The 487,587-nt window shown below is 42.4% G+C and overlaps 4 protein-coding genes and 1 non-coding gene across 7 annotated transcripts; 2 read left to right on the top strand and 3 right to left on the bottom strand.

Moving 5' to 3' along the window:
• The first annotated feature begins 494 nt into the window (after positions 1-494).
• Positions 495-189,729, top strand: LOC124711849 (2-methoxy-6-polyprenyl-1,4-benzoquinol methylase, mitochondrial). Its single transcript, XM_047242075.1, has 5 exons — positions 495-790; positions 873-1,022; positions 41,210-41,564; positions 189,253-189,364; positions 189,577-189,729. The coding sequence occupies exons 1-5, from the start codon at positions 616-618 to the stop codon at positions 189,676-189,678; spliced, it is 894 nt and encodes a 297-aa protein (XP_047098031.1). The 5' UTR covers positions 495-615; the 3' UTR covers positions 189,679-189,729.
• Trnas-cga lies at positions 126,552-126,626 on the bottom strand. The gene has a single exon. It is a non-coding gene; the product is annotated as a tRNA-Ser (tRNA).
• An 11-nt stretch (positions 189,730-189,740) lies between the features above and the next one.
• On the bottom strand, positions 189,741-195,219 carry LOC124711851 (dynein light chain 1, cytoplasmic). 2 transcript variants are annotated; one of them, XM_047242079.1, is made up of 3 exons: positions 195,064-195,219; positions 193,827-193,944; positions 189,741-190,934 (listed from the first exon to the last, which is right to left on the bottom strand). In XM_047242079.1, exons 2-3 carry the CDS (start codon positions 193,932-193,934, stop codon positions 190,773-190,775), a joined length of 270 nt encoding a protein of 89 aa, XP_047098035.1. In that variant the 5' UTR covers positions 193,935-193,944; positions 195,064-195,219; the 3' UTR covers positions 189,741-190,772. The 2 variants fall into 2 exon arrangements, with proteins under 2 accessions (XP_047098035.1, XP_047098034.1); XM_047242078.1 differs by lacking the exon at positions 195,064-195,219 and adding an exon at positions 194,332-194,504.
• Positions 195,220-195,306: 87 nt separating this feature from the next.
• On the top strand, positions 195,307-277,577 carry LOC124711850 (serine/arginine-rich splicing factor 1A). The gene is made up of 4 exons (XM_047242076.1): positions 195,307-195,599; positions 234,791-234,984; positions 263,934-264,106; positions 275,530-277,577. The coding sequence occupies exons 1-4, from the start codon at positions 195,433-195,435 to the stop codon at positions 275,719-275,721; spliced, it is 726 nt and encodes a 241-aa protein (XP_047098032.1). The 5' UTR covers positions 195,307-195,432; the 3' UTR covers positions 275,722-277,577.
• Positions 277,578-421,131: 143,554 nt separating this feature from the next.
• On the bottom strand, positions 421,132-438,970 carry LOC124711546 (peroxisome assembly protein 12). Of its 2 annotated transcripts, none has more exons than XM_047241681.1 (6): positions 438,729-438,970; positions 438,544-438,652; positions 437,273-437,690; positions 429,335-429,485; positions 421,962-422,044; positions 421,132-421,883 (listed from the first exon to the last, which is right to left on the bottom strand). In XM_047241681.1, exons 1-6 carry the CDS (start codon positions 438,846-438,848, stop codon positions 421,778-421,780), a joined length of 987 nt encoding a protein of 328 aa, XP_047097637.1. In that variant the 5' UTR covers positions 438,849-438,970; the 3' UTR covers positions 421,132-421,777. The 2 variants fall into 2 exon arrangements, with proteins under 2 accessions (XP_047097637.1, XP_047097638.1); XM_047241682.1 differs by having other exon boundaries at positions 421,962-421,996.
• Positions 438,971-487,587: the final 48,617 nt, after the last annotated feature.

Below are 487,587 nucleotides of genomic sequence, written 5' to 3'. Positions count from 1 at the left end.
CAGGTCAGTTTGTCTATACAATGACATGAATTGTCATATTCATTTTAGTTACTCGTGTTTAAATGATCTCGCGGCTATGCTTTGTTGTAGCGCCACTTTATCCTCGCCTATCCTCATGTTACACTATACTATTTTGTTAATGTTTCATATGTATATATTATTTCTGTAATGTTTCTAACGTGTCCAATACTATATTATACTAAATGGTCTATAAACGAATAAATAAATAATAACAATTAAAAATATTTAAATCCTTGGTTGTTCTTTTTTATTTGCTAAATGATACATACACGCACTCCTTCTAAAGGAATGTTCGTGTACTACGCGTAGTTCTCTCGTCGTCAGTGGAAGAAACCGAAGACATTTGTTTATTTGCAGACTGCTCACACTTCATAATCCGAAAAATTAATGGTATTGTTGACTCAGGGACAACGATTGAAAATATCGATTTTTCTTTCCAACGATAAATATTTTAAACTTTGTAATGGTCGAAGCTTTGCACACAGACATACACAACGATGTCTGTGACTTAGTATATGAAAAAGAGAGACTTTGTATAGTGTATGTTTACATTTCTATGTTGTTGGCATTGAAACAGCTGTCTGCGGTTTAAAAATGGCGGCGTTCAAATTTTCGAAAACGTTGCATAATATTTTACCATGTTCTCGGCGGTGTTTAATGTTGTCATGCGTTAAAAACTCGCCAGAATATGCACAAAATAAAGATTCCAATGAAAATGAGACACACTTTGGTTTCGAAAGAGTAAAAGAGAGCGAGAAAGCCGAAAAAGGTTAGTGTGGTGAAACAACTTTAGTGAAAATGTTCCTCGTTCCAGCATACTTGTTGATGACGCACATATTTTTGTCTTGTAGTTCATCATGTGTTTGAGGCAGTTGCTACGTCTTATGATAAAATGAATGACGCAATGAGTTTTGGAGTGCATCGGCTATGGAAAGACATATTCATACACAGACTCAGCCCGACCCCACGAACACGGTTACTGGATGTAGCAGGTGGTACTGGTATGTATCAGTAGTGTTATAATTTTTTTTTTAAAGGCATACATATCGCAACCTAAGACAGATGACACCTTATTTTTTTTCTGCGATTGACTTCAATCGTTTATAAGACATCATAACTGAAATGTTCCTACCATCATTCCGTAGTCTATAATTTCTTAGGAGCGGTGGCCTATTTATCATAGAAGAAATTATAATTACCAGCAATGTTTCTTCCAATATTCGACAAACTTTGATCTTTCAAATTCGAGTTATTCCCAAAGGGAAGAAATGAGCAAAAAACAGGATCATGAGCCACCAAAGCCACTGTAAAATATGTTATTTATTTATTTAGTTTTTCTCTCTTTAACGTTTCAGTATAACGGTTTATAACATATCAGATACATTACAGAAATAGTATACCAAGTCATTCAGAACTCCACCAATAAACCCTCAGAGATTGTTCAGGGATACCTTCTGAGACGGACCCACAGTCTCTGGTGGGTCATTACACTATTACTGCATTTCATTTGGTTCCTTGCCCCAATTAGCTTTGTATCTATATTGCACTGAGAATATCTGCACAACAGTGCAAATGGCAGTGGTATGTGCTGTGGGGCTTGTGCGGAAACAAACTTGTTCCAACCACTCATGGTCCTTGCTGTTTACAACAGTAATGCCCATCTCACTCTTTACCCATTAGCTTGTGTTCGGTACCGCTCTCTTCTGTAATGGGTTTGTTTTTCTTGCATGTTAATTGTACATTATCACTTATGCATAGCAGTGTGGAAAGGTTTACTGATGAATAATTGTCTCTTATGCACCTTGTGTATAATTTCACTAAATTCAATGGAAAACCAGCACAAAGATGCTATGCTCATACCTCTCCTGCACCAATGGCAACCACATCACAATATTTTTGTAGTTCCCTGTATTTTGTGCTGTAGCTAACAGTTTGGTAATTGCATATTACAAGTTGTTTCACTGCTGTTAACGTATTTTCACCAGAAGCAAAGGTAACTGGGGTAACAGAGCAAATGAATCATAATTATATTTAAAAGAGTTGTCAAGGCAGTTTAACAGGCTAATTTTAATCTACAAAAGTAAGACAAAGGCTGTGTGGTCAGTCATTAAATCTAAATTAGGTGTTAAAGTCTGTAACCAAGAAATTTCAAAAATTAACATTGAAGGAAACACTATTGTAGGTCCAATTCCAGTATCAGAGTGCTTCAGTGAATTCTGTATAAATGTAGCAAACCCTCTACCTCTCATCGTGCCCTGAAATGTGGAATGTTCTGCCTGCTATCCTTCCCATCCCTTCCACAGTGGTATTCTGCCGTCCACCGAACCTACATAATATACTCCTCCATCCCTAAACAAACCCTGCTCCCAACCCCTTACCTCATGGCTCATACGCCTGTAACAGACCTAGATGTATGACCTTTCCTATACATCCTCTCACCACTAGCTACTCCAGTCTGGTGACAAACGTCACCTATCCCATCAAAGGCAGGGCTACCTGTGAAACTAGTCTTGTGATCTACAAGCTAAACTGCAACCACTGTGCTGCATTCTATGTGTGCATGACAATCAACAAGCTGTCTATCCACATGAATGGCCACCGACAAACGGTGGCCAAGAAACAAGTGGACCACCCTGTTGCTGAGCACACTGCCAAACATGACATCCTTCATTTCGATGGCTGCTTCACAGTATGTGCCATATGGATCCTTTCCACGTACACCAGCTTTTCTGAATTGTGCAGATGGGAACTTTCCCGACAATATATCTTATGTTCCCATAACCCTCCTGGCCTCGACCTTCATTAGTCATTGTCCTCTCCCATCCAGCCCCTTCTCTGTTCCTGTCCCATCACCACAAAGCCCTCATTTCTCCATCACACCCAGTCTTTTTACTTCTCTCCTTCTCCCCATCCCCCCTCTCCCCCCCTCGACATCTCCATTGCCCTCCGTTTAACCTCCCAACTGGAAATAGCTGCCCTACCCTCTTTCCACCTCATCCCTGCACACTCCCCAGCAGCACAACACTGTTCGCTACCCCTACTCCTTCTATCCTCCCCCCCCCCTCCACCCCAGCCTCCTCCTTACCCCTCAGTCGCCACACTCACCATGCACTGGTGCTGCTGGTTGCAGTGTAGCCTCAGTTGCCTGAGACTGCAGTCGTGTGTATGTGTGTGTGTGTGTGTGTGTGTGTGTGTGTGTGTGTGTGTTTGTGGTCTAGTTTTGATTAAGGCCTTACTGGCCAAAAACTATATTTGTGACAGACTTTTTGTTGTGCCTATCTGTGACTCAGCATCTCCGCTATATGGTGAGCGGCAACTTTCCTTTTCACAATATTGTTAAAAATGTCTCAGAGTGGTCCCTGAGGCTCCATACTAGGCCCAGTCCTGTTTCTCTTCTGTATTAATGACTTACCATTAAATGTCAAGATCCCATCAGTTCTGTTCGCAGGTGCTAGTTCTTGTTAGTTGAAGATCAGGATTCATAAAAATTCCAAACTCTTTGATCAGTAGCCTCATCATCTTAGAAACTCAGTTTCAGCTGAGCCAGTTGAATCGAGACACACTCATGTTCAGGAAAAACAGAACACCTTGAACGACTAGAGGTGCGACGTTCATATTCACAGGACATGTACATTGTAGTGCGATCCATGAACGATGGTTGCTTGGTTGGTTTTGCGGGGGTTGAAGGGACCAAACTACAAAGGCCATCGGTCCCCACAAACAATAGGGGTTGGCGCATGTCAAGGCATGGACGAGGATTGCGGTATGTGCATGCGCATGCTTTCTGCTTGAAGAAAGCATATATCCTGCAAATTAAGTCTCTTGCTTTCTTATGTGGAATGTATCACCACCAACATCAGCAATGACAGCTCACAACAAAGGGAACAAAATTTCACTAAACAACTTGCTACAATAATGTTTAATGCTCGCATTAGTTATGGCATTCAGAGCAGAGAACACAGACGTAGGGATGCAGGACAAGCCTAAATTCAACCGTCAGCATTTGTGACTCCAACTGTAGTATGTTCTGCAGAAATGACTAGCATTTCAGTGACCTTGGTTCAGTATGTGTCCTGTTGCCTATTAGGCACAGGGGCACCCATGGGTCCTGATAACTTGTTCCATGTGTGATGGCATTGACACGTATAAGACGCGAATGGTGTCCTGTGTTTTAGCTATCCATGCTGCATTCACCTGATTCCAAAATTCATCTGTGGTGCAGGCCCTGGGTCACAGTGCTGCACCGGTCATTTCACCAAATCCCACACATTTTCATCAGGCTACAAGTCTGGTGATCTGGCAGGCAAGGCAAAAGACTGACATCCTGTGACACCAAGAAGGTCCGTATTAATGCAGCAATACACAGTTGTGCTTTGTCTTGCTGAGAAATGGCACCAGGGGTGTTGTGCAGAAAGCATGTGGCTACGGGTTGTGTGAATGCTGTCACTGTGATGCTGCTCCCCTGGTGTGTGTCGGACAAAAATTCAGCCTTCATTTTCAAGCAAACAGAACCTGGATTTGTCTGAAAACACTATCTGCTGCCATTCCTGTCCCCAGTGATGCCGTTCCATACACCATTGCCATCTAGCAGTTTTCTAGACATTTGTCAAAGGTAGGCGGAGAAGCAGACGATGTGCACGTCACCCGTGCTGTAATAAATGATAATGGGCTGTCACCCCTGATATTGTATTATGTGTTACACTCTTCTGCTGTTGTGCCAGAACTGAGGAGGATGCAGATCTGTCCTGCAATGCCATTCGGATGATTTGTCGATCTTCTTGGAGGGCAGTCTGTGTGGTGCTACCTGATTCATCTCGTCATGTTCTATGCCCTTTTGTGAACCATTCTGCACATGCCCATTACAATGCTGAAACACTTTGTCCCACACAAGCAGCAATTTTGCAGACAGATGCATCAAATTCTCTCTTGCTAATAATGTACCCTCTTTCAAACTCACTTGTTTGACAGTATGATTCGCACATATTTCTGCGAGGCATCCTGTACATCTGCTCAAGTCACACTGATCCATTACCTTCAGTTTATAGCGTCAATGAGAGCTGCAAGCACCTTTTACCGGTTGGTGGTATCGTGCCTTGGTATCGATGTCGACTTTGAATCTGCTGGCCACCATGTTTCAAATGCTAATCATTTCTGCAGAATATGCTAGTGTACATGCCCTATGAGTATGAACATCCTATTTGTAATCGTTCAAGGTGTTATGTTCTTTCTGAACATGAGTGTATATTTTAGACTCACATGATGCAATTAAAAAAAAAAAAAAAGAAGTCAAAGATGTGAGCAGATTAAGTCTATTCACAGCAATCAAGATATATAAGAAGTAGACTTGATCAAATTCTTAGGATTAAATCTGGATAAAATTTGGGCACACATTGAATACCTTGACACTGAAATGTTATTACCCGGTGGACGAATTCAGGCAAGAATAATTCGAAATTTGAGCTGGATACAATGTTTACATATTGCAAGAAATATTTTAGTGTTATTATTTATTTTAGTGTTATTGTTTATTAGTGTAAAAATAATTGTAACTGTGTTATATATTTTTGATGTGTCTCCTCTACACAGAACAAATGGATTACAAATGTAAGTCATGAGATGAATAAATCACACTCACACAATAACAAGGCACTGGAGACCAAAGGTCTTTTATACCAAAGCACTCAGAAGGCATCCGTGAGCAATCCCTAAAAGTTCGTTGGTGGAGTTGTGGTTCATCCTGTAGTGTAGCTACATATATTAAACATGCACAGACCAGAGCTAGATTGGATGAGGATAGGGCAGGAAGTTGACCATGGCCTTCTCAACAAAATGATTCCAAAATTCACCTGATAGAGAGAGAGAGAGAGAGAGAGAGAGAGAGAGAGAGAGAGAGAGAGAGAGCATGCGTGCACATGTGCACGCACTACATCTGAAGCAGCCACAGCTGGAAACCAGCAGCAGAAAAATTCATGGAGACACATTGTAGATTGCACAGCTCCAGACTAAAAAGTATGGTAGTTACTAAATGAAGGTCTAATTGTTGTTGTTGTTATGGTCTTCAGTCCTGAGACTGGTTTGATGCAGCTCTCCATGCTACTCTATCCTGTGCAAGCCTCTTCATCTCCCAGTACCTACTGCAACCTACATCCTTCTGAATCTGCTTAGTGTATTCATCTCTTGGTCTCCCTCTACAATTTTTACCCTCCACGTTGCTATCAGATACTAAATTGGTGATCCATTGATGCCTCAACACATGTCCTACCAACTGATCCCTTCTTCTAGTCCAGTTGTCCCACAAACTTCTCTTCTCCCCAATCCTATTCAGTACTTCCTCATTAGTTATGTGATGTACCCATCTAATCTTCAGCAGTCTTCTGTAGCACCACATTTCGAAAGCTTCTATTCTCTTCTTGTCCAAGCTATTTATCGTCCAAGTTTCACTTCTATACATGGCTACACTCCATACAAATACTTTCAGAAATGACTTCCTGACCCTTAAATCTATACTCGATGTTAACAAATTTCTCTTCTTCAGAAACGCTTTCCTTGCCATTGCCAGTCTACATTTTATATCCTCTCTACTTCGTCCATCATCAGTTATTTTGCTCCCCAAATAGCAAAATTCCTTTACTACTTTAAGTGTCTCATTTCCTAATCTAATTCCCTCAGCATCACCCGACTTAATTCGACTACATTCCATTATCCTCATTTTGCTTTTGTTGATGTTCATCTTATACCCTCCTTTCAAGACACTATCCATTCCATTCAACTGCTCTTGCAAGTCCTTTGCTGTCTCTGACAGAATTACAATGTCATCGGCAAACCTCAAAGTTTTTATTTCTTCTCTATGGATTTTAATACCTACTCCGAATTTTTCTTTTGTTTCCTTCACTGCTTGCTCAATGTACAGATTGAATAACATCAGAGAGAGACTACAACCCTGTCTCACTCCCTTCTCAACCACTGCTTCCCTTTCATGTGCCTCGACTCTTATAACTGCCATCTGGTTTCTGTACAAATTGTAAATAGCCTTTCGCTCCCTGTGTTTTACCCCTGCCAACTTCAAAATTTGAAAGAGCGTATTCCAGTCAACATTGTCAAAAGCTTTCTCTAAGTCTACAAATGCTAGAAACGTAGGTTTGTCTTTCCTTAATCTAGCTTCTAATATAAGTCGTAGGGTCAGTATTGCCTCACGTGTCCCAACATTTCTACAGAATCCAAACTGAACCTCCCCGAGGTCGGCTTCTACTAGTTTTTCCATTCGTCTGTAAAGAATCCGCGTTAGTATTTTGCAGCCGTGACTTATTAAACTGATAGTTCGGTAATTTTCACATCTGTCAACACCTGCTTTCTTTGGGATGGAATTATTATATTCTTCTTGAAGTCTGAGGGTATTTCGCCTGGTTCATACATTTTGCTCACCAGATGGTAGAGTTTTGTCATGACTGGCTCTCCCAAGGCTGTCAGTAGTTGTAATGGAATGTTGTCTACTCCACGGGCCTTGTTTTGACTCAGGTCTTTCAGTGCTCTGTCAAACTCTTCACGCAGTATTATATATCCCATTTCATCTTCATCTACATCCTCTTCCATTTCCATAATATTGTCCTCAAGTACATCGCCATTGTATAGACCCTCTATATACTCCTTCCACCTTTCTGCTTTCCCTTCTTTGCTTAGAACTGGGTTTCCATCTGAGCTCTTGATATTCATACAAGTGGTTCTCTTTTCTCCAAAGGTCTCTTTAATTTTCCTGTAGGCAGTATCTATCTTACCACTGGTGAGACAAGCCTCTACATCCTTACATTTGTCCTCTAGCCATCCCCACTTAGCCATTTTGCACTTCCTGTCTATCTCATTTTTGAGACGTTTGTATTCCTTTTTGCCAGCTTCATTTACTGCATTTTTATATTTTCTCCTTTCATCAATTAAGTTCAATATTTCTTCTGTTACCCATGGATTTCTATTAGCCCTTGCCTTTTTACCTACTTTATCCTCTGCTTCCTTCACTACTTCATCCCCCAAAGCTACCCATTCTTCTTCTACTGTATTTCTTTCCCCCATTCCTATCAATTGTTCCCTTATGCTTTCTTTGAAACTCTGTACATCCTCTGGTTCTTTCCTTTTATCCAGGTCCCATCTCCTTGAATTTCCACCTTTTTGCAGTTTCTTCAGTTTTAATCTACAGTTCATAACCAATAGATTGTGGTCAGAATCCACATCTGCCCCTGGAAATGTCTTACAATTTAAAACCTGGTTCCTAAATCTCTGTCTTACCATTATATAATTTATCTGAAACCTGCCAGTATCTCCAGGCTTCTTCCATGTATACAACCTTCTTTTATGATTCTTGAACCAAGTGTTAGTTATGATTAAGTTGTGCTCTGTGCAAAATTCTACCAGGCGGCTTCCTCTTTCATTTCTTCCCCCCAATCCATATTCACCTACTACGTTTCCTTCTCTCCTTTTTCCTACTACCGAATTCCAGCCACCCATGACTATTAAATTTTCGTCCCCCTTCACCATTTGAATAATTTCTTTTATTTCATCATACATTTCTTCAATTTCTTCATCATCTGCAGAGCTAGTTGGCATATAAACTTGTACTACTGTGGTAGGCGTGGGCTTTGTGTCGATCTTGGCCACAATAATGCGTTCACTATGCTGTTTGTAGTAGCTTACCCACACTCCTATTTTTTTTATTCATTATTAAACCTACTCCTGCATTACCCCTATTTGATTTTGTATTTATAACCCTGTATTCGCCTGACCAAAAGTCTTGTTTCTCCTGCCACCGAACTTCACTAATTCCCACTATACCTATCCATTTCCCTATTTAAATTTTCTAACCAACCTACCTGCCCGATTAAGGGATCTGACCTTCCACGCTCCGATCCGTAGAACGCCAGTTTTCTTTCTCCTGATTACGACGTCCTCCTGAGTAGTTCCCGCCCGGAGATCCAAGTGGGGTACTATTTTACCTCCGGAATATTTTACCCAAGAGGACGCCATCATCATTTAACCATACAGTAAAGCTGCATGCCCTTGGGAAAAATTACGGCCGTAGTTTCCCCTTGCTTTCAGCCGTTCGCAGTACCAGCACAGCAAGGCCGTTTTGGTTAGTGTTACAAGGCCAAATCAGTCAATCACCCAGACTATTGCCCCTGCAACTACTGAAAAGGCTGCTGCCCCTCTTCAGTTTTCAGTAAGTCATATGAAAAAACTGCAAGGTAGGTTTCACATGATCGATGTGGTAAGAATCCATGCTGATTCGCTGGCTGGCATTGAGGAGATCATTCTATTCAAGATTCCTCATTATGTTTGAGCTCAGAATATGTTATAAGATTCTACAAGTTGACGTCAAAGATTGTGGATGGTAGTTTTGTGAATCACTTCTGCTACCCTTCTTGTAGATTGGTGTGACCTATGCCTTTTTCCAAGAACTGGCCATGGTTCTTTGTTCAAAGAATCTACAATAGATTATAGTCAGAAGAGGGGCTAACTCAGCTGCAAATCCAGAATAAAATCTGACAGTGATTCCATCAGGCCTTGGAGCTTTGTTCAGTTTTAATGTTTTCAACTGTTTTTCAATACCAGTGATATGAATAGTTATTTCATTCATTTTTTCAGTGGTACAAGGATTAAATTGGGGAAATTCTCATCTGTTTCCCTTTGTAAAGGAACATTTGAAAATGGAGTTAAGTATTTCAGCTTTTGCTTTGCTACCCTAAATTTCAGTTGCAGTCTCATTCACTAGGGACTGGAGACTGACTATGGTGCCACAAACAATCTTTACATATGACCAGAGTTTCTTTTGGTTTTGTGAAAGATCACTTGAAAATATTCCACTACAGTAGTCGTTGAAGGCATCAATCATTGCTCTCGTAACAGCCAAATTCATTTCATTCAGCACCTCTCTATCTATAGCCCTAATCCTTGTTTTACACCTGTTATTCTGTAAAGTTTCTGTGCAGTGACTGTATATGATGGAGGTTCCCTCCCACTATGGGCTATTCTACTGTGTACATATCTATCCAGTGCATGGTCAAATACTCTTTTAAATTTGAGGCATAATTCCTCTACATGCTCCTGCCTGTGCTGAAAGTTTCAAGTTTCTCACTGAAATTTGACACTACTGAATTTTTTTTATCTAGTTTACTGAACATGTTTATCTTTCTGCTTGGTTTAATTGTCCTTTGTGCTTTGGTAATCACTGTTGCCACAACCATATCATGGTCACTAATACCGGTTTCAACGTGAACAACTTCAAAGAGGTCAGGTCTATTTGTTGCCATTAGATTCAATATATTTCCTTCATGTGTGGGGTTCCTAACTATCTATTGTAGGTAGTATTCAGAGGAGGCACTTAGTAATGTTTCACAGGACGCCTTATCACACCCACTACTAACAAAACTACATCATCTTAGCTGCAGTTTCTGGAGATCTATATGTCATTATATAGACTGTTTGTGCAGTAATTACTAATAATATTTTTCATGTGTACAGCTGACTGGTAAATATGTTCACATGGTGCCAAGGAACATGCCTTAAACTTGATGTAATATTTGTCCATCACTAAAACATGGTCACTTCACTCAGATTGTAGTAGTTGCCTGTGGACAGTTAAATACAAAAGTTTCAACAGCATCTGGTGGGTTGGTAGTGCCATTGTTTAAATGCATTGAAGCTGTGGAACACTGTACACAGACAAGCTGAATGTTTGTGGAAAAATTGTGATAGGAGACTGATTCATTTAGAATATTGGTATGTGGGGTAGGCAAAGGTCAAAATTCAAACAAAAGTACAGTTTGGTAAGTTTTATTTGTGAATATTTACATATTTTTACAAAAAGAAAGATGTGGACGAGCATCAGATGCCTTGTTCCAAAGATTTTTCTGTAGTTAGTCAATGTCTGTGTAATGAACGGCAGTGTAAGGCAGGTGAAAGCTATTCTGTACAACAACAATAGAGAATGATTCAAGTTCAGTAAAAACATTACTTCGAAAGATCTGTTTCTGTACAGTAGAAGAGTTGACAAAAGCCAATCTAAAATAACTGAGTTAAATATCTTAACAAAAATAATCAATTTTTGAAAACCTTATATATCCAATTACATTATGAGTTAAATATATTTTCGTATATAAATAGGTTTGTAGCTGATTTAATTCATTCTAGAGATGTAACTGTTACTTTTCTTATCATTAGTCTAAACTTAGCGATTTAAATGTTTTCTTAAGTACCGTCAGTTTTTAGTGGATTTATTTCATCCTACAGATTTAACTGTCATTTTTCTTGTTGTGAGTTAAGTATAATATTTATACAAAATGTAAACCACATTATTAGGAGAAGGGTAGATTGCTTCCCATGTAAAGGTGACACATTGAGTTGCAGACAGGCACAAAGAAAAGACTGTTGCACATTTATCATTTGTCCAAAGCCTTCTTCAGTAAAGAAAACACACACACACACACACACACACACACACACACACACACACACACATTCATATAAGCAAGCACACCTCACGGCAAACGACTGCCATCTGCCATCTCCAGCAGCACAGATTGGAATGCCAAATTGTAACTGTGACTTGTCTTATTCCATGTGTAACAAAATGTGACAAGGTTTCTTGGATCAATAGAAATCCAGAATATGTCTTCCATTCAAACAGTGTCAAATATATTCACACAGGCAGTATAAAAGGGTACAGATTAAATGAAGACAGTGAATGCTAGTTAAAATATAATAAGGAAGATTAAGGTTTCAAGAGTTTCTTAAGAAGATTCAAACCACAAAGTATGGAAATACCATAATTCATCCATTCAGATGTATTTATAATTATGGGAATTACTTTGATACACTAGAAGAAAAGTAGCTACTTTGAAGGGGAAAAATCTTCTTAACTTACTTAGTTGCTTACTTAATAAATTCAAATCAGCACTGGGGAATAGTATGTACCTTCAGGAGGTAAAATGTGAGAGTGGGGGGGAGTGCTGTCGCTACCAACAGCTACACATAAAAGTGGCAGCATTACCTAGCTTTCAGAACTAATAGTTTGTTCTTTGGGTGGGAGAGGAGAGACATTATTTGTCAGTCCTCATTTGCTGCCATTTTTATCCTCTACTTCATGACAAGCATGAAATGTGACTGGTTTCAGAGAGTGCCGTCAGCCATCTATCTTGTTGGATACGAATGCTAGTCTTAACTGAAATTTAAAATCTGTAACCACACTCTCAATGTAAATGACTTGGAGCATGTGGCCCAGGGTCCTTCCTGTCGTACTACATTAAGGAGCGACTGTTTTGGAATCCTCGACAGTAAGTATGGAGGTCATTCTGCTTGTTATACCTCATTACATTATGCTTAGAATATATTCTAAGAGTCTACGACATACAGATGTCGAGGTTGTCGGACGGTAGTTTTGCAGGCCACCTCTCCTTCCCTATTCCGTGAATGGGCACGACGTGTACTTTCTTCGAATGACTGGGAACATTATTTTGTTACAGAGATCTGTGGTATGTTATGATTGAGAAAGGGGTGACTCATCTGGAGATTCTGAGTAGAATCCCACAGGGAATCCATTTGGGTGCTGTTCAGTTTTAGCAATTTTAAGTTTTTCCTGATGCCAGTGGCACTGATGCCTCTGTCACTCTTTGTGTTTGTTGTACTGAGAGAATTAAAATGGGGTTGTACTCAGGCATCCTTCTTTCTAAAGGAACATTTGAAAGCGTTGAGAATCTCTGCTTTTGATTTCCTGCCTTCGGTTTGTATTTGTGTAATCCGTGAGCGTACAGACACTAACTTCTGTGCCACTGATAGTCTTTACATATGACCAGAATTTCTTTGCATTTTGTGAGATTACTGTATCAGATCTGTTATAGCAGTCATCGAAGATCTTTGCACGTTGCCCTTTTGGCAGCTGAATGCATTTGGATTGACATCTCTGTATCTGTGCTTTGTTATACACATGCTGTGCAGTATTTACTGATACTTTACAGGTACTCTAACTGTGGAGCATCCCTCCCATCACAAATGATTCTGCGATGTAGGTATTCCCACAGTACTCGGTCAACTATTTTTCTAAACTTGAGCCACAGTTTGTCTATATACTACTGCCCATAGCTAACTGTTTCATCTTCTTCCTTGATATACAGCTCTATTGGTTCTTTATCTAGTTCTCTGAATATGTAAATCTTTCTCCTCGTTGTAATTTCCCCATTGTGCTTTGGTAATCATTGTTGCTGCAACTGCCTCATGACTACTGATACCAGCTTCAGTGTAGACATCTTCAAAGTTGTCAGATTTATTTCTTGCCAACAGATCTTTGTGAGTGGATTTCCGAAGTATCTGTTTTAAGCAATTTCCAGGGGATGCATTTAATAGTTTCTCACACAATGTCTTGCCTTGCCCAATTTATTATACTAGTCAATTATTGGATAATTAAAGTCTCTTCTAATTATGGCAGTATGTTTGGAGAACATACAAAGTGTGACCAAAAACTAACAGAATTTTTTTTAATATCGCAGGCTTTATAACCTGATTCTCAAACTTTTTCTACCTTTTGGTACAAATGTTCGCATTGCATGTTTAAATTTCAGCTGTATTTAGTTTATTGTCAACAGTTGAAAAGATTACATGTGCTTTTGAGTGCTTGGCAGATTTGTACTTTCAAAGAAGATGGATCAAAGAATTTGAACTAAATTTTGCTTGAAAAATGGAATAAAGTGCAGCGCCACATTCAAAATGTTGACAGTGGCTTTGAGCAAATCTACTATGAATGAGACAAGAGTTTATAAGTGGTATAAACATTTCAAAGAGGGTAGAGAAGATGTTGAAGATTATGACTACCCTGGACGCCCTAGTGCATGTGTTATTGATGAGAGTGTGGAAGAAACAAAGAAAATGTTTCTAAAGTTGCTGATGATGCTGTCATATGCTTTGGTTTATGACAAACATTTTTTTCAGATGTTTTTGGCATGAAACATGTAGCAGCAAAGTTTGTTCCAAAACTGTTGAATATCAGTCAAAAATGATGTTGCATAGACATTACTCAGGAATTGCTAAATGAAGTCTACAATGATCTAGAATTCCTAAAGAAGGTTATAACTGGTGATGAAATGTGTGTAGACGTATATGATGTTGAAACAGACACCCGTACAACGTAGAAACTGAGGCCTGCCTGAAGAGCAGTGGGATAGTGCATCACAAGTTCCTGCCTTATGGTCATATGTTCAGTAAGGAATACTACCTGGAAGTTATGCGCCATTTGCATGAAGCAGTCTGAAGAAACTGATCAGAACTGTGGCAATACCACTCAGGAAAATTGCATCACAATAATGTTCCCCCCTCACACCTCGATGCTCGTTTGTGACTTTTTGGCAGAAAAACAAAACCACTATGTCACCTACACCACTGCATTCGCCGGCGATGGTCCCCTGTGACTTCTTTCTATTTCCGAGGCTGAAGAGAATCATGAAAGGACATCGTTTTGTCACCACTGATGAAATGAAAACAGAATTAGTGAAGGAGCTGAACACCGTAATGAAAAGTGAGTTCCAGAGGTACTTCCAAGACTGGAAAAAGTACTGGCACAGGTGTATTGTATCTGAGGGGTGTTACTTTAAAGTGGACAAAGTTGATGATGGTGAATAAATAGTGTGTCTTTAAGAAAAACAAAAATTCCCATTACTTTTTGATCACACCTCGTATGTACTAGTGAGTTGAGGTTGTCTCTAAAGTTTTTTGTTACCTATAAAGGTGAGTACTGTGACCAATAGAAAGGTCCAGTTATTTGTCAAGTTGCACCACACGGGACATTTGACACAGTCTCGATACTGAGCCTTACCCAAACAACCTCTCGCACAGCTTCAGTTTCTATCTTGGTGGATTTTAAGTTTCTTCTCTGTTGTGGCAGATACACAGAACCTGTGTTCTGTTATCTTACCCTTTTGACATACCTTTAGATTTACCACAAAAATCTCACTGCTTGTCACATGATTGAACTGCTGACTCTTGGCAGATTCCCATCCCTTTTCTATTCTCTTCCCCTAATATTGACACAGCAGGCTTCCCTACTAGTGGAATGGGTCGCACTGCTTCAGTTTCAGTCTCATTTGGAGACAGCACCTCAGAACTGTTGGTAAGGGTGTCTAGTGTGACACCCTGAGTTCTCCCTGGTCTCTCCCTCCACTGTATGACGTCCCTAGACCCACACTGACACGCCACTCACAGTCGAGTGGATGAGTAACGATATGTCCTTTTTTTTGTGAAGAGGAGAAGAATGGTAATTGAGATACCTTTTCTCTGAGATATATGCTTTGGTTTATGACAAACATTTTTTTCAGATGTTTTTGGGTTTTTGGCATGAAACATGTAGCAGCAAAGTTTGTTCCAAAACTGTTGAATATCAATAATAATAATATATATATATATATATATAATGGAAGGAAACATTCCACGTGGGAAAAATTATATATAAAAACAAAGATGAGGTGACTTACCGAACAAAAGCGCTGGCAGGTCGATAGACACACAAACAAACACAAACACACACACAAAATTCAAGCTTTCGCAACAAACTGTTGCCTCATCAGGAAAGAGGTAAGGAGAGGGGAAGACGAAAGGAAGTGGGTTTTAAAGGAGAGGGTAAGGAGTCATTCCAATCCCGGGAGCGGAAAGACTTACCTTAGGGGGAAAAAAGGACAGGTATACACTCGCACACACGCACATATCCATCCACACATACAGACACAAGCAGACATATTTTTATATATATATATATATATATATATATGGAAACATTCCACGTGGGAAAAATATATCTAAAAACAAAGATGATGCGACTTACCAAAAGAAAGCGTTGGCAGGTCGATAGACACACAAACAAACACAAACATACACACAAAATTCAAGCTTATGCAACCAACGGTTGCTTCGTCAGGAAAGAGGGAAGGAGAGGGAAAGACGAAAGGATGTGGGTTTTAAGGGAGAGGGTAAGGAGTCATTCCAATCCCAGGAGCAGAAAGACTCACTTTAGGGGGAAAAAAAGACGGATATACACCCGCACACACACACACACACACACACACACACACACACACACACACACACACACACACACACATCCATCCACACATATACAGACACAAGCAGACATATTCAAAGACAAAGAGTTTGGGCAGAGATGTCAGTCGAGGCGGAAGTGCAGAGGCAAAGATGTTGAATGACAGGTGAGGTATGAGTGACGGCAACTTGAAATTAGCGGAGATTGAGGCCTGGTGGATAACGGGAAGAGAGGATATATTGAAGGGTAAGTTCCCATCTCCGGAGTTCTGGCAGGTTGGTGTTAGTGGGAAGTATCCAGATAACCCGGACGGTGTAACACTGTGCCAAGATGTGCTGGCCGTGCACCAAGGCATGTTAAGCCACAGGGTGATCCTCATTACCAACAAACACTGTCTGCCTGTAACCATTCATGCGAATGGACAGTTTGTTGCTGGTCATTCCCACATAGAATGCGTCACAGTGTAGGCAGGTCAGTTGGTAAATCATGTGGGTGCTTTCACACATGGCTCTGCCTTTGATCGTGTACACCTTCCGGGTTACAGGACTGGAGTAGGTGGTGGTGGGAGGGTGCATGGGACAGGTTTTACACCGGGGGCGGCTACAATTGTAGGAGCCAGAGGGTAGGGAAGGTGGTTTGGGGATTTCATAGGGATGAACTAAGAGGTTACGAAGGTTAGGTGGACGGTGGAAAGACACTCTTGGTGGAGTGGGGAGGATTTCATGAAAGATCGATCTCATTTCAGGGCAGGATTTGAGGAAGTCGTATCCCTGCTGGAGAGCCACATTCAGAGTCTGATCCAGTCCCGGAAAGTATCCTGTCACAAGTGGGGCACTTTTGAGGTTCTTCTGTGGGAGGTTCTGGGTTTGAGGGGATGAGGAAGTGGCTCTGGTTATTTGCTTCTGTACCAGGTCGGGAGGGTAGTTGCGGGATGCGAAAGCTGTTATCAGGTTGTTGGTGTAATGGTTCAGGGATTCCGGACTGGAGCAGATTCGTTTGCCACGAAGACCTAGGCTGTAGGGAAGGGACCGTTTGATGTGGAATGGGTGGCAGCTGTCATAATGGAGGTACTGTTGCTTGTTGGTGGGTTTGATGTGGACGGACGTGTGGAGTTGGCCATTGGACAGATGGAGGTCAACATCAAGGAAAGTGGCATGGGATTTGGAGTAGGACCAGGTGAATCTGATGGAACCAAAGGAGTTGAGGTTGGAGAGGAAATTCTGGAGTTCTTCTTCACTGTGAGTTCAGATCATGAAGATGTCATCAATAAATCTGTACCAAACTTTGGGTTGGCAGGCCTGGGTAACCAAGAAGGCTTCCTCTAAGCGACCCATGAATAGATTGGCGTATGAGGGATCCATCCTGGTACCAATGGCTGTTCCCTTTAATTGTTGGTATGTCTGGCCTTCAAAAGTGAAGAAGTTGTGGGTCAGGATGAAGCTGGCTAAGGTAATGAGGAAAGAGGTTTTGCATCCCGCAACTACCCTCCCGACCTGGTACAGAAGCAAATAACCAGAGCCACTTCCTCATCCCCTCAAACCCAGAACCTCCCACAGAAGAACCACAAAAGTGCCCCACTTGTAACAGGATACTTTCCGGGATTGGATCAGACTCTGAATGTGGCTCTCCAGCAGGGATACGACTTCCTCAAATCCTGCCCTGAAATGAGATCCATCCTTCATGAAATCCTCCCCACTCCACCAAGAGTGTCTTTCGGCCGTCCACCGAACCTTCATAACCTCTTAGTTCATCCCTATGGAATCCACAAACCACCTTCCCTACCCTCTGGCTCCTACCCTTGTAACCGCTCCTGGTGTAAAACCTGTCCCATGCACCCTCCCACCACCGCCATCTACTGCAGTCCTGCAACCTGGAAGGTGTACACGATCAAAGCACTCACGTGATTTACCAACTGACCTGCCTACACTGTGACGCATTCTATGTGGGAATGACCAGCAACAAACTGTCCATTCGCATGAATGGTCACAGGCAGACAGTGTTTGTTGGTAATGAGGATCACCCTGTGGCTAAACATGCCTTGGTGAACGGCCAGCACATTTTGGCACAGTGTTACACTGTCCGGGTTATCTGGATACTTCCCACTAACACCAACCTGCCAGAACTCCGGAGATGGGAACTTACCCTTCAATATATCCTCTCTTCCCGTTATCCACCAGGCCTCAATCTCCGCTAATTTCGAGTTGCCGCCACTCATACCTCACCTGTCATTCAACATCTTTGCCTCTGCACTTCCGCCTTGACTGACATCTCTGCCCAAACTCTTTGTCTTTGAATATGTGTGCTTGTGTCTGTATATGTGTGGATGGATATATGTGTGTGTGTGTGTGTGTGTGTGTGTGTGTGTGTGTGTGTGTGTGTGTGTGTGTGTGCGAGTGTATACCCGTCCTTTTTTCCCCCTAAGGTGAGTCTTTCCGCTCCCGGGATTGGAATGACTCCTTACCCTCTCCCTTAAAACCCACGTCCTTTCGTCTTTCCCTCTCCTTCCCTCTTTCCTGACGAAGCAACCGTTGGTTGCGAAAGCTTGAATTTTGTGTGTATGTTTGTGTTTGTTTGTGTGTCTATCGACCTGCCAGCGCTTTCTTTTGGTAAGTCAAATCATCTTTGTTTTTTCTGATTAACATATCTGCATGCTGGTGCCACTTACTGCAATTGTCTGATGAAGTTTAAAGGATTTCGTATTAGGGACCTGTATATTAGTATACCAGTTATATTTCTGGCATATTGCTGAAAAGTAGTTAAGTTGCAGAGATAGGCAATGGGTCATCGATGGTGAGGCACAGAGAAGTAGAATAACTAGAGGGGAGGGGGGAATTGCGAGTGTGACTAGAATTGATCAAAGTTCCATAAAACAAATTTACCTCAGGTTCATTCAGATTAGTTACTACTTAAATAAACTCAGATATATATTTGTAATACTAATGAAGCGCTTTAAGTCTATGAATCTCTCACATTCTTGTCTGAAGTAGTATTCATCTTGCTTTCTCATTAGTCTTTGTTAGCCCTTTGCAATTTGATCCCATGAAATGTTCCTAAGTGAGTGTATATTTCTTTCCTCAGCACACATCTTATTTCTTGCTGGCTTAGGAGCATTCTAAATGTCTCCTGAACATTATGCTCACAACTAACGCCACAGTTTGACTGGAAAAGCTTTATCAGTCACACTTGTGAGAGTCAATAAGTGGGAGCAAAATTTATATGTTAGGGAAACTATACAAAGAGGCAGTAGTGTCATATCAAGGAGGGTAATTGTTTGTGGTGACTTTAATATTGATTTCCTGTGAGGCAGCACTAATCAAAGACCCCTGAATTTTTAACATCAGTTTTTGATTATTTGTGGTGGTAAAAATTTGTAGTAGAGAGAAACAGCCATTGACAGTTTGTGTTTAGTTTCAACAACCTTTAGTGATTTGTATGTAATACTAATACCTAATGATTTATCTGACCTTAATGCTCAAAGGTTAATGATAAAATATACTGACCAGTTAGGTAAAGCTGGTAGAAGAAAAATGTTATACTACAGAAACATGAATGATAACTGTGTGACAGAGTTTAGAGAGTAATTACAGAAAGAACGTTTGTGAGAGATTTAGAAATCACACAGTGTAGATGGAAAATTTAACTCTTTCATTAACATAGTTCTAACCACTATGAGTCGTTTTTCCTTCTAAAACAAACAAGTGAACAATTCAATAGGAGCAAGCATAAAGAATGAGATTGTCACTCTGCAGCAGAGTGTGTGCTGATATGAAACTTCCTGGCAGATTAAAACTGTGTGCCAGACTGAGACTTGAACTCGGGACCTTTGCCTTTCGCAGGCAAGTGCTCTACCATCTGAGCTACCCAATCATGACTCACACCCCGTCCTCATAGCTTTACTTCTGCCAGTACCTCATCTTCTACTTTCCAAACTTCACAGATGCTCTCCTGTGCAGATCTCTTCTGTTCCTCGTTTTTATTCTCTGTGGGTGTTCTTTGTCTTTGGAAAAAGGGACCGATGACCATAGTAGTCTGGTCCCTTTAATCCCCCAACCAACCAACCAGCTCTCCTGTGCACTTTTCCGCAAAAGGCAAAGGTTCCGATTTCAAGTTTCGGTCCGGCACACAGTTTTAATCTGCCAGGAAGTTTCAACAAGCATAAAGGATATTAACTCCTGGAATAATAGTATCTTGTACTCGGAAGAGAGAGCTGTACCAGACTCAGGACAAATTGTTGTCAAGAGTTGAATCTTTATGCCACTACTATCGTAAAATCCTCTGTAATTAAACATGTGAAACACATGCTCAAAAAATAATACACTATTAGAATGAAGCAGAAACAGTTTGGAACATTATTAAACAAGCACTAAATAAAAACATCAGTCCACACTTAGCAGGAAACATTGCACCAACTGGTAAACAACCAAATGTAGTTCAAACAAATTTAATGTAGTTAAAAAAATTTAATGTATTTCAAAAAAATTTAAAATTCAAACCAAATGTAGATTTACTTGTGTACACACTCCCTACACAACCAATAGATGTAGGCTACAAAATTTGACTGTCACTAAAGAGTAGTAGTTCTGCTGGGTGTTATGGTGTTTCTAGCTAAAATCTTGTGCTGGCTTGATAGATTATCCCTTGAGCTGTGTTATTAAAAATCAGTTACTCATGAAATATCCCATTACAGTCTTAAATATGCCATAGTAGCACCCATCTATAGAACTGGAGATAAGCAAACCACCTCTAGTTACAGATCCATTTCACTCCTTCCTGTCTTCTCAATGGTTTTCTTGCATAGTTGCCTATGGTAGAATACTGATGCACCTACATATCACTCACATGAGGATTTTGAAGATAAGATTAGAATAATTACTGTACACACACAGAGGCATTCAAACAATCATTTTTCCCACACTCCATAAGTGAATGGAATAGGAAAAACCCTAATATCTGGTACAAGGGGATGTACCCTATGCCATGCACCTCACACTGTTTTACACATTGTAAATGTAGATGTAGAAAGCACATCGTGGGGACTGGAACTGACTTGACTGACTGCACCAGAGCTGGCCAATCGCTGTCTGGCAGGACTTGCCCCACCAGCGGCCTCCTCACTCACTCTGCTGAAGAAGGAGCTCACCGTGGAGGAAGGCAGCCCGACACGACGAGAAAGCAGCGAGTATGGACTACTCCGTTGAGGAAGACACGGAGTGTCATTACACTGCATATCCCTAAAGTTTTCGATGTAAAACAAGCGAACTAAACTGCAGGCTACCGGCAGATAGAGAATGCCAGTGACTGTGGTTCTATTAAACTGCTGAGGAAAAAGCAAGTGAGACAGAAGACTGCCAGCATCGCACCTAAAGTTTCAACAAGCTACCTTTTTGAGCTATCCAGACAGCAGAACAAACAAATGAAAATGAAGCAACAACAACATCACTAGCTGTAACAACAATGTCAGCAGATGCTGCCAATGGTACTGAAGTCTCCTGAAACATACAAGAAACTCTATAACTGGCTGAGGTCAAACTTGTCCTAGCCCTTCATAAAAAGCAAGCTGGAGATAAGTTAAAACTTGTTCTGATGTCATCTTGAGAATGTGTCACTGCTGTAAATATGGTTCGAATATCCTGTTACACGGTTCCTGATGTCAGACCCAAGATTCTCAAGGTGGTAATTTGGGGAATATTGGAGACATTACCCCATAAAGACATCAGGGGAGGACACGAAGATATCGGATTTGTCACCACTGTGATCGACTTCCACACGATTCCTGGAATGAAGAAGCCATCACCACTGCCTAAAATTTTTCTCCTTGTAACAGAAGACCCCCCACAAGATGTACCAGCTTGCACGATTTTACTACTCGGTGGTCAAGGCAAGGACTTACATGCCCGCGGAGGGCCCATCCGTTGCTATCGATGCCAAGAATATCATTGCACAGCCTACTGTGACACAATGCCACCAATGTGTGTCGAGTGTGGTGGTCCACGTGAGTAGTGACACTGCCCTCTCCCCAGGGAAACTCCTGCCAAATGTGGACACTGTGGTTAAGGACACTCAGCTGATTGCAAAAGTTGAAAAAAATACGAAGACCTTGACACCGCCAAAGTGGTTTGCCACCTCTTGAAATGAAGAATGGCAGACACCTACAATACGAAAACTGATATTTGCAACACCATATGTATCACTGGCCAGCCAAAAGAAAAAACCTTCATTTGCGAAACATGATTATGCCTGTCTTCAGGACAACACCTGGTCCACTGATGTAATCAGAGGAAGCAGCCTGACTTCATGTGCTGTGACATAGGTGAAACAGGCATAGCACCCACTATGGCAACGGCTGTGACGACTCCAGCGTGAAGGCAGTAGAGACAACTCTGCACCATTTACCACTACTGAGCTGTGGACATGTTTCCACCTCCTTGAACACCTGATGCAAATAATTGCTGAAGTTACCAAAGTGAACTTGCTGACCACCATCATCACAGCTATAGACACAGTTGCCAGAAGGGGCAGAAAGTCATCGACAAGCTGGTTAGGGCAGTGTTGTATGTGTGTTACTGTCTGTTCACCTCCCTGTACACTTCTTACTGAAAATGAAACTGGCAGAAGTGCTCCATATTTCTCTACCACGCTAATGAACTTGCAGCAGTACGAGCAGCAGGTCCCACAGACCTCACATTATATGGCTGTCGACAAAGGTGATGACATAGCTCGACTGTCAACTTTCTCGAAACCACCGTCACTGCTGCACTGTCACCGCCCGCACTGAGACAGTGGCAGCTGGAATGCCACATCCTCTCGCTGCTGATGACGTATGTGAAATGGTACTAGACAGAATCACATGTGCAGATGTCTGAGATTAACCCCAGACCCACTGCTCGAGAGGGAGATCGGTGCAGTCCCCAGGCACACTGGGGCTGCCCTCGATGCCGTGTGAAATTGGAGCTGGGAAAAGACGTTGTCCACCCTCCACCTGATGCATTAGTGTGGAATGTGGTGTGCCTCTCCAGCAGGTCACATATGAGGCTCCCTCCACTTGAAACCACTGCAGGGCTTATATTTGCACCCAGTTTCAGAGCAGATCCCTCTGCAGACTATTTGAAGAGAATTTCCAACTGACTGAGGAACCACAGGACCACACACACACGTGGGACAGTGAAGGTAGTATTGCAGTATACCTTGCCACACTGGAGGTAGTGCAAGAATCATAGATTGAACACATCACAGCTAAAGAAGCACCCCCGTTGCATCTGCTGCCTCCCTAACCACGAGGCTCTTGGGCAAGTCAGATTAACAGGGAAGGCTCTTGAGGAAATGCCCTCATAAGTACATGCCTACCTTGACAACATCTTTAATAGTGTCATCAGATAGCAGTGGTATCCCACCTGACGGAAACATCAATTATTGTTGCTGTTCCCAAATCCAGACAGAGCTGCATGGAACTATAGACCCTTAAGCTTCCTTGCACGGATCGGCAAAGCCTTTGAGAGGCTCCTGCTACACTGATTACTGGAACATCTTGATAATAGTAGAATTTTTCCAGATGAGCAATTTAGACTCCAATAAGGGCGCTCGATCACTAGGCATCTCGTCCGGGTGGTCCGTGACATAATGTTAGTGTACAGTGGTCGAGAATTCTGTGGGGCACTTTCTCACGACTTCTCTGAGGCATTTGACAGTATGTGGTGTCAGGAGATGCTACATAAGATGCGTGCGCTCGGCATCCAGAAGTCCTACGTCGGGTTCTTCGCCTCCTACGTGTAGGTGTGCACTTACATCATCCGAAGGGATGGACCCCTGTCCACCACAGGGCATATGCAGGCCATTGTACCATGAGGGGCTGCCCTGGGCCCATCCTTCACTCAACAGGAGAGAATGGAGAGAGGATAATGCCAAATTGTACACATGAAACAGGTGGCCTGAAGATATGCAGAGAAGATGTGAGATCCATGCCATGACCTGGAATCCTGGGCTGCACACTGGAGAGTTGCTTCTGGTGCTTCCAAAAGCCCAGCTATAAGTTTCCAAGGAGAGCACAGACTGACATTTCACAAATGCACTTCCTTGGAATGCCAGTCAAGTGGAAGACATCCTCCTTATACTTCAGCACAGTCACAGAGAGCAAACCGACATGGCAGCAGAGAGTCGCAGCAGTCTGCCAGACGATCGACTGGTGACTGGCGTCCCTATAGGCCTCGCTCCAAGCTATCAATTTGATGTGGGCTCTCTACCTTCAGAATGTTCGTCCGACCGGTCGACAATTACTGAGTCCAGCAGGGGGCAATCCTGTGAAGATGCATCTGCAAAGGTCAAAGGTCTTGTTAAACAAGCCATTGCAACACATCTACCTCATCCTGGTAAATTTTCCTGCCAAATACCGTCACGAAGCAGCTGATGAACCCAAAGTCTTCAAGAATTTTAAGAAGGTGGCCATATTCTTTGTACCAATGCTTGGTAGCATTTGCTGATCCATTAATACAGTAATTGAGTAGGCTCTGTGACCACAATAACTGTTACAGATGGCCTGTAGCCATACTTTAACAGTGCAAAGGCTACTTGAAGCTGGAAAATAAGTCCACAATTACACATCCAATAAAGACTACAAACCCTACATACAGGACATCCTATCGCCCCGACAATACGAGCCACAAGATGAGCACTGTGCACTGACTACAGAGTCGACGATTCCGTGCACAAGCGGAGAAGTTTCTCTGACAGTGTTGACGTAAAGACAAGAGTTTTGTCTTATTTTGCAAATTTTCACCCTCTATTGCAGTGGTTCACAGCCTGGGGGTAATTACCCCCTGAGGGGTGAAATGAAGTTTTCTGAGGGGTAAAAACTACACAATTTAATTCTGTTTCAGTCATGAAGCTAAATTATTTTCAAAAGATCATTACTATTACAACAATTTTGTAAGACTTTAATATTGATTATATAAGTCATCAATAATTACTTTTTCTCAATTAGTAGCATTAATGTGGTGGAGGTTACAGGTTCGTCACGTAGTCCAACCACTACACACATATGTTGTGCATTGTCAAGTACATCACTGATGATAAAAGAGAGACACATATGTAACAGATGCTAAATATCTCAAGAAAATGCCTTCAAGTTGTAGATAGAACCTGTAGTAATTCAGAAATTGCTTCATTACTTGCACTGAAACAGATAAATGAATTAATTGATAGTACGTCACAGCAGTAAATATATACAGTCTAGTGTAGTGCTGTACACAGTATTATTATTAATACTACTAGTGGCTGTGATCAAACACAAAGCATTAGCAGCCTGAAGTCTTCCAGTTTCTGCCAGTTCAAAAATAAAGAGTGCAGCAATCAAGTCATTTACGAACAGTAAGTATATTGCACAGATTTTAACTTGGTTAATTTTAAATGGGCTTGCAGTGTGCAGTTCATGCAAATGCCACAATGGAGAGGAGTAATGCAAGGGAAGTATGTTTTCTAACAACTGTCTAACCTCACTGTGGGCAGTTAGCATTTTTATCTGAGAAAGAGTTTATTTTATTTATTTTTTTATTTAGTTACACATCAAGTTCTGTAGGACCAAATTGAGGAACAAGTCTCCAAGGTCATGGAATGTGTCAGTACATGAAAGTACAACATAAAAGTAATAACAGATAAAAATAAATGTTCATGAACCCGAAAAGTTTCAGTCCATGAGTTTAAGTAAATGAAATCAACAATACAACAAGAGTCAGCTTAATTTTCCAAGGAACTCCTCGACAGAATAGAAGGAGTGACCCATGAGGAAACTCTTCAGTTTCGATTTGAAAGCGCGTGGATTACTGCTAAGATTTTTGAATTCGAGTGATAGCTTATTGAAAATGGATGCAGCAGTATTGCACACCTTTTTGCACAAGAGCTAAGGAAGTCCAATCCAAATGCAGGTTTGATTTCTGCCGAGTATTAACTGAGTGAAAGCTGCTTATTCTTGGGAATAAGCTAGTATTGTTAACAACAAATGACAGAAAGGAATATATACAGAATGAGATTTTCACTCTGCAGCGGAGTGTGCACTGATATGAAAATTCCTGGCGGATTAAAACTGTGTGCCGGACCGAGACTCGAACTCAGGACCTTTGCCTTTCGCGGGCAAGTGCTCTACCAACTGAGCTACCCAAGCATGACTCACGCCCCGTCCTCACAGCTTGGAAGGTAGGAGGCGAGGTACTGGCAGAAGTGAAGCTGTGAGGACGGGGCGTGAGTCGTACTTAGGTAGCTCAGTTGGTAGAGCACTTGCCTGCGAAAGGCAAAGGTCCCAAGTTTGAGTCTCGGTCTGGCACACAGTTTTAATCTGCCAGGAAGTTTCAAGGACTATATATATTGAGAGGCCAATGTCAAAATACCCAGACTCGTGAACAGGGGTCGACAAGAGGTTCGTGAACTTACACCACTTATTACCCGAACTGCCCGTTTCTGAGCCAAAAATATCCTTTTAGCATGGGAAGAGTTACCCCAAAATATAATACCATATGACATAAGTGAATGAAAATCAGCAAAGTAGACTAATTTTCGTGTCAAACGATCACTCACTTCTGATACCCTCTGAATAGTAAAAATGGCAATATTATGTCTTTGAACAACATCTTGAACATGGACTTTCCATGACAGCTTACTATCTATCTGAACACCTAGAAATTTGAAGTGTTCAGTGTCACTAATCTTATGCCTGTTCTGTGAAATTAAAGTGTCAGGTTTTGTTGAATTGTGTGTTAGAAACTGTAAGAACTGAGTCTTACTGTGATTTAGCATTAGTTTATTTTCTACAAGCCATGAATGGTCTGAAAGGCCATTCACGCTTTTACTAACAGAATGCCCATCTAGTAATGAAGAATGAATAAAAATATTGTCTGTGGCTGTGCTACTGTTCCCCTGCACCCTAGTTGGAAAAAAACACAGTCTGCATCAGATCATATGAATTTAGGAGATCTACCAACCTCATTTTTCTTGCACCGTCATATTCAAAATTTATATTGTAGTCACCACATATAACTAGATTCTGGTACTTCCTACAAGGTGAATCAAGAACCCTCTCTAGCTTGAGAAGATATGCTCTGAAGTCAGAGTTAGGGGACCTATAAACAACAACAATTAGAAGTTTAGTTTCACTAAATTCAACTGCCCCTGCACAACATTCAAATATCTGTTCAGTGCAGTGTCGTGATATGTCTATGGACTACTGTTTTTTACGTACATAGCCGCTCCCCCACCCCGCAAGGAATTCCTTGAGAAACAGCCAGCTAATCTGTATCCTGGTAAAGGAAGCCTCTGAATTGTCAAATTATTTAAGTGGTGCTCTGATATACCAATAATTTCAGAGTCAACATCTATAAACAGTTCACTAACTTTATCTGTAATACCTCTTATATTTTGATGAAATATGCTAAATCCTTCTGTATGTGGAAACATCACAACCTCGGAAGGTGAGCCCTTAGAGGGACTTCCTTGAAGCAGGTATACCTGTAAGCTGATTTCAACCTAAAAAAGGTGCAGCTCTAACAACTACTACAGGAATTTTTCCATGAGTGACACCACCACCACCACCACCACCACCACCCTCTCACCCATAAGCTTAGCCAGCCTCCCCTTCCCATACCTATTGAGGTTCAGGCCATGCCTAGTGAAACCTGATATATGGATAGACCCAACTGGCACCACTGAGAAGTGACCCATGCCCTCTGCCATCAGTACCCTCCCCAGCCACACGTTAACGCGCCTAACAGTCGCATTAAGGTGAGGCCGATCATGACGCTGAAACAGTTACACGAAAAGCACATTAGTGGCACCAGTTTGAGCAGCTATCTTTACCAGGTCACCACCTACATCATATTCCCTGTTCCTGCTCCACCCACTATCACCACCTGATCCTCCTTCGTAAAATTCCTACATAACTCCCCTATGCTGTCAGTCACTTGAGCCAACCCTGCACTAGGCTTCACAATGCTGGTGACCTGGTACCCACTCCCCAACACTTCCTGCAACTGCTAGCCTACACCTCTACTGTGAGAACTACCTACCAGCAGAACCTTCTTCTCTCTGCTAGACTTTGCAACTAACCTAGGCCTCCTAATTGATGAGGACTGCTGCATGTTCTCTACATCTACAGCTACACGAAGCTCCTCTTCACTCAACTCTGATAGTTGGTCAAATCTACTGCATATACGCAAAGTAAAACTGTCTAAATACCTCCTCTTCCTAGCTGCCTTCTTGCCAACTGCCAGTTCCCATTCCCCACCACCCTTCACGCTTCCAACCTATCTAGTTCCTCCTATGTGCGTTATAACTGCACTTGAAGGGCACAGATCTTATACTCCTGCTCCTCTGTCAACTTATTTGTACTACAGATTCTGCATTTCCAGGAGAGGATCTCACTAAAATGACCACTGGCTTCCCCACTGCATTCCCTCCAATGAAAATACTTTGAACAAAACCCACTACTCACAAACCTGCGACAGATCCCACACTTCTCACTCATGGTAAAATTTTACAGTTACTGAAAAAAAACTATATGTCTACGTTACCAGAGTTCAGTTACACCAGTACAACTATTTATAGAACTAACAATAATGGTCTTGAAATTCTCTGCCTACTAAGAAAGCAACTACTTGTATTAATACTACTACACTACAGCTATTACCAATACCAACAAAACTTCACAAAATTATGGCTAAAACAAAAAAATTCAAATGACCACTGGAACACTAAATGAAGTTAAAACACTGAATGAAAATTTTACTGAAATATTTCACTAGAAACAATAAGAAATGTCAGTTGAAAACTAAAGCACAAATTTACTAAACGACTTCAGCGCACTTGCACTTGTGGTGAAGCTTGAAAATGCCTTCGGCAGTCATTCTAACACACACACACACACACACACACACACACACACACACACACACTAAATATCATTCACCTTTCATAATTTTTAATTTTAAAATTAAAAGTGTTCCAAGAAAAGTCCTTCATTCTAGAGTTTGGGTAGGTGCTAAAGTTGGTGATAAAGTGGGGGTGGGGGGTACTAGCTAATATTTGATTGCACTCAGGGGTAATGGTCTAACAAATGTTGGGAACCACTGCTCTATTATATTTTGGAATAATCCTTCAGGGAAGTGCAGTGTTTATTCAGAGGAAGTGAGCACTAAGAGTATTGTGTAAAGTATGTAACAGCAAAACTTTCAAGAGTCTTTTAATTATATTGGATTTCTTACACTCATTTCCACATTTACTCCTTCATGGCTTTTGTTGCTGGAAATAAAAGTAAGTTTCAGCTGATCTATGATATACACAGTCACAATACAAGATGCAAAAAGTAATTTCCTGCTAGACTTTGCGTACTTGCTTGACATTCAAAGTGGAGTCATGTGGTGTGATGCAAAGACATTCATTGAGCTACCACCCAGTATGGAGAAACAAATTGGGAATTATGACTGATTTGAAATAAATCAAACTGTACATTGTTAGCCATGCATTCTACAAATTATCAGAAGATCTGGATTCAATGATTGGAAAGTACTGCTAGCTACATGGCAAACAGCAGTGTCCATTATGAAGCTATATAAAAAGCACTAATGTGTGTGATTTAAGCAGGACTCTGCATTTGCAGGTGTAGGCACCATAACTGTTTTCTTTGAAAAATACCAGTGTAATCAGGTATGTGTGTTAGGCTACCAACAGGAGGTAAACAGCAAATATTTAGTGTAAAACAGGAACTAGCAACATTTTCCCCCTTTCTTAAGTACTTGTTTAAAATTAGCTGACATAAGCATGAACAGAATGAGGCAGACTCATAATATTTTATTGTCAATAGAGCGTGTAGATTAAGTTCCTGTGTTTCTCCTGTCTTCTATTAATGTATACCTTAAGTTGTTCCATGCCCCTGAAGATTGTCCTCCTTGGTGAGATCTACAGAAGGATGAACGAGTGAATGAATGAATGACTGTGCATGAATGAAGGAACGAACAAATGAACAAGTAGCTATGGGTGAAGTTTACAAGAATTGCTGTTGAAGCACTGGATATGTCTGTACCTAGTAGAACAGTTCAGTGAAACACATTTGGCTATCAAAAGGGCAATGCATGAATCCTTCAGTGATTAATATAGCAGAATCTTACCGAATAACCTCTCACAAGAGCCAAAGAAATTCTAATTGTGTGTAAAGGTGTCAGTGACAACAACGTTAGTGTCGAACACCTGCGGATATGACAGGAAACAAAACTGAGGGTAGCAAAACAAAGGGAGGAATACTGAACTCAGTTTTCAAATTTTGCTGCACAGAGGAAGATCCAGAAGTATTGCTCGTGTTTAATTCTCACACCGTTGTAGAAACAAGTGATAAAGATATTAATGTCAGTGGTGCTGAGAAATGGCTGAAATCACTGGAATTGAAGTAGACCTCAGGACTTGATGAAAGCCTTGTTGTTAGGTTTTATAACAATGTTCATGTGATGCTGCCCATCTGTTAACTGTAATATACTTTAGACCTCTGAAACAAAAAACTGTGGCCAGTGGTTGAAAGAAAGCACAGGTTACACCCAGCTCACACAGCAGAAACAATACACAAAAGGATAATCTACAATCGAGTCAATTAAGATGGTCCCTGACAGCCTGCAGTGCTATTGGCAGCTGTCGACAGCAAAACATGCGGAAACAGTAGATGTCTACAGAACTGTTACAGCACTGAGGCGTTCCCATAGAGACATTTACAAAATCACATAATGTTGTTAGTCGAGGCAGGTCCATGAAGCTTCTGTGCCCAGCCCACTGCAACTATCAGGGATCTACTTAACACCGACTCAGCTGTACTATTGTTGACAGTCACCTGTTGTAAAATCGGAGACATATTATGAGTTGAAAGGTAATGATGTATTTTTTGGAAATTGCCTTGATTGTAGAAATTAATAATGAGGTTGACTATTGTCAACTCATAAGGAGCCATTGTCAGAGCAGTTGGGCTCGTTACAGAGTAATGTATTACAGTAATATTCACGAGATACAAACTCGAGCTTGATGGTTGTCATGACAGCTGCTTAGCAGTTCCAGCCAGTAAGACACATGGATTTCTGCAACTGAGACAATTTTGATAAAACCATTTATGAACGTTAGACCACACACTCCATAGATGATGTCTAGTTTCATATAACGAGGTATCTCGAACAGGATGACCCGTACCATGCCAGCCGGCACTGATACCAAAAAAATATCAGTAATGTGAAACGCGACTGCTGCTCCTCTCGTGTGACAGCCTGAAAGCCATGGATTGACGCAAACTGGTGGATGCAGTATTTATTAATTTAAGAAAAACATTTCAGTCAGTACCACAACAACACTTACTAACAAAAGTACAGACTTATAGCCTAACAAACAAAATTAGTTACCAAATCAAACAAAGGAAAGTCCAGGTTGGAATAACAATAATATGGAAAGCTCACCACATAGGGGCAGCCCTGAGTCACACACAGGCACAATGATAAGAATGCTAGAAATATTTAAGCTTATGGATGAAGTCCTTGTTCCAGAGTGTGACCTCAGCACCTGCAGACAGTGGCCACATGTGTTTGAGCTGTGCTTGTGTGAATGTGTGGGAGTTTTCTACTTTGTAAGAAGGACTTTACCTGTAATCTTAAATATTTCTAGCATTCTTTTTAATTGTGCTTTTCTGCAATTGAAGACTAGCAGCAGGATGGACAATATGAAAAGGAGTGATCACATAGACTGAGAGATATGTAATGCAGATGGCAGCCATCTATTCATTAATAGGATTTTGAGAAAATACAGTCAGCGTACAAAGGAGATTTCTTACATATGAAATCGAGAATATTACTGAAACGTGTGTCACCCACATGAGATGGTACTAACAGGGATACTGAATTATACAATGGAGGACAGCATGAAAGGTGACAATTCAGGTTTGTTCGACTCACGGGAGACTGTCACAAAGGAGCTGCTGCAAAGCCTGAGCTGGCAGGCGCTTAGTGATAGACGTCAGCTGTACCACAAAAGTCTAGTGATTAAGTTTCAGGAACCAGTGTTAAGTGAGGAATCTAGGAATATACCACAGCTCCTAGTGTATAACCCATGTAAGAACCACAAATTCAGCATTACACTAATTACAGCTCCCAGAGGGGCAATTGAGCGGTTGTATCACCCCCTCCTGCACTCTGCTGTACATATGCGAATCGAGTGGGATGGAAGAAACTCTTATATACCATACATGCACTTCACTGTGGTTAACAGACTGTCGTTGACAATCAAGTTTAGAACAGGTGACAGTCCACTCAGAACTGTTTCTCAGTGTGTTTGTGTTTGTAATGTTGCATAATTTGTAGAGTTGTGCTCGACAATGAGTGTGTTTTGTTTGGTAATATTGCTTCCTGTTGTCAATTACAATGTTATTTTAATTACTCTATACATAGATTTGATGAGATTCTTTCATGAACTCTATATATAATTTGAGCTTATTTGCAGTTTCATGCCAGCCACTGTGGCTGAGTGGCTCTAGGCACTTCAGTCTGGAACCGCGCTGCTGCTACGGTCGCAGGTTCAAATCCTGCCTTGAGCATGGATGTGTGGGGTGTCCTTAGGTTAGTTAGGTGTAAGTAGTTCTAAGTCTAGGGGACTGGTGACCTCAGATGTTAAGTCCCATAGTGCTTAGAGCCATTTGAACCATTTTTGCAGTTTCATGGTAAATTGTTTGTTTGTTGTGTACTTGTTGTTGTTGTTGTGGTCTTCAGTCCTGAGACTGGTTTGATGCAGATCTCCATGCTACTCTATCCTGTGCAAGCTTCTTCATCTCCCAGTACCCACTGCAACCTACATCCTTCTGAATCTGCTTAGTGTATTGATCTCTTGGTCTCCCTCTACGATTTTTACCCTCCACGCTGCCCTCCAATGCTAAATTTGTGATCCCTTGATGCCTCAAAACATGTCCTACCAAACGATCCCTTCTTCTAGTCAAGTTGTGCCACAAACACCTCTTCTCCCCAATCCTATTCAATACCTCCTCATTAGTTACGTGATCTACCCACCTTATCTTCAGCATTCTTCTGTAGCACCACATTTCGAAAGCTTCTATTCTCTTCTTGTCCAAACTGGTTATCGTCCATGTTTCACTTCCATACATGGCTACACTCCATACAAATGCTTTCAGAAATGACTTCCTGACACTTAAATCTATACTCGATGTTAACAAATTTCTCTTCTTCAGAAACGATTTCTTTGCCATTGCCAGTCTACATTTTATATCCTCTCTACTTCGACCATCATCAGTTATTTTGCTCCCTAAATAGCAAACAGCAATAGCAATACAAACAGCATAGTGAACGCATTATTGTGGCCAAGATAGACACAAAGCCCATGCCTACTACAGTAGTACAAGTTTATATGCCAACTAGCTCTGCAGATGATGAAGAAATTGATGAAATGTATGACGAGATAAAAGAAATTATTCAGGTAGTGCAGGGAGACGAAAATTTAATAGTCATGGGTGACTGGAATTCGTCAGTAGGAAAAGGGAGAGAAGGAAACATAGTAGGTGAATATGGATTGGGGGGAAGAAATGAAAGAGGAAGCCGCCTTGTAGAATTTTGCACAGAGCATAACTTAATCATAGCTAACACTTGGTTCAAGAATCATGAAAGAAGGTTGTATACCTGGAAGAATCCTGGAGATACTAAAAGGTATCAGATAGATTACATAATGGTAAGACAGAGATTTAGGAACCAGGTTTTAAATTGTAAGACATTTCCAGGGGCAGATGTGGATTCTGACCACAATCTATTGGTTATGAACTGCAGATTGAAACTGAAGAAACTGCAAAAAGGCGGGAATTTAAGGAGATGGGACCTGGATAAACTGAAAGAACCAGAGGTGGTACAGAGTTTCAGGGAGAGCATAAGGGAACAATTGACAGGAATGGGGGAAAGAAATACAGTAGAAGAAGAATGGGTAGCTCTGAGGGATGAAGTAGTGAAGGCAGCAGAGGATCAAGTAGGTAAAAAGACGAGGGCTAATAGAAATCCTTGGGTAACAGAAGAACTATTGAATTTAATTGATGAAAGGAGAAAATATAAAAATGCACTAAATGAAGCAGGCAAAAAGGAATACAAACGTCTCAAAAATGAGATCGACAGGAAGTGCAAAATGGCTAAGCAAGGATGGCTAGAGGACAAATGTAAGGATGTAGAGGCTTGTCTCACTAGGGGTAAGATAGATACTGCCTACAGGAAAATTAAAGAGACCTTTGGAGAGAAGAGAACCACTTGTATGAATATCAAGAGCTCAGATGGTAACCCACTTCTAAGCAAAGAAGGGAAGGCAGAAAGGTGGAAGGAGTATATAGAGGGTTTATACAAGGGCGATGTACTTGAGGACAATATTATGGAAATGGAAGAGGATGTAGATGAAGATGAAATGGGAGATAAGATACTGCGTGAAGAGTTTGACAGAGCACTGAAAGACCTGAGTCGAAACAGAGCCCTGGGAGTAGACAACATTCCATTAGAACTACTGATGGCCTTGGGAGAGCCAGTCATGACAAAACTCTACCATCTGGTGAGCAAGATGTATGAGACAGGCGAAATACCCACAGACTTCAAGAAGAATATAATAATTCCAATCCCAAAGAAAGCAGATGTTGACAGATGTGAAAATTACCAAACTATCAGTTTAATAAGTCACAGCTGCAAAATACTAACGCGAATTCTTTACAGACGAATGGAAAAACTGGTAGAAGCGGACCTCGGGGAAGATCAGTTTGGATTCTGTAGAAATGTTGGAACACGTGAGGCAATACTAACCTTACGACTTATCTTAGAAGAAAGATTAAGGAAAGGCAAACCTGCGTTTCTAGCATTTGTAGACTTAGAGAAAGCTTTTGACAACGTTAACTGAAATACTCTCTTTCAAATTCTGAAGGTGGCAGGGGTAAAATACAGGGAGCGAAAGGCTATTTACAATTTGTACAGAAACCAGATGGCAGTTATAAGAGTCGAGGGGCATGAAAGGGAAGCAGTGGATGGGAAAGGAGTGAGATAGGGTTATAGCCTCTCCCCGATGTTATTCAATCTGTATATTGAGCAAGCAGTAAAGGAAACAAAAGAAAAATCGGAGTAGGTATTAAAATCCATGGAGAAGAAATAAAAACTTTGAGGTTCGTCGATGACATTGTAATTCTGTCGGAGACAGCAAAGGACTTGGAAGAGCAGTTGAACGGAATGGACAGTATCTTGAAAGGAGGATATAAGATGAACATCAACAAAAACAAAACGAGGATAATGGAATGTAGTCAAATTAAATCGGGTGATGCTGAGGGGATTAGATTAGGAAATGAGACACTTAAAGCAGTAAAGGAGTTTTGCTATTTAGGGAGTAAAATAACTGATGATGGTCGAAGTAGAGAGGATATAAAATGTAGACTGGCAATGGCAAGGAAATCGTTTCTGAAGAAGAGAAATTTGTTAACATCGAGTATAGATTTAAGTGTCAGGAAGTCGTTTCTGAAAGTATTTGTATGGAGTGTAGCCATGTATGGAAGTGAAACATGGACGATAACTAGTATGGACAAGAAGAGAATAGAAGCTTTCGAAATGTGGTGCTACAGGAGAATGCTGAAGATAAGGTGGGTAGATCACGTAACTAATGAGGAGGTATTGAATAGGATTGGGGAGAAGAGAAGTTTGTGGCACAACTTGACTAGAAGAAGGGATCGTTTGGTAGGACATGTTCTGAGGCATCAAGGGATCACAAATTTAGCATTGGAGGGCAGCGTGGAGGGTAAAAATCGTAGAGGGAGACCAAGAGATCAATACACTAAGCAGATTCAGAAGGATGTAGGTTGCAGTAGGTGCTGGGAGATGAAGAAGCTTGCACAGGATAGAGTAGCATGGAGAGCTGCATCAAACCAGTCTCAGGACTGAAGACCACAACAACAAGTAGCAAAACTCCTTTACTACTTTAAGTGTCTCATTTCCTAATCTAATCCCCTCAGCATCACCTGATTTAATTTGACTACATTCCATTATCCTCGTTTTGCTTTTGTTGATGTTCATCTTATATCCTCCTTTCAAGACACTATCCATTCCGTTCAACTGCTCTTCCAAGTCCTTTGCTGTCTCTGACAGAATTACAATGTCATCGGCGAACCTCAAAGTTTTTACTTCTTCTCCATGAATTTTAATACCTACTCCGAATTTTTCTTTTGTTTCCTTTACTGCTTGCTCAATATACAGATTGAATAACATCGGGGAGAGGCTACAACCCTGTCTCACTCCTTTCTCAACCATTGCTTCCCTTTCATGCCCCTCGACTCTTATAACTGCCATCTGGTTTCTGTACAAATTGTAAATAGCCTTTCGCTCCTTGTATTTTACCCCTGCCACCTTCAGAATTTGAAAGAGAGTATTTCAGTTAACGTTGTCAAAAGCTTTCTCTAAGTCTACAAATGCTAGAAACGTAGGTTTGCCTTTTCTTAATCTTTCTTCTAAGATAAGTCGTAAGGTTAGTATTGCCTCACGTGTTCCAACATTTCTACAGAATCCAAACTGATCTTCCCCGAGGTCCGCTTCTACCAGTTTTTCCATTCGTCTGTAAAGAATTTGCGTTAGTATTTTGCAGCTGTGACTTATTAAACTGATAGTTTGGTAATTTTCACATCTGTCAACACCTGCTTTCTTTGGGATTGGAATTATTATATTCTTCTTGAAGTCTGTGGGTATTTCGCCTGTCTCATACATCTTGCTCACCAGATGGTAGAGTTTTGTCATGACTGGCTCTCCCAAGGCCATCAGTAGTTCTAATGGAATGTTGTCTACTCCCGGGGCTCTGTTTCGACTCGGGGTCTTTCAGTGCTCTGTCAAACTCTTCACGCAGTATCTTATCTCCCATTTCATCTTCATCTACATCCTCTTCCATTTCCATAATATTGTCCTCAAGTACATCGCCCTTGTATAAACCCTCTATATACTCCTTCCACCTTTCTGCCTTCCCTTCTTTGCTTAGAACTGGGTTGCCATCTGAGCTCTTGATATTCATACAAGTGGTTCTCTTCCCTCCAAAGGTCTCTTTAATTTTCCTGTAGGCAGTATCTATCTTACCCCTAGTGAGACAAGCCTCTACATCCTTACATTTGTCCTCTAGCCATCCCTGCTTAGCCATTTTGCACTTCCTGTCGATCTCATTTTTGAGACGTCTGTATTCCTTTTTGCCAGCTTCATTTACTGCATTTTTATATTTTCTCCTTTCATCAATTAAATTCAATAGTTCTTCTGTTACCCAAGGATTTCTATTAGCCCTCGTCTTTTTACCTACTTGATCCTCTGCTGCCTTCACTACTTCATCCCTCAGAGCTACCCATTCTTCTTCTACTGTATTTCTTTCCCCCATTCCTGTCAATTTTTCCCGTATGCTCTCCCTGAAACTCTGTACCACCTCTGGTTCTTTCAGTTTATCCAGGTCCCATCTCCTTAAATTCCCACCTTTTTGCAGTTTCTTCAGTTTCAATCGGCAGTTCATAACCAATAGATTGTGGTCAGAATCCACATCTGCCCCTGGAAATGTCTTACAATTTAAAACCTGGTTCCTAAATCTCTGTCTTACCATTTTATAATCTATCTGATACCTTTTAGTATCTCCAGGATTCTTCCAGGTATACAACCTTCTTTTATGATTCTTGAACCAAGTGTTAGCTATGATTAAGTTATGCTCTGTGCAAAATTCTACAAGGCGGCTTCCTCTTTCATTTCTTCCCCCCAATCCATATTCACCTACTATGTTTCCTTCTCTCCCTTTTCCTACTGACGCATTCCAGTCACCCATGACTATTAAATTTTCGTCTCCCTGCACTACCTGAATAATTTCTTTTATCTCGTCATACATTTCATCAATTTCTTCATCATCTGCCGAGCTAGTTGGCATATAAACTTGTACTACTGTAGTAGGCATGGGCTTTGTGTCTATCTTGGCCACAATAATTCTTTCACTATGCTGTTTGTAGTAGCTAACCCGCACTCCTATTTTTTTATTCATTATTAAACCTACTCTTGCATTACCCCTATTTGATTTTGTATTTATAACCCTGTAATCACCTGACCAAAAGTCTTGTTCCTCCTGCCACCGAACTTCACTAATTCCCACTATATCTAACTTTAACCTATCCATTTCCCTTTTTAAATTTTCTAACGTACCTGCCCGATTAAGGGATCTGACATTCCACGCTCCGATCCGTAGAACGCCAGTTTTCTTTCTCCTGATAACGACATCCTCTTGAGTAGTCCCCGCCCGGAGATCCAAATGGGGGACTATTTTACCTCCGGAATATTTTACCCAAGAGGACGCCATCATCATTAAATCATACAGTAAAGCTGCATGTCCTCGGGAAAAATTACGGCTGTAGTTTCCCCTTGCTTTCAGCCATTCCCAGTACCAGCACAGCAAGGCCGTTTTGGTTAATGTTACAAGGCCAGATCAGTCAATCATCCAGACTGTTGCCCTTGCAACTACTGAAAAGGCTGCTGCCCCTCTTCAGGAACCACATGTTTGTCTGGCCTCTCAACTGATACCCCTCCGTTGTGGTTGCACCTACGGTACGGCCATCTGTATCGCTGAGGCACGCAAGCCTCCCCACCAATGGCAAGGTCCATGGTTCATGGGGGGGTTGTGTACTTGGTAGGCATAATTTCAGAATTATGCTAAATAAATGCAGAAATTTGCGTAAAAGAAACCTCTGTAGACTGGCCAGTTTGTTAGATGTTTGGTTGGAAATGTGGCTACATATTTAATCCTTGCTGACTGCTATTCCTGTCTCACCAGCAATCATTTAATGTATTCTGATGCCCAGTTAAATGTCCCCTGTATGTACCTAATTGAGTTAAGTCACATTATTGATAGATACTTTGGTAGAGTTTGCTACCTACTTTTGTCATTGTTCACACATACTAGCATACATATAGTATAAAATACGAGGGCCGTTCAGAAAGTGACCTCCGGTTGTTTTAAAAAAATACACCAAGTTAAATAAAAATATTTTAATATATACATCTTACAACTACATCTTTGCACTATTTTTCTACATAGTCTCCATAGCGATTGAGGCACTTATCGTATCTCTTCACAAGCTTTGAAATTCCTTCTGCATAAAAATCACCCGCTTGTGCCTGGAGCCAGCCTGTGACCACATCTTTGAGCTCTTCGTCGTCATCAAACCGCTGTGACCCGAGCCATTTCTTCAAATGCATGAAGAGGTGATAATCACTTGGCGCCAGGTCTGGGCTGTAAGGTGGATGGTTGATAATGTCCCACTTGAAGGACTCAAGAAGGGCCGTTGTTCTGCGAGCAGAGTGAGGACGGGCGTTATCGCGCAAAAAAACGATACCGGAAGTCAGCATACCACGGCGTTTGTTCTGTATAGCCCGTCGTAACTTTTTTATTGTTTCACAGTACACGTCTTGATTAATGGTCGTACCACGTTCCATGAATTCAACCAACAACACCCCTTTGGCATCCCAAAACACCGTTGCCATCAGTTTTCTGGCAGAAAAATCTTGCGAGGCTTTTCTTGGTTTGGTAGGCGAATTTGAATGTGCCCACATCTTTGATTGTTCTTTTGTCTCAGGGTTCACGTACTTAATCCAGGTTTCGTCACCGGTCACGATTCTGTTTAACAATGGTTCTCCTTCGTCCTCATAACGTGACAGAAAGTCTAATGCAGAGGCCATTCTTTGAGTTTTGTGGTGGTCGGTAAGAATTTTGGGCACCCATCGTGCACAGAACTTACGGTAACCCAATCTTGCTGTCACTATCTCGTACAAGAGAGTCTTAGAAATCTGTGGAAAACCAGTAGACAACTCCGACATTGAGAAACGTCAATTTTCATGAACTTTTGCATCAACTGTCTGAACGAGTTCGTCAGTCACCAATGATGGTCTACCACTCCTCTCTTCATCATGAACGTTTTCTCGTCCACTTTTAAATAAACGTACCCATTCACGGACAACTCCTTCACTCATAACTCTTGGTCCGTACACGGCACAAAGCTCACGATGAATAGCTGCTGCAGAAATCCTTTGGCTGTAAAAAACCTTATGACAGCACGCACTTCACATTTGGCGGGGTTTTCTATTGCAGCACACATTTCAAACTGCCACAAAAACTAAACTAGCGCAGGTACGACGTTCACTCGACCACGGCTTGATGCCGACTGACCTGTTGAGTGCGTAAACGCACAGATGGCATCGCTACTCCCCCCACAACCCGCACTGTGACCAATCGGAGGTTACTTTCTGAACCGCCCTCGTACTTGTTATCTGTGTATTTACATTTTATGGTTTGTAGTTTTGGTGCCTCCAGTGGTACAATACACATGAGTGCTGCATTTAGATTCAATATTTTGGCTTTTAATAACATTTTTTATTAACAATGATATAAATAAGTAACAATATTATTTAACATAATCCGCATGGTTTACAAGATATTTCCTGCAATATCCTGCCAGCTACGTCAGGACAGGAGACAGTCTGCAGGAGTAAAAGAGCAGCCACTTGTGTCAGGGACAGGTGTCAGCCGGTGGTAACCTCCTGCTGTAAGCCACAGAAGCAGTTTAGGAGCTGGCATCTTGCACCGTATGAATTTAGAAAGGGTAGGGGGTGGTGATATAGGAAAGGACAGTTTATTTAGAGAAGTCATCCACCATGTATTTACTTGTCCACTTCAGTACAAGGAGCAGACAGCTGTTACAGATCCAGTGTTACACTGTGCTTTGTTTGGTATACTGCTAATACATTACAGTGATGTGTATATGTGAAGGAATCATACTATGACCCTGTGGTTAGTGCTACAAAGCATTACAAATGATTCTGAACATGGTTCAAAGGGCACTAGAAATGTCACCTTACAATGTCACAGGTGGTGGCAATAACACACTATTTAGAGTAGCAGATTTATTTGACATTTTCTACAGCCTCGGTTGGAACACTTGTGTTCAATATACAGAAAACTAGTTAGTACTATTTTGCATTTTTTAACTAGTTTTTGAGAAATGATATTGTATTATTTCATCCAATATTATAATGTTTGTGTAATTAAGAATAATTATTCAAATTTCTGTAGGTGATATAGCCTTCCGATATCTCAGATACATCGATAACTTGAAAAAACGATTTCCCACTGTTGATGATGAAGCAGGCCACGTAACTGTTTGTGATATCAATAGTGCCATGCTCGAAGTGGGAAAACGACGTGCAGAGCTCTCGAACTTGAGCCCTGATCGTATTTCGTGGCTATGTGGAGATGCTGAAAACCTACCGGTAGAAGATTGCAGCTACAGTGCCTACACAATTGCATTCGGCATCAGAAACTGCACGCACATTGATAAAGTTGTACGAGAAGCGTACAGAATCCTGAAGCCTGGAGGCAGATTTCTATGTCTGGAATTCAGCCATGTTAATAACAGCCTTCTACAGTGGTAAGTGCATTTTTTATCCGTTATTGTATATTTATTCACATAACAAAGTCTGCAGCTGTCAAGCTTCAGTTCCTAACAGTGCCCACAGAAAAACTCTGGCCAAGAATTTCATCTGTATGTAAATATTAAAGGTTTCTTGTTAATAAATAGGAAACAAAAGGGAAAAACATTTTTCAAAGTAATTGGCAAAAAGAAAAGCTTTATTTGAATACCATTCCATTAAAGTGAGATTTTGTAGCTGCTTGCTGTAATTGATTGACTCTTTTTTTTTTTTTTTTTTTTTTTGTTAGTTTCAACTGGTACTTGTTACTTTGTGGATATTCCTTCTCATGTCACCTTCACTTTCTTTTTATTCCCTTCATGTGTAGCTGCTGTCTGCTACCCTCAGATACATGGCGCAGGATGAGGTGGCGGAGACTGGTCTCACAGTGTTGGGAGGGCAGCCATTTGATTCCCCGCCTGTGGCCATCCAGTTTAGATTCACCCATTTTCCATCCTTGAACTGAGCTCGTACTCCATCTCTAATGAACTCATTGTTTATGACACATAAACTGTAATCTTCATATTTTTAGGCAAATTACCACAAAATTAAGATCAGAAAAACTAAAAACTCTATATCAAATTGTGGGATCCTGTCTCTGAAGGTAGCACATAACAGGAAAAGTTAAATTGCATTATTCACTCAGGGGGCATTTTAGTTCTGGTAGAATTACTTAAAATTTCATTTAAGTATATGTTCCAAATGTCAAAGGTTTAATAAAATGCATTTTCCGCTCTGCTAATTCAGTCAGACTAAATGATGAGGCGAGCAACCAGTGCTTGACATGTGTGCTGACTCACGCTCTGTAGGGTAGCAGCTCGGGTCCGTGTGTGACTATCAGAAAATAGGTTTTCTGTGGTTTCCTTAAACAGGCTTAAGGCTTTCTTTAAAAAGGTGCCTGACTATTTCATTTTTGATCCTTCTCAACATCTCAACTTTTGCTTGCCTCTAGTGACTGCGGGCTCGAGAAGACGTTTAACCGTAATCTCGCTTCCTACTCTGTCTGCAATTGCCAGCCATTTGATGTCCACTGCTAGACGAAGGTGTCTGGGCACTACAATCTTCTAATGTCACCTACCCACTCTCCATTCGATCTGGTTCTCAGTCTTTCCTTCTCTGCCGGCATCCGACAGAGTACTCATGCAGCCCAGCTCCAGACCATATTGTTTGCTTGGCCGGACACCTGTTCCCATCCTGTCCTATCCGGTGCCATCTTCCACTCCTGGGTGTTACTCAATCCATTTGATTCTGTTCTTGTCTCCCTATTATGTGACTCTCCATCAGCAACTGAGCAACCCACAGGTGGTTATCACATTAAAAGTCCACAGTGTAAGTCAGAACTTGGAATGCACACTGATGGTAAACTTTCATCTGAGTGAGACTGCCCACTGATAAAGGCTCTGGCTCTCAGTTGGGAGTAAGATGTTTCAAATCCCACTCCAGCCATCCAGATTTAGGCTTCCTGAGGTTTCCCTCAGGTGCTGAGATGACTGTTTTGCAAGACACAGATCTCCACCAGTCTGAACTTGCACCACATCTCTAGTGTTTTCATCATTAGCAGGATGTCAGACTGTCCTCTTCCTCTTTTGTAATCTTTTCATTTCAGACACATCAGAAGCCTACTGTTCAAAACAACTAACAGTACAAAAATAATTTCTACTCTTCTGTTGTTTATTACTTCTGCTGTCCATCCAATCGATACCATCTACTCTACTTTACAGTAATTTTGTTTTTGGGACTTCTTACTTGAGAGAATGTAAGTAACGTGTGGATGATGCAAAATGTTTTTAACCCTTACGACACTGCATGTATCATTTAAACAGTAAATTATTTAATTGGATAGATAAAATATCTGCTCACCAAGCGGTGGCAGAACACACACATAAAAGGCTGTTGTGATTGGCAAGCTTTCGAAACCAGTGGCTCCTTCTTCAGGCAGAAGGGTTGAAGGGGAAGGAAGAAGGGTGAAGGAAAAGGACTGCAGAGGTCTAGGAAAAGGAGTAGATTTTGGGAACATCACCCAGAACTGCGGGTCCAGGGAGACTTGCCGTATGGGATGAGAAGGAAAGACTGATTGTTGGGGACTGCATTATTTATCTATCCAATTAAATAATTTTATCACTAATTGATTGTTTTCATTGTTATATTTCAACAGGAAAGCCAGTTAGCAAACTGAGCTGATTGTTTGTTGTTATGAATTAATTATTAGTCATGTGTCTTTTTTCAACAAGATTTCAGAGATGTGTGATAGGTAGGTCATTAGAAATGCAGCGCTAGATCGTTTCTTATAGGGCTCCAGAAAGGAATCAGTCGGGGATTTACTGAACAAATCATACTGTCAATTGTAGGAAGAGGTGTGTATAAAGAATGGGAAATTAACATCTGTACGGGCAGGTGGGGATTTTTGACAGGTTTTTGCAAATTTTCAAAGCATATTTTGTTGCATAACAAATTTTATTTTGGATGAATAATGGTGGTTTCGAGTGTGCATAATGCTGTGTGTATGTAACTGGCTGCTGGGTGGATGCACCAGCTCGGAGGTGAGAGGAAGGCAATAACGGGGCATAAGTGATTGTGCTCGGTCGAGCACCGCAGTGCTTGGACTGACCTTCCACCTGAAGGCACCACGTTTTGCCATTCGGGAATTATTCGACAATATTTGCGTCTTCTGCATCTGTGACACTCCCCCACTCCCAGAAGTCGGTGCAATACTTATCGGAAGTTTAAAGTACCTGTCAAACTAAATTTACAGAAAATGTTTTACGGAACACTCAAAAAGTCATATGCTTGGGTCTGCTGGTCAGAGGACAGGAAAAGAAATGGGAATTTTTGGGGTAAGTGTTATCATATTGCAGTAACGATCCTGCTTTCTTCTCGATTGTGCACGAGTTCACCTTGTGGTGGTACTGACAACACTTGGTGTAACCTTCTGTGTCACTTTGCATCAATTTCAGTTGAAAGGTATCTGAATGAGAGCAGTTATACTTCACTGGAGGAGAGTCATTTTACATGCATTGCAACTAACAATCAATGTATAGATAACACTAGCTGTTACCTGTAGCTATGCTCGTGTATCAGTAATGTTGTTCTGATGAGTGATCCTGAGGAGATAAGCTACTGCACCTGTGATAACATCGGCTGCCCTCACATGCCTGTCTGTTTGGGTGACGTGCATCCTCCCCCAGATGCCCCAATGCATCTGTCCGTGTATGTGCGGATGGATATGTGTGTGTATGCGAGTGTATACCTGTCCTTTTTTCCCCCTAAGGTAAGTCTTTCCGCTCCTGGGATTGGAATGACTCCTTACCCTCTCCCTTAAAACCCACTTCCTTTCGTCTTTCCCTCTCCTTCCCTCTTTCCTGATGAAGCAGCCGTTGGTTGCGAAAGCTAGAATTTTGTGTGTATGTTTGTGTGTCTATCAACCTGCCAGCGCTTTCGTTTGGTAAGTCACATCTTCTTTGTTTTTGGATATATTTTTCCCACGTGGAATGTTTCCCTCTGTTATATTCATAATGTTTCATTTTTGTAGATAAAAGCACGAGAGATATTTGCCCTCTTTGGTCAGGCTATATCATTATTATGGTAGTCTTACTCAAAGGTAATTGCATTTATTTTCCATTCAATTAACTGATTAAACTGCGTAAGTTCTCAAATTAATTGAGATAGAAAATGTTTAAGTTCACTTCCACCATAAGCAGTTACATGCTGACATTTTAATATATTACATGCTGACATTTTAATGTACACAATTCTCCATAGTTTCAAATCTGTGATAAGTCAGACATGTACAGAAATGTAAACTCAGAGAGGCATCAGTGCCCAGGTAAGTCTAGTAGTCTTGAGTTGTTTTGGAGAACACTCTATCAGTGTGACTAGCAGTTGCTGTACAGCTTCCTATCTCTGTAAGAGCTGTGCTTACACCTTTAGCTACAGACAAGTACTGCATAAGTACTTTTTCATCTTTGCAATGTGATTGTCTCTTTATCATTCCCTTTATACAAAAACCAGGTCAGGTCAATCTACGTATGGATTCACCTGACAAAGGATTAGACCATCCGTTCCCTGAATTTGCCTATCCTTGACCTCTCCAGTACCTCCATAAAATCGGGTATGCTCCATCCTAAAACTTTAACAGTACGCACAGCCTCTGACCCTTATCTTTATGCATCTCAATGATGAAGTTTCTCTGTAGCATATCGACTCAATTATTTCAAACGTACCATTCCTGACTCCTTCCATTGTACTTTTTTACCTATATTTCTTCTAATGCCATAATTTATGCATATATTCTAATAAGTCATCTAATAATGAGCCCCTTTCATATTATTCCTCCAACTTTCATTTTAATATTTGTTACTAATCATACACATGCATGCTTCTCCAAGAAGTCATCAGCTTCCAATAAATACTTGTTGTCAATGACTGTGTCAGGGATCTATTCATTGCTACTAAACTATAAGGTTGATTATTATTCTTTATTATTGAAGTGGTCACATTCTGCTCACATCCAAAACAAATGCAGAAATGTAGTACTGAATGTTTACATACTTTGCATATGTGAAACATACTTTTTTCTTTAGAGAAATGATCACTTTATGTATTGAAAGATAGCTTTTTGAGTTCTTTTGACAATAATTCAAGTTATGCTTATACATTTTACTTAATCTTTCCAATATTCATATGGTAACACACTTCTACTTTAGTAATGACTCATCAATCCTTCGATTTTATGCCTGTTAATGTAATATGTTGATAACTATAGCCTTCTTATTTCACTTTCTTGAATCGTTTATTCTTTAGTGCTCTCTCATCAGAGAAAACTTGAGTTGTCATATTATTTTCATACATCAGCAATTAAACAGTTCATTAGCGCTCTTTTTATTTATTTATTTATTTTGAGTGTTGGCCTGAAGGCCCATACAGCCATCTTCCAGTATTTTTGTGTTTTACAAAGTGCAGTTACATGTACTTAAAAATTTCATAATTAATTTTAGAAGTCAGATATTATTTTGATACAGGAGAGTCGGTATGGAAGTTGCAAATGGTTGATCGCATTTGATTAATTGTTGAATAAATTTGATTAGCTGGTTTTCATATACCAGTAGTTTACATTCGAAAAAGAGCTGACTGATATCCCCTACTGTTATTCCATCACAGTCACAATAATAATTGTCTTGGATGTGTAATCGGTGAAGATGGCTTGTGAAAGATCCACAATTAAATCTCGTTTGGATTACGGAGTTTATAAATTTTTTGTTTACCTTAACTGTGTAGAACCAGGGCTTTGAAGGAATGTTCAGCTGTATTTGACCCTAATATTTCCCTTTAATGTGCAGTGAGGCTTGATATTCATTGTTCTGTTGTTGTTTTGTTCTTCTGCGTAAGGTAGTCTTCGTGTCTGATGATTACAGTAATAAGATTTTTATAAAAGTACCGACCATCTCACTATATTTAATGTTGCCAAAGCATTTGATTCACATAAATGTTATCTTCTTTCTGATGTATTCGTTTTCTTTGGTGGTTTTCATGAAGTCCATTACCAATTGATTAGATTTCTTGACAGTGGTAGGTGTCTGCAAGCTTGAAAGCAAGCTTCTGCAGTCTGTTAAAATCAAAATGCTTCTTGCTGTGAGGGTCTGCAAATAATTTAAACCTGCGAGTATAGCTACAGCTTCTGCTGAAAACTTAGAAACTTCACTTAAAATTAGTATCAATTCTTTGTGATTTGTGCTTGGGCATATGAAAGCGCAATCCACTCTACCATTATCTGGGGTTTTGGAGCCGTCATTATAAATCTGGAGATATTGTTCTGCATCATTAGTTGTTGTTATTGGGTAGAAGAAGACATCATCTACTGAAGTTATTTTGTTATATTGGTGTTCTGAAATAGGACATGTAGGGGTTCTTCGGAGATTAGGTAAGATGTCCTTTAGGTTTATTAAGTTTGTACATAGTTCCGATTTTAGTGCCGTGTTTATTCCCTCTCTGTTCATGTGTTCTCGAAACCATCTTTTGACTTTCTGTATCACAATCTGGTCGGTTGCAGTAAGTCTTCTTAGAAGGAATATATCCATTATTAGTTTCCACTGTAGGGCATTGCGCATTTCTGTAGCTTAACATTGGATTTGTTGGCATAGAACACGTAGCTCCTAGGCAAGTTCTGGTGCAACTAAACTGGAGTCTTTGTAGTTTTCAAATTTATTTCCTGTTGCTTCTTCAGAAGAGCATGCTTCTGTAGTCAGTTTTAGACCTTATGAGACTCTTATATATTAATAGTAGCACGTTATGATTCACACTCCACCGTACTCTTTTGACCGAGTACAACATGTCAAGATAAAGCTGGATCTTCTCTATGAGATATGCGATATGCCCTGCCCAGGAGAGATGTGAGTCCATTGGCATTCCTAGAAATTTAGTTTGATGCTTCACTGGAAAAATCTGGTTCTTTAATCCTGTGTGTGTAATTGCTTGTGGAATATTTTGCCTGCCAAAATCGACTATGTCATCTTAAGGGCTGAGATCTGTCAACTTTAGATGTCAACCAGGTTCCTGATTGGGCTGCTGCTGCACTCATTACTCTCCTCGTTTCTACATGGCTGCTGTCATAAAGTACGTATACATGTCTCACCAGCATATTGGAGTGTTGTTATAGCTCTCAGTAGCTCGGTTCCCAAGTCTGCTGTACAAACAAAGAGAGCAGGGCTCAATTCAATCCCTGTGGGAAACCAAGAGTGGCATGTCTTGGGCCTACAGTTTATTTTTGAAACATAAGAGGCCAGTCCTTCCGGTGAAAAATTTGCTTAACCCATAAATGAAAATGTAGGGCAGTCCCCTCTTTTGTTACATTAATAAGGGTATGACACCATTGTCAGATCAACAGGCTGGCTGTTCAGATTACTGTTTACCATCATTTATTTAAACTACAAAGATGAATGGTAGTCCATTTCTTTTTAAAAGAATGCCACAATGTTTTACTAAGTTGTTTTTAATCGTTATCGGTGAGGCAGTGACAGGTAATTGTAATTAAAAAAATTTGTCCACCTGAAAAAATCTTTCTCTTTGACCCAGTGGGCGATTGTGTAGCTTATGTACTGCCTGCAGGGTGACTGCTTCAACATGGCTCTCTTCACTTTTGGATATCTTGGTGAGGCCTGTTCAAACAGTAAGGGTGAAGAAAGCTTTTACCTCACTGCTTAATGTACAACATAGTGAAGGAGGCATTCTGAATTCTTGACTGGAACCTGGTGCTTCTGTTTTAGCTGATGACACTCACAGCAACTGGCTCTTCTGTTCGTAACCTCTTAACTACCCTTGACAAGGGCACACAAGTTACACCACATACTACTGTGGACTACCACTTGATCTCCAGAGCAGACATAGATTTAGACCACAACTTGGTGGTGGAGGACTGGCAAATAAGGTGAAAAGAGGGAGAGGAGGAAAACCTAGAGAGAAATTTGACCTAGAAAGACTGAAGGAAGAAGGTAAGGATGCTCAGTTGGAAAACACATTTATGTCAAAATGTGAAAGGAGCCCAATGAACAGAGTGCAAACCCGAAGTGGAAGAGGATGAGATAGAACCTTAAGAAATCTGCAGAAGAAATTGTAGGTGTGAGGAAGTTTGTAAGAAAGGAATGAATGGCTAACAGATAGAATACTAAGTAAGATCGAAGAATGAAGGAAAGGTTGTAGGGGTGAGGAAGTTCATAAGAAAGGAAAAAATGGATAACAAATACAGTATTACGTAAGACAAAAGAAAGAAGGAAATGTTAGACAATAGGAATTGAGGAAGGGAGAGAAAGCTGAAAGCTGAGTAATGAATTAAGGAGAGAAAGAGAACAGATAAGTAAGACATCAATGAAAGAGATATGTAAGGAAACAGATATATTAGAAAAGAAAGGAAAGTATGAAATGATGTGTAGATTAGTGGCTGAATTAATTTTTGAAGTAAAGATAAGCAGGACAGGAATGGTAATAGAAAGAACTGATGGGTGGTACAATGGCTCATAAACTGGGGTAAATGTTGGGAAGCTGACAGGAATATGTAGAGATCCTATATGAGGCTAATCAAAAACCAAACAGTATTCAATTAGAAGAGGAGATGATAGTTATAGAAGAGGACAAAGGATGCTGCAACATGGAAGGAGCAGTAAAAAGGGCTTTAAGGGAGATGAAGAATCATAAAAGCAAGTGCTACTGATGTATTACCAGCAGAGTAGTTTAAGAGCCTTGAGAGTGGTGGTGTGAAAGAGTTAACTTACCTATGTAATAAGATGTCTAAAAAAGGTGAATGGCCAGATGACTTTCTCTCTGGAGTAATGATAACGACTGAGGAGAAAAGCGATGCTAAAAAATGTGAGGTTTAGAACTGTAAATTTCTCATGCAGCAAAATTCAGAAATATGAGACTGGAGAGAAGAATTGAAGTGAAACACTATGGGTTTAGAATCGGGAAAGGTATACATAATTGGACTGTCGAGAATTATAGATGAGAGATGTTACAGAATAACGAAGGTAGCATGTTGGGGGGGATAGATGTGAATGGACATGGTTCTGTAGTACTTGTACATAGTCTGGGGGTACACCACAGTGCAGTAGCAAAAATCCTCGTCCTTCTCTCAGTTCCCATTTCCATTAAATAGTCAAGATGCAGTCCTGTCGCTGCTCAGCCTGTTTCTACACGGTATGCAGAAGGTCGTAGATATAGTTTCCTCTGACCTCTACTCAATTCCAACTTACACTGGAATGATCACATGCGCAAAACTGCAGGGATGGTAGCACAGAGTCTGAGAGGGCTGTTGCAGGATGGATAGGGCTGGAATTTTACTGTAGCAGACAGGTTCAAGAAATGTGACTCGTTTCAAGATATAAGAGTGCCAGAAATATGATTCACTTATGGCTGTGATCCACCGCAGGTATGTGCTTGAATGGAGGGACTTGATTCCAAATCCCAGACAACATTTCTAGCGGATAGCATGGCATTAGAGATCTGAAATGCTAGTGTACATTTCTTACGACCTCAATCATCATTCCATCTACTGTTTGTGATCCTTCTCAATCAACCATTGCCTATAGCCCAGTGGATATATCACCGACCTTCTGACAGTGCATCAAGACAGAATGTGTTACAAATACTGGAGAAATATCTAGTGATGGCGGTGTGATGGGGGTTGCAAATACCAGTTTCATACCACGCTCCTTAGCCGAATCACTTTCAAAATTCTGCAATTTTATGATGAGGTTGCATCGTGAGCTACGTGTAACCAGGCTTCTGGTCTGATAATATACACTCCTACGATCAATGTCTTGGTGTTTGTCTGGAAGAACCACGTGATTCGCAGGTAATGCCATACATGGATTTATAAAGCCGATATAGCTTTTAACGTGGATGCTTGTGTGCACATGTAGAACCAAGACCGCTTGTAACAGTAACATACAGTAATTGTTGGGATCAGGTTTTTTAACATCTGGCAGTTTGTAAGACAATTAATGCTCTCTTTCTAAGATAAGGTGGTAGCACTTGCAAGAAAAACTTATGAGACATGTCAACCCATCGTTGATTTTCAGTCGGTATTATTTTGTATCAAGAGGGATCAGTTATTGACGAAGTATTATACTTAGTATTAGGGGGTGTGTGATAGGTTCTATGTGTTTGTGTTCAGATATATGCAAAGCAAGGTATGGATTTGATGTCGAGTACTATGATAGCAAAGGGAAGAGTATGTCAAGTTATAAGAATGGTACTGATATTTATATTTCCAGAGCCACAGCTGTCAACAGGGTGTATTTCCGATACTTTGCTCATTGTCGAATGTCATTCAACTGAGATCGCAATCGTAACATTTAGTTGTAAGTACAGGGATAAAATATATATGTGAACAATTTCTTATACATAAAAACAAAGATGAGGTGACTTACCGAACGAAAGCGCTGGCAGGTCGATAGACACACAAACAAACACAAACATACACACAAAATTCAAGCTTTCGCAACAAACTGTTGCCTCATCAGGAAAGAGGGAAGGAGAGGGAAAGACGAAAGGAAGTGGGTTTTAAGGGAGAGGGTAAGGAGTCGTTCCAATCCCGGGAGCGGAAAGACTTACCTTAGGGGGAAAAAAGGACAGGTATACACTCGCGCACACACACACATATCCATCCACACATACAGACACAAGCAGACATATTTAAAGACAAAGAGTTTGGGCAGAGATGTCAGTCGAGGCGGAAGTGTAGAGGCAAAGAAGTTGTTGAAAGACAGGTGGTCTTTGAATATGTCTGCTTGTGTCTGTATGTGTGGATGGATATGTGTGTGTGTGTGTGTGCGAGTGTATACCTGTCCTTTTTTCCCCCTAAGGTAAGTCTTTCCGCTCCCGGGATTGGAATGACTCCTTACCCTCTCCCTTAAAACCCACTTCCTTTCGTCTTTCCCTCTCCTTCCCTCTTTCCTGATGAGGCAACAGTTTGTTGCGAAAGCTTGAATTTTGTGTGTATGTTTGTGTTTGTTTGTGTGTCTATCGACCTGCCAGCGCTTTCGTTCGGTAAGTCACCTCATCTTTGTTTTTATATATAATTTTTCCCACGTGGAATGTTTCCCTCTATTACATTGAACAATTTCTTAGGATGATGAATCTACCTGTGTGTGCTCGGCCTGCAGTGCCGGTGACCTGAGCGGAGTGATTCACATTTCCCTTTAATGGTAGGAGCTTTCAGAATGGAGAGGCCTGTTGGAGTATAGGAATGTAGATGAATTAACCATGTTGTCCTCTAGACGACCGAACAACGAACTAATACTTAGTATGTGTTGGATAGCTTTAGTGGTCACGTGGAAATTTGAGAAGATTGAATATGGAGGTGCCTTTGAGCTGGACCGTTATTCCCTCCCATGTAAATTCTTCGGTTGACTGGTTCTGCACATTTCGCGCCTTTATTTAGTTGAGAGAATATCGATTGTGGTATGTGCATCTGGCATGTGGAAGACACATTTGCCAGTTCTCTTGACATGAGAAACACCTTAGTTGACCTTGTAAATTAGAGGGGTGATTTGGAATCTGCTCCATCACTGACATGGGTATTTGCGATTGGAAATATCAGTTTTCTCTAATTTTTTTTGAGTTTCTGAGTATATGTCTTCGCAGACGTGACAAGTTTCTAGTTAGTCAGTGGTTTACAGCACGCCCCACCTAGCTAAAGTTTTGGGTTTCTAGATAAATAATTTCCAGTCTATATCTTTGGAATTATATTGCGTGAGTGGTACTGCTATGCAAGCGATATTGATGTGTGTTTGATATCGATAAGTACCGCGAAAATGGTATGATATTCTAGCAAGCCATGCGAAATTAGATGTGTTCTTGTAATCCCAGAGTCTGGAGATGGGTGTAGAAAAGTGAGCAAGCAAGCATGCAGGTCCAGACCAGAAACAGTAATGCATTTGTGCTGAGGGGGGGGGGGGGGGTGGGAAACAAGGCCGAATTTGTAGAACAGTTCTGAGAGTGACTTTGATCCACTGAGAGCACTATGGTCAAGCATTGGGGGTGGATACCCGCCCGACCTCGCGATAAATATCTAGTGTCGCGAGTGTACGTACTGTGCTGTCTGTCTTCACGGTATATGGACAAATGATGTAAAAGGGCTGACTTTGTATGGTACAAGATATGAATTGCATGTTTATTAGATCTATACGGTACGCAGTGATATAGTGATGGGTCGTAGATCGGTTTCACATTCTAATGTTCAAGCTCCTGTCCTCTGTGGGAGACCAGTGTAATTGAGTAGGAGTCTTTCCATATTTAATGATATGTAGGATAAGCGGTGATATACTGATGGGTCAAAGGTCGGTTTCACGTTCTAATATTGAAGCTCCTGACCTTGGTGGGAGAGCAGTGTAATTGAGCAAGAGTCGTATTTGATGATATGTAGGGTAGTTTGTAAGGTTTAATTGCTGGTGCAATATGGCGATCTGTGTAAAATAACCGCTGAAAGTCTGGTCTGCAGAAAGAAAAAAAGGTGGACGGTGCTTCCATAAGAGCTAATCATACTGCTCCATTCATTTCACAAGACATCCTTTGTGCCCCGATATTGGAGTCTCTACATAGCGGTGAGAACGTTTGTGTGTGTTGAAAGCAGGAAGGGTAAGACATGATGGACGGGGTGCCACATTAGGACCATCAGGAGGAATGCATTCGGCATTATTCCGCGCTATTTTGGTAAAGAGGTTCTGTTAGGACAAGAATTTCCATGTGGACAGGGTGAGACATCATAAAAGCTCCTACAAAAGCGACAGTTAACTATTTCTGGGACACTATACAATTTCTGAGAGGTATACTTGACTCTTATTTTACATAGCCATGTGATGTCAGAATAACATTGAGAACCTTTTAGATGTCGAGTCGCCACACGGACGTTTCGCGGCGAGGTGTCAGTCATGCTGGGGCAGGTAAGTACGGCTGGATGCAGCTCATATGTTCCATTACGATCACTAGGGAGAAAGCAGCCTGCGCTATTCTGTGACATCAGGATCCATAGGTATCACACCAGCAATGGTAAACACACATGCTGGCCAGAGGCGTCTCGCATAGGGGACCAGCGTGAGTGCACCTTGAAGTTATGTGATGTCAGTATAACACTTGAAGAACTCTAACTGTATACTCGAAAACAGACCCAACTTTCACCCAGTCGCTGTAGGCAGCAGTGGCGTGAGAGCGATGGCTCGCACTGGCTTGCGTCCAGCGGTGGCCTCGACACACGTGTGCCCTTGTAGTGTCTGCGCTCTGCAAATGGGTCTTCGCTCTCATCAGCAATGGTGTCTAGGTGATCACGTATTTGGAGAGGAATTTCTCAGGTGTCAGGTATCACAGGGATGTGGCCACCTTATGGTTGCGGGCACCTGTGCGTGGTTTGACAGCTGCCGATGCATCTCGACTTCTGGGAGCGTGTGCAGTAGCATCCTGTGTGGTCCAGTGGACAGGGGGCGGCGCACGTTGTTTGCTTGTCTGTCGCGTTATTTTGCGAGCAGGTCTGTAGGCTGTGCTATGAGTTATTTGGACAGTTTACGAGTTGATTTCGTGTCTGCACATCAGTGTACTGAATTATTTAGGCGGAGTTTGCAGGTTTGTGTGCTGTTTATTGAAATTATTTTGGTAATTTAGGAGTTGTTTGAATGTCTGTTGTGCGTTATTTAGGAGTAGTTTACCCCAAGTACATCAGGGAAAATGTGTTGTATCAGTGCGATAAATATACTATCTCAAATCGGTCCGTAAATAAATTGTTCCAAAACAAGTAAAGTAAACTCCTTTCTTACTCTCTCCAGCAGCCCAGTGCAGGCTGTGTCATTTTCCCCTCCAGGCAGCCATCTTGGTTTACGTCACAGGAGGAATGACAGCACCCTCTGATGGCAGTACTGTGTACTAGGTTAGTTGGACTATATGTCTCGTGGTGGAGACACTGCCTGCAAAGTAAACACTTATGTCCAGCACAGAGAGAGTCCTTCTCCTGCCATTTTGCCCCACCCCAGACTCCCATCTTGGGTTACATCACGGAACGGACACCAGCGCCTTCTGGTGGTAGTACTGTGTACTAGGCCCGGACCTCGTGGTGAACACACTGTTTTCCTCCATCTTGGATAACGGTACTTGTGTCATCAGCTGATGTCATGGTGGCCACGTTGGATTATGTCATGGATGAGAGCGCCCTCTGGCGGCAGTACCGTGTTCTAGGTCAGTTGGAGTCCGGACCTCATGGCGAACACACTGGATGGTGGTACTGCATCAGTTTGTGTAAATAAATAGTGCATGCAAAATAATAAAGACATATGTCTAGCAGAGGTCGAGTCCTCTCACCGCCATTTCCTAGGATGAGGTGGCAGTCGGGTGACTTAGGTTAGTGGAGGAAGCCCAAGTGCCCTTTCTTTCCCGCCATTTTCTTAGGTTAGTAGAGATAGTGCGATTGACCTATCTTCCCTCCAAAATTCAAACTTTGTGACAATCCCTAGGAAGAGGTGGCGGTCGGATGACTTGAGTTAGTGGAGGTAGTCCAAGTGACCTTTCTTTCCCACTATTTTCTTAGTTTAGTAGAGGATGCATTGACCTGATGGGATTTGAACTTCCACCAAGGGGAGGGGCGGCGTGGCAGAGGGGCGTCGCACTTTCCCGTCATCTTGGATAACGGTACTTTGGCGTAGAATCGGCCTTGCCCCGATACTGCCACTAACCACCACCCTATGTCATTAATTGCAAAACGCACTTAGGCCTGTGGTCTCAGTCACAACAATTAATTGACACTCTTCAAAAATTTGGCTTCATGCAATGTCGTCCGAAACTTATCTAATGTAAACTGATCACTGTAATTTTAATAACTGTATATAGAAGGAAATGTCCTGTCTGACACTCACTCACTCACCCATGCACTCATCATCGTCCAGCCAAAACTGTTAAGGGTAGAAACTTAAAATTTGGAGAAGGTGAGGATCTTATACTGTAGGCATCATTCAAGAGGAGATTTTTCGAAATTCCAACCCTAAGAGAGTGAAGTAGGAGAAGAAGAATTTTTTGAAAAAAAATGCTTTTAATGCGGTTTTGAAGCTAGACGTACAAAAATTAGTATTTAGTTTCTCGGTCAGGAATAAATACGTGAGTCAGCATTTTTGGAAATTTAACTCTATGGGGGTGAAATAGTGGATGAAGGTTTTTATGGGAATGTTTCATTGTGCAAGCATTTTTGAAGTTAAATATATGAAAATTTGTGTTGACTTCTCTGTTAGAAATCAATCATACACATGTCACCGTTTTTGGAAATTCAACCCCTAAATTCCTGATATAGGGAGTGAAACGTTTTATGAGAATATTTCATTCCGAAAGGATTTTTGAAGCTAAATCTTTGTGTCGGTTGGTGTTCGGGTTCTCTCTTAGAGATGAAAATTTACATGGTTCACTGTTTTTGGAAATTCAACCCCTAAAGAGGGGCCAAAACAACTGAAGGTAGAAACTTGAAGTTTGGAGACGGTGTGGATCTCATACTGTAGCCATCTTGCCCGAAATTCAACTCCAAAGGGGGTGAAATAAGGGATGAAAGGCGTTTTGAAACCTAGAATTATGGAAACTGGTATATGGTTTCTCAGTCATAAAATGGAAAAAATTATGTGTTTCAGTATTTTTGAAAATTCAACCAGTAAGGGAGTAAGATAGTGGGTGACAGTTTTTTGAAAATAAATAATTACTGAAGAACTACTGAAGGATATTGAGGCTACATCTATGATAATTGGTATTTGACTTCTTGTTTAGAACAAAAGCAAACTGGTGCTTTTCATTTCTTATTCTTGTTTAGAAACAAAAAAAATACATGTTAAGTATTTCTGGAAACCCTTTAAGGGAGTGCAATGTGGTTTTTCCGGTCTTCAGACCAGAGACTGGTTTGATGCAGCTCTCCATGGTACTCTATCCTGTGCAAGCTTCTTCATCTCCCAGTACCTACTGCAACCTGCATCCTTCTGAATCTGCTTGGTGTATTCATCTCTTGGTATCCCTCTACGATTTTTGCCCTCCACGCTGCCCTCCAATACTAAATTGGTGACCCCTTGATGCCTCAGAACATGTCTACCAACTGATCCCTTCTTCTAGTCAAGTTGTGCCACAAATTTCTCTTCTCCCCAATTCTGTTCAATACCTCTTCATTAGTTATGTGATCTACCCATCTAATCTTCAGCATTCTTCTGTAGCACCACATTTCGAAAGCTTCTATTCTCTTCTTGTCTAAACTATTTATCGTCCACGTTTCTCTTCCATACATGGCTACACTCCATACAAATACTTCCAGAAAAGACTCCCTGACACTTAAATCTACACTTGATCTTAACAAATTTCTCTTTTTCAGAAACGCTTTTGTTGCCATTGCCAGTCTACATTTTATATCCTCTCTACTTCGACCATCATCAGTTATTTTGCTCCCCTAATAGCAAACTCCTTTACTTCTTTAAGTGTCTCATTTCCTAATCTGATTCCCTCAGCATCACCCGATTTAATTTGACTACATTCCATTATCCTCGTTTTGCATTTGTTGATGTTCACCTTATATCCTCCTTTCAAGACACTGTCCATTTCGTTCAACTGTTCTTCCAGATCCTTTGCTGTCTCTGACAGAATTACAATGTCATCGGTGAACCTCAAAGTTTTTATTTCTTCTCCATGGATTTTAATTCCTACTCCAAATTTTTCTTTTGTTTCCTTTGCTACTTGCTCAATATACAGATTAAATAACATTGGGGAGAGGCTACAACCATTTCTCACTCCCTTCCCAACCACTGCTTCCCTTTCATGCCCTCGACTCAAAACTGCCATCTGGTTTCTGTACAAATTGTAAATAGCCTTTCGCTCCCTGTATTTTACCCCTGCCACCTTCAGAATTTGAAAAAGAGTATTCCAGTCAAAATTGTCAAAAACTTTCTCTAAGTCTACAAATGCTAGAAACGTAGGTTTGCTTTTCCTTAATCTATCTTCTAAGATAAGTCGGAGGGTCAGTACTGCCTTACGTGTTCCAAAATTTCTACGGAATCCAAACTGATCTTCCCCGAGGTCGGCTTCTACCAGTTTTTCCATTCATCTATAAAGAATTCGTGTTAGTATTTTGCAGCTGTGACTTAGTAAACTGATAGTTCGGTAATTTTCACATCTGTCAACATCTGCTTTTTTTTGGGACTGGAACTGTTTTATTCTTCTTGAAGTCTGAGGGTATTTCGCCTGTCTCACACATCTTGCTCACCTGATGGTAGAGTTTTGTCAGCGCTGGCTCTCCCAAGGCTGTCAGTAGTTGTAATGGAATGTTGTCTACTCCCGGGGACTTGTTTCGACTCAGGTCTTTCAGTGCTCTGTCACACCCCTCAAGCAGTATCATAGCTCCCATTTCATCTTCATCTACATGCTCTCCCATTTCTATAATATTGTCTTCAACTACATCGCCCTTGTATATACCTTCTATATACTCCTTCCATCTTTCTGCTTTCCCTTCTTTGCTTAGAAATGGGTTTCCATCTGAGCTCTGGATATTCATACAAGTGGTTCTCTTTTCTCCAAAGGTCTCTCTAATTTTCCTGTTGACAGTATGTATCTATGTGAGATATGTCTCTACATCCTTACGTTTGTCCTCTAGCCATCCCTGCTTAGCCATTTTGCACTTCCTGTCGATCTCATTTTTGAGACGTTTGTATTCCTTTTTGCCAGCTTCATTTACAGATATTTTGTATTTTCTCGTTTCATCAGTTAAAATCAATATTTCTTCTGTTACTCAAGGATTTCTTCTAGCCCTCGTCTTTTTACCTACTTGATCCTCTGCTGCATTCACTATTTCATCTCTCAAAGTTACCCATTCCTCTTCTACTGTGTTTCTTTCCGACATTCTTATCAATCGTTCCGTAATGCTCTCCCTGAAACTCTGTACAACCTCTGTTTTAGTCAGTTTATCCAGGTCCCATCTCCTTAAATTCCCACCTTTTTGCAGTTTCTTCAGTTTTAACCTACAGTTCATAACCAATAGACTGTGGTCAGAGTCCACATCTGCTCCTAGAAATGTCTTACAATTTAAAACCTGGTTCCTAAATCTCTGTCTTACCATTATGTAATCTATCTGATACCTACTAGTATCTCCAGGATTCTTCCATGCGTACAATCTTCTTTTATGATTCTTGAACCAAGTGTTAACTATGATTAAGTTATGCTCTGTGCAAAATTCTACCAGATGGCTTCCTCTTTCATTTCTTCCCACCAGTCCATATTCACCTACTACGTTTCCTTCTCTCCCTTTTCCTACACTCGAATTCCAGTCACCCATGACTATTAAATTTTCGTCTCCCTTCACTATCTGAATAATTTCTTTTATTTCATCATACATTTCTTCAATTTCTTCGTCATCTGCAGAGCTAGTTGGCATATAAACTTGTACTACTGGAGTAGGCGTGGGCTTCGTGTCTATCTTGGGCACAATAATGCATTCAGTGTGCTGTTTGTAGTAGCTTACCCGCATTTTTTTTTTGTTTTATTCATTTTTAAACCTACTCCTGCATTATTTCTATTTCATTTTGTATTTCTAGCTCTGTATTCACGTGACCAGAATACGTGTTACTCCTGGCACTGAACTTCACTAATTCCAACTATATCTAACTTCAACCTATCCATTTCCCTTTTTAAATTTTATACCGTAAGTGCGCTATTAAGGGCCTCGACATTCCACGGTCCGATCTATAAAACGCCAGTTTTCTTTGTGCTCATAGCGACGTCCTCTTGTGTAGTCCCCGCCCGGAGATCCGAATGGGGGACTATTTTACCTCCGAAATATTTTACCCAAGAGGACGCCATCATCATTTAACCATACAGTAAAGCTGCATGTCCTCGGGAAAAATTACGGCTGTAGTTTCCCCTTGCTTTCAGCCGTTCGCAGTACCAGCACAGCAAGGCCGTTTTGGTTATTGTTACAAGGCCAGATCAGTCAATCATCGAGACTGTTGCCGCTGCAACTACTGAAAAGGCTGCTGCAGGATGAAAACTTTTGAGAAAATATTTTGTTATATTTAAAAGTTTTAAAATTAAATTTTTGCAAATATTACACTTGTCGCTTAGTTATGAAGAAATATTTGGTAGGGGAAGAAAACTGCTGTGGGAATATGTCTACAAGAACGGAAGAGGCAATGTTAACAAAAAGTTTGGACTGCAGCTACCGGAATCGCTTTTTGGGCAGAGCGTGGAAAGCTTGGAAGGTTTTGCAATTTGTGAACAACATAAAAATTCGATTAAATGAAAACAAAACGAAAAATAATCTCTTCTGGCCATACGGTCTATGAGAGGGAAGCAACCGGCGGTAAGGTAGTACAGTAAGTGTATAAACGGCGCTGGGTCGCACGCAGTAGTGTTCGGTTAGTTCTGTGTGTGAAAAGTGTGTATTTCGTTAGCATCGTTTTGTGTGTGTGTTTGTGTGTGTGTGTGTGTGTGTGTGTGTGTGTGTGTGTGTGTGTGGTTATCATGTGTGTTGGAATATGAACTAAAAGGGCCACCCCCCTGCGGGTTTGGGGGTAAGAATAGGCCCGCGGTATTCCTGCCTGTCGTAAGAGGCGACTAAAAGGAGTCTCAAACGTTTCGGCCTTATGTGATGGTCCCCTCTCGGGTTTGACCTCCATCTATCTAAATTATTCCGAAGAGCGAGCCAATTGGGGAAGGGCACCTTACATGGTGCATTGTATCCTTCGTGCAATTAGACCTATAGCCGTCTTTCTCGTCGTTGCAATGGTGTCCCGCTCGTTTTCGATCTCTTGGGCGATTACCACGCTGCACTCTGCAGTGTTTCTTTTAACTGTGACGACGACGTTGGCCATTTTTGCACCTAAGATCCAGCACGGTAGCCAGTCCGTTGTGGTGGGGTCGCCATGTACCCTCTTGGTTGTAGCCCCCTGACAACACAGGGATCGCTCTACTGATGCCTGCGCCGTTCACTCCCCACGTATGCCAAGGAGTAGATGCCCATCTCCCTGGGGCATCAGGACTCCCGGCAATGGCCATCCTACCAGGTGGCCTTTGCTGTGGCTGGGTGGCGCCCGTGGGGAGGGCCCTTGGTCGGAGTAGGTGGCATCAGGGCGGATGACCCGCAATGAAGCGTGGTACATCATCTGTCGCTGGCGGCCAGCCGTCAGCAGTCTCTAAGCGTTCGAGAGCCCATTTTAAAGGTAACGTTTATGACCCCAAATCGTTCCCCTCCCTCGCCACACCATGGGAGGAACGACAGGCATTGCGTGACACTGAGACGTATTCGCCCAGATATCTTGTCTGTACCAGAGCTGATGGGGAATCCTTTATATCCGTGAAGCCTCAGTTCTTTGTAGAGCATTTAGAGGACAAGTTTGGGGAGGTGGAGGGCTTGTCCAAGATGCGGTCCGGATCGGTGTTGATAAAAACGGCATCCTCCGCCCAGTCGCGGGCCTTGCTCGCTTGTACTAAGCTGGGGGATGTCTCCGTCACTATCACGCCCCATAAAAGTCTGAACATGGTCCAGGGCATTATCTTTCACAGGGATCTGCTTTTACAGTCCGACGACGAGCTGCGCGCCAACTTGGAGCGCCGAGGTGTCCATTTCGTCCGCCGCGTCCACCGGGGTCCGAGGGATCGGCAAGTTGCCACCGGTGCCTTCATCTTGGCCTTCGAGGGTGACACTTTACCTGAGAAGGTCAAGGTGATGGTGTACCGTTGTGATGTCAAGCCGTATATCCCTCCCCCGATGCGGTGCTTCAAGTGTTGGAAGTTCGGCCACATGTCTTCATGCTGTGCTTCCGACCTCGTGATTGCGGTCGACCTTCCCATCCTGATCATCCCTGTGCGCCGCCTCCAATCTGTGTGAACTGTGGTGCGCACCATCCGCCTTGCTCGCCAGACTGTCCGATCCTGCAGAAGGAGCGGAAGATCATGGAAATAAAGACTATCGACCGCCTGACGTACACTGAGGCGAAGCGGAAATATGATCGGCTTCATCCGGTGCGCATGCCAGTTTCTTATGCCGCCACTGTCACTCCTTCTCCACTTCCATCCGCTCTGGTCCGCTCTCAGAGTCGAAGTCCCACACCTGCCCCCTTGATGGTGGGGGGCACTAAACCTCCTGTTGCTCCTGCTCCATCTCCTTCAGGAGCAACACCCCCCCAACCATCGGGGACATCAGTCCCCCCTTCCCAGCCGGAGAAGCGTAAGACTTCTTCGGCTACTCTCGTAAGGAAGGGGTCCCTTGGGGACCTCCCTTCCCAAGTTCCGTCCGGTACAAAGGCCGACAGCCGCAAGTGGCTTAAACAACCGCCAGTCCCTGGTCGTAGGGACACACGGTCGTCGTCTGTCCCTGAGACCGACCCAGTTGCGCCCTCCCAGCCTGCGCCACCAAAGGCACAGCGCGAGAAGCAGAAGAAGAAGAAACTCCCCAAGGCTACCGACATTGCGGTGGCACCCATTCCTCCGCTTCCTACAAGCTCTGCGTCTGAGGATGAGGTGGAGATTCTGGCGTCCACTGAGGACATGGATCTCGCCAGTCCCTCGGATGCAGTAGATGGCTGTTGTCCAGGTGGTGCCTCAGTAGCAGCAGGGGCCCCGGAGGCGTAATCTGCCTCCCCAGTCCCTTCACGCCTTTCCCATCCATGGCTAATAACATCCTGCAGTGGAACTGCAGCGGTTTCTTCCACCATCTCGCTGAGCTCCGCCACCTTATCAGCCGTCATCCTTTCCTTTGCATTGCTCTGCAGGAAACTTGGTTTCCAGCAATGCGAACCCCCGCCCTCCGTGGCTATCGGGGTTATTTTAAGAACCGGGCAGCTTATGCAAGGGTGTCTGGTGGCGTCTGCATATATGTCCTGAACTCTCTTCACAGCGAGTTTGTGCCTCTACAAACAGCTTTAGAGGCTGTCGCTGTTCGGGTGTGGACGCCCCGGGCCATTACCGTCTGCAGTATTTACCTTCCACCTGATGGTACTGTCGCGCAGCATGTCCTGGCTGCTCTGATAGCACAACTGCCGCCACCTTTTTTGCTGCTGGGCGATTTCAATGCCCCCAACCCTCTATGGGGTGGGACTGTCTCCGATGATCGTGGTCGGGCCGTGGAGCATGTGTTGGCTCAGCTTGACCTTAGCCTCTTAAACACCGGTGCTCCCACGCATTTCAGTGTGGCCCATGGCTCGTTCTCGGCCATCGATCTCTCTATTTGTAGCCCTGGACTTGTCCCATCCCTCCACTGGAGGGTGCATCCTGACCTGTGTGGTAGTGACCATTTTCCCATCTAGTTGTCACTGCCACAGTGTCATTCTTCTGGGCGCTTGCCCCGCTGGGCTCTCCACAGGGCTGACTGGCCAGCTTTTACTTCCGCTGTCACCATTGCGTCTCCCCCACAGGGTGACATTGACGAGGTGGTCCGTGTTTTCACCACGTCCATCATTTCAGCGGCCGAGGCTACCATCCCCCGTTCCTCTGGCCTCCCTCGGCGGAAGGCTGTCCCCTGGTGGTCGCCGGAGATTGCTGAGGCTATTCGCGACCGTAGGCGGGCTCTCCAGCGTCATAGACGGCACCCGTCTCTGGAGACCCTCATCGCCTTTAAGAGGCTCCGTGCCTTCGCCCGTCGCCTTATTGCACGGCGTAAGCAGGAGTGCTGGGAGAGGTACGTCTCCTCCCTGGGCTCCCGTGTCTCGTCCTCGCACGTGTGGTCCCGGATCCGGCGGATTTATGGCTCCCAGACCCCTGTGGGTGTCCCTGGGCTCTCCTTGGACGGCGCTGTCTGCACGGACGCTGCCGCCATTGCTGAACGGCTAGCCGCGCACTTTGCTCAGAGCTCTGCGACTGCATCCTATCCCCCCGCCTTTCGCTCTCTAAAGGAGCGAGCCGAGCGGACGCCGTTCTCTTTCCACACGCGTCATTATGAAACATACAATGCTCCTTTCAGCGAGAGGGAATTCCTCGCTGCCCTCGCCGATTGCCCTGATACAGCACCAGGACCGGACTGCATCCACGCGCAGATGCTGAAGCATCTCTCCAGGGACTGCCAGAGACACATCCTCACCATCTTTAACCGCATTTGGAGCGAGGGCGTGTTCCCGTCGCAATGGCGAGAGGGTCTTATTGTCCCCATCGTGAAGCCCGGTGCGGACCCACTGGCGGTGGACAGCTATCGTCCCATTACCCTCACCAACGTTTTGTGCAAATTGCTCGAACGTATGGTGGGGCGGCGTTTGTGTTGGGTCCTTGAGTCGCGCGGTCTCCTCGCTCCATCCCAGGGTGGCTTCCGTCGGGGCCGGTCTGCAGTGGACAATTTGGTGCGGCTGGAATCTGCTGTCCGTACGGCTTTTGCCCGACGTCAGCACCTTGTTACTGTATTTTTCGTTCTGCGGAAGGCGTATGACACCACATGGAGGCATCACATCCTCGCCACGTTGCTTGGGTGGGGTCTTCGTGGTCGGCTCCCGGCTTTTCTTCAAAGCTTTTTATTGCGCCGCTCTTTCCGGGTGCAAGTCGGTGCCACCTCTAGTTCCTCTTATATACAGGAAAATGGGGTCCCGCAGGGCTCGGTGTTGAGCGTCTCGTTATTTCTAGTGGCCATTAATGGTCTGGCTGCAGCAGTGGGGTCGTCGGTGTCTCCTTCTTTGTATGCCGACGACTTCTGCATCTCATTTAGCTCCACAACTACGGGAGTCGCCGAACGCAGGTTGCAAGTCGCCGTTCGCAAGGCAGCATCATGGGCTCTGACTCATGGTTTTCAGTTCTCTGCTGCCAAGACTCGGGTTATGCACTTCTGCAGGCGTCGGACGGTCCACCCTCATCCTGACCTTTACCTCGACGGCCACCTGCTTGAAGTGGTGGACACTTGCCGCTTCTTGGGACTCGTGTTTGACGCCCGGCTCACATGGGTTCCTCATGTTACTCAGCTGAAGCAAAAATGCTGGCGGCACCTCAACGCCCTCCGCTGCCTTAGCCACACGTCTTGGGGTGCAGATCGCTGCACGCTACTGCAATTGTACAGAGCCCTTGTGCAGTCCCGGCTTGATTATGGGAGCCTGGCCTATGGGTCTGCGTCACCCTCAGTGTTGCAGTTGTTAGACCCCATACATCACTGTGGGGTTCGGCTTGCAACTGGCGCTTTTCGCACCAGCCCCGTGGACAGTCTACTGGTGGAGGCCGGGGTTCCCCCGCTGCGGATTCGCCGCTATCGTCTGCTCGCCGACTATGCTGTCCACGTACATTGCTCGCCAGGCCATCCCAATCGTCGCCTGCTTTTCCCTGCCTTGGTCCACCACCTGCCCGAACGGCGACCTCGGTCTGGGCTTTCCGTAGCTGTCCGTGTCCAGTCCCTGCTGTCAGAACTGGGGTCATTCCCTCTTCTGCCTCCCTTCCGGGTCCGTACACCTACGCCTCCCTGGTGTTTGTCCCGGCCGTCCGTCCATCTGGATTTGGCACAGGGACCTAAGGACTCGGTTCCGCCTGTGGCCCTCCGTCGCCGTTTTCTTGCGCTCCTCGAATCATTTCCGGGCTGTGAGCCTGTCTACACGGATGGTTCCCTGGTTGATGGTCGCACTGCCTACGCTTTTGCTCACGCTGCCCATGTTGAGCAACGCTCCTTGCCGGCTGGCAGCAGTATTTTTACTGCAGAGCTGGTGGCCATCTTGCGAGCTCTTGAGCATATGCGTTCCTGCTCAGATGCGTCCGTCGTCATCTGCAGTGACTCCCTGAGCAGCCTCCAAGCCATCGACCACTGCTATCCCTCTTCTCCTCTGGTGTCCTCTATTCGGGAGTCTGTTTCCACCATTACCCACTCTGGTCGTTCGGTGGTTTTTGTTTGGACGCCAGGTCACGTTGGCATCCCGGGGAACGAACGTGTTGACAGGCTGGCCAAAGGGGCGATAGACGCCCCAGCTTTGGAGATCGGCCTTACGGCTCGCGACCAGCAGCTGGTGTTGCGCCGTAAGGTCCTTGGGATGTGGGCTGCTGAGTGGCGTGGCATGACAGCCCCGAATAAACTACGGGCTGTCAAGGGGACGACCGATGTGTGGCGTTCCTCCCTGCGGGCTTCTCGCAGGGACTCGGTAGTCCTGTGTCGGCTGCGCATCGGCCATACCTACCTGACGCACGGCCATCTGTTACGTCAGGAGGATCCCCCCTTGTGTCAGTGTGGGTCCCGGCTGACGGTCGGCCACATTTTGCTGGAGTGTCCTCGACTGCGCACACTCCGGCAATCTTTTAATCTCCCGGGCACTTTGGCTTTGGTTTTATCCGACGATGCCTCCATGGCTGATACCGTTTTAAATTTTATCCGTGGTAGTCCGTTTTATGGTTCGATTTAGGGAGGTCCTGCGCCTTTCCCTTTCTGTGTCTTTTGTCCTTGTGTCTGTTGCTGTTCTGGTGTGCCGTGAGATGGTTGACTCTTTCCCATTTTTGATCTCGTGGTCAGTCAACCAGTCTCCGGCCATCTTCCTTTCTTCTGTTTCTTTCTGTCTGGTGTTCCTCTGTCCTGTTCTTGTCTGTAGTGTTTGTTGCTGAATTTGTGTACTTTTAGCGCCTGGGGGGACGTCTCCTCCCCCTTTGGATTTTATCTGCTTCGTAGATTTTCGGCTCGCCTGATTTTGGAATGGGGGACTGATGACCTTCGCTGTTTAGTCCCCCTTAAACATCCAACAACCACCACCTAAAAGGGCCAGACCCTGGATTCGGAATCCAAACACACGAAGAAAGAATGTCGGAAAAGGAGTTTGAAGCGAACTGATTGTTGTGACAGTTTGACTACGGCGATCGGTTCGGGCGTGACGGACGTTGAGCGGTCTGACTGGAGGAAGCCATCTGCAACGTGTCAAGTGCCAACTGTCAAGTAATTTTAATCGGCCTATAGTGGCAAGTGTACGCCGAGGTACTTGTCTCGAAACCTGACGTTTGGTTCGTCGCGCACCGGAAACTAACAAACTGTGCCTGGTACTGTGGTAGGTGTCGTTCTCTGTTGGCGAGCGACTGCTTCGTTATCAGTTCCTGTTCCGCTCCGCAAGATTGTAACCTATACTTTTTCTCGGGTGGATCGTCCGTTTCTGGTGTCGATAAAGCTGCTTCGTCGTGTGTGGGAGTATAGCCAGTATCAGCTAGAGTTTATCCCAGTGGCCAGGGAATATTCACGCTGTGCCGTACTAGCGGCGAGCAGCAGCAAACACGTCCCCAGCTTTTCGATTTTTCAGAGTTTCGGGAAATGCCGAGTCGCGGTCAAATTTGGGATCTGCACAGCCGCCGTAAATGTGCCACCTGGTGACAGAGTGCCGTGGCGCGGAGACAGGCGTCGGGCGCAGCCGGTGGGCGCCGGATGGCGTCGGCGTCGGCGTCGGCGTTCTGGCGGCAGCTGTGGCGGCCGAGTGGGGCTCGAGGTCGGCGACGTTGCCAGCCGTCGTTTGTCAGAAACTCCTGTACTGCCAAGTCTTCATTGCCAGTTGTTACTTCGTGTCACTCTTTGCGCGTCTACGTATTTAGCAACTGGAATATTTCGTTATAGTCTGAATTGTTTATCTAAAACTTTTTCGGCCCCTACATTTTTTCCCCTGCTGCTGACACCAGTGGCAAGATAACCGTCCTCGGAAACCCGGCGTCGTAGGTCCGGCGACTCGGAGAGTGAAGAGGACGTGTGCTGTCGGAGGCAGTAATGCCGCTGTACCGCTGACCTCGTGACGTCACTCTCTCTCTCACTCTCACTCTCTCTCTCTCTCTCTCTCTCCCTCTCTCTCACACACACACACACACACACACACACACACACACAGCGGAATGGGTGGACGCGTGTAGCCAACACCGACTCAAAGGAAGGCCTCGGCGCTTGTTGGTGACGTCACGTCAGCTAGGCACGGCGAACGCCAGGTCTGTTGCAGGCAGAAACGCCTGGGCGTGCTTATCACTATAAATCTCTTATTTTTGGACAAAATGTTTGGCATAGTTTTGGATTCTGCAGTTTTATTTAGATAAAGATTTTCTTACTATCGTAAAGCTACAAATGAAGATCATAGTTCTGTATTACTGAATGCTGTCGAAACAAACGCAGATCAATATGCGAAGATGCTTTGGCCCATTGCAAGCTTCGGAAATTTTGCATTCAAGTAACTATATTTACTTGATGCAGTTTGCTATCGAAACTTACCCCAACCTCCTTACAATTAACTCGTTTGTTTTATTTATTTATTTATTTATTTATTTATTTTCGTTTGACATCGTCACTGGAAATGCGAACTAATTTACATGTGTAAATGTCGAACTGTTGTCTTTACATTAAAGTCGTTTTCAACGATAGGAATTCTAAACAGGAAACAAAATAGCTTCATACATCGAAAATACTGCTGAACTTAAACTTTTTTAAACATGCACATTAGAAAAGATAAGTATTCCCCTCTTGCAACTGAAAGGAGAAACTTTATCAGATAAAAAAAATTTATTTGATAAAACAAGTATCTCTCTTTTGCCCCTTCTTCTGTCCCCCCACCCCCTCCCCCAACGTGTACAATCGCAAGATATTTCATTAACACTCAGTGCTCCTCACCCCATAGTCAACCAAGATACCTAAAGAAGAGCACCAATATGTTCACAGTTTCTTGTAAAAGCAACCCAGTACAAGCGTAACTTCCTCAGATTTACAAATAAGGTAAAGAAGCACGAATTCTGTTGCTGCTGGACCATGAAGTTGTTTTTGTATGTCAATCTTTAAAACAGGTGGAAATTTTAAGTTCAGGAGTACGCTATTTGTTAAGAAGTGTAATGAATTGCACAATTAATTGATTGCAGAAATCTCTCAGAAGAATGTGTGTCGGTCGACTACCGCCAATAGTTTCACATTTTCCTGTGTCAGAGAGGGAGACACCACCATTACGAGTATGCCTGCAACAGACCTGGCGTTCGCCGTGCCTAGCTGACGTGACGTCACGAACAAGCGCCGAGGCCTTCGTTTGAGTCGGTGTTGGTGTCGCGCGCCGCGTGTGAAGCCGGTCAAGGCGGACGTGTTGTGGCGGTGGGCGGCGGCCCGCACTGTGTGTGACCCGCTCCGTCTGTGCGCCGGAGCCCGGAGCCCCTGCGTGTGGTGGGGAGGCGGGCCGCGGCCTTCCTGTGACGTCAGCGGCGCTCCTTCCTCCCAGGCAGGCAGCGTGGTCGCGGCGCGCTCCGGCGGTACTGGCCGGCTCTACCCTGCACACAGTTTGTTTACAAATTGGATGGCCGTAAAATTCCTACGTCAGCCCTATCAAAATGTACCGCCCCCGCCCCTCCCACCACTTTGTCCACATGCTAGTCACGTCCTTCTATCCCCAGTTTGTATGAATAAAAACTCCAGTATCCGTGAACTTAGCAATAGGCGAAAAAGAAAAGTTCCACCAGCTGCGACATAGCCGCGTATACGAACAGTGATCCACTACTGTCAAACGTTTTTTATTCCAGTCTTTGATCACAATATGAATTCTTTTGACGATGACCGGTTTCAGGCCGTGATGACCATCCTCAGATCTTTTCTGCACCGTGTCCTAAAGTGATAAGGTCATAATGGCATCGTCAAAACATATAATCAGCACAGCACCGTCACGTAGATCTAAAATAAGGTGTAGAATTGGCCACATCATCCACACAGTAGCAATAATGACTCTGTGGGCGATGTGGACTATTCTACACCTTATTTTAGATGTATGTGACGATGCTGTGCTGATTATATTTATATGTTTTGACGATGCCATTATGGCCTTATCACTTTAGGACATGGTGCAGAAAAGATCTGAGGATGGTCATCACGGACTGAAACCGGTCATCGTCAAAAGAATTCATATTGTGATCAAAGACTGGAATAAAAAACATTTGAGAAAAGTTGCATATACAAAGCACATCACTGTACAAACATTCCGTCACAACCAATAACAATGTTATGAAAGGGAAAGTTGCCACACCGTATAGCGGGGACGCTGAGTCGCAGATAGGCACAACAAAGAGATTGTCGGAAAATGAGCTTTGGCCAGTATGGTCTTTCTCAAAAACAGGTATATCTCTCTCTCTCTCTCTTACACACACACACACACACACACACACACACACACACACACACACACACTGGTTCAAAATGGTTCAAATGGCTCTGAGCACTATGGGACTTAAACATCTGAGGTCATCAGTCCCCTAGAACTTAGAACTACTTAAACCTAACTAACGTAAGGACACCACACACATCAATGCCCCAGGCAGGATTCGAAGCGGTACAGCAGTTCCAGACTGTAGCGCGCAGAACTGCTCGGCCACTCCGGCCGGCGCACCTGAAGTCACACTTCAGTGTGTGTGTGTGTGTGTGTGTGTGTGTGTGTGTGTGTGTGTGTGTGTGTGTGTGTGCGTGAGAGAGAGAGAGAGAGAGAGAGAGAGAGAGAGAGAGACAGGTCTGTTTTTGACAAAGTCCATACGGGCCGAAGCTCACTTTCCGACAGTCTTTTTGTTGCGCCTATCTGCGACTCAGCGTCTCCGCTGTACGGTGTCTGGCAACTTTCCCTTTCATAATACTTTTACATTGCATCCTGGATTTTCGATTGTTTGGCCATTACCAAAAGTGCGATACAAATTTACAGTAGTATTTCACTTAAATGTCATTTCATCACTGCCACTTTTTAGTAAAACCTTGGGGTCATTCTTATTGGATCGCTGTTTCTATTCAGTAACATAATCTTCAGAACGTGCCAGATACATCAGTAAGCAAGAAACTGCAAAATATCTCACTGTGAATAGTGCAAGCTCTCTTGTAGATAAAGCCAATCCGACAGACAGACAGACAGACTGCCGAGACAGAGCGCACTGTCATTTGTACGACGTCGAGTGTTACAGAACAGACTTGTATCAAATTAATGAGAAAGTCTGACAACATATTAGAAAACGCGAAGGTGAGTAGAAGAGATGGGTGTAGTGAGAAGCGCACCCGCAACACGCCGCCCATCACCGTGCTGAACGCCTGCAGCGTGGTCCCGCCTTCTGCCTTACTAACTCCTGGACACTGTAGTCACACGTATGCTATGAGCTGACATATAATCATAACAAATCGTACCAAGAAAAATGTGCGTCTCATGGATCTCGGTTGTGTCTTTGCCTCGAAACGCCTTACTTTCGTAACACACAAGTTACAATTGAACTAATTCTTTAACCACCAATATCAAGTTTCCCGTTATTTTACCGCAACGAATCGTACCGGTAAATGACGGGTTTTCGAGATCTCAGTTTGCTGGTGCTCTGAAACGGCGTGTCATATTATGGCGCAAGTTACAATATAAAGCCCACCAGGTATGGGTTTACAGCTGGAAGACAGTACGGCGCCTCGCGCCTTTGTAGTGAAGACAGATGGCGTGTCTGTGACGTCTGTGTCATTCTTCCGTCTCACTGGTCTACGCTCCACACACACACACACACACACGCACACACACAGCTGCACGACGTGTCACTCCGGCGCGTCGCACACTCGCTGAGAGCGCGCCGCCTTCCGCTACTCGCCGCCGTGTTCCAGTACAGTCTGTTGCGGTTGTTGGGTGGTTTGGGGAGGAGACCAGACAGCGAGGTCATCGGTCCCATCAGATTAGGGAAGGACGGGGAAGGAAGTCTGCCACGCCCTTTCAAAGGAACCATCCCGGCATTTGCCTGGAGCGATTTAGGGAAATCACGGAAAACCTAGCCGTCCGCAGTGGCCGAGCGGTTCCAGGCGCTTCAGTCCGGAACCACGCGCTTGCTACGGTCGCAGGTTCGAATCCTGCCTCGGGCATGGATGTTTGTGATGTCCTTACGTTAGTTAGGTTTGAGTAGTTCTAAGTCTAGGGGACTGATGACCTCAGATGTTAAGTCCCATAGTGCTCAGAGCTATTTCAACCATTTGAACGGAACCCCTAAATCAGGATGGCCGGACGCGGGATTGAACCGTCGTCCTCCCGAATGCGAGTCGAGTGTTCTAGCCACTGCGCCACCTCGCTCGGTCTACAGTCTGTGTTCCACCACACACCTATGTCCACACGACCACTCTGCAAGTCGTCATTAAGTGCCTGGCAGAAGGTTCATCGAACCACCCTCAAGCTCTGTTTCTCTACAGTTCCGCTCTCCAACACCGCGCCGCACAACCGAACACGTAAACCTTCTTGTGCGAGCTCTGGTTTCTCTTATTTTATTTTGACGCTCATTCCTCCCCATGTACGTGGACGCCAACAAAATATTTTCACAGTCGGAGGGGAAAACTCGTAATGGAAATTGTTGTGGCTGTGCCCTCTTGTAATGTTTTGTCGTTCCTCGCTGGATCAGGAGAGGATGGTGTGGTAGATGGGCGGCCGGTTTCCTCTCACTACAACACAAATTGCACACGTGGTTAAAACACACTTTGAAGCTCATTAAGAAGTTTTTACTCGAACTGCTGAACGCAACTGAACCTTCTTAAACTGGTGGGTGAAACTGAACCTACAATGACTTGACTTGTCTGTATCATTTCGAACACTGACCTACAGAATTTCCCGTGACAAGAAAGATTGAAGCTAAACCTATTCATTTATTAACCATAGTACACAAACGCAACGCAATCTGACTGCAAATAGTTAACACACAAGAATGGCCCTGAATTTGAAGAAATCATAACAATAACCTACATTCTTTTATGACTGACTTACCTCACAGAAAATCTTCATTACACGAACTACAGCAATAACAGCAAGCAGCAACTAGAGCCAGCTAAATAAAAAGACTGTAACTACTATAGGTTCTAACTACTAATTGTCATGTGATTAGCAAAGGAAAGATTGTTGCAGAGCAAACAATGTATTTAACAGATTTTAACTTAATCATGTGACATCCAGTGCCAAAAATTATGTAATCAATAATTCCATTATCCAAACATTGGCAGATACATCAATCATTTTACAATTCATTTCCAACCAACACTAAATCTCCATGAAGGACACACGTCCAAATCGTCCGCTCGCGCTAACACTGCAAACCTCCATCACTGCTAACTATTAACTTCTAACTGCGAGTCCGTCCAACCACAGAACCTCTTTTCGCGAGGGCGCAGAGCGCTGTCAGTGATATTAATGCAGTCTATAGCGCTGCCAACATATAAACAGGCTACTTACAACTTTATTACAGGAAGTAACCGAGCACTTAACTTCAATGATGTCCAGTCTCAAGTTCTGTCGTTGACAGCAATGTACTAATTCTTGAATCTTGTCCGTGCCATGTCACAACTGTACTCAATGACTAACGTTCGCTCACAGCTAGCTAGGGTGCGAGGCGACGACTATCACCGTGGAAGACAACAGCACAGTGCGAGCTGAGCCCCGATGCGACGTACTGAGAGATTGAGACAGCTGGGTCGGCGGCGGCCGCTTACCCAGGGGGCGTTATTTGCCTTGGGAGCGTATCTCGGTCTTCTCTTGTCATAGGGGCGCCTACTTGAGCGCGTGCTACACAGTGTTTCCTAGTGACGACCGGTATGCCGGCGAAGGCGTACGCCAGCACAGAAGTTTCCCGAGAAGATCCTCCACCAACGCAGAGCGCCTTTGTTTTAATGACTGCCACCTCAGTTCACATGTCATATCCGTGGCGCGCTCTCTCTCGTATTTTGCGATACTACAAAACGAACTGCCCTTCTTCGAACTATCGGTCTTATCCGATACGGATCCCAAGCTGCAGAGCAGCGCTCCAGAAGAGGGCGGACTTGTGTAGTGTAAGCATTCTCTTTTGTAGACCTGCTGCATTTTCTCAGTATTCTTCCAATAACTCGCAATCTTTGGTTTGCTCTACACGAAACACTATGTATGTTAAGTTATTCCTAATTGTAACCCGTAAGTATTTAGTTGAATTTACAGCCTTCAGGTTTGTGTGGTTTGTAGTGTAACAGAAATTTAACGGACTCCTTTAAGTACTCATGTGGATGACTTCACACTTTTCATGATTTAGAATCAATTTCCACTGTTCACACTATACAGATGTCTTCTCTAAATCGTTTTGGCCGGCCGGGGTAGCAGTGCGGTTCTAGGCGCTACAGTCTGGAACCGCGTGACCGCTACGGTCGCAGGTTCGAATCCTGCCTCGGACATGGAAGAGTGTGATGTCATTAGGTTAGTTAGGTTTAAGTAGTTGTAAGTTCTAAGGGACTGATGACCGTAGAAGTTAAGTCCCACAGTGCTCAGAGCCATTTTTAAATCGTTTTGCAAATTGTTTTTATCATCTTATCACTTTATAAGACGGTAAATGACAGCATCATGTGCAAAGAACATAAAACGGCTGCTCAGATTGTGTCCTAAATCGTTCATACAGATCAGTAACAGCAGAAGGACTATAACACTTCCATGGAGAACACCAGATACTAGTTCCGTTTACCGCGAGACCGCTACGGTCGCAAGTTCGAATCCTGCCTCGGGCATGGATGTGTGTGATGTCATTAGGTTAGTTAGGTTTAAGTAGTTCGAAGTTCAAGGGGACCGATGACCTCAGAAGTTGAGTCCCATAGTGCTCAGAGCCATTTGAACCATCTAGTTCCGTTTTACTCGACGACTTTCCGCCATTTACTACGAACTGTGACACCTCTGCCGGCCGGTGCGGCCGTGCGGTTAACGGCGCTTCAGTCTGGAACCGCGTGGCCGCTACGGTCGCAGGTTCGAATCCTGCCTCGGGCATGGATGTGTGTGATGTCCTTAGGTTAGTTAGGTTTAATTAGTTCTAAGTTCTCGGCGACTGATGACCTCAGAAGTTAAGTCGCATAGTGCTCAGAGCCATTTTTGACACCTCTGACAAAAATCAGGAATCCAGTCGCACAACGGTGACGATAGTTCGCAGGCACGCAATTTCATTATACTTCGCTTGTGAGGTAGGATGTCAATAGCCTTTTGGAAATCTAAAATTATGGAATCGATTTAAGATCCCCCGTCAGTGGTACTCATTACTTCGTGAGAATAAAAGTTAGTTGTGTTTCAGAAGAACGATATTTTCTGAGTCTGTGTTGGCTGTTTCTCGATAAATCGTTTACTTCGAAGTAATTCATAATGTTGGAACACAGTGTTCCAAAATCCTACTGTAAATCGAGGTTAGTGATATCGGTCCGTAATTCAGTAGACTACTCCTCTTTCCTTTCTTGGGTACTGGTGTAATTTGTGAACCTTTGCAGTCTTTAGGTACGGATCTTTTAACGAGCGGTCGGTTGTACGTGATTACTAAATATGGAGCTATTACATCACAGTACTCTCAAAGGAACCTGACTGGTATAGAGTCTGGATCTGAGGCCTTGCCTGTATTAAATGATTTAAGCTGATTCGCTACACAGAGGAGATCTACTTGTAAGTTACGTTAGCAGTTGTTCTCGATTAGAATTCTGGAATATCTACTTCGTCTTCTTTGGTGAAGGAATTTGGGAAAAAAGAGATTTTAGTAACTCTGCTTCAGTGGCACTGTCAGCAGTAAGATGACGATTGTCATCGCGCAATGAAGGTATTGGTTGTATGTTTCCGCTAGTGCACTCCACATACGACCAGAGTCTCTTTGCATTTTCTGGCAGATTTCGAAGCAGAATTTCGTTGTGGGAAGTATTGAAAGCATCTCGCATCGGAGTTGGCGCTACATTTCGAGCTTCTGTAAAACTTGTACAATGTTGAGGGTCGTGTGTTCCTTTAAATTTGGCACGATATTTTCGTTGCTTCTGCAACAGTGTTCTGACCTGTTTTATGTATATATGGGGGATCAGTATGATCTCTTATTAATTTATTGGTATATGCTTGTCTGTAGCCGTCGATGCTATTGTTTTTTAGTTTAAACTACGTCCGGTCTACACTTATATATTCCGATTGTCTAGCAGGCCGGCCTGAAATGAATTTTTATCTACTTTTTGTAAATACTTGGCTTTTATTTTTGGTGGGTTTGGAAGTTTCGGTATTCAGTGGAGCTACAACCACCTTGTGGTCACAGACCCTGTATCCGCCACGACGCTCCTTTATTTGGTCGGAATTAGTTGATGCTAAAAGGTGAGGTATATTTGCGGTTTTGTATGCCCTCGGATTGGGCTCCTGACCGAATTGTTGAAAATAACGTTGTGGGAACGCGTTCACGACGACTCGAGACGACGTTCCGTGCCTACGTGCGACTTGGAAGACGTACTGTGGCTGCAGGGCAGGCTGCTGGCTGATGGCTGCTGGCTGCGCCTCGCGCTGCCCTGCCCTGCCCTGCCGTGCAGCCCAGCCAGCCAGCCAGCCGCCCACACGCTGCCTCGGTGCTGCAGCCCAACTCACGGTCACCGCTGCTTGCCTCGCCTTCGCGCTGCCACCGCCTCTCGACAGCGGCTGCCGGCCGAGCGGGTTGCCGACCTGCAGGCTCCGCTGCGTTGATAGCCGGCGACGTCGCGAGGTTTCCCGAGTGCGCGAGTGATTTTTGCCGTCTTCAGCTGCCCAGTTATATATAACGCTGACTTAAATGGGCAGAGGACTTGGCAGTCACAACGCTTGTGTATCTCGATCAGAGAGTGAGCAGGTATCGGGGTCGCGAGCCACTGTCCGGCCGCCAGGAGCAGAGACCACGTCCCAGAGACATCTGCCCTGCCGTGTAAACCGAACTGTGGGCAGAGGCGTGGCTCGGCTGCGGTTCCTGTGTTCATTATCGTCGCTGCTGTACCGAGTGTTAAAAATGTTGACCTCCAGCACTGCCGTATAAGTATTCCAGAGGCACTAGTTAGTGCACGTTGTATTTCGTCTCGTTACACGCCACTGTGCGTCCTCGGGGGTCTCCGGTGCCTCGGTGCAGACATCTCGTTTTAATTTCCCCACGTGTAAAAGTTCGGAGGTGTCAGGTCTGGTGAGCGTGCACACCAGTTTGTTTTTCACTCAGCGTCTTCTACGGCCACCTCGGAATGTTCTGCTCAGAAGCTCTGTAGGTACTGAAGCACCTCCTTTCCTTCTCTCCCAGTAACTCGCCGAAAAATCTTAACACAAGCTTTAAATAATAATTTAATTCTAGCATTGCTGAGGATGAGGAACCGGGGAATATGAATCAAAAAGGGTTCAAATGGCTCTGAGCACTATGGGACTTAACTTCTGACGTCATCAGTCCCCTAGAACTTAGAACTACTTAAACCTAACTAATCTAAGGACATCACACACATCCATGCCCGAGGCAGGATTCGAACCTGTGACCGTAGCGGTCGCGCGGTTCCAGACTAGCGCCTAGAACCACTTGGCCACAACGGCCACCCCGGTCGCCAATATGAATCACCCACAAGCTTCACTTTAAGTTTGCATTTATTGCAACACAACCAGTTAAAACGCCAACAATTACGTGTTGCAATTGATTAGGTAGGTCTCAGCTATACTCGAAACAATTTACAGAAAACAGATTAAGGCTTGCAAATTTAGAAATTTTAAATTCCACGAAAATTAGGGAATAAACAGTTAAACTGGAGAACAACTAGCCGGCCGAAGTGGCCATGCGGTTAAAGGCGCTACAGTCTGGAACCGCAAGACCACTACGGTCGCAGGTTCGAATCCTGCCTCGGGCATGGATGTTTGTGACGTCCTTAGGTTAGTTAGGTTTAACTAGTTCTAAGTTCTAGGGGACTAATGACCTCAGCAGTTGAGTCCCATAGTGCTCAGAGCCATTTTTTTTGGAGAACAACTTAGTTTAGATTTGACTGGTATACATTATAGCACTGAAACAATTTTCGACGAGATAAATCGTAGAACACAGAGAACTAAGCAAATTCACGTGTTACAGGAAGCCGGATCAGTTAGTTTAATTTGAGAGTGATGTTTCAGTGGGCTTATTTAAATACGAAATGAGACAGGATAAATCTAGCACCCATTAAAACGGGCATATACATTAAATCATGGAAATAGCACAATGAATTTAAAGATATCATATATATATATATATATATATATATATATATATATATATATATATATATAGGCTTCTAACACAACTCTTGTTTCGCCCTGAACAATTCAGCATATAAAAGGGATTACAAATTGCTCTTAAAAAGCATCACTTTGGAGTTACATTGGCCGTGCAAAACACACTTAATAAACTCCACTACAATAAGTTACTTTCTAAGCTACACTCCTGGAAATGGAAAAAAGAACACATTGACACCGGTCTGTCAGACCCACCATACTTGCTCCGGACACTGCGAGAGGGCTGTACAAGCAATGATCACACGCACGGCACAGCGGACACACCAGGAACCGCGGTGTTGGCCGTCGAATGGCGCTAGCTGCGCAGCATTTGTGCACCGCCGCCGTCAGTGTCAGCCAGTTTGCCGTGGCATACGGAGCACCATCGCAGTCTTTAACACTGGTAGCATACCGCGACAGCGTGGACGTGAACCGTATGTGCAGTTGACGGACTTTGAACGAGGGCGTGTAGTGGGCATGCGGGAGGCCGGGTGGACGTACCGCCGAATTGCTCAACACGTGGGGCGTGAGGTCTCCACAGTACATCGATGTTGTCGCCAGTGGTCGGCGGAAGGTGCACGTGCCCGTCGACCAGGGACCGGACCGCAGCGACGCACGGATGCACGCCAAGACCGTAGGATCCTACGCAGTGCCGTAGGGGACCGCACCGCCACTTCCCAGCAAATTAGGGACATTGTTGCTCCTGGGGTATCGGCGAGGACCATTCGCAACCGTCTCCATGAAGCTGGGCTACGGTCCCGCACACCGTTAGGCCGTCTTCCGCTCACGCCCCAACATCGTGCAGCCCGCCTCCAGTGGTGTCGCGACAGGCGTGAATGGAGGGACGAATGGAGACGTGTCGTCTTCAGCGATGAGAGTCGCTTCTGCCTTGGTGCCAATGATGGTCGTATGCGTGTTTGGCGCCGTGCAGGTGAGCGCCACAATCAGGACTGCATACGACCGAGGCACACAGGGCCAACACCCGGCATCATGGTGTGGGGAGCGATCTCCTACACTGGCCGTACACCACTGGTGATCGTCGAGGGGACACTGAATAGTGCACGGTACATCCAAACCGTCATCGAACCCATCGTTCTACCATTCCTAGACCGGCAAGGGAACTTGCTGTTCCAACAGGACAATGCACGTCTGCATGTATCCCGTGCCACCCAACGTGCTCTGGAATGTGTAAGTCAACTACCCTGGCCAGCAAGATCTCCGGATCTGTCCCCCATTGAGCATGTTTGGGACTGGATGAAGCGTCGTCTCACGCGGTCTGCACGTCCAGCACGAACGCTGGTCCAACTGAGGCGCCAGGTGGAAATGGCATGGCAAGCCGTTCCACAGGACTACATCCAGCATCTCTACGATCGTCTCCATGGGAGAATAGCAGCCTGCATTGCTGCGAGAGGTGGATATACACTGTACTAGTGCCGACATTGTGCATGCTCTGTTGCCTGTGTCTATGTGCCTGTGGTTCTGTCAGTGTGATCATGTGATGTATCTGACCCCAGGAATGTGTCAATAAAGTTTCCCCTTCCTGGGACAATGAATTCACGGTGTTCTTATTTCAATTTCCAGGAGTGTATATAAAACTGTATATAAGATCAAAGGGATCCTAATGGACCAGCGATAGCCTGAAGCTAGCTTGAGGAATTAAACCCCTCTCTAAAGCTGAGGCAGGTAAAGAAAGGATAAGATTGACCTCCACAAAGAACTAAACACATTAATTGACCAGAAACCCCCCCCCCCGCCCCCAAAAAAAAAAAATCGCGTGACAAAACCCCATTTCACGGGCGGTACAAGTCTTGCATAATTTAAAGTATAAAACAGTTATTTAACTAATTAACTAAAATCTCGTAAAAAACTCGATAAACAAATTACACAAATGCAAATTTAAATCTCATTTATCTTCTTTGCTCGACGTGCGTCGTGAGTGGTATGGGACTTGCTGGTTATCGATTCGGACAAACCCAGGACTCAACCACAAGACAATAAGAATTCATTTCTAATACATTGGCCTGAATATTAACACTGAAATGAACCCAACAGCACACAGCGGAAGGAACGGAAGAGAATACTAAAGCGTCTGATAGGAACAGTCAACAGTGGTCACTACGAATAACTTCGGCAATAAGGCCGGGTTAGTGGATCACCGTTTTAGCGGAATGTGACCGCTGAACAAAGGTGTATGATAGGTCTTACTTTGATTGATGCAGACTCCGACGAATAGCTACGGCTACCGAGACACAGTCTTGCTTCCACACCGGCAAAATAGAGGAAACGGAACTGATAGAATTTCCGTAACGTCTTGAATCGGACACCTCTATTCAGACGCAAAGCCAGTGACCTTATCGAGGCCACGTGCACACTGGACGTAGCGTCGACAACCGTCGCACTACCCGCGACCACTCGCCACCCCCAGCTGCGCGTGCAACGACGGACCGCTTCGCGCACAGCACACAGCGCCCCCTTGGGATCGCTAGTCAACAAATGATGGCGCGTGGCTGGAATTGAAATTAACGCTGCGAGCGACATTAAGAGGCAGACGAATCGAACTGTGAAGAACACGCAGTTCAGGTAGCTTCAACGGCGGCTGCTACGTGCCCGAGGCTCGCGCTCCGTGGACTGCCTCGCTTCCGGCGCGACGTCTTCCAGTAAGTGCGGTGCCCTGCGTGTCACGGGCTGTCCACGGCGGCCAGTGGGACGGCGACCAGCGCCGTGGCTCTCGACGAGCGGAGGTCGTTGCGGGTCGAATTCGAGTGGGTTTTGCTCTGACCACCACTACCTGCTGCCAACATCTGTTTGCCCGGCATTTATAAACGATGCTTTGTCCGTAAATAAAATCTCCCATACAGACGCCATTTTACATTCCAGTGTTTGTGCACACCATTCGGAGAACTGCAACCTGTTTTGGAAGAAACTGCCACGAAACTGCCGATGGACCGAAACGTGGTAAACACGAAATTCGTCGGAAGTAGTCTTACCAAAATACCCCATTGCCTCACCTCACTCAGACATTTAAGCTCCCACGCAATGACGTACGCGGAATGTACAGGGTGTTTCAAAAATGACCGGTATATTTGAAACGGCAATAAAAACTAAACGAGCAGCGATAGAAATACACCGTTTGTTGCAATATGCTTGGTTCAACAGTACATTTTCAGGCAGACAAACTTTCGAAATTACAGTAGTTACAATTTTCAACAACAGATGGCGCTGCGGTCTGGGAAACTCTATAGTACGATATTTTCCACATATCCACCACGCGTAGCAATAATATGGCGTAGTCTCTGAATGAAATTACCCGAAACCTTTGACAACGTGTCTGGCGGAATGGCTTCACATGCAGATGAGATGTACTGCTTCAGCTGTTCAATTGTTTCTGGATTCTGGCGGTACACCTGGTCTTTCAAGTGTCCCCACAGAAAGAAGTCACAGGGGTTCATGTCTGGCGAATAGGGAGGCCAATCCACGCCGCCTCCTGTATGTTTCGGATAGCCCAAAGCAATCACACGATCATCGAAATATTCATTCAGGAAATTAAAGACGTCGGCCGTGCGATGTGGCCGGGCACCATCTTGCATAAACCACGAGGTGTTCGCGGTGTCGCCTAAGGCAGTTTGTACCGCCACAAATTCACGAAGAATGTCCAGATAGCGTGATGCAGTAATCGTTTCGGATCTGAAAAATGGGCCAATGATTCGTTTGGAAGAAATGGCGGCCCAGACCAGTACTTTTTGAGGATGCAGGGACGATGGGACTGCAACATGGGGCTTTTCGGTTCCCGATATGCGCCAGTTCTGTTTATTGACGAAGCCGTCCAGGTAAAAATAAGCTTCGTCAGTAAACCAAATGCTGCCGACATGCATATCGCCGTCATCAATCCTGTGCACTATATCGTTAGCGAATGTCTCTCGTGCAGCAATGGTAGCGGCGCTGAGGGGTTGCCGCGTTTGAATTTTGTATGGATAGAGGTGTAAACTCTGGCGCATGAGACGATACGTGGACGTTGGCGTCATTTGGACCGCAGCTGCAACACGGCGAACGGAAACCCGAGGCCGCTGTCGGATCACCTGCTGCACTAGCTGCGGGTTGCCCTCTGTGGTTGCCGTACGCGGTCGCCCTACCTTTCCAGCATGTTCATCCGTCACGTTCCCAGTCGGTTGAAATTTTTCAAGCAGATCCTTTATTGTATCGCTTTTCGGTCCTTTGGCTACATTAAACCTCCGTTGAAAACTTCGTCTTTTCGCAACAACACTGTGTTCTAGGCGGTGGAATTCCAACACCAGAAAAATCCTCTGTTCTAAGGAATAAACCATGTTGTCTACAGCACACTTGCACGTTGTGAACACCACACGCTTACAGCAGAAAGACGACGTACAGAATGGCGCACCCACAGACTGCGTTGTGTTCTATATCTTTCACATCTCTTGCAGCGCCATCTGTTGTTGAAAATTGTAACTACTGTAATTTCGAAAGTTTGTCTGCCTGAAAATGTACTGTTGTCCCAAGCATATTGCAACAAACGGTGTATTTCTATCGCTGCTCGTTTAGTTTTTATTGCCGTTTCAAATATACCGGTCTTTTTTGAAACACCCTGTATTACCACCGCAGAAGTCTTAGTAGAATTTCTCTCGTCAGCTAGTGTTCCTTTTCGTCACCGTATTCTACTCCTCACACCTCGGGCTTCAGTGTTCGGGACAGCAGCTTGCCCTTCAGCACACAACCGCCGCCGCTGGTGGCCGAGCGGTTCTAGGCGCTACAGTCTGGAACTGCGTTTCTTCTACGGTCGCAGGTTCGGATCCTGCTTCGGGCATGGATGTGTGTGATGTCCTTAGGTTAGTTAGGTTTCAGTAGTTCTAAGTTCTAGGGGACTGATGACCTAAGATGTTAAGTCCCATAGTGCTCAGAGCCATTTGAACCATTTTTTTGAAGCACACGACCGCACCGGTATTCTCAAATGTGGCCGCTTCGCTACCGCTTTGCCTGACCGCTACATCTGCCGGGCAGACACCGTAGGGATTCCGGCGCAGAGGCGTGCACGCGCACACACCCGGACCTCACCCCAGTAGTCGTGCGTCGTTCGCCCACGCTCGGCCTGTCACTCTGGCCGATGTTTCACGGCGTTCCGCACTTCTTATCTCGTTCAGGTCCTACTCCAAGTGTCTTCGCAGTTCAAAAGAAAAAAAGTGTATTGCTCCATTTAAGTCACGGTCATAATTTTGCAGCGACTTTCCCACGGTAGGAGACTCGCGACACTGTTCTCTGTAACCGGGCCGAAGCCGCACCTCCACTGCTTACGTTCACCCGCTCTCGAAATACTGCAAAACAAGTGCGGAGTATTTCCTTAACCGTCCAATTTCTTTTGCATTCCTTTGATGTTTGTACAGTACGCTGATACATTCTCGAGAGATAAAATGTCTTATTTCCACATAACCGCCGCTCCTTCCAGCTGTCTCAGCCGTGTATGTACCTGCACGGTACAGGATACTGCCGGCACGTTTCAGTCACTGTTTAGCAGCCTTTGCAGGCCACTCATCATCCTCAAATCTCGTTCCGGGAAGGGAATCTGCTTTGGTTTACCGAACAGATGCCGACCACACGGTGCCGCGTGAGCGATGCAGGGTGGATGCTCCAGTGTTGTCCACACGAGCCCATTTTTGTTTTTTAACAGTTGCCACATACGCTTAGAAGCGATAGTGTTTCCTTGTCGCATCAAGTCCACGAGCAACACTGCTCCTGAATCTAAAAACACAGTGGCGCATAACATTTCCTGCCGTAGGCGCAGTTCTGACTTTTCATCTTCTTCGACGAGTTTGCACGATGCCATTCCACAGATTACTTTTCGTCTCTAGTTCAGAGTGACGCGTGCAGCTTTCATCCCGCGTCACAAATCTTGCAAGCAACTCATCTCGAGAATCTCGTACCTGTTTCAAAACTTCGCTACACTGTGTCTTCCGTGTTTCTTTGTGGCTGTCCGTCAATACCCCCGGAGCCCATTTGGTGCGAACATTTTTCAGCGCGAACTGTATTCTGCACAAACTCGCAGGGATTTACGGTGAGGCCGCGTCCTATGTAGGCGTCGGAAGCGACTGGCAGCCGGCGACATCTGGATAGGCGACACTCCGGCAACAGGCGGCGCCGCCGGGCGATACTTGAGTGTGCTGTGTGCGGCCGGCGATCGCTACCAGGGCCGCCCGGCTATTCCTACTCTGAAGGGCCAGAGAAACTGGCATAGGCATGCGTATTCAAATACACAGATACACTACTGGCCATTAAAATTGCTACACCACGAAGATGACGTGCTACAAACGCGAAATTTAACCGACACGAAGAAGGTGCTGTGATATGCAAATGATTAGCTTTTCAGAGCATTCACACAAGGTTGGCGCCGGTGGCGACACCTAAAACGCGCTGTCACGAGGAAAGTTTCCAACCGATTTCTGATATACAAACAGCAGTTGACCGGCGTTGCATGGTGAGACGTTGTTGAGATGCCTCGTGTAAGGAGGAGAAATGCGTACCGCCAAGGTTTTCGACTTTGATAAAGGTCGGATTCTAGCCTATCGCGATTTGCGGTTTATCGTATCGCGACATTCCTGCTCACATTAGTCGAGATCCAACGACTGTTGGCAGAATATGGAAGCGGTGGGTTCAGGAGGGTAATACGGAACGCCGTGCTGGATCCCAACGGCCTCGTATCACCAGCAGATGAGATGACAGGCATCTTATCCGCATGGCTGTAACGGATCGTGCGGCCACGTCTAGATCCTTGAGTCAACAGGTGGGGACGTTTGCAAGACAACAGCCATCTGCACGAACAGTTCGACGACGTTCGCAGCAGCACGGACTATCAGCTCGGAGACCGTGGCTGCGGTTACCCTTGACGCTGTATCACAGACAGGAGCGCCTGCGATGGTGTGCTCAACGACGAACCTGCGTGCACGAATGGCAAAACATTTTTGTCGGGTGAATCCAGGTTCTGTTTACAACATCGTGATGGTGGCATCGGTGTTTGGCGACATCGCGGCCAGCGCACATTGGAAGCGTGTATTCGTCATCGCCATACTAGCGTATTGTGGGGTGGCGGGTGGAATAATTGTAAATGTTCCTATTATTTATTTAATGCTGTTGTTTGCCGTTCTCACCATTGGCTCTCTAACTACAATATTGGCAACCAGAAAGTGATTAGTAAAACGTGAAGCCTGTAATTAGAATTCCTAGTGCCCACTTCATCTGAGAAATGCATTTATAGCTACAGCTTATAGCTCTGAGGAATTAGGAGATTGTCTGGGATTCAGAATCAAAAACCATTCTCTCTATAATGTTCACTATATTCTGAAAGTCACAGACCAAAAAAATCCACACAATCCAACTGCCAGAGCAGTTCAGAGTCTAATGCGCTGATGCAACTATAACTGTTCAAATTAAATGTTTAAGTGAATGCTCGCCATAATTTGATGATAATGTTCATCAAACGCCACGCTAATAATGGTAGAATGTCTGTCCTGCGACGGCACGTGAAAATACGACATACGCAAACTAAAGATTAACGTCATCCAAAAATTGACACTTCACTCGAAAACGATTTCATGGTTACGCGTATCCCGAGTAACTTATTACTGCATCCGAGGCTGTTTGTATCAACGATACCGACGCGACGCGACTCCCGCCACAGGTGGTGCGCTAATCAGCGTCTGGAGAGAACTGGGGCCTTCCTCTTCTCGCGCAGCGTTCTTACTTATCAAGCCGCGGTGCGGACGGCTAAGGGAACGCCTGATCAAATCTGCTCTCCCGACTAGCCGCTGGGCTAGTAATGCACCACTTTAAGTTATCGAATAAATCAGTGCTTCCTTTGCTGATGGCCGATGAAGCTTTCAATTTAATTGTGCAATCAGCACACAAGTAAGTATTCATAATAAAAGTCTGACGTGGCTAAGTCAAATATTTTGGGCGAGAGAATTAATTTGATTACACTACACGCAGTAGACGAGCTCTGAACTTGCTCTTTGGAGATACGCTATAGCTATAGTTTTATAGTTATTCTGTTTAAACTTCTCACATTTTTATGATTATAGCGGATCTCCCTTGTACTTAAATTTAAACATCCTAGCTTTATTTATTCGCCTACTTAATCTCTCTTGCTTCCTTAATTTCTAAGACATAACCAGAAAATCATGAATTTCAACTAAAATTTTAATTTGTGAGATCCAGAATACTGTTTCTACTAAATTATTATGCAAAAGGAATCTAAATATAAATTTTTAAGTTTCTAGCTCTTTTCTGTTGCGCCAATGATTTTTACAGAAAAACATCCAAATTTCGAAAATGGTTAAAGTTATTGAACTGATATCCAACACATATTGATTTAGTATTACTCCTGACATGCTAGAAACGTTTCAGGTTATTTACTTCATTTTAAAGTATTACGCAATATTTATGACGTCAGAGCTAGTTACAGCGGACTAGGCTGGCACACAATGGAAAGACTGATGTGAATTTTATAAGGCGTGAGTAGGCTGCTTCCCTACAGTATCACCCGGCGTGATGGTATGGGGTGCCATTGGTTACACGTCTCGGTCTCCTCTTGTTCGCATTGACGACACTTTGAACAGTGACCCTTCATTCGATCCCTGCTGAAACCCTACATTTCAGCAGGATAATGCACGACCGCATGTTGCAGGTCCTGTACGGGCCTTTCTGGATACAGAAAATGTTCGACTACTGTCCTGGCCAGCACTTTCTCCAGATCTCTCACCAATTGAAAACGTCTGGTCAATGGTGACCGAGCAACTGGCTCGTCACAATACGCCAGTTACTACTCTTGATGAACTGTGGTATCGTGTTGAAGCTGCATGGGCAGCTGCACCTGTAGACGCTATCCGACCTCTGTGTGACTCAATGCTCAGGCGTATCAAGGCCGTTATTACCGCCAGAGGTGGTTGTTCTGGGTACTGATTTCTCAGGATCTATGCACCCAAATTGCATAAAGTGTAATCACATGTCAGTTCTAGTATAATATATTTATCCAATGAAGACCCGTTTATCATGTGCATTTCTTGTTGGTGTAGCAATTTTAATGGCCAGTAGTGTATGTGAACTGGCAGAATACGCCGCGATCGGCAATGCCCATATGCGACAACAACTGTCTGGCACAGTTCTTGCAGCAGTTACTACTCCTACAATGGCAGGTTATCAAGTTTTAAGTGAGTTTGAACGTGGTGTTATAGTCGGCGCACGAGCGATGGGACACAGCATCTCCGAGGTGGCGATAAAATGAGAATTTTCCCCTACGGTCATTTCACGATTGTACCGTATCAGGAATCCGGTAAAACATCAAATCTCCGACATCGGTGCGACCGGAAAAACATTCCGCAAGAAAGGGACCGACGACGATTGAAGAGAATCGTTCACCGTTACAGAAGTGCAACACTTCCGCAAATTGCTGCAGATTTCAGTGCTGGGCCATCAACAAGTGTCAGCGTGCGAACCATTCGACGAAACATCACCGATATGGGCTTTCGGAGCCGAAGTCCCACTCGTGTACCCTCGATGACTACACGACACAAAGCTTTACGCCTCGCCTGGGCATGTCAACATCGACATTGGACTGTTGGTGACTGGAAACATGTTGCCTGATCGGACGAGTCTAGTTTCAAATTGTATTGAGCGAACGGGCGTGTACATATATGGAGACAACCTCATGAATCCATGGACTCTGCACGTCAGCAGCGGACTGTTCAAGCTGGTAGATGCTCTGTAATGGTGTCGGAGGTGTGCAGCTACAATGATATGGGCCCCCCTGTTACGTCTAGATACGACTCTGACAGGTGACACGTACGAAAGCATCCTGTCTGATCACCTACATCCATTCATGTCCATTGTGCATTCCGACGGACTTGGGCAGTTCCAGCAGGACAATGCGACACCACACACCTCCGAAATTGCTTCAGAGTGGCTCGAGGAACACTCTTCTGAGTTTAAACACTTGGGCTGGCCACCCCACAGCCCAGACATGTCCATTATTGAGCATATCTGGGATGCCTTGCTGCGTGCTGTTCAGAAGAGATCTCCACCCCCTCGTACTCTTACGGATTCATGGACAGCCCTTCGGGATTCGTGCTGTCCATTCACTCCAGCACTACTTCAGACATTAGTCGATTCATGCCACGTCGTGTTGCGACACTGCTGCGTGCTAGCGGGGGTCCTACACGGTGTTAGGCAGGTTTACCAGTGACTTTGGCCCTTCAGTGTATAAACCGGCGCCCCTAAATCTTAGAATATTGTAGCTCTAGAGTGAGGCAGCAAAATTCACTTTACTTATGAAGATAATGCGATAAAGGAGCACTCAGCGTGAAATTTAAGAAGGGAGGAATTTTAGTCGAGAATTTTATAATTTATATCATCAACTGCGAACGTCAGTAGACATTATGTTCGAAAATATGTGGATGAGCGGAAGATGTTCCATTATGTCATAAATAAATTAAAGACGTATTCCGATCCGCAGGACGTGTATGTAGGTGGTGTGAAGGCAGTGTCGTAGGCCAGCAGTGCGAATCGCTGTTTGGTCCTGGGTGCGGCGCTAGCCGCTTCATGTATTCCGACTGAATCGGTTGCAGTGGTTTCACAGATTCTGCGTACTAAATTTTATCTACAGCGTTAACATTGCATCTCGAAGTATATTTTAATGTCTTGCCAAATCAGTATCAAAGCCAAGCGTTACAGTTAATCTAAACAGTTTGCGTAAGTAAACGGTGAAATTTTCTTTGAAAAGAATCAAACGTTTTGTGAAATGATTTGTCTTAAAGTAGGAAATAAGACATATTAGAGAAGTATTTCGTGTACGCTATTTTCTGTGCACGATTTCGATCATCATCCAAAGGGTTGTCCAACGTTTCTCTGATGTATTTTATTTCTTTTAGACAAATCGTTTCACGAAATGTTTGCCTGATTTCTTTCACTTTTTGTATTTTCTTCAAAAAGCATAATCTTGTTGACGCTTCATTTGGCTTCCTTGCGTGTTCTCTTCTCGAAATTCCTAAAATGGGTACTCGATTCGAAGGAAATCCTTTTGACAGTTAAATATCACAGCAATGTCCATTTTTACGCGCAGGACAGCTAAGGCTTAAAGAGACGAACTTTTTGACATTTCATTTACATAGCTAGCAGCAGCTATTGGTGTAATAGTTCAATTTTTCCTCAAGTGAGTAATTAAGTTTTTCTTAATTACCGTGATAACTTTTGAGCAATTAAATATTTACTTGCAATACTAGACGACACGCTGGTCATTTTGATACCCCATTTGCCCATTTCTCACTTTGTTCCGCTACGAATTTTCGAACAAAGTCTCATCGTGTAATTAATATGGAGTCTCGTTTTAGTTCCGCTCAAACATTTGACCAAAATCTTACGACAAAAGACGTCCATGCTCCGTGCTGTCACTTCAAAAAAAAAAAAAAAAAAAAAAAAAAAAAAAAAAAAAAAACTCGTTTCGGTAACTCTAACCGATTATGAAATACGACGATTTTTAGGAGCACTCGATGTGCCGATGCGCAGGAATCGATTCGGGTGCATCGCGAGCGAATCGTCCGCGGCCCGTCCGCGGAGATAACGACCAATTATCAAGAGAATGAAAACATATCATTCCGCTGTCAGCTTTAAATACAATTTTGATATGTTATCTGCATTTCACACGCAATAAAGTATGGCCAAAAATGAACTACTCGGAAAGTCTACGTAATCAGAATTTACCTGTGAAAAGTCTTGAAAATTTCGTGCAGTCATTTACTTAGTTTCGGACTGCGCAGTAGCTCTGACAAGGGAACCTCCCCATGGCACCCCCCTCAGATTTAGTTATAAGTTGGCACAGTGGATAGGCCTTGAAAAACTGAACACAGATCACTCGAGAAAACAGGAAGAAGTTGTGTGGAACTATGAAAAAAAAATAAGCAAAATATGCAAACTGAGTAGTCCATGCGCAAGATAGGCAACATCAAGGATAGTGTGAGCTCAGGAGCGCCGTGGCCCCGTCGTTAGCGTGAGCAGTTGCGGAATGAGAGGTCCTTGGTTCAAGTCTTCCCTCGAGTGAAAAGTTTAATTTTTTGTTTTCAGACAATTATTTTGCGAAGCTGCACAGGTACACAGAGCAGTATTGTTTACGTGATCGTGTGTCAATGATCAAAGTTCAGGCACTCACCCATAATCAACTTCGCTCTCCAAAATTCCAGGACATGTTCAGATTTGCTTGGACATATGCAGGATTTGACGGTCTACACACGGAAAAATTTGAAAACGATAAAAACATATGTTTTGATAGAGCACAGAGAGAACTGTGTGACTGTGAAACTGTTGCATTCATTTGTTGCAGTTTGTGATAAACTCTTATGTTTTCATCAATTTTTTGGGAGTGATTATCACATCCACAAGAAAACCTAAATCGGGCAAGGTAGAAGAATCTTTTTACCCATTCGCCAAGTGTACAAGGTAGGTGGGTCGACAACATATTACTGTCATGTGACGCACATGCCCTCACCAGTGTCGTATAGAATACATCAGACGTGTTTTCCTGTGGAGGAATCGGTTGACCTATGACCTTCCGATCAAATGTTTTCGGTTCCCATTGGAGAGGTACGTCTTTTCGTCCACTAATGGCACGGTTTTGCGGTGCGGTGGCAAAACACAGACACTAAACTTATTACAGTGAACAGAGACGTGAATGAATGGACAGATCATAATTTTGCGAAAATAAAGATATTAAACTTTTCACTCGAGAGAAGACTTGAACCAAGGACCTCTCATTTCGAAGCCGCTCAGGCTAACCACGGGACAACGGCGCTCCTGACTTTACACTATCCTTGATGTTGCCTATCTTGCGCATGGACTACTCAGTTTGTGTATTTTGCTTATTTTTTTCGTAGTTCCACACAACTTCTTCCTGTTTTCTCGAGTGATCTGTGTTCAATTTTTCAAGGCCTATCCACTGTGCCAACTTATAACTAAATCTGGGGGGGGGGGGGGGGGTGCGATTAGGGAGGTTCCCTTGTGAGGAGTAACGAAAACAAATTCAGTCCTTCACCGAACGAAGACATCGAGCTGTAAGGTGAGGAAAAATCAAACTTTTTTTTACCGGATAGTTTTCCTAAGATCGGGCGATAAGTATTTGATAGCAGCCGGCACGTCCGTTCCAGCGCTTTGCCGAGAACAGTCGTCGCTGCCGCTCTGAGACGCGCAGCACCAGACACGTGGCGAGTTGCAGCGCCGCGGACGTCGCCCGCCTGGGACACGTGGGAGGCGTGCGCCGCGCGCTGCGAGACCTCTTCTGTGAGGCGCCTGGCCGCTCTGCGCGTTCCATTTATTACGTAATCATTTTGTTGTGTTCTCCGGTGCACACTTGTTCCCTCTGACTGGTTGCAGGGCGCCCGGTTTCCCCACCCTCCGAGAACGCCTGGCGTCAGAGAGCCTCCCCAGACTCGACGCGTCTCGGAAGACTGCAATCCTTTCGTTTCGATCAGCGCTGTCGTTCAAGTCTTGCATCTACATGCAGCTGTTGCGCACCCCCCCCCCCCCCTCTCACACACACGTGTCGCCAGGCAGCGGCGCCTGCCCGAGAGAGCCCTCCGCTTCGCGCAGTCTGCCCGCTGCTAGGCCTCTCCGTTGCCTTCCTTCTTTGTTCTGCACCAGCCGGAGCAACAGAGTTCGCCCACCGCTTTAGGACGTCTCGTCCAGGTGTGACACGCAGCCATAGAGCACGCTCGCCCGGTGCGTGTGCCGCTGTTCCTCCTGTCTATGCGTGCAGCACGGGTGCCAGCGAGCTGGCTGTGCGTCCCTCGCTGTTCAGCTGCTGCCTGCGGCGCCTCCCGCGTCCAGACGGCCCTGCGCTCCCCTCGCCGGTGTGCCAAAGTACAGACTAAATGTCAGTGTCAGTGGTGGCAGTGACCAACCCACACTTTCCTACCTTTCTCGGTTACAAAAATGAACTTTCCGATGTTGCGTTGTAACAAAGGCTTCTCCCTCATACTAAATAAATTTTCAGAATATTATTCTCTTTAACAGACAGGCGTTGGGCAAAGATGTGGAAGCACCAAAAACACAACACGTGACGTGTAGGAAAACCGTTCACAGTCAAAACAGCTTCCAGTCCTCTCGAAATGGGTAAATACGTCTCCTCCATTGTTTTCGAGGGAACCTTATACCATGTTTCGTGCAAGTTCAGGTAACTGTAATGGAAGGGGACAGCGATCGCGCACCGTTCTGTCCGAAGTAGACCACAGAGACTAGATAATGCTGAGCTTTCGTGAATGTGACCGCCAGGTGGGAGGCGGCAGTTCATCTTCGTGCTCACAAAACAAGTCCTGGACACTGCGAGCTGGCTGTGTCGACACGGGCCGTGTCGTCTTAGAACACAGTTACGACCGTCGGGGGAATAGCACTGTACGACGCGATGCACTGATCAGCCAAAATCGTCAGACAGTCGTTGGCAGCAGTGCGACATTCCACAGGAACCGTGAGGCTCGCGGAACACCGCGATATGGCTGCCCAAATCGTCACCGAAGCTCCGGGCGCTGATGACCTCGATGTTGAGCGCCCATAAGCCCCAACACACACACACCGAAGCTCCGGCACGTTCCGCTCTCGGCATGTAAACTCGGCCACAATTTGGAAACAGTGTAAAACGAGACTCATTCGACCAAATGACGTTTTTCTATTGCTCTGTAGTCCAGGTTCTACGGCTGCGGCACCACGTTCTCCTATTAGAGGCATTTCCATCACTGATGAGCGCTTTTATAATTCGAGCCCACCCTGAAATTCCCTGCTAACTGAGCTCCCTCGGTGGTGTTTTGTTACTGACGGGAATCACGTGCGCGATATCCAGTTCTGCAGTGAGTTTAACAATTGTCGAGCTGTCTGCGCTGTGACGGTGTTTTCCGCATTTCTTGTATGCTGTACGAACCTTCGTTACGGTGCCTCTCGAGACACCAAACACTTGAGCTCCCTCGGTTACTGAAGCAGCCACCCGTCACGTCAGCACCGACACTTTGCCCACGTTCCAATTCCCGTAGCTCTCACCAGTACACAGCGCACTATTCCGACGGCGCCTGACACTCGCGAAATAGCGAGGACCCTGCCCGACTGTCTCTCGCGTTCAGACACGACGGCGCCACCTGCAGGCTCGGTTAGGATCTGCATTTATGCTCCATCGTGCAGTTTCACGGTGTTTCCATAGTTTTCTCCAGCCCACGTGTATCACAACAGCGGCACGTAGTCGCGTGTAAAATGTTACGCCCCCGAACCGTGCAGGATTAATTAAAATCTCTAGTTTGCTGACAGATCTGCCTCTACAGGTCTGAAAAAATGGGCGAGTCTGTAGGTCGAGAATGATAGCTTAGTTGAAGGTACAGCCTAAGCCTCCGTCACAAAGCGTTGTTTCGTCTCGCACACTCGTGAAACATCGCAATGAGGACTACTACAAACACTGACTCATTACCGCGTCGCAAGGTTACCTCGGTGAACAGGTGGGGAAAAAGGAGACTGCGTGCATGAGCTACGAATGGGCTGCTGCCCGACTAACGGGCGCTCCGAGAGTCGCTTGTGTGCCCCGCATCACTGGGATACGAATTAACGTGGTGCAGTTCCTCGCAACGTGGCTTGTGCGTGTCCGGCACAGCGATCCGTGTGCAGGACAGAGGCCGGTCTGTCGCGCTGTGGATTAGCAGCAGCTGCCACTGCATCGCCGTCACCGGATACCCGCCGTAAATGAGGGGCAGCGGAGACTGCTCGGTGTCTGTACGTTGGAGACGGCGTCCGGAGGGCTCACACGAGGAGCCGCGCACAGAACCGATAGCTGGCAGGTTTCCCTTACGCAGCCCGAGTGCGTGACACGACAGAGCTCGGCAGTCAGACGCGCGAGCGCAGACAAGAGGACGCGGAACTCGGGCCCGAGCAGTCCCGGTTGCTGCCGCGGAGACCGCTGGCGCCTGTGGCCGAGTGTTTGCCGGGCAGCCTACTGTTAGGGGGTCGGCCTGGGTTAGTCCGCTGCCGCTGTATTCGCCGGCGCCGCATTCACGTCCAGGCCGAGCACCAGCACCAGAAGAAGTGAAAAGGACTCTGCTTCAATACGCCGTTCGGAGCACTCTTACAGTCGCAACAGATGCGGACGTCGTCGCTTTGTGCAGTATGCGGCTGTTTGGCACAGTTCTTCAGTGGACGACAAGCGTTCAGTGGCCTCTGAACACACAGCCCACCAGACCAGCTGCCGGTTCACTAGACGACGCCATTAACGCCTTTATGAGGACGCTTGGCGGAGTTCAGCGTGCGCTCCACTTCGCGGAAAACCGAGTTTTTCCTCTCCTCATTTCACCCAATTCTTGACGTATCAATTTTTTTCATTTCCCGTCAGGAGACTACAGCTTCTGAGCTCTTAAAGCTGGGGACAAATATTTATAAATAAGTTTATGCCGTAACTAGGCCCTGCGGGAGAAGAACGAAACCTGGCAATATCGACAGTTCCTGACAAGACAGCATAGTCATGACGTCACACACATATCAGGCCACCACCGCCAGTATTTTAGCGGAAAATTTAGGAGTCAAATAAACAAACGAGTTTTGTAAAGCAGTGTAAATGTATTGTTCTAAGAATTTTTTTTAGAGCTCTGTTACTTAGAGTACTAGCAACTGGAAACTGACCCAAAAATTACGCAACATTCCTTTTACTGTATTCCGAAGAACGTTGCCGTCCGTTTGCGTGGCGTAGTGCGCACGACTGTCGTGCTCGAGAGACGGCGTGGAGTCCACAAGAAACAGTGCTTCTGAATCACTGCTTTCTATTAACGCTCGGAGCTCTGGTACTTTTCCAACACAGTTACGACAGTTTACAACTGGTATAGCGATGGTTCCAGCACGTACGTTCTTCCTATTTTCGTTCTGGACACTTTGTGACTGAAACCCTTTTTGCATTTACTCGAGACCCTATGACCTAAAAAAACCGCCCAGTCCACGCCACACAGCCCCTGCTAACCGTGTAGTCACCCCCCTGCGTGTAGTGGACACCTGACCTATTCAGCGGAACCCGAAACCCAGCCACCCTTTGGCGCAAGTTGAGGAATTTGTAGCTTTTACGGTCGCAGAACCGTCTGAGCCTCTGATTCAGGTCCTCCACTCGGCTCTGTACCAGAGTTCCGCTATCGGTCCTGTCGAGGATGCTGCAGATGGTGAGCTCTGATTTCATCTCGCAAGCAAGACTGGCAGCCTTTACCAGGCGAAACCATAGAGAGAGTCTCTTCCGATCCAAACTGACACAGGTCATTGGTACTGAAGTGAGCCACCACATGCAGTTGGCTGCACCCTGTGCCCTTCACGGCATCTGGAAGGTCGCGTTTCACGTGTGGAATGACTCCTCTCGGTAAGCACACGGAGTGCTCATTGGCTTTTTCCCCCTTCTTGCCAGCCATGTCCCTACGGGGCCCCAAAACGCGTCCAACATTGGAGCTCCCAGCTACCAATAATTTCATCCTCTGTGATTGTTCGGATTTTGCAGGCTGAGAGGTTTCCTCTGAAACAGGACAGTAGACTGCATCGGCAGAGGGACAGTGTCAGCCACAGACACCACCTGGAAGCTGTTTGTCAGAGTAAGTGAGCCCCCCTGGGAGGTCTTTCGCCGCCTGCCACGCCCCGAGGCGACCTCCCACTCGCCCACTGGTGAGGGGTGAACCTCAGTGACTGGGCTGGCCACCGGTGTGGAACGATCGGAAGACCGAGACGTGCTGGACGTCCGTCGGATCCCCACTGCCGGCCCACAAGAGCGGTGGCCATCGACTGCAGCTTCGAGCTGTGTAACCGAAGCCATCACAGCCTGGAACCGAGAGCGAGGTGTCACCAACTCGGCTCGCGTCTGCACCCGACAGGCACAGTCGCTATCCATACGAAAGACTGTGCAAAGCTGCGCTACACAGACAAACAAAGGACACTCGACACATGCTGCGGACCTCTACTCTATGCACTTACGAAAACACAAGATCTGTATCTAATAAATTATATTAATATGCAGAGATTCAAAAACTGGTCTACCGAAACACACAAGTGAGACTAAATAATTCACTTCTGATTAGGAACTCGTAATACGTTAGGAAGTCTGTTTACTTTCCGATGCAAACGAGCGCTGTGTCTTTAAGTATTAAATTAACACGCAAAAACTCAAGAAGCTAAACTAGCAAAGCACACAGATAGAACTACACATTCGCCCCTAGTTAGGAACTTGTCAAATGTCACAAAATCGGTTGCTTGCCCGTGGCTGCTCGATTTTCAGCCGGCTGCTGCTGACTGACTAGCTAACTTATCGCCAACATTCCGGGACAGAAGCGATCGATACCCAGTGCAAGCTGCAGGGCGTACGGTGGAAAGGCCGCTACTGCTGCGGGTCCCGCATACCGTCGTTATTTGCACTGTCGCGCACGTGTTTTCGGTGCAATAGAGACGTAAATGAGGGAAAGAGATGGAGCAGAGCGGTGGTGCTGTGTACCAAGCCACCGGAGAAAATTGCGCTCGACGAGCTCCGAAATGTTGTCGCGGGAGTCGGGGCTCACTGAACAGGCGAGTTCTCCAGTGTCGTTTGGAAGGTCGCGGCTGCAGCTGCGTGCGTGCGTGCGTGCGTGCGTGCGGCGTGATACGTGGGGTGGGGGTGGGGGTGGGGCAGACGGTGACAGCGGGGACACGAACGAGGATGGCTGGACGCCTTCCCCGTCGCTCGCTGTAGCTTGTGTGCACCGTGACGCCCCTGCCTGATTACCGGTCTGTCGCCACCGAGGCGCGCCGCCCATTAACGACCGACCGCCGTGTCACCCTCCGCCAGCCGTCGTCACGCGGGTGCTTCACCTCAGCCGGTACCGCTAGGCAGGGCGCACCTCCTCCAGTCCCCGCCACGCGGCAGGAAGTCCCCGACAGTCCCGGGAATTCGACCCGGGTCTTCTGCGTGCCAATAACACGCACTGACCACCCGTTTACGGAGCAGAAGAGACCTGCTGTAGCCTCTCACCAACTTGCAGTGCGCCCCAAATAATCAGTAGGCATACATATATGGTGTTAGCCACATATCCGTGGTATCGTGTAACAATAAAAACTCGAAAAGTAAGAGGTACTATACTTAAATACATTTCGTACGACTTTCTACGGTTTGTCTAGAAAGAGAGTATTTCGTAACTGACAGAATTCACCTCGCCAAATAAACGAAGAAACGGCATTGAGAGTAGATTAATTAGCGGTCGGCATGTATCGCCTGCAGGGACGAACAGAGGTGAGTGTAGCCAGCCGAGAGGGCAGCGCCTAGCCAGGTTGTGGGCACGGCTTACCACGTGGCACGTACAGCTGCACACTAACCGCGCACAGGGCAGTGTAACAGAGTACGTCACCGACGAACGTACAAGTGTTAAGCCGTCGGCACACGGACCGTGCTGTCGAATGTTAACGTTGAGCGTCCCAAGTTCAACGTGCTGCTTAACGCTCAGGAACGATGCGACTTGTGCATACGGTACGTGGGCCCCAGCGTGGTATACGCGATCGCAACGCACTCCAGCGGCAGTTGAAGGGTGTTTCTAATTCGCAAATCACACTGTTTACTCATCGGCCTCGCGTAAAATTCCCACGTTAGCTCTATTAAAACGCACATTTCCTCCTTCGTCCACGAAAAGGAAAGTACCATGTCCAATCAATACGGACACAGGCTTATAAAAGTTCCATTACAAACAGTGCGGTACAAATTTGGAATACTTCTGCGCATAAGATAAACATTATTTCATCATTCCCACGTTTTAGTAAAACCCCAAGGTCAGTCTTACTTGATCACTGTTCCTACCCAGTAGCAGAATCTTTGCGACATGTGAATTACAAAGCGTAAAAGAAAAAGGAGCAAAATATCTTCATACAAGTAGCGCAAGGAGAGACGTTACTCATTACGCTAAAGCAACAACAGCCTGCTGATACTTAATCATATTATCTTACCGCTTGCTTAAAACATTAATCGTAGATATGTTACTACTTGAGATTTAATTATAACAAATTATACCAAGAACATTGCGTTTTGGGTGGACCTACAGTGTGTCGCTGCCCTCAAATAGCCTATCCTCATAATACACAAGTTAGAATAGTACTTTTGCCACGAATATGATGTTCCTCGTTATTTTATTGGAACGAATCACACAGTTAACAACGGGTTTTCCAGTGATTCTCAATTTGCTGGTGCTCAGAAGCAGCATATATACATATAGGCTTGAAATAAATCCCAATATGGCGCCTCACAACTCTGTACTGAAGGGAGACGGCGTGTGTGTGACGTAGGTGGCGTTGTGCCATCTCATTGGTCAACGCTCAGACGCACGCTCAGAATATCTGACATGCCAGATATTGCTTTGCACGTTGGAAAAGACTGCCGAACGTGCTGTTCCACGCTATGACGTCAGGAACTCGGCAGGCTCAACGTTCGGATGCACGGTCGGTGTTCAAATAGCTCTGAGCACTATGGGACTCAACTGCTGAGGTCATTTAGTCCCCTAGAACTTAGAACTAGTTAAACCTAACTAACCTAAGGACAACACAAACAGCCATGTCCGAGGCAGGATTCGAACCTGCGACCGTAGCGATCTTGCGGTTCCAGACTGCAGCGCCTTTAACCGCACGGCCACTTCGGCCGGCCACGGTCGGTGTGCCGACGGCTTTAGTGTACGTGGAGCGAATTTTTCACACGAGTATCTCGCGCTCGTACCGAAAGAATAGACAGAGAAAGACGGTAGGGAAGAAGATGTGCCGCGTGACGGCGTAGGGGAACGTTAGAAAGTGAGAGCCGCCGCAGAACGTTGTGAGGGGATCCCCCTCGTGCCGCGTGCCCTTCGTTTGCCCGCAGTCCATCCACAGTGTGGTGTGTGGGCAACAGAGAGCGACGGGGCGGCGGATCGACCGCGGCGCGCCGCCGCCGCCGTCGCGGAGCACCGCGGTTGCCGGTCGATGTGGCGACACGCCAGCTGCCGCCGCGGCCCCTACTCGCCGCCGTGTCTAGTCGGGCGGTATCAGCGTGCGTAGGCGAAGAGTCCGACTGTTACAGCGCCAGGTAGCTGGATGGCCGGCACGCTAGTTGGCGAAGGCTGCCGGAATCCGCTCTGTAAAAAGTGCAGCTGAGAAAACCGTGTAACAGTGATCCTAACGTATGGCACTGCACTTTAGTGCTCTTGGAAGACGTCGCCTTAATAGGAAGTATCTCTCTCTCCCCACACCCCGTATTTAACCACTTTGTTCCAAATACACATCTAAAGCTGCCATCAACCCAGGACGGCTGAACCCTTTATTTGTAACGAAAATGTACTTCTTTCTGTATCCACTAAACAGCGTTTCCCTACCTTAATTTACATTGTAAAATCCCTTGCCGTAAAAAGAACACTTTTTTTGTTTCGGATCCAACGACTTAGCAGTTCTGTAATGCCCTCGTTACAACAGGATTTGTTCACCTGTGCTAAAATAAGTGTGCGATTTAAATCTACACCTACATCTAGATCTACATACATACTCCGCAATCCACCATACGGTGCGTGGCGGAGGGTACCTCGTACCACAACTAGAATCTTCTCTCCCTGTTCCATTCCCAAACAGAATGAGGGAAAAATGGCCGCCTATATGCCCCTGTACGAGCCCTAATCTCTCTTATCCTATCTTTGTGGTCTTTCCGCGAAATGTAAGTTGGCGGCAGTAAAATTGTACTGCAGTCAGCCTCAAATGCTGGTTCTCTAAATTTCCTCAGTAGCGGTTCACGAAAAGAACGCCTCCTTTCCTCTAGAGACTCCCACCCGACTTCCTGAAGCATTTCCGTAACACTCGCGTGATGATCAAACCTACCACTAACAAATCTAGCAGCCCGCCTCTGAATTGCTTGTATGTCCTCCCTCAATCCGACCTGATAGGGATCCCAAACGCTCGAGCAGTACTCAAGAATAGGTCGTATTAGTGTTTTATAAGCGGTCTCCTTTACAGATGAACCACATCTTCCCAAATTTCTACCAATGAATCGAGGACGACTATCCGCCTTCCCCACAACTGCCACTACACGCTTGTCCCACTTCGTATCGCTCTGCAATGTTACGGCGAAATATTTAATCGTTAAATCAACGTGATCACTGGACGTGGATATCCGTCCGATGAGTACAAAAAGAAAGTCGCCTGTAGACAAAGGTGGCGGGTGGAGAAGTACTGTGAAGGGCCCATCACGCGGTCTGCTGCCACGCACAATACGGCACGTCGTGGGGCTTTGGCAGGTGTGGGACGACGGCGTGTTGCTGCCCGGCGGCGAGTCCGCCGCTGCGGATGCGCCGCGCCCCACGACCAGGATCCCGCGAGACGGCAGCCACGGCCCTGCCTGCTCAAGTGCAGGAGGCGTTCCCACTTGGGCGCCTGTGCCTCGCTGCTTCGGCTGTGTCGACGCTGCCAAATGTCGAAACACCTGACTGCATTTGCCATCAAACCGTACCTAATTTTCGCAAATAACTTATTTTACGTCACAACCACATCGATTTCGAAACGAATTTACCGGCGAACTCCAGATGATAAGACAAATAAGACCAGCTGACATCACAGGCAAAGACGTTCCCGTGATTTTGTCTTGGGGGGGGGGGGGGGGGGGAGGTCCGATTTGTTAAAGAGGACCTTAAAAACCACGTGTTTTTCATTTATTCTGAAAATTTCCATAAAGAACGATGAACCATCTTATTCGAAAATGATCTCTGTTTAGATATAATTTCGATGCTTAGGAGTGCTGTACTTCGTCAAATCACTGAGAAGCACTGATGCTTCAATCTCCCTTCACGCTCCGAGCTCTTTTACACTCTTCTTCTTTCAATCTGGATTTGAGCTAACGAAGTGATCAGGAATGCACGAGCGCTAATTTTTTGTGACAGTGCAATTATTAACGACACGAGTTTGAGACTACAGAGATCTCTGCTCGACAGAAATCTGGAATAATTTTTGGTGGCGAAAGTGCAAAGTATCTGGAACTATTCGACCGTACAATTCCCCAAATTTCCTCATATAAGTATGCATCTGTCACTTCTTACCATGTAAGAAAACTCATTTCCTACACTAAAGAATGTTCCGGCAGACAAATTCGTGAGCCTGAATGAGGAGACTTTCGATTATTACTTACTTATTGTATGGCTTTTAGTGGCGCGAGTCTCCAGACACATGCTTCCCTTTCCTTCGAAGCAGCTCTTTTCATTTATAAGAGTGTCTTCATCCTTAAGGGAATTGGAATCTGTCATTAACGTAGGTATTCGGAAGGAATTGGCTGTGACCGTTAGTAAGAGACGAAGCCATTCGTTTGCCTAAATTTAAAATGGGAAGGCACAGAAAACTGAGGTTGCCAACTGATGGATTCAAACCACCTCGCCTCCCGAAACCGTGGATTAACATTACACGTTTTTTCTTTAATTGTGCACGTTTAATCATTTAATAGTGCCTGAATGCAAGTATATTTTAAGATTTAGCTGTGCATGTAATTGCTGGCTTCTGTTGTTATAGTACGTGGACATCACATAGAACCGAACATTTAGTTCCACATGTAATGCGTGCAGAACAGCTCGCAAATATCAGAACGTATGAGTCATGGTGATCAGAACCATGCAATGGTCTAGAACTCTCAGACCAAAGAGTAACTGGGATAACGCATCCGACGTGCAGCTACGCAGAATGTTTACGTATCGCTGTCTGTGCTCTCTGCATACTATTGCTTGCGATTACACACACTGACTATATGTCGGATCCGGCACTTGTTACCTGGAGGTGTGCTAGTGCAGTCAGTGGTTCCCTACGGGGAGTCAGGTGTAACAGTGTTCGGTGACGACTTCCTCATCGAGGTGCCTGCCGTCCGCCATGTCACCTGGTCACCACGCTGTACTGGCACACTCCCTGGCGCTGTATTCTCATCTTCTGCTCGTGTGTTTCTGCAGTGGTGCCCGACACGCCGATAAAAGCAGGCTCGGGTCGGTCCAGCGCGACGCTGGCTGGGAGGCCATCGATTCTACTTCGGAATGTGCTGTAGCACCTGCTTGTCAGCTGATACGGTCCATCGTGTCGTATGGCGACTGTGGCGGCTCGCGTACTACATCATTACGTAAGGAAATGTGTATGCGATCGTCAAGCTCTGTCAACACAAACGAGTGTCTTCACAACTGACTTCTGGGCGATGTCGGTCTAAGCTCGTAGCACAGTCTGATGCAGCGATTGTATCGCCTGCCGTGCTGCGCAAGAATTCTCGTGCCGGACTTGACGCTTGCCCGTCTACTAGTTCTGCTGCCGTAGACTTGAGGTCACTTCTGAGTGGTGATGTTCGTAGTCAGAGCAGTACGTTCTGAGTGATGTTCGTACACAGAGCAGCACGACAGGTGATGCCTGCGTGCAGTTCTGCGTCGCGTGACATCGCAGAGCTGCTCTCAGTTGCCGACGTGGATGCCTCGCCCCGCCGTTTGATGCAGGACGATTAGCCTGTGGTGCGTATCCGCTCCGTGCCTAATAACGTAGCTAATGCTGTGAGGTCCACAACCGTGAGATAATAACCACAGCCGTCTGGGACTGTGAGCGGGCCTAAGGTATCGGCGTGCACATGTTCGAAACGTCGATATGGCGGTAGAAATGCGCCTAACGGTGCCCTGACACGCAACGTGATCTTAATCCTCTGACACGCCGTGCATCGCCTGAGAAATGTTTTGCAATCTTCGTGCATTCCAGGCCAGACGTAACTTTGCTTCACCAATCTAAGAGTGCCTCGTACACTGGATGTGCGAGATTGTCTACTGATGCAACTGCTTCGGTTCGAAATTGTTACGGCACAAATGCACGTGCTTTCACTCCGGATAGGCCACAGTATAATCGACATTCGCTTAAGGGGTCACGACTTGCAGCTACTGCAGTTCTTCCAGTAGTTTCAGTAACTGTCATTGGGCCAGTGTGAGGGCGCCAAAATCAGTGGCAGTTGGCACAGCTTCGGCGTGTGAGCGTGCGCCTGCTGTAGCGTTCACGACCTTTTCCCACGAGAATGTTCCCGCTGGCTCATTTAGCTTCCCTCGTACACAGACAATGCGGGTAATCGGCTAATGTAATCTGGATGGCGTAGCTGCCTCGGCGACGCATTCTCCAGTTTTACTGTAAAACTGCAAGTTAGGAGCTTGTGTGACCTGTGTAAATAGTGAACTGCCGGCCTTCTAATGAACATGTGAACTTGTTGACTGCGGAAAGGCGGCATAGTCTATAGTCCGGGATCGTAGGTTGCCCAGTGTTGATCTGGAGATGACAACATATGACTGAAGAATGGAATGGGAATCCTAGTAAGCTCTAATAGGCAGGTCGGTGTTGTCACCACTGTTTTAGGAATATCTTCCACAGCAACAGGGATCTGTAGTAGACTCAGACTAGATCGTAGGCTTATCACGAACATTGGTAGACAAAAGTATTGTACGTGTAGTACTGGATACCAATCCGAGATGGTCCTCACATTGACCTGACGGTAACCGCCACACGGACGCCATCCGCTGTTCTTCTTAGATACCACGCGTATTGGGGCCGCCCAGCTGCTACTCGACATTCTGCAGCTGCCCTGTGGCAGCGTGCTGTGGAACTCGTGCTTCACAACTTCCTCAGGTTGTCTGGGATCAAACGTTGACGTCAGAGTTTGCTAGAGACGCCTCCTAGACAGTCACCGTCCAGCACAGGTAATTGAACCCAGTACACACTATTTCAACTCATGGAATATGCTTCATTTTTCTAATTACACATCGAAATAGTCATGAAAAAAAAACAGCACTCTAATCGACAGGTCTTGTTGTTGTTGTTGTTGTTGTTGTGGTCTCCAGTCCTGAGACTGGTTTGATGCAGCTCTCCATGCTACCCTATCCTGTGCAAGTTTCTTCATCTCCCAGTACCTACTGCAACCTACATCCTTCTGAATCTGCTCAGTGTATTCATCTCTTGGTCTCCCTCTACGATTTTTACCCTCCACGCTGCCCTCCAACACTAAATTGGTGATCCCTCGATGTCTCGGAACATGTCTCACCAACTGGTCCCTTCTTCTAGTCAAGTTGTGCCACAAGCTCCTCTTCTCCCCAATTCTATTCAATACCTCCTTATTAGTTATGTGATCTACCCATCTAATCTTCAGCATTCTTCTGTAGCACCACATTTCGAAAGCTTCTATTCTCTTCCTGTCAAAACTATTTATCGTCCATGTTTCACTTCCATACATTGCTACACTCCATACATATACTTTCAGAAATATATTCCACACGAATACTTACTTTCAGAAACGACTTCCTCACACTTAAATCTATACTCGATGTTAACAAATTTCTCTTCTTCAGAAACGCTTTCCTTGCCATTGCCAGTCTACATTTTATATCTTCTCTACTTCGACCATCATCAGTTATTTTGCTCCCCAAATAGCAAAACTCCTTTACTACTTTAAGTGTCTCATTTCCTAATCTAATTCCCTCAGCATCACCCGACTTAATTCGACTACAGTCCATTATCCTCGTTTTGCTTTTGTTGATGTTCATCTTATATCCTCCTTTCAAGACACTGTCCATTCCGTTCAACTGCTCTTCCAAGTCCTTTGCTGTCTCCGACAGAATTACAATGTCATCGGCGAACCTCAAAGTTTTTATTTCTTCTCCATGGATTTTAATACCTACTCCGAATTTTTCTTTTGTTTCCTTTACTGCTTGCTCAATATACAGATTGAATACATTGGGGAGAGCCTACAACCCTGTCTCACTCCCTTCCCAATCACTGCTTCCCTTTCATGCCCCTCGACTCACATAACTGCCATCTGGTTTCTGTACAAATTGTAAATAGCCTTTCGCTCCCTGTATTTTACCCTTCCCACCTTTAGAATTTGAAAGAGAGCATTCCAGTCAACATTGTCAAAAGCTTTCTCTAAATCTACAAATGCTAGAAACGTAGGTTTGCCTTTCCTTAATCTTTCTTCTAAGATAAGTCGTAAGGTCAGCATTGCCTCACGTGTTCCAACATTTCTACGGAATCCAAACTGATCTTCCCCGAGGTCGGCTTCTATCAGTTTTTCCATTCGTGTGTAAAAAAATTCGCGTTAGTATTTTGCAGCTGTGACTTATTAAACTGATAGTTTGGTAATTTTCACATCTGTCAACACCTGCTTTCTTTGGGATTGGAATTATTATATTCTTCTTGAAGTCTGAGGGAATTTCGCCTGTCTCATAGAACTTGCTCAGCAGGTGGTAGAGTTTTGTCAGGACTGGCTCTCCCAAGGCCGTCTGTAGTTCATAATGAAACACATATACTGTAGGAATCGACATCCCAAAAGATTGCAACAGGAGAGACGGGCGGCAGTTGAACGTGCGTTCTCCTGCCTGTACGGCCGGGAACTAGTGAGGTGGAATTACAGCCACTACTCCCTCCTCTCCCTCCACCTAGGATGGGCTTCTTCAAACAGTCAACTGCTAGCGCGCATCTCGCTTTTTTTCTGCGACCTTCCGCCCTTCCGCCGCCGAACGAGCGGTATCCGGTCCGTTTTGAAGCACGGTCAAGCCATCGGCGCTTCACTGACACAAAGGATGTAAAGCCAGCGAAACAACACGAGATAAATGAGGGCCGCCCCAAGTGCACCCTGTTTGTTCGTGTAAAATGTGGCCGCACCGCCCTTGCTCGCACGCCACCCCTGGTCGGTGCGTGGCTGCCTCGGTGTCGTCACGCTGCAAGTGCCCACCATTCTGAATGTGAAAACACTCCACTGTAACAGTTATTTTAACGTCAGTCTCTTATAATCGAGCATCTATTAAAAAGGAAAACACAGTCGCAACGATAATAAAAGTCCCCTTTCCACGAAAACATGTGCAGTGCATTCTCTTTTAGTTTTACGAGCAAAATCGGTATAGGTTTAATGTTTGACTGCAGGATACAATTCGCATCTAATTATATCGCTACACCCAACGAAGTGAACGTACAGCACTGCCGCCGATTACCGATGACCACAGTGCAGAGGCCTATACATGTCAACCCTGCATAAATTCTGAGAAAAAAATTCCACTATTTTGCTGCAAAAACTACCGATCACCGCAGAAGGTCTTCATTATTTCTAAACCGCCATGGCAGTAAAGAAAAATGAGAATTTAAACTCGGAAGACAAAACATCTGTGTTAAGCAATTTCTTTCAGATTGATGGACAAATTACACGACATGAGAGAGTCTCTTGCGTTCAATTCAGTGTCTGTATGTTGTGTTGGCAGAAGACCCAAGACCGTGTTACTCGTGGAGGCCGAAATGCACGCGTTTTAGCTCACGCAGGCTGGCGTGAAGAGGGAAGAACACTACTGACGTGAGGTCTGGAACATGACAAGGAATGAGAATTCAGAAAGCGGACGTAGTTAGTTTTATACTTAACTTTAATCCATTAATGATGAACGTCGCTCTTGACGGTACGTGAGTCACAATATTATCTGCTCAGAATACATTCTTGAAGATAGTACTTATAGTAACTGAAGGTCGTAGCAAATGACGTAGCTGAAGGCTATGCTAAACTGTCGTCTCTGCAAATGAGAGAGTATGTAGTCAGTGAACCATCGCTAGCAAAGTCGGCTGTACAACTGGGGCGAGTGCTAGGGAGTCTCTCTAGACTAGACCTGCCGTGTGGCGGCGCTCGATCTGCAATCACTGATAGTGGCGACACGCGGGTCCGACGTATACTAACGGACCGCGGCCGATTTAAAGGCTACCACGTAACAAGTGTGGTGTCTGGCGGTGTCACCACACTGTAAATAAACTGTCATGCACATATGTATTACAAACATTTCAGACACGTGAAATAACATTGTAGAATACAGCCTTTCACACCATTTGCTCACATGTCGGAAAAAGACAATCATTTTACGTTCGACGAAAACATACTATTATTCAAGACGACGTTGCCGCCTTGTGCACTATGACCGGTCCCGTTTTACGAGTGCAACGCTATGTCACACTGCCGTTTACGAAACAAATCGCGAAAGCCTGTCGTGTAATTAAACATTCTATAAGGTTTTTAGCATGTGTCTCTCTTCCTATACATCGAAAGCACATACCGTCTGCATGCTAACATTTGATATTTTTGCTCTGTAGCTCTCCTGTTCTGACCTGTCTCTTAAGCTTCTGTCATACAGGAAACAATCATTCGCAGTAGCATCAGGTTCTTGGGTTCTATTTTTGTAAGCAATTTGATCATCACAGACTGCCTCACGCAATCTACTCATCACATGTCGGGAAAACCATTATCGTGTCTAGGTTCTACAAAAAGCTATAATTCAGATGGTGTCTACTTTATAATTAGAGGGTACGAGGTATGAAATAACACAGGACTTGTGGTAATACCGATTTATAAACATGCAGTCATGATGATGATAATAAAAACAGTCATGAGAGTACATACAGCCGATTCCTATTAGTTTCTTGAGCAAAATCTTTGTAGTTTTGAGAGAACTATCTACATCCAAACTTTAACCAGTAATACCACTCCTTGTAATGGAACGTCCTGTAATATTTTACTGTGTCTCTGTCTTCCGATATTTTTAAAAACAAATACCGTCTGGGTGTTGACGTCGAGCATGTTACTTATATTTGTATCACACCATTGAACAGTTGGCCAGTGGTCAATGTCGCTTGTACATACCTGCATAAAGTTTTGTTGACTGTACTCGAGGAAAGTAATATCCAGCCGACTATCAATCACAAGAGAGGGTACTTGTATCGTTCCTTCATACATAGTTCTTTCGGCTGTAACACTTCCTGGAACCGCGCGACCGCTACTGTCGCAGGTTCGAATCCTGCCTCGGGCATGAATATGTGTGATGTCCTTTCTCTGCCTCGTGATGACTGGGTGTTGTGTGGTGTCCTTAGTTAGTTAGGTTTAAGTAGTTCTAAGTTCTAGGGGACTGATGACCATAGATGTTAAGTCCCATAGTGCTCAGAGCCATTTGAACCATGTTGTGATGTCCTTAGGTTAGTTAGGTTTAAGTAGTTCTCAGTTGTAGGGGATTGATGACCTCAGATGTTAAGTCCCATAGTGCTCAGAGCCATTTGAACCATTTGTAACACTTCCAAGCAGAGTACGACTACAGCTTTGCACACCGCTATACACATTGTTTTTCTACGATGACCTCGAGGTCTGCGTCAGGTGCTAAACTGATATTAACAAGTTTCGATCCATTAGCTCTCATATGAAGCTGAACACTGCATGGTATAAACTATGCAGCTCTCACACCTCACAAGTTGGTAAAAATAATACACAGAGGCGATGTCTTTGATTGACAGAAATGTGGAAGGCATCACAACATGTGGAAACTGGAAGAGTTTGCAGCAGTGTAGAGCATTTCCAACAGCTGTTTGAAGGTGATTACCTTCACAGTTAATCTCATCTTCCACTGCTTCGGGGTAGTGGATGTCTTGGTGTTCCATTTTGAAGAGCATTGTTTTCTCATTTTGCAGTCACGTGCATGACTACTGTTCCGGTGTTGACCATTGCCGGAAGATGGTGTTTACTACATGCATCAGGTAGTAGAAATAAAAGAAGATACTGTTATCTTATCGCTGAAGAAAAAAAAGAGTCGAGGGCATCACAGCATAAGGAAACAGGACAAGTCTACATCATTGAGGAATGCTTCCAAACAACTGTCTGAAGATGATGACCTCTATATATAATTGCATGCTCCAGAGCGACAATTTGCAGATATCCAGTGTTCAGCCAAGGCTCCCTCCTTGTCGACCATGTGGTGTCAGTTGATCGTTATGTGGTACTCAACAGCGTAACACTGGAAGGATGGGATGGGAAGGGCACAGTTGATATGGGACAATTTACTGTAATACGCACCGTAGTTGATAGGACGATCAATTTTAGCAGTTTTACCAGTTGTTCTGTAATTTCAATGCCAGCTAATGATTCCTTCGCAATTTCTGTATCATCGCTAAATCAACCCTCCACTACTTTGCAAGTACCATATACTAGATTGCAAATGCAGATAGATTAATGTACAGTACGTCCATTCAGCCATGTACACCAAAGGATACCAGGAAGCGTCCTATACCGATGCAATTAGGCTATATCGATCATATTACAGAATTTAAGATTTCGACTGGCCATCTTTCCCTGTGTGGTTGGTCGTCACAGAGTATTCTCGCAGTCATACGATGAAGTCGGAGATTGACTGATCCCGCCCACATTGTCCTTGACCAATTCTCCCTGCAACACGGTCGCCAATTTAATCAGCAGCTGACAAGAAGTATGAGGGTCCTACAACCTCTACATTCCACCTCTCGTGAAGGAACAGGACCATCTGTGTCTGTAACTGTTGTTCAGCGAAGACTGTTCCGCACCAGTCTTACCCACGGCACCCATCCAAATGCACAAGATCTCTCCAGGCACGTGCATGTCAAGAGGGGTAGCACCTCTTATCGGTGTGTAGTAGATGTGGGAGCGTTGTGGTGATTTAATGGGCGGTTAAGAAGAACCGTGTGGTTTATACGCGATGGAACTCCAGACGGATGGAGTTTGAAACATTTAACGTAAATCAGCTCTACTATCAATTCTGAAATGTTATTCCACCGTCTGGAGTCATCACCAGGAACAGGAACGTACGAGCATCAGAGAAATGATCATAGAGCATGAACATACGCTCCTATGGTCGCATGGTTCTGCATCTAAAAATGTTATACTGTTAAAGCCATACGGTTTCGGAAATATTAGTCGTGCAGGATGCTCTTAATACTTTAATGCAGGATCTACTTGTCCAACATTAGACATACCCAATCACTACAGTCACAAACTTTAAAATGATAACACTACTTCGTTCTACAGTATTCTGGTGTCGTAAGAAGGCATTGTTAGTGTATATACGCCGCTCGAGATACTTACAAACCAACTAGAACGAAGTCAGGGCACTCGTATTCTGTCTCTTACAAAAAAATATGGATTTCATACGTCCTTGTAAGTCTGAAACGTACGTACCGTCAATCACACTAACTGCGTCAGTCATGCGTATCAATAGCTGTGGTATCGGTTTTGATGGATGCGGCTCTCTCTCACTCGGAAACAGAGCGAGGTAAAACCGACGTGAGTATTTTCGATAGCTGATACATTGAGGTGCCACCCACGCCCTGCTGCACGAAAATGCACTCTAAGAAGCAGCCACTTGTTTGTTACAAGGGAGTAAGCACCACTGTCAGTGGACAAAGGAGGTGGAACAGCCTTGTTGCTCGTTACAGTAGCTTAACCACAGCTCTGGTAGCATTCCTCTTGCACAAAGAAGTCCTCGTCTGATGTTAGGTGGTTTAGCTCGTGTGCAGGATAATATAGCAATTTCGTCTTTAGAGTAAACCCCCCCCCCCCCCACACACACACACTATTAAAGATGAGTAGGTGGCATTGGTCCACCCTGCTGCAGAACACTCTAGGGAATGGCTTAAGTTTGAGAAACGCATTGATTTTAAGGAATAACATTGCTTGTGAGAAACCAACTGTAATTCGGTAATATCTACATTCGACTGCGTGTGTGAGAACACACGGATTGGGATGCATATTTTGTGCATGCTTTAAGAAGGTGCGCCTGTGTAATATTTATGTCGCGTTTTTTTGAAGTGTGTGTAACGAAAATCCATCTAGTTTGCAGGGGGAGGGTTGAAACTGAATGCAGCCAGAGTATAATTTTTAAGCTTTTCTCGGTCTTCGGTGTCTGGATACTGCCAGCGCACCTCAATTCCCAGCGTATCATTTTTTCGCGATTTTACATATTTCGTGATATTTCCCTCAATTTTACATATTTCCCATCAATTTGTTGTAATTACACCAGCTTGTCATCGATTTGTACCTATTTTATGTAATTTTTCACATTTTTTCAATATTATATTGCTTTCATACCCACGTGATGTTTGATTTCATAGGAGGATATTTGCGTGTCCCATACACCAGCCTACTGAAAAATCCTAAGAATTCACTTCTTCCCGGTGGTATACATGCATGCATGCATGCATTCATTCATTTTGGATAGGAAGATGACATAGAGTACCTTGATGGTACTGAACGAGTGGTGCAGACAGGAAACTGTACTCTGGAAACAAATCCGTGTACTGACACGACACACTGTGCTTGTCTGTACACTCGTGTGGCGACGCACTCGATGAAAACTCAAAGTCTGACACAGTTCTTCTGCACGTTCGTCTGACTTCCACTCTACCGTGCAGGGATCTGCAACAGGGTGCTGACACATATACAGAGCTGATTTCTGCTGCTGCTCTGATATTTTTTTCCCATAAAGTATATGGTCTTATTGATTGGCAGATGAGTTTCGCAACTTTTGTTTACACCTTCCAACTCTGATACTGTACATCCCCACAACTATGCCCGGACATCTGCAAACTGTAGATTTCGGTTTTTTTTTTTTTTTTTTAACCTGGTGATGCGTTATTCGTTAGTTGACGGAGTGTCGACTGCACCAAGCATCTTGGACCGTGACAGTTTGCCCTACCTGTACCTGCAGAGTGCTCACCGCCGCCAGAACAGTTAGCAAGTTATGCATTCGAACCACAACCGTCCGCCGCTGACAGCTCTACACACATACATATGCAGACTATGCGTACATATTACCATTCGCGAAGTCTCGATTTAACCCCTTGTACGTTATTTTCGACAGTCCTACAGCCCTGGAAACAGCGAAAAAGTCCTCGCAAACGATTCTTGAGGGGAGGTGAGCACATTGAAATTCATCCTGCTGAAGAGCATAACACCTTCGTTGCAAGTTAAATTACCGATATTTCGTAGCAGTATTGCTTAGATTCTCCAGTACTAACAACAAATAATCGCATCATGCTGCGCCTATCACACCTTCTTTTGTACTCTTAAAGGTCCACGGTGACAGCCCATAACCATCCCAGTTCCGCTATTTTGTGTGCTACATATCCGTCGGAAGGATACAGACAGTCCTTCGTGAGTATTATTGTTATGTACGGTACAGAACCGTACATTAGTCGGACGGTGTAGCACTGTACTGGAATGCGCTCAGTCACTCACCACCAAATATTCTACCGATCAATGCATTTGCTCCATTTTTTGTACGTACGTCCAGGCGTGTGTTGCAGATGACTCCAGTAGAGCCGACCCAGTCCTGTCGCTGGTGGATCCACCGTGCCTTATACCCAGAACGGTGTCTCAGACGATAGTCCGCAACGCAGTACGCCTCGGATAGGGTTGGAGGGTGGATCCACCAGTGAGAGGAGTGGCTGAGGTTTATGGCGGCCATCCGTGACTCGCGCACAGACACGGACTTAAAAAAAATGCAGCAAATGCAGTGCATCTGTAGAATATATGGTTGTGAGTGACTGGGTGCGTTGGAGTACAGTGCTGTACTATACTGTCCAGCCAATGCGCTCTTCTAATTCGTCCCCGGCCAGCTGGCGCTGAGCCATTCGCCGCTGAGAGGCCTGCCCAGCTCAGCCTCTCCCCACAGCGCTTGACTTCCTTAATTTCTAAACGAGTCTACTGAAGCGCGTCGCCGGCCGGTGTGGTCGTGCGGTTCTAAGCGCGTCAGTTTGGAACCGCGTGACCGCTACGGTCGCAGGTTCGAATCCTGCCTCGGGCATGGATGTGTGTGACGTCCTTAGGTTAGTTAGGTTTAAGTTCTAGGGGACTGATGACCTCAGTAGTTAAGTCCCATAGTGCTCAGAGCCGTTTTTGAAGCGCGTCGTGCAATTTCTGGGCAAGTGGTAGAATGCACTTGCGGAACTAGCGAAACGGTCAGCTCCATTTGTTTTTTTTTTTTATACAAAATAACCTACCACTTAAACTAATTAGTGGGCGCTAATTAATACAATAACAAATGCAGCTTCTACTTAATTTGTGTCTGACACTATTTCTATGGACAAGGTTAAATTTGTCTGCTAATCTACTGTAATGCTAGTCTATTGTAGAGCGTTACTGGTGTGCCCGTTGTAGTACAAACCTAGCCTTTGCGGCCTGCCCACCGAGCTAACCCCAGTGGGCGTGCCCCTGTCACAGGGCTTAGCCAATTACTTAAAATCGCTGCAGTCCCTAATGTTGTTATAATTACCTGGAATCAGTATTTAGCTACTGTAAGGAAATGTCCTGCTGTGTGGCTGATCCCGGCGGAGGTTCGAGTCCTCCCTCGGGCATAGTTGTGGGTGTTTGTCCATAGGTGTGGGTATTTGTCCTTAGGATAATTTAGGTTAAGTAGCGTCTAAGCTTAGGGATTGATGACGTTGGCAAGTTAAGTCCCCTAAGATTTCTCACAGATTTGAACATTTTTTTGAAATGTCCTGAAAATAAGAAAGCGTGCTCCTCAGCTAGCCAGAGAATTTTAACTCGCGATTCACCAAATAATCGTATTCCGACGTGGGACGAGACACCAATGCTGCCCTTCACGGTACGACCCACTACTCTTGTCTCAAATGTTCAAATGTGTGTGAATTCCTAAGGCACCAAACTGCTGAGGTCATCGGTACCTTGACTCACACACTATTTAAACTAACTTATACCAAGAACAACACACACACACACACACACACACACACACACACACACACACACACACACACACACACGCCCGAGTGAGGACTCGAACCTATCGCGGGAGTGGCCGCATGCTCTTGTTTATTACGTGTAACTGTACACTGGTAAAGCAGAAACAGTTGTCATTGGTGACGTTTCAGTAGAAGGAAAACACAATGAAGTTTTGAGTAAAATTTTCTTAGTTATTTTTAACTCGGATAAAGCGGTGCAGACTTAATTCTTTTGAAGAGTGGTTACAATTTCAGTGACACCGATACAACACGGTGTAAAGGCAATATGTAAGACAGGATGCTCGTAGATTCTCGATACAGCCGTGTTATAATGTGCAACAGTTCTCCGCTTATTATAGACGTGAGACCGGTGACGATTCTGTCTAAGAAGCCGTTCATTTCGTTGTCATCTCGATCCAAATGATTTTCGTAGATGCCCGAGCGCGGTTCTCGGGACCCAGCTTGCACAGATTTTACGAAACCCGAGTGTGTTGCGGACGATTTCGCGGGCAGAACCGTGACTAATCCGCAGACTGAGCGGCACTTGGTCACCAGTGACTCGCCTGTCTACCGGCAGCGAACGCGTCACTCGCACACTCGGTGTCTGCAACTGTTGCGGCCGCGGACGGCCGTCCGGCTCGTTCCTCGTGCGTAAAGCCGTCGGCGCACGGACCGTGCATCCGAACGTTGAGCGTTAAGCGTGCCGAGTTTCTGACGTCATAGCGTGCAACTGCAGTATCTGGCATGTCAGATATTCTGACCGTGCGTCTGAGCCTTGACCAATGAGATGGCACACCGCCACCTGCGTCACACGCACGCCGTCTCCCTTCAGTACAGAGTTGTGAGGCGCCATATTGGGATTCATTTCAAGCCTATATGTATATATGCCGTTTCTGGGCACCAGCAAATTGAGAATCACTGGAAAAACCGTTGTTAACTGTGTGATTCGTTCCAATAAAATAATGAGAAACGTCATATTCGTGGCAAAAGTACTGTTGTAACTTGCGTATTATGAGAGTAGGCTATTTGAAGGCAGCGACACACTGAAGATCCACCCAAAACGTATTGTTCTTGGTACAATTTGTTATAATTAAATTTCAGTTGGTAACATAATTATCTACGATCACGGTTTCCAGCAAGGGGTAACAAAATATGATTACATAAAAACGATGTGATGTTGATTTGCCGGCACGGTAGCTCAGAGTGTTCGGTCAGAGGGTTACATGCCCTCTGTAATAAAAAAAACTGAGTTAATCGATCAACAACGAACTTCAATGGATGTCTTGTGACGTCCGCCCCGAGCAGATGCAACGAACGAAAGCGAACAAACTGAGATTAAAAAAAAAAAAGGGCAATGAGTAGCGTCACTGTCCAGTATTGCGTTAGTAGTTGGGCGGTGGTTCCCGTCTCGATACTTCCAATTTTTTTTCCTAACTTTGGCGTTTTTGTTAGATTCTGATACGCTATTATTAGTTTAATATAAATATGTACTATAATACATGATGTTATGTAAATATAAGATCAACTTTTTTGAGGGGTGACTTTGTTCGATTGGCTTCATCTACAGGACTGCTTGCGCTACTTGCATAATGATATTTTGCTCCTTTTTCTTTTATGCTTCGTAATTCACATGTTGCAAAGATTCTGCTACTGGGTAGAAACGGTGGTCAAGTAAGACTGACCTTGGGGTTTTACTAAAACGTGGGAATGATGAAATAATGTTTATCTTATGCGCAGAAGTATTCCAAATTTGTACCGCACTGTTTGTAATGGAACTTTTATAAGCCTGTGTCCGTATTGATTGGACATGGTAGTTTCCATTTCGTGGACGATGGTGGAAATGTGCGTTCTAATAGAGCTGACGTGGGAATTTTACGCGCGGCCGATGAGTAAACATTGTGATTTGCGAACTAGAAACACCCTTCAACTGCCGCTGGAGTGCGTTGCGATCGCGCATACCACGTTGGGGCCCACGTACCGTATGCACGAGTCGCATCGTTCCTGAGTGTTCAGCAGCACGTTGAACTTGGCCCGCTCAACGGTAACGTTCGACAGCACGGTCCGTGTGCCGACGGCTTAACGCCCGTGCGATCATTTTCGAACTCTGAAATCCGTGGGTAGACACTCCGTTCCCGTATCGTGCCGAAAGCCTTTGCCGGACTGCGGCGCCCGATACACCGTCCGATCACAAAAAACGGATCCCCGCTCGTCGTTCCTCCCTGGCGTAAACTTGTACTGCCGCGGTCTGTCTGTAACAGAAGCATTGCAAATCAAATGGAGGAATCGGCATCAAAGTCTCGTAGCAGGAACATAACAGCAGGGCAGTAAAATAAAGGAGGGTAGAGGTCGGTAGCAACGATATAACAACAGCTGTGTCAACATTCTGGACGATTTGTGACTGGGCCTTATATACACAGTGCACTGTGCGAGCATCGCAGCGCGCGTACTGGCCTGTACTGGCCTGTTGCCGGGGTTGCAGGGGGGGGGGGAGGGGGGGGTTGCGGGGGGGGGGGGGGGGAGGTGTGAGGCCGTGTTCGGTGTGTGACTTGCTGCAGTATTTCGAAGGGAAAAGATCAGAGCCGTGCTCCTGTGCTCGACAAGTCGAGTGCCGCCTTAACGGATTCATCTTCGGGGAGGAGTCGCTAACAAAGATGTTGTTGTGGTCTTCAGTCCTGAGACTGGTTGGATGCAGCTCTCCGTGCTACTCTATCCTGTGCAAGCTTCTCCATCTCCCAGTACCTACCGCAACCTACATCCTTCTGAAACTGCTTAGTGTATTCATCTCTTGGTCTCCCTCTACGATTTTTACCCTCCACGCTGCCCTCCAATACTAAATTTGTGATCCCTAGATGCCTCAGAACATGTCTTACCAACCGGTCCCTTCTTCTGGTTAAGTTGTGCCACAAACTCCTCTTCTCCCCAGTCCTATTCAATACTTCCTCATTACTTATGTGATCTACCCATATAATCTTCACCGTTCTTCTGTAGCACCACATTTCGAAAGCTTCTATTCTCTTCTTGTCTAAACTATTTATCGTCCATGTTTCACTTCCATACATGGCTACACTCCATACAAATACTTTCAGAAACGACTTCCTGACACTTAAATCTATACTCGATGTTAACAAATTTCTCTTCTTCAGAAACGCTTTCCTTGTCTTTGCCAGTCTACATTTTATATCCTCTCTACTTTGACCATCATCAGTTATTTTGCTCCCCAAATAGCAAAACTCCTTTACTACTTTAAGTGTCTCATTTCCTAATCTAATTCCCTCAGCATCACCCGACGTAATTAGAATACATTCCATTATCCTCGTGTTGCTTTTGTTGATGTCCATCTTATATCCTCCTTTCAAGACATTATCCATTCCGTTCAACTGCTCTTCCAAGTCCTTTGCTATCTCTGACAGAATTACAATGTCATCGGCGAACCTCAAAGTTTTTATTTGTTCTCCATGGATTTTAATACCTACTCCGAATTTTTCTTTTGTTTCATTTATTGCTTGCTCAATATACAGATTGAATAACATCGGGGAGAGGCTACAACCCTGTCTCACTCCCTTCCCAACCACTGCTTCCCTTTCATATCCCTCGACTCGTATAACTGGCATCTGGTTTCTGTACAAATTGTAAATAGCCTTTCGCTCCCTGTATTTTACCCCTGCCACCTTCAGAATTTGAAAGAGAGTTTTCCAGTCAACATTGTCAAAAGCTTTCTCCAAGTCTACAAATACTAGAAACGTAGGTTTGCCTTTTCTTAATCTTCCTTCTGAGATAAGTCGTAAGGTCATTATTGCCTCACGTGTTCCAACATTTCTACGGAATCCAAACAGATCTTCCCCGAGGTCGGCTTCTACCAGTTTTTCCATTCGTCTGTAAAGAATTCGCGTTAGTATTTTGCAGCTGTGACTTATTAAACTGATAGTTCCGTAATTTTCAGGTCTGTCAACACCTGCTTTCTTTGGGATTGGAATTATTAGATTCTTCTTGAAGTCTGAGGGTATTTCGCCTGTCTCGTACATCTTGCTCACGAGATGGTAGAGTTTTGTCAGGACTGGCTCTCCAAAGGCCGTCAGTAGTTCTAATGGAATGTTGTCTACTCGCTGGGCCTTGTTTGGACTCAGGTCTTTCAGTGCTCTGTCAAACTGTTCACGCAGTATCGTATCTCCCGTTTCATCTTCATCTACATCCTGTTCCATTTGGATAATACTGTCCTCAAGTACATCGCCCTTGTATAGACCCTCTATATACTCCGTGCACCTAAGAAAGTAGAGGCAGATAATTAGCCATTTAATGAGGCACGCGACGCCCTCAACACCTGGATGCCTTGTTCATGCACGGAGGCATCAGATTACACAGCAAAATCCTCTGTGCAGGCGTTTATTGTCACCGTCTCGAGGGCGGACCTTCCGGTAACAGTCGGCCGAGATGTTACTTTAGAGCGTTTCGTAGGTGACTGTGCACGGCTGTTAGATAATAATCTCAAAGAGGCATATTTGTGCCAGCAGCTGTGCCGCTGTATGTTTTATTCTCTACCGGTTTCGATTATCGTAATCATCTTCACAGGATAAAAACAGGGTACGTCGCTGGATCAAACCCACTCGTGCACTGACTGATGTAGACTGTTCTTATCGTGTGAAGATGATTGTAATAATCGAAACCGGTAGGGAATAAAACAGGCAGCGGTAGAACTGCTGGCACAAATACGCCTGTTTGAGATGTTGCTTTGTCCGATATACGTCTCGAGGAAACAGGTAGAACGAGAGGGAACGCAAGAGGGAGGGAGCGAGCGAGCTCGCACCGAAAGTCGCCCGCTTCGTTCTCGCCACGAGGAACCCCAGAGAGTGCTACACTGCGTGAAGAACGGCGCAGAACTGCCGTGGGCGCCGTGTGCGGGTCGCGCGTGCTCGTTGCGCGAGGCGCCACGTGCTGTGTGGGTCCGGCGCCGCAGCAGGGGTGGGCCAGCCCCCCGTGACACAGTGTCTCCGTGTGGGGGGCTGTTCCCGCCGGTCGTTTCCCTGCCTGCGCTGTTCCTTAATTCTCAACTAATTTCGCCGCCTTTGGGCATTATCGACCTACCCACTGGTAAGAAGGCGCTCAGGATTAGCCGAGCGGCCTAAGGCGCTGCAGTGGTGGACTGTGCGGCTGGTCCCGGCGGAGTCTCGACTCCTTCCTCGGGTGTGCGTGTGCGTGCGCGCGCGCGCGCGCGCGCGCGCGTGTGTGTGTGTGTGTGTGTGTGTGTGTGTGTGTGTGTGTGTCCTTAGCATAATTTAAGTTAACTTGTATGTAAGCTTAGGGACTGATCTTACCAGTTAAGTCCCATAAGATGTCACACACATTTCAACATTTGAACTCATAAGAATATTAAGCGTTACGGACCGTTTCGAGTTTAACGAGAAGTAATTAAAATCAAAAATTCGGATAAAAATGAAAATACGCGGTGGAATTACTTACAGCACTCTAAAAAATTTGTCCCAGTTTTACCGTGTTGTGACCCAACCACAAGCGTCGCAAAGCAGCTTATGATGACGTTCCTCACAATTCGGCATAACCCGTAGGAGGTAAGAGCGCAAACTGTACGTACGTCAACAGCTACCGTGATTCACAGAAAAAAAAGAAAACCAGGAAATACGAAATTAATGTAACGGCATATTACGTGCATACGGACCGCCATCCACACACACACACACACACACACACACACACACACACACACACACGCACACGCACGCAGTGGGGCTCGAGACGGACGGGCGGTGCCGCGTCCTCCTGACCTGCCGACCTCTTGTTCTGTCGCGACGCGGCGTTACGTCGCGGCCGCGAGTGCTACGGCGGTCCGTGTAGACACGAGGGACGGTCCGCCGCGATAGGAGAACCAGTGGGGCGCTTCGCTCACGCGTGGTCGACGGTAGGCCTCGCCGCTCTACCTGACCACGTGTGGCGCGTCCGCGCCTACCCGCCCTGCTGCAGCCATCCCACGCGACCGACTCGCGCGCTCCAGCCTCGACTAACGGGGGCCGGAAAAGAATACGGAGGCACGGCGAGCGGTGCGCGCTGGAACATAAATGCGTGCGCCAGCCGAGCCTGCGGGTCGCGCTGTCGTGTTTGACCGCTGACGTCTCCTGTGCGGCGTCACGGATACGTTGCGGGTGTCGGTCGTGCCGAGGGCAGAGTTTTGTGCGGTTGTGAGCGCACCGCGTCGGAGCTGCGTCAACAGCGACGTGGGCGAGCTGTCGGTGCTCGTACGGTAGGTACCTCAGCGACCGAGGCAGCCCGAATCTTTACCGTCTCAGAGGGCACCGTATCGAAGACTTAGGGGCGACAAGGCGGGCATCAGTCCATTTTGTTAGTAGGGCTTGCCTATATCAGGGGCAGGTATGCACTCAAGGCCAATCCTATTGTTCTCCTTTGATTGACAGGTACTTAACCTGTTGTTCTGCTAAAAGGCTCCTTCTCGCCTTGCCCCCCTACTCCCATATAGGAGAGAGTTGAAAAACACTGTCTGCTAAGTCACAAAACGGACGATAGTGTGTGTTAAGTGATTGTGGTGCGTGGTCATTGATGACAGTTGTGACGAAAAGTAGGAGGAGGACAGCTGCAGAATTCACTGCAGAAGCGGATGTCGCACTGCCCGCACCGAAACGACACAGTGGCGGCTCCCTCAGCGCAGAGCTGCGGGGCCAGCTCTGTTTGCAAAAGTACTCAGTCGCCAGTAATGCAGATGGCCCTAACAGGAAAATTTTATACTAGAGCCGAAGAAACGTGGGCTGCCGAGCAGTGGAAGACAGTCGTTTGACAGGATGACTCTCGATCTGAAGTTTTCCCGCCGTATTTCCAATTTGAACAGTTCTCGGGTATCCGACCGGGTAGCGTCGTAATTGGTCCACAATATTTCGGCAGACGTACACGCTGCCATCTTCAGGTGGTTCCTGACGAATGCCGTGCTGTTCCTCTCGGCGCCCTATGTATACTAGCCGTTACCCCCTCCACCGTTCCTCTGCTGGTGTCTTTGGTGCCGCCGGCGCAGCGGCAACTGAAGGTGGTGGGGGAAGGGGCGCCTGGGTCTGAACTGGGGTCTGCAGTCTCCCTGCTGCCGCCGTCGGGGGCGGTCGTCGATGTCTGGGACCGCATCTTTCTCTCCAGGCTGAGTGCAGGGTTCCAAGCCTGACTAAGTTGAAGGCCGCTGTTCCAGGAGAACTGTAGCACCTCGAGACAACATTTCGAAAAATGGGTACAACCAGAAGCAAATAAGACACGCACTCAGACAGACTGCACCAAGAGAACAAGAAGAAGAAGAAAAAAAAGAATGCATGTGTGTGCGAATGTGCTCACTGTAATATGTATAAGTGTGTACAATGTATATATCGTGTGAATGTGTGAGCGAATGGAAAAAAAATTAAAAATAGAGAAACAAAAAACACAAAGAAACAAATAAGTTAAAAAACATTCAGCCAATGTCTTTTTAAATCATTTAAATGCAGAAAGAAGCAAGATAACCAAAAAGCTGTTGTTTTATTGTCAATTTTTTATTATTGAAGGCGTAGCCGCATGGCTTGAACTTCTATTTTCAGACTGGACAATCGTAGATGCGCAAATACACTACTGGAAATTGAAATAAGAACACCGTGAATTCATTGTCCCAGGAAGGGGAAACTTTATTGACACATTCCTGGGGTCACATACATCACATGATCACACTGACAGAACCACAGGCACATAGACACAGGCAACAGAGCATGCACAATGTCGGCACTAGTACAGTGTACATCCACCTTTCGCAGCAATGCAGGCTGCTATTCTCCCATGGAGACGATCGTAGAGATGCTGGATGTAGTCCTGTGGAACGGCTTGCCATGCCATTTCCACCTGGCGCCTCAGTTGGACCAGCGTTCGTGCTGGACGTGCAGACCGCGTGAGACGACGCTTCATCCAGTCCCAAACATGCTCAATGGGGGACAGATCCGGAGATCTTGCTGGCCAGGGTAGTTGACTTACACCTTCTAGAGCACGTTGCGTGGCACGGGATACATGCGGACGTGCATTGTCCTGTTGGAACAGCAAGTTCCCTTGCCGGTCTAGGAATGGTAGAACGATGGGTTCGATGACGGTTTGGATGTACCGTGCACTATTCAGTGTCCCCTCGACGATCACCAGTGGTGTACGGCCAGTGTAGGAGATCGCTGCCCACACCATGATGCCGGGTGTTGGCCCTGTGTGCCTCGGTCGTATGCAGTCCTGATTGTGGCGCTCACCTGCACGGCGCCAAACACGCATACGACCATCATTGGCACCAAGGCAGAAGCGACTCTCATCGCTGAAGACGACACGTCTCCATTCGTCCCTCCATTCACGCCTGTCGCGACACCACTGGAGGCGGGCTGCACGATGTTGGGGCGTGAGCGGAAGACGGCCTAACGGTGTGCGGGACCGTAGCGAAGCTTCATGGAGACGGTTGCGAATGGTCCTCGTCGATACCCCAGGAGCAACAGTGTCCCTAATTTGCTGGGAAGTGGCGGTGCGGTCCCCTACGGCACTGCGTAGGATCCTACGGTCTTGGCGTGCATCCGTGCGTCGCTGCGGTCCGGTCCCAGGTCGACGGGCACGTGCACCTTCCGCCGACCACTGGCGGCAACATCGATGTACTGTGGAGACCTCACGCCCCACGTGTTGAGCAATTCGGCGGTACGTCCACCCGGCCTCCCGCATGCCCACTATACGCCCTCGCTCAAAGTCCGTCAAGTGCACATACGGTTCACGTCCACGCTGTCGCGGCATGCTACCAGTGTTAAAGACTGCGATGGAGCTCCGTATGCCACGGCAAACTGGCTGACACTGACGGCGGCGGTGCACAAATGCTGCGCAGCTAGCGCCATTCGACGGCCAACACCGCGGTTCCTGGTGTGTCCGCTGTGCCGTGCGTGTGATCATTGCTTGAACAGCCCTCTCGCAGTGTCTGGAGCAAGTATGGTGGGTCTGACACACCGGTGTCAATGTGTTCTTTTTTCCATTTCCAGGAGTGTATATCCTGCAGCGGCAGCGAACAGGACAGTATTCGTCAGGAAGCATCTGAAGATGGCAGCGTGTACCTCTGACGAAATATTGTGGACGAATTACGACGCTACCCGGTCGGATACCCGAGAACTGTTCAAATAGGAAGGCTCTCGTTTCACACTGTTTCCAGGTTGTGCCCGACCTTACGTCCCAAGAATAAAACGTGGCGCGACTTCGGTGGTGATTTGGGCAGTCGTATCGTGGCATTCCGTGAGCTCCACGGTTTCTGTCCAGGATCGCATTACGTCCAGTTAATATGTGACCGTTTCGGCTGACGAGGTGCACGCCATGGCACAGTGTTCGTTCCCCGACGGTGATACTGTGTCTCGAGAGGACAGGGGACTTGTTGACAGAGCTCGCATCGCCCAGGACTCCTTCTCCGACCAGGAGGATGGGTTGTCGCGCCTTTCCTGATCACAACAGTCAGTAGATCTCGATATTGTCGAGCCTCTGTTGTACTTTGGATAGGATGGTGCGTCATCACTATTGTCGTTGCCTGAAGTTGCCACTGTCTTACAGGAAAACCGTGCAGGACCTGTACGTGTCCATTCCGAGACGACTGGAAGCTGCTTCGAATGTGAACGGTTTTCCTTTCACCGTATCGGGCACCTGAGGGCGTCGTGCTTTTGCCCGTCCATGGCCACGCCAGAGAGCCCTCACGGTAAGCGTCCCGCGACGTCTGCGTTAATCAGCTGCTGGCCCGGCTGAGCAGCCGACCACCGCCCCTGCACACGACTCGAGGAGCTGCAGGGGAGGCGTAGGGGCGGTGGCGTTGCCCGCGGCGGGTCACCGGCTCAGGGCACAGAACTGGGGGAGGGGCTGCCGCGGCCGGCGAGGCGGCGCCTGCTGCAGTGCGGCCAGACAGCCGGCGCGGCGCCGCCCGTCGCGTCGCGTGACGTGTCGCCCGCCGCGTGACGTGACGTGCGCCGGCTCTGCCCCTGCCTCTGCCTCTGCCCTGCCCCTGCCTGCCGCCGGCCGCGCTCGATCCCGAGCCGCGGGCCGCCCCCTGCCTACGGGGGGCACACACCGCCGTCGCCCCACTTACCGCTTCGTGTCTCTCTCTCTACTTACACAGCGGTACCCCTCTCCGTAACACATTCCTGCACGCCTCCTATGTGTTTCTTATATACCGCAAAGATGAAAATCTGCATCTACATGGATACTCTGCAAATCACGTTTAAGTGCCTGGCAGAGGGTTCATCGAACCATCTTCACAATTCTGTGTTATTCCAGTCTCGTATAGCGCGTGAGAAGAAGGAACACCTATATCTTTCCGTACGAGCTCTGATTTCCCTTATTTTATAGTGACGATCATTCATCCCTATGTAGGTCGGTGTCAACAAAATATTTTCGAATTCGGAGGACCAAGTTGGGAATTGGAATTTCGTGAGAAGATTCCGTCGTAACGAAAAACGCCTTTGCTTTAGTGGTGTCCATCCCAAATACTGTATCATTTCTGTGACACTCTCTCCCACATTTCGCGATAATACAAAACGTGCGGCCTTTCTTTGAACTTTTTCGATCTACTCCGTCAGTCCTACCTGGTAAGGATCCCACACCGCGCAGCAGTTTTCTAAAATAGGACGGACAAGCGTAGTGTAGGCAGTCTCCTTAGTAGATCTGTTACATTTTCTAACTGTGCTGGCAATAAAACGCAATCTTTGGTTAGCCTTCCTCACAACATTTTCTGTGTGTTCCTTCCAATTTAAATTGTTCGTAATTGTAATACCTAGGTATTTAGTTGAATTTACGGCTTTTAGGTTAGACTGATTTATCGTGTAACCGAAGTTTAACACGTTCCTTTTAGCCTCATGTGGATGACCTCACACTTTTCGTTATTTAAGGTCAACTGCCACTTTTCGCACCATTCCGATATTTCTTCTAAATTGTTTTGCAGTATTTTAAACGCCACCAGTGGGCCTTTCCATGTGCACTGACGTAACTCTGCATACGTTATTAAAATGTTTTTGCTACGTAAATTCTTAAACGGCGTAGTTAGTTTCTTGCGGGCACCACAGATTCATAAAAAAAAAATCCGTTTCGTAATGCGAATGGGTGGGCCTGCAGTGCACCTCGAGTTCTTACATTTCGACACCGACAGATTTACGTTATTCAATCGCAGCAGGATGACAGTGGGGCAGTCCCCTAATCGAAGTCGTCCTCCGCGGCCGCTGCAGTACTTTGCTGCGTCGACAGAATTCGCGTAACTTAAAAGACAAACTCGTGTACGCGTATCGTGCTGCCTGCCGCTACTGTGCGTCGGCAGAAGCCGCTGCCAGACTCGTGCGATTTCCGGCACAAATAGCGGGCGACAGTTCGCTTCCTTTTGCCGCAGTCTGTGTGAGGTGGTGTCCAGCGTCTACCTAGACGCGCTCGCACTCAGACGTCCCACAGTCGGTGCAGCAACAGTCGTTCCCTCCTGAGAAGCGGCGCGTAAGGAATGCCACGAGACAGGGAAGTCGAACGCAGCGGTAACAGCTCTGACAGTATGCAGCACGAAACACCAGCCGACAAAGCCCCGACACTCGGACACCAGTTCGCAGCACATGCACCGTTTTCTCCAAGACGGCCAGACGCGCGCTTTCCGTCCACACGTTGCGATGTCGATCTCATTCGTGCCGGATAAGCGATGTCGGCGCAGGGACTAGGCTCTCGGCCTGCACTGACGACAGTCGGCCGGAGTGGCCGAGCGCTTCTAGGCGCTACTGTCTCGAACCGCACGACCGCTACGGTCGCAGGTTCGAATCCTGCCTCGGGCACGGATGTGTGTGATGTCCTTAGGTTAGTAAGGTTTAAGTAGTTCTAAAGTTCTAGGAGACTGATGACCTCAGCAGTTAAGTCGCATAGTGCTCAGAGCCATTTGAACCACTTGAACTGACGACAGCCAGCTGTGAGTTGAGCAGGCCGCGTCGAGTGGCGGGCGCGCGGCCCTACTGTGCCGACGTCGTCGTCCCTCAGGTCGCAGTGGGGCAGCCATTGCAACAGCTCTACGTCGACTGTTGGAGTCGTTGTGCACAATGTTTTGAAGGAGACAAAACTGGGTGCAGAGTTTGTCCCGCTCGCGGTGACTCCCGAACGGAAACGACGTCGCACGGGCGCCTGTCGCCGTTTGATCGGAATGGAAAACGCGGACATTTATCTCCCGGAGGAAACCGTCAGCGGGTGACGAGTGTCAACCTACCACAAAACGACAAAGAGCTGAACCACTCTCCCACAGTTCACCGAGACCGAAGAGGGTGCGAAGGTGACGTTCCAGTCGAATAACATTCCAAAGAAGGACTTTTCTAACAATCCCACACGGCTGTGTGAAAGTTCTGTACTTTCTGAGAGAGTCGCGCGACGCTGTATGTGACACCTGAAGCATTAAAAACACCGTCTCGACTCTTGTCTAATTTTGATTAATCCAGTCTCGGAACTTCTTGGGCGAAGGAGGAGAGCAAAAATTTAGGAGATTCCTAGATGGTGAATCACCGTAACAGCTCTCGGAAGACGCAAACCGTGACCTACTAACGGAGTTACATTTCGCCGTAAAAATTTGCACAACTTCAACAGACCACTTTCTGTACTAGATAATACCCAGGAACCGTTTATCATACCACACGACTGTGGGATGACCGGAAGCATTTTCGTATTCTGGCGACTCGATCGGATAGCAGCATCTCCTTAATGACGTAACGAAATTTCCTCACTCCGAAGGTGCTTACTCGGGACAAAGGCGTAGCACAGTGTAAAGAGATCTCGTCACTGTACAACTCGTGCTGTCGCCGAGAACGTTCCGTTACTGCGCCCCCACTGTTTTGCCTCTATGTTCGTCGGCTGAACAAAGCGCAGACTGAAGTGGGAGACGAATGTCAACGTAACAGGATTGTATCAAACTTCCTGGCAGATTAAAACTGTTTGCCGGACCGAGAATCGAACTCGGGACCTTTGCCTTTCGCGGGCAAGTGCTCTACCAACTGAGCTACCCAAGCACGACTCACGCCCCGTCCTCACAGCTTTACTTCCGCCAGTACTTCGTCTCCTACCTTCCAAATTTTACAGAAGCTCTCCTGCGAACCTTGCAGAACTAGCAGTCCTGAAAGTTTCATATCAGCGCACACTCCGCTGCAGAGTGAAAATCTCATTCTAGAAACATCTTCCAGGCTGTGGCTAAGCCATGTCGCCGCAATATCCTTTCTTTCAGGAGTGCTAGTTCTGCAAGGTTCGCAGGAGAGCTTCTGTGAAGTTTGGAAGGTAGGAGGCGAGGTACTGGCGGAAGTAAAGCTGTGAGGACGGGGCGTGAGTCGTGCTTGGGTAGCTCAGTTGGTAGAGCACTTGCCCGCGAAAGGCAAAGCTCCCGAGTTCGAGTCTCGGTTCGGCACACAGTTTTAATCTGCCAGGAAGTTTAGTATTAGCGCACACTCCGCTGCAGAGTGAAAATCACATTCAGGATTTTATCAGTCAGTGGCAGTTTTTTTTTTTTTTTTTTTTTTTTTGTACAGCGTCCATAAAACTTTTGTGTGATGTGACTCCAGCCGCAGCTGCGTACGCACTTACGACAGTTACGGACCGTCAGGTGCACGTGGAACTGCGGCAACAGTCGCGCAGAGCCGCTCGTTTCGTCGAACAGAACCTGAATCGTTCGGGCCTGTCGTTGGAGCCGGCGCTCGCAGCGCACCCTGTAACTTCTCGCCCGGAAATAGCAGATGCACTAGGCGACAAGTCAGTGCAAACAACTACACTACCGTCAGGATAACCGTCCAGTGACGCCTAAGGCGGGATGACCGTACAATAAAATTAGATACCAGACTGAGAATCTTGAGTGACTGCACTGAAACAAGTGACTTATAAAACATCGCTGTGCTCACGTTCCAAACAGAGTCGGCCGACACACAACCATTTCTTCTTCCCACGTACGTCTCGCCAAATGATCACGGCGCGACGATTAGAGAAGCCTTAGCGACAGTCCTTCGCAGGCGGGAGGAGTCAGGGTAAGGGGCGGGGGATCACATTGCGGTATCAGAAGTACACTCCGCCACGCACCGTAACGTGACTTGCGGAGTGCCCGTGTGCATCACAGACGAGCTATATTCGACAATATGGAGTAGAGCAAGGAATGCGTCCTGTAAGAGTTCCGTTTGTGCAGGTTGAGGCACCGAACCGTGGAAGTGAGTTTTAAACATTGAAGCCTTCAAATCATAGAAAAAACTTTCAAATCATTATGTATTACAGTAGTTAATATTTTACACACTTCTGCAATGAACAAACTTCAAACTTTAAGTCAGTACTGCTCTTTGTTCCAGCAGAAGTTCATTTCGGTTTCGCACTCTTAAGAACACACGGTACTAACAAGGGAACCTCCCCATCGCACCCCCCTCAGATTTAGTTATAAGTTAGCATGGTGGATAGGCCTTGATAAACTGAACACAGATCAATTGAGAAAACAGGAAGAAGTTGTGTGGAACTGTGGAAAAATAAGCAAAATATACAAACTGAGTAGTCCATGTGTAAGATAGGCAACATCATGGACATCATGAGCTCAGGAGCGCCGTGGTCCCGTGGTAGCGTGAGCAGCTGCCGAACGAGAGGTCCTGGGTTGAAATCTGACCTCGACTGAAAATTTTACTTTCTTTATTTTTGCATAGTTATTATCTATCCGATCGTTCATTGACTTCTCTGTTCACTGTAATAAGTTTAGTGTCTGTGTTTTGCGACCGCATCGTAAAACCGTGCGATTAGTAGACGAAAGGACTTGCCTCTCCAATGGGAACCGAAAACATTTGATCGCAAGGTCATAGGTCAACCGATTCCTCCACAGGAAAACACATCTGATATATTCTATACGACACTGGTGACGGCATGTGCGTCACATGACAGGAATATGTTGTCGACCCACCTAACTTGTACACTTGGCGAATGGGTAAAAAGATTCTTCTACCTTGCCCGATTTAGGTTTTCTTGTGGATGTGATAATCACTCCCAAAAAAGTGATGAAAAGATAAGAGTTTGTCACATAAACTGAAAATAAAAAATTAAAGTTTTCAGTCGGTGGAAGATTTGAACCAAGGACCTTTCGTTCCGCAGCTGCTCACGTTACCACGAGACCACGGCGCGCCTGGTTTCCCAGTGTCCTTGACATTGCATATCTTCGCATGAAGTACTCAGTTTGTATATTTTGCTTATTTTTTCACAGTTCCACACAACTTCTTCCTGTTTTCTCAATTGATCTGTGTTCAGTTTTTCAAGGCCTATCCACTGTGCCAACTTATGACTAAATCTGAGGGGGGTGCGATGGGGAGGTTCCCTTGTAAGAAATTTTAAATACGAATCACTTCTCTGGAATAAAAAGTTCCTCAGAAAAACTAAGCACGACGTACGAACCAGCAAAACAAATCAGCGTCTGAATAATAAGCATTTGGAAGCAGTTTTTATATCTACTGGCTAATTATTCCCCAAAAATACATAAAAAAGCCGAATTAGAAGTTGTAACAGTTGTACGCCATAATGTTTCCAGAGTAGCGTCAGTATTCTAGGAATGCTCGGAGCAGCCATCCACATAGTATCGTGTTTACTGTAGTCCGGTCTGACCTAGTTAAAACAGCATGTAGCCCACTGTTTGTGGCAGGGACTCGTGACGTACTCAATTAAAGGCTTTCAGCCTGTCTGTATAAGTGGGTCTAAGGATTAAGTGCTGCAGCGCGGACGGGCTTGCAACCCGATCTGTTCATTCGCCTCGTCTCGAAATGGAACAAACCTTTTTGTTTCCGTATTTTGCATTTTTTCACCCAGACATTTACGATTTGAAAATAGTGGATTTCGCTTTCCGTTGTGGTACATGTGAACAGACATGCATGCTGATGGATTTTTTGTTTTCTGCGGTAGAAGTGGTTACAGCTTTCCTTTATTCCGAAAGAAAACCAGAGAGAGGAGGGGTGGCTGTAGCGTGGTAGAAGGGGCGAGGGGGGAGGAAAGGGCGGAATTGGAAAATGGGTGACCGGAATCGGGTCTGCCGCGACCTCTTCTCCCCCCCCCCCCCCCCCCCCCCCCCTCCCAGCCTGCTTCCTGTGTTGTTGCTGCTGCCGCCGCTGCTCCGAGTACCAGGCGGCAGACCGTTACTGTGTGACACACCGAGTGTTTCCGAGTGCGCCCGAAGTACGCCGATATTGATTCGCGTCGCGCCGCGCCGCGCCGCCTGGCGCAGTGGGGGCGGGCTCGCCCCTTCCCCCCCCCCCCCCCTCCCACTTGCCCAGCACTGCCGCTGCCGTGACAGCGACCCGTCGAGCTATCGATTAGTGATAGCGGCCGCGGCCGTGTGCGAGGCCGGCTGGCTTTATATTTAGTCCGCTGCAGACCTGGGGGCGGCCGCCCCCGCCGCCCTCCGGTACGGCGGCGGTGAACGCGACGTGGACGGGATCACCGCGAGCGCCAGGTCTGCCCCTGGCCCTGGCCTACCCACTCCCACCACCGGCTGGAACAACCGCCACCGCCACCGCCGTGGCGGCTCTCCCGGACCAAAAGAAAAGCGACGCACGCCCGTAGCGCCTTAGCGCCTCATTACTCCCCGCTAACAAACGCACCGAAGCCCACCGTCGGTGAGCCGATGGGCCGTCTGGAGACAGGATACTGTGGCCAACTTACGGTAGAGTTGTGCGTAGTCCTGTTGCAGTTTAAACTCTGCCCTACCTCGTAACAGCTGATCGACAGCACTCAGCTCATCCAAGATCATCCTCTAGACACTTATTTAAAGAGATAGAAATCTTCACTTTAGCCTCACAATATATATATATATATATATATATATATATATATATATATATATATATATATATATATATATTCACTTATGAAATTTGTTATTAACAATCCGAACGAATTGAAAAGTAATAGCAGTGCACATGGCTACAACACTAGGAGAAAGGATGATCTTCACTACTCAAGGTTAAATCTAGCTCAGAAGGGGGTAAATTATGCTGCCACAAAAGTCTTTGGCCACTTACCTAATAGCATCCAAAGTCTGACAGATAGCCATATAGCGTTTAAAAGGAAATTAAAAGAATTTCTTAACGGCAACTACTTCTACTCATTAGATGAATTTTTGGACATAGTAAGTGGGTAATTTCCGAACCTCCACAAAAAAAAAAAATTTGTGTCATGTAATATTTTGTCTAATGTAATATCTTGTATAGACACCTTTTATCAACCTGACACGTTCCACATCATTACGAAGTGTCGTATTCATGATCTATGGAACAAGTACTAATCTAATCTAATCTCTACTCGAAAGTTTTGTCTGCCTAGACCTCTTCTTTTCTGAGTACGTCTCTGAAAGAAAGGGAATGTCAGGTCCACAATGAGACCTCCAGTTCCGAAATTTACAAAAGAATAAGAGTTTTGCATTGATCTTTCCACATTTCAAATTCTTCAGGTTGATGGCTCTATAAAACATTTCTTCCAATTCCTATTTCCTGGCCGTCTTTTCTTCATCGACAGAAAGCGAGGGGGTGCGTGCTTAACACAGTTCTATCTCTTTTCGGGAGCAGTAGTGAGTTAAGTTTATTGTGCATCACTCGACGCCAATTCGGGAATGATTCCGTTGAAAAATGATGTGCCTGCTCCGTTTCCAGTAATGTCCGTGACAAGTCGTAACTAAATTTCACTTGCATGGTACACAGTGCAATATGCGTCCGCACTCCCTCTGACTATTTTCGTATTTGTATTACAAAGAAATTTGGGGTCTGTGTGGGAACGAATTCGTGTCTCGCGAAACACGAATCGGTTTTTAATACGATTACACGCGCGTCATCATTGGACTCCTGCATTCGAAGATGGCCGCGTGCCGGAATTAAATTGTACCTCAAAATGAACATAGAAGTCAAAGTTCATCTTGCTCCAGTATTTTTAATAGCCCGTGGTGGACGATATAATTTTGACCTTGACAAAGTATATTGAGTCTGTCGGCCCCCTCTTTAAGCTATACTATTGTCGATGCGAAATTTTTTCCGTACAAAACTTCTTCGGGTCTACTCTTACATACTACGTTTCGCTCTGCCGGAGTTCTCCCTTTTTCGGATAGCGGTGTGAGAGGGAGTGTAATTGCACATTCATTGTTCTGCAATTACCGAGTTGTATCGAATTTTTGTGTGCGTACTAAATCAGACTTAACGGATGCCAGTTCCGGTGTTCTTGCTTCATGGGGCGCTGCTAACCAAATATTGAACCAGCAACCAGACTGCGAGGAATGAAATCAGCCGAATGTGATCTCTGTCACAGTGCTCCTCAGTATCGAAGTGACGCACAGTTCCGTCGTTGAACAGACGTGGGTAATGTACGAGGCTGTCCTGTGTGTGCGTCTGTTTCTCACAACGTGTGACCAGGTGCTTTAAGTGCTGCTGCTGCTGCTCGAGTGTACGCCGTGGGGAGGGCGTTTCTGCCGGAGGTCCGACCTTCCTTTGTACGGTCACTTCATAAAAGGGCCGTACCGATCCTGTCTGAAGGGGAAATAAAACGCTGAAACAGGGTTTACTCCTTTGGTAGCGGAGCTGTCAAAGATTGTGCTGTGCAATTTTGGAGATGTTTTTCTGGTCATTTATAAGTTTAGAAAATCGTGTGATAGAACACTTGACGCAGCCGTGAATGATTTGTGGCAATGCTTCAAGATGGTAGCGTAGACTACAGCTGCAGGGGCAGATACGAGGGTCACTCCAAAAGAAATGCACACTATTTTTCTAAAAATGCAGTTTTCATACTGCATGTGTGAAAGTTTTACAGTGTGTAGGTACATCCTTCCCGCTTGTTTTCAAACTTTGTTCGACCTGTTCCCGTGGGTGGCGCCGTCACAGCATGTCCTCAAGATGGCTGCTACACTTGACGTTCGTCAGAAGCAACGTGCTGTCATAGAATTCCTGTGCTGTAAAAACCAGACAGTGGGAAACATCCACAAGAGGTTGAAAAAGGTGTACGGAGATGATGCTGTCGATCGCAGTACAGTTAGTCGGTGGGCAAGCAGGTTACGTGATGACAGCAGGCTCGGCAATGTTGAGGATTGTCCTCGCAGCGGCAGGCCTCGTACTGCACACACTCCAGACAATGTGCAGTGTGTCACCGAATTGGCGACTGCTGACAGACGCATCACAGTGAAAGAATTGTCACGCTACGTTGGGATAGGGGAAGGGAGTGTTTGCAGAATACTGGAAGTGTTGGCGTTAAAAAATGTTTGTGCCGGGTGGGTTCCCACGATGGATGCTGACAGTGGCTCACAAAGAAACAAGAAAAACGGTATGCAGCGAACTTTTGGAACTGTACGAGAATGGTGGAGATGAATTTCTTGGAAGAATTGTGACAGGTGATGAAACATGGCTCCATCATTTTTCACCAGAGACGGAGAGGCAATCAATGGAGTGGCATCATGCAAATTTACCCAAAAAAAAAAAAAAAAATTCAAAAGCGCACCTTCTGCTGGAAAAGTTATGGCTACGGTGTTTTTCGATTCCGAAGGACATCATGCCAAGTGGAACCACCATAAATTCTGATGCACATGTGATGACACTGAAGAAACTACAAGCTCGACTGAGTCGTGTTCGACCACATCGGCAAAAGCAGGATGTTTTGCTGTTGCACGACAATTCACGGCCACATTCAGTCAAAAACCATGGAAGCGATCACAAAACTGGGATGGACAACACTGAAACACCCGCCTTACTGTCCTGAACTGCCTCCATGTGACTATCATCTCTTTGGGAAACTGAAAGACACTCTTCGTTGAACAAGGTTTGAAGATGATGACTCCCTTGTGCACGCTGCCAAACAGTGGCTCCAACAGGTTGGTCCAGAATTTTACCGTGCGGGTATACAGGCGCTGCTTCCAAGGTGGCGTAAGGCAGTTGAGAGGGATGGAAATTATGTGGAGAAATGAAAATATTGTTCCTAAAGGATGTATCTACACACTGTAAAACTTTCAGACTTGTAGAGTAAAAGATGGATTTAAAAAAAGATAGTGTGCATTTCTTTTGGAGTGACCCTCATATTTACTTGTCTTCTGTGTCTCGGAGTGAATAATATGAACCACCAGTTCTGTCTGATGTGTTACAGAAAATGCGTCATAAGTTTCGATGTTTCTTGCAGAAAGCAGTACTGCATATTTACTTACGCCCCATGCATCCTGGCCGCCGGCGCGTGTACTATACTACTGACATTACTGTGACGAGATCAACAGCAAGGCCGTTCTCGGAGCTGGTCGTCTCAGTTCAGCGCGAAGGCTGCAGTCAGTCAGGTGAGGTCTGGACTTGTGATACTGGGCCGAGTGAGCTTCCGGCTAAACTAGTCCAACATCGACTATCACGAATGAAATTAAGAATTAGATTCATCCTAAGAACTTTTCTTTTCAACTGAAAACGGGATGTGTGTTTAGACTTGCAGGTTTGAGTGAGGAAACGAGATACTTTTTGTGAACCATGGACCTTGCCGTTGGTGGGGAGGCTTGCGTGCCTCAGCGATACAGATAGCCGTACCGTAGGTGCAACCACAACGGAGGGGTATCTGTTGAGAGGCCAGACAAACGTGTGGTTCCTGAAGAGGGGCAGCAGCCTTTTCAGTAGTTGCAAGGGCAACAGTCTGGATGATTGACTGATCTGGCCTTGTAACAATAACCAAAACGGCCTTGCTGTGCTGGTACTGCGAACGGCTGAAAGCAAGGGGAAACTACAGCTGTAATTTTTCCCGAGGGCATGCAGCTTTACTGTATGATTACATGATGATGGCGTCCTCTTGGGTAAAATATTCCGGAGGTAAAATAGTCCCCCATTCGGATCTCCGGGCGGGGACTACTCAGGAGGATGTTGTTATCAGGAGAAAGAAAACTGGCATTCTACGGATCGGAGCGTGGAATGTCAGATCCCTTAATCGGGCAGGTAGGTTAGAAAATTTAAAAAGGGAAATGGATAGGTTGAAGTTAGATATAGTGGGAATTAGTGAAGTTCGGTGGCAGGAGGAACAAGACTTCTGGTCAGGTGACTACAGGGTTATAAACACAAAATCAAATAGGGGTAATGCAGGAGTAGGTTTAATAATGAATAGGAAAATAGGAATGCGGGTAAGCTACTACAAACAGCATAGTGAACGCATTATTGTGGCCAAGATAGATACGAAGCCCACACCTACTACAGTAGTACAAGTTTATATGCCAACTAGCTCTGCAGATGACGAAGAAATTGAAGAAATGTATGATGAAATAAAAGAAATTATTCAGATTGTGAAGGGAGACGAAAATTTAATAGTCATGGGTGACTGGAATTCGAGTGTAGGAAAAGGGAGAGAAGGAAACATAGTAGGTGAATATGGATTGGGGGACAGAAATGAAAGAGGAAGCCGCCTGGCAGAATTTTGCACAGAGCACAACATAATCATAACTAACACTTGGTTTAAGAATCATGAAAGAAGGTTGTATACATGGAAGAACCCTGGAGATACTAAAAGGTATCAGATAGATTATATAATGGTAAGACAGAGATTTAGGAACCAGGTTTTAAATTGTAAGACATTTCCAGGGGCAGATATGGACTCTGACCACAATCTATTGGTTATGACCTGTAGATTAAAACTGAAGAAACTGCAAAAAGGTGGGAATTTAAGGAGATGGGACCTGGATAAACTAAAAGAACCAGAGGTTGTACAGAGATTCAGGGAGAGCATAAGGGAGCAATTGACAGGAATGGGGGAAATAAATACAGTAGAAGAAGAATGGGTAGCTTTGAGGGATGAAGTAGTGAAGGCAGCAGAGGATCAAGTAGGTATAAAGACGAGGGCTAGTAGAAATCCTTGGGTAACAGAAGAAATATTGAATTTAATTGATGAAAGGAGAAAATATAAAAATGCAGTAAGTGAAACAGGCAAAAAGGAATACAAACGTCTCAAAAATGAGATCGACAGGAAGTGCAAAATGGCTAAGCAGGAATGGCTAGAGGACAAATGTAAGGATGTAGAGGCCTATCTCACTAGGGGTAAGATAGATACCGCCTACAGGAAAATTAAAGAGACCTTTGGAGATAAGAGAACGACTTGTATGAATATCAAGAGTTCAGATGGAAACCCAGTTCTAAGCAAAGAAGGGAAAGCAGAAAGGTGGAAGGAGTATATAGAGGGTCTATACAAGGGCGATGTACTTGAGGACAATATTATGGAAATGGAAAAGGATGTAGATGAAGATGAAATTGGAGATACGATACTGCGTGAAGAGTTTGACAGAGCACTGAAAGACCTGAGTCGAAACAAGGCCTCCGGAGTAGACAATATTCCATTGGAACTACTGACGGCCGTGGGAGAGCCAGTCCTGACAAAACTCTACCATCTGGTGAGCAAGATGTATGAAACAGGCGAAATACCCTCAGACTTCAAGAAGAATATAATAATTCCAATCCCAAAGAAAGCAGGTGTTGACAGATGTGAAAATTACCGAACTATCAGCTTAATAAGTCACAGCTGCAAAATACTAACACGAATTCTTTACAGACGAATGGAAAAACTAGTAGAAGCCAACCTCGGGGAAGATCAGTTTGGATTCCGTAGAAACACTGGAACACGTGAGGCAATACTGACCTTACGACTTATCTTAGAAGAAAGATTAAGGAAAGGCAAACCTACGTTTCTAGCATTTGTAGACTTAGAGAAAGCTTTTGACAATGTTGACTGGAATACTCTCTTTCAAATTCTAAAGGTGGCAGGGGTAAAATACAGGGAGCGAAAGGCTATTTACAATTTGTACAGAAACCAGATGGCAGTTATAAGAGTCGAGGGACATGAAAGGGAAGCAGTGGTTGGGAAGGGAGTAAGACAGGGTTGTAGCCTGTCCCCGATGTTGTTCAATCTGTATATTGAGCAAGCAGTAAAGGAAACAAAAGAAAAATTCGGAGTAGGTATTAAAATTCATGGAGAAGAAATAAAAACTTTGAGGTTCGCCGATGACATTGTAATTCTGTCAGAGACAGCAAAGGACTTGGAAGAGCAGTTGAATGGAATGGACAGTGTCTTGAAAGGAGGATATAAAATGAACATCAACAAAAGCAAAACAAGGATAATGGAATGTAGTCTAATTAAGTCGGGTGATGCTGAGGGAATTAGATTAGGAAATGAGGCACTTAAAGTAGTAAAGGAGTTTTGCTATTTGGGGAGCAAAATAACTGATGATGGTCGAAGTAGAGAGGATATAAAATGTAGGCTGGCAATGGCAAGGAAAGCGTTTCTGAAGAGGAGAAATTTGTTAACATCCAGTATTGATTTAAGTGTCAGGAAGTCATTTCTGAAAGTATTCGTATGGAGTGTAGCCATGTATGGAAGTGAAACATGGACGATAAATAGTTTGGACAAGAAGAGAATAGAAGCTTTCGAAATGTGGTGCTACAGAAGAATGCTGAAGATTAGATGGGTAGATCACATAACTAATGAGGAAGTATTGAATAGGATTGGGGAGAAGAGAAGTTTGTGGCACAACTTGACCAGAAGAAGGGATCGGTTGGTAGGACATGTTCTGAGGCATCAAGGGATCACCAATTTAGTATTGGAGGGCAGCGTGGAGGGTAAAAATCGTAGGGGGAGACCAAGAGATGAATACACTAAGCAGATTCAGAAGGATGTAGGTTGCAGTAGGTATTGGGAGATGAAAAAGCTTGCACAGGATAGAGTAGCATGGAGAGCTGCATCAAACCAGTCTCAGGACTGAAGACCACAACAACAACAGGGCTATTACAAATGATTGAAGCGATTTCATAAATTCACTGTAGCTCCATTCATTGACATATGGTCACGACGCACTACAGATACGTAGAAAAACTCATAAAGTTTTGTTCGGCTGAAGCCGCACTTCAGGTTTCTGCCGCCAGAGCGCTCGAGAGCGCAGTGAGACAAAATGGCGACAGGAGCCGAGAAAGCGTTATGTCGTGCTTGAAATGCCCTCACATCAGTCAGTCATAACAGTGCAACGACACTTCAGGACGAAGTTCAACAAAGATCCACCAACTGCTAACTCCATTCGGCGGTGGTATGCGCAGTTTAAAGCTTCTGGATGCCTCTGTAAAGGGAAATCAACGGGTCGGCCTGCAGTGAGCGAAGAAACGGTTGAACGCGTGCGGGCAAGTTTCACGCGTAGCCCGCGGAAGTCGACGAATAAAGCAAGCAGGGAGCTAAACGTACCACAGCCGACGGTTTGGAAAATCTTACGGAAAAGGTTAAAGCAGAAGCCTCACCGTTTACAATTGCTACAAACCGTGACACCCGATGACAAAGTCAAACGCTTTGAATTTTCGGCGCAGTTGCAACAGCTCATGGAAGAGGATGCGTTCAGTGCGAAACTTGTTTTCAGTGTTGAAGCAACATTTTTTCTTAATGGTGAAGTGAACAGACACAATGTGCGAATCTGGGCGGTAGAGAATCCTCACGCATTCGTGCAGCAAATTCGCAATTCACCAAAAGTTAACGTGTTTTGTGCAATCTCACGGTTTAAAGTTTACGGCTTCTTTTTCTTCTGCGAAAAAAACGTTACAGGACACGTGTATCTGGACATACTGGATAATTGGCTCATGCCACAATTGGAGACCGACAGCGCCGACTTCATCTTTCAACAGGATGGTGCTCCACCGCACTTCCATCGTGATGTTCGGCATTTCTTAAACAGGATACTGGAAAACCGATGGATCGGTCGTGGTGGAGATCACGATCAGCAATTCGTGTCACGGTCTCCACGCTCTGCCGACTTAACCCCATGCGATTTCTTTCTGTGGGGTTATGTGAAAGATTCGGTGTTTAAACCTCCTCTACCAAGAAACGTGCCAGAACTGCGAGCTCGCATCAGCGATGCTTTCGAACTCATTGATGGGGACATGCTGCGCCGAGTGTGGGAGGAACTTGATTATCGGCTTCATGTCTGCCGAATCACTAAAGGGGCACATATCGAACATTTGTGAAAGCCTAAAAAAACTTTTTGAGTTTTTATATGTGTGTGCAAAGCATTGTGAAAATATCTCAAATAATAAAGTTATTGTAGAGCTGTGAAATCGCTTCAATCATTTGTAATAACCCTGTACTTGCTGACTCTGTAACTTATCATTGTTTTCTTGTACTTGATGGAAGGCCAAAATGAAATAAAAATTACCGGACTTTTGTTGTGACCCTACTGTAGTTTCTGTATTTCACAGTCCTTTTCCGCAAGATTTCACAGTCGTTTCTCGTTCTCTTTATACCACTTACGGCAAGAAAGGAAGAATGAATTGATTGATTGGCGTTAATAACGGTCGTCCTACTCTACCTCATCTACGTTACTGCACATGACGTGTCACTGAGCACATTTGTTCTGTGCATAAAGTACACGTGAGGCGTCCAATTGTTTCCACTGCGCTGTGTGGAATACGAAGGTTCTGCTAAATCGCTTCAGGCAAATGCCGGGATGGTTCCTTTGAAAGGGCACGGCCGATTTCCTTCCCCATCCTTCCCTCACCCGAGCTTGCGCTCCGTCTCTAATGACCTCGTTGTCGACGGGACGTTAAACACTAATCTCCTCCTCCTCCTCCTCCTCCACGAAGGTTCTGTTATAGTTCACTAACCTGCTGTCTTCAAGTTGATGTCCCCAGCGCAGAAAGCAGCACGCAGGTCGTAGGTTCTGTATCTTGAGGCTGACTTACAGCGAGGTTCTGTTCTGAAATAATGTATCACTTCTTTGGGATGCCACTCGCGTATTTTAATAAAGCCACACGAGAAGACTACATGATCTTTATACAACACCTTCTGATACAGCAAAGTACTTGGTCAAACACAATGTTTACGAAAATGTATCTTTACACTATTTGCGGCACGTGTCTGTGCCTCATGACTACCGGAGTGAATCTTTTAATACTGAATACTGGCCAACACATCCTGCCACAGACAACACGTCTGTTCTTCTCGACTGCATAATCCAGAGTGACGAACAGCCCGAAACACTTCGCGCGCCATACCAGAAAAGGTGTGACCTGAACGCTTCCGAAGTGCTTCGTCTGCCAATTTCGTCAGTCTTTTGTTTTTGATTTAAATTGTTTTTAATAATTCTAAAATGACTGACTGATAGTCAGCTGTTGAGAGATATTTATATAAAAAAGTGAAGTCATCCCAATGAGTAATTTAACTAATAATAATAAATATACTTTAACGTTTTGGCGCCCTTGCTCCGAACACAGCAGCCAATCACAGAGCAGTAGCATTATGCAGGCGGTCTTTCTCACGGGAATGGTACCGAATCTAAAATCTGGCACAGGTACCTCACACCACATTTCGTCATCTATATACTTATTGCATCTCCACTGCTCTGGGAACAGCTTCTTGGAGGCTAATACGATGGCTGACTAAGCCAGAAATATTACAAATTCCTGGGCCGGCCTAAATAGTCTTACTGTTCTCCCTCTCTCAAACTGTCCAGACTTACTGGTCACTACGAAACGTAGCAAATAACGTGCCTGCTTATTTTCTCGTACAGTGCTGAAATGTAATTTTCTCCAGCAATGATGTAGTTTATAATAAACTGAGATCTCAAATGAACACCTCGAGTGTTAACAGTGGCTTATTTTCGCGTGAAATGACGTAAATAATGATCAAATACGGGATTGTAATAGCACGCACGAAAAATTGTGAAGGTAGGGGAGACGTGCACGGTACCGGACACCTCAGGTTGTATTTACGCAAAAACTTTTTTAAACATGTATAGAAAATGGAAGTATAACAATTGCAAAGTTAAAGTGTTTACTTATCACAAAAATACTCTAGGACATCAAATAAACAAATAAAAAACGTTCACAAATAACTATGGTGAAAAACCATTGTTCAATATCGGGCACTTTACAGACTCATTAACACAAGTAACACTTTTGATTGATTTATAAGTCGCTCTAAACAAACGGAATGTGAAAAAGATAACAGTGTAATGTTTATGCATGGCACTTGACACACTTATAGCAAAGGAGATTGTTTTGGTCTGCACAAGCCACATGTGCCCACCCCTTGCATGATGGGCAGTGACCCCAATCTTCATTTATTGATTCCCTGCAAATAATATACACTGTAGTGCCGTCTTCTTAAGTAGTGTCAATTTTAGAACATCCGCTCTGTGGAATATTAGTCAGAAAGTGACGTTTTCCATTTATTTTAATTTTCATTTATTTCTTTTTCTGATCACTGTTCTGAGCCTGGTTTTGTATCTTCTTTTCTTTTCGTAAGGCTGCTTTTGCAAGCTTCTCCCCAGATTCCTTTAATTTCTTCTCCAGCATATCTTTATAGGGGCTGTCAGTTAATACTTAGCTTTTTTCACTTCTTCTCTTTCTACTGACAATTTCATTTCTCGCTCTCTCTGACACTGGAGAAATTCTGTCTGTTACTGTTTGGAATAAGGAGGAAATGCAGCTTCCATGTTCACTCAAGTACCCAGAAGTGGTCGGAGGAGAAGCGGGAGCATAATCTGCCGTGGAAAGACTTCTTGACGCAAAGCAGGGCAAGGTGGCATCTGTTGACCACGACGGCACTGGTTCAATCGCTGACGCAGGGGGAGTTGCAGTTGCGGCCCCTGCTTCTTCTGAAGAAGCATTTAGCCCCGCGGCACCAAAAACCGTCGGTGTTGAAATAATTGTCGACCTTTCCTCAGAGAAATCAGTTGCAGCCAGGAAGCCTGAATCTGTAAAGGTGCCTTTCTTTAATGGGTGGAGCCCAGTGTAGGAAAACCCAGAAGTTGCAAGGTCCATCCTGCAAATAGCCTTGAAAGCAGTTCCAACCAAACCTGCAATGTTCCTTTGAGTTATTTTAAGAGGACGATATTTGTTCATCCATCTATCACAGGCTTCATTGTAAGCCGCTTTGAAGGGTCTCATCACTGCACGGTCAAGTGGCTGAAGTTTGTGTGTAGTGTGAGGAGGAGTGTGTATCATACGCACATTGTTGTTTACTTGATTACTTGAGTTCTTTGTGTGAGCTGTACCCATCTAAAATTATAAGAGCAGGACTTTCCTTTGTTGGCGTCACACGAGCAACAAACATCTTTAGCCAAAGCAAAAATGAATTTGCAGTGATCCACACACTTTGTTCACAAGCGAAGGTACTCCCCTCCGGTGCATACTTTTTCTAGCTCATCAGCCATATTCTTTCTCCCAAATACAAATAAAGGGAACCGAGCGGTTCTAGGCGCTTCAGTCTGGAATCGCGCGACCGCTACAGTCGTAGGTTCTAATCCTGCCTCGGGCATGGATCTGTGTGATGGTCATTAGGTTAGTTAGATTTAAGTAGTTATAAGTTCTAGGGGATTGATGACCTCAGATGTTAAGCCCCATAGTGCTCAGAGCCATTTGAACCATTTTTGAAATAAAGGGGGTAGAAAAACATCACCTGTAGCGTTGATTGTTAGCAACACAGTCACATTTCTTCTTCTTTCTCCTCACGTGATTTTGCTAACTCGCTTTTTGCCTTTTTGTGACTAAACCATTGTGGAATTTTCATGAACCACTCACATACCAGTTTCATCATAGTTGAAGATTTTTGAGGGATCGAACTTGTATTTTCTTAACATTGCCTCATACGTGTTATAAACAACTCAACTTGTTCTTTGTTGAAGCCGACAGCCCTTTGGAGACTCGTTGACTGTGGTTTTCGCAGAGCTCAGGACGGCGGCCTATAAATTGATAGTAAGATTCATCACCTGCTGTCTGTTTTTCTTTATTAAATTGGTGCGGAATTTTAAGGTACTCAGACGTTTCAAATACAAATCTTAAAAATTCGTTTTCACTCATTGGCATCATTGTATTATCTAGGTCTACTAAATGCTCAACTAAGCTCGATTCTAATTCTTCTGAAAAGGTCTGCACGCTCTTCTGCCAGTAGACACGGGCGCGGGGGCAGCGTGTGCGGGAGGCGTGGCGCGGGGCGAGTGACGTCACGGGGGTGGCCGCCCAGAGCTCGACTATTCATCCGAAATGGCGCGACTCGGGGACGGGCAGCATTTTATTCGGCGAGTGCTTTGTGGCAAGACGGCTGTGCGCAACTGCATTTAGGACGAGGAACAGGCACAGCTCTGTCGGTGGCGAGCAGATATGAGACAGTGTGAGGGTCGGCGGTAGCTGCAGCAGCCTCGGTCCACCATTCCGCCCTGGACGGGAGTCGGCGCCCCGACGCCCGGTCCGCCTTGGCTGGAGCCGCCCGTAGCGAGAGTCGAGCGTGACGAGGGCGCAGTCGCGGCCGCACGGCTCGGCACTGTGGGCAGGGCGGGCTGCCAGCTGCAGCTCACACCGCAGCGTAACACTGTCGCTCTTGTACGGCGGCTGAGGCAGGGATGGGAGCGGGCGGGCGGGCGTCACGAGACGAAGTAGGCCTAGGGCGCCGCGACGGGACCGGCGGCCCGCCACCCACCCCCGGCGGCCGCCGCAGCCCGCGTCACGACGCGGCAGGCGTCTGCCCCCTCCCTCTCGCCCTCCCTCCGCCCCCTGTACCTGCCCGCCTGCTCGCGGCGCCAGTCGTCCGCTTTCGACCGCCACCTCGGGACACCTGCTGCGGCCACCGACCTCGGTTACCGTCGTCGTCCTTCTCCACGTATTCATCCTCACTGCGACACTACGAGTCTGCATTTTCGCTCTTGACAGAATCTTGCACCTCGAAAAAATCACGTCGCAATGCTGCAGACGCGTTGCACGCAGTGGTGTTTTGGTGCGATGCTGTCACAAAAGGGTAGAATACAGGGGAGGGTGGGGGGAGGGGGGTCGAGATCCGACAACTGAAAGAAGCGACGCCGGCGGCTGTGCCGCGCGCAGAGCGAGAGCGGGCCTGCCGTCGCCCACGCCCGTCGGGTGGCCAGACACACACACACACACACACACACACACACACACAGAGAGAGGCGAGTGCCCAGGACTGGAGCCGCGTGGCGCGCCAGCCCGAGTGCTCCGGCAGTCGCGGCCCGCCCCCACTGTGCAATGCGACGGCGCGCCGGTCTGCCAGCAGCCACGGCTTCTGCCACCGCTCGCCTTGCGATGTATCTACGAGTACATCATACTCCGCAAGTCACCTTATGGTGTGTGGCGGAGGGCACTTTCGGTACCACTATCTGATCTCTCCACCCCTCTTCCACTCGCGAACACTGCGTGGGAACAATCATTGTCGGTAAGCCTCTCTATTGGCTCTAATTTCTCGAATTTTCTCCTCGCGGTCAATACGCGAGATCTATGTCGGGCGAAGTAATATGTTGTCCAACTCCTCCTGAAAAATGCTGTCCCGGAATTTCAATAGTAAATCTCTTCGTGACGCACAACGCTTCTCCTGTAACGTCTGCCAGTGGAGTTTCTTTAGAATCTCCGTAACGCTCTCTCGCCAGCTAAACGATCTCCCGTGACGAAACGCGTCGCTCTTCGTTCCATCTTCTCTATCTCCTCTATCAGTCCTACCTGATAGGGATCCCAGATAGATGAACAATACTCAAGAATCGGTCGAACAAACGCCTTATAAGCCACTTCTTTCGTGGATGAGTTACATTTCCTTAATATTCTTCCTATGAATCTGACCCTTGTGCCTGCTTTTCCCGCCGTCTGTTTTATATAGTCATTCCACTTAAGGTCGCTCTGGATATTACGCCTAGATATTTTGCGGCGGACGCTATGTCCAGCTGTTTGTCATCAATAGTGTAGCTGTACAGTAGTGGCTTTCTTTTCCTGTGTATGCGCGATATGTTACATTTATTTACGTTCAGGGTCAGCTGCCAGAGTCTGTACCATTCATCAATTTTCTGCAGGTCGTTCTGCAAATTCTTACTATCTTCTGGCGTTGCTACTTTGGTATAGACAGCGGCATCGTGTGCGAAAAGCATTAAAGAGCATCCGACGCTTTCTACTAGAACATTTATATATTTGTAAACAGCAACGGTCCTATCACACTTCCTTGTGGTACTCCGGAAATTACCTTTACCTCTGTCGATTTAGTTCCGTTAAGAGCGACGTGTTCAGTTATGTCCGCAAGGAAGTCTCGAATCCAGTTGCAGGTCTGCTCCGATACTCCGTAAGCTCGTATTTTTTTCATTAAACGGCAATGCGGGACGGTGTCAAATGCCTGACTGAAATCAAGCAACACGCTTCTTCAGACCAGGCCGGTCTGCCGCTCGCCACACACACTCGCTCGACGCCGGCGCCAGTCACCCACTCCGCCGTATGACGCTGTCTCCACGTCTGCACTTCCAGCGCCCCAACAGTGTTGCTCCCCCGAAAAAAAAAAAAACAAAAACAAGTAACGCAAAATTCCCCATTTAATTAACAAGCAACGCCATTTTGTTTTAGGCCTCCTTGCGGCACAGTACAGCTCATAGTCTATCACTCCTGCACACATCTTACTGGTAACAAATAAAGCATTAATTAGCTAACGCTTTTTTTTCGAGTTGATATTTTTAACTTTAGGGCCTTTCCTACCCCAAACGGCAACACACACACACACACACACACACACACACACACACACACACACAAAGCTGGAAGGAATATATAGATCGTTTATACAATGGCGATGTACTTGAGGGCACCATTATAGAAATGGGAGAGGATGTAGATGAAGATGAAATGGAAGATATGATATTGCATGAAGAGTTTCACAGAGCACTGAGAGACCTTTGAAGAGTTTCACAGAGCACTGAAAGACCTAAGTCGAAACAAGGACCCGGGAGTAGACAACATTCCGTTAGAGTTACTGATAGCATTGGGAGAGCCAGCCATGACAAAACTACTCCATCTGGTGAGCAAGATGTATAAGACAGGCGAAATACCCTCAGACTTCAAGAAGAATATAATAATTCCAATCCCAAAGAAAGCAGGTGTTGACAGATGTGAAAATTACCGAACTATCAGTTTAGTAAGTCACGGCTGCAAAATACTAACACGAATTCTTTAGAGACGAATGGAAAAACTTGTAGAAGCCGACCTCAGGGAAGATCAGTTTGATTTCCGTAGAAATGTTGGAACACGTGAGGCAATAAGACGTGTCTTAGAAGATAGATTAAGGAAAGGCAAACCTACATTTCTAGCATTTGTAGTCTTAGAGAAAGCTTTTGACAGTGTTGACTGGAATACTCTCTTTCAAATTCTGAAGGTGGCAGGGGTAAAATACAGGGAGCGAAAGGCTATTTACAATTTGTACAGAAACCAGAAGGCAATTAGAAGAGTCGAGGGACATGAAAGGGAAGCAGTGGTTGGGAAGGGAGTGAGACAGGGTTGTAGCCTATCCCCGATGTTATTCAATCTGTATATTGAGCAAGCAGTAAAGGAAACAAAAGAAAAATTCGGAGTAGGAATTAAAATCCATGGAGAAGAAATAAAAGCTTTGAGGTTCACCGATGACATTGTAATTCTGTCAGAGACAGCAAAGGACCTCGAAGAGCAGTTGAATGGAATGAACAATGTCTTGAAAGGAGGATATGAGATGAACATCAACAAAAGCAAAACGAGGATAATGGAATTTAGTCGAATTAAATCGGGTGATGCTGAGGGTATTAGATTAGGAAGCGAGACACCTAAAGTAGTAGATGAGTTTTGCTATTTGGGGAGCAAAATAACTGATTATGGTTGAAGTGGAGAGGATGTAAAATGCAGACTGGCTATGGCAGGAAAAGCACTTCTGAAGAAGAGAAATTTGCTAAAATCGAGTGTAGATTTAAGTGTCACGAAATCGTTTCTGAAAGTATTTGTATGGAGTGTAGCCATGTATGGAAGTGAAACGTGGACGACAAATGATTTAGACAAGAAGAGAATAGAAGCTTTCGAAATGTAGTGCTACAGAAAAATGCTGAAGATTAGAGGGTTAGATCACATAACTAATGAGGAGGTATTGAACAGAATTGGGGAGAAGAGGAGCTTGTGGCACAACTTGACCAGAAGAAGGAATCGGTTGGTAGGACATGTTCTGAGGCATCAAGGGATCACAAATTTAGCATTGGAGGGCAGCGTGGAGGGTAAAATTCGTAGAGGGAGACCAAGAGATGAATACACTAAGCAGATTCAGAAGGATGTAGGTTACAGTGGATACCTGGAGTTGAAGAAGCTTGCACAGGGATAGAGTAGAATGGAGAGCTGCATCGAACCAGTCTCTGAAGACCACCACCACCACAACAACAACATCTCATTACTTACCTGACGTCCCACCTAATTTTCGAATTTTACTGCAGGACCGAATTTCAAGGACTTCTCATCTCTTTCTGTCTGAACTGTTTATTGCACACGTTTCAAATCTGCACTGCGGTACCTTAAGGATAAATATTTTCACAGAAGAGCCACCGACACTGAGCTTATGACGGGGTTTAGCAAGTTATCTTCTTAACAAATGTTTTGGTCTGCATTTTGTATCCTGTCTACTTTAGACACGTCAGTGATTGTGCTTCCTAAATACCACAACACATCTATTATATTTAGTGTCTCGTTTCCTAAACCAATTCTGGCGCCATCGCCTCTTTTAATTGACCTACGTTCCATTATTCCTGTTTTACTTTTGACGATGAGGTACAACCATCTCTCTCTCTCTCTCTCTCTCTCTCTCTCTCTCTCTCTCTCTCTCTCCCCCTTCCCAGCTACTGCTTGCCTTTAGTGTCCTTCGACTCTTATAACTGGCGTCTGCAGTCTTATTTCCGTACAAATAATAAAAAAAAAAGCTTCCGCTCGCCGTATTTTGTATCTGTTACCTTCATAATTTCAAAGAGTGTAGATCAGTGAACATTACCAAGAGGTTTGTCTGTATCCAGGAACGGCATAAATGTAGGTTTTACTTCCTCTAACCTGCTTTATAGGATAAGTTGTTACGTCAGTATTGCCTCACGTGTTCCGACATCTCTCCAAAACCCAAAATGATCTTGCCCAATATCTGCTTCTACAAATTACCAAACGAAATTTCTGCCTACATTGAGAAGGGAAGGAAGGAAGATATGGGTTTACCATCCCTCCGACATAGAGGTGGCCAGAAACGGAGCGCAAGCTCGCATTGTTCGAAGGAAGGGGGACGAAACTGGCCGTGCTCTTTCATCCCGGCGTCGTCTAGAGCGACTCAGGAAAACTCACGGAAGACCTGAACGTGGATGTGCGTACGTGGATTTGAACCGTTATTCTCCCGAATGCGAACTGCATTGAGGATTTGTTGGTGGGGAGGACGCCGGATGTGATCTCGGATGGAGAATGGTTGGCAGATCCGAAGTAACTTGACGCACGGCTCAGGGAGCGTGTTGAAACCATTTCTCTTTGTACTGTATATCAACGACCTCGCAGACAATATTAGTGATAAGCTCAGAGATTTTGCAGATGCTGCGATAATACGTACGGAAGTAGTGTGTGGAAAGAGCTACACAGATTTTCAGTCGTATCTTTGTAAGATTTCAAGTTTCTGGAAATACTGAGACATACTTCGTAAGTACCTTCGGACTGCTGGATATTTGTCGTGGCAGGTTAAGCGAAGTTCCACTCGTGCTGAATACGTGTATTGGAACGCGCTGGCGAGTGGACTACACGGACACGTTGTCCTGGCGGCCGCCGAATACAGAATAGGCCGCACTCCGTGCCTGTTGAGTGCTCCTCGCACCCACTGCGTGACGTCACGTGCGACTACTACGGAGGGTGCGTTCATTAATCGCCTGCAAATTAAAATACTGTATGTCGGTGAGAACATAGGACACTGCTGATTATGACCAAGTTTTTTGTCTTCTCACAGGAGAAACATTTCTTGCCAAAAGGGCAACTTTGCGGGACGTGGAGAAACCTGTGCAAGGCTCTCTTTGAACAATCGACATCGGCCTGACGTCAGAACAGCTGAAAGTAAGACAGCATCAAATGTTGCGAACGCTCCGTATGTCGGAACTCGATTCAAATCACTCCGTTGTCTTGAGAAGGGGGTCAGTGTGTGTGCTGTGGGACAGAGTACGAGGTGTGATTGGAAAGTTTTAAGAATGGGTTTGTAATTGTACAATGGTGGTACTTACACGCTACTGTGGTGCATCTCCTTCAAAATAGTCCCCTTCTGACTCGACACACCGATTCCAACGGTCTTTCCACTTTTGGAAACATTCCTGGAGATTTCTTTTTCCTGAAGTGTGTTAAGGACGCTCTCCGTATTTGCCTGGATGTCTTTAATCGAGTGAAATCGCTTCCCTTTCAGTGAAAATTTCAGTTTAGGAAACAGGCAGAAGTTCGCAGGGGCGAAATGAGGGGAATATGGCGGTTGTGGAAGCACAGGAATTTTGAATTTGGTCAAAAATTCAACGATGGAGAAGGCACGGTGAGTCGGAGCATTGCCATGGTGTAGCACCCAACTACTGTCTCTCCACTACGCAGGCCTTCTCTTGCGCACCTTTTTGCGCAAACGCTAAAGGAGACATTTGTAGTATTCCTGGTTAATTGTCTGTCCTCCGAGCGGTAAATTCATGATGCACAATACGGGTAGAATCGAAAAAAGTCACGAACACTGTCTTCACCTTCCACCGACTTTGCCAAGTTTTTTTTTTCCGCTGGTGATGAACCTGGAGTCTTCCACTGCGAAGACTGCTCTTTGGTTTCAGGATCATATCCATATACCGATGATTCGTCACGTGTTATTACCCTATTTAACAAATCTGGGTCATTTTTAATCCGATTAATCAGCTCTTGGCACACTTAGAGTCGGTATTGTCTCTGTTCACTTTACAACACTTTTGGAATGAATTTTGGGGACACTCGACGCGTTTTCAGATCTTCCGTTAAAATTGACTGAACTGCGTAGAAACTTAAATTAAGTTTATCAGCCATCTCCCTAATTGCAAGGCTACGATCAGAGCGCACTATGTCACAAACTTTCACAACATTTTCATTCGTTTCTGAGGTGGAAGGACGGCCGTACCGTGTTTCATCCTCAAATGATTCGCGGCCATTTTTAAATCTGTTGAACCAGGCAAAAACATTTGGCTGGCTCATACAATTATCTCGAAAAGCTGTTTTTAATAATTTGTAAGTCTCAGAAGCTGATTTCCCAGTTTTAAAACAAAAATTCACACAAACTCGTTGCTCCGTTTTTACGTCCATTTTCGCACAGACAGAATCTGGCAACAAGCCCTAACAGACCCGCACTCAACCAGTTGCCACAACTAACTGAATAAAGGAATCGTAGTTTCCTGTCAGAGGGCGTTCAAGGACAAGGGAATGACTCATTCCCCACCCTCTGTGTACGTGTCCTGCAAACCAGTAAGCAGTAGCGGATGCATTCTTACAACTTTCCAGTCACACCTCGTTTGTCACTGATGATGTCATCGATGAGTGGTCGGATTGCCCTCCCCCTTCCACCGTGTGTGATGAAGGCCAATTGTGCTAAGTATAAAATGAGAAATTAAAGAAAAGCTAGCAGGGATTTTCTGACACTTGTATGACATTACTAGTTAAGTATGGCTGGTGTTCTAACTATAAATAAGCGGGAAATTAAAAAAAAAAAATCCGAGATGGCGCATTGTCAAGCTGGAATTCGAGGTGGTCGACCTGGAATACTGGTGCAGAATCCCACAAGGTGAGCAAGAAGGCTGGCCTGGAATTGGAAGCCTACAGACTGTTGTAGGGTAGCACTCGAGGGGAACCCCAGTGGGGGTCAGAACAACAGAGCAGGTCCCTGACTTTGAAACCGTGCTACTCACCGACGCAGCCGGTACGGTCGTGAGACACCCGCAGCGGGGGCAAAAAAAAAAAAAGGTTCAAATGGCTCTGAGCACTATGGGACTTAACATCTATGGTCATCGGGCCCCTATAACTTAGAACTACTTAAACCTAACTAACCTAAGGACATCACACAACACCCAGTCACCACGAGGCAGAGAAAATCCCTGACCCCGCCGGGAATCGAACCCGGGAACCCGGGCATGGGAAGCGAGAACGCTACCGCACGACCACGAGCTGCGGACAGCGGGGGCCAGGTACCCGCCTGCGCTTCTGCTCAGACGCGCCCTGCCGCCCCGCCCCGTCAGCGCAGCGCCACGGCCTGCGGAGTCTGCTGCCAGCAGTCTGTCTGTGAGCGGGCGACAGAGCGGACAGCCCCCAGCCAGCCCCCATTGTGTCTGGCCGCTGGTCGCCCTGCCGCAGTGCGCGCCGCGAGCTACTGGCGACGCAGTCACTGTTCAGACGGCGTACGTCCGGGCAGAGTTCCTCTCCAGGCGATTGCCTTCTTTCCGAGGACAACACTATAGAGTAAATTATAGCTATGTAGGAACACAAGTCAGAACTCGTACATCTGCTGAGAATATACTCTAACGGAATGCCTGTTCGTCTGAATGCATGTCCGTCTACTGCCTCCTCCCAAAAGGACGCATATATTCTGATGCAATTTTGAAGGCCATATAACGCAGTTTTTCACTAGAATTTAAGGCTTATTCTATTTTTACTAAGAGGTGTAAAATTTCTCTGAAGGGCTGGTTTGAAGTGCGACAACTTTTGCTACACGAGGCGTATTTAAAAAGGAGTGAGGAATTTGTAATTTCGCGTGTCGTATTAGTGGGATTGTCGCCACCTTTTTGTCATTCTGCTGGTAAGCGCGTCTGAAACGTATCTGCACAGTGTTAGGCATATTACATATTTAATCTGTTGTCAGTAGAAACGGTGCAAGTATTTTGACAATATGGGTAATTATTTGTTTTGTATAAAAAGGAAGTAGAGAAAGTGTAGTAAATTTTGTTACAAGAACTGAATAAAGTACGGCAAAGTTTTAGAAATGTTAAGCAGTTTTGGTGAGTCAGCTGCGAGCAGGGCAGGAGAGGACGAAGCGGTTCCACTGCACTGCACCTCCAGCACGTCGCCCGACGAAAACGTCGGAAAGGAAGTCGCCACGAGAGGTCGCGATGGTGCTGGCATATCAGCTGGGCAGCGCGGAGTGGGCGCGCGGTTACAGGCGCCGTGTGACGAATAGCGCGGCCCCTCCCGCCGGAGGTTCGAGTCCTCCCCCGGGCATGGGGCTGTGTGTGTGTGTTGTCCTTAGCGTAAGTTAGTGTAACTTAGTTTAAGCAGTGCGTAAGTCTAGGGACCGATGACCTCAGAAGTTTCATCGCTTAGGATTTCACTCTCACACATATCAACTGGCTCCTGCTGCCGTGAAATCGTTTAGGTTATTTCGGCATAATTGGTGAGTTCTGAACAAAAACGGTGGTGAATGCTAGTTGCTCAGGAGTCACCGGTTGCTCACAAGGTATCGCAGGGCACGCATATTGGCAGAGGTGTCGGAACAGCGTCCGCGGTCGCTCGGAGAGGGGGCAGGTGGACCGCTACACGCTCAAAGCGGACTACGATTCGTGGTTAACCACGTAAGGCGGTGTGACGCACAGTCAGTGTGTGGCGGCTATTCCCAGTGGTACATATGTACACGGAGTGGAACGGGACGCCTGAAACAGAAGTTGGAAAGAAAGTGAAAACACAAAAAAGACGCAACACGTTATTACGCCTAATGCGGTGTAGAGGAACCGTTGGCTTCCAAAACAGCTTCTAGTTGCCTGGGAAAGGACAACTACGGGTGCTGTACGATTTTCGAGGCAATCTCACATCACTCCTCGAGGAAAATGGTGGCAAGTTCAGGTATCTATGACGTAGGTGGAAAGCGATCACGCGGCCTTCTCTCCACTGTACACCGCAAAACGTCAGCAGTACTGAGACCTGGCGAGTGCGACGATTCGCCCCCCGCTCGCAGAACCCGCGAGATACGGGAGCGCGGGCCCTGTCCACTTGTAGCACGGCGTCACAAACACTGCTACGTGGGGTGGGCCTCACCAGCCAGAACGCTTACACAGTCCTCGGCAGGAGTGTTACCTTGTCCAATAACTGCGCAGCACGTGCAGTACCGCGATACGGCTGCCGAGATCGCCATCTCGTGTCACGTAAACTCGGCCAGAAGTTGGAAACGTCGCGCGAGAGGACTCTTTCGACCGAACGACTCTTTCCTCCATTACCCCGCTGACCAGGTTTTATGACTTCAGCACCACGTTTTGCTGCTACAGTCCGTTCCATGACTGAGTTCGACCTCTTCCTCTAATTCCGCGCTCCCATCGCGTCGCGTCGGTGCCGAACAGGTTCGCCAGTGCGACACCGAGTAGTGCAGTGACTTGTGCAGCCGTCGTCGCACTGCTCCTAGGTGAGCGTCTATCCGATCACTCGACGCGTACTTTCGTCGATGTCGCGACTCGTCAGAGGACGTCTTTCCCCCCCCCGCTTTCTCTGTCCTCGATACGGCGCCTCTCGGGCCACCTCGGCCGTGGAAGCAGCCGCCGCGCCGCCCTGGCTGGTGGGACGCGGCGCAGCCACAGCCGCTGCGCACACACGGAGAGGGCGCCACCGGCAGCCGCGCCCCCCGCGCTGCTGCCACACTTTCGCCGCCCCGCAGCTGCCCTGCACCTCCTTCCAGAGGACGAACCACCGCGAGTTGCGTCGCGGCGGCTCGGCGGCTGCCGGCCCGGTCCGCCCCCTGACGCCGCCCCACGCCCGGCCAGTGCGCGCAGCGGCCTCGGTCACGTTCGTGGGCGGCGGCGTCGGCGTCCGCGGTTATCGGGGGCGGCTCTTCGGCTGCCCCGCGCCTCCGGCGTGTCGCGCACTCGACGCTACGGGGCGCTGCCCACCGTCTCAGTACTGCGTTAGGAGATTTGCCCCGTCGACTCCACAGTTAGCTCTCGCGCGAAAGCCTCTCGTCACCTCGTGGAAAGTCGCTTTTAATGTGCCGCCTCTCGAGTGCCGCTGGAACAATGACGACATTATTAAGCTTTACAGTTAGGACCGACACCGAAACGTACGGTATATTGCAGTACGAAGAAATTTTTAATGAAAAGACCCGTATTATGGACGGACGTACGGCAAAATCCATTCTTCTACTTAAACGTATACCGGGTGATCAAAAAGTCAGTATAAATTTGAAAACTGAATAAACCACGGAATAATGTAGATAGAGAGGTACAAATTGACACACATGCTTGGAATGACATGGCGTTTTATTAGAACAAAAAAAAAAAAACCACCACCCCATATTGCTAGACGCGTGAAAGATCTCTTGCGCGCGTCGTTTGGTGATGATCGTGTGCTCAGCCGCCACTTTCGTCATGCTTGGCCTCCCAGGTCCCCAGACCTCAGTCCGTGCGATTATTGGCTTTGGGGTTACCTGAAGTCGCAAGTATATCACGATCGACCGACATCCCTAGGGATGCTGAAAGACAACATCCGACGCCAATGCCTCACCATAACTCCGGACATGCTTTACAGTGCTGTTCACGACATTATTCCTCGACTACAGCTATTGTTGAGGAATGATGGTGGACATATTGAGCATTTCCTGTAAAGAACATCATCTTTGCTTTGTCTTACTTTGTTACGCTAATTATTGCTATTCTGATCAGATGAAGCGCCATCTGTCGGACATTTTTTGAACTTTTGTATTTTTTCAGTTCTAATAAAACCCCGTTTCATTCCAAGCATGTGTGTCAATTTGTAGTTCTCTATCTACATTATTCCATCATCCTGACTTTTTGATGACCCGGTACATCTCCAAAACTATTACAGCCAAAATAGCAAAACTTGAGACTATTATGTACAACATAATGCTCCATATTCTGCACAATTTTTGTTTGGAATGGCGCACGACACGCATTTTATAAGGATTTGAATTTTCAGTTACCGTTGTTTCTAGAATGTGTTTTTCTCGTAAACTAAGCGAGCAATAAAACTGGAATTCCGCAGTTTACATCTGCATCAGAGGCTAGATACACGCGCGGAACATATTTTTGTTTAAGGTCATACTTACATCGAAATTAATTTTTCAGTTTTGTGTTACCCGGTACTCCTCTATTTTTCTCAAATTTTAAAGAACAACTTTTCTCCGAGAAAAGTTAACAGAGAAGTGGTACATAGGATTATTCAGTAAGTGAATCGTGTTTGGGGCAATCGATTTCTCCTCTGCTCCGATTCTCTTACTTGCCTTACAATCACTGCAGAATCTGTACCCAACTGAGGAGATGGTCCAGCTGATATATGACCAACTGCACTTGCTCCAACGGCGGGGTAAGGAGGTGTTCTTCTGCTGGGTGCCTGGTCATGTCGGCATATGGGGCAATGAACAGGCCGATCGGGCTGCCAAGGAGGCCTGCAGAGAGCAGGATGTGGTCCAGTGCCCTATTCCCTTGCAGTCTGTCATCTCTGCACTCCACAGGAAGGGCATGGAGTTGTGAGAGGAAGAGCGGCTGGCGGCGACGGCCAATAAACTACGGTTGGTGAAGTCAACCACTCGGCCGTGGCGTTCCTCCTGCCGGCTGCTCAGGCGGGAAGAGGTGGCCCTCACACGTCTTCGGATCGGGCACTGTTCTCTCACACATAGCTTTCTATTACGGCGGGAGGATACCCTGTTTTGTGATGCTTGTGGTGAGCACATCACTGTCCGGCACATTTTAAAAGACTGCATTTTATACCGAGATGCAAGGGCAGAAGCACGAGTTGATGGGGATCTGCCCTGTGTTTTAGCTGATGATGAGACGTGTGTGTCTAGGGTTTTAAAGTTTTGTAATGTGTCTGGACTCTGGCCTAAACTTTTAGTCTGGAGGTTTTAGTGTATTGCAGAGTGGCTGGTTCCTTCCTTCTTTCCCTTCGGTTAGCCAGCCACTTCCATCTGCTATATTGTTACAGCTCCCTCTACCACTTTCTTCCTGTGTTGTCCATGCTTTACTGCTGGCGGCATGCTTCGTTTCACTCTTAGGTGTGGGTAGGCACGTATCTTTCCAAGCTTGTTGCCTGTGGTTTACGTTCTGTTTTATCTTATTGTTCTGAGTCTCTTCTTGATACCCGTCTCAATCTGTTACTGAGCGGGCGCTGAAGACCTTGCCGTCGTTCGCCCATGCAACCCTCTCCATCCATCCATCCATCCATCCATCCATCCATAATTCTAAAGAACTACGCCAGATTTCAGGATGTTACCTTTTATGGTTCCTCAGAAAAGGATACGTTATAGCTCACATTATAGCTCAAAAAGGGCAGTCTACGGCAATTCGCATTTAAAGTTTTTATTTCAATTTTTGACAATATTGCTATATCTCTAGCGACTAATGCTCTCCGTATCCGTAATCTTCGTTCTCTTTCTCGTCTTCCCGGAGTAATCTCTTCCGCTGCCTCCTTTGCCTACCCAACGTTTGCATTTTTTTCTCCTGCTGCCTGAGCTTTGTCCAGTCCCGCTTCGTCGGTACTTCTGAGTATCTTCAGTGTGTCTGCGCCTGGATGGAAGCCTAGTCTCTACAGGCACTTAATCCGGCCTACATCTCGACTATTGGACACTAGACAGGCATCACATGCAGCTATCTTCGCGACATTGAGGACTCAGATACCGTTTTTGGACATATCTGCAGTTCACTTCCATTGTGTGAACAAAAAATTAACGCACAAAAATTTTCCAGCCTACAGAAGGAGTCGATCACAGCATAGAAAGAGTCGGCTAGCGGGCACGGACGTCCAAACAGATTTTTTTAAACATATTTCTACCCAGAATAACATTGTGAAACTTTTGGATGTTATTTTTAAATAATCAATCGAATAAATTACTCGATAAAAAAATTGATTTCTTTCGCTACTTTGCCGTACATCTGCCCAACTGTGTAGGCAGAGGAACTGTAATCTGACTTGTACTTGTGTGTCTGTAGCAGTGGCTTCCATCTACGTGTTTGTACGAGGAAGGTGTATGAGCCACGATTCAGAAATCGTAGCACTCATTAATATTGTCCTAGTTTTACGCATTGTACGTCAGTTCAACGTCGAACAATACAGAAATGAAAACAGTCATCTGCATACGTAAACTGCAATATAGAATTGAGTACGGTTCAGTTTCTGACAAGATTTCCTTTTCGGGCTTAATAAAAACCTGCAAGAAAGACACAACCACTGCCCGCACTTTTTCCTTACTTATTGTCTGATTAAAGGTCACAAACCGACCTGCCTCATTTTCAGGTGTTTGTACTACAGGGTGTTTCGAAAAGAAAAAAACAGATTTCAATCGTTTATTACAGACGTACCATGAAAGATAGAAAGACACTGCACACGTCAGTGGATAGAGCAAGGTTCAAAGTTTTATGTTCGCACATGCATTATACCGTACACTCAAAATGAACACCGTGCATTGCTCGAGAATCATAGAAACGGTAGCCCATTTCATTTCCCACAAGAATCGATAGGTCTTTGTTGACTCGACAGTTTCAGCTATTCGATTTCTCAGCTATTGAAGAGTAGCTACCGTAGCTGGGACGAAGAAGGCTCTACCTTTTCTGCACCCCCCACTTGCGCAGAGGCGGCTGCATACTGAATCGACGATTTCGCGCAAATTCCAACAACCGAAATGATTTCTCTTGTGGTGTACTCGTCATGTTGCTACAAACAAAAAACACCGCAACAGTGTCACGACTATGAACCTTACTGTATGCAGGGGCGTGCGCGAAGTGCTTGTATCTGCTATAGGTTGCCTGTAATGAACAACTGCAATTTGTTCTTTCTTTTTGAATCACCTGATATTTAAAAAGCGCCTTAAAATACACCTCGCTTGGTGTAGTGAACAAAAAAATTAATTTAGAACAAGAGAATACATCAAAATTTCTTTTTTTATTCCGCTACGTATCTGCTTTACTCACATAAGAACTTGAGAGGTAAATCAAGTGGGACGAAATACACTCAGTCGCAAAAGTATTCGGACAGTGGGAAGTTTCTCAATGAGTACTCGATAAACACTGACTATGAAACCCAAACATATTTATTAGCAATATATATGCGTAACAACATTAATTACAAAAGAATTATTGTATTATTTCGTTTCCAAAACATAAATAACAGAAAAATTAACAACAAAAATGAAACATCCTGCACACCCTGCTGCTACAAAAGTATTCGGACACTGTCTAATAAATGTTCATAAGTTGTACGACGAAAATGTCAATACCTTGTGGGTCCACCTTTCATTTTCAATACCTGCTCCAATCTACTAGGCATACTTTCCACGAGTTTTTTCGTGAAATCTGGGCCTATATTTGCCCATTCTTGGCGCAGTTTTTCTTTCAAGGTCTCCTTCGTATAGATGTTGCCCTCGCGGAGGGTCCGTTTCAATTTATCCCACAAATCTTCGATTGGGTTAAGGTCTGGTGATTGGGGAGGGGGTGGGGGTGCAATACTTTCGGACAATTGAAGAGCAACCACATTTGTACAATATGCGCGGTATGCTTGGGATCATTATCCTGATAAAAATGAAAGCTGTTCGCAATACCTAGATGTCGTGCACTCTGCTTCAAATGTCCTCGCAGTATATTCAAATACGCTTCTTTGTTGGTTGGGTGGTTGGTTGGTTGGTTGGTTTGGGGAAGGAGACCAGACAGCGTGGTCATCGGTCTCATCGGATTAGGGAAGGATGGGGAAGGAAGTCGGCCGTGCCCTTTCAGAGGAACCATCCCGGCATTTGCCTGGAGTGATTTAGGAAAATCTCGGAAAACCTAAATCAGGATGGCCGGACCCAGGATTGAACCGTCGTCCTTCCGAATGCGAGTCCAGTGTCTAACCACTGCGCCACCTCGCTCGGTGCTTCCTTGTTCATCGTGTCATCAATGAACACTAAATCACCCACACCATTGCCGGACATGCATCCCCACACCATGATGCTCGCACTTCCAAACTTTACTGTTGGTTTGAGGTTCCTGGGATTCAGCTGTTCATTGGTCTTTCGCCACACGTTTGCCGTTCCGTCGCTTTGCCATAATGCAAATTTACATTCGTCGCAAAATATCACCCGATTCCACCAAGCCTGGTCGTATTCGGCGTATTCCCTCGCAAACTGCACACGTCTCTTCTGGTTCACTGCATTTATGAATGGCTTCCGCCGTGCCACTCGACCACGGTACTGCGATCGTCGTAGTACTCTGCGCACGGTTTCGGGATGAACTTTTATACCGAGGTCTCCCTCCACCTCACTTGCAATTCGTGTGGCAGATATTTTCGGATTCTGTTGTACCTTTCGCACAATCACACGTTCATCTCTCTGTGAAAATGTCCGTGGCCGTCCTGTACGGCAACGGAATTCCAATCGGTCTTCTTTCTCGAACCGTTTAATAATGTCGTGAACTGTACTTTTCTTCATGTTCACTATTGCAGCAATTTCCCTGCAGGTTTTCCCCTTCGCGTGATGATAAACGACAAGTTGCCTTTCCTAGAACGTAGAACACTTCCCTCTGCGCCCCATCGTCGACCCGCACAGGCTCGCGATGCGTGTTTACTAATCATCGCTATCGCCTCGCGGAAATGTCGGACACACTGCAGTCGCTTCACCCTCTGTGCGTCTCGGAATGAACTATTCTCTCACGTTGTCCGCCTTTGTCCGAATACTTTTGTTGCACCTGCCCATGCCGTTGTCAGGAAATATTACGTAACAGACACGTGTCCGACAACAATTCTGTGTTTCACGTTGCGGCATCGTACCCAGAGTCCCAAATACATTACAGAGTGCAATTTCTGTACTTGTTCACGCGGCAAACTGCAAAATTATGCGCCGTTACGTGCTGTCCGCATACTTTTGCGACTGAGTATATTTGCTTTAAAAGGGCTCTGATTTTTGCAAATACGTACGTACAATAAGTTTCAACTTTTATAAGATATGTGAATCTCAGGTCAGCTCATACTCTGCAAGTTTGAACAATAAAAAATGCGGACACATTTTCTGGACCGTATCGAAAGACAATACCTCTCTTCGCTGAAAACTGCAATAATGTTATAGAAGTCTGCCGTCGCTGTTTTTCCAAAATGAATCTTTGACTGTGCTGCAGATTGCCTGCTGTCGTGAAACTTCGTGGCACACCAAAACAGGGACTCGAACCTGAAAGCCTGCATTGGCCGGGTAATGCTCTGCCTGCCTGTCCCGGAGTCGCCTTCAACACGTTTACGTCCTTTCTCCCGAGAGCGCCAGGCTGGCGGGTAAGCTGCGCAGTGCAGCGGCGCGCCGGCCAGCTCTGTAAACGAGTCAACCACTTTACTACCGTTCGGAGGAAGATGGCAAAAAGAAAACCTACATACATAACAATTATTTATTATGTTTGTGCTGATATATCTTAAATGCGGATTATAAGGCGTTAAGGATTTTACTTCCTCCCCCACACCCCCACCCAGTCTTACGATCTCACTCCTCCCACCACCACTCCCCACCCCTGGAAATGGCGGGAGATGGTCAGTCTCTGTCCACTGTCCACCTGCAGGAGAGGAAGGTTAGGCTAGTGTACTTTTATTTGTTTTTGGTAGGAAACTGAAGTAAAGATTGGTGCTAATTACGAAATTAATCGTAAATGTCGGTCCTAACTGCGCATCTGCATGCATAGTGCTACACGACAAGCATCTAAAATCGCAACACAGCTGAAAATTGAAGATGTCACAGACAACTGGTGTTATCCTGCTGGAAAAAAAATTCACTGTACCACACGAAACTGGTAGTAGTTGGATTCTGTAATACTACATAGAGTCCTCCCTTCACCTACACCTCAAGATAAATAAATAAATATCTCTGTAGCCATAAATAAGATGCTGCTTCACCAACAAGTCGAAATAAATGAAACCATGAGTGGGCTTAAATTGTATTTACTGCTGGAGTTAGGGGTGTTAGGACAATTATTTTTTATTTTCATCACTTTTCAAAGCATAGTTCTACAATGAGAACTCCACACAGGCCTCTAAGTACAAATGGGACAATCAAAACAATTACATACCTGAAAGCCCATGACGTGTTTTGAAACCCACAACAGATCACGAAAAAACATAGACATACAATAGATGGGCTGTCCGAAAGATTCTCCTAAAATTCGAAGCACTGTCCTAAAGTCGAGAAAAATGGCAGGAATTTTCGGTGAATTTTCAGTGTCCTATAACTGCTTGTCTGGATATCCTCTGGGGCTGCAATGACAGCTGGGGGACAGGACAACATTCCACCTGTCCAAACTAGAGGAGACTGCTCTGCCCTGTTCTGCCCAAGTCTTTTTCGAATCAGTCTGTAGAAACTCCTATGCCGCTGCAAAGGATGTCTTGAGAGTCTCTGACATCATGGAACTTCCTTTGAATGGAGCATCCTGATTGGTTCGTACTGAATTTACCCACCGAAACGCTAGTGCTGGTGTGGGTGCAATGTCCGCACATTATACAAATGGAAAATTACGAGAATTTCAGCAGAAAACTATTTTTGTACATAAAAAGAAGTACAGCGGTCATATTGCACTGAAAGTTAAACTCTGCAAAAGTGGTCTACAGATAATGAAATACGGAAACTATCGCCAAAGACACTTCCTCAATTACACTGCTCTGCTTCTATTGACGAAAACTTGAATTTTTCGGCGTAAAATCGATCTCCAACCAGGCTAAATCACCACAAACAATTGTACCACCATGCCCTATTGCTAAGTTGCTGTAGTAAACACAGTTCACATCCTGAACTATGAAAAATCATCACTTCCGCATCCTGCATATAGCTGTCGACCGCTTCTACGTATACCGTGAAGACACACGGAAACCAAAAATAGAAGCACATGTACCATATGTAGTCACAGTGCTAGATATCCCCTGTCAGTTTACTCGGTCATCAACTGCGGCCACGTGGGCCCGATGTGCGATCAGAGCACCCTCCACGGACAGCAGCCGTACTGCGAACTGGTGTACAAAGGTTGGGCTAATTCGCCCAGCACAAGGGCGTCCGCTAACGGTACTGCCTCTGGGCTGGCCTGCTTCCCGCTGTGGCGTCTTCAGCGAGTTGCGACCATCTCCAGACTCTGGGATTTCGAGAACGTTTACTTTCTGAGCTCTGTCGACGAGAAATGCTTTGTGAATCGCGTATTAATTTACCAATCCCGAAACCGACATCAACTACGATTTTACACGCCAGAAAACGACGTATTTGTGACACTTTTAGCCGCGCGGTTTGAGACGCCATTTCACGGATTGCGCGGCCCCTCCCGCCGGAGGTTCGAGTCCTCCCTCGGGCATGGGTGTGTGTGTTATTCTTAGCATTAGTTAGTTTAAGTAGTGTGTCAGTCTAGGGACCGATGACCTCATAAGTTTGGTCTCTTAGGAATTCACACATATTTGAACATTTTTTTTGTGTCACTTTTATGCTGAAATCATCGAGTAGCATATAAAAATTTCCAGAATTTCATCTATTTTCATACGGTTTGCCAGAGTGTCATACCATTTACGCGATCGTTCTCGATATCAGCCTCATAGCGGTATGGCGCTGATTTCGAAGATGATGGGTGGAAATTGTATCTTAGGAAGCGGAAACTTTAGTAATGTGTGGGAGTGCTGCAAACCACTGAGTAACTAGAAACTTATATCGTCTGCGAAGATTTTTATGTAAAAACTGGTAGTTCCACTCATATTTCACGAATACCGATGTCAATGTTACAACAGATTCCAGATCATACTTGCACTTTACAAAGTCAATTTTAGTCATCATCGTATGTGTTTCTCAAGGCCAGAGAACCAACACATGTCTCTTCCACCTACGCGTCACCATATGGATGCAAACAACACATTACAATCGATGTTCTCTCAACAAACTAAAGACGGGAAATGTGTAGACTGGCAGTATAGGCAATTTAATTGTCCAGCGCAAATATTCGCCATATGAAATCTTTCCAAATTTCCACACAAAAATTGGAGAATACTCGCAACGCACGCCATCCCGAACGCCGGCGAGCACAGCACGTACTTGAGTATTGGCCGCTCGCCACTCACCTCCTGCCCGGAGGACGACACGGTCAGGCTCAGCAGCGCCTCGAGCTGGAAGTCTCTGTTCGTTCTGGCCACCGGCTACGCCCGCCACGCGACCCCAGTGCCAAGCGGTGTCGTCCTAAGAAAACAGACACGTATTTATCAGTTTAATTACAATTAAATATTACGATTGCAGCACCATTCGACAACGAGCGAGGTGTTGGAAATACCTCCTCCTGACGACGGTGGCTCCGGAAATATCGATTTCCCATGTCATCTATATCCTCCTTTTGACTGGACATAGTTTTTTTCCACGTAATATCTTTCATACCCCTTACTGCTATTGACGCACTGAAATCACAGTTTTCACAAATGGACATAGTCCCACCCACGTCATTTTCTTTGCCCACATTAGAGCACTGACCACAGTACATTTACACCCCAACACATACACACATACACATGTCAGACAAGCAGTGTGCTTGTCGCTTATACCCGTATCAAAAAAGCGCGCGCGCGCGCGCGCGCGCGCACACACACACACACACACACACACACACACACACACACACACACCAGCTAGGTATATTGATTCTCCTCAGTTCTAGGAAATTATTGAACATTTAGGTCTTCCAGACAATCAAATTCGAAAACAGGCTGCAGATATTTTCAGTCACCCCATCCAGGAGGTGCTGCATCCCCCAAGACCCTCTCAAACAAGTGTTGTAAAGCACAGACGTCAGGCACTATGTGAAAACGTACAGCCCTCCCATGGACGAAAGGGTCGGAAAGACATCACAGATATGGGCTGGTGTACTATAACAAACGTCGCACTCGACATTGCTACAAAGAACGTGAGGATCTGCTTAGGGGAGCCGGCGATAGGACATTCTGCGTATCCATTACTTTACAGCCGTATACAGAGAATATGCCCACCCTGTTTGTACGCTATAGCAGATCCAGTCGAATTCTTGCATTGGCGTATTGTGTGTGTGTGTTTATGAAATGAATCTTTCGCCCCTTACGGTCGGATAGGCTCGTCAATGCGTTGAAATCACAATTCCCGACGTCAAATCTGCCCTCCCCTTACGGCTAGACATACGTAATTTTTTACAGGAGTAGTATGTGATCACTTGGCGCATATGTCTGGTGACATTTCCGAACACTAACCACAGTAACATCACGTTCCAACAGCATAACATTCCTGACAAGTAGTGTGTTTATCATTTGTAGGTGTATAGTGCCCGAAAAATCATGGTATGTGCACACTGGTACCAGTTAGGAGTGTTTTGTAGGGCGTACCATAGATTCCCAGTAACAACCCCCCCCCCCCCCTCCCGCCACATTGTCGTTGTCACTTACTCGTCAAGGAATAAATTACATAATTACAATTAAAAAGCCATCGCATCATTTATTTATGTTACATATGTTCTCGCACGGTAGTCAGCGTTTGCCAGAGCAGGAAGAACTGAAACCCCCAGCCAAGTCACAGACTCGTGCTGATTTTTTTGAAATCATATCCGATAGCACTGTTCCATAATTAGAACGCTGTCTAGTCCTCCACTTGTCACTGAATAGCTAGGGAGCCATCACAACGAGAAAAATAAGCCGCTAACTTTCAGAAGGAAGTTCACAACCAAGCGGAGCCTATGCGGTCTCCACAGAAAAATTCGGAAGCATAACACCTACAATTCGACGTCACGGAGTCACAGTCTATAATTATCACCCAGTACATGTCCTTATCTCCTATATCGTATTCCTGTGATTACCACACTAAAAATACGACAATGTAATTATGCCTGCGGCTTTGTGGACAACACGGTTCCTCTCTCTCCCCCCCTTTCTCTCCCTCTCCCTCTCCCTCTCCCCCTCCCCCTCCCCCGCCCCGCACTCATCGTTAAATGCCGGCTGCTGTGGCCGAGCGGCTCTAGGCGCTTCAGTCCGGAACCGCGCTGCTACTACGGTCGCAGGTTCGAATCCTGCCTCGGCCGTGGAAGTGTGTGATGTCCTTAGGTTCAAGCAGTTCTAAGTTCTAGGGGACTGATGACCTCAGATGTTAAGTCCCATAGTGCTCAGAGCCATTTGAGCCATCGTTAGTTTTGTAACATCCAATGGAGTAAAATTGCGAACTATAAAAACTTCCATAAAGTCACCCAGTAGAGTACTCAATAAGATTTTACTCCTTCTCTTTCCTCCAATATATTAGAAACAAATACCGTCTGCGTGCTAACATCGACCATATGTGAGGATCCCACTAAATATACATTCATTAATCCTCTGCAGCAGGTGGCCAGTGATCAAACTTGCTTCCACGGATGTGTGTAAAGTTTTGTCACCTGCACTGCAGTTTGCATACATGGAAGAGGCCTGGAGACACTGGAAGGTTTCAGATAGATTATATAATGGTAAGACATAGATTTAGGAACCAGGCTTTAAATTGTAAGACATTTCCAGGTGCAGATGTGGAATCTGACTACAATCTATTGGTTATGAACTGTAGATTAAAACTGAAGAAACTGCAAAAAGGTGGAAATTTAAGGAGATGGGACCTAGATAAACTGACAGAACCAGAGGTTGTAGAGAGTTTCAGGGAGAGCATTAGAGAACAATTGACAGGAATGGGGGAAAGAAATACGGTAGAAGAAGAATGGGTAGCTTTGAGGGATGAAATAGAGGATCAAGCAGGTAAAAACACAAGGGCTAGTAGAAATCCTTGGGTAACAGAAGATATATTGACTTTAATTGATGAAAGAAAAAAGTATAAAAATACAGTAAATGGAACAGGAAAAAAGGAGTACAAACGTCTCAAAAATGAGATCGACAGTAAGTGCAAAATGGCTAAGCAGGGATGGCTAGAGGACAAATGTAAGGATGTAGAGGCATATCTCACTAGGAGTAAGATAGAAACTGCCTACAGGAAAATTAAAGAGACCTTTGGAGAAAAGAGAACCACTTTATGAATATCAAGAGCTCAGATGGAAACCCAGTTCTAAGCAAACAAGAGAAAGCAGAAAGGTGGAAAGAGTACATAGAGGGTCTATACAAGGGCGATTTACTTGAGGACATGAAAGATGATGTAGGTGAAGATGAAATGGGAGACATCATACGGCGTGAAGAGTCTTACAGAGCACTGAAAGACCTAAGTCGAAACAAGGCCCCAGGAGTAGACAACATTGCATTACATCTACAGACAGCCTTGGGAGAGCCAGCCCTGACAAAACTCTGCCAACTTGTGATCAAGGTGTATGAGACAGGTGAAATACCCTCAGACTTCAAGAAGAATATAATAATTCCAATCCCAAGAAAGTGGGTGTTGACAGATGTGAAAATTACCGAACTATCAGTTTAATAAGTCATGGCTGCAAAATACGAACGCGCATTCTTTACAGACAAATGGCAAAGCTGGTAGAAGCCGACCTCGGGGAAGATCAGTTTGGATTCCGTAGAGACGTTGGAACACCTGAGGCAATACTGGCTGTACGACTTATCTTAGAAGATAGATTAAGGGAAGGCAAACCTACGTTTCTAGCCTTTATAGACTTAGAGAAAGCTTTTGACAATGTTGACTGGAATACTCTTTTTCAAATTCTGAAGGTGGCAGGGGTGAAATACAGGGAGCTAAAGATTATTTACAATTTGTACAGAAACCAGATAGCAATTATACGAGTCGATGGGTATGAGAGAGAAGCAGTGGTTGGGAAGGGAGTGAGACCGGGTTGTAGCCTACCTCCGATGTTATTCAATCTGTATATTGAGCAAGCAGTAAAGGAAACAAAAAAATTCGGAGTAGGTATTAAAATCCATGGAGAAGAAATAAATACTTTGAGGTTCGCCGATGACATTGTAATTCTGTCAGAGACAGCAAAGGACTTGGAAGAGCAGTTGAACGGAATGGACAGTGTCTTGAAAGGAGGGTATAAGATGAATATCAACAAAAGCAAAACGAGGATAGTGGAATGTAGTCGAATTAAGTCCGGGGATGCTGAGGGAATTAGATTGGGAAATGAGACACTTAAACTAGTAAAGGAGTTTTGCTATTTGGGGAGCAAAATAACTGATTATGGTCGAAGTAGAGACGATATAAAATGTAGACTGGCAATGGCAAGGAAAGCGTTTCTGAAGAAGAGAAATTTGTTAACATCAAGTATAGATTTTAGTGTCAGGAAGTCGTTTCTGAATGTATTTGTAAGAAGTTTAGCCATGCATGGAAGTGAAACATGGCCGATAAATAGTTTGGACAAGAAGAGAATTGAAGCTTTCGAAATGTGGTGCTACAGATAATGCTGAAGATTAGATGGGTGGATCATATAATTAATGAGGAGGTATTGAATAGAATTAGGGAGAAGAGGAATTTGTGGCACAACTTGACTAGAAGAAGGGATCGGTTGGTAGGACATGTTCTGAGGCATCAAGGGATCACCAATTTAGTATTGGCGGGCAACGTGGAGGGTAAAAATCGTAGAGGGAGGATTAATATTTTGTCAGAACTTTGAATTTTTAATTTTTTATTGTCTTTCTTATAAAAAGCCATAACTCAAATTCTAACCATGCATTTAATGAGAAAATGTCATTGTAGTGTCCTGAGAAGTTTATAAGACCACTGAACTACAGTAATTAATTTAGGGTACAAGTATTATTAACAGAGTTTTTAAATTTGTACATCCAAAATAAGCTTTTTTTCTAAAAATCAGCATGTAATTGCAGGATTCCGTATCTTTTAGTTCCAGGGAGGCAGCAACTCGTGGTGAACAGTTACTGAAAATTTTATAGCATTAGCGCATATACTTTTTGAGAAAAAGCTTCTAATAACTTAAAAAATAAAAACAGAGAAAATGAGGTCCGAAGATTTTCTTCTTGTACTTCTACATGTGATAAAGCTTACCTCAATTTTAAAATCCTCTGTACTGATACATCTCATCCTCCAGGTTCCTCTTCTCTCCTCTACGAATCAGCCTGGCCTGTATTTGCAGGTAAGACACTGATCTGTTAGCTTTCTTGACTCTGCTCTCGCCGATGGTGTAAAATGCTTTTGTTGTAAACACACCAGGATCTATACCAGCTCTCTTTAGCACTTCAATTCTGCCTTATTTCCGTTATTGTAACATAAAACTGCATCATAGACACCATTTTGAGTACTTCAATTCCACAGAATGTGCTTTTTGAGCATCTAATACAAATTAAAATATTGAGGCTTTCATTTGAATTTTGTTTCTGTCTGTGAAGACACTTCCTCAATAAATCAGGGTTTGCAAGAAACCTGAATGTGGTCGTAATTGCATTGATAACAGGTTCTGGAGATGAGTGTTTATGTGAATAAGTTTCCTCTCTGTTGTTGAACTTACACCAATCTTCTTTCGGACACAGATTGTGCACTGGTGTTTGGTCAGCCTCTAAATTATGTGTATTTTCCCTTTTAGGTCTCCCATAAAGTAACTGAATAGAATCAATTTCTTTCAGAGTAAGCCTGCCTTTTCCTCCTAGTGGGTCTCAACCACTTCACCTTTCTTCTCTTTCAGCAAGCAACAATGCCTACCACCAAGTTTCTTTTGGATGTGGCTAATACATTCCAACTTTTCTATTGTTGTATTGTTTGGATTTTTATCTGTTACAGCTTTGAACGGAGGGTAGTCCCCGTCACCAAGGTATTCACTATATCTAACACCATACTGGTCCTCAGATCTAGGGAACATCCTCACAGCTGCAGCAGCCTCCATGCCCCCACTTGAGCCACTATAGTTTTTAGAGCATGCTACTGCATGCTTCTCTTGCCACAGTTTCTCACTGTCTACACTGTTGGATATTTTCCTTGTTGTAAACTGGTGGCAGTATTTCTACATAATTTCTACATCTATAACTATCCCTGAGTCAATAAATCAGGGTCGTGACAGATGCAGTGACTCCTTTTCATCCAGGTCCCATCTACAGACAGACACAGGTCAGTAGCATTTGTAGATTCACTGTCGCGAATGTCTGCCCCAGGATCTAATTCTTTTTGGTTTATTTCCACCAATACCTCCACTGTTTTCTTCATAGAAACTTTGGCAGTATCGCATACAGCATCAGACATTTATTTATTTATTTTTTCAAACCTGCACAAGGTGGAGGCATGTTCAGAAAACCACATAATAAATTTTCTCCTTCTCTGCCCTGTCCAAGACATCTCAGAGCACATGCTAATCTAAAATTGCTTTCATTGGTACCCGTGTCAGTTGTTTTGGAGAAGAAAAGTGAAAATTCATTGCCACACGAATTACAAATTAGTTTAAAATCACAAGTTATTCCCATTCTTCTTTCTTCAATAACAATCAACCATTCCGTATTTTTACAGCTAACACATGAACATGAAAACTTTATAGTTTGGCAGAGAAAAGCTCTAAATCAATAAGACTGAATCCAGTGGAATCCATAACATCATCATTCACGCACTTGTAGAATTGTCCTGTCCCCGTTTCGATGCTGAAACTGAGAGCTTATGTTCTTCATTTCGAGCTGTTTCCTCTTTTTTCCATGAAATCTCCATTTCCTAAACACAGTTATTCCACCACCCATTATGCATAAATGTTGACTTCCGTGTAAAGGTTTGCGAATTCAACCTTTCCACCTACTAATATCTGTTAGTATTGTCAAAACGTAAATAAATCACATGCAAGAAAGTTTTCAGGCAAATATATAGATGTCAGCCAGAGATATAGATGTCAGCCAAAGATATCGAAATGAAAATAGCCTTCACACACACAAAAATTCCGCAGAAGCAAGCAGTTTCCTAAATGTCGGAAAAGGTGGTGGTGGCCATCACTGCAGAGTTAATCAGTTTAACAATGTAAAGGCATTTCTAAAGCTGCTATCACGATAAAATTCACACGCAACATAGAGTAAACGGAGTAGATCAAGAAAATAATATTTTTGAAAAATCGATTTTATGGGCCAAAATCCATTATATTCTCACTTAATTACCGTAATTTATAATGAAGGTGGCGGCCTAGTGCGGCACTCATGAGTGCAGCATATACCTTTCTCTGTAGAAGCGTTCCAGCCATAATTTTAGACACACTTAAAGAGCGAGGAAGGAGGGGGTTAAGTTCGTTTTTAGCGAAACGTTAGCCTGCTGCTTATTTCTGGTTGTGGTGTGCCTTCCTGTAAAAAGTAACTATTTACGGAGTACTCGGAGAAATTCACAAAAATTTTACGAAATGGTTAAAAACTGTAAATATGCGCTGTGGTGTTTGTTCTTACTCATTGAAAACTCCGTATTTAAGTGCGTCTCCTTGAGACAGTATGTATTTGCAGAATACGCGGAGAAAATGGACAAAATTTTAACGAAATGCCAAAAAATTGTAAATTGCGTCATGTTAATAGTTACTAAACATTTAAAGCCACGTATTTTACGTGTGTTTCATGAAAATCGATAATACAAAAGCGAAACCCATATTTTTGATTCGTCTAAAAAAATTGGGAAAATTAGTGACGAAACACGTATTTGTTTGTGAGCCCAATAAATATAATGTAAAGCATATATGTCTGTCTGGAGCGCACTGTTGCACAGAAACACCACTCGACATAGTCATGGTGTGAAGTACATTGAAATGCTAACCAAACAACTAACTGTCTCAATGATTTTGCACCTAAACGAAGGAACATATGTAATATGACCTTTATAAGTCGTAAGTGTTCACAAAATTGCTCTTAAGTTCATACGAAAATAATTACAAGACAGGTTACAAAATTGATTGGTTCTATAGTCACTTGTGTTACGTTCATCAGATTCTGCTATAGGTTACGTATTCAGCTCATCAAAAAGACGTCTTACTGTTGATCTGTAATACACTTCAGTAGTTTCTCAATATCGTATGTTTCCGTTTGAGGCATTGCAATGTCCTTTTTGGTAAAATATGCCCTGGCTTTCACTAAAGTGACGGTATGGACAGCAAATGATTCTTTGTCCTATTTTCTAGTGCATCTTCCCATTGTTGCAGTTCAGATGTGGCACTCTGTATGTACAAAAGGATCCTTCGTCTTATATCTCTATTTCTTTTGTTTTTGCTTCATAAACTTTAAAGCGACCATGGTGGTTGAATTCTGTGACAAGTGACATAATCTGATCTGGAATAAGCACTCCATCGAACATTCGTAATGTCAAAATTGTTAAGGCCTTCGTGGTCAGGAAAATCATCAGACAAAGAACCACAGACAGAAACCAAGAGGCAGTTTGTCATTCGTAATGTCGTCTTCATGACACTTAACTTGCGGTCGGATGGTAGATAAGAGTGCCCTCCAATGGAGAAACAGCGATAGATTTTATGAAATCTGCTACTGTATGTTGAGAGGAGTAACAATATTATACCTTTATGGTTGCGACTTTGGCCATTGCATGCATCGCCGAACAAGTGGGGTTCTCTTATGGCGGCAAAGTACACAATGTTCATTTCTTACCTCGGCCCTCATTATAACAATTAAATGTTCCTCAATCTTTTTTCATGTTGTGTGACTCAATACCCTACAGCATACTAAAAACTAAACAAGCTTACCTTTCTTTTTTCCTTGTTTATTTTTTTCCTCGTCATTATTTGAAATTTTTTATGAGCTGATCATCTTAGTATATAAGTGGAATAGCTAATCAAAATTTTCAACAAAAATCACCAATTTGTTCAGCATGATTCCAGGCCGGCCACATATATAAAATGTTATAACTCCTGGAACTCTCCCCTATTAGAAACAGTTACAGACTTCAATCCGCATTCAACAAGCAGCAAGGCATCAATAGTCTCCCATTTCAATACTCAACAATGGTTCAAATGGCTCTGAGCACTATGGGACTTAACATCTCAGGTCATCAGTCCCCTAGAACTTAGAACTACTTAAACCTAACTAACCTAAGGACATCACACACATCCATGCCCGAGGCAGGATTCGAACCTACGACCGTAGCGTTCGCGCGGTTCCAGACTGAAGCGCCTAGAACCGTTCGGCCGCCAGCGGCCGGCATTTCAATACTAATCTATGCATCTATATCTCAAGAAACTGAAAACTACAAACATTTTCAGTTTTTGAGGAGTTATCCCCTTTTAGTAATAAGCAATTTAAATACGGTAATTAACATGTCAGCTATTGACCATTAATCGTCATTATGAAGACAGTTATTGCTCATTAATCACGCCCTAAATAAACAAAACGTGCTCATAAGTGCGCTGTTTAATAAAATTGCGAGCCGGCCTGGGTGGTCGAGCGGTTCTAGGCGCTACAGTCTGGAACCGCGCGACCGCTACGGTCGCAGGTTCGAATCCTGCCTCGGGCATGGATGTGTGTGATGTCCTTAAGTTAGTTAGGTTTAAGTAGTTCTATGTTCTAGGGAACTGATGACCTCAGAAGTTAAGTCCCATAGTGCTCAGAGTCATTTGGACATTTTTTGAATAAAATTTCGCCCTAAATAAAAGAAACCGTGCCCACAAGTGAGCTGTTTACCTAAAGGGAGCTACGGCAACTGGCTGACTTGTTTACTGAAGGAGGACGATGAGGTTTCTGTCGCAGAACGTCCATACTACAGGTACTACTATTTACTTGTAGTTAAGTCCAGGAGCTAAGATGCGGAATTAATAAAATAAACAATTAGGCTTCAGTCACAGCTGTTTACTTCACTTCAGTATGATAGACTTCGCGCACTACATCCTGGAGCAGGGACTGCGGCCGAGTTTCCATTCTTCTACTTCCTGCTCTGTGCCTGTGGCGCCGCCTCGCCTTTTCGTACGAGTCCCGGCCCTGTGTGTACTATCGCGTCTGACGCAGCCGTGTGTAAGGAGCCGTCACCTGACGTGATCACCTCTGGCTCGCGTAGCCGGTAATCTGGATAGCAGACGACACATTTCTGATGTCAAAGCCAGTCTCTGTGTCGTATCTTCGGCGTCTTCCTGGTAGTGATGGGAATAACCTAGTGAAAACAACCAATTTAGTCGGTTGTTAAACAATTGAATCTTTCGGAGGAAGTTGTTACAAATGGTTCAAATGGCTCTGAGCACTATGCGACTTAACTTCTGAGGTCATCAGTCGCCTAGAACTGAGAACTAATTAAACCTAACTAACCTAAGGACATCACACACATCCATGCCCGAGGCAGGATTCGAACCTGCGACCGTAGCGGTCACGCGGTTCCAGACTGAAGCGCCTTTAACCGCACGGCCACATCGGCCGGCAGTTGTTACAGGTTGGATTATTCGTTCGCCCCTATCTCTGTGTGGAAGCAACCGAATGAAAACTGTCGATACAGCCCGTTGTAATTTTGCTTAATCGCAGAGTTATTATAGTCTTTCTGTTATACCAGCCAGTTTCAGTGAGGGTTTGAGACAGTTTCTCCACATTCGCCTAGGCGAATGCTGGGCTGGTTAACCATCCACATAATATTAACAAATGATGATAAAAGTTTATCGCCAAAAACTAATCCTAAGAGTAGCAGAAACATGCTTAAAAAGCGAGTTATTAAATCATCAAACAATTAAAAATTTGTATCATACATGCTTTTTGTTCATAGCACCATTCACTGAAAGAGAATTTATCTATGGGTGTAAACCAGTGGAGGTAGAGAGACATACCTTCAATAAATTTAAATTAAAAAGTAATGGTTGATTTATTTAAACATCCTTAGAAGGTAGTACCAGTTATGAGACTTTTAAAAACGACCATATACTGATATTTAATGCTAGATCGGAAAGACTGAACAAGTACATAAGAGAGATGCTTGTATCTGTACACTCAGTCAAAACATTCGTACAACTGACACAACCAAGAGTGCATAAAATATTTCAGTTTTAATCTGCCAGAAAGTAACATATCAGCACACACTCTGCAGCTGGAAACATCCTAAAGGCTGTGGCTAAGCCATGTCTCCGCAATATCCGTACTTCCAGGAGTGCTAGTTCTGCAAGGTTCGCAGAAGAGCTTCTGTGAAGTTTGTGGAAGGTAGGAGACGAGGTACTGGCAGAATTGAAGCTGTGAGGACGGGTCGTGAGTCGTGGTTGGGTAGCTCGGATGGTAGAACACTTGCCGCGAAAGGCAAAGGTCCCGAGTTCGAGTTTCGGTCTGGCACACAGTTTGAATCTACCAGGAAGTTTCAAATATTTCTTTATTTGAGATAACCAGTTTCGATAGACATTGCTGCCATCTTCAGGTCTTAAAAAGCTTTTTTCGTAAAACGCGTTCGTTTCCCATTGAACCTCCCACGTCTAGATGTCAAGTGGATGAAAATCAGCACATTGTAAAAGGTTTGACATCGGAATGGCGTCAATGAAAATTTTCCACTGACCTCCCGTCTAGATGTCAAATGGATGAAAATCAGCATATTATAAAAGGTTTGTCATCGCTAAAATACTGAAAAACATAAAGCACCTTGTGTGAAAGGCTTGTGTCCGTATACGTAGTGTTCACAGATGCTTGTTACACCATGACAAACACGGTACATAATTGCACGTCTGTTTACATATTCTCCACAGATTCTGAACAGTGACCGCGCGGGGTATCCGCATGGTCTGGGGCGTCTTGTCACGATCCGCGCGGCTCCTCCCGTCAGAGGTTCGAGTCCTCCGTTGGGCATGGATGTGTGTGTCGTACTTAGTGTGCGTTAGTTTAAGTTAGACTAAGTAGTGTGTGAGCTTAGGGACCAATGACCGCAGCGGTTTGGTCCCATAGTACTTACCACAAGTTTCCAAATTTTCTGAACAGTGTAAATGTTTAGAATATGTCCAGCAGATGTAAACAGATGTGCTATTATGTACCGTGTTTGTCTGATGTATCAAACATCTGTGAGCACTATGTATATGGGACATGGCCTTCTGCACAAGATGCTATCATCATCATCATTTATTGCATTAACGGGCCTTAGAGGCCTACAGCAGAACAACAACAGGAAAAACAAACATTACAAACACAATAACCCCAATAAAAGGAATGACTGTCTCTAGTATCATCCTCCACACCCAACGGTTCCACCTCTTGAAGGATCCTTCCATCGCGTTCTTGGGCATTTTCCAGTGGTTTGAGAGTGGAGGACTCTCTCAAGAAGGGAGCCGTCCGCTCGTGAGATGTGGCCAAACCATTGTAGTTGCCTGTGCCCCAATATTCGTCCAGTGTGTGGCAGGTCTTCTTTGCCATTTATCTTCCATGTTATTGTAGACAGGTCCATAGATCTTCCGAAGTACCATTCTTTCAAATGCACGTACTGAATCTTCTGTTGTTGCTCGTGTCGCTTAAGTTTCACAACCATATAAAAAGTACTTGCCTCACCAGGGTCGTGTACAGATGGACTTTGTTCTTCTAAGATATCAGACGAGATTTAATATATTGTTCAGACTAAAGAACAAGCGATCAGCATTTGTTATGGGTTAATCTACTTCTTTCGTCACTTCACTTTTGTTGGTTAATATTGAGCCCAAGTACTTGAACACTTCCACTCGTTCAAAGGTATGCCCGTCTACAACAATGGAAGGAGGGAGAACTCGATGACGTGATACTCCAAGATATTTAGTTTTGCCCTCATTCACCTCCAGCCCAATTTCCTTTGCATTTGGGAGGAATCAGGAAGTATCAGCACACATTTACTCTAGAGTGTCGCCAAGGATCACAACATCGTCAGCAAATGCCAGAATTGTGTCTGCTCCCACCATCTCCATTTCTCTGGTTTGGCAAGTGCCACGGCTTACTTTTTCCAAGGTCAAGTTGAATAACATTAGCGCCAATGGATCACCTTGGGTCAATACATTATGGATAGTGAAAGGTGGTCGCCAGACTGTACTTTAGAAGTTGACTTGGAGTAGCAAGCTGCAATTAGACGGATGTATTTCGATGGGATGCCAAGTTCCTCTGACGTTTCCTAGAATGTGACACAACTAGTGCTGTCATAAGCTTGATGAAGATGAGGTGCAGTTCCCAATTGAACTCATAGAATTTTTCTATGAGCTGCCTCAAAGTAAATATGTGGTCAATGGTAGACCGTCTAGGGACGAACCCACTTTGATATGTGCCTATGATTCCTTCAGCCAGTGGTTTCATTCGTTTTAGCAACAGAGTTGTAAAGACTGTATCTAATTTCAAGAAGTGAAATTCCTTGGTAGTTGGATACTTGGGTAGCATCACCCTTCTTGAAGATAGGACATATAATTGCTCTTTTACATTCTTCAGGGATTATTTCTGCTGTCCAGATGGTGGGTAGTAGTCGTTTCAGTGCATCCATCAGTAATTGATCTCCCAAGCGAAGCATCTCAGCTGTGATGCCACTACCTCCTGGGGCCTTGTTGTTCTTGATTAGTTTTAGGACAACACAGATTTCTTCCTCTGATGGTTCAGGGACTTCTACTCTATCAAAATGGGCTCTCATCTGAGTTGTTACAGACAGTGGAATGTCCTGATTCAATAGCTTCTCGAAATGGCTTTTAAATAGGTTTGCCTGCTCTTCTGGTGGTCTCATTCGTTAGAGTCAATGTAAGTTGTCGGTAGACACCTCTGGCAAATCTTGAGGCCTGGAAAAACGAGTGTGATGACTTTGTTTCTTATACTGCTTTCAACAGTCTTTTATGGTGTTCCTGTTTCTCCATTCTCAGGAGTTTGCCCGTGTTACATCTCACTTCACAGTAGGTTGGTTTGTGGGATTAAAGGGACCAGACAGCTACGGTCATTGGTCTTCACAGTAGGCTACCCTTGCTTCTTCTGAGAGTTTTTCTAACCACTGCATCCTCTTCACTGATCTCATCCCAACAGATTGTCGACATTCTTCATTGAACCAAAGTTTACTTCTTTGTTTTGGATGGCAAGCAAGTCCTCCTCTTGCACACTGCATTCCTTAACACCAACCATGTGTCTTCCACATTGGTAGGGTTCTCCGATATTGTGAGGTTTTCTGTTATTTTATCTTGATAGCATTGTCTCACTTCTACATCTTCTAACTTACCCTTGTCAAAGTGGGCCATCTTTTCAGGATTTCTTCGCCACTTGGTAGACAGTTTCAAGCGTAGTTTGACTACCACCAAGAAACGATCGGAATTCATATCTGCCCTGCGGAAGGATCGCACTTGGTGTCCTCGGTAAACAAGAACATGGTCGATCTGATTCATTGTACTTCCATCTGGGGATGTCCAAATAAGTTTATATACTATTTTTCGGGGAAAGTATGTGCTTCTAATGGTCTTTCTCCTTGTCTCAGCGAAGTTTATTAGTTTGATACCTTTCTTGTTGCTTGTTTCGTGGATACTGTCAGGACAAGATGCTTTATGTTTTTAAATATGTTAGTGATGACAAACCTTTTATAATGTTCTGATTGTCATCCACTTGACATCTCGGTGTGTGGTTCAGGTAAAAATGAACATGTTTACAACAGAAAAGAAATATTTAATGCTTACTTGCTGATGAATGGTTTTTAGCAATTACAACAGATAGCCTGTCAGCACCCTCAAAACGAGAAAATTTAATCTATTACCCGAACACGGAGAGTGAGTGAGAAACATGTAGCTGGCGTGGCTGCAGACACTAGTTTCATTCGATTAAAGAAAAAGACACTACTATACAAAAAACCACTGACTGATCACATGGTTGTCCCACAATTACTCCATGACATTATCCTCCAGTAAGTAACACAATATGGTATTGGATGTTGCCCAAGCTGCCCTGACTGTTGCAACTGCCCTACCTCTTGGCCATTAGAAACATCTGGTCATGGGTTAATGTGGGATTCATACATCACCTCTCACCAGCTACTAAAAAAAAAAAAAAATAAAAGCTGATGAACTCTGTCTGACACAAAGCTGAAGCAGCACAGAATGATGTACCCGTGCCTCTGTATCTGCTAAATCTTTTACAGTGCTTTTACAAGTTTGTGGAGCAACAGTGACTTGGACATCACGTGATGCCTATACGAAGTAGCAGATGTTATGGGGGTGAATGTGAAAGCTGCAAAAAGTACTGTAACAATAATTGGATGAGATCTTCTTATGGCAGTACTGATAAAACAATGGGCCTATTACAACATATGCTAGACAATGAAGAAGCAGAAGATATAAAAGTGATGTCAGAAGCAGTTGAGAAGATGAAAGGAGGAAGAAAAGGCAGGGGCATGTCAAAGGGAAACAGAAAAGGGACAAAGAAAACTGAGGAAGAGGTGTAGAAAAGTGAAAGCAGGAAACAAGTGAAGGAACAACATTCCGCTACAGTCCAACTGGTGTGCACTCTCTGACAAAATGTATGGCATGCATTATATGGTGGACATTAAAAAATACAACAAAAAGCAGCTTTAGACTTGCACCGACAACCACTGTAAGTATCAGACACCAACAAACTCCTGTGTCGCTACTTTTGAACAGGAATAAGGACAACCATGTGAACACCATTTGGAGTGCACTTCTGTTTCGAAACAACAGGGAATTATGCCCAGCTTCGATGCAGTAACTCCCATAGCAATCTTACTGGAAGAATGCATCGCTGACAGCCTCTTAACCGAATTGTCACCATGTTGATCCCCTGTGTGTTTATCACTGTTAATGCCAACTTCTCGCTAGTGAAAGATCATAATGTCAGTGCCATTGAGTACACAATATGGAGTAGCATTGATCCTCTTCAAATTGTCGACATCAGTGCATAGTTTTTGACTTGATCTATTTTTCCATTTATTATCTCCTGTTGTAGGGAGTGGCTGAAAGCTGTACGCTCATTGTATACAAATGAATATTTATGTGACCATTATGCAATATTCTTGTACTGTGCTGTGTTAATGTTTGCAGCGTAGAAATCCTAGGACTGCCCGTGGCAATTTTTCATTGATTTAAGGATTATAAATTAACTACTTATATTTTTCTATTGCATGTACAGTCATAGTTTCATGAAACATGATAATGTGCACAAGGAAATATAAATCTGAACTAGCTATTAACCTGGGAGAGTGCGTGTGTTACTCACTGAATGCTGACTCTTGTGGTATCATACGCAGATCACTTGCCGACAGTTGTAATTACCAGTTCTGTAAAGCTGAGAGTGTTGGAATTGCATTTTACTAAACTGGATCTACATTTCAATCTACTAAAAGTGTGAGGGAGCTCATACGCTTAGATGTCATTATCTCTTTGAAATGAATCAGATACAAATAAAGCTCCAGTAAAAGTATAAGTGTAAATTAATTACAATGCTCATATTCTGGAAAGATGAAGTTGTACAGATGAAACCTGAATGCATTTGCTGTTATTACATAGTTATACCAGGTTGACATTGAATGACATATGATTCAGGAAATTCTCAGAACAAGACACAGTAAAAGAAATTATTTATGAAACTAAGAATATAGTGCTGTCTACCAAAAATACTTTGAAAATTTTCATGTTGTCAGTTCATGATTTTTTCCCTCCAAGTTTATATTTTCGGATGTTATGAATGCTATTCCCATGTGATGCCCAGCGTTCATGACACCACTCGGCTGAGTAGTTCAGAAAGATTCATGGAATTATAAAAGATTATATCTTCGACATGAATGAAGGTACAAATATGGGGTAAATTTTAACTTACACACTGTGACTAAATTTATCTTGATGCCATTTGTAAGGTTACCGAAGGGGGTCTTCAGAGTGCAACTTGCTCACTCATACATTACCAAATACATGTCAAGCTGAGTGACACTAATGCAGCAACTTTTAAAAAAACCTTTTACATTCAGGGTTTCAATAGGTGCAATTCAGTTACAACTGTACAGTGTGTTTTGCTGAGAGTACAACACTGCACCTCCTAGAGTATAAGGGGTGTACGGATCTTGTGTTCCACCACTGGCTTCCAAGAACAGCTAATCTTATAAATCCTCCATCAACATACCTACTTCGGGAGAACTACAGCAGTGTCACTCCAGGTATGCTCGTGAAAGTATAGGGTAACTCTGATTGTCGTCTGTATGTTTGTCTGTGCCTAATGGAAGGCACACTGAACATTCTGAAAGGAACACTGAACATTCTGAAAAGCAAATGAAAACTTCGATGAGTTGTATATGTATACATGTAAAAGATACACCCTTGTTCTTTTGAAAATACAGGATTTGTAGTACTATGTGCAAATTAAAAACCAACCCACATTTCTATCTTGATTCCAGTAAAAGACACAATTGTGAAATTAGATTTAAGTTGAAAGTTATTGTATCACAGAATCACACTGCAGATTACTCATTAACAAGCTGGTGCAGCTTTTTCGTCTGCCACTTCTGACAAAGCCCACTGTTTCAAAGGCAGTGAAAAAAGAGAAGCATAAATTTCAGAAACAGGCATATACCAGATTCTTTCCATACTTTATTTCAACATCAATCACATAATTTAAATTACTTCTTAGTAAATCAGCAATAGTTGCTCACTGCAACTGAACTGATGTTTTGCCGTGGCATACTGGCAATGATGGAAAATTAACACATGATGCTGAGAGTTCTGGAAGACATAGTGTCTAGTGTAAAAAGTAACTCTAATCACACTAGTTCTTGCACTTCATATTACATGGAAAAGAACTTGTAGAGTAACATATTGTCAAAGGGAGGTGTGAAGTGAAACACTAATGAAATGAACTGTTGTTTGCAACAGTTTTGACCAGCCTTAATGGGAGAAATGATAGCAGTGCACAAGGAGGCACCCACAACATGCTGACAGCTGGCTTACAGGTGACTGAGCATTTCCTGTTAGTATGTATTACACATGCAATCGTGTTTCAAGAGGAAGCCACGATACGGCTAACTCTTATAGTGCCAATACATTGATGACTTTGTGTGGAATCATTTTCTAACTACATTGATATTTTAATCATTGATCAAGTGAAATTTTATGCCTATTATTGTAAATCTGTTCATGTATGATTAAAAGGCTCATTTCAGATAAAAATAAAATGTGCGTGTCGCTTGGACCTCCCATCGGGTGGATCTGTCGCCTGGTGCGATTTATTTAGTTGACACCACTTTGGCAACTCGAGTGTCAGTGGGAATGAAATGATAATGAAGATGACAGTACACCCAGTACTCCAGGAGAGAGAATCTCCAACCCGACTGGGAATCGAACTTGGGGCCCCTCACAGGTCGAACGAGGACACACTAATGTTACCGATGCACTTGCTCTCTCTTCACTTTTACTGCACAAATGTGGTATATCTGGGTGTTACCTGCAACCCTCTTTTTTACTGGTCTATACATTGTTATAAACATGTGAATGATGATAATCATTAATTCCAACTTGCATATTACATCGTAGAGAAATTTGCTATTTGTTGAGTGTGAATATGTCCTACTCCAGCAGTTGTGTGTCAAGAAAGACATTTATTAAAATTCTACCTATTTCTTGTGAAGACTTGAAGCGAAATGAAATCTTGATATTGCATTTTTTATGCTTCAAATTGCAAATTTAAAGGAAACTTAGATAGCTGTGAAATATCACAACTTTTACATTAGCCCGGAAGTATCTCATTAAGCTTCAGTCAAGTAACTCTTTGTACTCCAGCAAATTTCTATATGAATATTATTTTACTTACTCTAGAAAAGAGCGTGTACAAGCCCCTTATGTTCCACACTGATGTTTGAAACTTTGGGACCACACTATTCAATTTTGAAGATGCCTAAGCCACTCATTTCACAAAGTAGTCATAGTTTGTGATACCAGAGCAGCAATGTCAGAGTTACCAATACACAAGATCCAAAAATCAATCAAGTTAAAGAAGACCGAGAATTGAATTGAATTTTATTTGATACTGTAAGATTACATTGTGTACAGTAAATGTACATGTAATATAGGACATGTCTAACAAGGGAACCTCCCCATCGCACCCCCCTCAGAATTAGTTATAAGTTGGTACAGTGGATAGGCCTTGAAAAAATGAACACAGATCAATCGAGAAAACAGGAAGAAGTGTGTGGAACTATGAAAAAATAAGCAAAATATACAAACTGAGTAGTCCATGTGTAAGATAGGCAACATACAGGTGAGTGTAAACGCATGAGCGCCGTGGTCCCGTGGTTAGCGTGTGCAGCTGCGGAACGATAGGTCCTTGGTTCAAGCCTTCCCTCGGGAGAAAATTTTAATTTTTTATTTTCAGACAATTATCAAAGTTCGGGCACTCACATATAATCAACTTCGCTCTCCAAAATTCCAGGACATGTTCAGATTTGCTTGGACATATGCAGGATTTGACGGTCTACACACGGAAAGATTTGAAAATGTTAAAAACATGTTTTGACAGAGCACAGACAAAATTGTGCGACTGTGAAACTGTTGCATTCATTTGTTGCAGTTTATGTGACAAACTCTTATGTTTTCACACTTTTTTGGGAGTGATTATCACATTCACAAGAAAACCTAAATTGGGCAAGGTAGAAGAATCTTTTTACCCATTCACCAAGTGTACAAGTTAGGTGGGTCGACAACATATTACTGTCATGTGACGCACATGCTGTCACCAGTGTTGTATAGAATATATCGGACGTGTTTTCCTGTGGAGGAATCGGTTGACCTATGACCTTACAATCAAATGTTTTCGGTTTCCATTGGACAGGCACGTCCTTTTGGCTACTAATCGCACGGTTTTGCGGTCCGGCCGCAAAACACAGACACTAAATTTATTACACTGAATAGAGACGTCAATGAACGAACGGACAGATCATAACTTTGCAAAAATAAAGAAAGTAAACTTTTCACTCTAGGGAAGATTTGAACCAAGAACCTCTTGCTCCGCAGTTGCTCACGCTAACCACGGGACCACGGCACTCCCGAACTCGAACTCTCCTAGATGATGCCTATCTTTCACATGGACTACTCAGTTTGTATATTTTGCTTATTTTTTCATAGTTCCACACAACTTCTTCCTGTTTTCTCGATTGATCTGTGTTCAGTTTTTCAAGGCCTATCCACTGTGCCAACTTATAACTAAATCTGAGGGGGGTGCGATGGGGAGGTTCCCTTGTAAGTAGTAACATTCAAATCAAATCACTATAACATAACAAGAAATTGCATTTCAGTGGATACCATCTTACTGTGGCTTAGACGATAATGAGAAAGCAGTTTTGTAGCCGAAAAAAAGACACAAAAATTAAACAGTTTGAAAAAAACTAATGTCGTATTTTGCAGTGAAATTCACTGTTAAATAAAATTTCATATGAGGGAAAACACTAGAAATCCCCTTGGATTACTCAGTAGTACCTAATGGATTGAAAAGGGAAACAGTAGCCATATTCGACTACCGGGCATGACTGTTTGGTTACCCACCTGCATACGACTTCCGTCCTGCCATCTCCAGAATGTGATCTGTGTCACAAGATTGGTTCGACTGTGAAGAGAAAATATATAAAAAATGTACAATATTGTTTGATAGTAATTAGACTTAACAGCACTGTAGTGGGAAGCAAGAAGGCAAATAATAACAATTTTTGAAACTTTCTAAGTTCTTTACTTCACTGCTACAGCTAACTTCCTGACATTTCATACAACCAACCGCACCCAAATAGTGAGCCACAGACTGAGCCGGCCGGCTTGCTGCCTGCAAGGGGGTTCACAGCTGTGGTGGCTTCCTGCCTCCTACACGGCACAGGCAATGTGCTGCCCTGCTAGTCGCTACAGAGCCAGAAAAAACTGATAGAACTACTGTGTTAACATAATATTGTGTATGAAAGGAATCAATACGATTATGCGAAGACACCAGACTCAATATGGCAAATCTGAGCTAAAGGAACTCTAATGGTATGTAATCCAAATATGTTTTGTTTGTAGCAATTGTTTTTCTTTACTACTTGCAAATAGTGATAAATAAAATTAACACAGTAATGGACTTCCTTGATGCTTGTAGCCAGGCACAACAAGGACATTGAAGCTGTTTCTTTACTGTGAAGGAATATATATTAGCTCTATGTTTCATGTGTTGCAAAATTGGATTCTAGGCATGTCTTGCAGTTCTTCAGTGTCAAATCAGTCTTCCAGTCATTACAGGTAACTGTGGAGTAAAAAGGCAGTTTGTAGCACATTGTCTGCAGAGTATTTTACTTTAAACAGGTTTCCAGAGTGATGGCCCTATTACCCAGAAGCACACTTGACTTCTTTTGCTCTCAACAATTTTTAAGTGATTACTTCGTGACAACACTCTTAAGAAAGTAGCGGTTATGGGGAACATCATATTAAATTTTCTCTCGGAAATGCTTCATTCCCCCACTACATTCCCCCTCGACAATTTCTTTGATCAGATATGGGTAATTCAGTTGCTCCACTCCTCAAATTTGTATTTAACAAACGTGTCACTAAATTAAGCTTACATTGATTGTAGTAAATCTATAATTCGCACCCACTGTTGCAATAAATGCAGTTAAAAACTTTTTTGTTATTAAAATAATTTAAGATTTAGCTGTTTCAAAGTGTGTTTTACCGTTTGTTGACTGGTATGGAAACAGTACAACCCCTACCAGCAGGTTCTGAGTCTCATAAGGGGACTACGACAGCCAGTTGTGTACACCTCCTGTCCTGCCTCGCCTCACTTCCCATTTACTGACACACCTATCGTGCTGTACTATGCAGCATTGCATCCCAGTATGTGTTTAGCCTTACTGTCATTCAAACTTGTCACGATATTCAATCATTTCTTTGTCACTTTCAGAGGCAGTGAATCATGCTGGTTCTCTGATTTGCATCTTGTTACACCCATCTTCAGTTTTTTGTTTCATATTTGTTCTAATTATCATCACTGTGGAGTCTGCAACTTTGGTATGTGTTATTATTAGATCAAGTAGTGTCTATGTAATTTATGCTGGCTTAATTTGTAACTTGCAGTAAGTCAACCATTGTCAACTTAATTCTGGGAAATGACTGCCAGTAAACACAGCACACTAACACTTTCACTGTGGCATCAGTGCAGGCGCGCAACTCTCCAGTGCGGCCTGGCAACGTGCGAGTGCGTGCCAGTAACACTCTGAAACGGCAGGTACTGTCATGAAACAGATTCGAAAACTGTGCTTCCACGCTTTCATAACTCTGCAGCCTCTAAATGATAATCTCCATGCTGTGCCTCGTCCTCACTACACAGAAAATCACAGTCTAGTACACTAAGTAACTGTTCCTCTGTCAATTTAACACTTTTCCTGCTCCTTTTCACATTGGAAGGTCCAGGTGTCTGTACATTAGTCTCCATTATGAACAATATAAGTTTGATAACTGACCACACAAAGGTGTACACGCTTTTATGCTAGCTTAGACGCTGCAACTAGACTGAGTAATCCGACCGTGAGCGCGGACGCTTATAAGCGTCAGCCGCACTGGCTCGTTGTGACGCTTATAAGCGTCAGCGACAGTGTTAATATACAAAATATACAGTACCAAAAAGACTCAGTCTTCTATTTATACATTGCTCCGGTGCAGGATTAAAAACATAACCCCTACTCTAAGGACCATTGTGCAAAGGCACCAATTATCCATTGCTTACTACAGCAATTTGTAACTTCGAAAGAAAATTTGTATGAAACCAACAACAAATATATAAGATGTGTCAGAGTGGCATATTACTGCAAAGTGTGAATATTTACCTTGGTTATTGTTATATAAACTTTGCCATACCTTTAAATAACCTCCGTGTCTTCACCATCATTCAGTACCACTCATCAGTTTTAATTTATTCTGGTTTCTGCATTAAATTTGACAACTTTAACAAATAACAGATCAAACAGTCCTGCAGCATCCACTGTTAAGGTTTATACAATAACCTCAGAGCTGCTGTAACAGCAGCTTATTTTATGCTGTAAGCCATGTGAAGAAAACTGCATTTCCTAAACAAAATAGCCCATTTTGCCTTTAAATGAACATTTGTTATGTTTATGCCTCAGCACCTGCCCCATTTACAATTTGTTGTATTGGCTGCATGGGTAATCACGTTCATGAGTTGAAGGTACACTTAATTTGTTTGGTACAAACACATATGGAACTCTTGCCTGGAGGGTCATGGGCAATGACGTGAATGTGTTAACTAATGAACTACAATAGTACATCAGGCAGATCCCTGAAAAGATAGAATGTGTTTTTGTTTATTATAAAACACTTAAAGGTCTGTCAAGTGATATGTTTGCTGCTAACTCTCGTGTCAACACGAGCCTTCAACCTAATGCTGTCACCACTTACAAATTTATCATAATTAACAAGCCAGTGCAGCAAATTCTTAAGAGTGAGTGCACCTCAGATGTGTTATCCAGATGTGAAGACGTGTTTGTAGAAACAACAAAGTCTCTGGGCACAGTTTTCTTGTGCTAAGTCATGTGTGACATTCATTGTTCGAAATGGCTGCTAATCAACTGACACCAGGACCTACTGCCAGTCAGTTAATGTTTGTATTAGAAAAGTGACTTTGGGTTGGCTAATAAAGATTCCGAGGTGAACAGCTGGACTCTTGAGAATGCAGGAACTTGTCATTCATAGTAGTATGGGAGCAGAGCTTTCAAACAAGTTTCATGATGATGGTGCATAGCTGGAAGATACAGACAATGATAGTGATGAAATTGTTGAGTATTAAGAACCCTTACTGGCAGAAATTACAAACTCAGGTGACACTTAGTAGCATGATGAACCACAGGATATTTAGTATTATCCCTTGCAAAATGAAAATGTTTACTTATTCATCTTATTAACAAATATGCCAATGGATTTCTTTAGTCTACTACTTACCTATGATATACTCCATTGTATAGCTGATGAAACGAATAACAATGTTGTGAATATATTTCTGAGTGTTCATACAAGAATGGGCCTACAATTTGTAGATGAAAATATATTAGTATAGATAAAATATTTGTCTTTTTGGGGATTTCATTACAAATGGATAATGTGAAATCTGTTCGATTACTGGAAAGAAGCTCCTCCTCTGTGCCAAAATACATATGATGATTTTTTTGCTAAAAATCTACAGCCATTACCCACAAAAGCAGATGATTGATTATACAAAACATGACAAACTAAATTATTTTAACAACAAAATGTGATGTGTATTAAGGGGCCCACTGTATTGTGCAATATATCAGACTACAGCAGAGCTTTCACACATTGGCTGCTCCTCGGCCACCAGCGGCGCAGCAGAGCTGCCTTCTGTGGCCACATGGCTGTCATTGCAGTAAAGAAGATCACACTTGTCCAATGTACTGTATTGTGTAAGGGTGATAGTGGCTATCAACAGCAGTTCCTCCCATGATTTCGTGATCTGCAGACATGTGAACAACTGATAAAGCAATGACAAAGTGTTTAAATGCAAGGAAATAACACTGCAACTGCTTATTTGTTCGCACCAGGAGCTTTAATTATTTAGTACTGAAACTAACAGCACTACCTATCTATTCTCTACAATAATATGCCTTTTTCAGTTATAAAGATATTTCAGCATTGTGGAAAGTGAAATCCGACTAGTGTATGAAGGTCACCAATCTGTTGAAACATTTATTGTGCACCCATAAAAAATATCGATAGTCACCTGGTACTGCAGCAAGTTCTCTTAACATGTTAGTATGGCCATGAGTAGAATGCCACCAAGCTGCCTCCACTGCTGCTTCCTCTTTGTAATGCAGCGACTGGAATGCCAATACATGCAAGTTCAGTGCAGGCTTGTTCACTGCGAAGGTAAGAGTTCCAACTGATACATCCTGGCTAGACAGTGCACAATAATATTGTGCTAATTTTGGCCTCATACTTTCGCACAGTATTATTGCGCAAAGAATATTTAGCAACTGAGGGCATCTTTACCCACGAAGAGACTTATCTTTAGATGAATCAATGATACTCAGGAGAGGAAGATTGTCCTGTAGACTATTATACCAAGCAAAAGGCACTAAAATGTACTTGCTGAATAACACAGATGGCTTTAAAAATAAGTGTATTATGCACACGGGTCTGCTTCACAATAAATCTTATGCTGAAACGGTTCTTTTATATTTGTTGAAGGAGAAGATGCATGTTGGCCATCCCTCGTGTGATCAATTACACTCAGAGGGGGGGGGGGGGGGGGGGGGGGGGGGGGGGGGGGGGAGAGGAGAAAGACCCGCCATGAAGGAATTGTTAGAATGGGACGGAAATCAGTAGATGTGACGTACATTTACTGACAAACAAATGTTACAATTTCAGAAAATTTGGACCTCTTATTCAAGAGAAAGGAGCTTCACAAATGGAGCAAGTCAATAATGCGTTGGTCCATCTCTGGCCCAAACGCAAGCAGTTATTCAGGTTGGTGTTGATTAATGTCGTTAGATGTCCTCCTGAGAGACATCTTGTCAAATTCTGTCCAATTGGTGTGTTAGATCATTAAAATCGTGAGCTGGATGGAGGGCCCTTCCCATAATGCTTGAAATGTTCTCAATTAGGATGAGATGTGGTGACCTTGCTGGCAAAGGAAGGGCTTGGCAAGCACGAAGACAAGGCACAGAAACTCTTGATGGCTTGCACCATGATGACAACAAAACTAGGCGTATAGTCTATGTACTGCTGTGCTGGAAGGGTGCGCAGATGACAACTAAAGCGGTCATGTTATGAAATGAGATGGCTCCCAGACCATCACTCCTGGCTGTCAGGCCATATGGTGCATGGCAGTCAGGTTTGGATCCCACCACACACTTCTGGCAACATTTTTGCAGCCGATCACGGCCTGGAATCTCATTGACTGGACTAGAACTGTCTTCAGTGATGGGACCCACCTCAAACAGTTCTTTCTCTTGAATAAATCAGCCAATCTGAAATTATAATGTGTGTGTCTACATGTACGTCACATCTAAAAATTTCCAGCACATTCGAATAACCCTTTCGTTGTGCATTGGTTTTTTCTTTTAAAGAGTATTACAGTAGCTTTGCATCACATAAAACCTTTTTCAATCTGAAAACACACTACACTGGTACAATAGGGTTAACAAGGAGTAACACCACCATGGAAACTGTATATGTAAAACTGAATTATAAACATACTGCTTGATGTTAGCAAATGTATGATCAGAAAATGGGATAAATGAGAGATTAGTTATATGGTGACAAATCCACATCAGCAAACAGCAACCAATTTTTACATGCGGGATACATAGGCAAGACCAGATGTATTATTTATATGAACGAAACACCATACGCTGGCCTAAAAAGAGCAGTCTTGCTGATTGACATGCTACTTTTCAATTGACAGTACCTAACAACACATACTCAAAGTAAAATGACTCTTTAAGAAAACCAAATAAAATAGAGGGACTGATTCTTCCAATGGAAGTTCCATGAGAAATTAGGAAGACCACTTAATGTGTATTTTATTGTTTAGCAGTGGGAACCAACTGAACAGAAAAAGCAAGACACGAAGTGTAACAGTTGCATGGACCATGCCAAGTGCACAGACACAATGAATGAGTACAGAGAGAGCTCAATCAATCCTGAATTCTGTACAAACTACTGTGTGATTAAACAAGGCTAGTGAGGATTTTGTTTTGTAACATACTATTATTTCCATAAAGATTTCTTTTCACCCTGTTAGTAACACCTGCCCCTTTTTCCCCCTTTCCTTCACCAAAGATGTCCATTTGCGTGTTGTCTGAATCTTACTTTCTTTGCATTCACAATTATCAGTGGTGATATCGAGATTGTCTTCAGTGATGCTTATGACAAGTGCAACTGATGCTTATGTGGTTAATTGTCAGTAACAGACACCTACAAAACACAGACTTCATGATTCTGCTCAAGTGTTATTTCAGCTTGTAGCACACACATGCTTACAAGTTTTCATGTCATAGGTTGATGGCTCATACTTAAAACTCACAGTGCGCATTAACATTTCCTGTCAAGCATTGGAATCACTTTATCAAAGACAGGTTTAATGTAGATTCCTGTTTACAAATACTGTGAGGATGTGCACCTGAAAAATCAATGATATTAAATTTTCTCTTTCAGGGCATATGACCAGTACTCTTTCCAAGTAATACCAGTAATGGGGCAACTCATAGCTGGCCAATGGAAACCATATCAATACCTTGTTGAAAGCATCCGGCAGTTCCCCTCTCAGGTAAGCTCAACAGAAATGCAAAACAATACCAATTACACAATATACATATAGTGTATTGTGTGTACAAGTGTATTGTGTACTTTTTATAATTTGTGTCAGTAGTTTTCAAAAATCTTTGAACCAGATGTGGAAATTTGTGAAGACTTAAATTTAAGATGTACACGTCTGTTTTATTGCGTATCTTATATATTTTTTTTCTGTCTTCTGCACAGGATGCGTTCAAGACCATTATTGAAAACGCTGGCTTCTCTTGTGTTACATACGAGAATTTGACTTTCGGGGTGGTTGCAATACATTCTGGATTCAAAACCTAAATGTGTAATTAAAAGAAAGTAATAAAGGTATAAAAGGTTGTTTGAAAATGACTTTTTGAAACTTGTGATAAGTAATTTAATGTAATTTGCATCTATATCTTTTATAATACACATTATAGATGTGGCCATTACTCCACAATTTAGGAGTCACTTTAGAGAGCACCAAACTTTTAACCTAAACACTCAACCAGAGTAAAGAATACAGTTCCACTCAGTATCATGTATTTTACTGTGGAAACAAATGAGTGCTATTAAATGACTTATGTTGTGCGGTGAATTTACAAGCACTCTCAACAAACTTCCAATAAAAATTGATCAGCTTTCCAAATAGTACACCTTTTCTATAAGAAATGCACAAGCATTGCCAGAACAAATCATTTTTAATGATATATTAGTCATTTAATAATTTTTTTAGCAACTGGCTACATCAGAAATGATTATAAGAACAGCTGCACATGCCTCTTAGGTAATCTAAATAAACAATTGCATCAGAGCTGCCAAATAAAAAGGAAAGTATGGCTAATGGAACTCTATAACATATACACAGATCATTCAACTTCTTACATGACTATGTAGGAAAGTCATAAGAAGAAACAGTACAATACTGGGACGAATATGTAAACTATGAAACAAAACAAAAAATATGAATGTATACTTCAAAAGGATATCACTTAAGAATTAATAATGAACACAATCATGGAACAAAGCTGCAACCATCTTGCACAGCTTTAGTTTGAACTCTCATGGAAACAAAGCATTCAAAAAACAAAACATTTATTTTCTTCTATTGTGTAGTCAACCCCCATCTCAAACTGCAGTGTCACAAATTTATATAAGAAAGTGAGCAAAACACCAATACTGTAATAATTTTGACATTTTAGAATTATTTTTTTGTTTTCCTTTAAATCCAATAGTAATACTGTCAATGTAATTCAATACAAATTCTTGCCTTGGAAACAAGTCATGGAATATAACAAAACCAACAATTCTACGTACAGGTAGCAAAGTATGAATAGTTACAAATTTTTGAACAGTATGAATGCATTTCTCCCAGTGGAAATGTGGTTTGCAAATATAGGACGGACTGCTGCCAATTACCCGCTCTTGAACAGCAGTATCGCTACCTGTCCTAAATAAAAGTAGATAAAGTGTCGTGTCTCGTGGGTCACATAACTTCCAAAGTTGCGGCCCACAATGCAGTGCCACGTTGGGTTGTACTTCTTATCAAATTCTTTCTTAATATAAGCTGCTATGTCCTGGACACACAAAAAGTAAAGAAAGAAAATTAGTATATGACTTATCCGCAGCCGATCACACACGCGCGCACGCATGCACACACAAACAAACAAAACTAGAAATCAAAATATAATCCAGAATTGTTTCATTGAACTTTCTGTTGTCTGAACCAGAGCCAAGTGACTACATACAGACTTTTCTGCTGTACTCTGGACAAAAAGGAGAGTAAATATCTAAGAACTTCCTTCTATTCTGAAATAAGGAAAATCAATGATTGTAAGGGGAGCGCCACACCATTAGCAATCAAACTGTTCAGCTTGTCACACATGGCACTACTGTCAAGTGCTGATTTTGACTGTCAGCTTCAACACCATACTTGTTACCAATCAACATACAATTTGCTACACGGCCTGTTTATCTGCACAGTACATTTACTATCCGACTGCTGAACAAAATGGGAAATCTAATGCTCTACTGCCCACTGCTTTGTTACTGACCCTAGTCCACTAACACATACCGAATTTTTTTTTTTTTTTCCCTCCTTCTTCTTCATTGTACCTACCTACAGTTCAACATCTCCTTTCCGAGGTAAGTAGCAATTTATCCTTTTCCCAAAATTACTGTAATTCCATCCCGGGCTTTACATTGTTTCAAAAAATGTAAAGTAGGAATGGTTTCCTGTACATTACAACTGTTTAATGGCACCCAGATGCTGTTGCTACACTCTTAGTAACTCACAAACACTTAAGCCAGCAACATAATCTCTGAGAACTATAAGCACTGAGCACAAAGTTCATACAGAACAGTGCCAGCCATGAGCAACACATTTGGTAGTGTACTAACTCATATCCATCTCATCACAATTTTTGCCAATGACAATTGGCTACCATGAAGTTGAGCCTAAGATGGAGGAAACTTTGTAAAACTAGCTCAGATACTGAGACTGGGAGGGATGGTCATTGACTTTCTTATGATGATCAACATGGCACACCAAATTTGAAAGTTAACCTGAGGTATGGGGTGTTTGTGGTGGGTGGAGCTCAAGTAACAAAATGAACTGTTACCTACAACAATTTAACTGTTACCAACGACAATTTTGAGCCTGTTATTCACTCTCTATTTACTTTAAAAAAAAATTTAAAATTTGAAAACATACTCTCCATTTAATGCAAAATAAACACTATATTTCTGGCACAACACCCAACTTTTCCATCACTATTCACAACAGAACATGGATAGTCACAAAATATTTTGGTTATAATACTACGCATTCATATGTTCATGATATTGTACAATTGTAAGCAACTTTATTGTAATCAAAGCAAATTCTGCAACATACATACATTCGCAAGATTATTTTATATGAATGCAATCTGTTAGTGCATTTATTTATTCATTCATTCATTCCCAGGGATCCTTTCAGAATGGTGTAGTATTTTTCATAATACAATGAAAACAAATATAACCAACAAATATACACAGAATATGTGCTTTATGAGAGTAAGAGTTGAATTTGTTGACTCTGCTAATTCACAACCAAATTGTCACAAAATATATGCTTTATGAGAGTAAGAGTTGAATTTGTTGACTCTGCTAATTCACAACCAAATTGTCACAATCCAACCTAATCTCTATCTTGGGCTATGCTACAAGATTTCAAGGTGTGTGTGTTTCCTTATCTCCAAACAAAATAATGCTTTGGTGACTGAATCTATATTTGCTGTTCCAATATCTGCTTCACATATACTACATTTCATCATGGCAATATGCAAATTCTGTTTTTTAACTGATTCAGATAATTTTAACTTGTGGCAATCTGTCAAAGTGAAAATATTGGTTCCACATATATTAAGTGGCAACATAAATGCTCTACTTTTTATTACATAATAGAAAAACTGTTGCAAGAATTTGGGTGCTTTACATGTACATATATTTTGCATCACCTAAGAAGGATATACTTTAGGGTCTAACTTACTGCCACCAAGTTCATTGAAGATTGGGCACATCTTCAAGATGAGAAGGATATTGGCTGTTTTTAAAAGATCTTGCATGGTATTTGCAATAAGTGGCCTGGTGAAACTTTAGATAAAAGGAACCTTTACTGGAATAGAAATTGAATGTAAATTCAATGACTCGACCAATGCACCACCCCACCTTGCTCAGCAATTCCTTAGTAAACTCTGAAATATGGTGGGTCAAATGCAACATTACAAACTTTACATAAAATTATTGCTTTGGAAGAATAGTTTATGCCCTCACTACGCATTCAGGTAACATTCAAAATTTCATTGATGGAATTTCAGAACTAAAAGCAAATTTTATGTTATTACATCAAATGTAAAATGTTAAGTTTTACAGAATATACATGAACACGATTAACAGCTTCCACCAACAAATCCAAAAACTTATTAAATCCTTGCATCAATATGCAAGTATGGTGGTGCAGTGGTCAGATACTTTACTCCTTATCGGACGATGACAACACACACCCATCAACTGGTCTATACACACTTTAGTTTCCACTATTTCTCTAACAAAAAATACTAGTTCTTTGAAAAGGGATTGGCCAATCTCTTTATGATTTTGCCATTCCTCATCCCACAAATTAAAGATAGTTGTTTCTAAAAAGGGATGCTACTTGCAAATTTTGGACTATGAACATATATGTGTAAAGCTATCACCAGGTGTTTCACAGGCATTGTCCAAGTGGTTTGCTGATTTTTTCTCTGAGACGATAACCAAATCAACAAATTAATTACGTGGGGACACATTAACATGGGTTCGTAAACACAGTTCTGCTTTACTCTTTATATACCTTTGGCATAAACTTCGTGATTTTTAAAATTACCTCATACATGTGCGCTTAACTGAATGAGGTCAGAAGTAAAAACCAAACGCTTCAAACAACTTACCTTTTCAATGTTATATTTTTCTAATGCTTGTGTTGCACAATCTACTGCATCCTGCTGCATCTCCTCAGACATATCAGCATTTTTTATCACTGCTTTTCGGTCAGACATCGTTCTGGGCCTACAATTAAAACAGGAAAATTAAAATACCGACAACACACCATTAATGCAGACAACATACTATTAATGCGAGTTCATGCACAATTTATTTGTCGTAAGTAACACATGCAGGAAGCAACAAGTTAACCTTATTCATACTACAATTTAAAACTCACACCTGTCAAAAGTGACTAAGACATCTACTTTCATTTTACGGATGCAGTGTCTAAACCTGGTTTCCTAAGTAGAGCAACATAATATAACGACAGAACGTGAAAATTTAGCTCTGTATTAGGATGCTGAAACTAAAACAAACAATAGGGGAGATGACAATGATGACGCTAGTCTGCCGGTTACAAACCGACGATACAATCCAATATTTTAAATATAATAGAGAAAATTGTCTTACCTTAAATTATCCTGTCCTCAATACACAAGATGCAAATTTTAATTTATAATGGTAACTACGCTCCCCCTTCAAAATACCTTAAAGACTAAGCAACATTGACTTCCCTACAATTGCGGGCAAATCCTCTTCATTGAAAACTGAATTCCTGCAACCCTATTGGCTGAAGCTTAGAGTCTTCTACCAGGGTCTTCTATCAGACCAGCATGCATTGCGAATCTGCGCTCTTCGTCGTCTGTCTCTTGCTTTCTCACTTACATGCATTCTTGCGTCGACACCGATAGTGTTTTGGAACCATGCAAATCAATATTCGATGACGACATGGTTAAATTTTTAACAAACAAAACGGAAAATGATGGCAAAGATATGACTAACTTCAAAATTACTGATGCACTAATGCTTTTCCATGCCATATTCTATTGGAACCGAACGTGCACTAAACTTTACTCTATTAGAATTTCATTACTGTACCAATTTATGTTCAATTTAATGGAGTCAGAAAATGTTGCTTTTACGGTACTGCTCATGGGCTGTTTCTAGAATCATAAAAAAGGTATTTCCGTCAAGTAGATCACAATCAGTAAACGGAAGTCAAAGTTTGCAAACATTTAGAAACAAGCAACACATTCTTGAGTAAAGAACAGATACAGGAATTGCTGTAATAAGCGAAAACCATAAAACAAGTACACATACTAGTACTACTAAACTTTATGGGTAAATGAGAAGATTACTCACAGTTGCACTAGAGCTCGGTTATATATCAGCCGTACGGTGATGTATTCAGTAAGCGAATTTCGATTTAGGGTTGGTTCTTACAATATTCTCAAATTTTGACTGGGCTAACAAGCGAACTTGTATTCGCGGGAACTTCGTTGCGTTTGACACAACGTCAACAGTCTTTTCTTTATCGATCTTTCGCCTAGTGATCGTTGGACTAAATGAACGTATTTTCATTTTGCAACAGTTGGCAACAAGCCGTTGTAACAATCAATTTGGCGCCGGAGAACTTGGCCGCCATTTAACGCCATTTTAGTGTTTTGGTCGCGTGGATTTTAGATTGTGTTATTAATATTCACAGTGGAGGGAGATACAGAGAAATCTGATATGTCTTACGGTAGAAATGAATGTCGAATTTATGTGGGTAATCTTCCACCGGACATCCGTACTAAGGATATTCAGGATTTGTTTTATAAATTCGGGAAGGTAACTTTCGTGGACTTGAAGAATAGAAGAGGACCGCCGTTCGCGTTTGTGGAATTCGAAGATCCTAGGTAATGTAAATAATGGATTTGTTTTGACCTATGTGCTACAATTGTATGTATGGTGGTGCGTATTTATTTTTCTCATAATATATTATGTAATTCTGTGAATGGTTGCCGGTTAGGAGTTCCTTTTCAAACTGCAATGTGGAAGGGAAGTTTTTGGGTTTTTAGCGGTTGGGTTCGAAGAAATAAATGGTTTAGTGTTACAGATACCTATAGAAGACTTGACCATTATCTGATATACGTATTCCGAATCTATCTTGTAGCTTTAGGTTTTATGACGAAAAAATACGTTTAAATATGGGGCGACGGTAAATAGTTGAATAAGCTACGGGTCAGACTTACGACCACATCCTTTATTTGGCACTCTAGCCAATGTGGCCAGCTTTTGCCAACTTGTAGCCGGACTAGAATCTAGCAAACTGACTTAGACGCCTGGCTGCACTACAGATCAGTCTGTCGCCGCAGCCGAGATTTCAAAGGTGGTTCAACATCACTGACCATGTGCAGTTAGCTTAGTATATACTGTCGCGAAATTGCAAAGTTGTGAAAGAATGAGATTTCCTTCATATTTAACCTGCAATGATAAATAGCAAAAGGATTAGTAGTGCTTTGCCCATCACATGTACCAATTCCTTGACGTGAGAAGGCTTGAAATAACTAGGCAGTAGTTTCATAAAGTTAATTTATTCATTCTTTCGTTCATTAATTCTTAAAACTATTCAGCAGAACAGTAGGGCGATTTCATCCCAAATCATACACTGCATGTCAGTTAATCATGAGTTTCACAGGGGAAAATGTATTCGACTTCTGTATGATACGTTTTAAGTAATAAGAATTTTCATGTCATTTTAAATTGTGGTCAGCCGTAGCCAAACTTCCACATTTTCAAAGAAATAATCTGCATTTTCTGTAGAAGACTTTTAATAAAAGTCACGACCGGTTTCACGACAGTAGAGAAATCATCCTTAGGTGATTCTTTTCGGCGATGATCTATTAATAAGAATCTTTATGAGCTGAGGATGCGTCTCATGCTAACTTGAAAGAGGTCGCGACTATTAATAAAAGTATTCTACAGCTAGTTCGGATTATTTCTTTCAAAATAAGAATTTGCAAGTTCTCTTGACTTTTCAAGTGTGGTAGAGTGTAAAATATATGTTTTGTAGGCCTAAATTAACTAGTAAACCAAAAGTACTGGAGAGAGGGCAGACTTTTTGCCTTAAAGCTCCCTCTGCGGGCAAGCTGTGGTGTCACGTACTTATGGGCTTTCTTTTAACTACGAAATTGAAGAAGAAAATCAAAAATTTTAGAATGTTTATAATGTAATTTTTATTCAATTTGGAAAGCCACAGATTGCGGACGTTCCTGTTATAGAACCGCATACAGCTGAACTATTAAGAATGTTAGCTCTATGTTCTGCAATGTAGGAAAAGATAGATTGCTACACAAAGCTTTTGGCCACAGCCTTCATCAGCAAAAGAGAAACATACACCTTGTGCACATGAGACCACTAGCTCTCTCAGATGGGCCGGAATACTGGGCATATGGCCAAAAGCTTTATGAATGTGTCTTTTAGTTGTCTGTCTGCAACTTAATGTCTTCTTTACAGCAAGTAGCAACCTAGGTTTTCCTACATTAATTGATGTTCCTACCTGGAGTTGCTATTGTTTCATATGCTGTAGCTATCTCTGTTACATAAATATTTTAGTAGATATTTAAAAAAGTCATGTTTGTATGAGTGTACTCGAAAGTCTCAATCACAAAATTTGAGACATACTGAGTGTATTATTTGGTTACAGTTAGTAGTTGGAGCAGTTGCAGTGTGGAATGATTTTTCTGTGTAAAGTGTTAGTTTTTCAACATTCTTTGCTTTTAACGTTTCATCTCTTAACATAAAATAAGCATGTGGCAGTGCTGCTTTCACCTCTTCTGTTAAAAGTGTGTCTGAACTTGCATGTGAAACATTCTGCATAAGAGCTTTGTGTGGTTAGAACTTTTTGTGGGATATATATTGTCAGTGAGGGAATACAGTAGGGAAAGGATCATTGGCATTTATTGGTCGGGAATGAGATGGATGTATTTTGGAAACAAACACATGAAGATGGTGTTTATAAAAATAGATTGAAAGCTGTTTACAGTTGGAAATCTGGCTGAGTTACTGCAGAAATATCTTGGTCCTCAACACATCCATTCTGCAGGAATCCCTATACTGTTGTGTGTATGACAGTAAGTGGTGGGCAAGACAAACAGCTAGTCTCTTTCAGGAACTTAGGTCTGCTTTACAGACCTCATGGTTCGGCAGATGCTTTCAAATGGCAGTCGTCAATTTTTCAGTGTGCAGTTTGCATTTCTTAAATGCTGCTCTTGTTGGATTATCCTTGTCCACATGAAAATTTAGCCTCGTTACACAAGTTCAGTGAGGAGCAGTTGGGAAAAAGTCAAATCTTTTTAGCTGTGTGGTACTGATTGCTGCAGTCTCTCTCTTCCTGTAGATTTTTTGTTGAATTGTTGAAATGTACACTCAAAAGGTAAAAAGATTGTGGACAACTAGTTCATTGTCTAGTAAGTTTTCAGATTCTTTGCCGTGTTTTTCACATGTGGAATTTTTATAGGGAAGTCCAATTCAAAGAATGTCATAAATCAGTAAAATCAAGAGAGAAGAGAGAAAAATCTGAAAAATAAGAGTAAAATGCATAAAGCTCACATGAATTTTCTATATCTAATATTGTTATAAAATGCCTGAACAAAATAAAATAAAAATTGCTTTCCCACTCACTTGTAATACTGTAAAATATAGTTATTTTGACTCGCAAATACTGATTGTGCATTATATTTACTGAGCAAATATTAAAATATTTTGTCATATCCTTTGACTTTTGAGTGCAACTTAAAAATTTATCACAGAGTGCACAGAAAAAAAAAACATTGCGTACTGTGTCTGTACCTTCCACAAGTAGAATGTCCAAATAATATCCCATGCAATTTTTAGAATATTGACAGTGGGAATTTTAGAGCAAATATTTTATAATGAATAAAAAATTTAGTTACGGCATTGATCTCATTGTGGACAGTAGAGTTTTCACGTTGTCATTTCTGAAGACATTAAACAGCCTATGATCACTCATCTTTTCAAAACACACAGTTGGTGCTTGCAATAAGTTAAAAATGTTCATATTTTACGATTTCCAAATTAAAGAAGCAAAGCAAGCTGAGAAGTGCTCGTGTGCCCAGAATGAAATTTCTACTCTGCAGTAGAATGTGTGCTAAAATGAAACTTCCTGGCAGATTAAAATTATGTACTGGACCGAGCCTCAAAACTCCATACTATTGCCTTTTGTGGGTGAGTGTTGGCCTCAATGAGCAATCAAAGCAGAACTTACAATCTGTCCTCACAGCTTTACTGCCACCAGTACCTCTGGTCGCCTTCCAAACTTGACAGGTCCTCACCTGCAGGACGGATTGTCAGTCGTGATTGGGTAGCTCGGTTGGTAAAGCACTTGCCTGCAAAAGGCAAAGGTCCCGAGTTTGAGAATCTGTCCGGCATACAGTTCTAATCTGCCAGGAAGTTGCAGATATGTTAATCATGTCTGATAGTAGCCTATTGTGAACAGAGAAATTTTCACAAATACCCTCGTTTAGATCTGTAACATCATAACAAAACAGAGAATGAAAATATTTGTCATTTTGATAAATGACATTTGAAAGTTTAACATACATTCTTTTCAGTAAAGGTAGAAATTGTGACACATACACTCTTAATGTATTTGATATAATATAATAAGTCCCAAACAAGCCTTCAGTTCATGGCTTGTAATATGAGTGAAAGTCTCTTATATGACTAGTGATACGCATATCATTTCTCTGTTGGTTTCATTCAAAATCATTAACAACATCTCTTCAGTTATGAAAAGTGGAAATGATGATATTTTTGTTTCGTCAATCCGTTGAAGAGCAAACTGCGTAGGTTCTGGAGCAAGACGAAGATTGTTTGCAGCCCTAAAATAAAGAAGTAAAATAAAGGAAAATAAACTAAGCTATAATTAAATACAATACAATAAAGTAAATTACAAAGACATACAATAAAACCTAAACCTGACAATGAGTAAAAAGTAAAGATATACGCCATGAAGCCCCAAGGAATGATGGACGTTTTCACCTTTCTAGACAATTGGCAACTGCACCCAATCAATCATCTATGGCTGGACCGAGTTTTGAACCTGGGAGCTCAACCATGACAGCCCTGTGCACTAGTAACTAGACTGTGACATGACGTAATAATATATCCCCATAAAATAGTTACATTTATTCTGCTCACCTTACTTTTGACTCTGCTGGAGGATTTGTAGATCACTGTGTATCATTATGTGAAATATATACATCTCCAACTACATTGGTTTCTGTAGATGATACTCCCCCTCATCTCCTTGCATCACATCACTCTCCTCACTTGAATCAGCAAGAAAATCTTGAAAGTCAGGATCATTGACAGGATCCTCTACCATTTCATCATGTGACTCATTCAAAAGCCTTTCTAACTGATCATCGCTTAGAAAATTGATGCACAAAATCATATTAATGATGTTGTTATATTGTTACAACAATGAAATGCCTCTGAAACATTGTAGACAACAATAACATTAATTTCAAATAAAATTTTGTTAACCCTTCAGTGGGTATGCCGTTCATACTTCCATGAATGGGTGCGTTGCGGCTTTTACACAGCAGTTAGTATTACATTTGTAACCTAAGGAAAAATAATCTTTATATAATTGCCAGTTAAATTGTATTGGAGAAAACATAACATTACATGGCTCTATAAAAAATAAACTTTTTTTTGTATGTTGCCTTCACAATTGTATATTATTGTAATTTATAACAAGCCGATATTCTTTATTGCCTTCATAGTTCTTTTAATTATATCATTTAATTGCACTGATCCACGTGAAAAGAAAGTAACAAGGGAACACATTATGAAATGCAGCGTTCGTAAATTCCCACTCCTGTTTATGATTGTGAATAAATTAGTCAACTTCCATCTGCAGCTCACTTTCACATTGTACACATTTTATACCTTATGACATTATGTTTCATGCATACATTTTTCTTGCATTTCATGTGTGTTATTTTGGTTCTGTTGTTCTTATGCCTGCCACACACATAACAAATTCCAGGTTTTGTTGGCTCCTTGGTTTTTCTTCTTCATGCCTATACTTAGTCATGAAGGTGTGAATATCCTTGGGAAGCGTGTCAAGTAATGCACGTTGATTCAGATATTCTTTCATTAGGCCCGAGTAAGATGTTTCAAATAGATTTTGTCTTTTTTCTTTATTATCAGGATTGCTGAATTTGAAAACAATGTTTGCATTTATCCCAGCAATATCGAGATGTCTGTAGGAAAGTGCAAGTGGCCATCGTCACGTTATTCTGGAAGTACTGTAGTATGAGCACATCTGATCTACAGTTTCTGCTCCTTTGGTAGCATTGTAGTCCAAATTCACTCTCAATTTCTTAGTCTCTTGATCTATTTCATTTGTGCTGTGCATTGTCAATAAACATAGCTTTGTTCTTTTTAGGAACATTCAAGATCATACAATAATCGCCTTGAATACCGAAGAGACATTGCTGGATTTCTCAGGTTTTATTTGTTTGGAATTCTTGAGGTATTTCCTTCTTATTTTTTTCTATAGTTCCCAAGAAAGTCAAACCTTTGCCCAGTAGATTTTCAGCCAGATAGCAACTGTAGCAATTGTCAGTCATAAGATTTCTGTTTGTTTTCTCAATTGGTGTCACTAATCTTTGCTCAACGTCATCAGGCTTGTTAGACTTCAGATAGGGTCTTGGCATCTGCTTGCCACAGTAAATTTCGAAGTTCAGGGTGTAAAATGTTGTGGCAGCATACAAGGCATAAATCTTGATCCCATATTTTGCAGGCTTATTAGGGATATACTGTGCAAATCCGCAGCATCCTCTGAAAGGATGCAACATCTTGTCAATAGTGACAAACTCTCTGACATTGTAGTTATCAAGGCAGTTGTTGACAAACTTTTGATGGAAGTCCCGAATAGGTGCTAGTTTGTCATTCTTTAATTCCAGGTATCCAGGTCATCAAACGTGAGCTCGAAGCAGAAAGCAAAAGTGTTTATAGCTGAAGAGAGCTCGTAAAATAATCATTCCTGTACCATCTGCATCCCACAGTTCACAGCAATTTGTGTGTCCTCCATTCTTTATACCTGTTAGATATAATGCACCTAAAAGAGCCTTTATCTCTGGTTTTGTGATGTCTCTGCAGTCTAGTTCTCTTGAATCTTGAACTTCATCTCTTATACTATTATCGATGTATCTGTTTGTATTTTCCACAATGTTGTCAATCATCCCATCAGTAATAAATAGATAAAATGCATCAATTTCTTTTTCCGTAATTTCAGCACTTGCTTTTGGACCTTTTAGGATGTTCTTGGCTTTGGTTTTAGAAGGAGGAGGAAGCGGTTCACTCATCCAAATAGTTTCTTTATCTTTTCCTATGTAATTATCTGTTTGTTGTCTCCCCTCTTCAATCAGGTGGTCATCTGTTTCCTCTGTTGATTGTTCGGAGTCACTGCTGTGGTTTTCTTCTTCTATAACTTCCTCTTCTGACTCGGATTTATGTGATTCTGACAATTCTTGTAATTCTTGTAATTCTTCTTCTGACAATTCTTGTAATTCTTCTGACAATTCTCACAATACTTTCTCAGTCTTCAGGACATACAATTAGACGGTGCCTGTCAAATGCCTTCTGTTTCTCCATTTCCACGCTTTTATGAGCTAATGAAACACGTTTTTATAAAAGTAATGTATTGTAGCAAATCAGTATCCAAGGTTGTAAAAAGTAATAAAAATTGCATATTGAAACTTTGATTAAATTCGAATATTCACTATATACTAATATAAAAGCAAGATTGCCTTGAGGCAAAAGAAAAACACAAGTATAGATAATACTTACATTACAAGGCGCATAGCGGCAAACGTGCCACAAACACAACACTCACGTTTCAAACAACAATTGTGACCAAACTGCTTGAAAGCATGAATCGTGCAAATGTAGTAAGTGGAGACACCTGTTAAGAATAACAAATACGTATTTGGACGTGGACGCAACGTAACGCTATCTGTGATACTAACAGAAAACTAAATCTTGCGGCTAACTGCCTCGTGCGTGCCCGCACAGAATCATATTAGTGATGTAGTTGTTACGTATTCTTACAAGGTGAAATGCCTGTGAACCATTGTAGACAACAACATTAATTTCAAATAAAATTTTGTTGGAATTCAAATGACGGTTTCTGATTGGGTCTAAAAGACCTATTCACGGTGTGTCAAAGCATGTCTCCCAAATTGTTATACATTTTGATACAAAGATTCAGGACAACATAAATTATTACATGTCTGAAGAATTATCTAAGGTCCAGTTAAGAGCATAAATATTAATCATGGTTTTATGTTAATTTTAGTAAACAAACTGGGTTATCTAAACCCATTCCCAATAGAAAGGTTAAGATGTATCTGCAGAAGGCACTGGACCAGAGGCGTAGAAAGTGCTTGGGCAGGGGGATTGAAATAGGGCACCATTGTCTGTATATGTTTTTCTATGGTGACGATCAGGTTGTTGCAGCAAACGATGAAGAGGATATATTTTATATGCTTAGGAAGTTTTTGCAAGAATACAGAAACTGGGGTTTGAAAATTAATTTTGAGAAGATTGAATATGTGTAGTGGAGAAGAGGGAAGTAATCTGGACATGCAGACACTTTATTAAAATGTGTAGAGTGTTTAAGTACCTGGGTAGCATCCTTTCATGTGTTGGAAGATGTGACAGAGATGTCCAACAACAGTCATTTTTAATCTTGTTCTTTGTGGGTAGTAATTCTCTTTGGACCTGGTGTTGTGGTCATGTATATCACTACATCTAGTTACTTCAGTTTTCTGTGAGACAAAAAAGTAATTAATTTATAAAGATACAAAGAGTTATGGTGAAGTACTTGTGTTATCTGAAAACATCATGGCAACAGTCTTTATAGCCTAGTCCATGTATAATCCTTAACCCTCTTTTTGTAGCAATATTACTCTGTTAAGCTGAATGTCTGCAGTGCAACCCCGTATTTCTATACAGTAGCTAAGATGGGGATAGATTGCCCCATAATACACAGTTTTAAGCGTGTGGGTGGGCACCATTTTGGACAGTTGGCTAAGAAGATACAGCCCATTGCTGACTTTTTAACATACAGCATTAATGTGGCTAATCCACTGGAGGCTTGAGTCCAGATGGGTCCCTGGAAATTAACACTCATTTGCTTCCTCTGCCACTATACCACATACCTCAGTTATGCATGAGTGATGTGAGCTGCCAGTTGTAAATATTACCATCTTTATAAATAGATACTTAGAACTTCAGAAATTGACCATGTGAGAAGAGCCTGTAGGATTCCCCAACTTGACCACATATGAAATATGGAAATAAGAGAGAGGACAGTCTCATCATAGTATTACAGATAAAGCAGAAGAAAGACAGGTAGTTTGGTTTGTGCTTATGGACGAAGACAGATGGTCCAAGAGAGTATTTTATAGCAACATCCTGGAAGGAGAACAACACGGAAAGTGTGGCTAAGTGGTATCCTAGAACTGATGGAGAGAAGAGGAATGGAAGAGGATGAGGAAGAATGGCAAGTTGAGGCATTTAACGGCAGAGATATGGGATGTGGTCACAGCTTTAGGATGACAGCAAAAAGAAGAAGAAATATCTCAATAGGTGAAAAGGATGAGAATGCTAATAATTCTGAACATGGATGGGGGGGGGGGGGGGGGGGGAGGAAATCAGAATGTGAAAGATTTACTCTGATTCTGGAAAGATCATTATCTGGCAGTGATATTGCCAACTAGTACACAACACGCCACAGGCTCATTTAATGGCGGTGGAAGGGTGGGGGTGGGGGGAGGGGGAGAGGTTTGTATATTCACATGATTGGTGTTGTTTGACCTTCATTCATGGTAGGAAGCACGACAGTGGCTGGATTTGCAGCAGCTCTAGGGTTGGTGGTGTGTGAGAGGATATCATAATTACATGTGTTTAGTGTGAATAACTACAGTAAGAACTGTTCAGTCTGGTGAAGTAAATGTTGCAAAGTAACAAGCTGCTTAATTTAAAAAAAATATTCTTAGTTGGGAAAAGAATGGTACAGTGATTTGGTGTGTCAAATTTCAGCAAAGAAGAATGAAGTGAAGATAATATGAGGCAGAAAATAGCATACAGCAGTACACTTTTGGACAGTAGGGTTTCATTTTTAAGAAAGTGGAGATAACACGCAGGTCAACTTCAGCTTCATGTTTAGTGTTGTTCAGAATAGGGGAAACAATGACACTGAAACTGGCATAGCTTCCCATGGCAAGATGAACTGTTTCACTAGAGTTACACAGCACCAGTTTGTGACACTAAGACACCACACAAAAACATAATACAAGTTAGATTATAGTCATTGTCAATCCAGACCCATAAGAAATAGGACATTTGTTTTTCAACACTGAGATTTTGGATGAGATTGCAGTACCTATCAGCTTAGAACTGTGTCATAAGGAATAAATTAGTCCTTCTTCATCCAGTTATAAAGATAGAGACAAAATTTAAATTGAGGCTTTGATTAGTTTGGTGGTTCTGTCTTCCATTTTCAATTTTGGACATGAAAAATTGGAATAACTTTCTGCAAATGATTGTACTGGAAGTCCCATTTTTCGTGCAGCCACGTCTCTAAAACTGTGAAGTTTTGGTGGCTCTCAGGTTTGATGATGCATCTACTCACAAACAAGGGAAAAATGATCCTGCAGCAGCTGTGTCCAACATTTTCAACATCTATATTTCTAATTGTCAAAGGTATACTCCATTGGAACTTACGCTTGTGTTGATGAGAGCCTAATCCCATTTAGAGGCGGGTACTGATTCAGAAGATTTAGGCCCAGTTAACATGCTAAAAATGGTATAAAGATTGTGTATCTCACAGATGCACAATCATCACATTTATATAATGCTTGTGTTTATGGGGAAAGGTAGTGATGGAACAACACTATCAGAAGAAGAGAAAAAGTTCCAAAAGCCAACTCAGTCTGTGATTTGTCTTTCCAAATGTGTATACGGAACAAACAGGAATATCACAGTATACATCGGTTTTCCTCCATTGAATTGTGTTAGGAGCTACTGAAAAACAGTTGACATATGTTGGAGCTCTAAAATCCAACAAAAGAGAAGTTCAAAAAGGGTTTCTTCCCAACCACAAGCAAGAAGTGGGCCCCAGTATTTTTAGTTTCAGTGAAGATCTTACACTATTGTCTTTTATTAAAAAAATCTATGGCAATTATAATGCTTTCTTCAATGCAGGACTGTGTGTATACCAATGAAAAAGAAACAAACAAGACATTATTAATTTCTATAATGCCATGAAATGTGGCTTAGATCCTTTAGACACAAAGTGCAGCAACTACCCAGCTAACTGGTGAACAAAGAGGTTGCCTCTGACAAGATTTGCATTTCTAATATGCAAGACACACAAATGCTAATGTTACGTATTTACAAAAGTGTGTACTGTCAAGATTTTTCATGAAGAGCTTAGTAATGAGTGTAATCAGAAGACATATATGGGTAAGGCCAAAGATCTTCAACTTTGGATGAACTTAGGAAAACTACTTCAAATATTTTGGGTGGGGAGTAATGAGATGGTGATCCAACAAAAAGAGAAAGAAGTGACAAGTTAGAAAAGAGAAGAAAAAAAAAGCTGTCGTTACTGTCCCTACACACTAAACAGAATTGTGGTGTACAAGTGTGTGAAATGTAATAAACTCAGTTGCTTACAGTGTGCTATGAAAACATGTGAAATACATGCAGAAAGTTTTTAATTTTTTCCCCACTTCGATATGTATCAATATATATGAGAAACTAGGTCTACTATACGAACTAATTCATTGGAAACACTTTTGAACTTCAAAAAAATTACCAAGTTTATAAACTTTTCGTAAAGAAAAGATACATAATTTTTGTATATTGTAAAGAAAATTATGAATTAAACACAATAAAAATATTTGTATAAAAATTCATCATGCTTTTAAACTGTTATTTATTTATTTGAGCTCATTTTTTGTTCCAAGTAATGGTTAATCAAAATATTATAGTTTTCACATGGCTATATTAAACCCTCACAGATAGCAAATACAAGGGTTCAGTAAAGAATAGCCAATTCTCTTGAAGTTTTAAAGCATGTTACATGTGCAGTGATTTTTCTGAATGGTTATATTTCTCATTTTCTGAACAGCTATATTTCTGAAGAAATGATTTGTCACGAATAATATCACATTGTAGTAAAAACAGGTGCAGTTTACACATTGTTTTTCCTAATGGCTGCTTCCAAATATTCTGTAGCATTTCACTTGGGCATTGATTCGCGTAACTGCAAACGTAAGGATCCCTTCCTTGTATGTTTCTTACCCTGTCTACTTACAGAAAGTTCCAAGTTTACTTTCTATTAATTAACTCATTAATTTTAGAAAGAACAACTTTTAGGCCATACTGGACGTATAAGTAAAAAGTTTATTTTCTGGCAGGCTTACATACTGTATAATTTCAGTTTGAAATTAGTTTTTGTCATCATCTGCCATCTTCAGGTCATAAGAAGGATGTACACATTGTTATTGGATACTAGCGAGGAGCGTCTAGGTATCAAAACACTTTACTTAAAACGCGCTGCCATAAATATTACGCAAATCGCTGTAAGTATAGTTTGACTGCAGCATCCTGAAAGAGTTCTAGGGGGGGGCAGGGTGTAGAGGAAAGGAGCGCTGCTTACGGAAATTTTACACACAGGGATGGCTACGGGGAGAGTGACAATGCGTGGGGAACAAATGCGCTTTCCTCACTCAGTGCTGTCACATGTAGTGTGATACGTTCTTCATTCAGAATGATATGTTACACTTCTGCCTCTCAAGATGAGGAATGGTATTTCTGCCTCTCAAGCTGATGAATGGTGTTTATGTAAAACCATTGTTTATGTAGTATTTAAATAGGTAACTTATCACCATGTGCACTTTGATTTGAGACATCCGTACATGGTGGGGGAAGTATGAGCACAGGACAGCGGTGAAACGTAGTGGAAATAGTGCCCCATCTGCTGTAGCAGTGTCGCTCATTCTTGGGCATTGCAGCTAAGTGATGTTTTGGAAGGCACACAACAAGAGGTGCTGCTGACAATGACAAAACTTGAAAACAGTTTAAAGAAGCTTAAGATAAATACCATTCTGTTCTAAGAGTGTATTTTGAGATGATGATCTGATAAGTAAATTCACAATGGATCTGTACACCCACTGTGGTAAATGTTAATATACATTATAAATGAAATACAGAAGAGTTCATTAGAGACAGAACCGAACTAGTAATTTTTTGTTGAAGTTGTGTGTGATTGTGCTGGGGGAAAAAAAAAAATTGAAAAGTGATTAATTTTGTTCCATCAATAATTTCATGTTTGATTTCAATGTAATCAGTTAACTAATAACTTCAGAGTAGCTCTTAATATTAAAGAACAAGTACACAAGCACACTAACTGTAAAGTGAAACTCAGTCTTATAGATAAAAGCAAAAAAGTGATCTGTGTGGTCTCTTGCTGTGATCACATTGAAACTCATTTTGGAAAGGGAGGCATCTGAAGCATGTTTGATAATCTGCCCCACTTACTTAGTTTTCTTGTTTAGGAGGAAGTGACTCTCATCTAGAACATAAAATACATAGCTGCTATAAATGATCCATTCATTTTCAAACTTCTATAGTTTCCAAGATATTACTTGTACAAATGACTGATGCACGAATTGAACAGTAAACTCCAGGTGTTCGCACTGTGCCAACCAGTTGCTTTGAGGGTGCAGTGTTTTATGTAAAATAGCAACAAATCAAGAAAAGAGTATTTGTGTCCTGGATTATGCGAGATGTTTACCTGTTACAGCACTGCAGCATGCAATCGCAAGGAATTACGGAAAAGAAATACAGCAGTCCCACTAATCCGAACGCCGGTAATCCGAATGTTCGGTTAATAAGATCATGAAAAATGTTAGTCTAAGAATGGAAAACTGTGCGGTAAACTGCTGCATGTACAAACTATTTTAATTTACACAGTACAGTAAACATGTATTAGAAAAATTGGCAAGAAAACGTTAAGTATAAACAATGCGTGACAATGAAAGAAAACTTGTCAAATTTGCTAAAATACAGCAGGAATTTTATCCCTACTTTTTAGATGACAAAACTCATTGTTTTTTGGCATAATGAAGAGAGTCTGTTATATGATGCATAGTTGTGCCATTGTCTCATAAACAAATAAGCAGGTTTAGCAGTGGGCTGTTGCTCCAAATAATATAGCACGAGGTCAAGGGCTTCTGCTGTGTCACTGTGTTCCTTTCAGGCTCATTGTCACTCCAGCAATCCACTTCATCCTGGTCTTTAGTCACAGCAGCAACGAAATCGGTGTCAGTAAGGGTCTCCACACATGCCCCATCAGCTGCCATCCAGTCATCTACACCTCCTTCACTAGCTTCTTCAAATCCAGGCATTGTCTGTATCATATATACTAGATTTTCCTCTTCATTTTCAACTAGGTTGTCCTGAAATTCAAGAGATGTCCTCAGTTTTCTCCACAATTTTCTCAAGAGTATTTCCTGAAATATTCTGCCATGCCTCAGTGGCCCAATAAACATCGTCCTTCAGGTTGGTCTTTATTTTGTCCACTAAAGGAATGTATCATCTTGGATCAACACCCTTAAAAATTTTCTGTAAATCAGTTTTAATTTATGCAGTACACCCTGGTCCATCGGCTGTAGAAGTGGTGTAAAATTCGGCGGCAAAAACATCACCACAAATTCTCCATCGCATAATTCCTCAGTGCTGGGGTGAGATGGCGTGTTATCAATCAAATGATTTTCCTTATAAAACCATTAAACAGAGGGAACAAACTGACCTTGAAACCGTTCTTCGAACAGCGTACCATCCATCCATCCATCCGTTTTGCTAGTTGCGGTAATATACGGGCAGGGACTTCATGTTGCAATTTTTGAAAGCTCTGGGCCTAACAGATTTGCTAATCAACAGTAAAGGCAGCTTGTGATTACCAGCAGCATTGCTGCACACCAATAAAGTCAAACGATTTTTGTGCACATCTTAAAACCTGGAGCATGGTCTTCTTCTTTTGATTCCAGTCCCCCCCCCCCAAATGCCCTAAAATTAAGCCCAGTCTCATCAGCGTTATAAATTTTTGGGGAGAATACTTTCCCTCTTTTATCATTTTTTTCCAACTCACCCAAGTATTCCTTCTTTCTATCACGGTCAGAAGAAAACTTCTCTCCAGTAATTGTTAGTTGGCAGATTCCATGACATTTGAATCTGTCCAATCAATCCGTACTTGAACTAAAAGACTCATCACCATTCATTAACTTGTTCAGGTAAACAAACTTCTCCTGAACTGGTGCTCCATGCAAAGGAGTTCCCCTTTCTCTTTCCTGTGTAAACCAAAGGAAGAAAGCTTCATACACTTTGTCGTGCTGGGACTGTTTCAAAGTCTGCTGAATTTAGAGTGTTTTTCCCGAATATGTTGACAGGACTGTTAAAGCTTCACTCTGTTCTTTTTCCAATCACAAATGGTTGCTTTACCAACACCCAGTTCTGTAGCCGCTTTAGATACATTCTCACCATTGTCTATCCGTTTCAAAGCATTCAATTTTTCTTTGAGAGTTAACGTTGTAAATTTCCGTTTACTCATGATGAAAATACGCACACCAGTAAACCTGAACGAATACAACTGTTGTGCATGCCAGTGATCAATAACTAACATAACCAAGCACTTTGTGAGCCAACTGGCAGCGCACTGACTTCCGACACTACAGATGTCTCAACAATGCACAACAACAAGGTCAGTGAGTGAGAGTGTGACATTTTTCCCACACTTGTTCCCATTTGTTACCACGGTGTGCCTACTTATCTGCTTGGCATACGTCATTCTAGAAACTCCTCACCGCAATTCCGGCTAATCCGAACAAATCAGTAATCGAAACAAGGCCCAGTCCCAGTTAGTTTGGATTAACGGGACTCTACTGTTCCGTGTAAACAGATTGTATGTTAGTGTTCACAATTTAGGGACATTGCTTGTGTCTCTAAACCGACAAGTACCAGTAGACCAAGTGTGTCTGATGCAAAGGTGGAGAGGGCGGCAGGAGTTTTGTGTGCATGCGGTGGGCGTATCATCAATGGTCCATGCAAGTCACAAGCTTGGAATACCACAGCAAATTGTGTAGATGGTTGTATGACTGCAGCTACACTTCAAACTGCATTGTCTGCAGTGCTACCAACAGGTCACTTTAGTCACCTGTAATAATCTTTTTCTTTTAGTCTCTTCTTTCTTGCCACAAGTAACGTTTTTTGCAATCTTGGTGGTTTCAATAGCTAGTTGGAAACAGTGTAAGTTAAAGTATAATACATACTTCAGTTCACAGTTATTGGAACCAGTTCACCAGTATGAAATGTATGGCAGAAGAACTGAAATATCCTCAGACAAATAACTTGCTGAAAGCAGCTCTAGCCCTGTCTCACGGGAATGCTAAGGTTGAAAGGGATTGTTCAGCTCGATGAAGGTATCTGAGAGAGGACTATGTTTCACCCTCAGAAAAAAGCTGTCAGTGCAATTAATGTGTGTGACAAACAGCTGTTTACTTTGGTGCAGTGTGCATACAAGAAATACAGAGGAGGACAGCAGAAGAGGAAAACCAAAAATATGAAGATAAAAAAATAGCTCAGGAATAAGACAGCCAACAAAAACTTGCACTGGAGAAAAAGGAGATTTGCTCATGTGAAGAAATACTTAGGAAGTCAGGATGTTAAAATCTGTGTAAATACTGATTTTTTTCCATTGTTTGTTACACCCCAGTACTTCAAATGAGAAAGTGTATGATTTTTCTATGTATGTTCCATAGTAATAGGAAGGAAAGAACATTTTATAAACAACGCATCCTTTGTCTGCTGTCAATTGACCTGTGTTTATCCCAGTTGCAGCAGACTTTCTGTATCTTTTATCTGTTTATTCTTTGACTTCTGCTTTGCATGTTCGTCATCCCGCTCCTGCTACATAGTGCGTGTAGGATTTTGTTTTCGTTTTAGTCATAGTGACTTGAAATAGCACTTGATTTTAGGAAGTAATCTTATTGTGTTTGCAGGTACATTTTATATGTGGGGATCGTAAGTAGGGGCAGAATAAGGAAGTTTAACAGTAGAACTACCTTTAAGGGTAACAGAACCTCTGTCATTCTCTCTGTCCAAAGGACCCCAAGTTGTGGTGTAAGTATCGGTGAGCTAGTGTAACTTATGATGAATATATAATGGAAGGAAACATTCCACGTGGGAAAAATTATATATAAAACCAAAGATGAGGTGACTTACCGAACAAAAGCGCTGGCAGGTCGATAGACACACAAACAAACACAAACATACACACAAAATTCAAGCTTTCGCAACAAACTGTTGCCTCATCAGGAAAGAGGGAAGGAGAGGGGAAGACGAAAGGAAGTGGGTTTTAAGGGAGAGGGTAAGGAGTCATTCCAATCCCGGGAGCGGAAAGACTTAATGTCTGCTTGTGTCTGTATGTGTGGATGGATATGTGCGTGTGTGCGAGTGTATACCTGTCCTTTTTTTCCCCCTAAGGTAAGTCTTTCCGCTCCCGGGATTGGAATGACTCCTTACCCTCTCCCTTAAAACCCACTTCCTTTCGTCTTCCCCTCTCCTTCCCTCTTTCCTGATGAGGCAACAGTTTGTTGCGAAAGCTTGAATTTTGTGTGTATGTTTGTGTTTGTTTGTGTGTCTATCGACCTGCCAGCGCTTTTGTTCGGTAAGTCACCTCATCTTTGGTTTTATGATGAATATAGACGTAACCATCTTCCCAAATTCAACAGCAGACGTTATAAAACCTATCTACAGATACTTCGCTAGCAAAAACTTGCTTGCTGTATGCATCCATGGGAGAACTCAAGCCAACAAAAGTTTAAAGAAATATGTGAGGGAACACTTGCATAAAACTGTATTCATCGACATCAAACCCCCAAAAACTAGTGTTAGGGGTGCAGTGTTTTCAGTGATGGGTAAGCCAGCAGGCTGAAGGTTTTCAATGATATCGGCATAAGACCTTGGATGAATGTGAAGAATGCGGTTCTGCCAATTGACCAGCTGTTGGTATAAGAGAATGAGAAAAGTGCCCTAAAATGGTAAGAGGCCAGAATTCAAAACAGGACTTCCAAATATAAGCTGAAGGATACAGAAATTTGCAACGATGGCAGTTATGGACTTAATGAGTTTTAACGTTAAATGTAGGTTGAAAAGATTGGGTCACAAACTTTAAGTTCATTTTCCTGAAAGTATGAAATTTTTAGCTTTAGGTACAATTTTGTCTGAAATTAATGCATCAATGTCAATGAAACATGATACATAGATTAATTACTTCACTTTCATTAAAATGCACTAGAATTGTGTCAGTCAAATAATTGGTTTGACAAATTTTAGGTATTTAAAAAAAGTGAATTTTTATGTCGCTTACCTTTTTGGATATTTTTGCTGTGATATCAATGCTACTGTCACATAAGTAATAAAATTTGAAGAAAAATGGCAACTTACGCATGTTTCAAAACAGTTTGATTTGAAATAATAGTTTTTGAGAAAAGTGTACCAACGTTAGTATGATTAATTGTGGGAAATTCGCACACCTGGTCCCCTTAAACGGAAAAGACAGCAGGAACAGGTGAAACTTAGCACAGCTAATGAGCTGAGTTCTGAAGCTAATGAAAGGCTTCAGTTTGCCTTGCAGAAGAAAGACTTCCAAGAAGCAAGACTTGCCCAGGCCATTTCACAGGTGTTCTTCAGGTCAAGGAAGTATTTCAGGATCAGAAGCAAGATGCAGATGCTCTCCAGCCTTAGAGTAGATAAAAGAAGCTCCGTTAACAGCATTTATTAACAGAAAATCAAAGAATTGTTAATTACTCCAATGTAGTTTCCAATGGAAGTACATGCTTTCTTTTTTCTTATCTTACTTTCAGTACGTGATTTTGTACATAATATATTAATCAGCAATGAAAGTAAGTTTGTAAACTTCACAACTTCTGTGGTTATAAGTAAATAGTAGCCAAACCACATCCAAAGTCATACTTTTATTATCAACATATACACAATATGCTGACGTTCGATATGTCCATTTTACAGCGAAGGAAAAAAGAACGGGTATTAGGTCTACAACTTCGCATCCATCATTTTTTTCTTGATGTTTGAGGCTTTACTATAAAAAAAATTATGCTTGAGTAATGGCCATCTTTGGCCACTACTTTTCCCACCTTTTGGACAGCATATGAATTCTGCGGTGGAACATTTTTTGTGGAGACCCATGAATCAGTCAATTTTACACTTGTTCATATTACCAGAAATGCACATCAGCCAGACCACGTGCCATTGATTGAAAAAGTTGTTAACCGGAGGGGGCAGTGTCTAGAGAATATGATAGTGAGAGACTTCCCAATTCAACATTTCCAAATGTTTATACATGTTTTGCAATGTGGGTTCAAGCTTCGTCATGCTGCAAAATCACCATTCCATATCTGCCACTGTATTATGGCCGATTGTCCATTAGTATTTGGCATAAACACATTACTTATTTTTGATAACAGTCCCATGCAATTGTTTCCATTGCTTCGAAAACCTGTCTTCAACCACCACACCAGTCTTAAGACATCAAAATCACTGTACTTGAAGTTTTGAAACCATTTCCTGCATGTTCTGTCACTAACAGTTGGCTAATAAAGTAAACAGAAAGCATGTTGCTTTTGACAGATATTAGAACAAATGTTAAAGAAACCATTTATTCTTATTTACACTTTTACCCCATTTTTTACATCCAAAAACTACTGGTGGACCTCATCTGCAGCTCGTGCAAAAATTGAAACCAGAAGATTATGATTAGCACCTTCAATTAGGCATCATAGTGCAGAAAGCACTCGAGGGTAAAATTTCACGTTGCATCTGATATTGAGCGACGAAGAAAGCTGCCATACCTCTGGAAGGGTTGATTACCACAAAATGAGAGAGTGGGGCACTGAAAATTATTGTGCAATTGCTTGAAAGAGATTTACCGAATGTTAATGTTATCTATGCAGTGCCACAGATGAAGCTGTATGGGCTGTTTTTGTGCAAGAAGATTGTGATTGGTAACTATTACTTTGATATGTTCCGCAACTGATATTTGATTCCGAGAATTTCACCTACCAAGACAGGGCACTTTCCCATTGGAGCGTCGATGTTCGTTGGTACCTAAGTAACGAACTTCCTCGTCACTGGAAATGGGTGTGGATGGGTGTGGTGGTTAAGATCATGGGGCTTGTTCCCTTGGCCCTCCCACCTCACCTGGCCAAAGACATTGTGACTTTTTCCTTTGGGGGTACATGAAATCCCCATTCCCAAGAACACTAGAACAGTACTGACAATGAGTCAGAGACTGTATGATGACCATTGACAGGGCGTTGATATGCAAGGCATGGAGTGAACTTGTCTACTGCTTGGAAGTGTGTTGTGTTATCAGAGAGGACACTCTCAGAACGTCTTTAGAGTGCTGAATGCAAGGCAGGTGAGTTTTGTTGGTTTTGTTCATGTATCATTTGTATTTGTACATGTAATATTTTGGCAAATATAGAGCTTTGAACACAACAAATCATTTTTTGTAGCTCTGTATGTTTTCCCCTTGCGGGTCTGGGGATTAGAATAGGCCCGAGGAATCCCTGCCTGTCATAAGAGGTGACTAAAAGGAGTCCCACATTTTTCAGCCCTACAAGTTCTGGTCCCATTATATGGTTTGACCTACCACTTTCCAAATTGTGCAGAAGTTCGATCCATATGCCTTAGTTGGTGCACAAGTTATCCATAGAGCCCTTAAGATTCAATCTCTTGAATCTTTTGTCATGGCTTTGCATTTCTGCCTGCGATTCAACTATTTGGGCGAGGACACTTTTCGGGGTATGACATCTTCTTCCGTTGTATCTTGTCCTCTTTCATCCCCTGGACAGTATTGGATTTTTGTGCACCCAATATCCAGCATGGTAGCCAGTCCGTTGTGCTGGGGCCATCATGTACCCATTTGGTGGTAGCCTCCTGACAACACAGGGATCGCACTGCTGATGCTTGAGCTGTAAACTACCCACGAATGCCAAGGAGTAGATGCCTGTCTTCCTGGGGCATCAGGGTTCCCAGCAATGGCCATCATGCCAGTTGGCCTTTGCTGTGGCTGGGTGGCGCCCGTGGGGAGAGTCCCTGATCGGAGTGGGTGGCATCAGGGTGGATGACCCACAAAGAAGCGGACTAAGTCATCACTTCCTGGTGACCATACAGCACCAGCAGTCTCTAAGAAGGGCAAGATCAAATACAATGCTGACAGGTATGACCTTAAATAGTTTCCCTCCCTTGCTACACCTTTGGAGGAAATTAGGGCTACAGAACAGAGATAGCCATATTCGCCTCGGTGTTTAGTCTGTAGCAGAACTGATGGCAGACTGCTTTCTACCTACAAAGCCTCAGGTTTTCCTTGAACAGGAGAAGTGACAGCACTGTCAAAGATAAGTGGTGCAGTCTTGATTCAGACAGCATCCCCAGCCCAATCCCGAGCGTTGCTCGCCTGTGACAAGCTGGGTATTATTACTGTTTCCGTCACTCCCCATAAAAGCCCCAACATGATCTAGGGGATCATTTTCCGTCGCGATCTCGTCTTGCAGTCTGACGACGAGCTCCGCGCCAATCTACAACAGCCGGGGAGTTCATTTCATTCGGTGCGTTTACGGGGGACCAAAAGACAACAGGGTTGCTACCAGTGCTTTCATCTTGGCCTTTGTGGCTGATTCATTGCCTGAGAAGGTTAAGGTGATGGTTTACTGCTGTGACGTTAAACCACATGTCCCTCTCCCTATGCGGTGCTTTAAGTGCTGGAATTTCGGGCACATCTTCCCGTTGCAGTACCAGCGCCACATGTCGAGACTGTGGACATCCACTGCACCCAGACACTTCATACGCGCCACCTCCCACTTGGATCAACTGTGGAGAGCACCTCTCACCCTGCTCGCCAGACTGCCCAGTACTCCAAAACGAGTGGAAAATTATGGAGTACAGGACCTTGAACTGGTTTACTTACACTGAGGCTAAATGTAAATTTTAAAGATTACACCCCATTCGTTTGATGTTGGCATATGCTGCACCTACGTCACCATCGCTGTCCCAAGTGCCAGTGGTTCCTCACTCTGGGCCACCAGAATACACCTGCCCCCTTGGTGGTAGGATGCAAGTCTTCCTCCATTGCTCCTAAAGCAGCTACTTTGGGGGCAAGGCCCCCAATGGAGGAGACATCAGTCCCCTCCCCCCTGCCGGAAAAGCAACAGCGTCCTCCGGCTCCTTTCGTGCGGAAGGGGTCACTTGGTGCCCTCTCTTCCAAGGTCTCCACTAATGCCACAGTGAACACTTGCCAGTGGCTCAAGGAGCCTAAAGCTGCTGGATGAAGAGCTTCAGTCTTCCTGTGTGCCTGAAGCTCTTGGGAGTGTGGTTTATGGTTCGGCAGCGCCTACATCATTGCATTTTCTCGACCTTGTGCACCACTGTGGGGCTCTATTAACGACAGGAGCTTTTAGGACGAGTCCCGTGACCAGCGTACTGGTGGAGGCCGGTGTCCCTCCACTGCAGATCAGACGTGCACATCTACTCGCCAGTTATGCAGCACACATTCATAGTTCCCCTGAGCATCCAAATTACTGTCTACTTCTCCCGCCCGCGGCAGTCCATCTCCCGCATCGGCGGCCCAGATCAGGGCTAACGATTGTAGTTCTTGTGCACTCCCTTCTCTGCTAACTGGAGTCCTTCCCTGTACCACCTCTACTTGCGGTCCATTCACATTTGCCCCCGTGGTGTATGCCTCGCCGCAGCATCGTCTGGACCTTTTGCATGGCCCTAAGGACTCCGTTAACCGATTCTTGACGTGTACCGGGGCTCTGAAGTGGTTTACACCGACGGCTCAATGGCTGATGGTCACATAGGCTTTGCATATCTTCATGGAGGACATATTGAGCAGCGCTCCTTGCCAGTTGACTGCAGTGTTTTCACTGCAGAGCTGGTGGCCATATCTCGAGCCCTTGAGTATACCTGCTAATGCCCTGGCGAGTTATTTCTCCTGTGTACTGACTCATTGAAGGCCCTACAAGCTGTCGACCAGTGCTACCCTCACCACCCTGTGGTAGCATCCATTCAGGAGTCCATCTATGCCCTGGATACTCCGCAAGCCACCTGACAGTGTGTGGCGGAGGGTACCTTGAGTACCTCTATCGGTTCTCCCTTCTATTCCAGTCTCGTATTGTTCGTGGAAAGAAAGATTGTCGGTATGCCTCTGTGTGGGCTCTATCTCTCTGATTTTATCCTCGTGGTCTCTTCCCGAGATACACATAGGAGGGAGCAATGTACTGCTTGACTCCTTGGTGAAGGTATGTTCTTGAAACTTCAGCAAAAGCCCGTACCGAGCCACTGAGAGTCTCTCTTGCAGAGTCTTCCACTAGAGTTTACCTATCACCTCCGTAATGCTTTCTCGATTACTAAATGGTCCTGTGACGAAGCGTGCTGCTCTCCATTGGATCTTCTCTATCTCATCCATCAACCCTACCTGGTATGGATCCTGCACTAGTGAGTCATATTCAAGCAGTGGGCAAACAAGTGTACTGTAACCTACTTCCTTTGTTTTTGGATTGCATTTCCTTAGGATTCTTCCAATGAATCTGTCTGGCATCTGCTTTACCGATGATCAACTTTATATGATCATTCCATTTTTGATCGCTCCTGATGCCTACTCCCAGATAATTTATAGAATTAACTGCTTCCAGTTGCTGACCTGCTATATTGTAGCTAAATGGTAAAGGATCTTTCTTTGTATTCGCAGCACATTACACTTATTTACATTGAGATTCAATTGCCATTCTCTGCATCATGCATCAATTTGTTGCAGGTCCTCCTGCATTTAACCACAATTTTCAATTGTTACAACCTCACGATATACTACAGCATCATCCGCAAAAAGCCTCAGTGAACTTCCGATGTTATCCACAAGGTCATTTATGTATATTGTGAATAGCAACGGTCCTACGACACCCCCCTTTGCACAACTAAATCACTCTCATTTCGGAAGACTTCTCTCCTTTGAGAATGACATGCTGCGTTCTGTTATCTAGGAACTCTACAATCCAGTCACACAATTCGTCTGATAATCCATATGCTCTTACTTTGTTCATTAAACGACTGTGGGGAACTGTATCGAATGCCTTGCAGAAGTCAAGAAACAGTGCATTTACCTGGGAACCCGTGTCTATGGCCCTGTGAGTCTAGTGTTCGTGGTGTTTGTATGAACCCCAGGACAAATTGGAATCCAAAACTCTGCGGCAGTCTTTCAACTTTCTCAGCACCATGCCTTCGGTGTTGGGCAACAATGCCTACCTACACAGCAGCTTTAGTTTTACATTTTATCCGTGAGAGTGGGTTTTATACCTCTGTGTAGGTTTTAGCGCATGTCCTTTGTCCGTCTGTGTCCTCCAGCCTAGTGCTTTTATGGTGCAGGTTTTAACGTATTGCAGAGTGACTGGCTTTCCCTTTTTATTCTCATTGTTGGCCAGCCACTGTAATCTGCTTGTTTCACTCTCTTCTGTTTGTAGCATCTCTCTGTTGCTTTCTTGTCTTCTTTTGTTCCTTTTAGTGTTTGTTGCCTTCCCTTCGTTCTTGTGGCTTTTCCTTTCTTTCCATTTTGTGTTATATATTTCGTCCGTTTTGTTCTCTCACTTGTGGCATTGTTTTATTAGGAACGAGGGGCCAATGACCTCATAGTTTGGTGCCTTCTCCCGCCTTTAAACCAACCGACCAACCATCATCGTACAGGGTTTCTTGTCTGTTTAGACTCGCTTAGTGCACTACAAGCACTTCACCAAATGTATCCAGTAGACCAGCTGATTCAGCTCATCCATGACTCCTTAGTGCCTCCAACACCTTGGCAAGGAAAACGACATGGTCGGCAAAGCTGCCAAGGAAGCATGTCGGGATGTTGCTATCCGTCAATGTCCCATCCCATTACAAGCCATCATCACATTTTCTGACACACACATCATGCTTTTGTGGGCGACTGAATGGTTGCAGGTGACAAAAAACAAATCACGGTCGCTGAAATTGACGACACAGACATGGTAGACTTAATGTCAATCTTACCACTGGAAGGGCATTGTGCTTACCAGACTGCGCATTGGCTGTTGCCCTTTAACATATGGCTTTCTCTTCTGGTGGAAGGATCCTCCACTCTGTGAAGTTTGTGGTATGCCACTTTCAGTTCAGCAAATTTTGACTGTGTTTTCTATATACTGATATTCGGATAGCCCTCAATCTCGTTGGAGATCTGCCCTCCATCGGTGCTGATACTGATTCCAGTCTTACAAGAGTGGAGAAATTTTGTGAACTGTCAGGCCACGCCCCTAAACTGGTGGGGAAGGGAGGCAGACTTCAATACATTATAAACTGCTTCGCCTGTGGGGACAGCCTTCATCACCACCCGTGAGATTGGCATGCTGACTTTTTGTCACCGTGCTGATGACCATGATATTGAGTGCCCCTCACCCCCCTAATAATAATTAATAATAATAATCAGAAGAAGAAGAAAATACAGTAAAGAAGTCAAACATCCCAGAGCAAGCAAACAAAGAACACCACGCATCAATTAAACAATCAGAGGAAAACGAAATCTTAAGACGGCCACCAGAACAAGCACAAATAGAACATGAAGTGACACACATGTTAGATATAGAAGAAAAATTTCAGCTAATCTATATAGAATACAAAGACACAAATACAGACATTAGACCTTTCTTGCATAGACCACCAAATAACCCACAAGTCGAAACAACAACAACAACTATCAACACAATCATACACAACAAAATAAATGAAAATACAACTATGGAAGAGTTACAACTACTGGTTTATATAGGAACACTCCCTACACTAAATATACACACTAGGCAGACATCAGAACAAGCCAACACACAGAAGAAACCCACAAAATCAGGATGGCAACCCAGGCTACAGATCAGAATAGAAAAACTGAGAAAAGACATCGGACTGCTAACACAATTTATAAGAAATGAAATATCAGACAAAAAACGAAAAAGGTTAGGTAAAATCTCAACAAGCGATAGAGCAATTAGATGAAAAGAAGCAGAAATTACAAGCATTGACCAAACGACTTAGAAGATACAAAAAAAAGTGAAAATAGAAGGAAACAAAACCAAACATTCAACACAAACCAAAAGAAATTTTATCAGACAACACACACATTAAAATAGACAACCCACCAAACATAACAGACATGGAACACTTCTGGAGCAACATATGGTCAAACCCGGTACAACATAACAGGCATGCACGGTGGATACAAGCAGAAAGACACACATACAAGATGATACCACAAATGTCTGAAGTGATAATTTTGCAACATGAAGTCACCCGAGCAATTAATTCTACGCACAATTGGAAAGCCCCTGGAAAAGATAAAATAGCAAATTTCTGGCTAAAGAAGTTCACCTCAACACATTCACATCTAACTACATTATTTAACAGTTACATTGCAGACCCATACACATTCCCTGATACACTCACACATGGAATAACTTATCTGAAACCTAAAGATCAAGCGGACACAGCAAACCCAGCAAAATATCGCCCCATAACATGCCTACCAACAATATACAAAATATTAACTTCAGTCATTACACAGAAATCAATGACACATACAACACAGAACAAAATTATAAATGAAGAACAAAAAGGTTGTTGCAAAGTAGCACGAGGATGTAAAGAGCAACTGATAATAGATGCAGAGGTGACATATCAAGCTAAAACTAATCAAAGGTCGCTACACTACGCATACATTTATTACCAAAAAGCTTTTGATAGTGTACCCCACTCATGGTTACTACAGATATTGGAAATATACAAAGTAGATCCTAAATTGATACAGTTCCTAAACATAGTAATGTAAAATTGGAAAACCACACTTAATATCCGAACAAATCCAAATAATATCGCATCACAGCCAATACAGATAAAGCGTGGAATATACCAAGGAGACTCATTAAGTCCTTTCTGGTTCTGCCTTGCTCTGAACTCACTATCCAACATGCTAAATAATACAAATTATGGATATAATATTACTGGAACATACCAACACAAAATCACACATTTGCTATACATGGATGATCTAAAACTACTGGCAGCAACAAATCAACAACTCACCCAATTACTAAAGATAACAGAAGTATTCAGCAATGATATAAATATGGCTTTTGGAACAGACAAATGTAAGAAAAATAGCATAGTCAAGGCAAAACACACTAAACTAGATGATTACATATTGGATAACCTCAGCGACTGCATAGAAGCGATGGAAAAAACAGATGCCTATAAATATCTAGGATGCAGGCAAAAAATAGGAATAGATAATACAAATATTAAAGAAGATCTAAAAGATAAATTTAGACAAAGACTAACAAAAATACTGAAAACAGAATTGACAGCAAGAAATAAGACAAAAGCTATAAATACTTATGCTATACCAATATTAACCTACTCATTTGGAGTAGTGAAATGGAGTAACACAGACCTAGAAGCACTCAATACACTTAAATGATCACACTGCCACAAATACAGAATACATTACATACATTCAGCAACAGAAAGATTCACATTGAGCAGAAAGGAAGGAGGAAGGGGATTTATCGACATAAAAAAACCTATATTATGGACAGGTAGACAATTTAAGAAAATTCTTTATAGAACGAGCAGAAACTAGCAAAATACACAAAGCAATCACTCGTATAAATTCATCGGCTACACCATTGCAATTTCATAACCACTTCTACAACCCTTCAGATCACGTAACATCAACAGATACGGAGAAAGTAAATTGGAAAAAGAAGACACTAGATGGCAAGCACCCGTATCATCTAACACAGCCACACATCGATCAAGACGCATCCAACACATGGCCAAGAAAAGGCAATATATACAGTGTGACGGAAGATTTCATGATTGCAATACAGGATCAAACAATAAACACCAGATATTACAGCAAGCATGTTATTAAAGATCCAAATACCACAACAGATAAATGCAGACTTTGCAAACAACAAATAGAAACAGTAGATCACATTACATCACAAGTGGATGTACAATACTAGCAAATACAGAATACACCAGAAGACACGACAATGTAGCAAAAATAATACATCAACAACTAGTCCTACAACATAAACTAATAAAACAACACGTTCCCACATACAAGTATGCACCACAAAATGTACTGGAGAATGATGAATACAAATTATACTGGAACAGAACCCTTATAACAGATAAAACACCACCACATAACAAACCTGACATCATACTCATCAATAAAAAGAAGAAATTAACGCAACTAATCGAAATATCCGTACCCAATACAACAAATATACAGAAGAAAACAGGAGAAAAAATTGAAAAATACGTCCAACTGGCTGAGGAAGTCAAGGACATGTGGAATCAGGATCAAGTTGAGATTATACCAATTATACTATCAACTACAGGAGTCTTACCACACAATATCCACCAGTACATCAATGCAATACAGCTACATCCAAACGTGTATATACAACTACAGAAATCTGTAATTATTGATACATGTTCAATTACCCGAAAGTTCCTAAATGCAATGTAACATATACCGTACAGTTAAAAGGAAGTCACGCTTGATAAAGGTCGGGGTCACTTTCCATTTTTAATCAGACATAACGTTTGAGAAAGGAAAGAAGGTAATAATAATAATAATTCCATGCCAGTTTTCAGTGTGAAATAATCTATAGTCTTACTAAAAGTACTCGATAGTTGACGTCTGTCACTTGCCACTACAGTGTTGCCACATCGGCTACCAGTTGGTTACAAGTGACACAGAAAACGGCAGGTCACTTAACAAATGCTTTTAATGTGTGATGCAGAGGATTGTTGGAAGTGGCTGCTCTGAGGTATGACGGAAATGAGAGAGGCTCTTTGTTCATGACAATTAAAGCTAACCTCTAGGAGCAAACTAAAGACAGGAAAAATTCAGATTCAGTGCTACAAAACAACTGTAATTTCTTGATATCATACGTTGGTTACCTGAAACCGTCTGTACACTGGCTACACGAACTGCTGCTTTACCAACCAATGAGAGACAATGGCCTGTGGTTGTAGATTATGGATGATAGTAACAGATCCCAAATGAAAATAGAATGATAAGCAGAAAATGAGGGCAAATAAAGAAGTCAATACGGCAATGGAACTGATGGGACAAAGTATTAAAAAAATTTAAATCAATTAATTGAATAAAAAATAATGGTCTTTTGATTAGATTTTGAAATAAAGAAATCTTGCTGTCCTTCATGAGTTTTGAACCTAAGACATTCTACACAAAAAATTAGTGTACTAACCACTACGCTAGTGCACTAACACGCTTGAGTTTGTTACATGTATGACTCATATTCTCGTAGCAGTGATGAATTGCATCCTATCCAAAATTTGCCTACGCACAATGTCATGCGAAACTTTTCTAATGTAAGCTGGTATCTGTGATTGTAACAACTGTATATGTGCCGCTGAATCGTGTCTTGTGCGGAAAGATATAGTAGCGTTTGGTTAGTGATGTGTATATTGCTAGCATAGTGTGTGTGTGTGTGTGTGTGTGTGTGTGTGTGTGTGTGTGTGTGTGTGTGTGTGTGTGTGTGTGTGTGTGTGTGATGAAATAAAAAGTTAAAAGACCAGGTCCAGGATTCGGTTGTGGGAGTTCGGAAATGGTGAACAGTTGGGACATGATGTTGAGTGCTCTGATTGGAGGAAACCAGCTTCAGCCTATGAAGTGTCAACTATCAAGTAATTTTAATCAGACTACAGCTACTGTCTGTCACATAGTGATTTATTTGCTTGAGAATGAACACATGCCGTTCAAAACCGTGTGCGTTGTAAATAATAGCTTAAGGCATGACAAAGTAGTAGTTCATATTTTTGTGTCAAGACAGCAAGTAAAATCTAGGGTTGCTCTTTTATTTTTTGACATGCTACATGGAATTTCTTTGTTAAAAGAGTACATTAAAACACACAGCTGCAACTAATGACTCATTTTTTCCCAAATAGCAATGAACACACATTGCAACAGAAACAGTGCACTTACACCAACTGTGGCCTTACGTTAACACACATGCACTGTTTTTGTTTATTACGATATTTTGAAACTCCACATTTTTGTGAAAGAACTGGTAAACTTTGCGAAGCAGTTGGTGACAGAATTACAGAAATGTATTGTGGTTTCCAAGATTTCTGTATAAAAGCTGAATGGAACTTTTTTGGTAACATTCATGATAAACGTGCTTGTGACTGTTGATGGAACTGTCAAGAAATTACTACAAAGGCCGACTGCAGTGTTCAGAAGAAAATCAGTTCTAATGCCATCTAATTTGTCACCTTACTTGACGAATACCATTTTTTAAAATAGGCTCAGATAGTATCATCTGTACTGTTGCCAGCTTTCCACTGCAAATTGCAGATGGCTGCAGGCAAAACTGATAGTCGTTTACAGAGCTGTGACAGTAATGAGACATTGCCATAGAGACATACAAAATTACTTTATATGACCAGTTTAGGTAAACATGTGAAGTACCTGCACAAAGGACATTGCCATATTCTGTGGTCTTTTGCTGACTCTACTGTAGGCTAGGCCAAGGAGAAAGGTTTTCATCATCATCCACACATTTATTGCAACAGCCAATGAGTTAGTAACATTCTTGAAATTTCATGAAAGATCTTTGATGCATCCTTTGTACCTGCTCACTTATTCTGTGGGGTGCTTGATGGATCCATGATCAGCATATTCTTGAAAACTGCCAGTTCTTGAAGCATTCTCTTTTGGGGCAACAGTACACTTTCCCCGGCATCTTCATTTAAGAAGTTGATGCAAAATATAAACTGTTGCAACACTGATAAAAGGGTTTTGTTGATGTCACTCCATATTTGGATTTACTAGCCAGCCCACTGAGGTTCAGGAGAATTTCCTGTACAGTCCAATGTGAGGCTTGGGAAATTCGTTTAAGCACTCCAATGACAGGCTCGGAAACGTTGGAAAGTGCGTCACCTTCACTGGGCTTGCTTTGTTGTCGTAAATAGCATTTCAAGCTCTCATGTCAGCATCAAACTCTGCTTACAATGGACTTGCAGAATTTACATAGTTGAACAACATTATTATGACCATTGTCCAACATTGAAAGCTTATAGTGCCATTGAGACACACAGCACAGTAAGTAAATTATATAGGTGGAGCAGAGGCAAATGGGGAATAATTCTATTGATGATACTGGCAGCGAATAGCAAAATCTACTAACATAAGTGATAAATGAACTAATCAATTTTTAAGTTGAGTGAAAATGTGCTTTGCCATGGGGCTTCACTTGCTACTGGTGAGCATGGAAGACTTACTTCTCTGGTCCATGGTTACTTCTCTTTAAGTGATTTCTCAGGTCTGGCATCAATGTTGCTTTCAATGCCTTTATTTTGCCACCATTTTCAGAATTTGGTGGAATTTTCGGTTAACGTCACTAACTCCCAGCAATACAACACTTTGCAAAAGATAATGGCTTTTAACATTGTTATATGGCCCTATAGAAATTGATAGGTTGGCTATGGCATGTGACTTTTAAACCACTAGTGACAAAAATGATTCAGACTTGTAAATAATGACTTCTGCCAATATGACACTTAGGGATCCCAGGCCTCAAGAAATTTAACCACATAATGTTCTCAAACCCTACTCTAAGGAAAAACACATTTCAGTCTAGTTTTATATTTATTACTCAGTTGTTTCACCACTGAGTGGAAATGGCTGGAATTTTTTGGTTACGTAAACAAGTGGCAATTATGGAGTGGGATACTTGAAGGTACTTGCATTGTAAACACTGGGAAAAACTCGGGAGGATGATTAGGTTGATTTATTTTGTGTAACATTAGAAGAGTGCAGAGTGTGATTCCTTTAGAAAAAGGCAAAAGTGGACACTTGGCTCTTAATGAGATTAGTGTAAAATCCACAACTTGGTTAAAGTACGAGGGGCGTTTTTAGGAATTTTCCAAGTCTGTGAAATAGCTATTAGTTGCTGCAGTCACCCTCTCGTTTGAATAAAATCTTTGTCCCGCCAGCCATTTCTTCAAATTGGGGATCAAATAATAGTCAGAGGGAGCTGAGTCTGGAGAATAGGGGGGGATGTGAAATGAGTTGGAATCCTAATTCCATTAATTTTGTGACCACATCTGCTGGGGTGTGTGCTGGTGCATTGTCGTGATGGAAAAGGATTTTTCGCGGTCCAATAACCGGCGTTTTTCTTTCAGCTCGGTTTTCAAATGGTCCAATAACGATGAATAATATGCACCTGTAATAGTTTTACCCTTTTCCAGATAGTTGATGAGAATTATCCATTGCGCCATAATCTTTCCGGCGCCTTTTTGGTGCAGATTGTCCCTTGGTAGCCCATTGTTTAGAATGTTGTTTGGTGTCAGGAGTATAGTAATGTATCCATGTTTTATCCACATTGTCCTGCAGATTCTTCCTGGACAGCTGCAAACCAAATGTGATGTGCTTCTGAAGCTCCTTATATTTCTTGATTTATTTCACTTAATTGTTTCCAGTCTTTGATATCACATTTTGAGCAGCTTCACGGTCTTTCCACACACTTTCCATAGACAGCTTTTTTGCATTTCTCACAAGTGCCATTGGCCTTTTTTCCTTTGCTCATTCCAGTTTCAAATGCTAGGTGCCCAGTTGAAATAATTTCACCAGGCTATTGACCCACACAAAATTATTGTTCCAGTTTGACACTTATCACATCTTTGATATGTTTGATTCTATGGTAACTTCTTTGTTCATTTAGCTTGCTTGTTTCTATCCCACTCTTTTGTTGTTTCTTGTTTGTGATTTCATCTACCAGCTGAAGAATGGACGTGTCCCTTATCAGCTTATTTTTCATTATTTGATTGTAAATGACGCACACATTAATTGTTGCCATTTCTAAGATACCGTTAAAGACATCTCCAGCAAGCCACCTTAATTGGATATTAATGAAACATTTGCTCAACAATACCTGTGCAATATTTTGTCATTATAGAACGTAAGTTTCTGGTTCCTTCTTCTCTTGGTATACTTCCAGGGTGCTCTGTGACTTAAGTCTTTGTGTAGAGATGGTTTGATGTAAGTCAGAATTGTTTTTCATGCATTTGGGGATTCTTAGCGAATGTTATTCATTGTTGCCATTAACAACATTTTCTCCTGTTAAGTTGTTCCCGCAAGCTGAAGTAATGTGAAATGGCAACATGAAGGAAAGAAAGATGTACTTTCCCACTATAACATTGAAAACAGTGTTACATCATTTTCTTGGTTCTCGCCACCCTCCTGGCCTTAATTTATATTAATTTCTTCTGTCTCGGCATTCCTTCACAGTAACTATTCTTCACTCCATTTTAGTTTTCTACATCTTTCATTTTTTTTACTTGTCTATTTTTTGCCATCCCACTTCCACCTCTGTTTTGCGTGATTATAACCTTCTTTTATGCGCGCGTTCTGAGCTTGTTTACGTTTGAAACTTCTAAGAGTTTTTATAGCCTTTGATGTCTCCAGTATTACGTAAGCACAGAACATAGTGTCCATAAAACAAAAACCAACGTGGTTGCTTTCAATTGTAAAAATTTCACCAGGCTGATAGCTATGGAGGCATTTGCTTGAACTTGTACCATATTTCAGAAAGAAGAGCGAACTTGTCTGCAGGGCATTGAGCTCGTAATAGCCTCTCGTAGTATCTGAGGCAAATTGCAGTTATGGAAAAGTATTGATTATACAATTCTTTATTAAATGTTGTGTGTTTAAAAAAACTGTCAAACATAAGCTGTGGGACAGTGTACAGAAATTACGAAATATGTGACACAAACCAGTATAATACATGATTGTAACACGCTGTGATCACGATTATTTCAGTACTTAAATGCATGTATAATTTGAGGCTTAACAAACTTGAGTTCGTGGACAAAATTGAAATATAACAGGAACACAGTAGGTGAGAGCTGTTCAACTACATGAGATTCATATACATAGGATGTCACTATGTTTTGGTGCTACACCAGTAAGTAAAATACTTCATGAAGTTACAGAACACACGTGATAAAAAGTGTTCTGTATGATGTAACATGAGAGAAATAGTGTTATTTTACATATCTTCCAAGTGTTAATGCAGGAAAAAAAGGATGTTATTAAACAGACTAACATGTATTCTTCATGTAAGTATTCAAATATTGCGTGCGTGCGTGCGTGTGTGCGTGCGCACACACACACACACACACACACACACACACACACACACACACACACACAGTATTTGTCTCAAGCATGTCTACAAGACAAGTGTTACTTACATTTCATAATTTCTGTACATTGCCCCGCAACATATGTCTTAGGATGATTTTTCGAAACGCATATAATTTAATTAAAGATTTGTGTGATTGAGACTTTTACATGATTGCAATTTGTGTCAAATTCAAATGGTTGCCGATTCCTGGATCAAGTAATGAAAATCTTAGGCATTACACCCCCAGGAACTTGATTTATAAGGTCATCCAAGGAATAAAGGACCTTCTGCCGTACATGATGCCAATCATTGTCTTCAGTTCCTCTAGTGATACAGTCTATTTGATTTTTTTTTAATTTCATTCAAAATTTTTTATTCTGTACATTTGTTACGATATGTGGCACCGATTCATCAGAAAACTTAGAAGGTAGTAATGACAGACATATGCAGTGGCCCCTCTTATCTCCTTCAGAATGTTAAAAGCAGCCTGTCTTCCAGGCAGTGGCGTATTACTGACATCTTTACTGTTGTGCCAGTTGGCTCCTGCCTGAGACTGTTGTGGAAAAAAATGAGATGGGGAGACAACTAATGACGGTAACTCCTTCTCAGTGCCTTTCTTACCATGTACTCCACCAATTGAACTGTCAAGCACTACTTTAGTTCAGCACACACTTTTAGTGTGTCAGTGAGTTCCAGTGTTAATATCATTCAAAGCAGTGGTTGTTGACCAAAGCAAAATGCAGTGACAGTAATTATGAGAACAGCAATATTCTAAAATGAAATTACGCCAGTTGTCAGTTGACCCTGCCTTCTTTTCTATGTATACTTCATGTAACATCCATGAAATCGTGAAAATTCATCAAATTGGAATACACTGTTCCTGGAATAGAAGAACTGAGGAAATTTTGCGAAGTGTGATGGAAACTGAATTCATCATTGCGGAAATAAAAGTTGAAAGGTGACTTTTGACACCTTCCACTGTCCTTTTTTAGTGCTGAAAATGTGGCACATTGTTGCTGCTGTTTTTCATGATTATTTTTCCCATTAATAATTGAGTTTTGAAATTCTTGTCATATTTCCCATAGTTCCTTCAGAGGTTGCCGTAACTATAGTCATTTTAGAGCTGATTTCCTCCAATCAGAGCATTCAACATCACACTTGAACAGTTCGGCAATGCCAAACTGCCACAAAAATTGATCAGTTAACTTCCAATTCCTTGTGTGACATTCTTTTTGATGTGTTTGGATCTTGAAACATGGTTCTGGCACAAATAGACCTGAACTTATCGAATCAGTTAATGTAGAGGAAGGTATCAGTGATCAGCATCTATGAGACGGGTCCTACAAGAAATTTTAAGAAAGATAAGGAGATACATTTGCACAGCAAGGGTGACAGGATACAAATTTCAGAATATCTCAGCAGTCAGCATGAAATATTCGGCAATGAGGGCGAAGATGTGGAGAAGAAATAGAAAAAATTCAAAGGCATCGTTCAGTATGCTCTAGACAAGTATGTTCTGAGTAAGGTCTTAAGGGATGGGAAAGATCCACCATGGTGTAATAGCCGTGTTAGGAAAGCTCATCTCAATTTCAAGAGAAGAAAAACCTAGCTGACAAAAGCTGAACGAAGCGAAAATAAGTGTAAGGAGAGCAATGAGAGAACCATTTGGTGAGTTCGAAAGTAAGACGTTGTCAACCGACCTGAGTAAAAACCCTAAGAGATTTTGGTCATATGTAAAATCAGTAAGTGGGTCAAAATCATGTATTCATTCTCTGTGACCACACTGGCACCGAAACAGAAGATAACAGAGAGAAGGCCAAAATACCGATTTCGGCCTTCCCGAGTTGTTTCACTGCGCAAGATCGTGACACTGTCCCTCCTTTCATTTGCGTGCAAACATTGAAATGGCAGATATTGAGATAACCAATCGCAGAATTGAAAAGCAGCTACAATCTCTTAGTAGTGGAAAGGCTCCAGGACCAGATGAGACGTCTATAAGATTCAATAAAGATTATGTGAGTGAACTTGCTCCCTTTCTAGCGGTAATTTATAGTAGATCGCTTGAGCAATAAAAGATACCAAATGACTGGAAAAAAGCGCAGGTCATTCCCATTTTTAAAAAAATATCCAAAGAGATTCACGCAATTATAGACTATATTGTTGATGTCAATCTACCCACACATGCCTCACGCTGCCCACGCCCTCCCGCACGCTTCGCAAAGTTATGCACTTTAGTGCAGTGGTTAGTGTATTAACTTACTGTTTTGAAGGTTGTAGGTTTGAATTTTGTCGATGCCCAGAAATTTTTTTCTTTCTAAATATAATCAGAAGAGTTTATCATTTTTACACAAGTAATTGATTTAAATGTTTTTTAATTTTGTGCCACATAAGTTTAATCATTTGACTTCATTTAGTCTTATTTTTCTACCTACCATTTCTCTTTCGTCGGGAATCTGCCTGTGTCATCTATTATCCGGGGGAGGGGGGGGGGGGGGAGTGGCAATGAAGACTGCTCATTGGTTGGTAACATGGCAGTTCATGGAGCCAGTGAGAGGATAGTTTCAGGTAAACTTCTGGTGTTTACTCGTAGAGGTTAGCTTTAATAGCCATGAAAAACGAGATTGCTATTGTAGTTCTCAACAGATTGTTGACCACTGCTTTCTCAGATACATTACACATTTCAAGGTAGTGGTTAGCCTAGTACATAAGTTTAAATTCAGGGCTACAAAACAAATCTAATGCCGCAATTTAGTCTTCGGTAACTTAAAATCCGCTGTCAGTGGAGCATGTCACTTTTCTAACATAGCTTCCACTTCAAAAATTGCTGTGTGTTACACATTAGCAGCATTTGTGAAGTGAGTTGCTGTGTTTGTGTGTTATGTATAACCGAGCGCGGTAACTGTTGGCCGATGTGGCAACACTGTAGTGGCAAGTGACAGATATCATCTATCAACTAATTGTAAACAAGCTATAATGTAGTCTTTTGTTGTTGGTAGTTTGGGGAAACGCTGATTCTCTCTACCTTTTCTGGCATGAATTTAATGACATTACTCATAATTTCGCATACTTGACTGTATTACTGTCTGTGAAGTGTAGCCTTCTTCAGAAGTGAAGTTTATATGATAAACAGTTTACATAAAAAAACTACAAGCTTTGAAATGTGCTGCTACAGAACAATGCTGAAGATTAGGATGGTAGATTGAATAAATAATGATGTGGCACTGAATCAAATTGTGGGTAAAAACAATCACATGTTGACTAAAAGGAGATTGTTACCTCAGACAAATCCTGAGGCATCAGGAATTCGTCTTATTAGATAATGTAGATAAGCTTATAGGGTAAGAATTTTGTAGGGAGACAGGCTTGAATACTGTAAGCAAGTTCAAATTGATTTCGGTTGCGGTAGCTTTGCAGAGATGTGGTGGCCTGCACAGGATAGACCAGCTTGGCAAGCTGTATCAGACAAATCTTTGGACTGAAGACTGCAGCAGTAGTAACAGTTGTCCCTACACAACCTGTTCTTGAAGAGTGCCAAACCAGGCTGTGTAGGATTGAGTTAACATTAGTGAACATTTATGTCTAGTTGGTGATATCTGATAAGCAACTGAAGGGGCTGGGGGCTGCCCATTTGGAAAAGGGAGGTTGACTTGCTCGTTGTGTCTAGAGTTTAGGTTGCACGAGATATGGTGGCCAATGCACAGTGACCAGGATTCGTCCAAAGAGCTGGGCGAGTCCACTCATTTGTTCAGAATGGTAGGCTGACAAGCATTTGTCACCATTCGGCTGGTCAGCACTGACAGAATCGTTGCAAACGCTTTGCAATTTTTCTCATATGATTTTACAGAAAATATTCAGTAAAAAGAAATTCACTTTTCCTTTACTTGTAGCTTTGTATGTCAGGTTCCCTATGATGTGCCCATAATTTCGTTAATGGTCATAGTTACCGGGATATTTACATAAAAGTAAGACACTGTGCGAAATTTGAAAAAGTTGGCAATGAAGAATAGGGGTCGTTATGATTGTTTGTCTGGTGCATATTACACTGTGTGTTTTGCATATGAAATTTAGCTAACATACTGAATTTTTCTTTGTACGTGGTTGGAGGTCTGTATCTGTCATCAGTCTCGAGAAAATTGATCTGATTTAATGCACTCGTTTGCAATCACACCCTGCCAGCGATAAAGCCAGAGTGAAATGTCCACTTCATTCTTCATATTTCATAAATGGTTGCAGAGATTGAAATGAGATTTTGGAAAAGGATGGCACACAAAGAGGACAGTATTCTGCCACATTGTTACTATGCAAAGCTTCATTGTCTACCATTTTATTCCAATAACAACAGATTTTTTCGATGAAAGAATATAATTTCTGAGAGCTGTCAATAGCTGGTGAAACGAGAAATGCTATGGGTTTTGGAACAACATAAGCGAAGTCATTACATGGTTATTTTGTACAGAGGATCTGCTTTTTCATAAGATGCTGACCTTACTTTTCCTCAGTTCCTCACCTAATAAACTATTGTTTCAGAATTACCTCACAGTTGCGTCTGCACAACATGTTAGTGCGGTGAGACAGTGTAAACTCCACTTAGTTTTGGCAAAAGAAGCAAATTTTAACATGGCAACAATAGAAATGCATAGGTTTTGCTGTGAAAATTCTCTGCTGGTGATTCTTCTCTGAAAGTCACAAGTGGTTGACAATCCAGGCGAAAATAAATCGCTGCATTTTCAGTGGAATTTTTTTTAGAGACTAACCAAAGAAGAGGTGACAGATCTTTCTGAATGGTCAGAATGCAAGTGTGGGCATGGAGGTTCCCTGCTTAATATTTACAAAAAATTTGAGTACAGGCTTCAGTTTTTAACGGCACTTCCCCTCAGCCTTTCCCCTACAGCACTCAGAGTGGATCCCCCCCTGTGCCCTGCTGCCACCGGTCTTCCCACACTTCCCCAGCCGACAGTACATCTAGCGGCCACGGCATTTTGCGCACACCATATCTATGTATGGCACACTTCCCCAGCCGACAGTACATCTAGCGGCCACGGCATTTTGCGCACACCATATCTGTGTATGGCACATAAACAATGTTTAAATTTTTCATAGTAGCTGACACTTGTATATATCTGTTAACTGTAGGTAGTTGTGGCATTAAGGGGGCTTATGCTGCAAAGTTGTCAGTGTTGGCAAACCATGACAATGTTGAAATTGTACTCTTTCCTCAGTGTGTGATGGCTGCTCGCTCGGTCTGTTCATGGAAGTACACAGCTTAATCTACAGTATGAGCTAGAAAATGACTTCATATTTTTTACAATGTTAAAGCTTAAGGTAATTTGGTTTAAGGATTGGTCCAGCATAACAATTACATGCCTTTAAGGTGCCAGTCTAACAGTTAATCAGCTCAGCTGTCAAGTCATTTCAGGATTGTCACTGGCCTGAATGAAAGAAAGTGGGTTGCCAGGTAAAAATTACATGCCGAAAATGTACCAGAAGAGATCTGTACTTTTTGAGAGTTCAGTTTTGGCACTATTTCAAATTGAAACCATATTATTTTAACTTTTTTGTTTGTTGTCTCATTTTTCATTCTTTTGTGTTCATTAGTTATTGTCATATTTTCAGGCTAATGTTTTTTCACTGTTCAGGGATGCTGAGGATGCAGTCCACGCAAGGGATGGTTATGATTATGACGGATACCGTCTGAGAGTAGAATTTCCCCGTGGTGGTGGTCCTGGGACTTTCCGTGGCAATGGTCGAGGCGGTGGTGGAATGGGTGAGAGAGGTGGCCGTGGGCGAGGGCCTCCAGCTCGCAGATCGCAGTACAGAGTTCTTGTTACAGGTATTGGCTACATGAAGTATACTGTTTTATAGATTGACTGGGTTAATTTTGTTTGTTTGTTAATTTTTTTACTTTGTTTTGTGTAGATGCATTTTTGTGAGTGTAACAGTACTAGGGTATCTACAGGTCAGCAAAGTTGGGAAAGTAGTGAAAATGAACAGATGGTTATGACATTAGTGAAAAGTCAATGAAATTGAGTGGGAATCCATGAATTTTGTGTTGTGTGTCAGTCAAGTGCTGTTCTAGAAGGGGGTAGCAAGTTAGTACTACCCACAAAACTGCTGTATCCAGCAGTCCATTTAACAGAACTCTCAAGTCTTTATCTGTAGGGGACTTCTGTATCCACCTGTGTGATCCGTGTTGGCAAAGCCTCTGCTACTGCAGTTGCAACCTTCTCATACTTAAGTTAGGCATTCACTAAGAATGCGACTTGAAGGGGGTCATTTGTATTTATTCCAGGATGAAAGGTTTACCTCGCTTAATTAAAATGGACTTTGCGGTTATGTACATTGTTTTGTTCTTAAGTGGGTGAAAGTTTGAACCTCAGTTCCTCCACCCCTTCCACTAATCACCCACTGATCATCTACGTGCAGTGCTGTTAACAGGTTTCTGTATATATATATATTCTTTTAGAAACCTGTTGTTAATGGCCTTATTTTTAGTTTGATACTTAAAATTGAAGTAGTGGACTCGTAAATTTTTAAAGATGCCTGGAAAATGCAGGTGCAAAGACAAGTGGCTTCACTAGGACAACTCGGAAGACTTGGAGAGTGTCTGTTTGACCAATAGAAAGTAATAACTTTAAAGCAAGGTGTATTTTGTGCAAATGTGATATTGACATTAGTGCCAGTTGCATTTCATATATAAAAACACGTGAAAGAGGAAAGAGACATTCAGCATTGGTTCAGTAATTAGTTCCAGGGCAACCGAACAGGTTACCTTTTGCTGTAGTGGTGCCACACAGTCACAGGTTTCTTTTGAACAGAATGTGAATGGCAATAACAAATTAACATCACTTGGTCCTGCTACAACCTCAAGAACTTCGGTTGGAGTGTGTTCCAAAACAAACTCATTGAAACATTCTTTTGGTACTGATGAGACAGTAAAATCCGAAATTATACGAGCTATTAATATCATCATGCATCATTCTTCAGTACGAAATTCTGGAAACTCAAGGCATATTCCAAATTATGTTTCCCAACAGCATGATTGTCAAAACAATCTAGTGACACAAGGTTAATTTGTCATTCTTATGGACTTGGTCCTTTATTTCCTTTATACCTACGACGCCTCAATTTTTTGTTGAACATCTTGAGGGTAAGTTTGGGGAAGGGACAACACTGTCAAAGATGAGAAGCAGTGCAGTCTTGATTCAGACAGCTTCTCAGCCCAATCCCGAGCGTTACTCGATTGTGACTGGCTGGGTGATATTCCTGTTTGTCACTCCCCATAAAAGCCTCAACACGGTCCAGGGGATTATTTTCCATCACCACCTCCTCTTGCAGTCTGATGACGAGCTCTGTGCCAATCTAGAACGGCGGGGTGTTCATTTCATCCAGCGTGTGTACGGGGGCACAAAAACAGCAGGTTTCTGCCAATACCTTCATCTTGGCCTTTGAGGGTGATTCTTTGCCTGAAAAGGTCAAGGTGATAGTGTACTGCTGTGACGTTAAACCATACATCCCTCCCCCTATGCGGTGCTGTAAGGGATGGAATTTCGGGCACGTGTCTTCGTGCTGCACTTCCAATGCCACATATCGAGACTGCGGATGTCCACTGCATCCAGATACTCCCTGTGCGCCTCCTCCCACTTGTATTAACTGCGGAGAGCAGCACTCCCCATACTTGCCAGACTGCACAGTACTCCAAAAGGAGCGGAAAATCTTGGAGTACAAGACCCTGGACCAGTTGACTTACCAAGAGGCTAAACGTAAATTTGAATGATTACATCCCGTTCAGTTGACATTAATGTGTGCTGCAGCTGCATTACCATTGTCATCACTAGCACCAGTCGTACCACACTCTGTGCTACGAACAGTGGGCCCTATGAGCCTCCAAAATACACCTGCCCCCTTGGTGGTAGGGGGCAAATCTCCTTACGTTGCTCCCAAAGTACCTGCTTCAGGAGCAAGGCCCTCCAAATGCAGGGGAAATCAGTCCCCTCCTCCCAGCCCAGAAGCAACAGCCTCCTCCGGCTCCTCTCGTGTGGAAGGGGTCCCTTGGGACCCTCTCTTCCAAGGTTTCCACTATGTTACAGTGGACACTCACCAGTGACTAAAGGAGCCAAAAGCTGCTGAATGAAGAGATTCCCGGTCTTCCGCTGTGCCTGAAGCTACCTCAGAGAAGTCTTCCCAGCAAGCCCCCAAAGAGAAGCAAGAGGGCAAGCAAACAGTGTGTCTGCTAAGAAAGGGGTCCCTTCAGTGGCCCCAACAGCAGCACTACCTACCAATTCCGTATCTGTGTATGTGATGTAGATCTCAGCGTCCCCTGAGGACCTGGACCTCACTGACACCTCATCCACAATAGGAATGGGTACAAATACTCAGTCGGTGGCAGGAGGTGACCCTGAGGTGTAACCTGCCTTCTTGCTTGCTTCATACTTTCCCCAGCCTCATGAAAATGTCATCCTCCAGTGGGATAGTGACGGTTTTTTCCACCTCCTGGCTGAGCCAAGGCAACTGTTGAGCTTTACACCTGCTTTCTCCATTGCTCTCCAGGAAACCTGGTTCCTGGCTATGCAGACCCCTGCCCTTCCTCCAGATGGTGCAGTATCCCTGAACGCATTGGCTGCCCCGATTCATTGACTCACTAAACCTTGGGTGGCAACATGCTTACCGGCCGAGGTAGTGATATCGAAACTTTCCTGTCTCAACTTGAACTCTGCCTCTTAAATACTGGGGCCCCCACACATTTCAGTGTGGCTCGTGACACTTAGTCGGCCATTGATTTATCCCTCAGCAGCCCAGGACTTCCTCCCGTCTTCCACTGGAGAGCCCACGATGACTTGTGTGGTAGTGACCACTTTCCAATCTTCCTTTCACTCCCCCGTTTGTCTACCAAGAGGCTTTAAACAAGGCAGACTGGGAAGCTTTCACCTCTGTTGTCACTGTTGTATCCCCCCGCACATGGTATCATCGATGTGGTAGTTGAACAGCTCACTAGGACGATCATTTCTGCGGCGGAAAACATGATCCCTTGTTCTTTAGGGTGCCCCTGACGAAAGTCAGTACCTTGGTGGTTGCTGTAAATCTCTGAGGCCATTAAGGAAAGGTTTACTATCTTTGGCCCGAAAAAAATCATGTTCTTTGAGAATATTTTTCTCGGGATGTTATAGATATCAGTATCAAATGTGGTCAAAATGTTTGTTGATATTTCCTCTACAAACTGGATGTGTCGAAGAGCAAAGGCGGAAGTGCCGCCGGAACAATACAAAATTTCGATGTAGACCTCCACGCACAGTATGCCACAGGTCAGCCGGCTCGTCTTAAATCAAAATTGAGTCGATGTTAGCGAAGTATATAAGATTCTTTAGGAGTTGTACCTCGCTTAAGCTATTGGTAACATAGGAAATGAAATGGCGGCCATTTGGGGGGGGGGGGGGGGGGGTTGTCATTGATTTTTCGACTTCGTTGTCAAAGTAAAAATATTTATATTTGATGGATTGGAATAAAATTGGAACAACTTCCAGACAATTTAGTTAACTTCGTTGGAAACAAAGAATCATGCCAATCGGTTCAGCTGATTTGAAGTTACCATACTGCGTGATATAAAAAAAGTAATTTCGAGAAAAACGCATTTGAAGTTTTGACTACATGTAAATGCAATATATTGCAATTTACGTTCAGTCTGCTATCCCGGGTCCATAAAATAATCCTTCCTCTTCCTCATAGAGGGCATTCTGCTTGATCTGGGCCATCCTGCGCTGCTCCAGAGCCGCTCGTACGGCTGGTGACAGGCGGTTTTCGGCCTCTTGAATCTGGTGGTAGTCCAAATGCATGGCGAACTGCGTCGAATAGTGTCCCAGGGTGACGTAAATCGTTGTCATGGTCTTCTGAATTGCTGAATACCCTTTGTTGAAGCTGCTCACTGCCAGGAGAGTCGCAATCTCCAGTCTTCACACCAGAATGCAAATGCTTGGGGGCAAACTTCCAAACACACGCGTTCAAACTTTAGTTTGAGTTTTCTGTGTTTCCTCCCAAGCACCGGTATAATAACTCGTCCTCCGAAAGCGCCTCGTAGATCGGATGAATCACTTTTTGAACTACTTTAGAGAGTGGCTGGTCGTGTTGATATTTGTCCAGATGTCCGGTAGCCTCTGCAATGTGCCACTTGCACCAACTAGTTTCCCAGCTGGACAATTTGGGTGTTGTGTGTGGTCATCTGTCGACCACTTGTGGAAATATGTTGCCCAAAGTGCCTTCTTCATCTGTTCCACTGAATTGGAATGCCGTCGGATTGCCGAGCTATAGTATGTTGTAAGCTCCTTGATCACTTTATCAGTAAGCTTCCCTTGTCCTTTTCCTCCGATGCCTTTGTTTTGTCTCTTCGCATTTCTACGCCGTGTGCACATTCTTTTCTCTACGTGTCTTACGCGTTCTTTCTTCTCGATGATCACTTCTGGGTACTGGTTCAAATCAATGAGGCCTTTGAAAGTTTTTGTATTGCTGTCCTCAATATAGTACTTGTACTTTACGCCGAATAACTCTTCCGAACGACAAAACATCTCCTTCACGGCGTCGACCTCCATTTTGCCTGCACTTCCGGAATGATTCGCGCTGCATTGTTCTTCATGAGACTCTTACTATTTTTCAAACTCCTTGGGATCTAGTGACGCTCTCTTATCACAACTACTCTGACAGAACGATGACTTTTCTTGACAATCTAATACTTTTTTGGAATATTTGCCGATAAGCGAAGTTATTCCGAACAACGAGGAAAAGCCACGCTTCTTCCATGATCCATCGCCTGAGAATGATAAATGCGTTTGTTCCTTACCCATCTGTCCATTTAGTTCAACTTCCTCAGATACTGCTCTCGTTCAAAAAACCTCAAATATAACCTTCGCAGTAACGTAAACATTTTCTGGGCAACTGTAGTACAGAGTAGTAGAGAAGCCAACTGATATATCCGTGAGCCAACAAAAATTCACGCTGTGCATACCTTGTCCTAACAGACACGTAACGAACGTAAGGCGACTATTAACTTCATATGACTCGTTCACCATTGGAGATGATTTGACATGACCTACGGGACACTTGCATTTTATGGTCAGCTTGAAATCAAGGACTCGTTCACTGGTCTGGGTGAATTTGATGTCGTCGTTGCAAATCTTGCACTTTAATATTGTTGATAAAAGTTGAAGACTGCCAAAAAGTCCAGTGTCGCGTAAGAAAATCCAGGATCAGTCTCATTGTCATCGTAGTCAGTGAATTTCAGCTTTTTTTGCAGATGTGCTCGTGAATGTAGTCTCATGCTCAGCCGTGTGCTGGTTCCTGTTGAATTTCCTCGGCCTCTCAATTGAGCGATGGTCTCTCCCGGGTTTTTGCGGCATTTGCCTCATTGTTTACACGCCAGGAACACAGACTAAACTGATCCAAGAAGTGAATCTTACGTAGGAATCTATATCGCAATATTTACAATATTAATGGTCGGTAAATGAAGTAGACACGCAGCGCCATCTATCGATCGTTCAAGTGGTTTTAGTCATGGGCAAGCACATAGAATAATTTTTCGCGGCTATAAAGTTGAAATTCCCAAGAAAACTGGTGCATGAAAAAGGCCGCGAATAACAAACATTTCCATTCCGGTGCATGAAAAAGGCCGCGAATAACAAACATTTCCATTCCGTATTCGGAAAAACCGTTTCGGGGGTGGATTCTAACCACTTTTATGCATCCAAAAACTCAAATTAAAAAAATTACGTGGTTTGAACCAAAAGATAGTAAACCTCACCTTAAAGAGCATCGGCGAGCTCTACAGCAACTTAAGCGGCACCCTACCCTAGAGCAACTAATAGCTTTTAAACGACTCCGTGTTCACATTCTCCAGCTCATAAAACGATGGAAACAGGAGTGTTGGGAGAGGTACGTGTCGACCATTGGGTGCCATTATTCACCTTCCCAAGCCTGGGCAATCAGACATGGTTTTTGTGTACCAGACCCCAACAGGTGTTCCCAGTTTTAGCATAAATTGCGTGTTATCTACCGACGCAAATGCAATTGCCGTCCACTTTGCTGAGCAGTATGCTCGAGCCTCCGCGTCAAAGAATTATCCCCCAGCATTTTGCACCCTCAAATGATGGATGGAAAGGAAAGCCCTCTCGTACACTCAACTTCACAGTGAACCCTGTAATGCTCCATTTATTGAATGGGAGCTCCTCAGCGTCCTTGCACATTTCCCATACGCAGCTCCTGGGCCAGATCAAATCCACAGTCAGATGATCAAACCTCTCTTATCTGAATACAAGTGACATCTCCTCGTCATCCGCAACTGGATCTGGTGCGATGGTGTCCTTCCATCGCAATGGCGAGAGCACTATTATTCCAGTGCTCAAACCTGGTAAAAACCCACTTAATGTGGATAGCTACCAGCCCATCAGCCTCACCAACATTCTTTGTAAGCTGTTATAATGTATGGAAAGTCGGTGGTTGTGTTGGGTCCTGTAGTCACGTGGCCTATTGGCTCCATGCCAGGATGGTTTCCGTCAGGGCTGCTCTTCCATTGATAATGTAGTTTCCTTAGAGTCTGTCATCCGAACAGCCTTTTCCAGATGGCAACACCTGGTTGCCACCTTTTTGGTTTACGAAAACCTTAAGACACGGCCTGGTGACATCATATCCTTGCCACAATATATGAGTGGGGTCTCTGGGGCCTGCTCCCAATTTTTTTTCCAAAGTTTCCTATTGCAATGGAATCCCAGGAAATGAATTTGCTGGCAGGCTAGCCAAACAGGCTACAAAGAAACCTCCCCCAGAGATCGGCATCCCTTCAACTGACCTGCGATCATTATTATGCTCTAAGGTTTTTCAGCTTTGGGAGACGGAATGGCATAATCTCAGTACGTGTCCTTAAGGAGAATACGAATGTGTGGAAGACCTCCATGCGGTCCTCTTGGAGGGACTCTGTGGTTCTCTGCTGGGTCCGCATTAGCCATACGTGGCTAACACACAGTTACCTCCTCTGTTGCGAGGACCCACCTCGATGTCACTGTGGCTCACATACGACTGTCGTCCACGTTTTGCTGGACTGCCCACTTTTATCCACTCTGCGGTGAACTTTTAATCTTCGCAACACGCTACCTTCAGTGTTGGGCAACAATGCCTCAACAGCAGATTTAGTTTTTACATTTTATTCGTGAGGGTTTTTTTATTTATCGTACCACCTAAGGGTGGACATTTAGCCTTCTCCCTGAGGTCACTACCCTCCCTCCTTTTTCTGTCGCACTTTCTTTTGCATTTGTTAGTATTGGTGGTCGTCTTTTCCCTACATGTGGTCATCTTGCCTTGGGGTATAATGGGACCAAACTATAGGGTCATCAGTCCCTTTTTCCTGGTGCACGCAAGGCTCAAAGTACAAAAACACCCAACACCACACCTAAAAATAAAACGAATGGAACGAACAGAAAACATGGAAAACATACACAACAGGGAAAAGCAGAAGAAGGTATTAAAAACCGTACAGCGTATGGTCAGGGCTGGCTGATCACAATAATAAAGGAGGATGAGCCACCCACTCTGCAACACATTAAATGTCCACCCCAAAAAAACTAGTGTGGTTTCTCCTGAGGGTGCCTGATTTATTATCCAGTGTGCTTATATAGCTAGACTTTTTTGCACAGAGTACCCAAGACTGTTCCACGAGTACATACTCTTTCCCAGGGATGAAACATTGTCTCATTTCCAATCTCATCATTTTATTTCATTCCATTTGAAATGACATTAGCTGCCATATGAAATAGTGGGTTCAAGTTTTCCTGGTAAATATATTGCCCCAGCATTTTTTGTGGGAACATTATTTCTTATTTTCAAATGTAAATGAGAAACAGGCACTACAGTTGGGTTAAGCATGTAAAGGCATGTAAAGGCTCACTGCTTTCACCATTTGTTCACAATGTAAGATGCATTTGTGGTTTGTCTGAGTGTCTAGCCATGTTGTGACCAATTTTTTGGAAAGTGAGCACATCACATTCATAATTGAGCTGGTTGTTAAAATCGCTTGGTCTTAGCAGCTGTAATTTATTAGAAAGCTTTCATACGGTTTCTGTTTGTAACAAGTATGAATTCCTTATCTCTGGTTCACAGCAAATTTTGAGATATAAGATAATTATTTAACAATCTGGTAAACTGTGCATAATTTCCTGTTTAATATCCAGTATGATGACGATTACAGTGGGATTCTTCAGTCGCTCCTAGTCGTCATCACATCCAGTGCTGGTACTGCTGATCACTCAAACGGCACATCTTGTGCACTGGCTGTTATATAAATACTGTTTGGCCCTGTACATAGGTATGAGTACCACCAAGTTATTAGTTAGGTTGGGCATAGACAGGTTGTATACTAGTAATACACAGAATCCTGCTGTAGAGCATGGTCTACAACGTGACAATCATGATCCTGGTCACTGTTTACACACATTCCATCAGGATCTCCCTACAGAGACCGGTTTCTCATAACTCTGCGGATTGGAACTGGTGATGCAATATGCGCTTGGTTCTTGTTGTCCACCTGACCTGAAAGTGCATTAATTTCTGTGGTCTTTGCCTTTCAATAATTATTCTTTTCCTTCACTCCACTTTCATTTTCTGAACCGTCTGCTAACCCCCACCACACCGCCATGTTAAACAACATAGGTTTCTTTTCTTATAGACTCTTGCATGATGTTTTCTTCCCATAGGAGCTTACCACCACCACCACCACCACCACCACGACGATTTCTTTAGTAATATTTGCCTTGATTGTTACCCTATTTCCACCTTCAAAGTGCTCAGTTTCCAAATCTTGTCTGGTACGGGCACCAACAATTGGTCTTTCCTTCTCAACCCATCCAGTAAATCTCCTCTGACCCTGGTTTCTGGCAACTGTTTCATCACTCTCCCCATTTCCTAAACCTTTCCTGTTATGTAAGGCATGTCTTCTGATGCTGTTAACCAAAAATCTTGAAATGTATTTTATTGATTTACTTGAAATTTTTATATGGTACTCTAATGAATATTTGGGTGGATGTAAATATGTTTTTAATGTATGAGATATAAGCATACACTGAGGTGACAAAAGTCATGGGATACCGGGCCAGACGTGCTTTAGCCTGGCATACTGCAGCAACTTGATGTGGCATGGACTAAACAAGTCATTAAAAGTTCATTGCAGAAATAGTGAGTCAGGTTGCCTGTGTAGGTGTCCATAATTGCAAAAGTGTTGGTGGTGCAGGATTTTGTGCATGAAGTGACCTCTCGATTATGTCCCATAAATGTGGGGTGGGATTCAAGTCAGTTGATCTGGATGCCCAAATCATTTGCTCAAATTGTCCAGAATGTTCCTGTCCCTAATTATAGTGGCCTGGTGACATAGTGTACTGTCATCCACGAAAATTGGCTGTAAATGCAGGTGGGTACAGCTTTATCTACATCCCATAATGTTTTCGACACAACACATTTGGTTTCACAAGGTTTACTTCCATAAACGACCAACCACACTTAATGAATTTGTCATGGCTGGTCCATATCCTAATTATATAATGTAAGTCTCATTTACCAGGTATGCACAGACTATACCTTCTAATTATATGACAATAGTCACTGTGCATTATAACCTAACCAACCTACAACAGCCTCACTCAGATGAATGATACGTGTGGCACTTAAAAGTTAATCATCAATCAGTGTTAATTGTCCTACTTTCCTGTCAGTCTTCTTATTCACGACAACACTTCTGTGCACCCTTACAGTACGCTGTTTTGACTGCCATGGGCTCCATGCTCAAAATCTCTGAATGGATTGAAAAAAGGCTTCAGACCCAGAACTTATGCATAATTTTCATAATTTACAGTTGGAAGTTTACATCTCAAATTAATTAAATAGTGCAGAAAAATTGGTTTTTGGCTGAACTTGTAACAACGAGAGTTTCGACTGAAATAACCCTTCGTGATGATGAAACTGCAAAAATGGCTAAATAAACGAAGTGTTAATTACTCAAACTATTTGAGCTCTGATGTTCCATATCATGTTCTGGAAATTAACTGCATGAATACTTAAGGGATTTATATGGTTTATATTCCTAACCTTATCAATAATATTGTAATTACATAACTATTATGAAAAGGCAAGTTGGTACCTACTGTATAGCGGAGATGCTGATTCGCAGGTAGGCACAACAAAAGGACAGTCACAAATAAAGCTTTCTGCTGGTCAACCGTCTCTTACCATTGTTTTTCCCTCTCTTTTACCTTCTCCTCTCATTCCTCTGCTTTGGTGTTCGACGTTCCTCTTTTTCTTCTTCCTTTATGTCTGACGTGCAACAGGTGACAGGGTAACGCACAGTTCCCAGCCCCGGGTCGACATACCCTCTGACACAGGCCAGGCTCAGGGAGGGGTGATTGCCTGAGCTACAACCTTCCCAAATTCCTGATTGGTTCTTCTGTCAGGTGTTCAGAAGGTATGAACAGTCACTTACGGCGGGTGCGCCCCCTTGTGAAGGTGGCCCCCAGTTCGAAGGAGCGCGCCATCGGAGACGCTGGCAATAGGGAATTTTCTTGCAACGAGTCAATCATCTTCAGTGTCAGTATCTATGAAACATAAACGTAATGAGGCGAATGATTCAAAGACCCTTCCCACTGCCAGTGCTGTGAAATCCTGCTCTCGTTTATGGAATGGCACTTTGCTTTTGAAAACTACATCCGATTCTCAAGAACAACTACTGCTTGCCCCCTCGCTTCTCCACAGCCACCCTGTTCATGTCGAGGCCCTTAGAATTTTGATTTTTCCCATAGCATTGGCTACTTGACAGTCTGAGGCCTAAATCAAGTTTTACCTCTGATCAGGGTGTCATTAATGTCCATCGAGTAATGAAAAAGGTAGATTTCTCCTTAGTGCCTACCCGCACTCTTTTTCTTACCTTTGATAGAGTGGTGCTTCTGTCAAAGATCAAAGCAGGCTATGAAATTATCACAGTCCGACTGTACATTCCGAACCTGATGTACTGCTGCCAGTGTCATCGTTTCAACCACACTAGAATGTCTTGTCAACACCCAGCCAAATGTGTAACCTGTGGCAGGGGTGTGCACAAGAGTGATTGCCCGCCTCCTTCTTCCCATTGTATCAACTGCAATGGTGGCCATGCCACCTCCTCTTGGGATTGTCGCGTGTATCATGATGAACTGGCTGTTCAAGAGATCCGGGTAAAGGGAAAAGTGCCTTAGCCAGTCGCTCGCAAGTTATTGGCTAGTTGCAAACCAAGCGTTCTCCTGTCTGGCACGTATAGGTCTGTTTTTGTCACTCCTTGCTCCATGATGGACATGGCCGCACAGACGTGTGACCTCCAATTCAGCTCTGAGGTTTTTAAATTGCTCAGTGTCAAGGTAACATTGTCATTCTACCATCCACCTGTGCAACAAGCCATCAAACTCTCGCTTCAAGGGGCGAAGCCACCAGCTTTACAACAGGTAGGCTGGAAAGGACTTTATACTCCCGTGAAGACTTCGTATTTCCCTTCAGCCAACCAACACCTGAGCCTTTCTCTATCTAGAAAGGCTCGAAGAAGTCCAGCAAAGGCAGACTGTCTTCTCCAACACCGACTTGAAGATCCTCTTTGACAGTGTCGCCATGTGATACCTTAGCCTGGCCGGCCTCTTGTCATTGGCCGCTGATGACAGAGTGCCCCATAAACCAACATCCGTGTCGCTGGTGCGCCCCGCCAGCCGTTTTTCAGCATTGGTCTCCACAGATCAACAGCACGAGCAGGCCGATGTTCCTGTGGACCCCATGGAGAAGGATCCTCCTGCTTCTGTGCCCTGTAGTAGCGACTCTACAGGCTGTCACTCGGCAGCTTTTAGCTCCTTTTAGCATAGCAGTGTTCTGCCTTCAGGAAAAGACATTGCGCCCTCACGACCGCGTAGAGCTTTCACATTTCTTCCTGGTTCGTTTTGACCTTCCCCCTGAGGTTGACATCCCATCTCATGAGGCTTCATGCTGCTCATATGGGATGACGTTCATAGTCAATCCATCTCCCTGACTACTCATCTTCAAGCTGTTGCAGTTCGCCTTTTCCTTCCCCACCTGACATTTTCCCTCTGTACCATTCATGTCCCTCCATCATTCGATGTCACCAGGTCAGCCTTCCTTCAGCTTATTGGGCAGCTACCTCCCCCATTTTTGTTACTCGGTGACTTTAATGCGCATCATCACCTTTAGGGTTCTCCGAGGACCTGTCGGAGAGGTGCCCTCTTGGCTGATCGTCGTACCCACCTTAACCCCTTCTGCCTTTACACTGGAACACCCACTTGCCTTTCCGACTCCTCGCACACCTATTCCCATTTGGACCTATCCTCCTGCACTGTCCACCTTGCCGATCAACTTGAGTGGTCCGTTCTTTCTGACACTAGAGCGACCTGTTCCCGCACGCTGATCATTTGCTGACTCCTACCCCACCTGTGTGCACACCCAAAGGGCAGCTTACTAAGGCTGACTGTGTGCCCCATGGTTCTGCCCTGATCATCATCCTCTTTGCTATCTCCATTAACCCTATAATGGCTTGTCTGCTACTGGGTATCTCTGGCTCCCTTTTTGTTGGCAATTTTGCCATCTATTGCAGTTCTCTACGAATCTGTTTCACTGAACGGAGTCTTCAGTGATGTCTAGGTTGTCTTTACTCCTGGAGTATCAACAGTGGCTTTCACTTTTCCACTGACAAAACCCTCTGTATGAATTTCTGGCGGCACAGTTGGTTTCTCTGACTGTCTTTACATGTTGGCCTGTTGGTCTTCTGTTCATTGAAACTATGAAATTGCTAGGGCTCATGCTCGATTGGAAACTCTCTTGGTCCTCCCATGTGTCTTACCTGGCAGCCTGCTGTACACTATTCCTGAATGTCCTGTGTGTCCTCAACAGTACTTCCTGGGGTGCCGATCAAACCACCCTCCTCCATTTGTACCAGTCTCTAGTCCGTTCAAAACACGACTATGGGCACTTTGTTTATGCATCTGCACGTCCATCCCTCTTACGCCGTCTCAACACTATCCACCATCATGGCATCCAATTGGCCACTGGCACCTTTTATGCTAGCCCGGTTGGGAGTCTGTATGCTGAAGCTGCAGAACTACCACTGTCCTACTGCTGTGACTTTCTCCTCAGCAGGTATGCATCCACACGTGGCCACCCATCCGATGCCTCCTCCTTCGATGATTTCTTTCGTCAGTATGGGGCTCATTCCTGTTGTCTGTTACCTCCTTGAGTCCACTTTCAGCACTTCCTATGGTGGCTTAACTTCACACTACCTGCAACTTTCTGGGTGGGTGTGAACCCTTCACCATCTTGGCTTCGTGAAGTGGCCCTAGTTAACCTTGGCCTTCATTTGCTTCGTAAGGACACTACCGCAACCTCTCCCTATCGCCTTCAGCTTCATGACCTTTACATGGAACTTTGCAATAGTACTTTTGTGTACATGGATGGCTCTCGGACTGACGGGGGTGGGTGGTGTGCCTTCGTCATTGGCACCTGTGTCTTTCGATATCGGCTTCCGGCACACTGCTCACTATTCACAGCCAAGCTTTTCGCCCTGTATCAGGCCACGGAGCACATCCAGCAACACAGACTTTGCAATTGTGTGTCTGCTCAGACTCACTCAGCACTCCTCAAAGCCTGAGTGCTGTACACCGCCCATCCCTTAGTGCAGCGGGCCAGGAAAACTGTCATTTGCTCAGTCTTGGTCATGTCGGTCTGCCAGGAAATGAGACTCCTGACACTGCTGCCAAGGCTGCAGTCCTTGTACCTCAGCCTATATTCCCTCCGATGATGTCTTGTGTTGCCGTCTGTCAGGAGGTGGTGTCCTTTTGCCATCACCAATGGTCCTCCTTTGATGGGAATAAGCTGCAGCTTATTAAGTCTCTCCTATTGGCTTCGACGACGTGCTCTTGGCCCTCCCTGCCGGGAGGAAGTAATTTTTACTAGGCTGTGTATTCTGCACTGTCTTCTTAGCCATTGCCATTTGATAAGTGGCACTACCCCACCACTTCGTACACATTGTGCCCACGTTTTAACTGTCTGGCACTTCCTGACGGAATGCCCATTATTTAACCGTTTATGTTGGATTGGCCATCTGAGTTATTGGCCGTTTTAGCAAATGACGTGCGAGCTGTCGACCGCATTTTACTTTTTATCTGCCAAAGTAATATGGCGAAGGCCATTTAATTTTTAGTTTTTGGAGCTCCGTTTCTGTGTGGCGTCTTTCTTAGCCCTTTCTGTACATCCCTGTTTTTAACTGCCTTCTCTTGTGTCAATTGAAACTGATGTATACCGGGTGTATACGACCCAGGACAACCGAGAGATCTTGGAAAAACCCGAGAATTTTTTCATCTGGGAGAAAACCGGGAAAAACCTGAGAATTTTTTAGAATTCTGGGAATTTTTCCTCGTTTTTGTTTTCAGTAAAATTTTTGTAATTTTGACTTGTAAGAGCTGATATTCTAACAAAGAATATTTCTGTATACTGCTGCTGCAGAATAATACTGCAGCAATAAAACACGAACGAGAGAAAAATGAAAAGAGAACTTAAATTGCAAAGGAAATGCTCCATATACAGCAACAAAACACAGTGCTCATACAAGGATCTGCCAACAGCAAAATGTGTCAAAGGCTTTAGGAAGACCATGCAATGCTTCGTAACAACAAATTGCCTCCGATGAGCGTGACGTCACAACTGTTTACATTAGATTCGTTTTAGCAGTTAAGAGCGGGATCATGCTCATGTGCGGTTGAGTAGTATCTTCTCCCGCTTCTGCCTACAGAAATCTGGCTGTTGGCTGTGTAAGCATTCACAGCAAACAGCTAGATGCTACCGGGAAAAACTTTACCGGCGTGCCCAAGCTTCCGGAAACATACATGTGCTGTAGGCCCGGATCTTGAGGGGGGGGGGGGGGGGGGGATTCATTTTCTTGTGGGGGGGGAAAAAACCTTGTTTCACAAAGCGCCTAGCACATTGGTGTATTGATTATTCATATGACTTTGAAAAGCATCCCTGTCCATTTTTGAACACATTCTAAATTGATTTCTGAATTAATCATAAGTTGATTTGTGAATGTGTGCATAGTGTACGTGATGTCTCTGTCAAGGGAATCCTCATCACATCAAGAAACAAACTTCCCTGCAGACGAAAGGGGCTATACGAGCTGCATGGAGTAAAGCCGAATGGATGAATGCCAACTGCTGTCTCATTATGTGGTTGATTGGGTTTGTGAATGATGAGTGTTGTTATAATTACTAGCGAAATCCATAGATTCAGACTACCAGAGTGGAAATAAATGGCGAACAGGAATAATAGGTAAGAAAGATTACACATTATCTTCTCGGTGTATCCACGAAAATGAGAGGCGAGTGGCAGTGCCACTATCTAGTATTGCCCCAGTTCAGAAATATCGTTGATCTGGGGCTGATGGGGAAGTGGGTAGTCTCCACGTGACCCATGTTTGGCAGTGTGTTCAGTAACAGGGTGGTCCACTTGTTCCTTGGCCACAGTTTGTCGGTGACCATTCGTGTGGACAGACAGCTTGTTGGTTGTCATGCCCACATAGAAGGCAGCACAATGGTTGCAAATGGTTCAAATGGCTCTGAGCACTATGGGACTCAGCTGCTGTGGTCATAAGTCCCCTAGAACTTAGAACTACTTAAACCTAACTAACCTAAGGACAGCACACAACACCCAGCCATCACGAGGCAGAGAAAATCCCTGACCCCGCCGGGAATCGAACCCGGGAACCCGAGCGTGGGAAGCGAGAACGCTACCGCACGACCACGAGATGCGGGCACAATGGTTGCAGCTTAGCTTGTAGACCACATGACTGGTTTCACAAGTAGCCGTGCCTTTGCTGGGATAGTGATGTTTGTGACTGGACTGGAGTAGGTGGTCGTGGGAGAATGTATGGGACAGGTCTTGCATCTAGGTCTATTACAGGGGTATGAGTCAAGAGGTAAGAGGTTGGGAGCAGGGGTTGTATAGGTTTGCTGGACGGCGGAATACCACTGTGGGAGGGGTGGGAAGGATGGTGGCCAGGACATTCCTTGTTTCAGGGCACAACGAGAAGTAGTCAAAACCCTGGCGGAGAAAGTAATTCAGTTGCTCCAGTCCTGGAAGGTACTGAGTTATGAGGGGAATTCTCCTATGTGGCTGGATGGTGGGACTTTAGGATGTAGTGGGAGACTGAAATGATAAGGCATGGGAGATTTGTTTTTGTACAAGGTCATGACGTCATTCATTTCAATAACTGCTTCACAGCCTGTGCCATATGCGTCCTTTCCACCAACACCAATTTCTCTGAATTGCACAGGTGGGAACTTTCCCTGCAACATGTTCTACGTTCCCATAATGCTCCTGGCCTCAACCATCGTTAAGTCGTTTTCCACACCAATCCAGTCCCTTCCCTGTTCCCATTCCAGCACTACACAGCCTCTCATTGCACCAACGCACCCCAGTCTTTTTACTTCACTCCTTCGCTGCTAGCTCAAAAAGATTTTCACTACAACCAAACCACACGTACATGTATATAGTTAATTTTACATTACCCATTCATGTCTGTTAGTTGCATCATTTAATTCCAATTCTTACCTTGTTATCTAGAGGAGTGCATTCTCAAAAATTAACACTACTCCAGAAGCAGGCTTCCTAACCATTAATACCCTAACACAGTTCTCATTACTTCTCTTTATTTCATTATTTCATCGAAGTATCATTGTATTTCATTACTCCGTTAACTAAGAAATAAAGACCTGCTTTGCTTCTCAAATGAAAAATACTGAATCTACAGAACAACACTGCACAGTTAGCGAATATTAATATTGTATGCAGACTTTACTGTCACTGCGTAACAGGCAAAACACCAATTTGAAAAAAATCATTACTTCACGATGATGGTGATGATGGTGATGATGATGATGTCCCATACTCTGTGACAGAGCGTAGGGGAACGATGCAGGAGACCCGTACCATCGAACTAGACAAGGTCCTAGTGTACTTCACTGTATTTGATAATATTAGTTGAAATTTTGGCGGGAAGGGCACTAAACTCATAAATGTTACTTTTTCATTGCAGACATTACTGTAGGCAATTGTATCTTAGGTTTATTCCATTGTATTAAATGCTAGAAAGGCTATATTATGACATTTTCACACAGTTATCTCCAATACTAATTGCCTTGAGACCAAACTTTTTTTTATGTTACCTCAAATAATACCAAACCATGTTTTCTCCGTTACTTCAGCTTCTGCATCAATTATTAATGAATCCACACGAGTTCATTACTTTACATCTTAAATATGACTTGTAAGTATTTGCGCAGTTTTCACATATCCTAACACCCTTCATATTCCATTCACCTTACCTTTTGGCTGACAGAAATTTCCTAGTGATTGAACAAAATAATTCTCATGATCAGTTTTAAAACGGAAATAAATACAGCATCCCATCAGCTTTACCAATTACTGTAGATGCCTTGTATATTATCTTTGCTGTCTTCCTCTTACAGAACTCCATTACTTAAAATCACTAATTCAACATAAATTAATGACACTGAAAGAGCTTTACTGAAATGTGTTACTGTACAAAGGATCACACAAAAGTCGAAGAACATGACTGTTCCACTGAGAAGCTACAGACAGGATAGTAGAAGAGATTGAGTGTCTCAGGAAACAGGAATGATGAGACAGTTAGCTCACGGAAACATTGTCACCACATAAGGAATTCAATACAAGGCATTTAATCCTCTACTTTCCATGTCGTATTCTTGATTCGAAGCACTCCCATCGTTTTTTCAAAGTCTGTCACCCACAATCTGAAATATTTCAAACTGCTATGCTGCTATTTCAGCAGTAAACAGTACTTCTTGTGTAACACTCTTGGCAGCTTAATGGTAGCACCTATGATCCTTATTCCTGAGACATGCAGCAATACTAAATCTTTTATATGCTTGTGAAAAATCAAAAAATGCTTGTGAAATACCATTTAAATCACTACCAATGTCCAGTAAACACTGGGGTGTAGCTTGTACATTTGCTGCTGTTAGAGGGTGCCACAACTCCTTTGTACTTACTATGTTATCTTCTTCATACAACAAATCCTCACCAATCCTCTCCCAAGAAAAACTTCATCCTGTCTGCCAAAGTAATTTTCCGTCACTGGTAAATGACAGATAGCATGATCCTCCTCTTCCTCCTATCTACCACTTCCATTAAGTCCTAACTTTTCATTAACACTCTGCTCATTTATTCTCTCTTTACTTAACACATTAATATCGTCATCAAAAATAAATTCAAATACCTCTTCCTCATCACTGCTTTCTCGATCACTACTGACACTACTATCAGAACTGCTGTCACTTTCACTGTCTTCAAATACTTGGTTAACCAGCTAATCCCTGTCTCCGCTATTCGATCATAAAGCGAAACACTTACGTGCTCTTAAAAACTGATCACTCACTGAAGTGTTTTGGCACCCATCTCCTCTTCCTCACTCTGAACAGCAATCATGTTACTTGGGTTTACCACAGTGATTGCCACCTCAAAAACTGCGGCAAACTTGACGTTTCTACCTCTGTTTCTAATGTATACTCTTTCATTCATAATCTGAACAATTTTAAAGTTTAATGCCATTGTCAGCAAAAAATTTCCTAGCTGACTGAACAAATATTTTACATTGCCTCTCAGCAGTCTCTACGCTCTTACCATAGTCGTAACAAAGTTTCTTCCTCTCCACTGCACAATTACTACTAATTATTTTCAATTTTTCCTCGGTATCATGAACTACTCTACTAATTTTTTCATCACAATCTTTTGCTACAGCTTCAAATTTTTTCTCTATCTTGAGAGACTTGAGTTGACTACACGGATTTCCTTTTTCAATCTCTACTTTGATTTCATCCTTTAAATTGCTAATATCGTCTTTTGTATGTATTTTTATATTATCCATATTATTTTGTAATGTGTTAATTTTTCATACTGCTTGTGCTCTCATAAGCTGCATGAAAGTGCATTAACATCCCAATCTACCATAATCCATTGTATTTCTTGACTTTCACGGCATATGCCTCCTCAGCCTTAACGGTCTCTTACTCACTCCAAAACTGCCTTCATCTTTTTCAGCCCCATTACTATATAGTGTAAATGACACCCTTACTTTTTCATCAAAAATTTGGCTACCATCCCTGGCATGCAAAGTCATGTTTATATCTGACCTATAAACACTATCATCTGCAAATTCAGTTTCAAATAAGTCTTCCTGTTCATTTTAAAACACAAAATTCTCCAGCCTGGTCTTTGGCAATATTGTCTCCCACTTGCACCCATTTTCTTCCAATATACCGTGTTTTGATTCGTTATCACACATTTTGAATCACCTCCAGGGGGCGCACTGCTCTTTGGCAGGTTCGTGCTTGGCTACCACGGGGTGCCAGCCTTTGCAGCATCTTTTCCCTGCAGCCTGTCAATCCTCTTGCTGTTCTTTTTTCTGTCCCTTGGGGAATTTGTCTGGGATGTTTTTGGAAATGTATCCTGCATTTTCGGTAGTCCCTATCAGAGTACTCTCCAATGTTTTCTATTCCTTTTTTCTTTCTTCATTCACCTTCTCCTATCGTTCCTCCGCTTTGGAGTTTGAGGTTCCTCTTCCTCCCTGTGTGCTCCTGAAAGCCGGTCTATGCGTGTGAGACAAGTAACAAGTGACTGGGTAACGTGTAATTTCCAGCCGCGGGTCGACAGGTAGGGTTCGCACATACCCCCTGGTACAGGGAGGCCAAGGGAGGGGTGATTGTCTTAGCTGCTACCTTCCCACACTGCTGATTGGTCCCTCTGTCATGAGTTCAGGAGGTGTGACCTGAGGTGTGAACAGTCACCTAAGGTGGGTGCGCCCCCTTGTGAAGGAGGCCCCCAGTTGGGAGGAGCGCACCATTGGAGATGCTGGCAATCATGGGATTTTCTCACAATGAGTAAATCATCTTCACAATCAATGTCTATGAAACGTAAATGTAATGAGGCTAATGATTCAAAGACCCTTCCGCCTGCACCACGGTTTCTCGTGGTCTCACGTATTGAAGATGGTCAGTCCTTCACCACGGTAAATCCGTTTATTATTCAGAAAGGGTTTGATGCAATTGCTGGCACTGTGAAATCCTGCTCTTCTTCACAGAATGGCACTTGGCTTTTGGAAGCTACTTCAGATTCTCAAGAACAAACACTGCTTGTTGCCTCGCTTCTCCACAGCTACCCTCTTTGTGTCGATGCCCATAGAACTTTGAATTCTTCCCATGGTGTTATTTACACTAGGCTGCTCGATGGTCTGACTGAGACAGAAATCCAAATGTACATCTCTGATCAGGGTGTCATTACCATCCATCGAGTGATGAAAAAGTAGATGTATCTTTTAGTGTCCGCATTCTCTTTCTCACCTTTGATAGAGTGGTTCTTCCATCAGAGATCAAAGCAGGTTATGAAGTTATCACAGTCAGACTGCATATTCCAAACCCGATGCGCTGGTATTAGTGTCATCGTTACAACCACACTAGAGTGTTCTGTCGACACCTGGCCAAATGTGTAACCTGTGGTAGGGATGCTCACGAGGGCGATTGTCCACCACCTCTCCCCCACAGCATCAATTGCAGTGGTGACCAAACCACTTCCTCTTGCAATTGTCCCGTGTATCTTGATGAGTGGACTGTGCAGGAGATCGAATGAAGGTAAAAGTGACTTATCCGGTTGTTTGCAAGTTGTTGGCTAGCTGGTAACCCTGCATTCTACCATCTGACTCTTAACGTTCTGTTCTCGCTACATCTTGTTCCATGAAGGACATGGCCTCGCAGCCATGTAACCTCAAATTTAGCACCGCGGTTGTGAAATCGCCCAGCATCATAATAGAATCCGCGTCTCCTCCTCCAGCGGTGCAACAGCAACCAAACTTCTGCCTCATGGGACAAAGTCACCACCTACAGAACTGGCAGACTGGAAAGGACAGAAGGAACAATCCTGTGAAGACTTCCGGTGTCCCTCTAGACAACAAACATCTGAATATTCCTCTGCCAACTGGAAAGGCTCCAAGAAGTCAAATAAAGGGAAATGGTCTTCCCCTTTGCTGACTCAAGAGATCCTCTTCAATGGTGTCGCTGTGTGATACTCTCATCCTACCGACCTCCATGTCGCTGGTGTGTACTACCAACCGTTTTCCGGTCCTGGACTCCGCATGTCGACAAAAGGAAAATGCTGATGCTTCTGTAGACCTCGTGGAGCAGGATCCTCCTGCCTCTGTGCCCTGTAGCAGTGATCTTCGAAGGCTGGCACTCGGCAGCTGCTGAGAAGAATGTCCACGGTCTTCGATCTAACAAAGAGGGTTTATGGCTGCTCTTAGAATTGGTGTCCACTTTTTCTCTGCGTTCATGAAAGAAAATTGCGTCCTCGTGACCACTTTGAGCTCTTGCATTTCTTCCTGGTCTATTTTGACCTTCATTCCTTGAGGATGGTATTCCATTTAATAGGGAGCCATGCTGTTCATATGGGATGGTGTTCATAGTCAGCCCATCTCCATGACTAGCTGCCTTCAAGCTGCTGCAGTTTGCCTTTTCCTTCCTCACTTGACCTTCTCCCTTTGTACCATTTACATCCATCTGTCATTTGACTTCACCATAGCAGACTTTCTCCATCTTATTGGGCAGCTATCTCACTCCTTTCTGCTGCTCAGTGACAGTAATGTGCACCATCCCATTGGGGTTTCTCCCAGACCCTGTCCAGAGGTGCCCTGTTGGCTGACCATCTCAATCAACTCGACTTCTTCTGCCTTAATACAGGAGCACCCACGTCCCCTTTCGTACTCCACACACACTTTTCCCATTTGGACCTATCATTCTGTACTGCCCAGCTTGTCTGTTGTTTTGAGTGGTCCATTCTCTCTGACACAAACTTCAGTGACCATTTCCCGCGTGCTATCAGTTTTCTGTCTCCTACCCCACCTACGTGCGCACCCAAATGGCAGCTTTCTAATGCTGACTGGAGGCTTTACTCCTATCTGGCGACTTTTCGACAAACGTTTCGCCAGCTTTGATGACAAGGTAGAACACCTTAAAAATGTTGTCCTTACAATCGCAGAATGTTGCATTCCTCGCACTTCCTCTTTACCATGTCATGTCCCGGTCCCTTGGTGAACTGAGGCAAGCTGTGATGTAATTTGCGTGCGGAGACATGGTCTCGCCATTTTTAACCATCATCCTACAATGGCAAACCGTCATAAACAGTTGCGTGCACAGTTTTGTTGCATTCTACTGGATAGCAAAAAAGCTGGCTGGATTTCATTTACTAGTTCTTTTAACAGTTCCACTCCCTTTTCCGTCATGTGGGCCAACCTCCATCGGTTCTCTGGGACCAAGATCCATTCCCCAATGTCCGACCTGACAATAGCAGACAATGTCATCGTCGACCCTATTGTTATCTCCAACACCTTGGGCCACCATTTTGCGCAGATTTTGAGCTGCTCCCACTATCACCTGGTCTTCCATTGGAAACGAACAGAGAAGCATTTCTCTCACCAGCTGTGTTTTCAAGGTGATGGAATGTATGATTCATGACCGGCTGGTATAGTGGCTCGAGCATTACAATTTACTAATAACTGTGGATTTCGGGCACGTTGTTCTGCGGTTGACCATCTCGTCACTTTGTCCACCCATGCCATCAATTTTTTTCTGCGGAAATCCCTGACTGTGGCCATGTTTTTCCATTTGGAGAAAGCTGACAACACCTGCTGGAGGACTGGTATCCTCCATACACTCTGTATATGGGGCGTCGGGCACCTTTATCCTGGAAAACTGAGTGCCTCAAGGTTCCGTCTTGAATGTCAATGTTGTTGTTATTGTCATTAACCTTATAATGTCCTGCCTCCCTTTGGGCATGTGGGCTTTCAAAAAAAAAAAAAAAAAAAAAAAAAAAAAAAAAAAAAAAAAAAAATATTAATGATGGCCCTCAACTACGTACCCTCGGACTCAAAGTTGAAATATTAAAAAGTTTTGGCTGGTTTCATTGTCTAGAGGCTGCCAAATACTGCTGAGTCTACAGTATAGAATATGAATATACACATGAATCGAATGGTCGAAGGTTCCTATCACTCGGCAATTACAAATTTTGAATGTAACATAGAAATGTATAAATGAAAGATAGCAATTAAATAAAATCTGCAGGTACTATTTTTAACGACTTTAAATGATGAGTATGATAGCAGAAGTACCTTTAAGAATGCCGTTTATTACTGCAAAACACTTATTGGTGTCAATGGTTCAGCAGTTAAATAAAATATGAGTTTAATAACAGGGAAACAATAGATTCCTACTTAACGTAATTAGTTACGAACAACATAGCTCACGAGATACTCACTTCTAAATGGATACTACGTCTTCACTGGACAAGCCACAGAAATCTCACAAGTGCACAAGTCGGCACTACGAAATATTTCTATCTCCTGCGACCAAGTGCAAACTGACCAGCTCTCTCCAACTATTTCCTGCGACCGTCCGTCACGCCTTCCCGTCCAGCACTGTGCCATGTCCTCTCACCCGAGGCTCCTCCCCCACTTTCCATACAGTCTCCCCGTGGACTTCAGTAGTGGCCTACCGTAGCAACTTGCCGTAGTAACGAGTGCTGTGATTGGCTAGAGCGCTCACACCATGTCTCCAAGCCAGTGCACTCTCACAAACATGTTGAAACACATACGAACTACTGGATTTACATTTAAATAACTTGAAACCAAATAAATATTCCTACAGCTGGACCATAAGCACACTCTAACACACATTATTAAATACATAAACAAATTAAATAAACACGTGTCAAAGGAATAGAACAAAAGGTAGGCCAGTAGCTTAATGTCCCTGTGTTCTCTAAAGCACAGTAAATATTTGACCAATTTCTTCACGAATAGTGTACATCGGATGTAAACAAAGACATAGATGAATAAATATATTTATAAGCATGCTGCTACCATTTTTTCGTGTAACTGTGGAGTACTTACAGCTTGACGTGATTAATAGTAATCGGCCACTTTGACGTCCAATAACTCATGTACTATTAAAGTTAAATGCCTGTAATTCATACCCATTTAGGTTTACACTAATAGCTTTCTAAAGACACGTCGATAGACAAAATCAGATGAACCGTTTAGATTTTGGAATCTTGTCGCTGGGTGCTACTTGTATAAATTACAGTCAGGTACTAAACTTTAAACTAATAAAGATGTTGAAAATCTGATTACACCATCAGAATCGTCATGCAAATATTGGTAATGTACATGTTTCTTTTTAAGGTATCATGATTCCTCTAGACAATTATTAATTTCTACGTGAACTGTGAAATGTCTGCCATTATGATGTCACAAAGTTTGCCATCTGTGGCACTCCCAGCATACAAATCTCCTTCATCGACACAAAGCACAGTCCTCGACACAGCGTCAACGTGGAATTCCCAGTGATGCGGTCGGCCTGGACCATGCACTGGGGCTATACCTCTTGTTCCGACTAATGTTTGGCACCACGCAATTGCTGATGAGCCACGGCTTGCCGAGTGGCCCGTGCGGCCACACCAACTCCGAACTTAAAATATTTACAGGGCACCACAACACTCCCATTTACCTCACAGGCATCACAGTCTCCCTTTTCGTTGGCAATTTTGCCATCAGTTGCAGTTCTCTGCAGTCCTCTCTAATTAAGTGGCATCTTCAGCAGTGCCTTGTTCTTCTTTACTTATTGAGCATTGACAGTGGCTTTTGTTTTCAAACTGACAAAACTGTTTGTATGAATTTCTGGCGGTGCAATCTGTTTCTTCCACTGTCTTTACATCTTGGGCCTATTGCTCTTCCGTTCGTTGAAACTACGAAATTCCTGGGGCTCATGCTTGATAGGAACCTTCCTTGGTCCTCTCACATGTCTTAACTGGCAGCCCACTGCATGTGGTCCCACAATGTCCTACGTGTCCTCAGTGGTACTTCCTGGGGAGCAGATCGAATAACCCTCCTCTGTTAGTATTGGTCCCTTGTCCGTTTGAAACTATGGGTGTTTCGTTTATGCATCTGCACGTCCGTCCCTCTTATGCTGTCTCAATACTGTCCACCATTGTGGAATCAATTTGGCCACTGGCGCCTTTTACACTAGCCCGGTTGAGAGAGTATGTAGAAGCTGCCGAACTAAAACTGTGACTTTCTCCTCTGCCATGTGTGACCACCCATTCTGTGCCTCCTTTCTTCGATGACTCCTTTGATCACCAGTAAGGGGCGCGTCCCTCTTTTCTGTTACCTCGTGGAGTTCGCTTTCGACTCTGTCTCGGGCAACTTAACTTTTCATGCAACCTGCAACTTTTCAGTGGGTGTAAACCCATCACAACCTTGGCTTCGTGTGGCGGCCTGTGTTTGCCTTGGCCTTCATTTTCTTTCTAAAGACAGTACTCCAGCCTCGCTCTATTGCCTTTAGTTTAATGACCTTTGCATGGAACTTTGCGATAGTATCTTTGTGTACGCTGATGGCTCACAGACTGACCATGGTGTCTGGTGTGCCTTCGTCATTGGCGCCGGCGTTTTTCGGTATCAGCTTCCAGAATACTGCTCAGTATTTACAGAAGATGTCTTTGCCCTGTATATCAGGCCAGTCAGTACATCCGGCGACAGACTTTTCAATTGTGTCATCTGCTCTGATAATCTGTCCCCTTCAAAGCCTCTGTGTGCCGTACACCGTCCATTGCTTAGCGCAATGGGTCCAGGAAAGCTGTCACTTGCGTGCACTTGATGGCACCACTGTGGTGTTTGTGAGTTTTTGGCCATTTCGGTCTGACAGGAAACAACACCGCTGACACTGCTGCCAAGGCTGCAGTCCTTGTATCTCAGCCCTCCGATGATCGCTGTGTTGCTGTCTGTCAGCAGGTGGTGTCACTTTGGCATCGCCACTGGTCCTCCCTTCATGGGAACAAGCTCCGGGCTATTAAGCATCTTTTAGCAACTTGGGTGATGACCTCTTGGTCCTTTCACCGCAAGGAGATCATTTTAACTAAGTTGCGTATTGGGCACTGTCTTTTTAGCCATTGCGATTTGTTAACTGTGCTGCCCCACCACTTTGTGCCCATTGCGCTCGACTTTTGATGGTCCGCCATTTCCTAACGGAATGTCCTTTTTTTAACTGCGTGTGTTCTCATTTGTATTTGTTGTCTTGAGTTATCAGCCATTTTAGTGAAGAGGCATAAGCTGTCGACTGCATTTTACTTTTTATCCATTGTAGCAATATGGTGAAGGCCATTTAATTTTTAGTTCTGCGCCTCCATTTCTGTGTAGTCTATTTTGTCTTTATCTTCGTGTTCTCCAGTTCTGACATGGGTACGACTCTAGTTGTTTTTGCTCCCTGAATCAAAACAAAACCTATTTTGAATGAGTTTATGTATGCTAGTTTTTGATCACTAATGACTTTATCTTATGCAATAAGTAGTCTTCTTCTTCTTCTTCTTCTTCTTCTTCTTCTTCTTTTGCTGCTGCTGCTGCTGATGCAAATCATCTACAAGAATGCTTCAAGTCTTAATTCTCTCATCGAGATGTGTTGTTTATCCCTGTCAGCTGTGCCCACCTTTGCACTGATTGACTACTGCTATACCCACTTGCTGGTTGGCTGTTGCACCTCTCTTTTTAATTGCGGCTACCTCAAATGTGGTATTTCGAAATAATAGGATTTCACAGTCCCATAACGTTGATGTTCACAGACCTTGACAAAATTCTGATGCCATACATATCACAAAATCACTTTGTTAAAATATCTATACTTATAAACTGTTATCCAGTTCACTGTTCAACCACAACACATTGTTCAAAGTTTTTAGCGAATTCTTGTCTGTTGTGCCCAGCACAACATTCCTCACCAGAAGGGCAACCCATGTGACACACCTGCTCATATATCATGTTATATTCCTCGGCACCAGCAATTGTGACGAAAAATTGGCTGTAAATGGGGGTCAACACAAGCACATTTGGTTTCACGGGTTTTGCTTGCATGAACAACCAACCCCACTAAGTGAATTTGTTATGGCCAGTCCATGTCTTAATTATGTAATGTAAGTCTCATTTACCAGGTATGCACATACTGCACCTTCCAATTTTATGACAGTAGTCACTGCGCAGTATAACCTAACCACTCTACAACAGTCTCACCAGAAGAATGATACGTGCGGCACTTAAAAGTTAATTGTCAATCGGTGTTACTGTCCTACATCCCTGTCAGTCTCCTTATTCACAACACTTCAGTGCACACTTACAGTATTGCTATTTTGACTGACATGGGTTTCATGCTCAAAATCTTTGAACGGTTTGCTACTAAAGTTTCACATTGCTAAATATGTAATTTTGATAATTTGCATTTAGAATTTTGCATCTCAAATTAATTGAATACTGCAGAAAAATTGGTTTTGGCTGAACTTTGATACATTAAGAGTTTCTCTCTGGATTGTTATACTGGGCTTGACATCACGTCATACTTTTGATAACAGTTGGATGGTGAAGTATAAGATCAGGGGGCCTCTGAAATATTAAAACGACTGGGCAATGCAAATAGCAGAAATGGCTGTTGGGTCACACCATCCTTACTGCTAGCTGCCAGAGCTCAACAGACCACACTAACAATTTGAGACAGAAGCCTTATCATTCAGGAAACTGCAACTTTGTGCCTGGTGGCCTGTATGAGTATAACAGCAATCTTCATTTCATTCACTAATGACTACCATTTATGAATTGGCCAGTATGCAGCAGCAGGCTTCTCTTCCTTTCACCTGAAGAAACTAAACTTAATTCCTTCACTTGAAGTAAACCAAATGTGTTAGACAGTTCTTGAAAATTCTTATGTGGAACCATGCCAACACAACACATCTAGTTCTTTGTTTGATCCAGAGGGAGGCCTCTGAAACAGTGGTCGAAATGTCTGTCTGCCCCTGTAGTTACATTTTTTTAAAACATGATACACTTTACACAAAGGAAAGTTTTCTGTTAATTGGAGTGGTGGTAAATACACAGCGTTTCATCTGCATGTAGGAACTGTCCCCCTAAAAATGGCATGCATTGGGAAAGGAAATCTAATGCAAGTGAATTTCCTGCTGACAAAACCAGTAGCTGTTCTAGAAAGTATTGTTTGTGAGCTGCTACTATGAAATGAAATGCAGGAGTTGATAAAATTTTCTGTCCATTAGGTGAACTCTATAGCGGTTATATATGCACGTCACAAGAAAAATGCATTAAATATCAGTGGCTCACCTGCCTTTGTCAACCAAAAAATTTTGTCGCGGCTAAACACTGCCCTTCAGTGTCACTCTGTGACTTATGACTACATTCACGCACTGACCAAAGCACACTTTTTTTTGTGAATGGGGCAGGGGCAGAAGCAAGTGGCGAATATAAGATCAGTAAAAAATGTTATCAATATACGTGATAATTTTAATTTCGTCATTGCATGAAATCCACGACCCTTTTATATGCTCCTACCAATTTGAATGACCGAGGTTCATTTTACCTATGAGCAGAAGTGAATGCCACTTAGGGATGGGAGAGGGAGAAGGTTTGTTGAGAGTTTGAGTCTTGCAGCAATGATGGTCTAACAGTGTCCAAGTACATTGACAATGCAGGGCATCATTACTTTGATGATTTGCATTTTTACATAAGTAACTGGTATTGCATTCCATCCGCAACCACTTCTGAGTGTATTCTTCAACTTTCAGGTTTACCACCTTCGGGTAGTTGGCAGGACCTAAAGGACCACATGAGAGAAGCTGGTGATGTTTGCTTTGCGGATGTTTTTAAGGATGGAACTGGTGTTGTCGAGTTTCTTCGGTTCGAAGATATGAAGTATGCTGTAAAAAAACTAGACGACTCAAGGTTTCGTTCACATGAGGTACGTTATACAAGATGTAATCATTGCCAAAATAAGACAAAGTTTTGTTATATTACTTCTCTGTGTGCTGTATTATACTGTCATGTTGTTGAAAGTACGACTGGGATAGACAGTAAATAAGTATCATTAAGTAGTTATTGTTAATTTTCAGATACTTTTTGTTTTAAAGATATTCAGGCAAGTGTAATGAAGACAAATGAATAAGCCCTTATTTCATTTCATGTGGGTTCATTGCTACTTACATCCCTTTAGAGATGAAAGCTGTAATTTCCTTTGGTCATGTACATACCAAGTAGCATGAACTTGGCTTTCAACTTTCTTTTTGTGTATTATTGTTCATTGGAAATTGAATCTACTTTCAAACATAAAGATGTAATTTGACAATTGCCTGAAGACAGACAATAGAAATATATGGTTTCTAACGAAAAGATAAATTTGGAGCAGTAATATTGCTTTAGGAAAAGGTAGTGGTAAATTTATCAAATAGCAGGAATTGGCACGGTTGTAGCTGGCAGAAGATGGTATCCCAAGGAAAGTGTGTACAGAAATTTTATATTCCATGAGATGGAAGAAGCAACAGAGAAAGATAGCAAACAATGTAGGTGCTGGCTGCCAAGATACAGACTTTAGGAAGGACAAAAGCAGATAGCAGATGTCAGTGAAGTAAAGAGCAATAGTACTGGGCAAAGGGAGGAAGTCTTAAGTTAATAGACATAGAAATTTAGAAATTTATAGAAATGCAGCATCACATCGCAGGAGATAACAGTGACGTTGTTCTGTAATATTATGAACAAAACAGTGTAGATCAATTTTTTATGTAAAGGTAGTTATTGATTTCAGGTAAGCTAGGTCGTCTTCAAATCAGAAACAAAAATACTGGATGATGTGGTCGGGCTGATGCCTGTGGTAGTGACTGTTGTCCATTGTTTTAGTATTATATCTGAAGATTGCCTAATTTGGCTGATACTGCCAATACACTTAAATAAAGTAGTTACACAGACTTTATATCATAAAAAAATAACTAAAGTTTCACTGTCAAGTGGCATCAAAATTTGTTGGTGGTACTGGAACTGATGTAGTTTGCTGGCCGAAGGGATATAATTGTATATCTAAAAGAAAATGAAGCAGTAGCCCATAGTTGTATTGTTTGCTGAATCTTACTCTTTCTTACTATTGAGTGTATATTTAAACACACAGTAGAATGGTGGCATTGTTAAAGATGATACATACACGTTTTTGTAAATGTAACTAAACCATAGATTTCCAAGAGTCTACATTGTCAAGATCACTCACCAATCAAGAAAATGTGATACATTGTAGTTTTCTATGCGAAGTTGGGTTTTGCTGCAGGTCTCGGCACTTTTTGTAGCATCAGAACTATTCCGACCTACGCCCATTTGAGGCAGATTACTGTATTACAGTCTTATGTTGTCTTTAACCATTTTTCCTTTATCTTTTCATTCTGTTGTTCCCTAAATTACAAAGTTAATTATTTCTCGATGCCTCAGTATGTGACATAAATCTCTCCCATTTTTAGTCAAGTTACCATCAACAGGATCAGTAACTCGTCATCGATTATCGGTTCAATCCATCTAATGTTCCGAATTCTTGTGTTACACCACGTTTCAAAAGCTTTTATTGCTTCTTATCTGTAACATTTATTGTGAACATTTCACTCTCATAATTTGCTCTAGAAGTGTTTAGCACAACATGGCTACATGTGAGTAGGTGTGTTTTTAAGATTATAGAGAAGCAGGGAATGAAACACAGTAACATGTACAAAAATAAATAAATAAATAACTTAAATGTGAAATGCCCAAACATCGGAAAGGGCTATTTTGTGAAATTGTGTAGTGCTGCATAACATTTAACACTGTGTTGCTGCACCGTGTGCATTGTCATATGCTCGACGACCTTGATGTGGTAGAGACAGTCCTGCTCAGTCTGAGCCCACATTTTAATGGCAACCTTCCTGGAATCATTCAGTGTGCGAGGCAGGTTACCATGGCAACCCACTAAGTTTCACCTGTTTCTGAGCACCTTCAATGGGCATTCGTGTCGGAAAATACTGCAGGCTGTTCTGTTCGGTCCATATGTCCCTTCTGTAGGAAGGTCTTCACGAGGTAGCCACAATGTGTAGTGCATTATTGTCTTGAAAATGGTAGAAATGTTGACTGTAGCATTTCACAAGTAGTCTAAGACTACAGTATCCACCGTAGCAATGTGGGAGAATGGACCAACCTTGTGCTGGTCTGCATCTACTTTGCAAACCATTGTGAAGTCCGTGGCAGAAGGCACTTCCATTGTATTAGTTAAGAGCTTTTTACTGTTAGTAGGAAGGGGGAAGAATGTGAAGTTGAACGTGTTCTGAAGTTCGCCTGCTTTATTTCTTAATTGATAGTCCAAGGTGTCGACGTACTGCATTGTTATACTGGCTGAAAAATGGGGGATGGAAGTTCAACACTGACTACTGTAAATGATGTAACTGAGAGTTGCAGAGTTTCGTTTCACAGTTCTTTACTTCCACTGTTCTCTCTCTCTCTCTCTCTCTCTCTCTCTCTCTCTCTCACACACACACACACACACACACACACACACACACACACACAATATTACACAATATTAGACAGTTTTATGGTCAGTTCACTATTGGTACATCTGATAAGCCTCATTAATAGGTTGCAGGCATACCTGAGCATACTGCTACAATAGTTTGCTGTTGAACATCTGTGAGCAGTAAAACCCTAACCACACAGTTCACAGTTCTTGCTGAATAATACGGTACGTGTGACACTATTTCTCAAATAATTTGAACAGACACTGTCATTGTTTTAACACACGGCCTATTTGTGTTACACTAATTCCACTGATAAGTTAATGCATTATAGTTATTCTAACTTATACAGACTTCCCGTTTGAAAATCGGCCATGGACTGACTGTCTCGGGGCCAAAAATTGGCCCTTTATTTATACTCACAATAATAGGTACTGAAACTATACATTGTTCAATGTTTAATTTACCAAAATTACAATTAAAACATAGCTCATTCAATTAAATGAATATATCGAAAAATTCCTCCTTTTAAACAGTCTACCACTAAGGTTAGGCCAAATTATTTGTTTAAATAATGGAATTAACAGATATTGTTACTCAAACAAAGCTTTTGACAATCCTGGTAATTATTTTGGTATTAATTAAGGGCTGGCTTTGCCAATATCTTTTCGAGTAGAGCCAAATAAATACTTCAAAAATCCTAGTAGTTCTTCTTCCAAATGTTTATAATTAGTACAGAACTTATATTTGTTTGTAAGTCAACAATTAAATCTGTCACGGAACAATACTGATTTCACCCTACAACAAAAGATATTAACTAGGAATAGTCAAAATAAAGTAGGAAATTAATTACGTACACAAATCTAAGCACAAAATTAGATCTGGTGCTGTATTCTTTAAGACCGAGGGCCAACCTTTCTCTTTGTTAAAAAATGCAGATTATGCTCATATATGTTAATGGTAATTAATCAAAATCAAAAAAAAAAAAAAAAAATGAATTTAAGGGGGCAGATGGCAAAACGAGAGGAAGTAAAGAGATCCAGCTTGCTTCGTCACAAAACTATGGGGTGAATAAATCTTCTCAGACATCACTAAAGGAACTACCAGTGATGGCAGGGTTTATTAGTAACCAAATCAAAATTTGTCATGAATGTTATTGACAAAGGAAGTCATACAAACATTTCAAAATGTCATTTATTTATACCAGGAATTATATACATAATTTTGCATCAAACCATATTTGTAACGTGATAGATGTAATATCTTTTTACATTATTCGTTGTGTTATGTTTTCCTTCAAAGTGCCGAGTAACTCTGAAAATTACTACTTTTCTCCCTTGGTAGAACTGGCTTTCTCGCTAAAAATGTATTTTAATGAAAATTGTTCCTTCTATTTATTATTTAGGCTCAGTATATGCTCATATTTGGCCACTTTTGTGAGCACCCCGAAAAATCCCACAGAAACAAAACAATAAAGGAAAAATGAAGAAAATGCAGAAGCACAAATCCACAACTATTCACCATGTTTGAGTGTGGCTGAACAAGTTCACTTCTCCATGTTAACAGACAGAACTACCGCTGACGTGGGCATCTAATTTCATTGACAGTCTGTGTGGATGCTGCCATTTGAAGTGGTCGTGGAATGTTTCGATGTTCTGTTCCATTCTGCGACATCCACTGTCAATTGATCTATAAGTAGTTTAATTTAAAGGCTTCTTTTTTCAGTAATGAAAAATTAATTAGATGAGGCGTGTGATGGTGTATGTTCTCGGATACCTTTTTCAAATACCTAAGGTATTTGAATAAATTTGTTCAAAACATGGGACATCTTGACACCACCATTTAATCTCTGTATTCATCTCATTCTTGTATTTTATTGCTTTTAAAGATTGATACATAAATTATAGTAGCAGATGATGATGATGATGATGATGATGATGATGATGATATGGAGATTTCTTTTAGAAAACTTCATTATTTAATTTGTCTGCTCCAGCGATACAAAAATCCCCCTCCCCCATAGTTGGTACCACGGGAATGAATTCATTAATAATTACAGCAAAAATGGAAAACAACACATATTTTAATACCAAAATTCTCATTTGGTTTCCGTTAATAGGACATGTCTTGAGTGTTACTTGGTGGGTAACTGGAAAGACTACAAATCCAAATGTCTGTAGTTTGATCCCTTGTTGATTGTAGATTTTTTGGATCCCTTGTTGATTCTATATTTTTTGTATCACATATTGTTTCTTTGGTTTGTTAATGTGAAAAAATACAATGTTGCATATCAGTTCGGAGTCAATGTAAAACTTGGGTCCAGCTATAACTGGTGGGAAGGGCTATGGCAGACCACCTCCAGTTGAGTTACCCACCATGCTTAGTAAAGCACTATGGTGCTCAGACTAATTTTTGAATCAAGCCTTACTTGTTTGGGCAACCTGTGCTGGTTCCTTGGACTTGAAGAAGTGTGTTGTAGAGGAATTCAGTTCATTGCATCACGTTGTCATTATCTGCCCCCCCCCCCCCCCCCCCACCAAAAAAAAAAATCTACTTATTCACACCACTGAGAATCTTTTCAGATTATTTTAAAATTCATGGTTAGAACTAGTAGCATAAATTAATTTGGTTGGTTTATCAAGGATGAGTTACAAGATAAAAGCTACAGATAGCAAACATTCATGAAGTTCATCGGTGTAAGTTGTTCTAAATTGTAAATTATACAGGGAATACTCTTACAGTTTATTTTAGTACCTCTGTGAGATGCTTGTGGTTGTAGTTTGGTATCAAGAAACATTTGTTTAAGTTTTCCTGGAGGACAAGTAAGATTGCTGCAGCAAATCTCTGTTTGACTGTTAATACAAAATGTTTTCCAATATATATATTTTTGTTAATTTGTTTTTAATTAAGATATTAGGCTGACATTAGTGGGACAGAGTTCTGATCTTTGCTTGACTAACATAATTCAGGCTGCGTGCAGTTTCTTTTAAATTACTAAGTGATTACTTTTCAGATGACTTTATTGTAAGTAACTGTGATCGCAAGTCCTTCTCCGTTCTTGTCAGAAAGAATGCACAACCTGTAATGACCTCAGTGTCGCATTCTGTTGCTCTTTCAAGGGGACTTGGATATGAGTAACTGTCAAAGAAATCAAATTTTTAATTTTTGTCTTGAAAAAATTCTCTGTAGTTTTCTGAACAAGAAAAAGTTTACTTCCAGAAAAATGGACCACAGAAAGTACCAAAATTCAAGGAATTTAAAAGTTGCTGCATGCACCACGACATCCTCATGGCACACAGTCATCTCTGTTAAAAACAGTTTTGCTCTCATTGGTTTCGTTTTTATGACTTCTTAGTCCCTTAGGTTGGCTAACTTGCGAAAGCTGTACAGCTGCTTATCTTTTGTTTATACAGAGTGTTTGGTTATTGTTTGCTGCTTTGGCGTGAATATTTTGTTTACAGCGAAGTAATTGTGTGCGAGAGTTTCTTATTCCACTTGAAAGCAATGGGAAGAAGAAGTAAGAAGTTTTGTTTTAAACAACGTAAATTTTATGGAAATAAGTTCACCAAATGGATTAACTCTGCTAATACAGAAATACAGCGTGATACATAACTTGAATCAGCTTCAACTACTCAAAGTGCTTAAAAGTTAAAACTGAAATGAAATATTTGGACAGTGGGCTTGACAGTATTGATGCGATAATATGGAAATGCCAACAATTGATTCAGGTTGTGTTATTGTTGAACTTTGTGCTCTGTCTGCTTTGCAGTGTAAGGAATGTGGCAATAGTGATGTGTAGGTAGTTGAGGAGACACGTGCTAGAAGAGGTTGTGCGTCAAAATTAAGAATGGTGTGTAATTTTTTTGATTTAAGTGAATGCGGTTATACTTATGGCGTAACTAAACAGTGTGTACAACACAAATATTAAACTTGCTTCTGCTATGAGGTGTACAGGCAAAGGGCACAGAAGGGCACAGGTTTTTGGACTTACCTCCCCCTACCAGGTTTGACAGTCAGGAGAGTGTAAACATGAATTACAGCAATATGTGTATGTCTGCAGCCCTGGATGCATCCTGGCAATGAAGAGGCCATAGTTCCCTAAATGGCGTAGTGACTGTTACCTCCTTGAACAATGGTAAAGTCATTGATGTGGAATGTATGACCATGTACTGTCATGGCTGTACTAGTGAAGCTGAAAATCATAAATATTTGATTTTACTGGTTATAGTGGAGCGATGGAATCTGAAGGTGGTGTGAAGATATTTCACAGGTTAGTGGAAAAATATGGTGTGATGTTTACATCCTGCCTAGGATATGAAGACCCAAAAGCGTATCGAAAAGTTTGTGAATCCAAACCTTATGCTGATGCAAAAATTGAATTAGTAGAATTTGTTGGACAAGTCCAGAAAAGGTTAGGTACAGGATTGAAGAATTTAATTAGCTGGTAGTAAGTGCGTTTGTGGACATGGTCAGCTTACAGATGAAGAAATAAGACAGTTTGCAGTATTGTTATGGACAAGCCATAAGATAAAATAAAAATGACCTTGGGTAATGAAAAGGGCAGCAGGGGCTACCTTCTTTCATAGATCCTCCACAGATGACAACCAATGTCAGGCACTCTGCGCTCCTGGCAGTGATTCATGGTATGGCTACCAGAGGGCTGTTACTAAAGGTGAGACCTACAACCATAAACATTCTTTGCCATTTGCTATAATGGAAGTTAGAAAACCTATATATAGGTGTCTTAAAGACACAAGATTATTCGAGAAATGTTTACATGGTAAGACTCAAAATCCAAATGAAAGTTTCAACAATTGTATATGGGAATGGATACCAAAAACTGTTATAGTAGGACTAAATACTTCAAAAATAGGTGTGCTAGATACTGTTCTGTGTTTCAATGACGGTGCAGTGTCAAGGCTTAATGTTACAGAACTGATGGGATTGCCTTGCGGACTAAATATGCATAGAGCTCTAATAGCCATTGATCGAAGGAGACTCTTCGAAGCAGAAATATCAGTGTTGGAAATCGCCAAAGAAGCAAGAATACGAAGTAGTAGTGTGAAGAAGAGAAGAGGGGGAAAAACACAGGTTAATTATGGACTTGGGGTGCATTAGTGCCATGCAAGTTTAATAGAAAAAAAAGCAAGTTTTAACTTTAACTTGAATTTCCCGAAAGTTAAGTTACTTCATGTTATGGTACACTTTGACTAAAAACTATTAGAGATAGAGAGCTGAAATTTTGTGTACATGCTTAACTGAAAAGTAGACTACTCATGTGACTTGACTTTGAAAATAAAATGCTTTTTGAAAAAAAAGAAAAAGAAAAAAAAAAGACTTAACAGAATCCGTTTCCAAAATTTTTGACAGTTGTAGTTCAAAAACATTTTTGTACCACAATTTATGACAGCACTATCATTCCAATAGTCTGCTTTAAAGATAATAGTGTAAAGAACTCACAGGAAAAAAATAAACCTTCTACTTTTTATTTTGAGCTCTGTGTTCATAAATAATTAGCATGGTTTATTTTACTTGTGACAAAAAATACAATTAAAAAGAGTGCGAGCTGTTTCTGTGGTTCATACATGAAAATGTTCCCGGAAGATGTCTTAAAAGATGGTAAGCATTATATGGGCATGCAAATCTTATTCTTTGAGTTACACTGTTCAGAAAACTGACAATTTTTCAAAGTTCCCCCAGTATTCAGACCAGTCCCCTTAAGAACTCATGTTGATGTTGTGATAAAAGCGGTCAGAGTTACAGTTTCCCATCTTTCGAGAGATGCCCTGGTTTACACTAGAGAGAATCAGTCTTGTGAGTTACTTAAAGAGGAAGAAAGGGTCGCCAGTGCCATTGCTAGGTATGATGATGCCTGTATTATGAAAGCATCATACATTGATGCCTATTTTACTAAAGTATTTCATTATATGTAAGTGGAAATGTTGAATCACAGGTGAGTGCAACAAAAAGATTACTAAATGAGTAACCTTTCGCCCAAAAAGCGTTCTTCTTAATTAGATAACACACAGGCCTGCACACGCACACGCAGGTGAAACAATCGCGTGTGACTGCTGTCTCTGGCTGCTGAGCCCTTGTGCACTCTATTCAGGAGTGACTTCAAGGGCAATCGTAATACTTTGGACAGTGAGGTGAAGGCAGCTGTCAAGTCCTGGATTCAAGAAAAGTCTGAGGAACTTTTCGGTTACAAAAAATAAAATAAAAATAAAAATATTGACGATTGTGAAGCTAAGAATTGTTTGTTTTGCCCGATTTTCCTAATTGTTTTCTTTTGTGTGCTCCAAGCTTATGTGCTTTACTTTTCAGCCTATCCTTGCACTTTCAAATTGATAATATAAGGGATGATCAAAAAGTTTCTATTTGGGGTGTTGCTGCAGTGTATGTGCAATGTAGCTAGAGTCTGATGCAGCACCAACTGTAAACCAGGGATTAGTTTGGCATTTGCGTCTTTGTGACGTGCTTACAGTAAAGTGAAAATGTGAATCATGACAATATTACCAAATATGTCCAAACAATACTAATAAGCTGTTCTTTTCTTGGCTGTCTAAGGACAAATACCGGTAGACATCCATCCGAGAGTGGTTTCAAGTTTTGTCCTTGGATGGGTAATGCTGGTTCGAAGCAACTTTTAAGGTCTCGTATAAAGTGATATTCTGTTCTCTGTTGAAAGTTTCTGAACAGTGTGCATCTTAGCAGACATCTGGCAAGGCTACATGAGCATCCGTTACCGCTGGAGCAGTTTCATTTGATTTTGTGATGCTGTTTTTTAATTGTGCAATGAAAACTGCTTATAAACAGACGGAAGTAGTCTTGAAGAAGAGTTAGTGTATAACTATGTCTGTGAATTCTTACCTGGAACATTGCAAATTGACTTATTGTTTCTGGGATGAGGAAGCCTGGGTTTAAGCATTAGATGGATAACAAAACCAGAAAAAGAAGTAAAAAGCAGCTCCTGAGCCTGTGAATTAAATGCAGTATTACAGTTTCGGTCACTGGACAGAGTATGGCTTCAAAATGCAGATGTAGACTTTGCTCTCAAGGATGGTATGGAATTGTTCCATACTTTGTAGCAAAATTAATTGTTTAAAGACATTTCACATGCAGTAGTGCAAAATGTGACCACTTTTTCAGCTGCAAGAACAATACTGCAGTACTTCTATTATGACACCCATGTGCCTTTTGTGGGCAGTGATACTTACAGGTAACATACTGTATTTTTAGTCAATGTATGTAAAATTGTTCACATGACAGTGTGCATGTAATTTAAGTAACTTAATACTTTCTCTTTGCAACTTCTCTGCATGTGTCAAATGAACGGTTAAACAAGGCCTTTAGGGGGTCAGTGATTCCTGTGGGACAAGGATGTGCAGTAGGCAGTTACAGGCATCTTCATTCAGTAAGACATGGTGTTTTATCAGACAGATGTCTTCAACGTAGTGCACCAGTGAGATGATGCTCACAGCATTAATGCCAGACTGACACACTGATTCTAGACTGTACTGTCAACGAACAAACTTTTTGGTTGCCCCTTATGTTTTCTGTGACCTTTTCCCTTGAAAATGGGCTGTTAATCTAGAGAACATTTTAAATTTATCTTTGTCGTTTTTAGTAAATAAATTGTAAAAAACTACTGCAGTGCACCTTGTGTTTTGCTTTTTTACTGTTTACCGGACTGACCCCTCTAACTTCAGTTATCATGTAGAAAATTTGTGGGATGGAGGAAAATACTAGTGTGTGTGTGTGTGTGTGTGTGTGTGTGTGTGTGTGTGTGTGTGTGTGTGTGTGTGTGTGTGTGTGTGTGTGTAAAAACACACATCGTGATTTTAGTTTGCAGGAAATTAAACTGCAAAACCCTTATTTCCAGTTTGAAACCTGCTAGTGTTGACTGTCCGTTGAACACTTTGAAGTTCAGCCACTCAGAAAAATTTGAGGCTTAGAAAACCAGCCATTTATGCCATTATTTAAAGCATTACTGGCACATATGTGTTTGATATATCCTAAAGAGCAAAACATTTAAAAAAATACCGAGCTTCAATGTTTATTTTTCATATTTTGCTCTATTCTTAGATTATACAAATTTCAAAATAATTAGGACATAGTATGACTGTCCATCCAAAAACAGGTGAGTTATTGAGCAATTGCAAAAATAATTCACTTTTGTAGGAAAAGTTTGAAGTATTCTGGCACACAGAGAGGTCTGTTGGAATCGGAGCAGTACTAGTTTGTTGCTTTCCTGTTTGTTCTGCCAGTATAGTGCCCATTTTCTCCAAACAAGTCTTGGAAACCTATGTTGAAACTAAATGTTTCTTTCAAAATAATTTTCGAAATTTGAGAACAGGAGGCAGCATGTGTCAAGGTACAATTTACGAGCGGTAGGTGGTTCCCAGTTGAGGTAATTGCTGCCTGAGCTATACTCTGGCACAGTCCATTGAACACAGTGGTTTGACCTGAGTTACCCTCAGGCTTGTCACCAAAGTGTTAATGAAGGTTTTTGCAACGCTTTCATAATTTACTGAACAAACTTACTCAGTTGCTTGAAGCTCCATTACAGAAGATTTGGATATGAGTCGCTGTTTCTTAAACACTTAAGTTTTGTCTGACCTAGCCTGAAAATCCAGTGTCATTTGATCAACATAAAGCTCTTATTTCAATGCATTGTATGGAGTCCATAATGAGCACTATACTGACCACAGTAATCTAGAGAACAAGCCATTAGCGATTATATGTATTAGTGATGGAAATAAACTTTGTTGTGTTTAAAGTGGAGGGGAAAAAATTGAGTCTTTCTGAAAATATGGTATCATATTTGCTCAAAATAATATCCATCCATTTATTTTGTTTAATTTTTCAGGGAGAAGTTTCCTACATCCGTGTGAAAGAAGATTATGGGGGTGGTGGCAGTGGAGGTCGTGGGAGTGTTGGAGGTGGGCGTTCTCGCTCTCGCAGCTATTCACCTCGCAGGCGCGGCTCACCCACTTACTCCCCTGTCAGGCGCAGCTTTTCTGATTCGCGTTCTCGCTCTCGGTCACGGTCCTACAACTGAGAGGTTAATATCATTTCTGTCCTAGACATTGTCATTTTTACCCTGCAGACTTTATGATGATGAGATTTTACAGACTTGATGGAGAGACTGCATAATGTGACTGTGTTTACCACCCTTCACCACTGCCTAATCCTCTCTGTATGACAACCACGTTAAGTTCATAAGATAATCAATGCTTATTATTTCTGTAACTTTTTATGCATGAATGAGAAGTGTGTAATTTTAATTTTTGCGCTTTCAATGTTGTGTGAATGGTAGATGGCACCAGTTTAGAAAGTATTAAATGAGTACTGAAGTGTATTATAAAAATATGTTTCTGCCAAACTTCAGAGGAATGAAAACTCAATAGTGTGACAGTACTACATGGTACAGAATTGTCTTCTTAACTAGAAATATCCAAATCATTTTTGTAATGATATGCATAGTTGTCAGACCCAATAAGATGCTTGTGTACAATAATTGCTAATTTGAAGTAGCCACACTCTTCATATAAGGCTGTGCAAAGCATTTCAGAGCATTTAGGACACAATAATGTTTATAGATATTGTAGTTCTATATACATGTGGAAGTTTCTTCTCAGAGTCTCTGTCAGGGAAATGTTGAAACTGAATAGGGTCATGAGTTGGTAATAGTCACACTTCCATGCATTCTTAAAAAGATCACTTTTGATTCAATCCAAATGTAGTTAATATTGCTGAGCTTTGGTGCTGTGTAACATGTATCAGGTAATTGAGAAAATGATCAAATTTTGGCTCCCAATGTCAGTAATATTAGGTCTGGTGGTATACAGAATGAGATATGAGAAGCAGAAAAAATCTGACACAGTTAAGGTTACAAGAACTTTTGTTATCTGCTTGACTTTATAAACAAGGGATTCATTTGTATTGTCATTTTTCTTGTGTACTGTTTCCTAATGCTGCACTCTTTGAGTGAGTGCAGCAGATTTTACAAGTTTGATTCTTCAGACTGTATCATATAATAGTTGACCATTGCTATACATTTCACAATTCTGTCAATACTGCCCTTGGGTAGGTTTTCGCCCATTCTTGATTGGAATGGAATTGGCAGTATTTGGTGTCATTCCCCGAAATGAAGAATGCAGCTTGGTTTTGTAGATGTTGATGGATAAATTTGTCAATATGTTCTACTTCGAGCTCCCTTATTGGTGTGTCTTATTACATAAAAATGACTCTTAAACAAAAAATGGCAGAACATTCAGGAGTAGATGAGTTTTAGAGTAATTACTGAAGGGGAGCCTTCTGCTTCTTCCATAACTTAAGATTAACTTTCTGTATAAGTAATATAATTCTTGACTTAAAACATTCTTGGAACTATTTCATTAAGTTGCCCCAAACTTGACGAAAATCAAACTTAACTGAATATAGTAACTTATAATTGCTGAATATTTACTGTAAATGTACATTATTTTTTCTGTTGGAAAACTAAACATATTTTGTAGCAGTGGGTAATTCCAAGGAATGTCAGTTTATTCGTTAAGTCAGGATCTTGCATAGTTACATTGAAATATTTGTTCTTTTTTTCATGTTGTATTGTAATTTCATTGGAAGTAAATGTACAAATTTATTGTATGTCTTTAAAGTGCAACTATTATGAAGGTAGTGCTTAGTTGGAAAAAAATGAGTAACAGCCACTAGTAAATTTAATTTCATAAGCTGCTTTTGGCATCACCTTCATAGAGTCTCACTTCAAAGATACTAAATGTTTTGGTGCCTTATATTGCATTAATTATGTTTTTTTCTCTTTTTCCCGTGCACATTGGATAGCAATTGTATTGGATGTATCAACAATTTGGAATACATACACAATAAAGGATTGAATCTGATTTCTAAAAAGTACATGGAGTCTGTTTTTGGATGAAGAGGACTAGTGTGGATTTCATGGATTGTCCTTGGATTCATGTGGTTGGATTGGAGGATTCTCATCTTGCAGTCTATTCCATCAGGAGCTCTTTCGATGCCTCTGTGCTAGTACTAGGATGTGGACTTTCTTAAACACCTGGATAAGCCATGAACGGAATAGATGTCATTGTGGAAATGATCATTAATTAGGTTTCAAGTGGAACTATTAACCCTACAAAATTCACTCTGGATCATTGAGGAAAGAGAATAAATGAACATATTTGTTCTCAGAACTATTCTCTTTAATGCATTAATGTCTGACAAACAGTGGCATCAATTTATGGACATCCAAAGATGATAACATATGGGTGGAATTCAGTGATCGTTAGGACACTTCCTATTCACCACTGGAAAAGAGGACAACAATCCTAAGTTATCATTGGATGAAATGATTCAGATTCATATGGATCTAACCCTGTTCTTGGATCAGCGTGGGAAAATATTCCAGGATTTTTCTCTGTTTGAGGATTCTGGGCTACTTTTCCAATGACGTTTAAGTCTTATAGAAGTGTGGATTCATATGGATCTCCTTGTTTATCAGGGAATATGACACTTGTCGCATGGTATGCTTGGATTTGTGGAATCTCTGCCCCTCAAGGAAGTAGCGGACAAGACATGGGACAATAGACTGAATTTGTTTGGACACTGGAGTGTGCTTGAATGGATACTTATAGGACTCATTACTACTTGGACACAAGTGATCTCATTTGCTCAGCAGTATGGACACCTCCTCTTAATGTGTAGGACATGCATGTTTGGGATGCCTGCCATCTGTGATTTTTTTACACTTTGAATGATACGTTCTTGAATTTGAGAACAACGTTGGATCAGAAATCCCAGATTTCTGTAGCTTGAAAAACCACTAGGAGCATTCAAACTGCTTATGCATGCACATGTGGTAGGCAACTTGACTCAGTTGATGACACAGGAAATAACAGACTGGAGGGATTCCAGTCAATTGACTTTGGATTGAGGCAGTATGGACTGAGATACAGGTCAGGACAAATTTGCTGCATCTGCTGGAGACCCCACCTGTACTGTTACCCTGCTTCTGGGATGGAGATTCCACACTGGTATGTTAAACAGTATGGTATTTTGTGTGGCTTCTAATGTCTTAATTTTGCTTTGATAACTCACTAAGTTATGTGGTTTATTTCGTTTCCGCCCCCAGAATTTTTATTGTCATCTTAATTTGGTATTCCATATTTGTGTGTGTGTGTGTGTGTGTGTGTGTGTGTGTGTGTTTGGGTGTGTGTGTGTGTGTTTGGGTGGGGGTTTGTGCATTTGTAACTAGCATACGTATGGCATGCTTGAAACTTTACGCAGATATTTATTCGGTCTTAAGTTTCTCCTCTTCTTCCCTGCTTTGACAGGTAGTAAACAGAAATGCCAAAGAACGCGTCTTTATTCATATTTTAATATTCAACTATGAGTATCAAGGTATAGTTCAATGTAAGTATGCAGTTGTAGCATTTTGGCAAAGCAAGTTGCTTTATCCTTAAACATTGGTATAATTAATTGTGGCATCTGTGTTAGTAAGCTCTTAAGTTTGAGTATTTCATTGAAGCATGCAGTGGGAATGTTGTTCTGCAAGTGTTCAAGTACACAGTTATTTAATTGTGGTTGGTTATACTATACAATGCAATTTGGGTGGGGGTGACTTATTGTGTGAAGTCCTTTATTTATAGCATTTTATAATGGGCTTTGCTCCTCTCTCTCTCTCTCTCTCTCTCTCTCTCTCTCTCTCTCTCCACCTACACCTACCTCTACGTCTATCTACTTCTAGTTCCTTTTAATACATTACATCACTATAACTTTTACAATATTGAAAATATGTTACACCATAGTGACAGCAACAAAAAGATGTAGAGTTACTAAGAGCAGTGGAATACTGTTACTCCGTAGGTAAGAGTTTCGGATTCAAATAGCGTTTCCCAAATGAACTTTGCAGAGGATAAAATGATCTTTCCACCTAGATTGTTTACTCTTGAAACAAATATTTTACCACAACCAGCTAGTTTCAGCCATACGGCTATCATAAGTGAAATCTATGGGACATGCAATGTATGCAGTGTGAAAATAATGTATATACGTAGATACGCAAAATTATTAATATATACGGATATAATAGAGGGAAACATTCCACGTGGAAAAAAATATATCTAAAAACAAAGGTGATGTGACTTACCAAACGAAAGCGCTGGCAGGTCGATAGACACACAAACAAACACAAACATACACACAAATTTCAAGCTTTCACAACCAACGGTTGCTTCATCAGGAAAGAGGGAAGGAGAGGGAAAGACGAAAGGATGTGGGTTTTAAGGGAGAGGGTAAGAAGTCATTCCAATCCCGTGAGCGGAAAGACTTACCTTGGGGGGGAAAAGGGACAGGTATACACTCGCACACATACATACATACACACATAAGACACACGCAGACATATGTCTTTACATATGTCTGCTTGTGGCTGTTGTGTGTGTGTGTGTGTGTACCTGTCCCTTTTTCCCCTCAAGGTAAGTCTTTCCACTCCCGGGATTCGAATGACTCCTTACCCTCTCCCTTAAAACCCACATCCTTTAGTCTTTCCCTCTCCTTCCCCCTTTCCTCATGAAGCAACCATGGGTTGCAAAAGCTTGAAATTTGTGTGTGTGTTTGTGTTTGTTATTGTTTCTATCAACGTACCAACGCTTTCGTTTGGTAAGTTACACATTTAATTTAAGACACCAGTAGTTAATATGAAATCCTTACATAAACGATGTCTACCTGTACTGGTACCATATGCTGTGGTCAAACCTCTTTAACAGTAAGAATGGCCTGTAATTAAAATTCATTAAATTAAAGTAGGGGTTGTTCTTCTCCCTTATACCAGTCCCTACTATTGAATTGACTCAAATTTCAATGTGGGGTGATGGGCAGAGTTGTTGGCTTGGTCATTTTAAATGTGTGTTTTTTAATGATATGTATTCTACAGCCAGTAACATTATTGTTGCACTGGAATGGTAGCGTAAAATAATTGTGTTTGGGCCAAAGTGATTTTTCCCACTCACTGCCAGCCAATTTTTTTTTTTACACTAGTTATAATGAAAAGAGACAATAAGAGCTTTGACAAAAAACTGGGCTGGTAATTTTTTATAAGACTATGCAAAATTCTTGATTTCTGCAGAACCCATGAAGAGGAAATTATACCCTTAAAAATATTTAAAGTGAATGAAAAGTTATGGTCATGTAATATTGGCACATTTCAGTAGTATAACTGGGAATTACCAGGATCTGAGAAATGACATGGAAAGACCAGGCCCCCTCTAACAAACCTCATTTATCCCTTTGACAAAAACATTTTTTCCAAAGTAACAATTGGCCCCCTTTAAGAAAAACAGGTAAGAAAATAGCAAGTTAACTTATCATGTTAAGTTTACACACTTGAAAACTGCTCAAAATGGTGAGTGATATAGTTATCCTTTTAATGACCTTGAGCAAGACACAAAGTAAGACTTTAATAGTATTGGCTTTTAAAAAATTTAACCAAACCAAGAAAACAATTGAAACTGAGCTCTAGACAAATTTCTGCAAGCGAGCTCAAAACCGAGACATTGGGCAGACCCCTAAAAGATAAATATTAACTAGTAAAAAAGATACAACAGTTCACCTGTATAGTTCATCCCGATGGTTTACACCAAATAATTTAGATTGAAATGTAGAACAAGGTTACAGCATGTATTACATAGAACCACAAAACTAAGAGGGAAAATTCCGTGTGCGAAGGCAATTAATCAGATGGTCTCCTGACCGACCGCAAAATTTCATTTACAGGCAAGTCAGATAACATAAGTTACTCAACTTGATCACAAACAGTCGGGACCTTTGGCTGCAAACAAATAACAATCTGTGCTAGGAAATGTTTGAGAGCTGTTCACATGGCCGTAAGCAAGCTGGGCTCACGTTACAAGGAGTCTCTGACATGGAACGCTCTCCCGATAACTTAGTTGGTGCTGTCAACAGTGAACACAAATGTCTCACTGAATCACACTACAACTGAAAATGATTGTTTAACCACGGTTGCATTTGTAGAACCTTCCAAATAAGGTCATATTCCCCTAAGGTGTGAAGGAGAACTACTCAAAAGGACCTGTAAATTCTTCCAGGAAGGAATGTAAATAACAACTCACCACTAACTGGAGATCATAACACACAAAACTTGAAAGGCTGGATAATAGTAATAACAGAGCACACGAGCTTCTAGAACATAGTGAAAACAAAGGTCAAAATTGTGAAACAGTTCATTCTCTAAATTATGACAAATTTTTAGAGAGAACCATAGCCAGAAGATTAACACAGGTCACTTCAAAACACACAGAGCCAACAGGACAATAATTTTGTCCTAGAATCACATTGAGTCAACTAACAAAGGCATGCACAAAACCTCGTGGAAATATACACGCAAACACGTGCTCAAACAGCTTGCGGAATGGGAAATCTGTGCACACAGATGAACAATCAGGTACACATACCATAGGCAAACCAAATCTTTTGCCTTCTACGCAGTGCTAGCGAAGAAGAGTGAACGATGATCCAGAAAAGACGTCGTGCCGTTGACCCAGCTCCCATTCAGATGACATCTGGCAATTGTGAGTGATTTTCTGCACTTTCAATCGGCGATCCTCCATGACCATTTTGTGCACTTTTGCAATGATTTCTGGAGTAGTGACACATCTTGGCCGATCACTGTGCAGATCATCATCTTAGCTCTCCTGACCAAATTTAAAGTCATTTGTCTACTTGGCAACAGTTGAATATGAAGGAGCAGAGTCCCCCAGTGTATTCTGGAAATCGGCATGAATATCCTTTGCTTTTATACCTTTCGTTATGAAGTACTTAATCATATCTCGACTCCTCCTCCCCCCCCCCCCCCCCCACCCCACCCCCAATATCTTCGCAAATCACTACTTGGGAACAACAGAGCCCCATCACTGCCACAGCTCTCTTTTGAGAGCACTGATGTGGCTTGTGTTTACAGGTAACACTCCAATGAATGTCGGGTGAACAACTCGTTGCACTAGCGCTGACATCTTGTGAGGATTTTCGAACCACCCTCATATCTGAAGTTTCTGTCAACACTTACATTCGCTTTAACAAGTTTAGTGTGGCCTTTTTGTTTGGTCATGAACAGGTTTCCCACATAACTATTTGCCTTTTTCTAAAGTAGACAACACATATTCACACAAGCAATCTCGCACACACAGGAGCACTGTCTCTGGCCACTGAGGCCGTACTGTCAGCAACTGCACATGATGGGGAAGCAGCCTAGGTAGAGGAGGTAAGGAGGAGGCTGGGGTGGGGAGGAAAATGGATAACAGAATAGGGGTGGGGTAAAATGTAGGGCATGGGAGTGTGCAGTGATGTGGTGGGCAGCTAGGTGCAGCCCTACCAGCTCAGCCCTGTTATCCATCCCACTCATCACCCTAACCTCCTCCCTACTCCCACCACCATGATTACTTCTCCTATTATGTGCAGTTGTTAGCAGTACGGACTTGGTGGCCAGACACAGTTGTCTTTTGTGTGTGTGTGTGTGTGTGTGTTCACTTTGGGAGGTGGTCTTTAGGCTGAAAGCTTTGTTGTGCCTATCTGTGACTCAGATCTCTCTTATATGTGGACTAGCGATGTATCCTTTTCATAATATTGTACACTGTAATTACACATGACTGAAAGCAACACAGCCTTGCTCTGTACAGAGAGATAATGACATCTATTAATGAGAGATCAACACCTTTTCAGAGCAACAATGATCATTTTTTTCCAATATGTCCATTCAAAACTTTTTTACAACATGAGGAAGTGGGGCGAGGCAGGGGTGGTGGTGGAGGTGGAATGGGGAGTGTTGGGGGGTCATAATTAGCCTACAGGTCTGTTCAGAAGACGATGTGCAGTCGAAAGAACAAAAATGAAATGAAATTATCTTATTGCATTTTTTGGCCGGGAGACTCGGTGGAGGTTGTTCGTCCCCTAGTTTAAATCTCTTTGACGCATCTTCAGTGACTTGTGTGTCGATGATAATGAAAATGGGTGGGTAAAAAGTCTACTTACCAAGCGGCAGTGGGGAAAAACACATGAAAAGGTATTACACTTGGAAGCTTTTGGAGCCAGTGGCTCGTCCTTCTGGCTGAAGGGTTGAAGATGGATAAGGGCTGAAGGACAAGGACTGGTGAGGTTTAGGAAAAGGGGTAAACTTTGGAAAAGTCACCCAGAACCCTGCCAGACACGATGAGAGGGAAAGACTCTCCTGGACCTGGGGTTCTGGGCAACTTTTCTGAACTCTACCCCTTTTCCTAAATCTCACCCTTCTTCCTTCCCCGTGTGCCAGGAGTAGGAGCCACTGGCTCCAAAATCTTGCTAACTATGTTACATTTTATATGTGTGTTCTCCTGTCACCACTCGGTGAATAGACTGATTATCTATTCAGTTAAACTATATTTTCAAAAATTGATTATTTTTGATGATAATGAAATAACGGATAATGACACACCCAGTTCCGGAGTGGAAATCTAAGCCAGGTCCCCCGCATAGTGTTCAGCCGCACTGACCACTCACCAGTGGAGGCGGGCAAAACTAAACTGTTGGTATGTATCAATAAGCTCAGGCGCCTGTGGTTGTGTGCAGCTTGCGTAGTGGGAACACGACAGCAGCACCATGTGTAACACACTTTTAACATTGTATTTGCCCCCTCTTTTATTGTATTAATATTACTTTGAGAATGTTTCTCTTATCGCCTGTAATTATGTAGAATTACTGCATATTTCCAGTGTGACGCTTACTTTTCCTGTTTGATATGCCAAGATGTTTCTGCCTTGAGTCTATTAATAGGAGAAAAGCTGAGAGTAGTTAAGTTGTAGCTGCATGATAGTGTTTGAGGAGCTGCATATTCTGGGAAGTAATCGTGGTTCGCATCCCTCAAACCCCATTGAAAATTTGTGGGCCAAATAAAACATTCCACAACTCACACTGGCCAGTACTGTCCCCTGGGCTTAATGATGGATACATAGGAGTGTCTCCAGAGGTTGAGTGCCCCCACAGCTCTTTGGACGGTACATAACTGACGCCAGTGGTAGGTGGAGCACGTGCATGCTGACTGCCTCTTTGCTTCGCCGGATGAGGCAAGTAATTAGTGTTGATAGTGGGTGTAGCACATGCGAGCCTCATTCCTGATGTGAAACTTACCTTCACTCCCATTACTCGACTTTAGAATATTTGATACAGCTGTATGTTTGTTAATTGGAAATCTAATTAAAATTGCTAAATATTTGTGAATTTGAAGGGAGCTCAAACAAGTCAATTTGAACAGAAATGATGTTCTAATATGAGGGAGACAGAGAAAACACTTAATGCCGACTAGTATAAGAACAGGTAAACCCTAAAATAATAATATTCTTTTCCCTTTTCCGTGCTGCCTCTCCAACATTTTCTGCTCCCCCTCCCCCCTCCCCCCCCCCCCCCCCCCAAAAAAAAAAAAAAAACAAAGATGAGGTGACTTACCGAACGAAAGCGCTGGCAGGTCGATAGACACACAAACATACACACAAAATTCAAGCTTTCGCAACAAACTGTTGCCTCATCAGGAAAGAGGGAAGGAGAGGGGAAGACAAAAGGAAGTGGGTTTTAAGGGAGAGGGTAAGGAGTCATTCCAATCCCGGGAGCGGAAAGACTTACCTTAGGGGCAAAAAAGGACAGGTATACACTCGCACACACGCACATATCCATCCACACATACAGACACAAGCAGACAAGCAGACATTGAAAATATGTCTGCTTGTGTCTGTATGTGTGGATGGATATGTGCGTGTGAGCGAGTGTATACCTGTCCTTTTTTCCCCCTAAGGTAAGTCTTTCCGCTCCCGGGATTGGAATGACTCCTTACCCTCTCCCTTAAAACCCACTTCCTTTTGTCTTCCCCTCTCCTTCCCTCTTTCCTGATGAGGCAACAGTTTGTTGCGAAAGCTTGAATTTTGTGTGTGTGTTTGTGTTTGTTTGTGTGTCTATCGACCTGCCAGCGCTTTCGTTCGGTAAGTCACCTCATCTTTGTTTTTATGTATAATTTTTCCCACGTGGAATGTTTCCTTCTATTTTATATATATATATATATATATATATATATATAATGGAAGGAAACATTCCACGTGGGAAAAATTATATATAAAAACAAAGATGAGGTGACTTACCGAACGAAAGCGCTGGCAGGTCGATAGACACACAAACAAACACAAACACACACACACACAAAATTCAAGCTTTCGCAACAAACTGTTGCCTCATCAGGAAAGAGGGAAGGAGAGGGGAAGACGAAAGGAAGTGGGTTTTAAGGGAGAGGGTAAGGAGTCATTCCAATCCCGGGAGCGGAAAGACTTACCTTAGGGGGAAAAAAGGACAGGTATACACTCGCACACACGCACATATCCATCCACACATACAGACACAAGCAGACATATTTAAAGACAAAGAGTTTGGGCAGAGATGTCAGTCGAGGCAGAAGTGTAGAGGCAAAGAAGTTGTTGAAAGACAGGTGAGGTACGAGTGGCGGCAACTTGAAATTAGCGGAGATTGAGGCCTGGCGGATGACGAGAAGAGAGGATATACTGAAGGGCAAGTTCCCATCTCCGGAGTTCGGATAGGTTGGTGTTGGTGGGAAGTATCCAGATAACCCGGACGGTGTAACACTGTGCCAAGATGTGCTGGCTGTGCACCAAGGCATGTTTAGCCACAGGGCGATCCTCATTACCAACAAACACTGTCTGCCTGTGTCCATTCATGCGAATGGACAGTTTGTTGCTGGTCATTCCCACATAGAATGCATCACAGTGTAGGCAGGTCAGTTGGTAAATCACGTGGGTGCTTTCACACGTGGCTCTGCCTCTGATCGTGTACACCTTCCGGGTTACAGGACTGGAGTAGGTGGTGGTGGGAGGGTGCATGGGACAGGTTTTGCATCGGGGGCGGTTACAAGGATAGGAGCCAGAGGGTAGGGAAGGTGGTTTGGGGATTTCATAGGGATGAACTAACAGGTTACGAAGGTTAGGTGGACGGCGGAAAGACACTCTTGGCGGAGTGGGGAGGATTTCATGAAGGATGGATCTCATTTCAGGGCAGGATTTGAGGAAGTCGTATCCCTGCTGGAGAGCCACATTCAGAGTCTGGTCCAGTCCCGGAAAGTATCCTGTCACAAGTGGGGCACTTTTGTGGTTCTTCTGTGGGGGATTCTGGGTTTGAGGGGACGAGGAAGTGGCTCTGGTTATTTGCTTCTGTACCAGGTCGGGAGGGTAGTTGCGGGATGCGAAAGCTGTTTTCAGGTTGTTGGTGTAATGATTCAAGGATTCCGGACTGGAGCAGATTCGTTTGCCACGAAGACCTAGGCTGTAGGGAAGGGACCGTTCGATGTGGAATGGGTGGCAGCTGTCATAATGGAGGTACTGTTGCTTGTTGGTGGGTTTGATGTGGACGGACGTGTGAAGTTGGCCATTGGACAGGTGGAGGTCAACGTCAAGGAAAGTGGCATGGGATTTGGAGTAGGACCAGGTGAAACTGATGGAACCAAAGGAGTTGAGGTTGGAGAGGAAGTTCTGGAGTTCTTCTTCACTGTGAGTCCAGATCATGAAGATGTCATCAATAAATCTGTACCAAACTTTGGGTTGGCAGACTTGGGTAACCAAGAAGGCTTCCTCTAAGCGACCCATGAATAGGTTGGCGTACGAGGGGGCCATCCTGGTGCCCATGGCTGTTCCCTTTAATTGTTGGTATGTCTGGCCCTCAAAAGTGAAGAAGTTGTGGGTCAGGATGAAGCTGGCTAAGGTGATGAGGAAAGAGGTTTTAGGTAGGGTGACAGGTGATCGGCATGAAAGGAAATGCTCCATCGCAGCGAGGCCCTGGACGTGCGGAATATTTGTGTATAAGGACGTGGCATCAATGGTTACAAGGATGGTTTCCGGGGGTATCAGATTGGGTAAGGATTCCAGGCGTTCAAGGAAGTGGTTGGTGTCCTTGATGAAGGATGGGAGACTGCATGTAATGGGTTGAAGGTGTTGATCTACGTAGGCAGAGATACGTTCTGTGGGGGCTTGGTAACCAGCTACAATGGGGCGGCCGGGATGATTGGGTTTGTGGATTTTAGGAAGAAGGTAGAAGGTAGGGGTGAGGGGTGTCGGTGGGGTCAGGAGGTTGATGGAGTCAGGTGAAAGGTTTTGCAGGGGGCCTAAGGTTCTGAGGATTCCTTGAAGCTCCGCCTGGACATCGGGAATGGGGTTACCTTGGCAAACTTTGTATGTGGTGTTGTCTGAAAGCTGACGCAGTCCCTCAGCCACATACTCCCGACGATCAAGCACCACGGTCGTGGAACCCTTGTCCGCCGGAAGAATGACGATGGATCGGTCAGCCTTCAGATGACGGATAGCCTGGGCTTCAGCAGTGGTGATGTTGGGTGTAGGATTAAGGTTTCTTAAGAAGGATTGAGATGCAAGGCTGGAAGTCAGAAATTCCTGGAAGGTTTGGAGAGGGTGATTTTGAGGAAGAGGAGGTGGGTCCCGCTGTGACGGAGGACGGAACTGTTCCAGGCAGGGTTCAATTTGGATGGTGTCTTGAGGAGTCGGATCATTAGGAGTAGGATTAGGATCATTTTTCTTCGTGGCAAAGTGATACTTCCAGCAGAGAGTACGGGTGTAGGACAGTAAATCTTTGACGAGGGCTGTTTGGTTGAATCGGGGAGTGGGGCTGAAGGTGAGGCCTTTGGATAGGACAGAGGTTTCGGATTGGGAGAGAGGTTTGGAGGAAAGGTTAACTACTGAATTAGGGTGTTGTGGTTCCAGATTGTGTTGATCGGAATTTTGAGGTTTTGGAGGGAGTGGAGCTGGAAGTGGGAGATTGAGTAGATGGGAGAGACTGGGTTTGTGTGCAATGAGAGGAGGTTGAGGTTTGCTGGAAAGGTTGTGAAGGGTGAGTGAGTTGCCTTTGCGGAGGTGGGAAACCAGGAGATTGGATAGTTTTTTGAGGTGGAGGGTGGCATGCTGTTCTAATTTACGGTTGGCCTGTAGGAGGATGCTCTGAACAGCCGGTGTGGATGTGGGGGAGGAAAGATTAAGGACTTTTATTAAGGATAGGAGTTGACGGGTGTGTTCATTGGCTGAGTTGATGTGTAGGTGAAGGATTAGGTGGGTGAGGGCAATGGATTGTTCAGTTTGGAACTGGTATAGGGACTGATGGAAGGAAGGGTTGCAGCCAGAGATGGGAACTTTGAGTGTGAGGCCTTTGGGGGTAATGCCAAATGTCAGACAAGCCTGAGAAAATAAAATATGCGAGCGTAATCTGGCTAGGGCGAAGGCATGTTTGCGGAGGGAATGTAAATAAAACTTAATGGGGTCATTGTGGGGGTGTTGTGAGGGTGACATGGTGTTAGAAGGTGGAAAGTGTAACATGAGGTGAAATGAAAATGAAAATAAAAATATATGGGGAGAGATAAAGGTGAACCGGAAAGAAACTGGAGATCTGGAATGAAAAAAGGCGAAAAGGTGTTGGTTACAGCTGGGCTATGTTGGACTTGGGTTGGTAGACAACGATGTGCATAAAGGTTAGGTGGTTGTGTTGCCGCCAAAACACGTTAAAGGACGGAGAAATTCGGGAAAATTTCGAAAAAACTGCGTGTAGTATATTAAAAGGAGTGGTATTGTGGTGGCAGATTATGAAAATGAGGCTAACAATTGTCTGACGAAGAAATAATGGCGTTAAAACCTGTGGGAAGCGGCTAAAAATGATCGGTGATGTGGGAAAAACGGAAATGGAAATAAAGCGAAAGTTATTAGAACTGGCCGAAATGGTTGTTTAAAAGGTGAAAGGAGCTGTTTGTGAACTAGAAACGGTGGATATTATAGCGGCGGTAGTGCTGAAAGCGGCAAAAAAATTTTTTGGTTATGGTTTGGAAGTGGGTTACGTATTGTTGAGTATATATATAGGCGGGATAAAATAGTGCAGATTACGGTAAAAAGGAGAAGGTGAATACAAAGTGAAACTACTGGCAAAAACAGAAAGAGGAAAATAAGACGACAGAAAAGATTTCGAAATGGAACAGTGACAATAACAAACGTAATTGTTGGATTCAAATTAATGATATTGTTGAGTATATATATAGGCGGGATAAAATAGTGCAGATTACGGTATATATATATGCAGTCAGGGCATATAAAAGGTGTTTTGTATGTTACCATTCTATGGGAGCATTCCATGCACTGTGCCCATTTTCTCTATCTTAGTCTTCAGTGAAATGACCATTGCAGAATATGCATAGTGTGCCCTCTTCAGATAGCTTCATTGAAATTTTTATCAGACTATGAGTGACTAGAAGATTGTTTTGTGTGATTTTCTCTTTTTTTTTCAGGAGTAAAACTCACTTCTGCTTCTTTTGGTTCCACTATAGCTCTCATCTTTTTCAATTGTTTCAAATGTTCCCTGTATGGGAACAATGTTGGCTACTCAAAAGATACAGAATATACTGATTTTGGTAGCTGGCTGGATACCAGTTGGACTAACAGTTAGTCTGTTGTTAGTATTTTGAAGTCTTGGTATGTGCAAGGTCATCATCTCTAAGTATATGCCTGTTACATGGGAAGTGGTCTTTTATAGCAGTCTTCCATTGTTACTGCTCTCAGGTAGGTTGCTTCAAATAACATTGTAATGAAAAAGAGGTTACCACTTGATCTGAGTTATTTGGCCATCAGTTTTGTGTCTTGGGGGCAATGTGTGTTGAATGGTTTCATGAATTCCAAATGATGTAATAAATAGTGTATGTGGTCATGATTTTCCGATGCATTGTCTGGCACGTATAAGAATACCTGTGGTGTCGGATATTAGGAAGGAGCAGTCTTGGGCCAGATACCTAGCTTCATAGGTATGCTGCGTGTTGTGAAGACAATTGACTATAGTGAATGAAAAAGAACTTTGTGAAGAATATAATCATATGAATATTGTTGCAGCAGCTACTCAGCTATTTCAGACATTGAGTTTCACAAGTTGAACAGCACATACCCTCAAAAACTTAGAATTCAACACTTTTAGGAGGAGGATTCTTGACGGTATCCAGCTCCATATTGGTCTTTTTGTCACTGCTCTACGTTTCGTGCTGTGAGAACTGAGTTGTGATACCTTCCAACAGAGCTGAGCCCCTACTTTAAACAGAATCTAGCTTTCTCACATTAGCACACACTCTCATAATAGGCACTTTCCCTCTGTATTCAGAATCATTTTCAGTAGTGATATATATTTCAGGTAAATTGAAAACAGTGTCAAATCCAAACAGTTATTTAATCTAATTTAATTCTAATTGCAGCAAGGCAAAGAGTAGTGCATTGTCATCTGGCATATGTTATTTTATACCCATAGACCTCCAGCATTATTTAGTTCTATTTCCCTTCGAAAATCATGGAGGAAACACCCACACTATTCCATTTGAAAAACATATGCTCTGTGCTTGTCATGTCAATTGGAAGCTTGTGCTATTTGGCACCACTTATCCCTTTTGAATCGTTAGTTTTAGAATTTTAATAAATACTGTCAGATCAAATTTAAACATCTTGGTCACACCCTGAATTTAAGTGTTTCTGAATAAAGGGGCAGAAGAGTTGCTGTTGAGCAGGGCACTCAAATTTGAGTGTGTAATTTGATTAAAAAAAAAAAAAAAAAGTGTCACTACTACTTTCATTCATGCCAAAGGACTGAATAATTATTTGATAAGTTACTCTTTCCAACATTTGACAAGATTATGAAAAGGATAGGTTGCTACTCATCATATAATGGAAATGGTGATTCGCATATGGGCACAACAGAAAGACTGCTAAGTAAACTTTCAGCCAAATAGCCTTCTCCCGAATGAGTGTGCGCGCACATGGAAGATGCTTACCTGTGTGTGTGTGTGTGTGTGTGTGTGTGTGTGTGTGTGTGTGTGTGTGTAATTAATTAATTCAGAAGAAGGCTTTTTGGCTGAAAGCTTACATTTTTAGCAGTCCTTTTGTTGTGCCTGTCTGCAACTGAAGATTCCCACTACAAGGTGAGTAGCAATCTGTCTTTTTCATAGTATTGTCATACTCCATCCTCGTCCCCCCCGACTTTTGGAATATGGGCTGTGTGAAAGATAACATTTTGATAGAAGTCTGATTGGTCTAAAATCAGTTACCCTATAAAGCAAATGCCCTTAATATAACTTGGATGGATTTCGTTTAAAAATTTTGTTAGGTTTTTAGCAGGAACTAAAAACGTTCTCTTAGACTACAAATAATATGCACCAGTGTTGTACTGACAAAGAGAAACTACCACAGGAAAGTCATTGTCACCTACCATGATGGGGGGGGGGGGGGGACACAATTATTGGCTATATTGTGGTAGCATACTCCAGTTGAACGAGGGATGACCAGGCACTTTGCCCGTCAATTGTTGGCACAGCAATGCTAACCTCCTTTGGACTACGTCCAGCATTGCTGGACGAGTTGCTACATATTTTGTGATCGCTGCCAGTATTATCTATGGTATGCCTTGCTCATATAGTAAAATGTTGCTGCTATAACACATGAGCAAAAGTATTGCCACAAATTGTGATGTAGTAGCTGTACACACTGAGGATGCTGGTGAGGGACTTAGTCATTTTCCACATTAACAGTTGTTTAGTTGACTGTACATACTGATAAGAATGTGCAAAATTAGTTTCTGGTTTATAAGTAGCATTTACTTTCATGTAAGAAGTACACTGATGAGAACCCGCGCAAACATTTGTAGGTGAATAGTGTTGGTTTGTTACCAACTTTTCTTTTAATATTTACCATTAACATAAGTTTGCTGCAGCAGTATTCTTCATTTAAGAAGTTACTTTTCTTGTTTTTGTGTATCTGCATTTTCCCGGAATTTGGTTAGATTGACAGATAGGGGGGAGGGGGGATGGGCAGAGAAATACAAATTTATCTGAAATATTTTGAAACAATCCTCAGTAGTTCTACATCTACATGGTTACTCTGCAATTTACACTTATGTGCCGGACAGAGGGTTCATTGAACCATTTTCATACTACTACTCTATCATTCCACTCTCAAATGGCGCATGGGAAAAAGGAACACAAAAATCTTTCCGTTCGAGCTCTGATTTCTCTTATTTTATTTGTGCGATTTATCGTATACCCAAAATTTATCTGATTTCTTTTAGTACCCATGTGGATGACCTCGCACTTTTCTTTGTTTAGTGCCAATTGCCACTTTTCACACCATACAGGAATTCTGTCTAGATCATTTTGTAATTGGAATTGATCGTCTGATGATTTTGCTAGACGGTAAATTACAGCGCCATCTGCAAACAATCTAAGAGGGCTGCGCAGATTATCACCTAGATCATTTATGTAAATCAGGAACAGCAAAGGGCCTAACGTGGAATGCCAGATATCAATTTTGTTCTACTTGATGATTTACCATCTATCACTACGAACTGTGACCTCTCTGAGAGGAAATCAGGAATCCAGTCACACAACTGAGATGATACTCCATATGCACACAATTTGATTAATAGTCGCTTGTGATGAATGGTATCAAAAGCCTTCTGAAAATCTAGGAATATGGAATCGATCTGAGATCCTTTGTCGACACTCATTATTTCATGATAATAAAGAGCTAGCTGTGTTGCACGAGAATGTTGTTTTCTGAATCCGTGTTGGTCAAAAGGCCCTTAATTAACATTTAAACTTTGACAGCAGAAGACCACTTATTTGCTGTTAACTATCGTAGTCCAGTTTTCTAATCACCATTCAGTTGCCCTGAAACTAAAACTTTCTTTTATTTTTGCTAAATACCAGAAGTAATTAAAATGACCAAAAGTACAGTTTTCTTGAACCTGAAGACATACTGGAGCACCTCAGTGCTCTAGCATAGTCAGATTACAATGACTCGATAGTTGACACTTTACACTTTGGAGCCGGTTTACTCCAGTCAGAACACACCAAGTTGTACCTGAACTGTTCGCTGCTTGCAAAACTACCACAGTAATTGGAATTCCAGTTCCTTGTCTGACTTTCTTTCTTGATGTGTTCGGATCCCAAATCATGGGGATGGACCCATGTGAGCACTCCGTCCCAACGCGCACACACACACGCACACTTGTGCGCGCGATATCAACAAAATGTACACAAATCAGACTAAGTGCTAACCAAATACTAATGGATCATTTTGCGCAAGATGCGATTCAGTGTCACATATACGTTTATTGTAATGCGGACATCGGCTTACATTAATAAGCTATGTACGATATTGCGTGATCTGAATTTTTGACGGTAGCAATTCATTGTCGCAACTGGGGCACTAGAGCTATGTTTATAACAAATCTCAGGTTGAGCAGTGACGTAGCACAGTGGTTAGCGTGTAAGCCTGACATGCTTATTTCTAAATTTAATCAAGACTTCGATTATTATTTTTATGCACTTAATTGTTTTAAATTTGATTTTGTTTCTAATACTTTGACATGTCATTTTCGTTATCGTACTGGCTTTCTTTGCTCTTAAAAACAAAGATGATGTGACTTACCAAACGAAAGTGCGGGCAGGTCGAAAGACACACAAACAAACACAAACACACACACAAAATTCAAGCTTTCGCAACAAACTGTTGCCTCATCAGGAAGGAGAGGGAAAGACGAAAGGATGTGGGTTTTAAGGGAGAGGGTAAGGAGTCATTCCAATCCCGGGAGCGGAAAGACTTACCTTAGGGGGAAAAAAGGACAGGTATACACTCGCGCGCATACGCACGCACACACACACACACACACACACACACACACACACACACACACATATATATATATATATATATATATATATATATATATATATATATATAAAAACAAAGATGAGGTGACTTACCGAACAAAAGCGCTGGCAGGTCGATAGACACACAAACACTATCGACCTGCCAGCGCTTTTGTTCGGTAAGTCACCTCATCTTTGTTTTTATATATAATTTTTTCCCACGTGGAATGTTTCCTTCCATTATATATATATATATATATATATATATATATATATATATATATATATATATATATATATTGCTTGTCACCTGTGATCTGGAACCCAATGCCAACAGAAACTGTTCTTTGGCTCATAATGCAGCTGCTCATGGGGCCAGTATGAGAATAGTTCAGGTAACCAATAATAGTGAGAAATTACAGTTTGCTTTTAGCACTGAAATCGAAATTTTTTATGTCTTGAGTTTGCTCATACAAGTTAGCTTTAATCGCTGTGAACAAAGTGATCATGAATATAATTCTGCTGCATATTGTTTACTGCTGTTTTCTCGGATACATTGCAAATCAAGAGGCTGTGATAGGTTAGGACATCAGTTTGTATTCATGGCTACAAAACATGTCATCTGCCACAGTTCAGTCATTGGCCACTTAAAATCAGCTACCTGCGGGGCATCTCCCATTTCTGTCATATCTCGCAAGATCCGCCGCCGACATAGCTGCACGTTGCGCATTAACAGCACCCGTGAACTGTGCTGATGTATTTGTGTATCTGCTATGACAAAGTGGTAGCTGTCAGTAGCTGTGGCAACACAATAGCGGTAAGTAACAAGCATCAACTGTTAAGAAATTGCGATCAGACTGGTAGATGGGACTGGTTGAGCTGCCATGTTAGTGTATCTCTTATGACAGAGTGGTAGCTGACAGCCGCTGTGGCAACACAGTAGCGGTAAGTAACAAGCATCAGCTGTTTAGAAATTGTGACCAGACTGTAGATGGGGTTGTGATGGGGATGGTTTTGGCCTCGCCTTCTTCAGGCTAATCAACAATCTTAACCTAGCCAATAATACTGGGATATAAAGGCAAACATGAATTGTGAACAAAATTTGAAAGTATTTTGAAAATAAAAATAAGCTGATATGGAGTTGAAAAACGTAGCTTTAGTTAATACGTGCCCCCTTCTGGACAAATCCCTAGGTGAAAAGTGTGACATAAAAAAGTTGAAGGAAAAAGAAGTGTCAATTCGAATGCTGAATCGGGAAAGGGAAATGTTTTTGTTAATTGTGTGAAAAAGATGAGATTCTTAGTCAGAGGTGAGATTCTTAGTCAGTGCTGACTCACTAGCTGTTGTTGACTTCTTGTATGCAAACCATTTGTTCATCCCTGCCTTAAAGACCTTGGCCAAGGCCTACTATCGCAGAAGTCATCGCTCGGGTGCCTGACTTGTCTGAGCTGTTGGCTCACCCCTTCCTTAGGGCACTTGTGCACCAGCACTTGACACCTAGAATGGTCTGTTCCAGATTTAAAAAAATTAGTATTGTTATGAGAATGGCGTAAAAAGGATAAAATCAATTTCAAAAGAATGTTAAAAATAGAGTAAAATATTAAGAAAATAAAAAAGCTTAGAAGGAACCAGCATAAGAGAAATTTCAGTGACAAGGTAGAAAGTAAAGATGGGCTATTGCATTCTTGGAATCGAGAAATGTTGTCATTGTGTGGCTTGAAAATTAGAACGAAAGGATTATCAATGCTAGCAGTACTTATTATTCGGTTGCCAATGTAAACCAGTCTGTGATGTCCTTGGGGGCGGGGGGCCAGCGATTTTCCCTGCCCCGAGATGACTGGTTGTCGTCGTCGTCGTCATCATCATCATTCATCCCCATTATGCTCAGAGGCGGGCAACGGCAAACCACCTCCGTTAGAACCTTGGCTAGGCAAGTGTGGCGGTTAGGGTCTCCTGCATCGTTCCTCTATGCTCTGCCAAGAAGCATGGACCTTAATCACTTTCTTTAAAAAATACAGGGTGTTATCCTCCGTGGGCACAGATGATAGTCAGTATTCAGAATGATGGTTCTAAACATGACAACTTCCATTTTTTTGGCAGACACGTTATTTGTGTACAAAGAGTATAATGTTCTGAATATGAGTATGTTCATTAGGTCTTAAACTGACTACTTTATGTAATGCCGTAATAGCAGTTGATTTCTCAGTTCAAAAATATCTCTTTCCTACTTTCGTTTTGCCACATTGAAATAGTAAAACCTCATAAAGAGAACATGTTTTGTAGTGTGTGTGTGTGTGTGTGTGTGTGTGTGTGTGTGTGTGTGTGTGTGTGTGTGTGTGTTTTTACATGCGCTGTAGAAAGTGTGTTAGACATAACATGTCATTGTCATACTTAGTGAACCTCTCCCCTTGTGTCTGTCCCGTGTTTGGCTGCAAGCAGTGTAAACACTTTGTTCATCAGAAAGTTCACAACTCTCCATTTGAAAACTAAAAGCAGTGGAATGAGCAGAGAGAACAACTAGTAGCATTGAGCAGTTGACAGGCAAACAAAGATGATGGGCACTGACAACCTCTGGATTGTGCAATATTGATGCCACTGATCATTGTATGCGCAGTGTTTTGTCATCTCATCCTAATCTCTCATGGTATGAAATATTTCCGACAGTTAATGGCCACAGTTTTGACTTAAACTGCTGGACTTTCTTGATGCTCTCAATTAGGTAAATGGGTCAGTGGGTGGCGCGCAAGCGCAACTTGCACACACATCTGCAGTCTGAGAGCTGAAACTGAGTGTAGTTTCAGCTCTCTGAGACTGTGTGTGTGTGTGTGTGTGTGTGTGTGTGTGTGTGTGTGTGTGTGTTGTACTGCTGACAAAGGCCTTACTGGCCAAAAGCTTTGATTTTGTGAATCTTTTTATTGTGCCTATCGTGGCTCAGCATCTCCGCTATATGGTGAGTAGCAACTTTCCTTCTCTTGTATTGTTAAATGTCTTTTTTTTTTTAACCAACTTCAACTGGCCCTTCCTTCTGATGACTTTTTGTTTGGGATATTTGACTAGTCACCACTTCATTCATACACTCCGTAATACACACACTGCTTATTTCAAATACATTCCCGAAATAGCTAATAAAATGCATTAGAATGTTGTGTTTTTCAAAACGACTCTTTGTTATATCAGTACTATAGAACCATTATAATGACAGCAGTTTAAATCTTGTGGGCGTAGCAGTCATTTTAAGCTTAATAAACAAATGTTTCTGTGCAATCAAGTAATGTAATTACTAACTTACCAAATTGGGCAAGCCTTTTCTTATGTTGGGTTAATTGATATTAGGATCAGCCTTTCAGTAAAGCATGATCTGCTTCTTCTAGGTGTTTTACAAGCTCTCTCCCTTTTGAAGAAGTTCCTTTACATGGGTACATAGCTTTTAGTGTACATGACAATGATTTGAAAGAATTAAGTTTTCCATCAACTGTGAAAGATAACAGTGTACAGTGTAAAAAGACGAATGCTTTGAGACTCCAGTGATGTAGCATGGTGGTAAGACTGGAAATGTTACAGAAATATTCATCATTTTTCATACAGAAGCATTTGTAAACCAGTTTAATTACATTTGAAAACAACCTCCTTGCACTTAATTTTAAGTGTACCTTGATTAATTGATGTGGAGCAAATATAGTGTTGTTATTGTACAAACTTTTTTTTGAATGGTTTGATGCAGTCCCCACACCTGTCTATCCTGGGCAAGTGTCTTCATCTCTGCATAGCTGTTGCAACCTACATCTATACAACTACTCTACAATTCACACTTCAGTGCTTGAGAGTGTGTTGTTCTAACCATTTTTACAATATTTCTTTACTATTCCACTTTCAAACAGATGCAGAAAAAAAACCACACGTATTTCTGTGCAAGCTGTGAATTCTCCTATTTGATAACAATGATCATTTCTCCCTATGTAGTTGGGCAGCAACAAAATAATTTTGGCATTTGGTCAAAAAAGTTGGAGATAGAAATTTTATGAAAAGCTCTCGTCGCGGTGAAAAATGCCTTCGTTTCAGTGATTCCCATGCCATCTCATCCGTGATGTTCTCCCCCCTATTTTACAATAATACAGAATGACCTGTCCTCCTCCTACCCTATCTGGTAAGGATCTCATACCCTACATCAGTACTCATGACATGGGACGGACAATCATAGTGTAGGCAGTTTGTTCAGTGGATTTGTTGCATGTTGCACCGTGTAAGTGTTTGCCAGTAAAACAGTCTTTAATTCACCTTTCTGACAACATTATCTGTGTGGTAACTCCAATTTAAGTTATTCGTACTATCACTAGATGTTTAGTTGAATTGACAGCCTTTAGATTTATGCAATTAATCTAGCAACCAAAATTTAACAGATTCCTTTTAATACTCAAGTGGATGACATCACGCTTTTCATTATTTACGGTAAATTGCCTTGTTTCTTACCATAGAGATAGCTTAAATAATTTTGCAATTGTCTTTGGTCATATGATGACTTTACTTGAGTGTGAATGACAGTATCATCTGCAAATGGTATCAGATAGACTCCTAAATATTTTATATATTTTAGGAACAGCAGAGGGTCTATAATAATTCCGTACGGAGCGCCAGACATCACTTCTATTTTGCTTGACAGCTCATCATTAGTTATATGGACTGTGACCGAGGAAATCACAAATCTAGTCTCACAACTGAGACAATACTTCGTAGGCACATCATTGGAATAGAGTTTGCTTGTGAGGAATGGCACCAAAAGCCTTCTTACAATATGAAACCAATTTGAGATCTACTGTATGAGAATAGTGTTCTAGTTTTGTTGTAAAAGAATCTAATTTTCTGAGTTCATGCAGTCTATGTTGATAGTCTGTACAGAAACCAGATGGCAGTTATAAGAGTCGAGGGGCATGAAAGGGAAGCAGTGGTTGGGAAAGGAGTGAGACAGGGTTGTAGCCTCTCCCCGATGTTATTCAATCTGTATATTGAGCAAGCAGTAAAGGAAACAGAAGAAAAATTTGGAGTAGGTATTAAAATCCATGGAGAAGAAATAAAAACTTTGAGGTTTGCCGATGACATTGTAATTCTGTCAGAGACAGCAAAGGACTTGCAAGAGCAGTTGAACAGAATGGACAGTGTCTTGAAAGGAGGATATAAGATGAAGATCAACAAAAGCAAAACGAGGATAATGGAATGTAGTCAAATTAAATCGGGTGATGCTGAGGGGATTAGATTAGGAAATGAGACACTTAAAGTAGTAAAGGAGTTTTGCTATTTAGGGAGTAAAATAACTGATGATGGTCGAAGTAGAGAGGATATAAAATGTAGACTGGCAATGGCAAGGAAATCGTTTCTGAAGAAGAGAAATTTGTTAACATCGAATATAGATTTAAGTGTCAGGAAGTCGTTTCTGAAAGTATTTGTATGGAGTGTAGACATGTATGGAAGTGAAACATGCACGATTACCAGTTTGGACAAGAAGAGAATAGAAGCTTTCGAAATGTGGTGCTACAGAAGAATGCTGAAGATAAGGTGGGTAGATCACGTAACTAATGAGGAGGTATTGAATAGAATTGGGGACAAGAGAAGTTTGTGGCACAACCTTGACTAGAAGAAGGGATCGGTTGGTAGGACATGTTTTGAGGCATCAAGGGATCACAAATTTAGCATTGGAGGGCAGCGTGGAGGGTAAAAATCGTAGAGGGAGACCAATAGATCAATACACTAAGCAGATTCAGAAGGATGTAGGTTGCAGTAGGTACTGGGAGATGAAGAAGCTTGCACAGGATAGAGAAGCATGGAGAGCTGCATCAAAGCAGTCTCAGGACTGAAGACCACAACAACAACAACAACAACAACATGTTAATAGATAATTTTCTTTGAGGTAATTCATAAAGATTAAACATCGTAAAAGTTCCAAAATTCTGCTGCAAATTGAGGTCAGTGATATGGGCCATTAATTCACTTTATTACTCCTATTTCCTTTCTTGAGTATTGGTGTAATCTGTGGAAGTTTCCAGTCTTTAGACACAGATATGTCATCGAGCGAACAATTGTACATGTTTGTTAAATAAAGAGCTATTACACAAGCATTCTTTGAAGGGAATCTAATTGCTTTACAGTCTGCACAGGAAGACTTAACTTTGTTAGTGATATAAGTTGCTTAGTTCCACAGAGGATATCTAGTTTTAAGTTACTCACATTTGATGCAGATCTTGGTTCAAATTCTGAAACACTTACTTAATTGTTTTTGGTGAAGGGATTTCTGAAAACTGTAATTGGTAACTCTGATTTAGCTGCAGTGTCATTGGTAATATTATGATTGCTATCACACAGTGAAGGTATTGTTTGTGTAATACTGCTGCCACTGCTGTACTTAACATACAACCAGAATCTCTTTGGATTTTCTGCCAGATTTAGAGACATTGTCTGCCACAAAACTATTAAAAGCATCTTGCATTGAAATCCGTGCATAAATTTCAAGCTTATGTAAACCTGTGCCAGTTGTCGGATTTTATATTCTTTTAAATTTTGCATGCTTCATCACCACTTCTGCACCGGGGCTATGACTCGTTTTGTGTCCCATGGGATATCGGGACCATCTTTTGTTAGTTGATTTGGCATATATTTGTCTGTTACTGTCAATACCATTTGTTTGAAGTTAAACCACATCAGGTCTAGCTTGCATAGTCAGATTGGAAGGTGCGAACACTGTCTCTTAGGAAGGCATTAAGCAAACTTTTGTCTTTTGCACTTAGGTTTGGTAAATTTGGATGTTACAGTAGGCAGTTTCACTACTACCATCTTTTTGTCAATGGTGCCTATATTGGTCATGATTCTCCATTTTTTGGGATTATTTGTTACTGAGACGCTAAGTATGTTTTCACAACCATTCACACTTTGAATGTGCTCCTGAACTAATTCCGTAAAATAATTTCTGGAGAAAGCATTTGGAACTATTTCTGATTATTTTTTATACCTACCACCATCTTTGAAGATGTATTTTTGCCAACATATCGAGTGTAGATTGAAGTCGCAACCATCTATAACCATATGAGTGGGCACCTTTGAGATGATACTGAAGTTTTTTCTGAACCTTTCAGCAACTGTGTCGTCTGAATCTAGGGGGTAGGTAAAAGGGGACAATTATTAATTTATTCTGCTTGTCAAGCCAGACCTTCATCCCTACTAACTTGCAAGAACTATGCACTTAAGTTTTACTTAAAGATAAAGTACTTCCCATAGCAACAAACATAGCACCACCAACTGTATTTAATATTTTCTTCCTGGACACTATAAGGTCCATACTAAAAATTCAGCTACACTAATCTCTGGCTTTAGCTAGCTTTCAGTATGTATAACAATTTGAGCTTCACTGCTTTCTATTGGCACTTGGAGCTCTGGTTCTTTCCAACACAGCAATTTGCAACTATAATACTGATTGTCCCTAGTTCCACCATTCTCCTGTGTTTACTATGTACTTTTTGACATTGAAGCCTTTTCTGTAATTCCCCAAGAGCCTCTTACCCAAAAAACACACAGTCCGCTCAATACATTCCTGCACCCGTGTAGTGGCCTCTTTTGTGTAATGGAGTCCTGACCTGTTGAGTGGAACCTGCTATCTCACCATCCCTGTTTTGCAAGTCGAGGAATCGCATCTACGTCTACGTATACACTGCAAGCAACCATACAGTGCGTGGCTGAAGGTGCTCTGTACCACTACTAGCCATTTCATTTCCTCTTACACTCGCAAATAGAGCGAGGGAAAAATGATAGTCTATAAGCCTCCATATTAGTTCTAATTTCTCATATCTTTCTTCAAGGTCCTTAGGTGCAATGTATATTGGCGGCAGTAGAATTGTTTGGTAGTCAGCTTCAAATGCTGGTTTTTAAATTTCCTCAACAATGTTTCTTGAAAAGAACGTTGCCTTCCCTCCAGGTATTGTCATCTGAGTTCCTGAAGCATCTGTGTAACGCTCATGCATTGTTCGACCCTACAAGTAACAAATCTAGCAGCCTCCTTCTGAATTGATTCAGTTCGACGTGGTACAGATCCCAAATACTCTAGCAGTACTCAAGAACAGACCGCACAGCGTCCTATATGTGGTCTCCTTTACAGGTGAACCGCTCTTTGCTAAAAATTCTGCCAATAAACCAAAGTTGACCATTTACCTTCCTACAACAGTTCTCATATGCTCGTTCCATTCCGTATTGCTTTGCAATTTTATGCCCAGATATTTAAACGACTTCACTGTGTCAAGCAGGACACTAGCAATACTGTATCTGAACATTATGGGTTTGTCCATCCTACTCATCTGCATTAAATTAAGTTTTTCGCCATTTAGGACTAGCTGCCATTTATCACACCAGTTGGAAATTTTGTTTAAGTTGTATATTCCTACAGTCACGCAACTTTGACACTGTATCGTACACCACAGCATCATCAGCAAACAACCGCAGACTGCTGCCCACCCTGTCTGCCAAATCATTTATGTATGCAGAGAACAACAGCGGTCCTATCACACTTATGTGGACATTCCATGACAATACCCTTGTCTCCAATGAACACTCGCCATCGAGGATAACATAGTGGCTCTGTTATTTTATAGAAGCCTTTGAGCCATTCTCATAGGTGTGATCTTATTCAGTGTGCTTGTACCTTCGTTAACAGCCTGCAGTGGGGCACTGTGTCAAATGCTTTCCAGAAATCTAGAAATATGGAATCTGCCTGTTGCCTTTCATCCATAGTTTGTAGTACATTGTGTGAGAAAAGGGCATGCTAGAGTTTCACATGAGTGAAGTCTTCTAAAACAATACTGATGTGTGGACCTAAGCTCCTCAGTCTCAAGAAACTTTATTATATTCGAGCTAAGAATATATTAAAGGATTCTGCAGCTTACAGAAGTTAAGGATATTGGTCTGTAATTTTATGGGTCCGTTCTTTTAGCCTTCTTATGTGCTGGAGTCAACTGTGCCTTTTTCCAATCGCTTGGGACTTTGTGTTGGGCAAGAGATTCGCAGTAAATACAACCTAGATAAGGGGCCTATTGCCATAAAGTACTCTTTGTAATGTCAAACTGGGATTCCATCCGGACCTGGTGATTTATTTGCTTTGAAATCTTTCAGTTGTTTCCTTAGCCACGGATGCTTATTACCATGTCGTCGACAGGAGTCTGTCTGATGGTCAAATGATGGTATGTTTGCACGATTCTCCTGTATGAAAGATTTCTTGAACATTAAATTTAAAACTTCGGCTTTCGTTTTGCTATCTTCAACTGCCGCACCAGAGTGGTCAACAAGGGACTGAATGGATGCCTTGGATCTGCTTAGAGATTTTGCATAGACCAGAATTTACTGGGATTCTTCACCAGATCTTTTGCTAAGGTGTGACACTGGTTGTTGTACGCTTCGGCTTAGATCTTTTCACAGACACAGGAGTCTGTACTAACCTTCGCTTGTTGTCATGTGTGTATTTCCTGTTTGAGTGCCTGTGCTTCCTCAGCATCCTCCGAATTTTGTTATTCAGTCATAGTGGGTCTTTTCCATCCTGTATCCACTTACTAGGCACATAACTCTCCAGACCATCATTTACAATCTTCTTCAACTTTGCCCATAATTCCTCTGCATCCATGTTACAGGAACTAAGTGATGCCAATTCACTGTCTAAGTGAGATGCTAACAACTGCTTATGTGCTCTATCTAACAGAAACTCTCTCCTAGCCTTCTTCACTGATTTATTAACTTCCATAAGCATAGTTGCTATAATGATGTCATGATCAGAAATCCCTGTTTTTATACTGACATTGTTAATAAGGTGCAGTCTATTTGTAGCTAGTTCTTAAGGTATTTCCATTGCTTGTGGGCTGCCGGGCTCTCTGCTCAAGACAGTTTTCAGAAAATGTGTTCAAAAATACTTCACATGACTGACTGCTTGCCTGCCGGCTTGTACTCCACGCACTGAATCCATAGACATCAAAGTCTATACTCAATAGGTTTAAAAATCGTTTCCAACTAGTATTGCATGATCTCTGGGTATTTATGCACTATTGACTCTCAGAACTGTCACAGCAGAATTGAGTGGTTGGTAAAAAACATCCAGCAATTAACTTCGTTTTGCCTGCACCTGTTATAGGCAACCAGATAACTTCTTCACACTCATCCTCGACTTCACTAGTGACATTATATTTGTCAGCCGCGATGAACACACTTCCCCCTATGGCCTCTAATCTGTCTCTCCGATATACGTTCCACGACTCGCAAAATATCTTAGTGCTTTTCACTTCGGGTTTCAGCTAGTTCTCAGTCCCAAGAATAATTTGAGCATGAGAACTTTCCTGGAGGGCAGTAAATTCAGGAACTTTATTACAAATACTTCGACAGTTTAATGTTAAAATTATGACAGTCGAGGTGTCTTTTTCTTTTTCTGACTGCTGTTTGCCTTTCCTTGCTGCAAATCAATTGGTGAGTGTTCATCGGAGCACCTCAAGTTATTGCGTAGCCTAAAAAAACCTCATGTGCACTCCACAAATACTCTGCTTCCTGGGTAGCTGCTTCCTTTGTGCAGTGCACCCCTGACCTATCAAAGGGAGTCCTACAAATCCCTACATGATAATGCAGGTCTAGAAATCTGCAGCCAGAACCATCACACAGTCGATGAAGCCTCTAGTTGAGACCCTCCACTCGGCTCTACACCGAAGGACCCCTAGCAGCTATGGGAACAGTGTTGCAAATTGAAAACCCTGCTTGCACCCCACGCGCAAAGCCAACAGTCTTATACACCTCCGCCAGCTGCCCGAAGAATTGAGGATCAGAACGCATGTGACAGGCATTGTTGGTGCCAACATGAGCAACAACTTGCTGACTGCACTCCGCACAATTGGTAGCCGCAGGCAGGGCTGCCTACACATGTCGGTTGGGGCACCCCGGCACACATACGGAGTGCACATTGGCTTTCTTTCCAGCCCTGGACACTACCTGCCTAAAGGGCTTCATAGCACCCCCAATATTGGAGCTTCCAATAACTATAAACCCCTCCCCGTTTTCCTGCTCAGACTCTGCTGAAGAAGCAGCCACCTGCCCACTCACAGGGTGATTGGGCGAGGCCAGGCAGCCGATCTACACAATAGCCCTCCACCTCAAACGACACCCTGCTGTGAAGGTGGATCCACTGCATTGGGAGCACTAGCAGGTGCCTTGGAAGCAGGGCCCGTGGGCAAAAGGAGTGACACTCGAGATGTCCTGTGCAATGCGCCAAATTCTCTGTCACTGATACATCCTGAGGCAGCAGCCTGAAGGTGACTGATCGTAGCCTACACAGTTGCAGAAACGTCTGAGCAGGTGGTTCAGACCCTCCACTTGGCTCTGTACTGAAGATCCGCAGTCAGTTTTGCCAACAATGCGGTTGATGCTGAGCACTGCCTATGTCCCCTCGAACCTGCTGACTAATCAAACGTTGGTTTCACTCTACAGTTTTTACCCCCCACACTTCTCTCCAACTTGACAATTCCTTGATGACTCAGGTTGTCCTTGTATGCAACAATTTTTTCTCCTCAGTTCAGTTCAGTTTCACATAATTAGGCAGCAGATCTACTCATCTTCAGGTTTGTTTTCTTTTTTTTTTTTTGGGGGGGGGGGGGGGGGGGTTCCGCATTTCAACAGCTTCTATTCTCTTAGCTGGGAACTGTTTGTTGTGCACATTTCACTTCCATACAAGCCTATCCTCTGGGCAAGTAGTTTCTTAAAAGGCTTAGTAACTTTTGAATTTATGTTTGATGTTCAGACATGATGATATTGCTATTCTGTGCCTGTGGTTTATATTTTATGTGCTTCAGCCATCATCATTTATTTTCTATCCAAATAGCAAAGCTATTCTGTTACTTTCTCATTTATTAATCTAATTCTCCCAGCATCGTCTGATTTGACTACATTCCATTACCCTTGTTTCACTTTTGTTGATGTTCATTTTATAACTTCTTTTCAAGACAAAATGTATTTCAGGCAACTTATCTTCCTAGTTCTGGCAGAATACAATGCCACTGGTGAACCCTGAAGTTTTTGCTCCTCCTGAACTTTAATTGCTTTGACAAACTGCCTATTGGCTTCTGTCTCGGGTTCTTCGGCCGACGTTCATCTAATGATTTTTTTTTGACGTTTCGCCAGCACGAGTGGCTGGCATTGTCAAAGCTTCACCCTCCATTGCTGGTGGTGAACTGGGCAATGGAGGGTGAAGCTTTGACAATGCCAGCCACTCGTGCTGGCAAAACGCCAGAAAAATCATTAGATGAACGTCGGCCGAAGAACCCGAGACAGAAGCCAATAGGCTGTTTGTCAACAAGTGGCCACAAAAGCCTTAACAATTTTTAGTTGCTTTACCACATTGCTCTTTGTTTTCTCATATTGTTCGCTTTTTGTACAGATTGAGCAACATGGAGGTAGGCCACAACCTTGTCTCAATCTCTTCTCAACTATTGCTGCACTTTCTTGTCTTTGGACTCTAGTTTCTAGAGTCTGGTTTCTATAGCTCTTTCAGAAGACAATTGTCTCCACCCATTTAACGTGGAATGGAAATTTAGAAATCATTGTCTTTTTGGTACCAAAAATATTCATAGAATTATGTATTATTGCTAAGTAATTTAAATTCTTTCTTCACATAAATTTAGGAACCACAGAAATGGGTGTGTTAGGACTATGTTACATATTTAAATTTCTTACATTGTTATTCATGAAAACTGAATTACTCTTCAGTTGCTAAACACACATTTTCACACACTCTGGCTGCCGAGGACGGTAAAGTGTTGCTTGTGCAAGTATATAGAGACGAGGTGGGAGAGGGTAGTGCAGCTAAGTGCATTCCGAGTGGGGTGGGGGCAGGGGGAGTAAGAACACTGTGTGCTGTGTTGGTGGAATAGAAGACTGTGTAGTACAGGAGGGGGAACAGGATGGCGATAGGAGGGTTACAAGAACTTAGTATATAGTGCAGAGAGTGTTCCCACCTGTGCAGTTCAGAAACACTGGTATTGGTAGGAAGTATCCATATGGCACAGACTGTGAAGCAGTCATTAAAATGGAGATTGTTGTTGGGAAGTGTGCTCAGCAACTGCATGATCCAGTTGTTTCCTGTCCACAGTTTCTCTATGGCCATTCGTGTAGACAGACAGCTTTGTGGTTGTCGTGCCCATGTAGATCACAACACAATGGTTGCAGCTTAGCTTGTAGATCACTTGACTGGTTTCACAGGTAGCCCTGCCTTTGATGGGATAATTTATGCTTGTGACCAAACTGGAGTAAATGGGGTTGGGACAGGTTTTGCATCTCGATCATATTACAGGGATATGAGCAATGAGGTAAGGGGTTGGGAGCAGGGGTTGTGTAGGTTTGGTGGACGGCGGAATACCACTGTAGGAGGGGTGGGAAGAATAGTGGGTAGAACATCCCTCATTTCAGTGTGCGATGAGAGGTAGTCAAAACCCTGATGGACAATGTGATTCAGTTGCTTCAGTCCTGTGTGGTGCTGTGTCATGAGGGGAATGCCCCTCTGTGCCTGGACATGGGAGGTGAGTGGGTGACTGAAGAGATAAGGCACGGGAGATTTGTTTTGTGCAGGGTTGGGAGGGTAATTACGGTCTGTGAAGGCATTAGCAGACCCTCAGTATGCTTCGGGAGGGACTGCTCGCCATTACAGATGTGATGGCCATGGTTTACTAGGCTGTGTGGAAGGGGCTTCTTGGTGTGGAATAGTGGCAGCTGTTGAAAGTGGAGATATTTCTGGTGGTTCGTAGGTTGATTATGGGACCCAGTGACTGATACAGCCATCTTTCAGGTGGAGGTCAACATTGAGAAAGGTGGGTTGAGGAGGACCAGGTGACGGAAATGGGGGAGAAGGTGTTGCAGTTCTGATAATATTTGGATAGGGTGTCCTAACCTTTGATCCAGATTATGAAGACTAGATTGGAAAAGGACGGTGTTATGTGGGTGTCCATTGCTGTACCCTGGAATTGTTTGTAGGTGACCCCTACAAAGTATTAGTAGTTGTGTATGATGATGTAGTTGGTCAAGGTGACCAGGAAAGAGGTGGTAGGTTTTGAATACATTGTGCATTGGGAAAGGTAAGTGTTGAGTAGCTGCAAGGCTATGGGTGTTAGAGGTGTTAGTGTAAACAGAGGTGGCATCAGTAGTGGAGAGCCAGTGAAGGGAATGGTTGGTGTCTTTTTGTATAGGAGGTTAGGTTGCGAGTAATAGGCTGAAGATAATGGTCTACTAGAGGAGAGATTCTCTCAGTGGGGCAAAGTAACGGACCTCGGTCATGTGCCCATGGTCATTGGGTTTAAGGAATTAAAGCATAGAGAGCTTATAGAAGAGTGTGGGTGTGCTTGGACTGAGGAGCAAGAGAGACACTGGGGAGATGTTCTGGGTGAGGCCTAAAGATTTGAGGAGAGAGTGGAAATCCTACTGGCTTTCTGGAACAGGGCCACTGTGGGGCAGGGTTTTTAGGTGGATGAATCTGACAGCTGTTGGAAGTCCTGCCTGGTAATCCTTGCAGTCCAAGACAACAGTGGTGGAGCCTTTGTCAGCAGGTAGGATTGTAAGGTGGGGATCAGTTTTAGAGTGTGGATTGCTGTTCTTTCTGCAGGTGTAAGGTGAGCTTACATGTTGAGGGATTTGGGGAATGATGGTGGCGCAAGGTTAGAGGTTAAGAAATCATGGAAAGTGAAAGGGGTTATTTGGGAGCAGTGGCGGTGAGTTGAGGAATTGACTGAGACAGACAGGTTTCAGCATTGGTCTTTGGTTGTGTCTGTTTGGTAGGGTTGGTGTCAAAAACTATTTCCACTGTGGACAATGGGAGAGGGAGAGAAGGTTTTAACCAAGTTCTGCATGGTAGAATTTGGGAATGGGGCAAAAGGTGGAGCCTTTAGAATGGACTGATATATATGTGGGGCTAAGGTTTTTGGAGAAAAGGTTTGTGACTGTGCCTCGGATCTGTTCCGATTCTGGATTCTATCTGGTGGTGGGAGGAAGTTTTTGAGGGTGAAGCAAGTGTAGTTGGTCTGTGAGATGTCAGCTATAAGGAGATGTGGGGAAGGTTTGGAGGCTGTTGGAGAGGTGGTGGATAGTGGTAGTGCCAGTTGGGAGTAGGAAGTTAGCAGGGTGGAGAGCTCTTGAAGTGCCATGCTGTTCTAGTTCCTGGAGAGCAAGTGTGTGTGTGTGTGTGTGTGTGTGTGTGTGTGTGTGTGTGTGTGTGTGTGATGGGATACAGAAATTTGGGATTGCACAGCAGGATAGGTTACAATGAGGTTTGGGCTTGATTTACATGGTTTTGCAGGACTGTTGGGTGAGGGTTAGGGACTGGTGGATCCTGAATGGATGGATGTCATTATAGATTGTGCGGTTGCAGCCGGAGATGGGTAATTCAAGGATGAGGCCATATGGGGCATTCCATGAGCCAGGCAACAATGCAGGAACAATATTTTGGACTGGGTTCTGCCTAGAGATAAGAGAACTTTTCTGTATTGGAGCAGTTGGAAGGAGTGAGGACCCATTATAGAAGATAATAATGTGGAAAAAATTTGCAAAACTATATCAAAGTGTGTGGAAAAATTTATGAAAAGGACTGAACAGATGTATTGGGAAGAAAGATGAAATCTGAGGGGTATGCAGGTAATGAAAGGTGTAAAAGTACTGAAATCGGCATGACAACACAAGGAGATCAAAGACAAAATTACATAAAAAGACTGTAATTGCGGATTAGAGGTTGGTGGGTGGATACGTTTGAAAAAGGGAGACAGCTGATGTGACACTTTGAGCTAAGTATGTGTGAACTGGAATAAGAGAGGAGGAATAGTGGGTAGTGGGGAGGGGTTTGTATGATGAAGTAAAAGTTCTTGTCATAGGAAAGTATGGAAAATAACACACAAAAATATGCGAGTGTGAGTGCGAAGAGTGACCAATGTGGAGATCTAAGATTAATGATATTGGCCGGATTAATGTGGAACATGATATGCCCCATAACCAATCAGCACTGTCATGTAACTATGTGTTGTGGGTGGATGAGAGAGCAGATATTTGGATGCCAACATGTAAAACATAGGAAAAAAACGGAGAGAAAAGGATGGTCACCGAGTATAGTAATGTGTTGGAAACTAGTAACAAAGGGAAATAGCACTGAGTTACATATTGGAAGAAAAACAGCTGGGCAAAATCAGACATGGCAAGTCCAAGATGAAATAATGACAATATTATGAAAAGGTTAGGTTGCTACTCACCATATAGTGGAGATGTTGAGTTGCAGACAGGCCCAACAAAAAGATCGCTAAACATATAAGCTTTTGGTCAAAAGCCATTCTTCTAAATTAAGCAGCATAAAACACACACACACACAAACACACACACGACCACTGTCTCTCACTGCCGAGGCAAGACGGTGAGCAGCTGTGCGTGTTGGGAGAAGCAGTATGGCTGGTGGAGGTGAGCAGGAGGGGGGGGGGGGGGGGGGGGGGGGACAGGAAAGTGCGGCTTGTGGGAATGTACAGAGATGAAGTTGGGAGAGGATAGGGCATCTTGGTGCAGTAGGGAGATGGGCGATGGGCAGAATTGTACTCATCCTCTGTGCAGAATCATTTGCTCTATGCAGAGACTGGATGTGTTGTGGGATACACACGTCACCCATATCTCACCTGATTGAGTGTCCATTCTTGGAAAATATATAAAACATATGTAATGGCTCTTGGTGTGGATTAGATTCCAGTGTTTGCACAGATGTGGAGTTTGTCACCATCCTACCCTCCAAAAGGCCCAGGCTTACTTTCAGTCCCCTGTATTATGAAACAGTTATGAGTATTTTAAATTCTCTATTATAAAATGATTGGGAGTATTTTAAAACTGATGCATAAAATTTGTTTTTATACCACCTTAATTTAACAAGACAATATTTTGCCAAACTACACTGGCTCTAAGAAGGGGTCAAGGTTAGATGGTGTATCATTTTCTGTGCTCCTGTGCAGATATATCTCTAGTCTTCATATCACTAGATCAGATAAGATGAATTCAACTTAATAAAATTAGCCACCAAATTTAGTAACAGTGACTTGGTCTACTTACCTTGTAGAGAAATTGTTCTGATGAATCTGGAACACTCTGCTTTACCTGTGATGTCCAGGCAAGGCATTAATATTCTCCTTACTACTAGGACACATGAGGATTTGAGCAAAGTAGTATCAGCACAGCTGAAGAGGTCTGTACAATATTTAAAACAGCTCAACATAGTCACTAAATCTAGTATGCTGTCGTTTGGTACGGGGCCGTTTTGTCCGTGGGAGAAGTTGTAATCTGAGGAGTGAATTACTTGGCCATTGTGTAGGTTCTCCCAACCATTCAGGTTAAATGAAGTCCTGATAACTAGTAGGATTGTTGGGTGCTGTCCTTTGACCCATTAATTCATTCTCCAGTGAAGGGACCAGTTGACACATGGTGTTAGTACACCAGTACGTAATAGTTTGGAAGAGTGAATTCAATATGCACATTAAAAAGCAGTCCATCATTTGGATGGGAACTTGGTACTCATTGTGGTTGATGACAGAAGTTTTGTATACCAGTAATAACTCACTATCCAAAGTGCTCGGAAGGAATGCTTTTCTCTGACACATTCTAATGATTGATTTCTTGAAAGAGGCATTTGTTCTCTGTATTACACTTTTTGTGACAGGCAACATTGTTCCACAGCACACTGATTTTTGGTGTCCTTTTATCAAGAAATTAAAGGGTTTTAGAAATTAAGTTATTTTTTTCAGCAATGTATTTTTCTGTGGCTGTGCTGACCTGCACTTGGACGCAAATAACGTTATTGATAAGAGCAAATTCTTTCTTCTCTCAATAGCATTTACTCATCATACAAAGCTGGGTGCATTTAAAATATTTGAATTGTGTGGTACAGTATAACCCCATTGTCACATTCCCTGAATTAATATTTTCTCACTGTTTACACTTTATGTTGGTCCTTTCAGGTACTCTCTGTTTAGAATAATAATTCCCAACGGTTTTTGCATTATCATAATTACAATCACAAGCCAATGAGTCTACACTCTGGAGATTCAGCCAGCAAACTAATTACCAACAACAAAGACAGTTGTAAGTTACTAGCAAAATATATCAAAAGTTTTGTTAACCGTGAGGAACCAAGACACAACGAATTTTCATACAGCCTCAAAAGGAAAACCCACCATCATAACCACCATCACTGCATCAAATTGAACAAGACATTGGCCAGCTGAAAAAACAACAAAGTGCTAGATGAAGACAGCATATTACCTGAGCTGTGGAAACTGGGAGGGAAGCAGGCAGCTGAAGCCATTTATAAGGTTATTAAAGATTGCTGGGAGAGGAAAAAAAAAGAATACCAGACAACTTGAAACAAGCCAGAATCCACCTGCTACATAAGAACGGTGACAGGACAGACACCAATTATTATTGAGGCATATCTCTGCTTCCAGTCACTCGGAAAATAATGTCCAAAGCTGTACTGGATAAGATAGATCATCAAGCAGAACACACAATGGGAGAGTACCAAACAGGGTTCAGAAAAAATAATCGTGCCCAGAGCAAATTTTTAACTTTAAAACCGTCGTCAGGCTCAGAACAATGCAGAACATTAACACAGTTGATATATTCATTGATTTTAAAAAATCTTCTGATTCTGTAAGACAGACAATATTCCTAACAGTGTAAGAAGCAGGTATCGACAAAACCACCAGACCGTTAGTTGTACAGGCACTCACTGAGAGAACTTCAAAAAATTAAATTTCTAGGAGAAGTTCCTGAACCCTTCAGGACTAACACAGTTGTTTGGCAGGGCAATGGGCTCTTACCGATTCTCTTCAGTCTGGTCTTAGACAAGGTCATCATAGAGTGGGATAAAGAACTAAAAGAGAGAAACATCGAAGGAATCCATCTAGGACAAGGAAGAGGAAGATTTGAGCTGAAATGTCTCACTTCGGCTGACTATATTGCAGTAATTTCTAAGGACAAAACAGATACATAGACAGTGATAGAAACACATAACAAAATTGCAACTGAAACTGGATTACTGAAATTTTGTCCCATCAGCATAGCAGGATAAAATGACTGTGTAATGAATCTTTTTGTTCCCTGAAATTCTATCATTGACAGTTTTCGTGTTCTTGGAATCCACATTTCTGTTAGAAGGTGCATCAAAGGTTAGAGGAGTTGTCCATGTTTCCAAATTGTGAAAGTTGAAGCTTTTTTTCTTTCCCTTGCATTAATGATAAATTAATGAAATTCTAACCACCTCTTCATAAATCTTGAACATCATTATATTCATCCATTGAAGTCAACGATCGGTTTGTTATTGATTCATCCAGTGAAGTCGACAATTGCTTTGTTAGTGGATTTTGCTTTTCTTGATGAATGATGATTTTTGTAGAAACTAAAATTCCTGTTTGTCTGTTCTCTAAAATCCAAGTATTCAGTTCTGCTTTGGGTTTTGGCCATTTAATGGTTCCACTTCTCAAGTTATGTTTACTGTGAGATGCCATCATTAGAGCAGCTTGCCAGTTCCATCAAGTTTTTACCATTTCATTCATTTGAAAGTGGCTGAAATGCCATTTTGAAGCTGTTTCCATATCCTTTAACACATACAGTTACGTGCAGGTTAAATACAACAGTATAGCAAGAAATAAGGCTTATAGGTACCTGCCTTAACTTGCTATGGCATGTAACACTCGTGCAGTTTTTGGGCCAATTTCTGAAGCAAAAGGTGTCTCTTATATATGCCAGCAAATAGGTATTCTTTCCATCTGTCTCATTTTCATTTCGCTACCCGATAAAACCATATTAAATCATGAGAAGAAAAAAAAAAACAACAGGTCTAATTAGTTATTTGACCAGTTGCCCAGATAAAGCATAGGGCTATAGATGGAGTGATACTGAATGAAACACATTTGGCTGTCAACAGAGCAATGTATGATGCCTTCAGTGACTACTGTTGCAGGATATTGTCTAGCGATCTTCCGCAGAACATAAAGAAATTCTGCTTGTGTGTAAAGGCTGTAAGTGGCATCAAAGTTAGTGTCCAGTCCTTAGTGAATGAGGCAGGAACTGAAGTGGAGGGTAGCAATGCAAAAACTGAAATGCTTAACTCCATTTTCAAATGTTCAGGAGAATTGCCCCAATTTAATCCTCGTACCACTGAAAAGATGACGGGAGTAAGTATTAGTGTCAGTGGTGTTAAGAAACAGCTGCAGTTTTTAAAATTGAAGAAAGCCTCAGGCCCTGATGGAATACCTGTCAGATTCTATACGGAATTTGCAGCTGAGTTAGCTTATCTTCTCACTATAATTTATTGTAGATACCTCGAACAAAAATTGTGCTCAGTTCTTGGAAAGAGGCACGGGTCACACTCGTCTAAAAGCATAAGAAGGGTAGTAGAAGTGGTCCACAAAACTACTGTCCATTACCCTTGACGTCAGTTTGTTACAGAATCTTAGAACATATTCTGAGTTCAAACATAATGAGGTACCTTGAACAGAATGACCTCCTCAGTGCCAAACCCTGTGGATTTCGAAACCGTCGACCATGTGAAACCCAACTCGCACTTTTCTCGCACAACATAGTGAAAGCTTTGGGTCAAGGCAACCAGATAGAAGCAGTATTCCTTGATTCCGAAAAGCATTTGACTCAGTGCCACATCTATGCTTATTGTCAAAAGTATGATTATATGGGGGATCAAGTGAAATTTCTGACTGGATTAAGGAATTTTTGGTAGGGAGGACACAGCATGTTATCTTGGATGGAGCGTCATCACCAGATGTAGAAGCAGCTTTGAGTGTACCCCAGGGAAATGTGTTGGGCCCTTGCTGTTCATATTGTATATTAATGACCTTGCAGACAATATTAATAGTAAACTCAGGCTCTCTGCAGATGATGTAGTCATCTGTAATGAAGTACTATCGGGAAGAAGCTGCATAAATATTCAGTTGGATCTTGATAAGATTTCAATGTGCAGCAGAGATTGGCAACTTGCTCCAAACATTCAGAAATGTAAAATTATGCACTTCACGAAATGAAAAAATGTAGTATCACATGACTATAGTATCAGTGAGTCACTGTTGGAAAGCGCCAACTCGTACAAATATCTGGGTGTAACACTCAATAGGAATATGAAATGGAATGATCACAAAAGTTCAGTTGTGGGTAAAGCAGGTGGTAGACATTGGTTTATTGGTAGAATACTGGGAAAGTGCAGTCATTCTACAAAATAGAGAGCCTACAAATCACTCATGTGACTGGTTCTAGAATATTGCTAAAGTGTTTGGGACCCATACCAGGTAGGACTAAAAGGGGATATGGAACGTGCACAGAGAAGGGTAGCACAAATGGTCGCAGGTTTGTTTAATCTGTGAGGTGTGTCAGAGATACTGAAGGAACTCAACTGGTATACTTACAAAGATAGGTGTAAATTATCCTGAGAAAGTCTGCTGACAAAATTTCAAGAGCCAGATTTAAATGATAACACCAGGAATATACAACAACCCCCTATGTGTTGCTCGCATAGGGTTCATGAGGATAGGATTAGAATAATTACCGTATGCATGGAGGCATCGAAACCATCATTCGTCCTGCACTCCATATGTGAGTGGAACAGCTAGAAACATTAATAAGTGGTACCATGGGATTTACCCTCTGCCATGCACGTCATGGTGGTTTGCAGAGTATAGATGTAGATGCAGAGCTTCACTTCCACACACATTGAAATTTCGAGTAATACATGCAGTATTTCACAAAAAATAGTCCTCATTTTTTTCATTGTAGCTCAGTAGTACAGTTAGATTGGCAGATGTGTAAAGTACAGATTAAATAGAACATTCACAAGGAGATTGAAAGGGGACTGGTGTGACCTGCCCTCGTTTTGAACTGTCTGTGACTTTTATATCAAAAGAAACAGAACACACATTATTAGACAAACTGCTGGCCAGTAAATAACTTCAGGAAATGAAATATTTAGTACCGCCAGTGGAACATGTGTGGTCCCAACAGAGCTTTCTGAATTATTAGTTCCTTCCAGTGAGGAAAATAATTGTTGATAAGGTTCAAGGCAATACTGGTGCAGTTCATAACATTATCTGTAACAAGCTGAAGTACCACAAAACATGTGCAACATGGGTCACCAAAGGAGTAGACGTGGCAACACAAGGAAACAAGGTTGAGAATGTGCACAGAGCTAAAGGAATGTTATGAAAGAGAAGATGAGCACTTCTTCAACAAAATTTTTACTTGTGATGAAGCCTGTGTTCACTATTATGAGCCAGAATCAAAAAGACAAAGTGTGGAGTGGAAGCACACCAACTCACCTGTCAAGAAAAAATTCAAACCCAAGCATCAACAGGAAAAGTAATGTTGACAGCGTCTTGGTATGCCGAAGGTCCAGTTTTTTGTGATTATCTCGAAGAGCAGCATACAATGAACCTCCAATGCTACTCGGAGTTGCTTTTAAGCAAGGTGAAGCCAGCCATGAGAGAGAGAGAGAGAGAGAGAGAGGGGGGGGGGGGGGGGAGGGGGCAGTGTCTTAGAGGAGAGGTGTGATTCTCCAGCAAGACAACGCGTGTCCTCATATTGCTCAACTAACCTGTGAAACCCTCAACATAATGGGCTGGGAAGTACTGCCCCATCCTCCTTACAGTCCTGATTTAGTACCTGGTGACTTCCATTTGTTTGGTGCGCTGAAGGAGGCATTACATGTGAAGAGGTTCCAGGACAACGAGGACGTGAAAAAGTTTGTGGGAAATTGGTTCAAACATAAAGATAAAGAGTTCTTTGCAACTGGAATAGAAAAGCTTGTAGCGTGTTGAAACAAGTGCATAAATGTTAAGGGGATTATGTTGAAAAGTAGAAAAAGTATTGCTTTGTAAAATTAAAGGCTTTTTTTCTCCAAACAAATTTGTCTCTCTAATTATTGAATGACCCTTGTATGCCCCCCCTCCCGCTCCATCCCCAGGGTTTCACTTAAAACAGTGTGCCTATGGAGCAATTGGAAACAAATTTAAGTTAAATGTTAATGAGAAAATGCATGCCTGAAATTGCCTAACACAAGAATGCGGAAATGTTGCAATGGAAAAAAATTGGCCAAGAGCTGTGGTGACAGAAACTGGTCACAAACATCTGCTTCAATAACACAGAAAGGAATTTAACTGACACGTATCAGTCCGTAAAATTGGTTACACAAAGATCTGTGTGACAGTTACAATTATATGAATGGACAGCATGTAACTGATGAGTGATTGTCAGGAGAATGCTGTGCTCTTCTCTTGGTGTTAGGTGAATGAACTGTTATGGCAGACTTGTCTGTGCAGGAAAGATGTGTGTGCACAGTACTTAGCAAGTATAAGAAACTTATGGCTAGTTACCCGAAAAAAATATTCAGTTATTTAGGAAGAAAATTCCGTAGTATTGCAGGACACTTGCAAGAGAATCATTTGATATGATATGATAGGTAATGGTAGATGGAAAGGATGCTTTGCAGTTGAATTTCAACATTGAAGAAGTTATTTGGGAAGAAGTGTTTGTTCATAGATTCAAATCAAGCCAAAGGTTTTCTAACAAACAAACGAAAACAGACTCAAGTCTAAGATTTAGAAAACCACTATGAATTTGAAATCGTTATTGTCCCATTGACATCCATTTCTGGATAAGAGTCTTTTGGACTTTTCCAAGCATCATGGTGTTCATCTGTATGCATCCATGTTGTTCCTACATGTTTCATAATCTCATGTACCCACCTTCCATTAATGGGGGAGGGAGGGGTGGTGATGCTTGCCTCACCCATGGCATTCAACAAGGTGCATGTGCCTCCCAGTCAAGGTAAATGATGGGCACCTCACGTTTTTGTTGACCAGTGTGTTTGACAATCCTGGGTTTCCTGTGCTGTGGACAGGCAAGTGCTGCTTTCCTCCGCTACTGTAAGCTGTGAGCACACTTCAGCAACAGGTGTGCGGAATGGCAGGGAATGTTGTCTCACACAGGAAACAGGGATCCGAGTTTAACTGCCTGGATCGTGAAGATGGTAAAAACGTCGATCTCGAGGTGTGCTGCATGCTAGTGAGATGTGTGACTGTTGGGGCAGTTGATACTGGACAATCTCTGGGGTCCCTGCTGCACCTCAGTTGTAAAAGATTTACTTGAGCAAGTGGGGCTCTGTCTCAGTGGACCTTCATACCTCTAGCTGCTCATGGGGACACCTTTGCGAATCATCTACATACAAACACTCCCAGCAGAATGGGTATACTGCCCGAAAGTATTCACACCCACTGTTCTAAAAGACTGGGGGAGGCTAGTCCTCCTGTCTGACAGTATTTAGTAAAGCAGTGCAAGAAGCTGTAAACCACATTTGGATTTAGTGATCAGGAGGACAGAGGGGACATTACTGTATGCATTAGGGTTTAGAAGGGCTTGCTGATACCTTGAAATCCATTAAGAGTGAAGATGCTTCCTTGCTTGTTGATACCAACAGGTCAAAGCAGGTGGAACTTCTGAGTAAGTCTAAACAATTGCTAAGTGAAAAAAATTTCACGAGCCAAGATTGCTAAAGAAAGCATTTCATTTGATGACAGGTTTTGAGAGAACTATGCTGTCATCAAGTAATCTGGTCTGAAACAGAATGAAAAGTTCAAAATGTAACTATGAACATCAAACAGAGTATAACAGAATAGACACCATGCCTGGAGAATACATTCTTAATTTTTTTGGCATAATATTCCAATCAACCACCACAATGCCATCTGGTGGACTTGCGTGGGGGTCGTTGCGTTTACACCATTTCTCTTGTCAGCTGCCAGCCGGTGGTGAAAACAAACACTTGTAATCGGTACAATATAGTTAATGTTTATATTTGTACATAATACTTTCACGTTTGACATGACAATATGTAGTGATCTTTATGGTAGTGGGGTGTACATACGCAGTGGATCGTGACACCGATGGATAATATGTTGTAAAAATTCAAAAGCATAAGGTATGTAATAATTCCATAGATTATGTAACAAGATGGTGTATCAAATGGTAATCTTCTTGCAGATTCGATGATTTAGATTATGTAACAAGATGGTGTATCAAATGGTAATCTTCTTGCAGATTCGATGATTGGCAGCACAGCTGTGTCAAAACCAGTCATCCAATAAAATGCTTTTTTAGCAATCTTGGCTTATGAAGTTTCTTCCATTATCTTACATTGCAGATTGACCATGTCAGGAATATCTGACAGTTAGGTGAATGTGATTAAGTTGTTGTGATGGAAATCTCCCTTAACTAAAAAGCGTGTGAGCACATGCCATGACATTATGGACATGGATATCTTATAACTTAACAGGAATTGGCGCCACGGGGAATTATTGGTGTTGCATAAAGAATGTAAATAAATCGTGGAGAAACAGAGAATACTGCCACTTGCATTGTGACCTTCAGTTCTCCATCACTACCTGAACACAACCTTGGGTCAGATTTTACATACCTAACTCTATGAAGTGAAGTGTTACAGATGCTAGCGATTTGGCTAAACAGCGCTGAGTTCTGGAGATGAAGCAAATTAAAACATGTGACAAGGCAGCCCATGAATTTGGTACTGAGTACCTGTCTCTTGCAATATACATCAACTGCCCTGGGAGCCCTCAGTCCGGAATCAAGACTGCCCAGTATTTCCCAAAGAATGTAAAATACCAGAAGAAAGATGTTAAAAGCAGATCCTTTATGCCGGAATCCAAGGAAGTATAGTGCCCTGTGGTGCAGAGAGAGACGGGCCTCGTCACATATGTGGCTGTGTGGCACAGGACAAATGGTGTGCGAGCTCAAGGCTGTTGCAGCAGCTATGGCTCCCAGTGCCACAATTTGGCATCACGGTGGGGGATGCCAACTACACAGAGACGCTCGTCCGACAGTGGCAGTTGGCGGCTGGTGCACGTAGTGGCAGGTGGCGGCCGATGCACGTAAGAAGCAACCTGCTGACCCCTATGCAGGAGTTGACCCTTCTGTTGGAGACGAATTGGTGTAACTGGCTGCAATGTGGCACTAAGTCCAGGGAAGTCCACAGAACCGTTACCCTGTCGTGGCCTCAAAATGGTGACCACTGCTGGCAGGTCCGTGTGGTGTCCTTGTTCAGCACAGTCTTGGCTGGACTGCGAAATCGAGAATAATTCTATTACAAAAATGACGAGTAGTCAGCATTAGTGTGCTTGTTAGGTCCGTATGTGCCACTACCATTCACATATCTTAGAACACCGTTGCCACCGTTAGTATGGAAATCTTCCTTGCACTTGCTTCATTAGTTTGTGCGGTATCGCTGAGTTTGCTGTTGCAACAAGCTAATGTGCCTCACAACATTGTGCTGGCCTTGTTGAGTTATTACTGTGACATATCGCAATCGCCTACCATCAGTGCTGCTGCAATATAGTGCTCAGGCTCGCACGATATGCCTGTATATGATTGTTACACTGTGAAAGAATGTAAGGCGATGAAAGCCCCGTCTTTGTCACTCCCTATGATTTTTTTAGTGCAGGAAACTGCCACCTTGTTAGATGTTTTGATGCGAACATCGAAAAGAGTACCATTCACCTGCATGTGTACCTTCAAAAGCAAACAGTTAATACATAGCAATCTTAGCAGACATGACACAAAAGAACCGCAGTGTTTTAAAACTTGCTATTAAGAAGGCACCCCAAAACAAAGGTGCCTCTGTTTCCCCTATCCCCATCAACCTTGAGTGAAAAAGGGACAGAGAAAGGAGCACAAAATTTCAGTCAAAAGCTGCCCAAGCTGGTTTAGTCAGTTTATCCAGGTCCCATCTCCTTAAATTCCCACCTTTTTGCAGTTTCTTCAGTTTTATACTACAGTTCATAACCAATAGATTGTGGTCAGTCCACATCTGCATCTGCCACTAGAAATGTCTTACAATTTAAAACCTGGTTCTTAAATCTATGTTTTACCATTATATAATCTATCTGATACCTACTAGTATCTCCAGGATTCTTCCATGTATACAACCTTCTTTTATGATTCTTGAACCAAGTGTTAACTATGATTAAGTTATGCTCTGTGCAAAATTCTACCAGACGGCTTCCTCTTTCATTTCTTAACCCCAATCCATATTTACGTACTATGTTTCCTTCCATCCCTTTTCCTACTCTCGAATTCCAGTCACCCGTGACTATTAAATTTTCGTCTCCCTTCACTACCTGCATAATTTATTTTATCTCATCATACATTTCATCAATTTCTTCATCCTCTGCAGAGCTAGTTGGCATATAAACTTGTACTACTGTAGTAGGCACGGGCTTCGCGTCTCTCTTAGCCACAATAATGCGTTCACTATGCTGTTTGTAGTAGCTTACCCTCACTCCTACTTTTTTATTCATTATTAAACCTACTCCTGCATTACCTCTATTTGATTTTGTATTTGTGCGGTAGCGTTCTCGCTTCCCACGCCCGGGTTCCCGGGTTCGATTCTCGGCGGGGTCAGGGATTTTCTCTGCCTCGTGATGACTGGGTGTTGTGTGATGTCCTTAGGTTAGTTAGGTTTAAGTAGTTCTAAGTTCTAGGGGACTGATGACCATAGGTGTTAAGTCCCATAGTGCTCAGAGCCATTTGAATTTGATTTTGTATTTATAACCCTGTAGTCACCTGACCAGAAGTCTTGTTCCTCCTGCCACCGAACTTCACTAATTCCCACTATATCTAACTTCAACCTATCCATTTCCCTTTTTAAATTTTCTAACCTACCTGCCCGATTAAGGGATTTGACATTCCACACTCTGATCCGTAGAACACCAGTTTTCTTTCTCCTGATAATGACGTCTTCTTGAGTAGTCCACACCCGGAGATCCGAATGGGGGACTATTTTACCTACGGAATATCTTACCCAAGAAGACGCCATCATCATTTAACCATACAGTAAAGCTGCATGCCCTCGGGAAAACTTACAGCTGTAGTTTCCCTTGCTTTCAGCCGTTCGCAGTACCAGCACAGCAAGGCCGTTTTGGTTAGTGTTACAAGGCCAGATCAGTCAATCATCCAGACTGTTGCCCCTGCAACTACTGAAAAGGCTGCTGCCCCTCTTCAGGAAGCACACGTTTGTCTGGCCTCTCAACAGATACCCCTCCGTTGTGGTTGCACCTACGGTACGGCCATCTGTATCACTGAGGCAGCAAGCCTCCCCACCAATGGCAAGGTCCATGGTTCATTGGGGGGGGGGGGGGGGGTCTTAGGTCTTATTTGTTTACTATTTGATGGACTGTTTGGGTCTGTAGTAGGATGCCCAACTGCCACATAGGTGGCCTTCGACTCTTTAATAGTAGTAAATTTTTAGACAAAGGTACACATTCCACGCACATTTCCATGAAGATCGAAAATGGTTAATGGTGATAAGGGATTTGTATCTGCAATAAAAAAAGGATTTTTCTTTGTGATATGTAATTAGAAATAAAAAGACGTGCCTTTTCCAAAAAAATAATTAAATATATTCTAATTAGCATATATTTATGCAATGTAGGTATTCAAACTGAACCGAAAGATTAAAAAAAAAAAAAAGTAATTACCAGAACTAGACTTGGACCAGCAATTATAAGTTTTGAGCGCTGTTTTTTTTTTTCCATTATGTATTTCTCACTTTACAGAAATGCTGCTAGAGCATGCGACTATGTTTAAAAATATATATTTACTATGCACATATGTTTAAAAACACCGCCCACCTGGGAATCGAACACTGTCCCTCTATATGGAAAGCATCATACTATAGAGCTACACTGGTCGTTGAGTTACCAGTATTACATTTCAGTATTGTACGTACTTGGGAAGCTTAGTAGTCTGTTCTCTCGGCAATTTAGGAGGGTAGTGTTCAACTGTTTTAGAAAATTGACATTTTAGATCTGAACGTCACGTATCATAAATACATACACCAAAAAAAGTTTTGCGTCACTTCGGTTCCAAGAGTTCTGGAACCTGTACAGAAAATTGGAATAGAGATCAACATAAACATCATTTCTGCCCTTTTTATTGCTCATTGCATATTATACCACCATGCAGTAAGACCTTCAGAGCTGGTGGTCCAGATTGCTGTACACACCAGTACCTCCAATACCCAGCACATCCTCTTGTATTTTTGCACGTCTGTATTCTTCGTGGCATACTGGCCACAAGTTCATGAAGGCACTGTTGGTCCAGATTGTCCCACTCCTCAATGGTGATTCAGTGTAGATCCCTCAGAGTGTTTGGTGGGTCATGTTGTCTATAAACAGCCCTTTTCAATCTATCCCAGGCATGTTAGATAGGATTCATGTCTGGAGAATGTGCTGGCCACTCTAGTCGAGGGATGTCATTATCCTGAAGGAAGTCATTCACAAGTTGTGCACGATGGGGGTGCAACTTGTCCACGAAGACGAATGCCTCACCAGTATGCTGCCAATACGGTTGCACTATCGGTCTGAGGATGGCATTCACGCATCATACCGCCGTTACGCGCCTTCCATGACCACCAGCGGTGTACGTCAGCATCACATAATGCCACCCCAAAACAGCGGGGAACCTCAACCTTGCTGCACTCGCTGGACAGTGAGTTTAAGGCGTTCAGCCTGACCGGATTGTCTCCAAACATGTCTCCGACGATTGTCTGGTTGAAGGCATATGTGACACTCATCAGTGAAGAGAACATGATGCCAATCCTGAGTGGTCCATTCGGCATGTTGTTTGGCCCATCTGTACCGCACTGCGTGGTGTCATGGTTGCAAAGATGGACCTCGTTATGGACTTCGAGAGTGAAGTTGCGCATCATGCAGCCTGTTGCGCACAGTTTGAGTCATAACACGACGTCCTGTGGCTGCACGAAAAGCATTATTCGACATGATGATGGCATTGCTGTCAGGATTCCTCCAAGCCACAGTCCTTGGGTAGCGGTCATCCACTGCAGTAGTAGCTGTTGGGCGGCACGAGCAAGGCATGTCATCAACAGTTCCTGTCTCTGTATCTCCTCCATGTCCGAACAACATCACTTTGGTTCAGTCTTAGACACCTGGACATTTCCCTTGTTGAGAGCCCTTCCTGACACAAAGTAACAATGTGGACACGATTGAACCGCGGTATTGACCGTCTAGGCATGGTTGAACTACAGACAACACAGCCGCCGTGTACCTCCTTCCTGGTCGAATGACTGGAACTGATGAGCTGTTGGACCCTCTCCATCTAATAGGTGCTGCTTATGCATGGTTGTTTACATCTTTGGACGGGTTTAGTGACATCTCTGAACAGTCGGAGGGACTGTCTCTGTGATTCAATAACCAGTCAACGTCTATCTTCAGGAGTTATGGGAGCCGCAGTGATGGAGAACTTCTTTTTTATTTGTGTCTGCGTAAGAAATTACATACGTTTCACTTAACCTAGCAGCCATACTTTTAAAATTTCGACCCCCTTTTTGATTTCTTTTGTTGTGATTGTTTCTTAAAACTATTCTACATTTCAAGTCGATAACATTATTAGTTGCTGTCAATAAGAGAGAAAGGCAGATGAAGTTGTGCTAGGAGGGTCCCTTTTCTACCTCTGTAATGCGGAATCCTTAAATGTCCTCAGCGGGAACCACACTATTACAATTAAGTATATTTTGTTTTGTATTACTAAAATTAAAAGAAGGTATTGAGGCAGAAAAAATTGCCAATGTTGATTGGTGTAACTACTCACTATCATAAAATAAATGCAAGCCTACTAAAATTAAAGACAAGCATCACAGATAAATTGTAAAAAGATGAAAGCTTGCTTTACTTACCCGAAGTGATGATAGGACTATCGAATGTGCATCACATATACACTTGAAGGGCTGTAACTTAATGGCCGATACTGTTGAGTTTGCAGTAAAATTAAGTATTGAATGTATTGGCTACATCCGGCACTTGTCATGCGCGCAGCACAACAAGCGTATGAGGTAGCGCCGTCCATACTACTACAGATTGTCGATTGCATATCGCCAAGGTGAACTATATTTTCTACAAGATTGTGCACGGGCTTTTCAAAATGAATCCAACATAGTGTGTGCGCTCTCTCTCTCTCTCTCTCCCCCCCCCCCCCCCTCCCCTTTTATATATATATATATATATATATATATATATATATATATATATATATGGTTATAATAGAGGGAAACATTCCGCGTAGGAAAAATATATCTAAAAACAAAGATGATGTGACTTACCAAATGAAAGTGCTGGCAGGTCGACAGACACACAAACATACACACACAATTCAAGCTTTCGCAACAAACTGTTGCCTCATCAGGAAAGAGGGAAGGAGAGGGAAAGACGAAAGGATGTGGGTTTTAAGGGAGAGGGTAAGGAGTCATTCCAATCCCGGGAGCGGAAAGACTTACCTTAGGGGGAAAAAAGGACGGGTATACACTCGCGCGCGCGCGCACACACACACACACACACACACACACACACACACACACACACACACACACACACACACACATCCATCCACACATATACAGACACAAGCAGACATATTTAAAGACAAAGGGGTGAAAAAGACACGCTCTTGAGGAGACATGATGTCATAAACAATGAGATGCCACCGCCGGAAAATACCCTGATTTATGATGCATCCACTATTTGAGAATGAGAGCACTTAGCAAATAGCAACAAACATTACATACAATTTCAAACCTTTGCGAAAATTTTTCTCGCTGACACCCCCCACAAAATAATGAAAGGAAAAAAGGTTGTCTCTTACTACATTTTCTCAGTACAAACCGTAAATCTGCCACAGTAGGCATGACGTTTTAATGTATTATTTCATTACTGTTAACTCTAATCGCAACATATTTCGCATACAGTATCCACATGTATCAGTAAATGCGCTGGCAAATTTATGTCTCTTTACGACATATAATTCAGGAGATATTACATGGTAAACATCGAGATGCGTGAAAAAGTGCTGCGTCAGGCATGACGTTTTGTTCTATTATTTCGTCACTACTAACACTATTCGCAACACGTTTCGCAAATGTGTTAACAAAAGTGTATAAAACCACAGGTGTATTCCTAAAAAACGTTGTGCCAAAATTTTAAATCAATCGGTCAACAACTTTTCGAGATTTCTTCCGTTGCGAAGCACGCGCGTACAGCTAGTGTTTAATAAATATCTTAACAGCAGCAATGAAGTACGCTTATCGCAAGGAAAGGAAACAGTCTGAAATAGAAATAAAATGTACGACACAAGAAATGACAGATTGTTTTTCGTATTTATTCAAGATGTCATATTTTTGCAAAAACATTTAAAGCCATGTGGTCCACTGCTTTCACTGTCACTATGTTCCTTTTCTGTGTTTGATTAAAATAGAACATAAATACAATTTACAACAAAGTAATAGCGTGTTTTTGTTATTTATTCAAGCTGTGATCTTTTGTAAAAACATTTCACGCCATGTGACCAATCGCTTTCACTGTCACTGTCTTCCGTTTGTGTGTCTGAGTCCTCCTCACTTACATCTGATGTGGCTGTGTTAAAGATAATTTTGTCCACAGCAATTTCGACGACACCATCACGTGCCCAATATTCTTTTTCTGTTTCTTTAACTTTCTTGCAATATCCCTTCCAATCATTGGCAGTAACCGACTGGAAAGCTGCGTCCACAAGATTCAGCATGTTTGTTGCAGTCAAGTCCCCTGATATGTTGTGCTCCCTAACATGCCTTTTTATCTTCACCCGTGCTAATTCTATTACATTTAAGTCGCAGTTGTAAAGTGGTGAGCGAATGACCTGGTGGCCTTTGCTTTCAGCCAACAGGTTTACAGCAAAAGACTTTTCAGCTGGCTTATTCGCTCGTACTTTTGCATACAGCTCGTCCTTCCTCATACTCTCATCACAGGCGATATTTCTGCATTGCAGCCACTCCAGCATTCGCACTTTCGTGTCAAACTTCATTGGAGTTCTCTCTGTTTGCCTGTTACGGTAAGGAGCATTATCCATAACTATTACTGAATTAGGAGGGAGATTTGGAAGTACCTTCTCCCCGAACCAATTCTCAAAGTTTGCCGAATTCATCTGACCGTGATAATCGCCCTTTGTCGACTTTGCCCAGAACATAAGTGGCCCTTCCTTGACGAACCCATTCTTGGATCCGACACTTGCAACTATCAGTCTTCTCGATGAGTGCCCCCATGCAGTGACACTGACGACACTCTCTTCACGTAAGTCACCCTTCCTCTGCCAACATTTATTAATGGGGGGCTCCTTCAAAGTGATTGTGAACAAAATAACTGAAATGGAAACCCACCTTTTCTTGTCAGGCGTTTGTGGTGATGCGCCAAGATGATTCTTGGAAAACTGTTTGAATCTTCCAATGCTGCGCATGCTTCGTCCTGTGTATGTAGCAGCTCTCACTGAAGATTTTTAAATGTTGTGAAGCAATTTTTTATGCTCCCTTTCCCTTTCGCAGCACTCAATCACACGCAATATAATTTTGCGAGCATCGCTACGTAATACTGGTTTCCTTCTAACCGTAGGCCTACCGATAGATGGTGTTGGCGACTCCCGAGATGGGCCAGCAACTGCCTCTTCACTCGTTTTGATTATGTTTAGCACAACTGCACAATAAAAACACGCAAAACTGTACAGCGCAAAACAATAATGAAGCAGACGACAATGACTATCTTGTACAACACAGTCAGCTACATAATGTTGGCAGCAGTCAAAACCGCGTGCCTACCGAAGCCTCCCGACATTTACAGACTTCTACCAATTCAGGACTAGGGAGAGGTCTGCCATCTAAAAGTTTACACACTGTAATTATCCTACCTGCTGACAAAGGTTCCACCAATGTCATCATGAATCTACATGCCAGTTGCCCAACTTCTCCACCTAAGTGATCCCATCCCAGAAGTCCAACATAAACCTCCAATACATGCTTAAAGCCTATGGCAGCTCCCAGAACGTCTCCCCTGAACTCGTTACCTTTTCACATCACACATCCACCTTCTTCATGTTCCCTAAAATCCGTAAACTTGACAATCCTGAATGCCCCATTGTAGATGATTATTGTGCCTTCACTAAAAGAATTTCAGCCCTCAATGACCAACAACTCCAACTTGTTGTCCTAAACCTCGCCTCTGACACCAAAGATACCAATCATTTCCTTCACTGATTCTCAATCATCCCCACCCCTTTACTTCCTGGGTCTCTAATCACCACTGTTGACACCACATCCCTATACACCAACATCCCTCATGCCCACGGTCTTGCTGCTGTAGAACACTTCTCCCACCACCCGTCAGACTTGGAACCCACTACCTCATTCCTCAAACACCATACTGTCTTAATCCTAACACACAACTATTTCTCCTTTGGCAGAAATGTATTCAAACAAATCTGCAGCACAGCCAAGGGCAACCACCCATGCCAATCTGTTTGTGGACCATCTAGAGAAAACCTTCTAGCCTCCCAAAACCTCAAACTTCTGGTCTGGTTCAGGGTTCACTGATAGTATTTTCATGATGTTGACTCAGAGCAGACACACCTTATCCTCATACCTTCACAACCTCAACACCTTCTCTCTCATCTGCTTCACTTGGTCCTCCTCTACTGTGCATGCCATCTTCTTGGATGTTGACCACCTCCTCTTTTGATGGCTCTATCCACACCTCTGTCCACATTAAACCCACCAACAACAAACATTACCTGCATTTCAGCAGCTGCTACCCCTTCCTCACCAAACATTGCCTCCTGTACAGCCTGCTCACCCAGGGACAGTGCATCTGCAGTGACACGGACTCTCTTTCCCAGTACACAGTATGCTGAATGTCTCAGAAGGCCTTCACAGACAGATACTATTCACCAGGCATAGTCCACAAACAGGTTTTAAGTGACAGATACTATTCCCCAGACATGGCCCACAAACAGATTTTCACTGCCATACCCACACACACCTCCAATCCCCACCCCCAAGAACCTACTACAAACCCCTTGCCCTGGGCCAACAACTCTTTTTGTGAGTGGATGCTTGGCTGCCAAGGGTTCCCAGCCTTTGCAGCATTACCTCCTTTCCATGCTGCATGCTTATCCCCCCCCCCCCCCTTCTCTCTCTCTCTCTCTCTCTCTCTCTCTCTCTCTCTCTCTCTCTCTCTCTCTCTGCCTCTCCGTCAGATACTTTTCTTGGTGCCAATCTTGCTTGGACCTAATTTATTATTAGGCCTCGAGTTTAGAGTTTCCAATTCCAGCGTATTTCACAATTTTCCATCAAATAAACACACAGTCCCCATTTTTGGGTTTGGCCTGCCACTAATTTTCAAAATTCTGCAGAAGTGCAGATCATGCAGGGAAGGTAGCCCTTGCCTGCCATTGTGTGCTCCACCTTTGTTCCTTTCCATCTGTGCACCATTCCCTTTAACACAGTAATCCACCCAAAACGCAGCACGGTAGCCATCCTGTTGGAGAGGAGGGTGGGAGGGGGTCTTGTCAAGTACCTGCATGGTGATAGCCCTGTGACCGTGCATTAATCGCACTGTCCTTGCCTGAGCTGAAAACTCATCCCAGTGCTGAAGAGTAAGTGCTTATTGTGACTGGGGCACGTGCATTGGATTAGGGGCCAGTTAGCCGTTGCTGAGACTGGATGGTGACTGTGGGGAGAGCATGTAGCACCGTGGCGGGTCAGTTGCGAGTGAAAGGGATGAAGTTATATCCTGCTGGTGGCTGTATGGACCCTAGCAGTCTCTGTGGAAGGACAGTTTTCTTTCAGTGCAGAAAGATTCTAACCTAATATGTTTCCTTCCCTGGCTATATCATGGGAGGAACGTAGGGCTAAGCGGCAAACAGAGCCATTCTCTACGCGATCTGTTTATTCCTTCTTGTCCACAAAGCCCTTGTTCTTTGTGGAGAACCTAGAAGTGGGAGCGGCAGCCATCTCTAAAATGAAGGGGGTCAGTTGTGATCAAAATGGCATTCCCTGCCCACTCACAGGCACTGCTTGCCTGTAACAAGCTGGATGACGTACCATTGACTGTCACTCCCCACAACAGTGTAAATTTAGTTCAGAGCATTATTTTCCACAGAGACCTGCGCTTACAATCTGACAATGAGCTATGTCTGACTTGGAAGCAAATGCTTCCTGTGTACCTCCCCCATCTGTCAGCTGTGGAAAAAATTCTCCCTTATCACTAGATTGTGCTGTTTCTCAGAGGGAAATGAAAATACAGCAATATGAGACTCTGGACAAACTTGGTTATCAAGAAGACTTAAGAGCAATTGCAGTCAGTATGTCAAATAATGTCACACGGTACACCTATGGTGTCACTCCCCTTGGTGACTGTACTCTGGCTCGTTACACCTCTTGCTGTGGACCCTCAGGGCTGCTCGACCGTGCCTACCTACATGATGGTTGGGGGACTCCTCTTGCTGCTTCTTCCACATCTACTTTGGGATCAATGGCTTCCCATCCACCAGGAAATCGGTTCTCACCTGCCAGCTAGAGACAAATCACCTTCCTCCTAGTTCAGATAAGGGCGTTTAAGGATATTACCATTGCAATATTTACCTACCTCCCGATGGCGAAGTGTCTCAGAATATACTGTTTACATTGGTTCCTCAGCTCCCCCACCTTCCATAATCATGGGTGATTCCAGTGCCCATAACCTTTTGTGGATTGGAACCATGTTTACTGACTGCGGTAAAGACCTTGAAATTTATGATATAATTTGCCTCTTGAATACATGTGCCCCCACACAGTTCAGTGTGGTGCACGGGACTTTCTTGGCTGTGACCTTTCCATTTGCAGCCCTTGTCTTCTCATCCGTCTACCCGTGGGTCCATGATGACCTGTGTCTAGTGACTGGTTTCCCCATCTTCCTGTCCCTCCCTGAGTGTCACTCCCCGGGATGCGTGCCCAAATGGGCTTTCAGCAGTGCTGACTTGGATGCCTTTACCTCTTCTATCAACCTTGGTACCCCGCCACACGGAGATACAGTGAGGCAGTCCAGAATACAACTACAGCCATTCTTTCGGCAACTGGTTTAGTGACCCTGTGTTCCTCAGGCCCATCCCGATGGATGACAGTACCTTGGTGGTCCTTGGAAATTGCAGAGGCCATTTAAGATCACAGGCATTCTCTTCAATACCATAAGCAGCAGCCATTGATGAAGCACCTCATTGCCTTTAAGTGGTTCCAAGCCTGGGTTCATCAACAAATAAAACGACAGAAGCGAGAATGCTGGGAATGGTACATTTCAACCATGACCCGAATACCCCTTCTTCACAGGTTTGGGCTAAGATCATGTGTCTCTGTGGATACCAGACGCCTACAGGTGTACCTGGTATTACCTTAGTGGCGCTGTCTACGCTAACTCATATGCCATTGCTGAACATTCTGCTCAGCACTATGCTCAAGTGTCAGCATTTAAAAATTATCAGCCTGTCTTTTGTGTCCGTTTTAGGACAGTGTTTGGAGCAAAAGCAATTATCTTGTACTACATGGCACCTGGAGCTATATAATGCTCCATTTAGTGAGAGGGAATTTGTCAGTGCACTCGCTCACTGTCCTGATAAAGCCCCAGGGCTAGACTGCATTCACAAATGATCAAGCACCTACCGGTGGACTGTCAGCATCATATCCTTGCCATCTTTAAACCATATCTGGAATAAAGGCAATTTCGAATTGCAGTGGTGAGAAAGCATCATTGTCCCAGTACTGGAACAGTTGAGCACCCTGTAGAAATGTGCAGTTATTTCCCAATACCTCTTATCAGTGTTCTCTGTAAGTGGTTTGAACACATGGTGAGCCAGCAGCTGTGTAGGCTCTGTGAATCTCGCGGTCTTCTGACTCCGTTCCAGGGCAATTTTCGCAAAGGTTTTTCCACTACTGATAACCTGGTTTACCTAGAGTGTGCCATCTGAACAGCTTTTGCCCAATGTCAACACCTGGTACCTGTCTTGATGTGCAAAAGGCTTATGCAACCACATTGTGATACCACATCCTTTGTTACCTTATATGAGTGGGCCCTCTGGAGTCCGCTCCTGGTTTTCCTCCAGAATTTCCTGTCGCACCATACGTTCTGGATTTGAGTTAGTGCTTTCCACAGTACCCCCTATATCTAAGAGAATGGGGTCTTGCAGGGCTCTGCCCTGAGTGTCCCTGTTTTTTAGAAGTCATCAGTGGTGTAACAGCAGTTGTGGGATCCTAATTATCACACTTCTTGTATGCTGACGACTTTTGCCTCTACTATTCCTCCTGTACTGTGGATGTCGTTGAAAGTCGACTGCAAAGCACCATACGAAACGTGCAGACATAGCCCCTCACCCACGGTTATCGATTATCCACCGCCAAGACTCTCGGCATGTATTTCTGTTGACGTCGTACTGTTGACCCACAACCAGAAATTTACCTTCACATCCAACTAGTCATTGTGGTGGAGACTTATTCCTTTTGAGGTTTGGTCTTCGCTTCTCGGTTGACATGGATCCACCATCTTCACCAGCTGAAGCGAAAGTGCTGGTTGCACCTTAATACATTTTGCTGCCTGACAGATGCCAGCTGTGGTGCAGATTACAGTATCCTTGTGCAGCTTTACAAAGCCCAGGTACAATCCTGCCTCTATTATGAGAGTCTGACAAATGGTTCAGCGTCGCCCTCAGTGTTGCGAATACTGGATGCGATACACACTTGCAGGGTTCAACTTGTGGCAGGCGCCTTTTAAACTAGCCCTGTGATCACCTTAATAGTGGAGGCTGAGGTCTCACCGCAGTGGATCAGGTGCCAACATCATCTTGTCAGTTATTCTGCCCACGTTCGCAGCTTACACAAGCATCCGAGCTACCTTCACCTCTTTCCAAACACAGTAATCCATCTCCCGCAACAGCGGCCCAGATTAGGGATTACGATCGCAATCCACACCTGGTCTATCCTCTCTGGACTTATGTTGTTTCCTCTTCCACCTCTCTGTCGGACACCTCCATGGTGCATCCCTTGGCCACAGCTTCATCTTGACCTATCACAAGGTCTGAAAGACTTCATCCTGTGGCCCTCCACCACCAACTTTTCTCCATCCTTGGCATATCCCAGGGTACAGAAATTGTCTGCACTGATGGCTCGATGATTGCTGGTCATGTAGGTTTTGCTTACACTCGTGCAGAGGACATACTGAACCGCTGTCCTTGCTGGGTGGCTGTAGTGTTTTCACTGCAGAGTTGGCAGCCATCTCTTGAACTTTCAAGCATATCCATTCCTGCACTGGTGGGTCCTTTCCCATCTGCAGTGACTCCTGAAGCAGTTTGCAAGCTCTCAACCAGTGCTACCCTCGCCATCCATTGGTCATTACTATCTGGGAGTCTCTGTTTGCCCTTGAACAATGTGGATGCTCAGTGACCATCTGGATCCCAGGCCACTTCAGAATTCCAGGAAATGAACTCTCTGATACCCTTGCCAAACTGACTACCAATAAACTGACTCTTGGGGTCAGTATTCTGGAAACGGATGTCCTATCGGTAATATGCCGTCGAGTTTTAGGTGCCTGGAATACAAAATGGCTAACTATGTGTGATAAAGGAGACTACGAATATGTGGAGGTCCTTTATGCAGGCCTCTTGCAAGGGTTCTGCGGTCCATTGCCGGCTCCGCATCGGTTGTACTTGGCTGACTCCGTCATCTCCTACATAAAGAAGACCCACCCCGCTGTTGTGGTGCCTGTTTGACGGTGCTTCACATTTTGCTGGACTCCACAAGTAATGTGTATCCAATGCATAGGTCAACTTGCGTCTTTCCAGGGTTTGTCCGTAGTTATTATATAATATTTTAGCTAAGTTTCTTCTTTAATTATACTGATTTGAGGCAGTGTCATTTTCACTCTGGTAAAAATGCTTCACAATCTTTTCAGCATTTTCCACACTGATCGATGGAAACTGTGCGGCAGCATTTAAAACTTCAATAGTAGAAACGTGTCACATGTGGCATTTTATGGGATGCCCCACACTGACATGGTTGCTGCTAGGAGGTGCCACAGTGGTACAGTGTTTTGTACTGAGTGTCCCATATGGAGGAAGCAAATCTTTCTGAACCAATTTTGAGAAGTCTGTTGAATTAAAAGAGAAAATTGATAATTTCACATATGACCTACCGTCCCAACTGGACAATCGACTAGCTCTCTTTTTATGACTGGTTCTAATTATTCAATTGTTTTGAATTTAACTAAAGAGGTAATATTGAAAACTAGTTTCTGCCTATGTAGGCCTGGTACACATTAGGTAATACATTTCAGCCAGCAGACAGGTACATGTCTGCAGTCCAAGTAGACATGCCAAGGAGATTTCAGTGCACAGTGGAACTGTAGACATGTATCGGCAAAGAAATGTAAAATTATTTACTAAACTTAAATTTTTTGAAGTGGTAGTCAAAACTACACAACTTCATTTGTTTTACGCCTTAATGGGTTAAAATTGACGTACATGAAGTACCAAAGGTCCACTACTGTGTACTGTTTATGATGTGTGTAATCAGGTGGAAAGTATCAGAAGCTCCCAGAATCTGTTTGCAGACAATGATGATGTATATGAGTAGTCAAAGTTCCGTGGCCCATTGTGATTAAGGTTTCGGTAAAGCCTTTATAGACATCTACCATCCCCCAAATGCAGTCCACAAACAATTTCCTATGCCCCCCCCCCCCCCCCACACCAATTATCCTCCCACCCCCCCCAAGAGCCAGCCAAAGGGACTCATTCCTCGCCGCCGCCCCCTTTCCATCATCACTGAATATTATTGTGCGCTATCCGGTGTAACCCTAACTGTGCCCTTCACTAGGACATCGAATATCTGTCAGTTTCCCTGAAAATGGGGAAATCCTATCCATGATCCTTCCCACTCCTAGTATTTTGTCACACACTCTACTTCGACAACATCTTGGCCCATCCCTATGACATGCCCACTCCCTCGCCACAATGATCATATGCACAAGTACGTGAAAGAGATGGGTGTGAGACATGCCCGATTCACCCAACTGGCACATAAATACTCGATGTCACAGGCTTATCCTGTTATATCAAAGGGAGGATCACTTCTAAAACCAGCCATGTCATATATCAACTCTGCTGCAATTTATGCACAGCATTTTACATGGTCACGACAATGGACAAGCTGTCCACTTGACTGAGTGGCTACTGCCAGACTGTGCTGAGGAGCAGAGTCATTGATCCAGTAGCAGAACACACTGCAGAGCATGGCGTGTTATAGGTCAGTGGCTCCTTCACAACCTGTGCCATCTTTATTATTTCTCCCAGCACCAAGTTTTCTGACCTACATAGACAGGAGTACCCCTCAGAACACATCCTCGTTTCCATTGCACCATGATCCTCCCGTCTTGAATTCCCACTGACCCCTTGCCTGTCACCTTCTCTTCTGTTCTGTCACACTTCCAAATCCACTCCCATGTATCATCGTCATCATGTGCTGGACGAACTCTCCAGCTCTGATTCCCTGTGTCACATTCCTATCCCACACATCTGGACACAACCCTGTACAGGTGTGTGTGTGTGTGTGTGTGTGTGTGTGTGTGTGTGTGTGTAGCTAGTGAAATTTTCGTTGACAACTTAGAGCTTCTACTATTCGGTGAGCTGTTACCTTTTAATCTTAAATTATTTACATTATGTCAGAACTTTAAATACTATACGTATTCACACACAATTTAATGTAATGCAATTCATGTAGGTGTCTTGTCCCCTACACTAAATGAAAGTAACGAGAACCGACAAAGGTATGTTTACCTCCAAGCTGTAAAAGAATGATTATGCACAATCAGAATTATTAGAGTTTGATACTTCGACATCTGCCATGAAAAGCAGGCTCAATTAACAACTTTTTATCTTCTATGGGTATTACGGATACTTGTAAAGAATGAAAAGGTGCCACTGTTTCTCACTGCCTGCTGTTACAGTGGTAACAACTAGGACAGTAAATTTTTTTCATTTTGAGTAACAGTTGATTTGTGTATTCTTGTTTTCTTATTTATTACAGCTGTCATCAGTATAGTCCTTTTGCATGTCATTGCCTCTTAGAAAATTTTGTACTCAATACTTGTAAACATAGTGATTATTTATTGGTGCCTGTGTTATTGTCAACATTATATTGACAAAGTTCAATTCTTCTTCAACAGTAACTTTTCATCTTGTTCTTCGATATTTCATTGGTGGTTCTTATGTGACCAAGTGCATCATCATTGGGATGTTGGAGATCAGACAAAAGCAACCGTATATTATGAGCAGTCCAGCATAACACGTAAGTATCAACATATCTTCAGTTGTGTCATCAAGAGAGGGAGGAACTGAAAATGTGAAATGAACATACTCTGAATTTAAGGATGAGGACACACACACACACACTGAACATATTTGGGAGTGAAGGAAGACTTTGCCTAGTTATTTGAGCACATACTGAGAAAATCCCATGACGTTTTGATCCCATCTTATCAAAATTGGTAGTATTATCCCCGCATTCTTTTTTGCACATCTTCTGTGGCACAGTGATGTTTCCAGCAGAGACTACGAGTGTAGGACAGTAAATCTTTGATGAAGGCTGTTTGGTTGAATCTGGCAGTAGGGATGAAGGTGAGGCCTGTGGATAGGACAGAGGTTTCGGATTGGGAGAGAGGTTTGGAGGAAAGGTTAACTACTGAATTGGGGTGTTGTGGCTCCAGATTGTGTTGATCGGAATTTTGAGGTTTTGGGGGGAGTGGAGCTGGAAGTGGGAGATTGAGTAGATAGGAGAGACTGGGTCTGTGTGCAACGAGAGAAGGTTGAGGTTTGTTGGAAAGGTTTGTGGAGGGTGAGTGAGTTGCCTTTCCGGAGGTGGGAAACCAGGAGATTAGATAGTTTTTTGAGGTGGAGGGTGGCATGCTATTCTAATTTGCGGTTGGCCTATAGGAGGATGCTCTGAACAGCCAGTGTGGATGTGGGAGAGGAAAGATTGAAGACTTTAATTAGGGCTAGGAGTTGACGGGTGTGTTCATTGGCTGAGTTGATGTGTAGGTGAACGATTAGGCGGGTGAGGGCTATGGATTGTTCGGTTCGGAACTGGTATAGGGACTGATGGAAAGAAGGGTTACAGCCAGAGATGGGAACTTTAAGTGTGAGGCCTTTGGGGGTAATGCCAAATGTCAGACAAGCCTGAATAAATAAAATAATCTGACAAGGGTGAAGGCATGTTTGCGGAGGGAATGTAAATAAAACTTATATATAGAAACATTTCACGCGGGAAAAAATATATTTAAAAACAAAGATGATGTGACTTACCATACGAAAGCGCTGGCAGGTCGATAGAAACACAAACACATACAGACACACAAAATTCTAGCTTTCGCAACCAAAGGTTGCTTCGTCAGGAAAGAGGGAAGGAGAGGGAAAGACGAAAGGAAGTGGGTTTTAAGGGAGAGGGTAAGGAGTCATTCCAATCCCGGAAGCGGAAAGACTTACCTTAGGGGGAAAAAAGGACGGGTATACACTTGCGCACACACACACACACACACACATATCCATCCACACATGTACAGACACAAGCAGACAGCGCTTTCGTTCGGTAAGTCACATCATCTTTGTTTTTATATATATATATATAAAGATGATGTGACTTACCAAACGAAAGTGCTGGCACGTCGTAGACACACAAACATACACACAAAATTCAAGCTTACGCAACAAACTGTTGCCTCATCAGGAAAGAGGGAAGGAGAGGGTAAGACGAAAGGATGTGGGTGTTAAGGGAGAGGGTAAGGAGTCATTCCAATCCTGGGAGCGGAAAGACTTACCTCGGGGGAAAAAGGACGGGTATACGCGCGCGCGCGCGCGCGCGCGCGCGCGCGCTCACACACACACACACACACACACACACACACACACACACACACACACACACACACACACACACACACACACATCCATCCGCACATACACAGACGCAAGCAGACTGAACATGTCTGCTTGTGTCTGTGTATGTGCGGATGGATATGTGTGTGTGGGCGCGTGCACGCACGGATACAAGATGAAGGCCTCGCTGTGCAGAACTGCCTTGGTTGGATTTCTAGCTGGCATCATCATTAATAAATATGAAATGATTTTTTTAAATTCCCACACCATTCTAACCAATAGCATTTCCTTCTATGACAATATATTGATGATGCCATCATTATATTAAAAGGAGATGCAAATCACTTCTTTCATCCTAAAATTAAGTTTACATATGAAATAAGAATCAAGATAATGAATTTATTTTTCTGGACCGGAAACTATGTTTATTAGATGGCAGAATTAACTTTGATATCTATAGGAAAGCCACTATGACAAATAACATGTCATATCTCTCCTTCTCACCCCTTTAAGCACAAATTGGTGTTCTTTCCCTCTGTGATCAACCTTATTGTTGATATACCCCTTGCCTGTTCTGCTATTGCTACAGAACTTAATAACTTAAAGTATATAGCAGCCAGAAATGGATATCAAGCAAACGCTGAAGAAAAACATTTTAATAATAAAACATTTCTAGATTACATTTTATATAATATAGCTAATTTTTCAAAAAGAATATGACATCACTGTGTTCTTTACCACCAGTAATGTCACAAAGTTGCTTGATACATAATGTGAAAGCTCCCAGTGACAATTTTCTCAAATCTGGTGTGTGTAAAATAGATTGTAGTGCATGTCCAAAATTTTCTATAGGAGAGGACGGCATTCAAGATCCACTTTCGTGAACACTTGTTCAACAAAGACAGCGAGAATTCATGTAAGTCAACTTTTGCATAACATCTTGAGATGAAGAAACACACTCCTCATTCATCCTTGCTGAACATGGAAATGTTACACACAGTTGACAAGGGTTACAAAATGAACCTTTTAGGAGAATTTGAAACACACAAACATTCCCACCTAATATGGAAAGATTAGATAAATCTTGCATTAAAGAAAAGACACTACTTTGATAGCATATTATCTATTATACAGTGTGAAAATTTGTCCATTTCTTTTATATACTAGAACTGTGTGCCATGTTTTTTCAAATGTGTTATATTTATGTACTTTGGTTATATTTTTACCTACACTTTTATGTATGTTCCTTGCTGCTAGCACAACAGATATAGAGATGTGATTATTACTGTAAATTGTCAATCAGTGTTTATACAATATGTACATTTCTATACATACTGTGACATTGTGGTTCTATGAAGAAGTCACTGACATCTGCTAAAACAATGCTAAGTTCGTTTCTGTAAGAAACTTCTTATACTTCATATTAGTGTATAGCCAAGCTCTAAAGGTTTATGATATCACTAATTCTGAAAAATGCTACGTACTATGTTAGTCATCGGTACTCTTTGGAGCAAAAGCTAAATAGAACAACTGTGACAAAACACGCTCCTTAATACCCCTTTGTACATAATAAATTTAGTTCTAACTCTCTAAATGACTTTTTTACTCAACTTTACCGAAGTGCACAACTGGGTATGCTCGTTAATTTAGATATCAACCTAGTACAGGATTTTCCTACTAATCAGTAGTGAAAAATCACGTATACCCTCTAAAGTGTTCCTTTCAGAATAGCCATTTTGGAGTATCTATATTCATTATAGTGGCAATTTCTTCACGCATTGGTGATAAATAATTCATTTGACCACAGTTAGTTGACATCCATTGCCGGAGAAAGGTCTCCATATTTGAAACTTCCTGGTGGACTAAAACTGTGCCAGATTGGGAAGCGAAACCGAAGCATTCATCTGCGGGCACAACTTGTGACTGTTTCCTCCTCAGCTGTATTCGCATTACTCATTTCCCACCATGTAGTTGGCTCTATCTTTCCTTATCTTCTGAATTTCAGTAAATTACTTAAATAATGGCAAAACTTATTGAATTTAATTTCAGTTCCATGTGGTGGAACTCGATTTATTGCGCATTGTGTCTCGGTTTTGAATTTAGTGTGTGTCATTGGGCACATTTGGTTATCTTTGCATTTACCTTCATACAAATTTAAATATTTACTCAAAATAGGTTTTCAGACTTTAAAGTTCGGCATCGGTCAACTTAAGGATAATTAGATACACACAACCTTAAACTCCAGAAAGCTATCTACTGAAAGACTACTAATGCAGATTCTAGTAAGATAGACTGAATTGTTGGACGTGCTTATATAATGAGGACTTTTTGTCAGTGAGTTATCTAATTGTTGGCATGTGATCAAAATTTCGCACTCTTTGTGGCAACTAAGACATGATAAGCATGCTCGTGTTCCTGCGAAAGTAACTTTAAAATTTCCAATGATACAATTGAAGGGTTGATTCCAAAAAGCAGAAAAGTACCAAATTTGATTTTTTGAGATAAACATCCTCTTATTCTCTTTTGCCAGCTGTATTTAAGGATGATATACATCCTTGAAATATAGGGGGTTCTACAAAAGAAAGGCAAGTACCATACCTTTCCATTGAATCGTCAAATTCCAGACTGGTTGTTGGCCTTTTCTACTATTTGCAGAATATAACAGTAGATGGCTTTACTGTGTTCCCCACTCCCAGCTAAAATAATCTCTTAATGTCTTTCTTACAGTATTGCAAGTCATTGTGTTAGTAGCATTCAACAATGGTCACTAACTCTTGTGTGTGGCCAAAAAGGCAACAGAAAAAGTGGAAATGTGAAGATATCGTAAGAGATGCAAAAGTATGAGGAGGTGAAGAACATGTGAACCATGTGGGAGACCTTGTTCCAAGGCGAATGGTTGGTGAAAACTGTAGGTAAGTATTTATTAATACTTATTGTTGTCATCTACAATGTAGGAAAAGATAGACTGCTACTTACCATAAAGAAGACACATTAAGTTGCAGGCAGGCACTATTAACACGCTTGTGTAAAGCTTTCGGCCACAATCTTCATCAGCAAAAGAGATACAGGGTGTGGTAGATAAGTAATGAGACTCAGTCTAGAAAAACAAATTTATTGATCCAATTTATACAAAGCATTAATATTCTTCAAAGTACTCGCCTTGGGCGTCGACACAACGTTGCCAGCGCATTTTCCAAGCTTCATAGGCCCCACTGTAGTCCGTTTGAGTTATCCCAGTTAGTGCCTTCGTGACAGCACGTTGGATGTTCGGAATATCGTCGAAACGATGACCCTTCAGGCATCTTTTGACCTTCGGAAATAGGAAGAAATCAGGAGGACTCAAGTCAGGGCTGTATGGTGGCTGTGGCAAAACTTCAACTCCAGTTCGGGTCAAGTAGGAGGTCACGAGGAACTCTGTGTGCGCCAGAGCGTTGTCGTGGTGGAGACGCCAGCGTTGAGCAAGGTCCTGTCGCTTCCGTTTGACGGCTCTGTGCAATCGCTGAAGGACTTCTTTGTAGAATTCGGCATTGACAGTCTTCCCCTGAGGGACAAACTCTTTGTGAATTAACCCCCACTTGTCGAAAAACACAATCAGCATTGTCTTGATGCGGGACTTTGACATTCTTGCTTTCTTCGGCCGCGGGGATGCCGGTGTGTGCCACTCCGAGCTCTGGGCTTTCGTCTCCGGGTCGTACTGGAATGTCCACGATTCGTCGCCTGTTACTACGTTGTCTAAAAAGTGTGGATTATTTTCCAAATCATTCAACATCTCACAGCAAACGTCCACTCGTTGTTGCTTTTGTTCGGCGGTGAGCACTCGGGGGAACCAATTTTGCGCAAACTTTCCTCATCATCAAATCTTGCGTAACAATTTGGTGAACCGTAAATTTATTCACGGAGACCTCATCGGCGATCATTTTGAGACTTAAACGACGGTCGGAGTCCAGGAGTTCTTTCACTTTGGCCACCGTTTCATCCACACGACTCGTTGAAGGGCGTCCAGATCGTTCCATGTCTTCAACGGATTCCCTCCCGTTTTTAAATTCATTAAACCACCGGAACACTTGAGCTCTTGATAGGGAGTCTTCTTTGTAGGCCTCCGTAATCATAGCAAAAGTTTCCGAAGCAGTTTTGCCCAAGCGAAAGCAAAATTTGATTGCATACCGCTGTTCTATCGAGCGATCCATCTTCAGCGTTTTCACAAGTGTCACGGGCACACAAACAACGTAATACGCGAAGCTCGACCCTCACTGCACCAGAGGTCCGACGCGACTGCGAACCGGTTCTATTGTTAGCTCAGATCCCCCACCACGTGACATACAGGTGGAGACCGCCGTGCGAGCGACTGGGGTGCCGCGCGGCGGCCAGTCTCATTACTTATCTACCACACCCTGTATCATTCCACCCTGAGGTGTCGGGAGTTGGCGGTCATGTGTGAATGAGGTAGATGCTTGCTTGTGTGTATGAATGATGTTTGTTTCTCTTGTGCTTGTGAAGGCTTTGGCCTAAAGCTTTACGTAAGTATCTTTTAATTGTGCCCGTCTGCAACTTAACGTTTCTTCTTTACAGTAAGTGGCAGTCTATCTTGTCCTACATTGTTGATATTCATTCATGGAGTTTTCATTGTATGTTATCGTCAATATTGTTCATACTTACGTATGCCAATAGCTATATACTTAATTATTGTTCCATTCCACATACTGATGTATCGTTTGTGTAGGTGCAGAAGGTTCCAGTGCTTTAAAAATATCAGTGATTGGAAACAGGAAGAGATTTTGAAAAACTTTAACAGCCTGTTCAAAGGACGATCAAGACTGTAATTTATGTGGTCTAATTACAAATTGTGTAATTTAAAGGAAGTAGCCATGGAATGCTGGCAGTTTAAAAAGAGGTGTCATGCAGCTGCCTATACTTGCAAAGTTGGGGTTGGAAGTAGGGAAGTCCCTGTATGCCAAAAGGCTTTTTTAAGCTTCCACTCAATTTTTAAAAATATACTCCATAGATTATAGCACAGCTTATTGACCGCTGGGAGGTAACTGAAAAGCAAACAAGGTCACAATAAATCTGGACCGAGGAACCTCCCTGACTCTGTGAAATATCTTATGGAATATCACATTAATTCATATCAGGCAAGAAAATCTCATTACTCAACTTTCAGGGACACTCCAAATCAGAGATACTTCCCTGAAGAGTTGACCATTGCTGCCATACATCATTATTTTCTTAATGTGTATCAGATTAATGTAGCCTACAAATCATACTGATCAATTTTCAACATAGTCTTTGGTTTCCCAAGGTCAGATACATGTGCACTATGTGAAGCACTTTAGTAAAAGATTATTGCAGCTGCAGATGAGAATATAAAAGCCAATACACAGTAGAAAAAACACTAAATTTAAAGAAAGCTGATGCTTAAGTGATAGAAAAGAGAAGATTTGTTATGAAAGCTAAGGCAAGTGATGTAACTTGTCTATGCTTTGATTTCATGCAAAACATTCCTCTGCCATACATTCAGAGTAAATGTTTGTTATTCATAACAGTTAATGGTACAACATTTTCAGCATTCATAACGTAGCAAATGGTTCTGTGACATTGCATCGCTGCCTGAGGCAAAAAAGGACCTGAATGAAGTGACTTCCATGCTGTTACATACAGTAATAAATGTTTGGTGAACTTGGCTTAGACTCAGGTTGGTGCCCCCCCCCGCCCCCCAGACAGAACAAAAACATAATGATGGTTCGGGGAATGGTTCAGTCAGTTTCCATCCTGCCTGCTTCATGTTCTGAAACTTTTCAACAGTCACATACCTCTTCCCCATTAGAAGGCACAGTTTCTTTTCCTAAGAACTTTGGCATAATTGGTAAGAAGAAAAGGAAAAACAATAAAGTTTGAAATGCCTGAAAACTGGGACAAAATTGTAGAAGATCAAGGAAGTACCCTACACCATTTAACCTCGAGGTAATGTCTCGTGACGATTTCTTCAATGTGAAGAGTGCTGCAGAACTGTTGTTCTTGAAGACACCAGTGCCCCCTGTTAAACTGCAAACAGCTTGGATGATGATACTCAAAAATGATGATCCACACATTAACTTGCAGCAAATGTACTGTAGGCCTTGGGAAAGAGACAGTGCAAGGAGCTGAATCTTCCAAAGAGGCTTGAGTTCTCTTACTCTTCCAAAGGTCTGTGAGCACCTCCTGGTTTACAGCCTAAGGAAAGGGATTTGTTGACTCTTAATACAGTAGGTTGAGGACTGTGCACATTGCACATACTAAGAGTCTTTATTGGATGAACTGCTTGCACACACAGATCAACCCACAGCAGAAAAAGTTGATATTGACATCAATTACAATTCTGATGGTTATGATGATGATTGATTACAAAGAATGTATACCTGCCAATAATAACTTATACATAGTGTGTCTGAAAAGTTGGGCGAATAGTGTCTTATCTGAATGGCAGCTTGGCGCATGTGTGTGTGTGTGTGCGTGCGTGCGTGCGTGCGTGCGTGCGTGCGTGCGTGCGCGCGCGCGCGCGCGTGCGCAATGTGCATGGGTCTTCAGAGACTTGATGAAAATCGATATATGGCATGCACTGCATGTGACTGGCTGTGCAAACGGACTGTGACCAGTTGAACATAGTCAGTGTGAGAGGAAGTGTCACATTCTGCTACAAATTGGGGAAGACTGCTATGGAGACACACGTAATTTTGGTGCAGGTGCATGGCAGGGAAGCCGTAAGCAGAAAATGTGTGTACAGATGGTTTAAATGCCTCTGTGAAGGGAAGGAAATCACTGAGGATGAGCCATGTTCATGTTGGCCGTCAACAAGCAGAACCCGAGAAAAGATCGAGTAAGTGCGACAGATGCTAGCACAAGATTGATGATTGATTACGGAGGAATTGGGCACTAAAAAGGACACGGTGCACACCATCGTCCGCAATGAGTTCAGTATGGGGAAGATCTGCTCCCAATTTGTGCCGTACAAGCTCACAGATGAGCAAAAAGCAAAACGGATGGACACTGCTGGTGATTTCATTTCCATGTGTGACCAGGATCCATTGCTTCTGAACACCATCGTCACAGGAGTTCAGACCTGGTGCTACAAGTTTGATCCGGAATCAAAACAGCAATCGATGTCACTGTGTTCACAGTCTTCCCCACGACCAAGGAAAAGTTGTCTGCAAAAATACAAGGTGAAAACACCATCGATTGCCTTCTTCAACGACAACGGCATCGGCATCATCCACAAGGAATTTATTCCTGCAAGTCAAACCATTAATACCGCATTTTACCAATATGTTTTGAACCAATTACTACAGTGCATCCGGTAGGTTCAGCCAGAGTTGCATAGGACTGGAAAATGGATGCTGCTCCATGACAATGCCCGTACTTGAACACCCTCTGTACTCCCCTAATCTAGCTCCTGCGGATTTCTTCCTGTTTGCCCGTTTGAAGGCGGCCATGAAAGGGGAACGTTGTGCGAATGTAAATGCCATCAAAGATCGTGTGGCACCCATTCTGTGAACGACTCCACAGGAGGCCCTTGCTGATAGTTTCCATAAGCTGTATGAATGTTGTCAAAAGTGTGTTGTAGCTGGTGATCACCATTTTGAAGGCCAATAAAGAACATTTGTTTGTATCTTTTGTTTTGTTTGTTTGTCTGATAGCATTCACTGAACTTTCTGGACACTTCACGTACTTTTTATGTAATTATGTACTAAATTCTATTATGTGTGGATTAACTGTTGTTTTATTTGACTCAAGATTTTCGCAAAAATCAGACAAGTCTAAAGGTGTTTTCCATATTTTCTCAAAAGTCCTGTTAAGATATATATTTCTTTTATGTGCAGTGGAAACCTTTTCGTGAACAGGTATTGTGGTGTCACCGCCAGACACCACACTTGCTAGGTGGTAGTTTAAATCGGCCGCGGTCCATGTAGTACATGTCGGACCCGCGTGTCGCCACTGTGATCGCAGACCTAGCGCCACCACCAAGGCAGGTCTCGTGATACGAGAGTGGACTCGACCCCAGTTGTACGAGAACCAAGCTACCGCCCAGTTGTACGCGAACCTAGCTATCGCCCAGTTGTACGAAGCCTTTCTCTCTCATTAGCCGAGAGACAGAATAGCCATCAGCTAAGTTAATGGCTACGAACTAGCCAGGAGCCATTTGTATCAGTGCCTATAGCTTACGAGTATTCCAGAGAGATGTATTCCAAGGAATCAATAAAAGTTAAGTAAAAAGCATCTACATACTTTTCTTCTTATTCATTCATAAGTTCTCATGTTCCAGACTTCACGCCCGTCTGCTTATTGCCGTTCGTGCACTATCGGCCACAGCGTTAGTTTAGCATTCCTTTTCAGCAATCAACATCACGGTGTCGGTCCAGCTACCGACACTACAATTATTACAAACAAATATTAACATGTTTCATTCAACACAAATGAAGCTAGAAAGTTTTCTTTAAGTTCCTGAAAATTGTGATTTTTGGGCTTGTCTGGTTTTTGGAATCAGCCATAACAAAATCCAAAGTGCCCTTTGAAACACCGAACTACAAATTGTGATAAGGATATTGCAGTATAACTTCTAAAAGTTTAGGATTTTTACCACTTCACAACTCCAACCAAGTCGGGTATATTCAACATCTCGTCTACCTTTGCAATACTGAATCTTTCATCACCACCTTCCCCATTTCAGCCATATGATTACGGAGCAAAATACCCTGTCAGCTGTATTTTACCGAAAACCAACCTGCGTTTGAAAGGAGATGAAAGCTTTAATCTTCTAGCTTTGGTGTAATTCCCTCTCTCTGCTTTTGTCATCTGTTTCTATTTCTGGTTTCCCCTTTCTCAGGTATTAATCTTACCCTACTATTTCTTGCCCTTCCTCTGATGAGTTAACTAGTTCTCCACGTTTATTCCTTCTCTTTAGTTGTCATATGTTTGTTAAATGTGACTACTCAACTTCCTGGCAGATTAAAACTGTGTGCCGGATCAAGACTCAAACTCGGTTCAGCACACAGTTTTAATCTGCCAGGAAGTTTCAAATCAGCGCGCACTCCGCTGCATAGTGAAAATCTCATTCTGTGACTACTCAAATTTGACGAGAATATAAAGACGGAATAGCTCAATGTAGTGATACATTTCTTAAATTCCACGTATTGATTACTTACCATACATACTTTTATTATACAAGGCATATTCCGTTGGTCATAAAAAAATAAGCTCATGAGAGAAGATTTTTACTTACAGTAATATTTTACTATATGTATACTTTACTTTCCCCATAATTGCCATTCACATCTCTACACATTGCACCATCTTCTTTAAACCCTCAGTGCAGAAGTCTGCTGCCTGGGAACACACATTGCTTAAACTTTCAAGTTTTGGGTAAACTTGAATGCCGTTACTGCCTTGACCGTTTTTTCAATTCTGCTTGGTGTAAGATATCCACGTCTCATCACCTGTAACAATGTGGGAAAAGAATCAACTCCAACTTTTCTATACCGCTCCAGGAACATTCATGCACTAGACTAGTTCTTTGTGTTGATCAGAGAGCATTTTTGGAACTCAACTTGCACAGAGTTTGAGATATCCAAGCTGTTCAGTGACAATCCGGTAAATTGAGGTTTGAGCAATATTTTGGAATACTTTATCCGGATCAATCGCCAATCACTTCTAAGTTCTGGGTTCACTCGATCAGCAATGTCTGCCCGAATACTGGGCCTGCTACTCCACTGTTCGCTGTGAATATTTGTACATCCGTTTTTACTACTCGACACCATTTTTTAACTTGTTTGTCACTCATTATTTCAGGTCCATACATTAGGCATAACTCTCCATGGATTTCAGCAGCAGAAGATGATTTTGCCAGCAAAAATCTAATTACACCATGCACTTCACAACTTATTGTCTCATCTATTGCAATTTGCTCTCACCGACTGGCAAAGTACTAATAAATCAAACCAACACTGCAGTATACAAGAGTTGGTAGACAGTTCTGCATGTGTGAAAGTTGATTCGGGCCTACCGTCGGTTAAATATTTGTCACCAGACCTTAGATTTGGAATATGCCTCATATATTGCTCATGTGTCATACATATAGTAATGTTTACTCACCGAGAAATTCTGGTGTAAGAGAGACTAAAAGTACATAGTCAGGATGCACAATTCTTGAGGTATTGAACTCATAATAAAGTGTAGAGCAATTCAAAATCCCATCTTTTTCCCTGACTTAGATGGCCCGTTTCCCTGAAGCTATTCAGCCGATGTTAGAGTGGTTCCTTGAGAGAAGTAATTTTTGTTTTCTGATTACATACTAATCCTGTGAAGTTCATGTTCAGTCCTCCTCCTCTGACCTCCTCCCCCCCCCCCCCCCCCTTATATATATATATATATATATATATATATATATATATATAAAAACAAAGATGATGTGACTTACCAAATGAAAGTGCTGGCAGGTCGACAGACACACAAACACATATATATCTTTCCTGATGAGGCAACAGTTTGTTGCGAAAGCTTGAATTTTGTGTGTATGTTTGTGTTTGTTTGTGTGTCTGTCGACCTGCCAGCACTTTCATTTGGTAAGTCACATCATCTTTGGTTTTATATATATATATATATATATATATATATATATATATATATATATATATATATATATATATCAATATAATGGAAGGAAACATTCCACGTGGGAAAAATTATATATAAAAACAAAGATGAGGTGACTTACCGAACAAAAGCGCTGGCAGGTCGATAGACACACAAACACACACACAAAATTCAAGCTTTCGCAACAAACTGTTGCCTCATCAGGAAAGAGGTAAGGAGAGGGGAAGACGAAAGGAAGTGGGTTTTAAAGGAGAGGGTAAGGAGTCATTCCAATCCCGGGAGCGGAAAGACTTACCTTAGGGGGAAAAAAGGACAGGTATACACTCGCACACACGCACATATCCATCCACACATACAGACACAAGCAGACATATTCTGCTTGTGTCTGTATGTGTGGATGGATATGTGCGTGTGTGCGAGTGTATACCTGTCCTTTTTTCCCCCTAAGGTAAGTCTTTCCGCTCCCGGGATTGGAATGACTCCTTACCCTCTCCTTTAAAACCCACTTCCTTTCGTCTTCCCCTCTCCTTACCTCTTTCCTGATGAGGCAACAGTTTGTTGCGAAAGCTTGAATTTTGTGTGTGTGTTTGTGTTTGTTTGTGTGTCTATCGACCTGCCAGCGCTTTTGTTCGGTAAGTCACCTCATCTTTGTTTTTATATATATATATATATAGGGAAAATTTCACGTGGGAAAAATATATCTAAAAACACAGATGATGTGACTTACCGAACGAAAGCACTGGCAGGTCGATAGACACACAAACATACACACGAAATTCAAGCTTTCGCAACAAACTGTTGCCTCATCAGGAAAGAGGGAAGGAGAGGGAAAGATGAAAGGATGTGGGTTTTAAGGGAGAGGGTAAGGAGTCATTCCAATCCCGGGAGCGGAAAGACTTACCTTAGGGGGGAAAAAAGGACAGGTATACACTCTCTCTCGCTCGCGCGCGCGCGCACACACACACACACACACACACACACACACACACACACATTTGTAAAGGCATTATTCATATCATTAATTTGAACCCAACAATTACGTTTGTTATTGTTACTGTTGCATTTCGAAATCTTTCCTGTCATCTTATTTTCTCTTTCTGTTTTTGCTCTTTCTGTTTTTGCTAGTAGTTTCACTTTATATTCACCTTCTCCTCTTTACCATACAGTTTTATCCCGCCTATATATACTCAATAATACGTAACCCACCTCCAAACCATAACAAAAAAAAAATTTTTTTTCCGCTTTCAACAATACTGCTGCTACAAAATCCACCGTTTCCAGTTCACAAACAGTTCCTTTCAGCTATTAAACAGCCATTTCGGCCAGTTCCAATAACTTTCGCTTTTTTCCATTTCCGTTTTTCCCACATCACTGATCTTTTTTAGCCGCTTCCCACAGGTTTTAACGTCATTATTTCTTCGTCAGACAATTGTTAGCCTCATTTTCACAATCTGCCACAACAAAACCACTCCTTTTAATACATTTACATGCAGTTTTTTTTGAAATTTTCCCGAATTGCTCCACCCTTTAACGTGTTTTGGTGGCAACACAACCACATAACCTTTGTGCACATCGTTGTCTACCAACCCAAGTTCACCACAGGATCAACATAGCCCAGCTATAACCAACAACTTTTCGCCGTTTTTCACACCAGATCTCCAGTGGCTTTCTGTCCTTTACAAATGTCTGCTTGTGTCTGTGTATGTGCGGGTGTGTGCGTGCGTGCGTGCGTGCGTGCGTGCGTGCGTGCGTGCGCGCGCGAGTGTATACCTATCCCTTTTTTCCCCCCTAAGGTAAGTCTTTCCGCTCCCGGGATTGGAATGACTCCTTACCCTCTCCCTTAAAACCCACATCCTTTCGTCTTTCCCTCTCCTTCCCTCTTTCCTGATGAGGCAACAGTTTGTTGCGAAAGCTTGAATTTCGTGTGTATGTTTGTGTTTGTTTGTGTGTCTATCGACCTCCCAGCACTTTCGTTCGGTAAGTCACATCATCTGTGTTTATATATATGCCCTGCCCTGAAATGAGATCCATCCTTCATGAAATCCTCCCCTCTCCACCAAGAGTGTCTTTCCGCCGTCCACCTAACCTTCGTAACCTCTTAGTTCATCCCTATGAAATCCCCAAACCACCTTCCCTACCCTCTGGCTCCTACCCTTGTAACTGCCCCCGGTGTAAAACCTGTCCCATGCACCCTCCCACCACCACCTACTCCAGTTCTGTAACCCGGAAGGTGTACACGATCAAAGGCAGAGCCTTGTGTGAAAGCACCCACGTGATTTACCAACTGACCTGCCTACACTGTGACGCATTCTATGTCGGAATGACCAGCAACAAACTGTCCATTCGCATGAATGGACACAGGCAGACAGTGTTTGTTGGTAATGAGGATCACCATGTGGCTAAACATGCCTTGGTGCACGGCCAGCACATCTTGGCACAGTGTTACACCATCCGGGTTATCTGGATACTTCCCACTAATACCAACCTATCCGAACTCCGGAGATGGGAACTTGCTGTTAAATATATCCTCTCTTCCCGTTATCCACCAGGCCTCAATCTCCGCTAATTTCAAGTTGCCGCCACTCATACCTCACCTGTCATTCAACAACATCTTTGCCTCTGCACTTCCGCCTCGACTGACATCTCTGCCCAAACTCTTTGCCTTTGAATATGTCTGCTTGTAGAATGACATTTTCACTCTGCAGCGGAGTGTGCGCTGATATGAAACTTCCTGGCAGATTAAAACTGTGTGCCCGACCGAGACTCAAACTCGGGACCTTTGCCTTTCGCGGGCAAGTGCTCTACCATCTGAGCTACCGAAGCTGTGAGCAGCGGGCGTGAGTCGTGCTTCGCGCGCCCACACGCACACACGCGCGCCCACACGCACACACATACACATACACAAGCAGACATTGCTTTTGTGTGTGTGTGTGTGTGTGTGTGTGTGTGTGTGTGCGCGAGTGTATATCCCTTTTTTCCCCCTAAGGTAAATCTTTCCGCTCCCAGGATTGGAATGACTCCTTACCCTCTCCCTTAAAACCCACATCCATTTGTCTTTCCCTCTCCTTCCCTCTTTCCTGATGAGGCAACAGTGTGTTGCGAAAGCTTGAATTTCATGTGTATGTTTGTGTGTCTATCGACCTGCCAGCACTCGGCAAGTCACATCAGCTGTGTTTCATATATATATATATATATATATATATATATATATATATATATATATATATATATATATATATATCCATCTGCACATATACAGACACAGGCAGACATGTGTAAATTCAAAGAGGTTGGGCAGAGATTTGTAAAATTTTAATTTCTATATTCAGTTTGAGTACATTCTAGAAGTATCCACAAATGGCAAGAATCAATGTACTGGAAAGTTCTGTAGCTGTATATATACCATATGTATTGTGGCCAGAGGCAGTTAGCTCCGCACTCTTGTATGTGCATGTGCTGAATAAACCTTCGTTAAGTGAAGTTAGTGTTCATCATTCATCTGCTTACACCTTCCTCTGCATGACATTATTCTGGTGGAGACGCTGGGTATTGGAACTTGATACCACACATTGTTGACGACACATAGCTCCCATCAGGCCACAACAGAGCCACTGTGTACCTAGCGAGAAACCCGAGTTTTGGCCATATTCAACAAATCGCAATCTATCGGAGACAGAAAGAGAATGTCTTGCTGTGATCTGGCCCATGTGCAAATTTCGACAGTGTCTCTATGGAAGGCCATTCACAGTTGTTACAGACCATCATTCACTTCGTTGGTTGACAGGTCATAAGGATCCAACTGGATGACTCGCCAGGTGGTCACTACATCTTCAAGAGTTTGATATTACCCTAGTGTACAGAAGTGGAAGAAAACACCAAGATGCCGACTGTCTGTCAAGAAACCCTGTGCAAGACCATCAAGACTTTGATGAAGATAGTAACTGTCTCGCTGCACTCCAGAATCTCTCTGCTGAGCAGAAGAAGGACGCCAAGGTATCTCAAATTATGCTTGCCTTAAATCTGTCAGAGGATGTGCAAGGACAATTTAAGGTAGTTAATGGATTGCTTTGCAAGAAAAACTTTGATCCATTTGGAAAGAGGTGGCTACCAATGATTCCTAAAAAATGCGCTTAGATGTTCTATAGAAATTCCATGACACACCTGAGGCCGGACATTTAGGATTTATTAAGACATACGGTACTACCACAATAGTTTTTTCTGGCCAGGTTTATTTAGGAGTGTCCGTCACTATGTGTCACACTGTCGAGAGTGCCAGAGGAGAAAGGCAGTTCCTCAGAAACCACCTGACCGACTCATACCAATTCCACCAGCCAAAGCGCCTTTCTAGCATGTTGGGATTGACCTCCTCGGACGATTTCCAATGTCTACTAGTGGCAATAGATGGATTATTGTTTACACTGATTATCTGACGCGCTATGCCATTACAAAAGTCGTGAAAACAGCCAAAGCATTCGAGTTAGCCTAATTTATTGTAGAAGACATTGTATTAAAACACAGTGCCCCAAGGTCATTAATTACGGATCGAGGGAACGTTTTCCAATCGATTCTTGTGACAGAGATAAACTGTCGGTGCAAAATTACTCATCACATGACGACTACTTACCATCCGCAAACTAACGGGCTTACTGAATGCCTTAGTAAGACCTTGGCCAAAATGCTATCAGTGTTGAGCAGAGCAACTGGGATGAGGTGCTACCTTTCGTGACATTTGCCTACAACACCGCCAAATGAGGCACGACAAGATTTACGCCATTTTTCCTGGTACATGGGCGTGAGGCGACGACGATGATGGACGCTGTGTTTCCGTTGCGTCCTGATGACGTGGACGACGACTACATCGGCCAGCTGTTAACCAGAGCTGAGGAAGCTCAGCAGTGAGCTCGACTCCGCACACTGCAGGCTCAAGTTAATGATCACCGAAGATATGACGCAAGCCACCACCCTGTTGTTTACCAGTCTGGCGACCTTGTCTGGATCTTCACTCCTGTTCGGAAGGTTGGTCTCTCTGAGAAGCTCCTCAGGCGCTACTTTGGACTTTATACGGTTGTAAGATAGTTGTTTGATGTTACTTATGAAGTTGCAGATTTCGACCCCGACACAAGACGACGAAAGATAAGAGATACGGTCCACATCCTTCGAATGAAGCCCTAAGATGATCCTGCAACCCAGGGTAAATTCGAAGCTCCAGCGACAGGCAGCAAGTGGAAAGGTGGTGAAGAATGTAGCGGCAAGGGAAATTATAAGAAGATCACCGTGAAGGCGAATGTCAGTCATCGGGAGTCGGAGTATGCAGGACTGATGACTCGTCCCAGACTAGGAGAACATAACACCGAAACGCTTTTCTCTTGAGGAGGGAGCAGTGTTGCAGTAGAAGCTGAGGAGCACAGTCGCCATAGTGTAGTGGCTATGATGCTAGAGTGTTCAATGAAGGGTTGTGAGTTCAAAAACTCACCTGAACTGTAAAATTTTAATATCTATATCCGGCTCGAGTACATTCTAGAAGTATCCACAAATGGCAAGAATCACTGTACTGGAAAGTTCTGTAGCTGTATATAGATACTGTGTGTGTTCTGGCCGGAGGCAGTTCACTCCGCGCTCTTGTATGTGCAAGTGCTGAATAAACCTTCGTTAAGTGAAGTTAGTGTTTGTCATTCATCTACTTACACCTTCCTCTATGTGACAGCACTAGCCACGAAAATTTGGCACGTTGCAACCTCCAGACCACCTCCAACGCTGTTGATATGAATATTGAAGCACTGCAGTATGAGTGAAAATGGCAGGTACCGAAGATTGAACTATGTGTGAAATAATGGTTATATAGATCTGCCTTTAGACTGACTTTGACTTGTGTGCCCGCCTATGGGCAGTGGACTAAAAACTTTCAATAACTTGTTGTCAGATGTGGCTCTCATAGTAAACTTTGCTTAGCAGTGTATAAAACACTTCCAAGTCTTCAGATTAGTTATTAATCAAGATATGGTGCCAATAATGTTGCTTTGGTGTAGTAATCTACATAACTAAGTTATCTTTGATGATCATTCATCCACAATTGGAGGTCTTGTGGGTGTGGTTCCATGCTTGCTTGAAAGCAGGAGCAGCAAGATGTCTGCATCTGTCCTGTCTGAACAGACTACTGTAAAATTTTCCCATAGATAATTTCTTGAAATAACTCTGAGCGTAATTGTTTCGAGCCACACTTGATTGTACATCACTCTGATGTACATGGTGGCATTTGCATCATCATTTATATGCACAAATTTGTACCCTCACAGTGGTTTATTTCAAAACAGACTTTAGAATAAATGAAAGCTTGAAGAAATTTCAGTATGTAAACAGAATTAAGACAACATTAATGAATAAAACAATATTATGAGAAGGGTAGTTGCTAGTCACCATATAGCAGAGATGCTGAGTTGCAGATAGTCACAACAAAAAGACACTCTCCCTCCCCCCCTCTCCCTCCCCCCCTCCCTCCCACACACACAAAATACCATTTCCTCCACCAACTCTCCACAGTTCCTTTACCACAATGTGCCCTGTTCGTCACTATTGATGCCACGTCCCTTTACACTAACAGCTCTAATGCCCATGGCCTTACTGCAATTCAAAACTACCTTTCACAGTGCCTGACCGATTCGAAATCAACCACCTCCTTCCTAGTTGCCATGATCTGTATATCCTCATCCACAATTACTTCTCCTTTGAAGGCATTACTTACAAATAAATCCGAGGTACGGCTGTGGACACACACATGGCCCTATCCTATCCTATACCAACCTTTTAATGAACAATCTAGAGGAATCCTTCCTAAACACCCAGAATTCCAAACCCCTCATCTGGTTCAGATTCGTTTTATGACATTTTCATGATCCAGAGGACATCCTATCCATATTCCTTCAGAACCTCAACACCTCTCCCCCATTCGCTTCACTTGGTCCTACTTAACCCAACAAGCTATCTTCCTCAATGTTGACCTCCACATCAAAAATGACTAAATCAGTACCTCTGTGATTTCCCTAAATCACTCCAGGCAAATGCCGGGATGGTTCCTCTGAAAGGACACGGCCGACTTCCTTCCCCGTCCTTCCCTAATCCGATGAGACCGATGACTTCGCTGTTTGGTCTCCTTCCCCAAACAACCCAACCCCAACCCAGTACCTCTGTCCATATCAAACCTACCAACCACCAGCAATACCTCCACTTCGACAACTGGCACCCATTCCACACCAAGAAGTCCCCTCCATACAGCCTAGCCACTGCATCTGTAGGTATGAGTGGTCCCTCAGTATATACAGATGGTCTAAATAAGGCCTCCACAGACTGTCATTACCGTCCCAACCTTATACAAAAACACATCTCCCACGCCTTATCTTTCTGGTCAACAACCAAACTCCCGTCGTCCAGCAATAGATCAGCATTCCCCTCTTGAATCATTACCACCCAGTACTGGAGCAACTGAATTTCATTCCCCACATTGATTTCGACTACCTCCTGTTGTGCCCTGAAATGAGAAATGTCGTATCCACTATCGTTCCCATCGCTCACACAGTGGTATTCTGCTGTCCAACAAACCTACAAAATATCCTCGTCCATCTCTACACAAATCCTGCTACCATCCCCTTGCCTCATGGCTCATATCCCTGTAATAGACCGAGATGAAAGACCTGCCCCATATGTCGTCCGAACACCACCTACTCCAGTCCGGTCACAGCCCTCACATATTCCAACAAAGTCAGGGCTACCTGTGAAACTGGTCATGTGGTCTACAAGCTAAGTTGCAACCACTATGCTGCAGTCTGTGTGTACATGACAATTGACAAGCTATCTGTCCCCATGAATGGCCACCAACAAACTGTGGCCAAGAAACAGCTGGATCACCCCATTGTTGAGCATGCCACCCAACATGACATTCTTCAATTACTCCTCCTATGAATTAAAAAGAAATCACTTCTCAACCATTTGGCTGCGAGTTTTAAAATATTCTCTAATATGTCCTAGCCACTGTTCTGCAGCGCTCCTGTACGCAAGGGACAACTTATCTTGCCACTGCAACTGCATGATTAGCAACATGCTAAAATATTTGAAAGGCAATAATGCAAGACATACAATGTGCAATGTATGGTGGTCATAATTGCAAGAACTACTGGCGCATATACATTTCACAATGTCTGTACTCATTAAACAAGGTTTTTGGCCACAACAAACACACAATGCATACACAAATGTTGCAAAATACCTCCAGTGCGCAAGCAACCAACAACTCCATGCAGAAAAAAGGCGAATTACCAAAAATTCCTCAATTAATAACAAAGTCTCCTCTGGCGCTACTAGCACAATCACAGCAGGCTGCGACCTCTGTCACATAGCTTCTCTTCACCAGAGGCTGCATCCACCCACTTCCAACTCCATTCAAGAACTGTTTGCCCACTACTACACATGGTAATATCTCAGACTCAATCATCTGGCAACAGAAAAACAAGTAAACACATTTTAGGTGCATCAGACTCTGGGACAACTCTCGCTATGTCCACTGACAACCACATCAAAATGTTCATATATTCACTCAACGACACACAAGTTTCAGGTGTAAGCAGACTCTCTGACTCATTACACTTATTATGTTCATTGACAACCACACCAAAATGTTTTTGTGTCACTTCTTTTCATGTTCAGATAAAGATACTGTACAGAATTAGTAGAAGGCACACATAAACCTTGTTGAGTAACAAAGAGTTAATGAAGATCATGAAAGCGTTGACACTGTACCCCTTTGAGTAAAGTTTCTCATAATTGACATAGATCAAAAGTCTCAGGCTTGACACAGTGTTGTGTGATGTCCTTAGGTTAGTTAGGTTTAAGTAGTTCTAAGTTCTAGGGGACTGATGACCACAGATGTTAAGTCCTGTAGTGCTCAGAGCCATTTGAACTTGATACAGTAAGAGAAATAAATCATATTGAATAAAAGTAAGTTATTCAGAGTGGATAATAACAGACTAACCAAGCGGATGTTCACATTACTCAACAGCTACAAATCCAAGCCCCCATGGGTCATAGACACTGAAAAGGACATGGAAAACACTGGAATTACAATAGAAAACAGAACACATTTCAGAAAGACAGTTCAAAAGGCAGAATTTCAGGAGAGAAAGAAAACTAGACAAAAGTGGACTCGAGAAGAAAGGGAACAGCACTCTAAAAGGATGAAGGAAATTTGGAAACTAAGGAAACCTAATACAATGAAGAGCAGCCAAAGTTGATTCATTGTACCCTCCAAATGGGTTATCCGAAAGAAGAAGTGCACTCGAATCTAAAAGTCAAAATTATGTGAATAGACAGATACGCTCAGTGCTCAGTAAATGACTTGAAACATGTACGACCACAGATAATTACATAAATGTGGCAAATTCCTTGAAGTACAGTTGTAAATATGAAGTTTAGGCCAATCACATAGTGGCAAACTTGTTCTGTACAAATTCATTTTCTGATGGAACAGTACACAGTCCCCCACAGAGTACGTGTCTTGACCTTAGACATTAATGGTGGCCATACCTTAAAAATTTTACAATTACTTTTAGATCCCAGAGTTGGTATCTATATAGTAGTTATATTTTAATTATCATACTATAGAAAAATTAGCATTGCTCAAAGATGCATTTAGATACACAATAAGATTTACAGGTAAACAATCAAAATATGAAGCTCATAAAATCCAAGTTGTGTGGTAGATATTTAAGAAAAAATGTATACGACTATACATGCAGTTCTTTCCTAGCAAGTATGAGTAACTTAAGCTCCAGTCAAGGTCATTTCTCATGACTGCATATTCAGTTTAGGTTTCAATTTATCATACATTCAATCATTGAGTAATGGGTCTGTGATTATCACAAGTACTTCCTTGTTATTTCAGCATAATTGTTTAATTTCTCAAAATTCATTATAATGTTCACATAATCGTCGAATAGAAAATAGTATGTAGCAACACAAGGTCAATGTCATCAGTTGTCAACTTTTCTGTGTGTGGAGTCAGAATTGTATGGCCACATGTAGTCACAACAGTGAAATAAACATGACACTCAAAAGACATATCTTATAAAGTGACTAATGATGACATAATTTACTCTTAAGATGCAATACAAAAAAGATTTATGAAAGAATGTTATTAACTGAAGCAGATAACTACTCTTTAGCTTCAGTATTGCTTAATGACAAGAGAAAAAAACCATCTTACAATTATTAACTTAACAGGATAGAACTATCTCTGCTGTAGCAAAACCGTAAGGAGAGAGCCTGAAATAAAATTGGTGGCTGCAGTGTAACACGTGTTAAGTTCGGCTCGCGAAATTTAGTTGAATTCGGTGTTCTCGCAGGTGGTGTTGTCTAGTACCAGTGGAAATTGTGTAAACAAGTGTTCTGTGCAGTAGTGCTATTTTTTTCTGTGCTCCGCCAATATCTTCGAGAAAATGGTAAACAGAAGAGTGAACAGCAGCGCGTCCAGCAGCGGGCAAGCAGCAGGTGCGGCGGGCTCGCCCTTGGCGGAAGGTGCGGCCGCGGCTCCCGGTATAGCGGAGCTGGTCCGCACTGAGGTAAACGCTGCGCTTCGCGGTAAAAACAATCTCGATCTGATAGCAGGCACTATATCAGATACTGTAACGGCAGCAGTATTGGCCAAAATGCGTGAAACTGTTGAGGCCAATACTGCCGAAATTATAGCACTGAAAAAGTCAGTCTGAATACGAGAAAAAGGCACGAGAGTTGGAAGTGAAACTATCTGCCGCAACAGACTAGCTAGAACAGTACCAAAGGCGAAATAGTCTACGACTGTTTTGGAGTAGCAGAAAATCAGGAAGAAGACACAGACCACCTGCTTATACAGGTTGCGCGTGAAAAATTAGGCGTTGAAGTGACCAAGGCAGACATTAACAGGAGCCATCGGGTGGGACGAAAACTACCAGGTGCTACCAAACCTCGTCCAATAATAATTAAATTTGTCTCTTACCAAAATAGGGCAGAGATCTTTACCCAGAACAAGAAGTTAGCAAGGACAGTGCTTACAATAAGGGAGGATCTGACACACGAATGGCTGAAGATTTTAAACAGTGCCATATCCCATTTCGGTCTTCGGAATATGTGGACTCAGGATGGCAGAGTAATCATTAAGACAGCAGCTGGAAAGAAGACAGTCACAAACATGACAGAACTGAATAGTATTAAGTGAAGCTACTCGAGCCAAAAGTGCAAACTTAATACCATTTGCAAATTGTAACAGCCCATACTCAGATATAGTCTTGTAATTGTATTAACTTTTTAATTATACCCATATTTGTACCTTCAACTAATTGTTTTTGTAACTGTATTAACTCTTTACTTTTTTGCTCTAACCATTACTTTATTTTAGTTACTGGTAATACTTTTTTCATTTACTCAGTTTATTCTCTTCCATTCTGTAATAGTTCTATTGCAATTATTAGTCTCTCCTTTAGTTCATTAATCACCCATCTCTTTGGTTTAAATTGTTCATAACAAAAATCACTATCAGTATCACTTTAGCAAATTTCAATCTAATTGTAGCTTCCTATGATAATCACTACCAGTATCACTTTAGTAAATTTCAATTTAATTCTAGCCTCCTACGATAATTATTAATTATTAAGCTTCTCTCTGCTGGCAGCATCGGCCGCTTAAATCACTCCCCTTTCCCTTATTTCCACCCCAAGCTGTTTCAAATACGCTAATTACATTTCTCCTCTTACGACATAGGATATGCAGTGACACACAGCCGTCTCCGTCTCTATTTTGGTCATATTCTCCTTGCACCGAATACCACTAATCCATTTTCTATACTCCCGCAACCTCAGGAAATCTCTTGCAGTCGCCTTTCTTTCGGCACTCGCGGAGTCATAAACAGGGCGCGCAAAATCTCGGACACCCCTGTTTTATGTCACCTGGCGGAAGCACCGGCCAGTGCCCCTCGCGGCAGGTAGTGCCTAACAAAGGGATAAACCAATCTGCCACCCTACTCCAGGCTGCTCAGCGAAACGCGTCAGAGGTTTTAGCAGCTCACTGCAACATCCAGTCTTTACCTGCACATTACGAAGGACTTAGCCTCCTCTTCAACCAACTAAACTACCACGTAATCATCTTATCCGAAACAAGGTTGAAACCACACATATCCACTGCATCTATTCATCTCCCAGGGTACACATTTCTTAGGTCAGACAGACCAAAAAAGCGAGGTGGCAGGGTCGGCGCGTACATACGAACAGATCTCAAAGCGAAAGTCTTATGTACGTCAAACCCTGCTGAAAAAAAAGAGGCTGAATTCATGTTCATTGAAATAAATATACAAAGTCGGAAGTTCTTGACTGGCGTCGTGTACAAGCCGCCAAAAATAAGCTCAATGAGTTCCTTCCAGTCGGAATTACATTCACTTCAGTGTCAATACGTACATGTCATCGTAATGGGTGGCTTGAACGTAGACCTGCTAAGAGACACTCCCTCCGCAATAAACCTAAGAAGACTGTTTAGTTGCAATAGCATGAACATTCTTCCATTACAACCTACACAACATATGGCGCACAGTCATACTCCTATAGACGTAATCGCAACGAAACAGATTGACAAAGTAAGAGATGTTGGTCAAACATCGGCCCCTGGCCTCTCAGCACATGATGTAATATTCCTGGCCTACTCTGTGCAGCCCCCAAGGATCAAATCGCGTTACATAACTTGTAGGAACATGAAACTTATTGACCTTGACGCTCTAACAGCCGATTGCTCAGAAATCTCCAGGCATCAAATAATCAGAGAACCTACAATTGACGGCAAAATTAATGAACTTGGTGATAAACTCACTGCCCTCTATGACAAACATGCACCTGTGCGCACAATCCGTGTAAGAAAATCTCCTGCTCCATGGCTGACAGCTGAATTACGTCAAATGATGACTAATAGGGATGCTGCCTACAGGCGTTTCAAGGCAGATCCGAAACCCGAGCGTTTCGAAGGATATAGAAAGCTACGGAACAGAGTGAAACAATGCATTCGCAATGCTAAAATCAGGCACGCTCGCTCCCTTGTATGCAGCAATCTGATGCCCACGACTCTATGGAAAAATCTCCGTAGCTTGGGGGTCGGAAAGGCAAAATCGTGTCAGCTAACGAATTAAATGAATTCTTCTCTGCACTTATGAATATGCGCACGGCTGATAATTACCGTCCACAAGAATCCCCAAACAGGATAACTAACAACGATACCTTCCATCTAAAACATGTAACAACAAATACGGCAAGAAAAGCAATAATGAGAATCTCTTCTGATGCAATAGGCAACGACAGTATCGGTATAACCATGATTAAGAATGTTGCCGATATCTTAGTACCTGTCTTAACTGACACATTTAATTTTTCCCTCGTGAACGGAATACACCCCACTGCATGGAAAATAAGCATAATTCGACCCATCCCTAAAATCGAAAACCCGCAACTGCCTAATGATTACCGACCAATTAGCATACTGCCTGCTGTTTCAAAAGCACTTGAATATATTGTTCATGACCAAATCACTGAACACTTGCATGAATTCAGCCTATATGACAAATTTGAATCCGGTTTACGTAAAAATCACAGCTCAAACACTGCTCTAATTAAAGTAACTGATGACCTGAAATATGCCATCGACAATCGAAAGGCAACAATATTGACGCTACTGGACTTCAGCAAAGCTTTTGACACTTAACTTTGACATATTGCTCAGAAAAATGCAACAGCTTAATTTCTCTGATAGTGCAATGAGATGGTTTGAAAGCTACTTAAGACAGACAGTAATGTGTTGTCTGCGTAAATGAAAAATCTTCCTGGAAACATGTTTCCTCGGGAGTGCCACAAGGATCAGTCTTTAGGACCACTTCTGTTTTCCTTATATGTCAACGATATTTCGTCGGTTCTGTCCTCCTGTAAATATCATTTCTATGCCGACGACCTCCAGCTCTACCTAAGTGTCAGACCTGAAGATGTAAACACTGCAATCGCTCAGATGAATGATGATCTGTCTTCAGTAGTGACATGGGCGAAAAACCTGGGGCTTAAACTAAATGCAAAAAAGCCGCAAGTAATCTTAATAGCCCATCAGAAATTAATAAGTTCAGATTTCCGCGAACGGCTACCTCCTATTCTGCTCAACGGTGCTCCAATACCATATCAGAAAACAGTTAACAACTTCGGTGTAACTTTGGATGAGCATCTCAACTGGGCGGAGAATACAGTCGCAGTGTGCCAAAAGACATCTGCTTGTCTCTATGCTCTCAAAAAGTTTCGGAACATGTTTCCACAGGACTTGAAACGCCAGCTCGTGCAAACTCTCGTTCTACCGAACCTCCACTGTTGTGATGTGATTCAACAAGGCATGAGTAGTGAAAACAAAAGACGGCTAGAACTAACCATGAATGCCTGTGTGCGTTACACCTGCAACGATATGATCATGTTAGTGCTTCATACGCCGAGCTAGGGTGGCTGTGGCCTGACAAATTGCGTGATTACCACACTCTGTCTACTTCACCGACTCCTCGTCGCGCAAGCACACCAGTACCTTGCTTCAGAGATTAAAAACCTGTCATGCCATCATAATCGAAACATAAGGTCACTCTTATTTGGTATCCTAACTGTGCCCACTCACAAAACAAAAACTTTTGCAAACTCCTTCTCAGTTGCCGCTGTCCGCCTCTGGAACAAACTGCCCCTTACCTTGCACAAAATTCAATCTCCTGCTGCTTTTAAGAAGCTCATTGATATAATTAATGCTTTTCAGCAGTGGTACTTTCCCTAGTGAACTCAAGCTGTCACTAATAAAACCATTGTAGGAGTAGTGATCCTTATGATGTAAAAAACTACAGACATTTATCAAAGTTGTCCTTTTATTCAAAAATTTTTGAAACATTATGTACGAAAGAACTGCTTTTTTTAAACAAGTGTGGAATATTTGCCAATGAACAAAATCATTTTAGAAAAAATATCGACAAACTGCTATATATAGTTTCCTAAAACTTGTTCCATTGATCATAAGGAAATAAATTGTGGACTGTTTCAGATTTATCTAATCAATTTGATGTTATTGATAATAAAATTTCGCTTGACAAAGTACTGCTATAGATTCTGTGCAGTGTTCATATGTGGTTTAAATAATACTTATCAGATAGATACTAGAAAGTGGAAATAATTCATGAAGGTAAATCCTTCTTTTCTGAATATGAGGAAGTTACTCGTGGAGTACCTCAGGGATCAATGTTGGGGATCCCTGTTCTCGTTATTCAGAAATGACATACCTGGTTATTTAACACATGTTGATGCTGCACAATTTGCTCATGATATTAATCTCTTTGAGCTCAGAATGTGACTACCTTACACAAAAATTAGATATAACAAATGAAGTAGTTAAATGTTTTATTTGAGAAAACATTCTACTTGTTAATGAGCAGAGAACATTATGGATGAATTACTAGCATACATCAAATAAAATAATCCCTAACACAACAGTGAAGTTAGGCAAATGGAAAATACTTCAAATACTAAATTTTTAGGAATTTGGTTAGATGAGCATCTTGAGTGGGATAAATATACAGAATGGTTCAATAAAAAACTATGTAAATGCTGTTATGTATTAAGAATGCTCAAAATGAGTGCCTGTTATGCATTCATGTCTAGTCTACTGCGGTATGGTGTCTTATGTTGGGGTTTTTCAAGTCCAGCAAAATCACTCCTTTTTCTATTCACAATTGAGCAATGAGAATTATAAAAGGGGTTGCACATAGGGAGGCCTGTAGGGAAATATTTAAAGAACTGAAAGGTATGACACTTCCATCTATTTATATCTATGAAAGTATATGCTTTTTCAAATCCCATACCCACCTCTTTTCTTTGAACAATGATTACCTCACGTATAAAACTAGGTGCAGAACTGACGTCCACAGAGAAGTACATAAGAGAACCCTGTAACAAAAAAAGTGTAACATACCGTAGCAAAAATTCTTTTTAGTGCCTTTCCCTTAACACTGAACACTTTTAAAAATGAGCTTAAGAAAATGTTTACAAGTGGAAGTTTTTACAGTGTTAAAGAGTACAAAAATTTTATGATTTTGAGGATATCCATAACTTGGGTTAAACATAGCCATGTGTCACTGGATATGATGTAAAATTAGAATTTGTTTGGTCTATGTCTTTGGTTAACTGTATGATTTTATCTGTATGTATATAACTCATGCAGATAATTTATGTTTTTTTGTATCAACATATGACAAGTCCTGTATCAATGTATATGATAAAATGGCTGATCAATAAAGCAAAAGGAAACAAAATTTCAAAAGTCCTGTCATCTCAGAAATCCTTTCATGCCAAATTGGCCTCTTTTAAAGTTTTCACTGTGACTACCTTTGAATGAAGTGTGTGCAAACAGTACCTCCATGTAACTAGTACGGCTGAGGGTTGCTTCATTTAAAGAGTGTACATTCCTTACCTTATCTTGCTCTATAAAAAACTGCAAAAAAATGCTTCCTCGCTAAATCATATATAAAGTCTCATCTGTCTCCGTCAGAACAACATATTTCATCAACCTTCAGCATAATATTCTAAGAATCATAATCCACTTCAAATAATATACCATAACTGCATCAAAAATATACGATAGATGCGCCATGACAACCCATAACAACATAAGCCTAACGTGGCAATCCTAAAATAAAATTCCTCATCATATTCCATGTCTGTATCAGGCAGTATTACCTAGATTGATCGTGTATGCATACAACTCTGAAATTATCACTCTTCAAAATACTTCGTAAACAGCAGAACAAGAATCAGTCAGAAATGTTCCTAATTAAACTACTGCCCATCAGAAATACCTTGTTCAATTCAGAACCACTCGTACACAACCTCTCATCCAAAATAGTCAGCAGTTATACCTCTACAACTCATGACCTACTTCACAAAATATGTACCTACAGAAAAAGATATCTCGTGAACTTTCCTCGAAAATAACACAGTATTCTGTCCGGTAAAATTAAAGGAATATGTACATCACCATTTACCACAAGACGCAAGAAACTTCATTATATGTGCAAGCTATCTTGCTGAAGAAAAGAAATGAGTACCTTATAACCTCTTTGGCAAGTCTACTCTGCTACACCAAGGTCTCAAAAGAAAAATTCCAAAATCATGAAGTAAGATAGCAGAATTACATTTCAGTCAGATACTTCAGCAGTAATCCTAGAATAATACCAGCTGAATTCAAATTGTTCACAGATGGCTTACAATGCCTTATTGTCATAGTGCAAATATAGATGCAAGAAAATAAATCAAATAAAAAAGTCTGTTTCCATTGTATTATCGGCTTGTCAGATTATGCTTAGCAAATTCACAGTACTTTTCTTTAGCTGACACAAATCATAGATCATCCCTGTTCTATAAAATGCCATATTACGTAGATTATCTAAAAAGATACATTAACAGATACACGGATTAGATGAAGAGTATGAAACAGTGCTGAAAGCTAAGATAATGTAATAATAAACGCTGCAAGAGCTGGGGCACCTATCCTCGCCAATGCATATGTTTACCAAAGTACAGTAAACCACCTAGGGGGTTATTCTTTGTACACTTTGATGTGCGATACATGATGAAGAACTCGTCATTTATGTGTACATATGCTTTAAAGTTGCACAGTATTTATATGTGCGATTCGCCATATGCGAAAAGGACTTGTAGGATCAGGCGGTAGTTCGTTAATGATATTCTGAAGATCAGATAGGTGTGAACCCAAATTTCTGTGTTGACGATCGCAATACAATTCGCAAAGTTTAACTAATTCTTTCAAAATGCGTTCTGAGGGGTGACAAGATGACGTAAAACGTGATATAAATATTGATCTAATTCTTCTGTCTTATAGTTTTTTTGTCATATATTAGAAAAATTGTTGGCCATTATCAGAAATTACTTTGTTAACATGCCCTACTTCTTTCAGAAGATTTTTTGGAAATACAGAAGCGTCCGATCTTACCCGTCGGCTTTGACCCATGACGTCACAAATACCGCGGAAACGACTATAAACAATTCCAATATGGCGGATATAAAAACATCGCATACGTATTGTAAACACTGAAATACACAAGTTTCACAAAAAGCCTAATGACTGTAACGGGACAAGCGTGGGAAATTAGGGGTTTTTGGGTGCGGAGAAACTATACAGAAATGTAGCCACCGACCGCCATTCAAAACCACGCAAAACAACGAAATAAATCAACATCACAAAACTGACCAAATACCAAAAAACACATTCCTATCCATAATCGGACACTTCCCTTAACCTATATAGCTCAACAGAACCTACCGATCACATCCCCCAATAGAAAACTAAGAAACGAAAGCTTCCCTTACACCTACATACATCGGCACTTATGCAGTTTAGCAGGTACGGAAAAAATTTTTCATTTTTTTTCAAAATTTGATCATCATGTGTCGTTATGCGGTGGGGGGAGTCTGCAGTGCCCCCCCATCCCCCCACAGGCTTCATTAGTGTCAAATCAATATTTTCGAATCATAGGCGGCCGCTGCCGCGGCCGCATTCCAAAAAAAAACTCCCAACCTAACCTCAAGTGGGCTACGCTACAGATCAATATGTTCATCAAATTGCTTCATATTACGTATACATGTTCATTAGTGTCAAATCAATATTTTCGAATCATAGGCGGCCGCTGCCGCGGCCGCATTCCAAAAAAAAAAAAACTCCCAACCTAACCTCAAGTGGGCTACGCTACAGATCAATATGTTCATCAAATTGCTTCATATTAACCATTAACTCACTAATAGAAATTCCGCTTCAAATCCAACACCTGAGCAACAGAAAACTGACCCCACCACACGAAACAAACGAAAAAATCAAACTAAGACATCTACAAACACGCCACAATCGCAAATCAAACTCCGCGCCGTAATGACGTCACACACCACAACACGCTTACGTCACGGGTCAAAGCCGACGGGTAAGATCGGACGCTTCTGTTGACCCGATTTTTTTACGAATGCTGTAGAAACCGATTTTGCAGTAGCGTCCCGTAAAGGAGTAAATGACACAAATTTGGAGATAAGTTCAACTGCTACAAAAACAAGTGAATGACAGTGTTTACATTCGTAACAGGACTGAAAATGTCAACAGCAGCTAATTCTCTCAAGTTTCACGGGAATGGTCGGAAATAGTGGTGACAGTACGAATCCGCTTTTCAGTATTGTTGAAGTAGCATGTAGCCCATAATTTCTGAAAACATTTGTTAGCTCCAAAGTGTGCGTAACTCAGATGTGTGTAACCAAATGAGTTTGTTAACGATTATCGTCTGGGATGCACAATACCGAAATAGGACTGTTAGGATATTGCATCCGAATAAAATGTTACATACAAGGTAAAACACTCTTATCATAGTATTTGATTCGTTTTGTCATCTTTCCAGGTTGGATCTTTCTCCTACTCATGAGCAATATGACACAGCAAGGATGAAATAAAGTTTTCAAAAGCTACTTTTTGCATATATATATAACAAACTAAAATTATTTTCCTTGCAGTCTTCTTCATTACTCTGGCCTAAACCAACAGGTGTACGTGAAAGTTAATTAGCAATAATGTTTCCTGAACCCGGAGTGTAAATCACAGTGAAACTGAATTCCTGAAGAAACAAAGATCAGTAATTTCCAAGAATGATTGACTATCGAAGCCGCGGGTCCAAACGATACATATCGAACGTGCGATCCTAAATCGATCATGCGACTCTGGCGGCAGGCGTTATGAGTATGTTTACGGTGGGCACTACAGCAACGACAAAAGAAGAGCGTTACAAAAATACTTGTAATTACAAAGGAGACGACTTACCTTACTCGTTGTCGTCATGTGAAAGTCCATGTGATGTGTACGCTGCCGGAACAATTCCCTTTTTGCCGTTAATTGAGGTGTGTAACTTAGAGCACCTAAGGGAACGACGGAAAACAGATAAAAATGACGATCACAAATAATTGATCATAACGCCCGCCACCGGAGTCGCGTGATCGATTTAGGACGGCACGTTCGATAAGTATCGTTTGGACCCCGCCACATCGAGAGGCAATCATTCTTGGAAATTACCCAAAGCCCAATGTCTTAAACGATCATGATTCAGTTTGGCTGTGGTTGGTTGGTGCTTACGGGTGCTCAATGCTGAGGTTACCAGCGAGTTTAACTGTCATAGGAAACTGAAGTGCCCGGTGATCGGAATATATCTTAGTGTGTTTACCTTGTAGAAAGTACCGAAATTTGTCGAATGTCTAAACTATGGCTAATGCTTCGAGCTGGCTAACAGAATAGTTACGTTCATATTTGGTTTTGACTCGACTAGCAAAAGCTATACTTTTCTGTATGAGAATTCCATTTTCTACAATTTCTTGAAACACTAGTACACCTAGACCAGATTTTGAACGGTAAAAAGCCAAAAAATCTGGAGATAAATCAGGGTGCGATAATGTGGGTGCATTAAGCAATGCAGTTTTCAGATTATTCTACATTCATGTTCGGTCCGGGCAACATCATTCCAGTCCCAAACTGTATTCCTACGTGTGAGTTTATATCGGATAGGTGTAGATAAGCTCTGTTAGGTGATTAAATGTCGATAAAAAATCACAAGACCTAAAGCCCTCTCAAGTTGTCGTTTCTTTATATGTACAGGCTTTTCTTCAATTACTTTCAGTTTTTCTGGATAAGGTGATATACCTATCGTAGAGACAACGTGGCCAAGAAATTTAATTTGCATTTCCCCTATTCTGATTTTTCTAATTTGACTTTAATGTCATACTCAAGAAATGTCTGCAATAGTTCGCTCAGTCCTGACTGTGTTCTGTTCACGAATTTTCCGCAACCGAAATGTCATCAACATAGTTGGTGATCCTGTCTTTTAAATGCTTAGGTAAGATAGTATTAAGACCTTGGATAAATGCAGCAGTCGAAACATTGAGCATTGATTGTATTTCCTGCTTAACTTTTTCTCTAAGGAGTAACATAAGGTAGTATTTACCTTGAATTCGTAAAGAAAATTTCCTATAGTTCGTGCCTTGTGAGAAAAAACTTCAGAGTGTGACAGTAAAATTTCTAACAGTTAATGTGTGACTGCATCAAAATCTGCTTAATATCCAAGTAATTTCTTTTTAATTAATGGTTCTGTGGTAACAGATCGTTCAGCTTCACAATTAAATAACGTTAAATTCAATGAGTGTTGTGCCTCGAGTGGAAAGAGAAAATGCAAACAGTTCACATCTTTATGGGAAATGGGAATATGGATAACTGTATACACAACAAACTGTTTCCATAAGCGACTAAACATACATATATTTCAGCACAAAGAAAGATACACATGTACACTGTACAAGGTACAAAGGCTGAATGGAACATTAACATTGTGACTCGTCAGAGCAGTTAGAGTTCAAAGATCATGCTTTACGTAGTTGATGTGACCTATCGACGCCACACAGCCCCCCCACCCCCACCCCCCGCAGTACAGAGTACGGCCTCTGAAGGGAGGTCGTGTGGGCGTCGGTGTCGGAGTGGGTAGTGCGAGGCGGCAGGCGCACGACTGGAAGCTCCATCCTAGTCAGGGCGGCGTGCGAAGGCGCGGTGATGGGTTGTAGGTCCACATCGTAACCAGACAGCCAGCGGGGGCGGACGATGCGTCAGCCGTCCTGAGAATAGAGGTGTGGGGAGGAGTGTGGCGCGCGAGCGTGCGTGCCCCTAATGCAGATCGAGCCATCCGAGGAGATGAACGCATGAACTCTCGATGGATCGCAATCCTGGGGAGGGACAGGCTGTGCACTATCTTGACATGTAATTCCACATTGAGTGTCGAGTCTGCAGTGTCTGTAAGTAGCATGAGCACACGGTCGTCGAAAGCGACAATCGACAACGTCGTCGACGTGGTTAGGTGGTACATTGCAGCACGAGGTGAAATTCGGGGAGCAAGTCTCTCCAGTAGATGAAACGTCATCCAAACCTGTTCATGGGGTTGACGACGACATGCTCCGGAAACCCGCAAACTGCGGTGACGAATCATCAGGAGGAGAAGACCCTACCATGGGATGAGTTGGTATCAGGCACGGCAATAGAAAATTCGTCTGGATGGTCCAACTGGGACGGCAGAGTACACAAAAGCAGGCTTGAGCCTGTGTAGCGAAACGGTCTACGGGCGATCTTTAACCGTGATGTCGTACGTCGTCTCACCCCTCCAGAGTACTTCAAAGGGGCCGAGGTATGGAGGTTGCAGGGGTTGTCTGACGGAATCGTTCCTAAGCATAACGTGGGAGCACGTGTTGAGTGTGGTTGGCACTTAAGTGTCTGGCAGGGAATGACTGACAGGCGGGTGTAGCCGTGCTTGTCTAAAGTGGGTGCACATTCTACTAATAAAGTTTCCGGAGGTGGGGAAATCCCAGGGTGCTTGAGGCAGGATAAGTTCCACAGGTAGAATTGAGTTCTCGCCAAAAACCAATTTGGAGATGGTCCTCTGTAAGTCAGGTTTAAAGGTCGAACGGAGACCAAGTAATACCCAAGGAAGTGCCTCAGACCAGAGGCAGTCATGGAACCTGAGCACTGTTTTGAGGGTGTGGTGCCATCGTTCCACTAAACCATTGCTTTTCGAGTGGTAGGCCGTTGTATGAATTTTTTAATACCGCAAAGATTACATAGAATCATGAAAAGTGTAGACTCGAGCTGTCTACCCGGTCGGTGGTGATGGTGGACAGGCAACCGAACCTAACGATCCATCATGAGATGAATCCCTTGGCCACGGTTTCTGCTGTGATGTTGGGCAAAGGAACAGCTTCCACCCAACGACACATGCGGTCGATTGTGGAGAAGGTATATCTGTGGCCCTCTGATGGTGGCAGAGGGCCCATAAGGTCGATATGTACATGACAAAAACGTCCTTCCGGAATGTCAGACTTGCTAAGAGGGGGAGAGGTGTGGCGTCCGATTTTGTTCCATTGGCAGGAAATGCAGCTGCGTGCCCAGGTTTGACAGTCCTGCTTAACATTTTTCCAAATAAAACGCTCGGTGATGAGGCATTTGGTGGCACGGTCCCCAAGGTGGGCAAGGTTTATGGAAGGCATCGAAGGTTTGTTGGTGCAACATGGGAGGGAGCAACAGCTGCAAAGTGCCGGTAGAGTCGCACCACACTTCACCCGAAACGCTGGGGAACTTGGCTTTGGTAAAAACAAGCTATGTCTGAGGATCTGTGAGGACAGCTTGAGATGCCTCATCAGAGGCCTGGAGAGCAGCGAGGTCGGATAAATCGACAATGCGTGAGACAGTACTGATCCGCAAAAAGAAATCAGTGGGGATATTTTCTGTGCCTTTGGTGTAGCATACATCCATAGTAAATTTAGAGACCAGGTCGAAGTGGTGGAAACACTGAGGGGGTGGTTCCTCGGGAGGGTTGCAGAAGGTGTCCACCGGTTGTTTGCGGGCGGTAAGGATGAAGAAAGAACGGCCCTCAATGTCAGGGCGAAAGTGTTTGATGGCTTCATAGACCGCCAGAAGTTCTCTATCAAAAGCAGAATATTTCTTCTGTACTGTAGAAAGTTTTTTAGAGAATAAATGAATGGGTGAAACTGTGTCGCCTTTGCGTTGCTGTAATACTGCCGCGACCTCAATGTTGCTGGCGTGGGGTGGGCGAGAACGACGGCGTGAGCTAACACTGTCCTTAGAGTCCTGAAGGCCTCTAGCATAGGTTCAGTCCAACAGACTGGCTTAAGGCCCGAAGCCTGTTTGCCGGACAGCAAGTCCATCAGAGGGGACTGCACGGTGGCGGCAGAAGGTAGATGTCAGCGGTAGTAATTTATAGTACCCAAGAAACGTTCGGAGTTCTTTGTACGTAGCCAGGGATGGAAATGACTTGATAGCCTGGCAGGCCGTATTCCGTCTGCGGAGACGGTGTAACCCAAAAATGTCACAGAAGACTGGCACAATTGGAATTTACCTTTGTTGACCTCGACACCATTGGAGTTCAAGGTCTGGAGGACCTGGGATAAATGATCTTCGCGGTCCTCAGTCGACTTGCTGAAAATGAGGATGTCATCCAGGTATGCAAAGCAGAACTCGAACTGTCATAAGATTGAGTCAATGAAACGTCCACATTTGTGCCACATTCTTTAAGCCGAATGGCATGAAGTTGTATTGGAACAAACCGAGTGGTGTGATGACAGCAGTCTTTGGAATGTCTTCCGGCACTACGCGAATCTGGTAATAGGCACGTTTACAGTCAATCACACTGAAGATTGTGGTGCCGGATAACATATGGGTGAAATCGTTTAAGTTCGGCACTGGGTAATTGTCCATGATGGTACGAATGTTTAAGCATCTGTAGTCACCACAAATTCGAAAAGAACCGTCGTGTTTGGCGACGAGGTGAATCGGTGAAGACCAATTGCTGTCCGATGGCTGAAGAGTGCCTGCCTCCAGAAGTTTTTGGGCATCTAACCTTGTGCCTAATAGGAGGGCTGGCAGTGGTAATTATCTTATGTGTCATTTCATCAGTGATGGAAGAGATTGAGAACTGCACACGAGGCTGAGTAACATCCTGACGTGAAGTTTTGGGATGAGTGGGGCGCGATGAGGCCTAGCCGTTAGTGCGAGTGGGAAAAGGCAGCACAGAAGTAACATGCTATTATGTGAGCGCAGCATGTGCTTGTTTGGAGAGGTCAGCTGTGCACACAGCACGAAGCGGACTGGGGCGCACAACGATTGTCTGTTGTTGTCTTTGCCTTGAGTAGCCAGCGCGGCTGAGAGAGGCGTGGCGTCACGTGGAGAACGGCGATGGCCGCCGAATCACGTTTTGCGCGCGAGTGAGGGGGAATGTTTACAAACACGCGGGGCAGTTGCCTGTGTGGTGGACGTGTTCGCATCGCACATGTGACTGTCATTAGAAGCACTATTTGAAACAAATGGCATTGCATGTAGTGGGTGTGCAGCAGGTGCAAAGATCACTGAACGTGAATTGTCATACATAATGAATGTTTTTGAACTAACCTGATCAGTGTCTGTGCCGGTGTCTGCTGATGAAGGTCGATCAGATGAAGAAACTGTGAATTACAGTTGCAGCAGCGAGGTACGAGCGACGGTGAGCTCGTCGATAGTGTGTGGAATGTGTTGTTTACACTAGTCGTTTTGCCGACGGAGTTGCACCGCTGCGTCGTACTTTGACAGAAGTTCAGTGACACGGGTCTCAATTATGTCCATGACGGTGGAGCACTCGTGAACCAAATCACATGTTGCGACAGAAATGGAATGACAAGCATAAGTGCCTGAGCAGGTATCTGAGTGTCAGAAGGGTGGTGTAGCACTGAACCTTGGACTATGTTCGGGGAGAGTTTGTAATGGGAGAAGAAATCCATACCGAGAATTGGTTCTTCAACGTCGGCGATGTAAACAGTCCACAGGAAACGTAGAGAAGGAGATAGATGCACCATAAATTTAGCAGGGACGACAGTTTGTAATGTTGATTCATTGACAGCGCGTAGAAGCGACTTCGTCGGTGAAATAACGGGAGGAGCCAATGATGTAGGTATGATGGACACTTCAGCGCCTGTGTTGACTAGGAAAACAAGCCGCAACAAAGTGTCGGTCACATATAAACGACCGATTGGCCGAGTGGATGGAGTGCAATGTTTGAGGACGCCTGTGAAGTTCCTCGCAGGACTCGATGTCTTTTAGATCCTGATGTCGGCGTTTGGGTGCTGGCAAGGTAATCTGCACTTCTTGGCCTCATCCCCGAAAATCTTGTGGTACCAACAGTACGCATGAGCCGGATGTGGCAGTGGCAGTGATTGTGACAGCAGAGGAGGTTTGTCCCCGTTGATCTATTCCAGAATGTAAACCAGGACATGTGGTGCATGTGCAGTTCTTGAGTGCTCGGAAAGAGGAGAGAGTGAACGAGTACTGCCCGGTGGTGTAGATGGCGTGGAGGCAGAACGAGTCCCGCCTCTGCCCGCAGACGGCTTGTAAACAGGCGGCGTAGTGCCAACCATCGGTGAGAGGTGTGCTGGTTGTTTTTTAATGCAGTAGTGCATACAGCTGATCTGCGATGCAAAGGCGAGAGCCTATAGACTCAAAGGAGTGTGGTAGCAGGTGTATCTGCAGGTCGGTAGGTAACTTGGCAGACCATACCGCCCACAGGGTAACATCTGGCATCGTGTGTTCACTCACAAGTAGCCGATGGCGGCGCCAGAGTTGTGACTGAATGCTGTCCGCCAGGTGTTCCTCGTACAGGATCTTGATTATCAATTCCTGTGGCAAGCAGGCGAGTCGATCCAATATTGTTTTCTTGGCGAATTCGTATTTTGGCGGTGGCGAAAAGAGGAAGTCTTAAATTAAATCTGAGTGGTCACGGTGGTGTGTGACGAGACATAGAAATTTAGAGTTGTCGTCGGTCAACTGATGTAACTCAAAAAGGTGTTCCACAAGTGCAAACCATGAAACGGGTTTTTCCGTTGTCCTCGTATAAAGGAAGTAGCTTCGGCAGACAGCCAGGGGGGACGAGGGTTGCTTCAGCGTATCTTGGAAGGCCTGCTGTCCCGTGGTAGGATAGGCTGTCCTGTAACCCAGCAATACTGGCGTGGGTGTGTTACTATCAAACACGTACCGAACAACGACTGGTTGCAATGTCCCTGAAGAGTCACGGAAGCACGACGTCGCAGACACAGTCAGTACCGTGGGAACGAATGGATGAGTGGTGCATGAGGTAGGCCTGTAAACTGGACTGGAGGTTTAAAGGCACAGTACTTAAATTGTCCACCATGGAAATGACGCGGAAGGCCGGCGCAGCAAGCGGCTGTATCGTCGGAATCGGGGCAGCCGTGAGTGAGGGGGGGAAGGGGGGTGGTTTGGTACCTGGTGTGGCAACAGCGAGAGTTTTCTGTGCACATCAGAAACGCACCCCGTGTGGTAGAACCATAAATCACTGGTGAAACCTGCTGCCAGTCACATTGTCATGGTACGACGTTCCTGGATAGCGAAGCGCCGTCGGGTGTGCTCGAACCCATGAGGTCGAGAAACTGGATGACAGATCTGGTGGTTGAGCCTGGCGTACTTGATGTATAAAAATGTCTGTTATTAAATTGTGAGGAAGGCGGAACTGCCATAGCTTGATAGCAGTCGACCACGTGCGCCTTTTGCACGAATGGCGGCGTTGCACATGGTACTACTGTAACCGACGTTGCGGCCCGTAGAGGATCAAAGCACGTGTGCGAATTTGGGTCCCTTTGAACACTACACGAGCGATCGATCGTTACACGATTCTGTAAATCATCCACGTCACCATTCACATGTTGCCGTGCACAGTCCGGTGACACAATACCCGAGTACATTATTTGAGGTAACGGAGTAACACTCGGCCGTTGTAGAGCTGCAATGTTTGAGGTTAACTTCGTTGGAGATCGCGAATCACTGTCCGTAGGGGGAGAACCAACCGTTGGCAGGGGATTGGAGTGGCCTGGTAGTAGTAGCTGAGCCTCAAAATCCTCGTATAAAACCTGTTGACTCCACACAACCGGCGCGCAAGACATAGAAACTTTGGGGCCACCAATATGGGAAACGGGAATATGGATAACTGTATACGCAACAATCTGTTCCCGTAACATACATATATTTCAGCACAAAGAAAGATATACATGTACACTGTACAAGGTACAAAGGCTGAATGGAACATTAACATGGCGGCTGTCAGAGCAGTTAGAGTTCAAAGATCATGCTTTACGTGGTCGATGTAGCCTATCGATGCCATCTTCCTTTTTTAACCAACCTTGAAATTTAAGTGTTACAGGTACCTGATTTACTTGCGACATTGCTTCAGCATCGCAAAAGTTTAACATCGCTTTATATTCACTTAGTAACTCTACACTCATAATTGTTTCTCTTGACAAAAGAATTCGCAGAAAACGTGTGTCTCTGACATATAAAAACCCTCGAATTACACTCTTTCGGTCAATTCGGTTCTTAATTGAGGCAAAATTTGTCAAACAGATGATTGAGCACATTTATTAAACACTGTCTCACTAATCACCTAGACCATCAGAATCCAGTACAGCAGAACTTGAAACGTTGCCCATGGAAATTTTTAGAGTGGGATGTACAAGTGTATTTTAACAATTGTCATTTTCCTGTAATAATATGTTCCTAATGTCTTCAAAACCTACAAAGTTAGTACGGTTCATGTATAGACTGTCAGGTAACTGTCAACAGTTCGTTTGCAGGCACAGCTGCTAGTCATTTTTTGTTTGCCTATAGTTGTCGCGTAGGTTGGGCGGCCTGATTTCTACAGTTGCACCGCGCTCAGAATTTTAATTTCTACGGTCACGCCAATTTTGGTTTGATCTGTCTTCATAATTATTTCGCTTTGCGTAACTGTAATTAACATTACTGTTCCGTGGACTGGATGCCCTGTTTTCTACAACCTGAACACCACGTTGGGAATCAACGTTTGTGTGGTCACTCTGTCATTACCATTGCGTCTAAAATTGTCTTCATAGACGTTCACGCGATCCGCGATCTCTGTTCCTGTACTGCTAATTCATACAGTCAGGGGAATCATTTCTGGAGCGTCTGTAGTCCGTACTTTAGGGCTGATGTCTCATATCATACCTGTTTTCGTCGCGTCTCTCATCAATCGTTCACGCGAATTCCTAACGGTGTTTTTCCCGATACTGACGGTATTGTCGTCTCTGAGTTTTATCATTATTGTCAAATTGAAGTTCTAGCAAAAGAGCTTCAAACACTTCAGTTCACCCTTAAAACGCCCTGCCAAAATTATATGGCGTAATTAGATAGGTAATTAAGTCAGACAAATGCGGATTAATTCCGGAGAATTGTACGGATTAGCTAAATATCTCTTCATGCGCATCATCTGTACAAAGTACCGCACAGGAGTTGAAAAATTCGACTCTCCATAATTTTACATCGTCATAACGTTATGTTTCAGGCGATATTGAGTTGTTTCGGTCCAGTGAGCGGAGAACAATGCATGATAAAAATCACCGTATGTGTGACATTCATGTGCAATCGATCTCATTCTTGTCGCGTTCTCTGTCGAGATAATTGCAAATAAATTCCAGTTTGTGGCCAGGAAAGGTTATTTTTATTTTATGTTGGAACAAAAGGTGCATTTGCCTGTAGACATAACAGCAGTGTTGACACAAATGACAGCACACCACATCAACTGCTAACAAGACTACTAAACTTAATTTTTTTCTTTTGTTTTTACTGTTGGTTGACAATTTTGTACGTGCCTTAACATGAATAACAAGAGACAACGAGCAAAATTAAGTGGGCCGGCATTTTGGAAATAATCGAAGGAAAGGCGACAACGAGAAGCCAATGTTCTAAAAACGAAACAAACGTTAAAATTGCAGGCACGCATTAAAGAACGAAATCCGAATGCGCATTGTGCAGAACATTCTTTGAATTTAGTCGGCACTAGTGCTGCAAGCTGTTATCGCGAAACGTGTTCATTTTTCAATGTAGTGTAAAACCTTTATAATTTTTTCTCTGCTTGTACACATCACTGGGATAAGCTTCTTTCTTTCACGAAACCAGGAAGCAAAATGGTAAAAAGTTGATCAAAAAACACGGTGGTCAGCAAGAAAGGAAACGTGTGTAAGTCTATATGGAAACTAGGAGGGCGTTATCAATGCCCTCGCACGTATTACCAATAATACGTTTGAAAAACCACTTGTGCAAAATGAGGCTTCAGCTTTACTGAATCAACTCAACAGACTAGAAACAGTACTCATTATGACAGTTTGGAAGGACGTACTCCAGAGATCTAATAGTGTAAATCTGAAATTACAAAGTGTAAATATTGATACTAAAACAGTGCATGAATTATATGAATCACTTGTACGATTTATTGCAGCTATTCGTGGCATGTTCGACTATTATGAAAATAAATCCATGGAGATTGTGACTGATGTAGACTATGAATGCACGTATAAAAGAGCATGAAAACGCAAACTTCATGATGACGAAGAAGCGGACTCTGTAGAAGTTTTTTCTGACTGGAAGGGAAAAATTTAGAGTCAAGACACTTCTCACAGTACTCGACAACTTGTATGCCGAATCAGTGAGGAGGAAGGAAAGCTATAGAACACTGTTGGACTCCTTCACAGTTTTCAGTAACCGTAAGAACAGTTCGGCTAACGATATTGTTGAGCGTGCAGCAAAGCTCCAGACATCATATGACACAGATTTAAAGCCTTCCTTCCCTAGTGAATGTGTACATTTCGCGGAACTTTTGAAATCTTCTGAGATTAGTGATATAGCAGTCGAAATGAGAAAATTTTTACGAGGAGATAGGTTACAGTCCATGTTTCCGAATGTTGACATTGCTCTTAGAATATTTCTATGCATGGCACTTACTACAAATTATTCAGCAGAACGCACGTTTTCGGTTCGTAAAAGAGTGAAATAGTACCTACGTGGTACGTTGTCTGAGGATGGCAGACTGCGAAAGTAGACCTCTTGTACGTGCAGACGCGAGTCATTCCAGATGTGGAAAGGGTCCTTCCGGATGCCATGAAGGGTACAGGGTGCACCCATCTGCAGGTGGTCGCTCATGTCGGCACCAATGATGTGTGTCGCTATGGATCCGAGGAAATCCTCTCTGGCTTCCGGCGGCTATCTGATTTGGTGAAGACTGCCAGTCTCGCTAGCGGGATGAAAGCAGAGCTCACCATCTGCAGCATCGTCGACAGGACTGACTGCGGACCTTTGGTACAGAGCCGAGTGGAGGGTCTGAATCAGAGGCTGAGACGGTTCTGTGACCGTTTGGGCTGCAGATTCCTCGACTTGCGCCATAGGGTGGTGGGGTTTCGGGTTCCGCTGGATAGCCGCAACAAGCGGCTACACGGGTAGCAGGGGTTGTGTGGCGTGGGCTGGGCGGTTTTTTAGGTTAGATGGCCTTGGGCAAGTACAGAAAAGGCAACAGCCTCAACGGGTGCAGGGCAAAGTCAGGACATGCGGGGACCAAGCAGCAATTGGTATTGTAATTGTAAACTGTCGAAGCTGCGTTGGTAAAGTACCGGAACTTCAAGCGCTGATAGAAAGCACCGAAGCCGAAATCGTTATAGGTACAGAAAGCTGGTTGAAGCCAGAGATAAATTCTGCCGAAATTTTTACAAAGGTACAGACGGTGTTTAAAAGGATAGATTACATGCAACCGGTGGTGGAGTGTTCGTCGCTGTTAGTAGTAGTTTATCCTGTAGTGAAATAGAAGTGGATAGTTCCTGTGAATTATTATGGGTGGAGGTTACACTCAACAACCGAGCTAGGTTAATAATTGGCTCCTTTTACCGACCTCCCGACTCAGCAGCATTAGTGGCAGAACAACTGAGAGAAAATTTGGGATACATTTCACATAAATTTTCTCAGCATGTTATAGTCTTAGGTGGAGATTTCAATTTACCAGATATAGACTGGGACACTCAGATGTTTAGGACGGGTGGTAGGGACAGAGCATCGAGTGACATTATACTGAGTGCACTATCCGAAAATTACCTCGAGCAATTAAACAGAGAACCGACTCGTGGAGATAACATCTTGGACCTACTGATAACAAACAGACCCGAACTTTTCGACTCTGTATGTACAGAACAGGGAATCAGTGATCATAAGGCCGTTGCAGCATCCCTGAATATGGAAGTTAGTAGGAATATAAAAAAAGGGAGGAAGGTTTATCTGTTTAGCAAGAGTAATAGAAGGCAGATTTCAGACTACCTAACAGATCAAAACGAAAATTTGTTCCGACACTGACAATGTTGAGTGTTTATGGAAAAAGTTCAAGGCAATCGTAAAATGCGTTTTAGACAGGTACGTGCCGAGTAAAACTGTGAGGGACGGGAAAAACCCACCGTGGTACAACAACAAAGTTAGGAAACTACTGCGAAAACAAAGAGAGCTTCACTCTAAGTTTAAACGCAGCCAAAACCTCTCAAACAGAAGCCAAACGATGTCAAAGTTAGCGTAAGGAGGGCTATGCGTGAAGCGTTCAGTGAATTCGAAAGTAAAAATCTATGTACCGACTTGACAGAAAATCCTAGGAAGTTCTGGTCTTATGTTAAATCAGTAAGTGGCTCGAAACAGCATATCCAGACACTCCGGGATGATGATGGCATTGAAACAGAGGATGACACGCGTAAAGCTGAAATACTAAACACCTTTTTCCAAAGCTGTTTCACAGAGGAAGACCGCACTGCAGTTCCTTCTCTAAATCCTCACACAAACGAAAAAATGGCTGACATCGAAATAAGTGTCCAAGGAATAGAAAAGCAACTGGAATCACTCAATAGAGGAAAGTCCACTGGACCTGACGGGATACCAATTCGATTCTACGCAGAGTATGCGAAAGAACTTGCCCCCCTTCTAACAGCCGTGTACCGCAAGTCTCTAGAGGAACGGAAGGTTCCAAATGATTGGAAAAGAGCACAGGTAGTCCCAGTCTTCAAGAAGGGTCGTCGAGCAGATGCGCAAAACTATAGACCTATATCTCTGACGTCGATCTGTTGTAGAATTTTAGAACATGTTTTTTGCTCGAGTATCATGTCGTTTTTGGAAACCCAGAATCTACTATGTAGGAATCAACATGGATTCCGGAAACAGCGATCGTGTGAGACCCAACTCGCTTTATTTGTTCATGAGACCCAGAAAATATTAGATACAGGCTCCCAGGTAGATGCTATTTTTCTTGACTTCCGGAAGGCGTTCGATACAGTTCCGCACTGTCGCCTGATAAACAAAGTAAGAGCCTACGGAATATCAGACCAGCTGTGTGGCTGGATTGAAGAGTTTTTAGCAAACAGAACACAGCATGTTGTTATCAATGGAGAGACCTCTACAGACGTTAAAGTAACCTCTGGCGTGCCACAGGGGAGTGTTATGGGACCATTGCTTTTCACAATAGATATAAATGACCTAGTAAATAGTGTCGGAAGTCCCATGCGGCTTTTCGCGGATGATGCTGTAGTATACAGAGAAGTTGCAGCATTAGAAAATTGTAGCGAAATGCAGGAAGATCTGCAGCGGATAGGCACTTGGTGCAGGGAGTGGCAACCGACCCTTACCATAGACAAATGTAATGTATTGCGAATACATAGAAAGAAGGATCCTTTATTGTATGATTATATGATAGCGGAACAAACACTGGTAGCAGTTACTTGTGTAAAATATCTGGGAGTATGCGTGCGGAACGGTTTGAAGTGGAATGATCATATAAAATTAATTGTTGGTAAGGCGGGTACCAGGTTGAGATTCATTGGGAGAGTCCTTAGAAAATGTAGTCCATCAACAAAGGAGGTGGCTTACAAAACACTCGTTCGACCTATACTTGAGTATTGCTCATCAGTGTGGGATCCGTACCAGATCGGGTTGACGGAGGAGATAGAGAAGATCCAAAGAAGAGCGGCGCGTTTCGTCACAGGGTTATTTGGTAAGCGTGATAGCGTTACGGAGATGTTTAACAAACTCAAGTGGCAGACTCTGCAAGAGAGGCGCTCTGCATCACGGTATAGCTTGCTCGCCAGGTTTCGAGAGGGTGCGTTTCTGGATGAGGTATCGAATATATTGCTTCCCCCTACTTATACCTCCCGAGGAGATCACGAATGTAAAATTAGAGAGATTAGAGCGCGCACGGAGGCTTTCAGATAGTCGTTCTTCCCGCGAACCATACGCGACTGGAACGAAAGGGAGGTAATGACAGTGGCACGTAAAGTGCCCTCCGCCACACACCGTTGGGTGGCTTGCGGAGTATAAATATAGATATAGATAGATAGGTGTAGAAAGCGCCCGGCAATACTAAACAACACCCGAATGACCCACCCCCTCGCGCTGTACAGTCAAGTCATACTCATATTGCAGTATATCACAACTTATGCGTATTCTTGGCGTCTGTTGAAATGTATAGTTATCGCGGAAATATACGTTATCGGAGAGTACGCTCAGATGACAAGGTGTTAATAAATAACGTAGTTTAGTTCTGTCGATAAATACGTAAAAGCTTTGCTAATACCATTAGAAAGAGCTATGGTGAGAGCAGCAGCTGCAGTACAAAACTGTTCAGCCCTTACATGGATTAAAGGTATGGTGTACACTTATTATGCAGCATCTAACTACACAGACCCTAACGCTTTACACATTAATTATTAGATTATAAAACAAATTTGATTTTTTTCACACTAGTCTGTAAAATTACGTAATAGCAAATCCGGTTCTGTGTTTGTTCGTCTGTTTTTAGTTTGTGCACCGAAGTATCTATTTAGAAAAAATAAAAAAAAATAAAAAAAAAAATGTTCAGATGTGTGTGAAATCTTATGGGACTTAACTGCTAAGGTGATCAGTCCCTAAGCTTACACACTACTTAAACTAAATTATCCTAAGGACAAACACACACACCCATGCCCTAGGGAGGACTCGAACCTCCGCCGGGACCATCTCTAATTCATTTTCATTTCTTACGCTTTCCTATAGATTCACGTATTAATACTGAACGTGGTTTTTTTTTAATCTGCTACACTTTCAAGTTACTAGATCGTAAAACGACAGTTTAATTTCAATTTTGAACGTATCCCTGGAAAAGTATGTATTAATTTTTAATGTGTGACACGTTCGCTTCAATTTTTAGATCGTAACACAACTTTTTTATTTGCATTTTCAACGGTCTCATGTAAAAGAGCATATTAAAAGTGAATGTATAACAAAAATCCGTTGTCTCCTACACGCTCTGTTGAATTTCAGGACGTAAAAGAAAGTTATTTTCCTTGTGTCCGTTTCTGTTGTCTTTCGACAGAAGAACGTGTTAACACAATGCAATTATAAGTTTGTTTTATCCGCTGCCGTACACCAAGTACAGTTCAGGAACCGTATTACATTTTGATTTAGCGCGACAAGACCGCTGACGCGTCCTTCGGAACAACGAATAGCAGAGCACGGAAACATCTCACAGCGCTTCCACCCAAAACGGCAATTGTGAAGTGATTGGGTAAAAGTTATTATTTAAAACATGTTTTTTTGGGGGGTGCATATAATATGGTGTGCCTAGGGGCGCAAAATTTTTAAATCCGCCACTGACTAGGGTGAAGTTCATTGCTAGCATCGTGAAAAAATTTAAATTTCCTAACAGTGAGAAAATATTTGTAATCAACGCCCCCATTTTCTGAACGGATGAGTTCTCTCTCATACCGTAACTCGCATTCCACTCATTGTGTCCTGCAAACATGTAACGTTCACAAGAGAAGTGATTAGCATTTCCAAAATTAGTGCGTTTACTGTGATTTCCAATGTGTTATTTATTGAACCTACTGGTATCATTATCACGACTGATCCTATCTTTGATATTGGCAAGCACCTGTGTCTTTCTCACGTCACGTTTATTTTGCTGATTAATCGTCAGCTGCCCTTCTTTAAAGCGTTGCAGAGGCTGAAATCGTTCGGTATCGACTAACAGAACCGGCTGAGTATGCTTTGCTCTTTTGTGTGAATCATTGATCGTTTGGGTCACTCTCTCGGATAATTCTTCGACACGTTTTGCAACAGTCGTCAATTGATTTTGTGTCTTTGAAACTTCAGTGTTAGTCTGCAACCGTAAAGACTCTTTAACTTTTGTGCTAATTCCTTTATTTGCAGTTCTTGTTGTGACGTCTGTTAACGTCACTGATGTTGTTGTTGTTGTTGTGCCCTTCAGTCCTGAGACTGGTTTGATGCAGCTCTCCGTGCTACTCTATCCTGTGCAAGCTTCTTCATCTCCCTGTACTTACTGCAACCTACATCCTTCTGAATCTGCTTGGTGTATTCATCTCTTGGTCTCCCTCTACGATTTTTACCCTCCATGCTGGCCTCCAATATTAAATTGGTGATCCCTTGATGCCTCAGAACATGTCCTACCAACCGATCCCTTCTTCTAGTCAAGTTGTGCCACAAACTCCTCTTCTCCCCAATTCTATTCAATACCTCCTCATTAGTTATGTGATCTACCCATCTAATCTTCAGCATTCTTCTGTAGCACCACATTTCGAAAGCTTCAATTCTCTTCTTGTCCAAACTATTTATCGTCCACGTTTCACTTGGATACATGGCTACACGGCTACACTCCATACAAATACTTTCAGAAACGACTTCCTGACACTTAAATCTATACTCGATGTTAACAAATTTCTCTTCTTCAGAAACGCTTTCATTGCCATTGCCAGTATACATTTTATATCCTCTCTACTTCGACCATCATCAGTTATTTTGCTCCCTAAATAGCAAAACTCCTTTACTACTTTAAGTGTCTCATTTCCTAATCTGATTCCCTCAGCATCACCCGACTTAATTCGACTTTATTCCATTACCCTTGTTTTGCTTTTGTTAATTTTCATCTTATACCCTCCTTTAAGGACACTGTCCATTCCGTTCAACTGTCCTTTGCTGGCTCTGACGGAATTACAATGTCATCGGCGAACCTCAAAGTTTTTATTCCTTTTCCATGAATTTTAATACCTACTCCGAATTTTTCTTTTGTTTCCTTTACTGCCTGCTCAAAATACAGATTGAATAACATCGGGGAGAGGCTACAACCCTGTCTCACCCCCTTCCCATCCACTGCTTCCCTTTCATGCCCCTCGACTCTTATAACTGCCATCTGGTTTCTGTACAAATTGTAAATAGCCTTTCGCTCCCTGTATTTTACCCCTGCCACCTTCAGAATTTGAAAGAGAGTATTCCAGTTAACATTGTCAAAAGCTTTCTCTAAGTCTACAAATGCTAGAAATGTAGGTTGCCTTTCCTTAATCTTTCTTCTAAGATACGTCGTAGGGTCAGTATTGCCTCACGTGTTCCAACATTTCTGCGGAATCCAAACTGATCTTCCCCGAGGTCGGCTTCTACCAGTTTTTCCATTCGTCTGTAAAGAATTCGCGTTTCTTGCTTGCTCACCGGATGGTAGAGTTTTGTCAGGACTGGCTTTCCCAAGGCTGTCAGTAGTTCTAATGGAATGTTGTCTACGCCCGGGGCCTTGTTTCGTTTCAGGTCTTTCAGTGCTCTGTCAAACTCTTCACGCAGTATCATATCTCCCATTTCATCTTCATCTAATGCTGATCTAATACTTCATATAATCACTGATACAAAATAAATACTGAAATAGAAATTTGCTGCAATAAAAAGTTTTGAAATAACGCGAAACAGCGCGTAAGGAAAAGGAAAAAAAAAAAAAAAAAAAGGAAAAAAAAAAAAAAATACTATGCCACAACTACTGAGTAATATTGTATAAAATTTTCTAAGTGCAGTAGCAAGACGAAAAATCTCTAACTGCAAAATCGTCCAATGAAACGAAACCCTGGTTGCAGATCGACAGACGAAACTATTGTTGCCAACTTAGTGGATTTTCCACTAAAACTGGTGGTTTCTGCCCTCCTTTTAGTGGTGAAATATTGCTTCTAGTGGCTAGTGGATTTTATAGTGGTTTAGTAGAAAATACGGTCCCTCAACCATTATTTTTCGAAATATGTTGTTCCTACATTATTGAGGAGCATTTAACTTGTACTGTGAAGACAACACTGATGCATTAAAATGCGACATCGAATGAACCATCATATTCGATAGATTACATGCGTGGATTTCCTGTAGAATGAACAGTATTTAGTAGCACCTAGTTATAGTTCATTTCACGAGCAAAGGCGGCTTGCGCAGGTGCAGCAACCCGTTTCAAACAGTGGGTACTCACTTATTTTACAGTCGCTTCGAATTAACCACTGAGCGCTTGTTGGCTCACAGAGAAAGTAACTCGACTGTCGTTCGTGGTGTGCACTATACAATTGTGATTCTCAGTGTATGGCATTATTTCACGACTTCATACATGTATAACTATGCAGAAACCACAGCATACACAAAACTTCCGGGTTCTTGGCTTCAGGACCAACATCGAAAAGATTGGCTGTAAGTTATTGAAAGTACTACGGATCAGGTAGCGAAGTGCAAATTTTGGGGCACAGTTTTAATAAGTTACTATGGAGATATGAAGTCTAATGGGATGTCAAAGAAGCATCTACAAAATATAAAGGTAAGCAACCGGTTAGTCATTCACTTCATCGGTTTTACATCTCTCACCATTCTTTGAGTAAGTAAATTGTTGCAGGTTGTAACTATGCAGCCTAAAATTGCTTTTAGGTTAGGGCCCAGCGGGAATTAAAAAAAAGAAAAAAAGGAAGACGCAAGACTTGCATTATTCACAGCCATACGTGTAGCCGACCATTTGAAAGAGGTAATTGATCACAGTCGTGAAAAAGATATCGAATAAGTTCAGCTGCACCGAACTAAGTGCACCTCACTTATAAAAAAACGTGTTAGCACCGCATTTCACTGACGTTCTAAAACAAGATCGCAAGGATCAGCCATTTAGCGTATTAATTGATGAATCTACTGATATTGCGGTACATAAACAATTCGGATTGATTTTAGTGCGTTACAGTAAATTTCACCAAAAAATTGTATCTACATACCTTGATCCAGCACTTCAACGATTCGATTTGGGCATTGGTACAGAAAATGACTGTCATAGTTGGGGTAAATAACGGAGTATTTACGAAATAGAAAGAAGAGGTACCACACACAATTTTAACACGTTGCTTGTGCCATTCCTTGCAACTGGCTGTTTCAGCTGCTGCAGTATAATTATCAAGAAATTTAGAGTATTTTTAAAATTATTAAAGAGACATATGATTGATTTAGTCGCTTCTCTTCCAGGCAGTCTCTTCATAAGGAGCTATACAAAACCATCAACGATGGACAGAAACCGTGGAAAAGATTACCCACTATATCACGAATATACACACAATGGTGAGAGCTAAAAACACATTTTTCCGTAAGTATAGTGCGCGAACGGTGTCATATGGCAGAGTTATTGCACGCTATGAATGCGAACGAGATTAATTACACATATATTTCATTTTTGTATCCAATATTAACCGGAATAAATGGGGTCAATAAAATGTTAAGTGTCGAAAGATACAGATCACATCAAACTCTTTGATGAGTTGACCACTCTGACATATGCTAGTCAGCAAAGTTCATTACCTGCAAATAAACTAAATATTTCTACTCAAAATATTCGTGATTTCTTCAATCGAAGATGTTGTCCGGGATTCCGCTTTGAAAAGCAGTTGCTTGAAATGAGAAATAAAGGATTACCACGGGAAGACAAAGACATGTTGCGTAATCGGTGCATAACATTTATAGTAAGTCTGATTGAAGAAATAAAAAAACACGTTACCAGAAAATTTGACGTTCATGTAAAAATTTTCCAGAGTAAGTGTTGCACAAGCACTTAATCACAACAAAGAAAATCTAATTGATACAATGGCTCAGTTCAATAAAAGTGTAGAATTTATAACAAGAGTGGATTATCAGTGGTGACAAATTCATTTGTTGAATGAAACGAAAACAAAACCACAAAAAAATTTTGGAATGAAGTATTGCATTTTAAAGATGCCCAATGGGAATCCAAATTTGAGGAATTAGCGACTCTCCTAATACTGCCTCATTCCAACACCGATATTGAGAGACTATTGAGCATTATGAATGTGATAAAAAACAGGCAGAGGAATAGAATGAAGTTAAATCTTTTAACTGCAATATTAAGAATACGCTGTTTTAAGGTTGGCAGGAAAATGCTGCAACGGATATGAAATTCCAATAAACGTTAAAAAACAAATAGGTACCAAGGGATCGTTTCGGTCTGAAACCGATGGTGATGATTCATCTGAAGAAGACGAATTCATTTAAATAATTAGCTGACATTTATGACTTTTTGTATGTTCGTGACCTTGACTTGATTATTTATTTATTGTATGTCCATTTAATGACTGAGTATTGTATTACTTAATAATAAAAGATTCTAATTACTAATATACTTATTGTTTTCTTTCATAATAATTATAAAATTTTTAGTGGAAATTTTAGCGATTATGAGCCTAAGGGCACTTTTGTTAGTGGTTTTTGCACTTGAAACTGGTGGGGAGCTCACTTCAACTGTTGGCGGCATTGGATTAAACGGGTTGGTAATTATTTTTGTAAGACGTACGGAAATGTGTGTGACATTCCACTGCGGGGGAAAAAAATATATATTAAACCTGTGAATTATGAAAGAAATCAATTCTCAGCTATCTGACTGCGAGTTTTAAAATATTCTCTAAAGTCTCCTAACAACTGTTCTGCAATTTCACTGTACGCATCAGACAACTTGCCTCGTCTTGCTGGAATTGTGTGATCACTAAAATATTTCCAAAAGCAATACTGCGAACCATGCAGTGTGCAATGCATGATGATCACAATTGCATGAACTACTGCTATATATTGAATGATCAGGAGTTGCCTTAGACGGTGTAAAAAAATTGAAAGAAACAAAAATTATAATCTACTATATTTCCGATTTATATTATTTAAATACCGAAAAACTTTACACAGAGTTCTAATTATTCCACAATGTCTATACTCAATAAACAGGTTTCTGGCTACAACAAAGATATGAATATTACTCTCAATGTACGTATCCACAAATGTGGCAAAATCCTTCCAGTGCACAAGCAACCAACAACTACGTGCAGCAAAAACGCAAATTACCAAAAAGTGCTCAAAAAATACCAAAGTCTCCTCCGGCACTACTTGCAAAATCACAGGAGGCTGCGACCTCTAATGTCACGCGGCTTTTTTCCACCACAGGCTGCATCCGACTCCTTTTAAAAACTGTTCGCTCGCTACTATACGTGATAATACCAGAGACTCAGAGTTTGTGTATGCACATAGACGTCCAACTTTCACGCTCCTGGACTCAACCTTCATGCCATTGTCCTTACCCATCTAGCCCCTCCCCCGTTCCTATTCCAGCACTACACACCCTCTCTTCCACCTATGCACCCTCCGTGTTTTTAGTTCTCTGCTTTTCCACACAACCCACTAACTCAGCCCCCCCCCCCCCCTTCCGCCGTAGCTGCCCTATCCTCTCTCTACCTCGTGCCAGCACGCTCCCACAAGCAGCGCTGTACCGTCTCCTGTCCCTACCCTGCTATCCCTTCCCCTCCCCACGCCACGCCACGCCAGAATCCTTCACACCCCCACTATCAAGTTGCGTCTCCCATCATGTGTTGCTGCTTGTAGTCTGGCTTCAGCAGCCAGAAGCTGTGATTACATGTATGTGTGTGTGTGTGTATGCACATCTTACACCAGACACACTGATTTTCCTCTGATTGGTCTTCAGAGGATCTCTTGAAGTCAGAGCAGTTTGTTCAGTAGATTTTCTGTCCGTATCTCGGTCCTACGAGTGTCTGGCCTCGCATGAACTCTGACAATTTTTCCTATGATAGGTGTGAAGTTTCTGAAATAAGTCAACTATTTATTTGACATTTTGTATCACTTGTAGTATCGGCCTGTTGTACATATGTTCAGATTTGTGGTTGGTTGGTTTTTGGGGGAGGAGACCAGACAGCGAGGTCATCGGTCTCATCGGATTAAGGGCGGATGAGGAAGGAAGTCGGCCGTGCCCTTTGAAAGGAACCATCCCGGCATTTGCCTGGAGTGATTTAGGGAAATCAAGGAAAACCTAAATCAGGATGGCTGGACGCGGGATTGAACCGTCGTCCTCCCAAATGCGAGTCCAGTGTGCTAACCACTGCGCCACCTCGCTCGGTTTCAGATTTGTGGAACCGTTCTAAAGTGACAACGTCTAATTCCACATAGCATAAAAGTTTTTTAAAAACCTATAAAATTAGAAATTTTATGGATCGAATAACAATAATATGAAAAGGATAGATTGCTACTCACCATATAGTGAGAATGTTGAGGCAGCAACTCAACATTTCCTCTGACTCAACATTTCCACTATATGGTGAGTGGCAATCTATTCATAACTGCTGTTATTCCATCCTGGATTTTCAATTATTTAGTGGAATGAAAAGTACGGATTGCTGTTACTGTAGCAATCAGGTTAGGTTCATTTTCAACTCTAAAAGGACTTTCACACAACTGGAAGGGAATTTGCTTCAAATGGATGGTTCAAATGGCTCTGAGTACTATAGGACTTAAAATTTGAGGTCATCAGTCCCCTAGAACTTAGAACTACTTAAACCTAACTAACCTAAGGACAGCACACACATCCATGCTCGTGGCAGGATTCGAACCTGCGACCGTAGCGGTCCCGGACTGAAGTGTCTAGAACCGTTGTTTTAACAGATACTGCTGTTATGCCAATGAGCTGTTATTAGAAAAAGGCTCAGGCATGTTTATCTGCTGAACTTTTCCATTTGAAAGAACTGTGTTCTTATTTTTATTTTGTGCCCTTAAGCCCCAAGTTAACAACATTCTTGGAAATTGCGACAACTATGGTAGTAAGAGACACAATTGCTATTGTGTAGAGCTCAGCATGTGCTGCACATTAATCTGTTACCACAATCATGTCTTGGTGGTCACATTTGTTGGCTTCATCAAGTCATAACTGAAATATTACATACCAACTTAATCTAGACCTTTGGCTATGGCACGGATAAATGTCTCCACTGCCAGATCAATAACAGTTAACCTTGTGCTCTCTGTACCTAAAACAAAAGTAATTAATTCATGTCTTCCATTGAAATAAATCATTAAATTTAGCAATTCTCATTGGAAACCATATACCATCACCCAATTGGTCTTGACCATCAATAACGAAATACCAATACCAGTACCAGCACACAGCGGGAGAACCTGTGGACACTAAGTGCAATTTAGGCTAATGTCTTTATGTTTACAGGTGCATGAACTACATTTTCGGGCACAATATAGAGATAATTCAATCTTTCACTGAAAGAAGAACTGGAGTAGTTGAAACTGCTCCCTTAGTGCGTCTTCCAATGAATGGTTAAGTTGTTAGTTTGAGGGTAAGCTTTTGCAAGAATGTGGGTTTGCAAGTGTTATGACTCTTCCTGTCCTCTCCCTCCCCCCATCCTGAACAGCTTTCATTAGTGGAAACATTCATACTTGTACAGTGTAAACATCATTACTGTTAAATAAAAATAATAGAAAAAAATAATATTCCTTGTAATTTTCCACATGCAGCTCCCTCTCTGACACCTTCCTTATCTGGCTACCTGATAAATCAGGGAGTGAACATCCTGTAGAACCTAAGAATTCCTGGAGTACTCACACATTGTACATTCTGTAAATTAAAGCTTAAGTCTTCAGACTACCTGAACAATGTCAGGTCATAATGTCACCTGAAATGGGTAACAAATAGTGTAGATCACACTACGAGTGACTTGTTCAGAATTATGAAAACCAATTCAATTTGTGTCATGCTTCTGAAAGACATCCCACACCCCTAAATTTTCTGCTACGTAGTTATTGATAATCTACATCTACACGGTTACTCTGCAATTCCCACTTAAGTGCCTGGCAGAGGGTTCATCGAACCATTTTCATACTACTTCACTACCATTCCACTCTCGAATGGCGTGTGGTAAAAAGGAACACCTAAATCTTTCAATTCGAGCTCTGTTTTCTCTTATTTTATTATGATGATCTTTTCTCCCTACATAGGTGGGTGTCAATAAAATATTTTTGCATTCAGAAGAGAAAGTTGGAGACTGAAATTTCGTAAATAGATCTCGCCGCAAAGAAAACTGCCTTTGTTTCGGTGACTGCTACCCCAACTCGCGTATCATATCAGTGACACTCTCATCCCTATTGCGCAGTAACATGAAACAGGTATTGCGCAGTAACACGAAACGGGCTGCTCTTCTTTGCACTTTTTCAGTGTCCTGCGTTAATTCTATCTGGTAAGGATCCCGCACCGCACAGCAATATTCCAGCAGAGGACGGACAAGTGTAATGTAGGCTGTCTCTTTAGTGGGTTTGTAGCATGTTCTAAGTGTTCTGCCAACAAAGCGCAGTCTTTGTTTTGCCTTCTCCACAATATTATCTATGTGGTCTTTCCAATGTAAGTTGCTTGTAATTGTAATTCCTTGGTATTTAGTTGTATTGACAGCAGTTACATTTGTGTGATTTATTGTATACCAAAAATTATCAGATTTCTTTTAGTACCCATGGGGATGACCTCTCACTTTTCTTCATTTAGTGCCAATTGCCACTTTTTGCACTATACAGAAATTCTCTCTAAATTACAGCGTCATCTGCAAACAATCTAAGGGGGCTGCTCAGAATATCACCTAGATCATTTATTTAAATCAGGAACAGCAGAGGGCCTATCACACTACCTTGCGGAACGTCAGATATCACTTCTGTTCTACTCTTTGATTTACTGTCTATCACTACAAACTGTGACCACTATGAGAGGAAATCACGAATCCAGTCATACAACTGAGACAATACTCCATATGCACGCAATTTGATTAATAGTCGCTTGTGAGGAATGGTCTCAAAAGCCATCTGGAAATCTTGGAATATGGAATCTATCCGAGATCCCTTGTCGACAGCACTCATTACTTCAGGGGAATAAAGAGCTAGCTGTGTTGCACAAGAATGATATTTTCTGAATCTGTGTTGGTTATGTATCAATAAGTCATTTTCTTCAAGCTGATTCATAATGTTCGAGAACAGTATATGCTCCAAAATCCTACTGCAAATTGAGGTCAGTGATATGGGTCTGTAATTCAGTGGGTTACTCCTATTTCCTTTCTTGAATATTGGTGTGACCTGTGCTACTTTACAGTCTTTAGGAACAGACCTTTCATCAAGTGAGCAGTTGTATATGATTGCTAAGAAAGGTGCTATTGTGTCTGCAAACTCTGAAAGGAACCTGATTGGTATACTATCTGGACTGGAAGACTTTTCTTTCTTACATGATTTGAGTTTTTTCGTAACACCTAAGATATCTACTTTTACGTCACTCATGCCAACAGCTGTTCTGGTTTCGAATTCTGTAATATTTACTTCATCTTCTTTCGTGAAGGAATTATGGAAAACTGTATTTAGTAACTCCGCTTTAGTGGCACCATCATCAATAACATTTCCATCGCTATCGCGCAGTGACAGTATTGACTTTTTTGCCACTGGTGTACTTTATATACAACCAGAATCTCTTTGGGTTTTCTACCATATTTTGAGACAATGTTTCATTGTGGAAACTATTAAAAGCATCTCGGATTGACATCTGCACTAAATTTCGAACTTCCGTGAAACTTAGCCAGTCTAGGGGATTTTGCATTCTTCTGAATTTGGCATGCTTTTTTCATTGCTTCTTCAACAGTGTTCTGATGTGTTTTGTGTACCACAGTGGATCAGTTCCGTCTCTTATTAACTTATGCAGTATGAATCTGTCTATTGCTGTCAATACTGTATCTTTGAATTTGAGCCATATCTGTTCTACACTTACATAATTAGCTTGGAAGGAATGGAGACTCTCTCTTAGGAAGGCATCAAGCGAATTTTTATCCGCTGTTTTAAATAGATATATTTTGTGTTTATTTTTAGCGGTTTTGGTTGATATGGGTTTGAGGCTCGCTACAATGACCTTGTGTTCACTGTATCCTGTATCCGTCATGACGCTCTCTATCAAATCTGGATTATTTGTGGCTAAGAGTCCAAGTGTGTTTTCGCAACCATTTACAATTTGTGTGGGCTCATGAACTAACTGTTCAGAGAAAGCATTCAGTACAATTTCGGAAGATGTTTTCTGTCTACCACCGGCTTTGAACATACACGCTCGCCAACATATCAGGGTAGATTGAAGTCTCCACCAATTATAACTGGAGTACTTATTTGTAATGAGATTCAAGTATTATGTCATCTGAGTCGGAGGGGGGGGGGGGGGGGTGTTGGTAGAAGGAGCCAATTATTATTTTGGTACGGCTGTTGAGTATAACCTCTACCCATAGTAATTCGCAGGAACTATCTATTTCAACTTCACTACAAGATAAACTACTACCAATAGACACAAACACACCACCACCTACTTTATTTAATCTATCCTTTCTGAACATGGTTTGCGCCTCTGTAAAAATTTCGGCAGAATTTATTTCCAGCTTTAGCCAGCTTTCTGTTCCTATAACGATTTCAGATTCGGTGCTTCCATCTGTGCTTGAAGCTCTGGTACCTTTCCAACAATGCTACAACAATTTACAACTACAATACCAACTGTTGCTTGGTCAATTCTTGTCACTTCTTTGCCCTGTACCCTTTGAGACTGGAACCCTTTTTCATCTTTCCCGAGACAGTCTAACCTAAAACACCACCCAGTCCACGCCACACAGCCCCTGCTACCCGTGTAGCTGCCTCCTGTGTGTAGTGGACTCCTGACCTATTCAGGGGAACCCAAAACCCCACCACACCCTATGGCACAAGTCGAGGAATCTGCAGCCTACACGGTCGCAGGAACGTCTGAGCCTCTGATTCAGACCCTCCACTCGGCTCTGTGCCAAAGGTCCGCAATCGGTCCTGTTGTCGATGCTGCAGATGGTGAGCTATGCCTTCATCTCGCTAGCAAGACTGGCAGTCTTCACCAACTCAGACAGCCGCCGAAAACCAGAGAGAATCTCTTCTGATCCATTGTGACACACATCGTTAGTGCCAACATGAGCCACCACCTGCAGTTGGCTGCACCCTGTACCCTTCATGGCATCTTGGATGACTCCCCCCGATATGCACACGGAGTGCACATTGGCTTTCTTTCCATCCTTAGCTGCCACATCCTTAAGGGGGCTCCATCACCTGCTTAACATTGGAGCTCCCAATGACAAGCAATCCAACCCTCCGCGCTTGTCCGGACCTCTCAGGAAGACCGGCCACTGCCGCAACAGGCGAGACCACCCTTGCTGGCTCAGAAGTACTTTCAGCAGTGGGCAGTACCTCCAACATGTTACGGAGGTGTAAGGGTACAGCCTAGTGGCCAGCACCAACTTTTGCCTTCCGCCCAGGGATTTGCAATCCCACCACGGTTCGCCAATCACTGTCAAGCAAGTGTCGACCAGCAGGGACGACTGAATCTGAGGCCGCAGTGGCATCAGAGATCCCAGGTGATGCTACAGGTTCCAGAGGCGCCAAAGCGCTCGCCTCGGGTGTCCCAATGTCACCGCGGCCCAAGGCAACAGCTTGGAGCCTGTCGACCACAGGCAACACAGCTTCCAACTGTTTACGGATGGTGGCCAATTCCCCCTGAATCCGTACACAACAGGCGCAGTCCCTATCCATCCCTAACAAGAATGTTCAAGGTTGACTTAGGTTGGGCTTTATTATGTATGAGGTTGGGCCAGTATTTAGGATTTAGAGGTCTTGTTCTCGAACACTTCCTGCTTAAATGCTCTATGTCATCTGTACATGCTCTATGCCAAATGACAGAGCACACTAAACATCAAAAAGTATTGTCTAATGCATCCCTCAGGAATACATGCCCGTGTCTTCAATTGCCCTGCGTATGGCCCAAGATGTTCAAGTGGAGAGAACAGGGAGTGTAGATCTTTCAGTTAAGGAGCTGACACTTTGAAACCAGATGACAGTGGAAAGTTTCTGATTACAAAAGATGCAAACTACAGTAGAGAACAAAATATGTAATGTGTACTATACTCGAGATTTAAATGTATTGGGGTACTGTGATGACACTGAGACTGGTTGCAAACGTTTCCTCTGCTTCATTATGTTAGTGGTTAATATGCATGTAGTTGTCTTAGAAACTGTAAACACTCCACAGTTTGTCTCACGACAAACTAATGTGGCAAAGGAAGGAGCAGTCCTGTTGTATATCTGAGTGACAAAAGTGGTTTACTTTATTCCTTTTTGATAATATAGACTGTGTGCAATTTACAGAGTCTGCATAAAAGGTGTTGGAAACAATTTTTTCCGATGTGACTGTCACAGTGCACTCACACCACACATGCTCTATGATGGCGGTGTGACCTTCCACTCGTGCCAAGCGCCAGTCGCCTGCGAGTGTTCATTTAGGTGGGCTCTTGTTTTTAGCGGAACCCTGTTGACTGACTCAGTGTAAGCATAAGATGCAGTGAATGATTGAACAGCAGTATGCCTTTAAATTTTGTATTGGACTGGACAAATTGGGTATGGAGACACTGGCCATGATTCACCAAGTGTTGAAGGCTGAAAGCACATCGAAAACTACAGTTTTTAAGTGGTACAAGCTCTTCAAAGATGGCCAAGAGAGTGTGGAGGATGAGCACTGCACTAGGTGGCCAGTGACGTCAGAACCAACAACAGAAGTGTGTGTGTGTGTGTGTGTGTGTGTGTGTGTGTGTGCGCGCGCGCGCGCGCGCGCGCGCGTGTGTGCTTGCGAAGACCTTCCGCATTTTTTTACGGAAAGATATAACCGCCATTTGGCTGTATGATATGCTTTGCTTTGAAAGATCCCCAGATTAAAAAAAAAAAAAAAAATAATCACAGGAGGCAATACTTGAATATTCGAATATGCCCCTGAAACAAAGCAGTGAAGTTTCGAATGGCACACTGCAGCAGCATCTCACCCAAAAAAGGCTCAAATCCATCACCAGAAATTGGAAATTTATCACAACAAAGCACCCAGCCACATGCATTTCAAGGTCACCGATTATCCGACAATAAACGGCATTGCAACAATTCGCCAACTGTCTTACAGTCCCCGTCGTGGTGCAAACAGGCTGTTTCCTATTCCCAAAAGTGAAATCCTCCCTTAAAGGACACTTCCACGGAACACTATACATGCCGCTGAAGGAGCTACGGCCACTTACACTTAAGGACCTTCCAGACTCTGCCTACTAGGGACCCTTCAAGTCTTGGAAAAGGCGCTGACAAAATTGAGTCTATGCTCGAGGGCGGTACTTTGAAGGATTTTGAGGCATTGTATCAATACCCGAAATAAACCTATTTTCTTGAAACTTTTCTAGCTACTTTTTATACAAACACTAGATGTTCTTGCAAATAAAATGCACAAATAGAGAAAAACTGCAGGGTGTCCCACGATACAGTCCCTGATTTCAAAATTAAATATCACAAAAACTAAAATTGTAGGCTAGTGCAACAAATGGTATATTTATTGCGAAAGCTGTAAGGTTTTTATATAGAAGCTTCAGAATACAGTATACTCCTCATTATTTGCTGTAATGTAGGAGAGAAGATGTAAGTAATTGAAGAACATGAATAATAAAGATGTTTTCAACCAAGTCTAATGGACAAGTAGTAGCAGCAACATTGGCGGCCAACAAGCAGGCGCACTTGGAACGTGGCTAAGTGCAGTCTACTTCTACTGCCAGTCTGCCTTAGCATCCACTGCTGCCTCTAGCAGCTGGAACCTTCGCAGCCAGTCTCCATGTGTTGACACACATGGCTTTCTTTTATGTATGAATAATTCGGAAACTGGATAATCCGAACACAAATAATCGGGAGTACCAAGCTGTTAAAGATGGCACTGTAATTGCAATACGTAGCACCTACAAATAGTGCACTGCAGCTCAGAGTGGCGAGTTCCACCACTGAAACATGAAAGGGGGTTACTGTACTGCTGTACCGAAGGAAGATGTTTGAAATTGTGTATTCCATTTAACAACATGTTCACGTTAGAACATGGTAATACAGCAGTAGGGTGCAGTTTTCGAACACGATTTCATGTTCCAGAAGAACCTGATGTGAAAATCGTTCACATGCTATTCACCAAATTCCAATGGACTGGCAGTGTGGCTGAAGATCTAGCACAGAATGTTGGCCCCAGGCAAACTGTAGTCATTCCTGGAAATGTTGCCAAGGTTTCTCAAATTACTCCACAAAATTCAAGGAAATATGTCTGAAGAATTGCAGCAGATACTGGTATGAAGCATTCCAGCACATAGAAAATACTGTGACAGAGCCTGTATATCTTTCCATTCAAAATCCAAAGCCACAAGGCCACAACTGTACCTTTTGCTTTCCATCTTATCCCATTCCATGCACCACGAAGGAGGCTGTAAGGAGAGAGATCAACAGAATGCTAAATGGGGAAATACTACAACCACCCTTTTCTCCATACTGTAGCCCCATTTTGGCCATCAGCAAATGAGACCCTAGTGCCTGCCTCGCGCTCGCTGCATGAGCAATAAATAAAATTATTGTGTCTGTCAGGACACAGCCTGACAACCTGGAAGAACAGCTTCTAAAATTCCATAACGTTAATTATCTCATCATAATAGATCTCTGACCTTATACTGGCAACTTGCACTACAGGAAGACACCCGTAAGTACACTGCTTTTGTATGTGGGGGCAGAAGCTACAAGTTATGTGTTCTGTCTTTTGGTTTAAACGTCAGTGCAGACATATTTATTTCTGCTTTAGATTGAGTCTTAGGACAGGAACTGTTAAGTAGAGTCACTGAGGATGTTGATGATTTACTGATTGCTACTCCCACGTGGTCAAAACACTTAAGTCTCTTGGCTAAGGTCTTGTATCGGTTTTCATAATACAGTGTCACAGTCAACCTAATGAAGTCATATTTCAGTAAGGAAAGGGTTAAATTTCTTGGACACACAATATCACCTCAAGGCATACTTCCAGACCCTAAGAAGCTCGATGCTATCAGAAAATTTATACCACAGCAGCTTTTAAATAGTGATGCTGTATTGAATCTTCTATGGAAGAACCACATGGACCAATCAATGCCAAACTGACTTTGACAACATTAAAGAAGCTCTTCTGAATGACAACATTTTACATCATCCTGATATGACCCAGGATTTTTTTGTCTGTGTACAGATGCATGCTCGCAAAGGCTGGGGGCTTGTTCATTACAAATCAATGATGCGAAAGGGGAGCTTAGCCCCCAAGATTATTAGTTTTGCTAGTAAGACCCTATCTGAAGCTGAACGAGCACATTCCGCGAGTGAATTGGAAACTCTCATGGTAATATGGGTGTTCAAGAAGTTTGAATATTACCTGTGCGGAAAGGATATCAAGGTGTATTGTGACTATCGGTCTTTGTCCTTCCTTCTCACTTGTAAACTCTTACACAGGAGGATTGCTACATGGTGTTGGTATTTATGGGAATTTGATTCTGAAATGGTGTATATCAAAGGTAATCAAAACTTAAATGTTGATGTCTTATCAAGGTTTCTACAAGGTTTAGCCAAATTCTTGGACTTCATGGAGAACAATTCAGAAATCAGGGTCCTATCAATGAAAGATGAATCATAACAGCCATACTACGTTAGGATGTGTGAAAGCATGGAGCACATGCAGCAGAAAGATCCTAGGTGGCAAAGGGTAAGGCTAAAACTGATGCAGAACAATGATGACAGGTTGAAATTTTTTTTAATGATTTACATACTCGCAAGGGAACGGAAATGTGTGATATGTTGTTGCACTATACGATGTTTTCTCCAAGTATGTCATCATCAGAAGAATAACAACAGATTATCTACGCAGAGTGGGCAAGCTGGCAATATTGTTGATGGACCACACGTCATTCTTTACAGGCAACCATTGGAAAGAGTTCACTAGTTAAACAGATACTTGTATCCAGGTTTCACCCAACAGCAAGTCACATAGGCAAGATATTTAAGGAATTTTAACAGATTGATCTGGACTTACGCCCCGCCACAAACACAAAATCTGTATCGAATATGTCGCTCTATTCCAGCAAGTTGTTAACCATCTCCCACATAGTACAACTGGCTTTACACCTAAGGAATTACTGTTTGACAAAAGATAAGTAGATGATTGGAAAAAACCTCTACCCAAGGTCCCTAGGAAGGAAATATTGCATGAAGAGAAAATGTGTCACACACTGGTCAGCACTGAAGAAAAGCTGAGTGCAGAAAACAATTGTTATGATAAGGAATTAAGATGCACTGTAGATTACCATGTAGGACAAGAAGTACTCCTCAGGACTTATCCAAAACCAACAAATTATGGTAAGTTGAATAGCAAGTGGCAACTTTTGTACACAGGGCCACTTGTTATATCAAAAATCCCTTACCCCGGAGTCTATAAGTTAGTATACTTAAACAGTGGAAGGTAAAACGACTATACCCACACAAATATTTACGTGAATTTGTGCACTAAACAAAATTTGACACTGATGAAGCACGACCTGGACGAATGTGTATAAGTGTATATAAGAGATGGCCTGCTGTTTAATTGAATACACTTATTACAAGTGATGTTCAGTATTAATTAAAGATTTCATTTTTGCCTATGTCATGTGTGTTTCCTTTTAGGATGCAGGTTTCAGTTATGTAAGATTTTTATTTCATGTTTACAGGCCAGAGTAGCTCAAAAAACATTAATCTCGCTCAGCGTGAGAAATTCATTAATTTGACACTATACTGTTTAAACACACTGTAGGCATGCGATTGGCAAGTAGTGAAATTAGTTGAGGACAGAACTGTGCAGGCGCACTAACTTGCTTTAAGCTTGACAGCTTAGGTAAGTTGATGGATCACTGCCAGATGACGATAGCAAAGAAGAGTCACTCGCTGCATTTAGAGAAACTTTATAACATGAGTTGACTACTAAGGAAATAAAATGTCTATAGTACAGAACTAAACTACACAAAACTAGCTATGCGCTGTGTACAAGTTATTTACATTTATACAAGTGGCTATCTACACGAGAAATAAAGACATAAAAGAGGATTGTGCCCTGCCTAAGACAACACTTTTCTTTCCAGGTGCAGTTAAGATGACATCGACAGTAGCAGCATGGGCAATCAAGAATACTGGAAGCTATTAGTGGCCAAATATGCACTTTGTTTTAAGTTGGTATTTAAGTATACAAATATGTGTGAGTGTGATGGTTTGAATGTGTGCATGAAAATCTACAGAACGCCAGATGTATAAAAAGGCTGAACTTAGGTCTTGTGCTACAAAATGAAAAGGTGTCAGACCGAGCATAACAAGTCCATGTGACTGAGGACAGCACCAAGCAAGAGTTATTGCAGTACATTTTGACACGGCTGCAATTGTCTCAACATTGTTTTACACTTGTTCATTGGCACAATTCTTGTAGAGAGATATTCATGCACAACAGAATACACAAGAGTCATATCACGTAGCAAAAGAAGTATAAGTCACTGACACTTAAGTACACAGTTTACATTCGATGATGACACTTGTATAACACAATACTGTACTGTCAGAATGTACTGGTACGTAATAAACATGAAGTAAGTGGATTGATACGAATAGATAGTCGTGAAATGATGTGGTCAATAGTTCTCTCGTGATGTACGAAGGACTGCAGCAGTATAGTAACAACTGAATGCATTTTCCTGCCTATAACATTTCCTGTACACCAGTAGTCACATCTTAGTAAACTTGTCAGAGGCCTAGCTAAGCGTAGTTATGTAGGCTTATTGCGATTTCATTTTATGAAGCTTTCCTTCTTCTGCACCTGTAAGGATGGATATTCATATCAGGTGTGGTGTATGAATACAAAACCTATACACATCATGTGATAATGTTGTATGCAAATATTTTGTCAGTACTGGAAAATGAGATTGAAAAAAACAACAATCTGCGTAATGTTAAAGTGAGATGAGACTATTTGCTCACAAATGAAAGCCTGAGAAAAAAATGTAACACAAATTATAATGAAAAAACTGAAAGATGTTGACATAAAAACACAAGAGGCGTAGGTTCTTTAAATGGCGTACACATAAAAATAAATATTCACACCATCTCCGTATGGCAAAGATATCGTAGGGCTGTATGACTAAATCTCCGCTGACAAAAAAATTGAAGAACAAAAATAGCAATTATTTTATGTACCTCATTTGTCTTTTTTCACCGATCTAGGTGTCTGTCAGTCTTCTGAGATGGTGCGAGAAAGGCGGATGTAATCGAGATGTCTCAGTATTGTGTTAAGTAAAAGTCCTCATATTCGGGAGTCGCAAGTTTTTCATTGTAGTACTAACCTATGTCCTAATTTCCTTCTCCCGATGCGACGAGGGCTTGCATTTTAAAATTCAGTTCTTCGGAGATGAAGTCAACTCTAAGAAAAAATAGCCGCCGCAGTCACACCGGCTTTGATGTGAGTCGTCGGGGAGAAACGGTAAATTACCAAGCTGCACACAAAAACTGCGAGATTTACATTTAATGTTTCAGAATGCATCTATGCCTGTATGCATTTCTTGGAAGACAATTTTTTGAGTGGCTCCCTGATGACTGATGCAGATATCTCTCTCCCCAACCAATATACGCTACAGCTGGAACTGTCTTCAGCTGTCTAGAAAAAGGTTATTTTGTTAACACTTTCATTCCCAAATGCTTTTTGTCTGGCAATGAAAGTCAATTTAGTAGTGGTTATTTTAAAAGTTCATTAGAAAGATACAACATGAAATGTGAAGATTTTGAAATATCACCTTCGGAGTAATCCAGCAGGAAGAGTAATGACAACTGGGTACACACTGTCACACATTCTGCTCAGAAAAATGCACCAGACTGGAGGGCATGCTGTCCACATTAAAAACTATTTTAAATGAAATGCCTCACTTAACTACAGGGTTAGTTCCTTTGGAAATTATGGAAAGGAGATGGTTGCAGAATCACTGCTTTCATTGTTTCTTGGCCTAGAGGAGATAAGCAGAAGTGCTGAAATAAGATTAAGGTATAATGATTTAGCCTTGGAACCTGAAATCCAAATTAGAGGTAGGATTATGATACCGACATATAGGCAAAGCTCACTATTTCATAAAGGAGTAGGGAAATTTTTCCATCTTTGCCAATGTCTTTGGGGAGAGACTCAAATTATTCACCCTAAGGCCTCAATGTTACAGGATTCAGTGCACAAAACTATTAAAGAATTATACAGTATCTAAAATGTGTGGAAGCATCACAAAGTACAGTAGAAGAACTTATTTTGAAATATAAAATAATCCAACCACCAATACAACAATTAAATGTACAGCAATACTTTGTATTTTCGTAGATCATTTACAGGATGTTAATTTTAAATGGGGAAAGGCTGTTTTGTAGTTCTGGAAATCTTTTAAAAATTTTAATTCATTCATTCAGCTTCCATAATTATCATTTACTAATTACTTGATAAGAAAATATCATAGTGACTATCTCTGGTTGTGAGGGAGTAGTCTTAACCTTTTGAGTCCCAAATAGTATGGAGAGAATAAAAATTGAATTTTAAATTTTTTCGCCAAATTAACCTATATTATCATAGTAAGCAATGAATACAAAAAGAAATTGGCAAGAAATAATCCATTATTGTTTTAAGGGCGAGGTTTCAATCTGGAACCACTGGGACATACAAAGTATTAATCGCCCATCATTTTACGCAGTATATTTGAAAGCAATTTCACATTTTTCCTAGATGCAGTCCCTCAGCTTGAAACTTCCAAGAATACATAAAGCCTAAAACAAACTATAGTCTTAACTAACAAGCAAAAATGAACCTAAAATTTAATAAATTTATGTAAAAAATACATACTGCCCCACTACTTTCATTTCGAAACCAATCATAAAAGCAATACTACAAACTTAAATATACATTACAGGAACTTCATGAACACTTACTTCCATTGCCTATGATCTCTATATAGAAAATCTCCTAAAATCACATAGCACAATCTCTGCACTGACTGTTGCTTTAAACACAGTCTGCTATAGTGCACTACATTTTTGGAAGTTCCTCAGTGCACCACTAAATGTCTTCGACTTGCAATGGCATCGATGGTTTCATGTGAAAGGCAAAATTAATGAAATGGTAATTTGCAGGTGAAACCACTTGTGCTCAAAGGGGTAACTGGTTCGAACACAAAAGAAATGAGGAGTGGCATTGGATAAGTAAGGAGAGACTACCTGAAATATTGATTCTGTTCTTACTTGAGGCTGTAGAGGTGTAGCAGAAAAATTAACAGCTGTCACACTGGTATTTGCAGCCCAGTGTGTACACGTGAGAAAGTGTTATAAAATATTTTTGATCTTTAAGTATGTGTATTTGTATCTTAGTTACTCAATTTTGTAATACCACAACCCCTTTTGGCAACCTGTATCCTATTCCAGTCACATCTCCAGTCTCCTGAAGAGGGCATATATACCAGGGGGGGACCCAAAAGAAACCGGACTCCGAGGGTGCTTCCACTCGTAGACGTAGTGCATGGTTCTCACGCTAGATGGTGTTAGTAGAGACCTTCATGAAACAGCTGTGCAGACGGTGTCAGTGTAGAGCTGAACGTGCAAGTGTGGTATTGCGTTTCTCTGACTGTTGGCGGGTTACCTCTATGAAGTCGTTATGGCAACTTTAAAAGAACAAAGAGTGTGTGTGAAATTTTGTTTCCTGCTTAAAAAAACTGCAACGGAGACACACCAAATGCTTCAGAAGGTTTCTAGGAGGACGCTATGAGCTGCACATAGGTTTTCGAGTGGTTTGGGTGCTTTACACGTGGTGAGATGTGTGTTGAAGACCAAGCTCGTTGACGCCCTTCAACATCGCGAAATGAAGAGAACATTGAAAAGGTCCACCAAAAGATCAACAAGGATTGTCACCAAACGATCGACCAAATTTCAGCAGAGACAGGAATCAGTTGGAGCTTGTGCCAGCGAATTTTGAGTGAGGATTTGCACATGAGATGTGTTGCTGCTAAATTTGTTCCGTGCCTTCTCACACAGGAGCAAAAAATCATCCGCATGAATGTGTGTCAGGACTTGAAATCAGAGACTTCTTGAACAAAGTCATTACAGGGATGAGAGTTGGTGTTACGGGTATGACCCAGAAACCAAGCTAGCATCAAGCCAGTGGAGTACTCCCAACTCTCCCAGACAAAAAAAAAAGGGAAGTGAGGTCAAATGTGAAGACGATGATCATTGTCTTTTTTGATGTTCGTGGAATTGTGCATCGGGAATTCGTACCCCCTGGCCAGACTGTTAACCAGCACATTTACTTGGATGTTTTAAGGCGTCTGCGAGAGGATGTGAGGAGGAAACGCCCGGAACTTTGGCGATCAGGTGACTGGTTTCTGCATCATGACAACGCTCCTGCACACACGGCCTTACGAGTGACCCACTATTTGGCATCTCAGAGGTGGTCTGTCGTTCCCCACGCTCCGTATTCGCTGGACCTAGCCCCGTGCGACTTTTTCCTATTTCCACGAATGAAAAAATGCTAAAGGGGGAGCGTTATGACGATGTGGAGGCGGTAAAAACAGCTTTGCAAAGGGCACTGGACAATATCAAACTTCAAGAGTTCCAAACATGCTTCCAACAGTGGGAAAAGAGACTTGACAAGTGCATCACATGTAATGGAGAGTATTTTGAAGGTGACTGAAGTAATTTTGTAAAAAGGTTCATCAATAAATATGACAACAATCTGGCTTCTTTTGGGTCCCCCCTCGTATACAATATTAGTAATTTATATCTAAAAACAAAGATGATGTGACTTACCAAACGAAAGCGCTGGCAGGTTGATAGACACACAAACATACACACAAAATTCAAGCTTTTGCAACCAACAGTTGCTTCATCAGGAAAGAGGGAAGGAGAGGGAAAGACGAAAGGATGTGGGTTTTAAGGGAGAGGGTAAGGAGTCATTCCAATCCTGGGAGCGGAAAGACTTACCTTAGGGGGAAAAAGGGGCAGGTATACACTTGCATACACACACATATCCAATATTAGTAATTTACATTAATTTAAATTATTGTTTTGACATTTTTTACGTTGGCCCCCACCAGTATACAAGGTGTCCCATTTATCTTGACCACACTAAATAACTCTTTGTCCAGATGCAAATTACACAATGTTTCAAGCAAATGTTCTTTAGCAGTCAGGGGGGACATCAATCAGAATGATTGCCTTCACTGTAGCTTTGTTCCTTACAAAGATGTGAACAGCAGTATGATTTTTTAAATGGCACACTATATGTTTTATCCGGTAATTCATTTCCTCTACTAAAGACGTATTCAAAAACATATCACTGAAACACAACGTTATTAATTACATAACACAATAATGAGTCGTGCTTGGGTAGCTCAGATGGTAGAGCACTTGCCCGCGAAAGGCAAAGGTCCTGAGTTCGAGTCTCAGTCTGGCACACAGTTTTAATCTGCCAGGAAGTTTCATGGCAGAACAATAATTGCAATACTGTTTTCTTATGTACAGGTAGATTTAGTACAGTAGTTTAGCCCTTTTAAATACCGTTGTGAAGAGTAGGCGTACAGTAAAGGCTGTCCTTTCTACAAACTGTATCGGCATAATGTTTCTTTTATGGTTGTTGTTGAAGGTAGGCGAAATGCTACGCAGGTAGCGGAACTGTACAGACAGTGATATCCTGACAAGAACCCACCTTCCCGACAGATGTTTTCTCGTCTTGTTGTGACGCTTCAGGAAACGGGAAGTTTCAACACATGACAACACAATCATCATAGCACTCACACAAACGAAGCTGCCGGAGTTACTGTTCTCACTTCATTGCTATGAATCCACAAGTGAGCACACAACAGCTTGAACATTCCTAAAACTAGTGTACATCGTATTCTTACACGTTGCTGGTTCCATCCTTACTATGTACACCTGCATCAAGAATTGCATGGGAATGGTTTCCAGAATCATGTACAGTTCTGTCAGTGGGCACAGCAGCAAATCCTTGCCAACCCGAACTACTTCTCCAGTGTTCTATTTACTGATGAATGTTCGTTCTCTAACAAAGGAAGTAAATACAAGGAACATGCATTATTGGTCCAGTGACAACCTACGATGGCTTAGACAGGTGGAACATCAGCGTCAATGGGGAGTTAACATGTGGTGTGGGATGCTTGGTACTACAATTATTAGCCCTTATTTCATCAATGGCAGTCTAAACGGCACAGCATATGCCAACTTCCTCAGATGAATTTTCCTCCTCTTCTGGATGAAGTGTCGCTAAGAACCAGAATTCTGGTATCAACACGATGGATGTCAAGTACATAATGCCTTGCATGCATGTCGTGTTCTGAACTGAATGTGTCCTGCCAGATGGATTGGTCAAGGAGGAACAGTTACTTGGCCTACTAGGTCTCCTGATTTAAATCCTCTGAAGGTTTTCTTTGGGGATGCATTAAAGATGTTGTCTATCGCGATATTCCAACAACTCCAGACCACCTCCAGGAACGAATTGTGCTTGCTTGTAATTCTCCTCAACAGGCAACGCTGGAAGCAGTAAATAATTCTTTCATTCAACGGACCACTTTGAGCAGCTTTGAATGTTCTGTTCCTGGGCAATGGTACAGGAGAGTCACAGTCAACTTTGTGTTATGTTTTTACTTGGTTTTCATTTGTTTTCTGATAACTCCAGCAAGTGAACGAGTTTGTGATCATGGGCTCAAAGTCAATGCTGTGTTGTGTCATTAATAACATTGTGTTTCAGTGAATAGTACACTGTGATACATTTCTGAATAGGTCTTTAGGAGAAGAAATGAATTGTTGTTGTTGTTGTGGTCTTCAGTCCTGAGACTGGTTTGATGCAGCTCTCCATGCAACTCTATCCTGTGCAAGCTTCTTCATCTCCCTGTACTTACTGCAACCTACATCCTTCTGAATCTGCTTAGTGTATTCATCTCTTGGTCTCCCTCTACGATTTTTATCCTCCACGCTGCCATCCAGTGCTAAATTGGTGATCCCTTGATGCCTCAGAACATGTCCTACCAACCGGTCCCTTCTTCTTGTCAAGTTGTGCCACAAATTTCTCTTCTCCCCAATTCTATTCAATACGTCCTCATGAGTTATGTGATCTACCCATCTAATCTTCAGCATTCTTCTGAAGCACCACGTTTCGAAAACTTCTATTCTCTTTTTGTCCAAACTATTTATCATCCACGTTTCACTTCCATACGTGGCTACACTCCATACAAATACTTTCAGAAACGACTTACTGACACTTAAATCTATACTCGATGTTAACAAATTTCTCTTCTTCAGAAACGCTTTCTTTGCGATTGCCAGTCTACATTTTATATCCTCTCGACTTTGACCATCATCAGTTATTTTGCTCCCCAAATAGCAAAACTCCTTTACTACTTTAAGTGTCTCATTTCCTAATCTAATTCCCTCAGCATCACCCGACTTAATTCGACTACATTCCATAATCCTCGTTTTGCTTTTGTTGATGTTCATCTTATATCCTCCTTCCAAGACACTGTCCATTCCGTTCAACTGCTCTTCCAAGTCCTTTGCTGTCTGTGACACAATTACAATGTCATCGGCGAACCTCAAAGTTTTTATTTCTTTTCCATGGATTTTAATACCTACTCCAAATTTTTCTTTTGTTTCCTTTATTGCTTGCTCGATATACAGATTGAATAACACCGGGGAGAGACTACACCCCTGTCTCACTCCCTTCCCAACCACTGCTTCCCTTTCATGTCCCTCGACTCTTGTAACTGCCATCTGGTTTCTGTACAAATTGTAAATAGCCTTTCGCTCCCTGATTTTACCCCAACCACCTTTAGAATTTGAAAGAGAGTATTCCAGCCAACATTGTCAAAAGCTTTCTCTAAGTCTACATATGCTAGAAACGTAGGTTTGCCTTTCCTTAATCTTTCTTCTAAGATAAGTCGTAAGGTCAGTACTGCCTCACGTGTTCCAATATTTCTACGGAATCCAAACTGATCTTCTCCGATGTCGGCTTCTGCCAGTTTTTCCATTCGTCTGTAAAGAATGTGTGTTCATATTTTGCAGCTGTGACTCTTAAAAATGTCATACCACTGTTCATATCTTTATAAAAAACAAAGCTACAATGAAGGCAATCCTGCTGATTGATGCCCCCCTGATGGCTAAAGAACATTTGCTTGAAACATTTTGTAATTTGCATCTGGGCAAACAATTATTTAGGGTGGTCAAGATAAATAGGACACCCTGTATAGAATGAAGGAATCATGTGGGATTAAAAACTAAAGTATGGTCATAATTTACACACAACACAAACTACAGGTACATGGTAGGAATAATGGAGTAATTAACAATTAAAGTTCTGATATTTCAAGTCCTCGAGAGAGAGAGAGAGAGAGAGAGAGAGAGAGAGAGAGAGTGCCAATTTTATGTTTTTTTAAGCCAGAAACTGTTCATTCTCCTGACACAAATATGACATCTTGATTTTTCAGACAGAATTAAACATGCTCATGTTCTACTTGGTGTCAGTTAATAGAATTGTAAGTACGACTATAAAGAAATATAAAATTTTACTTGTACAAAATTTAATTAACTGAATTTAGGCCTTCTCATTCGATAAAACTAATCGCTCTGTTCACCTGAAAGTGCTAGGACGGCTTCACTTTAAGTTAGTAAAATAATATATGCAAATTAACGAAATATATTGTTGTAATGATAAAACATGTATTTTATAGTCTTAATATAAACAGATTCTTTCCTACCTTTGTATGAAGTTATTCACCGTTATTCCATGTAATTTGGGAAGATGTATGTAAAAACTTTAAATGTTAAATATGCAAAATTCAATACATAACAATAACAGTAACTGTTTAAAATCACATAAATAGAGGTAATATGAATGCTGCCTTAAGTCAGTCTTACGTCAATCTGAGACCTAATTTTGTATCGACAGCATGTAGTCAGACTTGGAACGTTTGCCACTGAACATATAGCGTGTAAAATAAAGTTCTCCGTCAACAAGAGGTACTGAAACTTACTTATACCATTACACGATTCCCATGTGGCAACGCAGTAACATCAAGATGCAGCTACGCCAGCATCAAGAAGCACCACCCTCGATTACACAAGATACTTGTTTTTTTGGTGGAGGATATCCGTAATAAGATGTGGTGTATTTAACATCGTTTTTATTGTGGTAAGTGGCGATACACATCCCAAACTTCACCCACAAAAACATTTTCGCCCATTATACTAAAATTTCAATTATGTTTTTTGTCACTGTTGCCAGAGATGATGGGTTTACCACTACCGCAACCGCAGTGAAGAGGAGGTACTGCAGATGACTGCTGCCCCTTCTGGACCTCATTATAACATTGATACAATAATTGTATTTTACTGGAAAATGAATGACAAAATGTAATTCCAAATGCACCTTAATGATACTGCAAAACAGTCTGAATTCTGCCATCTGTTAGTCAATATTTATCTATAACATTGTGTCGGAATTTATTTCTCTGTCCAATCAATCAAAAAATATAAAGTAATTATTTAATGTGTGACTGATGATTTTATCTCCTGAGTTAACTGAATTTTTGATGTCAATGAAATTAAATTTCATGTTATGCATCTATCAAAGATTGACATAAGAGCCTGATATCTTAAAAATCAAAGCGAGTTGCAGGAATAATCCACACCTTTGATCATTATTGGAAAAAATCAGCAGTTTTATGAGGACAAATGAAAGTAATACTTCGCCAATTTAGTACCTCTTAATGAACAAATCTGTTAATTAACTACAAACTGAAGTTGACTGATTTTAATTCAGGACATAGCTAGAGGTGGCACCCTGGTAGGAAGAAATTCAAACAGTGTCAGGCCCATTAACTGAAAAACACATTTTCTCCAAACTTTATACATTGGATCCAGGGCTATAATGCTGCACTGGGTTACTTATATAGTTAAGGAATGTGTAACAAAACAATGTATTTCATTGTCACAGTAAGGATAGGAACATTTAGTCGGCGAAAAGATAGAGGTATTGTTATAGTTCAGGAGGTCTCAGGATGAATAACTTAAGTAAAATATACGTTAAATATTTATATATGTAAATAGCATACATAATTCATAGGGGGAGTTGCTGGACCTGTAATTTGTAAACAGGTGAGATGATGATGATGATGATGATGATGATGACGATGACAATAATGATAATGATAATAATAATAATAATAATAATAATAATAATAAGTCAAAGTGTGGCAGGAAGTTGACAGTAACTGGCTACATTTGTGGTTCCCATGTTTTATTAGGTCCTTTGTACCTGGGGTGTTGCAAGAGTGGAAAGTCTGAACTGACAGTTGTATGGAAGCAATTTGTCATTGGGGCCAATGCTGCTCTGTTGCAAATGGTTAGTAATAATTCAATTAGGAGCCAGTGTTCTTCCATTATGGTCACTGTTCGATGCATTCACATCGATATTACACATGACTATGTACGTAACTCCTGTGGAACTCCCTATATGTTGTTGTTGTTATCTTCAGTCTGAAAACTGATTTGATGCAGCTCTCCATGCTACTCTATCCTGTGCAAGTCTCTTCATCTTCGAATTATTACTGCAACCTACATCCTTCTCAGTCTGTTTACTGTATTCATATCTTTGTCTCCCTCTCTCATCTGCAATAATGCATTCACTACGCAGTTCATAGTAGCTTAACTGCATATCTACTTTCCTATTCATCATTAATCCCATTCCTGCATTATAACCCTGTATTCACCTGACCTGAAGTCCTGTTCCACCTGCCATCGAACTTGTGTAATTCCCACTATAACTTCGATGTATTAACTTCCTTTTTTAAATTTTCTAATCTACCTGCCCAATTAAGGGATCTAACATTCCATGCTCCAATTTGTAGAATACCAGTTTTGTTTCTCTTGACGATGATATCCTTCTGAGTAGTCCTCACCCCAGAGACCTGAATGGGGGACTATTTTATGTCTGGAGTATTTTCCTCAAGAGGACACCATGACCATTTAACCATACAGTAGAGCTGCATGCCCTTGCTCTACACGGCTCTAGTTTCACCTTGCTTTCAGCTGTTCGAAGTACCAGCACAGCAAGGTCGTTTTGGTTGATGTTACAAGGCCAGACCAATCAACCATCCACACTGTTGCCCCTGCAAGTACTGAAGAGGCTTCTGCCCCTCTTCAGGAACCACACGTTTGTCTGGCCTCTCAACAGATGCCCCTCCATTGTGGTTGCACCTACGGTACAGCTATCTGTATTGTTGAGGCATACAAGCCACCCCACTGACAGCAAGGTCCATGGTTCACACTATATGTGCAGCTGATAATCAGTAGAAGCTGCATCCGATGTATTCTGGTTACCAGAACATATGCCTAATTAACCCTTTCTGCGTCTGCGATTCCAAATGGCATCATTAAGTATTCCTGGCTTTTTTGAGCTTCCCAATGCTTCAATGATACTGTTTAGCATTGCTTCACGTAGTTCCAAGTTTGGCCAACAGATCACAGTGGCGTTTGCTTTCATGACTTGCCGTTTGTTTGAAATGCAGAACAAAGAAGTGTCGTGAGTTGTGCTACTGCATTTGTGAGTGTACAATAACTGTTGTGTTTAGTTTTATTCTGTGTATACTGAACTACTTGGTTATGGAACCAACTTTACGTAGTTCCCCAAGGGCAATTGAAAGAAATACAGTAAGTTTACAATACAGTTATGTATGCATTTTTTGAGTAATTATTATGTAATTTCTATTTATGCCATTTGGAGTCATTATTTTATTTATGAACCAATAGCTTCAAAAGAACTTTTGCAATGGATATGGCATATGTGCAACATATACAGTAAATATTCATCACAAAAAACTTTTCCCCAATTTTTTTATAAATGTGGCGCACAAAGGGTTAATTAGTGCCTCTAATTTGTTCCTTCAAAACATGAATTAAGTTTTATTATACCTCTCATAAACAAGACGTACCTGTTGTGACAAAGGAATGTTGTGGGTCAGTTGAAGTATTTATGTATGTTCTTGTCTGGGAGGAATTGGGTACCCTCAGTTTTGATACTGGTGCAATTAGTTATAATACTGCTAATCATAGATAATCATGCAACTGTCCACAGCTTGATACTCTACAGCACATGTGCTAGTTTAGCCTCAACAAAGTATGTTTCTGAAATAAAAGATAATTGCTCTTTGTAGCACAAGGGCTTAGTATTTACTCTGACAGCAACTGGACTGGGTATGCTTCAAAATAAGCCACCTATAGGAAAGTAATAATGAATGTGTCCTATTTACAACTAAAGATTTATGGCTCGACACATTAAATGCATCTGAAGCAAAGGCAAAAGGTCTTATTAAAAATGTCACAATCAAACAATTAAGTCAAAGAATATGGTCAACCTAAGAAACAATTGTTATTGTAGCTTTTTTTAGGAGAAAGCATGTACATGAACTGGCACTTCATATAATTTAACAGAGTACATAATGTATTCACATTACTATTGAGACTAATATGAGACGACAGCAGAAAGCGAGCACGCACAGTGCAGAGTGTGTTTAACTTTTATAGAGTTATTTCATCTCTAGGGTGATTTGTTACATAACCTGAATACTTACTACAGAATACATTTAGTACCCATCATTCTGGAAACAGGTTCAAAACCAGAATTTGTACTACTATTATAGTTAAGATAATATTGGTAGTGCACAGATTTGCTTAAATTTTGTAGAGAAATTAGAAATTCTGTATCCTCTGAAGTGTGAATGTGTACGAATATGTTAAATGTGTTCAAAATGGATTCAGGTTTATAATTTTGATGTGATTATTAATGAAAGAACCTAGGTTTGTAAAATAATGAAACTACATGTCTTATTAATTTTCTGAAAGTTGAAAACCACTGAACACACACTGCTTATTTAACTATAACACCTTCTGTCAAGGAATAATATTTATTTTGTTGTAAATGTAAAAAATTTTCATAGGATCACAATTCTATAGATAATTCAATATTCCACTAGCCAATTAACAAACAAAATATGACACTATATGGCACTAAGGTGTCATTTATGTAGCAACCTTAAAACCTAATGTTACTCAGATCAGGAATAAAGTGTTTCAAAATATTAACCTGAACAATGATATCTTTTCCCAGCTGAGTGATGTTAGGTATGCAATGATCAGTTATTTGAATGTATATCATTAGGTGTTTATCAATGTATTAAATAAATATGAGGTTTTTATTTGTTACATGTCGAGGGTTCGAGTTTGTGACCACACGATCCAGTTCTTATCAACAGACACAGAGTGAGCAGTGCAGGTCACTAAAAAGAGTCAGCCTAGGGCAACCGCTCGGGAGAAGTACTCGACTGCATTGTTGAGGACATAGCTGCACATTATTATATTGGACTGAAACTAATTTTTAAATAACATATGTTCACTTCTGTATCTATTCTTAAAGAGTTCTCATTAAGTCTGTCATGTTATTAAGTTACTGGATGTTGCCGGATGATACCAGGTGGTTGCAATTACGATGCAGCTACTCGTGGAGGCCCAGTGGGGACTGTAATTGTCACACAGCAGCAAAACTTAGTCAATATGCTAATGCATTAGTGGCCACCAGATGCAAATTTGGCACTGTACACTGTTTGTATGACAGCAGAATATCAACACAGTTATTTGACAAGCCATAGAGAGTGTGATTAGAATGGCTATTGAAAAGAGATACCGTGTGGCATTAGTGAAACTACTTGATGTTAACGGCAGCAATTACAGTGCTGCACTGAGAGAGTATTGCCAATTGAAACAGAGAAGAGGCCCGATATCATTAAATGGTTTAAAGAAGATGATGATAAAATTCTAAAACACGGGTGAGCTTGATGTGGCATCTGGAAGAGGAAGGTGTACTATCCCAGTGGAAGTTATTGACAAGAGTGCTGTAGCTGTAACTGACTGTGCAGCAAGTGCCTCAGCTAGTGTCATCCCATGGTCAACAGTATTGATAATTTTGCAGTCCATATTACACTGGTACCAATACAAGATCCTGGTGGTGCAGCAACTGAAATCTCATGATCTGCTGGAAACAACTGTTTTCATGCAAGATGGTTAATAATAAAATCAACATTATGGATTTCTCACTTGGTTGACTTCATCTGGCCATATCCTGTTCCTAATTCATTACGTATGGAAACATTTCTATATGTCTTTCTTGCATTCACAGTGCCAGATTTGCACCTGGTGACCAAAACTGGAACTTTTTTTTTCCAATGTAAACCTGTTCCATTTTAACAAATTAACATATTTACCAACTTTTTCTGCCAGACAATAATTACAGTCCACACTGAACCTCCATGAGTAGCTGCACTACAATAATAAATATCCCATACTTGTTGTTGTTGTTGTTGTGGTCTTCATTCCTGAGACTGGTTTGATGCAGCTCTCCGTGCTACTCTATCCTGTGCAAGCTTTTTCATCTCCCAGTACCTACTGCAACCTACATCCTTCTGAATCTGCTTAGTGTATTCATCTCTTGGTCTCCCTCTACGATTTTTACCCTCCATGCTGCCCTCAAATACTAAATTGGTGATCCCTTGATGCCTCAGAACATGTCCTACCAACCGATCCCTTCTTCTGGTCGAGTTGTGCCACAAACTTCTCTTCTCCCCAATCCTATTCAATACTTCCTCATTAGTTATGTGATCTACCCATCTAATCTTCAGCATTCTTCTGTAGCACCACATTTCGAAAGCTTCTATTCTCTTCCTGTCCAAACTATTTAGCGTCCATGTTTCACTTCCATACATGGCTACACTCCATACAAATACTTTCAGAAATGACTTCCTGACACTTAAATCAATACTGGATGTTAACAAATTTCTCTTCTTCAGAAACGCTTTCCTTGCTATTGCCAGCCTACATTTTATATCCTCTCTACTTCGACCATCATCAGTTATTTTGCTCCCCAAATAGCAAAACTCCTTTACTACTTTAAGTGCCTCATTTCCTAATCTAATTCCTTCAGCATCACCTGACTTAATTAGACCACATTCCATTATCCTTGTTTTGCTTTTGTTGATGTTCATCTTATATCCTCCTTTCAAGACACTGTCCATTCCATTCAACTGCTCTTCCAAGTCCTTTGCTGTCTCTGACAGAATTACAATGTCATCGGCGAACCTCAAAGTTTTTATTTCTTCTCCATGAATTTTAATACCTACTCCGAATTTTTCTTTTGTTTCCTTTACTGCTTGCTCAATATACAGATTGAACAACATCGGGGAGAGGCTACAACCCTGTCTTACTCCCTTCCCAACCACTGCTTCCCTTTCATGTCCCTCGACTCTTATAACTGCCATCTGGTTTCTGTATAAATTGTAAATAGCCCTTCGCTCCCTGTATTTTACCCCTGCCACCTTTAGAATTTGAAAGAGAGTATTCCAGTCAACATTGTCAAAAGCTTTCTCTAAGTCTACAAATGCTAGAAACGTAGGTTTGCCTTTCCTTAATCTTTCTTCTAAGATAAGTCGTAAGGTCAGTATTGCCTCACGTGTTCCAGTGTTTCTACGGAATCCAAACTGATCTTCCCCGAGGTTGGCTTCTACTAGTTTTTCCATTCGTCTGTAAAGAATTCGTGTTAGTATTTTGCAGCTGTGACTTATTAAGCTGATAGTTCGGTAATTTTCGCATCTGTCAACACCTCCTTTCTTTGGGATTGGAATTATTATATTCTTCTTGAAGTCTGAGGGTATTTCGCCTGTTTCATACATCTTGCTCACCAGATGGTAGAGTTTTGTCAGGACTGGCTCTCCCACGGCCGTCAGTAGTTCCAATGGAATATTGTCTACTCCGGGGGCCTTGTTTCGACTCAGGTCTTTCAGTGCTCTGTCAAACTCTTCACGCAGTATCATATCTCCCATTTCATCTTCATCTACATCCTCTTCCATTTCCATAATATTGTCCTCAAGTACATCGCCCTTGTATAGACCCTCTATATACTCCTTCCACCTTTCTGCTTTCCCTTCTTTGCTTAGAACTGGGTTTCCATCTGAGCTCTTGATATTCATACAAGTCGTTCTCTTATCTCCAAAGGTCTCTTTAATTTTCCTGTAGGCGGTATCTATCTTACCCCTAGTGAGATAGGCCTCTACATCCTTACATTTGTCCTCTAGCCATCCCTGCTTAGCCATTTTGCACTTCCTGTCGATCTCATTTTTGAGACGTTTGTATTCCTTTTTGCCTGTTTCACTTACTGCATTTTTATATTTTCTCCTTTCATCAATTAAATTCAATATTTCTTCTGTTACCCAAGGATTTCTACTAGCCCTCGTCTTTTTACCTACTTGATCCTCTGCTGCCTTCACTACTTCATCCCTCAAAGCTACCCATTCTTCTTCTACTGTATTTATTTCCCCCATTCCTGTCAATTGCTCCCTTATGCTCTCCCTGAATCTCTGTACAACCTCTGGTTCTTTTAGTTTATCCAGGTCCCATCTCCTTAAATTCCCACCTTTTTGCAGTTTCTTCAGTTTTAATCTACAGGTCATAACCAATAGATTGTGGTCAGAGTCCACATCTGCCCCTGGAAATGTCTTACAATTTAAAACCTGGTTCCTAAATCTCTGTCTTACCATTATATAATCTATCTGATACCTTTTAGTATCTCCAGGGTTCTTCCATGTATACAACCTTCTTTCATGATTCTTAAACCAAGTGTTAGTTATGATTATGTTGTGCTCTGTGCAAAATTCGACCAGGCAGCTTCCTCTTTCATTTCTGTCCCCCAATCCATATTCACCTACTATGTTTCCTTCTCTCCCTTTTCCTACACTCTAATTCCAGTCACCCATGACTATTAAATTTTCGTCTCCCTTCACAATCTGAATAATTTCTTTTATTTCATCATACATTTCTTCAATTTCTTCGTCATCTGCTGAGCTAGTTGGCATATAAACTTGTACTACTGTAGTAGGCGTGGGCTTCGTATCTATCTTGGCCACAATAATGCGTTCACTATGCTGTTTGTAGTAGCTTACCCGCATTCCTATTTTCCTATTCATTATTAAACCTACTCCTGCATTACCCCTATTTGATTTTGTGTTTATAACCCTGTAGTCACCTGACCAGAAGTCTTGTTCCTCCTGCCACCGAACTTCACTAATTCCCACTATATCTAACTTCAACCTATCCATTTCCCTTTTTAAATTTTCTAACCTACCCATACTTTTTCTAACCTACCCATACTTATGTAAATAAATCTCCAAAACAAAAAAAGTAACAATAGCTTCTTGGAATTTATTTCAACATTAAAGTGTCTACTAATATACTGGATCTATGAAAAAGAACAGTATCACTCATTCAAGAAATACTGCAAAAAAATAGTTGAATGTATTACTGGCAAAGCCTAATCAACTTAACAGATTCCAATGTGAATTTGTTTAACTAATAAGATGGAAACCCAGTTCTAAGCAAAGAGGGGAAAGCAGAAAGGTGGAAGGAGTATATAAGAGTCTATACAAGGGAAATGTACTTGAGGACAATATTATGGAAATGGAAGAGAATGTAGATGACGATGAAATGGGAGATACGATACTGCGTGAAGAGTTTGACAGAGCACTGAAAGACCTAAGTCGAAACAAGGCCCCGGGAGTAGACAACATTCCATTAGAACTACTGACAGCCTTGGGAGAGCCAGTCCTGACAAAACTCCACCATCTGGTGAGCAAGATGTACGAGACAGGCGAAATACCCTCAGACTTCAAGAAGAATATAATAATTCCAATCCCAAAGAAAGCAGGTGTTGACAGATGTGAAAATTACCAAACTATCAGTTTAATAAGTCACAGCTGCAAAATACTAACACGAGTTATTTACAGACAAATGGAAAAACTGGTAGAAGACTACCTCGGGGAAGATCAGTTTGGATTCCGTAGAAATGTTGGAACACGTGAGGCAATACTTACCCTACGACTTATCTTAGAAGAAAGATTAAGGATAGGCAAACCTATGTTTCTAGCATTTGTAGACTTAGAGAAAGCTTTCGACAATGTTGACTGGAATACTCTCTTTCAAATTCTAAAGGCGGCAGGGGTAAAATACAGGGATCGAAAGGCTATTTACAATTTGTACAGAAACCAGATAGCAGTTATAAGAGTCGAGGGACATGAAAGGGAAGCAGTGGTTGGGAAGGGAGTGAGACAGGGTTGTAGTCTCTCCCCGATGTTTTTCAATCTGTATATTGAGCAAGCAGTAAAGGAAACAAAAGAAAAATTTGGAGTAGGTATTAAAATCCAGGGAGAAGAAATAAAAACTTTGAGGTTCGCCGATGACATTGTAATTCTGTCAGAGACAGCAAAGGACTTGAAAGAGCAGTTGAACGGAATGGACAGTGTCTTGAAAGGAGGATATAAGATGAACATCAACAAAAGCAAAACAAGGATAATGGAATGTAGTCGAATTAAGTCGGTTGATGCTGAGGGAATTAGATTAGGAAATGAGACACTTAAAGTAGTAAAGGAGTTTTGCTATTTGGGGAGCAAAATAACTGATGATGGTCGAAGTAGAGAGGATATAAAATGTAGACTGGCAATGGCAAGGAAAGCACTTCTGAAGAACAGAAATTTGTTAACATCGAGTATAGATTTAAGTGTTAGGAAGTCGTTTCTGAAAGTATTTGTATGGAGTGTAGCCATGTATGGAAGTGAAACATGGACAATAAATAGTTTGGACAAGAAGAGAATACAAGCTTTCGAAATGTGGTGCTACAGAAGAATGTTGAAGATTAGGCGGGTAGATCACGTAACTAATGAGGAGGTATTGAATAGGATTGTGGACAAGAGAAGTTTGTGGCACAACTTGACTAGAAGAAGGGATCGGTTGGTAGGACATGTCCCGAGGCATCAAGGGATCACAAATTTAGCATTGGAGGGCAGCGTGGAGGGTAAAAATCATAGATGAAGACCAAGAGATGAATACACTAAGCAGATACAGAAGGATGTAGGTTGCAGTAGGTACTGGGAGATGAAGGAGCTTGCACAGGATAGATTAGCATGGAGAGCTGCATCAAACCAGTCTCAGGACTGAAGACCACAACAACAACAACAACAACAACAACAACAATAAGAGCCTTCTAAGTAATGGCTTTTAAAATTATGCAAGATCATACTGTTCTCTTCTGAATGGTAGAAGAAATTTGTTTCAAGGTACCAGTTAATTAAAATATAATATGAATATTTTCCTAAATATGGTGACAGAAGCGAAAGACATAATGCTCATGTTTGTTGTGGTATGGCCCTGCACATGAAAGATATAACTGAAGTGTGGCTTATCCACCACAATGGGAGGAAAGTTTACTACTAAGCTTAGCAGCAACAATGCAACCGGAACAGATGTGGTCAAGACTCTGCTGCTGGTATCAGCTTACCTGAATCCATGGTTTTATTCCAGAACTCTTGAATTATCAAACAACAAGCCTTGGCTTTGGGCATCTGATAGCAGAGAACAGTTCTTCAATTTCATGTAATATCTCTGCTTCACCGAACATATTAACACTACCCCTAGTAAAACAAAATGTTGATATGTAAATGTACTTATATTTCACTAATAAATTCATACCAGCAAACAGAGTAGGCTAAACCCCAGTACTGTTGAGAATTATGTAAACTATGATATGTATTGTGCAAGAATAACATTTAATTTCTAAGGCACAACTTACAGTTTTGATTTGTTTACATCTGTGACAGACCATATCACCTGAAGTGTTACACCAATTATTTATAAGAAATTTTGTGTAACTCAATTACGATAGTTTATGTAACCCACCATTAACATGTAATATGTATCTAATTACATATATTTACGATTAACCGCACAATTTGCTTTTAGTTTACACTCCTCCAACTGCTATAATTTTAATTGGTCAGAACTGTTCTGCTATTGCAATACACTATTGACAAATATAAACACTGGAGAACAAATTATAGATTTAAAGCCTTACTGTTGCCTTCACCTCACCTGGAGTAAGACAGTTACAAGGGAGAAATAAATTGCGTGTGGTTCAAAAGTGGTTGTTGAATGTAAAGTCTAAAACACATTTCTGCTTACATCATGAAATTACAAACTTATTCCCTTTTCAGATGATACATACTTCTGCAGAGAATATCTACTATTTTCTGTATTCTCCAGTGGCATGACCTTTTATATCAACTTAGTGACTGTATCAATATATTCTGACAAAATCCTCATCTGATGCAGGGTAATGAGTTATAGGACATGAATGATTTTCTCGAACATACTCAGCAATGCAGCGATAACAGAAAATGTACCTGGAAAAAAAGGAATTCTCAAAAGTATAGAAAATAAAGCTACAATTTAAATTTCTGGAATGCATAACATATACCTACCCAGAAACAGGCAAAACAGTTGGTATTTTCCTTTTCTGCAAGCAGAGAGGACAAATATTTTTGTAATCATTTACACCTAGATCCTGAAAATACATGAGAAAATACTGTATCAGATAATCCCAAAGATTAAGTAAATGAAAGATTCAACAATGTAATGTGTGTGTTTAGAGCTTATGGGCACTCAAATGAAGACAGAGATAGATTGTTTCGGCTACAGCCTCTGTCAGAAAAAGAGAAACACACTCATTCAATTACAATAGCAAGCACACCTCGCGCACTCATGACCTGGCCCGAGCTACAGGAGGTGTGCTTGCTTCTGTGAGTAAGTGGTGTGTGTGTTCTTTTTCCGAAGAAGGCTGTGGCTGCACACTTTGTGCAAGTGTCTGCAACTTAATGTGTCATCTTAATGGTAAGTAACAATCTATATCTTTCTATCTTGTTGATACTTCTACCTGGAGTTTCCATTGTTAAATGAAAGATTCATTATTTACAACTAAGCTTTGTGTCTAAGACATATTTAATTTGTTTAGTTGCACAGATAAAAATCTACTCACCAAGCGGCGGAAGAACACACACATAAAAGACAGTTGTAATTGGCAAGCTTTCGGAGCCAGTGGCTCCTCCTTAAGGCAGAAGAGTTGAAGGGGAAGGAAGAGGGATGAAGGAAAAAGACTGGAGAGGTCTAGGAAAAGGAGTAGATTTCAAGAAATTCACCCAGAACCGCGGGTCTGGGGAGAGTTACTCTAAGGGATGAGAGGGAAAGACTGATTGTTGGGGACTGCATTAGATTAGATTTGAAAACCTGAGAGCTTTAAAGTGGAAGACACGATAATATGCAGTCAGAGATTACTGCTTAAACATCATGCATGAGTTAATAAAAGTGAAAATCTAAGTGCGTTGTATGTATTAGAGGTGGGAGGGGGCAGTGAAAAATAGATGGCTAAGACAATGAAAGATATAGAAAACTAAAACGGAGTGAAGCATAGAGTAGTTACAGTGAAGAAATACCGAGACAGAAGAAATTAACAAATTAAGGCCAGGTACATGGTGAGAAGCAAGGACTTCTTGTAGTGCTAGTTTCCACCTGTGGAGTTCTGAGAAACTGGTGTCTGGGGGAAGAATACAGATGGCGCATGTGGCGAAACAGGTGTCACGATTGTCATGTTTTACGGTATGCTCTGCGACAGGATATTGTGTGATGTCTGTATACACCCTCTTCCTATGCCCATTCACCCTAATTGATAATTTGGTGGTAGTCATGTCAATGTACGAGACCGAAAAATGTTAACATGCATTGTTGTGTGTTGTGGTCTTCAGTCCAGAGACTTGTTTGATGCAGCTCTCCATGCTACTCTACCACGAGCAAGTCTCTTCATCTTCGAATAACTACTACAACCTACATCCTTCTGTATCTGTTTAGCGTATTTGTCTCTTGGTCTCCCTCTACGATTTTTACCCTTCACGCTTCCCTCCAATACTAAATTGGTGATCCCTTGATGCCTCAGACCATGTCCTACCATCCAATCCCTTCTTCTAGTCAATATGTGCCACAAATTACTCTCCTCCACAATTCTATTCAATACCTCCTCAATAGTTATGTGATCTACTTACCGAATCTTCAGCAGCACATTTCGAAGGCTTCTATTCTATTCTTATCTACATCATTTATCGTCCATGTTTCTCTTTCATACATGGCTACTCTCCATACAAATACTTCTTGAAAAGACTTCCTGACACAAATCTGTACTCGATGTTAACAAATTTCTCTTCTTCAGAAACACTTCCCTTGCCATTGCCAGTCTAAATTCTCTATCCTCTATACTTCCACCACCATCAGCTATTTTGCTGCCCAAATATCAAAACTCATTTAGTACTTTAAGTGTCTTATTTCCTAATCTAGTTCCCTCAGCATCACCTGATTTAATTCTACTACATTCCATTATCCTCATTTTGTTTTTGTTGATGTTCACCTTATATCCTTTCAAGACACTGTTCATTCTGTTCAGCTGCTTTTCCAGGTCCTTTGCTGTCTCTGACAGAACCACAATGTTGCCAGCAAACCTCTAAGTTTTTATTTCTTCTCCATGGATTTTAATTTGTACTCCAAATTTTTCTTTTGTTTCTGAGCCATGGTAAAAACTGCTGTTTTGAAGAGCACGCCACAGTGCATAGTGTGAAGCAGTCGCCCTCTGTTTCTGGCGGTGGCGACGCTGTGGCAATCGCAGCTTTGGTGTCTCCCTCTGGTGGGAAAGGGGAAAGGTTGCCTGTTCACGTGCATTTAAGGGGCGCTATGAGCTCGCCAGTCGGTCAGTCTGCATAAGTCTCTCATCCCCAGCTTGCTAGTCTGCCTCTCGTCTGAATCTGAGGCGCAGTGAGAGAACTCAACAAGTTGTTGCCCGGTTGGGGGCTTAGTTTCTGCAACTGAGTCTGCACGTTAGGCCGCCAGTCTGCTCAAGTTGCTCAGGCAACGGTCATTGGCGGTTGGATCGATCGGTTGGTCGGTCGCACACTGAGACACAAGATGACTTGTCCACCTTGAGCGTCGGCACATGTGAGGTCACCACGTGAGTCCAGTGGGCCGTGCCGTATAGCGTGGGGCTGTGGCTTCACGGCCGACATGAGAACAACAGGAGTCAACCCACAACATCGGTCTGGCCGGTGCGAGCTGCGACACCGTGAGATCGGCGTGCCTTCCTGCATCCGTTGAAGCGGCTGGCAGCAGATGGTTCAGGAGAGCGTTTTGGGGGTGCTGCGCCAGGTCTTCACCAGAAATCGCAGTTTGGTAGAAGTTAAGTGATTCATGACATGTTGTTTCACTTACTTGTTAAATTCTACTTGTTTTCTTGGTGAGGTCACCAGCCGCTTTGTTTTGGGGTCATCCCACCATTCTTCTCCGTTTGCCCACACGTGGGAAGGTGGTTATTTATGAATTGGGTGGTCCGTTTTTCCCCTTGTGGAGTAGGGGCGGGTTAGAGCAACCTGCGGTTCAGGTTGTTCGATAATCTCCCTATCAATCTGCCGTACATTAATAGCTGCCTCTGTCATGGTTGTCAGATTCGGTGTGTTAACGAATTTCTTGCTTGAAGTGTAACGGCCTAATTCTTGAAATATGTTTTTATCTTGCCTATCATCTTGAGAGGCAGTATATGTGTACCGTGAAGCATGTTTGACCAACCTTGTATAATTTTATGTAAGATTGCATTTCATGGGCTTTTATTTAAATGGTCATTTTAGTATATGAAGTTGCCACCCTTCCACCATAAGACTTTCTTAGAAGTTAAAATCAAGTTGCACCTTCGGTGGCAAGTTAATCTTTTAATTTTAGTGTTTTGTACCATTTCCATCCCTCCTATGAGGTGCATAGTTTGTGTGCTTGCGTGAATTGTTAAAACTTTTACTTTAAGGTGTGATGCAGATTTGCATCTGTGTAGTCTTTCAGAGGTGGTTGTGAGTGGTCGTGACTACGGCCGTGTCAAAAGGGAGCGGCAAGGTTTTCAGCCCGAAAGCTCATACACTCAAAAATTTGTTTCTTTCTGCCTCTGAATAAATTGCTCTGCTTATAATTTTAAATCTGTTTCTTTTTTTAAAGAGAGAGAGAGAGAGAGAGAGAGAGAGAGAGAGAGAGAGAGAGAGAGAGAGAGAGAGAAGCTTTTAGGAATAAAATTCCCATTTGTTAAAAGTAATTTGATTTTGATTTCATTAGTTACTCCCTGGCAACTACTTCCACACTCACATAGTGTGATTAAATGTGTTAATGTTCTAGTAAATAAAGTAAATTCTTAAGAAAAGTTTTGAAAGTAAATTCACGATTCAGTTTCCTTTACTGCTTGCTCAATATACAGACTGAATAACATCAGGGATAGGCTACAACCCTGTTTCACTCCTTTCCCAACCACTGCTTCCCTTTCGTGCCCCTCGACTCTTATAACTGCCATCTGGTTTCTGTACAAATTGTAGATAGCCTTTCGCTCCCTGTGTTTTACACCTGCCACCTTCAGAATTTGAAGAGAATATTTCAGTCACCATTGTCAAAAGCTTTCTCTAAGTCTACAAATGCTAGAAATGTAGGTTTACCTTTCCTTAACCTGTCTTCTAAGAGAAGTCGTAGGGGCAGCATTGCCTCATGTGTTCCAACATTTCTACGGAATCCAAACTGATCTTCCCCCGAGGTCGGGTTCTACCAGTTTTTCCATTCGTCTGTAAAGAATTCGTGTTAGTATTTTGCAGCCGTGACTTACTAAACTGATAGTTCGGTAATTTTCACATCTGTCAACACCTGCTTTCTTTGGAATTGGAATTATTATATTCTTCTTGAACTCTGAGGGAATTTCGCCTGTCTCATACATCTTGCTCACCAGATGGTAGAGTTTTGTCAGGACTGGCTCTCCCAAGGCTGTCAGTAGTTCTAATGGAATGTTGTCTACTCCCGGGGCCTTGTTTCGACTTAGGTCTTTCAGTGCTCTGTCAAATTCTTCACATGGTATTCTCCATCTGAGCCCTTGATATTCATACAGGTGGTTCTCTTTTCTCCAAAGGTCTCTCTAATTTTCCTGTAGGTCGTACCTATCTTACCCCCTGGTGATATATCCTTCTACATCCTTACATTTGTCCTCTAGCCATCCCTGCTTAGCCATTTTGCACTTCCTGTCGATCTCATTTTTGAGACATATGTATTTCTTCTTACCTGCTTCAATTACTGCATTTTTATACTTTTATCAAGTAAATTCAATATCTCTGCCATTACCCAAGGATTTCTACTAGCCCTCATCTTTTTACCTACTTGATATTCTGCTGCCTTCACTATTTCAACTCTTACAGCTAACCATTCTTCTCCTAATGTGTTCCTTTCCCCTATTCTTGTCAATCATTCCCTAATTCTCTCTCTGAAACTCTCTACAACCTCAGGTTCTTTCAGTTTACCCAGATTTCATATCCTTAAATTTCTACGTTCTTGAAGTTTCTTCACTTTATTCTGCAGTTCATAACCACTAAATTGTGGTCGAAGTCCACATCTGCCCCTGGAAATGTCTTACAATTTAAAAACCTGGTTCCTCAGTCTCTATCTTGCCATTTTATAATCTACCCGAGACCTTCCAGCGTCTCCAGGCCTCTTCCACCACAACCTTCTTTCATGATTGTTAAACCAAGTGTTGGTTATGATTAAGTTATGCTCAGTGCAAAATTCCACTAGTCTGCTTCTTCTTTCATTCCTTACCCCCACTCCATATTCACCTATTACTTTTCATTCTCTTTCTTTTCCTACAACTGAATTCCATTCCCCCACAACTATTAAATTTTAGTCTCCCTTATCTATCTGAATAATTTATTTTATTGCATCATATATTTCTTCAACCTCTGTCTTCTGCGGAGCTGGTTGGTGAGCTGGTTGGTATATAAACTTGTACTACTGTGGTAGGTATGGGCTTTTTGTATCTTGGATATGATAATGCGTTAACTATGCTGTTCTTAGTAGCTTACCTGCATACCCATTTTCTTATTCATCATTGAACCGATTCCTGCATTTCCCCTATTTGAGTTTGTATTTATAAATCTGTATTCACCTGACCTGAAGTCCTGGTCCTTCTGCCACCGAACTTCACTAATTCCCACTATATCTAACTTCAACTTGTTCATTTCCCTATTTAGGTTTTCTCATCTACCTGCCCAAGTAAGGGATCTAACATTCCATGCTCCGATTTGTAGAATGCCAGTTTCTTTTCTCTTGACAATGAGATCCTCCTGAGTATTCTCCGCCCACAGACCCAAATATTTTACCCAAGAGGACTCCATGACCATTTAACCATACAGTAGAGCTGCATGCCCTCAGGAAAAATTACGGCTGTGGTTTACCCTTGCTTTCAGTCACTCACAGTACCATTTTTGTTGATGTTACAAGGCCAGATCAGTCAATCATTCAGACTGTTGCCTCTGCAACTACTGAAAAGGATGCTGCCCCTCTTCAGGAACCACACATTTGTCTCCTCTCTCAACAGATACCCCTCCATTGTGGTTGCACCTATGGTACAACTATCTGTATCGCTGAGGCAAGCAAGCCTCCCCACCAATGGCAAGGTCCATGGTTACATAACAGTATTTTTACATAAGAGTATTGTTCACTGCCCCTCCCACCTCTGTTACGTACAATGCACTTAGCTTTTCACTCTTATTAAGTCGTGCATGATGTTTAAGCAGTAATCTCTGACTGCATATTATCCTGTCTTCCACCTTTAAGCTCTCAGGTTTTCAAATCTCATCCAATGCACTCCCCAACAATCAGTCTTTCCCTATCATTCTGTATGGTAAGCCTCCCCCAACCCATGGTTCTGGGTAACTTTCCTGAAATCTGTTTTCCTAGACCTCTCCAGTCCCTTTCCTTCATCCCTCTTCCTTTCCCTTCAACTCTTTTGCCTGAAGGAGGAGCCACTGGCTCCGAAAGTTTGCCAATTACAACCATCTTTTATGTATGTTACATTGTCACTTGGTGATTAGATTTTTTTATTTTGTCAATAATTGATTGTTTTTGTTGTACATTTAATTTGGATACATAATGTAGATACCAATGGGAGCTGAGAGTACAATCACCTTATTCACAGAAACTTTTTGTAAGTCCATCCTTTTGGCAGGAGGTCTTTCAGATGATGGCCGTTTACTATTTTGACAAAATAAAACACCTACAGCTGTCCTTATTTTGTCACAATTATTCACAGATTATTTGTGCCCTACACCAAATAGTATGTATTTTGCTACACAACATACAAGTGAGAGCCAACAGTCAAAAACGCCCATGTTACTTCAACTTGTGACAGTTCAAAAGATCACATAAATTTAGTTTCTGGAAAAACAAATGACTGCAACAATATTCCGGAAATGCAATTTGTCTAGAAAGAAATCTGCTTACATGCTTGAACATTGTTTCTGGGATCCTTACTAAAGATATTTAGCAGGAAACAGAAAAGGTCTAAGAGCAGAATGATTTTTCATTTGTCTGTTTAGTCAGTGTCAGAAACACGGTCAACAAACCCCGGTGAGACACATTAAAACAAAAATGTGTGTATACAGCTCCCATCTTTTCGTATAGATTACATTTCATTATCCCTTAATAACTTTCTCTAGTCAGAAATTTAATTTCGCTTTACCACACTGTTGCAGAAAACAAACCAATAGTTCCACCATGCAGAAGTTAATGTAAAACTGTATCTAATGAACAATTTACTTTTGTTGTTGTTGCCTGACTGGCAGCACCTGAAAATATTCATCACATTACCTACACACTGCCATCCATGTTTTGTTGACAAGAGATGGAAAACATGATTTTATTGTTGTGTTTGTAAAATTCTTTACTTACATACAGTTACTTTTACTGCTGAACTTACCTGTGGGGTGGAAGGAATGGGTAGAGATGTAACACTCGCCTGTCTATGCTCAGAATACCAGACTTGAAGAAACTGGAGGAAAAATGCGAATATTTCAAAGCTGTTACTCAGCACACCCCTGAGCAGTTGGAATGTGACTCCTGGCAGAGACCTGGTAGTATCAAAATTACCATTACATGTAAACACGGTAACTGGTTCTGTCATACACAAGCTGGAGTTTCTGCTCGGTATACAAGTGCTATTGACAATTACAGCAGAATAATGTAACTACCTGTATAAAACCATAAGTTTGTAGTAAAGATTAAATCCCAGGCAGCACAAAAGTACAATTCTTCACCTAATGCTTTCAGTTTTTCTTAGAAATGCTAATGTAGATATTCCTAAAACACTGCTGTCTTTCCCTACAGTTATTATCTTCTACAGGCCTTATAAAATATGAGGAACTTTTATGTCTTTCCTCTCAGTGGATTGTCTATTTAGCACATAGGAGAGCTGTACCTTCACCCAATAAATATCAGTACTGGCAGAGACTCATCCAATGAATGCAATAAATATTATATTTAGATTAAAGTTCAGTCTTGATCACGTTATGTCTGTTTTAAACAGACATAACGTGATCAAGACTGAACTTTAATCTAAATATAACAATTATTTGATCACTGTATTCCAAAAATGTTTACCTGCAATAAATATTGTTTTGCAAGCTGTGGGTGCCATAAGTCATCCAGCAAACCAATACAAAATGCATTCTCTCAGAACTACCTAGAATAGATAGTTTGGAAACCCAAACGTTGAAGAAATGTATTACATCTAATGGCAACACTTCCTTGAGAATGTAACACTGAAACATGTGGCAGTGACCATGAGCCAATTGTCAAAACAATTATTAACAATGTACAAAACAAGTTAAAACAAGTAGAAAGGTTTACACGTTCTGTAAAAAGATTGTAGATTAGATTAGTACTTATTCCATAAATCATGAATACGACACTTCATAATGATGTGGAACGTGTCAGGTTAATAAAAGGTGTCTATACAAGATATTACATTACACAAAATATTACATGACAATATTTATAATTTTTTGTGGGGGTTAGGGAAATTACCCACTTACTATATCCAAAAATTCATCTAATGAGTAGAAAGAGTTGCCATTAAGAAATTATTTTAATTTCCTTTTAAATGATATATGGCTATCTGTCAGACTTTTGATGCTATTAGGTAAGTGACAAAGACTTTTGTGGGAGCATAGTTTACCCCCTTCTGAGCCAAAGTTAGACTTAACCTTGAGTAGTGAAGATCGTCCTTTCTCCTAGTGTTGTAGCCATGTACACTGCTATTACTTTTGAATTCGTTTGGATTGTTAATAACAAGTTTCATAAGTGAATATATATATTGTGAGGCTACAGTGAAGAGCTATAGCTCTTTAAATAAGTGTCTGCAGGATGATCTTGGATGAGCTCCAGCAATTATTCTCATTACACGCTTTTGTGCAATGAACACACTTTTATTCAATGATGAGTTACCCCAGAATATGATGCCATACGAAAGCAGAGAATGAAAATAGGCGTGGTAAGCTAATTTACTCAGATGTATATCGCCAAAATTTGCAATGACCCTAATAGCATAAGTAGCTGAACTCAAACATTGCAGCAGATCCTCAGTGTGTTTTTTCCAGTTCAACCCCTCATCAACGCATACACCTACAAATTTTGAATATTCTAACTTAGCTACCGATTTCTGATCGAAGTCTATATTTATTAATAGTGTCATTCCATTTACTGTGTGGAACTGTATATACTGTGTTTTGTCAAAGTTTAATGAGAGCCCATTTGCAGAGAACCACTTAATGATTTTCTGAAAAACATCGTTTACAATGTCACCAGTTAATTCTTGTCTGTTGGGTGTGATAGCTATACTTGTATGATCGGCAAAAAGTACCAGCTTTGCATCTTCATGAATATAGAATGGCAAGTCATTAATATACATTAAGAACAGCAGAGGACCCAAGACCAAACCTTGCGGCACCCCATTCTTGATTGTTCCCCAGATTGAGAAATCACCAGTTTTTTCCATATTATGTGAACTGCTTATTTCAACTTTCTGCACTCTTCCAATTAGGTATGATTTAAACTATTTGAGCACTGTCCCATTCATACCACAGTACTTGAGCTTATCTAGAAATATTCCATGATTTACACGATCAAAAGATTTTGATAGATCACAAAAAATCCCAACGGGTGACTTCCGGTTACTCAAAGCATTTAATATTTCATTAGTGAAAGTATATATAGCATTTTCCATTGAAAAACCCTTCTGGAGACCAAACTAACATTTTGTTAAAATTTTATTTTTACAAAGGTGTGAAGCTACTCTACAATACATAACTTTTTCAAGAATTTTGGATAAGGCAGGCAGAAGAGAGATTGAGTGGTAGTTGTTGACATCAGACGTATCCCCTTTTTTATGCAATGGTTTAACAATGGCATACTTCAGTCTATCTGGGAAAATACCCTGCTTCAGAGAGCTATCACATATGTGACTAAGAATCCCACTTATTTCTTGGGAACAAGCTTTTATTTTCCTGCTGGAAATGCCATCAATTCCATGTGAGCTTTTATTCTTGAGAGAGTTTTCTATCTTCTTAATTTCAGAAGGAGAGGTGTGTGGAATTTCAATTGTATCAAATGGTGTGGGTAAGGCCTCTTCCATTAACTGCCTTGCTTCTTCTAATGAACATTTAGATCCTATTTTCTCTACAACATTTAAAAAATGATTATTCAAAATGTTTTCGTCTTCTGGCTTGTTGTTTATCAAGTTTCCATTCACTTTGATGGTGATGCCATCATCCTGTACTCTTGGTTGCCCTGTCTTCCTTGTAATAATATTCCAAATTGTTTTCATTTTGTTATCAGAAGTATTAATCTCAGACATGATGCACAAGCTTCTTGACTTTTTAATAACCTTTCTTAATGTAGCACAGTAGTTTTTATAATATTTGGCTGTTTCTGGGTCATTACTCTTTCTTGTTGTTACATACAGTTCCCTTTTGTGGTTACAAGATAGTTTTATTCCCTTAGTAAGCCAAGGTTTTTTGCATGGTTTCTTATAATTAAATTTAACTACTTTCTTGGGGAAACAGTGTTCAAATTCTCTTACAAGTATATCAAGAAATAAGTTATATTTTAAATTAGCATCGGGTTCCTTGTACACCTCATCCCAGTCTAACTGCTGAAGATTTTCTCTGAAATTTCTAATTGTTGAGTCATTAATTGAACGCACAACTTTGGAGGGTAGTTTTGAATTACTGAATGGAGCTGTCATATACTGTAAGTAGCTGAGCATCATGATCAGAAAGCCCATTCTCAACACGATAAGAATTTATGTTTTTAAACCTACCTTTGTCTATAAAAGTGTTATCTATCAATGTGCTGCTGTCCTTTACCACCCGAGTAGGAAAATTAATGACAGATGTCAAATTGAAAGAACCGAGCAAGACTTCCAGGTCATTCTTCCTATTACACTCTTTCAGTGAATCAACAATGAAGTCCCCACAAATAATAATTTGCTTTCCCCTATCTGACAGATAGCACAAGAAGGCATCCAAGTTTTCTAGGAATAGATGAAAGTTTCCTGAAAGAGACCTATATACTGTTACAATTATAAAAGAGCCCTCCTTCAGTTTAAGTTGACAGGCACATGCTTCTATATGTTGCTCTAGACAAAACTTTTTTGCATCTAAGCTTTCTACACAGTGATAACGTTTGACATATATGGCAACTCCTCCTCTCACCTTATTCTCTCTACTCATATGTGCAGCTAGTTTATAACCACTGATATTTACCTTTTCCATATCAGACACAATGTGATGCTCAGACAGGCAAAGTAGATCTATTACATTATCAGATTCAATGTCATCTAAACAAACCAGGAGCTCATCTACTTTATTCTTCAATCCCGGAATATTTTGGTGAAAAATGGTAACATTATTTTTTACTTTACTTTTCTGAGAATCTACTTTTTTCTTTAATCCACCAATATTTTGGTTAAATATGGTAAAATTATTATTTACTTTCCTGTTGTGAGTTTTGGACCTCTTTAGCACCTGCCTGCCTGAACTTCTCATTGGACACTGATATTAGTCTAAGAAAGAGGTACATCCATGAGTACTAGTGTCCCCCCTTATGAATTTCGCTAACAACCCTGCCAGTTTATCCTTCCCTTTCCTATTGAGGTTCATTTAATAAATGAAGAGACAGTAGTGTCATACTGAGAAAGATTTCGGGACCTTTAGCTGTGGGCATAAGCTTGTAGAGGAACTGTGGCCCAAGTTCAGAAAAATAGTTGATCGAGCAGTGGGTAGGTATGTACCCACTATAACACTTCATGATGGGGAAGGGCCCTCCACGATACACAGTCTGTGCACAACACATGTGAAACAAAGCACAAGGTCAAAGAAAGCTGCTAAATGAAGCACATTTGGCAACAGTAGGGCAATGTGTAAGGCCTTCCATGAGTACTGTAGCAGATTCTTATCTAAAGACCTCTCATAAAAAACAAAGAAATTCTAATTGTATATAAAGGCTATTAGTGGTGCCAAATTCAGTGTCCAGGTAGTCACCGACGATACAGGTACTGAAACAGACTAGTAAAGTGGCAGAAGAAGTGCCGAACTTCATTTGCAAATGTTCCCCTACCTATCTACACACCCAAAATCACATCTGCATTCTGCAAGCAACCTGACAATACCATCTTCACTTAGCGAGACATATATGGTAGGAAGTAATATGTTCCCGGGATGTGCTCTTGGAATTTCAATGGTAAACCTGCCCGTGATGCATGACTCCTCTCTTCTAGTGCCTGCGACTGCAGTTGAGCATCACTAACAATCTTGCACCAACTAAATGATCCTGCAGTGAAACACCACTACATATTCACTGGGTCTCATCTGTCCTTCTCTTTTGTTAATCTAACACAGTAAGGATCTCAGACTCATGAACAGTACTGAAAGATTGTTTGAACAAGTGTTTTGAAAGCCACTTCGTTTGTGAATCAGTCACATTTCCTTAACATTACTATTTCTTGTAATTTGCCACCAATAGTCTACTGGTAGAGGTGCAGCAAGCACTGTTACACGGCTTGTGTGGTGCAGGCATTCACCACCAAAAAACTGGAACACAGATGGCACTGCATGCTAGCGTCACCACCTGACCAAAGGAACTGTGTACCGTGTGGAATAATGGATAATTCTGTGGCACAAAAGACCTGACACACTGAAAACCCAAGGTGTAAGATTTAGATGAACAAACTTGGCTCAGCAAAAGTCAGACACTTTAAGACATACAAATCAACCTTTGTAGACAAAATATCTATCAATAGAATCAGATATCTTGGCATAATTAGGCATGCTATCCCACCTCCTCCTCCACACACAGATGCCACAATAGGCAAAGTAAGGATAAAGAGCAGAGAATTTAGGCCCATAAAAGCATCAATAAAAGGAGCACCCGTACACACACTCATCCGTATAGCACATATGAAATATTTAAATGGCGAGTATAGAGTACACTATGACAGTATAGTGGACTGCTACTACAAGAATGGACAGAACACTAGGAAGGGAGGGAAATACTCAGGACTGTGACAAGCGGCACTATTCAACACACACAAGAACTCTATACGAAACAATATAAATCAATAAGTACAAGCTTTCTAAAATCAACAGTTATAATAGGATGCAATAGATTGTGAAGAAAAACTGACCTGCTACACGAAACTATCAGAAATTTCAACTAATAGTGGTATCAACAAACCTACTCACTGAATATGATAATCCTATGTGTTGATATTACAAGGACAGTACAGTTAGTAGCTACCTACTAGGACACTAAGATCAAGTAAATGTTGGAAGATACAGGTATCAATACAGATGTACTAGATTAAGACTACAAATAATGGAAGTGGCCCTTTTTTGCCCTAAAGCTATAAGTTTAGCAGTCCTTTCTTTGTGTGTGTCTGACTCAGTGCCTCCTCTGCGTCAAACAATGGAAAACCTAAAATGGAATGCAACAATATTGTGAAAAGGGTAGTTGGTACTCATCATATGGCGGAGGTACTGAGTCGCAGATATGCACTACCCAGAAAGACTGTCACAAAATAAGCTTGAGGCGAACAAGACCTTTGTGAAAAATAGACGACACACACACACACACACACACACACACACACACACACACACACACACACACACACACACGTGGGGGGGATGGTTACGGGAACGTAGGATATACCGCAGGGAGAGTTCCCAACTGCACAATTCAGGAAAGCTGGTGTTGCCAAGAGGATCCAGATGGCACAGGCTGTCACTGCTTCATTTATGAGCCTTTAATGTACCAGCAAGCACTATGAAATCTCTATGAATATAGAACACTAACCTTTTCAAGAATCTCCTCCTTCCTCTTTATCACTACAAACACATTCTGATTTACGACTCCTCAAGCCCCATTATTAAACACAATTTGATTATTAGGAGGACTTGTCTCCTCCATTCGTTCGAGTGAATGGATGAAAGTACTCCCAGACAACATACCCTTCATGCTAGGAGTTTAATTTTGATGGTCCCATCTCTGTTCCACCAGCAGCTAGAGAAATACAAGTCCACTCGAATACAGCCCCACTTGTCTGAGTAAGTCACACAGCTGAGGTGTGTCAGGTCTGCAGAGGTCACCCGATAAAGACTGATACACCTCTACAGCAGCATCCCTAAAGGCTGAGGTTTCTTTTAGAGCTTTGTACTGTCCTTGTCAGTCAGGAGATTAATCCTAGATCCCTGTGAGAGACAACATTTCACCATCATGGCCCACAATGGTTGTTGAAGTGCGCCCAGATGTTACAGTGACAGAAGACTAGACGTGTTCGCCAGTCCACATCTGGGGTGACCAAGCACATATCCAGTAAATGAATGCTGAGCCCCTGAGGATTTCATTCAGACAGCCAAGTAGCTCTGAACACTATCAACCCCCACAACAAGACCAAAGATCATTGCAGAATGCCATGGAACTCATGTGAAGCTAGTGGAAAGCAACAGGATGAACCTGCTGTGGGTTCCTGGTCACAAAGAAACTGGTGATAAAAAAATGAGCTGACAGGTTAGCCAGGGCAGGGGTAATGACTGTATTTGTTGGAGCAGAACCTGCCTTTATTGTAACTAAGTTGATGTTATTAGGTGGATCATGAGACAGCACAGAGAATATTAGACAAAAACGAACACATGGCAAGTAAATGATGCTAAAACCATTTATTCAGAGAAGTTCTGCAACCACGGGCTTGAACAAGAGGCAGATAAAGTCACGGTAGGTTTAACGGCTGGAGATGGGAACTTCAGGAAAAAATTTGCATACTTTGGGGATAGAGAAAGCTTGACTCATTAACTGAAATTGTAGCTAACTGAGTTCTAGTAAATGACCTCCTACTAATCTTTAAGAATACTGGTTGGCTTTTCTGAAATGACAAGGAAGGATGCCATACAAACTCAGTTTCAGTGTGGGCAACAGGTAGCTAGAACCCACTGACTTGAGCCCAGGAAGGCCTTAACTGTTATAAATGGTGCAAATGGCTCTGAGCACTATGGGACTTAACATCTGAGGTCATCAGTCCCCTAGAACTTGAAACTACTTAAACCTAACAAACCTAAGGACATCACACACATCCATGCCCAAGGCAGGATTCAAACGTGTGACCATAGGAGTCACGCGGTTCTGGACTGCAGCGCCTAGAACCGCTCGGCCACAGCGGCCGGCTTAACTGTTAAAACAAGTCATTTAATCTTTAACTATACACTACATATAAATATAGCAAGTTTATCACTTATTAAGTACCATTAGATACATGCTTTGGTGACAGTAACTTTTTGCTTTTTTACAAGTTGAAAAATATTACCTGAAATCACGGGAGGTGACACAGTTCTTAAGAGAGCTCCATGGAAGGCCTTCCGATTCCTGATCAGTGTAAATCAGTGAAATGCCTATGATGCGAAGAAGAGGAGAGTGATACAAAGATTTACCACTCATGTACATAAAATACTGCATGAGCACCAAACTTTCCCAAACAGCATGAAATACGCTGTGCAGTGTTATTACAAAAGATCGAGTCCCTATAGGATAGTTCTTTTTTTCTGGTACGCCATCTGCCTCTTCAAGTTTATATTTTACAGCAAGATTTTCGAGCTTTCTTCTTAGATAAGGAAGCACAGAGAGGCAGATTAACGATAGTTGTAGTTTCCTCCTTGGTAGCTTTGAATCAGTGGAATTGCTCACTGACCTTTGCAGGCCATAAAATGCTTCTGAAAACGAACTGCCTGAAAAGAAAAAAGAACTTAAGATGCAACAGGACATCAACCAACATTCAAAAATTGTAATCACTTTTATCCACCATGCAGAACGGAAATCTTCAACTACATAACAACTGGCCAAATCTGGTTTAACTAAACTATGGTGGTATTCAACTTGTGTGTTTTCAAAGTGCACAAAATACAAGAAGAAAACAGCACACTGAAACCTTACATCATTTAGGTTATCATGCGTTCAACATGAGCAGATATAAAAACAAAGTTAAAAACAAGGAAGAAAAGGGATATTGATATGCCACAGATATTGGACATAGTGACATTTGACACTGATCACTGCCCTGTAGGAAAGAAACCTGTGGTCAACATTAACCAAGAGATGATTTACACAGAAATGTAAAGCAGTTATCCTAACAAAACAAAGTTTATTATGTCCAGATCCCGCACGTTTCATTTCAGACTAAACATGTCTGGCTACATGAGCAAGTTCTCAGCTTGGAGGAAGGAAAAGGTATACTAAATCCACTGACATCATGTGGGGTGAAGCAGTGTGATGCTCAAGCAAATCTTCAGTTTTTACACAACATACTATAGCAAGTAAACATTAAATGGACAGTATTTAAGAACAAGATCTACACGACAGACGCCAAACATTGTCACTAGCTCAGAAAACATCTAACTAAATGAGGAATATGTGTAACAGCAATATTGATACAGATACTTGCCATACTGAAGGCACTGGGCTTGAGTGTAGTACTGGACTCCCGAAGCCCGATGTCAAGATTAGGCCCTGTCTGCCCATAAAATAACTTTATAGTTCACGTTAATGGGCATATAAGCCCTGCTTCTGTATTATTCAAGTTACCTTTGGTGCGTAAATACTGTCGCTGAAGGACAAACTCAGCTACGAGGTATAGTTCTTCGAACCATCTGACCAAGAAACCGTATTTTCCGGGGTTAGATTCTGCTAGCACCTGTAAATAAATAGCGTTCGAAATTATCAGTTATAAAAAGGTCTCGCATCACTGAAATTTGCATGTTACTACTCACCTCGCATAACTTTTTGACAGCGGGATGAACTGTCTTAGCGAGGGACTCCTGGGCTATTAATTCAAATATTGACGGTCTCGTTAAAACACTCGACGTCAAATGAGCTCCTTTTTCTGCCATTTCTTTCAAGCATTATCTGCGTACCGATAAATTGTAACTATATTCTCACAAACACTTCAAATATTCTCTCTCTCTCTCTCTCTCTCTCTCTCTCTCCCGTACATGCAGACTACATTGTAAACATTACCAAAGCCAAACATAACCAAAGATACACTCCACTCGTCTACTTGTGTCTGAGGACAGCAAATCTTGGTGCCAATCGGGTGAGCCAAAATTTGTCCACTGCAACATATCGCGTTAATAAAAACACATATCAGCATATGGCACAAAATACAGGGATGATAATCGAAATTTTCGTAACGAATTTTAATGTTGCTAATCCAGAAAATGATGGGAAGAACGATGTTGGCTGGAATACTTCTACTCTCACGCCAAATATCTGGCTTCTCATATCTGCAATTTACACCAAATTTCATCAAAAACGAAAGTGACGAAATAAAAATAGTGTAGATTTATTTGAAAGCTCTGGTATAGAATGTCTCATTTGCTGTATGTGTAGTTTAAAATCTCATTTCTGAGCCATTTATAAGATTAAAAATTGTATTGAACAAACATAGTGTCATGGTCCTCATCATAAAAAAAATGTGCTTTAACAGTTTGCTTTACTTTTTTAACTCATTACCATTAGCAGTGACAGTTTTCTTTGCTTTTTATTTATCAAGGAAAACACTATTCGCAATCAGACACCACAGGCAAGTTTTATTCAAAACTCACATCGTTATACAGCACTAAACTAATCTTCATGATCAATAATCATGAATTTCTGCAACACAGTTTGCACCTACCTTACAATTTCTTCATCCGAAACATCTTAAGCAAGAAAATTTCCTAGGTCAGTACTAATGTGTAAAATATAATTACAAGTATTTGTGTTATTGGCAAATTCAATGTGCTGGAAGGAATGTTACATAAAAATACAAAGCTACTCGTAAACTGATGGATGCGAATTTCTCGAGAAAAGTTACTTAAAGGTCAAATTCAGCTCCAGGTTAATGGAGGAAACACATGTCCATGACTTGTGCGGCCATCAGCGATAAACATACCATTCAGACCAGTGCGTCCATGTAGTCCTCTGTAGTCTCAAACGTATATTATTAAGCAGTGAAGTAATTAGAACCGGAACACTTTTCTCGTGAAGAACTACTCATAGTCTGTTTTTACGTTTTTAGCTGCCAGGTATATTCTCGAGAATTTTTTTTGTAAAATGCTTCATTACCGTAAACTGTAGGCTTTAAAAACTGCATAAGCAGGATAGGCACTTCGACACGCTGTGGTGTTAAGACTGTGACGATGTAAATGAGATTAAAAACTTCAATAATCAACATGCAATTTTGAATTTCGCGCGGAAAGAATCAAAGGCTCCTTGTCCCAAGGTGAATGTAAGCTTTCACTGTCCGTTACTAGGAAGCGCTAAGAACTGCGGTCCGTTAGGCTCTCTACTGACCCGTATGACACAATGTTTGCCGAGCGCTACCGATCGGCACCAAGTTTTGCTGTCCCTAGGCACAAGTCACTCGGCCTTCTGCGGAAACGACAGTGACAGGTTTTCACCTGGAAAATATGTCTACCAGCTAACATACGTCGACTGTTCTAGCAAAGGAAAAGGATGCGAGCAGTTTTCCTCTACAACATACCTGACAGAAAAATGGGCAGGATGTCTTCAACTCTACACAGATGGCTCAAAAACGGGGACGGAAAATCATAGCGGATGCCCTTTCTTCTGTCCAGAAAATGCAGACGAAGGAAAGTTTCAGCTACCAAGCGACGCTTCCGTGTTTCTAGATGTAAGTTTCGCTATTTTATAGGCAATCAAACACTCAGGATCTCCTAGAATACCCAAGGCAGTAATGATCACCGATTCTTAAAGTGTTCTGAGAGCAATTGGTTACAGGAACTGGAACAAAAGAAAACACACTATCGACATAGTGGATCATTACCACCAAGCTATGAAGATTGGTCAGATTATAGAATCTTCATGAGTCAAATCACATTCTGGCATTCTATACAATGATAAAGCCGATCAATTAGCGAGAGATGCGATTAGCAGGAGAAGACCTATGGACATTAAACTCTCATGTACAGAATACCTCTTAACAGCAAAAGAACAAGCGCTTCTCCTGTGGCACGAAGAATGGAATGGAAGTCACAAACAAAAGGCAAAAGCTATACTCATATACAGACGTTCATACCAAGATAGGCATGGTTTTGGAAGTACAAACATTCAAGGAAAATTATAACATCCACTGTGAGAATGGGTCCCAGTCATGGATCTTTCCCTGCCCATTTATGCAGAATCAGCGTACATGAGACACCCCAGAGGCAATGTGAAGAAGAAACAAATGGAGATATAAATTACATCTTATTTCAGTGTAGACACTGTGAGAAAGACAGAGTCAACTTTTTAAAGAAGCGCAATTGGTCACTGTCAGCCGCTTTGAACGATTGTAGGTCCCTGAGACACAACCAGGAGGACCTTAGACGTCATATCCAGTGTTATAGCTGCAGAAGATATAAAAATTGAAACGGAATTTTGATCATTGAACGTAACTAACGAAATGAATTACCAACTATGTGGCAACTATTAATTGTGTCTTTTCAATTTAAGTACAACGAACTTGATCTGAAGACATATATGAATGAAAAGAGCAGATGTTACCTTGCTATGTGTATCAGTGCATTTAATCTGTGTTGGCTAGACAGTTTGTATACTAGAAGGCAATAAAATAGACTACAAATAGAAGTCTGTTGCTAAGGCAGAATATTCAAAATATCTGGGTGCATGAATTGATGAGAAATTGAATTGGAAGAAACACATCGATGATCTGCTGAAACAGTTAGGTTCAGCTACTTATGCTATTAGGGTTATTGCAAGTTTTGATGATAAATATATCAGTAAATTAGCCTCCTATGTCTATTGTCATTCAGTGCTTTCTTATGACATCATATTTTGGGGTATTCATCATTAAGAAAAAAAGTATTCATTGCATAAAAGCTTGTAATCAGAATGATAGCTGTAGCCCACCCAATATAACCTTACAGACATTTATTTAAGGAACTTGGGATATTCACAGTACCTTCGCAATACATACATTCACTTATGAAATTTGTTATTAATAATCCATCCCAATTCAAAAATAACAGCGAAAAGCATAGCCGCAACTCTAGAGGAAAGGCTTAAATCTGCCTTTGGCGCAGAAAGGGGTGAATTACACTGCCACAAAAATCTTCAGTCATTTGCCACACAGCATTAAAAGTCTAACAGGTAGCCAATCAACACCAAATCAAAAGAATTTCTGAATGACAACTCCTTCTACACAATAGATGAATTTTTAGATATGAAGTAGTAACTGTAAAAAAATAAAAAGAAAAAAAATAATTTGTGTAAAGAAAATATACATTAAAGTGACATGTTATATATTATTACGAAATGTCGTATTCATGATCTATGGAACAAGTATTAATGTATGTATGTACGTATGAATGAAATAAAATAGTGTTCACTAGCAATATCTTCGATGCGGAAACTCCAGGGCAGTTAGGGAAACACTCACAGGAAGTCGAATTCCGCATGCTGGTGGATACATCTTAGTGCGACTTGTAGCATCTACTACTTGCCGAAGTTGCCAGTTGCTGCAAGTTTTTCTTCTGCTTGTTGTGATCAGATACGAAAATGTCAGTGTCAGTATCGAGATTTACGTGGAATTGTGATAAAACGTAGTTGTTAATACAAAAAGTGCACGTTTCCCAGAATTGTGATACACAAAGCATGTGGACTTGAAAACAACAGGTCGCTCTGAAAAATATTGCGGCAGGTTCAGCTACAAGAAACGCCAAAGTCCGAAAAAAGAAACATTATATACGCACACAATATGGACAAGAAGTCGACAAAATAAGAACACCAAGAAGTGGACAAAATGCAGATGGTGTGTGCACAAGCAAGTGGGGATACTTTGATTCACTGAACTGTATGTTTCACACTTGCACCCCAAGGAAACAGAGGACAATTTGGTAAGTGGAACAGATATTACATCAAGGAGGCGCCGAGCAGCGCGCCAGTGGGAAGAGAGGCCAGCGCCCCACTTCCAGGGAGACAGAGTTCAGCGCCCCCTGTCAGCGCCGACTTAACTAGTCGGGCCCAGTTTGATCGCAGACTTTGAGAGCATCAGTACTGAGTAACAGCCACATTCTGCTAGTAGTAATAATGTGTAAAAGTAAACTTCCTTATTTCTTGCCAATGGCCTGCACAGGAGTTTATTGTCTCATTCAGATTTACTCTCAACTAGTAGGCCAGAGTCGCTAGATGTTGAAGATTTAGTTTCTGCCCTCACTGCGTATTTCGAGGATCAGGTATGGGTTGCTACTGTTCGTTACAAGTTCTTTCGACTGCGGGAAACACCAGAACAGACCTACAGTCAGTGAGTCATTGAACTTCAGGGTCTGACATGACAGCGTAGCTATGGACAGGACTATAGTGAATCCATAATTCGTGATGCAATTACACACAATGTGCTAGTCAGTAAGATTCATCAACAAATTCTCAAACATTTGATCGTACTCTGGATCAAGTTATTGAACATCAGGACTTGTGTCATAGTGACACGATAAACTTCGAGGTAGCTTCCACTTCCAGTGTAACCCAAACTGACAAACCGGTATGGACTTGCGACCGACCACCGTGTGCAAACAGTCCACTGCGCCGTGGACAGAGTAAACAAGTGTTAACAGACGTGTCTGATGCTGCTTTTCCCTGCATAAAAGACAAAATTGCTCTTTGCAGAACATGAATTGCTTTGCTTGTGGAAAGCCAGGTCATGTACAGTCTGTGTGCTTGTAACATAAAAGAACTCCACCCACGTTACCTCTCGTAAGTGCAAAGTACCTTCTCCTTCTGTGAATGTAGTTTTTTCTAAACTGGCTACCAGTACTAGTAATGACCCAACACAGGATGTGCCTTCATCCCACTCACATACTGTGCAACGACAGTCAAACAAACTGTTTGTGAACTTTGTCATTGCCAGATGCTGTGTGCGACTTCAGTTAGGACACTGGCGCTTCTGTTACATTGCTCATTCATGCCACTTACGAACAGTTAGGTTCACCACAGTTGACAAAATCTTGCACGCATTTTACTGCATATAATGGTCAGGACATTCCAATGCTCGGTACATATACTTCGTCTACCACATTGTAGTCTCACACCAGAACAGTGACATTTCTAGTTTTGCATTCGCGAGACTATGAAAATATTTCTGGATTAGATTCATTTGATTTGTTTGGTCTTCATAGTCAGGAGAATGTACTTTCTGTTTCGGATTTCAACCCGAAGGACAATGTTGCTCAATTGATTGAGGAGTTTCCTGATTTATTTTCTCAAGGACTTGGCAGAGTAAATAATTCTGTGCCATATGTGACAACGAAGGACAATGCACAATCTACGTTTTTTCAGGTGCATCCCATCCCTCAAGCCATTAGAGACAAAGTTGCAAGGTGTTATTGCTCCTATCTGGGATAGTCAATGCGCTTCTCCCTTAGTCATCTTACCAAAGCCTTCTGAAGACTCCATTTTTGTGTTGACTTGAAATCCACTGTGAATCCACAAACAATACTTGACACTTAGCCATTGCCTCACCCTGGGAAATTAATGGACAGGATTGGCGCAGGTCACTATTTTTCAACTACTGACTTATACAATGCGTATTTGTAAATTCTGCTAGAAGAGGTGTCTCAGAAAGCGTTTGTGGTCAAACACATTTAGGGCTGTTCAAATCGCTGCGCTTACCCTTTGGCAACACCTCTGTGCCTGCCATTTTGCAATGCTACTTACAGGAACTTACTGCAAACGTTCCATTCTGTTCAAATTATTTGGACGATATTGTGGTGCCAGAACATAAACCAAAGGAACATATTTCTAACCTTTGTATCCTTTTTCAGGTACTTTCAGCTGCATGTTTAAAGTGTCACCAGGACAAATGCGCCATTTTTCAGATTGAAATTCAGTACTTAGGCCATGTTTTTGATAGCCAAGGTGTTCATTCCGTTGAATCACGTTTTCTGGTCATCCGGGACCTCCCTGCCCCACGGAACGCGACGGAATTGGAGTCAGTTCACAGGAAGATGACGTATTATTTCCGGTTTATAACCAGTGCAGCCCAGATCACGGCACCGCTGCATCGTTTGCGACAGAAGAATGTGACTTTTGTTTGGACCAAGGAGATCAAATGGTTCAAATGGCTCTGAGTACTATGGGATTCAACTTCTGAGGTCATCAGTCCCCTAGAACTTAGAACTACTTAAACCTAACTAACCTAAGGACAACACACACACCCATGCCCGATGCAGGATTCGAACCTGCGACCGTAGCGGTCGCGCGGTGCCAGTCGGTAGCGCCTAGAACCGCTCGGCCACCTCGGCCGGCGACCAAGGAGTGTCAGGATGCATTCCTGTAACTTAAAAATGCCTAGTTGAGTGACAGATGTCTTGTTCATTTCGATCCTGTTAAGCGCATGGTTTTGGCGGTGGACGGTTCTTCGTATGAGATCGGAGCTGTGCTCTCAAACAGACTGCGTTTACAGGGCAAGCTGGTTGCTTTCACTTTCAAGTTATCGATCAAGACTCAGTGTAGCTATTTCCAAATCGAGAAGGAAGCTCTCGCTATTGTCTATGGCGTGACATGCTATTAAATGCCGTTTACAAAATCATCAAACCATTCTGAATAACTGCAGTTATTTTCACATCTCGATTGCTAAATAGATTTTGCATACTTATCATGTGATGACATACATGATTCCTTACGAGCTGTCAATTGCAAAAAAAAAAAAACAAAAAGGAAAGAATAATCATTTTTTTTATCAAACAGTTTCCTTGAAATCGGATGATAAGTGTTTCATAGCTGCCGCCGCGTCCGCGGTAGAGCTTCGGCGAAAGTATAGTACGTATGGCCTGGGGTTGCGTGCCTGACATCACGCTCAACGCGTTCTGTGATTGGCGGCGCGGACCTGCAGCACAGCACGCGGCAGCGGCAGCAGTGCGACGTGGGCCAACCGCGGCACAGAGTCCTCTGTGCCGCGCCGCTGACGGCGTTTGCTTGCGTTCCGCACAGTACGGCGCGCCGCCTACGGCGCTGAGGTCGTGTGAGTGACAGAGCGCGCCTGTCCAGGTGCCACACTGTGCCCGAGCATTCGTCAGACGGGGAACGCGTGCCGGCGGTCCTGTGAAGGCGGCTCTCGTCACCTTCCGAGAGCGGATGTCCATATCTTACTCGTTATGAAGATGTAGAAGATGGGTAGCAGTTGCTCACCTAGAGTGCTGAAACAAACATCATGGTTCACATTCACAGTGACCTGTACGAGGTGGATTCAAATCGCGGTACGAAAAACGCACCAAAACATTAACACGAACACGTCTGGCTGGAACTGCACTCTCTGCACGGCATGGTTAAACACCCGGTTGGGCCGTGTACGTAGTCGATATCTCACGTCGTGCGGAACGTGGCCGAGTGGGACACGTAACACAGTCCACCATCTTCTGTGTCGACCGAAACACTAGAGGTGTGGCACTGTGAGCGACGACTTCCTGCTGGGTATCTCATCACGAATGTCCAGTGTACGGTGTAACTTCTGTGACAATCGACCGCAAACTGTAATTGCGTTCACTGACCACATCAATTCGTGTCGAGTTTTGGAATCGATAGTAACTGACTTGGACTGACACTCGTTCCGATCCCTGGGAACTGGATTCTTCTTAGAGCCATTGTTGTTATGCTGTGCTACAAGGCTGCGAGTTGAATAGTATTCTGTGTAGACACTTTGAACAGAGCACATTGATACTCCAACAGATTGGGTAACCTTTTGTGGTACGGTCACAGCACTTCCTAATGTGGTAGCTGCTTTGCGCTGTGCCTTAAGAGTCGGCCTGTCTCACCAGTCTCACATCGCACAACAGACCGGCACATGCAGCCCACCATTGCCACCCCTGTGTGAGGACTGACATTACCAGTGGAGGGCTATGTTACTGCTTTGTGGCAGTCCTGCAGCGGCCACACCGTCCTGTGCTCTCGTAAGGTGGCGACTCACGTTTCGTCCCCTTTTTATGCTTTGCAAATGATTTCGCCTTCATAAACTTTTCTACTATACTTAATTCACCTACAGTAAGCATCAGCCTTGAAATCACATTGTGGTAGCTGACATGAAGCGAAGGTAGTTTGTTACTTTTTAATTTTACTCAGAAGTGTTGTATCAATGTCAGTGAGTTAATTTCTTTCCACAAAAGACATGTCATTCTACAATCAGCAGGCAAATTTATTACCACTCTTAGTGACCTGATGTAGGGATGCAGCCACTAGATCTTTACAGTGAATACTTACAAATCTCAAGTCCTGGTTCATCATTTCAATGTTATTTTATTTTAATATTATGAGGGAAACACTTTCCTGATGTTCTACACTGTTATTAACTTAATCACTCCAAACAACGTGATGGCAGCCTAAGAAACCGAAAACAGGATTGTGATTAAATAGGTGTCAGCTTCAGAACAGCAGGAAATAATTTCCTTTTACCAACTTTGGTCATGCACTTAGGGATAATTAAGTTATTTTACTTCATTTTCTTTCAAATGCACTTGTCTCTCAGTGGCATTACATCATGCAATACATCGTAACGTGTCCAAAACTCATTTACTGCACAAATATTACTACTGAAAGTTTATACTGAGAGATTCAAAATCATAATTAGCTTAGGAATTGAGACACACAAAGTACAAGTTCACATTTACTTTTTAGGCAGCAAAATAGCTAAACATGGCTGACATAGAGAGAATATCAACTGCATATATATATATATATACTTTTTGAACTAAACTATATTTCAAATCACTGGATAGAGTTTAACCAAATTTGGTACACATACAAACATACTACTTATTGTCCAGAAAGAAGTTCTGTGGGGTAAGGTCCATTTAGCTCCCATAGGGATGAGGGTGAAAAGGATTGGTAACTCCTCACACCTAGGCTGCTGTGTTTGGCATGTTATGCAGCCAGTATCAGAATGCATACCAGGGTGTGTACTTAGAGATGGGCGCACGCGACTAGAGAGAGGGGCAGGGGGAAGGGCTAGATTGCTAGTGACATGGAGGGGTTGTGACAGGCCGAGTTTGGGGAGGGGGGGAGGAAATGTCCAGATAGTCTCTGTCGGCGATGGACAGAAAGAGAGTGGGAGGAGGAGATAGATTGAGAGGGCTGATGAGGTGCTGGACAGAGAGTGAGAAAGCAGGAGAAGATGGACAGAGAAGGGTGAGGAGGAGATGGATAGATAGTGGTGGAAAGATGAGGTAGACAGAAGGTCCAGATGGAGGAGGAGATAAAAAGACGAGGGGGTAGGAGAGGATGGGTAGAGAGTGGGGAGGAGGAGGTGGTCATAGAGAGGGACAGAGCCAGAGGGTCATAGAGGGGGAGGTGAGGAAATGGAGAGAGAGAGGTAGAATAAAGCTATGGTATTTGCCTATAGTGTAGCCTTGAGTAGTAGGACAAGGTCGGCATCACCCCACTCTGCATTGTTCCCATATTTATTCAAGATGGCTGATCCAATAAGGTGACGATAGATGTGACAACATCACAATGACGTCATGGCGAGAAGTTCAAATTTTGTTGGGAAGATAGGTCAATTGGGCTACCTCCACTAACCTAACCCCCTCCCACCACTAGAAAATGGCGGGTTCAAATTTTGGCAGAAAAAATATCACTTGGGCTACTGCCACTAACCTAAGTCATGCGAACCCCACCTTCTCTTTGGAATTGGCGGGAAAAGGGCTTAGCTTGTGCTGGGCTGCTGGATAAGATAGGCATAAGTCTTTCTTTTACAGGCAGTATTTATTTAAACAATTTGAGGCAGTAGCTCCATCCAGTGTGTTCACCATGAGATCCGGAGTGCAAATGACCTAGTACACAATACTGCCACCAGAGGGCACTGTCATCCCATGGCAGTCTGGGGTGGGGGGGGGGAAATGGCGGGAAAATGACTCAGCCTGTTCTGGGCTGCTGGAGAGAGGAAGGAGTGTACTTTATTTATTTTGGAACAATTGATTTAGGGACAGATTTCACGTAGTTCATTTATTACACTGATACAAAACACTGGCTCTGACGTGCTTGGGGTCACACTACACAGCCTACAGACATGCAAACTACTCGTAAATCACCGAAATAATGCAGTACACTGATGTTCAGACACGGGAACAACTCGTAAATTGTCAAAATAATGAATGTAAAACACTCTGCAGACATGCTCACTAATTGTAAACTGTCGAAATAATGCAGTACACAGCATACCCACCTGCAAACTACTCGTAAATTACCGAAACAATGCAGTACACTAATGTACAGACGCGCAAACAACTCGTAAGTTACCGAAGTAATGCACAGCTCAGCCTACAGACCTGTTCACAAGGCCGGCTGGTGTGGCCGAGCGGTTCTAGGCGCTTCAGTCTGGAACCGCGCGACCGCTACGGTCACAGGTTCGAATCCTGCCTCGGGCATGGATGTGTGTGATGTCCTTAGGTTAGTTAGGTTTAAGTAGTTCTAAGTTCTAGGGGACTGATGACCTCAGATGTTAAGTCCCATAGTGCTCAGAGCCATATTTGAACCTGTTCACAAAATAATGCAACAGACACGTCCACTACGCGTAAAATTGTCAAAATAATGCATATATAACGCTCTGCCAACACGCTCACAACGCTTAAACAGCCGAAAATAATGTAGTGCACAAACACTCATTGCACATAAAATCGCTTTCCGACTATCGTCAACTGCGAGGTGTCAGCGCACTGTTCCAGTGCGAGAACATGCCGACGCTGCTGACACCACACTGGCGCTTTGCAGGGCCAACTAGACGCAAGCCAGCACTGGAGAGACGAACACCAGTGCACAAGCCATCGCTCTCACACCACTGCCACCTGCAGCCAGCAGGTGGAAGTTGCGTCTACTTTAGGGTATTCAGTTAGAGTTACCTTGAGTGTTATACTGACGACACATGTAAATAAGAGTCAAGTCACCCTCTGGACGCGCACGTGGTCACCTAACCACCATGTCTGAGGTGGACCTGCCAGTCCAGCACCGGGAGAGATGTCTGCATAGTGGCTCACCCTCGTAGATGCGCCTAAAAGGTTCTCAATGTTATACTGACGTCACAGGTCTATGTAAATAAGAGTCAAGTCTCCCCTCTGAACGCGCTATAGAAATATGTTGCGACGCTTCCCAGAACAGCACAGGGTACATTGTTCCTAGCGATCCTAATGGGACATACGAGACGCGTCAGATGCGCACGTGTTTACCTGCCTAGCGAGGCTGACGCATCATCACGAGATGTGTGCGTAGCGTGGCTGGAATTTTTGGTGTCCTACAGCTACTTGTCTGGAAATGTCTTAATACTACAATGTCAGATAAGGGACAACATCATGCTAGAGATGGACGGTCTGCTTCAACTTGTCTTTGAACACCTGAACTTAGAATACATCACCTTACACTCAGAACATTCCATAGATAACTTGCCCCCTATCTTGTTCGAACCAGTCTGTAGATGTTCGTATGTCCCACCACAGAGGAGGTCTTATGAATCAATGGAGCATTCTGATTGGCTCTTACTGAATTTACCTGCCAAATTACTGATGTTGCCGTGTTGGAAGCATCGTCCGCCTTTTTTTCCCTGCAGACGAGTCTTTCAGCGACAAAACTATTTTGTACCGATCGCCATATTTCACTGACAGTCAAACCCTGCAAAAGTGGTCTACAGATCGTCAAATACATCCCACTACTGACTGTGCTCCTGTGCAGCGCCGACGGACGAAATTGCCGCCTTGAACACGGCCCACGACCGCAGCTGCAGAGGAGTGTGTCAGCGAGAGAGAGGTCGGCGAGCCGTGGACGACCCCACATCCCAGGAGGACCTGAGTGGTAGGACCTCGAACACTTTCAATACTTCCAGTGCAGACACTCGTCGTATTGAATCTCCTCAAATTTCCGCAGAGTATACACGCGATACACGACGTCCCAAAGGCGACTCAATGCAAACTGGGTATTAGTTCGCTATTCACCCATTCAGGGAAGCCTTGAGCCCAATCATTATAAGCCAGAAGCTTCCTCGGACTCTCTGAACCGGTGTACAAAGGATGAGCAAGCCCCAGCTTGGGACAAAGGCGTCCACTGAGATGCTGTTTCTGCCCCTGACCTGCTTGCTTGCTGCTGTGCTTTCTACGGCCATCTCCAGACTCACAAGAATATTGGGAACCAGGCACACATTTGTCAGTGTAACTACAATTGAATATTAGGATTGCTGCCGCAGTCTGGCACCGAGCAGTGTACTGGACATGTCTCCTCTTCATGACCATGGTTCTAGAACGAATCTCAGTATCTATAGCGCACAAAATTTTCCACATTAAAAAAAAAAAAAAGAAAGCTTTCATTCCTCTTACGGCTATTGATGTGCTGAATATATACCTCCACATGACTGGGTGTTTGTGTTGTCCTCACCATTTCATCATCATTCATGAAAGTGTCGAGATTGGACTGAGCAAAGGTTGGGAATTTGTATGGGCGCTGATAACCACGCAGTTGGGGGCCCAACAAACCAAACATCATCAACATCATACACCTCCAGAGCAAACGCACTGCAAATGTGGAATATGTGGGTGGAGGTGGTGGGATGCAATCGAGTGCAGTGCTATAATACGCTTCTCGATCAGAAAAATAGTTTATCTCCGCTAGGTGTCGGCAGCTGTACTTCATTTATAAGCAATTTTAGAACACCGAACGAGAAGTTACATCATGATCGCATGGGTAGAGGTAACATAAAAAATCGACAGAATTGCGAAAAATACGTATAAATTTAGGAAAAATACACAGTGAAATGTGGGGAAATTGAGGAAGTACTTGTGTGTCTTCTGGATGGCGCAGAACAAATCTTGTACATGGGTACAAGTATGTGACAACAAGAGGAATCCGAGAAAACGTCGACATGGAGGCGAAGGGAAACAGGGAAACAGTCACTTTTATTTCTGTCGATGCAGCCTTCTACTGTATGTCTGTTGAGCTATCAGTGATACACGCGACTTGAGTGCTGCATCTGACGCTTTTCAGGAAAACATAGAACCATCTGCCTCTAAACTTACATGCATCTGTGTTAAAGGATAACAGAGAGTGGACGGAGTAATCGATTGAGATGGAGCTGTAACGAGGCACGACTTAATGGCTGACTGATGATGTATTCCAGAGAGCGAATATGAAATTTCCCCTTAGAAAAATTATACATGACTGTGCTTAAACTGACACACAATATTTTTTTAGCGCAACGCAATCTGACTTTCAGTAATCCCTACAAGAGAATGGCCCTGACTAAATTAACCTATACGTTTCACAAATCACTTACCTCACAAAAATCTTCATTACTCGAACTACTGCAAAAAAGCGAGCGCCACTACTGCCAGCTACATAAAAGATTCAAACTACGGAAGGCACTAACTACTGATAGGCATAGTTAGCAAATGAAAGATTTTAATAGAGAACAAACAATGTATTTACCTTAATAGTCATAATATATACAGCAGTTCATGACATCCATTCTTACAACTGTACTGTTTCTGATGGACACACCTCCAGATTATCCATTCTCAAAAATCCGCCATCTCACTTCCCCACATCCACCAATGCTGGTGGCTCGCCTCCAACTGCTGTTTCTGATGGACACACCTCCAGATTATCCATTCTCAAAAATCCGCCATCTCACTTCCCCACATCCACCAATGCTGGCAGCTCGCCTCCAACTGCGCAACGTTATGTGCTGTTAACATCCACCTGCCCAACACTACAATGGCAGACAACAATGCAAACTAGCCACAGACTGCACACAGCACAGCCAGTGATTTTTATACAGAGCGCTACATGGCGTTACCAATAAGAAAACCTAAATAGTCTGCTTACATAGCCCCCATGCTCCTCACAAGAAATTTTACAAATTGTTTGGGGCACTGGCCAATACACATTTGTTAAAATTTTTCACAGTTACAATAACAAAGAAATCAAATGCACACACTTATTGATACAATGTTGGTCAAAAGCTAAAATTTTCTCACAGTCCATAAAGACAGTCCTGATCGTTCATCACAGTAAAATAGCAGTGTTTTTCTCAAAGTCTGAGCAGTAAAAGAAAACGCACACGGAAGTAGTGGATTTCCATGCAGTCTTGAAGAAGTAGTGTTGTCCTTCCAACGGAAAGATAGTGCTGACTCTCGACATGCAGACAGGTAATGGGCCACAACAGAGCAAACCCACAGCGGAGTCAGTCGAAGTTTTGAAGAATATTGGTAGGTAGGTCATCACAGAACAGACACACTGCAGTCCTGGTAGATAGTATGGTATTGGTGGGCCACTAGAGGTGCAGACCCACTGCAGTCCTTGTAGAAATAATGGTAATGGTGAGTCATCAAAGGTGTAGACCCACTGTAGTCCTTGTAGAGATGGCCACCAGCCATTTGCTGCGACTGTGCAGGTGCACAATCACCATCAAAGAGTCTCGCGGGCAATATAGCAAGTCCATAAACCACCACTTGTGCACTCACAAAGTTTTTGGAATTGTCCTTAGAACCAGCAATGCTGTTAACCAGTCCCTTGCTGAATTATTAACACACGTCCAAACACTAACAGTCCTCTTTTTTTCACATATTGTGCAGTGAAATGAATGCTTACAAGTTACTTAATTTGATGAACTGGTGTCAATTACAATTTTATAACATGAGAATACAATAACAAAGGTACAAAATACATCATTAAAAAACATAACAATACAGATAACATTTGTAGTAACACAGGCTTTACAAAAGAATAGAAATAGACATATACATCAGTGTTACAGGAATTATGACATAAGTACATACATAAAAGATCAGAATAACTTTTGAAACATCAACTTCACACATGAGCAACAAAACAGAACAGATAAATAATGTCTAAACATCTTTACAAAGTAAATAACATAGTATTAGAAAAATTCTACAGCATAACTCTCATCAGCTAACACATAAAGACAGGAAAAACACAAATAAACAAGGGTACACAAACACATAGCAGAATAACACAAGAGGAAGGTGCAGGGTTTGTTTTCAGTGTAACATTTGGTACTGCAGTCCAACCCAAAACTTCATTCCATACATCTTTCGTCTTATTTCAACATTTGTTTCCACCAAAAAAATCCTATCCAAGCATGCGTTCTGTATTTATATGTTCACATATTTCTTACCTCATTATTTATTTTCCATTATCTTACCTCATCATTTATTTCCAGGAAAATCCTACCTAAACTTGTTGTCCATAAACCCTACTTTTTTGTTCCTATCCCCTTTCAAAATACTTTTTTGGCCAAACCATTTTCTTATAGCTTCTCAATGCATTTCTTCCAATTCATCACAACTCGTTGTCTTATATAGCCTACCCCATCTTAAGCTAACTTAAATCTACTGAGCTCGGATTCATAAACTAAGGGATGAGGCAACGCAGCAGCGCAAAACAATTAATACAAACAGCAATGAAAAAAAAAAAAACGGAAATTTTCAAAGTAGGCAGCAGCAAATCTAAATTAGCACAGCTAATGCAACATTACAACTAATATGAGCCAATGTGCAGCAACAAGAAAAATGAATCAGTAGTAAAACTGGCTTAACAGAGTAATACAAAGAGACATTCAGTAGCACTGTGCATGGCAAACAGCAGCAGCCTAAAGACGACAATGCAGAAAAGGGAAATGTCTATTCACATCTTAATATCTATGTCATTAAAGTGGTGCACCAAAAAAACTTGTTCTACAAAACATTAGCAAGTACTTGAAAAGAAAATTATGTATGCAGTTACTGTTATTTGTCACTTCTTATTGTTCTTTCCTTTCCAAGTGCTCCTTTTTCGAAGAATGTGGATCATAAAATTATTATTTAATAGATCTGTTGACAGAAAGTGTTCACATTAGCAAATGCATTTAATTTTATTTTATAAAACCAATGCTGTAACATAGCTGGAAACCAGATATCAATGAAATAAGCAACTATCTAAAGCGAAGCATAAAAATATCATTCAATAGTCAAGTTGCATTTCATAAGTTAGTAGAAATGCTCTCAACTCTCGTAGAAAGACACTTGTCATAATCAGGTGTGCAGATGTTAGAATATTACCCATCAGTTCATAAGCATTTCAGTAAGTAGCACAAAGTACAATATGTTTCCAAGTAATGAGCGTGTCGTATTTGCGATGATTTCTACAAAGGAATGTCAATAGCGAGGATAATGGCCTCCTTTTTCTTTCTCCACCTGTGCCTCTGATAGGCACACACTAATGGCTTTTTTCCAGGCGACTGTCGCACAGCTGGGTGCTTACAGTGACCTACCTTCCTTACCGAAATATTTACGACATCATTTTCCGCTACAGTGACAGTTTGATACAAATAAAATTTCACAAGTCGAAATATTTGCGTTACAAATCTGTAGAAACAAAATCCTATAAATATAACAGTGCCCAAAAAATTTTCGCCTGCATTGTGATACATTCACGCATTTACACACATTTCCTAACTCTTAAAGTACGATTCTCAGCTTATTGATCATAAACATACCTCAACAGCATAATACACATCGTCTCCGTAATAATAACATCATAACAGATCAATCACATCTCAGAATGGTCGCAGCTTCTTTCAATAATTTCAAGACCTTCAATAAAGTCATCTACCTCAAACGTACTTCAAAAATCATGATCCCTTACCAAAAACATCATTCAAAGCTCTCATAGTATCACAATGGTTCTGAAAAAATATGAATAGTTCACAAAGTACAGACAAAATACAGTTTCATAAGTGCGAATTTATTCAACTGTGTAATTACGTAAACATCTGTCACTGATGTAGTAAAATAAATGTTTGTCTCTCGCAGTTAAATGATCAGATAGCTGTTTAATGTATGCGTTAGAGAAATATAGTATCGATGTGTAAAGTTGTATAAGCAAATACCATATTAGCGAGGGCTCCTTGTGCTTGCCAAACACATGGTACACAAAGTAAGCGTGTACCCCCCTGAGGATTAGTGTAATTATACCCTCAGGTGTTACAAATGACAGCAATGGAATGAAATGTATCACGGAAAACCTTTGTATTTTTGTAATTCAAAAATCTTTAAAAATAAATGTTTTAAGTACAAAATTAATCACTCAAATACGTGTACTGTAGCGCTAAACTGTGCGTCTTGTTGTAAGACAATCTCTGTGGAAGTGTCGTAGTTATCGTCCTCTGTAAGCAAAGTTCTGCTGAAATCAATGTACTTACCTCATCATAAACGAAAGTGAAATGCTTTGCGTATAGATATCGTAGTTATTACGTACCTTACCGTGATAAAGAAAGTACTATAATGTAACGTATTGTTGTGCTACGAAAAAGGCTGTCTCATTGTAGCTATATCACAAATGTTACTACTAAAACATGTTTTACTTTCCAGAAGAATTCAGAAAAACTGTGCAGATATAAAACAGAAACACCACAAAAGCAACATTGTAATTGGTCACTAATTAGTAGCGTCATGATAAAATCGTGTAGCTGTCACATAAACTAACCACTGTGTCATCTGGTATTTCACAGAAAGTACTTTAAATCCAGAATGTACTTTCAAGTAAACCAAAATGTTGCATTAAAATCTCATTAGTAGTGCCAGTACATGTTCTAAGTATGTAAGCCTGATAGTCGTTACGTAATCGTGCAACTAACAAGCAAGAATGTACAAATAACAACACTGTGTCGTCTGTTCACTATAACAATGCATTCGTAATTTCTGTTTAAAAATGTTCCTTAGGTTCTAGGCTGGATAGTTAACTTCAAAACATTGTTGAATATTAACAGTTTCTCAGTGTGACAAATTGTACTAGGAGCAGTGTGACAAATTGTACTAGTAGCGTGAAGTGAAAAGTTTTATGGCAAAGACTAAGTTAAAAAACAGATTATCTTTCAATAAACGGTTTTACATGTGAAATGTGGTGTAAACCTTTACTCTTCCTAGTACGCAGAGTTTCAACTTCAACGCAATTATCATGTGGTATACGTTGGATTCTGTAAGGTCCATTGTAAACCAGAAAGAATTTGTGACTCAAGTGTTTCTTCTTATGTGACAATGAATGAGCTTTAATAAGAACTTTCTGACCAATATATAATTTCTTTGCATTTGCTTTACCGTGTAGTTTTCTCCTTTTGTCTGTTGCAGATTGTATATTTTTAATAGCCAAATCAATTATGTCTTTGTGTCGCTGCAGTCTGGAACCGCGAGACCGCTGCGGTCGCAGGTTCGAATCCTGCCTCGGGCATGGATGTGTGTGATGTCCTTAGTTTAGTTAGGTTTAAGTAGTTCTAAGTTCTAGGGGACTTATGACCACAGCAGTTGAGTCCCATAGTGCTCAGAGCCGTTTGAACCATTTATAACAGTTAAGGCCTTCCTGGGCTCAAGTCGGTGGGTTCTAGCTCCCTGTTTGCCCACACTGAAACTGAGTTTGTATGGCATCCTTCCTTGTCATTTCAGAAAAGCCAACCAGTATTCTTAAAGATTAGTGGGAGTCCATTTACTAGAACTCAGTTAGCCACAATTTCAGTTAATGAGTCAAGCCTTCTCTATCCCCAAAGTATGCAAATGTTTCCTGAAGTTCCCATCTCCAGTCATTAAACCTACCATGACTTCATCTGCCTCTTGTTCAAGCCCGTGGTTGCAGAATTTCTCTGAATACATGGTTTTAGCATCATTTACTTGCCATGTGTTCGTTTTTGTCTAATATTCTCTGTGCTGTCTCATGATCCACCTAGTAACATCAACTTAGTTACAATAAAGGCAGGTTCTGCTCCAACAAATACAGTCATTACCCCTGCCCTGGCAAACCTGTCAGCTCATTTTTTTATCACCAGTTTCTTTGTGACCAGGAACCCACAGCAGGTTCATCCTGTTGCTTTCCACTAGCTTCACATGAGTTCCATGGCATTCTGCAATGATCTTTGATCTTGTTGTGGGGGTTGATAGTGTTCAGAGCTACTTGGCTGTCTGAATGAAATCCTCAGGGGCTCAGCATTCATTTACTGGATATGTGCTTGGTCACCCCAGATGTGGACTGGCGAACTCCACTAGTCATCTGTCACTGTAACATCTGGGCGCACTTCGACAACCATTGTGGGCCATGATGGTGAAATGTTGTCTCTCACAGGGATCTAGGATTAATCTCCTGACTGACAAGGACAGTACAAAGCTCTAAAAGAAGCCTCAGCCTTTAGGGATGCTGCTGCAGGGCTGTAGAGGTGTATCAGTCTTTATCGGGTGACCTCTGCAGACCTGACACACCTCAGCTGTATGACTTACTCAGACAAGTGGGGCTGTATTCGAGTGGACTTGTATTTCTCTAGCTGCTGGTGGGACAGAGATGGGACCCTCAAAATTAAACTCCTAGCATGAAGGGTATGCTGTCTGGGAGTACTTTCATCCATTCACTCGAACGAATGGAGGAGACAAGTCCTCCTAATAATCAAATTGCGTTTAATAATGGGGCTTGAGGAGTCGTAAATCAGAATGTGTTTGTAGTGATAAAGAGGAAGGAGGAGATTCTTGAAAAGGTTAGTGTTCTATATTCATAGAGATTTCATAGTGCTTGCTGGTACCTTAAAGGCTCATAAATGAAGCAGTCACAGCCTGTGCCATCTGGATCCTATTGGCAACACCAGCTTTCCTGAATTGTGCGGGTGGGAACTCTCCCTGCGGTATATCCTACGTTCCCGTAACCATCCCCCCCCCCCCCACGTGTGTGTGTGTGTGTGTGTGTGTGTGTGTGTGTGTGTGTGTGTGTGTGTGTGTGTGTGTGTGTGTGTGTGTGTGTATGTGTGTGTGTGTGTGTGTGTGTCGTCTATTTTTCACAAAGGTCTTGTTCGCCTCAAGCTTATTTTGTGACAGTCTTTCTGGGTAGTGCATATCTGCGACTCAGTACCTCCGCCATATGATGAGTACCAACTACCCTTTTCACAATATTGTTGCATTCCATTTTAGATTTTCCATTGTTTGACGTAGAGGAGGCACTGAGTCAGACACACACAAAGCGGTTCTAGGCGATACTGTCTGGCACCGCGCGACCGCTACGGTCGCAGGTTCGAATCCTGCCTCGGGCATGGGTGTGTGTGTTGTCCTTAGGTTAGTTAGGTTTAACTAGTTCTAAGTTCTAGGGGACTAATGACCTCAGAAGTTGAGTCCCATAATGCTCAGAGCCATTTGGCTTTGTGTTGAAGTTTATGTGTATTCGGAAAAGGTACAAGCTCTCTGATTCTGTTCGGTGGTTCTTCATTCTTCATTATAAGAATAGGTGGTAAAGCAGTGGAGTCATGAGGAATTTCATTCAGCACGTTTTGAAATAAGTGTAAATATCTGTCCCAATACTGATGCTTTCTGTGACAATAAAGCCTGCAAAGCTTATTGATTTCTTTCATAATCCGTTCAGACGGGTTACAATGTGGTGAGTACAATTAAATAAAAACAGGTTTGATTTTATGATTCCAAAGCATGCGTGAACAAACAGCAGATCTGAATTGCGGTCCGTTATCTGAAATGACTTTACTAACTTGTCCAACTTCATGTAAGAAATTTTTAACAAAGGCGTTGGATACAGACCGTCCAGTGGCTTTACGTAACGGAGTGAAAGAAACAAATTTTGAAGTAAGTTCAACAGCGACTAGAACGTACGAAAATCCATTAGATGTTCTGACAAGGGGTCCCAAGAGATCAACAGCAGCAATTTCTTTTAATTTAGAAGGAATGATAGGAAACAACGGAGCACGATGTGAGACAGTAGATGGTCCGAAGAATATGATAACATTTTCGTGGACCAAAATGTGCATAGCTGAAATGAATGTACCAAATGAGCTTATTAACAAAATCGTCAGGAATGCAAAGTACCCATAGCTTGTCATCAACAGTGCAGCGTTTGAACAGTATGTTGTTTCTAACCAGATAATAATGCCGAATCTGTGTGTTTATTTTCATGCCATTTACTTTTGATGTCTTTCCAAATCGGATCTTTATCTTGTTCATGAGCAATGTCCTTTAAAGATGTGGTGATGAAGTTTTCAAAGGCGACTTTCTGAATGTAAAGAATACTGAAATTTTTCTCGAGGTTGCCTTCTGTGTTACCTTTCTCAAGCCCAGCCGGTGCGCGTGACAGTGCGTCCGCAACAATGTACTCCTTGCCGGGAATGTAGACTATTGTGAAGTGGAACAATGCCCAACGTTTTAACCTGTCATGATTTAATTTTGAAGACATAAGAAATTGTAATGCACGATGATCACTGTATACTTTTACGTGCTTACCAGAAAGAAAGAAACGGAATTTGTTAAATGCCCAAACGATAGCTAAAGCTTCTAATTCAGTAACGGAATAATTTTTTTCAGATTTTGTTAGCACTACGCTAGCAAAAGCAATGGTTTTCTGAACAGTAGTGTCATTTTCTATGGCTTCTTGAAATAAATGGGCACCAAGACCGACTTTAGAAGAATCCGTGCTAAGGCAGAAATCTTGTGGCAGATCTGGATGAGCTAGTATTGGCGCGTTAAGTAGCGATTCTCTCAAAGAATTGAATTCCAACTGTGCCTGCTCGTCCCAGTTCCAAATAGTATTTTTTCCAGTGAGAGAACAAAGTTTTGGTGTAAATTCAGAAAACGGCGGTAAAAATTTACGAGACCTCGAAAACTGCGGACTTGTTTTTCTGTGGATGGAATTGGAATGGCTCTGATTGCTTCTAACTTTTCAGGATCCGGTTGAATGCCTTTAGAAGAAATAATGTGTCCCAAAAACTTCACCTTTGTCCTACCGAATTCAGACTTTTCCAAGTTAACTGTAATTCCATATTCTGCAAAAATACGTAACACACTGTTGAGGATGCGATTGTGTTGTTCCCATGAGGATTCTGCTATCAGAATATCGTCCACATATAAGGTGATGTGATGTTTTAAGAACTCAGGTAATATGGAATTTAGCCCACGAATGAATGCTGCCGAAGAAATGTTCAAACCAAAAGGAAGTTTCCGAAACTGATAACAAACGCCGAAACAAAGGAAAGCTGTGTATTTTCTACATTCTGGATGAAGTCCGATCTGATAAAAGCTGGATCTGAGATCAATAGAAGACAACACTTTTACACCATCAAAATTTTGAAGAAGTTCTTCCAACGTTTGCGGCCTGTCTGTTTCAGGAATGATGATAGTATTGATTTGTCTCGAATCTAAGACAAGCCTGATCGATCCATTTTTCTTCTCAACAATAATGCCCTCATCAAGCATAGATTGTATTTCTGTTCTAACACTGTCCCTATAATGTGCCGGAATTACGTATGGTCTAACACAAAATTTAGTATGCTCACGAACACGAAATTGGTATTGAAATCCCTTTATTGTTCCTGTTTTGTGAGTAAAATCTGTGGAATGTGCTTGTAAAAATCTCAAAAAGGTCTTCCCTATCAGTATCATTACAATTCTCAATTGTTTGAATTTCATTCTGAATCAACTCATTAGTATCAAATGCGCCGTCGATATCATCCCTGTCAGTACTTGCAGAGTGATTGTTAGTGTCAAGTTCCATCGAAAATTCCGAACTGTTGTCTAACAGGAGGTAAAGCCGATTAATTTCTTCGTCATGGTTTGAGAGTCAATCTTCAAATTTCAAAGCTATTGACCTACCTTCTTTCTCTAAACATATTTCAACATCGTGAAAGTTTAAGATTGCTTTGTATTCATTTAAAAAGTCTACTCCCAATATAATTTCCGTCGACAATAATGGAACAATAAGAAAGTTCACAGAGAAGCTGTGGCTTTGACAAAAGAATTCTGAGTTGGTTTGTTGGCGTACATCTACACTTTTTCCAAAGATTGCACCTTGTAATTTAATCTTACGTAACGGAAGTGTGGGGCAATCGTTCGATTTGTTGCATTTGCTAAAGGCTGTTTCACTAGTTACTGAAATGGGACTGCCAGAGTCAAGTACTGCTGTAAATTTTACGTCATTTACTGTAATGTGAATCACAGGATATGCAATGTTGTTATGTTTTACGTCGTGTTCCTGGAGTAAGATGTCCTTAATGTCTTCCATTTTTACGTAATTACTAGCTACGGCAGCTGCATCGTCTGTTTCATAAGGACGTTTGTGGCTGCCAGCGGTATGAGTCATTGCCTATTGTGTCTTTGTTGGCGCGCGTCGTTATTGGGATTTGGAGACCTAACTTCTACAAATTCACCTTGTCGAGAGGGCCCTGCCCTGTTTGAATCCCGCCAGTTCTGATGCAATTCAGTCTGTTGTTACGATCATATTGTCTGTTGCCATGTCGGTAGATTCTGTAGTTTCTTTCTTGTCGGTCACGTGGTGGAGAATTTCTCCCGGAATCGTAACTGCGTGCTGGACCGTTGCGTCTGAAGTTATTGATAATAATTATTTTGGTTCCCATATTGTCTGTTTCTCTGATTGTCTCTGTGATAGTCATTACCACAGAGAGGTGATCTTTCCCTGTAATTATTAATACTCTGCCAACGGTTGTCATATGTGTGGTGTCTGTTTTGGTCACGATTTACGTTGTAAGAATAGCCTTGTCGTGGCCATTTTTATTTCTGTCATGGCGGAATTGTGACGGATGTGACCTGTAATTGTTCTGTGCTTGTTTTCGCGCTCCGCGATTGTCAGTGTCAATTTCTAATTCTTGTAAGAGTCCCTGAAAAACTTCAATGTCGTCTTTGCAACGTCTTGCCAAAATAATATGTCGTAAATGTTCAGGTAATTTGATTAAGCAAATGCGGATGGGTTCTGAGGTGCTGTATGGGTTTGGCAGGTACTGATTCTTGTGCAACATGTCTTCAAAATATTTCACAAGACTGGAAAATTCAGATTGTTCGAAATGTTTCATCATTATGATGCTATGTTTCACTCGGTCTTGTGTAGCTTGAGACCAATATGCTGAGAGGAAGGCATGATAAAATTCTCCTTCACTGTGACAATTGTGAATGACCGATCGCATTCTTTCAGCTGGTTCATTCTGTAAGTAGTCACACATAAATTCTAATCTGTGCTCTAATGACCAGTTGGGAGGAAAACAGTGAGAGAATTGATGGAGCCACGCTTGTGAATGAATGTCGTTGCCAGAATTCTTAAATGTTTTGAATTTACGTGTAGTACGAGTAATGAACAGCTTATAGTCAAAATCATCGTGTCAGCGAGTAGCATATCGGTCGTTGTTACTTCGTGTCGGCGGTTCCATCTCAAAATTTGGTGCACCTTGCCAATTTCTTTCATAATTTCCGAAGTGCCCTGTGTTATTATGTTGTGGCTTTTCCGTATTTCTAAGTCCCTCTTCCCGTGTTGGAGCGTGAGTGTACTCTGAAATATGTAATTCCTGTATTACTAGTGCCAACTGATCTTGTACTTCTCGGACTTCTCTTTTGTGTTGCGTATTAATTTGATTCTGATTTTGTTTGAATTTCTTAATTTGTTCATACTCTTCCGTGTCAGTGATGGCTACAGGTCTTGTGTCATTCAGATCGTCATCTACATTTGCATATAAGTTAGTGAACTGATCCGAAAGTTCAGATACTTTCTCTGATAGTGTACTTATTTCCTCAGTGTGTTTTTATGAACCAAATTTCAGAGTGTCCATTTGTGTTGAAATCGTATCTACTGTGTCCTTTAAGTTTTCCTGAGTTTTTGCAAGTTGCGTAACCGAATCGGTAGATGCAACTGAGTCAATTTTAGCTTGCAAGGTCTCATGATTTTCATGAACAATAGTTTGCAGTTCTTTTATGGCTAATTCGTGATTCTGTAATGTATTTTCATGCTGCGATAAAATAGGTTGGAAATGCTCACAAATTTGTGTTTTTAGGTCAGTACACACTTTTTGACATTTCGATTCGATTTTATGTAACTCTGTAGTTACATCTTCACGTGTTTGTTCAAGTGTATGTTCCACTGAGTCTAACTTTCGAAGCTTTTGTTCCATTGTGTCTAACTTTTGAAGCTTTTGCTGTGTTTGTCTCTGATTTTGTTCCATTGTGCCTAACTGTTGCTGTGTTTGTCTCTGATTTTGTTTCATTTGTTGCATTAATTGCAATAATAATGTATTAGTGTCTGGAATCTGTTCCTCTATGCTTTTCGGCAGTGCATTTGCACCGACAACATTCACATTTTGACAAGCAGAAAATGTGTCTTGACTTATTTGAGAAAACGGTGAAGACGCAAAACCTGAATGTACAGTATTTGCAAGATTGTGTCCTGTCATTTCGGATTCCTGAGGCGAGCTGTTGCCGACCGATCGATCGATAATGCTTCCCTGTTCACTAATTGTTTCACTGCCTACACCATTGTTTGCAGCCCTCTCCATTTCCCTATGCACAATTACCAAATTACTGCTTTGAACATCAGTTAATTCATTACTCGGTGGCGCTAACACACTTCACTGTGATTTCTCAGTTTACTTTGGAGCCTAGTATTACGTTTTTCACATGCCATTATTGTCACAATATCTCACACGACAACACAGAGAACCACAATTTGAAGAGAAAAATAAGAAAACACATTAATATAGCATTGAAAATAATATCTCGTTAATTGCAAGCGCAGCTGCGAAATACTTGGTGCAAATCTACATTCATGCCAGAACTGTTTTACTCTACAAGAATGAAAAACTACAACTACAAAGGAAATTCTCTCTACAATTACGTGCTAGCAATAAACAAAGGCTGCACTAATTACACAAACTACAAGAAAAAAATCAGAAGATTCCAGTGAGGTATCCTCGGCTAAGGGTCGACATATGAAACGTCCCCTTAGAAAAATTATACATGACTGTGCTTAAACTGACACACAATATTTTTTTAGCGCAACGCAATCTGACTTTCAGTAATCCCTACAAGACAATGGCCCTGACTAAATTAACCTATACGTTTCACAAATCACTTACCTCACAAAAATCTTCGTTACTCGAACTACTGCAATACAGCGAGCGCCACTACTGCCAGCTAAATAAAAGATTCAAACTACGGAAGGCACTAACTACTGATAGGCATAGTTAGCAAATGAAAGATTTTAATAGAGAACAAACAATGTATTTACCTTAATAGTCATAATATATATAGCAGTTCATGACATCCATTCTTACAAATGTACTGTTTCTGATGGACACACCTCCAGATTATCCATTCTCAAAAATCCGCCATCTCACTTCTCCACATCCACCACTGCTGGCGGCTCGCCTCCAACTGCGCAACGCTACGCGCTGTTCACATCCAGCTGCCGCTGCCCAACACTACAATGGCAGACAACAATGCAAACCAGCCACAGACTGCACACAGCACAGCCAGTGATTTTCATACAGAGCGCTACGTGGCGTTACCAATAAGAAAACCTAAATAGCCTACTTGCAAATGTTGCTGCAGGTCATTTTACCATTTTTTCCGCTGTTCTGTCAGGGTGCATCAGTCGCGTGACGTAGTCTGCGTTCCACTCGTATACAACCAAGTGTTCTGTATGTTGTGTCTTAGAGCACTGTCTACTTACGAGCAATAACAGCAAACCTCTCAATCGTCAGAGAACTTCCATTTCATGGGTGATGAAACATCACCATCCTGTTTCGACACATTCCTCTAAACGAATGAATATTTATGCAATGTACTCCATTTCCCTGTCACATCTTGGGTATAAAATCAAGACTTCAGTTTCATAGCTAGCGATAGGTGTTTGTTTCGGGACTCCAACCACCAGCCTAAATGGCAATTCACCACACACTCCAAAACTTTACAAACACTACTCGTAGGAGAGATTGGGCAATAGCTGGAGGGAAGATGTTTGTCATTTCCAGGTTTTGGAGCAGGAATGACGATAGCTTTCCGACATCTTCTGGGAAAGGTACTGTCAATCCAAAGTCGATTATAAAGGCGAAGGAGGTAGCACAGAATAGATAGATGCAGCAACATTTGGACGTGGATACTATCCGGCCCCAGAGTAGAAGACCGAAAGCAGGAGAGTGCATGTCCGAGATCCTGCATAGAAAAAACGGCATTATAGCTTTCGCGATTTTGAGAGGAAAAAGCAAGAGCTCGCTCTTCCGCTACCCGTTTTTTCGGGAGAAAGGGTGGTGGGTAATTAGAAGAGCTCGAAATCTCAGCAAAGTGTTGACCCACTGAGTTAGAGATTGCGACTGGGTCCACTAAGGTATCCTGCGCAATAGTGAGCCCAGAGATCGAGGAAAAACTGGACGTGTCAGATATCCCCCGGATTTGACTCCAAAAAACTGATGAGGGAGTGAAGGTATTAAGGAAGCTGGTAAATAAATCCCAGCTTGCCTTCTTGCTATCGCGAATGATGCGACAGCATCGCGCATGTAACTGCTTATAGTAGATACAGTTGGCCAACATTGGATGATGGCGAAAAACGCGAAGAGCACGTCTCTGCTCGCGTATTGCGTCACGGCACGCCTCGTTCCACCAAGGAACTGGGGGGCGCCGAGGCAAAGGGGAGGTACGAGGTATTGAACGTTCCACAGCTGTCAGATTAACTTCTGTAACATGAGTGACCTGATCGTCGATGCTAGGAAATTTATGGTCATCAAATGTTGCTAGAGAGGAGAAAAGTGTCCAGGCGGCTTGTGAAAACTTCCAGCGTTTTGGGAGCATAGATGGTACTTGTGGCTCTAATCGAAAGACACATGGAAAATGGGTACTCGAGTGTGTATCAGCAAGACCGAACCATTCAAAGCGCCAAGCTAGCCGAACAGTGTGGCTGAAAGGTCCGAATGAGAGTAGGTTGACGTGAAGGCAGACAAAAATGCAGGTTCCCCAGTGTTGAGGCAAACAAGATCCGCTTGGTGGAAAAGGTCAATCAATAGAGAGCCTCTCGAACAAGGATGCGGAGATCCCCAAAGCGGGTGGTGGGCGTTGAAGTCCCCATCCAGTGAATAGTAGGGTGGAAGCTGATGAGGAGATGAAGGAGATTGGCTCTTGCCATTGGTGTGGACCATGGAATGTATATGGTACAAAGAGAGAAGGTGAATCCAGAAAGGGAAAGACATTCGGCGACAGCTTGGATGGAACTGTGTAAGTGGATTTGGTGAGAATGGGTAGTATCATGGAGAAGAATCATAAGGCCCCCATGTGCCAGAACGCCAGCAACAGATGGGAGATCAAATGGGACTGAATGGAAATGAGGGAAGACAAAGCGATCATGGGGATGTAGCTTTGTTTCCTGAAAACAGAAGATGACCAGGGAGTAGGATCATAAGAGGATCGACAGTTCATCCCGATTGGAGCGAATTCCGTGGATATTCCAATGGATAATTAACATAAGGTGGACGAAAAGAGGGAAATTCTCACCACAGTTGCTGTCAACTCGGCAACCGATTCGTCTCAGTGACACGAAAGATGGATGAGGGCGGCTATCACTGGATGGCGCTGTAGAAGAGACATGCCGTGGCAGAGAAGGGGATGACCTGTGTTTCTAATGAGTGTTCTTGGAAGCAGGACATTGAGATGAGGGAGGAGTTGGGGGTTGTGAGGTCTGGGTATGTAAAAAATCTTCACGAGTAGGATCTTTTTTGGAAGTTCGGGAGTCTGATTTTGGGGCCTGTGGTTCAGCAGGAGTCAATGAAGGTTGAGCCTTAGAGTGAGCGGGTGATAATGGGGAAGTCGAATGGGCGATCTCTGGGCTGGCGCTAACGGTGAGATCGCAAGTCTGCATGGCTACCTCGTTAGTAGGTCTAGGAGAGGCGAGGACAGAGCTATATTTACCCGCTGGGAGCACAATGGGCTTTCTATTGGAGAATAACTTACGAGCAGCAAAGGTAGAGACACCTTTTCCTTCACTCGGATTTCCTGAATAATTCGTTCATCCTTAAAAATAGCGCAATCTCTAGAGGAAGCAGCGTGGTCACCCATACGAGGGGATGGGGGCTGGACAATCACCCTCAAGTCCATGCCACAGGTAACACATTTGGGTGAATTGGAACGCGACTGGCTGGTATGTTTAAACCTCTAACACCAATAGCAATGTGTAGGGTTGGGGATGTATAGGCAAACTGAAATTATCTCATATCCCACTTTAGTGTTCGATGAAAGATGAACTCCGTGAAATGTCAGGAAGAGAGTGTTGGTCGGTACCAATTCCTTTGCAACTCTTTTCATTACTAGATGTTTGACTGTTACTCCGTGATCAGACAGGTAATTTTGAATGTCTTGTATAAATCACCCCATGTCATAAGTTTAAGGGGACACTCCCCTGGAATGTGCTGCATTTTTAGCATTATCTTCACCCTTGTAGTGCAACTGATCTACAGGGTGTTACAAAAAGGTACGGCCAAACTTTCAGGAAACATTCCTCACACACAAAGAAAGAAAATATGTGGACATGTGTCCGGAAGCGCTTACTTTCCATGTTAGAGCTCATTTTATTACTTCTCTTCAAATGACATTAATCATGGAATGGAAACACACAGCAACAGAACGTACCAGCGTCACTTCAAACGCTTTGTTACAGGAAATGTTCAAAATGTCCTCCGTTAGCGAGTATAAATGCATCCACCCTCTGTCGCATGGAATCCCTGATGTGCTGATGCAGCCCTGAAGAATGGTGTATTGTATCACAGTCGTCCACAATACGGGCACAAAGAGTCTCTACATTTGGTACTGGGGTTGCGTAGACAAGAGCTTTCAAATGCCCCCATAAATGAAAGTCAAGAGGGTTGAGGTCAGGAGAGCGTGGAGGCCATGAAATTGGTCCGCCTCTGCCAATCCATCGGTCACCGAATCTGTTGTTGAGAAGCATACGAACACTTCGACTGAAATGTGCAGGAGCTCCATCGTGCATGAACCACATGTTGTGTTGTACTTGTAAAGGCACATGTTCTAGCAGCACAGGTAGAGTATCCTGTATGAAATCATGGTGGTGAATCGAGGAAGTACAGTACATACTGACGAAACTAAAATGAGCTCTAACATGGAAATGAAGCATTTTCGAACACATGTCCACATAACATATTTTCTTAATTTGTGTATGAGGAATGTTTCCTGAAAGTTTGGCCGTACCTTTTTGTAACACCCTGTATAAGTGTGAGATAGCTCAAAACTCTTACACACAAATAGGGTCATTAATCAAAGCATTTTCCAAAAATCGTTGAGATATTTATTATATTTTGGTACTGACGATAATATTTATAATAGTATAGAAAACGGAACACTATTTCACTGTGGTACTATTTTCTTTGGCACCACTGACTGCACAGCTTGGAAAAAGTGTCAGAGTACAGGCAACATACACATAGGTGTTTTACGTCTCCAGTTTCCTTCCCTGATGCTGATCTGCGAAAAAGACAAGTAATTTATTTTACTACAACAAAAATATTTAAAAATGTAGAGCAAATATCACTGATATCATCATGATGTTATAAAATTTTCATGAAATAGTAGGCAAGGGAGGCAGAAGAGGTCCTTCTAAATATCTGTACCATTTTTGGTGAGTTTAACTTCAGTCATTTAGGAGAAAAGTGTACCTGAATGATGAAAATTTAAGTTTTTGTAAAATCACAAAACAAGATTTACAGATTTATTAACTTACCACTATGTTCGTTTAGAGCATTCCGGTTGCATACTCCAGTTGCCCTCCTGTTTCCTTATCCTCCATACTCTTCCTCTTCATTCGTTTCTTTATCCTTGACTCCTTGGTAGCAGCTTCTGCAGCTGTCCTTGCTTCGGTTACTCGCCGCTTATCAATAGGAGTCACAGCTGAAGCCATATTCCTTCCCAGCTGGATGTTCCATTTCTTCATAATATTGATCCTTGAAATTGCACCACCATTGAATGTTAGTATTTCATACATTACACTATCTTCAGCACTGTAAGCTCAACAAATACAGTTTTGGGTATTATCTCCCATATACAGCTGTTGAAGCTTTCATTTGCATTCTGAGAGAGGCCATGTATACATTTCCTAAGTAGATTTTTATTTGCCCAATCCCTATATATAGTCCTAATCACCTCCACTACAGCAAGTGGTAATGAATGCTTGTGGGAATATTGTATGTCTGTTGCATTGCTTAACCACAACTTGTACCACGAATCTTCCCCTTTTGGACACAAATTATGTTGTGGGGTTTCATCTGTTGATACTGTGAAACCATGTTGCTCAAACAGCTCCTCATGATCTCTAAATCTTCTACATTTCTCCTTATTGATAGTCCGTAATATTGAGTCAAAGAATCAATTTAATTTTTTGTAAGACGACGTGGACCAACTATGTGTTTTCTGTCTGACAGCTTTTTTCCACTGAAGTCTTTACATAATTTTCTCAGCCAAGCTCCCATTCTTTTTTGTACATGCCCAACACATTCAAGCTTTTCTATTAGAGTATCCCCATATGGTCTGTCATTAACAACAGTAGTGTGTCCTTTACAGTCTCCATCCCCACGTTAGTGTACATACGTCACACCACGACTGACCTCTGATCTTCTAAAAATGTTTAGAACTCCTTTTGTTTCCAAGTTTCCACTTGGGCCTCAAAGTTATTTACACAAACATGGGTGCCAATAAATTTACTTGAACAACCCTGGCAGTGCTTTGTTAGACATCCATAATCTAGTATGTAACCAGTTTCAATAAATGTGGCAGTTACAACCATATTCAGAGATGTATGACCTCTCTTCTGCCAAGAGCCATCAAATGCTGCTACAATGTCTGTATTCTCAGACAAGGCTACTGCTTCTTCTGCTGCTCTTTTCATTGAATGTTCACCTACACCACATAAAATATGAAGGGCTTATTTCAATAGTGGTACAAGTCCATTTTTGTTCATATTGAGATACAAAGTCCTAAAGTCAAACGAGTGCTGAAAAATCTGCAGTTGAGATACCAGAAGTATTCAAGCATATGGCTTCTTGCTAGAGATGAACCTCTATTTCTGTTTGTTTCGATCACTAATTTCAGAAGCATTATAGACAGAAAAGTGGAGGTAATGGACTTGTACCACTATTGAAATAAGCCCTTCACATTATGTATCAATTTATTGTATGTGTCAAATCTCAGTGGAGGTGGAGGCAAATCCATCACTGCACAAAAAGTCTGGGCAGCTCTCGTACCCCTTCCAATACGTCCCATTGCATAAGCTAGCTGAATATTTACACTGTAATGTCGACTATCAGTTACTGGCGATGTCATAGTATCACTGTGAATCTTACACGAGTTGCACACAGTCACTAACCGACTTGAAAGACCTTTCGTTTCTGAAATGTCTTCAGGAACGTCAATACTCTCTTCACAGCTGCAGTACTTACATTTCACAGCACTCTTCAAAAGTCTTGGCAACATATTTAGGTTCACAATAACATTTCCGTCGTTATTGCTGCTCACAATACTACTAGGCTTGTTCTTGTTACATTCAGAAAGCGAAAGTTTACGTCTAGAATCAATGCCTGTAGACACAGATCTGCAGGCGACTTTTGAAGCAACTGATGTGTATAATTCGGTTGTATTTGGAACTGGTTGCCGCGAAACTTTCGTTTGGGGCTAAATTTTTTTACTCTCGGCATTTGTAGCTCAGGAACCACACACACAGAAACAAAACAACACACAATAAGTACAAAACCACACGTGTATGAAATTCCGAAATCATATATTCTCAGATCTTTGTTTACATTCGAACCATAGCCTTCTAGACATGCCTGTACTTTGGTTCCAGGAGTCAGTGCCTTCTAGAACACACTTGAGTTAACGATTCGTAACTAACGACGGAAAAAACGGAAGAACAAAATAATGCATCACGTCTTTTGACGCACTTGAAACTGACAGATGGCCGTGGCCCCTGTGCAACATTGCGTGCAACCTCAATTTTAGAACGAACGGAAAATGATAACGCCCATAAACTATACATTTTTGAAATCAGCATGAAATGCTCTTTTCTACAGACCACGAACAGTTTTCCAAATTTTTGGTCATTTTCATGAGCATGTCCTCTTAAAGTATGGTGCGCTTCCACCCTGACAGGGAAGGTTTGTAGCAATGTGATTCGAAGCAATTTTTGTGCCTGGAGGACACTGTCTGTTTCTAACAACAAGGTGCTACTTCGTAACTGGGAACAAGACTTTACACGACCTGCAGTTGCGTTGACAACTTTCTGTATCATGAAAGGGTTTACTGCAGAGAAGTGTTGACCAACTAGGAACTTTGGTATTGATGGAAGAATTTTGTGTGGCTGAGACTCATCTAGCTTTCTCTTGTTGGCAGAAGTTGTAGAAGTAGAAGAAACCATCGCGAAAGTATCACCCATGATTACCAGCGTTTCTGATGGTGCGCTCCTTCCTAGTTGGGTCCCTCTCTGAGGGCACTCCCACCTTAGGTGATTGTCCACACCTCAGGTCACACCTCCCGAGGAATTGACAGAGGGACCAATTGGCATGTTCAGAAGGTACCAGCTCGGGAAATCACCCCTCCCTTCGCCTGGCCTTTACCAGGGGATATGTACATGTCCTATTTGTCTACCCAGGGTGGGGAATTACGCGTACCCCGTCACCGGCTATGCATGGGAACGCGTGGGTCGGCCCTCAGACACGCATAGGGAGGAAAGAAAGAAAAAGGGAGGAACAAAGAAAAGGAAAGAAGAGAAGAATTCTCAAACTCTGCATTGGAGAAGAAGGTGAAGAGAAGAATTAAGGAAAGAGGAGGACAAAATAATGATAGATATGTTATGTTGGAGAGAAAAGAAGACAAACCACTTCATTCGTTCACAAGCGTTCATCTCCAGATGTAAGCACAAAACATACTCCCAAAGAGAGGGAGAAGGGGAAGAGAAGGGGCAGGCGGAGGGGAGGGGCGGGAGGATCGGGGATAGGGGGGGATATGGAAAGGGAAGGTACACAGCCCGAAGAGGAAGGAGGGCCACATTAGCTCGGAGTCCCATGGTCGCCATGCACGTATCCACAAAAGAGTTGTAGACCACCTGGCGGTATCTATGTAGATGTAGATGGACTTGTAGTCTTAGCTTCAGTTCTGACGTTGCCTCTCTTCCAGCACCTCAGTCTGGAAATGATGTCATCCACAGCATTTTGACAGGAATGTTGCCGTCATCCTCTTGAAACGATGCGACAGAAACTGGAAAATCCAAGTCAGGATAGTGGGATCAGGTATCATAGTCCTATAAACAGTTTTCCATATTTTGAATGCATTTTGGTGACATATTTAGTGAGGTAGAAATAAAGCGCTCATGTATCAAATGTATTGTCGACAAATTCGGTTCATTTAAGTTGGTTATATTCGTTCAACACAAGTGGACCTAAAGTACTTCTGCAAGAAATGGGGCATTACAGCAGAAAAATCTCTAGCTTAAATTTGGGAAGTTTAGGTTTGACACTAACAGAGTTCAGCTGTTTATTTTCTCTTGCCTACTCTGAATGGCTGCCACTTTTCCTTTCAAAGTAGTTCAAGGTCTCACCCAAAATCACTAATAAGAGAAGACGTATTGTGACGTCAGTGTGGGACTGCCCAGCTCATTAAATGAAAGTGTACATCATCTTCACCAATTAACATCAAACACAGTGTGGGTGGTTCACTTTTGGTCTAAAATGTTGTTATTAAATGAATTATTTTGAAATATTATCTCGTAATATAACGTCATAGTAAACAGGGTTCATTGAAGCGATGGCGCTGTGGGCCATCTTTTAATCGTAAGTATAGCATTATTCATCCACTGGATAAGTGTCTTTCGTGAGAGATTGCAATCTACCCTCGGTCACAAAAATACAAAGTGTTCTGGTACATAAATTGCACCACCATTGTAAGAGTTGAATGCAGCAGGGAGAGATTTGTTCGTAAGAAACTGGGCGCTCCGTGTTTTATTCTATCAGCATATTAGCTATAAACCAATAGATATTTTCCTCCAGAACACAATTTGCTGATCCTTGCCATTTACAAGTCTTTTCTGAAGAAAGACACATACACACACACACACACACACACACACACACACACACACACACACACTAGCGATAAGATTGAATATATATATTCATTCTCATCGCTAAATCCTTGCCATTTACAGGTATTCCCTGTATAAATTCTATTCAAGAATTCCTCTATGGAATAGAAAGAGCTCTTAGGGAAAAACATCTCTAATCTATGTCTGAAAAGCTGTCTACAATCCGACCTTTTATTTTCATGGGTAGATTGTCAAAGTGTTTTTAAGTTGCATATTTTAAGTTTTTGTGTGTGAAAGTTCAATTCACTGAAGGGCAATGCAGTTCATTTTTTCTTCTAGTGTTATCAGTATCTCCGTTAATCTCGAAGTCAGTCGGAATGCTGATGACAAATGTCAGAAATGAATAAATAAGCTGTGAGGCTATTCCCTATTGCTTGAAGACATGCCTGCAAGATGTATGTATGAAGAGACATCGGGCAATGAATGTTGTTTGGCAAAGTGAGCAGTTGCCGAAAATACTTACCTGTGACAGCCAGTGAATGAATATATGCGAAATATGTGAAGTTACTGACTTCTGTATCTCAAAAGTTGGCAATTATTCTCATGGAAAAAGTAGCCAAACTTAAACATTTTAGCAGGTGTATCATATGGTTTTCCCAGCTCACGTTTTCGCTTATATCTACCCTTAAGAAAGACGAGCATTTTAGTCTGTTCCTTATTCCTTCTCGGTATTCTACATTAAAAGGACGTGGAATATTCAGCCGATTCGTGCGAAACAAGTCAGTAACTTTCACAAAAGCACGATAATTTAACATTTTCTCTGTTGATGCTTGTTTCCGCGGCATCAGGACAATTCTTGTATCCTCTGCAAACAGGGCTAACTCTTCATCCTGATGCCAATAAAATGCTATATTACTAACACAAAGCAAGAAAAATAGTAACACCTAATAACCCACTATGCAGTTAAAAACCTTGATAATTGCTGCACAAACAGCTGTGTCTACGAACACGGAAGAATATCTACAGAGGAATGAAACAGTGTAATAAACTGCCTAAGGTGATTAAGGATATAACTGAAGGAAATTACCCAAAAGGCAGTTAAGCTATGCGTTCTATACAGTGGAGGATTACTTAGCTAATCCAGAGAAGACATTTGGTAAAGAATGTAAGACAAGTAAATAATAATAACAAAACACGTCGGTCGTTTCACAACTCACTTTCGCACTGTGTTTTCTTCTTACGGTACACCTTTTAACAAAGGTCTTCAGTGGAAGATACTAACATCTTTCTGACCTCAACATCTCACCCATTAAGGACGGATGTGGGATGATCGCTCAGTATTTCAGGCAAGCCATGGGAGGGTTACGGTACACGTAATGAAAACCAAACATCGTCGTCTCGCTCCTGATGTCACTTCGTGGTGTGTATGTAGAGCGTGCAGTGATTGGTGTCAAGAAATGAAGGGGCAGTCTAGCACTAGGTCTTTTGCAGGAACGTATGGATGAACAAATACTATGCATTAAGGGTAAACCGAACGACGTCACGCTGTTTCCGAGCCTTTTATCCGAGAAGATGCACGGTTTCATTACCATGCAGATGCGCTGGTTTTGGTATTCCGTGCTTTCCCTAAACTACTTCAGGCAGATGTCATGACGTTCCCTACTGGACTGCTGGCCTTTTAAAACTGCTACACCAAGAAGAAATGCAGGTGTTAAACGGGTATTCATTGGACAAATATATTATACTAGAACTGACAGGGGATTACATTTTCACGCAATTTGGGTGCATAGATCCTGAGAAATCAGTACCCAGAACAACCACCTCCGGCCGTAATAACGGCCTTGATACGCCTGGGCATTGAGTCAAACAGAGCTCGGATGGCGTTCATCAAGAGTAGTGACTGGCGTACTGTGACGAGGCAGTTGCTCGGCCGTCATTGACCAGACGTTTTCCATTGGTGAGAGATCTGGAGAATGAGCCGGCCAGGGCAGCAGTCGAACATTTTCTGTATCCAGAAAGGCCCGTACAGGACCTGCAACATGCGGTCGTGTATTATCCTGCTGAAATGTAAGGTTTCGTAGGGATCGAATGAAGGGCAGAGCAGAGCCACGGGTCGTAACACATCTGAAATGTAGCGTCCACTGTTCAAAGTGCCGTCAATACGAACAAGAGGTGACCGAGACGTGTAACCAATGGCACCCCATACCATCAAGCCGGGTGATACGCCAGTATGGCGATGACGAATACACGCTTCCAATGTGCGTTCACCGCCATGACGCCAAACACGGATGCGACCATCATGACGCTGTAAACAGAACCTGGATTCATCCAAAAAAATGACGTTTTGCCATTCGTGCACTCAGGTTCGTCGTTGAGTACACCATCGCAGGCGCTCCTGTCTTTGATGCAGCGTCAAGGGTATCCGCTGCCGTGGTCTCCGAGCTGATAGTCCATGCTGTTGCGATACGATAAACCGCAATCGCGATAGGCTACAATCCGACCTTTACCAAAGTCGGAAACGGAATGGTACGCATTTCTCCTCCTTACACGAGGCATCACAACGACGTTTCACCAGGCAACGCCGGTCAACTGCTGTTTGTGTATGAGAAATCGGTTATAAACTTTCCTCATGCCACCACGTTGTAGGTGTCACCACCGGCGCCAACCTTGTGTGAATGCTCTGAAAAGCTAATCATTTGCGTATCACAGCACCTTCTTCCTGTCGGTTAAATTTCGTGTCTGTAGCACGTCGTGGTGTAGCAATTTTAATGGCCAGTAGTGTATATGGCCACCTGTCCCATCCTTCTCAAACTAGACCTGTTAGCATCCAAATGTCTGTATATATGAGTCACGTTTACTGTCCTCAGATTGTCAGTCAATGACATGTGCAACACCTTTGACAAATGGACCCAGGGATGGATAAAACCACTACTACAGCTGTTATACGGGCCAGTTTGAGCGTGCTTGAGACCGGGTGAACGTGCCAGTGCGTCATCGCGCGGGAACGCTGCCCCGGAGTTGGGGGGGGGGGGGGGGGGAGGGGAGCGTGGACAGCAGGGTACCGCAACAACCACTGGCAGACACGGCCCGACCCAGGGAAGTGAGCTGGACAAACAGCACAACTGTCTAGTCACATGTGGACAAGATTATAAACTACTGCAAAGACTGGCCACTTGCTTTAAATATCCGCAAATATAAAAACGTGCGCTTCGAAACAAGCAGACAAGCAGTATCAAAATGTCATGTCCGGAATGAGTCAGTTCATAGAAATACCTTGGTGTATCCAGCACAGAAACCTGGACTGGCAGTCGCTTGAAGATGGGCCCCAAACATTCTGCCCGTGCCTACTTGTAAATAAATTTTACCAGAAAACATTCTACCTTGAACAAAACGTAACTTCCCCTTTCTTTTTTACCCATACAAGTTTTGGCGAACTTTATTATCGGTGAGTTCCCTTTATTTTTTTTTTTTTTACGAATAAGGAGTAAAATGTTACAAAAGAAAACGTATAATTTTGGAATTGTGGTATTTAGGCCCATAACCTTTGACTCAGTAGCACACGCGGTGGCTCGTGTCGCTGTCTGCCTCTGTTGTCCCGCAGCTGGGTCGGTGTCTCGGTGCTGCACAAGTCAGGCAGAGGCACGGGCAACGCCCTGCGCTGTTAAGTTATACGTATTCGTTAGAACGGTATGAATATAAATACCACAGTTCCAAAATTATACGCATTAATTTTTGTTCATTAGAAAAGTAAAGCAAAACCAATGATGATTATGAAATGTCAGGAAAACACATATGGGTAAAAAAAAAAAAAAAAAAAAAAAAAAAAAAAAAAAAAAAAAAGGAGAAACTGCGTTTTGCTTAAAGCAGAATCGTTCCCAATAATATTTATACTTGAACAAGTGGGGAGTAGCAAACTGCCCTTTCATGGAGAAAAATGACCTCAAGAGGAATATCCACTTCCAAAGCTTCACGAACTAGTATTAAGTGAAGGACCTAAAAATATTTTATTGGATGGGGACTGCGTCGGGAGTCACGTGCAGAACGACCACAACACCAGTATGAATAACAAAAGGGGGCGGGGGGGGGAGGGGGGCAGCACTGGTCGCCGAAGTAGGACTTTTATTTCTGTTGCAGATCGATTTCAATCACTGTGTCACCATCATCAATGCTGTCGATGAAACAAGAATAAAACAATCACACTGCGCTATAACATATTACGCCTGCCCTACTGTGCAAATATGAATATACAGAAGATATCGTTTTCTGTGGACTCACAAATTCAAGCACTGAAAGTGGAACACCTACGCACATCAGTGAGGAGCACCTGTCTGACACGTGGCGGCTGGGCCAGCCGCTTGCACGCGCCTGCTCAGCTGTGCTCACTGCCAACACCGGACGCAGCTGCGCCCTCTTTATAATTATTACAAAATCTATTATTAATGAAAATAGGATACGTAACGATAAATAGTATCTAGTCCACCCACACACCAAGAAGCTTAGATGTAAGAAACTGTGGGATTATATCGTAAAATCACAAAACCGTCAGTTCTCACGCCTTGGGGCTCGCCGCTGAGGCACCGCATCCCAAAGTTCGTGGTGTAGCGTGAATCACAACAGAATATAGTATTGCAGCCATTATATTAACATAACACCGAAGTAATTCCTGCGAAACCAAAAGAATTACGATATTATGCACATTAACATTAGCTTTTATACTCGTACATTTCCAAATGCCTTTATGACGGACGCTTTTTCTCTTTATTGTCAGTTCATTTCCCTCGCCCCGTGTGTCAGCGGATACGAGCCACCGCTCGTCACCCACCCGAGACGAACAACTTTAAAACATAGTATATAATTGGAGACGGTGGTTGACAAAATGAATGTCTGACATAACAGAAATAGATTCAGTTGCATAATTAAAAATATAAGAGGCGGATTTGTTGATTACGTAAAAGATTGACACACATGAGCATGAGATGACAAATGAATGTTTCACAAAAGATGAAAACAGAGGGGCAGTTGCGTAAGTTAGAGTAAAAAGCCTGCGTGTCGACCGATTATTTGAGATGAGTGAAGTGTTGAGTGAGCCTAGAGGGTTGAGTATCATCGGAACACAGCATTTGAGGAAGTGCGTGACAGTGCGTCGCCGGTCGGGGTGGCCGAGCGGTTCTAGGCGCTACAGACCGCTACGGTCGCAGGTTCGAATACTGGCTCGGGCATGGGTATGTGTGCTGGCCTTAGGTTGGTTAGGTTTAAGTAGTTCAAAGTTCTAGGGGACTGATGACCTCAGAAGTTAAGTCCCACAGTGCTCAGAGCCATTTGAACCATCTGACAGTGCGTCTGTCTGGGCGGTCGCCTGGAGGAGGAGTTCGGGACAGTGAAGAGGGATGCCATTCTGGTCCAAGTCTTAGGAGGCGGGCGGAGAGAAAGCGAGCCGTGAACGGCTGAAGTGGGGTGGGGCTGGCTTTTGTTCACATGTGGTAGGACCGATTTCACGGTCGGGTAAGGGAGGGCGTTTCAGATTTCGTTGGGAGAGAATATGGAGCGAGTGTGTTGTTGATGGGGCGATGTGGTGGTGGAGATGAGGCCGAGTACCAGGATCAGAGCAGGTGGGGGGCGGAGGGGGGGGGGGGAACTGACAGACGATGTCTGAAATACGACGTACGTATAAAAGTACACAACAAAGTGTAAAAGCATTTAAAAAACCACATTACAAATTCTTCATTATTCATATTCAGGCAGAGTGACTGTACTCAGGCACTAATTTTTAAACGTATACAATTCTGAAAAACGCAAAAAAATGTAAATTTGAACGTATAAACAACACCATCTTCAACCTTTTAGAAACAGCATGCAAAATTCTCATAATCATATGCAGGTAGAGTGACATTAACGTCATGTATTGCCATAATGCGCTCCTGGCGTTTGAATGCGAAGAATGATTACACCACATTATGGAATTTAGACTCACTCTAAAATGTAACATTATAGCTTGCCGTAACGGTAACGCAGTGCGTTCGGTCAGAGTAATGGCCACCTTCTGTAATAATAATAAAAGAAAACTGAATAAAGGTTTCATCGACGACATTTGATATACGTCATGCAGCACCCGTACAGAATTTGACAAGAAAAACGACGAAGAAACACCTAGAAAGAAATGACAAAAAATTGGTAAGGACAAAGTTCAGGCTTCCATGCTGGCAGACAGTTCAAACAAGTGTACAGTGTGTAAACTTTTAGATGGCAGACCTCTCCCTAGTTCTGAATCGGCAGAAGTCGGTAAACGTCGGGAGGCTTCGGGAGGCACGCAGTTTCGACTGCTGCCAACATTACGCAGCTGTGTTGTACAAGGTAGCCATTGTCGCCTGCTTCGTTATTGTTTTGCGATGTACTGCTCTGCTTGGTTTTATATACTTTTTTTAACACGTTTGCGAAACGTGTTGCGAATAGTGTTAGTAGTGAAGAAATAATAGAAAAAAAATTCATGCCTGACGCGGCACTTTTCCACGCATCTCTATGTTTACCTCGTCATATCTGCTGAATTATATGTCGTAAAGAGACATCAATTTGCCGGCGCATTTACTGATATATGTGGATACTGTATGCCAAATATGTTGCGTTTAGAGTTAATAGTAACGAAAAAAATGCATTAAAACGTCATGCCTACTGCGGCAGATTTACGGTATGTACTGAGAAAATGTAGTAAGCGACCACCTTTTTTTTCTTTAGTGGATGCATAAATCTGGGTATTTTCCCGCGGTGGCATTTAGTTGTTTATGACGTCATATCTCCTCAAGAATGTGTCGTATTTCTTTTTTTTTTTCGCCTAGGAACCTTCGTGGGCGTACGGAGAACAAATCACCAAAATTTCATCGCAATCGGATGAATGATTTGGGAACGCAGAGAGAGCAGACATACATACATTCATTTTTATATATATAGAGATTGACAATTACGTTATACTATATGACCTGTTTAAGTATATTTAAATTGTATAATTAATAATTTAATATTGCAGGGAATGAAAAAAAAAAAGCGAGCAGTGAGAATCGAATCCGGGTCTGCTGCATGACAATCCTTGACCTAATCAATTGCGCTACGCATGTTGCATTGTCATAACTGTTGAAACATTGTCCATTGCCTCTTCGGGCGTTTGGAGAACAACTCACCAATGTTTCATGGCAATCAAATGAATATATCGGATGAATATATATAGATTTTAATGTACATGACAATTTCAGTTTCGTTTACGAACAACATTTAAAGCGAGTTTTACTTCGAAGCATTTCGTCTGCTTTCGTGTAGGCATGACGCGCAATAATTTGTAGTGCTAGCTCCGCAACTGGTAGGCGTGCCTTGTCCCCCCCCCCCCCCAACGGCTCCCCTCCCCTCGCCAGCCAATGCTTGCTTCCTCCTCTCCCCGCACTCCCCTCACAACTCTGCCGTCTTACAGTTAACACACTGTACGTAAGCCTTTTCAGTTAATAAATTGTTTGCATCTAGACGGACCTCAGAATGGGATGAGGAGACTCGTATATCCATTAAAAATCCATCTCACGTCTGTGGGACAAGGTCAAGTAATTTGGCTAAACGGATGCGACTAGAGATGGAATATACAATCCACATCACAAGTAAAGTGTCTTCGTTTTGAAACCGTAATTGCCTCCAGTTGTGACGAAGAGATTTGAAACTTGGCACACAGGTGCCTTCACCCTTCCTCTGCAACGATGCAAAAGGGTGGCACCATGCGACCTCATTCTCTGGCTCAACGACACATCAAATGGCGAGGTGTCGACATTGGAAAAAAAAAGTTAATGCTGTCACAATTTTACCGAAGTGTCACGCGATTGAAAGATCGTCCAACCCCCTCTTAAGCACATTTCACCCCTTCGTTTGATGCTTCTGTGATTGAGGTCAGGACCACGGCGCCCAGCACTGAAACCACGCGTGTGGTTCTTGTGGGTGGCCGAGGAAAACGTCGTCACTCAGAACAGATGCGGAAAAATCTCAGGACCTTCCCATCGTGTGTACACGTCCACTCTGACGTTGGGCAGAATTCTGGTCAAATTTGATGGCAATGTGACGTCATTTACCCACCTTGCAGCTCATATGAACTTCTGAGTTCTGGCCTTTTTTACGCGTGTGTCGGCATCTTGCTGTTTGAAGAGGGTGCAATGCATTCCCACTATTACCTAGAAAGGTTGTAAGAACCATCGAGCCAATTTTCAACTTCTGCGTCGCAGTGGGAGACAGTTATGGGGTTCCATTACCGTTTAGCTGAGTTGCGTAGTATAGTTGTCACTTTGTTGACACCTCTGGCCTGAGCATCGTGAGATTCGGTGGGATACAAAGAAGTTTAGAGAGAACGGCATCAAACCAATTGACCACTGGCGACAATAAAATTTTTTTCGTCGAAATTGGGCGTTGCGTGAAACATCGAATGAGACTTTCTTGTTACACATAAAGTTATCGCATATGTATGAGAGAACCGTAGCACATCTCAGTACAGACTTGCAGTCTGGCCTCAGGAATGGAACATCAAGTGAAAATGCATTCTTTTCTTTCGTGTGTGAGGTTGAACCAGGACTAAAAATAGTTTGGCGGCAATAGATATTCCCCTTGATTTAACCAAAAACCTTGACTGCATGGGTCATGCAGTACTTTTGCGTACGTCTACATGTAGATGGATACTCTGCAAATCACATTTAAGTGCCTGGCAGAGGGTTCATCGAACCACCTTCACAGTTCTCTATTACTCCAATCTCGTATAGGGCACGGAAAGAATGAACACCTATATCTTTCTGCACGAGATCTGATTTCCCTTATTTTATCGTCGTGATCGTTTCTGCCTATGTAGGACGGCGCCAACAAAATATTTTCGCATTTGGAGGAGGAAGGTGGTGATTGGAATTTCGTGAGAAGATTCCGTCGCTACGGAAAACGCCTTTCTTTTAATGATGTCCAGCCCAAATCCTGTATCGTTTCAGTGACACTCTCTCCCATATTTCACGATAATACAAAACGTGCTGCTCTTCTTTGAACTTTTTCGACGTACTCCGTCAGTCTTGTCTGCTAAGGATCCCACACCGCGCAGCAATATTCTAAAAGAGGACGGACAAGCGTAGTGTAGGCAGTCTCCTTAGCAGATCTGTTACATTTTCTAAGTGTCCTGCCAATAAAACGCAGTCTTTGCTTAGCCTTCCCCACGACATTTTCTGTGTGTTCTTTCCAATCTCAGTTGTTCGTAATTGTTATTCCCAGGTATTTAGTTGATTTTACAGCCTTTATGTTTGACTGATTTAGCGCGTAACCGAAGTTTAACGGATTTCTTTTAGCACTAATGCGGATGACCTCACACTTTTCGTTATTTAGGGTCAACTGCCAATTTTCGCACCATTCAGATATCTTTTCTAAATCGTTTTGCAGTTTATTTCGATCTTCTGATGACTACTAGAAAAAGCGACAGCGTCATCTGCAAAAACCTAAGACGGCTGCTCAGATTGTCTCCCAAATCGTTTATATAGATAAGGAACAACAAAGGGCCTATAACACTACCTTGGGGAACGCCAGAAATCACTTCTGTTTTACTCGATGACTTTCCGTCAACTACTACGAACTGCGTGACCTCTCTGACAGGAAATCACAAACCCAGTCACATAACTGAGACGATATTCCATAAACACGCAATTTCACTATAAGTCGCTTGTACGGTACAGTGTCAAAAGCGTTCTAGAAATCCATAAATATGTAATCGATCTGAAATCCCTTGTCAATAGCACTCAACACTTTATGTGAATAAAGATCTAGTTGTGTTTCACAAGAACGATGTTTTCTAAACCCATGTTGACTGTTTGTCAATAGACCGTTTTCTTCTAGGTAATTCATAATGTTCGAACACAATATATCTTCCAGAATCCTGCCGCATATCGACATTAATGTTATGAGCCTGTAATTAAGTGGATTAATTCTACTACCTTCTTGAATATTGGTGTGACCTGTGCAACTTTCCAGTCTTTGGGTACAGATCTTTCGTCTAGCGAACGGTTGTATATGATTGTCAAGTATGGAGCTAATGCATCAGCATACTAGGAAAGGAACCTAACTGGTGTACAGTCTGGACCAGAAGACTTGCTTTTATTTGGTGATTTAAGTTGCACTACTCCGAGAATATTTATTTCTACGTTACTCATGTTGGCAGCTGTTCTTGATTCGAATTCTGGAATATTTTCTTCGTCTTCTTTTTTTGAAGGCATTTCGGAAGGCTGTGTTCAGTAACTCTGCTTTGGCAGCATTGTCTTCGATAATATCTCCATTGCTACCGTGCAGAGAAGGCATTGATTGTTTCTTGCCGCTAACATACTTCACACACGACCAGAATCTCTTTAGAGTTTCTGCCGAGTTTCGAGACAAAGTTTCGTTGTGGAAAGCTACGAGATTTAGGGTAAAGCTCGAGAATGTTTGACTCATATCTGGAAAGTAGAGAGAAGAAGAGTGCCCAGTGTCGACGATCACCGAAGTGAATCTGGTGCTATGTAAAGTGGGGGAGGGAGGAGAAGGGTGGGAGGCACGGGGCTCTCTTCTGTATCCTTTGCTTTTCTTTGTACGTATCAGTTGTCTGCCACTAAACATGACACACGATTCAAAAATTTTTACCTTTGCCGTCTCCCGTCTAACGCTGTGGGCTAGGGAGGGACGGTGATTTTCCGGGCGGCAGAAAGTGCAGCGTGTCAGAAACACAAAGTAGTGCGCGAGTACGTATACTGCCGGCTCCGTCCGATTAGGATGCTAACGTCGTGCGGGGAAAGGGGACTTGCCAGATGACAAAACGTATCCGGTGCTCCGTCTCACCGAGGACTTGCTGCGTTGAGAATAACAAAATGGACCAAAGAGAAAACTACCGAGTCGGCCCCAGGCGGGCATTCACAGACAAGGGGAGGCCGCCAATTGTGAAATTCAGATTCGATTCATACTGCGCATAATAAAAGCTCATGGCCAGAGGTGTAATGTGGCAAAGCACCAAGATGCACTTCTCAGCCGTTGTCGAGAAAATCGAAAGTTAAAAGAAACCGTTGCGGTGAAATACTCTCTACGATTAATGATTTTCTACAGCGTCGTAGCGCCGGATCGAATCTCGCTCTATGCAACCTTTTCTTAAGGATTTGTTTTTTGTAATTCAAATATATATATATATATATATATAGCCACACACACATATATATATATATATATATATATAGCCACACACACACACACACACACACATATATATATATATATATATATATATATATATATATATATATAATCCCCGGCAATCAGTTGCAACAATTATGCATATAACAAGTTGTTGAAAGTCGTTTGTCGTGGAAAAACTGCCGACTTCGAACATCATTGTGTTTTCCGCAAACAAAGTTGTATTTCACTAATGTTATTAATTGTCTTCATAATGTTTACCACGTATAGTTAACGGAAGACGTAGAAACGATATTCCGAAACGAATACGTATGGCGTCAGTCAAACGTTCGAATTAGAATAGAGACCCCGCGAACACAAATTTGCTGTGGCAGCTATGGAATATAAATTCCGTTACTCGCTCGTTACACTTGAAGGACAGATGTTGAATGGGCCGAAACGAGCCGCCGCATAACAGCGTAGTTGCCTGCTAACTTCGAAAGAAGGTAGATGCGCTCCCTAGCGCAACTTACAACATCGTCGAAAATCAGTGCGTAGGTGAGAGCTTTGGTACACCCTGTTAAACAAACGGAAAAATTGAGGCGGTACAATTGGAGAGCGATCCGGGCCCTTCGCATGAAAGTGATGTGATCGAAGAAGATTCTATACACAGTGAAGTGGCGAAACAACAATTGAAAGATGCGTTGGTGTATTTTGAAAGCCTCCTTCGTAACAGTAATCGCATCGCAGCAGAACCGTCATCATCAATCAACGAAGAAACCATGGTAATTGGGGAAGAAACGTTCCAGAATACGCTGCAAATGCTCGCCAAAAAAACCCTCGTTCATGATGAGGAACTGATAGACATTGATGAAATCGACGATAATAATGCCTACGAAGACGTTGAAACGAGTCCCATTGCCAACGAATCATCAGACGAATACGAGCCGGACGAGAAGAAAAAAAAAGGGTACGACTATATTTCTCTGAATTACAAAATTAGAGCTGTCAATCTGGCCAAAGAACATCCAGGTTGGAGTCTCAAAACTCTACAAAAAAAGGGGTGCTCTCGTTTGACAAATATGGACTATTTATCCAGGTGGGAAGAGCAAATCAAACGTGGCGGTAACAAATTTGATAAATATTGTACCATCGATTCATGGGTGCATGATCGCTTCATATAAGCTCGACAAAACTTCCAGCAAGTTACTACCAGAAACCTGCAGCAGTGGGCCTTGGGCATAATGATGTTCGAAGTCGCCAGTTTTTCCACGACAAACGAGTTTCAACAACTTATTATATGCATAATTGTTGCAACTGATTGCCGGGAATGTTATATATATATATATATATATATATATATATATATATATATATATATATATATATATATATATATATATATATATATGTGTGTGTGTGTGTGTGTGTATATATACATTTGTATTACAAAAAAAAAAAAAAAAAGTTGCATGGAGTGAGATTCGATCCAGCCACCTTCGGATTACGAACCCGAGCGCTTACCGCTGCGCCACGACGCTGTAGAAAATTGTTAATCGTAGAGAGTATTTCACCGCAACGGTTTCTTTTAACTGTCGATTTTCTCGACAACGGCTGAGAAGTGTATCTTGGTGCTTTGCCACATTACACCTCTGGTCATGAGCTTTTATTATGCGCAGTATGAATCGAATCTGAATTTCACAGTTGACAGCCACCCCTTGTGAGTTCGGGGAACAAGACATACGAGCGGCGAACATTTGACGCAGAAACTGATCTATACGTGGACCCTCGTGCAGCACGCGTTATTCAGTAACGAACAGATAGGATGTGCAAGAGACCTACGTACAGCACGCCTGCGCTCTACACGAGACGGTACAGCTTGTGTGCGCCAAAGCGTGAGACCCGTACAGCGCCAGGCTGGAGCTTGCCCCCTACGTTCAGCTGGTACGTCCAAGAGGCAACGGAGGACATGTCACTGCAGTACTACAGTCACGCTCATAAATTAAGGATCATTGCAGAATGTGGTGCCACACAGCGTGGCACTACACAAAACTGGCGCTAATACGAGGGCTATCCACAAAGTACATTACGTTTTCGTTTGTGTCCGCTAGGGGCAGGGCTAGCGCGGCCATCTTGGTGTCATGGCATTCCGCCGCTCAGTCGGCATCCTGCCGTGCTAGCGAGAGGTTCGTGCTGTACTCCGTTGAGTTACTGTGACAGTTTGAAATGTCAGCGTTAATTGAAAACGCCGCGAAGTGTGACGTGCGTGCTGTAATAAGGTTTCTGACTGCAAAAAACTGTACACCTATAGAAATCTATCGGCAGCTTTGTGAAGTGTATGGGGACAACATAATCACTGAAGGTGGAGTGCGTCAATGGGTCATAAAATTTAAAAATGGCCGAACTAACGTTCACGACGAAGAGCGAAGTGGAAGACCCAGCATAGTGACTGCCGAACTTGTCGAAAAAGTCGATGCCGCGGTCCGTGAAAACCGTAATTTCACAATAACGGAACTCTCTATGAGTTTTCCACAAATTTCACGAAGTTTGTTGCACGGAATCATT

Source organism: Schistocerca piceifrons, chromosome 8 (genome assembly GCF_021461385.2).
Source record: "Schistocerca piceifrons isolate TAMUIC-IGC-003096 chromosome 8, iqSchPice1.1, whole genome shotgun sequence".
Taxonomy (NCBI): Eukaryota; Metazoa; Arthropoda; class Insecta; order Orthoptera; family Acrididae; genus Schistocerca; species Schistocerca piceifrons.
The sequence above is the reverse complement of the archived record's forward strand: the minus strand, read 5'-3'. Positions and strand labels throughout refer to the sequence as shown.

Bases quoted from the DNA above. Each gene is read 5' to 3' on its own strand.
- LOC124711849 (XM_047242075.1), top strand. From the start codon at position 616: ATGGCGGCGTTCAAATTTTCGAAAACGTTGCATAATATTTTACCATGT. The intron at 791-872 runs GTTAGTGTGGTG...TTTGTCTTGTAG, and splicing joins GAGCGAGAAAGCCGAAAAAG to TTCATCATGTGTTTGAGGCA. The intron at 1,023-41,209 runs GTATGTATCAGT...AAATTTCTGTAG, and splicing joins GGATGTAGCAGGTGGTACTG to GTGATATAGCCTTCCGATAT.
- LOC124711851 (XM_047242079.1), bottom strand. From the start codon at position 193,934: ATGTCTGACCGAAAAGCAGTGATAAAAAATGCTGATATGTCTGAGGAG. The intron at 190,935-193,826 runs GTAAGTTGTTTG...TTGTGTGTCCAG, and splicing joins AAAAATATAACATTGAAAAG to GACATAGCAGCTTATATTAA.
- LOC124711850 (XM_047242076.1), top strand. From the start codon at position 195,433: ATGTCTTACGGTAGAAATGAATGTCGAATTTATGTGGGTAATCTTCCA. The intron at 195,600-234,790 runs GTAATGTAAATA...TTCACTGTTCAG, and splicing joins GTGGAATTCGAAGATCCTAG to GGATGCTGAGGATGCAGTCC. The intron at 234,985-263,933 runs GTATTGGCTACA...TTCAACTTTCAG, and splicing joins GTACAGAGTTCTTGTTACAG to GTTTACCACCTTCGGGTAGT.
- LOC124711546 (XM_047241681.1), bottom strand. From the start codon at position 438,848: ATGGCAGAAAAAGGAGCTCATTTGACGTCGAGTGTTTTAACGAGACCG. The intron at 437,691-438,543 runs GTAACTTGAATA...TTTTCTTTTCAG, and splicing joins ACAGTATTTACGCACCAAAG to GCAGTTCGTTTTCAGAAGCA. The intron at 429,486-437,272 runs GTAATATTTTTC...TGATACTACCAG, and splicing joins GTCACCTCCCGTGATTTCAG to GTCTCTGCCAGGAGTCACAT.